This window comes from Pseudorca crassidens, chromosome 3 (genome assembly GCF_039906515.1).
Source record: "Pseudorca crassidens isolate mPseCra1 chromosome 3, mPseCra1.hap1, whole genome shotgun sequence".
NCBI classification, from domain to species: Eukaryota; Metazoa; Chordata; class Mammalia; order Artiodactyla; family Delphinidae; genus Pseudorca; species Pseudorca crassidens.
Genome location: NC_090298.1, coordinates 56,826,666 through 57,328,440, shown reverse-complemented (window position 1 = coordinate 57,328,440; position 501,775 = coordinate 56,826,666). Strand labels below are relative to the sequence as shown.

At 40.5% G+C, this 501,775-nt stretch overlaps 2 protein-coding genes and 2 long non-coding RNA genes across 19 annotated transcripts; 1 reads left to right on the top strand and 3 right to left on the bottom strand.

Annotated features, from left to right (window-relative positions):
• Positions 1 to 35,032: 35,032 nt before the first annotated feature.
• Positions 35,033 to 120,279, bottom strand: TNPO1 (transportin 1). Of its 4 annotated transcripts, XM_067730958.1 has the most exons (26): positions 120,120 to 120,261; positions 118,796 to 118,899; positions 86,259 to 86,372; positions 83,401 to 83,476; positions 79,303 to 79,452; positions 76,013 to 76,119; positions 73,940 to 74,073; positions 72,435 to 72,516; positions 69,356 to 69,478; positions 67,102 to 67,220; positions 59,648 to 59,708; positions 58,712 to 58,880; positions 53,434 to 53,586; positions 52,457 to 52,682; positions 50,280 to 50,451; positions 49,113 to 49,199; positions 47,854 to 47,961; positions 47,564 to 47,722; positions 47,396 to 47,483; positions 44,757 to 44,855; positions 44,493 to 44,588; positions 41,566 to 41,641; positions 40,584 to 40,683; positions 38,224 to 38,298; positions 37,221 to 37,363; positions 35,033 to 35,289 (listed from the first exon to the last, which is right to left on the bottom strand). In XM_067730958.1, the coding sequence occupies exons 3-25, from the start codon at positions 86,361 to 86,363 to the stop codon at positions 37,256 to 37,258; spliced, it is 2,673 nt and encodes an 890-aa protein (XP_067587059.1). In that variant the 5' UTR covers positions 86,364 to 86,372; positions 118,796 to 118,899; positions 120,120 to 120,261; the 3' UTR covers positions 35,033 to 35,289; positions 37,221 to 37,255. The 4 variants fall into 4 exon arrangements, with proteins under 4 accessions (XP_067587059.1, XP_067587055.1, XP_067587057.1 ...); XM_067730954.1 differs by lacking the exon at positions 118,796 to 118,899 and having other exon boundaries at positions 120,120 to 120,279; XM_067730956.1 differs by lacking the exons at positions 118,796 to 118,899; positions 120,120 to 120,261 and adding an exon at positions 86,505 to 86,661.
• Positions 120,280 to 120,312: 33 nt separating this feature from the next.
• Positions 120,313 to 455,916, top strand: ZNF366 (zinc finger protein 366). 12 transcript variants are annotated; one of them, XM_067730959.1, is made up of 15 exons: positions 120,313 to 120,754; positions 121,399 to 121,552; positions 147,334 to 147,428; positions 166,787 to 166,880; positions 230,608 to 230,791; positions 261,830 to 261,942; positions 275,379 to 275,568; positions 380,387 to 380,617; positions 381,079 to 381,377; positions 383,699 to 383,797; positions 384,145 to 384,232; positions 434,200 to 435,557; positions 438,709 to 438,900; positions 448,684 to 448,858; positions 451,833 to 455,916. In XM_067730959.1, the coding sequence occupies exons 10-15, from the start codon at positions 383,792 to 383,794 to the stop codon at positions 452,357 to 452,359; spliced, it is 2,346 nt and encodes a 781-aa protein (XP_067587060.1). In that variant the 5' UTR covers positions 120,313 to 120,754; positions 121,399 to 121,552; positions 147,334 to 147,428; positions 166,787 to 166,880; positions 230,608 to 230,791; positions 261,830 to 261,942; positions 275,379 to 275,568; positions 380,387 to 380,617; positions 381,079 to 381,377; positions 383,699 to 383,791; the 3' UTR covers positions 452,360 to 455,916. The 12 variants fall into 12 exon arrangements, with proteins under 12 accessions (XP_067587060.1, XP_067587061.1, XP_067587062.1 ...); XM_067730960.1 differs by lacking the exon at positions 121,399 to 121,552 and having other exon boundaries at positions 120,313 to 120,529; XM_067730961.1 differs by lacking the exon at positions 230,608 to 230,791.
• Positions 382,356 to 388,087, bottom strand: LOC137221381 (uncharacterized). Its single transcript, XR_010941983.1, has 2 exons — positions 387,199 to 388,087; positions 382,356 to 382,620 (listed from the first exon to the last, which is right to left on the bottom strand). It is a non-coding gene; the product is annotated as an uncharacterized lncRNA (long non-coding RNA).
• On the bottom strand, positions 434,494 to 436,472 carry LOC137221382 (uncharacterized). Of its 2 annotated transcripts, none has more exons than XR_010941984.1 (3): positions 436,341 to 436,472; positions 435,668 to 435,768; positions 434,494 to 434,663 (listed from the first exon to the last, which is right to left on the bottom strand). It is a non-coding gene; the product is annotated as an uncharacterized lncRNA (long non-coding RNA). The 2 variants fall into 2 exon arrangements; XR_010941985.1 differs by lacking the exon at positions 436,341 to 436,472 and adding an exon at positions 436,210 to 436,335.
• Positions 455,917 to 501,775: the final 45,859 nt, after the last annotated feature.

Here is a 501,775-nt window from a genome sequence, read left to right as displayed (position 1 = left end):
CACATCTCTCAGGCTGAGAGTTTGATCAAGGGGGACATTTTTAAAAAGAAGCAACAGGCCCCAAAGTAGGGTCCCTTATGCTAAGCCCCACCAAGACTCAATACCTAACCTAATTGCAGTTTCAGCACACACAGGAGTGGAATTTTAAACCAATCAGTCTGGAATTTCCTGATGAGCACTAGTGAGGTAATCTGCCTGAGACCCCATACCTTCCCCTAATGGAAAGTGACCTTGTGTGAAATAATCTAGTCTTTTAACTTCTTTGTCCCACCCTCCTTCTGCCTATAAAAGCCTTCCATTTGGTACAGCTCCTGAGAGCACTCTTGTTAGATGGGATGCTGAATTCATGAATCTTGGAATAAAGCCAATTCGATCTTTAAGTTTACTTAGTTGAATTTTCTTTTTTTTACAGTTCAAAGCATATTTAGACTGTTAAAACATAACTTGATAAGTGGTAGCAAATAAGAGGAGAAATTAGCACAAAATAACCTAAATTTCAATTCTCCGGTTTACAAAATATCTCTAAGATTTGAGGGCAAGGCACCCAGAGAACTTCCTCCTTTTCATTCCTTAGTTGGATCTCCTAGTTCCAATCCTGGATTCACAGCTCACAGCATATTAATCAACATTTAACTACAAGAGCCATTTCTTTATTACACCATTTAAAACTAGTTCTATTCCAAAGTGTTGGCTATAAAGGAAACACATTTTTCTCATTTATTTTCAATATAATTTTGCAAATGAATTTCCACTTGTTTCCAAGATGAGAGTGGCAGAAGGGAAGCTCCTATAAAAAAAAAACCTCTCTTATTTCTTGCTAATTTCTTCAAGGAGCAGCATCCTGTGTCAGATTCAGTAGCCTTTCTATGTACTGATCTTGATAATACTTGATAATAAGTGGAAAAAAGCTAAGCTCCATTAAAAGGCAGAAGAGAAACAGGCAGATCCCTGAAATCTGGTGTTCTCTCATTTTCCCCTACTCAATAGCAGCATATTGAAAGCAAAAACTTTATGCAAAACAGAAAGAAAAGCAAAAGCTTGTCAGATGGTATCCAGACAGGCTGCTCTGCGAGGGCCAGGAAGTAGAAACATGTTAATCAAACTGCAGAATGGGGCCCTCCACACGCTTCTCATTCAAGCAGCTTGCTAGGCTCACCTGTCCTCTCTCCTGAGCGCACCTGGGATTGACTGCCTGTTCTTGATGTGACATCATCTCTTCCTTCACAATGAGGTTTACTTTCCCAGGAACTCTCTTACCTGCTATCTTGGCACAAAATACCTGATAGGCTTATAGAGCTGGTGACCACAGGGAACCCAACAGCGGTTTGAAAATTAAGGAAAGAGAAATTATTATCATATGGACAGGAAGGTGATGGATGGTAAGGTAAAAACATACAAAAATGTTTGTCATTAATATTAAGTGGAAATATAGAAGATAACATAGAAAATAGATTAAAGATATAAATATGTGAAAAATATGCATGTAAATGGACAAAAATCAAAAGAAAACATGGAAAATGTTTATGTGTTATTAAGATTATGACAATTATTAAACATTTAAAATTTATTTTAATGTAATAACATAATATGATTTAAGGAGTATCGCTCTTCTTTGTTTTTACCTGAGTATGAATGTAACTGGGGCAAATCTTCCTTAAGTCTTTCATTAACTAACTCCTCTCTTTCATTTATTCAGGCAACAGACAATTATTGAGCATCTAATACAATGAAAAGAGTATTTCTGCTCTTAAGAAATTCACAATGCAATATGGACTCATGATGAAGACAATAGAGATGATGACAATTACAAAATAATGTGCCCAGAAGAGTGCCTGGTATATCAATGGCAACCAATAAACATTTATTAAATGAATAAATAAGCAAATCACTTTGTTCAGAGGAATAGCCTCAAATTCAGTTAGTGCTTTTTCTCTTTTTTCTTTTTTCCTTTTTTGCTTTTCTTTCTTCCTTTCTTTTTCTTTCCCCATTCTTCCTTCCTTCCTTCCTTCCTTCCTTTCTTTCTTTCTTTCTTTCTTCCTTCCTTCCTTCCTTTCTTCCTTCCTTTCTTTCTTCTTTCTTTCTTTCTTCCTTCCTTTCTTCCTTCATTTCCTTCTTTCTTCTTTCTTTCTTCCTTCCTTCCTTCCTTTCTTTCTTTCTTTCTCAAAGAAACTGACAGGAAATTGTCTGGGTTCATAGAAGTTTTTCTCCATTAGCTGGTTTGAGGTTTGTGGGGATAGTGGAGTCCAGAGCACATTCTGAAACTCAGTGCTTCTGGGACAAGCTAGCCCCCTAGGAGGTGGCTGTGTATGGCAACTGGAAGAATAGAGACTAGAATAGGAATTGTAGCCATAGGAACCCAAGAAAAGAGGCATCTTTGGTTGAGCTAAATATGGAGGAGTGGGCTTGGTCTCCCTTGAAGACTCATTGAAGCCTGCACAGAGATCTCAGTCACCATTGGACCAGCACCTTCTGCACACTGAGTATCACCAGATTTCAGCAACAACATAGTATACCAGTAAGAAGCATAGTCCCTGAGTTTCTTGGTCAAACGAGGAGAAGGAGGGAGCCCTGTCCATCCATTTATGTAACAAACATTTATTTAACACCTATATTAAGAAAGGCTCTCTTCTAAATACTGGGGATATAATAGTGAATGAAACAAATAACTTCGCTGCTCTTGCGACACTTACTTAGTGTGGGAAGAGAGACCACAAGTATGTAAATAAGTGAGATCTTTTTGGATGGTGATACATGCTATGAAGTATAATTGGGATAGATTGTGGTGGGGAGAAGGGACTTCTTTACAGAGAGTAGCCTCTCTGAGGAAGTGACATTTGAGCAGAGACCTGAATGAACCAAAGGACCAGTCAGGCAAACATCTGCAGAGAGGTTCACGTTGAAGGATCAGACAGTGCAGAGCCCCAGAGTTAGCAGTGAGCTTGTTTTGTTAAAATACACGGAAAGGAGAGCAGTGTAATTGGAAGGCAGTGATAAATTGGAAGAAGGTCAGAGAGGAAGGCAGAGTTGTGTCAAGGACAGAGAAGCTGGTTGTATTGGTTGCAGTCCAAGGAAGCCAATGGAGGGTTTTAAAGCAACAGAGATACGATCTGATTTATGTCTTAAAAGATCACATTGACTGCTCTGTGCAAAGGGCTTTGGGGCGGGGGCAGGAACTGGGAAGCCACTTAAAAAACAGGAACTGGGAAGTCACTTAAAAAACATTATAGCCCTGGCAAGAGAAGATGGTGGCAGGGACTAGGTGACAGCAGTGGCAGTGGTAAGGAGTGATCAGGCTCAAGATCTATTTTGAATGTAAAGCTGACAGAATTTGCTAATGGATCAGTTGTGGGGTATGAAAGGAAGAAAGAAATCAAGGATGGTCCTAGGAGTTGTGCTTGAGCAACTAGGTGTATAATTGTGCCTCAGAGATGGAAAAGGTATGGAGAACAGCTGGTTTGGAGAAAGGGAGGAGGATTCAGGGTTCTGTTTTGGACATGTTAGGTTTAAGATGCCTAGTGGAAATGGCTATCAGGCAATTCGATACATGATTTGGGAGCTAAAGACAGATGTTGGATTGAAGTCATAAATTTGAGGGTCATCACCATGTATAGATGAGACAATGAAATTCATAGAAGGGGGAGAGAGAGAGAGAGAGAGTGCACAGGAGAGAGACAATTGAGTTGAACCAAAAATTCTGGAGCACTTCTACACTTATACTTCAGGAGAAGTGGATGAGCCAGCATTGGAGATTAAAAAAGAGTAGCAAAATAGAAAAAACACCAGGAAAAAAGGAAGGCATTGAAGCCAAGCGAATGTTTCAAGAACTGGTCAATGGACAAATATGAGAAATGCCATTGCATTTAGCAGAATGGAGGCAGCCTTGGCAAGTGTTGATTCTTTGAAGTGGTGGAGAAAGAAACCTGATAGGAGTGGTTTGAAAAGAGAAGAGGAAGTAATGACAGCAAATACAGACAACTCGTTCAAGCAGCTTTGCTGTGAAAGGGAGCAGTGAAATAGGCAGATATTGAAGGGAACAAGGAATGAAAGGGAAGGAGCGTTAAAATGGGCGGTATTGTCATGCTTGAGTGTCAGAGGGAATGAGCCAAAGAGAAGGGAGTGGGGAGATAATTATAGAAATGTGGTCCTTGAGTGGAGGAAAGGACATGGGACCAGAGCAAAATCAGAACGTCAAGAGAGTGATTCTGGATTTCCAGTTAATAACTCTAATAGCATCTTGATCAGTTAGTGGAAAAAATAATTATAACTGCATGTGCAATTTTAGTTCTGCATGATAAAAGCACCTTTCATGTATTATCTCACTGAATCCTCACATCAGCCTTATGAGGTCACTACTATTATTATCCCGATTTTACAGATGAGAAGATACACTCGATGAGATTAAATAAGTTGCCAAGGTCACAGAACTAGTAAGTGGTAAATTACTGTTAACTTGTGGTAAACTTATTAACAATGGTAAACTACAGTACTGTTAACAGCGGCATGAACAAGGTGTTATGCAGGAAGGTAAATGAGGCCACAAGCAATAGAAGAGGTCAAAAGAAGATGAGTGGTCAAGGGTGAAAGTTAAACTCATCCACCCAGGGCTTTTATTTATGTTTTTTTTTTTTTCTTTCATAGTCTGGTGTTCATCAGTTGCCACATTCATTCTATAAAGAAGTCCCTTCTTTGGTTATCGTCGTTCTAACCAGGTGCTCTAAATGAATATGAATGTTAACTAATAAGGATCCCATAAAAATTTCAAGCGAATTTATTTACATACATATTATTTTAAAAAATTTTTTCTCTTCTCACCATCAGTTCTGAAACATGCAAGAAATATAATTGTCCAAAAACTCAGATTCTATCAAAATCTAGACTTGTCCCACCCTAAACAGGACATCTGGTCATTGTATTAAAACAGTCCCTTTTTACAGGCAGAAGGAAACAGACAACCAAATCATCCTGTAGACATGACTGCAATGTTTTCTATCAAATCTTTAAGAAAGACCACTAGGGCTTCCCTGGTGGCACAATGGTTAAGAATCCGCCTGCCAATGCAGGGGACAAGGGTTTGAGCCCTGGTCTGGGAAGATCCCATATGCTACGGAGCAACTAAGCCCGTGCGCCACAACTACTGAAGCCCGCGCTCCTAGAGCCTGTGCTCTGCAACAAGAGAAGCCACCGCAGTGAGAAGCCCGCGCACCGCAATGAAGAGTAGCCCCCGCTCGCAGCGACTACAGAAAGCCCGAATGCAGCAAGGAAGACCCAATGCAGCCAAATATAAATAAATAAAATAAATCTATTTAAAAAAAAAGAAAGACCACTAAATTCTGACGAAGTATTTTCAGGGAGGCAACCGGACTAGGCCAAACTGACCAGATCCAAAGGTGATGAAATGAAATTTTGTTTCTAGCCTTGCAACTCCACTGGATATCTGCCTTGATATACTTTTTAAAAGAGTGCTTCAAGAAAAAACTGTCATCAATTAGGGTTTTATAAAAAAAAAATAAGGTCCAGAAAAATACGTTATTTTTTTTCTTCTCACTTCCCACACGCCAGCTAAAACCACTTCTTCCCTTTATTCAAAGATGTCTTCAAATATATCCTCTCCAGAAAAAGAAAGCTGCTAAACCATTACCTTCTGTATAATCTCACTTATATTTCTTTTTTCCTCCATATTCACTGATACATCCTTTAGATGAATTAGTTTATATCTTGTCACAAAAAGCTATAAACTGTTCTTTGTAGCATTTCTTTCTTTTCTTTCTTTTATAAATTTATTTATTTATTTTTGGCTGCATTGGGTCTTCGTTGCTATACGCAGGCTTTCTCTAGTTGCGGTGAGCGAGACTACTCTTCATTGTGGTGTACGGCTTCTTATTCTGGTGGCTTCTCTTGTTGCGGAGCACGGGCTCTAGGCACGTGGGCTTCAGTAGTTGTGGCACTCGGGCTCAGTAATTGTGGCACACAGGCTTAGTTGCTCCACGGCATGTGGGATCTTCCCGGATGAGGGCTCGAACTTCCCCAGGGAAGTCCTCTTTGTAGCACTTCTTGTTTTTTGTTTGTTTGCAGGTGTATGTGTTTGTGTTTGTGTTTGGGGGGTACTCATCCTTCCTTCTTCACTCTTAAAAATACATCCTCGGGCTTCCGTCGTGGCGCAGTGGTTGAGAGTCCGCCTGCCAATGCAGGGGACACGGGTTCGTGCCCCGGTCCGGGAAGATCCCACATGCCGCGGAGCGGCGGGGCCCGTGACCCATGGCCACTGAGCCTGCGCGTCCGGAGCCTGTGCTCCGCAATGGGAGAGGCCACAACAGTAAGAGGCCCGCGTACCACAAAATAAATAAATAAATAAATCCTCTCCTACTTTTCAGTTTATCTGTAGGTATATATACATATATGTATATGTATATATACCCATTCAGTCATTGAATAATTGTGTTGTGTATTGTTTGTAGACACTGTTTTGGATGTGTGACATATGGTAGTGAAGAAAATAGGTAAAGTCTGCCCTCAGAAATCTTACAGCTCAGTAGGATTAATAGGCAAAAATAAAATATCATAAAGAAGTAGATATATAGTATAATGTCTAATATGTGTAATTAGATATACAGTATTGTGATAAGTGCTGTATTAAAAAATAAATCTGGGCAAAGGCAGTGTAATATTGTATTTAAAAACAGCAGATAAGAGACTATAGGACTATATAGAATATGACACTGGAATTAAACTGGTTTTTTTTTTTGCGGTACACGGGCCTCTCACTGTTGTGGCCTCTTCCGTTGCAGAGCACAGGCTCCGGATGTGCAGGCTCAGCGGCCATGGCTCACAGGCCCAGCCGCTCCGCGGCACGTGGGATCATTCCCGGACCGGCGGACGAACCTGTGTCCCCTGCATCGGCAGGCGGACTCTCAACAACTGCGGCACCAGGGAAGCCCTAAACTGGGTTTTAAACCTGGCTCTGATACTTATGAGCTCTGTGACCTTAGGGAAGTTACATAATCACTTGTGTGACGCAATTTACACCTGTCCATCTGTAAAGAGGGAATGTACAATGTATACCTGTAAAGAGGGAATAATAATAGCACCTACCTCAAAAGGTTGTTGTAAGGATTAAATGATTTAAAATATGGAAAACAAAAACATAAACCAAAAAATATGGAAAACAGAGATATGTCTGGGATATAGTAAATACAATCAATGTAAGTTATTAATATTATTAAGAGGACTAGGGAGTAATGAGAGGTACTATCTCAGGGAGAACGTTTTCAGAGAAGACCGATGTGAGGAGGTGAATGGAATGAAGGAGAATCTCCTGTGATATCTGGAGAAAGAACCTATCAGGCAGAAGGAAAAGCAAGTGCAAAGAACAGCTAGGAGTTTGGTGTGGTTTGAGCAGAGCAAGTGGGTAAGAGTTGAAAGAAATGAGGAGGGAGTCAGGGGCCAGATGAGCTAGGGCCTTGTAGGCACAGAAGAACTTCAGTGTTGCTCTAATGGTGGCGAGAAGCCATCAGAGGACTTCCAGCAGAGGGGGACCACAACCAAATGTTTAGAAGGACCATCCTAGCTGCTACGTGGAGATGAAGTTACAGAAGGGAAAACAGCTGGTGGTGAGACATTTACCGGCACGTCACTGCACAGCATTCAAGATATATTAGTAAGCAGAAAAAAGCAAGGTATAGGACAGAGTGCATGGTATATTTCTGTTTGCATAAAAAGAAGAAAAGTATATATGTGTGTGTTTGTGTATATGTACAAACATATTTATATATACACATGCATTTCACTTATATATGCAAACATTTTATACATATAATATATATATAATCTAAGTAATTGTATGTGTGTTTTTTGTGTGTACTTACCCTATCTTGGGAAGGCTATGTAAGAAACTGGTAACCATGATTGCCTTTGCACATGACCTTAGCCAAAAGGCCAAGAATCATTCATGGTTGCTTTTGAAGATGGGAACTAGGTAACGTGAATAAAAAAGAGACTGACTCCTGCACTTTTTGAATTTTGTTCCATGTGAAGGTACTATTTAAAAATAGATAAAGAAACTTAAACACTAAAAGGGAAGAAAAGAATCAGAATCATTTTACCCAGATGTTTAAAAATGGGACCAGAGGTGAGAGATAAAGCAGCAAACAAAGATACTGAAATGTATTGGATGCTTGGGAGGAAAAAACACAAATGTCACCACCAAAGATACTAGTATATGTATACTTGAAACAAGACAAAAATAAAATGTTTTCCTGTTGCCTTTTTTGCTTCAATGACTATTTGACTAGTGTCTGTCAATCACACTTTTATAGGATTTTATAGGATTTTTTAGGATTTTTCTACTGTCTCCTAGCAGTAAATATCCTGTGGAGAAGTCTGAAGCTAGCCTAAATTGTTTTTCCCTTTTTTACATCATTTTTTTCAACCTGTCTCTTCAAAAGTTTATTTTTCTTTGAAGTCAAATAAATTTATTACAATGTATCTTGTTATAGATGCAACACATCCATTTTTTTCTGTCACCCTGTTAGGATAGGCTAAACTATTATGATAGATCCCAAATGAAATGGTTCTAACAAAATAGAAGTTTATTTCTTCCTAGGGTAACAGTCTACTACAGGTATTCCAGATCACAGGACAGCTCTTCCCCACACTTATGGCTGAGCCATATGCCCAGCTCTTTGAAAAAAGGGGAGAACTATATACCCTGTGATGTACAATATATCCTTGTAGCAACATCTGAAATTTTTATTTTCTTTTCACTTCTTTTTTTTTTAATATTTATTTAGTTGGCTGCATCAGGTCTTAGTTGTGGCACACGGGATCTTTTGTTGCAGCGTGTGGGCCCTCTAGCTGTGGTGCGCTGGCTGTAGAGCGCACGGGCTTAGTTGCCCTGTGGCACATGGAAACTTAGTTCCCCGACCAGGAATCCAACCCAGGTCCCCTGCATTGGAAGGCGGATTCTTAACCATTGCACCACCAGGAAAGTCCCTTCTTTTCACTTCTCCCTGGGCCCTGCTGTCTCATGTTTCATCAACGTGAAGAAAAATGTGTCTTCATGTTTTTATCTTATCTTCCCTGAACTCACATATTTCTGCTTTGTGCCCTTGTTTTTTTGTTTTTTTTTTTTTTTTTGCGGTATGTGGGCCTCTCGCCGCTGCGGCCCCTCCCGTCGCAGAGCACAGGCTCCGGACACTCAGGCCCAGCAGCCATGGTCCACGGGCCCAGCCGCTCCGCGGCATGTGGGATCCTCCCGGACTGGGGCACGAACCCATGTCCCCTGCATCGGCAGGCGGACTCCCAACCACCGCGCCACCAGGGAAGCCCTGTGTTCTTGTTTTATACTCATGAATTTTATAGAGATAACTTTTTAAAACTTAATTCATGGCAATTTGTTTGGTCTCAATTTTTTCCTGCTCCATGGTGAGAATTCTTCATCTGCCATTTGTCTTGCCTTGTTTTTCCCCCCTCATTCTTTCTTATCTCTTTTTATAGTTCCTACAGTAGTTGTTTTTTTTTATATTTGCTTATTCAACTTTATATAAGTTAAGTTCCCCCCAGACTACTTATTTACTGGAGTTTTGTGGGAGAGAGTCCAGGATTGCATTCAAGATCAGTAGAAACTGTCCTCATAACACAGGGTTATGTGTGTGAGTCAGTCCCTTTAGGTTTTTCCTTTCTGCAGCCTACTTGAGGTCAGCACCAAAGGGATGTCACAATGCATCTTTCTCCCTCACTCTCCTCCCTCAACAATAGACTGCTTCCTGAAAAACATGATTAGTCTGTGATATTTCTTGCTCAAATCCACTTCCTCAATTTTTTCTCGGTACTAAACTGAGTCCAGAGAAGTTCCCACCACCAGAACTTCATTTCATTGTTGCAGCAGAGGGATTATTGATTTTTTTGGGGGGGGGGTTATTGATTTTTATCTTAAGCTATGCACTTTATTATTTTTTTCATAAATTTATTTATTTATTTATTATTTATATTTGGCTGAGTTGGGTCTTCGTTGCTGTGCGCAGGTTTTCTCTAGTTGTGGCAAGCGGGGGCTACTCTTCATTGTGGTGCACAGGCTTCTCATTGCGGTGGCTTCTCTTGCTGTGGAGCACGGGCTCTAGGTGCGTGGGCTCAGCAGTTGTGGTGCACGGGCTTAGTTGCTCCGTGGCATGTGGGATCTTCCTGGAACAGGGCTCAAACCCATGTCCCCTGCTTTGGCAGCTGAATTCTTAATCACTGCACCACCAGGGAAGTCCTATGCACTTTACTTTAGAGTCATGGGTTCTGCTGTCTTTTTCTCAGATTTGCAGCTCTGGGCTCCATTCTTCTCTGTGTCTCTGTTCAATCCTTGCCACTTTTGGCAATCCTTCTTCCTATTCTAGCTTCAGATGCCTTCCCATTTCATTAGATATGGAGTTGGCATTACTGTTTCTCACCCTCTGTTACTTATTGGTGGTTTCTAAAAGAAGAGGCAGCAAAACCCCAACTTTTGTCATATTAATACCTGGATACCTTTAGAAGATAATTTTGTATTAACTCTGCCTGGCATTTAGTAGGCCCTTTCAGTCCAAGTCCCTCTTTAGTTCTGAGAAATGTTCTTTCCTTATTTCTTTGATAATTTCCTCCCTTTTATTCTCACAGTCCTATACCTACAGTTTTAGTTATATTTATCCTCTATGATTCTTAATACTACTTTTCTTTCTCCTTCCTTCCTTCTCTCCCTCCTTCCTTCCTTCTCCCCTTCCTTCCTTCCTTCCTTCTTTTCTTTCTTTCCCTTCCTTCCTTCCTTCCTTCCTTTCTTTCTTTCTCTTTCTTTCTTTCTTTCTTTCTTTCTTTCTTTCTTTCTTTCTTTCTTTCTTTCTTTCTTTCTTTCTTTCTTTCTTGAATACCATTTTCAAAGAATCTTTCAACTCAGTTTTCTAACTCAATGGCATATTCAGACCAACTTTTGGGTTTAGCAATTATAGTTTTAAATTTCCGTAACTTCTGATTGTGTTTCATAGGAATTGTCTCTTCTTTGAAGGTAATATGCTTTCAGGTAACTCTGAGGATATTAACTATTTTTAATCTGTTTCCATTAACTCTATATTTTTTAGCATGAGCTAGTTCCGTATGTTGAATTTGGTGCTCTCTTTCATGCTGTTGATTCCCCCGAAGAGGTTGACTGGTTCTTAGTTTTCTACTCCTACTTGTAGGTGCAAGTCTAGACTAAACTTTATTCATAGTTGGAATGCATTTCCTCACTTCAAGTGAGAACTCTTGTTTACCTGGCAGTGAATGCATGTTTTAATTATAGGAATCTGCCTCATGGGATTGTGGAAGGACAGGGTTCCTATGCAGGTAAACTTCTCTTCTTAGCATGGGTTCCCTGACCCTCCAGGCATTGTCCTTTCCTTCTAATCTTAGCTTACTCTGGAGCAGTGGTATGTTGGTAAATGTTTAACAACCAGCTCTGGGGTGGAGGGAGTGATAAATAACTACTTCAGAAAACTGTACCCGTGACTCTTATCTGAGTCCATACCACAGAGCCAGCTGCTGTGGCAACAACTCCAGGAGTTGGCGAGTTGGTAGAGTTTTATGGGTCTGGCTCAACTGTTTTTCTCTTTTGTTAACTGCTCGAGCACGCTGTTACCTGTAAGTGTTTTAGTTTCTTCTGCTCTGCTAGATTTTTCTGTCAATCAATCTCATTTCTTTTATTCTTTTTGAAAATTTCTTGCTATATTGATCTGCTGGAAGCACACTTTTTGGTTTTGCTGTCCTTCTTTGAATTTATTTTTCTATTTCTTTGCCATTTCAGTGAGAATTGGAGAAGGAAAGGCAAAGCAGAAGTCCTTCTAGTTCATGGCTTCACTTGTTTTCATCAGAAGTCACTTCCTCTTTTTTTTAAAAAAAAGAAATTTATTTAATTATTTATTTATGGCTGCATTGGGTCTTCGTTGCTGCACGCGGGCTTTCTCTAGTCGTGACGAGCGGGGGGCTACTCTTTGTTGCGGTGCGCGGGCTTCTCATTGCGGTGGCTTCTCGTTGCAGAGCACAGGCTCTAGGCGCATGGGCTTCAGTAGTTGTGGCACGTGGGCTCAGTAGTTGTGGCTCGCGGGCTCTAGAGCGCAGGCTCAGTAGTTGTGGCACACACACTTAGTTGCTCTGCGGCATGCGGGATCTTCATGGGCCAGGGCTCAAACCCATGTCCCCTGCATTGGCAGGCGGATTCTTAACCACTGTGCCACCAGGGAAGTCCCAGAAGTCATTCCTCTTATATCTCAGCGGTTGATCCTCCTCCTACGACCAGTAGTTTTCCTACAAGCTCACTGTCCCCAGTGATGGTTTGACTAACCAGGGCCACTGGCTCTCAGAGATCCCTGCAGAAACTTGGCTATCTGATTGAGGTTGTCTGCCTTTCCACCCGGGCTCCAACTGGGGAGCACGCTGCTCTGTTCATGGAGGCCATTCATACTGGCCGGAGAGGAGCAGCCCAGCAGGTGCCCTGTCTCTGAGGTGGAGAACAGCGAGTGGCCTGGGGTGAAAGGTGTCTTTCTCAAGTGGCCAGAAGCAGAAGGATCCAGGTCAAGTGACAGGGTTGCCAAGATTTATTCAGAAAGTAGGTGAAGGTGCTCGGCCCTAGATCTCTTCCATGTGACTCTTTGGTTGATGACACTTAGACCTCAACACTTGGAAGTCCCCCTCTGGCCAGGAGCAACTTTTACTTCACCCTGGAAACATGGGCAGGTGGGCACAGAGCAGAGTCCCAGAATCCTCTGTAGGTTAACTATGTGGCAGGTACCTTTCTGAGCCTTTACATAAGTTAGCTCCTTTAATCTTCATGACAATCTTCTAAAATACGTATTATTATTATCCTCAGTTTACAGATGAAGAAACTGAGACACAGAAAGTTCACACAGTCAGTAAGGGGTTGAGGCAGGATTTAAATCCAAGAAGTCTTATGATAGCTGTGATAAGTCAGCAGAGGTGGCAGCTTCCCGGTAGGTGTGTAGCTAGGTATGCAGTTGGCTTCCTTTCTAATGAAAAACTCCCAAAGCACTGTAAAACAATCAGGTAGCAGCAGTTCCCAGGTCATTCCCAAGTGGGCAGGGTCATCTGTGGGTTCAGTAGACTATGTACCAGGTCACATTAAAGAATCAGGTTTACAGCAAACTTACTTCCTTGTGATTGAATGCATGTTACAAACACGGGCAAAAGAATATCTCCCATCCCACATGTTCTTATAACTTTGACACTCTTCCCAATGAGAGGTGGTATCTGTTTCCTTCACCTGAATCTGGGCAAGATTGCGACTACAGTGAAAATAATGTTATGTGACTTTTGTGGTGAGGTCATAAAAAGCTGTACGACGTCTATCTGATTCTCTTGGGACACTTGATCTTGAAACCCAACCACCATTCTGTGAAGAAGGCCATGGCTCATGGGAGAGGTCCAGATAGCCAGGAATGAGGCCCAAAGAACACATTCCCAGCTGGCTTCCAGTCAACAGTTAGAACCAACTCACCAGTCATTTGAATGACACATCTTGAAAGTGGATCCTTCAGATCCCAAGAAGCCACCCCAGCCAATGAAATGCCCAGCAGAGATGTGCTTCCCTTCTAAGCCCTGCCCTAACTGCAGATTCACGTGCAAAATAAAGTATTGTTGTTGTTTTAAGCCACTACGTTTTGGAGTGATTGATTTGTTATGGAGTGATAGATACATTCCTGGATAATACCTGCTTGTCTCCATAAAATCCAAAGCTTCAGTCTCACAGGTGGTGCTTATACCAAAGGCTCTGGTGGTGATCAGATTTCTTCCACAACTTCTGCCAAATTGTTGAGTTGTTTCAGGAGAAGGAGAACATAAAGAGTATAGTTATAATCTTCCCCTGACTTCATTTTTTACTTTTAAATCTCTAATCTCTTTAGAATACATTTTAGTTTAAGGCATGATACAGGGATCTAACAATTTTTACAAGTCATCACACAACTGCATATTACATTTTCCATCATTTTGTTATTGATTTAAAACATCACCTTTATCATAATTTGGGACCCCAAAGGCAATATTATCAAGGCAAAGGTGAGCAAGAAATAAACCTGCTGGAAAGAATGGGATAGCAAGGAACCTTGTGAATTTTGACCTACACGGTGGATGAAGAGGGCAAATCTCTGCTAAAAATTCATAACCACAAGCTGGCACTTACATGAATTTGTAGCCACGCTACCTTAAAAAATAAACAAACAAACAAACACCTGAAGCAGAGAACTTATTTCAGTGGCCCTGGGTTACTTACATGTCAAATAAGTAACAGACGCAAACAAAAACCCTCTCCTGGGGACAATAATTTCAACCTATGCCTCAAGAATTTCCACAAATAAAATTCCAAAAAGAACAAATGCTGGATAGGGTGTGGAAAAAAGGGAACCCTCCTACACTGTTGGTGGGAATGTAAATTGGTACAACCACTATGGAGAACAGTATGGAGGTTCCTTAAAAAGCTAAAAATAGAACTACCATATGATCCAGCAATCCCAACCCTGGGCATATACCTGGAGGAAACCATAATCCAAAAATATACATGCACCCCAATGTTCATTGCAACACTATTTAAAATAACCAGGACATGGAAGCAACTTAAATGTCCATCAACAGAGGAATGGATAAAGAAGATGTGATACATATATAAAATGGAATATTAGTCAGCCATAACAAGGAACAAAATAATGCCATTTGCAGCAACATGGATGGACCTAGAGATCGTCATACTGAATGAAATAAGTCAGACACAGAAAGACAAATATCATATAATATTGCTTGTATGTGGTATCTTAAAAAAGGATACAAATGAACTTATTTACAAAACAGAAGTAGAGTCACCAATGTAGAAAACAAACTATGGTTACCAGGGGATAAGCAGGGGGAGGAGGGATAAATTGGGAGATTGGGACTGACAAGTATACACTACTATATATAAGATGAATAACTGATGAGGACCTGCTGTATAGCACAGGGAACTCTACTCAATGCTCTGTAATGGTGTATATGGGAAAAGAATCTAAAAGAGTGTATATATGTATATGTATAGCTGATTCACTTTGCTGTACACCTGAAACTAACACAACATTGTAAATCAACTATACTCCAATAAAAATTTTAAAAAATTCCAAGGAATCTGAGAGTTAATTTAAAAATCACAAAACACAAGGAAACCAGGCACCATAAGTGAAAGAGATACCAGAATCAGACACACAACAAATTCAGATATTGAAATTATCAGACACAGAGTATGAATAACTAAGTTGAATATATTTAAAGAAAAAAAAAGAAAGTAACGAGCAAAGAATTAGAGACTATAAAATGATGAGATATGAAAAAGAATCAACTAGAACTTTTAGTTTACTTTAATAAAACAATTAAAACTTAAAACTCAATGGAGAAATAAATGGCAGATTAGTCAGAACTAAAGACAGAATTAGTGAGTTGGGGGATAGTAAGAAAGAAAAGAGTCTCTGAGGACAGTGAGGAAGAGATAAAAATAGCTAAAGGATAAAAGATAACAGAGTGAATTCTAACAAACTGTTTAATGGTAGTTACAGAAGTAGATAAGAGATTAGATAAGTAGATAAGAAAAGATTCACACACACACACACACACACACACAAGAATGAAAGAAAAGAAAAAGGAAAAGAGATGATTCACTATTTTAAAAGAGAATGGATAAAAATTATTAATGGGGCTTCCCTGGTGGCGCAGTGGTTGAGAGTCCGCCTGCTGATGCAGGGGATGCGGGTTCGTGCCCCGGTCCGGGAAGATCCCACATGCCGCGGAGTGGCTGGGCCTGTGAGCCATGGCCGCTGAGCCTGCGTGTCCCGAGCCTGTGCTCCTCAACGGGAGAGGCCACAACAGTGAGAGGCCCTCGTACAGCAAAAAAAAAAAAAAAATTATTAATGACATAAGCCTTCAGACCTAGCAAGTCCATTGTATCCCAAGTAAGATAAATTTAAAATATTTCCACACTCAGATTCATCGTGGTGAAATATGCACCAAAGACAAAAAAATTTTTTAATACACACACAAACAAAAAAAGCAGCTAGACTAAACACTGAATTCTCAATAGCAACAATATAAAGCTCAAGAGATAGGGATAGTATCTTCAATGTGCTGAGTGAAAATAAATGTCAACCTGAAATTATCTACCCAGCCAAAATAACTTTCAAGAAAGGAAGCAAAATTAGGAGATTTTTTTTTTTTTTTGGACAAGTAAAACTAGATTTTACTACAACAGACCCTTCCTAAAGGAAATTCTAAAGTCTGTACTTATGTAAAGAATGACTTTAGGGCTTCCCTGGTGGCGCAGTGGTTGAGAGTCCGCCTGCCGATGCAGGGGACACGGGTTCGTGCCCCGGTCCGGGAAGATCCCACATGCCGCGGAGCGGCTGGGCCCGTGAGCCATGGCCGCTGAGCCTGTGCGTCCGGAGCCTGTGCTCCGCAACGGGAGAGTGCACAACAGTGAGAGGCCCACGTACCGCAAAAAAAAAAAAAAAAAAAAATGACTTTAGACAGAAAATTCGAGATACAAACTAAAATGATAAGGAAAGATAATATAAGGATAATATGATATATGGACAAATCTAAACAAAGGTCAAATATATAAAATAAATATAATGTGTATTTTATGGAGAAAAAAAGCTAAAACACTATTCAATAATGGGACATAAGTGGGAGAGGGTGGTGATCAGAGTTAAAACATTCTAGGGTCTAGGGATTGTTCCGAACAAACTGATTAAATATCATTGAGTGGGGCTTCCCTGGTGGCGTAGTGGTTAAGAATCCACCTGCCAAGACGGGGGACATGGGTTCGAGACCTGGTCTGGGAAGATCCCACATGCCACGGAGCAACTAAGCCTGTGTGCCACAACTACTGAGCCTGTGCTCTAGAGCCCGTGAGCCACAACTACTGAAGCCTGCGCGCCTAGTGCCTTTGCTCCACAACAAGAGAAGCCACCACAATGAGAAGTTTGTGCACCGCAACGAAGAGTAGCCCCCACTCACCGCAAATAGAGAAAGCCTGCACGCAGTAGCAAAGACGCAACGCATCCAAAAAAAAAAAAAAAAAAAATCTGTGAGTGACATGTTAGGTATGCATGTAAAATAGCTGAAGTCACCATAAAATACTAAAATTAAAGGATGTAACTGGGACTTCGCTGGTGGTCCAGTGGTAAAGAATCCGCCTTCAAATGCAGGGGACCTGGGTTTGATCCCTGGTCAGGGAACTAAGATTCCACATGCCGCAAGGCAACTAAGCCTGCATGCCACAACTACTGAGCTCTCACACCTCAACTAGAGAGCCCACGTGCTACAAACTACAGAGCCCACGCGCTCTGGAGCCCACACGCCACAATTAGAGAGAAGCCCGCATGCCACAAAGGAAGATGCCACATGCCACAACCAAGATCCCACGTGCCGCAACTAAGACCCGACGCAGCCAAAATAATAAAGAAAAATTTTTAAACGATAATAAAGGATATAACTTTCAAATTAATAGAGAAAAAGGGATTAAAGAAAGAACAAAAATGTTCAATCAATTTGAAAAAAAAAGGTCAAGGAGAGAGAAAAAAGAGAAAAGAAAGAGAACACTGCGGGGAAAGATAGAAAGTAGAGATGAATCTGTACATAACTCTTTGGGTTTAAAGACAAAAATTGTCAGACTGGATTTTAAAAGCAAATCCAATTATGCTTTCTAACTGCTACTTTTAAGTGACATACATAAAGATAAGGAAAAACAAAAAAAAAGATGGAAAATACACCAGACAATACAAACAAAAAGAAAGCTAGTGTAATGAATATATTTATTTATTTTTTTGAATATATTTATTTTAATTGACTTAATAATTTATTGCAATGATAAAAATTTAATTCCCTGAGATATGATCATGACCTATACTTTATATGTACCTAACAACCTATCTTTAAAGTATATAAAGCAAATATTGACAGAGCTACAAAGCGAAATAGGAAAATCCACAATCATAGGGAGAGATTTTAACTTACCTCTCTCAAAAATGGAAAGATCAAGCAGTAGGCCCAATGGATCCATGAACCCACCTGGAGTTCCCTTCGAAGACTCTACATTGGAGTAAACATACTTGAGAGTAGTTAAAGAAGCCCCAGTGGATTGTCTGAATGCCAGGACTATGGCTTCTTGCTTCCTTCCTTTAAGTTTAGTGAGATTCTTCCTGTGGACCCTATGGAAGCATCTCCCCTCTGCGAAACACGATCTCTAGATCCACAGAGCCTAAGACTGTGGGCAGCGGGAAGCACAGATTCCCAGGTGGGTCGCTGGGAGTGATGGTGTGTGTGGCTGCTCCCATGGCTTCTGCTCTGTTGGGGCATCCGTCTCAGCAATTGCTGGATGAGGCATTGACCATCGGCCAAGGGCAAGGCTCCAGAGAAGAATGCAGCTGTGGGCTGTTCTCAGCCTACCTTTCGTCAGCTGGGGGAGGGCTGATTGGCTTTGAAAAGAGGATCTGCGTGGGCACCAATACAGTCGGCTATACTGACTGACTGCTGAGTAGAGCTTCAGGAGAGAAGGCTTAGTCCACTTTATTAGCTTAAGTACTCCAACATGCTGAGGTACTGCCTGGCTGACAGTAAGGGAACATGGAATGAGCAGAGGAGGAAAGATGTTATACATATCAACTAGCGCCCTAACAAGTTGAAGAAAAAAAAAAAATAGAGCGGGCTTCCCTGGTGGCGCAGTGGTTGACAGTCCGCCTGCCAATGCAGGGGACACGGGTTTGTGCCCCGGTCCGGGAAGATCCCACATGCCGCGGAGCGGCTGGGCCCGTGAGCCATGGCCGCTGAGCCTGCGCGTCCGGAGCCTGTGCTCCTGAACGGGAGAGGCCACAGCAGTGAAAGGCCGGCGTACAGAAAAAAAAAAAAAAAAAAAAAATTAGAGCAGCCACCCTTGTTCTCTTCCTTGCGTTGTTATTAGTATATTGTGTATAGTAACCAATTTTCTTTCCCCCCACTCCCTTTCTGCTGTTAATCAGTACAAATTAGTGAAGATAATTTTAAAATTTGTTTCTTAGGGTATAAGATATCAAAGGTACAGGCGATAGCAAAAATTTTTTTAAAATCTGTTCGGAAATCCAATTGGGTTTTTTGTTTGCTCTAATTCTTTGAGCCCATCTCTGAAGCAAATAAACTCTTGCTGAGGCTTTAAACCCTCAGCTTTAAAGGGTGGGGGAGGGGAGGTGGGGAGGAAGGTGGCAGAAGAGAGGAGAAAAGAAAAACTTATGCTTAATATTACCAAATTTTAACTTGACACATATTATAAAATCAAAAAATTTTTAAATGCATTGATTCACATTGATATAAAAGAATAAATAATGGGAAAGAGAAACTCTTCCTTGTAATACAATGCCAACTAAAAAGATGTTGAAAAACACATTTTGGCAATCCACATAGTAATAATTGACTTAGGCAAGAATAATCAATAAATGCTAAAACTAGTGGGTGAAAGTTTAATGAGAAACATGATTTGCATAATTTCAAATATCAGTCCACAAGATACTTATTAATTGCAAAGGGGAAATTAGTAACTTTACATCTGAGAAATGTGGTAGATAGCACCTTAAGAGATCCAAGTTGACATCACTCATAACAGTACAAATTGGCATAATATGTCTCCTAATATTACAGTATTTCTGTCAAAAATGAATATTTCTGAATCTAACAGGAAGAAAAAAGATGAACCCAAATGGTGGAACATGATATAAAATAATGGGTTTATCATATTCAAAAATGTCAGTGTTATGAAAGACATTGACTGGGGAATCTTACCAGATTAAAAAAGAAAAAGGGGGGCTTCCCTGGTGGTGCAGTGGTTAAGAATCTTCCTACCAGTGCAGGGCACACAGGTTTGAGCCCTGGTCTGGGAAGATCCCACATGCCGTGGAGCAACTAAGCCCGTGTGCCACAGCTACTAAGCCTGCGCTCTAGAGCCCACAAGCCACAGCTACCGAAGCCCGCGTGCCTAGAGCCCGTGCTCCGCAACAAGAGAAGCCACCGCGATGAGAAACCCATGCACTGAAACGAAGAGTATCCCCCGCTCGCCATAAATAGGGAAAGCCTGCACGCAGCAACGAAGACCCGATGCAGCCATAAATAAATAAATAAAATTTACTAAAAAAGAAAAAGGAATGTCACCTGAGTACAATGAGTAATATGGGAATTTTCTTTTGTTATAAGTTACGTTATCAGGATAACTAGTCAAATTTGAATAAGGATGCAAATTAGATCGAAATTTTGATCATTTTCCTGTGGTCATGTAGAATATTTTAGGACATACATACTAAAGGATTTATGGATAAAAGTGCATCTGTTACTTACACTCAAATGGTTCAAGGGTAAAAAAGGAGTATTAGTTACCTACTTCTTTGGCCAAATTACCCCAAAACTTAGAGACTTAACAATATTTACCCATTAATATTTATCCAGGCGCATATTTTATGTTCACACAAAAACCTGTATGTGACAGTTTACTCATAAAGTTTAGGAGTGTTAGCCATAATTTCCAAAAACTGGAAACAACCAAGATGTTCTTCAACAAGTGGAAAAATAAATATACTGCAGTATCCCCATACAATGGAATACTACTTAGCAATGAAAATTAGTAAGCCATTGATTTGTACAATATGGATGAATGTTAAAAGCGTTTTGCTAAGTGAAAGAGGTCAGACTCAAAAGGCTATATACTCTATGATTCCATTCATATGGTATTATTGAAAAGGCAAAACTATAGGGATGGAAAACAGATCAGTGGTTGCCAAAGCTTGGAGGAAGGGAGAGTAGTTGACTACAAAGCAGCTGCATGGGGAAATGTTTTAGGGTGATGGAACTGTTCTGTGTGGTTTGGGGGCAATGGAGAAATGAGTTGTTACATTTGTCAAAATCCATAGAACTTTCACTGTATGCAGATTTAAAAAATGAACCAGGATGCTGGGGAAGATGGGAATCAAAGTCTGAAATGCAGGTTGAGACAAGTGACTCAAACTGTATTACAAGTGTATGACATAACCTCCCTGAACAGGTTGGAGGCAAAGGAGCTGACCTAAGTAACTTTGGAAAACGGTTTTATGACTGAATGCTGTATATAAACATTGGACTGTAGTAAGTTGTTTCTCACAGTGGTACGGGCTAGTAATTCCAAAACTACTGTACATGTTTACTAGAGTTGAACAAATAAGTAAAGCCATTGAAGATAATGGGAGCCAGGCTTATTACTTTCAGAGAAAGAAGTTATAAAGAATCAAGGCAAGAGCAGGAGGGAGGACGAGAATGAATTCAAGTTGGAGATATCATCATGATATCCTAACATTACCTTGATGGTAAGTTATCATGAAGACATCTACAACTCCACTATTTTTCTATACTGATACAGAAGTAAATACAGACATGTGGTTATAGGTGGGTTAGTATACATGCATTTATTTCTTTGCTCTGTCCACTGAGAGGATGTAGGAACAGTAACACGCCAGTAGCAGTTAGCACAACCAGCACCCAGCTCTTAGTTTTTAAATGCCATTCTCCAGTAAAAGGAACCAGGTCTCCTTGGAGAAATAGCTGATTCTAGGCCTGGGGCAGGAAATAAACAAGATGAGCCCAGAGTATCACTTATGGACAGAAAGTAAGTGCTAAAGATAAAAATAAAAAAGGATCGGGGCATGTTAAGAGTACACAGAAACCAACTTGAAAGTGTTCCCAATGGTCAAAGCTGAAAGAACTTGAGCCACAAAACAGTGATAGTATTAACCCAAAGGATAAAACAAATATCCATGAGTTCGTACTGATATAAATAATTAAATATATACATACATACATACATAGAGAAGGGTCACATCTTCCTTAGAGAGAAATTCCAAATAATACATGTAGATAACGTCCCCTTCTGGGAGGTGAGGTTTAATTCCTTTCCTCTTGAGTGTGGGCTGGACTCAGTGACTCACTTCCAAAGAATGGAATATGGAAAGAGAAAAATAGTAACTTGACTACAGAGAAACTGGCTGATATCACCTTAACAAAGAGATCAAAGTTAACATCTCTGTAGTGATGTCATGTTGATATCAAGTATTCCTTGATATGATGCAGTGAGAAGGATACTTCACCTTTGTAGAAGTCTTCAAAAAAAATCCACAACCCCAGTTCAATAATGGGAAAACATCGGACAATTCAAAATTGAGAAGTATTCTCCAAAGCGCCTGACCAATCTACTTTAAAATTTTCCATGTAGAGACAAACGAGGAAAGACTGAGAAACTGTCAAAGATGGGAGGAGACTCAGGAGACATGATGACTAAACAAGTGTGATACAAAAAAATGAAAATGCAGACAGGACAGGAAAAGATTTAAAGGTTAGATTGGGGGAGTGAGGAGAGGCCCTAGTGGGGAGGTGATACCCACCCTAAAATATGAATGACCAAATGGCACCAGCCATGTGAGTAAAAAGGGAAGAACAGTTCAAACTCAGGGAACAGAGTGTGCAAAGACCTTAAGACTTTCCTCACTTTCTGTGTTTGGGGAACAAAGGGCCAGGGTGGCAGGAGCTTGGAGAGAAAGTTAATGGTGAGCTAGGAGGTGTAGGAAGGGGCAGAAGACAACACAGAAACCTGTGAAATTTTGATTTGGCCCAAAAGAATTATAGGAAGAAAAAAGTTTTTAATATGGTAAATACTTCTTCAGTATTGGGCCAGGCTAGTTATTCAGTGTGGGAGAGGACCTTGGGATCACTGGGAACAAAAACATCTAAAAGGTAGGGAAAGTTCTTATGTACATTTGAGTTTATGCAAGCTCTTTTATGTTTCCTAAGAAGATAAGCGCTTTCTGAGACATCTGTGGGTCTTCCTAAACTACACAATAAAAATATTTTTACTGGGATACTAATTAGATGTTAAATACAAAGGTACAGGAATTTAAGTTTCAGCCAAATGGCATAAGAAATAGAATTTGTTGTAGGAAGTTTGTTCAAGTAATAGTAAATGAACTTTATTAATATAATCTACCTGCAACTATTTAAGTTATGAGTGACTTCTTGTAGATAGAAAAATTTCAAATGTCCATCTCCCTTTCACCAGATTTGCAAATGAGATCAAATAGTAGCTGTAGAAGATTAGAAAAAATAAACACTATAAAGTAACACTTTCTTCCGGCAATATAACTGGAATAGCAATTCCCATGAAGAAGCCAGAGATGTCCCAGCACAGAACCCTGGCCCAGCAAAAGACCTGAGAGGTAGGGGTTGTTAAATAACTCTTTTTGGCTGGATGTCCAGGGGCACTTAAGGAGCTCCTGTCTTTATTGATCTTCTGTAATTTGGGGTCATGATGATCATTCCTTTGGTCGAGGAAATTACAAGACTTAACCAAATTAGATGATGGCGTAAGGACTGGTGGCAACTTGTTCCTTCATGAACCCTGAGTGGTGGGCTGGCTATCCCTCATTTCTTTCCCACCTCCACTCTATAGGCCAGGTTAGGAAGTGGGGAGATGCTCTTCACACTGTGCAGTCATGGCTCCTGTCCTTGGGACTCTATGTTGTGGCATAGCAAACCCTACAATGTGTCAGGAACAAGTGACCATAAACAGATATATTACATCAGGCCTTTGGACAACAAGTGCCTGAATCAGTGTGGGACTTTATCTCTTACCTAAAAATGAGTGTCAGTATAGTATTTTTGTTAAAAGCATGGGCTCTGGAGCCAGTGACATGTTCAACTATTTGAGTTTAAATCCTGGTTCCACTACATATAACTTTAGTTTCCTTCTCTATGAACGGGAATAATAAAACAGCTGACTTCATAGACTGTCAAGAAAATGAAATGAGTTAATATACATAAAGCACTTAAACATTGTCCTCATTCATTCAGTCATTCATTCAACAAATATTGTTCATCATCTACTTTTGTTTCAGGGATTGTTCAGGGCGCTGAAGACATTCAAGCAAAAAAAATATACAGAAGCCCCTGCTCTCTTGTGACGCTTGCATGTTAACTATTTAGTTCTTAATGTCATAAGGGAACTTCAGGTTCCCAAGAACTCTCTAGGTCCTTGCTAACTCAAAGTAAGGTCCATAAACAAGCTGCAAGGCATCACCGGGGAACCTGTTAGAAATACACAAACTTAGGCCCCATCTAGACTTACTGAATCAGCATCTTAATTTTATCAAGACTGGCAGGTGACATGTATGCACGTTAAAATTTGAGATGTCCTGCCTAGATCACAATCCCTGTCCTTGGACTCGGAAACATTCTTGAAGAAATTTTTGTGTTCGAAGGGAGAATGGCATTAACAATTTTCAAGATTATTTTCATGTAAAAATTTCATGTTAATTGAGGTGAGCTTAAGGGGTGGAAATTTCTCCATATATATATACATACATATATATATGTATATATATATTTATTTATGTTTTATGTTCTTACAAAATACTGTATTAATATTCAAGGATTAATATAGGTCAATGGCTCCATCTAGTGGAAATATTTTGAATTTATACATTGTTGGGTATCGTTTAAGGTAGTCCTAAAAGGATTTCAGGAAAATTAAAATTTGTTTTAAGAAGCTTAAAGAAAATGTGCATGACTACAGTTGACAAAAAGAATGAGGCTTAACAAAACAGAAATGCTTGTAAAATCCTAGCAGACATGGAAGAAAGGCCTAGTAACTATCAATTCCTTCCTTTTCACATATAAAGAGTGGGCCTTTGGGGAATTCCCTAGTGCAGTGCTTAGGACTCTGCACTTTCACTGCCGAGGGCCTCGGTTCAATCCCTGGTCGAGAGGAACTAAGAGCCTGCAAGCTGTGCAGCGTGGCCAAAAAAAAAAAAAAAAAAAAAAAGAGTGGGCTTTTCAGCACAAGGTAAATTTTTCAAAGATAAGGAAATACGTGTTAAGAAGACATCTTATATATACTTTTCTATTTGGGAAAATGTGCCTTCAAAGTGAAAATGTAAAAACAAAGTACTTAGAGAAGTTTATCAATAAAGATGCCAGAAGGTGAATATAGACATATATTACTTTGCCTTGCAGGAAGTATTGGATATCTCAGAAGTTGAACAAGAAAAGCTCTCATGGATTTTTAGTCCCTAAGTATGTTGGATTGAAATGAACTTGAGCTAACACATGTATAGTGTTACCATAAAGTTGCCTGATTTGTTTATAAAAGATGAACTTGCTGGAAAAATAAAAATAAAGGGAGGTCAGTATGCCAGTGTATGGTTACCAGATAAGTCTTCTCTGGTGCTATGAAATTATGTGTGAAATATACATGAGTATACATTCATGTACCATTTAAGGAAAAAAATGTACCCACCACCCAAACTCTTCATCATTGCACCCTCAGCTTTCTTTTCAAGTTGTAACCATCTTAATTTACACACTTCTGTGTGCATCTCTATGTATTTTTTAGTTTTGTCTGTTTTTGAATTTTATATAAATGGTTTCACTGTATTTTACTGTAACTGGCTTCTTTTGCTGAGAACTATTTTAAAAATTCATCCATCCTTGGGACATTTGGATTATTCCTTTTTATTCTTTGCTATTACAATGCTCATATGAAGATTCTTGTGTGTTTTCTGGCACACATAAGAAGTTGTTCCAAGGTATATACCCAGTAGTATAATTGCTGACTCAGCGTATACAAGTGTTCAACTTTACTAGGTAATGGCAAACTAGTTGCCAAACTAGTTTTACTAAATCAGAGTTGTAAGAGTTCCTGTTCCTCTATCATGCATCTGTAACAATTGGTATTTTCAGTTTTTGTGAATTTAGTGACTGTGAAAAGATATGTAGTATCTTTTCGTTTGTTTATGAGCTATCATATTGGTTAAGTACTTAGGGGATGATTTATAGGTCAAAGAATGCATATATTTATAATTTTGATGTTTCTAAACTGCCCTTCATATTGTACTAATTTACACTCCTACTAGCAGTGTATGAATTCTGGTTGCCATGTTCCCTAGGTGTGTCACGAAGCCTTTCTAACATTTGTCAATGTGAAAGCAATTTAAGTGTAAATTTTCTGTGAACTCAATAGTCTTTGCCTATTTTTCTATTAGGTTGTCTGACAGGAGCTCTTTATAATTTACAGAAATTAATCATTTTCTGTAAAAGGAGCTGCAAAATTTCCCCTAAGTTTTTACTTTGTCATGAAGAATTTTTAGGCTTTTTAAACCAATCTTTTCTTTCATGACTTTCAGGGTTTGTGTCATTCCTAGAAATGCCTTCTCCACACTAAGATTATATATAAAAAAGAAACTTCAAGGTTTCATATTGTACTTTAATTTAGAGCCATCTAGAGTTTTTGGTACATAGTATGAGGTTGAGATAGGAACCCATTTTTTTTTTTAATTAAAACAAATGTCTACCCAGTTTTCCCAACACTTGTAAAATAATCCATCTTTTTTCACTTAAGTGCCATATACTAGTTTCATGTGAAGCATTTAGATGTTTCCGGACTCAGTTCTTTTGAGCTGCCTATGTATGAATCAGTAGTTTTCACTCCTGTAGCCATAATTAAAAAACAAAAACAAATCCCAACAACCTGATTGGGACCCTCCGTCATTACTACCTTCTTTCACAATTTTTCTGGCTTCTCTGACTTTTTCATATGAACCCTATAATAATCTTTGAAGCTGTTGCCAGTCTTTGGGGATATTTTAAATTTAGACACTACACACTGGTAATCATTTAGGGAAGTAATCTATCCACTCTTGCCTGTTCACTCCTCACAAGCTTCCACATTTCTTGAACCCAGTTTTTAGAAAACTACAAAGCTACTTAAAGTGGTCTTGACGAAAAGGGAAGCCTATGGTCTCTCAACCCTTCTGGAGGGATGGAGACGATAGCTCTCATTCTGATTCTACAGCCATGAAAGTCTGCCAAAACAACCTCCAGGTTGCTAAATGCAAAGTAAATTCTGTCTTACTTGTTCTATACATCAGAACACCATGCTTTAGCTTTCTTTCCTCAAGCCTTAATTGTTGGAATTTCGTGTTTAGTCCTTGCATCTTTCATTTTTCCTGTTCTCAATGGTGTTATTGTTTCATGGTTTAAAGCACATTTACACCCTTCTGATTTTCCATCCGCAGCCAGACGATCTTCCCTGAACTCCAAGTGCCTACTCCACATTTCTTAGACGGCTCAACCCAAATGTCAGATTTTTCATATTCCAGTTAACATTTCCATTCTTCTAGCTGCTCAGACCAAAAACCTTAAGAGACATCCTTGGTTTCTTTCCTCAAACCCATTTCTAGGATGTGAGCAAATCTAGATTCCTCCTTTAAAACATATCCAGATAATCCTACAATGGTCCTTTAACTTTACTCAAGGGCAAAACTGACATTCCAAACATTTTACTGTCTCAGGACATTCGTCCTTATTGTTCCCTTTACCTGAAATAGTCGCCCCCAGACATCCATAGATCCGTTCCAAGTTTTTGCTCAAACGACACCCCCTCAGACCTTCCTCTATGTCCACTCACCCCATTTAAAATAACAAGTCTCTTCATCACCTCCCATCTCACTGGCACTCGCCACCATGTAACACACTATGTTACTTATCTGCCTTGCTATAATAGAATGTAAGCTCCGTAAGATTAAGGAATTGTGCCTGTGACATAAAACTTGGATATCTATTAAATATGTAATGTGAAAGTATGATTTTTGTATATAAAATTCCCTAAATACAAAGTTAGAAAATCATGCTATTTAAATCGCAATTTACGGCACAGATGGTAATACTCACTGAAGTTACTGCTGGGTATGAAAATTAGTATAACTTTCTATGAAAGGAAATTGTAGTATAACCATCTCCTTTTGACATTGGCAATTCCAGAGAAATCGCTGCAGATGTATGCAAACATTTAAGCATAGGGGCATTCACCATAACTTTATTTCTAGGAGTAAAAAATGAGAAATAATTTCTGAATGTCCAACAGTAAGACGGCTGTGTAAACTGTTCACAGAACGCGGCATAGCTATCATGTACCTTAACAGGCAAATTTAGATACTAAAAACAATGCACAAATTTACTATTCATATGTGCACAGAAACATCAAGTTATTCCATCACTGGGCAGTTGTATTAAATCCATTTAGAACTGTTCACCTGTCTTTCTTAAATTGTTTAATGAAGCTCTTCAAAAGGTAACATAAAGCTAGAAAAGGAATACATAAAATTTAAACTGTCAGAGCAAGATGGCTATAATATGCACAGAAATGAATTAGATCAGTAACTGGCACAAAAACTTTAAGGTTCTTAGTGTAAGAATTTTTCCGGTATCACTTTTGCCAGTGATTTAGATTCTGTTGAATTTCTAAACTGTAACTTGCAAATTGTGTTGAACTGAACACTGGAGATCTATGCGGATGTTTCGGGAGTTTCTTTTACGCCAACACAAGACTGAGACTAAGGACAAGATGACAGTCGCTGCTTCTGTATTCACCATAGCAATGTTAAGTTCAAGCTCAGAGCTGTGGAATTCAACTGCTGTAATAGTTTTCCAATCATTCCTAAACAATCACATGTAATGCTAATGACTGGAGTCAGGTTGATTATGAACTCACAAGATTAAAAACACCAGTCTGTTCAAAAATAGGTATAAAGTGAAAACATCTTAAAAGTCTGTACTTTAATTTCATTAAAATGTTAAAGACTTACAAAAGATTTTTAGCTACAGGCACATTCTAAGATTGCTGCAGCAAATCAGAATCATGAATAACTAATGATTAGGCTGGTTTTGATTATCTTCTTCCACAACCTAGATCCTAAACCCTGGAATCTTAAACTATTTCTTGATGACGTGCTTCAGAACATGATACTCACGTGTCATTTTCCCCCTCCTCTCCAACCCAAGTGAGGTATCCCAAATGTTCTCATGTGCAGGTAACGAAAGGGAAAAAAACCCCAAGTCTCATTTCCCTTGAAAGTTTTCTGGGTTGCACTAATCTAATCTCAGGCACTTTCCTTGTTGTAAATCCCCCACCCCCCCAAAAAAGAGTACTTAACAGTTCTGCACACACTTCCTCTGAAATATATTAATACATTTAATTTTAATTAGTGACATGCAACTATAATAATGGATTACAACCTGAAGAGGAAACTACTACTTTTGTAAATATTTCCAAAATTACAAGTCTTATTTTTTTGAAGGATGACCAGAAAGCCTTAATAGGCCACAGGTTCATACACATTCATGCAATCTACCCTTTCAATGTTTTATTCATGACTTCACTTAGTTTTAACTCCTTTTTTTGCGGAGCAGTATCTTTTTCCTCTCACCAGAAGCTGAACCTAGAATCAACTGTTTAGAAATACATAACAGGATTAAAATGTGGGGAAAACAGGTTTTTTTTTTTTTACTACGCTATACAACTAAGAAAATACTCCATTAAAAAAAATAGATGATGTCAAACAAGAGTGCACTAAAGTGTAAGCTAAAAAACCCTCTCAAAACAAACAAACAATAAAACAAAACAAAGAACAAGACAACAAGACGACCTATCTGGACCCAAAATGGGATGGGGGAACAGGGGGGAAGAAAGCTCATTTCCTTCCATTAAAAATCAGAGTGAAACATCTATAGTTAAACAACTTTATTAACATAGTCAAGCAGTGATTAACATTCACATCTATTATGTCACATCATACAAATGTAAATACAAAATTACTACAGTACAATATATATTCTCTGCATGATCCAAAATATTTGGTGGCCCCAAAAAACTCTCTTTAAAATTCAGCAGCTTATCAAAAATTAAAACCGTATTCTATTTAAAATGAAGATCTGTTAGCACAGAGTTTGACTTCAAGAAATATCAATTTAGTACAGTTTGAGAAGTTGCAGGAGGATGTTTGAAGGACACATTCTAACATAGTGTGGCAGGTACAGGAAACATCAGATTTAAAGCTTTTAAGCATAACTCATACAACCTAAGTTGTCAGCAGAAAGATCCAGTTATTTATAACTAAAGCTAAAACTACTAAATTATTGCACCCAATATTAACATGAATATTAAGTGTAAAACTGTTTTATAATATGAAGTGAAGTCATCAACCACGTTTAAACATCTCTTCTCACAGATGATAATCTATTAAGCAAAATTACACAGTATTGCCTTATTATTATCTCCATAAAATTCATCCAATCTTAATTTGGTTATATATCCACAGAGGAAAAACAACAATGAAGCAATATGGGGAAAGTACAGCAGAACCCCTTTATGAGGCTGGTATTAGGAGGGAACCAACACTGCCTTATAGGCTAACCATGTTACAGTAAGCTTTTAGGAAGATAACTGAACTTGCAAAATAGCTAACTGTGAATAATACCAAGCCATAGTTAAGGGGATTCTATAGTAGATGAACAAAAATTGTAATAAACGGGAAAATCCTATTTTCCTAATTAGTGATATAATGCTTGGCAAATAGATTTGGTTTGACTTTAAAATGTACAAGAGGTGAAAAAAATAATCACCATTTTAACTTCCCTCAAAATCATGCATACATTAAAAAAAAATAAAAACAATACATTCTGGGATACAAATCACAATAAACAGTTGCTATAATTTAAATGTATACCTTAAAATTAATAAGCATAATAATTAGGCATAAAGATAAAGAATCCTCTACATATAATACCAATGGGGGAAGATCTATATAAGACTGAAAAAATTAGTCACAAGTCACCTGGAAAGTGTAAAGTGAATGAAACTTTCACGTAAAATTGAATTTTTAAGAGGCATTAGAAATATCTCCAATATTTAATACAGTATGACTAGGTACTAAGTAGGTATACAATGCTCTTGCATGGTATTATTACTAGATAATATTGTTACACAGCTCTTTATTGATCTGATTTTTAATCTAGATTTTAGGCCCTTAATCTGAAGACCACAGTTTTCATCAAGATTTCAATGCCTACATTTCAGTAACAGTACTAGTAGCGACAGTTAAATGTTTTCCCCCCTGTATTACTTGCAAAAATAATTCAATAAGCAAAGCTGTGTGTAAAGTACTACTAAAGGAAGGACTTAAATTGCAGTTATGCACGATACACTCTTCTCTTGGGAAGAATGTTTTTGCACCGTTATCTGTTAATACATTCAATATGAATAATATAGGTTAACTATATGAAGCAAAAAATCCCACTTTTTTCTTTATGGCAAAAGATTTAAATTAAATTTAGACTAAAAGGTTTAAGACATAGTTTAATTCTGGCATTTCAGCTATGCAGGGTAATTTAATATATGACAGAAAAAATTTCCACTTTCCTATCTTAGAGTTTGGAGAAAAGGAGAACCAAATTGAATTCTCGCCAGGAAGGACTTATACCACCACAGTCTGCAAGAATTAAGGATTGGAAAATCAGACTAAATGGAAAGATTCTTCATGAAATACACTAAAAAAACAAAGACTGTAAGTATGATGACTCTTTATAAGCATATGTCACCAAAGCAAGAAGGATACAAGAGTATTCACCTGAGATAAAACTTGTATCTGAATATTTAATAACTGAGTAGACAAAGCATTTCAATAGAGGAAAGTCAGTTGAAATTATTTTAAAATATACATCTGATCCTATTTTACAATATATGCAATTTAAGCAATTCAGGTCAATGAAAAAGTCTTAACAAAAAAAATCACAGTGTTTATCAATATGTTAATTACAAAATGTATGCTACTTATCTTGTTTTTAAGATGTAATGGCTTGGTTAAGTGTTTTAAAATCTATTCTTCTGAAATCCAACCTACATAACAAAATCAAGTAGCAGTATAATGTAAAGCATCAGAACTGGCTCTTAAAGATTATTTACATGTTGATTATTTGGAAAATAACCAACCAAAAAATATAAAAAAGTGATTTCTTTTTTACACAGTATGAAGTTATTAAAGAGATTAGACAATACAAAAAGCAAAATTCTTTCCTGAATAAATGAATATCTGTGGCACTAAGTTCACTTACTAATGGACTGTAACACGGAACTGCTAAACATGCATTTAAATTATATTAAATACACTTTCTGTTTCCAACTTAGGTTGATCAGCAGCTTTTGTTCTGTTAGAATCCTTCAAAGAGAGAAGCTCAAACAGGAAAAAGAAGGCATATATAAAACAGTAAACACTGACCTCCTGAGGTTCCTACAACATAAAAATATTCAAGTAGAAAATCTACATCACTTAGCAGCGGCTATTTCTGTAGTTGAGCACACTAACAGCACTTTAGTGTGTAAGGAGCAGATGAAGTAAGCCGTGCTTTTAAGCATGCCAAGAGGCAGAAACACTGGAATGTAACAAAGACAAACTCACAATTTCATAGACATTCAGTCAACATTCAAAACTACTAAGACTACACCACAAGAATTAAGTTGCTTTATATATATATATCCCATGATGTATTAAGTTTTATCAGAATGCTAAATCAGAGCTTACCTCAAAAGATAACTTAAATGGCTTCTGCAAATTCCTATGTTATACTATGTATCTGAAATATAATCAGGAAGAAACTATAACCTCAAGGGGGAAAAAACCCCCCAAAAACCCAACCCCATCTCAGGCTGTCAGTCATATTTATTTATATTTTGCATTTTAAAATTATACTTCTTTTTAATTTAAAAACACGTTAAGTGACTACAAAAGGGCACATTCTTATGTTACATATCTGCTTAATTAGAAATTAATTTTTCAATCCAATAGGTAACAACAATGCTTTTCAGTCAATAGAGAATTGGCAATCACAGGTCCAGATAATTTTACTGAAGGTTGTTTTTGTACGTTCATTTTAAAGTGTCCAGGAGAATTCTGAATTTAAATTTCTTTCAATTTAAAATGTTTACTACTTATTCCAGAATATTAAAATATCTCCCATATTAAATTCTAAAATGTTTTGGAAAACTACAGTATATCACTAGAATTTAAGGATAAAACAGCCACCGTAATCAGGTTTTAAAGACTAACTAGGAAGCAAATTTTGAGCTCCCAGTGAGGCAATGGTACTAGAAAGCAAAATGCTACATACCCTTTGGATCCAACTTACAATTTTAAAAAAACTGTACAGTAAAAATATGATTTAATTTCAGGCTCTACAGACTGAAATTTGCAAAGCCAAAGTAGAGGAAAGAAGGTGAAAGAACATGTTAAAAAACACACACACACACACACACACAACAAAAACCTTTCTGCATGCTACCATGCATCTGAAATTTTTTGAAATGGTATTTATAAATTCACACACATACAGCTCAAACTTCAGTGCAATGGCTGTATCATTCAACACCTTTAGAGGAACAGAACCATGCAAAGAGGAGCAACTGCTTACAAAAACGGTTATTCAGTATTTATTCTGCAATGCGAAGGTGACGAACTAAAATATAAAAAGGTTGTTATGGCTTAACATTTCTGTTGCAGATTAAATATGCAGCATTGAAAAATGGAAAGGTGTGGCTTCATCTCTGACCAGCAGAGTTAAAAAGAAAAATCTCTCCATTTTCCTTCATCATCATGGGATACACTGTTCAGGCAATCCAAATTAATAAAGACTTGCACTTTCATATGGACACAAGATCAAGTGTACCAGTTAGGTTTTCACATTCACAGTATACAAGAAAATACACATGGAAGGAAAAGTAAAGGGTTAACTTAACAAGGATTTATTCACAGGAATACATGTAAGTAGAGAAAAATAACAGAAAAGCTAAACAAATGAAATGAAGAGGATCCAAACCAACTTTCACTCTGTAGCTTTTTACTTGCACCCTGTGTGCATATATCTAGGGCACAGAGGGCCACCAACATGCGCCAATACAGTGTAGGAACCCTGCATTACATCCATTAACTTAAACATATCTTTAAGATCATGCTTTGAACAAAAAAAGAAAGCTTAGAAGGCAATATGTTGAGTGGGAATAAACATTGAAATATAGCAATCATGTCTTCAACTTCTACAATTGTCTTTATGTGCCAACTAACATTTATGCAGCCTCTTACAGATCCTTTATCATGTAATTTAAGTTTTAGAAGTTTTGATAAAATCACTAGTAGTATATAACCATGCAGAAAGCACATCACACTGACAGCACAGAGGCGAAGATTTTGCACAGGTATATCAGCTTTCCACATTGTGCAGGTTACACACAATACAATATCAATCTTATTCCTAACAGATCCTAAAAAAGATATTTCAAGGCCTAGCTGTAAACTACAGTACTTTATATCTATATTCTTAATAAAAATAAAATCCACAAATCTTAAAAAGGAATTTTAAATGCAGGGCTATATTGAACTGGTAAACTGCAACACAAACTGGCGCAACAGAGGTAACTGAATACCAATCTCACTCTATGTGATGCAAGCATGCTACTCTCCCACTAATTTAAAGTACTTTCAATCACTATGAGCCAGAATGCATGCCTGAACCTTAAACTGCACTTTAAAAATAACATCTTGGCCTAGAAATTAAATCTAATGAAGTACAACCATCAAATTATATCCACTACATTAATGTCTTAATGCAAAATCAAGATGTCAATCTTTAGTTTGATATGTCCAACCCCATTTATTCCTCCCTCCCTGCCCACCCCACAAAGGTAAAAGGAGTGACTCATTTGGCATTTCACAGGGTGCTTCATTGTTTATATTTGTTTTGTTTTATTTCCAACTTTTTGGGGTACCTTAAATTGTAACTTCCAAGAACCTGCTTCTACTATTATGGGTAGGCAAGCTGATTTTAACTCTTATTAGCTTTCATTTGTGTAGTTCTTCATCAGCATGCAAAAACAAGTCCCCATCAATGTGGGAAATTTTATAAAAACCTTTAAAAAAAAAAAAAAAAAAACCCTCAAAACTTACTGTCTTCTAATCCTCATTCTTAGGTTTCCTTTATTGTGCGCTATAGAATTTTTCCTCTTTCTCATCCCTATGCATCATTTATATGGTTCTTGTTTTGGTACAATTCCCCATAATATTCCAGAATGTACTGTTTTGTGAGTAGATTGAATAGCTTTTTCTTTTTTTTTTTTTGCTTCTTCACATCCAGTGCAGAGTTGTAATTGGAGACAGATTTCCACCCACAAAGGCTCCAGATGTTAAAACGTTTCCCAACAGCGACTTAATACAGTGACGGCAACACCTCCCTCCCGCCCCTCCCAGTAGGGTTGGGATTGTACTGTATTCCCTACTGGTTTACCCTTCCCCCCTGTAAAGGGTAACATTTTCCCTGGGTGCAGAGGCTCCCTCATAGTCTCCAAGACTGAAGGACCTGTAAGAAAACAAAAACAATTTTATACGTAAAACTGTTTTTCTTTTAAAGCCAGTGGAACACAAAATTAATCAAGTAGCAATGCCATCTCTACCTAAAGAAAATGAGAAACTGTACAAATTGCCTATGATCACACTTGTCAATGAGAACCATGTTGCTCCCTTCTGCAGCTCTCAACTGTCACCTGCATCAGATACGAAAAGTGACGCCAAGCTGGGGACATGCACAGAGAGGTGTGCAGCGCTTTATACAGATGAAATATAGATGAAATATGCCTTGTAGATTGCCATCAGTCTAATTACCTATCCTCATTCACACAATGGGTCCCGATGGGAGCTGATTATTTCTTATATAACAAGTGGCCTTGCTTTCTTCAAAATTAAGTTAGCACTTTCTTTAGGACAATCACTTTCCTTAGTGAGAATTAAAACATTATCATTTTGGCCAGTATTCCCAATGTTAAGCAAAAAGAAAGAGCGTGACTTATTTTACTCAGTCATGTCCTATACTCTCAGGCCTCTTGATTTTCCTGATAAAGACTTTTTCAATGGTAGCACAGTTTTAATTACGAGAAGATTAAGAAATAAAGGTAGATTACTGGGAGACTGTAACTAGTACCTGATAGTTGTCCTTTCACAACAAAAATTTTAACTACTCCTGCGAAACTTTGGACATTTATGAAGGTCACCACAGTTAATTCATAACTGGTGAAATGACACAGACCACATAGGGTTTATTAATCAGATTTATTAACCCGAAAGTGCTCAAGACTCAGCTCACTGTTGAATAATTTAGCCCTTGATGCTAAAAGTTATTTCTCATCTATTGCATTCTCATGATTTAACGTAAAGTGAATCAAGCACTTCTCTAAAATGCTAAAGCCACAAGACAGCCATAAGGACTCAAGACCACTGTGGGACAACACACACAAAGGGCTCTGAGATATTCCAGAGGCTGCAAGCCCATTTCTACTGCCCTTTTAGGCTAGTCAACTTAGATGTTGAAATCTTTCCAGGTTTAAAATCTAGCTCAGAGTAAAGAAGCAAGCATGCAAACAGAAACTCCAACATACAAGGTAATTCAAGTAACTTTATGCCTTCTCAACACACACTGAGTACACTCTCTGACCCTCCAGTTGAACAGGTCTCAGTTCATGTTCAAAAACTAATGAAGTGCGTCCTGGCTCACTGTACTAACCCATATTACTGATATTTATTGAGCCAACTTAGTGTATTAGGCAATATACGAAGTCCTGGCACCACATATAGAATCGTATTTAATACTCAAAATAACCTAATGAGGAAACTAAGGCTAAAAGACCAGAACTGTTAGTTTGACTTAAGTCAGAAAAACTCAAAGACAAGAGTGCAGGTGGACTTACCCCTCTACCACCCCAAACCAAAAAAGAATCTTCCAGTGATCTTTTAAAAACACCGTGCTGGGAACGAGGAAGGTGCTCAATAAAATATGAAGAATAAATATTAAATATTCCTATTTACTGAGACCAAATCCAGTTCCAATTCTACTTGGGTTTTCCCTAAAGCTCACAACATAGGAAGTCCTTGATATGTAAGAAACTATAAATTCATGCTTTAAAAATGAATCTCTACCCTGTCACAGTGAATGTCAGTGACCTCTTAAAGGGCAAAAATTAAAAAAAGGATTGGTTGAAGAAATGGTAATCCAACTAGTACACCACCTTGGATTTCCTTCTACCTAGGATTCAAAGTGGAACCATGTATTTTATCTTGCTTGCTGGCTCATCAATCAATCAGTCTCCAGCCTTCATGTAAGTAATTTTAAGTCAAATATAACATGATACTGTTTTACTCAACCTCTGTGGAAAACAAATAGCTTTTATTCTATTCAGTAGTTTTAGACTGAACTTAAGTTTCTTCATTCTGGAAAATTCCAAATTTCTTACAACTTACCCCTAATTATGGGACTGCAGCTTAAGTGTATGACGTTAAACACCATAAAAAGCTGCAAGACGCTCTTTTAAGGGAAGCGGAAACTGGTCAGAGAAACGCCTCCAATTTTCATCCCCAACTTGATTTTTAAATCCATGAAGGATCTGCAAAAAAGTAAAAAATCATTATCAATAACAAAAGAGAAACTCTCATATCTGCGTAGCTTCTGAAATCAAACACTACTGATTTTATTATTCTAAAATTTTACCCCTATTAAAGTAGTTATTCTCAAACTTCGTTGAATTCTACACCTTTCCATGTCTTGCCTAAAATCACCTCATAGAATATGCTGCACTTTGCTTTGAGAAGGTTAGAATTCAGCAAGTGTCCTAGTAACAGACGTACTCTAAGCAATCTGACATAGTAGTAATGAAAAGCAAGCAAAAAGGTATAGCATTCACCCAAGGGATTAAAATTTTTATGTCTTATTAAGTTTATTAAAATTGAAAATATACAAAGCTTTGGGGGTTCAAAGTTGCAACTATATAGTTCACTAATTTTAATATTAGGTAATTCAAATGTGTAGCAGCATTTTATTTCTTATTTTGTTATGGCGGAGGGCTGACTGGAGTTAACCACAAGGGGCATTACAAAACAAACACACAGGTTTAATCCTTGCTGTGACCAGTTAGATTTACTTTGTTCAATAGATTATATTATACTCCAATCTTAGTCAGCCATCTTTGAAAATACATGCTATTTTGCATAGGTGGGATAACAGGACTTCATCAATCAGTGGTACTGCTTGAGAAAATATTTTTAAAATACATGCTCTATTGATACAAAGTCACGACTGTATATTAAGAAAAGATCAAGTCAACTTCTTTATTACCAAGAACAAAGGTTATATAGTCTACCAGTACTGATTTGAAGAGTCTAAGTTTCATATGAAATAAAAACATAATTTAAATTTCCCAACTAAGTAACAGTCACATGATGTGCATCATAAAGACTTTTTAGTTACCTTACAGAACATGTCTCGCAGATCATCTTTTGGATTAATCCATGATGCAACAGCATCACAAAAAAATATAAAATCCTATAACAAGCAAGAAATACATCTTCAATTGATACTGTATTTGTCAAACACAACAAAAGCTACATGTAAACTTCAGAATATATATCAACAGAATCCTAGGTAAAAAAAAAAAAAACTTTTTAAAACAGCTATAATAAGGAATTAAAGTAATTTCTTAATGGTTGTCCCTGTTACTCTACCATCAAGGAACCTCTAACTTATTCAGTTTATACCGGAATTTAGTGCTACAGGAAAACCCAAATGAACTTGTTGGCCAACCCAGTATTTAATCTTACATTACAAAACCCCAGTCTAGTAAATGTGTAGCAGCAGCAAGGACTGAAAGCATCAAATAAGCACCAGTTTAAAAAATCTTCATTTATAGAACTATATAAATTCAATAATTTTACAGTTCTGATTGGCCTAGAAATAATTCAAAGCTGGTTAAGTATATACCAAACAAGTTTGACTTAAAGCATAGGAATTTATAGATCTAAATTTCAAGATCCACCTCCAGATAGAAATGTAAATGAAATGATAAGTTAGAAGAAAAATTATGCAGTTACAAACAGCACCCAGCCCAACCCAACTCAAACAAACAAAAAAAACCCCCAATGCTCAGACTATTATTTAAAAGATAATCACGTTATTCTGACTAAAAGAACAAGGTGATGACAGGTATATGCTTGAAATACTTCATTTAAGTATTTTTCAAGTTCGACTATCTTACTGAAACAACAGTTCAACATACAAGATACTGCTGATGTACAACTACTTTAAATTTTACTATTAAATTCAGAAAACCTCATTAATTTCAAAAAAAAATCACTAATACTAAAATATGTGCACAAAACATATTCAAGCCAATTAAATTCCACATGCCCAAAGTTTATGGTTTATTCAAATTATGATTCCTGTTTCTGAATATCAGTCTGATGTTAAAAATTTAAATTATATATACATGTAGAATTTGTGATTAAAAATTTAAACATAAATAAAACTTCAGACATTTTCTTTTAACCACACCCAAATAAAGTATGTGAAAAGTAGAAATTTATACCAACTTTTAAATTACTAGCGATTTCATGACCACACGTGTTACTGTCACTGTCTTAAATGTTAATGCAAAAGGAAAAACAACAATAACAAAAAAAAAAACCGCTGTATGAAAATGCTCCTTCTTAATATGGTATATACCACATCAGATACCTCTAAAACGTATTAAAGGTGACACAAAGTTCTTAAGTATTGGAAAAAACCCAGAAACTCAATGCCAGGAGGTTATTTTGCAACTAGGGACCATCTTTTAAGACAGTAATGGCTTGTTTTAATAGTAAGTTATTAATGTTATACAAATCTAAAATGAGCCAAAAGATTTTTTTCCAGTTCTACTTCATATGTTTTCAATGCCTATCACCTACATCAATTTTGAATTTTATAAGCTGGTATTTCACAATGTTTCTAAACCTGAATTAACAAACAACACAGTAATCAACGTAAGATAGGAAGTATCAAAAGGTCTCAGTTAAAAAATGTTCAAAGCACCTATCCCTTGAAAGTGAAAGTTTATTTTCTGGAAAACCCCTCCCATACTTTCTTTTTTATCTGTTGAGGAACCTGGGACATTTAACCTATAGCCCCACAGCCTGTATTTTGTTGATTTCATACATATGGTGTAAATCAACACATCCTTTTATGCTTTGTGTGTCAGCTGGATCCAGAGGTTTGATCAGATTCACGTTTAGTACTGCTGCCAAATAATTTTTTAAAGGCTAAAGACGTCTAAATATAGAATGAAATAGCGTAAGAAATGAAATTAAGGATGAATAAATCACTAAATCATAAACTCTCAAAAGTTAAAGCAGTTTCAATGGTTGATTCAGTATTCTATTTTATTCACTACCGAGTTTCTGATCTAAGTAACAGAAAGAGTATCCTACTATTTGATCACCCTCTGAAGTGTAGAGAGCCTCAAACTCAGCAAATTGATATTCACAGTTTTAGGAAGCATTTATAAAGTAAATAAATGACGTTTGAATGTGAATGAAAGAAGCTTTGGCTTAATTCAAGTCAAGAATATAACTTTTATTCTCCCAATCTGCTGTTATTATATGCCAGGACCAAAAAAACATTTAGGAAATAAAAATAGGCATCATCATTTCAAGATGTTAGGAAATACACATTTAAAACATAATTTGTTTCAGTATCTTCAGTAAAAATAGGTAATATTTTTAATAATTATAGTTTAAACTTTAAAAGTTTCATAATTCAGAACATTAAAAGTTAAATCCTTTTGAACATCTTACTTGGATTACTCCACTGGGATTCACACTGATCATGGTACAAATCCCACGAAATGCTGAATCCTTTTCCTCATTGTCCCTTATGTTTCTCAGAGAGGTGCACCTATTAAATTATAGAATTGAGTTTAGCATTTAAGTAAAAAGCAGGTTCAACTACAATACTAATGGACAGTATTTAATGGAATAAGCACCAGAGTAGAGATAATGTTTATATTCAAAGAATTTTCATAAAGCTTAAGTTTCTCACACTTACTATATTATGTTGGGCCCATCTAATCTCAATATAGTGAAAACCTTGAAATTCACAATTCTTACTAATAAATTGCATCTAAGTAATAACAACTGATTTTAATTTCCCATTTAAACTATTAATGAGCTTGATCCAAGAGTAAATTACCCATTTTTAAAACTGTATTATGACTTGTATTCCATTAAACACTACTAAAAATGTCTTGATTTGAAAGACTGTCAATCGAAAGAAGCAGAACATAGGATATACTGCCACAGTAGAAACTACTATTATACAACTTATGATGTAGATGTTTAATTTTTACATTAACAAGCAAATAAGATTTTTATACATAACAAATTTAAACATGTATTTCTTAATGCAATCCAAGTTTTCAAATTAATTCTAAAAAAGAAACAATGCAAAAACCTAAATTTATAGAATTTGCATGCATCTTTATTTTACTGGTGGATATTTAAATGCTTTTTATGTATAATCAAGCTTTTTAACACAGCAAGCATGTGACAATCTTATCCCATGCATCAATTAGTCGTTAGCCACAACATAAAATAAATATACATGACGATGCTACTGAAAAACCTCACAAACCTGATAGGACAAGATTAGTCACATGGTTGGCAATGATAAAGGATTGTGATTTTTGTAACCAACTGAAAATATATCTAAAAGTGAGATAGAAAGAGAAAGAAAGAGTGAAGAAAAATGAATTAAAAAAAAAGATTGAATAATACACACCAGGGTCTTATAAACTGCTGTAGCATGGGGGCCACCTCTTGAGGACAAACGTAACCAAGACGACCAATTGTTATTGCTAAGGTAACGCAATCACGGTTATACACCACCAAACGCCAACCAAGACATGAGCAAATGAGGGGGAAGGAGAAAAAATAAAGAAAAAACAACAAATAACTCAGAAACAGAAACCAACAGAATTTGTGTATGATAATAAACATAAGATTTCACCAGTGCTGTTTATTACCACCCCCTATAATAAGGGGCAGCAACATATATGGCATACTCTTGGAAAAAGAAAAACAAAAGGAATTAAAAAAACTTTAAAGATTGAGAGAACACCAAAAACCGTGATGAACTGCTTTTCTCGCTCAATCGTCAAGATATTCTGTTAATAAAACGATGAGCGATTAAACAGATGGATTTAGATTCTTCCTCCAAAGCCAGTTGAAATTTCAGTTTAACAATGAAATCTACGTTTTCTCCCCCAAGAAATACTAGTAAATGTAAATTATTACATTTCTGAATTGTCTATTCAAACACATTTCTCAGAAGTTAACAGTTAAAAGCTTTCTCACTTCTTTACGTAGCTTTCTATGTGATTTCCATTCTTTGAAAATTATCTAGGAATCTGATCAAAATTTTGGTATAATTTTGGTTTGTTTGCCAGCATTTCCAAAACAAGCCAGTGGACCATTTGTTGCCTGATATCAAAATCAACTATTAAATTTTAGGTGTTGTGGTACATACTGAATAAATGGATTGGAAAATTGCTGTGCTATGTCAAATCCCGTTCCAAAAAAAAACCTGATGGTGATATGATAACTCAAACAGTCCACTAATTTCAAACCCTGTTTGACAAAAAGGAAATTTAGACAGTCCACTGTAATGACATGTGACATGTGGACCAAAGGAACAAATATTCTGTCCTTGCTATAAAATGCACAGCACATGATAATAGATAATAAAACATACTGATTACATGCTAATATTTTATTTTTAAAAATTTGAAGTGGGAATTAATCAAACATATATTCACCATCAAAATTCAGTTAAGTCCTTAAATTTACAAAGAGTTAAAAACAAGTGCAACTCAGAACTGCATTCTGCAATTCAAAGGTACATTACATATAAATACATTTATACACAACGGGAAAAAAAAAAACAAACAGAAAACAAACCATGAGGTGCTTTAATGGTGTTCTCTCAAAAACTTACAGGTTAACCTTTCATAAAAAAAGGGTGGGGGGGTAAAGAAAAATGTTTAAGGATTACTTGAAGCAAACTACACAGATAATACTAAAATCCAGCAGATTCATATGAAGCAAGAGAAAGAAAACCTATGTTCAAAAGACACAAACTATGCAACATTCTCATTAAACAGGCAAGTATGAACAACCCAATGAAACATGCGATAAAGCAGATGATGGTCCATTGAAAAAGTTCAGTGTAGGATATACTAATTAGAAAAAAAGCAAGTAACTGCATATACTAAGGAATTGGCTTTATGAAATATTAAGATAATGGTAATTAAGTTGCTAAAATATACAGATATTACCCACTGACAATGATTTTATTTTAATAATTATCCACCCCCCTCCTTTGGGGATGGAATAAAAGAAACATTTTCTGCAGTCACTTGTGATAAGAATAATACAGTGAATCTCAAGTGTGTTTCTTAATCATATCAATTCAATCCATCAACTTGAAGGGCATTATCAACTATCTTTTGATTTACTTAGGGTAGATTCATATATTCTTATATATAAAGCCAATTTGTTCAAGGAACTATAACAAATTCACCACCTGATATCCCACAAGAAACTTTAATATACATTACACTCAACATTTATTTGCAGTTATGCATTCACATTTAAAAATAAATAGGAAGTTTCTTAAGGTTCAACAGTAATTTGATAATGGCCAAGTGTTCCAAATCTGAATGTCATGTATAGGTACTGCATTCTAAAGAGATAAAAACCTGACAAGATTTCATAACCATCCTATACATAGCTTTTTATACTTCTCAGCAAGAAAATCTAATTCACTTCATGATATAAACAGTACCCATACAGCCAAACAGCCATATAACTGTTTCATAATTAAAAGATTTCCTTCCATACCAATAATCACATTAATTATCACATTAGGATATAATAAAATTTCTATAATTAAAAAATGTAAAATTAAAATACCTTTGAAGATAAATTTTTATTTAGAAAAACTTATTTGTTTCTTTGTCCAGTATATTGGTAAGGCATTCACTGACTATGAATATACTACTGGAATTGTCTTAGTATATAAAGAAAAAGATGTGCCTGATTGAAAACAAAATTTACTTTTTAAAAAATCAGGGAGGGTGGAAAGAAATCACCCTGAAATGTGTTTTATAGTATGGAAGGTACTCTTTAATATAAACATGCTCTCTATAAATGCAAAAGAGAAACAAGCCTCCTGAATAAAAATCCCACAAGATACTGCTTTAAGTTCCCAATCTGAAGAAGAATATACAACAAAATACAAAATACATATGCCATTATTAACGAACTAGCCACTACAATGCAATCTATTTTTGGCTACATTTTTACAAATTAAAAAAAAAAAAATTACTCCCCAGCTGCCAGGTATTCTCTGAATTAATGTAAAAGTAAAATTTATATCATTCAATAGTTATTTTAGTTGGGGCCCATTTTAGGGAGTATTAAAACACTATAACAGGGGAGAAAGTGGTTTTTTTTTTGAAAGTTTCTGAAAACTGGCTGTGGAATGAAGCTAAAACAGTACATTTCATTACTGAGAATACAAATTAGCTGTTAATTAATAAGCTGGGTTTCTAAAGCTAGCTTTGCTTTAGTTTCTCTACACATCTTAATGTAAAATTAAAAGGCAAATAATTTTCTCTTCACCGTAACAGTTCAGTCATATGGTACCTGTATTCTCTAACAACGTCTTTGGTGTGTTGGGTCTGTTAATGATTTCTACAAGCTGGTGCAACACCATAGGAATATAAGGCTGCATCTCTATACCTAGATCATTCCCAAAAGAGAAAACAAAAAAGAAAAATTTCACTGTTAAAATATCAATGTAAAATATTTTTGCCCCCTTTACTGTGATATAATATTCATATATATAATGCTCATTATAAAATATTAAATTATCAAAATTTATGTTTTTAAAGGGGAAAAAAATCTTACCCATTTGAATGGAGATTTCTCCAATTGCCCATGTAGCATTATTGCAGACTGAAATGAACTCTGGATTTAGGTTGGTTCCCAATATTGGCATGAAATCAGCTAGAAAAAAAAGTTTTTAAAAACTATGTAGTAAACTTCTCAATAGCAGTGTTTTGTGCTTTAAAGGAAATCTACCAGATGGAAACTGAAATCTAGGCAAGAAACAGCCTTTAAAAAAAAAAAAAAGCTGTTGGTAATAATTATCTTAAGAAACTGAAGGAAGCAATATCTGGCCACTGAACGTTCATGTGAAATGTATCAGGAAGCCCAAGTTTTGGTTTTAAGTATCATTAAAAAGAGCTGGTCAGAGTAATCTCTCTTGTCATCAGACTGAGAAAATTTAAAATAAAGTGAGGAAAACATGATACAATAGAACTTTCTTCAAAGCTGGTTTTTCACACTCAGAAAAAAAATTTAAATCAATGATTTTGGCTTTTACAGTAACTTTTATCCTAGTGCTCAGATTGTGGTCTCTAAATATCACCTTCCATTTAAAAGGAAAAAGGGCTATCAGAGAAATGTCCCATCGCAGGCTAAGGGCAGGAAATGTACAAAACAAGCCTGGACTATTTTTTCATACCAGAAAAGACTCTGGACCCAAGTTGGTAAAGCTCCTGTTGCCAGCGGTAGGACAATTTGAGCATCATGAGCTCATACTGACACTCTAACAAACACAAACTAAACTCTGAAACATAATATAGATACCTATGGAAGATGCTGGAAATCAATTATTATTTTGAAAACTGGTAAATAAAGAGAAAGAATCAAGTAATTATCCTGCCTCTTCTCCTATATGATTTGTACCTCAGGGCAATAATTTATTGATATGGGAAATGTCTCTATATATGCATTCTCACTACTAAACGAAGAATTAGAATATCATTTTTTAACCCCTAATAAACCAGTCGATCTCACAGTTTCTCAATCTCAGCAATACTGATAATCTGGGTCAGATTATTTTATTGTGGCGGGGGGCTGTCTCATGTGTTGTAGGATGTTTTGCAACATCCTTCGCCTCTACCCACTAGACACCAGTAACACACCCCCAGTGTTAAAATGTCTCCAGACATTGCCAAATCGCTCCAGTTGAGAAACACTAACCTGGAATATAATCATCATGGTTGCTAACATTAAAAACAGGGAGACAACTAGAAACACTGTACCTCCTGAAGAAGGTACATGATCTATAAAGTCATAAAATAAAAAAAGAAATGTAATCTTTCATACAAGTTTAAACTCATAAAAACTAAATCAGGTGGAAAATATTTGTAGAACAAGCTTTCCATAAAACAAGAATTCATTACACTTTCATTTAGAGGAGTTAGGCTTAACTTGATGGTTTACTTTAATACGTCATAAATAATGTTATTATTCAAAGTTCAGAAAGACAGTTATTATTGAAAAGTATAACTGGGAATTGGCTGAAGGTCAAAAGGTACAATCTTCCAGTTCTAAAATAAGTTAGGTTCTGGGGGATGTAGTATATCACATTATAACTATAGTTAACAATACTGTTGTATATTTGAAAGTTGCTAAAAGAGCAGATCTTAAAAGTTCTCACCCCCCCAACACACAAAATATTTGTAACTATGTGAGGTGATAGATGTTATAATTAAACACTGTGGTAATCATTTCCCAAAATATACATATATCAAATCATTACATTGCACACCTTAAACTTATACAATGATATGCCAATTACATCTTAGTAAAAACTGGAGGGCCCCCCCCCAAAGCACACCTTATCAAATGAAAACAACAACAACAAAACCATTTTAGATCACTGCTTTAAACTAAGATTAAATGATGGGATATAGAAATGAAGGGAAAATAACCAAAACCCCATTTAATCCATGGGTCTGACAGCAAATCAGGTTACATTATTCAAGGAATCCCTTCTTATCTTCACAAAAGGCTAAGACAAATGCTATGCCACTTCAACAGAAACAAATCATTATTTACTTTTAAGAAAATTGTTTGAAGTTTCCTATAGTACCTGAAAAATTATGCTGGTTTACCCTGAGAAAACCTGATTATTATTATTACTGGGTACCTCTACCAAAAAAGAGAGGCTATTCAAGAAGTATCCATGAACTAGCATATAGGACCAAGGATTCACAGGTGGGCATGTAATACTTTTCCAACTTCTCTCCAGTCACATGAATGCCTAACGAGCTGCTGAAGTGATGGTGAATTCAAAAAAACAAGGAACAGGGGTTCCCATCCTGCCTGCTTGAATCAGAGCAGCTCTAACCAGTAAAATGTGCACTTATAAATGTTGGGATTTCATGGAATTTCAGTTTAATAATGAAAACCATAGCTGATGAAAAATAATGTTAAAAATCACGTCACAGGGGCTTCCCTGGTGGCGCAGTGGTTGAGAGTCCGCCTGCCGATGCAGGGGACATGGGTTCGTGCCCCGGTCCAGGAGGATCCCACATGCCGCAGAGTGGCTGGGCCCGTGAGCCACAGCCGCTGGGCCTGCACGTCCGGAGCCTGTGCTCCGCAACGGGAGATGCCACAACAGTGAGAGGCCCGCGTACCGCCAAAAAAATAAAATAAAATAAAAAGCACATCACAGCAATAGAAAATATTCTTACCTATACAAGGCTTAACATGCTGAAAGCAAGCTTTTGTCAGATCACCTAACAGGGCGAAGGAACTCTGTCGAACCTCTGGCATTTTATCCTGCAAGGAAGAAGAAGACATTAACCCCAATGTGACACAGAAAACCAGGTTTCAATTCATTTCAATTTCATAAGTCTCACCTGCATGCACTGATACATTAGTGTTAGAATGTTACTTCGGGCTACTAGCTGCTCAATGTTGCCTCCAAGTCCTTCAGCCAGGCCACTGAGTAAGTCAAGAGCCACGATCATAAAATCTTTATCTGGAGCCTCATACTGATCTGGTTGAGCATTGTTCAGCTGAAATTAAGACAAAATTTTTTGAAAACTTACTTTGAATCAATTATTGAAAAAGTTTGTATACATTATGCCTATCCTTAGAAAAATGTTTGATGCCAAGAAGGGAGAGAGAGAAAAATTTTAAAAAATACCATTGCTTGTGCAAGAGTCTTCTGTACTAGGTTTACACAACGCTGATACACAGGTTCACAGTATGGAAGGAAGCCAGACTGCAGGGCTGTGGCAACTGAAGATAGGCACTAGAAAAGGATAACGCAGATGTGTAAAACTTCTAGGTATAATTGAGATTATGATAAACGCTTCAAAGTGTACTCAATAAGATTCCGGTCACTTATGAGCCTGTTCTACTAGTCTATAGCATAGCAGGTTTACCTTTTCAAACCTCTCCTTTGGATGCCATTCATTGCTGTTAAGTTTACTAGCTGGTCAGGGGAGGTTTCCTCAAAAAAATGTAAAGGTTTCTTTAATGAACATTATCTTTCAGGAAAAAATTTAAGTATTCTGTATTCCTATTTTTTCCTCAAATGTAAGAGAGACATTTATTTATCCTCCCATCCTGGTCAATACTGTGGGTGGACTTTACTGGGCACATTCTGAGCCCCTGCCTGGAAGTAAATATATCTAGTCATAATAATAATTCTTGTTTTGTTGGGCCCAGGATTAGCCATTGCTCTGTCACAGAAGTTTTTACTTTGCTGGTTAGGGACAATCCATGGCAGAAGTGGTGACCCCTGAAATGACAGGGGGACAAGAATGACTGAACTGGCTCTAGCAATATCAATTCATCTAGGTTTAAGTTACCACATGTGAGAATGTATTCAGTTATTTGAAGAGCATATAAATTTTGGGGGGTTAAAAAAAGCATTTAAATACACAAGAAAACAAAACTTCACACTAGACAGAATAGGTATAAAGTGAAGTCCCTCCCATCAGAGTCCCAATGCTACTTCACATGAGTATATGTATGTATTAACAATAGATAATAGATAAAAGAATTTATGTCGATTATGACATGGCTATATATCCATATAAAGAAATAGTTAAATAGAGATGGACATATATATGCTGATATGGAAAGATCTCCAAGCTAATTCGCTATCAAATAAGTAGAGCAGGCTAGAAAACATACACAATTCAATCCATTGTCTACTTAAAAAAAAAAAAAGCATAACACATCCATTACATTTTTTCTGTTTCACAGTATTTCTGTGAAAACAGAAAATTTTAGATGTACCATAATTAAAGTTACGGCATGTTACGTATTTATTCAGCATTTTAACAGAAATGGTTCAGAATGTAAATTAACACTTACCACATACACCCATTTTAGATTTGAACACGTGTTTTTTGATGAAACACAGATTAACTAAATGTTACCAGCTTAGCATACCTCAAGTAAAGGGAAGAGATCTTTATCTTCATCCTTTAACATGTTCCATTTCTGGATCAGTGGAGGCATTAGCATCTGAATATATTCCTAATTACAATGATGAAAAACACATAAAGCTCCACTACCATATGTAAACTAGTCCATTTTGAGTGTATGAAAATTAAAATCCATTTACAGTAATTGTGTAAAATTATTACTGAAAGAATTTTAAGACTCATTCTTTGAATTTTTTTTTAGTCCTGGGGCCTGTGACATGTAATGACTCCTGCTGAGTAGGTTATAAATGACAAGTAAACTTATTAAAGACATTTGCAGAAAAAAATTCATAATCATTTAAATGTGCTTACTAAAACGGAAGAATTCACGCAACCAAGTCAATAAACATAGTAATCATGTAAACAGGAGCACAGATTCTACATGGTCTAATCTATTAGGAATCCCCCCACCAAACAAAACCAAAACCACCAACATCAAAGCAAACCCACAAACAAGTGTCCTGCACCAAGTTTTAAGTATGAACACAGACATTTTCTTATGATGTTTCAGAGAGTAATCATAAACATGAAATCTGTTCTTCAGCAGGGAATTTCGAGCTATATTAAAATTCTAATATTACTTAAATCGTATTTAAACAAATCAAATTCCACCCATCTCTTCTATTCTTAACACTACTAGAGACAGAGTCTGGCTTCCTAGCCACACTTCTGTACCACTATTTAGCATTTTAACCTATTACCCTAATTTTTAACTATTTTACCTTAGTGTATTCCTCATACTTGTAAGTTCCAGTGAGAAAACACAGATGTCTAGATGTGGTACTCTAAAGCTAGTGTTTATTAAATGAGACACAAAACTACTTGGAATTAAGTAAAAGTTGAAATCCAGAGTATAAAACCTTTATCCTCTTTCCTTTAGTCACTCTAAAAAGTGTTGGTGCATTCATGTCATATGCTCCTGTAATCTTCACACCCTGCACATATTTATTTTTTAAAATACTACTTAAAAGGTGAATACACTTGCTGTCTTTTTCAGCTCTACATTCTTAAAGCAGCAAACACTAAGTGTTCACATCACCCCAAACATGTTAATTTTCAAATATGTTAACCTTTTGATTGTAACTATACTTTATATTTAATTTTTTCGTAACAGTTCATCATAGGTACTTACAGGTTTGTTTAAGTGATGTCCTACTGAATCTGCTAATGTTCCTATGGCATCATAAAGAATGAGCAGGTTTTTATGCTGGTATTTACTAAATGCAAAGACCAAGGTATCAAGTATATAAGCAAGGTAAGGAACAAGTTCTGTACAAGCCTCCTCTTCCAGGGTAGCAAAGGCACTATAATTTAAAAAAAGAGAGAGATCACTGTTGTACAAAAGAAACAGTTTACAACAGAGATAGGAATCTAAGTCTACAGTTTATAGAATACCTATTACACTTTACATGCATGTTTGCCTACCGTACCACACCAGATGCTTATTTTTAACCATTTCTTTCCCATTCCTTATGCTGTCACTTACGGGCATTTGCTTAACTACAATGGTAAAATCTAAAACTACTGTTGGTTCATTCAACAATTTATTTGCTGTTTACTATTTATTTAGTGACTGAGTGCTGGGAACATAGCAATGAACAAAACAATGTCCCCATTCTCGGGGGGTTTACATTCTAGTGATGTTCCAGATTAATGAAATCAGAATTGAAACTGTTAAATGGTAGGAACATTTTTTAACACTTAGGGTCTTTGAGATGTATGAGAACATAGCAGTGTGACGATCTCTCAAATGTTTCTCTCAGTGGGAGGGGGAAATGGGGTGCTGGAGGTCAAAGGGCACAAATTTTCAGTTATAAGAATAAATTCTAAGTGGCGGGGTTGGTGGGGGTAGTGGGATGAATTCGGAGATTGGGATTGACATATACACCCTAATATGTATAAAATAGATAACTAATAAGAACCTGCTGTATAAAAAAAATTCAAAAAAAAAGAAAAAAAGGAATAAATTCTAAGGATCTAATGTACAGCATGGTGACTATAGTTAACACAGCACTGTATACTTGAAAGTTGCTGAGTACATCTTAAGCATTCTCACAGAAAAAAGAGTTACCCATGTTCTATAGGATCTTGATTTTGGTAACTGTTCTACCATGCTTACGTATATCAAAATCAACATGTGGTACACTTCAAGTATATGCAATTATTTTTGTCAATTATTCCTCAGTAAAGTTTAAAATTTTCTCTAGGCTCCACACTATATATTAGAATGCACAGTGCATTTGTTATTATACATTTGTTTATTTGAAGCTTATTTTTTAGGACAAATATACAAGAAATGAACAAACTCCAGGGCCTCAGGGCAATTACTTCAATTTATACCTAAATGTGTCTCGACTTTAAGGTGTATCTGGCCCTTCGTTTGTAAAATTAAGGTTATTTTCTTCTGTTTTAGCCAGGTAAGAATTTCCTAAAATGACAGGCTTAAGCCATTTGTTAACTGAAGTCTTATTCATTAACACTGAGCTATATCTATTTCCTTCATGGCACCTTCCACAAATTATAATTATATAGTTGTTCAGTATACCCTACTAGCCTGTAAATTTTAAGACACAGAGAATGTAAGCTCGGCATTTAATATATGCCTAACAATTAGTAGAGAACTGAAAAAAAAAACTTGCTGAATGAATAATCTACAGGAAACCAAGCATAATTGGTATCCTCCCCCCGCTTGAAAAAAAACTGAGTGCTATTAATTACCAAAGCTCCCTTGTTTAACTTTCTTTCACATTATTTACGAATTAGGACTCTTCCAGACATTTTTGCTTCAGATCTGGTAAAGTCCAGCTACACTGAAATTTACTTTCCTCTCTTTCAACAGCTATTTCTTATTAACAAAGTCAACAGTAAAAGCAATTTTATTTGAAAAGTTAAGAACTATAAACATTAGGTGGCAAGGCTTTTTAGAACATGAAGGTTTGTTCCAGAAAACGGAAATGCTGGTAGTAATGAAACTAACTGCTGATCTGATGTAAAAACAGAGACAGTCCCAAATGCAACTGATAGAGTGGCTACTGGAGTTGAATCACCATGTGGCAACTTGTTATCACAGTTGACCTGTCGACTAATAATGTCACTCTGCTCAAACTTTTTTATTCCTTCAAGAGTAGGACCCTTGCCACTTCCACTCCAGATATCTGTGTGGGAATTAGGGTGAAAGATGATGCCACTGTTAAAGCCACTAAGGAAAAAAAAATGTGAAGAAACAGTAAATATGGATGTCTAGGTAGAGTCTCATTTGGATTTATAAAACCATCAGGTCAAAGATACAGATAACAAAGAATGTCTCACCTGCAGGCAGCTTCTTGTACTCTTTTGTTGCTATCCAGGATACGCTTTAGCAGTTCTGTCATTAATGGCTTCAGGTACGTGTCTGGGGGCTGGCTGACTACCCAGTGTGCATAGCGGCTAAGAGTCCAGCACGTTATGGAACGCACAAGAGCCTTTTTATCAGAGAGGCACTGAATAAGGTGAGGAATGAGCTCAGGTAGGTACGGAATCATGCCCTGCATGCAACCTAGGAATAAAAACCACAGAACTATTTCAGGAAGTGCTGAAATTTGGTTAAAACAAAATTATTTCAGTTGCATACTAAACTGATACGTGCATCCATGAAACATATTCAGATCATCTCCATTCCAATAAATATATTGCAATAATCTGTTCCAAAATTATTTTAAAGAAATAACTGAAATGAGCGCTAACTGCTCTTTAAGTATCTTTCAGTAGGGTTAGGAAAGCTCATTTTACTTCTGCTACAGAAATTATGGCTTTCAAAAATGCCTGTAAAATGCTTCAATTTCTTGTAGATAGATGTTTACAGCTAGGACAGAATAATGATCCTTTATAGAGGATGATGACACGACTTACGTTTCTTACACTTACCTATAGAAGTTATTTTTCTAGCAACAGGGATGCTTCTGACATCAGAATCCTCTCATTTTGTTCTCTCTTTTTTTTTCTGTTCTCTTTATTATAACAAAAGCATTTGCAAAATATCTGGCTGGGGTTATAAGTAAGTCTATGGTTGTTTAATAATAATTAACTAGCTCAAAGTAAAAACTTATCCTAAGATGGCTTTTAGACTCAAATATCGTTTTTAAGGTTAATGTGGATCATAGTCTCACCTACTTCAATAGTCTTATTAGCAACACAAGACAGCGAAGTACGTAAACAGTTTCTGCTTATAGAGTAACAAGTCCTTAAAGTAGCCTAGTCACATTAGCACCTACTGAGGACTTTACAGTTCAAGTTTGATTTAGACTTACCTTCAGCAATTGCTCCTAAAACCAATATGCCTGATTCTTTAACAACCCATTCATGATGAAAAAGTAATTCTTTCAAAAGGGGCAAAATATGTGGCAAAAGCTCATCACGATACACATTTGCAAGAACATCTAGGGCAGCCGCAGAACATTTTCCTAAGGAAATATTTAATTCAAAGACATTACATTAACTTCCATTATCATTTATAGTTATATATCTATAAATCTATCTGTATCTATATACAGATAAAATTTGTTGTATGTACAACACTTTATTTTTACCTCTACAAAGTTTGAAGATATTTAATCCTGTATACGACTGCCCCCCTTTTTTTTTTAAATAAAGCGGTTACGTTGGCCAGAAATAACACCTTACTCATCAAAAGGGTCTTAGTTATACTTACTGTATGGTAGACCCATTCATATGAATATTATACTGCCAGGAAACAGAATGAAATATTTATGTACTGACACAGAATGAGTTGCATGATATATGGAAAAGAATCAGCAGAGTACATATGATCTGATTTCACTTCTAGAACATCAGCCTTCCCTCCTAAAAAGAAGACATAGGCCTACCTCAGATATTGCAGGTTCAGTTCTAGACCACCAAAACAAAGCGAGTCAATTGAACTTTTTGGTTTCCTAGTGCATATAAAAGTTATGTTCACACTATGCTGTAGTCTAGTGAAGTGTGTAATAGCTTTATGTCTATAAACCATGTACATACCTTAACTAAAATATACTTTATAGCTAAAAAATGCTAACCATTATCTGAGCCTTTGAAAAACTGTAATCTTTCTGTGGAGGGTCTGGCCTTGATGTTGGTGGTTGCTGACTCATCAGGGTGGTGGCTGCTGAAGGCTGGGGTGGCTATGAGCAGTTTCTTAAATAAGACGACAGTGAAGTTCGCTGCATGGACTGACTCTTCCTCTCGTGAACAATTTCTCTGTAGCACGCAGTGCTGTTTGACAGCATTTTACCCAGGAGAACTTCTTTCAAAATTGGAATCAATCCTCTCAAACACTCCTGCTGCTTCATCAACCAACACTATGTAATAGTCTAAATCCTCAGGTGTCATTTCAACAATCTTCACAGCATCTTCACCAGGAGTAGATTCCATCTCAAGAAAAAGCAGTTTCTTTGCTCACCCATAAGAAGCAACTCCTCATCCATTAAAGTTTTCTCATGAGACGCAGCAATGCAGTCACAGCTTCAGGCTCCACTTCTAATTCTAGTTCTTTTGCTATTTCCACAACATCTGCAGTTACCTTCTCCACTGAAATCTTGAACCCCCTAAGAAGAATCAACTTCTTCCAAACTCCTGTTAATGTAATGCTGATATTCTGATCTCTTTCCATGAATCACAAATGTTTTTAATGGCATCTAGAATGGTGAATCCCTTCCAGAAGGTTTTCAATTTACTTTGCCCAGATACTTCAGAGGAATCACTACCTATGGCAACTATAGCCTTACAAAGTGTATTTCTGAAATTACTCCTTGATCCATGGACTGTAGAATCAATGCTGTGTTAGCAGATGTGAAAAAAACATGAACCTCATTGTACATCTCCACCTGAGCTCTTGGGTAGCCAGGTACTTTGTCGATGAGTAGTAATATTTTTAAAGAAATCATCTTTTCTGAGCAGTAGATGTCAAGAGTAGGCTTAAAATATGCAGTAAACCTTGTCATAAACAAATGTGCTATCATCTAGGCTTTCTTGTTCCATTTACAGAGCACAGAGTAGATTTAGTGTAATTCTCAAGGACTCTAGGATTTTCGGGATGGTAGATGAGCACTGGCTTCAACTTAAAGTCACCAGCTCCATCAGCCCCTAACAAGAATCAGCCTGCCCTTTGAAGCCAGGCACTGACTTCTACTCTCTAGCTATGAAAGTCTTCGATGGCATCTTCTTCCAACAGAAGGCTCTTTTGTCTACATTGAAAATCTGTTGTTTTGTGCAGCCACCTTCATTAATTATCTTAGATCTTCTGGATAACCTGCTGCAGCTTCTACATCAGCATTTGCTGCTTTACCCTGCATTATGTTATGGAGATATAAAGACTTTTTTCCTTAAACCTCAAGAACCAACCTCTTCTTCTGCAGCTTCCTCTCCTCTCTCAGCTTTCAGAGAATTGAAGAGAGTTCGGGCTTTGCTCTGGACTAGGTTTGGCTTAAGGGAATGTTGTGGCTGGTTAACCACAAAAACTTTCTCCTTATCAGCATTCAAGCTGTTTTGCTTGTTTTGTTTTTGTGTGTTCACTGGAGTAGCACTTTTAACTTCCTTCAAGAACTTTTCTTTTGCTCACAACTTGGCTAACTGGCACAAGAGGGCTGGCTTCTGGCCTACCGCAGTTTCTACATGCCTTCCTCACTAAGCTTAATCATTTCTTTTAATTAATTAGTTGACTGATTTTTTGGCTGCGATGGGTCTTTGTTGCTGCGTGCAGGCTTTCTCTAGTCGCGGTGAGCAGGGGCTACTTCACTGTGGTGTGCAGGCTTCTCATCGTGGTGGCTTCTCTTGTTGCGGAGCATGGGCTCTAGGTGCACAGGCTTCAGTAGCTGGAGTTCGCGGGCTTCAAGTCCCAGCTTAATCATTTCTAACTCTTGATTTAAAGTGAGAGACGTGGGGCATCCCTGATGGTGCAATGGTTAAGAATCCGCCTGCTAATGCAGGGGACGCGGGTTCAAGCCCTGGTCTGGGAAGATCCCACATGCCGCAGAGCAACTAAGCCCGTGTGCCACAACTACAGAGCCTGCACTCTAGAGCCCGCGAGCCACAACTACTGAGCCTGCATGCTGCAATTACTGAAGCCCACATGCCTAGAGCCCGTGCTCCGCAACAAGAGAAGCCACCGCAATGAGAAGCCCGCGCACTGCAACGAAGAGTAGCCCCCGCTCACCACAACCAGAGAAAAGCCTGCGCCCAGCAACAAAGACCCAACGCAGCCAAAAACAAAATAAAGTGAGAGACATGCAACTGACTCTTCCTTTCACTTGAACACTTAGAGGCCACTGAAGGGTTATTAATTGGTCTAATTTCAATATTGTTGTATCTCAGAGAACAGGGACACTGAAGGAGAGGGAGAGAGATGCGGAACGGCTGTGAGTGGAGCAGTCAGAACACACACATTTACTAATTAGTAAGTTTGCCATCTTATATGAGCATGGTTCACACAGCCCCAAAACGATTACAACAGTAACATCAAAGATCACTCATCACAGATTGCCCTAACAAATATAATAACAAAAAAGCTTGCAATATTCCAAGAATTACCAAAATGTGACAGTGTCACAAAGTGAGTAAATGCTGTTGGAAAAATAGCGCCAACAGACTTGATCAGTGCAGGGATGCTACGAACCTTCAGTTTATAAAAAATGCAGTTATCTATGAAGTGCAAGAAAGCGAAGCGAAACAAAAGCTGGTTAAGCCCGTATACCCGTTTTTCTGTATCTGCATAGAAAAACTTCTGGAAGAACATAATGATGGGTGGGATGTGAAAAGGAAGTATTCCCCCCCACCCCAATTCAACACACATTATTACTTTTGCAGTTATCTACATTAAATCTTAATGCATGCTCCCCACCAACCTTAAAGTAGGAATACACTGGGAAGTAATTCTGTGGTAGTAATGAAGACCTTGGGTTCTCTTGTTGTGTGAGATTTGGGTTCCAAAACTACATGTGCCACCAGTACTAGCTAAGCTAACCATAGGGAGTTTCTCTTTTTGCAGTATCTTTACCTACCCAAGGCTGTTGGAAAGATTAAATGTGAAAGGCATACAAAGTCCTTGGCCTAGCACTGGGCACGTTAGTCACTCTAAGGAACTGTTAGTTATAGGAAACTAAATGGGCAGTAATCAGCATAATTCCAAATAATTTACAGAGTTCAGGCTGATGATTCATGTCCTTAATTGCTCTATCGGTTAGTTACTAGAAATCTCAACCCTCTGAATCACAGCGTGGTTCTTAACTGGGGGTGATTTTGTGTCCCAAGGAACACTGGGCAATGTCTCAAGACACTGCTGGTTGTCACAATTTTGTGTGTGTTCTCCCCCCACCTCCTGCGCTACTGCCATTTACTGGGCAGAGATCAGGGCTGCTGCTCAAAATCCTATAATGGACAGGATGATCCCACAACAAAGAATTACATGGCCCAAAACGTGAAATGTGCTGTGAACTAGAGCAGCAAGATTTAAAAACCAGCACGCAAGCAAAAGCAAAACACAGGTGTCTAGATTCTCCCCAAAGTTATCTAATTAGTATGTGGCCCAGAATGCAGGCTTAATATATGATGTGGATTTGCAAGTAAGGTTGAAAACCAAGATTTTAAAAAGCATATTTGTAAGTCTGAATATGACAAAAGCAATTTATATAATTTTGGAAAATTGCATGATAATCAATATTCATGCAAATTATCACACAAAAAAATAAGTTTATGTTAGGAAAACAGGAAAAGTTGTTTTCTATGGTCAATGTTTCTATTTCACAGTATCAAACAAAATATATACCCCTTTGAGAAATGACAGTGTGAGATAAAGTCTTTTTAAGGAATAAAATGACAAGTAAATGAAGAGCAGACCCATCAGGAAAATACAAAAACAAACCCACAATAAGATTATCACTTCACATCCAGAATGGCTATAACAGAAAGAGACAACCAAAAAGTATTGACAAGCATGTGGAGAACCTGGAGCCCTAAGACACTGCTGGGGGGAATGTAAATGGTGGAGCCACTTTAAAAAACAGCCTGGTAGTACCTCAAAAGGTTAAACATAAAGTTACCATATGACTCAGTAATCCTACTCCTGGGTATATACCCAAGAGAATTGAAAACTTACGTTTACACATCAAACTTTACATAACTTCACAGCATCATTACTCACAATAGCCAAAGGGGGGAAACAAAATGTCCATCAAATGATGAACAGATAAGTCAGTCACAAAGGACCACTTTTTGTATAATTCCATTTGTAGGAAATGTCCAGAACAGTTCCTAGAGACAGAATATAGATTGGTCGGTGCTTAAGGCTAGCGAACTGGAAGAAAATGGGAGTGACTACTAATGGGTACAGGGTTTCTTTTCGGGGTGATAAAAATGTTCCAAAATTTACTGTGGTGATGGTTGCACAACTCTGTGAATACACTAAAAGCCACTCAACTGTAACCTTTTGTATGGTATGTGAACTGTATGCAATGAGGGCACTGTATGGTATGTGAATTATTTCTCAACAAAACTGTTAGCAAAGCAAGCGACTGTGCTTCTCCCTCTCTGACTTACTTAGATTCCAGTCAGAAATTGTATCATCATCATCAATTTCATCGTCATCATCATCTTCCTCTTCAATTCCATCTTCATCATGCTGCTGAGCCACTGTCCTTGATCGATGAAAACGTGGCCTTATGTCCTGTTCACTATCAGGAATTGTTTCATCTTCTTCAACATCACCCTGTATATTTTTTTTAAAGGAAAATTTTGGTTATATTCATTATAAGCTAATATGTATATCAGTGGAAGAATGAGAATATTCAGATGGGGTTATGCATATTATTTTGAAATACAGTTGATTCTTGAACTATATGGGTTGGAACTGTGCGGGTTCACTAACATGCAGATTTTTTTCCAATAAATGAAGTCTTAACACTACTACATAATCCATGGTTGGCTGAATCTGCAGATATGGAACCATGGACACGGAGGGCCAACTGTAAAGTTATACAGGGATTTTTGACTGAGCTGAAGGTCAATGCTGCTAACATCCCATTTTCAAGGGTCAACTGTATACCTCTTCATTAAGAACCACTCCCCTGGGCAGAAAATATTTCTTTGTGAAGGGGAGAACAGGCTATCACATAACCCATGTTAGATATCAGGCACTTTCAAACCACATTATATGGTTTCCCACCAGCTGGTATAATCTAGAGTATCTGAATCAAGATCAGAACGTATTTAACATATTTTAAAATAAACTCCGAACAATTTGTATTAACAGGAAATGGATCCGAACTCTATTAGTGTCACCGTCTAGTTAGTTCCAATTAAGCTAGAATCTATTACCACCCAAATTCATTATCTTTGAACTCCATAGCATACTATATAACAGAAAGCCTATTTACATAGGGCCTACTCTAAATAAATGTTCTGTTAGTCAAATCCAAAGATCTACTAAGTCCATAAAAATAATCTTCCCTATTCATCAGGAAATAGTTTCCTTACCTTAAGTAGGATGATATCTATATCTGAGTACTTCATGCCATTCACTAACACAGGAATCAACCTATAAAGAAATGAATTCGTGAAACAAAGATCTAAAGATCTCAAAGTCTTAACAACCTCATGAATACTAATAATACCAATACAACAACCACCACTGCTAATATTGCCTTATAGCATGTTCTTTGTCTGCCCTTCTCAGACGATGAATACTCCCAATATATATCTCAGGCCTTTTAAATACTCATGCATGGGATCTACTGGATGGAATCTTAGTGGGGATAAGATAGCTTACTTATCAAGAGTGCTTAGAAATAAAAACAATAATTTTTTTTTCAATTTTTCCCCTAAGAATTTATCTCAAATATATGAACAAATATTCCCAATTTTTAAAGACCAATGTTCCCTGATGCAAGAACAAGAACAATGGAAACAATCTAAATTTCCATCATTAAGGGCTTGGTTAAAAATAAATTACAGTTGGGAATTCCCTGGCAGTCCAGCAGTTACAACTCTGCACTTTCACTGCTAGGGCCCTGCAGTGTTCAATCCCTGGTCGGGGAACTAAGATCCTGCAAGGATCTTATTTTTGGATGCAGCACGGCCAAAAACAAACAAACAAACAAATTAAGTAAAGTTGAAAAAACAAAAAGCCCTCTACATGTAAAACACATAAAGCATATTTCCATTTAAGATAAAAATAATGAGAGATTCCTAGCCACAGCAATCAGAGAAGAAAAAAAAAATAAAGGAATCCAAAATGGAAAAGAAGTAAAGCTGTCACTGTTTGCAGACGACATGACACTCTACATAGAAAATTCTAAAGATGCTACTAGAAAACTACTAGAGCTCATCAATGAATCTGGGTAAAGTTGCAGTATACAAAATTAATACACAGAGCTCTCTTGCATTCCTATACACTAACAGTGAAAGATCAGAAAGAAATTAAACAAACAATCCCATTTACCATCGCATCAAAAAGAATAAAATACCTAGCAATAAACCTACCTAAGGAGGCAAAAGACCTGTACTCAGAAAACTATAAGATACAGACGAAAGAAATCAAAGATGACACAAACAGATGGAGAGATGTATATACCATGTTCTTGGACTGGAAGAATCACTAGTGTCAAAATGACTATACTATCCAAAGCAATCTACAGATTCAATGCAGTCCCTATCAAATTACCAATAACATTTTTCACAGAACTAGAATGAACACTTTTACAATTCGTATGGAAACACAAAAGACCCCAAACAGCCAAAGCAATCTTGAGAAAAGAAAAATGGAACTGGAGGAATCACGCTCTCTGACTTCAGACTATGCTACGATGCTACAGTAATAAAAACAGTATGGTACTGGCACAAATACAGAAAAATAAATCAAAGGAACAGGATAGAAAGTCCAGAAATAAAACCACACACCTATGGTCACCTAATTCATGACAAAGGAGGCAAGAATATACAATGGAGAAAAGATACTCTCTTCAATAAGTGGTGCCGGGAGAACTGGACAGCTACATGTAAAAGAGTGAAATTAGAACACTCCCTAACACCATACACAAAAGTAAACTCAAAATGGATTAAAGACCTAAATGTAAAGCCATTTATAAAACTATAAAACTCTTAAGAGGAAAATACAGGCAGAACGCTCTATGACATAAATTGCAGCAAGACTCTTTTGATCCACCTCCTAGAGTAATGAAAATAAAAACAAAAACAAAAGGGATCTAATTAAACTTAAAAAAGCCTTTGTACAGCAAAGGAAAGCATAAACAAAAAAAGACAACCCCCAGAATGGGAGAAAGTATTTGCAAACGAAGCAACCAACAAGGGATTAATCTCCAAAATTTACAAACGGCTCATGCAGCTCAATATCAAAAAAACAAACAACCCAATCCAAAAATGGGCAGAATATCTAAACAGACATTTCTCCAAAGAAGACATACAGCTGGCCAAAAAGCACATAAAAAGATACTCAACATCACTAATTATTAGAGAAATGCAAATCAGAACTACAATAAGGTATCACCTCACACCAGTCAGAATGGCCATCATCAAAAAACCTACAAACAATAAATGCTGGAGAGGGTGTGGGGAAAAGGGAACCCTCCTACACTGTTGGTGGGAATGTAAACTGGTACAACCACTATGGAGAAGAGTATGGAGGTTCCTTAAAAAACAAAAATAGAGCTACCATATGATACAGCAATTCCACTCCTGGGCATATATCTGGAGAAAACCATAATTCGGAAAGATACACGCACCCCAATGTTCACTGCACTATTTACAATAGCCAGGATGTGGAAGGAGCCTAAATGTCCATCAACAGAGGAATGGATAAGGAAGATGTGGTACATATATACAATGGAATATTACTCAGCCACAAAAAGAATGAAATAATGCCATTTGCAGCAACACAGATGGACCTAGAGACTGTTATATTGAGTGAAGTCAGTCAAAGACAAATATCATATGATATCACTTATATATGGAGACTAAAAAAATGGTACATAGGAACTTATTTACAAAACAGAAAGAGTCAGGGATGTAGAAAACAAACTTATGGTTCCCAGGGAGGAAGGGGGACAGGGATAAATTGGAAGATTGGGATAGACATATACACACTATTATATATAAAATAGATAACTAATAAGGACCTACTGTATAGCACAGGGAATGCTACTTAGTAAATACTCTGTAATGGCCTACATTGGAAAAGAATCCAAAAAAGAGTGGATATGTGTGTGTGTGTGTAAATATATATGTGTGCGTAAATATATATGTGTGCGTATATATATATATATATATACACACACACATAACTGATTCACTTGCTGTACATCTGATACTTAACATAACATTGTAAATCAACTATACTCCAATAAAAATTATTTAAAAAATTAGATTACCTATACAATAACTTATATACAGAGACTATCTAGGAAGGCTATACAATAAACTGTTGTCTTCAGAGAGGTGAGTGGGCTAAAAAGGTACGGTATCCATCTTCTACTTTATTTCTAAATGGTGTGACATTTTTACAATAAGCCTACATTCAGTATTTGTATTCCTTTTAATAAAAGAGATGACAGTGTTTAAAATATAAAAACAGTAAACTTAAAGGAATTAATCCAAAAGAAATAAATCAAAAAGGAAAAAAAGAGCTCTACCGACAAGGTTATCATAGTCTGATAAAAAGTTTGGAAATTTAAATTCTAACTTCTTAAGACATTAAGAACTTAAACTTCCAATAAGAAAATAGTTAAATAAATCAGAATATTATATCTAATCTGAAATATTATGTTGTCACCAAAAGGGAACCATAATGTCTGTAAACATGGAATTCCAGGTATACTGAAATATTTATGATGACTAGTTAAAAAAAAAATATATCAAAACATGTTAAGTAAAGGTCAAAATACTAATTTCAGTTCCTTCTGTAGATATGATGGTTTTATCTTGGATAGCTTTCTTAAACTTTGGTTTGTTTCCTCACTGTCCAATCATACACACTGAAATGAGTCTACTGAGGACAAAAGGTATGAGAGAATACTTTGGAAACACGTTACAATGTCCACAGTCCACTGCTTCCAAATTCTACCTTTCATTGTTCTGGGGGGCATGGAAAAAGTGTGAATAGGCAAAAGAAACTCATACTCATGAGTACCAGCTGTGGGGTTATTAATAAAGCACCTTCTTAATAACCTAGTGAGAAAAGTATCATGATCCCTATTTTACAAACGAGTAACTAAAGCTCAGAGAGGTAATATTATTTCCACAAGGCCATAAATGTTAAGTAGATTTCCTTTCTTTACCCCAGATGTAAAAATCTCTGTCCACATTAATGTCCTCAGTGTTTGCTGTGGCTTTACTTCAAATAGTCACATGCTTTAAGACACACTAAATAAATATGTATGAAACCAATGTTAAGCACACCTCTACTTTCAATGAGGTAATTTTGCAAGCCCTCATTAACCAAAGGAATACTAACAGTAAAAAGGAAGCAGTGGGATTTCAAATTTGTAAAAAGGAAAATATGAGCAACCCAAACTTTCATGTTCAAAGTCCTTCTAAATTCTAAAATAGATTAACGGTAGTAATTCAACATTATAGCTAGTATACCATAACTAAATAAAATTATAATACACAGAACCATACTGTGTAAGCTACAGGGATCTTGCAAGAGAACCAACTCCATCTGGATCACCAACAGTTAAATCATTTATGATATCTGTCAATAATTTCACGAAAATGATGAGGATGGATGGCAGACCATAAAATGCTGAAGAGTTCACCTGAGGTGAGGTAAAGAAGTAAAGACAGTGAGCCCCATCTATTCTTTGAATCTTTTTAAGATGAAAGAAACTGCAGCAAGCTAAAAAGTTAAGGCAGCAGAGAGGGAAAAGTTTAAAGAGAGAATTTATCTATTTGATAGAGTGAGGTCCCTAAGGATAAGAAAAAAATTATGCTATCCAAGACCATAAATAGAAAGCCTGGTTAGGAAGAAGATAATTCACATGAAAATGTATCTATAAGTTTTGGGGAAAACGTGAAGGGTCACCTGTTTTCCCTACAAAGCAGAAGTGCTCAAATTGAATGAAGAGAACTTCAAAAGAGTGATAAAGGTATCAAATAGTTGCTCTGGTGAATGGAAGATAAAAGCTGATCTGGAACAGGAAAAATTGGCAGATGGTATGAAGGGTCCACTTGATGTTGAAGACCATGGATTTCTATAGCCACCAATCCTCCTAGCAGTGTAACTTTTCCCAACAGTATTTAAGAAGTAGCAAAGACAGTTCGATTAATCCAGAGCAGGGGGCAGCTGGAGGTTTATGGTCAGTACTGTTGATTTGTGGATCATGATATCTGTGCCAGATAGAGAAAGAATAAGAAGATGTGTAGGAAATAGGGGACTGATAAGGCGGGGAAAGTCAAAAAGTGAGGTAGGAAAGAGATATTGGAGTTAACTGTGACCACGTGGCAATATTGCATGTGTCTGACAAATTCCAGTCATACAAAGCAGATCATTATTTTTTAACAAATCTAACTCTTAAGAAGCTTTCTCCTGAAGCCTCATGTAGAAAACAAGAAGAGAATTTTAACGCAACATCATGGAAAGGCAATGATGTTAATACCAACAATGAGTGTTTACTGAGTACTTAAGTATATGCCAAGCACTGGGTTAGTTGTTTTACATGGATTAATTCATAAATAAGCCCCAGGAGATATTAATGTACAAGAATAAAGGTGGAAAAAAAATAATTCAGGGGAAAAAAAGAAGACCCGTTCTACCAGATAACAAAATATATTAGCAAATGTTCAATAATCAATAGAACATAGTACTGGCTAAAAAAAAAAAAAAAAAACAAAAAAACAGAAAAAGGAAAAGAAAAAACAAGAATACACGACACAGCCCAGAAAGATAAAAGAGTTTAACCTTACTCTTTATTACCTTAATGCTTTCTATGTGAATTCATTTTAATAAGAAAGATCTCATCACATTAACAATTTTGATTCCTCAGCAAACATTTTTTGCTCATACTAAACAAGAATCTGGTTAACAGATCTAGGAAAAACAGTTCTTTTACTGTGTTTTTAATCTCCGGATCAGACTGATGTTGGTATTTTCCCATCCTCACAATACACTATTTGAACCAAAAATAAAAGCAGTCTTGTTTAATCTAAAAATGGTTCCCAAACCAGTGGTTTGGAAGACATATAAATCAAATCCATTTATCACTGGAATGGGTTGTTTAATGTTCGCACATAGCACACAACTAAATGGGAACTGCTGATCTTTTAGCCTGCTACCAAGTTCTTCATTGCTTACCAATGTTTAGATTTTATTAGGGTAATAAAAGAGACCAACCTATAACTGCTCTTATCATCTCCTAATGTTACAGCTTAGGTTTTCATTAATAAAATCTCTTCAGTTTTATAAGAATGTCTGTTTATATAACTTTTAGGATTATATGATCCTATGGTAAGAAACAAGCATATCATAAAACTGCAATCTCAAATCAGGGAGAAGAGAATAATTAATATATGAATTTCCTAAGGGGGGAAAAATCCATTTAGCACATCACCTTGCACTTTACTCCCAAATAAATTCTAGATTGACTGGAATAAGACATAAGTGGCTTTGTTTTCTCGGTAGGGAAAGAATTTATTGGAAAAGAAAAGGAACTTAACTGACTACATGAAAATAAGAATATCCAAGTACCCTAACTTCTGAAAAAAATGTGACTCCACTAATACAACAACATATTAAAACAAACGGTTTTGTTTTTTGCTCATCCAGAGGGCTAAGACTGGAAAAATTATGATTAATGGATTGCAAAAGTTGTGACAAGATGGGACCCTGCTGGTGGGGTGTAAACTGGTATAACTTCCCTAGAGAACTATGTGGAATATTTATGAAGACGCTTTAAAATGCTCAGGCCCTTTGACCTTGGTAAAAATCACTTCTAAGAACTCTACTTGAAAGAAATCACTACTTATGGACAAAGAAAGATGCTCAGTCCAGGATTATTTATGAGTTAAAAAAAAAAAAAAGGGCAAACAACTAAACATTCAACAAAAGAAGAAGAGTCGATTATATATACATGGTACACACACCATGATGGAACAGTACTGAAAGTTTAAAGACTAATGACATGGAGGAAAGTGCACAACTTACAATAACTGAAAAGAGCCAACCACAAAATAGTAAAATCAAATATTTAAGCATCAACTATAGCCAGATGTCACGTACATACTACCAAATTTATTTCTTCCCAAAACACTCTGAATATATCACATTTGGTATATGGTACTAACAGAGAAAAACATTAAAAGACAACACACCAAAAATACTAACAATGATGACTCAAGGGGGTGGAAATCCAAGACATTTTAAGTTTTCTACATGTTAATTTTCTTTTATGAGCCTGTATTTTCTTTATTTTCAAAAGAACATGAGCATTACTTTTTAAAGTAACTGACTTTAATATATGAAATCATTATGTTGTACACGTAAAACTAATATGCTGTTTTATATCAAATTCAACTTATCTCAATAAGACTGGAAAAAATATATTAAAAAAAATAACTGATTTAACAGCATTCACTGGGTTAAAAATAGGCGTAACAATAGATTGACCAAAAATTGCATAGCATCACAACTAGTAGGAAATCCACGAGACCCCATAGTCAAATTATAAGATTACAAAAAAATTGTGCCATGGATTATCCAAAATTAGTTATAATTCAGCATAAACCACCCTCATGTAATTTAGAAAACAAAAGTAACTGCTTCTTTAAAAATGTCTTTACTTATAGCATCGGTAAAATTAAGTCTGACTTCTTTAGAACTTCATTACCTGACGGCATAAGAATGTAACCTAAAAATATGAAAATGAGGAATCACTGCTAAATTTAACAACAAGGGAGTATCTGTAAGAAGGAACACTTACTTGGGAAGATGCCTCATGAGTACATCTTTGCATATTGGCTGCTCAGCCAAAGTGAGCCAAAATTCGCAGGCTTCTAAAGCCACATTTTCATCTTGATCTTGGGTCCTCTGCAGCATGTACTATAAACAAAGGAGGCTTAGTATTAATCAGTTTAAATCATACAATTAAAATAAAACTAATCTAATTTCAGCAAGTTAACGGTCCTTTACTATGGGTCTTGCACTTTTACAGTGGTTCTCGACTTAGGCTTTGGATTTTTTAAAAAAAGCTTCCTAATCAATTCTGAAAAGCAGCCAAACTTAAGCACTACTGCTTTAGAATGTTGCCTAATGTAAAGTGTCCAATTCATATTTATCTGCTTCTATATAGGCGTATATTGTTTCATGAAACCACTGAGATTTTTAAAAAGTATTAATATTCAAACACTGTCTTCATAGATGCATCAAAATAAAAAACACCATTAAACTGTTCATAAAATGGACAATCATTTTTATAACATAACCACCCAAGCTGTCTTATAATTACAATTACCCCTTGAACAGTGAGGTTGGCATGCCAACCCTCCAAGCAGTCAAAAATCCACCTATAACTTATAGCCAACCTTCTATATATACGGTTCCTCTGTATCCAATTCCTCATCTGCAGATTCAACCAATCTTGGGTTGTGTAGTACTGCAGTACATATTTAGTAAAAAGAAATCTGGGAATGAGTAGACCCATGAAGTTCAAACCTGTGTTGTTCAAGGGTCAACTGTATATACTTCCACATATTTAAAAAGATATATAGATATTATACAATTACAAAAATTAATTTTTTTTAATTTGGAAAAAAGTAGTGGCATTTCTTTGTCAACTATATAATTTCTAGTTGCCAATAAAATAGGTTTATCATGTCCTTCATGTCCTTTGAACATACCAAGCCAAATTCACTCTTAAGTTGGAGGTACATTTCTGATCTCCAAATCTATCCAAATCTACCCTTCTTTTAAAAATCTAACATACCGGGAATTCCCTGCAGCCCAGTGGTTAGGACTTGGCGCTCTCACTGCCAGGGCCCTGGGCTCGATCCCTGGTCAGGAAACTAAGATTCCGCAAGGTGCACAGCGTGGCCACCGCCCCCCCAAAAAAACCTTACATGCAAAAACAAAATAAACATAATCAAAGGCATGAATTCCCAATGTACCTGGGACTGAATCTGGGGTCAAGTGATGAATTCTTGAATGAAACATCTCACACATCAAAATACAGCAACACAACTGCTGTGACAGGCTAGCCCCTACCATGTTCTACTACTATGCTGGGTATTGCTGAAGAAAGAACTGTAGCCTTGTAAATTAGGTTCCCCAGCTGTGACGTGGCAAATGATTATATGTCTTTCTTAACTTTCTGGTTAACCCCAAACTCTCACTAAACTCTCAACCAACCTCACCTGATTCTTCTAAACACTTTACAGAGAGAATATCTTTATCAGAGGGAAAGTAATTTATCCCCATCTTTTGCTTCTACATATCCTTATCACTACAACTACCTTTCCTAATGTTTTAGAAAGGGAGTTACTGAACATCATGAATGCTAGCCTTCTTCTAACTGGTCTTAGATGCCATCCTTTAAGTACAACTATATTCAGCAATATGAAAACTAGGTATGACTGTAGCAATAATGAGTATTGCCCAACAAATTACTTTGTCCTAATAATAATTATGTTATTATGTATTCCTTCCTTTAATTACAACTATCTGTGCTCAACATACTTACAATATCCTAGTAAAATTATTTTAATCACGTAAGGACTGAAAGAGAGCCTTTTAAAATCTAAATGGTCTGCTAGAACTCACTATAATGGTTACATATTTTCTATTCAGAAATTGTTACCACTGTTACCATAAATCAAAAGTTGATCAGATCAATTTACCAGTTAACGGGTCAAAAACAAACTCTTTTAAGTATTATAGTTTTATTAGCCTAACCCATATCAAATAAATACAAATAACCTAAATATTTCTTAGTTACACTGGTTAAAAGCTATCTACTCCTTTAAACAACATTCCCCTCTATAACATCTTATATCTCATGAAAGAAAGATCGCCATAAAGATAATTTTTAACTTTAAGATGATAACTAATTTTTATAGTCCCCCCCCCGCAACAAATGTGACAAATAAATTGGAAGACAGTGGCTTCACACTACACGTTTTGTGCCCAAGATTTTTCTTGAGGGGAAGATGAGGAGAAAGCCTTTAAACTGCTTGTATTACCTCAACTATATTATGCATGTGAGGAAGCAGGCGATCCATTCGAACTTCAAGCAACATCACAAGTGCCCGGCACACATTTTTCCGTACCTCTGGTTCTTCATCACCAGCCAATGCAAAGAGATTCTATTGCATAAGAAATATTTTCTTCTAGTTAAGTATTCCAACATACTAGAAAGATTTATACATAACAACCAATAATCTGCAAGGTGGCAACATTTAAAGAAACCCTAAGAAGATACTGTACAGATAAAGGCTTATGAATTAACTGGCCCTACTAATACTTTATAGCATTAGATTATAAAGTAAGACAGACGCAGGATGATAACTGCCAAAAACTATGATTTTGGTAAATGATCTAAAGCCATTTTTCGGAGTATGAGTGGTTGCATCTTGAAGTAATCTTTAGTTTATGAGAATAAAACCATGTCACTAGGACACAGGAGCATTCACCCAGATCACCCAGAATTAGAGATAATCATTAAAATACAGTTTGATTTACTCTTCAAAATTACTGTCTGTTAAGAGATTATTCCTACCAATACTGATTCTCAATAGGCATACATTCTATAAAAGCACCAACAATTGGGAAATATACACTGAGTTTCCAACAATGTGACCCTAAACTGCTGTCGTTCACTGAGTCAACTATTGAAAAAATGGTAATAGTAGCAATCGATCTTATGCTTTATGCTGTTAAGTTTCTCTACAAGGTTTAAAAAAAAAGTGGGAATGAACAATACTGTTTCAATTAACCTTCTCAACTCTAAGATGCTGCTACTCAATTTTACAAGTTTAGACGTTATATAACTTGCTAGCAAGTGGGGGAATCTGAATTTGGTTTTCACAAAATCATGGGTGAGTCCACACTCATTTCATTATACCAACAAGCCTCCACTAGAAAAAGCTGTCTGTTGCAGAGGTTCAAGTGGAGATGTCAGAAGAAAAAACAATTAAGCCTTCCCTATCTCACTCCTGAGGTTTTACTTTATTTACACACAACATACACACACATATTGAAAGCAGTAAAAAGAGGATTAAAATAATTAAGTAAAATCCAATGCGTCTCATTGTCTCTTCCCAGGACCACAGAAACATCTCCAGAGAGATGAACCTGAAATCATATTACAAGAAACGGGTAAGACAATGGAAAAATTTAAATATCAAATGTGACAATATGTGAAGTACTGTTGTAGTAGCATTTTTAAAACTTTCATTTCTCCAAGTCCTATCTCTACTTCTGAGGCTTTCAAAACTCTGTAGTTGCTCTTTTAATTTTATATGGTCAGAAAGAATACGGTTTTTCCAGCAGGTGCTGCGCATATAAATCCTTTGTGAAATATGATGTTCTCTTAAGTATGAATACCCAGCTTTGCCAAGGTATGTTATAGCCAAGTATTAGTAACCAATACACTTTTCATCAGTACCAGCACATGTAGCAGGCATGATTTCAGCCCCCGATAATAACACTGGTGACTGAAGAAAACTAACCAGTTATTGATTTAGCAAATAGTTACTGAGAGCCTACCATGTGTCAGGCGCCTCCTCTGGAGGTTTACTACTCTTACAGGATGAAGAACTGGGTGAATCTTACTGGATTACCAAGTAGCACAGAAGTGTTAATATGGTATTTAACGCTAATGGAAAATATCATTAAATGTCAGGAAACGTTCTTGTTCCACTTGCTGAGTATGGACCTGTGGAATTTTTATTTTCAGAAAGAATTTATTCTAAATTATATTTCTGTATAAGATGCTGGTATGTCTATTACTGTTCTCTTTAATAAGTCACGAGAGAAGAACACTAATGTTGTTATAATTACAACAAAAACTACTACTGCTTCTAAAAATAATAGCAGTAGCTAGCATGTGGAGTGCTTACTTTGTAGCAGGCACTGTTCCAATTTATTTTTAGCCAATACCTTTTTTAACAATCCAACAAGGTAAGTCTATTATTAGCTTTATTTTATAAAAACTGAAAATACCAGTTAAATAAGGTGCCCAAGGTTAACAAGCTACTAAGCTGTGGAGCTGGGATTTGAACACAGGCAGTCTTACTCCAGACTTCTAATACTGTCCACTACCCTCTATACCAAACTAGACTGAAAACACCTTGAAGCATAAAATTTCTTTATGTATCCTTACCACCAAGCACAGTGCCTGAGTCACAGTATGTATTCAGTAAAATGTATTTAAGATGCATGTTTTCATTTCAATTTTCAAATGGCTTGAGGATTCTAATGGCTACTACTTGTAGTCTATTGGTAAAAGATGTTTAGAAGAAGCTTGTCAATTTAAGTGATGAGAAAAAAAAGACATAATTTCCCCCACTTCTTTCTTGTAATTTCCCAACAGGAATACCAGAAATATGGTCTCTGAAGGACTTTTTTTTTTTAAAGAAGAGCTGAAAAGGAATAGACTATTTAAATTTCATTTGATGAAAATAAAAGTGAAGTGCTAAAGGAACTTTAATAATCCTTTCACAATCGCTGTTATCAAGCAGAAGTTCTGAAAAGAAATTCTACTGCTTAGGATTCAATGGCCAAAAAACTATGCTCCTGTTGTCTTTCTGCTTTTATCAAAAAGTTAAAAAGTACCATTAGAAATGCTCGCTGAGCTTTAACAGCCAATTTTCCCCCCTGAAACTTCTCATTTTACACTGAAAACCAATGGAAAAAGAGAAGTACTATCCTTTTAATTTATACCTTCAGATTCTTTATCAAATTAAGTTTATTCAACCTCTTCATGTTTCTAATATCACAAATGAGCTGGGAGATTTAATGTCCATATGCAATTTGAACAGTATATTGAGGTAGAAATTTTTAATCAAGATATTAAACACAGACATACCATAATCAATGTTTGCACAAGTAGAAAACTCAGTGAGAGGAAAAGTACTTTTATTTTCAGTTAACGAGAATCACAAAATTTATACTGTACCCAATTTTAATACTATCAGAAATAATTTAAATATTGACAGCTCATAATTATAAATTATCGTATTTATAAAATAAAACTACATGCAATGAACAGTTTCTAACCTCCTCAAAAATAAGGTGGGGTGGGGGGAGGACAAATCTTACCTCAATAAAGGAATCAATATGCAACATCAGAGCTTGAGTTCTACTGATGATAAACTGATTGACACAGGCAACAGCATGAGACCTAGAAACAAAATTCAAAATACACTAATTGAAGAAGCTCTGCTCCATTTACAGAAGACTGGCAAGAATTTAAACGTTCCTCCATAATAATATTACAGTGTATGTACAGCCATGCGTGCACACGCGCGCGCGCGCACACACACACACACACACCCTAAAAAGAATGAGTCAAAATTCCCTATGTATTAAACATATCCTTCACATTCTTTCCGTGTTAAGTGAAAAATGCAGGTTGTGGAGCAATATGTTAACGCTACTAAGAAAGTGGAAAAGCGTCTGGAAGGACATGTTCGCTCTCAAGAGTGTGAGGTTGGATGGGGACATAATGGGAATTATTTTAGATTTTAAAATAATGGGTATGCATTCCTTCTGAAACTGAAAATGCGGACTGTTCTACAGCCTATGTGTTCTGACATACCTAATCTAATCCCATTGCAATTCTTAATGGCACTACTGTTAAAAATATACCCATAATCTAATCACTTACTACCTCCACTTCTCCTCTAGTCCAAACCATAATCTCCCATCGGGACTATGTCAAGAGGCTCTAACTGGTTTCCCAATTTCCATTATGCAAAACCCCACTACCTGTTTGACACACATATAAGATCACATAATATCCTTGTTCAGATTGCTCCAGTAGGAATCTACTTTTCCTGCCAAACGTCAAAAGGTAAATATTTTAAGCTTTGTGGGCCACCTAAGACCTCTGTGGCAGCTTTACTACCCACCCACCCACTTCAACCTTTTAAACTATGGAATCACTTGTAGCTCATAAGTCACGCCTGAATTTGGCCACACGGGTCACAGCGTGCCGATTACTGGCGTAAACACGCCCCTGTAATGTGCTACTCCCTACCCCTCTAGCTTCATTTCCTACTGTGCTACAAAATCGTTTTCTTCTGTCACCCTAAAAGGTTTCTTCCTAACTCCAGGGACTTTGTACTGTTGTTCCCTCTTAAGTGATTTTGGCTTTGATCGTTCAGAAAGCCTTGCTACTTTACTTTGTTCAGGGTTTCTGCACAATTGCTGCCTGTTACAAAGAATGTGCTGCATAACACACCTGTGAATCACTACCTAACCCCTTATGCTCGCTATTTTTCCACAGTATGTGTCAACCCCGACAAGCTCTGCAACACACTGAATTTCAGCCTCACACAAAGGACTTTAAAAGCCTGACTGTTAACCATTATAAATGTAATTAACCATGCAGATGGTGGAGAAGTGTCATAGTTAACGAAAATTTCAGCAGAGTGACATTTCACAGGCTGTCATTAGAGGAGTAGATTTCAATTATCAAGTCCACCTCTATAGAACAGCCAGTTATCTTCTGCCAATCGCAAAAATACTAGGTAGTGCAAAATAAGGGAGTGGTCAGGTTCGTATCCGTTTATAAATTAATTTAATATTGGCTGTATAGATACCTTATTTTTGGACTACTGTGCTTGAAGAACTGTAAAAATTTAGGAATCATGATGTTGAGAGGACGATCTAAAACATCACTATCTAAAATCTCAGCAGAATCTTCACAAATCTTCTGAAGGGCACCAAATGCTCCCTGTAAAAGACATTTCAATGATTAGAATTAAAAATGAAGCCATTTTAAAAGCAAACTGAGGAATATTCACTAATTTGTATGGATTAATGTTCCCAGTTTGCATAAAACCTGCATCATAAAATCCATACATTTAATCATCAGCTATAAAAGAAATTTATTATACCACTGAGTTATTTAAAACCTCAGTTTAAATATAATGGTACATTTTAATTTTAGCATTAAATGTCTTAGAATTAGAATTTTGATCGTCAGGGACTGTAAATAATATCATCTAATTTAAAAACTTAACTTCTGCAGTATTCTTGCCAATTTTACGTCAACAGTAATTTTTCTCTTATTAAATACCAGTTTGTTAAAACAATGTAAAACTCTATGTTTACGTATAAGTGCATTTAACCATTGTACCACTTCTCTGTTTGAAGCACAAATGGAGGTCTTAATTATCATCAAAAAATTATTTATATGTAAACCATTCATTGACAAAAGTTGTTAAAAGGGCAGGCAATTCAATTTGGTAATTTCCCCTACAACCACTTTACAACCAAGTGGCTTACCTAGAGAGCTCCTGTATATAATATCTAACCTACCAGTTACCTCAACCACCTACTTTACTCTGCTTATAATTCTATCAGCAGCATCTTGGGACTTATTCTCTACACTACAGGTTAATTTAAGAATCCTGTATGACTTAGTAGCTCCACAATTTCATGATTATCAGTTTAAACTTTTTATTCTTGGAAAGTGCTTGCTTAAAATTTTGGCTTCCTTTTATGTTATCATTATACCAAAGCACTATTTAAATTTTAATCAACTGTTACCTGATGGCTAAATATTATTATTTTAGTTTTTCTGTAACCTTCCAAGGCATTACTAGAAAATGTATATATGAGAATGCAAGGTTGTTTTCTTTTTCTTTGAGGGAGGGAGAAGAGTGACTTTTTAAGATTCCTTTTTGCTAGCTTTCCCTCTCCCTGGTCCTCTCTTCCCCAAGTCAGATCTGACAACAAAATGTTAAGTCAAAAAGACCACCTGATTCCTTTTTATTAGGTTATTTTTGTACCTGCCCTGCCTCCAAGCCTTGCTCTTTTTTGAGAGGGAGATAAGTCACTGCCTTAAGAGAGGCAAAACACCTAAAATGATTTCTATTTAAAACAGATTTCTATCCAAACTGGAAGCCTGCTAATGAAAGAAATGGTTAAGGTACTCATTAAGAAATTATAGGAAAAAAATCCATACAGATTCCCTTTCATTTCCCCAAATGGAAAGGTTGTTACTCATTTGATCAGTGGCAAACAAGAGATTATAATTAATATATAATTAAAACGATACTACAGGGCTTCCCTGGTGGCGCAGTGGTTGAGAGTCCGCCTGCCGATGCAGGGGACATGGGTTTGTGCTCCGGTCCGGGAAGATCCCACATGCCGCGGAGCGGCTGGGCCCGTGAGCCATGGCCGCTGAGCCTGTGCTCCGCAACGGGAGAGGCCCGTGTACCGCAAACAAACAAACAAAAAACTATACTACATATACCTCAGACATACCATACAACAAGAGGCACAAAAACAACTTAGAGACACTGAAAATGTACCCACAGTCTGGGAATTTGGTAAATTTAATTAAGTCCATCTTCAAAAAATACTACTTCACCTGATTAAGCTTGACAATTGCTCTGCTGATTACATATACACACACACACAAGAATAGTTTTAAAATACAAAAAACAGAAGATATTTCCTTGTAGGAAATATAGTAAAGAGGTTTTATAACTTAACGGTCTTTAAACAGTAAGATACACGATCACTAACAGAAAACAAAAAGGTAACTTTAGGCTTCTAAGTTTTGAAGTTATATGTTTCAGAGGAATTATTTTTTCTCAATATTACTAATAAACATGAAAAGAAAAATAGAAAAGAAAAATTATATATGAAGCAAAAATCCTTACTTCACAAGTGTTGTAATCTTCAGAATCCAACAGGCTACAGAGTTTTGGTAAGAGGTCAGGCCAATTCTGCAATTCTCCCTTGGAGGCTATAGTTGTAATCAAAATACCTTGAAAGAAAACACACCCCTTTAGGAAATCTGCCTGCATTATGTTAGATACTGCCTTGTGAACCACCACAAGCCAATGTGAGTGCTCACGTTTGCACGTGCGCGCGCGCGCGCACACACACACACACACACACACACACACACATACAGTTTAAATGTTCCAAATCAGTGTACGACTTGCAAACCATGTCAACAGTAACATTCACCACGGATCACTGTATCACCACAGTACATCTGTGGAAACTCCAACATAAATCAGATCCATTTCTAATCCTGCTTGCCAACACTTCACCCTCTTTGTATTTTTTTTTTCCCTCTTTGTATTTTTAACAAGTACCTGTACAAAAGACTACAACCTGCTCTTCTCCAACAATAGGTCTACTAATTAAAATTACCCCTATTTTATAAAAATTACATACAAAAGAGTAGAAAGAAATACACCAAAATGTTATTAGCAGCACTTATCACTGGGTGATGAGTATGAGTCTGTTAGATCAAATAAAAACACATAAAAGAGGTAAGAACAGCTCTCTGACTTAACCTAGGATCAAAGCCATGACTCAAGGCAGGGAGAGAAAAAGTAGATGAGCCATTAGCCCAGAACATTCCAAGGATGAATCACTGGCAAAGTGATCTTGGATCATGGAGGCTACTGGCACAGGCTGACTGATCATGTCACTCTGACTGGATTATTTCAACTGTGCTATGTGGCTTAGCTGTAATAGCTAAGGATCATGCAAATACAGAAATATGTATGTAACACAAAAATTTTGTGTATTTTCTCTGCCTTAGTAAATTTAGTATTAGTAACATAATGTAATATGCCTGGTGATTACAGATCTTTTAGCACCTTAATTAAGAGTATAAACAGTAGGCAAATAATATGTAATTCAAAATACTCTATTTTTTACTCTGTAAAAAAAATTTAAAAGAAGAGAAAAAGTTCTCTCTTCATAGTTATTTTGAGAATTCAGTGAGATAGGCACACAAAATGCCAGGCATATAGTAAATACTCAATAATTATTATTGAACAGCAAATTCTACTGTCTGTGTATATAAATTCTCTTTAAGTTTTCCATTGTTAGTTTTGAGAAGGTTGCTCCCAATGGTAAAGAGTTAAAAAATGTAAAGAGTAAAGTTGTTAGCCAAGATTTACTCTCCACTAAAAAAATTAAATTACATGGTAAGGGTCTTAAAATGATAGCATTTTTAAGATATAACCCATACAATTAAGTGGCCTTCTGGTAAGATCAAAAAGCAGCGAGACTAATAGATCTGTTCCTTCTTGCCATGTATTCTTTCCTGAAGTTAAAACATGAAAGAATTGAGGGAAAGAGAAATTTCTGGATCTGCCTAAAGGAAACCAAACATGTCTTAAAACAAGCAATAATAAAAATTAAACACAAACTAAAACTTGGTACTAAGAGTCTGCTGACATTCATGACTTCTGCTGAGAGAATATTAAAGAATGTTGACAGACTGACAAATTCAAATTAATTTGGCCCCATATAATCTCATCCACTCTCAAAAAATATTCTAATGCCAACGCAGTTGCAAAAAGTGAAAAATTGTAATTCTCAGTGTTTCAACAAAGATGGGAGTGAAAACTGATGTGCCTGGCAATACCTATTAAAATTTTAAATGTTTAAAAAACACACTCTGACCCAGTAATACCACTTCTACGAATGAATTCTATAGAAACTTTCTCACCTGTGTATGAAATACATAAAAGGATGTTCACTGAAATAATAAAATTACAAACCATACATTCTTTAACAAGGAGAAACAATTTTACACCTCTCTAATGGATTACCAGTCACTGAAATGTGGTCCTTCCCAATACACTTCCTTGGCAAGATTTACCATATGTACTGTTAAGATTAAAAAAATTTTAAGAAGACTGGTATACACTGGTACACCATCCATTTTACCACTGTCAAGAGTCTGGTAGAAAATCAGGAGTATATGAGGGTCCATGAGAATAACCTAGGGAGACCCTTTCCTCAAATTATAAATGCCCTCTACATATCCTATTTAAAAATCAGCGTTGGGCTTCCCTGGTGGCGCAGTGGTTGAGAGTCCGCCTGCCGATGTAGGGGACACGGGTTCGTGCCCCGGTCCGGGAAGATCCCACATGCCGCGGAGCAGCTGGGCCCGTGAGCCATGGCCGATGGGCCTGCGCGTCCGGAGCCTGTGCTCCACAACGGGAGAGGCCACAACAGTGAGAGGCCCGCGTACCGCAAAAACAAAACAAAACAAAACAAAACAAAAAAAATCAGCGTTAATAATGGCAATATTTAATATTTGGAGGGAAGTTACAGAGCCTCTGCTTTGTGAATAAGAGATGAACTGGGGACTTTTCAAACCTACCATGAGACAAAATATACAAAGGCAGAGAACTTTTAATGAAAATGACTGGAGGTTCTTAACTGAATTCCATTTAACCAACCTGCCACAGGAACAGAAGCTTTCCAGGTCCTTGTGAAACATAGCTGCTGAAACCCCATGGCATATGGAATCTACCCATTGGTGGGCTATTGTGCAGTACATGTCTATTTCCACTTCTACCAGATGATGTGTGTGCTTACCCACAGTCAGTTGTATTGGCTCCCAAACCTACTTATTCCAGTTACTATGAACTAAGCATTTTAACAGTCTTTCATAAAATGGTAGAAAGTTGTTCTTGCACTAAAAACAAGTTGAACACTGAAAAAGACTCAAAAATTACTGTAATTAGGTACAGACAAGGCAAATATGAATTAAAAACAAGGGGGGGAAATAGTGAAAATCTAAGGTCCTGCACGGAAGATGTTTTACAAAGAAGTTTTTCTTCACATGTAAAAGAAAGTGAAACTGGAAATTATACCCCATGTATGACACAAGGAAGACATTAAGACATTAAGACATTAATTAAGGAACCCACAGAAAAAACAGTAGTCCTAGATGAATATCACTTGTTAATGCCCCACTGTAACCAACTTTGATTAAGCAACTACTAGTGAACCTGGTCTCACTGGATTAAGAGAGCTTTTAGTAACATTATTTCAAAAGCAGCAATGAAAAATTTTCCCCATCACAATTCAACATGAAATGGATGATAAAAATTCCAATGGAAATGGTCTGCCATATCAGAAACCAACCCAGTTAAAAACACGATAAGCAAAATTGTGACAGATTACTTACCTACAGTAGCTCTAATCAAAGGAGAGGAGTCACCGATATTGTTTAAACATTCACTCTTAATAAAGTCTGTTACACCATTTGGGAAGTTCTGAAAGTGTGCTTTCACGTTATTCTTCAAAATTAGACCACTCAAAGATCTTGTGGGTTCATCTGTAACAAAGTAACAACAGCACTGAGTTTTAAAGTAGTTTTCATTTCAAAATATACCAAGAACGGTAACTTTAAAAATGTATTCAGAAACTGATTGTAACATTTCATTAATTTGCTATAACCAGGAAAAAAAATACCATAAATGATTATCCAAGGATTAGCTCCATGATTTATAGTTCAGGGTTTCTCAACCTTGGCACTATTGACATTTTGGGCCAGGTAATTCTTTGTTGACGAGTGCTGTCCTGTGCACTGTAAGATGTTTAGCAGTATCACTGGCCATAGGTGCCAGTATTACCTCTCCAAGTTGTGACAACCAAAAATGTTTCCAGATAATGTCAAATGTCCCATTGGGCAGCGGACACCCACCCACCCCCCCCCCCACACACACACACACAAAACTGCACCTGGTTGAGAACCACTGATTTAATTTAAGTTAATTTAGTTTATATATGGCCAATGTACTCAAGCTTTATTGGTACCTGATATAAACATCAAATTACAGATCTGAAAGTATTAGTCACTAAAGATATCCTATTAAAAAATTAAGTGGACAAAGAACATATGGGATCACCTTCACATACAAATAACTGCCGTTCATTTATATCATGTCTTTCACTTGCCTCTGAGCTAAAAAAAAAGGGGGGGTGGGGAGTAAAACAGTATTTAAATTTCCAGAAGTTTTTAAAAAATACAATCTACGTAAAAGAAGTTTAATCCGTAGATAGTACTAACAAATTTTCCAAGAACCAATTTAATATTAGAATATAACCAATGCTTTAACAATTGGCCTCATCACCAACAATATTAGCAACAGTTAACATTTTCTGAATGTTTATTAGGTACTAAACACTGCTAAGTGCTTTCCAAGTAGTTTGCATTTAATCCTCACAACCTCATGAGACAGCAGTTGTTATCTCCACTGCACAATCAAGGAAACTGAGGCCTTTGCCAAAGTCACACAAGGCTACGAAGTGGGGAAGCCAAAACATCAACCTTAGGAGCCTGGCTCCAGAGCCTACACTTGATGCATGGTACAGGATCACCCTCCTCAAAGGGCTGGAAGACATGAACAGCTGGTGTATTGAACACAATATGCTGTTTCAGCACTACTGTTTTACATGCTTTATTAAAAAATAAAACCACCCAAGCTTGTTCTAGTTAGTAGTATGCTCTCAAAGTCTGATTGGCATTGAAATGTTCAGGGGTACAGGACAGGAGGAGGCAAAAAGATAGTGTTTCCTTGCATATAAACCCCATTCAAGCCATCACAGCAATAGAGCCTACGAGCTCTTTATGCCACCCTCTAAAAATTTCTTCCTGGTTTCAATTACCATCATTCAATCAGTAACTTATAATGAAACAAAAACACTTCTAAATTCTCTTGAAAGTTTAAAACTTCCATAAAATAAATGAATAGATTTATTTAACTTTATAAATTTAACTTCCTCGAGCAATAAGCTTTTCTTAAGCCAGCCATTAATAATTCAGTCATGTAATTTTTAATGGCATGTGTATTTGTTTATAAGAAATACACTATATCATTTTTACAATTAAGATTACAAGATGAAGTTTCAAAAAAATCACGAGGTGTGGGCTTCCCTGGTGGCGCAGTGGCTGAGAGTCCTCCTGCCGATGCAGGGGACGCGGGTTTGTGCCCCGGTCCGGGAAGATCCCACATGCCGCGGAGCGGCTGGGTCCGTGAGCCATGGCCGCTGAGCCTGCGCGTCCGGAGCCTGTGCTCCACAACGGGAGAGGCCACAACAGTGAGAGGCCCGCGTACCGCAAAAAAAAAAAAAAAAAAAATCACTAAGTGAAATGATTTAAAATTAAAAACATAAAACATTTTATATCAAAATACTTATTTTAATTAAAAATATCCCCAGTCCCAAATTCATTTAGAAGAGCCCCAAATTAACCACGTCCTCTTTTTAAAAAGACTACTTTACTAGGTCTCAATTCTCATCTGTAAAGTGAGGGAAGTAGATGAGCTAATCTCTGAGGTCTCTCCACATCTAAAATTTTACTCCATGATTTAGTGTAAACAAATTCACATGAGGAATGGCAAAAAGGTCCCTAAATAAATAAGCATTTTCATTTCAAGAATTTACTTACGTTCCTTCTCTAATATGGATGGCCACAATGCTAATTTTTTTAAATAGAAAACTAGATATAGCAAACTTGTGTCCCAAATAAATGAATAAACACAGAAAGAAATACTAAGTATTACATAAAATCCTTTCCAACATTTTGTGGTTTTGTAATTAATAGGTCTTTTGGGAGGCAGTTACACACCCAACCTCTCCTGCTATTTGAATTGTAAGTTTGTCTGCTTTTAAAAATACTTGATGTACCTCATAGCCCAAGAAAGTTTTAAGAAAGAGTATAATATTATACCAATCTTAATATTTGGAATTCAGGATGAAGACATGACAGAATAGATGACTTGGTGAAAACAAACTTAAATTTTTCAAGTTAAACAACATAGTTTAGAAAAATTCATTTACTAAATCTTTAAGTCCTTATAGAATTATCTGATTACAACTACGATGTGGGAAAAATAAAATTTCTATATTAAGAAATAACACATCATATTAACGTATATTTATCAAACTAGGAATATTAATTGCTGAATGTAAAGATATGTTGAAGGACTTTCTAGTTTCTTAAAATTTAAAAATTTAAAGTTTCCCTTACATGCCTCAATCACAAATTAAAATCCCTAAAATTAACTAGAAAATTTGAAAATAATTCAAAATAAATCATTATACTGTGCATGAATTATTAAAATCTGAATAAACACAAGATTAGTGAGATTTTAAGGCCGTTAACCCACTCGCTAGTGCTTGGAGTTGAAACCTTATGGACGGTCTGATAGGCTAACACAGGCATTTTGTAGCTGAAAAAAGCAAGAGAGGTGAAATGAGTGTCAGAGTCTAAGACTTATTTCTCAGCTCCAAGTGTAGTAGTTTTTACTAATTGCACTATGGCTTCTGAAAGGGTATAGTGCTTTCATTTAGAGGCCAGTCAGTTGCTCAAAAAATACTTGAGTGCTTCTGGGTGTCTGACAATGTTCCAGGAAGGGAATACTCAAATAACTCTACGAAGAACACCTGTCACTACAATGTAAGCGCCACGAGGGCAGATTCTCATTTATTTTGTTCACTTTTATTGCCCCTGAGCGAGCAAACTGCCTGGCAGAGAAGAGGTGCTCAATAAATACTTGTAAAATGAATAAAGTCGAGATGGACACACTACTTGTATTAGAAACAATCAAATGATCGTGTCATTTAAAAATCAGATGATCATGTCATTTAAAAATCAGGCTGTTATAGAGGTAATTTAAAACTGTTGTAGAATAGTTAATGAAAAAGTTTCATGTATACTGTTACAAGGTTTAAAAAAGTTACAGGAGTCTATAAATAGAACTATCCTTTTTCTGGTTAAAATTTAAAACAGTACATAGCCATATAAAGGAGTATAGAATTAAGAGATTAACAATTGTCTCTGAGTGATGGGATTACACATGACTTTTCATTTTGGTTATATGAACTTTTAATCATACAAATATGATCACACATACAGTCAGTTATTTAGCAAATCCTGCATTCAATCTGTGTATTAAAAGAAATCAGTCTCTATGACATTCATGTAAAAGGACTGAAGCAAAACACCAAAACACCAAAGTAGACTTTACAACATTCTTTTCATTTGCAAAGAATGAGTGAATTTATTACAAAAACACTCAATTAACAACTGAATGCTCATTAAGCATCCAAATGCTTAGAGTGATAGTGACTCTTTCATTCCACATGTTTAAAGCAAGTGGGTTACTACAAAGTGAAATCCTTTGAAATAAGTAACCCTTCGTATATTTTTAACACATCTCAAAGACAAAATCTGAAGTGTAAGAAACTTTTAAGTAGTTACCACACAAACCCTACTTACCTTCAGATTTTAATTTTGTAAGAACAAAAATCAGGTAGTTGTTAAAGTCTGGATATTGATTGAGTTGTTCCAGTTTCTAGAACAAACAGTAGTTAAGGAAACTTCTCAGTGTAATCTAAGGAAGGAATTAGGCAGTTTTAACCTAAAATCAAGAACCTCTTTTGTGATTTTTAGCCTTGCACTTTTTCCAGTAAGAATAAAAGTTATCTTATTAAAACCATCAATATGCTATTCAAGAACACACCAATGGTCGTGTTAAACCTCTTGTGCGCTTTATGGCTGAAATATTAATATTTTACATCAATTATATTCAAGACAACATAAGCCAAGCTCCACCTTCAGCAAGGCGCATATCATATGAAAAACATTTTCAAAACAATTTCTTTGATTTATCTGAACTTAAAAAAAAACCCTAATCAGAAAGGTATTTATAAAATAATGACAAAAATGAAAAGCATCTCAAAGAAAGAAAAACAAGTCTCTTAAAGATCACTTAGGGAAATTAACTTTATAAAATCGCCTTTTAACTTAAAGTACTTTTATTAGACTCATTTGTTCTTTAGAATTCAAAAAGTTAAGATAAAATGCTATTTATGTGCAAGTCTACACATCAAACCTTATAACAGTCAGTGTTATAAAATTGCCACACTGCAACAGTTCTACAGTTCTGCCCCCCCACCCCCCAACAAGACCTAACGTTTCCAGTGACACCAACATGCAGGTATTTCATTCTGTTGGCAGGCAACAATGACATAATGCTCTACTATGTCTTTCTTCATGCCCTCTAATCCCTAACATGCTTTTTAATAACACCTCTAATTGTGTTTTATTAGACAAAATTTTCTCAATAGACCTAAATCTTTAAATTAAATCCACGATACACACTCTAGGAACACCATATTAGCTACTTATTATACACTAGAATACTCTCAGTGTTCAGTGCTCAGAACATAAATTAACTATCAAAATACATTTCTCTAGAAAAATTCCAAGGTGTATTTTCTTTGACCAAAAAACCCTAGTGATTTATTTCTTTAGTGAACAGCCAAGATTAACAGCATGCTGATAAGCTAATAATCTTTTATAAATATTTCCTGATAAGGTTCACTTTCTTAGGACTTGAGCTATCTATCCATAATAGTATAACGGTCTTTCTGAAAGTGCTCAAGCCTATACAAAAACAATAATTACATTCCCTCCAAAGGAGACATAAAAGAACAAGGTCGTTATTAGGCACTCTGAAAATATAAAGCAGTGAGTATTTTTAAAATACTATTAACCTTTATCTACTGAAATTTAATTTGTTCCTTATGCAGAGGGCATACTATGCTCCAGGCACACAGAATAAACCGTAAATTTGATTCCTAGCGCACGCATAGTACTGAGCATATAAAAAGTACTTAATAAATATGTACTAAAACAAAAAATTATGACATACAGTGCTGTACAAGAAATTACAATGCAGTTTTGGGATTGGCTAACTTAAGAAATTAACTGTCACATAGCACCTACAATTCATCAACTATCAACTTTTATCATTTCTACAGCTATGACAACACAAATTAAGACTGAGCCACAACAATGTTTCAAATACAAGCTCCAATACACCCCAAAACGACTATTCTTCCCTCAGTACTAGCAGTATACAAGCGAAATGGCTTAAAAAAAAAACAAACAAACCAAGTAGACCTAAATCATTAACACCTCCATTTTAAAAATAAGCAGTATTAATTAACCAAAAGGCTAGATACTTACCTACTGAAAAGTTTTAAGTTACAGCAATATAGTACTTCTTTGAGAAACTTATTTACCAGAACTTCTCAAGTAACTGTATTTAACTTAACGTTTATAGTGTTTTAAATTTAAATACGTCCAAACTACGCCAAAAGAGCTTACTTACCAAATTCCATACTAAGCAATCTTCCGTTTATTAACAATAAAAATTAAGAGTTGTTTTTTTTTTTTGCAAACAGCAGACTTAAGTTTCCTAAACAATTAACTTCGTCTTAAAATAAGAGATAAAACGGTTATTTCTGATCGGGTGAATTTGTTTCCCTTATTGGATGCAGCAAGAGCTCTCCATTTGACCACAGTTTAGGGCACTACAGAAAGCACACAGTAGAGGTTTTGCTTCTTCTCTTAAGCCTTTCTGCCTCTAAATCCGTAGTAAAAGGACCAGCAAACTCGGTAAAGACTTGGTAATTGAGCAGACCGTCTTGAGCCAAAGATTTAAAAAGAAAATCTCACTTGGGAGGCAGGGAGCTCGCAACAGGTGTTGGCACGAACAGACCCGGGGTGAGGCCCGAGACCCCTCACTTCTTGGTTTCCAGCCCTTCCGGGCAAGGGCCTGGCAGAAACCCCAGGCCCAACACCCAGGCGGTTCAAACCCCGCGCCAGCTCCACCCCACTCAGGCCGCCGATCTCCGCCGCGCATACAGCGCTCTGCCCGCCGCCCCCTCCGCGCATTGTGTGGGCCAGAGCGTCGGTCGGGGGTCAGCGCCGGCACCCGTCTGCTCCGCTATCCACCCCCGTCAGCCGGTCAGCAGCGGGCGGGGACGTGACGGGCGGCCGACTCACATGTCGCGATCGCGGGCGGCGGCCAGCAGCCCCCAGCCTCCCGCGGGCCGGAAGCCGGCGGGCGCTGCGGCGCTCCGAACCGGAGGCACGAGGGCCGCGTGCGCGAGGCGGCGGGCAGGGGCGGCGGCGGGCGGGCCTCTCCTCACGGGCTGGCGGACGGAGGGCGGAGGGATCCGGGGAGCGGGAGGAGGGGGAGGGGCGGCGGGAGCCACCCGGCCGCCGAGAGCGGGCCTCGCGCAGGGCAAGCTGCGCGGGCGGCGGCGAGGCCCCAGAAAGGATACTTGTTGCACGGTTCTCTGGATGGTGGTGTCGGGGGACTGGGACTCCTTCAGCAGCTGCAGGATTTGCTGAAGCCCTTGCTCGTCAGGTTTCCACTCATACTCCATCTTGGTTTGCTGCAAATAAAGCCAGACACAGGAAGAGACGGAGCAAATGTTACTCCCCGTGCATAGGCCCGAGGGTTTCCCGCGCCAAGCACCCCCCTCCTCCCCGCAGAACGACCCCTGCGCTCCCCGGACGCCTCGGACCTGCCTGGGGCGCCCCGAAAGAAGTCTCGGACGGTGAAACCCGGGGAAACTGATCCTAGCAGCTCGGCCGCCAATGTCTGCTGCTGCTGCCGCCGCGGCCGCCGAGCGCAAGGAGCCGACCAGACTGAGTCACCGCGAATTTGCAATCTGGCCCCTAGATCCGCTCACGGGAGCCCCCTGGGTCCTAGTGCCACGCAGTTTTCCCCAACCCAACTCTAGTTCCATCCAGATTATTACTGATTTAAGGGCTAATCAAAAATCAAGTCCTTATCAAAATCCCTGCGAAACACCTGAAGAGATCTGATTTTGGGTTTCAGTCATTTTAAGTTAACATGGTTAGTAATTAAGAATGACTGTAATAAGGAAAAAAGCCTGATAATTCCCCCGACAGCTGAACAATACTTGAGAAGAAATAAAAATGTTTACATTTCAGTTTGATATATAAAGCACTAAATACTAATATTTAGTCTAAAACATTAAAGATGCATTGCAATCACAACCCACACTTCGATAAACACTACATGTTGCATTTACATTTGCATAATTTGACCGAAAAAATGCATCCTTTCATAAACTTCAACTTTTGAACTCTTTATTAAGAGTTCTTTATTATAAACTCTTTATTAGTTTATTTCAGGTGAAATAAACTCCACCTGAAATAACTGCATTTCACAACTAATGACTTTGGGCTGAAGAAATACATGAAAAATAACGCAATTTTACAACTGGATAGTGTTGAATTCTATTAACGTGTTTTCACATACATTTTCTCATTTTATTATCACTCCGACCGGAGGAAGCATTATTTGCCCCCATGTGGCAACTATGGAGCAAAAAGATCAGAGGAAATTACAACAGTTAATTAGTTAAGATTGGGAGGACAATATAGGTTTCTTAAACTACCATGAGTTGCATCTGCTACAATCAATGGAAACTATCATATCAATGAGTTTCTTTAAAACTAAATGCTTAAATAGAAACAAAACTTAAGTATCAGGCATGAATTATTGTAAAAACCAAACTGAATTTTCTGAAGGAGAGGATGTTTTCATATGGATCTACTACTACTTGATGGTTTGACAGCTGAATTTAGTCCCTTCCTAGCAGGGGTTAAAAAAAATTACCTGACCTTACAGTACCTCTCTAGTTAGCAGTGTTTTTCTGTTTTTAAAAAACCTTTTCCTCTCTCCTTCTTCACCTTTATTTTCTGCTTAATATCCTGTAATCTGGCTTTGCTCACTGAATTCTACCAACTTCCTAAATGATCCAACACCCAAACAAAACCCCCCAAAACAAAAATGATATCTGGACATAATATCTATTAATAATATTGTAGTGTTTTTATTCCAGTCTCCATTCTGTGTGTTTATATGTTTTATAATAATGGGATTGTCTTGTTTCTTGGCCAATTCCATATATCATTAAATATTAAAAGTATTTTTAAAAGAATTATTCCATTGTATTGACATGCCATAATTTTAATAAACTTTCAATTGATATAATATATACAATAACCTGTACAAATCATAAGCATACAAGTAGATGGATTTTTATAAAGTGAATACCTGTGTGACCAACATCCACATCAAGATAAAGATCATTACCAGTACCAAGGTTTCTCTTGTACCCATTCTCGGTCATCAACCCATGCCATAATCCCTATTATAATTTCTATCACTATAGACCTCTCCCCTTTCCCACTTGACTTTTTTACTTCAGAAACTTCAAAAAAACTTTACAAAAATAATATTACAACAAATCAAACAACATGGTTGTACAAAATAGTTAATTCAATTTCATCACTAAGCTTACCTCCCTGACAGAATCAGTTTTAACAGTTTGATATGAATCCTTCTACACCTTTCTCTATTCTCAAACATACACATAGCTCTGGTTTGTTTTTTAGGATCATGCCACATACTACACTCTATTAACTAAAAACTTTAAAACACATAATATCGCATGGCCATCATTCCAGGCCACTACATATAGATTTAACTTTTCACTTTTTAATAGTTGCACATTGGTCTTTAGAATGGATAGAACGTAACTTGTTCAACTATTTCCTGATTGGCTTCCAGGTTTCTTCTACTTTTTTGTGACTACAAACAACAAGGCAAAACACATTCTTGTACTAATGTCCCCCTACCCAGTAATGGCAACCCAGTGCGATTATTAGGCCAAAAGTATGTGTATTTAAAAATTTCTAATAGTTATTACCAGGTTACTTTCCAAAAACAGTTGCAATCCACACTCACCAATAATATGTTTCCCATATATCCACCAGCACGTTCTTTTAATTTTGGTTAATCTAATGGGTGAATATTTTAAATTTCTCCTGTTCCTGGACGGGGGAGGGAGTGGGTGAAGAGGGGGTGAGGAACCTTAAAGTCTGAGCCTTAGTTATGAGTTGAGCTGCTACCATGCATATCCCACCTGTTGAGGTGACAACTGGATACCTACTTAACTCCTTCGCTGCCTTTCTGAAAAAGAAACTAATGCCAGGGGCCAAGAGCAGCCAAGTCCAAAAGATACCTTCATCATACCTATCCTGAGGATGGCTGCCCCATATCATTACCATGCTTCCTTCTTTATCCCTGCATCAAATAAACAGAAGTCTTTTTCTTTTTGAATAGCTTAGTATTAAGAACATTTAATGTGATCAGCCTGTGATGATGAGATAGGAAGAACTGAGATAAACTGTTCCCTCACACCTTACTCAAGTTATCTGGAACAAAAGGCTCTCAAAAATATTTGATTGTTGGGCTTCCCTGGTGGCACAGTGGTTAAGAACCTGCCTGCCAATGCAGGGGACACGGGTTCGAGCCCTGCTCTGGGAAGATCCCACATGCCGCGGAGCAACTAAGCCCGTGAGCCACAACTACTGAGCCTGCGCATCTAGAGCCTGTGCTCCACAACAAGAGAAGCCACGACAATGAGAAGCCCGCGCACTGCGATGAAGAGTAGCCCCCGCTCGCCGCAACTAGAGAAAGCCTGTGCACAGAAACGAAGACCCAACACAGCCAAAAATAAATAAATAAATAAATTTATAAAAAAAAAAAAAGAAAAATATTTGATTGTTAATTGCTTGATAAGAGATCTCAGGCCACTTTGAACTTCTATACCAAATTTTTAAATTGTGGTAAAATATACATAATATAAAATTTAGCATTTTAACCATTTAAAGTGTACAGTTCAGTGGCATTAAGTACATTTTCATTGTTGTACAACCATTGCCACCTCTATCTCCAGAACTTACCGCATTTTAATAGCCATTAAAATTAGGAAGAATCTTATCCTAGGGTAGCCAGAGATATCCCAGGGTTATTTACATAATGTCTGAAGTACTTCAAGCTAACCAAGCACACCAGAATTATGAGGTAGAAATCGTTTACTTAAACAGTAAACTACATCTATATTAATTAGAATATCAAGATTAATATTAAATTTTCTTAAAATAGTTACTATTCTTTTCGTACATTGAAGACTCAGAAATGTTTCAGAAAAGGGAAACAGCGCTTCAAATTTTTCTCTTTTAGAGTACACAAATCATGCTGATTGGCCCATGACATTCAATGGTAAGTCCCCGCTCCCCCACAAAAGGCATTTCAATAAGCCAAGACAGTTATTTGAACTATCTGTACAGAAGCTGGCACCAGAATAAAAAGCTTGCAAGAGGTAAGTTACTGTAAGATAACATCTTGGCCTTCAGAAGACTAAACTTACTCTAGTCCTAAACTGTTAAGAACTTGAATTTACATTAAAAATTTGAATTTACTAGAGTTTATGAGAGATAAAGAACCCAGACTGGTTGAAGTAAAAATAAGGCAGACAGAAGGTCTGGACTCAACCAACCTAAATTTAAATCCTAGTTCTTTCACTTAGTAGCAGTGAAAACCTGGGCAAGTTAATTAATCTCTCTGAGCCTCAGTTTCCCAACTATAAAATGAGAACATACTGACTCTGTAATAGGATTATAGATACTTGCCTGGCATACAGTATGGTTTGAAATTTAGAGGCTGTGTTTGTTACATCAATCAATGATTTTCTGCTGCCTGCAAGATGAAATCTAACTTCTTTTTCATGGAAGAGGCTCTTCATGATCTGGTCCATCACCTCCAGGGACAGCTTTCTCTCTTACAACTCAACCTCCAACTTTTATGCTCCAGCAATACCAGCTGTGCCTCTCATACCTCTGAGCCTTTGAATAGGGACTTTCTGTCTGGAGTGAACTCTTTAAATTTGACCATTTGGCAAACTCCATCTCACTCTTCAGAGATATGCTCCTCTACTCAGTTTCCAGGTATTTACTGAGAGTCTTCCTTGGCACTATGATTGGTACTGGATACTACTATTTCTCTTCTCTAACATTACTGTAGGACCTCCCCACAAGACTTAAGTATTTTTTTCATTACAAATCTATAGTTTATGGCTATTTCCATTTCACAAACTGTCATATTATAATTATTTCCAGGTCTGTCTTAACAACACATCATGTGTTCCTTGAGAGCAGTGATAGTACCTTTTTGCCCCTTTGAATCACTCTAGCAGAGGGATTCAATAAGTATTTGCTGAATAGATACTATTATTGTTCATTACTCAAATACTATTATTGTCCATTAATTCAACTGAATAAATATTAAGCTGAGCAACTACCATGTACTCAGTGAGCATTAGAGATTCAAAGGTAAGTAAAATACTGTTCTTGCCCTAAGTTCTCATTTAGTGACAGAGACAGATGCACTACCTATGAATGAAGTATGTGATTGAAATGCAATAGGAAAAAAAAGAAAATATTTTGCCAGGAAGAAAGATGTGCTTTTCTCCCATATGCTTCAGAGTCTTTCTTCTCTCCTAATTTCAATTAAATTCAAACAAATATTTACTGAGCAGTCAAATGTTTCCACCTATATGGTGAATCACCATGAATGTGATAAATGTTGCCATCAGTGACATGATTTCCCAAAATGGTGAACAATTCTTGGTAGAGTTCCAAGCAAAACAAGGTACAATCTTCCTTCAATAATACAGTAGTTTTATTCCTGGAAAACTCAACATTTAATTAAAATCCTGCAAAAAATTCCATGTGCATATGTGAAACTAAGACTCTAGGCTCTGACAGCTATGAACAGATTTTTTTCACCTATGTAACTCCCTAATGGGACATTCAAAAGTCATTCAGGGCTCCAGACAATTCTTAATGATGAACATCTAGTACCCCTCAGCTCCACCTACTAAGTGGCAAGAGCACCTCCCAATTACTAGGACATTCCCCTCCCCCCTCAGAGAGTGGCGCTGCCTCAGTGGAGAATGACTGTGGTAGGGGATAGTACCAGGGGCTGTGGGGACATTATGCTAACCCAGTTAAGAAGTCAGGAAAGGACTTTCTTGAGGAAGTGACTTTTTACCTGAGATCTAATAGGACTTACTAAAAAGTGAAAGTGAGAGGAAGGCAGGGCTAGGAAGACCTCACAGACTATGTTAGGAAGTTTGACTCAAACCCAACTAACCTGGTTCCAGGGTCCAGTCTCTAAGCCCCTGATAAACTGCCTTTTAAACAGAAACATCAATTTCTGTAAACTGGGAAACTAATCATAAAGAAAACCATTTGTATACTAAAGAAATAAGATGTATTTGATACCTTTGTAGTGAGGTAGAAAAGTAAAAATCGTATTTCACTATTATAAAAATTATAATAGATCTAAAAAAGCAGTATGTATACAGCGTGAAAATATAATAAAAATGAGATATTTCAAGTATTGAGTTCAAAACATTCTAAATCTGATCTTCACAACATCCCCTTCTTGTAAGTAGGTGGCAAGTATTATCTTCATTTGACAAGCAGATAAATCAAAATACAGCTTAAGTCATCTGCTGAATCATTTGCTGAATGTGAATCAGATCTTCCAAAATAAAATGTCTCTTACACTGGTTTTTTACAAAAAGATGTTATGATGAACAAGAATGAAAAAAAAAATCAGAGATGTCTAGAGGGCTAAAAAGAGCATGCTATTTTTTTAAAAGTTATTTAATAAAACTTTTATAAGAAATTGAACCAAAATTCAGGTATGAAGGGAAAGAAGGGAAAGTCTAAAGGCAGATGATTATTAGTAACTTTTTAAAAATGAGGTTTTTTTTTAATGTCAAAGAATGAAAATGTCGACAGGCTTGCTAAATAATAGATATCAGTAGAACTAGAAGGTTCTTCAAGAGATTCTATAAAGTAATCAGAGATTAAGGATCAAACAAAAAAAGGGAGGAAAAAGCAAAAGCAACCATTGAGCCCAAGCTACTTGAGGAAATGAGCTCAACTAGATTAAAGGGCAGGGACCACAGCATATGGATCCTCTGATGTTACATGGTGCTAGACACATAGTAGGTTTTAAATTGTTCTTGACTGATTGATTAGGGTGATGGATCTCATTCACCACTTGGAAGAATTATGCTAAGAGGTTAAAATTATAATCCTCTGGCATCACAATTTATTGTCGTCTAAGAGCTGAAAGATTTACAGAAAAAAAAAAGAAAATGAAAAATAAGTACTATGGAAAATTTAAATAAATGTATTCTTAGAGTGCCCTTTCAGGAAGACCTCTGAAGACGACTAGTCATGAGACTCAAGTGCTAAAGTTTACAAACAAACATTTTTTAAAAAGACTAGTATCAAACTGAGCAGGTTACAAGAAGGAAAACTAGATCTCAAAACTCACTCCAATCTACAATCAGGTACTTCCTATATAATTCAGTTCATTAAATATTCACAGCAGGACTATGAGGTAGATATTAAACTCTACTTTATATTAACTGAGGTTGAAAGAGGTTAAGTAGCTTGCCCAGCCAGTACGTGGCAGATTGAGCATTGAAAACAACATCTGTGTAATTCCAAAGTCTGGACTGTGTCTAGTAAAAAAAGCAACCCTGCTAGCATTTATGGAGCACTTCTATGTGCCAGTTATTATACTAAGTGATTTAAATGCATGATCTCATTTAATTCCATGAGTAGGGACTACTATTACCTCCATTTCATAGAAGAGTAACAGGCTTAAGAAAAGTTGAGTAATGTGTCCAAGGTCACAGAAATGGTAAAGAACAAAGGCAGGACTCAAGCTCAGATGCACCCAACTCCAGAGCCTGTGCACTGATTCATGCTGCCATATTATTCTCATTCTGCCACTTCCATGAACATGTGACTAATCCTTAACAGAACTCTTGGGTAGAGTTCATGGGTAGGCTTATCTTTTTCTTTCTATTCCATGCATCACCAAGAACTCAAAAGCTCTCTTATTTAAGGGTATCCATTCTTTAGTTCAGGTGTGATAACGGCACTTTGCTTTTCAGAATTCAAACTTCTTATTGTACATCAGAATAAAAAGCTGATAGGAGTAATACTTCCCATATATTTAACTTTTGGTCACATAATTTTCATCATCAAAACACCAATTGTCTGTTTATTTCTAAGACAGATTTAACTGTTTTAACTCTTTAATATCACAATTGGTCTCACTCTCCATGTACCTTAAGCTATGTAAACCAGTGGTTCTCAGCCCTGACTGGGCATTATACTCATTAGGGGCTTTAAAAAAATATGATGCCTGTTCCCTATGACCCCCACTGATTCAATGTAGGAGTGGAGCCTAGGCACCCGGGCATGGGTATGTTTAAACAACTCCCAGGTGGTTCTAATATACAGCCAGTTGAGACTCTTTGTATTAACTCAATAAATCTGCTCCTGGCAACTTTCATGAGTTTCTTACTCTAATGAGCAGCAGTGTCCTAGCTGTACCAGAAATGACAGAAAATAGAAGAAAGTGGAAGCGAATGCAGACTGTACTGATTAACATGGAAATATTCTAACCACTAGAAAAATGTCTTTGATGAAAACCAAAACATAAGAACATGTTGTTTAAAGTCACATCATAATTTGTACTACTTGGTAATGACTGCATGTGTTGGAAGCTATTAAGTACAATGGTCATTTACTTCATTATTTATCAGTGACAGAGGCTGGGTAAGGAGTTGTACTTAGGTTCTTAGAAATGGAAACTTGGGAAAAGTCAAGATACGGGGGAACAACAAAAGTTGTTATATAAATTAAATACGTTAAGTAAATTATAAGTAAAACATACTAGACAATTATGGTCCTTGACCAGCCAAATACAATTTAAATTCATATATCAAATCAACTTATCTTGCAAGTAATAACCACATCTTTCTTCAGATGGCAATATTAAGACATTCATAAAATTGAAAGAAAACCTTTCTAAATAATAAGCCCACACATTAAATACAAATATACAAAATAAGTAAATTAGGTCCCTGATTCTTTTAGCATTGTAGCTTCATTAAAGAGCTTTACTAGAGATCTTCCCAATGCTACATTCAACTGACTATTCTCATTGAATGTGTCAACCATACTCTAACACAGTTGTCATTTCTGTGACATTGATTTAAGAAAAAATCCTCTTTTATTAACATGATTGTAAATTCCATTTCAGAATGTAAATTCCATTTCAGAATGTTCACTGATCATTGCCTAGTGGTTTCAGGTAAACACAGTGCTTAATAATTTTCAAAGTACTGTTACACTTTATTTATAATTTTCAAAACTAAACTGTGAGTTGAGGAAACAGTTTCAGTTATGTTAAGCAACTTGCCGAAAGTCAGTTGGTTAGTAAATGTTAAGACTTGGGTTAGATTGCTGAAAACTTCTCAAATTTGGGGAGAGAAATGAACATCCAGATCTCAAATAGGTTAAACCCTAAAAAGGGCTACATCAAGAATTTATTATTGTCTTAAGTCAAAAATAGAGAATTTTGAAAGCAGCAAGAGAACAGCAACTCTTCACATAAAAGGGAGCCCCCATAAGACTATGAGCAGATTTCTCAACAGAAACTTTGCAGGCCAGGAAAGAGTGGAATGACATATTCAAAATAATGAGAAAAAAAACCCACCAAAACTTGTCAGCCAAGAATACTATACCCAGCAAAGTTGTCCTTCAGTAATGAAGGAGAGGGACTTCCCTGGTGGCACAGTGGTTAAGACTCCGCACTCCCAATACAGGGGGCCAGGGTTCAATCCCTGGTCTGGGAACTAGATCCCACATGCATGCCGCAACTAAGAGTTCTCATGCTGCAACTAAGAGTTCTCGTGCCACAGCTAAGGATCCGGTGAGCCGCAACTAAGGAGCCCATGTGCCTCAACTAACCGGCAACCACAACTAAGGAGCCCTTAAGCCGCAACTAAGAAGCTCGCCTGATGCAACTAAGGAGCCCGTGAGCCACAAGTAAGGAGCCTGCCTGACACAACTAAGACCTGACGCAACCAAATAAATAAATAAATATTAAAAAAAAGAAAGAAAAAAGAAATTAAGGAGCGATAACGATGTTCCCAAACAAACAAAAGCTGAGGGATTTCATCACCAGTAGATCTGCCTTACAAGAAATGATAAAAGAACATTCTTCAAGTTGTAAAGTAAAAGAATGCTAATTAACATCCTAAAACCATATAAATGTATAAAACTCACTGGTAATGGTAAATATATTATGAAACACAGATTCTTTGACATTGTAATGGTTGTATTTAATTCACTTACAACTCCAGTTTAAAAGTTTAAAAAAAAAGTATTAAAAATAACCATAGCTACAATACTTTGATAATGGATAAGCAGTATAAAAATATGGATACTGTAACATCAATAACCTAAAATGTGATAGGGAGAGAAGTAGAAGTATAAAGTTTCTGTATGTTCTTGAAGTTGTTATCAGCTTAAAATAGGATGTTATAAGATATTTTATGTAAGCCTCATAGTTACCACAAAGGAAAAATCTGTAGTAAATGCACAAAAGATTATGATAAAGGATTCAAAGTATAACACTACAGAAAGTCATCAAATCACAAAGACAGCAAGAAAGGGTCAAAGGATCTGCAAAACAGAAAACAATGATCAAAATGGCAACAGTGAGTCATCACCTATCAATAATTACCTTAAATGTAAATAGATTAAATTATCCAATCAAAAGACAAAGAATGTTGGAAGAAATAATAAAAAAAAGATATAATATGCTGCCTAAAAGAGACTCACTTTATCTTTATGGACACACATAGATTGAGAGTGAAGGGATGGAAAAGATATTTCAAGCAAATTGTAACCAAAAGAAAGCAGGTGTAGCTATACTTATAGCAGACAAGATAGACTTTAAACTAAAAATGGTCTAAAGAGACAAAGAAGTTCATCATATTATGATAAAGGAATCAATCCATCAAAAACATATAACAATTGTAAACATTTATGTATCCAGCATTAGAGCACCTAAATATATAAAGCATATAATACCAGAACTAAAGGAAAAATAAACAGCAATACAATAATAGTTGGGGACTTTACTACTCCACTCTTACAGAGAATCGATAAGGAGACACTGGACTTGAATAACACTAGAGAGTAAATGGACATAAACACATACAGAACATTCCACCCAACAGCAACAGAACACACATTCTTCTCAAGTGCACACGGAACACGTTCTAGGTTAGATCATATGTTAGGCAACTAAGTAAGTCTCAACAAATTCAAGACAGAAGTTATATCAAGTATCTTTTCTGATCACAATGGTATGAAAGTAGAAATCAATAACGGGGAAAGCTGGAAAATTCACAAATACACGGAAGTGAACACATTCCCGAACAACCAATGGATCAAAAAAGAAACTAGAAAAGGAATAAAAATATATCTTGAGACAAACTGAAATGGAAACACAACATACCAAAACTTATGAGATGCAGCAAAAGCAGCTCTAAGAGGAAAGTTTACAGCCATAACCACATACATCAAGAAAAATAAAGATATCAAATAAACAACTTTAGCTTATACCTCAAGGAAATAGGAAAAAGAAGAACTAACTAATCCCAAATTTAGCAGAAGGGAGGAAATAACAAAAATTAAAGCAGAAATAAAGGAAATAGCGAAAAAGAAAATAATAGAGAAGATCAACAAAATCAAGGGTTGGTTCTTTGAAAAGATAAACAAAATTGACAAAAACCTTTAGCTAGCCTAACCAAGAGAGAACTCAAAATTATAAATGAAAGAGGAGACATTACAACTGATACCACAGAAATACAAAGGATCACAACAGATCACTATTATACACCAATAAATTGGACAAACAAGAATAGATAAATTACTAGAAACATATGATGTACCAAACTGAATCATGAAGAAGTAGAAAATCTGAACAGACCAATAATGAGTAAGAAGATTGATAAGATTGAATCCCAACAAAGAATAGTTCAGGACCAGATGGTTTCACTGGTGAATTCTACCAAACATTTAAAGAAGAATTAATATCAATTCTATAACTCTTACAACAAAATGAAGAGGAGGGAACACTTCCAAATGCATTTTATGAGGCAACAGCATTTCCTTGATAGCAAAGCCAAGTTAGGACACTAGAAGAAAACTATAAGCCAGTATCTCTGATGGATAAAGATGAAAAAATCTCAACAAATTACTAGCAAACCAAATTCAACAGCACATTCAAAAGATCATACACCATAATCAAGTGAGATTAATCCTTGGGATGAAAGGATGATTCAACACACACAAATCAATCTATGTGATACATCACATTAACAAAATGAAAGATATGAATCATATCATCATGTCAACAGAGGCAGAAAAAACATACAAAATTCAGTAACTGTTCCTGATAAAAACTCTCAACAAACTTGGTATAGAAGTGGTATAGAAGAAACATACCTCAACATAAAAAAGGCCATATATGGCGAACCCACAGGAAGCATCATACTCAATGGTAAAAGGTTGAAAACTTTTCCTGTAAGGTCAGGAATAAGATAAGGGTGCCCATTCTTACTACTACGATTAACCACAATACCAAATAACCATGCAAGATAAAAGTAGTAAAAGGCATCCAAATTAGAAAAGAAGTAAAATTGTCTCTGTTTGCTGATGGCATGATGTTACACATAGAAAATCCTAAGGATTCTACCAAAAAACTAAATGAATTCAGTAAAGTTACAGGATACAAAATCAACATACAAAAACCAGGTGCATTTCTATACACTAACAACAAATTATCTGGAATAAAAAACAAAACAGTTCCATTTACAATACCATCAAAGAGAATAATAAAATACTTAGCAATAAATTTAACCAAGGAGGTAAAAGGTCTGTACACTGAAAACTATAAAACTATGATGAAAGAAACTGAAGAAGAAACAAACAAATGGAAAGATATCCCATGTTCATGAAGTGGAAGAATTAATACTATTAAAATGTCCATAATACCCAAAGCCATCCAGAGATAATGCAATCTCTATCAAGATTCCAATGGCATTTTTTTTTTTACAGAAATAGAAAAAACAATCCTAAAATTCATATGGAACCACAGAAGACCCTGAATAGCCAAAGCAATCCTGACAAAGAAGAACAAAGCTAGAGGCATCACACTTCTTGATTTCAAACTATATTACAGAGCTAAAGCAATCAAAACAGTACTAGCATAAAAATCGACATACAGACCAATGGAAAAGAACTGAGAGCCCAGAAATAAACCCATGAGCATGCAGTCAACCAATATTTGACAAGGGAGCCAAGAATACTCAGTGGGGAAAAGACAGTCTGTTCAATAAATGGTGCTGGGAAAACTGGATATTCACATGCAAAAGAATGAAACTGGACCACCTTCTCACTCCATTTACACGAATAAAATCAAAATGGATTAAAGACTTGAATGTAAGACCTGAAAACATACTTCTGAAAAACACAGGCAGTATCCTCCTTGACATCAGTCTTAGCAATATTTTCTTGGATCAGGCAAAGAAAATAAAAGCAAAAATAAACAAATGAGATTCATCAAACTAAATTCCTTTGGCATGAAAAGGCAGCCTACTGAATGGAAAATGGTATTTGCAAATGATGTATCTGATAAAGGGTTAATATCCAAAATATATAAAGAACTCATACAGCTCAACATCAAAAAAACCCAAACAACCCAATTAAAAAGTGGGCAGAAGACCTGAACAGACATTTTCCCAAAGACATACAGATGGCCAACAACACTGAAAAGATGCTCAACATCATTAATCATCAGGGAAATGCAAATCAAAACCACCATGAGATAACACCTCAAACCTGTTAGAATGGCTATTACCAAAAAGAACAGAGATAGCAAGTGCTGGTGAGGATGTGGAGAAAAGGGAACCTTTGTGCACTGCTGGTAGGAATTGAAATTGGTACAGCCACTATGGAAAATAGGATAGAGGTTCCTCAAAAAATTAAAAACAGAATTACTATATGAGACAGCAATTCCACTTCTGGGTATATATTCAAAGGAGAGAAAAGCACTATGTCAAAGAGATATCTGTATCCTCACGTTCACTGCAGCATTATTTACAATAACCAAGACATGGAACCAAGGTATGTGTCCACTGATAGAAGAATGAATAAAGAAAATATGATACACACACACACACACAGGAATATTATTTGGCTATAAAAAAGAAGAAAATCCTGTCATTTGTGACAACATGGATGAACCCTGAGAGCATGATGCCAAGTCAGATAGAGAAAGACAAGTGCTGTATGACTTACTTATATGAGGAATCAAAAAAACCCTTAAACTCATAGAGAGCAGACGGGCAGTAGCCAGGGGCCAGGGGAGGGAGGAATGGGTGAAGGTGATCAAAGAGTACAAACTTCTAGTTTTAAGATGAATAAATTCTGGGGATGTAATGTACAGTGTGGTGACTATAGTTAACAATACTGTATTATATATTTGAAAGTTGCTAAGACAATAAGTCTTAAAAGTTCTCACCCCACGTCCCCCAATTTTTTTTAACTTGTAACTTACACGAGATGATGGATATGTCAACTAACCTTATTGCAGTAATCATTTCTCAATATATACATATATCATTACGTTGTATATCTTAAACTTACACAATGTTATATGTCAATTATATCTCCATAAAGCTGGTAATATATAAAAAATAAATAAGACAGTTTTACTACTACTTCTACAAGAAAACAAAACACGTTGGGTTGGAATGTATGTCTTTCTGGTCCAATGTTTCTTTTACTTCAAACTGCTTCTTTAATTCATAGTTCATAAAATATTGAAGTATAATTAATTAAAAGAACAGCTTGTCTTAAAGTAACATCACTCTACACTGATTATTTACTTGATGGTTCATGTGTGGACATACATGCAAGATGGAGACAAATCTGTAGGTACCTTAGCAAGACTATAATAGCTCTTGCTAAAACGCTGGTAATGAATGATTAAAAACGTATCAGCACCAGGCAAGCTATTGATTATAGCTGCACTTACTGTATTTAAGACGATGGTAAAAAGGGCTATAATGCAAAGAGCCAAGTTTCCCATATAACACATCTGAAATTATAAGTAAAAAAAAAAAAAAAAAAGGTATGATTCTCTATTTTAGTATCTACTTTAAAGTGAGACATGCCTGTATAGTTGATAGGGAGCTAAGCTGATAGTTCTTTGAAAAATTAGATAGCACATGGGGACAACCATTACAGATCATTTTGGTAACCACAAGTATACTGTTTCATTACAGTTAGAGTCCTCCTAAAGTTCTGAAGTGAGAGGGCCCTATGAGTTTCTCATTCATGTCCAAAACTATCTTTGATTGTTAAAGTGTAATGGGCTGATTCAATATTTCACATTCATTATTTCATATTCAATATTTCAACAGAAAAAGGAACATAGCACAATGCTCACTGGCCAGGGCTGAATTGGTAAAAGGGTCAGAGCAGTTTAGACAGTAAAACAGAAAGGTGATAAGTGGTAAGTAGTCAGTAGGCTGATTACCATTAGTTTTTATCTAATCTTCCCTTTGTTCATTGAAATCTCACTCACACATACAGGGGCATATATCATTCAGATTTCAGCTGTGGGAAGACAGACACAGCAGAAAAAACTCATGAAAGGAAATCAATTTTTATTCAACACAATGTTAGTGCCTGAGCTGAATACTGTTCTACACTATTTTTGTTGCTAAGCAGGAAGATAGAGGAAAAGCATGGGCTCCAGAGTCATACATACAATCTCAGTTCTGCCAATTGTCTTTTTTAGGAAAGTAGCTTAACTTTCAGAGCCATAGTTTAGTCATCTGCGAAATGGTATTGATGAGAAGATTAACTGAGAATGTAAAATGATGCAATAGTAGGTACTTAATGTTCAATCCCTTCACACTTCACCCCCCCCCACTAAAATTATCATTAAGACACAGTTTTACTGATGATAGTTTGTATCGTCAGATAGAATTAAGATGAAGATTACTTAAATTATTTTTGTATGATCAAAGAATATGCAACAAAATGGGCTGTTTGACCTGTCATTTTTTTTTAATGACCTGTCATTTAAATGAGTTGATATTCTAAAGAAATAGAAAAATCAAAAGAGAAATATTGGAGGAATAGAGGAACAAAGAAAAGAACCAGAAATCAAGTGGTGAATATTAAATCAGATATAAGTGTAATCAGGCTGTAAAAATTTTGTAAGGGTGAAAACTAAGTAGGTGATTAAGGGCAGTCTTCTATTGTTTTATTACCATGACAAAGAAACAATGAGGCTCAACCAAGACTGACACATAAAAAAATTAATGAATATAAAACCTAGAAAAAAATGTGAGATGGTAAGGAAATCTGAGATTACACTAGACATAAAAGATAACACTAATCTCTTATACATACTAAGGAAGTGTTCAGTTTATAAGAATATACCCTTAAAAACTGAACCTTGGGTTGAAAAGCTTATTGTTATCTTATAAACAGAGACACTGAGTTATCTATCAGCCAACTAAATATCATGTTGTTATCACCATCCATCCCCCTCATCCCATGAAATTGGAATTTATCAATTCAAACTTTAACTGTAATTAGAAAATAGCGATCCCAACATCTTATCTCCAAAATGAAAACAGCATTAGACAACATCCCTATCTTGTTTTTTTAAAAATGGAGAAATCAAGACCCAGAAACCAACATTACAAATTAATTAAGAAAAATAATTTGATTTCCATTTTTAAAAACATAGTAACAACACCCAGTTCTATATTATAAGGTTCTTTTCCCTCTTTGTTTTTGCATAGTGCACTGATTTTCTGATAATTGTCAGTAAAACCAAAGGCTCTTTCTAAAGGAAACTGAGTAGCCTACAGCCCATGTCTAACCAACGGTTCTAATGGCAAGGTTGATACTTTGTGATTGCATTTCCTAAATGCAATTAATTAAACCAGGATTGGGCACCCAACTCTCCACATGATGAATCCCAGCACAAACAGATAAGCTAAGTCAATTGAATTTCCTTTCTCAGAAATATAAACAGGAAGTACTAAGATCATTTAAGCATTTACCAGTTCTCAAAGCAGAAGCTAAAAGGTCACAATGTGGTAGGCAAGTGGCCATCATTCGATTCCACACACATGACAAAATTATAAAGAGGCGGGAATTGTAAGCAAAAGCAGAAGAGAATGGACCAGCACAGAGAGGAAGCAAGGAAGCATTGAGCAAGATTACATGGTCCACCAGAGTGACAGTATCTGCTTCTTGGAGCTGCCTTGCTTCCAGATGGCTTTCTATTTCCACAAATGACTTTAAAAAAATAATAAATCTCTCCCTTTCTCTTAAGACAATCTGAATTAAGTTTTCTTCCTTGGAACCAGAAGCACTTAATCAGAATAGAAATAGTAAATAACTATTTGAATATATAATCACATAATTTTATATATATATAAAAATAAACTATTCCCAAAATGTATTTGCTTTAAGTAGAAGGAACTGAACTTTTTAGGGGCGTTCTCTCAGAACTGTAGGGCTCAGAACTAATGAAGGCTGATGACTATCATGTAAGTCAATTTCCTCAGACTGAACACCAGAGTAAATCTGAAAGCTGGCATGGAAGTCTCTGAGAGCTAGTGAGCATAATGAATACACCCAGATGGGCAAAGAGCAAACTGAATAGGAAGAATAGAGAAAGCCAAGAACAAAGCCAGCTGCCAGTTCAGGTGTGCACCCTCTTTACAGACAACAGAATTCCTTACACATCTACTTCTATTCCTCCTCTCCCTTCTCTTGCCTTTTTCAAATTATATTACTTTGGTTCTGAGCACTGGCCATCACTGCCTCTGCTGCCATCAAGGGAAAAATAAATGCCTCAAATTCATTTTATTAACATTTATACTAATGGGATATGTAGGGACAGTAGTAACATACCCTCACTGTGATGCCAGCTTTCAGGTAATACTTGCTTCCCAAGACTCAGTTCACATCTCAAAGGACCTAAAACATCTCTTATCATGATTTCCAGGAGGCACCACTGTTTACAGATATGGTGGATAAACACACGCTTTATTTGAACAATTATAGAGGGAGCTCCTAGCATATTTCAGCAATACAAACTTAGGCGATCCAACAAAACAGTAATACGGTTGGCCCTTTCTATCCGCTGGTTCCACATGCCAGATGTGGAAGGCTGTCTGTTCTACACCACTTTATATAAGAGATTTGAGCGTTGTGCATTTTGGTACGGGTGGGGGTCCTGGAACCAATCCCCTGCAGATATCAAGGGACAACTGTACATTAATAACTTTACTTATGTGGAACACTAATTTAGAACCAATAGATAACAATTCACAAGAGGAAATACAACAGTAAACAAACATGGGAAAATGCTGAATCTTACTAGTAATCAATAAATGTAATAATGAAGTAATGTTTTTAGACTAATTAGCAAAGATAATTTTATAACAATATCCTATGCTGCTGAAGACATGATGAATCAACTCTAACAAATTACTGGTGGTAGTGTAAACTAATACAACCTACTGGAAATCAATTCAGCAATCTATATCAAGAGCTATTATCCATTTTTATACCCTTTGTCCTCATGATTATATTTCTGAGACTGCATCCTAAGAATCTTAATTACAGAAGAGAAAGCATTATTCTCGAAGATTTTAACCCAGGAGTATTTCTAATACAACAATAAATATATGGGTAACTAAAACAACATTCAACTGAAAAAAGATAGTTAATTTCTGTAATGACATGGAAAATGTTTATGATCAGAAAGTGAAAAAATGATAAAAAGTTGTATGTAGAGAACAATTATAGGGAATTCCTTGGCGGTCCAGTGGTTAGAACTCCATGCTTTCACTGCTGAGGGCCCAGGTGTGGCCAAAAAAAAAAAAAAAAGAGAGAACAATAACAAATATGTAAAAAACATGTATAAAAAAGACAATTATTAAATGGAAAAAACTGGAGGGAAACAATGAAAAGCTCGCAATGTATTAGGATATTAAGATTATGAGTCCTTTTTTCTTTTCTCTTAAAAAAATTTTTCAATATTGTGGTTACATTACCTTCATAATGAAAATAAATAATAAAAATCTCCAACAGTATAATTACTTTAAGTCATAAATAGGGCAGGAGAAAAGACCCCGGAGAACGTAACTATATTATGGTATGACGCTTGCTACTCATAATAATGACAGAATTGTTAAAAAGTTTAAATTATACCTCTCCTGCTTTTTAAGGTGTGAAACATAGTTTAGAAAGTTTTTTGTGAAAATGCTTAAAGGTTATGGTACTTAAAGCGTTAAGTTTTAGTTACAGAAAAGTGATGCACTTGCAGCAACTTTTTCCCAGATCATGCCATTAAAATGAGTAGACACAATGACATGAAGATAACATTGAAAATAAGAGTATCTTCATAGTACTGGGGAAAAACACATTCAACCTTTGGAAAGCAAAAGAACTGTACCAAACCTTATACTAGAAAACAGTAAATGAAAACTGTTTATTTAAGATTAAAAAATTGTTTTATGATCCCAGAGACCTAGTCTCAGAGAAAGGCTGTCCTGAGAATTAGAGCACAGAAGTTTTACTTTTGCTTAGATAATGGGAATTATTTACAGATTCCATACTTGTGATTAGTTTTTTATTATGGTTTTAATATCTTATACGTATGGAGATATTTTTTAACAGTGCTATAGTAACAAATTAACGTTGAGACATTTAAATGTAAAGATATACAAAAACAGTAAGCCTACTACAAAATTTACAACAAGAATACCATAATTCTTTAATATAAAAAGAATTTCAAGCATCTCTCATCAACTTCCTAATTTTTCAAAACATCGATACATAATTCTGGAAATATCATTTAAGAAAAAAATCAATAAATAGCTCAATTAAACCATACACTGAACTAGAAGAAAAAAAATCCCACAAAAATGTAAAAGCCAAAAGCAAATTAAAATGAATTTTACCTTAGAAAAGAGGATCTACAATTCTTCTACAACAGTTCTTGAGACTTCTGTACTAGTAAGTTCTATTGATTTTCCCAATAATTATAACTATAAATATTTTAAGCAAAAATTACTAATGAATAAGAAAATTTTGACTACAGAAATAAATAAATGACCATATACCACAAATAATTTAAATTTGTCATTTAGCATATACTGAACTGAAAAAGGCTGGAGTTCTAGTACTTTTCATTTTGTTAGTTATTTGTGTCATTTACTATTTCACTCTTTAAGAAAATAAATCATAAATCATTTAAGTCATTTAAAATTAAGATCTTCAGAAGTCAGTCAGACAGTTTACATGTGGAATCTAAAAAAATGGAACAAATGAACCTACTTACAAAACAGAAATTGAGTTACAGATGTAGAAAACAAACATGGTTACCAAGGGGGAAAGGGTGGGGAGGGATAAATTGGGAGATTGAGACTGACATATATACACTACTATATATAAAGTGTATAAACTAATAAGAACCTACTGAATGGCACAGGGAACTCTACTCAATACTGTATAATGACCTGTATGGGAAAAGAATCTAAAGAAGAGGGGATATATGTATATGTATAACTGAATTACTTTGCTGTACAGCAGAAACTAACAACATTGTAAGTCAACTATACTCCAATAAAAAAAAAACAGAAAGAAATAAAATTAAGATCTTTAGAAAATAAATGAAAACTGTTTCATTTAAGATAAAATAATTATCTTAGAATCGTCCACAGATTCTTCTTAATATATTTTTCTGCCTAAGGAAGCTAATGTAATAACTAAGATAGGGTGGGAAAAAATGCTTACAAATTATAACTTGACACTAATGGTATAGCTCTGTGTGTCTATTTAGTCTATGAGATGGATACCATCCATGATCATACACTTATAACTGGTAGACACAGCAGTCTAATGAACTGCCTTAAAAGTATACACTATTTCTACTACACTAAACTGATTCTTAGAAAAATAAATTCATTTATTATAAAACAAATTTTTCCTAAATCATTTTCCTGTGGTAGGGTTGGGGACATAGAAAGCAAAATCTTTGTCTTAAGTCATATAATATTTCAATTTTAGAAAAAATGTCACAGGCCACTAATCCATATTATTTACAGTTAATAAAATACATAGTCTTCATTTAACTCTTCATTATATACTCTTACAGGAGTAATACGCATATTCTAGAAGGAAGAAACTCCAGAAATTAAATCAATAAGCAAACATTTATTCAGCACTTGTAATAAGCTGGATTTTATAGCTGGAAACTACAAATACAATAAAAGCCTGGAAGGAGAGAGATGAACTAGGAAATTCCTAAGATTTTTTTATGTTATTCAATTCAACAATTCAATATGTGGCTAAGGTATTTTGATAAGCTTGATTCCAAAGCATTTGAGATGTATGGGAGTTTGTATTTCCCAATAAATAATAATTCCCAAATGATAATTTTAACTGAAATCACAATTTTGTCCTGGTTGCTGACAGGACAACTCTACTAGAATCTCACTGGTGAATGTGTAGATTCTGTTTTACAAATAAAAATACCTGCCGTGCACCTTATCAGCAAGTAACAACACCAACACAAAAGCCCCTAGCCCACTGGGATGTAAGGTTAAAATAAAGCTAGGCTTTTTATTAGAGCCTTTTCCTTTTTATGCTTCAACTTTTTATTTCTCTACTGGCTCTTAACCTTCCCCATCAAATTCCTACATTAAGTCTTAAACTACTATACCACTCTCTTGATTCTGAGCTTACTACCTGTGCTAAAACAAGACTCCAGAAAAACCTCCTACCTTTACAGTTTCTCCACCGTTTCATCCTTGACTTACGGTGGGGTGGTGTCAGACCAAGGGAAGGATGACATGTGGGGAGGCGAAACAGACACTTCAACTCCCAGCCGCAGTGTAACCTCATGGGACAAACTGCCCAGGTCTTTAAGTCTTCTGTGCCACAATGAGCCAAAATAACATCAGGAAAAAAGGCGTGTCAGAGATCTGGGGCTCTTGTCTCAGTTCTTCTCTGCACAAAGAACTGGCTGGGCAATCCTGTACGAATCATTTACACTCATTTGGTTCATTTCCTCATTTATAAAGCAACTAAAGACCATGCTCCTTTTCAGCTTCTAGAAGCAAAACATTTAGTAAATAATGAGTCTGGTCATATTCTACATACAAAAGCCAGCCTTACTTCTTTTCTTTATACTTGCTACTGAAATTCTCCAAGTCTTCAGGGAAACTTGTGTTCAACTCAATTGTTCAAGTGTAGTTCTGGGACTACTAAATTACCTGAGTGAGAGCTTCATGTCATTTGATTCTTTCAGCAAATATTTGGGCTCCTGTGAAAGGGCACAGTACTGCACCAGGTTTAGGTCATTTCTTACCGAAGTTATTCAGTAGTAAGAACAATCTTTAGCTGAAAATGTTATGTACAAAAATTTTCATCACAACTTGGGTTTCTACCCAACAGAAGTCTTTACCCATTATCCCCTCAAAACTGTGTAACAGAAAACTGTGTAACAGAAAACTGTATAAAACATTATTGAACTAAAAATCCAATGGAGCATTCTAATTCCTGCTCTGGAGCATCTGTGGTTTCAATGATTCACTGTTTAACGCTCTTTTCCTAAATTAAGTCTCCTAATATTTTCTAATAAAGGTTTGACAAGCAGCATTTTTTTTTTTTTCCTGGTACGCAGGCCTCTCACTGTTGTGGCCTCTCCCGTTGCGGAGCACAGGCTCCAGACGCACAGGGTCAGCGGCCGCGGCTCACGGGCCCAGCCGCTCCGCGGCATGTGGGATCTTCCCGGACCGGGGCATGAACCCGTGTCCCCTGCATCGGCAGGCGGACTCTCAACCACTACACCACCAGGGAAGCCCAGACAAACAGCATTTTATGAGCTGAAACATATATCAGGACTCTTCAGTCCATGTCCATATATACTGTCAACTAAACTTTACCACAAAAGAATTAACCCAAGTACTTCATTTTACCTTTCTAAACAATCAGCAGCAGTAACTCTGAAAACATATCATTTATACTGAAGTCTGGTAAAATTTACATATGAAGTGTAAATATCTTCACTTTCCTTGTGCTTTCCTTCTGCCCTGATGCTCATCAAGGTGACATACTACACTCTGATCCACCATTACAAAGAGTTATAATCCAGATCTAGAAGTTTAAAATCATCCTTTTAATATAAGAATCAGTGCCTCTGATCTATATATTTGACTTGTCTGCCCACTTCAAACATGGAATTTCAGATTTTTCCAAGCACTACATGGGAGGCACTGTTGTATAGAGCTTAAGAGTACAAACCCTGGAGTTCCTTGGCTTGACTTTGAGTTCTTGCTCTGCCACTTATTAGTCATGGAAAGAATCATTAACCTTTGATCTATAAAATGATATAATTAACAGTACTTCTATCTCACGGGGCTGTTATGAGGAGAAAATGGCAAAGTTCCATTAAAAAAAAAAACTCTTTGTCTAAAAAGATGACAACTAAAAGCAGTATAAAACCCTAGACTGGATCCTGTACTGGAGGAAAAATGTTATAAAGGATGTTACTGGGACAAGTGACAAAATTGTAATACAGATTGTAAAAAACTAAATTTCCTGAATTCGATAACTATATGTGCTTTCAGAAGAGAATATCCTGGCTCTTAAGATATACAGACTCAGGTTAAGGAGTAGAGGGGCAAGATGTAGGCAACCTACTCTCAAATGATCAAAAAAATAATTACTTGTGTATGGGGTGGGTGGGAAGAATGTGGCAAAACGTTAAAAATTGGTGGATCCAGGTAAGGGGTATATGGGAGTTCTCCCAATTATTCTCACAACTTTTCCCTAACTTTCAAATTATTTAAAAATATCTTTAAAAACCAGCTTTGACTCCATTTACCCTCCACTACTGCTCAATTTCTCAATTTCCCTTCCATTCACAGAAACATCTTGAAAGCTATGTACAGTCACCATGTCCCCCTCTTCACTCCACTCCTCAGAGACTGAGATTTCCTTGTTGCCAAACCAAATGATTTCTTCTTGGCCTCATCTTAATTTCTCCACAGTGCTGAAAATGGGCAACAATTCCTTCACCTGTTAGCCTGTGGCATCACATCTCCCTTGGTTTTCCTTTTACTTCACTGGCTGCTCTTCGTCGGTCTCCTTTGCTGGCTCTCCCACCCTTAAATATCCCAGGCACCTTTCTCCTATCTACATAATCTCATCCAGTTTGTGCCACTGAATAGCTCTCTGAATTTCAGACTCAAGTAACCAACACCTTATAAGACATATCCACTTGTTTGTTAAATGGGTATCTCAAACTTTGCTGACTAAAACAGAACTCTTGCCCATCCCAAATCTGCTCCTCCTCCAGTTGCCTATTATCACTAAATGCAGTTATTACGGTTCATCCAGTTGTTCAGGCCAAAATACCAAGGACTCATCCTTGATTTCTCTTATATTCCACATTTAAACCATCAGTCAGTACTGTCAAAATATGCCCTTAAAATATACCTTCAAAATATACTCTGAATCTGACCATTTCTCACCCTCTCCACTGTCTACCCCAGTCCAGATACCATTTTCTACAAAAGCATGGTCTACTACATTTGGTTTCCCAGCCTTCTCTTTTGTTCACTTACAGCCCCATTCTGAGACAAAGCAGCAAAAATGATCAAGTTAGAATTGGAATTAAATCATGTCTTCTCTCCATCAAAACCATCCAATGGTTTCTCATCACACTTAAAAATAAAACCTCATATTCTTACCATGGCCTACAAAATTGTTCCTAATGTGGGGTCCTCCCTACTAGCAGACTCTGCCCCCCCCTTTTCCACTATGTTCCACGCTAGTTTTCTTGCAGTTCCCTGATGTTGTTATGCTTTTTCCTACTTAAGAGTCTCACTTTTGCTTGTTCTTTCTTCAAATATTCATATTGCTCACTCCTTCTCATTCGGATTGCTGGCCAAATATGACCTTTAAGAAAGGCAATGTTCTCTTCCCTCTCTCTCCACCCCATTACTCTCTATTTCTTCTCATTGCTTTAGTCAGTACCTATTTTTCCCCCTTTCTCTTCATTAAAAGTATCTTTAAATGAAAAATTGATGTTACTGCTTCTCATCGTATAAAAAAAGTAACCAATACAGATGAAATTCAAGTTCTCTTCAAGTACCTCTCCTAATCCTGGTCTCCTCCCCAAAGGTACTCTAATATTCATTTGATGTGTATCCTTACAGAGCTGTTTTTTGCTCATTTAAATCGTATGTTTCTGTCGAAATAAAAAGAATTTTATTTCTGTTCTATAAAAACTCATCCAAAATATGCCTTAGCTTTCCTACTCATTGTATATATAGCTCTATTTCATTATAATTTTATACCATTACAAGCAATTCATTCATTCAACAAATATTTACTGAGTGCCTATATTCTAGGCACTGTTCTAGTTATTGCAAATAGAGCAATAAATAAAACAAAGATCTTTGCCGTCCTGGAGCTTATTCATGTGGGAGGAGAAAGACAATAAACAGAATATTTAGTGCTAACTTCCCTGCAAAGGCCCAGAAGGTAAATATTCTGGATTTTGCAGACCACCTTCAGGCCAAACAGTAAGAATAGTCTGTTGTATGTTCTCTGTTTTTGTTTTACAACCCTTAAAAAAATGTAAAAACCATTTTTAGCTCATAAGCTGTACAAAAACAGGCCACAGAGCAATGGAGCTCTAGCTTGCTGTTTCCTGCTATAGTGTGTTAGGTGGTGTGTGCTATGCACAAAGTAAAAAAGAATCCAGGATAAGGGGGATGGGGGGTTAGGATGCAGTATTAAACAGAGTGTTTAGAGAATGTGAGATCTGAGCAAAGACCTGGAGGTAAGGCCAGTGAGCAAGGAGGAAAAGTGGTAGTAGGAAATGAGGTCAGGGAAGTAAGGAGAAAGGGGCGTGGGCTGGGCAGACTATGTAGAGCCTTGCAGTCTACTGTAAGGACTAGATTTTCTCTGAGTGAAAGGGGGAACCATTGCAGGGCTTTGAATAGAGGAGTGACAGAGACTATCTTAATTTGTGAAAGGTTTGCTCTGGCTACTATGCTGAGGGAAGACTACTGGGAGGAGGGTAGGGTAGAATAGGGAGACCAGGTAGTAACCTATTTAAGTAATCCCGAGATACGATGGTTGTGGCTTGGACTAGGGTGGTGGCAGTGGAAAAGGTGAAGCACGGTAAGATTCTGGATATATTTTGATGATACAGAAAAAAACTGGTCGCCCTGAAGGAATGGATCTAAAGTGTCAAAGAAAAAGCAAAGTCAAGAACAACTCCAATATTTTAGCCTGAGGTACTGCGAGGATGGAGTTGCCATTGACAAACCAAAATAGGGAAGTCTATGGGTAGAGTAGGTACTGGGGAGGAAGTTTAGGAGGTAAGTTTTGGACAAGCTGAGTTTGAGGCCTATTGTTAGACATTTAGGTAGAGATGTTGAATAGGCAGTTGAACATGTAAGGAATTAGGGAGAGAGGCTAAAGATCTAAATTTGGGCATTGCTAGCATTTAGATGGTAATTAAAGCCATGAGACTGAATGAGATTACCAATGGACTGAGTATTTATGAAAAACAAAAAACAAGGATCGAGCTCTGGGGCTCTCCAACACTAAGAGGCCTGTGAGAAGAAAAGCAAAGGAGAATTACAAGGAAGCAGGCACTGAGGTAGGAGATAACCAAGGGTCTAAGTATCCTGCAAAGCAAAGAAGAAAGTGTCTCAAGAATAAGAGAAATAGCTCTGTCAAATGTTGCTGATAGATCAAGTAAGATGAACAAAATCAAGATGAACATAAGATGGACATCTGGCATTTGGCAACATGGAAGTTACTGGAGAAATTAAGGAGCTGTTTCAGCAGGAATGGTGCACTGGCCTGATTGGAGTGGGTTTAACAGAGTATGGGAGGAGAAACCTTGGCAACAGCAAATTTAGACAACTCTTTCGGGGAATAATGGGGCAAAAGGAAACCAAAAATATGGGGAAACAGGTGGTGAAGAGTGGATCAATTTTTTTAAGATGGCAGAAATAACAGCTTGTCTGTTTGCTGACAGAAATAATCCAGTAAAGAAAAAAATTGATGTGGAAGGACAGAAGCTGAAGCAATTCCTTGAGCAGATGATAGAGGAGAAAGGATGGATCTAGTACAAAAGCACACAGAAGAACATAAAACAGTTCATCTAAGATGAAAACCAGGAAGATAGCAAGTACTGACACAAATGATGGTAGTTCATGGGGTGGTGGGAGTGTGTGGAAGTTTTCTGATTGCTTCAATTTTCTTAAAATAGGAAGCAAGGTCATGAACTGAAAATGAAGATGGGAAAAGTTATATTGGAGGTTTGAAGAAGATATGAAACAGTTATTGAGGGAAGTAGGAAAGTGAACAGACTAGGAAAATACAGTATAATCAACAGGCAGCATTAACAAGTAATGTGAGGTATGTGGTCATATGTGGTTGTGTGTTTCCTTCCAGCCATACTAAGTTATATAGGGGCAGGCACAAAGAAAGCAGAGAGTTGGTTTTAACCAGGGTATGGTTCTACTAAACAAGCAAAGAACAAGGGAGCTATCCAAAGGAGTGATTAACCATGGAATTTAAACTGAGTAAGAAAGGGAAGTAAAAACATCAAGAGGGTGAATAGCAGGGACACAGTAATAGGATCAATGGACTGGCGATTCCACTGGGGTAAGAAGAAGGTTGGGGCTGAGATACTAACTAGAAGGAGTGAACTACTAAAAAAGGAAGTATGGTCAAGGAGTAGAAAACATGAAATGGTAACCATAGAGGGCCTGTAGTTATTGACAATGCAAGAGGCTATCACTTTGGGAGTGAATGACTGAGATAAGATAGAACAGATGGGAAGAACACTGGAGGGAAGATCAGGTATACTCATTTTAATCTCAATATAAAGACTGAGATGGTATTAGAGAGAGAGGCAATGAGCCTGGAGCTAAAATAATTAAGAAATGAGGAGGAATGACCTGAACAGTTAGCAGTTGACAGCAATCATGAAGGGTAGTAGTCACATAATCTGATGACACAATCCAAAACAGGATTTTCAGGGAGCAGGGAGGGAGAACAGTAGCTAGGTTGAGACTGGATTTTGTGGATGACGGACTGTAAATTCCAGTGGGCACAGTAGAAGAATATGAAGAGTTGTTAAGCGGTTTCAAAAAAAGGAGACAAATATAGACCTTTTAATGATTTAGAATGCAGGAGATAAAAGGTGACCTGGGCTTCCCTGGTGGTGCAGTGGTTAAGAATCCACCTGCCAATGCAGGGGACACGGGTTCGAGCCCTGGTCCGGGAAGATCCCACATGCTGCAGAGCAACTAGGCCCATGTGCCACAACTACTGAGCCTGCGCTCTAAAGCCTACGAGCCACAACTACTGAAGCCCGCGCGCCTAGAGCCCGTGCTCTGCAACAAGAGAAGCCACCGCAATGAGAAGCCTGCGCACCACAACAAGAGTAGCCCCCGCTCGCCACAACCAAAGAAAGCCCGTGTGCAGCGACAAAGACCCGATGCAACCAAAAATAAATAAATTAAATAAATGAATTTTTTTAAAAAAAAGGTGACCTGGAAGTCTGGAGGTTCTGTGGCAACTGACAAAGATATTTTTGAATATACATGATTCCTGATATACCCCTATGTTTCTCTAAGAAATGGAAATTGCTTAGGTCGAAAATGTTTTTACTTTAAAATTAAAATGGCTATACTGATTTATTCAATGTTTGAGTTTCCCTACAATCTTATCGATACATACTAGTAAAACTTTATCACTTTTGCCAATATGATGGGTAAAAAAAAATTTCACTGTTTTATTTTGCATTTCCCTATTGGTGGGGTAGAGCATTATTTCATGATTATTGGCTAGCTGTACTTCCTCTTCTATGAATTTGCCCACTTAAAAAATTGGATTCTCTTCTTAGTTTATAGCACCTAAAAATAACCTATTTTTCTATTTCTCTGCTCTTAATGAATCACACAAATCAACGCTGCATATTTCTCATTTCAAATCTTTCAATGGCTCATGCTAGGGCAACACAAGGCTTGGTAGGTACCTCTTCCTGAAATCCTTCTAGTATATACTTTAAGAGATTCTCTACTTAAAGCCCACCAATCAAATCTGGCCACACCTATTAGTTTCCATATTGTCTATGGCTGCGTTTGCACTACAATGGCTGAGTTGGCCTACAAAGCAGAAAATATTTACTGGGTGTCTCCTCAGATTCATATCATAAGAGCTTTATCTACACTTCATTGCACCTTTTTGTTTACATCTCTCTCTCTACAGTAGTATCTAAATCTCTTGAGGACAAGGGACAATGTCAGCACTAAAAATGCTTACTGAATGAAGAAAGGGCACAAGTCCTTCATAATTTGGCATGTTTCTCATCACTTTCCTATGCTCTAGCTAAAATAAACTATATTTTTACCTCATTAAGTATTTTTCAACAACATTTCTAATGGCAGCATAATGATCAATGTTTTATATTCATTTACTTACAATTTTGATGGATACCACCTATTCCTAATCACTTATTTGTATCTATTTTGTACACTCACAATCTGCTGAAGTATTTCTCTCCCCTAATTCCTTCCCTAGTGAAGACAAGAGCAATGGAATCTTGGCCTTTCTGGGATCAACCTTTTCATCTATGGTGGTTACTTTGGCACCTGACGTTTCAGGGACTTCACTGATAATTATTTCACTAATGGCTTCAGAGTGCTTCAAAGTCAGTTATAAAACACGACTCAAAAATTTTTTTTTTGCTTTAGTTTTCAGTATAAAATTAATCTCACACACCTTGTTGGTAGTCTTATTCTCCTTAACTTGTACATCTCAATTATTTATTTATTTATTTATTATTAAGATTTTAGTTTTACTTTGCCAGGGGTTTCACTAAACATATTTTTCAATATAGCTATTTACTGGGCCTTTCTCACTTCTCTTATACCCTAAATTTTTTTTTTTTTTTTTTACAGGCTCTGGACGCGCAGGCTCAGCACCCATGGCTCACGGGTCCAGCCGCTCCGCGGCATGTGGGATCTTCCTGGACCGGGGCACAAACCCGCGTCCCCTGCATCGGCAGGCGGACTCTCAACCACTGCGCCACCAGGGAAGCCCTCCCCTAAATTTGATGGATTTGTTTTTTTCTCCTCTATCTGTGTTGAGGTCTTTACAAAGAGTGTTTCACCCACAAATGCTTGCTGCAATCATTTTAGAAACCAGCTTTATATATTCATTACATTCATTACATACATACATACATATTACATCTCATCCAGGTAAGGAGTTTTTCTTTCCTTTTTAAAATATACTTGGATAGTTAAGCCTTACCTGTTTTAACTTTGTAATTTACTCATTCGTTACTTCCAGCTCAGTTTCACTATCTCAATAATGTGATCTACAATCTACAGTTAACAGATCACTGTTATAGTGAATTATAAGATTCCTTTAAAGATTTTGTATTCATTCAATGTATACATATTTATTATAAGATTCTGAATATGTGTATCACATAAAACTTACAAAGTTTTGGGTTTTGTAATGAGGCAGATCTAGACTCAGATCCAGCCTTGAACACTCTTGAGTCCTTGGGCAAAGTACTTACTTACCGATACTTCAGTTCTCCCACCCAGTAAAATGGAAGTAACTCTCATGTGTAAAGCAACATAGGGCTAGGATAATGAGCATAATGTACATAAAAGTAACAATGTATGCTAAATGCCTACAAATGATGCCCAGTATGTTATACAGAAAAAAATGTTAACTCACTCTCTCTTCCCTCCTAACTCAAGCAAAAGGGCAATAAATGCTGTGCTCCTCAACTTAAGTCCCTTATTAAATTCCCTTAAGTAAAAGCAGTTTGGCGATATGAACCATGAGCTCTGGATGTTCATATACTCTGACTCAACACTTTCACTTTGGGAAATCTATTTTAATGAAATAATCTAAAACACAGAAACTGTTTTATGTATAAGAATGTTCACTGTAGTGTTTCTTACAACTGCAAAAAGAAACTTGCTAACTGTCCAACAGTAAAACGTTTACTTATGAGAAATTCACAAAAACATTGTGGTCATTTGAAAAGATGCTGATGAAATAATTTACTAGCAAGAGAAAGCTTATGGTGCTAGGTGAAAATAGCAGAATGCAAAATTGTTAATATTAAAGTCTCAACTGTGTAAAGATCAAATAAACTGAGAAAAAATATTGGAAGGAAAGGTATCAAAGGGTTTACAATAGTTACCTCATGGTCCTGATATTAGTGATTATTATTTTATGATGTTTTCTATAATACCAATGATCATGACGATGATAATAATAGCAGTTATTATGTATGAAGTGTTTACTACATGCCAGGCCAAGTTCTAAGAGCTTAGTATTAACTCATTTAATCCTCATAAGATTAATTCCTTAAAAGATGAGATAACTGAGGCACAGTGAGATGAAGTAATTTGTTCAAGGTTACACAGTTAATTATGGAAGGTGCCAAGACTTGAATCCAAGTAGTCTGGCTCCAGAGTTCCTGCTTCTGCTATACTACACTGAAAAGACTTGCTTTGTTTAAAAATTTTAACCATTAAAAAGGCACATGCCAATTCAAACCTTGTGGCCTTTCAGATATGAGATTTCTTTCAGCTTTCCTTCAGTTCTGAATTCAAATATTTGCTTTGCCATCAGGTGCCATTTTGGAATAAGATGTAGCCACCATTCCTGTATAGGTTCTATCAACTCCAGAAAATTCTAAGACAAATCTCCACCCCTATATCCTGTTCCATTATCTCATTTAACCACTGAGACTCTGGAACTCTTAACATTCTTACGTATTACACCTACTGACAGTACTTCAAAGAATTCTTCTAGTAAGGAGGTCTTAGAGCCAGCAAGGGTGGCTTCTAGAAACTCTTTCCCACACTAACACCCATCCATGTAACTACAATTACAGTTTGTAGTTGTAATTGTAGTGGTAAATCTACAGTTACCACTTTTGCAAACATTCGTCTTCCATTGTAAAGTTCTCACCCTCTGCCACCCAGGAGACCCCTCTTACCTGCCAACACTCACCAGATAGCTACCATAGCACGGGCTGAATGGAACCAACTAAGAAAGATTTTCAACACCTGGGGAATTTAACTGTCTCTCATCCTCCTTTCTGAAGGTGGCATTATTCTCCACTGTTTTTAAAAACTTCATCAGTTAATCAATCACCTTGACTTCCTCAGCTTTCTCACCCTTTTGCTGGTAAACCAAATTGTTTTTTTAGGAACAAGGTCTTTTTGGCACCAATACATATTCAAATATCAATTCCAGGAAAAAATATTCATAATTTACACCCTGGGCAATAAAAATAACTTCCACTTACTGCTGTGTTCTTCTCTGCAGTTTACATTTGCTAAATTTATTTCATTACGTATGTCACTTGGTTTGGCTTCCTTTATAACCAAATTCCTTTTCTTAAAAACAGTATCTGCAGAATCCAACATGGTTGACTGCAAGCAATTCTTCTAAACATAGTACATTTATATTTCAATGCAGTTCATTTACAGTATTTAGAAAAACAGACTCATGAGATGGCTTTAACATTATATAAAGAAGAAAAACTAGTCATAAAAACAATGAATACAATAACAAGTGTTGATAATGGAAAGATTTACAACCAGAATCATACATATTTTTACCAAAAGCTTATCCTGCTCACAATATGTAATGATAATAAGCTCGATTACCTTAAAATATTTTTATAGATATTTCAGTGGGAGGAATTTAGTAATTCCCTGAATATCTAGGATGAAGATGTAACTACATCAAGGCTCATCTGGTGGGGGCCCCTTTTAGGAAAAAGAAAATGGAGCACTAATAGTTCATTAGGCTCCCATTAAATTAGGTGAAGTAAAAACCGTACTGCCAAACTTACACATTTATGCGTTGCATATGCTGAGGAGTAAAGAAGAAATCTGCACCTTCAAGCTAATATTTCTCTTTTGCAGTTGCAAGTTTTCAACTTGGCGGAGTCACTCTCTAAGAAGAATGGGGTGCAGGAGGGAGTGAAAGTGGAAAACAGAATCATTTTCAAAAGACGGAATCCTCCCCTGCTTCATTAGGCATAACTTATTTACCATTCTAATATGAAAATTTAATAAAACAGAGAAACTTAAAATCCAAAAGTAACTTGTTATCCTAATAATGAGCATGTCAGGACAGCCATTTTACAACCTTACAGTTTCAAATACCTATTCCACGATACAATTTGTATTTTAAAAACATCTTTCCTTTAGATTAAAAAAAAAGAAAAGCACCATTTATGCACTCATCATTGAAGTCATGAGCTTCAACGCAGGATCGTTACTGAGCTTCTTAATACAACTGTCAAAATCAATTTGTGGATAGTCTCCAACTTTAAATTTCTACATTTTTATCTGCTGAAGAACCGAACTGATTAGCGATTGTTAAGATAACGGACTTAAACTGTAAGCAATCCTTGCAAAATCCAGTTGATTTTTAAAATCAGGAAACAAATAACAGGCGATTGTTTTTGAAGGATGAAAGCCATGCCCAAAACAGGTTGACTGTGGCGTGGGTCCGCTTCTCAGCAGCAGTTCCCTGTGGCGCGTTCGCGTGAGAGAAGTACAAAAGGGCAAAAGCGCAAAAAACACAAACCCACGCAAAACCCGTACAGTTACAAACATTAAAATTATGTACACATGTCGTGAAACCATGAGTCCCCAAGTGTAAAGAACCGCCTGGAGAAAGCGATCAGCCAGCGGAGTGTGGTGGCGATGGTCTGTGTGGACCAGGGACACCCGGGCAGAGGGGGCCGGGCGGGGACAAAGACCGGGCATCCGGGGCAGCGCCCGACAGTGCCCAGAACCCTCGGGAAGCAGGTGTCCCACGGCAGCGACTGCGGTACCCAGGACCCTGAAACGCCGCGGTTTAATGGTCGGGGGCAAAGGCTCCCCGAGGAACACACCCTCTTCCCACCGCTCCTAACGGGCTTCAGGCCCTAACCTCGGACACCTGAAGAGCCGCCGCCAGCCCCCTGTCCGGATCCCCAGGGACGTCCGGGCGGGCAGCTGTTGGGCTTAGAACCGCGCCGCCGCCGGGCTCCAAACGGCAGGGCGGGCACCGAGAATGCTGCGGCGGGTCCGGCGCCTCTCCCCGCGGCCCGTCAGGCAGCTTCCGAACAGCTTGCCTCCGTTCCCGCCCTTCAGTCCGGGGCCGCGCACCCTCACGCCACCTACCCGGTCCCACACCATCCCAGAGGCCTCCGGCACTCGGGCCCTCTGCCGAAGCGGCGTTGCCTCCCCTCCGGGGCCTGAAATGGCTGCGGAACAAAGAAAATCTGGGCTCCAGCTAGCGCCGGTCTGATTGGGCGTGGGCGGGGCCTGCCGCTGGAACGTTAGGCGGCTGTCGCCTTGGCAACGGCGGCGGGGCTGGGAAAACCGTGGCCGGGGCTTGCGGGGCCTATGGATCTACGCCCGGCGGCGCGTGGCAGCGGTTTCTAAGCCCGCGCTGCAGCCTCGGGCTTCGGCGCGCCGCCGGGCTCCCGCTCGCGCCCCCTGCGGCCGGCGCGCGGGCCCGAGCCTGTGGCTCGCTGGAGGAACCCGCACGGACGCTGCTCCGCCCTGTGAGGCCTCGACCAAAATGGCCTGTAAGTGTGGCTGCCTCCGAGCGCGACGACCCTACCCCAGCCCAACTTCCATACCTCAGGACCACCTCCAAAGTGACAGCCCTTCCCTGGGAGCCTATTAAACACCGAACGTGTCGCATATTTCACAATAATACAGTTCCATCGCCGCTGGTAAAAAATAGAAATGGCTTCAGTGGATAGATTCGGTGGACGGTCCTCTGCTAATATTGCAGGATAGCTTTTGAGGTATGCTGTTTCTAACACATCAACTGCTTTGTAGGTGAAATTAAATGCCTTCTAAAATTAGGTTTTACGTCTCCAGGCGTGTATTCATATAAAACTAGGTTCTTGCTCTTAGAAATAACAAGTCCTCCTCTCCGTAACCGGCCATCACGAGAAATTAAAATGTCTTCTATTTTCCGAACAGAAAATAATTCAAAATGAGAGAGGTAGACTTTTTATATACTCAATTATAATAATGGTAGTGAATAGATAAAAGCAGTGCCCTTACCCCATAGTATTCTTCTATATAAATTTACTATATGTGAATATTTTAAATTTGCATCGCTAGATAATTATTTCCTAGGGTGATGATGCCGCTGATGATATTCTTCCTCACATGGTCAATGTGTCAAAAGGCCAACAGTTTTGACTATCCTACTTGCAAGTGCTGTATATATTATGTTTTGAAAATGTGTAGTGATTGTTGCCTTCCAGGCATATTCTAGATAAAATTAGAGTACCAATACTAGGAAGTGATTTTATACTGAGACATCTTACTTGTTAATAAACTTGTTAATAATTTTCGTTTGCAACAACAATCATTTTACGAAAGAACAAGTTTATTTAACTTAAATTTTGAGTAAAATTTAAAACGACCATTTCTCCAGGACATGGAAGCAACCTAAGTGTCCATAGACAGATGAATGGATAAAGAAGATGTGGCACATATATACAATGGAATATTGCTCAGCCATAAAAAGAAATGAAATTGAGTTATTTGTAATGAGGTGGATGGACCTAAAGTCTGTCATACAGAGTGAGGTAAGTCAGAAAGCGAAAAACAAATACCGTATGCTAACACATATATATGGAATCTAAGAAAAAAAAAAAAAGTGAAGAACCTAGGGGTAAGACGGGAATAAAGACACAGACCTACTAGAGAATGTATTTGAGGACCCGGGGAGGGGGAAGGGTAAGCTGGGACGAAGTGAGAGAGTGGCATAGACATATACACACTACCAAATGTAAAATAGATAGCTAGTGGGAAGCAGCTACATAGCACAGGGAGATCACCTGGGTGCTTTGTGACCACCTAGAGCGGTGGGATAGGGAGGAGATATGGGGATATATGTATATGTATGGCTGATTCACTTTGTTATAAAGCAGAAACTAACACACCATTGTAAAGTGTGTCCAATAAACTCGTTAAAAAAAAAGGACCATTTCTGTCATTAGGAAATTGAACATGGCAAGAAAAAAATTTTAAATAACTAAAATATTCGTAATTATGATTTTAACATTTTCTGATGGTAATTCGATAGCAGTTGAATACAGTAGTGTACAGCAAAAAGAGGCCCCCCAAATAGGAATAGATTACCAAGAAAAAAATCTTAATGTAAACCTTCCTAAATGGTAGTTCAGTGTATCTGCAGGGATATGTGTCCAAATAACAAACAGGGTTTATTTCTGCATTTGAAAATTTCCATCATGGAATAGGGAGCCTTGTTCTGTACAAATGAGAGTGTATGTGGTATCTGTATTCTACTTTGCTAAAGAAAAATAACAGGAATACTTTTTAAATGTGTAGGAATAGCAAATAATGACCGATGTAAAGAACTATTGATTAAGTAATTAGTAAGGAATTCACCTGATTAATAGTTTGGAAATAATTGAAATGGATTGGAAAGAAGTGAAGTATTATTTAGTGTATGCGAGAGGATTTATTGGCCAAAATTTTTTGAAAGAAAAAATATTGATTACCAGTATTTTGAAATTAAGACTAGGCAAATTAAATATCCATTCTTTTATAAAATTTAAATGAAAGTGGATTAAAATTTTAATATAAAATAGTTCTGCAATGAAGAAAGAGATACTTATACATGTAGCCTTTTTATCTTTATCCTTTAGGTTAAATTAAAAATACATGTTTTAAACAGTAAATCTTCTTATCATTAGCAAGGATTTATTAACACAGCTTATTTTAGTTTATATTTCCTGTTATTTGTTTTCTCTTGGCACAGTTTGTGCATGAAGTAGCAGCTACCCAGTAGTGTTTTCTCTTTATACCCAAATACAGGCCTGCAATGCTTATGTGATAAAACTTTGAAGAATTGTCAGTACTTTTTAATGATATATACTGAAATTAAAAACAGTAAATAAACTTTGAGTTTAACTTCAGAACGTATTACAGATATCTTATATTTTAAATTTCTGTATTAAAATTTGTTTCTTAGGTAAAAAAATTGACCAAGATAAAAATCAAAGAATGGTAGAAATTACAAAATAGCATTAAGGGAGAAAACATACCTATAAGCTTTCACCTTGGAAGGAAAAGATGCTTACTCTGTAGGATGTAGCACTGTCAAAACAAGCATGAAGCTGGGAGGCAGAGGGCTTGTATGTACTTGCAAACACTTTCAGTTCAGTCCTTCTGAGCTTCACTTTCCTTGCTTTAAACAGGATTAAATATGAAAGTATATTAGGAGCGCATTAGCAGAGTGCCTGGCAGATAGTTAGAGGGCAATAAAAGACAGTATTACTAGGTATTAATATGTATAAAAGAGCAGATATTTGAGAAGGAGGAATGGTTATTGAAAAAATAATAGGACTGGAAATCCATGTTATTAAATAAATTAAGTTAAATAATAATTAAATAATTAAATATTAAATAATAAATTAAATAAAGTTATTAAATAAATATCTTTAATAGTAAATTATTAGTGAGTATATAGAAACTCAGTAAGAGAAGTGAAATAATCTATTAGATACAGGTAAGCTTCTAAAATAGAAAACTTCTAAGAAATGTTGTTTCCATCTTATGCTTCTGGAAAGTTGGGAATTCTCATTCATTCCTTTACCACTAGGCAGTTTAAGGAATTGCCTTCCATTGAAATATGTTCAGATTGGCAATAAGGAAAAAACATTTAAAAAGTAATTATTTAGAGGAATTTAATTCAAATATTGGAAGAGGACAGTTGTAGTCAATATTCAGAAATGTGTATATAATCTATAAGCATTTCTCATTTAAAGCAAACCCAAGATATAGTTTGAATGTACAGAAGAGATACACAAGGGAACTATTATTAACTAGGAGAGGATTAACTTCAAAGTTCCTTTAACTATTAATATCTCCTAGTGATTAAAATATGATTCTATTTATAGAAAGGTCTACTTAGACTTCTGCTTCTGGGAAGATGGAGTAGACCTACTTTTCCCTCTTCCTCTCACTAAGTACAATGAAAAACCTTGAATATTACACATAAAACAAACATAAGACTCTGAAAGATGGAGAGAAGACAGACCATCTAGGGCCCTGGAAACCCAAGGAACATGATGGGTAGTTCCCTGAGTTTTCTTTTTGCCTCATATGTTCCAGACTTGAAACTGAAGAAGCTGGCTACCTGGAAGTGCCAATGGTACAGACAAAAAAAGGCCCAACAAAGTATTGCTCTCTTTAGCTGAAGGACCAGTAAAGGGGCAGTATAGCAGATAGAAAACATTTAGACAATAAATGCTCTACTCCAGACAAAAACTATGAAAAAAACCCAAATGTGACACCCCCCCCAACTCATGCCAGCAAAGGTCTGGTGCAGAGCCTAGACTTCCACCCTCAGCAGGCTATAACAAGGTGCCCCAAACCCCCTCCCCTCTTCTCGTGTCAGATAAAGTTAAGTAGGGAATTAGAACTTTCATCCCACTAGCCAGTAATGAGGAGCCTCCCACCTTGGGTGTCAGTGGAGGCCAAGTGGGGAACTTGGACTTCTCCCCCAACCTGGCAGTAATAAGGTGGTGTATGCTCCCCAACCCCACTTCCACTTGCATTGCTGTGTCAGAAAAAGCCAGCTAAAACAAAAGATTTAAATAAGATCTAAAATCTCATGGCACAATATCCTAAATGTCTAGATTTCAATTGAAAATCGATTGTCATGTTAAGAACTAGGAAGATTTCAAACTATATAAAAAAGACAATAAATGATAAAACCAAGATGATAGAGATGTTAGAATATCTGACAGATTTTAAAGCAGACAAAAATGCTTCAATGAACAACTACAAAAATACTTGAAACAGAGAAAAAATAGAAAATCTCAGCAAAGTAGTAGAAGATATAAAAAAGAACCAAATGGAAATTTTAGAACTAAAAAATATAATAATTGGAGTAAAAAACTAAGTGGATGGGTTTAACAACACAATGGAGGAGTACAAGGAAAGAATTAGTGAACTTGTAGAAAGAAAAATAGAAATTACCCAATCTAACAATAGAGAGAAAATAGATTTTAAAAAAAATGAACACAGTCTCATGGAGTTGAGTGACTATAACAAAAGACCTAACATTTGTGTCATCAGAGTCCTGGAAGGAGAAAAGAAAGAAGGTGGGGCTAAAAATACTCAAAGAAATAATGGCTGAAAACTTCTGAAATTTGACAAAAGACATAAACCTACAGATTTAAGAAGTTGAGCAAATTTTCAACAAAAGTGCCCAAACAACTAAATGAGGGAAAGACAGTTTTCAACAAATAGTGCTGGGACAACTGAGTATCCACCTGCAAAAGAGTAAAATTGGACCCCTGCCTCATACCATATACAAAAATTAACTCAAAATGGATCATAGAACTAAATTTAAGAGGTAACACTGTAAAATACTTGGAAGAAAACATGGAAGTAGATCTTTGTGACCTTGAGTTAGGAAAAGACTTCTTAGATATGACATCAAAAACACAAGCAACAAAAGAAAGCACTAGATAAATTGGACTTCAACAAAATTTAAAACTTTTGTGCTTCAAAGGACACCATAAAGAGAGAAAGTGAAAAGACTACCTATCGAATGGGAAAAAAATATTTGCAAGTCACATATAGGAGACTTTTTCTAGAATAAAGAACTCATATCTCAATAATAAAAAGACAGATAACCTAAATAAAAATGGGCAAAGAATCTGTATAGACATCTCTCCAGATAAAATATACAAACTGCCCGTAAGCATTTGAAAAGATACTCAACATCATTAGCTATTAGGGAAATGCAAATCAAGACAATGAGACACAACCTCACACCCACTAAGATAGCTATAGTGAGAAGCACAGATAATAACAATATTGGCAAGGATGTAGGGAAGGGGGGGGAGATGTAAAATGCTACAGCTGCTTTGGAAAACAGTTTGGCATTTCTTCAAACAAACACAGAGTTACCATAACATCCAGCAATTCCACTCCTAATGGAAATGAAAACATATGTCTACACAAAGCTTATGAACAAATGTTCATAGCAGCATTATTTGTAATAGCCAAAAAGTGGAAACAACTCAAATGTCCATCAATTGATTAATGAATAAACAAAATATAGTATATCCATATAATGGAATATTAATTGGTATTTAAAAAATGAATAAAGTACTAATACATGCTACAATTTGAGTGAACCAGGAGGACATTTTGCCAAATGAAAGAAGCCAATAGAGAGGACCATGTATTGTATGATTACATTTATATGAAATATCTAGAATAGGCAAATTTACAGAGACAGAAAGTAGATTAGTAGTTTCCAAGGATTGGAAGAGGGGAAATAGAAAGTGACTACCAGTATGTATCAGAGGTTTCTTTTGGAGAGGATGAAAGCAGTCTAAAATTGGACAGTGGAGGTTGCACAACCCCATGAATATACTATAAAGTTTACTTTATGGTAAACTTTAAAAGGGTGAATTTTATGGTATATAAATTATATCTCAGTAAAGCTGTTATTTAAAAAAATAAGACAAATGAAACCCAAATAAGCTAAATCCAAAAAAAAAATCCATGCCAAGACACATAGTTCAAGTTCTAAAAATTCAAAACAAAGGAAAAATCCCTGAAAGCTTAGGGAACAAGAAATGATGCCTTACCTATAAAAGCTTATATGAACGACAGTGAATTTCACACCAGAAACCATGGAGGCCAAAAGGAAATAATACTGTTTTTCAAGTGTTGAAAGGAAAGAACTATCAACCCAGAATCCTATATTCAGCACCAATATCCGTTTAGGAATGAAGGGAAAATCATGACATTCTCAGATAAAGGAAAATTAAGAGATCTTGTCAATAGCAGACTTTTTCTAAAAGAATGGCTAAGGGAAGTACTCTAAGCAGGAAGGAAAGTATAGAAGAAGGAATATAGGAACACGAAGAAAGAAGAACAGATTGAGCAAAAATACAGGTAAATATAATAGGTTTCCCTTCTTCTTCTTGAGTCTTCTAAATTATATTTGGTGCTTGAAGCAAAATTTATAACATTGTCTGATATGATTCTGAATGTATGTAGAAGAAATATTTAAGACAATTGTACTTTTAAATGGAGAAGGTAAAGAGACATAAAGGGAGATAAGGTTTCTGCACTTCACTTGAACTGGTAAAATGACAATACCAGTATACTCAGATAAGTTATGCATACACTATATATATTATATATCATATATAAATATATGTAATTTAAATATATATATAATGTAATACCTAAAGCAACGAGTAAATAAGCTATATAAAATAATACACTAAGAAACATTATAGGTAAATCTATATGCAATTCAAAAAATGTGTGAATAGGGCTTCCCTGGTGGCGCCAGTGGTTGAGAGTCTGCTTGCCGATGCAGGGGACATGGGTTTGTGCCCTGGTCCAGGAAGATCCCACATGCCGCAGAGCGGCTGGGCCCGTGAGCCATGGCTGCTGAGCCTGCGCGTCCGGAGCCTGTGCTCTGCAACAGGAGAGGCCACAGCAGTGAGAGGCCTGCGTACCGAAAAAAAAAAATGTGTGAATAATCAACAGGAAAGCAGGAAAAGCAAAAAATAAAAAAAGAATGACAGAAAACAAGAAGTGACAGCCCTAACATATCAATTACATTAAACATAAATGGTCTAAAAACATCATTGTATTTTGATTGGCAGGAGTGGATTAAAATCATGACCCAAGTATTAATATATGCAGTCTACAAGAAACTCACTTCAAATATGATATAAGCAGGTTGAAAGTAAAGGGAAATAATAAAGATAAGAGCAGAAATCACTGAAACTGAAAACAGAAAAACAATAAGGAAAATCAATGAAACAAAAAGCTGCTTGGAACAAAAAACAATATAATTGACAAACCTCTAGCAAGGCTGAAAAAGAAAGAAGACACAAATTACCAAAAACTCAGGAATGAAACAGGGGATATCACTACAGACCCTGCAGAAATCAAAAGGATGATAAAGGAATATTATGAAAAACTCAGCACACATACATGTGAGAACATAGATGAAATGCCAATTCCTTGAAAAGTACTAATTACCATAACTCACCAACATGAAATATATAATTTGAAATAGTGCTATAACTATTAAGGAAGTTGAATTCATAATTTCAAAACTCCCCCCAAAAGAAATCTCCAGGCCCAGATGGTTTCACTGGAGAGTTCTACCAAACATTTAAAGAATTAATACCAGTTATACACAATATCTTCTAGAAAAAGAGAAGTGAAAACACTTCCTAACTCATTTTGTGTTGCTACTGTTACCCTGATACCAAAACAGACAAATATGGTATAAAAAAGAAAACTACAAACCAGTATCTCTCATAGATTCAAATATAGACTCAACATAGACTCAAAAATTCTTAACAAAATATTAGCAAATAAAATTCAGTAATATATAAAAAGAATTATATACAATGACCAAATGGGGTTTATTCCAGGGATGCAAGGCTAAATCAGTGTTCGAAAACCAGTCAACATTAGCCATCAGAGGAATGCAAATTAAACCCAGGTGATGAGATATCACTACACACCCCTCTGAATGGCTGAAACTAAAAAAATAATAATAAATAATAACAACACCAAAATCTGATGAGAATTCAAAGAAAATGAATCACTCATATGTTGCTATTGGGAATATAAAATGGTCCAGCCCCTCTGGAAAACAGTTTGGCCCTGTCTTAAAAAACTAAACATGCGACTACTCTATGACCCAGCAATTGCACTCTTGAGCATTTATCCCAGAGAAACAAAAACTTACTTGCACACAAAACCTGTCCATGAATGTTTATAGTAGCTTTATTTGTAATAGCCCCAAATTGGAAACCACCCAGATGTTCTTCAATGGATGAATGGTTAACAAAACTGTGGTATATTCATACCACGGAATACTAGTCAGCAATAAAAAGAAACAAACTATTGATACACACAACAGCTTGGATGAATCTCCAGAGAATAATGAATGAAAAAAAGCTAATCCATGATTTCTTCTAGCAAAGTTCATTCTCTCTGCTTCATCTTCTTCTAGCCTTCTCTAACCTGTATCTTCAACCTCTCGCTCTCCACTGGATCCAAAACTTTTCCAGAATTAAACCGGTTATGATTTTAATGTTTGTAAGAGTTGTGGGATTCTAAGTTAAGAAAGAATTCAAGATTCCATCCAGTTCAAAAGTCTTTTTAGGGTTGAAGGGAGAATGCATCTGTGTATCTTAAGAGCCAAAGAAACACAACATCCAATCAAGTCATCAACCAAAATAAAAGATGCAGACCTCAGTGATAAACTAGGGCTCCACTAAGTGGAATTTGGGTGCCACAATGAGCAATCTGCCAAGTTATGAAGAACCTATTATAAACTATAAATAGGGACCAGTATGTTCCATCAGTGTTGCTGAGAAGACTTGAGTCAATGTTGTGACCTGAAATTTCTAATGATTGTGCAGTCTCAAACAAGCTAAGAACGAAGTATGTTAGTTAGGATTATATTCAGCTGCAAGTGACAGAAAACTTATAACAAGATAGTAATTTATCTCTCATGTAAACAGAGGCAGTTCACATCTGGTCTGGAAGATTCATAATTATCAGGGATGTAGGCTTCTCTATCTTGCTACTTTTCCATCCTTAATATGAAGCTCCTTTCTCAAGGTCTAATATGGAATACCAGATTTCAGCTTAGCCATTTACAACCACATCCCAGCCACTGGGAAGGAGAAAAAAAAGGAGAGGTATAGGACCCTCCCTTTCAGAAAGTTTCACACACCACTGTCATTTGTCATTAGCTAGAACTTTGTCACTTGTCATATGACACATACGTAGCTTAGCATCTAGGCTTAACCTCACTCCCAAAGAAAAGTTTGTTTTCCTCTCATTCCAGTCCAAGGCCTGACTCCCAGAAATTGGATTCTGTCATTCTGAAAACTTCACCAATGGCTTCCAATAACTCCTAGAATTAAATCCTTATCATAGCTATAAAGCCCTACTTGATCTGGCCCTCACCAACTTTCTGACCTCATCTTCTAACTGTCTACTGCTTTCTGACTGGGCTCCAGCCACACTGTCCCTCAAACATAGTGAGCCCATCTCCACCTTAGGCTGTCTACACTTGCTGTTTCCTCTGCTAGATTGCTATCCCCCCAGGACTTAACACAATGGTCTCTCTTACCTCTTCAGATCTCAAAGATCCTGGTAGATATTATTCCTTGACCACCCTATTAAACCTCTATCTTCTTACCATGCTTAATTTTATTCATAGAATGTATCAGTATCTAAAATCACATTCTCTATTTGTTTGAGGTTGTCCATCTCTTTCACTAAAATGCAGACTCCATTAGAGTGGGAACTTTGTCTATCTTACTAATAATCACATTCTCAGTATTAAGAACAATGCCAGGCATAAAGTAGGTACTCAATAAATAGTTAGTGAATGGAAAAATAAATGGATGAATGGATGACTAGCTTGGTGAAACATTAAGAGAACTAACTCCTTGGATTTGTTTCCATGCTACTAAGCAACCTTCTGATTATAACTTCACTTCCCACATAAATTTGATGATTGGAGAAACAACATTCTAGTCGTATTTGGACATGGACTGATACTCTGGTTCTTATGCATGTGTCTCCCCACATTTTGTTAACGAGAGTTTGGTCCTGAAAGGGAGATGTGCCTTTGGGTTTAGGCTCTTTCCAGATGACCCCTTATCTTGCTGTGCACCTTCTTTTGGAACAGCACTAAGGACCCCCACCACTGGGCCGTGGTAACCCTATCGATACCCTATCAAGTTAAGGGCCTTGTGTGAGGCTCTGTCTAGGAGAACAGCTCTGCTCCCTTTGTAATATTTCTAGGTCTGTATTTATCTTCAACTTAAAAAACTTTTGAGGAGCACATCCATCAAGAGACACATATTACCAATTTACCATTTACTCTCTCTCCTGTACCCTCATAATACAACTTTGATTTTCTTTTAAAATTTTTTTAAGAAGTAGTGACCAGGGAGATTAAAGGCAAACCTTTAGTTCCAGGCATATCTAGATTCAAATCCTGGCTTTGTCATCTTGGAGATGTCAGTTGACCTTTGGAATCCTTGGTTTCTTCATCTGTGTAATGAAAATATTAGTTGTACCAGGCTTCCCTGGTGGCACAGTGGTTGAGAGTCCGCCTGCCGATGCAGGGGACACGGGTTCGTGCCCCGGTCCGGGAAGATCCCACATGCCACGGAGCGGCTGGGCCTCTGAGCCATGGCCGCTGAGCCTGCGCGTCCGGAGCCTGTGCTGCGCAACGGGAGAGACCACAACAGTGAGAGGCCCGCGTAGAGAAAAAAAAAAAAAAAATATATATATATATATATTAGTTGTACCCACTGACTAGGGTTGTTGAGAGGATTAAAAGAGACTATCCTTGTAAAGGTTTTGTCATAGCACCTACTACAAAGTAAGCGCTCAATAAATGCCAGCTGTTTGGAAAGGGTAGTAATTTTTCCAGGTGAATTGAAAATAATGCTAATTATACTAACATTATTAGCAGTATGATAGAGGAATGTGAACTTTTTTCTTTAAAAATGTTTACTTTTTGATAAATGTTTTGAGTGTTTGTGTTATACTCTACTAAAGAGGAATTGGGCAGATTGTCTAAACCCAGCAAGGCAGAAATAACGGCAAATAGTGGCAAAACTTAGTGCGAATGCTACCTAAAGTTATCTCAGATCCAGCTTTTTTATGGATGGAAAAGACTGGGTTAGTCCTCTCACCTCTTGGAGGATATTAATCAGAGTTACAAAACAAAGTTTTCTTCTATTGCCTGCATTCTGCCCCTCCCTACCCCCCAAGTTCTTCTTTTTATTTTTGTCTCTACCTTTCATTTTGGAGCTTTCCTTAAATGTCTGGTGAGACTTGGCTCTCCATCCAAACGTATTTAAGAGTAAGGCACTGAAAAGCAGATTGTAGGCTCTGTTGTGATGGAGGAATTTGTGGACAGGTGGGCATCTCCATAGTGCGATGGGGCACTGAGAAAGCTTTTGTGTCAACAACTTTTCTGATGTCTTGATTGGGGGAAATAAGCCTGGCTCCTGGTGTTCTGTGACCAGGAACAGGTTTTAAGGATGGAAGTGGGAGGTCTCATTGTTCATTATGCCTAACCCTGATTAGTCCTTTATTTTCATTTTGGTGCCATCCTTGTGTTCTACTGTGCCTGGAGTCCTCAAGTCTGGGGCCTCTTTGGTTCACTTATTACCATTTTCTTAAGGTGAGACAAGAAAGAGTAGTCATCTGGCTTCATAGAGGAGGGGAGGGTTCCAGTGTTCTCTTCAACCAGTTCTCCTGTTGTCAGGGCCACTCTGCGTCTCTGCCTTTTTTAGTACCTCCAATTCCTGAGCCCTTCCTGGGCTCTATGGAGAGACTCAGCTTGCTTCAGTTTGGCATTAGGCACTTCGATTTCAGATTTCTCTTCTCTTTTAAGCCAGTTTCCACTTCTTCATCTGCTTTCCATCTCCCCAAATTTGTTAACATTTCTTGTCTGCTATAGTGTCTTTCCAGCTGTCTTTGTGCTTGTGAATTTATACCTTAAAAAAAAATTTCTTTTACTGTCATTTTCAGGGGATTTCAGAAAAGAGAAAAATATGTCTAACAAGTTAAACTAGAATTTTTGATTCTACTTTTAAAAAGTAGCTGTTAGATGTTATACTGGACATGGTTTCATTTTTAATTTTGAGTAAGAAAGAGAGTATTTCAATGTGTGTCATTTTGAGTCAGTAGGTTAGCAACTGGGAATTAAGTATTTTAAAATTAAATTTAGGTTTAATTCCAGTCATATTTTAGGAGTCAGTGTTATGATTTTGTTATAGCCCATAGGGAATTACATGAAATTGATCCAAATAAACTGCCATGTAATTTTTCATGTTTGGTATGTCATGAAAATTCTTCACAAAATTAAGTTACAAATTGATTAGCAGCTTTAATAGAATAAAGACATTCTGTCCAGAAAGATTTATATTTTTAAACACAGATTATTAGAGTAAAATTTATAGATAAGTGTATATTCATAACTTTGAAAATAAATCATCCCTTGAGACAGAAAACGGTAAAGTCTTTTTCTAACTTTTAATTTCTGCACCAGAAATTTTGGGGTCATAATATCCAAGCATCCAAAGAATTTCACCAAACCATGAGGACTTTCTGCTACAAAGATATTTATTCGTATATTTTAAAGCAATAAAAGGTATCCTTATGAAATTTTCTCTTGGGGCTCTGAAGTTACATGTATGCTGGACTGGCTCCTTTTCCCCCTGCTCCCTCTGCAGTTTTAGTTCAGTTTGCAACTGCATCTCTCAGCTATTACTTTTGTTTTGTCCTTAATGTTCACTGTTGTTTTTTCAAGAGTCACTAGTTGGCAGTTTGTCAAAAGACCAATTTGTGATTCTGTATGCTATACTTTTTCTAGCCCTCCTGGTGGGGAAGATTTAAAGAATTCTAAAATGAGGGCTGTCTCTTCTCTAGTTGGCCTGAAGTGGAAATGGTAATTTGGATTTGCTTTGCTTATACTGGTAATGATTGTACAGTCAGAGAAATGAATTTTAAGGCATGAAAGCTCTGCCTGCATTGCACAGGACTTGTGTTGCCTATGGGGGTAAACATATTTCATGGTCCCTAAGGACTGAACAGAAGATTTCTCATCTTGGAATTGGATTTTTCTGAGGGGATAGATATTCACAAAAATTAGAAAGAAAAACCATTAGGGAATTTTGTTATGAAGAACATATAAGCCAGTAAGACATCTAAAAAAATCAAAACAAAGGACTATTTCAGTAATAGTTGTGGATAAGCTATTAATTCATATCCCTTAATACCTTTCCCATTTTCTCATTAACTCTTTTTTTTCTATGCTGGTTAGTAACATTTTTGCTCAAATAATTTGTGTATTTGTGTTCCTTCCTCAGAAGGGTTTTCCAATACTATGTGGAGTGCATATTTACATTGTTACAAATGGATGTAATACTGGAATTTGGATTGCTGAGGAGACAGGATGCCATCACACTGCTATTTTGATGATTTACCATGATTCTAGTATATCTTAAGTTGTTTGGTTCAAAGGATTATTTCTTGTAAAGTATCACACATCGTTTTTTTCCTCTCAATTCAAGATCTGAGTAGATGAAATTAAGATCCATCTTACAGGTGCAACAGAATATATATATATATATATATATATATATTTACTTGTTTTTACTGAACTGTGTCTATAGAATTTTCTTTTACAGGAAACTATAGTACTCCTGTGCAACAGAATCTGAAGGAGAAAGGCTCAGAAGTGAAATAAACAAGCTAAAAATATCTCTAAGTCATACAGGTCAATTTTAGCTGGAGAAAGTATATCGTTTAGTAGTTAAGCTAATGGAAATCTTTCAATTTAAAAGAATGGAGGAATGTGAGCAGATGACTCAAGGCAGTATTATAGAAGTCATAGAGATGGACAGGGCTATGAAAGAAGCAATCATCCCTGGCCGGGAGATTATCTGAAGATGAGAGAGTTCAATTTATTTGGATAGAAGTTGTGTTACTTTAGATTTGGGGCTTGGGGAGGAAGGCAAGCAAACCAGATTTTGATCACCTAAGGCAAAAAGAACTTATTGAAAGTATACTGGATTATTTCTCAAAAAAGAGTTGAACAACCTATTCTAGTGATAGGAATACAGCTTGTCTACGGACCAGAAATGTCAGACTCTCTGTTTGCCTTTTGTTTATATAGACATCTTTCCCATGGGGAACATGGCTGCCCGGTATACCCAAGGTTTACATTTTATGGCTTCAAGCATTAGGGACCAACTCTCCATTTTTTTCCTATCTAAGACTTAAATTCCTGGGGATGGGACGTACTGGCCTTGACTGAGTGAGAAACCCAACTTGGACCACAAGTAATTAACTGTGGCTAGAAGGAAGGGTCATGTTGCAGTAGGGCTGTCCTGCTGTGGCTGCATTGTAGTGGGAGGGGATAAGAGAGAAGGAAGAGCAGTTTCTAGAATAAGCAGAGGGGCTAGGGAGACTACCTTAGAGTTCTCCACTGGAGAAGTACGTCTCTAAATCATTTGATTCATGGGATTTAACTGGAAAAGATGATCTGTTGCTAGGGCACAAAAATCCCACCAAGCTACCAACATATTCTGGTAAAAGAGCAGTGCCTGAAGGTTTACCAAGGTTTATTGTAACTACTTAGATATAAAAAGAATAGTTTATTGATATTGATTTTATGTATTTTCTCTAATAAATTGTTCATTTGGAATTGCAGCTAGAAGGCATTGATAAATCTAATGCAGTTCTCTCATTTTAGAAAGATGAATCTAAAAGGATAGATAACTTGACCAAGGTCAATGGTACATTAAGTGAAAATATCTAGGCTGAAATCCAAGTGTTACTTCTTATCTAGTGCTGATATTTTGATCTTATTTGCTTAGAAATAGTTTATATTTTGCTAAAAAAAATTAAGGATGATGGGTTCTTTTTTGCACAATCTCTGAATAAAAGTATATATAAATCCCTGGTCTCACTGTGTCCAGTGGGTAGCAAAACTTAACAGCAGGTCAGAACTTTAGCTCAGAAATTGAGGAATATCAATTCCATGCAGTGCTCTCGCCTGAGTGAAAGACCACTTCTGCCCAGAGATGACTTGCAAATAGATCTGCAGGGAAAGCCAGGACTTAGGGAGTAGATTTGGATTCCATCAGCTCTAAGATAGTTCTATAACGTTAGATCAGGGTATATCACAATTTAATATGGCAGTGATGATCTGATCAGTAAGGGTTTCAAAGCAGAAATACCAGTAAGGGCCTCATACATAAGAACAGACATAAACATGTAAACAAATAAACAAGATAATTCCTGACAGTGATAACTGCCATGAAGAGAATAGAATAGGGGATGTGATAAAGACTGATGAGAGGCTACTCAAGATTAGGGCATCAGGGAAATTCTCTCTGAATTAATGAGTAATTCAATGAAAGAAAAACTATCAAAATTAAAACCACATATCAATAACTTCAATAATAACATCATACAGTCATATCAATAAAAGCCCCAAGTGATATTTGATAAAATTCAATATCCAGTCTTAAACACCTTGAAAGTGAGAAATAGGGTTGTTCTTTCTTGATATAAAAAAGGAAAAACTAAGAATTTGAAAATAAAAGTTGATTTTGTAAATGGTAGAGCAAATCTAGCCACATTCCCTTTTAAAAAATGAACAAAACAAAGGTGCTGTTTTTCACTATTATTTTCCATTATAATGCTAGAAAATTTTTTTTATCCCAGTACAATCTCCAGAAGAAATGAAAACTAAATATTGGGGTGGGGGAGAGGAAACAAAAATGTTATTTTAAGAAATAGAAGACCTAAATTAAGCCATTCCCATCCTCCACAAAACTATTTACGATGTTAAAAGCATTCAGTGCAATGGGAAAATACAAGATAAATCTGTAAACATGTATATCTTTCCTAAATATCAGTAAAAACCAACTAGGAAAGGTAACTAAAAAGAGATCATATTCACAAAGTCACTGAATTATAAAATATGCAGAAGTTAATATAAAATGTTCAAGGCACATAAAATAAACTATAAAAAAACTTTAATGAAAGAATTCAGAAAAGCAAATGAACGCAGAGACATAGCATGACTGTGGATAGCAGAAATGATATTTCCTGAATTAATGTATAGATTTAACATAAGCCCATTAAAAACCAAAGAATACTTCATAGAGCTCAATAAAATGATTCCAAAACTGTTTTGGAAAAACAAATTGGCAGAATTATCAAATATTACACTATGGGGAAAAAAAGAACAATGAGGAGGAACTATCTTTGCTAGGTACTAGAATTTCAGAGGAAACGTATGGAAATGACATGGCATTAGTTCAAAAATGGAGTAAAGGGTAATGGAAAGGAATAGAAAACCTAGTCTGCATATAATGTAAGTTTAATATATTAACTCAGTCTACCCAAATGATGGAGAAAGTAGTCATATCTAAGAACTGGCAAGGAAACCACATATTAATGTGAAGAAAAATAAACTTAGACCTCATACTACATTTTTATCCCTTCTGCAAGAAGCTGCCCATCAGGACTTTACTGTTTTTGAAAGCTGGCATTAAATCATTTACAAGTTGCCATCTATTTTCTTCTTCTGGGGTGGAGTCATCAATTCGTCTTTGGAAAAGACTTTCTTTGTTTTGGGAAAATCACAAGAATGGATCTTTTTACTTACACAAATGTAGAACAAACACTCACTTGTTGCTTTTGGAGGAAATTGAAGCGGGAGCGTAAGCTGACAACTTTGGGTTTCTTGGCTGGCGTATGTCCTTTTGGAATCAGAGGGGAAAAATATATCTCTGTGTCTTAGTCTGTTTGGGCTGCTATAACAAAGTACCAGACTGAGTAGCTTATAAACAATAGAAACTTATTTCTCACAGTTCTGGAGGCTGGAAGTCTGAGATCATGGTGCCAACATGGTCTGGTGAGGACCTTCTTCTGCCATGCCAGACTTCATTGTATCTTCATATAGTGGAAAGGGCTAAGGATATCGCTAGAGCTTCTTCTATAAGGCACTAATTCCATTCATGAGGGCTCCTCCTTCATAATTTAAGCACCTTCCCGTAGGTCCCACCTCCTCATACCATCACATTGAGTATTAGGATTTCAACACATGAATTTTGGGGGGATTCAAACATTCAAACTATAGTACCCTGGAATATGGATTTAGGCTGAACTGTCCTTGCAAAATAGTGTTTATTTTGGAAAACATAGAATAGAATAGAAAGAAAGAAAGAAAGAAAGAGAAAGAAAGAAAGAAAGAAAGAAAGAAAGGATGTTTTGTCCATCTAATTGTTTACAGGAGATTGTCATACTGGACTATGCCAAGAGGGTTGTGTAGACCTGATGCTGGAGATTAAAAGTGTGAAAGAGAATCAGTAGGACTGGACTTGGTACACTAATATTTGGATTGGACCATTACTGCCTTTCACATAGTGTTATTTAAGACAGAATAACTCAGACCTGGGACATGCACTGCTGACCTTTATCATAGCCTTGTTTGAGCCATGGGAGCCAGATTATACTCTCTGGGTGGGTGTTCCTACTGTCAGTTATTTAATTTAACTCACTTAATCTTCATAACAGCCATATGAGACAGGGCATGGGTTTGAAGAGGAAAGCTCTCTCTCTCTCTCTCTCTCTCTCTCTCTCTATCTCTCTTTCTTCTATGTGTGCATGTATGCACACACACACATGCGCGCCTATGCCCACAGACACAAGCACAAACACATTCACACTCCCACTCATACTTCCACCACAGGGATTCTTAGGGCCAGTATTCCAGAGTGTAGAGATGCCTGGAGATTTTCTCTTGGTGGGGGTGAGCTAGCCATTGCCACATTGGGTGTTCTAACAGGAATTCCTTCTAGCAGTAGTACACTGTATTGTTATTTCATTCCTGAATCTGCAGTAGATTTTGTTAATTGTTTTATTATTATCTTAGCTGTGCCTGGAGAAGGAAGGGCGATATCTGTGTCCATGCTAGCAGAGAAACTGGCTGGGCAGAGTGTTGCTCTGGAGAAACTGGTTATCACGTGGCAGGAGGGACCTGCTAGACTCCAACAGTGGTGCTAAATGATCAGGAGAACTGATTTAGGGGGACGTGTAATAGGTCTGTGGGAAGGAAATCCCAAGGAAGAATGGGTTTCTTAAAGCTTATGGAATGTAGCTTCATGGTTTTTGTGATTTGGCTGTTAAAGAAAATGTGACCTTATTATGTTATCCCAGATTTGTGTGGTCTGTGGACTACTGAGGCCAATTCAGTTGTTCCTTTACTTACTCATACATTCCACAAATGTTTATTGGTTGCCTACTACGTTCTGGGACTGGGTTAGGCATGTAGTTACAATGATGACTAACAGTCTCTGCCTTTTAGGAGAATACTCCTTGAAGTTAAATATTAACAAATCAAATTGTAAGAAAATAACAAGGAAAATAAGAGCAGAAACAGAGAAGTGGAAAAAAAAGATGGATATATATTACTGTATAAACATTTTAAGTGTCTATAAAATGAAAATCAATGAAGGAAGCTGAAAAAGGAAACAGGCTTAGGGAATTACTTGTACTAAATATGACAAGTGAGCTAATGGAATTTTAAATACATCAGCCTTTAGTCAAAGGTAAAGCCTAACACCAAATCCCTAAAGAACAAAAGGACACCAACAGCATTCAAATAAGAGGAAACTTTAAAAAATACCTTCAATAGCAATTAAATAAATTTGCATTAAAACAACAATAAGCTAATATCTCACACTTAATAAATTTAAAAGTGTGTGTAAGAGAAGTATAAGAAGCAGCAGAAAACTTTGAAAGAGGCTATGGAAAAATAAGCACCTAGACATTGCTGTTGTTGGTATAAATTCTTAAATCTTAAATTCTCAATTTAATTCTTAAAAAGTGACTTAGCATTAAACATTGAGAGCATAAAAATATAAATGCCCTTTTACAACTGAAGATTCATCCTAAGACAAGATTTCACTTTTTTTTTTTTTTTTTTTTGCGGTACACGGCCCTCTCACCATTGGGGCCTCTCCCGTCGCGGAGCACAGGCTCCGGACGTGCAGGCTCAGTGGCCATGGCTCAGCGGCATGCGGGACCCTCCCGGATCGGGGCACAAACCCGTATCCCCTGCATCGGCAGGCGGACTCCCAACCACTGCACCACCAGGGAAGCCCAAGATTTCACTTTTAATAGTAATCGCCACCTAGAATGCTTACTCCATGCCAGGCACTTTTCTAAGTGCTTGATGCATTTAATCTTCGTTGCAGTCATATGAAGTAGGTACTTTTATTATCCCCATTTTACAGATGAGGAAACTGAGGGACACCAAGATTAAATAAATTGCTTAAGATCACATGGCAGAGCTGAGATTTGAAGCTCCTGGGACTGGACTCATAATCACTATGTCATGATGTTTCGATGAAAGAAAAAAGTTCTGTATACAAAGATGCTTATAGCATTATCATTTATAATGTAAAAAAAAATGGGGAGAAAACGACATGTTCCACAAGGGCAATGGTTAAATATAGTACATTCATTCAATAGATAATTATTCAACCAGAGTTGTTCAGAACTTTTCTTGGTATAGGACACCAACTTCACAAAAGTATTACCTGTCCTTTTGCAAGCCTTCTCTGTGTCTCTGTATCTTTGAGCCATTCATAAAGATCAGGAGGTTCTATCCCAATTGGACACTCTATTATTTTCTGCTGCAGCAGCCCATGGCTCCATATATTATGTCACTAGTTGGACGGAGTGTGGCTGAGTGAAAGTTCCTTAGGAGTATAAATTACCATCTTCCCTGGATACTTTAGACACATTTAATGAACTCATACATTTCTTTGACCTCATATTCTCACCCTTGTTACCTCACCCAAGTAAAGCTGTTTTTTACCGTAAATATATATATTAACATAGTTATCAACACATTTCTTACATTAACAGGCTGTGAAGATCTAAGTAGGGTTTTGTGTTGGAAATGTTAGTAAAAGAGTTTCAAAATATTTAAAATAATTTTATTCACAGTAGTAAAAGAAAAAACGAGAAAGAAAAGTATGTATTTTAGCACGTCTCTTCATATTTTTCCTATTAATTACAAAAATAATACATCCCGTTTATTAGAAATCTACAATGTTCCAGGAACTATGCTAATCTTACTACATAATTTATTGCTTTTAATCTTCTGAATAGCCATAAAAGTAGGTATTATTCATTATTACCATATCACAGATGAGAACACAGAAGCTGGAGAAGTTGAATAACTTGCCCCACGTCACACAGTTTATAAGTGGAAGGACCAGGACTTAAACCCAGATCTGTCTGAATCCAGAAATCAAGCTGTGATTCATCCCAGCTTGAATCATACCGATACTATCTTTTCTTTCTCTTCTTTTCCAAAAATAAATTTAGATTTACTTTCTCTAATGTTTAGTTCCATGATAAAGTTCTAATTCTGTGGTTACAAATAACATTATAACCAGTTGCCTAGGAAATGAAGAGGGTATCATAAATTAAAACTAGATGTGACTTACAATATTGAATATGAAAAAAAGGCAAAATTATGAAGTTCTTTGAAGAGAACCTTGCTGTATGATGAAATAAAGAAGAAAAACCAAGTAAAGGAATGTAAAGTGGAATATGGAAACTTACATATATGTTTTACAAATATGTTTACTAAAAAGGAATATTGTGTACAATAAATGTTAATGCCAGTAGGGAATGAAAATTTGAAATTACCTAAATATGTACTGAGTTCAACTTCAACCCTCTTCCAGAAGTATCCTTTTTTTCCTTCCTCTGCTGGCTCAACCATATAAAGTACAACTGTACACACAGAAATCTCACTCATACCAAAGACTTTGTCATCTAACTCAAAGGCTGGCACCTGTTTCAGAGTGGCCAATTTTACCATTTTGACACCATGAGTAGCTTCCAATAGTTCTCTTACTTTTTCCTTCTTTATCTTATTTTTGAACTTGAGAAAAAAAAAAAACTTACGAATGTAGGAAAAGACTGATTATTCTGAAGCTGTAACAGGGGTGGAGCCTGCGCACAGCCTGACCATTAGCACGGCAGTAAGAAGTCCCGCTCCGCCAACAGGCAGCTCCACCAACCTCCAAGGGCAGTGCTCCGAGGGGCAGAGAGTGCGGTGAGAGGTGGAGCGCGGCCTCCTCCCTGGGCCCTGCAGGCGCTCGGGCCTCGGGACTGGTGAGTGTGCTGGGGGACCTGGAGAGAGGCTGAAGGCTGTGTCCCATAGAGCTCCAGAGCCCTCACCACGGCAGCCCACTGACCGGGCCCAGGCCTTGAAGCAGCAGCAAACCTCTGCCCCATCTCTATCTCTGAGACCAAATGGCAGTGGTGGGCTCCATGGGTCGCAGTCCGTGGGACCTGGCCCGCTTTGGGCGGCCTTAGGAGCCTGAGGGCAGCTGGGTCCTGGGCGCCTTGCTCCCTTAGTGATGACAGCAGGGCAGGGTCTGGGGACCTGGCCCTGAGGGTGCCACCCACTGAGATCTGCCTCTTCAGCCAGGCCTGGGCACTGGTAGGAGGACCCAGACTAGGTGCTGGACGAACGCTCCCGGTAAGGGTAACTGGCTGGCACAAGGACGCCCTCCTTAGTCAGGACTTAGACCTTGGGGGGTGAAAGTTGAGCCTTGGGACCTTGCCCTTTCTTGCCAGAACAGAGAATAACATTTGTTTTGGTGGAGGTTTATAGGAACATCATGACCTGACCGTGACCTGACCTCAAGAACAAGGATCTGACTTCCGGGAAGATGGCGGAAGAGTAAGACGAGGAGATCACGTTCCTCCCCACAGATACACCAGAAATACATCTACGCGTGGAACAACTCCTACAGAACACCTACTGAACGCTGGCAGAAGACCTCAGACCTCCCAAAAGGCAAGAAACTCCCCACGTACCTGGGTAGGGCAAAAGAAAAAACTAAACAGAGACAAAAGGATAGGGACGGGTCCTGCACCAGCGGGAGAGAGCTGTGAAGGAGGAAAAGTGTCCACACACTAGGAAGCCCCTTCGCGGGTGGAGACTTCGGGAGGCGGAGTGGGGGAGCTTGGGAGCCGTGGAGGAGAGCACAGCAACAGGGGTGCGGAGGGCAAAGCGGACAGATTCCAGCGCAGAGGATCGGGCCGACCGGCACTCACCAGCCGAGAGGCTTGTCTGCTCGCCCGCCGGGGCGGGCGGGACTGGGAGCTGAGGCTCCGGCTTTTGTCGGAGCGCCGGGAGAGGACTGAGGTTGGCGGCGTGAACAGAGCCTGCAGGGCGTTAGTGCACCGCGGCTGGCCGGGAGAGAGTCCGGGGAGAAGTCTGGAACTGCCGAAGAGGCAAGAGACTTTTACGTCCCTCTTTGTTTCCTGGTGCGCGAGGAGAGGGGATTAAGAACGCTGCTTGAGAGAGCTCCAGGGACGGGCGCGAGCCGCGGCTAAAAGTGCGGAGCCCAGAGACAGACATGAGACGCTAGGGTCGCTGCTGCCGCCACCGGGAGGCCTGTGTGCGAACACAGGTCACTAGCCACACGCCCTTCCGGGGAGCCTGTGCAGCCCGCCACTGCCAGGGTCCCGGCATCCAGGGACAACTCCCCCGGGAGAACGCACAGGCGCGCCTCAGGCTGCAACGTCTCGCCGGTCTCTGCCGCCGCAGGCCCGCCCCACACTCCGTGCCCCTCCCTACCCCCGGGCCTGAGTGAGCCAGAGCCTCCGAATCAGCGGCTCCTTTAACCCCGTCCTGTCTGAGCAAAGAACAGACGCCCTCCGGCGACCTACACGCACAGGCGGGGCTAAATCCAAAGCTGAGCCCCTGGGAGCTGTGAGAACAAAGACGAGAAAGGGAAATCTCTCCCAGCAGCCTCAGAAGCAGCGGATTAAAGCTCCACAATCAACTTGATATACCCTGCATCTGTGGAATACCTGAATAGACAACCAATCATCCCAAATTAAGGAGCCCTGTGGATGAAAGGCTCTTGGTGCTCCAGCCAGGAGTCAGTGCTGTGCCTCTGAGGTGGGAGAGCCAACTTCAGGACACTGATCCACAAGAGACCTCCCAGCTGCACATAATATCAAACAGCAAAAATTTCCGAGAGATCTCCATCTCAACGCCAGCACCCAGCTTCACTCAACGACCAGCAAGCTACAGTGCTGGACATCCTATGCCAAACAACTAGCAAGACAGGAACACAACCCCACCCATTAGCAGAGAGGCGGCCCAAAATCATAATAAGTCTACAGACACCCCAAAACACACCACCAGACGTGGACCTGCCCACCAGAAAGACAAGATCTAGCCTCATCCACCAGAACACAGGCACTAGTACCCTCCACCAGGAAGCCTACACAACCCACTGAACCAACCTTAGCCACTGGGGACAGACACAAAAAACAACAGGAACTACGAACCTGCAGCCTGCAAAAAAGGAGACCCCAAACACAGTAAGATAAGCAAAATGAAAAGACAGAAAAACACACCGCAGATGAAGGAGCAAGATAAAAACCCATCAGACCTAACAAATGAAGAGGAAATAGGCAGTCTACCTGAAAAAGAATTCAGAATAATGATAGTAAGGTTGATCCGAAATCTTGGAGATAGAATGGACAATAGAATGGACAAAATGCAAGAATCAGTTAACAAGGACCTAGAAGAACTAAAGATGAAACAAGCAACGATGAACAACACAATAAATGAAATTAAAAGTACTCTAGATGGGATCAATAGCAGAATAACTGAGGCAGAAGAACGGATAAGTGACCTGGAAGATAAAATAGTGGAAATAACTACTGCAGAGCAGAATAAAGAAAAAAGAATGAAAAGAACTGAGGACAGTCTCAGAGACCTCTGGGACAACATTAAACGTACCAACATTCGAATTATAGGGGTTCCAGAAGAAGAAGAGAAAAAGAAAGGGACTGAGAAAATATTTGAAGAGATTATAGTTGAAAACTTCCCTAATATGGGAAAGGAAATAGTTAATCAAGTCCAGGAAGCACAGAGAGTCCCATACAGGATAAATCCAAGGAGAAATACGCCAAGACACATATTAATCAAACTGTCAAAAATTAAATACAAAGAAAACATATTAAAAGCAGCAAGGGAAAAACAACAAATAACACACAAGGGAATCCCCATAAGGTTAACAGCTGATCTTTCAGCAGAAACTCTGCAAGCCAGAAGGGAGTGGCAGGACATATTGAAAGTGTTGAAGGAGAAAAACCTGCAACCAAGATTACTCTACCCAGCAAGGATCTCATTCAGATTTGATGGAGAAATTAAAACCTTTAGAGACAAGCAAAAGCTGAGAGAGTTCAGCACCACCAAACCAGCTCTACAACAACTGCTAAAGGAACTTCTCTAGGCAAGAAACACAAAAGAAGGAAAAGACCTACAATAACAAAACTGGTCGTGGAACCCTCAACTCTAAGCCCCCAGGTCTATATAATTATAGAGATAGAAAGGAAGGCATAATCTTTGGAATCTTGGCCTGTAGGATGTACTTGCTTGAGGTGAAAGACTTTTTGCTCCCCATGAAGTCAAGTGAAGGGACCCTGAGAGACTCCCTTGTGGAGACTGGGGATGCTTGCAAGGAGGGGATGTGGGGCATTTTGTACCAGCAGACATTCCACTCCCCTGTGGTACTGATGGAGTGGATTGGACTTGGAGGGCTTGACATGTCCTCTGGAGTTTGAGGCAATGAAGATATACAGCCTGGTGCCTACTTTGAGTCTAGAAATTTTGACAGGCAGGAGGCTTAATGGAGTAGCCCATGCTAGCAGGGAAACATGCATGGCAGTAAAGTGCCAAGGGAAGAAAAGAACCTTTTTCTAGCCCATTCATTGAGGGCTTTGGAAGGTACAGAAGGCTCCACGGGAGGAAGCATAAAGCTTAGGGGAGGGGCAGGGACACACTGGCTGATCCGCTTGGGGCTCCCAGTGTTTACTTCTAATCCCCAGCTTCTGTCTGGCCAGCAGCAGATGGAATCCTCTGTGGGCTGCTCAGCCAAGATGCTCCATTGTTTTAGGATAAGGTGGGGTCCAAAATAAAATGCTGGTACAGAGCATATCTTTGCAAGGAGCAAAGGGTTGGCATTTCTAGGGGAGGAAGAGTTTCCCGATGGTAAGAGCTATCTTTTTCATCATAAATCTTTTCTTAATCTCAGGGAGAGATTCAATGGCTAAAGTGGATGTGGAAAGAAGGTAAGATGTACCTAAGGTAGTCAGTCATTTGAGATGTGAGTACAAAGCTATGGTGAGCAATTCATTTGTTCTCATGTTTAAGTCTGGGCTGCTTGGTGAGCTGCCTGAATTTAACAAATGACAAATCCCACTTCTGGCTCTGGTTGTTATGAACATATTCAGTAATACACATAAGGTGACTTATTCCAAAATTTGTGTTAGCAAGGAAATTTGAAATTACCCAAATCTATTGGTGAAATTAGTGACTATTTAAGTTTGTCATCAGGTGGTTGGTTTCCTCATGCTTACTAATTTTTTTTCTGATTTGAAAAGTAGTACTTGTTATTGAATAAGATTTGGAAAATAATAAAACTTATAAATAAAAAAAAAAAAAAAAAAGAAAAGACGATCAGAAACCATTCACACTCATGTGAGGTGAACAGCAATATTCTTTCACAGTTTTGCCCTAGGCCTGTGTCATAATATAGCTGGAAGAGATCTGGAAAAAAAAAAAAAAAAAGACACATGTGGTTTTGCTATAAATATGAAACTTAAAGAAGTGACATAATTTGTTAATCTTGCTAGTTGTCTCCCTATCTGGAGACTATTTTAATTACCTTTGAAAATTGTGTTCCATCAAAAAAACAAATCATTTTTTGCAGATCATAGCTGGAAATTAGAGGACTATAATAGGGAAAATAAATTTAAAGTACTTTAAAGAAGTGATTGCAACATTAAAATGAAGTCCTTCAACTCTATAATAAAGCACCTTTTCCCCACAGAAAGAAAGAAAAAAAAGCTGTTAGGCTGCTATATTCAACTTACAAGAGCAAAATTTGACAAGGACTTTCTGTGAAATGAAAGGCAATGTGTTAAATGAGAACTCAGTCGTGAATGCCAAATCTCAAAATTCTCAAGGAAACCTTTTCACTGATTCCAGGTAGCTGATGTGTTTAGGTAGCAGATATTTAAATATAATTTTAAAAACTAAAACAAAACAAAAAAAAAGAACAAGGATCTGACACCAAGAACTTTGCGACCATTAACCACGCACCTCCCTTACCTTTCCTATAAAAAGGCTTTGCTGAAAGCTTTAGGGGAGTTCAGGGTTTTTAAGGCATGAGCCACCCGTCTCCTTGCATGGCCCTGCAATAAACCTTTCTGTGCTCCAAATTCCAACATTTTGGTATTGTTTGGCCTCACTGTGTGTCGGGCGCGTGGACTTGCGTTTGATAACAAAGCCATGAAACAAGTAGCCACCTTAATTAATTTAAAGCCTGTTCTGTCATATGACTCACCTTGGTAAATGCACTTTTACAAGCCAACCACTCTTGTCAGTCTCTCACTTCTGAAAGTCAGCCTATCAAGGACAGACTCACTCCAATAGCATGCCTCTGAGTGGTACGCAACCAACAATAGTCTCACCTGAGTAACTATGCTTCCACAAATGATGTCAACCCATTACACCTCTGAGAGTTCACCGGTTCCTGAACTTCATGCTTCCCTAAATCCTTATATAATAAGATCGACGATGTATTCTGATTGAAAAGATTGTCTGACTAGCATCTCTTACTATAATAAGCAATAAGTTAGCTTTGTCTTTTTATTTCAGATGTTGAGTGATGGTCTCATTGGACAGTTTTGGAGGTTCCACCGAGATTGAAGACCCTCATTTAGCAGCATTCCAGGGAAGCCTGAGGCCAACAGGTACACTCGCTGGGCACATTGTGCCAAAATTCTATTTACTTTTCAGATGTGCTGAGTCAGTTTCAACAATAATCTGATCTCTGACTAGTTTCACTGAGTTCATGTTGCTGATTTTATTTTGTTATTCTAGGATTTGTAACCAAATATGTCTTTGTTTAGGCCTAGATTTTTGTGTAGAGCAATTAGATCTCTTGATTTAGAGACGCACCATTTACTAAAATAATTAAACCTAGGTCTTTGTATAAGATCATTATACCTTTTATTTTGGAGGCATGCCATTTGAAAAATGTTTTTTTGCCATTAACCTACTTATTCTCCTGCCGCTTGCCTTGCTTTTGCTGCTGTTTGTTTATATGTACAAAGTCTTATTTCCTGTGCTTTTGCTTTGACCTAGGTTGTTTTGTTTCTTTTTTCTTTTCCTTTTGTTCTTAATTTTTTATTGGAGTATAGTTGATTTACAATGTTGTGTTAGTTTCTGCTGTACAGCAAAGTGCGTCAGTTATACATATACATATATTCACTCTTTTTAAGATTCCATTCCCATGTAGGTCATTACAGAGTATTGAATAGAGTTCCCTGTACTATACAGTAGGTTCTTATTAGTTATCTATTTTATATGTAGTAGTGTGTATATGTCAATCCCAATCTCCCAATTTACCCCTCCCCCACTTTACCCCTTGGTAACCATAAGTTTGTTTTCTACAGCTGTGACTCAATTTCTATTTTGTGTTTTGTTGCTTTTGAAGGTATAAGGGAGTGTTCCATAGGGAACAGCTGGGAGCATAAGCCTGATGAGTTTTCAATTCAATGCAAGCCAGACTTGAGGGCTAATTGGAGATCTGTTGGACCAGCAATCAATTTGTGAAAAAAAGAGTTTGTCAAACTTTATATAGGGTCCCCTATAAAACCTTCATGAAGGTACCCTCTTTCTTGTTAATCTGTTCACTTTGTTTTGCCCACACTCAAGCGTCAAGGATTGTCAGGTTGTTGACTGAATGGCCCTTTCTTAGTCTCTGCTAGGTTCGGCAACCCAAATACCCTTCAAAAACGCACACTATAACTGACTCTAGTGGCCTGTCTTTCTTGTGTGTTACGGGTTTGTCTATGCCAAAATCTCATCCGTCCCCTTGGAAGAGGTTCTGTTTCCTTTAAGAAGCACTGTAATCTAATTTCACACTTTTCTTGGTAAACAGCAAAAAATATTTTTGACTTAAAATAATAATGTCATGTTTGACATGTCCAAATCATTAAATTAATATCATTAAGAAGAACTTAAAAAATATTAGGAGACAAAATAAATAATCTAGTCAACTTGTTTAATTATCATGCTAATGCAGAAAACTATAAGACACTGATGAAAGAAATTAAAGATGATACAAACAGATGGAGAGATATACCATGTTTTTGCATTGGAAGAATCAACATTGTGAAAATGACTATACTACCCAAAGCAATCTACAGATTCAATGCAATCCCTATCAAACTACCAATGGCATTTTTCACAGAACTAGAACAAAAAATTTCACAATTTGTATGGAAACACAAAAGACCCCAAATAGCCAAAGCAATCTTGAGAAAGAAAAACGGAGCTGGAGGAATCAGGCTCCTGGACTTCAGATTATATGAGAAAGCTACAGTAATCAAGACAGTTTGGTACTGGCACAAAAACAGAAATATAGATCTATGGAACAGGATAGAAAGCCCAGAGATAAACCCACGCACATATGGTCACCTTATTTTTGATAAAGGAGGCAAGAATATACAATGGAGAAAAGACAGCCTCTTCAATAAGTGGTGCTGGGAAAACTGGACAGCTGCATGTAAAAGAATGAAATTAGAACACTCCCTAACACCATACACAAAAATAAACTCAGGTTCTTTAAAAAACTAAAAATAGAACCACCATACGACCCAGCAATCCCACTACTGGGCATATCCCCTGAGGAAACCATAATTCAAAAAGAGTCATGTACCACAATGTTCATTGCAGCTCTGTTTGCAATAGCCAGGACATGGAAGCAACCTAAGTGTCCATCGACAGATGAATGGATAAAGAAGATGTGGCACATATATACAATGGAATATTACTCAGCCATAAAAGGAAACGAAATTGAGTTATTTGTAGTGAGGTGGATGGACCTAGAGTCAGTCATACAGAGTGAAGTAAGTCAGAAAGAGAAAAACACTGTATGCTAACACATATATATGGAATCTACAAAAAAAAAAAAAAAAGGTTCTGAAGAACCTAGGGGCAGGACAGGAATAAAGACACAGACGTAGAGAATGGACTTGAGGACACGAGGAGGGGAAGGGTAAGCTGGGAGGAAGTGAGAGAGTGGCATGGACTTATATACACTACCAAATGTAAAATAGATAGCTAGTGGGAAGCAGCTGCATAGCACAGGGAGATCAACTCGGTGCTTTGTGACTACCTAGAGGGGTGGGATGGGGAGGGTGGGAGGGAGATGTAAGAGGGAGGAGATATGGGGATATATGTATATGTATAACTGATTCACTTTGTTATAAAGCAGAAACTAACACACCATTGTAAAGCAATTATACTCCAATAAAGATGTTAAAAAAAAAAGTTATCATGTTAAGACCTCAAAAAATTTCTAACTCAAGACAGTTTCTCTCAGAAACTTTGTAACCTTTTCAAACCTATTCACTTTGCATTTCTCTCTTATTTTCTACTCAGTTTTACTTGACTTTCTAAATGAGCTATTCTTATTTCAGGGTTTCCTCAGGGAAAGAACAATTATATTGTAAAATTTCTAGACCATAAGGTTGAGTTAAAATTCTTATCTAGAGCCAAGTTAAGGGACGTAATTAAGGATTTTCCTAAACTTTGGAATACAGGCAGAAATTTGTTAGAGTTTAATATTTTGTTATGCAGACATGTCAGGAATATTTGATTCCTTGCATATCTGTACCAAGGAAACTGCTTAATAAGCTGAAATATAGAAAAGAAAACATTTAAATCACCCAGTTATATAAACTTAAAAATATTGTCTTAAGAGAGCAATGCAAATTTTAAAATTGACTGCAATAAGACAATTTCAGAAACAATTATTTTAAGGGAAAAATTGTAAAAAAGGCAGAGGGCAGACAGCAGAGGCAAGAAGAACTAAAATCCTGCAGCCTGTGGAACAAAAACCACATTCACAGAAAGATAGACAAGATGAAAAGGCAGAGGGCTATGTACCAGATGAAGGAACAAGATAAGACCCCAGAAAAACAACTAAATGAAGGAGAGATAGGCAACCTTCCAGAAAAAGAATTCAGAATAATGATGATCCAGGACCTCAGAAAAAGAATGGAGGCAAAGATTGAGAAAATGCAGGAAATGTCTAAAAAAGACCTAGAAGAATTAAAGAACAAACAGAAATGAACAATACAATAAGTGAAATGAAAACTACACTAGAAGGAATCAATAGCAGAATAACTGAGGCAGAAGAATGGATAAGTGACCTGGAAGACAGAATGGTGGAATTCACTGCTGTGGAACAGAATAAAGAAAAAAGAATGAAAAGAAATGAAGACAGACTAAGAGACTTCTGGGACAACATTAAACACAACAACATTCGCATTATAGGGGTCCCAGAAGGAGAAGAGAGAGAGAAAGGACCAGGGAAAATATTTGAAGAGATTAGAGTCTGAAACTTCTCTAACATGGAAAAGGAAATAGCCACACAAGTCCAGGAAGCACAGAGAGTCACATACAGGATAAACCCAAGGATAAACATGCCAAGACACATAGTAATCAAATTGGCAAAAATTAAAAACAAAGAGAAATTATTGAAAGCAGCAAGGGAAGAATGACAAATAACATACAAGGGAACTCCCATAAGGTTAACAGTTGATTTCTCAGCAGAAACTCTACAAGCCAGAAGGGAGTGCCATGATATAGTTAAAGTGATGAAAGGGAAGAACCTATAACCAAGATTACTCTACCCAGCAAGGATCTCATTCAGATTTGATGGAGAAATCAAACGCTTCACAGACAAGCAAAAGCTAAGAGAATTCAGCACCACCAAACCACCTCTACAACAAATGCTAAAGGAACTTCTCTAAGTGAGAAACACAGGAGAAGAAAAGGACCTACAAAAACAAACCCAAAGCAATTAAGAAAATGGTCATAGGAACATACATATTGATAATTACCTTAAACGTGAATGTATTAAATGGTCCAACCAAAAGACACAGGCTTGCTGAATGGATATGAAAACAAGACCCATATATATGCTGTCTACAAGAGACCCACTTCAGACCTAGGGACACATACAGACTGAAAGTGAGGGGATGGAAAAAGATACTCCATGCAACCGGAAATCAAAAGAAAGCTGGAGAAGCAATACTCATATCAGATAAAATAGACTTTAAAATAAAGAATGTTACAAGAGACAAGGAAGGACACTACATAATGATCAAGGGATCAATCCAAGAAGAAGTTATAACAATTATAAATATATATGCACCCAAGATAGGAGCACCTCAAGACATAAGGCAACTGCTAACAGCTATAAAAGAGGAAATCGCCAGTAACACAATAATAGTAGAGGACTTTAACACCTCACTTACACCAATGGATAGATCATCCAAAATGAAAATAAATAAGGAAACAGAAGCTTTAAATGACACAATAGACCAGATAGACTTAATTGATATTTATAGAACATTCCACCCAAAAACAGCAAAATAACCTTTCTTCTCAAGTGCGCACGGAACATTCTCCAGGATAGATCACATCTTGGGTCACAAATCAAGCCTCAGTAAATTGAAGAAAATTAAAATCATATCAAGCATCTTTTCCGACCACACACTATGAAATTCGAAATGAATTACAGGGAAAAAAACTGTGAAAAGCACAAACACATGGAGGCTACACAATATGTTACTAAATAACCAAGAGATCACTGAAGAAATCAAAGAGGAAATCAAAAAATACCTAGAGACAAATTACAGTGAAAACACGACAATCCAAAACCTATGGGATGTGGCAAAAACAATTCTAAGAGAGAAATTTATACCTCTACAAGCCTACCTCAAGAAACAAGAAAAATCTCAAACAATCTAACCTTACACCTAAAGAAACTAGAGAAAGAAGAACAAACAAAACCCAAATTTAGCAGAAGGAAAGAAATCATAAAGATCAGAGCAGAAATAAATGAAATAGAAACATAGAAAACAATAGCAAAGATCAATAAAACTAAAAGCTTATTCTTTGAGAAGATAAACAAAATTGATAAACCATTAGCAAAACTCATCAAGAAAAAGAGGGAGAGGACTCAAATCAATAAAATTAGAAATGGTGCTCGCTTCGGCAGCACATATACTAAAAAAAATTAGAAATGAAAAAGGAGAAGTGACAATAGACACTGCAGAAATACAAAGCATCCTAAGATACGACTACAAGCAACTGTATGCCAATAAAATGGACAACCTGGAAGAAATGGACACATTCTCAGAAAGGTATAACCTTCCAAGACTGAACCAGGAAGAAATACAAAATATGAACGACTAATCACAAGTAATGAAATTGAAACTGTGACTAAAAATCTTCCAACAAACAAAAGTACAGGACCAGATGGCTTCACAGGTGAATTCTATCGAACATTTAGAGAAGAGCTAACATCCATCCTTCTCAACGTGTTCCAAAACATTGCAGAGGAAGGAACACTCCCAAACTCATTCTATGAGGCCACCATCACCCTGATACCAAAACCAGACAAAGATACTACAAAAAAAGAAAATTACAGACCAATGTCGCGCATGAATATAGATGCAAAAATCCTCAACAAAATACTAGCAAACAGAATCCAACAACATATTATAAGAATCATACACCATGATCAGGTGTGATTTATCCCAGAGATGCAAGCATTCTTCAATATACGCAAATCAATCAATGTGATACACCATATTAACAATTTGAAGAACAAAAACCATATGATCTTCTCAATAGATGCAGAAAAAGCTTTTGACAAAATTCAACACCCATTTATGATAAAAACCCTCCAAAAAGTAGGCATAGAGGGAACTTATCCCAACATAATAAAGGCCATATAAGACAAACCCACAGCAAACATCGTTCTCAATGGTGAAAAACTGAAAGCATTTCATCTAAGATCAGGAACGAGACAAGGATGTCCACTCTCACCACTATTATTTAACATAGTTTAGGAAGTCCTAGCCATGGCAATCAGAGAAGAAAAAGAAATAAAAGGAATACAAATTGATAAAGAAGAAGTAAAACTGTCACTTTTTGCAGATGACATGATACTATACATAGAGAATCCTAAAGATGCCACCAGAATACTACTAGAGCTAATCACTGTCACTGTTTGCAGATGACATGATACTATACATAGAGAATCCTAAAGATGCCACCAGAAAACTACTAGAGCTAATCAATGAATTTGGTAAAGTAGCAGGATACAAAATTAATGCACAGAAATATCTTTCATTCCTATACACTAATGATGAAATATCTGAAAAAGAAACTAAGGAAACACTCTCATTTACCATTGCAACAAAAAGAATAAAATACCTAGGAATAAACGTACCTAGGGAGACAAAAATCTGTATTCAGAAAACTGTAAGACACTGATGAAAGAAATTAAAGATGATACCAACAGGTGGAGAGATATACCATGTTCTTGGATTGGAAGAATCAATATTGTGAAAATGACTATACTACCGAAAGCAATCTACAGATTCAATGCAATTCCTATCAAATTACCAATGGCATTTTTTGCAGAACTACAACAAATCATCTTAAAATTTGTATGAAGACAGAAAAGACCCCAAAAAGCTAGAGTGATCTTGAGAGAAAAACACGGAGTTAGAGGAATCAGACTGCCTGACTTCAGACTATATTACAAAGCTACAGTAATCAAGACAATATGGTAGTGGTAGAAAAACAGAAATATAGATCAATGGAACAGGATAGAAAGCCCAGAGATAAACCCACACACCTATGGTCAACTAATCCCTCACAAAGGAGGCAAGGATATACAGTGGAGAAAAGACAGTCTCTTCAGTAAGTGGTGCTGGAAAAACTGGACAGCTACATGTAAAAGAATGAAATTAGAACAGTCCCTAACACCACACAGAAAAATAAACTCAAAATGGGTTCGAGACCTAAATTTAAGACTGGACACTATAAAACTCTTAGAGGAAAACATAGGAAGAACACTCTTTGACATAAATCACAGCAAGATCTTTTTTGATCCACCTCCTAGAGTAATGGAAATAAAAACGAAAATAAACAAATGGGACCTAGTGAAACTTCAAAGCTTTGGCACAGCAAAGGAGACCATAAAGAAAATGAAAAGACAACCATCAGAATGGAAGAAAATATCTGCAAATGAATCAACAGACAAAGGATTAATCTCCAAAATATATAAACAGCTCATGCAGCTCAATATTAAAGAAACAACCCAATCCAAAAATGGGCAGAAGACCTAAATAGACATTTCTCCAAATAAGACATACAGATTGCCGAGAAGCACATGATAAGCTGCTCAACATCACTAATTATTATTAGAGAAATGCAAATCAAAACTACAATGAGGTATCACCTCACATCAGTTAGAATGGGCATCATCAGAAAATCTACAAACAACCAATGCTGGAGAGGGTGTGGAGAAAAGGGAACCCTCTTGCACTGTTGGTGGGAATGTAAATTGATACAGCCACTATGGAGAACAGTATGGAGGTTCCTTAAAAAATGAAAAATAGAATTACCATATGACCCAGCAATCCCACTATGGGCATATACCCAGAGAAAACTATAAATCAAAAAGACACATGCACCCCAATGTTCATTGCAGCACTGTTTACAATAGCCAGGTTATGGAAGCAACCTAAATGCCCATCAACAGACAAATGGATAAAGAAGATATGGTACGTATATATGATGGAATACTACTCACCCATAAAAAGGAACAAAATTGGGTTATTTGTAGAGACGTGGATGGATCTAGAGATTGTCACACAGAGTGAAGTAAGTCAGAAAGAGAAAAACAAATATCATATATTAACACGTATATGTGGAACCCAGAAAATGGTACAGATGAACCAGTTTTCAGGGCAGAAATTGAGACGCAGATGTAGAGAACAAACATATGGGCACCAAGGGGGGAAAGCCACGGGGAGTAGAGGTGGTGGTGTGATGAATTGGGAGATTGGGATTGACATGTATACACTGATGTGCATAAAATGGATGACTAATAAGAACCTGCTGTATAAAAAAATAAATAAAATTAAATTTAAAAATTAAAAAAAACCTACAGAGCAGAGGAAAAAATTATAAAAAGGTTCAAATTGTAAACAAAAGAAAAATGAAAAATATACTTCAGGAAGTAGTCTAGAAGCTGGAGTAAACCCACAACTAAAGTAGAGAGATATGTCTTATCTTGTCATAAATGAAATCAAATTTGAAATAAGAATTTAATAATAAAAAAGAAAGTGAAATGTAAAATTGCCAGTCTAGAAAATATTCAGTGTGTGGCTAGATATTGCCAGAGCCTTAGAAAGTAAATAAGCTGAAACTCAATGCTGTTTGGCTCACTAGCTATAAAATAACTAAAAAAGCCTCTGTTCCCTAAAAATTGGGAGCCTGTGGATAGGAATACCTGTAGATATTGAAAATACAATGGTAATTGAAAGAATCAGTGTTCCATAATGGCTAAGAAATAGAAGGACAATTATCCAAAATTTGTCCATTGATGCTGCTCCGAGGGTAACATTAAGCCCCAGTTCTTCCCTTTCCTTTTTTTTTTTTTTTTTTTTTTTTTTTGCGGTACGCGGGCCTCTCACTGCTGTGGCCTCTCCCGTTGTGGAGCACAGGCTCCGGACGCGCAGGCTCAGCGGCCATGGCTCACGGGCCCAACTGCTCCGTGGCATGTGGGATCTTCCCGGACCGGGGCACGAACCCGTGTCCCCTGCATCGGCAGGCGGACTCTCAACCACTGTGCCACCAGGGAAGCCCCCTTTCCTTTTTCTAAACTCTCAAAAGGACTAATATAGCTTTTTTTGTTGCTATGGAGCCACTGTATCTACCATTAATCTCCTTACTATGGAGCATCAGATCCCGGAGAATAAAATTTTAAAATTGTTTGAAATCTAAGAAAGACTTAAAATAAGAAAAAAAAGAGAAATTTTAACTTAAAGTAAAAATGACTGACTGTACCAGATAGTGAAAGAAGATAATTAAAGACAAATTTGAGGGTATATAGTAAATTGTGGAAGGCATGAGTAAAAACAAGGTTTATCTGCCTTGGTTTACTGGAAGCACTAAAAGAATGAAAATTTCTAAGAATCCTAAGTCCTTTCCTAAGTCCCAATTGGTCCTAATTGGTACTTTGGAATCATTGTCAGAAGGGCATTGCCTTCTTCTCTATGGCACAATTCCTACAAATTTAATAGGTAGGTATGTACTTTGCAAATGGAACTATCAGATAAAATGTACTGCAAAAGGATTACTTTTTAAAATCCCAGAAAATTTCTCACACACAATAAAATTTTAGCTGATATGGTAATAATATACCTACACTATGTATGATTTAAGAAATCACTGAAGAAAGAGCTATGGGGCTTCCCTGGTGGCGCAGTGGTTGAGAGTCCGCCTGCCGATGCAGGGGACACGGGTTTGTGCCCCGGTCTGGGAATATCCCACATGCTGCGGAGTGGCTGGGCCCGTGAGCCATGGCTGTTGAGCCTGCGCGTCCGGAGCCTGTACTCCACAACGGGAGAGGCCGTAACAGTGAGAGGCCCGCGTACCACAAAAAAAAAAAAAAAAAAAAAGAAATAACTATGGTCTCAGGATCCCAACAGGCAAAAGATTCCATGGGCACAGGCTGATTAATTAAAACAGAGGCCTTAAAAGTCTTCCTAGATTATATAAACTTTTCTTTTTTTGTACAAACATGAGAAAGCTAGACCATGGTCTATAGGTCTTAACTCACCAACAGGGCACACACTTAAGACCTATTGCCTATTATACAGCCAGTCCCTTAAAGTAGCCAATGCTTAGCTTAGTTGCCTCAGAACAGTTGCAGACCTCAACTAAATATGTTAAAACATCTTCAGATCCTGTACTGCGATTACCTTTAAACCTGATATTATCGTACAGCAACTTCTTGTTGCTAATGAAAAACATTCATCATATTTATACTGGTCAATTAATGAGTTATAAGTACCAATATTTTCTTCATTTCATATTATTATCCATTGGTGAAATACTCTTATTCCAGCAACTCTACAACCCTTACCCAATAGAGAATTGTCTGATTGTGTTTCTGAAATTTGATGGCCAAAACAGAATTTTTGGACACTTCAGTACCAACTGCTAATGTAATATTCTTTGTTGCTCCAGTACTAAATGCCAACAGTATTATTTGTTGAGGGGTTTTGTATCTAAAAAAGTAGATCAGCAAACAGACCAATGGACTAAAATAGAGATTCCAGAAATAAACTCACATATATGGTCAAATGATCTTCAACAAGGGTGTCAAGACCACTCAACAGGGAAAGGACAGTCTCTTCAACAGTGCTGGGACAACTGGATATCCATGTGCAAAAGAGTGAAGTTAGGCCCTAACATTACATCATCTACAAAAATTAACACAAAATGGATTAATGAACTAATGTAAGACCAAAAACTAAAACTTCTAGAATAAAGCATAGGGGAAAAGCTTCATGACATTGGACTTGGCAGTGGTTTCTTGGATATGACACAACAAAAACACAGGCAATAAAAGGAAAAATAGACAAATGGGACTATATCAAGCTTAAAAACTTGTGTGTACCAAAGAACACAATCAGCATAGTGAAAAGGGGGAAAGTGTTTGCAGAACATATATCTGATAAGGAATTAATATCCAGAATATATAAAGAACCCCTACAACTAAACAACAAAAAAATCAAATAACCTGATTAAAAAATGGACAAAGGACTTGAATAAACATTTCTCCAAAGATGATATACAAATGCCCAACAAGCATATGAAAAGATGCTTGGTATCACTAATTAGGATCATTACAGAGAAATGCAAATCAAAACCACAATGAGATATCACCTCACATCCATTATGATGGCAAATGTAAATTTTAAAAAGCAGAAAATATCAAGTGTTGGTGAAAATGTGGAGAAATTGAAACCCAATAGATCATCGGCAGGATTGTAGAATGGTACAGCTGCTAAGGAAAACAGTATGGAGATTTCTCAAAAGTTAAAAATAGAACCATCATATGACACAGCAATCCCAAGAGAATTGCAAGCAGGATCTCAAAGTGTTATTTGCACACCCATTTCATAACATCATTATTCACAATAGCCAAAAGGTGGAAACAACCCAGTGCCCATCAACAGATAAATGGATAAACAAAATGAGCTATATACATACAATGGAATATTATTCAGCCTTAAAAAGGAAGAAAATCCTATCACATGCTACAACACAGATGAACTTTGAGGACATTATGCTAAATGAAATAAGCCAGCCGCAAAATGGCAAATACTGTATGATTACATGTATATGAGATCTAAAGTAGTCAAATTCATACAAACAGAAAGTAGAATGGTGGTTACTAGAGGCTGGGGAGAAAAGGGAAAAGGGAATTTGTTGTTTTAATGCAAATGCAAGATGAAAAATTTCTGGAGATCTGTGAATATACATAACATTACTTAACTGTTAAAAATGATTAAGATGGTAGTGACTTCCCTGGCAGTCCAATGGTTAAGACTCTGAGCTCCCAATACAGGGGGCACGGGTTTGATCCCTGGTTAGGAAGAGGCTGCATGCCACATGGTGCAGCCAAAAAAAAAAAAAAAAAAAAAAAATTGCGACAATGGATTCACAACTCTGTGAAGATACCAAAAACCATTGAATTGTACAATTTAAATTGTTTAATTATATGGCGTGTATCTCAATAAAGCTGCTTTAAAAAATATGATTAAGATGGCAAATTATATGTTATGTATTTTTTACCATACAAAAAAAGTCTTGTTTTACAATAAGACCATTTTCTCATATAAAATCTAATTCCTGGGACTTCACTGGTGGTGCAGTGGTTGGGAATCCGCCTGCCAATGCAGGGGACACGGGTTCGAGCCCTGGTCTGGGAAGATTCCACGTGCCGCGGAGCAACTGAGCCCGTGCACCACAACTGCTGAGCCTGTGCTCTAGAGCCTGCGAGCCACAACTGCAGAGCCCTCATGCCACAACTACTGAAGCCCACCTGCCTAGAGCCCATGCTCTGCAACAAGAGAAGCCACCGCAATGAGAAGCCCGCGCACTGCAATGAAGAGTAGCTCCTGCTCGCCACAACTAGAGGAAGCCCAGGTACAGCAACGAAGACCCAACGCAGCCAAAAATAATAAATAAATAAATAAATAAATTTATTTTTTAAAAAATCTAATTCCTTGCCAAATTGATCAAATTGTTCAAATGACCGAACTGTGGCCTTCTCTAGGGCATTTCAAATTACTAAAATAAAATAACAAATACATAAATTAATAGCTAGTATTCTTTCAAAATAATTCACTTTTAGAAACTGCTATACAAAAAAAGAAGTTTTAAAATCTTAGGTACTCTTTAAAAATAACAAATACATTACTAACTAGACACCTTCATGATAGCTAAAATAATTGCTGTAATAAAAGTCGAGACTCACAGTAAAAGAAGTATTATAGGAGCTAGTACACCATTCAGTAGATAGTATAGAAATACTTTAGAAGTACTATTAAAATATTTTAACAGAATCGTATACTAGATAAACTGACTGAGTCCTCATACAAGGACTTCATAGAAACAACAACAACAACAGAATAATAATAAGTTCATGGGGAAGTTCAAGAATTCCATAATGAATGTATAAAATCTGGACCCCCAAATTCTTAAACACTAGGAATGATCTGCTGTGAGATCTGTGAGAGGAAGATCTAGCAAAAACAGATCTTATAGCACCAGAGGAAACCTCAAATTGACATTTGCCAAAATTCTCCATGAACCAATCCATCACAGTTGGGATAAATTTTCCATATTGTAACACTTTCTCCTTTACTGGTTTAAGGTATTCCACTTCTGATTTAGCCTCTTCTATTCCCCTTCCTAGTAATAATGACTCACATAAGTCTACACCACGGTTCGTAAAGAATGGCTTGCAGACCCAATCTGGCCTGCCCCCTATTTTTGTAAATAAAGTGGAATTTTGCAAAATAAAGTTATTGGAAAACAGCCACACTCATTTTTCTTAACATATTGTCTATGGCTGCTTTTGCACTACAACAGCAGAGTTGATTGGCTGTGACAAAGAATGTATGGCTCACAAAGCCGAAAATATTTAACATTTAGCTTTTTACAGAGGAAGTTTGCTGACCTTTGGCCTAAATAATTATCATCATAACTTTATAATTCAGCTCTTCCAAGCTATTTTTAATTCAGCCATTTTAATGAATGATGTAAGGGTATATTGCTCTAACTTTACCAGTAATGATACTCTGCATACAATACATAAATGAAGGAAAATGTCCTTGCACCAAGGAAATTGCAAAATGAAAACAATAACTTTTTGTCATACCATACTTAGAGATAATATATTTGTAGCTCCATCAAAGTCAAATTATCTCATGAATGGCTTTTTGCTCTTCTTTTTTTAAAAAAATCAGGTTCTTCAATGCCAATCCAGGACAAAGGTAGTTATTCTGTTGAATTATTAGTTAGGCAATTCCAAAGATATGATTCTTTTGGTAGCCAGTGTCCAAGATGGTCCCTAATAATTCTCACTTCTTGGTATTCATTTCCTTGTACATCCCTTGTACATTGTACCCCTCCTGCATTGTATCAGGGTTGTTCTGTGTGACGAATAGAATATGGCAATAGTGAGGGTATGTCACTTCCAAAGTTAGGTTATAAAAGATGTTGTAATTTCTGCCTTGTTCTCTCTAATAGCATTCACTGTAGGGAAAGTTAGCTACCATGTTGTGAGCAACCCTACAGAGAGAGAGGCCCATGTGGCATAGAACTGAGACACCCTACCAATGGACAGTGAGAAACCAAGGCCTCCAGTCAACAGCCATGTGAGTGAATCTTCTTGGGAGCAGATCCTACACCTCTATTCAAACCTTCAGCAAACTGTAGCTTTGGCTGACATCTTGACTGCAACCTCAAGAGTAATCCTGAACCAGAATCGCCCGGATACGCTGCTCCCTGATTCTTGACCCTCAGAAACAGTGTGAGATACTAAATATTCTTGTTTTTAAGCTGCCAAGTTTGAGATAATTTGTTACAGAATGATAGATAACTAATATAATTCCCCAACATCCTAAATGGACTAGATCTCCTTTCAAAGAGTACAAAAGTATAAAACTTTTAATGGTGTGAGAATCCTGAGAATAATGATCCTATCCAGAGGAGTTAAACTACTAAAGGCATTTATCAAAAATATATTCCATTACTTTGGCTGACATAGTAAGTAGTACAGCCCAAACTCAGGGGCACAACAAACCAGTTTAAAATCTTTAAACCAAGTAGTTATAGATAATAGAATGGCCTTGGATTTTCTTTTGGCCAACTAGGGAAGATTCTGAACCACTGCTAACACTATATGTTATACCTAAATACTACAAGTGAATTGGAATAATCCATATCTAAACTAAAGGAAAGGTAACCTAGCTATCTAAAATAGACTCGAGAATCTTTGAGACTTCTTTCATGATCAGGTCTGGGAAATTTGGCATCATGGTTTTGAAATATCTTCCAGTCTCTTCCAGTTATACTTGTCTCACTGCTTATTTTTTTGAATTTTATTTATTTTTTTTATACAGCAGCTTCTTATTAGTTATCTATTTTATACATATTAGTGTATATATGTCAATCCCAATCTCCCAATTCATCCCACCCCTGTCCCCCTTGTTTTCCCCCCTTGGTGTCCATACGTTTGTTCTCTACACCTGTGTCTCTATTTCTGCCTTGCAAACTGGTTCATCTGTACCATTTTTCTAGATTCCACATATATGCATTAATATATGATATTTTTCTCTTTCTGACTTACTTCACTCTGTATGACAGTCTCTAGGTCCATCCACGTCTCTACAAATGACCCAATTTCATTCCTTTTTATGGCTGAGTAATATTCCATTGTATATATGTACCACATCTCCTTTATCCATTCGTCTGTCGATGGGCATTTAGGTTGCTTCCATGACCTGACTATTGTAAATAGTGCTGCAATGAACATTGGGGTGCATGTGTCTTTTTGAATTATGGTTTTCTCAGGGTATATGCCCAGTAGTGGGATTGCTGGGCTCACTGTTGTTAAATGTGTATTTTCCAGAGTCTTAAACACTTTAGTGCAGCCACTGTCCTTACAGATGATTCAAGAAGTGATTTAAAGACAAAACAAACAGAATAAAATCACATTGATAGACATGTAAACTGAAAATAAAATTTCCACTGATGAAACCTCACCTTCAAGGAAAATCAACAACAGTAGTAAAGACCTACACAATCCTTGAAGGTCTCTCCTGAAGCCTTAACTGAATGACAACCAAAAGGAAGGACTGAGAATAAAGAAGTTCCTATAAACTTAGAAAAAGACTGATTTTTGCTATAGCAAAGGTAACAAATAGCCATAAAAACCAGTTTTAAACCCATTCATTTGGTTAAGAATAAGCCCCTCATGAAATCAGCCTATCAGGGACAGACTCACTCTAATAAACATACCTCTGAGTGCCAACTAATCTACAACAGTCTCACCTGAGTAACCACGGACTACAGTTGATGTCAACCCACTTACACCTCTGAAAATCTGACAATTCCTAGTACTTCAATGCTCCCGCCAAACAAAGACCCTTTGTAAGATCAACAGTTTGCTCTGCTTGGAGAGACTGTGCCTGACCATTCAGCTTTGTCTTGTTATTTCACATACTGAGTGGTGGTCTCAACATCCTTTGCAAACTCTCCTGATTCCTTTATAATTCTTTAAACCTCTTCCCATTTAATAGTAGTAATAGCGATAGTAATGACGATGATGAGGATGATATAAGCTCCACTTAGCTATATACCATGCTAAGGGCTTTACATATGTTATCTCAATAATTGAGGCCTGCCAGTAATATCTGGTTGCCAGCACTTTTTAGATTTTCAGGTAGCACTCAGACTTGAAGAAGTTATTAGCCCTGGCTTATTCAGTGCGCCAGTCATTTGCTTGTTTGCTTTCAATGCACTGCTCACCCTTTCCCTATTCTGCTCAATATCACAGAGGGCTGACTCCTACAGACTGAGTTTTCCAGGCTCTTCTGTCAGCTGGTTTAAGGTCAGTTTTGCTAATGGGAATCTGGAGCGAAAGATGAAAGGCAGGAAGGGAGGAAGAAGGCAGGGGTATCTCTCCTCCAGCAATAGCTGTGTTTCCTTCGGTTGCTCCAGCCCCTTTGAATGGGCTTTCCTTTGTGGTCATCACTCACATTATTATGTCTGAAATACCTAGAGCACTTTCTGGTGTTCTGGACCTTTATTGATACAATCAGAAAGAACTGGTAGTAGAAATTGTACCGGGTAGATTTGAGAGACTTGAGATTTAGTCCCAAGTCTGCCTCTAAATTACTTGTGACCTTGAAACAATCACAATTTGGTGCCTCAGTTTTGCTATCTATGTAAGAAAATAGTTCATCTTTAAGGCTCCCCCTGCCATCCCACCCAACTAGAATCTTCTATAATGCCGGACTTGCAAGAATTGGTTGAACATTTATGAGTTATAGCTTTTCCCTTCTCCCATAAAACAGTGCTAGAACCAGCTTTAAAGGGCTTGATTATATCTAGAAATATGGCTGTTCTCTTAATCAGGTGAGACATAAAAATACCCTTTTCTGTGAATAGGGCAAGCTAGATAATTTGAGGGGCCCAGTGCAAAAGGAAAATGCAGGCTCTTATTGAAAAAGCAGGAAAAAAGTGCCATTACAAGTATTACAAATAAAACTTTTTCCTTTAAAAACATTTTGTTACTTATGAGATACAACAGAGTTACTAGTGGTATATGAGTAACAATATAACTTACAAAGTGCAAAAAATACTTTTGGTGCCATAATTTTATATAATACAATAAATTATAGTACTTTATCAATGTCATATCTTGATTAATCATCATTTTGTGGCTTTCTTTTATGCAAATTCATTTTAAAAGTCATTAAAATATATACCTTTAGCAATTTTATTTTCAATTGATACAATTGTAAGAGACCTTAACTGCTCTTGGAAAATGAAAGATTGCAAATAATTTTTGATACTTTTAAATTTTGACAAGGATCTTTCTGCTGATGCAATTATTGGAGCTGTTATGAGTATTTTATAGGTTGTGACAATATTTGGGATGAATTTCTGGTAAATTATTTTGAAATAAAAGTTTTAGTGCATGTAGAGCTAATGAGTCCCACAGAATAATTTTTCTAAAAATATTTCATTCTTCATACAAATCAGTTTTGTGTAAGCTGAAATTTAATTTAAAATGTAAACTTATACAATGGCATTTTAATATTTGCTCTGACATTTCCTGTAATTTATGGAGGTTGTACAAGAACCAAATGTGACTTCATGATTTGTATAAAATTCAAAGTGCTGGTTTATGCATTCTATTGATGCATCTTCAACTGCAAGGAAGAAAAAAAATTTTAATTATCCTCTTCATTAATAATTGGTTCATCTGAAGCTTCATAGTAGGTAGTGTATCTTCCTGTCAAATGCCCTGATCTTTCAATTTATTTTCTATTTCTTAGTCTGTGGATATGGGGACTTCCCTGGTGGTCCAGTGGTTAAGACTTCACCTTCCAATGAAGGGGGTGCGGTTTCCATCCCTGGTGGGGAAGCTAAGATCCCACATGCCTCGAGAACAAAAAACCAAACATAAAGAAACAGAAGCAATATTGTAACAAATTCAATAAAAACTGAAAAAAAAATGGTCCACATCAAAAAAAATGTCTGTGGATATGTGCTTTGCAATGTTGAAGCAGTTTTCAAAACCTGAGATTCAAAGGGAACCCTCCTGCACTGTTGGTGGGAATGTAAACTGATACAGCCACTATGGAGAACAGTATGGAGGTTCCTTAAAAAACTAAAACTAGAACTACCCTACGACCCAGCTATCCCACTATTGGACATACACCCTGAGAAAAACCATAATTCAAAAACACATGCACCCCAATGTTCATTGCAGCCCTATTTACAATAGCCAGGACATGGAAGCAACCTAAATGTCCATCAACAGAGGAATGGATAAAGCAGATGTGGCACATATATACAATGGAATATTACTCAGCCATAAAAAGGAACGAAATTGAGTTATTTGTAGTGAGGTGGATGGGCCTAGAGTCATACAGAGTGAAGTAAGTCAGAAAGAGAAAAACAAATACCATATGCTAACACATATATATTGAATCTAAAAAAGCATACAGATGAACCTAGTGTCAGGGCAGGAATAGAGACCCAGATGTAGAGGATGGACTTGAGGGTGCAGACGAGGAAGGGGAAGCTGGGGTGAAGTGGGAGAGTAGCATTGACATGCATACACTACCAAATGTAAAATGAACGGCTAGCGGGAAGCTGCTGCGTAGCACAGGGAAATCAGCTTGGTGCTTTGTGATGACCTGGAGGGTTTGGGTGGGGGGTGGGGGATGTGGGGATATGTGTGTACTTGTGGCTGATTCACTTTGTTGTGCAGCGGAGGCCAGCACAACGTTGTGGGGCATTTACACTCCAATAAAGATGTGAAAAGAAAAAAGATTATAATGACTCCCTGACATGCTTTCTTGCAGTATTCATGTGTACAGTTTTATTCTGTAATAATTTACTGACAAAATTTACTGCCTGTGTGCCGGCGGTTCCTGTCCCATCCTCAGGCCAGAGTTAGTATTTGTGCAGATGCCACAGTCAGGCTCTAGGGACTGATGGGCAAGAGCCTCCCACCATGGGTCCCAGCAGTGTGTGTGTGCAGAAACCTTCCTTTCTCACATGGCTCTGGCCACTGCTGCCATGGCTGCTGCTTTTGCACTGCAGTTGCCATCGCTGCAACTGCCATCGCTGCTGCCAGTTTGGGCCTAGGTCCTGGCCTGGCAGCCTTGTTCAGGAAAATTTAGTACTTTTGTACGCCAGAGGCCTTGAAAAGTTAAGCCAATATGCTGCAGAAGAGGAGCCTGGGATGCAAGTCTTTATAAAATTACTTGCTAGCACCAGTAAGTCTAAAATCATGGGGTCCAGACACAGGGCTACAGGTGCCAATGGAAAACCTTAGCAATGCTAGGGGATCCATGGGAATAAGCACGATTGTTTCCAATATGTTCTAATGACATAATTAATATTATAGGTGACTGATAATCTTCCAGAAGTAATGATGCACGAAGATTGGTGTGTTTGGAGCCAAATCTATCCAAAGATGCATTTTTGGATGAAAAGTAGAGGTAAGTAAGTTTGTGTTGACCTAAATTTGTACTTCTTCCAGACTATGGTGTTCTTTATCTTGAAATATTTGATCACTTTGAAAGAATGGGAGTTTATTTATATGCACGCATGCCATCTTGAAGATTCTACAAGATTCATTCATCTGATTCATTCATCTTAGGTGTGAAATATGTTGTATTTCACACAGTGGTATATTAAAAAACTTTTTGTTATGTAAAATTTCAAATATATACAAAACTAGAGAGCATAGTATAATGAGCCCCTTCTTATGTACCCATTACCCAGCTTCAGTAATTTCATGACTGAGTTTTATCTGTACCCCCACCCACTTTCCTCAGTTATAGATTATTTTGAAACAAATCCCAGACATCATATAATTTTATCTGCAAAAATTTCAACATGTACCTTTAAAGGATTAGGTACCATTATTTCACCTCAGATTTAATGATAATTATTAACATTATAAAATAGTTATAGCTATTATTTACATTTGTCTATCTTGTTTCATTAGATGGCTTTGGGATAAGAATTCAATAGATGGAGAGGGAAGGAGAAAGGGCATCCCAGAAACAAAGGGACAGGTGACCAGTGAGAGTGCAGGTATGTTTGTATGACTCATTTGCCCATAACTATTCTCATATGAATCAGTTTTAAAACCAGGATTTGGACCAAAACAATTCATCCTGTTTAGAAATGTTTGATGATTTTGCAGAACCAACCAGTATGGTCTAAGTGGAACTTTCTTAAACAAGAACATATTTCCTCTCAAAGAACTGCATTATATAGAGTTAGCAATTATTTTTTTCTAAACCAAGGCTGTCTGTGAAAAAGGCAAGGGAGCCCTCTTTAAAGCTCTTGCTATTTCACAAAAATCTCAGTTGCTATTTTCACAGCCCTAAAAGTGGAATTGTGGCATAAGATGGGGAAAAATTGTTCTCAATTGTTCTAAATGATTGTAAGTCACCATCCATTATAGTGTGCTGTTTTTATTTTTGCTATGTGACTTGTCAGGTTTGGGAAGGAATAAAATATGTTCTTGAATACTGTGGTAAGAGAAAGATATTTCTGCATTTGATCAAACTCTAGATGCCATTGACTGTACCAATATGTACCATTAAGAAAGGGGAAAAAACCTGTTGACTAAACTGTAACACGATATAAAATTCATTCCAATTTCCGAGATGTTAAAATGTGAAAATGAATGTGCATTTTTGAATCTATGATACATGGCATTTATTGAGTGCCTTTTATATACCAGGTTCTGTTCCTGATCTTGATAAACATTATCTCAATTAATTCTTATAAAAACCTAGTCACATGGGGTATTCCTTGCCCCCATTTTACAGATGAGGAAAGTGAAGCCCAGAGAAGCTAAAGATCACAAAGTTAGCAACTGAAACAAGTTCATCATACCTTCCTCTTCTCAAACTTCTGTTCTTAATCTGTGACTCTCTAGTCAAGCTATGCCTTCATAAATTGTGACACTCTTGGGTATTTGCAGCATGTGGCCTGTTTTCAGCTTGGGCACTTTTCATTTATGGCAAACCCTTATAGGACCTTCACAGTGAGGCAAAGACTCATGCCGCCCTAAGTCAGATGGGAAAACCCAGTTAGAAACTCAGTTTTATCACCCGGTCAGAATGGTAGAAGCAGAATACATATATTATATACTATAGCTCAGTGGGTCTGTGGATCCTCAGGGCCTGAGAGCAGGTTCACCAGACACTTGACCTGCAACAGCATACCAACTCCATGTACCAGCTCTCATTCTCACTGTTGAATGGCCAGGGTTGGACTGCTTGGGTGGTCTCAGGGGCTGAGGCTGAACTGGAAGGGCTGGGGAAGGAAGGCCCTCACATTCTTCACTTAGGAGAGAACCAGGTGAAGCTAGACAGGCAACAGTGGGATGTAGGTTGGATAGTCCTGATCTTGCTACTTTTCTGCTTATGCTTCCTCTCTTCCTCTCACAAAAGAGCCCTGTCTTTTGTGTCTAAGTCCCACTCAGGCTCTTAATTAGTTTTGTGGCTGTAAAACAAGTCACTTAACCTCTGTTATCTTCAGTTTACTTTAGTATTGTAAAATAGAAATATCTAATTCATACATTGGTTGTAAGGATTAAGAAATACTGACTGCAAAGTTGGTTTCAATACACGTTAATTCCTCTTCCTTTCGCTCTCCTGGGTCATGTATTAAATGCCATTTGTACAGTTATCTACCCTTCTACCACCTTAACAAGGCAATAATGTTAATAATTTTTACACAGTTTCCTAAAAGTTGTTCTGTTCATTACCCTATTATCTCAGATGATTTTTCCAACAATCCATTGAAGTAGCTAGCAAAATATTATCTTTGAAAATTTCAGTTAAATAGTAACATTTAATAGTAACAAAAATATTTTTTAAAATTCCCTATTTCAGAGGAAAGAAAAAACTTGATATATTGATAGGAAAGTCTAAACTTGTTTAATATTGCTTGTCTAAAACAGAGGAGAGAGGTTGGTGAATAGATGATTGAAGATAGTTTGAATTCTACTCTGAGTATTATGATACTATGAATATAAGTCACTGAGCTTTAAATTAATGCTTGAGTAATATAAATAAAAATCTTCTGGGGTGCACATTTGAATGCCAAATGGTTCTTGACTATCCAAAAAGTGGTTCTCTTGGTTTTTAGATAGGGTCTTTAGCTTATATGTCTAACATCCCTGAAAAAGTTTCTGGCCAAGGGGTATTACTGTGTTCAATAGTAATAGAATGCTAAAATACCTTTTTTTTTTTTTAATGAATTTATTTATTTTTGGCTGCATCGGGTCTTCGTTCTTGGGTCTTTTTTTTTTTTTTAACATGTTTATTGGAGTATAATTGCTTTACAATGATGTGTTAGTTTCTGCTTTATAACAAAGTAAATCAGCTATATATGTACATATATCCCCATATCTTTTCCCTCTTGCATCTCCCTCCCTCCCACCCTCTCCATCCCACCCCTCTAGGTGGTCACAAAGCACTGAGCTGATCTCCCTATGCTATGCAGCTGCTTCCCACTAGCTATCTATTTTACATTTGGTAGGGTATGTATGTCCATGCCACTCTCTCACTTTGTCCCAGCTTACGCTTCCCCCTCCCCGTGTCCTCAAGTACATTCTCTAGTAGGTCTGCGTCTTTATTCCCAACTTGCCCCTAGGTTCTTCATAACCTTTTTTTTTTTTTTAATTCCATATATGTGTGTTAGCATACGGTATTTGTTTTTCTCTTTCTGACTTACTTCACTCTATATGACAGACTCTACGTTCATCCATCTCACTACAAATAACTCAATTTCATTTCTTTTTATGGCTGAGTAATATTCCATTGTATATATATGCCACATCTTCTTTATCCATTCATCTGTCGATGGACACTTAGGTTGCTTCCATGTCCTGGCTATTGTAAATAGGGCTTCAATGAACATTGTGGTACATGACTCTTTTTGAATTATGGTTTTCTCATGGTATATGTCCAGTAGTGGGATTGCTGGGTTGTGTGGTAGTTTTATCTTTAGTTTTTTAAGGAACCTCCATACTGTTCTCCATAGTGGCTGTATCAATTTACATTCCCACCAACAGTGCAAGAGGGTTTGTTGGAAGATTTTTAATCAGTCTCGATTTCACTGCTTGTGACTGGTCTGTTTATATTTTCTGTTTCTTCCTGGTTCAGTCTCAGAAGGTTGTGTTTTTCTAAGAGTTTGTCCATGTCTTCCAGGTTGTCCATTTTATTGGCATATAGTTGCTTGTAGGAATTTCTCATTATCCTTTATATTTCTGCAGTATCCGTTGTTACTTCTCCTTTTTCATTTCTAATTCTATTGATTTGAGTCTTCTCCCTTTTTTTCTTGATGAGTCTGGCTAATTGATTATCAATTTTGTTTATCTTCTCAAAGTACCAGCTTTTAGTTTTATTGATCTTTGCTATTGTTTCCTTCATTTCTTTTTCATTTATTTCTGCTCTGATCTTTATGATTTCTTTCCTTCTCCTAACTTTGGGTTTTTTTGGTTCTTCTTTCTTGAATTGCTTTAGGTGTAAGGTTAGGTTCTTTATTTGAGATGTTTCCTGTTTCTTTTTTCTTTTTTTCTCACACACACACACACTGTATTTTATTTTTACAACAGATAAATAAACTGACACCAAGCATTGTTAATGGATGACCACAACAAAAGCAACAATAATTGCAATTACCAAACACGAAACACACTCATACTATGTCATAATATTGACATTCAGTCCAGTAATCCTCCACTGTAACAGCTCCTTAACTTTGCAGTGAGAATTGATTTGTATATTTTTTGCCTCTGAGTCCTTGTGGGACTTTTTTTTTATTCAAACAGAAAGTCACAAAAATTATAATCATCCTCATGAGTTCACTCAGTTCCAGTAATTAATTCCAGTAATTCCAGTAAGTTCCAGTAATTAATTTTTTTCATCTTGATCTTTTGTTAGCCCTTTTATGAATTCATCAGTTTTCCATTAGAGTTCTGAAAATGCTTATTCATTCAGTTCAGCAGTATAGTCATTTACCAGAAACCTGTACTTGTCAGAGTCTTTTCCATGAATTGCTTGAGGATGAAACCCTTTTATAGGAACATATTTGCAAAAGCATCAGAGTACACTCAGAACTGTCTGTAAATGACAAAAGACTTAAAAATGACCACGGTTAAAGAGTTGATGAAAGTTCATAATAATGCAATTGACAAGGAAATTTTGCTATTTCTGAGATATACATTTTAAAGTAATAACTAGAATTATGACTTATAATATTATACCAGAACATATAAGATTTTTAGAGATTTCATGTAATGTTTGAAACATTTATATTAACATATTTCCATACAAATAACCCAAAGAAAGTTTAGTATTAGTTGTTTTTTTTGGTTTGTTTGTTTTTTTATACTGCAGGTTCTTATTAGTCATCAATTTTATACACATCAGTGTATACATGTCGATCCCAATTGCCCAATTCAGCAAACCACCATCCCCACCCCACCGTGGTTTTCCCCCCTTGGTGTCCATACGTTTGTTCTCTACATCTGTGTCTCAACTTCTGCCCTGCAAACCGGTTCATCTGTACCATTTTTCTAGGTTCCACATACATGCATTAATATACGATATTTGTTTTCCTCTTTCAGACATACTTCACTCTGTATGACAGTCTCTAGATCCATCCACGTCTCAACAAATGACTCAAATTCATTCCTTTTTATGGCTGAGTAATATTCCATTGTATATATGTACCACAACATCTTTATCTGTTCGTCTGTCAATGGGCATTTAGGTTGCTTCCATGACCTGGCTATTGTAAATAGTGCTGCAATGAACATTGGGGTGCATGTGTCTTTTTGAATTATGGTTTTCTCAGGGTATATGCCCAGTAGTGGGATTGCTGGGTCATATGGAAATTCTACTTTTAGTTTTTTAAGGAACCTCCATACTGTTCTCCATAGTGGCTGTATCAATTTACATTCCAACCAACAGTGCAAGAAGGTTCCCTTTTCTCCACACCCTCTCCAGCATTGGTTGTTTGTAGATTTTCTGATGATGCCCATTCTAACTGGTGTGAGGTGATACCTCATTGTAGTTTTGATTTGCATTTCTCTAATAATTAGTGATGTTGAGCAGCTTATCATGTGCTTCTTGGCCATCTGTATGTCTTATTTGGAGAAATGTCTATTTAGGTCTTCTGCCCATTTTTGGATTGGGTTGTTTGTTTCTTTAATATTGAGCTGCATGAGCTGTTTATATATTTTGGAGATTAATCCTTTGTCTGTTGATTCATTTGCAAATATTTTCTCCCATTCTGAGGGTTGTCTTTTCATCTTGTTTATGGTTTCCTTTGCTGTGCCAAAGCTTTGAAGTTTCATTAGGTGCCATTTGTTTATTTTTGTTTTTATTTACATTACTCCAGGAGGTGGATCAAAAAAGATCTTGCTGTGATTTATGTCAAAGAGTGTTCTTCCTATGTTTTCCTCTAAGAGTTTTATAGTGTCCAGTCTTAAATTTAGGTCTCGAACCCATTTTGAGTTTATTTTTCTGTGTGGTGTTAGGGACTGTTCTAATTTCATTCTTTTACATGTAGCTGTCCAGTTTTTCCAGCACCACTTACTGAAGAGACTGTCTTTTCTCCATTGTATATCTTTGCCTCCTTTGTCATAGATTACTTGACCATAGGTCCATGGGTTTATCTCTGGGCTTTCTATCTTGTTCCATTGATCTATGTTTCTGTTTTTGTGCCAGTACCATATTGTCTTGATTACTGTAGCTTTGTAATATAGTCTGAAGTCAGGCAGTCTGATTCCTTCAGCTCCGTTTTTTTCCCTCAAGATTCCTTTGGCTATTTGGGGTCTTTTGTGTCTCCATACAAATTTTAAGATGATTTGTTGTAGTTCCGTAAAAAATGCTATTGGTAATTTCATAGGGGTTGCATTGAATCTGTAGATTGCTTTCGGTAGTATAGTCATTTTCACAATATTCATTCTTCCAATCCAAGAACATGGTATATCTCTCCATCTGTTGGTATCATCTTTAATTTCTTTCATCAGTGTCTTACAGTTTTCTACATAAAGGCCTTTTGTCTCCCTAGGTAAGTTTATTCCTAGGTATTTTATTCTTTTTGTTGCAATGGTAAATGGGAGTGTTTCCATAATTTCTCTTTCAGATATTTCATCATTAGTGTATAGGAATGCAAGAGATATCTGTGCATTAATTTTGTGTCCTGCTACTTTATCAAATTCATTGATTAGCTCTAGTAATCAATGAATTTCTGGTGGCATTTTTAGGATTCTCTATGTATAGTATCATGTCACCTGCAAACAGTGACAGTTTTACTTCTTCTTTATCAATTTGTATTCCTTTTATTTCTTTTTCTTCTCTGATTGCCATGGCTAGGACTTCCTAAACTATGTTGAATAATAGTGGTGAGAGTGGACATCCTTGTCTCGTTCCTGATCTTAGATGAAATGCTTTCAGTTTTTCACCATTGAGAATGATGTTTGCTGTGGGTTTGTCGTATATGGCCTTTATTATGTTGAGGTAGGTTCCCTCCATGCCCACTTTCTTGAGAGTTTTTATCATAAATGGGTGTTGAATTTTGTCAAAAGCTTTTTCTGCTTCTATTGAGATGATCATATGGTTTTTCTTCTTCAATTTGTTAATATGGTGTGTCACATTGATTGTTTTGCGTATATTGAAGAATCCTTGCATCCCTGTGATAAATCCCACTTGATTGTGGTGTATGACACTTTTAATGTGTTGTTGGATTCTGTTTGCTAGTATTTTGTTGAGGATTTTTGCATCTATATTCATCAGTGATATTGGTCTGTAATTTACTTTTTTTGTAGTATCTTTGTCTGGTATTGGTATCAGGGTGATGGTGGCCTCATAGAATGAGTTTGGGAGTGTTCCTTCCTCTGCAGTTGTTTGGAAGACTTTGAGAGGATGGGTGTTAGCTCTTCTCTAAATGTTTGATAGAATTCACCTGTGAAGCCATCTGGTCCTGGACTTTTGTTTATTGGAAGATTTTTAATCACAGTTTCAATTTCATTACTTGTGATTGTTCTGTTCATATTTTCTGTTTCTTCCTGGTTCAGTCTTGGAAGGTTATACCTTTCTAAGAATGTGTCCATTTCTTCCAGGTTGTCCATTTTATTGGCATACAGTTGCTTCTAGTAGTCTCTGAGGTTCTTTGTATTTCTGCAGTGTCTGTTGGAACTTCTTTTTCATTTCTAATTTTATTGATTTGATTCCTCTCTCTCTTTTTCTTGATGAGTCTGGCTAATGGTTTATCAATTTTATCTTCTCAAAGAATAAGCTTTTAGTTTTATTGATCTTTGCTATTGTTTTCTTTGTTTCTATTTCATTTATTTCTGCTCTGATCTTTATGATTTCTTTCCTTTTGCTAACTTTGGGTTTTGTTTGTTCTTCTTTCTCTAGGTCCTTTAGGTGTAAGGTTAGATTGTTTATTTAAGATTTTTCTTGTTTCTTGAGGTAGGCTTGTATAGCTATAAACTTCCCTCTTAGGACTGCTTTTGCCACATCCCATAGGTTTTGGATTGTCATGTTTTCATTGTCATTTGTTTCTAGGTATTTTTTGATTTCCTCTTTGATTTCTTCAGTGATCTCTTGGTTATTTAGTAACATATTGTTTAGCCTCCATGTGTGTGTGTTTTTTACATTTTTTCCCCTGTAATTCACTTCTAATCTCATAGCATTGTGGTCAGAAAAGATGCTTGATATGATTTCAATTTTCTTAAGTTTACTGAGGCTTGCTTTGTGACCCAAGATGTGTTCTATCCTGGAGAATGTTCCGTGTGCACTTGAGAAGAAATTTTAATTTGCTGTGTTTGGATGGAATGGCCTATAAATATCAATTAAATCTATCTTGTCTGTTGTGTCATTTAAAGCTTCTGTTTCCTTATGTATTTTAATGTTGGATGATCTGTCCGTTGGTGTAAGTGAGGTGTTAAAGTCCCCTACTATTATTGTGTTACTGTGGATTTCCTCTTTTATAGCTGTTAGCAGTTGCCTTATGTCTTGAGGTGCTCCTATCTTGGGCACATATATATTTATAATTGTTATATCTTCTTCTTGGATTGATCCCTTGATCATTATGTAGTGTCCTTCCTTGTCTCTTGTAACCTTCTTTATTTTAAAGTCTATTTTATCTGATATGAGTATTGCTTCTCCAGCTTTCTTTAGATTTCCAGTTGCATGGAGTATCTTTTTCCATCCCCTCACTTTCAGTCTGTATGTGTCCCTAGGTCTGAAGTGGGTCTCTTGTAGACAGCATATATATGGGTTTTGTTTTTGTACCCATTCAGCAACCTGTGTCTTTTGGTTGGAGCATTTAATCCATTCAAGTTTAAGGTAATTATCGACATGTATGTTCCTATGACCATTTTCTTAATTGTTTTGGGTTTGTTTTTGTAGGTCCTTTTCTTCTCTTGTGTTTCTCACTTAGAGAAATTCCTTTAGCATTTGTTGTAGAGCTGCTTTGATGATGCTGAATTCTCTTAGCTTTTGCTTGTCTGTAAAGCTTTTGATTTCTCCATTGAATCTGAATGAGATCATTGCCAGGTAGAGTAATCTTGGCTGTAGGTTCTTCCCTTTCATCACTTTAAGTATATCATGGCACTCCCTTCTGGCTTGTAGAGTTTCTGCTGAGAAATCAGCTGTTAATCTTATGGGGATTCCCTTGTATGTTATTTGTCATTTTTCCCTTGCTGCTTTAAATAATTTTTCTTTGTCTTTAATTTTTGCCAATTTGATTACTATGTGTCTTGGCATGTTTCTCCTTGGGTTTATCCTGTATGGGACTTGCTGCGCTTCCTGGACTTGGGTGGCTATTTCCTTTCCCATGTTAGGGAAGTTTTCAACTATAACTTCTTCAAACATTTTCTCTGGTCCTTTCTCTCTCTTTTCTCCTTCTGGGACCCCTGTAATGCGAATGTTGTTGTGTTTAATGTTGTCCCAAAGGTCTCTTAGTCTGTCTTCATTTCTTTTCATTCTTTTTTCTTTATTCTGTTCCACAGCAGTGAATTCCACCATTCTGTCTTCCAGGTCACTTATCCGTTCTTCTGCCTCAGTTATTCTGCTATTGATTCCTTCTAGTGTAGTTTTCATTTCAGTTATTGCATTGTTCATCTCTGTTTGTTCTTTAATTCTTCTAGATCTTTTTTAAACATTGCTTGCATCTTCTCGATCTTTGCCTCCATTGTTTTTCCGAGGTCCTGGATCATGTTCACTGTCATTATTCTGGATTCTTTTTCTGGAAGGTTGCCTATCTCCACTTCCTTTAGTTGTTTTTCTGGAGTTTTATCTTGTTCCTTCATCTGGTATATAGCCCTCTGACTTTTCATCTTGTCTATCTTTTTGTGAATGTGGTTTTTGTTCCACAGGCTGCAGGATTGTAGTTCTTCTTGCTTCTGCTGTCTGCCTCTGGTGGATGAGGCTATCTAAGAGGCTTGATGGGAGGGACTGGTGGTAGATAGAGCTGACTGTTGCTCTGGTGGGTGGAACTCAGCAAAACTTTAATCCACTTGACTGTTGATGGGTAGGGCTGGGTTCCCTCTCTATTGGTTGTTTGGCCTGAGGCAACCCAACACTGGTGTCTACCTGGGCTCTTTTTTGGGGCTACCGACAGACTCTGGGAGGGCTCACGCCAAGGAGTACTTCCCAGAACTTCTGCTGCCAGTGTCCTTGTCCACATGGTGAAACAGAGCCACCCCCTGCCTCTGCAGGAGACCCTCCAACACTAGCAGGTAGGTCTGGTTCAGTCTCCCCTGTGGTCACTGCTCCTTCCCCTGGGTCCCGATGCGCACACTACTTTGTGTGTGCTCTCCAAGAGTGGAGTCTCCGTTTCCCCCAGTCCTGTTGAAGTCCTGCAATCAGTTCCCACTAGCCTTCAAAGTCTGATTCTCTAGGAATTCCTCCTCCCGTGCCGTACCCCAAGGTTGGGAAGCCAGATGTGGGGTTCAGAACCTTCACTCCCGTGGGTGGACTTCTGTGGTATTAGTGTTCGCCAGTCTGTGAGTCACCCACCTACCAGTTATGGCATTTGATTTTATTGTGATTGCCCCCCTCCTACCTTCTCATTGTGGCTTCTCCTTTGTCTTTGGATGTGGGGTATCTTTTTTGGTGAGTTCCAGTGTCTTCCTGTCAGTGATTGTCCAGCAGCTAGTTGTGATTCTGGTGTTCGCCCAAGAGGGAGTGAGAGCACGTCCTTCTACTCCGCCATCTTGGTTCCTCACCATCCTGTTTTCCTGTTTGCTGTTTCTTAAGGTAGGATTGTATTGCTATAAACTTCCCTCTAAGAACTATTTTGCTGCATCCCATAGATTTTGGGTCATTGTGTTTTGATTGTCATTTGTTTCTAGGTATTTTTTGATTTCCTCTTTGATTTCTTCAGTGATCTCTCGGTTATTAAATAGTGTATTGTTTAGCCTCCATGTGTTTGTATGTTTTACAGATTTTTTCCTGTAATACATATCTAGTCTCATAACGTTGTTGTCAGAACAGATACTTGATATGATTTCAATTTTCTTAAATTTACCAAGGCTTGATTTGTGACCCAAGATATGATCTGTCCTGGAGAATGTTCCATGAGCACTTCTTGAAAAGAAAGTGTATTCTGTTGTTTTTGATGGAATGTCCTATAAATATCAATTAAGTCCATCTTGTTTAATGTGTCATTTAAAGCTTGTGTTTCCTTATTTATTTTCATTTTGGATGATCTGTGCATTGGTGACAGTGGGGTGTTAAGTTCCCCTACTATGATTGTGTTACTGTCGATTTCCCCTTTTATGGCTGTTAGCCATTTGCCTTGTGTATTGAGGTGCTCCTATGTTGGGTGCATAAATATTTACAATTGTTATATCTTCTTCTTGGATTGATTGATCATTATGTAGTGTTCTTCTTTGTCTCTTGTAATAGTCTTTATCTTAAAGTCTATTTTATCTGATATGAGTATTGCTACTCCAGCTTTCTTTTGATTTCCATTTGCATGGAATATCTTTTTCCATCCCCTCACTTTCAGTCTGTATGTGTCCCTAGGTCTGAAGTGGGTCTCTTGTATACAGCATATATATGGGTCTTGTTTATGTATCCATTCAGCCAGTCTATGTCTTTTTGTTGGAGCATTTACTCCATTTACATTTAAGGTAGTTATCAAAATGTATGTTCCTATTACCATTTTCTTAATTGTTTGGAGCTTGTTATTGTAGGTCTTTTCCTTCTCTTGTGTTTCCTGCCTAGAGAAGTTCCTTTAGCATTTGTTGTAAAGCTGGTTTGGTGGTGCTGAATTCTCTTAGCTTTTGCTTGTCTGTAAAGGTTTTAATTTTTCCATCGAATCTCAGTAAGATCCTTGCTGGGTAGAGTAATGTTGGTTGTAGGTTTTTCCCTTATATCACTTTAAGTATGTCCTGCCACTCCCTTTTGGCTTGCAGAGTTTCTGCCAAAAGATCAGCTGTTAACCTTATGCAGATTCCCTTTTATGTTATTTGTTGTTTTTCCCTTGCTGCTTTTAATATTTTTTCTTTGTATTTAATTTTTGATAGTTTGATTAATATGTGTCTTGGTGTGTTTCTCCTTGGATTTATCCTGTATGGGACTCTCTGTGCTTCCTGGGCTTGATTAACTATTTCCTTTCCCATATTAAGGAAGTTTCCAACTATAATCTCTTCAAATATTTTCTCAGTCCCTTTCTTTTTCTCTTCTTCTTCTGAGACCCCTATAATTCAAAGGTTGGTGCATTTAATGTTGTCCCAGAGGTCTCTGAGACTGTCCTCAATTCTTTTCATTCTCTTTTATTTATTCTGCTCTGCAGTAGTTATTCCCACTCTTTTATCTTCCAGGTCACCTATGTGTTCCTCTGCCTCAGTTATTCTGCTATTGATTCCTTCTAGAGAATTCTTAATTTCATTTATTGTCTTGTTCATCATTGTTTGTTTGCTCTTTAGTTTTTCTAGGTCCTTGTTAAATGTTTCTTGAATTTTCTCCATTTGATTTCCAAGATTTTGGGTCATCTTTAGTATCATTACTCTCAATTCTTTTTCAGGTAGACTGCCTATTTCCTCTTTATTTGTTTGGTCTGGTGGGTTTTTACCATGCTCCTTCATCTGCTGTGTGTTTCTCTATCTTCTCATTTTGCTTAACTTACTGTGTTTGGGGTCTCCTTTTCGCAGGCTGCAGGTTCGTCGTTCCCGTTGTTTTTGGTGTCTGCCCCCAGTGGCTAAGGTTGGTTCAGTGGGTTTTGTAGGTTTCCTGGTGGAGGGGTCTAGTGCCTGTGTTCCGGTGGATGAGGCTGGGCCTTGTATTTCTGGTGGGCAGGTCCGCATCCGGTGGTGTGTTTTGCAGGTGTCTGTGACCTTATGATGATTTTAGGCAGCCTCTCTGCTAATGGGTGGGGTTGTGTTCCTGTCTTGCTAGTTGTTTGGCATAGGGTGTCCAGCACTGTAGCTTGCTGGTCATTGAGTGGAGCTGGATCTTAGCATTGAGATGGAGATCTCTGGGAGATTTTTGCCATTTTATATTACGTGGAGCTGGGAGGTCTCTGGTGGACCAATATCCTGAACTCGGCTCTCCCACTTCAGAGGCACAGGCCTGACACTGGCCAGAGCACCAAGATCCTGTCATCTACACGGCTCAGAATAAAAGGGAGAAAAAAATAAATAAAAATAAATAAACAAATAAAAATTTATTAAAATAAAAAATAATTATTAAAAATAAAAAAATTAAAAAGTAATTTAAAAAAGAAAGAAATAAGAGAGCAACCAAACCCAAAAACAAATCCACCAATGATAAGAAGCTCTAAAAACTATACTAAAAAAAAAAAAAAAGCGCAGACAGAACTCTAGGACAAATGGTAAAAGCAAAGCTATACAGTCAAAATTACACATAGAAACATGCACATACACACTCACAAAAAGAGAAAAAGGAAAAAAAATATATCGTTGCTCCCAAAGTCCACTGCCTCATTTTGGGATGATTCCTTGTCTATTCAGGTATTCCACAGATGCAGGGTACATGAAGTTGATTGTGGAGATTTAATCTGCTGCTCTGAGGCTGCTGGGAGAGATTTCCCTTTCTCTTCTTTGTTTGCACAGCTCCTAGGCTTCAGCTTTGGATTTGGCCCCGCCTCTGCGTGTAGGTCACCTGAGGGCCTCTGTTCTTCACTCAGACAGAACGGGGTTAAAGGAGCAGCTGATTCGGGAGCTCTGGCTCACTCAGGCCGGGGGGAGGGGGGGTTATGGATGCGGGGCGAGCCTGCGGCTGCAGAGGCCAGCGTGACGTTGCAGCAGCCTGAGGCGCGCCGTGCGTTCTCCCGGGGAAGTTGTCTCTGAATCTCGGGACCCTGGCAGTGGCGGGCTCCACAGTCTCCCCGGAAGGGAGGTGTGGATAGTGATCTGTGCTTGCACACAGGCTTTTTGGTGGCGGCGGCAGCAGCCTTAGCATCTCATGCCCATCTCTGGGGTCCGCGCTGATAGCCGCGGCTCGGGCCGTCTCTGGAGCTGGTTTAGGCGGTGCTCTGCATCCCCTCTCCTTGCGCCCCCTGACACAATGGTCTCTTGCCTCTTAGGCAGGTCCAGACTTTTTCCCGGACTCCCTCCCGGCTAGCCGTGGCGCACTAGCTCCCTTCAGGCTGTGTTCACGCAGCCAACCCCAGTCCTCTCCCTGGGATCTGACCTCGAAAGCCCGAGCCTCAGCTCCCAGCCCCCTCCCGTCCCGGCGGGTGAGCAGACAAGCCTCTCGGGCTGGTGAGTGCTGGTCGGCACAGATCCTCTGTCCGGGAATCTCTCCGCTTTGCCCTCCGCACCCCTGTGGCTGCGCTCACCTTCGCAGCTCCGAAGCTTCCCCCCTCCACCACCCGCAGTCTCTGCCTGCCAAGGGGCTTCCTAGTGTGTAGAAACCTTTCATCCTTCACGGCTCGCTCCCACTGGTGCAGGTCCCGTCCCTATTCTTTGTCTCTGTTTTTTCTTTTTTCTTTTGCCCTACCCAGGTACGTGGGGAGTTTCTTGCCTTTTGGGAGGTCTGAGGTCTTCTGCCAGCGTTCAGTAGGTGTTCTGTAGGAGTTGTTCCACATGTAGATATATTTCTGATGTACTTATGGGGAGGAAGGTGATCTCCACGTCTTAACTCTTCTGCCATCTTGAAGGTCTCGAAAATACCTTTTAATAAGACAGTTCTTGTTTTTAAAATGCTCTTGGCTATTTCCATTCTAAACAACTGAAGCATACACTTAGGGAAAAGCAAAGTATACCTAACATATAATCTGGTTAAGAGCAGAACTCTGAGGAAATGAGATACTTGACAGGGAAACATTTGTCTTTGAGGTGAGACTTCTCTTGGTTTGAGGGTGGATCACTTGGATGAATCCTTTTAATAATGTATTTGTAAGGCAAACACTTACCCATTTTTCTCAAGGAAGCCCATAAAGTAGCGTAATAACTCCAAATGCAAAAGCTTCAGAATAACATATTAAGTGTTCTGTTTGATAAAGTAAATGCAGTATATTAACAAGCTAATGAAAAAAAATTCCCGTATATCTGGATTTAGACTGCCCTTTGCCTGAAAATGATGTGTCAGTGGAGTCAGGTGTATTTTTTTTTTTTCTGTCTCTCTCTTTCTCCCTGTCTCTTGCTTTCTTCCCCTCCCTCTCCCCCCCCCCTCCGCTTCCCTCTCTCTCTCTCTCTCTCTTTCTTTTTTTAAAAATTTATTTTATTTATTTATTTTTGACTGCATTGGGTCTTCATTGCTGCGCGTGGGCTTTCTCTAGTTGCAGTGAATGGGGGCTACTCTTTGTTGCTGTGTGCAGGCTTCTTATTCCGGTGGCTTGTCTTGTTGCGGACCACGAGCTTCAGTAGTTACATGCAGGCTCAGTAGTTGTGGCACACGGGCTTAGTTGCTCTGCGGCATGTGGGATCTTCCCAGACCAGGGCTCAAACCCGTGTCCCCTGCATTGGTAGGCGGATTCTTAACCACTCTGCCACCAGGGAAGTCCAGTCCGGTGTATTTTTTTCCAAGAAGTGTCCATAAAAATCTGGGAACCACAGAAGGAAGGTCACACAGGCCTGGACTTCCTTTTACCTCAAGGCCAAGGGAGGGAGGTCTGTGATATGGATATAGACAAGTTTGAAGCAGCACCAGATGGATTAGGCCATTGGTGTCCTACACAGGAGTTAAGATAGAATAACCCTGATTTGGGGCAATATTTGAGGACTCACATGGTGAGACTCCTAGGTGTCTTTGAGATGAGGGCAGTGTTACCATGAAGGAAACGGGTGTTCATGCACCTGCCATCCTGAGGTGGAAAGGAGAAGGGTCTTAGACTGCGGAGAAAAGGTTTTCCTTCTTCCTTGGGGGCAAAGGGGGAATTGAACTTGGACTCTGGAATGTGAGGTGTCTAAGAATTCCTGTGCATGGGGTGCAGCTGGCTCCTACCCCCATCAGGAAAGGACCTGTGAGAGCTACGAGGAGACAGTTAACTTGTGTTTGGGTTGTGACCCTCAGAGTAACCATCTTGAGTCATAGCCGTGGACTACCTTCTTGATGTATTTCTGTTCTCCCAATCTTTCAGTGAAGCCTTATTTAAAGGGACAGCTCCTTCTTAGATTGCCTCGGGGAATCGGTAGAGGGTTCTGTGTCCATCTTGAGGCTGAAGTGTAACTGGGAAAGCAGAAACAGCCTGGAACAGCTGGTTAGGTGTGAGCAGACATGCTGTGCACAAAGTAGAGCAATAATCCAGAGACAGCAACTGGCTGGGGGAGCCCAAGGGTTTGTGGAACATGTCATCATTCTTCAAGTTTTCACTGCTGTCCTTGAGAGGATAACCCAATGAAAGATGAGACTTTCTGCTTTTGCAGGGTTGTGAGTCAGGGTTATTTGGGCATGAAAAAGAAGGTTGACCCCTGAAAGCTGCAGAACTTAGAGGAATATTTGAGTTGTACAGCCTTCAACAATCAACTCAGATATCTTCTTAAAGCCTTCTCAGCCTGGTGTCTGGGTTCAGCATCTTTTTTAGTGTTCCTTTAGCACCCTGGGTTCTATTATTAATGCAAACAATAGTAACAACATTTATTGAATGCTTACGTTGTGCCAAACAGTGAGTTAAATGCTTTACATGACTTTTCTCATTCAGTACTTTGTTATCCACACTTTTCAGATGAGGAAACTGAAATATGGAGAAATTATGTGGTTTGCCTCATGTCTCACAGCTAGGCATTCATGGAGTCAGAATTTGAACCCCAGTTCATCCCAGAACTCATGCGCACAGGAATTAGAAAGTACTCATTTTATTTCTCTGTGTGTTCACTTAAAAAAATACTATCAGTTTCCTTAGGATAGTAGCTGTTTTTTATCTGTGTATCCCTATCTAGTAGCTTAGTGCTAGGTACATAATGCATGTTTGGCAGATGTTCATGGAAAGGATGACAGAGCCTATGGAGCAAAATCACACACTGAAGCTCTTGGCACATAATAATCACTTAATAAATGTTAGAAATTATTATAATTTTTGGAAATAAAAATACATTTAAAAGAACAGTGGTTTTCTGTAGGAATGTGTCATATACCTTATTTTTTTCAAAATTTTCTTTAATTGCGTATTTCTATACACTTTTAGAGAGAAGTGGACTTTTAGTTTCTATGCAGTATTTTGAATATATAGAAGTTAAATATCATTTTTGATAGAGTTGACATTTGAGTTGTGTTTGCTTGAAGTGTGAATGTAGTTAAGTAGAAAAGAGGGCTACGGCAAGTTCAGCTTAAGTCATCTGCAGCACAACGTGAGAATATGGAGGGCGTTACACGTGAAAGAGTTTCTTATCACATGCTTCCAGGCACCACAGCCTGAGGACAAAAGCCAACTGTCAGGTTAGAAGATTATTGTGATTTTAGTATAACATAAAACTCAAATTTTCTCAGTTTTGGCTTCGTAGTCAATCCGTTCCCTTTATTCTTGTTACAAAAGTATCTAAATTAATTTCACTTTAAAAATTTTGTAAATAGAATGTTGTACCATGGTGCCAATTTACTTATGACGTTGAAATATCCTGGTGTGGATGTCTTTGAAGAGGTAGGTAGATTGAATGAATTATATTATTATTGTTGTTGTTGTTATTTTTTTACCCTTTACCCATTTGTGGCAGAACCTGCTTGTTGCACACCCAGTATCTGTTCTCTTTCCTCCTCAGTAATATAATCCTGTATTTATATGGGGACAATATATCCAGCTGAAGGACTTAGCCTCCCTTGCAACCAGGTGTGAATGTGATTATGGTATGAAATTCTGTTCAGTGATATATAAGTGGAAGTGTTGTGAGTTATATCTGGAAAATCTCCTTTTAAGGAAAGAGTAGTCTCTTCTTTTCTTCTTCCTTCTTCTTATTCCCTGAAATGTGAATATAACGGTTGGAGCTCCAGCAACTTGCTTGAGCCAGGAGGTGACTTTTCGAATGGTAGCCAAGAATGGCAAAGCAACAACAAAGAAAGATCCCGGCTCTCTAACACCGTGGAGACTCCACACTGGCTGAGAACTGCCAATTTCTAGCCACTATACGGAAGAGGTACAAACTTTCTTATTTCCACCGTCATTTTGGATCTCTCTGTTATATTCAGCCAAACCTAATCCTAATGTGTATTCTGAGGAAGTAACAAACTTTTCAAGAGAAATTTTCTTTCTATCAGTGTATTAAAGTACTTCCATTGTGTGGTGTTTTGTTTCTGTTCATCTCTAGCTTCTTAGTCCTATCTTCCTTCCTTCAAAAATCTTTTAGGCTTCCCATTAAGATGTCAGCTGTTTTGAGGACCCTTATCATTGTACCCCTATTTTCAACATCTCTATAAGGGTCTTATGATTTCCTCAGTTCTCATCTCTCTCTTCTCCAAAATCCCTGGGAGTTTCCAGCATAAAATTGTAGTTACATCAATGAACTTAGAGGTTTCTCATTATTTCGGAAGGTAGGAACTTTGGAAACAATTGTTCTAAGTGATTTTTTGTAGAAACTGATTTTTAGATACTGTTTCTGAGATGATAGATTAGCAAACACTGAGTTGAACACAGGCAGTCTTGATTTCAACTGATAGTATCCAGTGAGAAGCAGTGAATAGAAAGAAATCCAACTAAGCTTTGACTCCCAGCTCTGGCACTTATTAGCTATAAGAATTTGGAAAAAATACCTAAACTTCTTGAGCCTCAATTTCTTTATCTATAAAATAACTTGTGATAAAGATTAAAAAGAGCTAATACACATGTAAAAATAAACATGCTTTTGTTAACTCTACTGTACTTTGCAAATATAAGGCAGTTTGGGTCAGTGGAAAAAAATCTGGGTTCAGCACTTAGTGTATGCTTGCTAGCAGGGTAATTTTGGCCAAATTAGTTAATGTCTTTGAGCCTCTTCTTAGCAGTAAAATGAGAAAAATATTAGTATTGCCTTACAGGGCTGTTGTGAGTGTTAAATGCAATAATGTATGTGAAGACTATAAGACAGTACCTGCTGCCCCCCCAAATGATAGATAGTAATATTCTTGTGATTGTTACTGTCATTTTTATTTTCTTGAAGATTAATGGCAAACTATGGCATATTGACACAAAGTAGCTAAGTGGCTGCGTTGTTGAATCATACTGTAAAAAGAGTATCCATTAATAGCTTTATGTCTGCCTAAGGGTACATGTTAGGTAGAATACTGCAGGCTCAGCCAATATTTTCATTGATGCTATGCATGAAGGTAAAGTTTGATGATAACACAAAATCGAGATGATGGAACCATGAGCATGATATAATAAAAAGGACACAGACATTGATGACTGAAGACTTGGCTTTGAGTCCCAAAATTCCATCACGTGATGACTCCGTTTCCTCATCCGCAAAATGATAACACTAGCAAGAATAGGAGGCAGATGCATTTTGTGAACATATGTTCTTAAAGATATATAATTCATGACTCACTCTGAAAAATGATAATGGGCTTGCTTGTTACCATCTAAAGTAGTCCTAATAAGTAACAGTAGTATAAGCATAGTTCACCAGCTTCAAAATTTTGCAATTATTGACAATTTCTTAAAAATTAGTGAATTTAGCAGAAACTAACACACCATTGTAAAGCAATTATACTCCAATAAAAATGTTAAAAAAATTAATGAATTTGAACTATTTCAAATTTTATGCACAAGATGTGCCTTTACTACTTATATTTCAAATTCATGTACTTAAGATTTGCATAAAATGGAAGCAAATGAATTAATCTGGGCTCCTACGCAGGAGAAAGCTGCATTTTAGAGATTCTGAGGCCAGAATCATTGGGAAGACATGAGAAGAGCAGTTGAACCAAAACCTGATGATTGTTCTTAAAAAGATCAGCCTTGAAAGAGTGCTGACAGTAAAACTCTTTCATCTTTTACCCATGTCTCTGAGACAATGGTACTTTGCTTGTGTCAGGGAAAAAGGGCTGCAGCTAACTAGATAAGTTAGATTTATGTATAAAGTTGGATAAAACTGGACTTTGTAGGTATACTGGATACTTGTTATTCTCCTGTTTGTCATTCAGACTACAAGAAGGTCCTATCCACAGATATCTACCCACACTGGCTGTATTGAATGCATTCTTTTAGCCTCACCTGATCCCTAAAGCCTTGGGTTTTCATGGCTTTGCAATAGCTACTGTGGTAAAGGGCTATGTGGGGGTCATGCATTTATGCTACTTGAGACCAATGCCCCAAATCTCTGGCCCCTTTTACCAATTCCAGATTTGTATGAAGTATGATATATTTTCCCTAGTGGTTGCTGAAGAGGCCACAGCCTGGGTGTTTAGGGGAATAATATCCTCATAGAACAAACTTTGATCAGTGGGAAATAGAAGTCGGGATGGAGCTAGCAGACAAATTTCCTCTCCATTTTTTCTACAATATACTGTTCTGAGTCATGGTTTTTCCATATAATCTGTCCAGACATGTCCTGCATGGCCAAGTGGGAACACCAGTCAAGCGATTGCTTGTTATAGACTAGTAGCCAGTGTGCTCAGTGCATTATCTTGCATTTTCTTCCCATCCTTCTCTGACTCAGTTGCCTTTTCCTTCATTTTTGCTGCCCTGGGATTGCACCTGCCAATAAAGCCTTGCTTCAGAGTCACTTTTTTTCTGAGGAACTCAGACTAACTTACTAGCTATGCGCAGTGAATTGAGCTAGGTACTGGGTTCCTACTTTCTAGGAGCTTACAGTTTAGGCCAACAGATGGATATATGAAGCATGATCCACAATACACAGTTAAGCATGATGACAACTCACAGTCTCCTCCTTGGGATCCTCCAAAATGTGGGTAGTTGTCTCTAGTTCTGGTTATTATTTTTTGTGTGTGTGATAATGGAAACATCTTGATTTGCTTATAACATTGCAGATAGTCCTCTGAGATTTATGTAAGCTCCTCCCCTTGTGTAGAGGCCAGCATTTTCCTTGGAGTTTCGATAAGATATTTTGAACGTGTTTGTGTTGCTGTAGGTATTTTGCTTTGGAAAATACATATTTTTTCTTAATAGTAGCAGTTTATTATAGTTTTCTTTTCCTAAAATCAAATTACTATCAGATTTTTTTTTGCCTTCTCTGTTGAGTCAGATCATTGAATTCAATGATGTTGTTTATCCATAGAGACTGTCTAGACTAATTTTTTGCCTGCTTTAAAAACTTAATTTATCAGACTTTGCAGCCTAGCTAGCTACCTGTATGGTACTATAGAGTAAATGGGTATTTTGGACTTAGATTTTAATATTTCTGAACATTATCATATCTAAGGGGAGACAAAAATGTGCCTGAATTTGAAAAGTGCCAGAAATTTGCTTTAGTGTCAGAAATTTGCTTTGACCAAAGGTGGAAGATAAAGCTCATTGTGGGGGCAATCTCTTTGTTTTGGGAGGATTACTTTGGTGAGTCATCTCGTTCATTTGGATATAAATTAAGTATGTAAATTAAATATTGCTGCCTAACAAATTATTTCCAAACTTGCAACCATAATACTGATTTATTGTTTCCTGACATTTCTGAGGGTCAGGAATTCAAGAGCAGCTGAGCTGGGTGGTTCTGGCTTGGAGTCTCTTGTGAGTTTGCAGTTAAGATGTTGGCCAAGGCTTCCGTCTTCAGAAGGCATGACTAGGGCTGGAAGATCCACTTCTAGGGTGGTTCACTCATATGGCTGGCAAGTTAAGTCTGGCTGTTGGCAGGAGACCTGAGTTCCTCAGCATTTGAATCTTTCCATAGGCCACTTTGATGTTCCCAAGACAGAGTGACTGGTTTCTCCAGAGTGAGTAATCCAAGAGAAACCTCCTTCCAAGGAGGAAGGGGCAGTGTTTTTTTGACATAGCCTTGAAAGTCACACACCATCACTTCCAGTGTATTCTATTTGTTACATAGACCAACCCTGATATATTGTGGGAGGGAACCACACAAAGACATGAATGCTAGGATAAGAAAATCATTAGGGAGCCATCTTGGAGACTGACTACCCCACTAAATAGTACTGTTTGTTGTTCTTGAAAACCTTTTTTTACTGCGGGGTAACCCAAATGCAAATATATCAGACTAAAATGAGAGATAGTTTGTTTGATAATAATATTCTAAAAGGCTGACTTGACTGGGGATCTGCATGCAACCCTGTAGAGATTAATTTGATGTTAGGTGATTTTTCTGTCTCCTTTGCTGGAGAATCCACAAGAGCAAGTGAGGACCAAAAAAGAGATGCCCATTGGAAGCACTTATGAAGGTGGGGTAAAATCTTCTATTCTTTTCAGTTGAAACCTTAGTAACTCAAATTTCCTGTACTTCACCCTCCTGGCAAAGTTCCCCACAGGAATTTCTGTGATTATCCCAGAGGTGTCTGGCTTCCCATGTGCCCACAAATCAGCCCATCGGGAACATCATAGGACATTACTTTGTTCTTCCTCTCTTCTACCAGCTTCAGATAGGAGTCCCTATCTGTAGCCTCTACTTTGGGATTCTGGTCCTAGGGCAGAGAAGGGAAAACAGCCTTTTCCTCAACTTTTGTGTCCCACTTCCTTGCCAGGGCCCTGAATGAAGCTGCACTGCCTGTGCCCAGACCAGCACACAGTTTTTCATAAAAAGAAGCCCTTTTTGCCTCTGAGTAACTCTCCACCGGGAACACAAAAAGGACAAGCAGCAGTTTTATTTTTCATGACTCTCTTCATCTTGAATGTAACTGACTAACCTTTCACCTTGACTTATATTTACAGGCTGCTACTTTCTCCCATATATTTATGTAGTCTGCTGGTGTCTCCGCATACTGCCAAATGTCTCCCAAAACAATCAGCTGTCAGAGCTAACAAAATCTGTCAACACATGATATGTAGCACAGAACAAGGTTGTGATGAAAACTGATCTCGAGTATTAAAAATTCAAGCCGTCCTCTTCTGTTCAAGCTTTAAACAAGTGCTAATCATCTGCCCCAAGGTTGTTTGACTTTTGCCAGATCCTCTGCCTGTTGAGCACACGTATGATGCCCCACATATGGCACTGTTTACAATGGTCTCTTGCATACTCTCAAGATATTTAACGTGGAAGTGTAAATAAGCTGAGCCTCATGGCTTGGCTCCATCCATCAAGTCTCCTGACCCAGAGCCCTGGGAATCCCTCGTTGGCTATTTCTCGGTTACTGCACACATTGCACATATCTCCTGGGGATTCTACCTCCTAAGAGTCTTCCACATCTATCTCTTCCCCCTTTATTTCCACTGCCAATGACTTGGTTCAGGCCCTCATTATGGCTTCCCTGGATCACTCCAGTAATATGAAAACTGGTCTCTTTCTGCTTTAATTCACTCTCCTCATTTCTGCTCCTGGAATAATCTTTCTAAATACAGATGAAATCACATCTTTCTCCTGCTTAAAGTCCCCCCATGGTTCTCCCCAAAGGTATTGGGATCAAATTCAAGTTATAAGTCGGCCCACAGATTTTTTTTTTTAAACATCTTTATTGGGGTAAATTGCTTTACAATGGTGTGCTAGTTTCTGCTCTATAACAAAGTGAATCAGTTATACATATACATATGTTCCCATATCTCTTCCCTCTTGCGTCTCCCTCCCTCCCACCCTCCCTATCCCATTCCTCCAGGGTGTCACAAAGCACCGAGCTGATATCCCTGTGCTATGGGCTGCTTCCCACTAGCTATCTACCTTACGTTTGTTAGTGTATATATGTCCATGCCTCTCTCTCGCTTTGTCACAGCTCACCCTTCCCCCTCCCCATATCCTCAAGTCCATTCTCTAGTAGGTCTGTGTCTTTATTCCTGTCTTACCGCTAGGTTCTTCATGACATTTTTTTTTCTTAAATTCCATATATATGTGTTAGCATATGGTATTTGTCTTTCTCTTTCTGACTTACTTCACTCTGTATGACAGACTCTAGGTCTATCCACCTCATTACAAATAGCTCAATTTCGTTTCCTTTTATGGCTGAGTAATATTCCATTGTATATATGTGCCACATCTTCTTTATCCATTCATCTGATGATGGGCACTTAGGTTGTTTCCATCTCCGGGCTATTGTAAATAGAGCTGCAATGAACATTTTGGTACATGACTCATTTGAATTTTGGTTTTCTCAGGGTATATGCCCAGTAGTGGGATTGCTGGGTCATATGGTAGTTCTATTTGTAGTTTTTTAAGGAACCTCCATACTGTTCTCCATAGTGGCTGAACCAATTCACATTCCCACCAGCAGTGCAAGAGTGTTCCCTTTTCTCCACACCCTCTCCAGCATTTATTGTTTCTAGATTTTTTGATGATGGCCATTCTGACTGGTGTGAGATGATATCTCATTGTAGTTTTGATTTGCATTTCTCTAATGATTAATGACGTTGAGCATTCTTTCATGTGTTTGTTGGCAGTCTGTATATCTTCTTTGGAGAAATGTCTGTTTAGATCTTCTGCCCATTTTTGGATTGGGTTGTTTGTTTTTTTGTTATTGAGCTGCATGAGCTGCTTGTAAATTTTGGAAATTAATCCTTTGTCAGTTGCTTCATTTGCAAATATTTTCTCCCATTCTGAGGGTTGTCTTTCGGTCTTGTTTATGGTTTCCTTTGCTGTGCAAAAGCTTTGAAGTTTCATTAGGTCCCATTTGTTTGTTTTTATTTCCATTTCTCTAGGAAGTGGGTCAGAAAGGATCTTGCTGTGATTTATGTCATAGAGTGTTCTGCCTATGTTTTCCTCTAAGAGTTTGATAGTTTCTGGCCTTACATTTAGGTCTTTAATCCATTTTGAGCTTATTTTTGTGTATAGGGAGTGATCTATCTCATACTTTTACATGTAGCTGTCCAGTTTTCCCAGCACCACTTATTGAAGAGGCTGTCCTTTCTCCACTGTACATTCCTGCCTCCTTTGTCAAAGATAAGGTGACCATATGTGTGTGGGCTTTCTATCCTGATCCATTGATTTATCTTTCTGTTTTTGCGCCAGTACCATACTGTCTTGATTACTGTAGCTTTGTAGTATACTCTGAAGTCAGGGAGCCTGATTCCTCCAGCTCCGTTTTTCGTTCTCAAGATTGCTTCAGCTCACAGATTTTTGCTTACCTCTCTGACCTTATTTCCCCATCCCTCCTCCTGTGCTGTTTACAGCTATGTAGCTTTCAATTATCTTAAATTTATACATTAATGTCCTATACTTTTGCAAATATTATTTCTTCTACCTATGTGCATTTCCTACTCATCTTCAAGACCTAGGTCAGGTTTCATCTCCTATTAGACACCTTTTCGTTCTGGGTTAGATGCCCCTTCCAGGTTCCACAGTATCTTCTACCTGTCTCTCTCCATGTGAGATGCTACTGTATCGTGCTTTAAGTGATGGGCTTTAGAGCCAGAGTATGCGGGTTTAACCACAGTTCTTTTATTACTAGCTGTGTGACCTCTGGCAAGTTTCTTAGCCTTTTTTATGCCACAGTTTCCCTGACTGTAAATGATATTAGTGCTTTTCTCATGTGGTTGTCTTGGGCTTTATATTGAGGTGATATATATGGAGTACTTAGAATAATGTCTAGCTCAGAGCCTAGACTCTCTGTATGTCGACTGTTCACAGTAATTTATTTTCAGTTTGTTGTTTCATAAGATTCTAAGCTTTTAAAGGGATGAACTTGTTTTCTCAGCAACTATCACAAAGAATGCATTTCTGTGAATCCATAATGAACTCTAAGTACCATACATAAGGTATTATACTTTATGGTACTTTCCTATTTCCCAGTGCTTTGACACATTTAGTTCATATAGGAACAAGCTAGCAGTGTGCATAGCAAGTCTTTAAATAATTATAGTAAGTGACAGCATATATTTATATGAGATTACATTAGTCATTTCCAAAACAAGGTTTCTAAGCTCAGAGAAGGATAATCTAAGTTTGCTGGAATTTTATTGTTTGGATGATTTGTATTACGAAATCAGCACTATTCTTTCTTGTTGGTGTGAGAAATCTTTTATTATAATGTATGCCGCTAGCTTCAAATTACCACAGAATCCACACATTGGTCATGTTGCTGGCTAAGTTGGAAATTCTCTTTCCTAAATTCTTTGACTCTCATTTTTCTGTATTTTAAGTAATGTTTCAAAATCACATCATGTGTCCAATAGACTAATAGCAGACTTTTGCGGTGCGCATTACACATCTCTGACCAAGAGTTGCTAAATAGCATGAGATTTCATTTTACAGCAACATCTTCTGGTAGATAAATAAGACATTTGTCATCCTCCATTTCCAATATGTTTTTATTAGTAAGTGTAGAATCATTTTGAGACTAACTGCATTGTTTAGCAGTCAATAATCTCCTGGGGGATTTCCCTGGTGGCGCAGTGGTTAAGAATCTGCCTGCCAATGCAGGGGACATGGGTTCAATCCCTGGTCCGGAAAGTTCCCACATGCTGTGGAGCAACTAAGCCCGTGTGCCACAACTACTGAGCCTGTGCTCTAGAGCCCATGAGCCACAACTACTGAGCCCACATGCCACAACTACAGAAGCCTGCAGGCCTAGAGCCTTTGCTCCGCAACAAGAGAAGCCACTGCAGTGAGGAGCCTGTGCACGGCAAGGAAGAGTAGCCCCAGCTCACCGCAACTAGAGAAAGAGCCTGGGCACAGCAACTAAGACCCAACACAGCCAAAAAAAAAAAAAAAAACAAAAAACTCCTGGATGTCTATATTAGAATTAAATTTGACTATGAATGGTAGAAACCCAAAATAACAGTGGCTTAAACAAGTTAGAAATTTCTCTGTCATATAAACATAGACAGTCCTGGGTTGGATGGCAGTTCAGTCATGAGAGACCAAACCTTTTTTATTTTTCTGCTCTACCATCCTTAATATATAGGTTTCAACTCCTAGTTTAGTCGGCTGCTCCAGCTCCAGCCTTCACATTCTCAGTCCAGCTGGCAGGAAAAGAGGAAGAGGGAAAAGGCACTCGTGTTATTTAAGGATAACTCCTGGACGTTGCTTGTTCCTGACTATTCAGCTGAACTTGATCACATGGACACACCTAGTCAAAGGAAGGTTTGGAAAATGTAGTCTTTATCCTGGGTGGTTATGAGCTTAGCTAAAAATTGGGGGTTCTATTTCTGAGAAGATGGGGTAAATGCATATTAGAGGACTACTACTGGTGAGTGCTACTTTTTGTCTTTCATTTAACTGTCTCAGGTTACTAGGGTCCAAGAAAAAAAAAGAAAGTTGGTAAAATGGACCTACTGATGTCAAAATTACACACTGAGATAATTCTGACCTTTCTTAGTGTGTTAGCTAGTGTGACACATTAAAAAATAAAAAATAGAAGCTAATTTTAGAAGGTATGCTGATTTTATGAATTGACTCCAAGTTTAAAAATATATTATTAGGGCTTCCTTGGTGGCGCAGTGGTTAAGAATACACCTGCCAATGCAGGGGAAATGGGTTCGAGCCCTGGTCCGGGAAGATCCCACATGCCACAGAGCAACTAAGCCCATGTGCCACAACTACTGAGCCTGCGAGCCACAACTATTGAGGCCGCGTGCTGCAACTACTGATGCCTGTGCACCTAGAGCCCGTGCTCCACAACAAGAGAAGCCACCGCGGGCTTCCCTGGTGGCGCAGTTGTTGAGAGTCTGCCTGCCGATGCAGGGGACACGGGTTCGTGTCCCGGTCCGGGAGGATCCCACATGCCGTGGAGCGGCTGGGCCCGTGAGCCATGGCCGATGAGCCTGCGCGTCTGGAGCCTGTGCTCCGCAACGGGAGAGGCCACAACAGTGAGAGGCCCGTGTACTGCCAAAAAAAAAAAAAAAAAAGAGAGAAGCCACTGCAATGAGAAGCCTGCACACCGCAACGAAGAGTAGCCCCCACTCGCCGCAACTAGGAAGCCCGCACACGGCAACGCAGCCAAAAATAAAATTAAAAAAACCCAAAATCAAAAACCATAAAATAAGGACTAGCCTCATTTCCATAAAGACAAGCAAATATATATATATATATATTATTAATGTTGCAAATAACTTTCTCATAAAGGAGCAATACAAATATGAAGTGAAATATTACACCAAAGGCATGGACAACAAAAAGAAAAATAGTCAAATAGGACATCTTCAAGAGTAATAACCTTTGTATATCAAAGGACACTATCAACAAAGTGAAGAGGCAACCCATGGAATAGGAGAAATATCTGAGAAGGGGGATTAATATTCAGAATATATAAAAAGAGTTTCTACAACTCAACAACAACAAAACAGTTAAAAAATGGACAAAGTACAAATGGCTAATAAGCACATGAAAATATGCTCAACATCACGAATCATTAGGGAACTGCAAATAAAAACACTTTACATCCATTAGGATGGGTATTATATATAAAAATCAAAACCAGATAAGGGTTGATGAGGATGTGGAGAAATTGGAACCCTTGTGCATTGCTGGTGGAAATGTAAAATGGAACAGCTGTGTGGAAAAGGGTATGGTGGTTCCTCAAAAAATTAAAAATAGAATTACCACGTGATCTAACAATTCCACTTCTGGGCATATACCTAATGTGGGATATTTGTATACCCATGTTCATAGTGGCATTATTTTCAATAGCCAAAAGGTGTAAGTAACCCAAGTGACCATCAATGAATGAATGTATAAATAAAATGTGTTATACATATACAACAGAATATTATTCAGCCTTGAAAAGAATGGAAATTCTGACATATGTTACAACATGGATGAATCTTGAAGACATTACGCTAAGTGAAATACGCCTGTCACAAAAAGACAAATGTTGTTGGATTCCACTTATAGGAAGTACCTAGAGAAGATAGATGAAAGAAGATGGAAAAGTTCTAAAGATGGATGGTGGTGATGGTTGCATAACAATGTGAATGTACTTAATGTAACTGAACTGTACATTTAAAAATGATTAAAATGGTAGTTTTATGTTATATATATTTTACCACACTAAAAAATCATTTAAAAATTTTAAAAATGTGTATTCTTATACACACATGCATTTATATAATCAGACTTGAAACCAATTCCAGAACGTTCGCCAAGAATCTTGATCTTATTTTGAGATTCTGTTAAAATGTTTCAAAACATACACAAAGAGGGAATAATATATGGGGAACCCCCTAGTTTCCTTAAAGTAAGACCAACTTTAACACCTCAATTTATAATAAAACATTTTTCTGAATAATTAATCCATTGCCCCAATTATGTACTCTCTTTAGTCCAGTGTTTTGAAAGCCAGCTATAAACTTTTTATTCTTGTGAACTTTATTTTATAGAGATAGAGGTGTCCCAAGCAAAGCCTTAGAAAACCTGCTGTATCACAGACCCTGAAAAAAAAGAGCAGCATTGCATAGACCAGATACTTTCTGTAAAGAGCCAGATAGTAAATATTTTAGGCTTTGTGGGTCACATTATGCCTGTTGAATATTCTTTTTTTTTTCCCTTTTAAATACCACTATAAAAATGTAAAAACCTTTCGTAGCATGTGGGGGTCAAACAAAAAAGGGCTGCTTCCAGATTTGGCCCAAGGGCTGTAATTTGCAGATCCCAGATAGAACTTTGAAGCCCTTCTAATGCCAACCCCCAGCAGAGTGGCAGATGTGGGCATCTAACCATGGTCAGCCAATCTTTAGGGTGGCAAGCAACCTCTGTCAGGGCCTAACTCAAAATCGGATGGTTTCGAGTCTGGTTATATAAAGGCATGCATATAAAAATACCTGCTTAAATTAAAAAAACTTTATTGTGGTACTTCATATAAGTGGAATTCAATAGGCCTGTCATGTCTATTTCCTGGAACTCTGAGAAGGAAGCATTTAGAAGTGAGCAACCCCAGGAAAAACAGAGAATAGGTCCTAAGTGAGAGACACCTAAAATAGTCTCAGTTCCAATCCCAGTATATACAGGAAACCCCCTTTTCTTGAGGAAACTTAAGTGATATGTTCCTTGTAACCAGAAGAATCTAAATTACTCTCATTTCCTGCGAATGTAAATTGGTACAAACACTTTGGAAGAGAGTCTGTTAACATCTAGCAAAGTTGAATACAGGCATATCAATGACCCAGCAATTCCACTGTTAGGTATTTTACCTAGAAAAATTTTTGTGCATTTGTACCGGAAGATATATGTACAAGAATGTTTACAGCATGTAGCATGTGTTCACAGTGGACTCTGTCAACCTGGTCAGATCCCAGCTCTGCCACTTACATAGGTATGTGACCTCAGACGGCTACTTATTTCTCTGTGCCCCATTTTCCTCATCTGTAGGAGGGAAAAATTATTTAATCCTCACAAGGTTGTCATCCCTATTAAATAATTTATGTAAAATGCAGGGCGCATAGCAAATGCTATATAAGTGTTAGCTATTGTTACAGCTCATTATAGCAGCATTGGTCATAAAAGCAAAAAAAAGTGAAAACAACACAAATCGCCATCAACAGAGGATGGATAAATAAACTTGTATATTCACATTATGGAATACTATGTAGTATAGGAGTGAAAAGAATGAACTAGAACTTTATATATATGACAACAGGTATAAATCTTAGAAACAATGTTAAAAGAAAAAGGCAGACACAGAAGGACCTAGGTAGTGTGGCCCCTATGTTACAAAATAAGGAAAATTAAACCTGTTATGTAGAGATGTATACATAGGTAGCAAAAGTACAAAGAAAAGCAAGGTAATGGGAAACAAAACTCAGGATAGTGGACAGGGAGATGGGATTGGGAAATATCTCCAATGACATTTGTAAAGTTCAAAGTTTATAAATGGAGTGGCAGATCCCTGGGTGGTGGGTGGTCTTATGTTATAAATATAGAAAAATAAATTCCAGTGAACCAAATCTAAAGATAGTTTAAAAATTGGCCCAGCCACTATGGAAAACAGTATGGAGGGTTCCTTAAAAAACTAAAAATAGAGTTACCATATGATCCAGCAATCCCACTCCTGGGCATATATCCGGAAAAGACAAAAACTCTAATTTGAAAAGATACATGCACCCCAATGTTCATAGCAGCACTATTTACAATAGCTAAGACATGGGAAGCAGCCCAAGTGTCCATCAACAGATGAATGGGTAAAGAAGGTATGGTATATGTATACAATGGAAGACTACTCAGCCATAAAAAAAGAATGAAATAATGCCATATGCAGTAACATGGATGGACCTAGAGATTATCATACTAAGTCAGTCCAACAGAGAAAGACAAATATTATATGGTATCACTTATACATGGAATCTAAAAAATAAGACAATAAACTTATTTACAAAACAGAAACAGACTCACAGACATAGAAAACAGACTTATGGTTACCAAAGGGGAAAGGGGAGGGATAAATTGGGAGTAGAAGATTAACAGATATACACTACCATACTGAAAAAAAGCAAATGTAAAGATAAAAATTACATGGATATGAACTGAGCTTGTTGAAGGAAATGGTTAACATGCTCTAAAGGGACTTCATTAAAGAACTAAGTGTTTGAATGTAGTTTGCTCTAGAAAATAGTTTTTTGATGAAAATTTAGTAGCACTGGTATACTTCTGATTAAAAAGTTTGTCTTCATCAATTCAAAGTCAGTGCAACCTGGGGGTCAAAAGAGCTGGATTAAATCATCCTTCACATAGTTAACAATACCTTAACAATACAATAAGCATTGAACTTATATAATGAGATTTACATATTCATAGGAAAAACAAGAGTTCTGGATGGGAGTTGGGTGGGGAGCAGGTGTCAGGAAAACCTAAATAGTAGTCAAACTGTTAAAAGGTAAAGTAGCAAGAGAGTAATTCTTCTCTAGAGATAAGACAAATAGGGAAAATACCAGGAAATACGACTATGTTATAAAAAAGAAGAATGAATTCAATATTCAAGTGATCATCTGGGTAGTAAGTTCAATTGACTTTCCCCAGGATTTAATGAAGCTGGAACATGGAGTTTAGGAGTGGACATACCCTTGAACAGCTTCATTTCCAGAAGCCACTGCATACTTAGCTAGTTTCCCAGGCAACAGCAAATACACTGCCTTCTGGACATCTTCAGGGGTGAGGGTACGACGATTTCTGAAATATATCAGGTTGCAGGCTTCCGTAGAAATGCGTTCAGAGATGTCACTGATCATGGTGTTCATCATGTCCAAGGTGCGAGATGATATGCCATTGTGGGGAGCCACTTCCTTTAGGACCCTGTTTATGTAGAGTGAATAATTTCTATGGCCAAATTCAGTGCTGAAATTGTGGTTTCTTTCTGGAGATTGGGTTTCAGTGTCCTCTGGAGCACCTGTTCTTTTTGGTGTTGGTTCTGGCCATTGTAGATATTGTTCTCCTCATCAGTATCAAGTGGAGAGGAGAAGGGCCTAAGAGTAGGGAGAGCTCTCATATTTATATTGGCAGGTCACAATCAGACTGCTGGGGCTTCTCTTTGATTGGAGGTTACTCTTCCTATGTCATAATCACCTAGCAATGGCACTGATTTGTTGTTAAGGGAAAATCTTGTTCTTGGCCAACCTAAAACTCTCCTAAGAGGATAGTGCTGCAGAAGGATTGAGGTGGACTTTATGGCAGAAGAGTACTCATTTTTCATACTTTATTTTTTAGCAGTTTGTGAGCATAATATACAATATTTTCAGAATTGGCAAACCTCATCAACTTGGGAGGTTGGTTGCAGGAAAGTAAAGGAAAACAATGCCATAAACCTTTTGTGGGGGGAATCTCTGTTTATAAAAGTGTTTATAAATTCATTTTATAAGCAAATGAACAATTAAACCATTAAAAATCTCAATATGATTTTATAATAAAAATAAATATGTATACCTAATCTGCTTTTTTAAATTGTGACTTATTTTAAAAAAGAATTCTAATTTTTTTGAACCACAGCTCCTTAGGAGCAACCCCATACCACTAGAGAATAAAACAAAACTCCCCTGTTTTATTGTTTAAATTATGATATATGAACTGTGTTCATTAATTTTTTATAATGATATTAATATAGTTCTTGAAAATTTCACAAATTTTATTACATGGTCTGCTTTTTACCAGCTATTGAAGTTACTCTGTCATTATTAACCAAAAGTGTTTGTAGGGTCATTCTTGATCATGTGTCATGTTGATATTCATGCTTTAAAAAAAATCTCCATTTGCTTTCTTAATTGAATTAATCCCTGGATAAAATAAAAAAGAAATAGAAGTAACTATAAAAATCCCAACTCAAAAGCATTTCAATAATTCGCAGTTGCCATAACTATTAATGCTACCATGAAATGTCCTTCACTATGAGCCACTTCACAGATAAGGGAGACTGGGTTATGTGTAATTTCTGGAATGCTATCTATAAGCCCTTCCCTTTTTCTCCCACTCAAGACAGTAAATCTGAAATAAGACAAGTAAGAGTAATGTTATTATAGGGACAACTTTGAACAAGCCCTAATTTCTGAAGCCAACAGGCATCGTTTGTAAATGTCCGTGCTTTATCGCTAGTAACACACCTCAGACTGTCCCCCATCACACTGAGAATGGAGGCTGCTGCTTCCATGTACGGGGTGATGGATCTTTAGTCAGATCTTGCTAATATTGCTTTCAGATTTCTTGAAATATAATAACTTAGCTTAATTATAGCATAGCTTTATTTGCTATCATTTAGGAACAGCTATCAGGTGAAGAACATTTATTCCCTATTCCTCACGTATCCATGTTGGAGAACTTTTACTAGTGTAACACTCCTGGCCTTTCTCTCCTCCTCACTTACTCCTCCCTGGGACAGTCTTCCCTGGGATGGGAGGTTGGTAGACAATGGGCATGCCTATTTCAGCCCCTCTGGACTCTTGTTGGGCTTTAACTGGGCAGCTAAGCTCCTGGGGCTGGATCACTTTTGCCAGCTGCCAGTAACTGAGTAGGTCATTCTGCTTAATTTGGAGGTGCTATAGTAGGAAGCCTGTAGTTGCCCCACACCTAAGGGCTCTTCTCTAGCTTGTCAGTAATGAAGCTGACGTTTTGATTTCCATATTTCTGATCCCTATGACTCTCTCAATTGGTTCTGTGCTTGGGTGGGGAGAAGGAAGGGTGCAATATATTACAGTCATTAAAAGGAAAAGACTCTAAAGCTAACATGATAAGCTGTATGCTAAAATACTGACTGATCAGAAAGTTCAGATAATGAGGAATACTGATTCTGTAAAATTTCTGGCTACTTTAGAGTTAACCTGAATTCTCTTTTAAAATTTAATGAATCATTCTAAAATATGTATGAGTTCACCATTGGTATGGTTTTTCTTTTCCTTCTCCCTTCCTCCTCCTCCAGACAGTCTGGAGCAAGGAATAGATACTCTTTAGCATAATGTCCTTCAGGAGATGCCTGTTATTATTAGTTTGGACAATGCAGCAAGCCTGATTATTTTCCATCTACCATAACCTAAGAATGGGCACCGTGAAGCCGCCTATCCTCTTTCCCTTTCTCCTCTGCCACCAGCCTCAAGGTCCTAGCCTTAGAACAAAGCCTGATGTCCTTAAGTAGGGAACATAACAGAGTGAAAGGACTAATAACCAGTGTACCAGAGCTCTGGAAGCTATTCAAGTATAGCTGGAGTCCAAAGTTAAGAACTATTTCATGAACTTTTCCAGGCACTTCTTTTTTTTTTGGTGCTTGAACATACTATGTCTATTTGGGGCATGGGTTGTATGGTAGCCTCCCTTCCCTGATTGAGTATGTATACTACTGGGGTTACAACTGCTTAGTCTTTCCTTTATTGAGTATCTTGTCATGACTCAAGGTCATCATCAAGACTCTCAGTGATAATTCCACAATAACTGGGGCATAAGTGACATCAATTCAAAGCAGAAAACATGCTCTGACAAGAGTGAGTGCAGCCAGTGAACATTTAAACAGCCACTATATTAGTTTCCTATTGCTGCTGTAAAAAAAAAAACAAACCACAAATTTAGTGACTTAAAACCACACAAATTTATTATTTTACATTTCTAGTGGTCAGAAGTCCAAATGGGTTTCACTGGGCTAAAATCAAAGTGTCAACAAAGCTGTGTTCTTTCTGGAGGCTCTAAGGAGGAACCTGTTTCCTTGCCTTTTCTAGCTTCTAGAGGCTGCCTGCATTCCTTGGCTTTTCCTCCATCTTCAAAGCCAGTCATGGATGGTTGAGTCTTTCCCACACTGCATCATCCTGACACTGAGTCTCCTGCCTCCCTCTTTCACTTAAGAGGACCCTCATGATTACCTTGGGTCCACCCAGATAATCTCCACATCTCAAAATCCTTAATCACATCTGCAGATTACATTTTGCCATGGGAGTTAATATTCACACATTCAGGGATTTGGGATATGGACATCTTTGCAGGGCATTATTCTTCCCACCATGGCCACTGTAAACAGAGTGAGATTGTCAGGGAAGGCCTGGGTCACCAATGGTATAGAAGTGGGAGGTGAATAATACTGTCCTTAGTATTGGGTTGGCCATGAGATCTTTTCCATAAGATCTTATGGGAAAACCCGAACGAACTTTTTGGCCAACCCAATAGATGACTAGAAATATATTCTAAAAATACTTTCTATATATAGGCTAACTTTCTTGTAATTTGCTTATTTTTTCTAAAAATGAAGAGTCGTTTTTGATTTCTACTTTCTATGCTCTGTCTCTACATTATGGTTCCAAAAATATGCTAAGTAAAATCAATTTTATCCTTGGAAGGCCAGAGGATGACAGTAGAAGAGAGATATTTTTTCTTTATTCCTCCTCATCCTCAAATTTCCTTCTCTATCTCTTTTCTCCTACTTGCTCTCTCACAAGTATTTATTGAATGCCAACCATGTGCCAGGCACTGCATATGTTACATGTACGGATGCAGAGATGAAGAAGGTATAATTCCTACTCTCAAGGAACTCATAGTTTATTGAGGTGGACAGACAGGGAAGTAATAGATTCCTATGAACAGGGACCTAAAGGCTATGACAGGGCATCCACTGGGCGTAACAAGAAGATGGGGTGGTCCCTAGATCACTCAGCCTGCCAGAGCAGGCTTCTCGGGGACGGAGGACATGATGTTTTAGTTGAATCTTAATGGATATAGAAGTTATTCAGACAGATAGACCGAGTTGTGTAAATAACCTCCAAGAAAGACAAATTTTTGTTGCTGTTTGCTTTTGGTTTTACATGAGAATGGAAGACCTATGGTCTGGAAGAGCCTGAGTTTGATTGCCCTTTCTTGTCTGGTGGTATTCAGGTGTGGGAGAATGTGTAGTCTCCAGAAAGAGGTAAAAGAGCCGGTTTGCCAGGGGAGAATCCCGTTTTTGTTTAGGCTGTGGTTCTCAAGCTTGGATGTACATTGAAGTCCACTAGGGAGATTAAACAAACAAGCCCATGCCAGGGCTAGACCCCAGACTAACTGAATCAGGTTCTGCAGGGGTGAGGCTCAGGCATTTTTTCTTTTAACTTCTTTTAATGTGTAGTCAGGGTTGAGAGTCACTGGTTGAGCTAAAACAGAGCAAAATATTTGAAGGTGTTGGAGTGTTCTTTGTAGACACTGGAATGGGAGTTGTAAGGGAAAGAGTTAAGAGGCAGGGAGAAATAAGAAGGGGAGTTAGGAGGAGGAAGTTGGAGTGGTAAAGTGAGTAGACGAGAGGACTGATGACAGGAAAAGTGGCTCCTGTGCTCTCTGGTCACAGGTCCCCACGTTCAGAGACGTGAAGAAATGCAGACTTTGGAGTAAATTTGTTTCTGTGCACCTATCTGTCTATTTTTGGCCATGCTGCGCAGCTTGTGGGAACTTAGTTCCTTGACCAGGGATTGAACCCGGGACCTTGGCAGTGAGAGCACAGAGTCCTAAGCCCTGAACCGCCAGGGAATTCCCACCCCCCCCACCCCTTTTCTTTTGTTTCTGTGCATTTAAATAAGGCTAATTTTGCTGAAAAGGTTTTTCAGTGCTTGGCAAAGAACAGATCTAGGAGAGCTGAGGAGGGATAACAGAGGAGGGTGGAGCCAGGCTGGGGCTCACTTTGCTGTGGATCCTTACTGTTTTATATTTCCATGTTTGAGGGTGAGTAAAACAAACAAACAGACTTTCCATGTTCCTTTTTCCTGATTTGTTGACAATTCTCTGGTGTAGGTCATTCCTCTTTGACTTTTATTCTATCTTCTTTTGCTGGATTCCTGAGGCTGACATTCCTGACCTCACCAGTACAACGCCCACTCCCTCCCATTTCAGAGTCACCTGTGTCCTGCTTTGACTAATCTGAAAGCCAGGTCATTATTCTTGGATGACCTGAAAGAGAGTAATTAGATTAGCTTTGTGCAGAGTAAGAACATTATAAAGGAATTAGCCTTGAAAATAAGTAGAAGGTTGTCAATTGAAGTTCCTGATGAGTCTGATGTTCTTTAGCAGAAAACAGAAAATGTATTGGGACAACAGAGCAAAGAAAAATTTTAATTTTGTTTTCACTTCTGATTCACATATTATAGGAAAACATCTATTAACTAAAAAGTAACTGCCCCCCAAATCAATAGATTATCATTGTAAAATGGGTTTTCCTCTAACTATAATAAGAGTGCTCTTGCTAAGCACATAGAGTAGGAGTAAAAGTTGCCCAAGGTCACCTGTCCAGGAAGTTGTGGAACCAGGAGATAATGGAGGCCTGTGAGACATCCAAGTTGGAACTCTTAACCACTGGGCACACTGCTTCTCATTTGCTGGCCAAGATGGGAGGACGTTCCAAGCAGGAGGAAAGGAATGACTAACAACAGGGAGGCACAAAAATCACAAGTTATTTTCAAGAACGAGAGAAAAGTGCTTTGCTAGAGTAGAGGGATTATATCTGAGAGAGACGGAAAGGTATGGTGGGCGTAGTTTATAAAATGTTTTAAATTGTAGTCTAGGAGTTAAAATTATTCTGTAAGTATTTGTGAGTCACCAAGAAGTTTAAGTATGTATGTGACTGGCTCCAAGTGATGTTTTGAGAGAATGGATTTGGTGCCAGGTACAGGAACAAATAGAAGAAGAAACAAGAGCAGAGCCCAGCAGTGTCATTGTTTGGTGGCCCAAGAGAGGGACAATAGAGGTCTGAACAGGGTGTAGTGAGGATGGGAACAATGAACTGTCTTTGGGAGAATTGGTAAGATTTGATGATTGATTTACTATTCGTGGCAAAGGAGAAGGAAGAGTCTAATATAACACTAAGCTTTACTGAGTACTGACTATGTGTCTAGACACTGTTCTAAGTACTTCCCAGGTATTAACTCAATTAGTGTTCACAACAAGTCTATGATATAGGTACTTCCATCATCAGCATCTTTTTTGCACAGATGAGGAGACTGAGACACAGAATAGTTACATAACTTGCCTCAGATCACACAGTTGGTTAGTAGCAGAGCTGGGATTCAAACTCAAGCATCTGGCTGCAGACCCCCTCATCTTCACCCTCAGACATCCCATTTCTCTTGTAATCTGTAATGTGTATGGTGCTCTACATGCTGCAAGTGTTTGACTATCGCATGTTATTTCATCTTCACAAGAGTCTCGAGAAGTAGGTGGGACCAGTAGTACTTCCCATCTCACAGCTGTAAATTTGGCTGTTGCCAACAAGTAAGTGGAAGGACCAAGACTTAAACCCCGATCTTCTATCTCCACCTCCAATGCTCTGGCCAAAGCCTCATGCTCTATAGAGATTACTGTGGGGGGGAAGGGAAAATTCATTAACCAAAGTACAGTTGGAACAATGGAAAGGATGTGATTTTAGAATTTAGAGTGAAAAATCTGATTTTAGGCACCGGAAGTTGCTTTTCTCACTTTACATGCAGTAAAGTCCCTAAAGCTGTGATATATATAAAGGAGGAATCATTACTTTCCTCAACAAGGGAGAAGATTCTGACAGCCATCATATAGCTTTACATTCTAGACAGGTCAGAGAGGAAAAAAAAGAAAACACCTTTACCTAGGGGGAAAGGATGATTGATTCTAAATTGGGAAAAAAGGGTTTAAGGAAGGGAGCCTATACTTAGAGAATCCTAATAAGGTTTTAAACCACATCTCTTCTTCAATTGTCCTGTGATGTCCTTTTAAGCTGTTTACACATAAAGAAACAAGAAAGACAGATTTTTTTTTTTTGCAGTACGCGGGCCTCTCACTGTTGTGGCCTCTCCCGTTGCGGAGCACAGGCTCCGGACGCGCAGGCTCAGCGGCCACGGATCACGGGCCCAGCCGCTCCACCGCATGTGGGATCCTCCCGGACCGGGGCACGAACCCGTGTCCCCTGAATCGGCAGGCGGACTCTCAACCACTGCGCCACCAGGGAAGCCCCTCTTCTTGCATTTTTTTACTTCAAATTTTCCTTCTAAAAGTCCTAAATTTTAATTTTATTTAAAGCCTAAGTCTTTGTACCTTTTAGTTGGATTTAATTTTCCTTCTCAGGGAGTCAGTATTGTCCCTTTTGCACATATGCACCTGGGCAAGGTAAGGGAGCCCACTGGTTTAAATGATGCTTTGCTGGATCATGAGGACTGGAGTCACACTCCAATGTGTGAAAATCCAAGGGAGAAAATGATCCCTCTACTACACTGAATGATTTCCAGGAACTGGATCTTTGGGGGCTCATTAATGCTGTTACTAGCAGGGAAGGAGCAGATGGAAAATAAATATACCCGAGGGCTCAGAGGCTATTGCTGATGCTGGAGGCAGGTAGTTAGGCAACAGGAAGTAAATACAGCAGAACAGTAGGAAAAAGATATTTACCTTTGGTCCCTTTAGCGACATGAGTCAGGAGCTAGAGAAAGATTGTCCCAGGGTTTCTGCATGGGGCACCCTTAACAGGTGGTTTGTAGAGCCTTCTAGCCATGTAACAACTGACTCTGAGCAGCTGCATCTTACAGACCTGAAAATAGCCTGAAGGTGAGTTTTCTCAGTCCCAAGAGTTGCATAAAGCAGAGCTGGTGAGAGACACGACAGCTGGACATCACTGATTTTTGAACAGCACTCTATAAAGTACTTTCCATGCCCATCGTTGGAAGGGGACCTCGTAACAACCCAGGGAGGAGCAAAGAGATGATATCATTAATACTCTGTTGAATAGATGATGAAACTAAGGCTCAAGGAACTTAAATTACCCAAAGTCATGTACTTGGTTTTAATGTTATTCCAGGCTTCCCGGGGCATAAGAGATTGAGGGTAGAACTGAATCCTAATAACAGTTTATAAGCATTATTAATCTTTACTCACCAACTTTTGGGAATTTCAGATCTCCTAAAATTCAATGATAATAATAATAATGATAATAGTAATTATAATAAAAACACAGCCACCATTGTTTAAGCACTTACCACATGCTGTTTAAACCTCACAGTAAACCTAACATCTAACAGTGATATTATTATCCCTGTTTAGCAGATGAAAAAATGAGGTCCAACGAGGACTAGTACTTTGCCCATGCTAACACATCTAGTAAGTGGCTGGTGTAAGATTATAACCGAAGTATGTATTATTCCAAAGTCACATATTCCCGGTGGGAAAAATTCAGGGGTTAATTTAAGGAGTCCCCAGGGATGTCCTCTTGTGCTCAATAAGCACAGTCCTACTGGCTACAGTAGCATTTCTTCCTCTCTCAGGTAGTGACCCCATGGGGCTACTCTGACTCTTGGCCTTGGCTGGTATGGGTTTCTGTTCATGGTGGCTCTGGCTACTTCATCCCTGACATCGTTACTGTGCCTTGTTACCGTGTGCTCCAGCAGTCACTCCAGTGAAGGAGGGCCCAGTATGAACTATTTCCCAAGCAGCATTGCCTGGTGCTCTGGTTTCTTATAGAGATTTCAACAGTAAAGCTCTTTATCTCTCTTCTAAAGAACTTGGGCATAAACCCAGAGAGGCAGAGCCAGAGGACTTAACTAGTATGCCCTTTACTGTGCTCAGAAGTGCTCTTCTTTTTCAAGAGCTACTACTCATCTTTACATAAATCATGTTGTCCCTCAAATCTTCCGTCCCTTAGCAGCACACTCCTTTGCCGTTCATGCAAATAGAGCCCAGTAGGCCAGTCACACATGGCCAAGTGGGTCAGATCTCTTAGAATTAACACACCCTTAGACCCTTAAACTTGAAGACCCATTACCCTCATTATTATGACCATTGCTTGTTATTTATATATTGGATCCTCTTCCATTAAATTGGGCTTGTGATATTTTTTAGGCAATTTGTCTTTGCATTCACACATACAGTGATTGCTTGATATGTAGTTTATTATATGAATAAATGAATGAATGAATGTAGGTAAACAAAACAGTGGTTTCTAGTTTTTGCTGATTTTAGGCTAGGTTCCTACTGGAATCCTTAAATCAGCTCTCCTCATTTACGCCTCAGGGTATTTGTACATGTTCCTTTTTTCCAGAAGGTTCTTCTCTAGAGTTTTGCATAGTTTCTTCCTTCACTTCATTCAAATCCAATGTAACCAGCCTCCTCAGAGAGGCCTTCCCAGACAAATCCATCTAAAATATTACCCCTTGAAGTTCTCGATCCCCTTATTCTGATTCAGTTTTTCTCAACAGAATTATTTTATGTTGGCTTACGGTCTGTTGTACCCACTCAGTTCCATGAAGGTTGAGACCTTTGCTTTGTTCCCTGCTGTATCTCTAGAGTTTTAAATAGTCACTGGCAGATAGGAGCTTAATAAATGTTTGCTGAATGGGTGAATTAAACTGAGAAAGGCTCCCCGAAAGGGGTGTGTGCCCACATGCAGAGGCTTCCTTAGTCTTTGTTAGGCACTACTCTAGCAAAGACATTCAAAGTTCAACAGTTTGGTAACATCTAAAGTGTTGACTCCTCAAATTAGTTAACTGTTTATCTCTTCTTGTTGCTCCTTGCAAATGTGCATCTGGAGCTATAAAACTTTTAGTTCAGAGTTCATTATTTCCTGGTGTTTACAGCTGGACAGCTTCATTATGAATGACAACATATAGTAAAACCTGGTTTATCTGCCATCAAAGGAGAAGGTAGACTTTAATGTAATGTAAATTTATTTTTAAATACCCTTATACTAAAAAGAACCTATTTTGCTGAGATTAAAGTATTTAACTATTTTTTGGAGCTTCACTTCTGGACATGGTGGAGTAATAATGTTTAGATTTACCCTCTTGCCCGAAATAAGTGAAAAGCAGGGCAAAATATATGAAACAATGGTTCTCAAGATATTGGACACCAGATAATGAAAAACAGTGAAAAACAAATCCCGTGAGTCTTACAGTTGCCCCAATTTACTGTCTTGAGACAGTTTCTATAGGCTGTGGTATAGGGAGGGGAAATTAGGGCTCCCCAAGTTTAAGGGGCTGAAGCTGGAAGTTCAGGTAGGTCAAATGGTCAAGAGTTCACAAGGCAGAGTAGAAAGGAGAGAGATGCACATAGAGAGAATTTCAGAGACCAGCATAGGCTCCCTTTGAGCACTTGTCAACTGAGTGCTGATCAGCTCATGTACAAGTCAACCGCGTTGGAGGGAAAAACCACTCAAAACTCTTAGAGTGAGCAGTCTCTCTGGCTCACACAGCACAGGGCATAATGCCTGTTCCCACCAGCAGAGATGGAAAATGTCATAATTCATGGGGCATCAGGTGAAGTATTCAGAAGCATTTTCTCTTAGTAGAAGAACAAAATTAGTTTTATTCTAAATGCTGCTCTGTCATGCCTAACAAAGCTTAAAAGCAAGACCTGAAGTTTCCAAGTAACTTGACCATGTGTCAGAACAAAGCTCAACAGTATAGTAAATATCTGGCATCCACTAGGAAGTTACCAGCAAAAAACAGGGAAGTACAACCCATAATAAGATTAAAAACCCATAATAAGATTAAAAAGTTTGTTAATAGAAGCTGACAAAAAATGACACAAATGATAGAATTAGTAGACAAGAACATTAAAACAATAACAATATGCTATCTATTCAAGAAACTAAAGGAAAGGTTGAACGTGTTAAGTAGAGACAGGGGAGATATAAAAAAGACGCAAACTGAAATTCTGGGGGTGAAAAACATACTAGATTGTATTAATACAGATTAGATATTACAGAAGAAAATATTAGTGAACTCTCCAAATTTAATAGTAAGAAAAACTTAATAATAAGAAAACAAACAACCCAATTAAACCTAGATAAAAGATTTGGACGAACGTCTTGCCAAAAAATATATGTGGATGGCAAATAAGCACATAGTAAATACGCTCAACATCATCAGTTATTAGGAAAATCCGAATTAAAAGTACATTGAGATACAATTACATCCTAAATTGAAAATGATTGGCCCTACTATGTGAGGGTATGGTTGTGGAGCAACTGGAACTCTCATACGCTGCTAGCAGAACTGTAAAATGGTACAATAGCTTTGGAAAACAGCTTGGCATTTTCTTAAAATGTTAAGCATGTACGTACTGCCTGATCATTCCAATACTAGGTATTAATCCAAAAGAAGTGAAAGCATATGTCCATATAAAGACATACATAAACGGTCTTAAGATCTTTATTTTTAATAGCCCCAAACTAGAAATAACTCAAATATCTATCAACAGGTAAACAGACAGAAGTTATTTATATATTCATATAATGGAATTCTATTCAGCAACTTTAAAAGAATGAACTACTGATACACAAAACAATACAGATGAACTTCAAAATAATTATGCTGAGTAAAAGAAGCCAAACAAAAAAGAGTGCATAATGTATGATCCATTTATATAAAATTGTAGAAAATGCAAAATAATCTAAAGTGATAGAAAGCAGATCTGTATTTGCCAAAGAATTGGTCATGGGAGCAGAGCGGTAGGAGGGAGGCATTCCAAAGAGGCATGAGTAATCTTTCAGAGGTATTGAGTATATTTATTTATTTATTTATTATCTTAATTGTGGTGATTGTTTCGCAGATGTTTGTGTATATCAAAACTCCCCAAAGTGTACACTTTAAGTGTATGCCTTTTACTGTATATAAATTATAACCTACTGTATAGCACAGGGAACTCTACTCAATGCTCTGCGGTGACCTAAATGGGAAGGAAATCCAAAAAAGAGGGGATATATGTATACATATAGCTGATTCACTTCGCTGTACAGTAGAAACTAACATAATATTGTAAAGCAACTATACTCCAATAAAAATTTTTAAAAAAGAAATAAAGCAAATCTCCCATTGTGTAAATAAATAAATATTAAAAAATAAATTATACCTCAATAAAGTTGTTAAAAATATGCAACAATTTTTTTCATGAAAATCTTTCAGAAAGGAATTTGAAAAGGAGTTTCCTTTTTCTTGCATTTCTTAAAAGAGCCAAATGAGCATATACATCCATCTATATGCAACCTATGATTCTGTGTTAAGTTTTCTCCAACCCAATTCCTTCTTTATCACAGTATATTATATAGAGATTTTCTGAGGAACTCTGGGGTCATCATTATTAATATGAATTATTATTAGACAGCCTCAGACAAATATAAGTGATTCAGCCTATACCTTGGATTTGGTCTGGTCTTCAAGTTCTTCTGGCACCTCTCTCTGCTGTTGCCTTCATGACCTCCTGCCAACAGCATGTCCTCCTCTAACCTGAAAGTTTATTTCATGCGCTATCGGCCTCAGGTGTGTTACCAAACTTCCTACAGAGTAAAGCTCACGGGCCATAGCAGCAGATGCTCTCATTCTTTACTTCCCAGTACTAAGAAGTTCTCACTCACTCCACTTCCTTGGGCTACGCCCAGCCTTCTCTCCTTCTGCACTTTCAAGATCTATCCCAGCTGGTGGGACATCTATTACCTTTCCAAGTCTTGGCCAGTAAGCAGTCTTTGCTTAGTAAATGAATGAATGAAAAATAATTAAATAATTCTATTACCTGAAATATGCTATGTTCTTTTTTGTGCCTCTATTTGAGTTGCTGATCTTTCAATGCTGTTTTTCTAAAGAGTGCTGCTCTGTGAGATCTCACTGTTGCTCATGGTGATGGGACATCAAAGACCAGGGCTCTAAGATGTTAGTCACATTACATTGTAAGCATCTAAGTCACAGAGATGAAAGGAACAACCTCGTGAATACTGTGGAAAATGGCATGAACTTGGTTTTGTTGTCAGCTCTAGGCATATGTAAATTGGTATAAATTTTGTTTGCCAAGCAGAGAGCTAGATATTTTCATATTACTTTTTCTTCTCTTCATCATTCTAAAGGTTTTAAGTTATTTCCAGTGCCTCTTTTAATCATTTATTTTGAATGCAACAAGGCTTTCTCTGCAGGTTTGTTGACAGCTTTTCATTGAACTTTTCTGGGAACAAGCATGTTAATGGCATATTTAATGTCAGTATAAGCCATTGATTTGGGCTTGTGATATTTGCTGGAACATTGTGTCCTGAATAAAACATAAAAACGCACTAAAATGTAACCTCAGAAACTGAATATTTAAATAGTCATGAATGAGAAAGCAAAATCCAATTATTTTTCCCCTGTAGTATAACAGAATGTAGAAATTTAAATCTATTGGATCAGTAGTTGATTTTAAGAAGTGTTATGTTTCAGGAAAATTCCTTTTAAGAACAAATATAGAATATAGATAAGGACATCAGAAAAGTTTCTTGCTGAAAATAGCTACAAAATGTGTAACGTATATGATACTAAAATTCATTTATTGGCATTTATCATTGAAATATTGGTCTTTAGAAATGAATTGCTTTAATGTAGATGAATTTGGTATTGCTGCTGTTATAATAAAAATATGCTAAATAATAACCCCTGTGAGGTTGATGGTTTATTTAATCTTCTTTGCATTGTTGAAAATTATTATTCTGCTTTTGTAGTCATCATTAATTTAACTTCAGAATCTGTGTTCAGAAATCTTAACTTTGAGATAATAAAACAAGACTAAGTTTTTTTCTCCACTGTGGTAAATTACAGCATTGGCCATAATTCTTCAACCCTCCCTGTGTCCATGTCCTCTGCTATGTGAATTTGTAGTTCTTCTCACCTCCATGGGTGCGGTATATTTTATCTGCCCTATGATATTGTGTTTGAAGAGAATGGAGAAGATGTGATGGTGTGCCAGTTCTGAACCTAGGTCTTACACGATTCCACTTCTCTTGTGCCTCTGCGATTGCCATGAGAAGAACATGCCTAGTCTGGTGATAGAAGGAAGAGGATGAGGGACACATGGAGTAGAGCCATTTAAACTGAGCCCAGCCTAGATCAGCTGATCATAGATGTGCAAGTTAAATAAATGCCTATTTTTATACGCCACTGAGATTTTATGTTTATTTGTTATACACGTTATTGAAGCAACAGCTGACTGATATATCCACAGATACAGAAAATTTCAATGCCAACACCAAATATAGTTATCCTCGGTGAGTTTTCTAAATATTTGTAGTAAAATGACACATACATAATGTTTTGATTGTGTGTTAAGATCCTAGGTTCGAAACAATCATGTCATCAATTTCTTGGAAATATAGAAGTTAATCAAACCATGATAATATTAAATTAAATTAGTGATATGGAAAGCTTAAAATTTGGGTTGTGACTACGTCTTACCTATTCATCTTTTAAACAATGCCTATTACTTAGCAGGCATCCAATAGAAATTTGATGAATGAATAAATGAATGAGGGAGTACAGCTTCTTTTCCTTCCTTAATTTTCTTTATTTTTCCTCTTAATGGTTTACCACAAAAAGGCAAACATTTAAAGAAGAGTCTTCAAATAACAAACAAATCAATCAGCAATTCAACAAATTATTGCTCTAGGTCAGTGGTTCCACCTGGATGTGATTTTGTACCCCAGGGGACATTTTGCAATGTCTGGAGGCATTTTTGGTTGTCATAACTAGGGGGTGGTGTGCTCGTGACATCTGGTAGGTAGAGGCCAAGTGTATTGTCAAACATTCTACAGTGCACAGAATAGGGCCCCAGAATAATTTGGCCCAAATAATGTTTGTGTGTCCTTTGAGTTTTTGGTTTTCTCTTGCCTTGCAGGACCCTGAATCTTTCTCTGGTGTTTCTTTTTGCCTTCCTTATGTAGTATCCAAAGATTGCTTCTGATTTTCTTTTTATCCTTTTCTTCCCCAGTCTTTCCAGAACTGCCTCTTTGAATCTCATCACTTTTCAGTGTCTTCCCTTTAGTCAGTACTCTTATGACCAGAACATTTTCAATATTTTGATACTTAAGATGGACTTTCTCTTTCTGGGAGCTATTTTAGCTTAATTCCCTTTTCTCTTCCATGAAGATTTTCTGGAAACCCTCCCTTAGGTCTCTGCAAAGACTTGTAGTGGAAGATCTAGATATAGTGCTGCTGTAAATTGATGTGTTTTTTTCCTTAATTACAGATAATTTAAAGTTTGTAGTATTATTGGTTTTTTAGTTATGATGAGTTGTGGGATTTATGTATGTGCATTTTTTAAATAGATTTATTTATTTATTTATATTTTATTTTTGGCTGCATTGAGTCTTCGATGCTGCATGTGGGCTTTCTCTACTTGCGGTGAGCGGGGGCTACTCTTCATTGTGGTGCACGGGCTTCTCATTGCGGTGGCTTCTCTTGTTGCAGAGCACGGGCTCTAGGCACGCGGGCTTCAGTATACTGTTGTGGCACGTGGGCTCAGAAGTTGTGGCTCGCGGGCTCTAGAGCACAGGCTCAGTAGTTGTGGCGCATGGGCTTAGTTGCTCTGTGGCATGTGGGATCTTCCTGGACCAGGGCTCAAACCCGTGTCCCCTGCATTAGCAGGTGGGTTGTTAATCACTGCGCCACCAGGGAAGTCCTGTATGTGCATTTTTTCTTCTTGCTGACCTGTATAGTTTTTTGGAGGATGTGTGTAGAGATTCAGATTTAGGTGGCCACAAATACCTCAGCTCTCCAGAAATGATGTCGTTTGTCTTTTAACTTTGCTTATAGTAAGTACCCTTGCAGTACAGAAGTTTTGCAATTTTATGCAATGAAACCTGTCTGTCTTTATTGCTTATGGACTTTTGTTATGCTTGAGAAAGTTTTCCCTTCTCTACGATTGTAAAACTGTAATTTAACATTTTTCCCAGTATGATATTTTTAATAAAAAAAAATTTAAATCTGAATGTACTTAGGTTGTGGGAGGTAGGAATCTAAGTTTAATTTCTCCTATAGTTATTAAAGTAACTAGTTATATAACATAAAATAACATACTATTTCAGGGAGTTTATGTATCCTTCCCAAATTCTTAGGCTAGAAATATTAAAGCCTATGTAGGGAATGTGTAAAGGATTTCAACGTGGAAATACTTTGAAGGCAGGAGCCAAAGCATGGGATCCATGACCGAATCAAAGTTTACTAAACAGAAGTTGAGATCAATATTAATAAGAAATATACCTGCTTTACATAAGCATTTGCAAGCTATACCAACTTAATAACCGTTTAAAGTATTTAAGGACTAGTGATTGTGTTTTATGCACTCAGTCAGGAATGGCAAATAAATTTTGATTCATGTGTCAGCTCCAATTGATTGATAATAGCTGCCTGGAACACTGGGTTAGGAAGGGTTCTGAGCCTAAATTTGAATCCAGTTGGAAAGAAGGTTATAATAACTACTGATGGTTAGAAGTGGGATGGAGGTATTATGAATGCAACATACTTGCCTATCCACACAAGCACGTTTTGTCGTGATCATCGTTACCTGGGGTGGTGTCTGGCATATGACAGAGCTTGGATAAAGAAGCTAGGCTGTTTGAGTTTTAGTCCTGGCTCTGCCATAGAGTTAGTCTGTTTGGGATGCTATAACAAAATATCACACACCGGGTGGCTTATATACAACAGAAATTTATTTCTCACAGTTCTGGAGGCCGAGAGGTCCAAGATCAAGGTGCCAGCATGGTTGAGTTCTGGTGAGAGCCCTCTTCCTGGTTTGTCGCTGGAGTCTTCTCATGTGTCCTCATATGGTGGAAAGGGGTAGGGAGCTCTCTGGGGTCTCTTTTATAAGGCCATAATCTCACTCATGAGATCCACCCATATGACCTATGTACCTCCCAAAGGCTGTACCTAATACCGCCATCTTTGGGGTTAGGATTTCAACATATGAATTTGGGGGGACACAAATGTTCAGACCATAGCAGTCACATACAAGTTGTATAACCTTAGGTAAATTATTTAGCTTCTCAGTATTTCACTTTGTCTGTGCAATAGGGCCAATAGTTGTATTTGCAGTATGAAATTGTAAAGAATAATGACTTTTTTGTAAAATGCTTAGAATAGTCCCTGGTTTATTATAAGCATTAGTTATTATTATTATTGTCATTAGTATCAGTTATTTTATTATATGATATATTGTATTAGTAGTAGTATTATTATAGATGCTAAATAAATATCTGTGGAATGAATATATTTAGCTGTTTTATTATAATGTTCCTTTTGTGCATAGGAAATTATGCTAGTATCTGTGAATCCATTAACCATGCTTATGGAAAGTGAAGTTATACTCAAGAGAATCACATCCAAGGTGTTGCTATGTTATACTTAGTATCTACTTACTCAAATTACAGAAAAATTAAATAGTTTTTCATATTAGTCTTGCAAATCCAGATCTATAAAGAGAAACTATTTCTTTACCAAATTCAGAAAAGATTAATGGGAAGATGAATATGAGTGTTACAAGCTCCCCAGAATAAAGCAGTTATTAAATGCAGGGCCTTAAACATTTTGGTACATGACTCTTTTTGAATTAGGGTTTTCTTAGGGTATATGCCCAGTGGTGGGATTGCTGGGTCGTATGGTAGTTCTATTTTTAGTTCTTTAAGGAACCTCCATACTGTTCCCCACAGTGGCTGTATCAATTTACATTCCCACCAACAGTGCAAGAGTGTTCCCTTTTCTCCACACCCTCTCCAGCATTTATTGTTTGTAGATTTTTTGATGGCCATTCTGACTGGTGTGAGATGATATCTCATTGTAGTTTTGATTTGCATTTCTCTAATGATTAATGATGTCGAGCATTCTTTCATGTGTTCGTTGGCAATCTGTATATCTTCTTTGGAGAAATGTCTATTTAGGTCTTCTGCCCATTTTTGGATTGGGTTTTTTCCAAAATGTTCACTGCAGCTCTATTTACAGTAGCCAGGACATGGAAGCAACCTAAGTGTCCATCAACAGATGAATGGATAAAGAAAATGTGGCACATATATACAATGGAATATTACTCAGCCATAAAAGGAAACAAAATTGAGTTATTTGTAATGAGGTGGATGGACCTAAAGTCTGTCATACAGAGTGAGGTAAGTCAGAAAGCGAAAAACAAATACCGTATGCTAACACATATATATGGAATCTAAGGAAAAAAATGGTCATGAAGAACCTAGGGGCAAGACGGGAATAAAGACACAGACCTACTAGAGAATGGACTTGAGGATATGGGGAGGGGGAAGGGTAAGCTGGGACAAAGTGAGAGAGTGGCATGGACATATATACACTAACAAACGTAAACTAGATAGCTAGTGGGAAGGAGCCGCATAGCACAGGGAGATCAGCTCTGTGCTTTGTAACCACCTAGAGGGGTGGGATAGGGAGGGTGGGAGGGAGGGAGACACAAGAGGGAAGAGATGAGGAAACATATGTATATGTATAACTGATTCACTTTGTTATAAAGCAGAAACTAACACACCATTGTAAAGCAATTATACTCCAATAAAGATGTTAAAAAATAAATAAATAAATACAGGGCCTTAATATCATTAAAGGTGAACTAGAATATTCTGACCTTTGACATTTATCTCCACAGTCAAATCTGTATTAGGCTAATCAACTTCAAAGGAATTAATTTGAATAACATAAATTTATTTAAGTATGTCATATTTAAATAAACTTTGCACAGCAGATGAGCATATGAACTTGGATCCTATTCTCATGAAGAAGTTTTTGAACATAAGGGGAGTGCATTTCGATTTGTTTGTGTACATTTACTGCAAAGAAAAAGCCAAGCAGTCATCAATAGTACAGCTGGGGGAAAGTATTGGATTTAAGCTTTGCTTTAAATGAATCTGTTTGTGTTCTGTTTTGGATCACTTCCTGAAGTCAATATTCATCAACCTTAAAGGACCTCTTTCAGCTCTAAAAAGATGTCTATCCATGGAGATAACATTTAGGAAGACTACAATTGTATTTTAAAATTCATGTCTAAAATTGACTTCTCTTTAAACATAATCATTCTTATCTTTCAGGAAACAAATCACATGAAATTATGTAATTGTGTTTATATTTTCTGTTGGAAATTTTAGAGAATGTGATTAAGGTGATCTATGCCCAATGTACGAATCTCATCAGGTGATCTATGCCCAATGTAGATGCATCAGTAACATCAGCATCACCTGGGAGCTTGTTAGAAATGCAGGCCCTCAGGCCCCACCCAGACCTACTGAGCCAGAGTCTGCATTTTATTCAGATTCCTGGGTAATTTGTGAATACACTCAAGTTTGAGAAGCTCCGATGTCTGTAGTTGGACAATCGAATGAACTGAGACTTTTGCTAAGTATCTGGTAGGTGGGGTAGTCCGTGACACAATTCAGACTGGTGGTCACTTAGATTAGTAGAAGTTGGATAAGGTGGAAAAAAATGTTGCTTAAATGGCATCTTGACTTTTATAAAAAAAAGGTCACCTGAGGATATTGAAATGAAGAAAGGCAGTCTGATCATTGTGTATCATGCTCCTTCCTGTCCTGTCATTTACATAATTAGAAACGTATTGTATCCATTGTCTGCTTTTATAGCCAGATGCACACTGGACAGCCCATCACATCTGGTTAGTGATTCAGGAGTTCAATTTTCATGAGACAAAGTTATCTAATTACAGTGTCACTAAACTTGTGCTAATTTTACAGCATTCGTGTTTCAGTCCCTTATGGAGAGTGAGATTAGGAAACATCCAGAAAGAGCAAGTCAGGTCTCCTGTATGAAGTCTGCAGTCATTGGCTAATTTAAAATAGAACAACCACAAAGCCCAACCCACATACAATCCTGTTATCTTCTGCAGACTCTTTTTCTGTTAAAGCTGATATACAAGGATATTTATCCTTTCCTTCCTTGGCTAGAGCACCAGGGGATTTAAAGCTCTTTTTCATATATGGTTTGTCACGAACTAAGGGTAACTGATAGTTGATCTCCCTTCTCCTGGAGACAGAGCAAGCTAATGAGGTTTGATGACTGCCTCTGGTTAAAGAAGCAGGACTGCTGAACGCACTAGTGACTCTATTGACCCCAGTAAACAGATTTTTATTGATAGCCTGTTGACATAACAAACTAGAGTTTGTGATTTAAGCTTTTCTCAGCCCTTAAATAAATAAGACCTTTTCTAACAGTACTTATTTTACTATTGTCTAGGTTGTCTTGATTAAACACACCTACCACATTCCTGGAAGCTCTCTCATTGTTTTTTAGTTATTTACAAAATGTGCTTGTGTGTGTGTGTGTGTGTGTGTGTGTGTGTGTGTATATATATATATATATACACACATACATATCTATATGTGTGTATATATATATATATATATATATATGTATTTTTTTTTTTTTTACTGCCCCTGCCCCATACCCAGCAAAACTCAGCAACATATAAAACCTGGGTGCTGTAATTGATTTTTCAATTTCAGTGGTGTTGAGAGATGGAAGAAAAAGGGTTACATCAGAACCCATCTGGAAACATTCTGCTCTAAATCAACCTACACTGGTGGGTAACAGTCGTTGCCTTGGTGAGCTTTATTGCCACTGCTGATGTAGCTTGCTCTAGCCAACCTACCACAAGGGACATTTAATGGGAGCCCTGTATTCAAGCCCCTGTTGGAAGAAATCCATAAAAGAGCAGAGATGTGAACCCAGCAATAAATCCTAGAGGCATTTGTGCTGGAGTCATGAAATGATACCAATAACTCCTTAGTAACACATTAAAGAGACAATAAAGGGAATTCACCAGGTTTTTTCTTTTATGTATTAGGGCTGTTTTTAATGGAAACTCATCAAAAACACAACAGAGCATGTGACAGCAGCTGTATGCCCATTGCTCTTCATTACTTGAGATTTTATCTTGAACTCTACTTTTATTCTGCCACTTATAGCACATTATTTAAAACACTCTTGAAGATTGGTTCAGCCATACTCAAGGGCCCTAAGTGGGTTCATCAGCTTACAACAAGCTCCACACTTGTGCTCATCCTTATAAAGTCGCTTCCTTAATCTCATCTCGTTTCCCTCAATAAGTCAGCTGAGTACTCAGCCAATCGGTATAGGCTGAGGTGTTCACCTTATATGTCTAGCACTGTGCTAAGTGTCACAAAGAATATGAGGAAGGAGACACACTGCTTCTATTTTCAAGGAGCTCAGAGGAAATTTAGAGATGCCCAGAATATAGGGACTTCCCTGGTGGTCCAGTGGTTGACTCCATGCTCCCAATGCAGCACAGGTTTGATCCCTGGTAATTGTGTTTATATTTTCTGTTGGAAATTTTAGAGAATGTGATTAAGGTGATCTATGCCCAATGTATGAATCTCATCAGGTGATCTATGCCCAATGTAGATGCATCAGTATCATCAGTAACATCAGCATCACCTGGGAGCTTGTTAGAAATGCAGGCCCTCAGGCCCCACCCAGACCTACTGAGCCAGAGTCTGCATTTTATTCAGATTCCTGGGTAATTTGTGAATACACTCAAGTTTGAGAAGCTCCGATGTCTGTAGTTGGACAATCGAATGAACTGAGACTTTTGCTAAGCATCTGGTAGGTGGGGTAGTCCGTGACACAATTCAGACTGGTGGTCACTTAGATTAGTAGAAGTTGAGGGTATTGAAATGTTCCCCTGGTCGGGGAACTAAGATCCCACATGCCGCACGGCCGAAAACCAAACCGAACCAAACCAAACGAACAAAAAACAATAAAGATGACCAGAATAAAACAAGTGAGCTAGGTAGAGAATATTGCAAGGTAGAATTAAATGCTAATCGTTTAAGGAGGGGAGAACTCAGGGTGGCTGCAATAGAGGGTTTCTTTGAAGAACAAGATCTAAGCAGGGCTCTGAACAGGAGGCAGAGAGTGAGGCCAGGTGGGAGGTGGTGTAGGTCATAGTGGTGTCCAGGCAGACTGGGCTGTCTGAAGCAGAAGCTTTATGTTGGAGATTGGTGGGAAAACTTGGATGGATTTGAGACAGGCTGGGACCTGGGACCCTTTGCTGCAGTGCTACAATACTTGCACCTGGACACACTTCTCCTCCAGCGACAAAATACAAAGAAACTGTATGGGACTAAAAATAACTGCATGCATGCGCAGTTAGGGCAAATTCTGGACAAAAGATACAAAGAGACCAAAAACCCAGCTACCACTTTTGAAGAGCCTGGAGCAAAAGCAGGGGGTTGGGAGCAAAAGCAGGGTACTGCGCATGCCTCTGCATGCAAACCACCTAAGCCACCCTTCTGGCCTGACCCCTGGACACACCCCTACCCTCACCCCATATAAGGGACAAACTTGCCCCCCGTGTCGGGGAGCGAGCAAGCAAGGGAGCCTGCTGTTTGTTCCTGCTCCCCCCCCTATTGCAGCAGGGGCCCCAATAAAGCCTTGCGTGAATTTCTTGTCTGGCTTCTGATCAATTTCTGTTGATTAAGGCAGCCAAGAACCCTGGTCGGTAACAGATTGGGGGTAGGGTACAGGGTATAGGAGGACTTCACTTGGAGAAGACCAAACTGGAGTCAGAGAGGCAAATTTTGGGGCATCTTCTAATGTGTGAGAGGGTAAGGGTACAGGCAGCAGTGATGGGGAATTGGGGAGCTGAGGAGACAGTGCAAAGGGTTTGGGACCTCTTCCTCCATCTCACAAATTCTTTAGTTATCTCCCTTCCTACGCAGTGTTTCTCAGAATATGTTCTGTGAACCACTTACATTGGACATGTTTAAGAGGCAGACTTCAAAGTTTTACCCAGGAATCATTGAAAATGTAGATTTGTAGTGAGTCCTCACATATTTTACATATGAGGAAACAGATTCAGAAGGCTAAAACTTGCCCAATCATCACAAAGTCCAGCACAACCTCAGCTGGAGTTTGTATGCAGGTTCTGAAGTCCGTTCTGTTTCCACCCAACCAGATGCCGATCTTTTTATTCTCTCTATTGTATGGAGAGGCTAAACTGGCAATGTTTGTGTTGTTGTGGCTCTGATATTTTTTTAAAAAAAACTTCTGTTTTTTTTTTTGTTTGCTTTGTTTGTTTGTGGGACAAACTTTCTAATAATAGAGGGAATAAAAAAACCATCCACAATATTTCATGTCATCAAGTCAACCGTTATCATTTGTAATGTTTCTAACTGGCTTGTTGATCTTCCCTACATTATCGTACGAAATATTCCTTTGTGTAACTTTCAGCATTTTCCTAGTTACATAAAGAGAGATGAGACAAATGCTGCAAAATGTCCACAATCAATACATCTAGGTGAAATGTTCTTGGTTTCTATTTTTTAGAAATCTAATTTTTAATGTAGGTTTGAAATTTTTCAAAGCGAAAAGTTGCTGGGAGAGAGGGAAGCTGCTTTTGCTCCTCTGCCTCTTCCCACCTTCCCAGTGACAGGAAGTGGCAACTAGCCCAGTGACAGCCTTGCCTATAGAGATAAAAGCCACACGTTGAGGAAAGCAGATTCTTCCCCGCAGTCCTGGATCCTGCGTCTCTGTGCTATAATGCACAACACAGAAACAAACATCTATCTTATTCAAACAAAACAAAACACCCCCAGCCCTCGCGACAACAACAAAAAACCTCATGAGATGTTATGAATGCGTTTTCTGGAGTCAGATTGTCTGAGTCCAAGTCTAGCTCCACTGCTTGCTAATTAAGCAGGTTACTTAAAGCTCTCTATGTCTCAGTTTACACATTTATAATGGGCACAGTATCACCTTTCTCATAGGCTTGTTGTGGCCATATGTTGTTCACAACATGTGAAATGTTTAAAATAGTGCCTGGCATAGAGTAAGCACTCAATAAGTGTAATTATTATTACATGTATTTAAAACATGTATTTAAATATAATTATTGAATGCCAGACCTGGCTCTGAGGCAAGTTCATGAGAGAAGTCGAAGGAAGAAAGTGAGTTGCGTATTGGTTTGGGATTTGAGATAGCTCTACAATACAAGGAATGCTAGTGCCAAACTAGGTGTGAATCTGTGTTTTATGTAATAAACAACCTATAAGAAGAGTGTTGGAAAAGGGAGTCTATTCATTTACTTACAGACTCCTTGTGCTAGGAGAAGGAAGAAGAACCTCTAGGTCTATCAGACTGTGAGAGCCAGGGTTATATCACTGTCACTCTAGAGTCAGAGGCAGACAGTTGAGAAGGTGCTGGCCTGGCAGGTGGGGACCAAGGCTCCTGGCTGTGTGATTTCTCTGCTTTCAGTTTTCCCATCTGCAAAAGAAGGTTTGATTTAAATGTCTGTTTTAGCTCTAGAATTTAAAAGTAAGCATTGCCTTGAAAAGTTCTTTGAATTTATTTATTTATTTATTTATGGCTGCATTGGGTCTTCGTTGCTGCGTGCAGGCTTTCTCTAGTTGTGGCATGTGGGCGTCTCATCACTGTGGCTTCTCTTGTTGTGGATCATGGGCTCTAGGTGCACAGGCTTCAGGAGTTGTGGCACATGAGCTCAGTAGTTGTGGCTCGCGGGCTCTAGAGCACAGGCTCAGTAGTTGTGACGCATGGGCTTAGTTGCTCCGCGGCATGTGGGATCTTCCCAGACCAGCACTTGAACCTGTGTCCTCTGCATTAGCAGGCGAATTCTTAACCACTGCACCACAGGGAAGCCCTTCTGCCCATTTTTTGATTGGGATGTTTGTTTTTTTGTTATTGAGTTGTATGAGCTGTTTGTATTTTTGGAAATTAATCCCTTGTCGGTGGCTTTGTTTGCAAATATTTCCTTCTAGTCTGTAAGTTGTCTTTTTGTTTTATTTTTAGTTTCCTTTGTTGTGCAAAAACTTGTAAGTTCGATTAGGTCCCATTTGTTTATTTTCCCTTTTATTGCTATTGCCTTGGGAGACTGACCTAAGAAAACATTGCTATGATTTATGTCAGAGAATATTTTGCCTATGTTCTCTTCTAGGAGTTTTATGGTGTCATGTATTATATTTAAGTTTAAGCCATTTAGAGTTTATTTTTGCATATGGTGTGAGGGAGTGTTCTAACTTCATTGATTTACATGCAGCTCTCCAGCTTTCCCAACACCACTTGCTGAAGAGACTGACTTTTCTCCATTGTATATTCTTGCCTCTTTTGTCAAAGATTAATTGACTGTAGGCATGTGGGTTTATTTCTGAGCTCTCTATTCTGTTCCATCAATCCACATGTCTGTTTTTGTGCCAATACCACACTGTTTTGATTACTGTAGCTTTGTAGTATTGTCTGAAGTCTGGGAGGGTTATGCTTCCAGCTTTGTTCTTTTTCCTCAGGATTGCTTTGGCAATTTTGGGTCTTTTATGGTTCCACATAAATTTTAGAATTACTTGTTCTAGTTCTGTGAAAAATATCATGGGTAATTTGATAGGGATCGCATTAAATCTGTAGATCACTTTGGGTAGTATGGCCATTTTAACAATATTAATTCTTCCAATCTAAAAGCATGGGATATCTTTCCATTTTTGTATCATCTTCAGTTTCCTTTATCAATGTCTTATCATTCTCAGCTATAGAAATCTTTCACCTCCTTGGTCAGTTTATTCCTAAGTATTTTATTTTTTGATGCAATTTTAAAAGGGATTTTTAAACTTTCCCTTTCTCATATTTCATTGTTAGTGTAAAGAAATGCAACCAATTTCTGTATATTAATTTTGTATCCTGCTACTTTGCTGAGTTCGTTTATCAGATCTAGTAGTTTCTGTGTGGAATCTTTAGGGTTTTCTATATAGAGTATCATGTAATCCGCATATAATGACAATTTAACCTCTTCCCTTCCAATCTGGATACCTTTTATTTCTTTTTCTTGTCTGATTGCTGTGGCTAGGACTCCCAACACCATGTTGAATAGAGATGCTGAGAGTGGGCATCCCTGTCTTGTTCCAGATTTTAGCAGGAAGGGTTTTAGCTTTGCACTTTTGAGTATTATGTAGGCTGTGAGTTATGTCGGTTCCCTCTATAACCACTTTGGTAAGGGTAAGAGTTTTTTTTTATTTTGGTCTTTTTGTTTTTGTTTTCTTGTCATGAATGGATGTTAAATTTTAGCAAATATTTTTCTGCATCTATTGAGATGGTCATGTGGCTTTTATCTTTTCTTTTTTTGTTGTGGTGTATCACATTGTTTGATTTTCATATGTTGAACCATCCTTATGACCCTGGGATGAATCCTACTTGGTTGTGGTGTATAATCTTTTTTATGTGTTGTTGGATTTGGTCTGCTAATATTTTGTTGAGAAGTTTTACATCTATATTCTTCAAAGACAGTGGCCTGTAATTTTCCTTTTTGGTGTTATCTCTGTCTGATTTTGGTATCAGGGTGATGGTGGCTTCATAGAATGACTTTGGGAATGTTTCCTCTTCTTCAGTCTTTTGGAAGAGTTTGAGAAGGGTGGTATAAGTTCTTCCTGGTTTGGTAGAATTCCCCAGTGAAGTCAGCTGGTCCTGGACTTTTTTTTGCAGGGAGTTTTTTAAATTACAGGTTCTATTTCACTTCTAGAGATCAGTCTGTTCAAATTATTTCTTCTTGATTCAGTTTTGGTAGGCTGTATGTTTCTAGAAACTTGTTCATTTCTTCTAGGTTGTCCAATTTGTTGGCATATAATTGTTCATAGTATTCTCTTATGTCTTTTTTTGTATTTCTGTGGTATTTGTTGTTATTTCTCCACCATCCTTTCTTTTTTTAAAGTTTTTTAATTTGAGTCCTCTCTTTTCTTCTTGGTGAGCCTGGCCAGAGGTTTGTCAATATTTTTTTACCCTTTCAAAGACCCAGCTCTTGGTTTTATTGATTTTTTCTATTTTTAAAATCTCTTATTTACTTCCTCTCTGATCTTTATTAGTTCCTTCCTTCTGCTGACTTTAGGTTTTGTTTGTTCTTCTTTTTCTAATTCTTTTAGGTGGTAGGTTAGGTTGTTTATTTGGGATTTTTCTTTTCTTTCTTTCTTTTTTTTTTTTTGAGAAAGGCTTGTATCACTATGAACTTCCCTCTAAGGACTGCTTTTGCTGCACCCCATAGATTTTGTATGGTTGTGTTTTCATTGTCATATGTCTCAAGGTATTTTTTAAATTTCCTCTTTGATTTCCTCATTGACCCATTGGTTTTTAAGTAGCATGTTGTTTAGTCTCCATGTAATCTTTTTTTCTCATTTCTCTTTCTGTGGTTGATTTCCAGTTTGATGCTGTTGTAGTCAGAAAAGATGCTTGGAATAATTTCTATCCTCTTAAATTTGTTGAAGCTTGTTTTGTGCCCTAGTATTTGGTCTATTCTAGAGAGTGTTCCATGTACACTTGAAAAGAATGTGTATTCTGCTCTTTTTTTGGATGTAATGTCCTGAAAATGTCAATTAAGTCTAACTGTTCAATTGTGTCATTTAGGATCTCTGTTGCCTTATTGATTTTCTGTCTGGAGGATCTGTCCATTGATGTCAGTGGGGTGTTAAAGACTCCTACTATTATTGTATTCCCATCAATTTCTCCCTTTATGTCAGTTAATATTTGTTTTACGTATTTAGGTGCTGCAATATTGGGTGCATATATGTTAATGAATGTAATATTCTCTCCTTGTATTGATCCTTTTATCATTATGTAGTGTCCTTTATCCTTTGTTTTAAAGTCTATTTTTTCTGATATGAGTGTTGTTACCCCCACTTTCTTGTCATTTCTATTTTCATGAAATATCTTTTTCCATCCCCTCACTTTCAATCTATGTGTGTCCTTTGCCCTAAAGTGGGTCTCTTGTAGGCAGCATATTGTAGGCTCTTGTTTTATTATCCAGTCTGTCACTCCATGTATTTCGATTGGAGCATTTTGTCCATTGACATATAAGGTAATTATTGATAGATATGTATTTATTGCCATTTTAAACCTTATTTTCCAGTTGATTTTGTATTTCTTCTTTGCTCATTTCTTTATGTTTTTCCTTTTGTGATTTGATGATTATCTTTTGTATTGTGCTTTTGTTCTTTTCTTTTTGGTTTTTGTGAATCTATTGTATGTTTTTGATTTGTGGTTACCCTGTTTTTCAAGTATGTTAACTCATTACTATATCAACTTTCTTTAGACTGGTAATCATGTAGGCTAAAGCATGTTCAAAAAAAAAATTCTACATTTTTTTTACTCCCCACATGTTTTATGATTTTGATGTTCTTTTCTACAGTTTCATGTTTATCCTTTTTCTGTTCATTGTAGTTATCATCACTTTCACCAGAATTTTTTTTTTAATCTGTGTACTGGCTTATTTAAGTGGTTTACTTTCCAACTGTGATTTTCTCTTTTCTATAGATTTTTGCTTCTTTTCTATTTAGAGAAGTCCTTTCAGTATTTCTTTTAGAATAGGTATTCTTTTAGTTTTTGCTGTATTCTTTTTGTTTTTGCCTGTCTGAGAAATTATTTATCTCTTCCTTTATTCTAAATGATAATTTTGTTGGGTAGAGTATCATAGGTTGCAGATTTTTCCCTTTCAGGACTTTGAATATATCTTGCTACTCCCTTCTGACCTGTAATGTTTCTGTAGAGAAATCAGCTGATAGCCTTATGAGGGTTCCCTTGTAACTATCTCTTTGTTTTTCTCTTGCTGCCTTTAGAATCCTCTCTTTACCTTTAACTCTTTTTTAAAAATAAATTTATTTATTCATTTTTGGATGTGTTGGGTCTTCATTGCTGCGCGTGGGCTTTCTCTAGTTGTGGCAAGTGGGGGCTACTTTTCATTGTGGTGTGCGGGCTTCTCATTGCAGTGTCTTCTCTTGCTGCGGAGCATGGGCTCTAGGCGCGTGGGCTTCAGTAGTTGCAGCACGTGGGCTCAGTAGTTGTGGTGTATGGGCTTGGTTGCTCTGCAGCATGTGGGATCTTCCCGGACCAGGGCTCAAACCCGTGTCCCCTGCATTGGCAGGCAGATTCTCAACCACTGTGCCACCAGGGAAACCCCACGTTTAACGCTTGCCATTTTAATTAAAATATGTCTTGGTGTGGGTCTGTTTGTGTTCATCTTGTTTGGGACTCTCTGTGCTTCCTGTACCTGGATATCTGTTTCCTTCTTTAGGTTTGGGAAGTTTTTAGCCATAATGTCTTTAAATACATTTTGATCCCCTTTCTTTCTCTTCTCCTTCTGGGATCCCTTTTATGTGTAGATTGGCACAGTTTATATTATTCCATAGGTCTCATATATTGCTTTCAATTTTTTCATTTGTCTTTCTGTCTGCTGTTCTAACTGTGTGATTTCCATTATTCTATCTTCCAGATCACTTATTCGTTCTTCTGCATTATTCAGTTTGCTATTTATTGCCTTTAGCTTAGCTTTTGTCTTGGCAAATGAGTTTTCTAATTTTAATTGGCTCTTCTTTATAGTTTCTAGTTTTATTTTACAGTAATCTGCATTTCTATTGATAACCTTTCTTAATTCCTTCAGTATTTTTATTACCTCCTTTTTGAACTCAGGATCTGGTAGACTAGAGAGGGCTTTTTCATTGTTTGTACTTTCAGAGGAATTCTCTCGATCTTTTAGTTGGGAGTGGTTCCTCTCCTTCTTCATTTTACTTATATTTCTCTGACTCTATGAGGTTAGAAGAAACTGTTACCTACTGTGGTCTTGAAGGGCTGTTTTTATGTGGAAGCATCCCTGTGTAGATTGTGCGAATCTAATATTTTTGGCGTGAGGGTTGTTTTTAGTATAGATGCCTTCCATGTCTTTCCTCAGTGTGTGCTGGCTGTTATCCCCTTGATAGGGGGTGTGATTGGTATTGTGATGACCAGAGCCTGCATTGTATATTGAGCAGAGCCTCCTCTTTGCTCTGTGGTTGTCAGAGCCCTGACAGACCCTGTCTGGGACAGGGGCTGCTCCCCAGTTGTTGGAGTAGAAGCCCCCAGATCCATTTCTGAGCTGTGGTGTGAGGTAGGCGGGACTGGAACACTTCTGCTAAGAGAGGAGCTGCTGTGTATTCCTCCACAGGAGCTGTCTACTGAGAGGTGCACTCTGTGGTGTCGCCTGCCACCTGTTGTGTGGGCTCACAAAGTATACTGTTGTTGGCACTGCCCCCAGCCCCACCACAACCATGGGAATGCAGGCAATCAGCCCAGGTGTCCCTCAGGTGCTGTGCTCACAAAGCCACCAGCACAGACTCATTGGCACAGATTTGCTGAAGTCAGGCACCAAGGCTGCTATAGTCATGCACCTGGATCTGCTGTGGGAGTTATGACATTAGCCCATACCCTGACCCTGCTTCTGCATGAACTTGTGCCCTCAAAGCCCGCAGCTGTTGATGCTGGACCCACCCCAGCCATGGGAGCACCAGTAATCTGCTCAGATGTCCCACAGGCACTGAGCTTTCAAAGCCATTGGCGGCACATAAATCCACGGGTAACACAGCGCTGGGAGATGGCTCAGATTTTAGCCCTGCTTCCGAAGTTGCATGGCCCCTGGGAATGGGCTCAGATTTAAGCCCCACCTCTGCAAGTGGATAAGCCACTGGTGCTTGCACACTGCCAGAACTCGTCGAGGTGGAGCTGTGCCTGCTGTAGGCACGCTGAAAATGAGGCTGCTGTGGCAGGGCCCTGCCTCTCCCTTTGTGCACAGTAACAGTGTGACTCCAATGGCAGACCCAGGCTCAGTTCTGTGTACCTGATTACAGCTCGGACCACACTCCAGCCCCTTCAGGCTGTCTCCGTGCAGCCAACCCCAGTCCTCTCTCCGGGTCTGTCCGCTGAAGACCGAGTTTCAGCACCCAGCCCCCATGCACACCAGCATATCTGTATCTTGGCCTGGAGAGTGCAGGGAGGTGGCCAGGACCCTCTGTGCTGGTTTCTCTCTGTTCTGCCTGCTGCAGCCCAGCTGCTGCACTCTCCTCTGAGGCTTTGAAGCTCCCTTTCTGTCCCAGCTGATCTCCCAAGCAGTGAAATGTGTTCCCAGGGTGAGGGAACCTTTCCTCTTTCACAGCTCCCTTCCAGGAGTGCAGGTCCTGTCCCAATTCTTTTTTTTTTTTCTTTTATCCTACACGGTTACATGATGATTTTTCTTGCAATTTTGTTTGTATGAGATCTCCCACCCGTCATTCAATAGGCATTGTGTGAGAATTGTTCCACATGTAGACGTATTTTTGATGTATTTGTGGGAGGAGGTAAGCTCCACGTTCTTCTATTCTGCCATCTTGATCTCTGCCCTCACTTTGGTATTATGAGACCTTATATCTATATCCATCTCTGCATCTGTGTCTCTGTTGCTCTCCATTTAAGTCTATATCTTTATCCATATTTCCAGATCTATACCTATCTACAAGGAAACATATAGCTTGTATTATTTTACAACTTGCTTTTTTATTTGTGAAGCAAGTCTCAGGCACCATATCAATTCATCTGTATTTCAGAATACATACATCTTTTTCCTAGGGGTGTTCCTACTGCAATGAGATGGTAAGGGAAGTGACAATAATGTTGGTATCAGTCATTGCATTTGGGTCACGGAGAATAACTGTACATTTCTTATTCTAATACCTTTCCAGTAATAGCAACAACAATCACTAACATTTATATAACGATTATAGCTTTTTCAATCTCATTTTATTATTTTCTCATTTCATTTTATTAGGAAGCACTTTTATTTGTATTTTATAGATGAGGAAAGAAAGCGCAGAGAAATGACAAGACTTCCTCAAATCGACGTAACATGCTATCAGTCTAGGTCTGAATCCTGTGCCCCATCAGTATCCAAGAAGATGCTTTGGGATTTTAATTGGATATTAATTAATAATTTGGATTGGAAGTGTTCTCTTATCAAGACAGAGAAGGCAAGACTGAAGTAAGTATTTGATGATACATTTAATAAGATTCTACTTTTAAGAACCTAATGTCAAACATACAATGTAAAATAATTATTCCCCTCCCAAAGTATAAATATACCCTTAAATTTTAGAAAATACTGCATACCAACTGGCCTAATTGGTTTTGTTTCTGTCTGTGAATTTTTGGACCTTCTTGTAAAGTAACTAACATGGTCTTCCCTAGCATATAAATTTGGTCACAAATCTTAAGCCTGAAGCCATATTGTTAAGTAAGAACAAAGAGCTAGCTAGGTGATCTGTGGAAAGGTAGACAATAATGGATGTGCCTCCTCTCCAGCAGGGGAAATCAAGCCCTCCTCCTTGTTACTCCTCTCTGTCAGAGCAAACTGATTACTTGGATGTGTTCTGAATAGTTCATCTAAAATGGCTCGAGGCAAGAAGACACTTGAGGTTTTATAATCAACCTTCGGGCTTCTATGGATCATTCTTATGCACAGAAGTCATCTTTGACAGGCTGACAATCACACACAGGTTTTTCTGGGGGATTAAGTTGGTTATTTTTGTATGCTGTTAAAAGGTTTTCTATCTGGGTTGCCAGATTTCCACGGAGAAAAAGAAACAAGTATTTTTTAACTTGAAAAATTCCATGATAATACTAGAATTAATAACTAACAATTATCTTCATAGTGCTTTGGAGTTTATCAAGAGCTTTTAATTATCTTATTAACAACAACTCATTGAATATGGCATTATTTTCACTCTCATATCTTTTTAAAATTAATTCATATATTTATTTTTGGCTGCACTGGGTCTTGGTTGCTGTGCATGGGCTTTCTCTAGTTGTGGTGAGTGAGGGCTACTCTTCGTTGCAGTGCGTGGGCACTGCAGTGGCTTCTCTTGTTGCGGAGCATGGCTCTAGGCACGCAGGCTTCAGTAGTTGTGGCCCACAGTCTCAGTAGTTGTGGCTCGTGGGCTCTAGACCGCAGGCTCAGTAGTTGTGGTGCATGGGCTTAGTTGCTCCGCAGCATGTGGGATCTTCCCCGACCAGGGCTCAAACCCGTGTCCCCTGCACTGACAGGCAGATTCTTAACCACTGAGCCACCAAGGAAGTCCCTCACTCTCATACTTAGATGAGCAAACTGAGACTAAGAGAGTGACTGAAAACTACATCTTTCAAGCACAGGTTCCAATGTTTCCCGTAACCAAATCTGTTGCCTTGCATACTCAACAATCATAATGAACAGTGATTTCAGTTTAAGGGATTATCCTTTCATGCATCAAGGGTAATGTCTCTCTTTGATGATAAATGTTACCCAAAGAGGAAAGCAGCCAATCTGCCACCTTTTCATGCTCTGGCTCTACTGAGGGGAATGCCTTTTGGTCCCAGGGAGGATTATTTACCACACAGGCAGTCCCCAAGGAAGCCCAGGGTTTACACATGTGTCTAAACACTGCTTGACACTCTGACCAGGAGCAATTTTCCCAGAGTCTACAAGCACCCTGCACCTTTTGGCTCAGTTTCAAACTGGAGACAGGATTGGAAAGAAAAGATCTTTCTCCTTCACTTCCCTGGGGAAGTCTTGAGAAGATGTCTCCTTTGTTACTGGTTCCCAAATTGCCCTCTGAGTGGTCTTGGAGTGATCTAGAGGGGTCTGCAAGAAGTTAATGGGTCCTAAGCATGGCCTGTGAATGAGATAAATGAAGTGTCTCCCATGAAAGTGTTACTATTTTTCAAGTAAATGAGGTTGCTATTGGACTTAATTAAAATAAAAATTAATTTAAGAGCAATACCAAATGCTTAGTAGCATTTTGCCATGATATATGTTTGTAACCAGTGGTTATGAAAACTACTGCCACGATCATATGGAGAACGGCATTTTTTAACGTGCAAATCTCCTGTTACACAGAAATGCTGGGAATGACTACTTACCTCCAGAGGAACAGGACATCAGAAGATAGTTTATTACATTCTTTTTCATACTGCTTAACATACTGCTGAAAGTCACAATATCTCCCATTATTGATATGATGCAGATTTTTCTCCTATGAGGATTGAGCCACAGGGATCCTCAGAGATCAGCTAGTCAGAGTCCTCATTTTTTTTTTTTTTTTTTTTTTTTGTGGTATGCGGGCCTCTCACTGTTGTGGCCTCTCCCGTTGCGGAGCACAGGCTCCTCACGCGCAGGCTCAGTGGCCATGGCTCACGGGCCTAGCCGCTCCATGGCATGTGGGATCTTCCCGAACTGGGGCACGAACCCGTGTCCCCTGTATCGGCAGGCGGACTCCCAACCACTGCGCCACCAGGGAAGCCCCAGAGTCCTCATTTTAAAATGAAGAACCTGAAGCTAGGAGAGGTGAAAGGACTCACCCCAGGGCACACAGTTGAGGTAGGCTGAACCCACATCTGAAATCCTTTGACTCTTTGAATCCAGAGTACCCACTCTGCTGCCACCATAGTAGCCGTTAATTATGACCTCATTATCTGAATCTTCATAGTAGTCCTGTGAGGTAGATAGTATCATTTCCTCTTTACAGATGGAGAAACTGAGGCACTAAGCCATTAGGAACTTGCCCAAAGTCATACACAAATTACTACAGATTGAGTGGCTTCAACAACAGAAATTTATGTTCTCACAGTTCTGGAGGCTTAAAGTCCAAGATCAAGGTTGTGGCAGAGGTTGGGTTTCTGGTGAGGTCTCTCTTCCTAGCTTTCAGCAACCACCATCTTGCTGTGTTGTCACATGGTCCTTTCTCTGTGCACGCAGCCACGCATGGAGAGCTGAGTTCTAGTCTCTCTCTTCCTCTTCTTATAAGTACACTAATCCTATTGGATTAGGGCCCCACCCTTATGTCCTCATTTAACCTTAATAAGACTTTAACCTGCTTAAAGGCCCAGTCACATTGGTGGTTAGGGCTTCAACATATGGATTTTTGGGGGGGGTGTTGAGGGGGACACAATTCAGCCCATAGCACTCTGTGTTTCAAAATATTCTCCAGGGCTTCCCTGGTGGCGCAGTGGTTGAGGGTTCGCCTGCCGGTGCGGGGGACGCGGGTTCGTGCCCCGGTCCGGGAGGATCCCACATGCCGCGGAGCGGCTGGGCCCGTGAGCCATGGCTGCTGAGCCTGCGTGTCCGGAGCCTGTGCTCCGCAGCGGGAGAGGCCACAGCAGTGAGAGGCCCGCGTACTGCAAAAAAAAAAAAAAAAAATTCTCCAGAGGCATGTAAAGTTTATGTGCCTACCATCAGTTCATAAAGAGTTTTCCCCTGTATCCCTGTGTACCCTGTATCCTTGCCAATACTGGGTATTACTATTTGAAAATGTTTGATGTGCTAAAATAATGGCTTTTTGTGGTTCTAATTGTAATAATTTTTCATACATGTATGTATTTTTGTTTTATGGGTTTCCTATTTATTCCGTTTGTCCATTTTTAAATTTGGTATTCATTATTTGGTACATATGTGGGCATGTATACCTTTTGTCACATATTATAAAAATTTTTTTAAAGTCATTTTTACTTTTAAATTCTGTTAAAGGGTTATCACTGTTTTAATTTTGTTGTGATTTATTTGTTAGATAATATTATACTTTAAAATTGATTTTTTTTCTTTTTAAATATTTTATTTATTTATTTATTTATTTGATTGCCCCAGGTCTTAGTTGAGGCTCTCTGTTCCTTAGTTGTGGCATGGGAACTCTTATTTGTGGCATGCATGTGGGATCCTCATTTCCCTAACCAGGGATTGAACCTGAGCCTCCTGCATTGGGAGCGTGGAGTCTTAACCACTGCGCCACCAAGGAAGTCCCTAAAATTGATTTTTAATTACCAGCATTTATCTCCCATTCTTTATTTTATACAGGAAATAAAAGTTTATTATAGCAAACCTATAAAATTTAGATAAGCAAAAAAGAAAAAAATCACTTAGATGTTAGCTTGGTAACTGTTTTTGTGTATAGTCCTCTAAACTTTCCTATGCAAATACATATATTTATGTAAATTCATATATTATACATAGGCTTTTAAAAGTTGTGCAAAAAATGGGATCAAACCCAAATTAGGCACAGCCTGAAGCTGTTTGGCCCTGTTTTGCCTTGCTCCCCTGATGGAGCTGCCCTGGCAAGTCTCACCTGCCACTACTGTCCTTGCCAACTGAAAGGAGGGATGCTGTGCCTGTCCTCTGGCTGGACTGGAACTGCAGAGGCTGTGATATTACCATTGGCTGTGTGGAGAGGCTAAGTGACACAATCTAGAAAGGGGGAAAGGGCTAATGCCTTTGACTTCGACCAGTGAGAGGAAGATAGGAAGGGACCAGCAGAGAAATTGTTCATCCTTTCTCCACTCAGTGGATTGTTCTGAGGAGCAGTGTTACATGTCACCTCTCTGGGGACACTTTGTTTGAGCAGCCAGCTGTATTGCTTAATAACATGCCACAATGTATTTGCTCTCCCTCTTTCCCTGACCACTTCCCTTTTCCTTCCCTAATGCTTCTCTAAGATTGTAGCTCCAATAAAGCATTAGCACGAAAGCTTAGCCTCATGTTCTAGGAGATAATTTTGGCTAATACTATTTTTGTATTTTTATCCCAGGATGGCAAATAGGTCTGTTTAATCTTACACATTAATTCTGATAATCTATATTATACATAGACTTCTTAAAGTTGTGCAAACATGAGATCATACTTATATTGAACCCAGTTCGAACCAGTGTATTGGTTGTGGCTATTGTGAGGATTGTATTGGGAAAGATTCTAAAGCTCTATTCTGATCTCAGCTGGAACGAGAGTTATGATTTATAAGCAATATCTGCAGCGCGCGTTTAGAATGGGCTTGGCAGAGCAGTAGAATGCATGAGCCAAATTGACCTCCTGAGAAGTTATCCAAGTTTATATGGCAGGAGGGGTGTTTTTCCCACACCCAACATTGAATATTATCGTTCTTTAAAAAAAAAAAAAAAGTTTCTAGTTTTTGGGTTAAGATAAATTATACCTTATTTTCTATTTCTTTGATTTGAAAGTAATTTTTCATATCATTACTGAGCTTCCTTTATGAATTACCCAATTTCCTTTCCCCTCCCTTTCCTTCCTTCCTCCTTCCTCCCTCCCTTCCTTCCTCCCTCCCTTCCTTCCTCCCTTCCTCCCTCCCTCCCTCCCTCCCTACCTCCCTCCCTCCCTCCCTTCCTCCCTCCCTCCCTCCCTTCCTTTCCTAAATATTAAATTTCATTTTGAAATAAAGTAATTTTGATGTGTACTATTTAAAAGTCAGATAGTAAAATGGTTAATAACAAAGAACAGCTGCCCTCCTCCAATTTTTCTACCCCTGAGTCCTCTCCTCATAAAACCATTTCCATTTCTTTTAGCTGTCATTTCTTTTGGGGGGAGGGAGAAATTTGTCTCAGTGTTTCTAAATAATATGCTTACACTGCTACTTCTTGATTTTTCAATTGTAGATATTATCCATAGACTTTCTACTATGGAAGATAGGAATTTATCTTCCTACTATAGAAGATAAGAATTTCCTGTCTTACATATTTTCAACTACCATCTCCTCATACCTCCCCCCATACTTTTCCTTCTTGCATCCTCCGGATACAGAGGTATAATAATTTTGGGATAAGTCAGTATTCAGGATACACATTGTTACTATTATATAAATACTGTAACAGCTAAATCTCAAAGTGTATTATGATTTCTTGTTCAACTCCCCCCCACCCCCGCCCCGGAGTTGATTGCCTCAGTTTTTGTGTTTTATCACGAATGTAACTCCAGACTCTCTGGTATAAAACCGTTTGGTATAACCAAAGACTTCAGATAATCTACTGATTCTGCTTTTTTCTTGAAGGCCCTTCTGAAACCTCTGACCTCTGCTCTGATCTTCTTTGGTTGCTTTCTAAGCCTGCTGCTTAGCCACTCTCCTGAGATTTTTTACCACCATTCTGAGAATTCCCTTCGTCTGACTCATATATCAGATTCCTAGCTGCCTGGATTTTACAACTACTTCCTTTGTTTTACTCCCTTATTTGGATAGAGTTCATCCTCTACTTGCTTTTTCAAGAAAAGATGCAGAGGAGGTAAATTTTTGAAAACTGGATTTTTTTCCTCTTTGGCCATTTAATGGATGGTTTGAATTGGTACCGAATTTGACAGTGCTGCATTAGTCAGAATGGGCTAACTGTTGTACCAAACAACCCTCATATCTCAGTGTCTTAGCACAAAGAAAAGTTTTGCTCGGTGCATTTTACGTGCAGTTGTTTGGTGGGTAGATTTCCACATGGTGTTTTAAGGCCGAAGGTTTTGTCCATTTGGAGGCTTTACCGGAATCTTGGAGTCTTCCTCTAGGTCTTCTGCATCCTTCCACATGACAAGGAAAGAGACTCTAAAGGACCATGAGGAAGATTTTAGAGGTCTGGCCTCGAAGTAGGTTTCACTTCCACTCACGTTCCATTGGTTAAAACTCAGTTACATGGAGTGCCTAAGTGAAAGGCAGCTGGGAAAACACTTTCCCTTGTAACTGTAAAGGCATTCTTGTCTTGTGTTCTGGCTTCCCATGTTATTATTGAATCATCTGATACAATTCTCATTCCTAATTCTTTGCATCTAGGTTGTTTCATTTGGTGATTGATTGATGAAAGTCCAGTGGAAAAACAGATGAACGAGGGAGAAAAGTCCACGAGAAATGTACTCCATTGTCACATTGTACACTTAACCTGTGGGGGATGATTTTGTCCTGCAGGGGATATTTGGCAGTGTTTGGAGACATCTATGATGGTCACAACTGGTGTGTGCCTGCAGGTGCTACTAGACTCTAGTGAGTAGAGGCCAGAGATGTTTAGTAGAGGCTAAATGTCCTACCACGCACAGGATAGTCCCCTACAACAAAGAATTATGTGGTCCAAAATGTCAGTAGTGCCAGGGTTGAGAAACCCTGCACTAAATGTTATGTCTGTGCTTTTAGGTTAGAAAGAATGGTTGCCGCCACCACAATAGAAGCATGCATAATGGTAGCACACAGAGAGATATGATTAAATTTCCCTGGAGAATAGGGAGGGTCATAGATGTGGTCCTTGTCTTCTGTATAAGGAACTGGTCTTAATTACGTTGCTGTATCTGGGCTTAGGTTATTGTAACAGGTGATTCTGGTCAGTACCAAATTAGATCAGTTGGTGAATAACTGGCATCTTTACGATATTGAGTCTCCATAACCATGAACATGCATTTCTGTTTTATTTTAGTATTCTTTATTGACTTCCAAAGTAAAGTTTTTTTAATTTCCTTCATTAAGGTTATTTTCTACTTTTGTTGGATTTATTCCTCAGTATCTTATTTTTTGTGTGTGGTCACTGTAAATGTTATATCTCTGCTTTTTTCTGATAATTTGCCCAATATTTCTTTCTTTTTTTTTTTTTTTTTTTTGCGGTACACGGGCCTCCCACTGCTGTGGCCTCTCCTGTTGTGGAGCACAGGCTCTGGACGTGCAGGCCCAGCGGCCATGGCTCACGGACCCAGCCGCCTTGTGGCATGCGGGATCCTCCCAGACTGGGGCATGAACCCATGTCCCCTGCATCGGCAGGCGGACTCTCAACCACCGTGCCACCAGGGAAGCCCCAATATTTCTTTTTTATTTTTAAAAATTTAAAGTACATAGAAAAATAGAAATAGTACAACAAACGATGATAACTTTAAAATTTTATATTTTCTACTATTTATTTATTTATTTGGTTGTGCTGGGTCTTAGTTGCGGCAGGTGGGCTCCTTAGTTGTGGCACATGGGCTCGTTAGTGGTGGCATGCAAACTCTTAGTTGCGGCATGCATGTGGGATCTAGTTCCCTGACTAGGGATCGAACACGCGTCCCCTGCATTGGGAGCGCGGAGTCTTAACCACTGTGCCACCAGGGAAGTCCCATAAAATTTTATATTTTCTAAGTGCTTACTCTTAGTATATAGAAATGCAATTATTTTTGTTTGTTGACTTTTTATATAACTTCCTTGCAAAACTCTTCTATTAATTCTAAAAATTAGTGTAGTTTTTCCTAGGTAGGAGATCAAAACATTGGCGAATAATGACAGTTTTGTTTCTTCCTTTTCAATTCTTATACTTTATATATTTTTTTCTTGTCTTACTGCAAAGGTCAGGACAATATTGAATAGAAGTGGTGAAATAGCAGACATCTGTTTCTTGTTTCTGATTACAAAGGGAGTACTTCTATTTTGTTTTCTTCCTGATTATTAGGAAGATGCCTCTGTTAAAGGAATTGTTCACTGTGGAGTATAATGTTTGCTGCAGGATTTTCAGTAGTTGTCCTTTATTAAGGAATTTAGTTTCCATGCCAAGTTTGCTTAAAAGTTTTTAGGAAAATAAATGTAGCATTTTTATCAAATACTTCTCTGCATCTGTTGTGATGTTTATATAATTTTTCTACTTTAATCTGTTAATGTGGTGAATTACATTAATAGATTTTCTAGTGTTAAATACTCTTGCATTTTAGGATAAACCAATTTAATAAATATAGATTATATTTATTATTCACTCTGGATTTGAGTTGTTAATATTTTGTTCAGGATTTTTGTATCTATATTTAGAAATGCTATCGATCTATAATTTTCCTTCCTTATACCAGCCTTATCTAGGTTGTGTATTAAGATTATACTAGTCTTTTAGAAAGACTTGATGACTATTTCCATTTTCCCCCTTCTCTGGAATATTTTGCATAAAATTTGAAAGATATGACCCTTGAATATTTGTCTGAAAATATCATGTGGGTCTAATATTTTCTCTGGGGGAAGATTTTAATTACTGATTTGACTTCTTTAGTGTTAGAAGACTAGTAGCGTTTTATATTTTGGTAAGTTTTGTTTTATTTTTAAGAGGGAGTTTTTCATTTTGTGCATGTTTTCAAATTTATTGTTATAAAAGTGTTATTGTTCTTACTATCTTTTAAATCTTTTTAAAATTTAGAGTTTATTCCTAATATTGTTTTTATTTTTTAATAATTTCTTGCTTGAAGCTTTTAAAGAACAACTCTGGCTTTGGTGAGCCTCTACAAATTTTAGTATTTACCCTTGAAATTTTAATAAAATAACCTATATGTTAGTGAATATGTTTTTCCTCCTCCAGAACAATAAAAGGACCTTAAAAATTTGAAAGCCACAATCATCCTTCCTTTCCGAATTGAATCATTTCTTTTCTTTTATTGGTATTTTACCTCCATCTTTTTTAGTCCACAAATTACATATTATTGTTTGATATTGTTTTAATTTGTCAATGTTCATTTAGAGTTGCCTATATCATTATCATATTTTTAATTTTGGTCAACATTTCTGTTAGTATCGCAGACCTCCTTCTGGAAAATTTTCCTTCTTCTTGAGTACATGCTTTAGAAATTCTTTGTTGAGTATCTCAGATTTTGTTCTTCTGAAAATATTTTTATTTTACCTTTATTAATTATTGAATGGAAGGTTTTTCTTGTTTGTTTGTTTGTTTTTGATGAAATTGTAGGTCAGTTTTACTTATTTTTTTCTCAGCACATTGAAGAAACTATTCCACAGTGGCTTCCACTGTTGTTGAAAAGTCAGCTATGAGTTTACCTGCCTCTCCTTTGAAGATAATTTATAGTGCCGTAGCTGCTCTTAAAATAGTCTCGCTATCCTAGGTTGTCTTCTACTTTACTATGATGTGTCTTAGGTGTGCCCTTACACTTATTTATCCTGTTTGGGATTCATTGTGATTCTTGATTTGAGAATGCATGGAATATTTTTCCCACGATCTCTTCAAATGTTGCCTTTCCTTTATTACTTCTATAATCTCCTCTGTTCCTTCTGAAACTCCAAGTAGACATATGTGGATCTTTCTCATTATATCCTCTGTACCTCTAAACTTCATTTCTATATATGAAGTGTGTGTGTGTATGTGTGTGTGTGTGTGTGTGTGTGTGTGTGTGTGTTGTTCTTTGTATGCTGCATCGCATATAATTTCTTTCTGGTTTAATAATTCTCTCTTCATCTATGTCTAATCTGTTGTTTAATACATCCATTGAGTTTTTTTCATGGTTCCTCTTTTTAAAAAATTAACAGACTTTATTTTTTAGAGAAGTTTTAGGTTCACAGTAAAACTGAGTGAAAAGTACACATACACCCTCTCACCATACACACCCACAGCCTCTCCCACCATCAGTGCCCCACACCAGTGTGGTATATTTGTTAAACAATCAATGAACCAACACTGACATATTATTATCAACCACAGTCTATAGTTTATATTAGAGTTCACTTTTTGTGTTGTATATTCTGCGGGTTTTGACAAATGTGTAATGACATGTATCCACCTTTATAGTAGCATACAGAATAGTTTCACTGATCTAAAAATTCCTTGTGCTTCACCTATTCATCTCTCCTTCTTCCTAAACCTGTTCCATTGAGTTTTAAATTTCAGCTGTTTTATTTTTTATTTCTAAAAGTTCTATTTGGTTTTACCTCAAATCTTGATAGTTTATTGCTTGTTATTTATTTTTTCAGTTTTTTCTTTTTATCTCTTTGATCAAATTATAATACTTATCTCAAATTCTGTATCTTGTCATTTTAATATCTAAAATATTAAAATATCTCAAGTGTTTGCAGATCTGGTTCTGTTATATATTCTTCTTGTGATTTGAATTCATGGTGGCTTGTGTGCTTTTTTTTTCCTTTTTTTTTTGCTGCGTTGGGTCTTCATTGCTGTGCACAGGCTTTCTCTAGTTGCAGTGAGTGGGGGCTACTCTTCATTGCGGTGCGTGGGCTTCACATTGTGGTGGCTTCTCTTGTTGCAGAGCATGGGCTTTAGGCATGCGGACTTCAGTAGTTGCAGCACATGGGCTCAGTAGTTGCAGCTCACAGGCTATAGAGCGCAGGCTCAGTAGTTGTGGTGCACGGGCTTAGTTGCTTCACAGCATGTGGGATCTTCCCAGACCAGGGATTGAGCCCGTGTCCCCTGCATTGGCAGGCAGATTCTTAACCATTGCACCACCAGGGAAGTCCTGGCTTGTGTGCTTTGTAAATGTGTGTGTGTCTCTGTGATGGAAATTTTGCTTGAAATTCTTAAGAGTCCTGGGTTGTCAGAGTGCTTCTCCAAGGAAGATCCATGTCTGCTTTATTCAGCTGTTTGAAGGTACCACAGACTTGGGATCACTAACCACAGTTCTTACATTATAGTTTTTTTTTTCAATTATTTAATTTAATTTTTATTTTTGGCTGCATTGGGTCTTCGTTGCTGCATGAGGTATTTCTCTAGTTGTGGCAATCAGGGCCTACTCTTCATTGTAGTGTGTGGGCTTCTCATTGCGGTGGCTTCTCTTGTTGCAGAGCATGGGCTCTAGGCGCACAGGCTTCAGTAGTTGTGGCATGCAGGCTCAGTAGTTGTGGCTCGCGGGCTGTAGAGCACAGGCTCAGTAGTTGTGACCCATGGGCTTAGCTGCTCCGTGGCATGTGGGATCTTCCTGGACCAGGGCTCAAACCCATGTTTCCTGCATTGGCAGGTGGATTCTTAACCACTGTGCCACCAGGGAAGCCCACATTATAGTTTTTTAAGGACCGTGTAAGTAATGCAGATTTGGGCACAGATTAAGGACACTAGTCCTTTACCTACTCAAGACTAGTCAGAAGATACAGGTTCCCCGAGGAGGCTTTTTATTCCTGACTACTAGAGCCAGGATAGAGACAGATACTATTTGTTTTTCTTGCATTTTCTGTGGGTCTTTTTTTGTTTTTCCCTATTTCTCTCTTTCCCTGACAGTGTGTCCATTTCTGGATCTCAGATTATCACTTCCTTTTACAAGTCCGAAACTTTGTGTGCTGGCACAAGGCTTTGTTTGTAGCCCCCTCGTGTCCCCATGCTATAGAGACAGTTACCCAGTGGTTTCCAAGCTTCTTTACTTTCCTAGACTCACGTTCTGGGCTTTGGCAGAATATTCTCACCATTTCATAGCCTCAGATATTCAATTAAATGTACCTATCTTTCTATCTACCATCTATATATGCTTTATTTATATTTAATTGTGGTTTCAGGATCTCCATTCTGCCATAGGCCCTCCAGTCAGTTTTTGTATTCTATTATATTTGCCGTGCCTAAAATCCTTTCTCCTAGCCTTTTTCTTTCTCCCATTTTTCTGTAGAAACCCATCACAACTTCATTTAGTGAGAAGAGTGAAGCACTAGTTCAAAGTGATGATATTATGTGTCAAAAGTCATCAGCTGTCATCCTGGCTGTGCCAGTTGAGACTTATTAACCTCCCTGCACCTCAGGTTTTCTGATCTAGAAGGGACCCACAGTGTTGCTCTAGAGATCTCACAGCCTCCTTCTAGCCTTGACATTTGATACAGAGCACGAATTCCTTCATGAGCCTGGCCCCTGTGGCTGTCAGCTCTTGATTCATGGTTTAGCACACTATTTGTCCTTCTGAGTATTTTTAAACACAGAAATTTATTTTAGCTTGATTAGCCAGGACTCTTGTGTAGGCCTGTCTTGGTGCCTTGCCTAGCCTTGGAGATGTTGCTGAGCCTGTCTGAGCCTGTGACATATTAGAGAAAGACAATGTGGAGCGTTGGGGGTTGGACAGGGAGGCACACTAGTGAGGAGGACTTTGTTTTCACACTGCTGTTTTAACATTTTCCCTTCCTTCCTCCCTGTAAAGGAAAAACTCAGTTTCCTCTTTCCTATGTAGGGAAAACCCCAGTTCTTTGCTACTGTTTCTCTCCTGTGAGTGTCCCGTACTACTCACACAGAACACTTGACTTCTGACACTTCTGGTCAAATGTGTGTGGGTTCTCACCACAGCAAGCAAGTCTCTCACACAGCTGGATGTCCTACAATTTAACTCAATTCTGACGCTGTCTACCTGGAGATTGTCAGATCTCACAGGTAAGGGCTCAGTCCCACAAGTCTGCACACACCCCCACCCCCCGCCTTCAAAAACCAGTCACAAGCTCAGGTCATAATCTGTGCTTCTGACTGAGAGGCTGTATAGTTTGGAGGTTCCAATGACCCCCTCCACAGATTTGATTAATTTGCTAGAGCAGCACACAGAACTCAGAGAAACACTAATGAAACAGTGCACCTCAGATTGGGATTGGAACCCATTTGCCAGGACTCAAACCCGACCAAAACCCGGATTGGGACTTGAACCCACACGGCCGGGACTGGAACCCGGCCAAAACCCACGGTCTTCCAACTGAGATCACACACCTGGTTTCAGGACTTAGTGAAGCTCAGGTTCTTGATGTCTCATGGCAGAAAGAATTCAGTGAGAGACAAAGTGATAGGTAAGAAGTGGATTTGTTTAGAGAGAAACACACTCCACAGACAGAGTGTGGGCCATCTCAGAAGGTGAGAAAGGCACCAGGGAAAGGGGTTGTCAGTTTTTATAGGGGTGGGTAATTTCATAGGCTAATGAGTGGGCGGAGTATTCCAGCTATTTTAGGAAGCGGAGGGGATTTCCAGGAATTGGGCCACTGCCCGCTTTTTGATCCTTATGGTCGGTCTTGGAACTGTCGTGGCGCCTGTGGGTGTGTCATTTAGCTTGCTGATGTGTTACAGTGAGCGTATACTGAGGCTCAAGGTCTAGTGGAAGTCGACTTGTCCGCCATCTTGGACCCATTTGGTCCTAATCAGTTTACGTCATGTCCTTGGGCTGTGTCATTCTTTCAAAGGTTGTGCCCTGCCCCCTTCCCTCCTGTTTCACTTACTTACCTTTACCAGTGTATTAAAGAATATGATAAAGGATACAGATAATAGCCAGATGAAGAGGTACATAGGGTGAGGTCTGGGGGGGTCCCCAGTACAGGAGCTTCTGTCCCTGTGGAGTTGGGGTGTGTCGCCCTCCTGGTATAGAAGATGTGTCCACCAACCTGGAAGCCCTCTGAACCCTCTACTATTGGGATTTTATGGCAGCTTCGTTGTGTAGGCATGGTTAGTTTTTAACTCCGTTTCTTCTTCCCTCTCTGAAGGATAAAGGGTAGGGCTGAACATTCCAAGCTTCTAATCATGGCTTGATCTTTCTGGTGACCAGCCCACCAAGAATCACCTCCTTAGAACAAAAGATGCTCCTAGTGCTCTTATCACTTAGGAAGTTACAATTGTTTAGGAGCCTTGTGTCAGGAATGCAGTCGAAGACAGATATTAGAACAAAAGATACTTGTAGTGTTCTTATCACTTAGGAAATTACAAGGGTTTCGGGAACTCTGTGCCAGGAACTGGGGGCAGAGACCAACCTATATTTTCTCACATTCCCATTCTCTCTTCTTCTCCTCCTTTCCCCTCATCTACTTCTCCCTTGTTCCCTTCTTTCCACAAATATTTATTGAGCATATAAAGTGTGGTGTGGAATACAGTGGTGAACAAAACAGATATGGTCCTAACCTTTCAGAATCTTACAATCTAGTGAAAGACATAGATATTAAACCAATGTAACAGATATGAATTTGTGTCATAACACTTGGGCACAAGAAATGTCATGTCACTTTTTTAAAAAAATCAAATTACTTTTAGCTTGGACAAATAGTTATTTGGGTCAAGGAATACAAATGTAATTTTTGGGTAGCCTGTGTCCCATCCATGGGGCTTGCAAAATCTAGGGGATAATGAAATTTGGGGATTTAAGACATCTAGGAAACTTGGGGAAAGGCTTCAGGTCTTTATCCCATCAACTGGCCATGCAATAATCCCAGTCCAAGCCTGCAGCATTCACTTAAAGGTGGGAGACACATATGTATTGCAAAGCATAATAAAACCCTTTGAAAGAAAAGAAAGCACGCTCTTCTGGGTTTTTCGCTCTAGTGTGTTTTTAGTACATAGAGATACTTTTCTTCTTTTGGCTATGCCAACAAAAGGGGTCTAGTGCTTTGATGGAAATACGAAATTTCTGCTCTGCCTAGAGCATATGCGTCTTCTCTGCAGATGTTTACTCAGTTGGCATGATGAAAAGATTAAACCAGAAAAAGAAACATAAATTTATGCTTCCATTTTATGTCTTTCAGAATGGTGACTGGCATAAATTGAGCACTCACACATCGAAATGAACCAAATATATAATAAGCGGGACTAAACTTTCCTATTAGTATGTAAAACATTATTATATTCTCCCCAATTTGCAAAATTTACATATCTCATTATGAATAGGATGCTCAGAATGCTATACAGAATTTCATTTCACCCTTTTTGTGCAATACCTGGTTTCTAACAAATATTAAAGAGACAATCTCATAGATCTCTATTTACGGAGTCTGGTGTCTACCCTAAATTTGCATTTGCAAACTATGATTGCATTATGTTCCTAGCAGACTGGCATATGAACTTACATATAGAGACTTGCATATACAGGCAGCTTCCTTAAAGCCTCCTTTATTCAGGAGTGTTGGAAGAGGGGAAATAGCCACTGATAAAGATATATTTGAAATTCATCTGAACACATTCTTTTGTATGTGTTTAACAGAATTTAAATGTGCAAGAAGATTACATTTGACCTTTTTTTTTCCATTTCAAAGAAACTTCCTTTAAATTTTTTAGTTTATGTAGCTGAATATATAACATTCCAAAGCCTTTCCTAAAAGACTGAACTGTTAAAGGAAAGAAATAAAGAGTACAGCAGTAATAGTAATTCTAACACCCTCTGGGAAGATTGCATTAACTTCTAATTTGCAGGCATTTATACTTTACAGTGGAAATCAAATACGTGCATAATCTGGAGATCAAACTGTTCAAAACTCTCAACCTCATAAGTTATGACCTATTTAGAAGGCAGACAAGAGGTTAATCTTGACTCTAGAAAACAGATTTATCTTTTAAAACTCTCTTGATCCTAGAGCATCTCAAAGAATTGCCAAGGGAGGGAACAAATTGCCCTCTGGAAGCTTACATAGTAAAGAGATGTTTTCCCAAGGACGGTGTTTTCGTTGCTGGTAGTCCTGTAGAGACTTTAAGTAGTACATAGACACTTTTTAAAATGACAGTAATTATATATTTTTTGTAATGTGTATGTTTTTTGTAATTTGAAAAAAATTAACTTGGATATAATTTTTCAGGACAAGTCTTAAGGAGGTGGCAATATCAGATGCATTGATATAAAGAAAAATATATTAGTTAAATAATAATAATATGGGGGATATTCATATATGACACATTTTCTCCACCTTCTGTCTTAACTGTCTGAACATCTTCAAAAGGTTTCCAGGCTGTTCTTTGCCAAACTTTTTCTTCCAATCTCACATGTACTGACATTCTACTCTTCCCTTCCCCAGACTCTAGTACCCTCACACCCTCTCCCTAGTCTTGGGTGACACCATGGTCATGAGAAAGCCACACTAAGGAGCAGAGCTAAATATAACTCAGAGTCCTTAGATAATCTTCAGTGCCATGTTGCCAAAGTGGGTCCAGGAATGGCCTACATCAGAATCATCTGGGCTACTCATTAAAAATGCAATTTCTATTCTGGAGTGAGACCAAGGAAGATAGATTATTAATAAGCACCCCAGGTGATTCTGATCCTAAGTAAAGTTTAAAAGAGAGGCATTGGTTATGGAAATAACTGAAGACAGTCCTAACTGCTTATCCCACGGTAAGCAAAGGAACCCAGGAAACTCATTTGGGTAACAACTTCTCTATCCAATGGAATATCCTTATCATCTAACTTGAAAATGATACCTGGAAAAATAGAAGGTCTTTCTGGACTTTTGAAATCAAGAGTCCCTTTCCAGCTTGCTGTACTGCTTCTGTCTATGGCTCGGTCCTGGCCTCCTTGAACACCAGCTTTGCATACAGGCTGCTGATGGAGAAGCCAGATCTCAGGGAAGTGGCAAATACCCAGCAGGAAAATAGTTATCCCCGGGCCCAGCCCAGTGATATCTACTGTAATCTTCTTTATAAAGAGAAAGTGCTGTAGTCATAAGGCTCCTACATTCCATCCTCATAATCTTTTTTCCCAAATTAAAAAGGTTTCAATTTCATAAGTAACTTTGGTTACCTGAAAATCCAGGTAGCACATCTACTCCCATGCTTTACAAAGGACTTGATTTCAGTGATGCCACTTTGGTTAAGCTGAAGAAACCCACTAAAGAAGATATGGGGTGAAATGGGGAGTAATCTGGAATGTGGATAGACACTGGCAAACTCCTCCCAACTGCCATATGTAACACCAGCTCCATCACCAGAAGAAGCCACCCTAAAACAAATTTCTTTGGAAACAGAGTTGAGGTACTAGTAAATTCATAGCGATCTCTTGGGGGAAGTTTATTAAAAAGCAAAAATCATTCAACAGATAATGCTGGGACAACTAAAGATATCCACTTGCAAAGAATGAATATAAACCCTTACTTCACACAGTACACAAAATTAATTTAAAATGGGTCAAGGACATAAAGGTAAGAGCTAAAACTATAACACTCTTAGAAGACAGGCATAAATCTTTGTGGCTTTGGACAAGACAATGTTGTCGTTTTTTTTTCAACATGATATTAAAAGTACAAGTCACAACAGAAAAAAATAGGTAAATTGAACTTCATCAAAATTAGTAAGTTTTCTTTTGCTTCAAATGACACATTATCAAGAAAATGAAAAGACAGCTCATAAAAGGAGAGAAAATATTTGCAAATCATGTATCTGATGAAGGATTTGTATCTGGAATATATAAAGAACTCTTACAACTTAATTAAAAAAACCTGATTAAAAAATGGGCAAATATCTTAATAGACGTATCTCCAAAGAAGATTAAAAAAAATGGTGAATGAGTACGTGACAAGATGTTCAACATCATTAGTTGTCAGGGAAATGCAAATCAAAATCACATTGAGATACCACTTCACATTCATTAGAATAGGTATAATAAAAAAAAATAGTAACAGATATTGACAAGGATGTGGAGAAACGGGAGCCCTCAGACGTTGCTGCTAAGAATGTAAAATAGTATGGCTACTTGGAAGAACAGGCTGACAGTTTCTTAAAAGGTTAAACATAGACTTACCATATGACCCAGTAGTTACACTCCTAGGTATACCCATGAGAAATGAAAACATAGGTCCTCACAAAAACTTGTACATGAATATTCATAGCAGCATTGTTCATAATAGCCAAAAAGTGGAAACAACCCAAATGTTCGTCAACTGATGAGTAGATAAAAAAATGTGGTATATCCATACAATGGAACATTACTCATCAACAAAAAGTAATGAAGTACTGATATATGCAACAATATGGATGGACCCTGAAAATATTATGCTAAGTGAAAGGAACTAGTTTATAAAACATCACGTATTGTTTGATTTCATTTATGCAAATGTACAGAATAGGCAAATTCATAGAGATAGAAAGTAGATTGATGGTTGCCAAGAGCTGTGATGGGGGCGGGGAGTGGGTGGAGATTTGGAGGAGAATTGGGAGTGACTGCTAAAGGTTCCTTTTTAGGGTGATTAAAATGTTCTAAAATTGATTGTAGTGATGGTTGCACAACTCTTTAAATAATCCAAAAACCACTTAAGTGTACCTTTAATGGGTGAACTGTTTGGTACGTGAATTATAAGCCTCTAAAAATGAGATGGCCAGGTGGGCAATCTTTAAATAGGACGAATGGAGATGTGTTTTTTGTTTTTTGTTTTGTTTGTTTGTTTTGGTTGCACGGCTTGTGGGATCTTAGTTCCCCAACCAGGGATTGAACCCAGGTCCTAACCACTGGACCGCCAGGGAGTTCCCTACATGTGTGTTTCAATCTAGTGAGGCAAAGCTTCTTTCTGAGTTCTCAGGGAACTGAGTGGACTGTGTAAAATAGATGGTCCCCTTGAAAAGTGTTTACTGACCTTCTGAAGCAGATATTGACAGTCATGAAATGTATGTGCATGGAGATTGGGGCCAGAGGTAGATTCCGGGCCTATGTGTTTTAATAAGAATGAAAGTAGGAATGTGTAATGGGGAGGAGAGTAGGCAGAAGAAGAGGAAGAGGCGGAGGAGGGAAGGAGGAGGAAGAGGAAGAAAGGGAGGAGAAAAGTAGGTAGATAATTTGACTGCGTAAAAATGGTAAGTGGGAAAACTATTAGTCCTGATCAAACCAGGACTAAGAGTCTCTCACCTCTCCTACCCTGGACTTCTATCTTTCAAGTATCTGCCTCTGCTGAGAGTTCCTCTATGAGCATCAAGAACAATCGTCATGCAGACTCTTTATTCCCAGTTTTGGCTTCTGTTCCTCTACTTTGCTAAATTGAGCTGAACATATATGAGCCTCACTGTTCCTCAATCCCAGGATTGTGCTCCTTCTAACAGTCTTACTCCTTGAGGGCAAAATGCGGGCTTCAGAAGTATGCTCCCAGTTCTCCATTCCAAAGGGAAGCAGCTGAAAGAAGGAACTTTAATTTGTGTCTCCTTTTCCTAGTCGTTAAAAGCTTGGCCCTGTAATATGGGTGCCCCACTGTGTGTCCTTCAGTGTCCTTGATGCATGAGGTTAGAGTAAAGGATCCTGACAATAAGAAAAAAGGAAAGATTTGCAAATGCTTGGATTTTGTATCAAAGTAATACTAATTATATTCATTTACATGATTTGTTTATGCCTGGTCACCAGGTAGCACAATGATTGTTTATACTGGAAAATCTGAGTCAGATTGATTTTATCGTGCATTTTGATGACTAAATTCTTTCCTTGAATGCTATACTTTAAGAGCTTATTATTCGTGACATGGTCATGACTTCCCATAGCTGAAAACAAAATTAAAGGGAATAATTGTGTGAAATGTTTTCTACTAAACCTAATAATTAACTTTTTCTCCAGTAGTGTTTTAGGACAAAAATCTCAATATGGCCACATTTATACATGCTCTCTTATCCTATGGCAGGGCTAGAATCAGAAATGGACTTAGTTTACAAATTTCTGTGATACTCATCTGTGCCATATGATGGAATTAAGGCTTATCCTACTTAGAAAATGCTTTCCTGGGGATAGAAAGGAAATCAGTGCTATTTGGTCTTCCTGGCACATCCCAGAGAGGATGCATTCTCAGTGGCATATGTAGGTCATTGTTCTTCCATTCTCTTCAGTTCTTTCTGCAACTGTTGATCAACCCTCCCTAACTACAGTGGTGTTTTAATGCTCTTTTGGTATCAAAGAATTTCAATCAATCCCTTATTTCCTGTTGATCTATACCCTTGATTTTCAAACCATTTTCTTGAAGGAGACTTGAGCTACCATTATTCCTACATTTTATGGCCAGTGTGATTGTCCCTTCATTTATTTTCAGCAGATCAAGCGTGGTCACTTGTATACCGTTTCTTCAGTAATTAGTCATCAAAACTATCCACAGAAAAGAAAATAATGGCTGGAGGACAGACGTCATCTGAGTGAATGGAGTAGATGGTGCTCCTCAGTTTGAGAACATTAGATTACATCATGTTAGAACCCACCAGCTATGTGTCACAAACTGTGAAGGGTCTGAAATTTTACCCTCCTTGCTAAGTAACAAGTTAGCCTGCCACAGTTTCATGGATGCTGATAGAGGACATGGGACTCCTAGGTTAGAGATAAAGAACAGTTTATAACTCAGAGCTCTAGAGTATTAGCAATATTGAGTGGGTTCCCTGAGCCCCAGTTCTCATAGTATGATACTACTAGGGCCAGATGATGCCTGCACAGGTAGAGTGTTGCATTACAGAGAGCCGTGGGTTTAAAGAACCAGATCTTTTGCAATGGGCAGTCAGCAAGGCTACCCTTTGCTCTGGAGGGAGACACTAGCTCTATCTTCCAAGGTGTTTCATTACACAAACATTCTTGAAAAGATGGTCAGGAACAAAGGGCAGTCAGTGCCTGACTTGTAGGACATGTGCAAACATGAGAAACCCACAGAAAAGTCTCCCAGCACTGAGAACACACAGTAGCATGCTGTTCACTGCACGGACTGGCTAGCTGTGACAGAATTACATACTAACGCACAATTCAGCACCAGAGTGAATTAATGGAAACTATTTGAGATAAATGTGCTATATAGGCGGTGCTGAAAGAGGCATGCTCCTTTCTACCTACCTGATGCCTGTCTTGCCTCTTCAGCTGGCCTGTAAATTCCCTGCGTGTGTATATATCTCTCACAGAAGAGCACAGAGTTGATTGACAATGCTAAGGACAGTGTAGGAATTGAAGGATTGCTTTTTCTTCAGAGTTCAGAAGGCAACTCTACTAGGTCTCCTCAGGGCTGACAATTGTGAAGTGTTAGCATTTTCAGGATGATTTCAGGTTACTTTCTAGTATTCTGGCCCAAAGTCCAGACAAACTCTTTCCAAAATATGACCACCTGGAAAATCTGTTCACACTGGTCCTATTAATAGGCACACACATCCTGGAGGACTCAGCTGGGATCTTCTTTAAAGGGGGCAAAGATGGGCTTGCTTCTCCAGTCTGATTGGGGGGGCTTGCTCCCCAAGGGGCTGTGGAGCTGCAGAAGTCTACGCTGGTCGTGAGGAGTGAGGAGGGCAGGCCAAAAATGGGCAGGAGGAGAGGCTTCCTAAGGCTGTGAAGATCTCAGTGGTGGTGGGGAGGGGGTTGGACACACTCTTAACATTTACCCACTAAACACAAAAACAGTGATGCTTAGCGAGTAAAATTTGGGAAATACAGACAAGTAAAAAGAAGAATCTGACCCCAGAGGTTCCCACAGCTAACATCTTGGTGTATATAGAGGCCGGAAGGTGGGTGGTGATGTGAACAGGGTATGTGATCAGTCAGCCTGGGTTTAATTCCTGACTCCACCACTTATACCTTGGGTGATTTCTTTAATCTTTTCAGTCTCGGGGTGCTCATACCTACCCCATTCTATCGCTCTGAGGATTAATGAAAGAGATAGCACAGTGCCTGGCACACAGTGGGCACTCAACAAACATTAGCTATTATTATTATTATCGCTATTCTTTTCTCCCCAAAATACTATCATAACTTACATATTATTTTGTAACCTGGTTTTTAAATTTAGCGATACATCATGAACATTGCTTCTGATTTGGGGGTTTTTTCTTCAGGCAAATGGAACTCTTACTAGGCAGGGGATGTAATTCAGGTTGACCACCCAGGAAATAACTAGCCAGTCTCTGAAGAAGTGCCCAGGCAAATCTGGACCTGATTTGGGCAGTGGCCGGTGAGGAGAAGGTACAGGGTCATAGGAGAAACAAACAGAAAAAAACGGATCCTTTTGAGGGCTGCAGTTAGGACTCTTCAAATTCAGGCTGGTCAGGTGACTCATGCTCTTTCACCTCCTTCTCACAGCTGAAGAAAACCTTTGGTTTGGGGACATAAAAGAGAGTTGTTTGATCCAGCTCACGAAGCAGGGTGACATAGTGCGTTTACAGGTGAGCTGGTGTCAGACGTTTTTACGTTAGAGACGACACACTTTTGTTGTTCCAGCTCCTAGCTAGAAACCTGCGGAATTCTCTCCACTGAGCTGTCTTTTGGGCCTGCGGACACCTGCATACAGGACCCAGAAGACAGCTTTGTTACAAGAAAGGAAAATCAACGTTCACATTCTGCAATAGGCAAGTAAGCACCCAGAACCGCACAGCACTTCATGGCTTCAGAGTAGTCGCCCCTAATGCCATCCCATACACACGCTCCCCATGGTTTTCCCTGGACGTCCTGCACTGAAATCCTAGCTCTGCCGTTTTCCAGCTGTGCGCTCCAGGGTAAGCAACTTAACCTCTCTACGCCTTGCTTTCCATATCTGTAAAACAGAGATGATAATACTCCTTACCCCATAGAGTTGTCACAAATGTTGAGCCCGTGAATGAAGTGATTAGATCAGTGCTGACATATGGTAAATAATGATGATTATTGTTTTTAATCATTATCGTCATTACACATGAGCCCCAGGGTCTGTGGCTTGATTAGGGCCGTTATCGCTGATTTTCCACCAGATTGTCTAGCTCCAATACACACTAGGTTAGGGTCCTTCCTGGCCTTAACACCTAGGAAGGTGGCTTTATTTCTTTGTGGAGAGGTGACTCTCCCTCTCTGTTCTGGGGCTCACTTTCCCTTTCGATTGTGGGAGAAGCAGTAGGGTTTGTTGTATTTTCTAAAGAGCCCACTCATCACCCCCAGTCTTGTCCCATCTTGTCAGCCGGATGGTGTGGCCCCTCTTACAGGTAACTCCGCTGTCTAGGAGCCTCCACTATGCTCTCACTCAGTACAGATGTTAAAGTAGTAGGGATTCTCTCAGAAAGCTTTCCTGTGCCCTGCAGGCCCGCGTGCGTTTCTCCAGTGGGAGGTCAGAGCGCCCAGGACTTGCTGCTGCCAAAGAGGGCTCTGTGAGCCTAACGGCAGCACGTCTTTCAGACATTTGCCCCCTTGAATGATTGTTAAACAAGTCTCTTCTGGAACACGTCTATACTAATAATGCCTTTTGGTTATGCGGTGATTATACCCCGAGCCTGCAGCTCCGTGACAGGACGGGGCCTGATGGGGCCTCCTCCCTGCCGCAGTTGTGTGTAGGGAGATGAGGTGTCTTCGGCCCTTCTCTGGAGCAGGAAGCAAACGGCTACAACTGAGGGGCAGCATGGGGGTGCGTGTGGAAAGCCGCTTCCCAGAATAGCACCATGCTGTGGCGCTTATCCTTAACGAAAAGGCCGGGGTGGCAGGATTGAAGGTTTCGTGCTGCTCTGCGACGCTCCCAGGGTGGCTCTTGCAGGACAGTGGCAGCCACCACCAGCTCCGGCGCTGCTGGCTGCACACAGCCCAGGGCTCAGGACTGGAGTCCTGTACTCAGCACGAGGAAACAAACACGCAGGGATGGCGAAGTGCCCAGGGCGCCCGGTTTGTATGGGGTCGGCCAAAAAGTCCGTTCGGGTTTTCCATTCCGTAGGATGTTACGGCAAAGCCCAAACGACCTCTTTGGCCAACCCCATAGTATTGTCCGGCCCTTACCTAGCCTGCCCCTGGGTAACAGCCCCAGCTCCTGACCACTGCACAGTTCTGCCCTGTCTCGGAATGAGATTCCTGCATCTGCATCCCAGCCCCACCCCCCAGGGCGACTTTGGTTAAGATTCTTGACTTCTCTCAGCCACGCTCTGATCCTCTGTAAAATGGAGATAGTAGTACCACACTCACGGTGATGAGGATTTAAATTAGACATTTTACCTAGAGGCTGAGCAGAGGCTGGGCCCATGGTGAGCCAAGGTGTGACTGTTGTTACTCCTCAGAGATTTGAGCATTCGCCTCGTCCTGCATGTCAGCCTATCAGCTTCCTGAGTGAGGAGGAGCCTGCATCTCTCCTCTGCGAGGCAGTGCGGTGAAGAAGGGAGCACATGGGCTCTGGAGTCCCTCTGCCTGGTCCAACCCTGCCTCTCCCGCCATCCTGCTATTTAACTTCGGGCACATTCCTTAACCATCCTGTGCCTCATATTCCTCTCTGTGAGTGGCAGAGCGATAGAATCTGCCTTCTAGGGGTGTTGTGAGGACTACTGCATTCATCTACAAGAAGCCCTGCTGCCTGGCACTGATGAGTGCCCAGGAAACATTAACCATGATTGTGCATGTCCAGGCATGACCTGGCACCGTGCCGCTCATCAGTTTCGCACTCAATAAATGACTCTGCTGGGTTGGGTCCAAAGTGGTGGACCAGCCACCTTTCATTCTGTCCTCTTCCCCACTTCTCCCAGTTTCCACTGAAAGTCTTTATACATATGGCCCACAAGAGACAACAGAACTATGCCGTGGTGGCCAGCTGCCCTTCTTTGCCAGAGTTTGAGCGATTTCTCGGGTTGCAGGACTTTCCTTCCTAAAGCAGGAAAGTCCTGGGTAAACCAGGATGGTTGCTCACCTGCTACTGCTCGCATCTGCCATTCGTGGGGCTGGAGCTAAGCTGTTTGCTCCTAGAGCTACTGCATGGAGGGGCTGCAGTTTAGGGGATGCCTTTCCCCTGCTCCCACGCTTGTTATGAACGCCTCCCCTCCCCTCAGTGCTACGGAATCTGCTTGCAACCCGACTGTGCACCCCCAACCAGAAATGCTAGCCTGAGCGCCAAGGACGTGGAACATGTTGGCCCGGTTGGTGGAAGAGTATCTTGAGCAGCTCACAGTTTGTCTTAATCATGCTTCTGGGCTGATTTCTTGAAAGGTTGGTGCTGGTGGGAACTTGGGGTCCTATTTAACACCAGATTTGAAGTTGATACATCTGATTCTTATCTCCACTTTCCTTTCTTTGAGCTATGTGACCTTGGGCAAGACATTAAACTTCTGTGGGAACACATTGTCTTTACCTGTAAAATAGGAAGGAATTAGATAATCCATCTAGATCATTCCCTTGTGCCCAGCAGGGCAGTGGCATTGGGTTTGCTGGCTGGGGCCTGCAGTCTGGGGCAGGTGGTGCCGGCTGAGAGGTGAGGAGGGCAGGATGCTGCCCGGCTGACCTGCTTGTGCTGTGGCTGCTCTGCTCCTTGCTGGTGAAGACTGGGTCATTTCCCTTTGATGGAGGCCCTCAGTGGGCTCAGTGCCTTCACCTGCTGTTACATGAGGCTGTCCCCTGACAGCATGAGGACAAGGGCTATAGCCTAGGGATGGTGGAACCTAGAGCTGGAAGGAGCCTAGGTCCCTCATGACATTTTGGAGTCACCAGACTCTAGAATGCTTATTTCATAAGGGAAAAAGAAATCTCTGCCGGATTTAAGTCAATATTTTAAGTCTCAATTACTAGCCGCCAAATACAATTTCTGGTTGATCTATCTAACAGATGTGGAGCACAGTGCAGAAACAGATCTAATGTTTTCCCCTAAACGTCAAGAGTGAAGGTCATAGAAATCTAACAAATAAGAGCTTAATATTTAAACACAAGACAGTCAGTCTTTCCCCGTATATAACAAGAGAAGCTGACTAGGCCTGCCTTCTCCTCCTATGTCCTCCATAAGAATGATGCTCGATATACAGGTTTCCCCCGCAATCTGAAAGTAGAGAAACATTTCCTAAGCTGAAATGGCATCAATCGAAGAAGCAGTTAGGACACATGTTGCTAACGGATGCACAAAATAAATCGAGATAAAGCACATATGCTCGCAGATGTTTTTCAGAGCTATGGCGGCTTGATGCTGAGATGCTAAGTGTAGATCCTGGGGAACGAGCTTGGTGGTGCCACTGTCACTTCTCTGCTTGGGGTGTGCACTGTCTCCATGACTCCTGCAAAACAAATGTTGAACACTATTTTCATTTTCAGCCTTTCTTTGTAAAAGCTAAAATCCTCTTCGGATTTCTTTCAGTTAGTGAAAACAGGTACTAATATAGTTCTTTTGTAAAAGCGAATTAGCATAAAGTGAACTTTGGAAAAGTGGAGGTTACCTGTACCCTTAAATCCCGGTCCCTCTAAGATTTGACATCAGAGAATTAAATTCACAGAACTAAGGGTTTTTTTTTTTAATTAATTAATTTATTTGGCTGCACTAGGTCTTAGTTGCGGCACATGGGATCTTTGTTGCCGCATGCAGGATCTTTTAGTTGCAGCATGTGGGAACTTTAGTTGTGGCATGCGGGACCTTTAGTTGTGGCATGTTGAACCTTTAGTTACGGCATGCAAACTCTTAGTTGCGGCATGTGGGATCTAGTTCTCTGACTAGGATTGAACCTGGGCCCCCTGCATTGGGAGTGCAAAGTCTGAGCCACTGGACCACCAGGGAAGTCCCCTAAGTGTTTTATTTCATCTTTGTTGGTATTAGATGGTAAGCCCAATTCGTCTTTTTTTTCTTAGTATTCACAAAAGCTCCAAACTTTTATGAGAAGTCCAGATTGTTTTATCTATCTGCATACCACAATTATGGTTGTACTTTTAATAGTGTTAGTGGAACTAGAATTTTTAAATTCATCTAGCACACATTTTTACTCATTCCAGGCAATAATAAGAATACCTTGTATTTATTGAGTACTTACTTACTCTTTGTCAGTCGCTGATAAACGCTTAACCAACAGTCTCATTTAATAACCTCAGCATTCCTACAAGATAGATGCTATTATTATCGCCATTTTGCAGATGGGGAAAGGGAGTTTAAGTAGCCTGCCCAAGGTCACATAGCTAAGAAGTGATGATGGGATATAAAGTCAGCTAGTCTTAAAAGTAAACTATCCTGTCCTGAGATAGATGAGTGACTTTAAACAAAGCTATTTCCTTACATATCAAAAAGGAAGTATATTTTCTAGAAACTTTACTTAAATTTGCCCAAGGACATACTGAATTCACCCAAGATCTTGGACAATCTCTAGGAAGCCTCTGGTCTTAAGGGATGGTAAAAAGAACTTGAAGTAACTTGATGTTACTTGAAGGCAAGTAACATCACATAAAATATTTGTGCATTCACATTCTCATTTAGAACATCTGCATTCCATAACCATTCAGTTAGGTAGGGTCGGAAGGCAGGGGAGACATTCAGTATTCAATGCCTGGTAAGTAACCAGATGCTTGTCAGAGCGGTAACCTGCTTTATAACACACCATTTATTGGCTTCCTTCTCTTACTTGTCTCACTTCCCTTCTTCCTTATCAGCTCCCTGGGATTATCTCCCAAGTAAATGACTTGCATTCAAATCTTTGTGTTGGTATCTGCTAGGGAACTCAGACTGAGTCTCATGTTATCTACAACATCCATCATCCATCCATCTGTCCATCCATCCATTCATCCATTCATCCATCCAACCTTACTAACCTATATGCCTGGAAACATATGAGGTACTCAGGATAAGAGATAATTAAGTCACTGCGCTAGAACTAAAGTTGTTCCATTGAATGGCTTTATGTTTCCCATATCACCAAGCAGAGATATTGAATACACTGACTGTGAAAACAGCATTGGAAAGACTGGAGAATTCCCTTCTCAGAGTCTTGAAGAGGGCTTTCCCGGCAGAGTCACCCTTGCAGGGGCAAACAGTGCCTGCCATATGGTGGCTGTTCAGGAAATATTTACTGAATGAGTGTGGAAATGGGCAGAATGAACAGGTGGCTTAATTATAAAGTAGATCAGGTTTTCTCTAGGATCCATCTCTCTTGTTTCTGAATCCTTGCCCCCAAACATTGTAAATTTATAACTAAAAATACAGTCTCAGAAAACTCAAGAAACTCACACAGGTAAGACGGGTGTAAAATCCCTCTTAACAAATACTTTACACTTGAAAGAAGAGGGGTAGGGAGACAGTTGAACCCAAAAAAGGCCCTCTGCACTGGTGTGGAGAGATTTGAGGGTGACAGTCTTTTCTGGTACGTCTCAAATCATAGAATACAAATAAGGGTAGTCCCAGCTGCAAGAATGAACAGGGCCACGTTTTGAATCCTTGTTTTATCAGTTATTATGTGCAATCCATGGGGTATCGCTTACAATTCCTATACATTTGGGAGTTCTAAGAATGACACCTCTTAACCCTCTCCACCCTGCCTTGTGGAGAGACCTGATGAGCCCTGATCCCTTCAGAGTTGCCACAAAGATGAAGTGTTCAAATAATGTGTTATGGGAGAGTTCAGAGTGGGCTTTTGGTTCATGGTGGGCTCTTGGAGTACTTTATGGAAGAAAAGGGGCTTGAGCTGGTTCTTGGAACATGGGTAGGATTTGGCTGGATGGAGAAAATAGTAACAAGTCCTCACTTATCAAGTACTTACTGTGTGCAGGCTCTGGGGTAAGGGCTCCCCAAGCAGCATTCATTTAACCCTTCCAAACCCAAACAAGCACCTATAGCATTATCCTTATTTTAAAGATGAAAGTTAGAAAAGTTAAATAATATGCTCATATCAAAACAGTGAGAAAAAGGCAGAGCCAAGGTCAGATTCAGGCAAACTGCTATCCCTTTAGCAGACATTTTGAACTGCTCTATAGCTATGCTATTTCTTGGGGGCCAGTATGGAGGGTAGTTAGAAAAAAAAGTTTTCTGCAATGATCATGGCTTTGAGAGTCCATCCACTGCTTCCTTGGTAGTGTGTTTCAGACTATAGGTCTGAAACAGTCAGAGTGGAAGCAGGAGCTATCTCTGTTCTGTCAATTCAGTGTGTAACACACCACTAGGCATTCACATCTTGTGTGGCAATGGGTCCTTCAGGTGTGTGCTCAGGTTTCTTGTGCAGAGAAGGCTTCAGTGACCCAGATGAATTCTAAGAGGGAGGTAGGCTAAATTTTTCTGACCAACACTGAGTGCAGCACTGGGCTGTAGAGCAGAACTGGGCCCTGTCTTTATAAGGGCTCAGCTTGAGACACACTGAGTGTCAAGTACTCTTGTTGTACCGTGGCCTTGCCACCAGAGTAGTTGGGACACATGAATATGGAATCCACATGAGCCTTGCTTTCCCATGTGCCTCGTCTACTGCCACTTGTTGTTTCTTTCTTTTAAAAATTTTTAATTGTTGTAAAATACGTATAACATAAAATTGACCACCTTAGCCATTTTAAGTCTAGAGTTTAGCAGTGTTAAGTACATTCATATTGTTGTGTAACCAATCTCCAGAACTCGCTTCATTTTGCAAAACTGAAACTCTATACCCATTACACTATTCCTCATTCTTGATTCCCCCAGCCCCTGGCAACCACCATTCTATTTTCTGTCTCTATGACTTTGACTGCTTTAGAAACCTCAGATAAATGGAATCATACAATATTTATCTTCTCCTGACAGGCTTACTTCACTTAGCATAATGTCCTCAAGGTTCATCCATGTGGTAGCATTTGTCAGAATTTCCTTTCTTTTTAAGGGTGAATAGTATTCCATTGTATGCACACACCACATTTTGTTTATCCATTCATCTGTACATGAACACTTGGGTTCCTTCTAACTCTTGGCTACTGTGAAAAATGTGGTTATGAACATAGGTGTGTAAATATCTCTTTGAGATCCTGCTTTCAATTCTTTTGGGTGTCTAGGCCATTGTTTCTTATGTCCAGTGACCACAGTAGAGGGAAAAGAAGGAAAAAACTACACACACACACACACAAAAGTAAAACTTCACAGATGACCTCTTAAAAAAGCCATAAAGGCAGTGTAACAGCTGAGCCAAGGGAGGAAAGGAATCTGCATCCGTACTAAGCAGTTCCAAAAGCAATTTCTAAGCCCCAAATGTGGGGCAGCAGGCAATCCTTGTGGGGCTAGAAAAGAATCTGGAGCTGCCATGTCTAAATCCCTCATGAACTCTTCAGTGGCACCACTGTTGGGTCCTTGTCTTAGGTCTTGCATTCAGCTGGACAGTATTTGGAATTTGCTCTCATAAAGACATGAGTCTGGATGGGAAGTTCTAGATCCAAGCCATAACAGCCAACTACTTCCAGCTCTGCTCCAAAGACCCCAGACAGGAATCAAGAGTCTTGAAAGAGATTTTCCTGTCTCCTTAGCTGTGGAAAGAAAGGCTCAGCCTGTCACCACAGCCCAAATGCACACCATCTGAGCTCTCAGGGCAAGCTGGATGGAAGTGTGACTTGCTCCAGCCGTGCTGTTTAGGGCTAGATGCATGGCAGATGTCCTTTACAGAGACCATATGTTCCCCTCCCTCTTCTGGGAGAGGGTGGAGGGCTGTAGGATGTTTCCATGTCCCTTAAAGGGGCCTAGTCCTGGGGGCAGAAAGGTAGCTCTCAGCACAAGGTGATGATGCCTCATCTATCTGGCAGGGGCTGTCCCCTCTAAGGCTCTGGGCTGCAAGTGCCAGGCTGCGACTGGCTCCAGGGAGATGAGGGTGCAGCAGAAGGCAGCGGAAGCCAGCTCAGGGTCCAATATTTTTGTGCAGAGAGCCCACAAGGGAAGCCCTGGTGCTTTTTGTCTCCACTCTGCAGTCAGGGAGTTTCTAGCTGTCACTCCCCTATGGGCTAAGTGAAACAGGCCTGGTCCCAGAGGTGTGCATCCTGGAGGCTGTGTTCTTTGGGTTGGGATGGCGAGGACTCCCTATGGCTGCACAGACTAGCCCCTCCTCAGGGTTTCTATTTAGAATCCTGTTAGAGCTGGAAGGGGCCCTAGAGATCATCTGGTTCAAGCCATTGTATTGAAGTTTTAATCAAGCTAGACATGTGAATGACTTGCCCTAGGCCACAGCATTAAGAAAGAGCAGATCCAGCAGTGTAACCTCAAAGTTTCTTTCCTCTGTCCTACAGAGCCTCCTCTGAAGTTAGGAATACAGACAGTCTCAGGCGAGTTGTCTCCAGCATGATAAACACAAGCTTCAGTCTGAATGAGGCCATCATAAGGACCTACACCATGCGAGCAGGTAATAACAGGTGCATGCAGGAAATGGAAAATGGGGCTTTGGTCAGTTTAAGAGATGACTCTTCTTAAAATCTCTACAGTTAATTAAGTTCTTGAAAGGTTCCCCCTTCACAGAGAAAATTCGTATTATTAGGTTCCATTTAGCTAGTCCCTTGAGCTGAGCAAACATCCTCTCTGCTGGTCCCCCAGGTAATAGTTCTCTTCTGAGACCTTAAATCTGTAAACCTAAATGATCTTTTCTCTTTGTGGGTATGTCTTCCATTTTCTCCTTGATTGGCTTTTCTGGACCTGGACATGTCTGACCTGTCCTGAGAGAAGCCAGGTCAGGAAACGTAAAACCTCCCACACGCAGCCCAGACCCTCCGGATTGCTCACCTGTCGCCAGTCCCTGCGGGTCTTTCGTGAAGTGTCTTCCCCCTACCCACCGTCAACCCCGCCATGCCTCAGCACTGGTGAGATGCTTGGGGGGGGGGGTCAACCATAACACGCAAGACCCCAGGATTCACATTGTTTATAAAGGGAGCCCCAGAAATGGGGCATCAGTGAGCCCTTTGGTATTATTTGAAGCTGTATTTTGAGGACTGGACTTCAGGAGGAACAATCATGGAAGGGGTTATCTCAGCTGCCTGTTCACCATGTCACATCTAAAGGGATTAGAGCTGAGGTAAATCTACCCACATCAGAAATCTTCCCCCACTAGACAGAGAGTAGTTTGAAGAGAACACCGCATTCTCTCAGAGAGCGATGCCCTCTCCGCCTTTCCAAGGACACAGCAGCACCTCCTATGCCTGCTCCCCCAGAGGTGTGTCCATGAGGGAGCTTGTGAGGCACTGGACCATGGAGCCGCAGGGCTGGAAGAGACCTTGGAGATCACTGAGACCTGTGATTTTCAAATGTGTCTTTAGCAGAAGGAACTATCCAGAGTCTTACAGGGAGGCTGTAGCAGGTGCTAGTGGGCTACCTGAATATATCCCCTCAGTCCACCCCAGGGGTGACCTGCAGCAGATTCCAGGTGCTCCCAAGGCTCTAACTGGCCAGGCCTAATTCTCATGTACTTTTTGGAATTAAAGGAACAGTCTAGTCCCTGCTGTACATCCTGAGACCGGGAGAAGGGGTTTCCTAAGGCACATCAGGGGGTGTAATTGGAAGAAGAGTAAGTGGGTGCTGATCAGGCAGAAACAGCAGTTGTGAATTCTAGCAGCATCACTCAGATTCTAACGTGCATACAAGTCACCTGGGAATCTTCTTAGACATCGATTCCTGGGGCACGCATTTGAAGATGCTAGCTCAGAAACTTTGCAGCAGAGCCCGTGTACCTGCATTTCTAAGAAAGCTGATGTTGGCTATTGCACTGTGGTACTCGGTGACCATTAAATTTCTCAAGCCACTGCTGAAGCTCCTGAAGCAATATGCCTCTGGAGATAGGCCTCTTTGAGGAGTTTGCAGAATATGGCCAGAGGGAAGTTTGCTCTGCAATATTTTCCCGGGTATTACCATCCTCTCGGCTCTTCCTGAAGATCAGAAGATGATGAGGCTTGGCTGAAGGATGCCTGTGTAGGGTACCCAAAGCTGTCACATAAAGGCTTTTCCTCCAGGTCTCTTCAGGGCAGGCCTCTTTCTGCTACAGATCCTTCCCTGGGAGGTGGCCTTCTATCTTGGGAGGAAAAGAGAGAAAGGGAGTGCAGCGGAAGGACCCAGGGCTAGGTTGGGCCATATGGGAGTGATTTGTCCTTCCTGAAGAAAGAAGTTTCTGAAAGGGGAGCTAGTGACCTTCGTCTTCTAACCGCTCCCCTTCAGCGGAGGGCAGAGAGGGGTTGGATTTCTAAGACATTTGAAAAAGACCCATGCCCTGGATTTGCCACATGCTGGGGTAGGCTCCTTTCAAACACATCCAGACGAACCTAAGAACAGACCCACTGTGACAGGAGCTGAGTTGAGGTAAGATCTGATCAGTTCCATGGCTGCCAAGGCAGAGGCAGCAAACTCAAGTCCTGTCTTACCTACCTGAGCCAGCAGAAATGCTAAAACTCCAGTGCAGCCCGATAGAAATACAGTGGAGATGGAATATGAGTCATATATGCAATTTAAAAATTTTCTAGTAGCCAGATTACAAAAGTAAAAAGAAAACAGGTGAACTTGATTTTTTTTTAATTTTTTTTTTAAAGATGTTTTTGATGTGGTTTTTAAAGTCTTTATTGAATCTGTTACGATGCTACTTCTGTTTTATGTTTTGGTTTTTTGGCTGCGAGGCATGTGGGATCTTAGCTCCCCCACCAGGGATCCAACCTGCACCCCCTGCATTGAAAGGTGAAGTCTTAACCACTGGACTGCCAGGGAATTCCCTGAAGTTGATTTTAATAATATATTTTATTTACTCCAATCTACCCAGCGTATCATTTCAACACATAGTCAATTAAAAATTCCTTACTGAGATAGTCTACATTCTTTTCTTCGTATATTATCTTTGAAATCTGGTGTGTATTTTACAGTTGCAGCACATCTCACTTTGGACTAGCCACATTTCAAGTACTCACTAGCCAGATGAGACTAGCGGCTGCTGACCTGGACAGCATAGCTTTAGTCCCAGCAGGCCAAAGCTGTCCTCCGTCTCTTCCCCATTTTCTTCCCCTTCCAGAAAAATGTGGGTGTCACTTGGATGCTGCACTGAGATAGTACCAGAGCCGGCAGGCAGAGGCTTAGCTGCAGAAAGCTCAGACTGAAGGATGGCAATGGCTTGTTCTGTGATCAGTTCTCTTCTGTCTTGGTGGCTCTGTGAAATGTGTGAGTCATCATGGGGCAGGGAGGCTGGCAGGCATGGTGGGCGAGGTCCTCTCTATTCTGAGGTCTCCTTGAGGGCCTTTGTGCGTGTGAGGGTGGGAGGGAGGGAGGGACAGACACAGTGGAGGATGGGATGGTGAGGGAATATGGAGGGATGTGTCTGGATTCACAAAAATAGACCTGTATCTGTGGGCTGGTTTCAAAAACTCAAAATACCATTTCCTTGTGCAAGGGAGGAGCAGGACGAAGGAGATATTAAAGAGCTACATACTTTTGTGATTAAAATACTCAGGAAGGATAATGAAGACCAGGGCCCTCGGAAATGTCAGGATCTGGGACTCTCTTTTAAATTGGATCCTAGAGTTGTCTCAATTTTCCAGAGTTGTGTCTGAAGAGCCATTTTTCTTTCCTGTATCACACATCTGTTTTCAGTACTTCCTACTTCATTTGAACATTTAAGAAAATCTGTCTCATGTACAGTCGCCCACTGGCTTCTAAAAGATGCAGACGTGTTTGAAAAGCAATTGGTCATTATGCTCCCTCACAGGACGTGGTTACAGAGTTTGGAATCTTTTGGGAGGAGTGCTTTACTCCATTAAAAGCAATAGCTATCGCCAGGGGCTATGAGTGAAAGCTGGGCTTGAACCCCAACTTGTTACTTGCTAGGTGTCTGCCAAGTTACCTAACCTCCTTGAGCCTCATTTTCTTCTTCTACCGCATATGAATAATAGTTCTTACCTCACTGGGATGTTGGGAGAATCAAATGAATAATGTGTGTACTGTGCTTAGCACAATGTCTGGCCCACGCCATTATGATCGTTTCTCTGTAGGAAACGCCAGCTCTTCTGTAGCTCAGTGCCATGGCTGGCCAGGTGGAATCCTCTCATTTACCAAAGTACAGTATGTTTAAATTAGACAGTGCAACATGACAGATGTGGAATATGACACACAGAGAAGAGGGATTTGGCCACAGCTGTTTAGGGAATTGATGGCAGAACTCAAGACAGAACAGAATTTCTATTTTCCAATGCTTATTTAGCAGGGTTTTCTGGGTTTCAGAACCAGTGTCTTAAATTTCAGAAAGCATAAAGAGGAAACAAATAAGGCAGGGTTTGAATGTATAACCACAGAGCAAACATAACAGCCTAATATAAAAAGGCAAAAAAGGAATCCTGAACTATAAAGTACCAGAAATTCAATAGGATGGGCTAATATGTTGTCACTAAAAATCCGTACGCTGAATATTGATTTGACATGGGGAGATACTTTTGATCTGCATCAAGTGAAAGAAAAAAAAGGAAATAAAATTTCCACATAATTTAATGCTTAAAAACTAAAAACATTTTACATATATGTATAATCTCTAAAACCAAAATACTCTAAACCAGATGTTATGTTTGCTTATCTCCATTGGATAATAGTTTTTTCTTGGTGCTTTCATGTATTTTCTATAATGAACACTCACCACTTTCATAATCAGGAAAAACAGTGAAGGTTACGAAAGATTTCCAGTCTCTGGTTTCCACCAGGGAGCCTGTAGCTCATTCTCGTCTCTCTTAGCCTTGCAGAGCTCCTAGTGGCTTCAAAGCCTGCATTGTTTACAAAAGGATGATTATGTGGGGTGTCCAGGGAGACTGACTGAGAGAGAACAAAGTGAGACATGTTTTATTGAAGACACTATCCAGAGTCAAGACACTTTCACAACAAAAACCTTTAATGAATTCAGTGGATGGCTGTTCTAGTCAAAGTAAATTGGGTAAATGGGAAAGGGGAATGTTAGCAAGCTCTGTGAGGGAGGACGAGAGACTTCTTTGTTGATCTCTATAAGGAAGACATTACAAATAAAGTCCATGGTCATCGTGATTTTTATTTAGTTAGGGACGAGTTAACTCAGTTTATCAGGACTCTGCTGAGGTCACTGGCAGGATTTCATCCCTCCCCCTCATTCCACTGGCTTTCTGACCACCTTCCTCCAAATCATGTGTGGGTTCTGCTGCCACTCTCCCAGGCCTCAGGGTCTCACCTATGGCTGTCTTCCCAAACTGCCTCTTCTGTTAATGCTGCTCAGTTGAAGTTCTTTTGCCTTGGATCCCGTGGTTCCTCTCTGCCCAACCACTTTGAGTCTGTCCATTGTTCCCACAATTCTTTGTTGCATCCACCCCTACATTTGACCCTTTGCCCATTCCTCAGGTCCCTGCACTGCAGCTTTGGTGCAAATGGACACTGACCGGTCAACGCAGGCCCACCCTATGAACCTAGTTCTGCCACCTCCTGATTTTGAGACTTTGGTCAATTTACTTAACCTCTCTCAGCTTCAGTTTCCTCATCTGCAAAATTGTGATAATAATTTTTTTTTTTTTTTTGGCGATACGCGGGCCTCTCACCGTTGTGGCCTCTCCCGTTGCGGAGCACAGGCTCTGGACGCGCAGGCTCAGCGGCCATGGCTCACGGGGCTAGCCGCTCCGCGGCATGTGGGATCTTCCCGGACCGGGGCACGAACCCGTGTCCCCTGCATCGGCAAGCGGACTCTCAACCACTGCGCCACCAGGGAAGCCCTGGTGATAATAATAGTTACCTGAAAAAGTGAACAATTACATGTAAAGTGCATCTAACTCATCTGGCACATAGCTAGCAATCAATTAATATTAGTTGTTACAGTGCTATTATTTTACCACAGAAACAATGGTAACCCATCTTGTAGTAAGAGCACAGGCTGTGGCATCAGACAGACCTTTTTAAACTGCACCTCTGACTGTGGCTACGTGTGGCACACCTGTGTGCTTCAGTTTCTTCTATAAAATGGGATCACAAAGAGTACTGACTCTAGGACTTGCTGTAGGGACTGGAATGAAATAATGCACATGAAGCACTTACAAAATGCCTGGTACAGAGTGCCACAAAATGTTTGCTATTGTTTGCATTACAGATGACGGATGGTCTCACCAGCTTTTTCTAGGAAGGATGACTATGAAATTAGCATTCCAGAGTTACATTTGAATTCTAAAGTGGATCAATCAAGATTTCATGGCTGTGCTGAAGAATCATAACTGTACACGAGTGAAATTAGAGTCAAAACTGGCATGCTGAGTTTTTCCTCTGTCCAGGGGAATGAGCTCATTTTGTCCTAAACCAGATTCTATTTGTCTCAAGTGCACATGAACTGAAACCAAGGGGGCTCTGAGTAGGTGAATCTGGCGTCTAATGGTAGTGTGTTTGGATGTACACGTAGACCATAATGTTAAAGATATAGTCTCTTTGCTTTACATAATATAAAGTAAAAATGGTAATTCAGAAAATTATGTTTTGTTCAAGGCTACAAAAGTGACTCAGAATCATCCCGGGAATCACTAGGAACAGAAAAATACAGCTTTATGGAGTCAGCTAGGGGTGGCTAGTCATCTTCTAGAGAAAGCCAGCCTTTGACATCATTACAAACCCTACCTAATTTAGAATGACCATAAAACTCAAGGAGGAAAACTTTCCTCCTTGAAGGAAACATGCTTTATGAAAACTATGTCTGGTCACCACTTAGTTCAGCTACACATGAATTTCCATTTCTTAAAAGCCTCTAAAGTGAAATCTATCTGTTAGAAAACATCATAATTGAATTCTAGATTTACCAAAACAAATCACTCAAGTACTAATGCAATAAGAGGGTTGTTTTGTACATGAAATGGGGCTTTTACATCAGATATTAAAAAGATTTTATATCCATTGACTCATTAATGATGACTGGGCTTTATGAACCAGGTACTAGATGATTTTTCAAAGAAAAATAAGCACCAAGGAATCCAGGGACCAGGGCTAGGCTCTGAGTACATCAGTGGAGAGTTGCACATCAGATTGAGATTTCTGTTTTCAAACCTGGTTTCCGGGACCTCATGATTTCCCCACCCAATACCTAGGTAATTGGTTTCTGCAGCAGGGAAGAAGTCCTTGAGGTTAAACCTGTTTACAAAGAAGCTCAACAAAGAACAACTGTTGTTCCTGATTTCAAGGTCTATATGAATTCAGCAGAGATGATTAAAAAGGAGGGGAAGAGGGACTTTCCTGGTGCTCCAGTGGTTAAGAATCCACCTTCCAATGCAGGGGACACAGGTTCGATCTCTGGTCAGGGAACTAAGATCCCACATGCCTTGGGGCAACTAAGCCCACCTGCCGCAACTAGTGAGCCTGTGTGCCACAGCTGCTGAGCCCGCGTGCTCTGGACCCCACACACCTGCACGCCGCAACTAGAGGGAAGACTGCACCTGCATCTGGGACCCAATGCAGCCAAATAAACAAATAAATAAAAATTAAAAAAAAGAAAGGAGGGGAATATTCAAAACCAAATAAAAACACAAACCTAGCAGCTATCCTCAACTAAAGAGTAGTTTGCTTAGCAGAGACTTAAGTATAAGTGGAAGAGTACACTTTTTTTAAAAAAAAAATGGCAGCATAAGGCCTATGTGTAAATGCTACAGTCAGTATTTTGTATGCTTCACAATAATTATCAGACAGTGTTTATTAAACTCCCATGTGTGTCTAGTACTGTGGTGCTATGGTACCTGTCATACACATCAGTCTAAGGTGAAGGGAGTCCTTCTCTTACACTTTAGCATGGTAACCAATTGCTGCAGGTGCTTCTTAAAAACACTGACTCCCAGGCATCACCTCCAGAGCAGAGCCTGTAGCTCTGGGTCTCATCATTTTTCTTAAAGAATCACATCAGGTGGTTCTGATATAGATGGTCCACAGACTGCACTTTGAGAAACACTTGATTTAGCAAACACAGTAAGTTATAAATCAAATTAGAACACTACACTTTGCAAAGGAGGAAGACTAATAAATCCAACAATATAGTTATATAACAGTTCCATAAGAAAGGCAAGATATTTAAAAGTTGTCTGAAATGTGTGTTTTCAAAAACTTGCAGGTAAGTGTTTAAAGGGGCTAGTTAGCTTCTACAAGAGGCATAAAAGTGAACCTAAACCTAGCCAGTTTATTTAACAAATGATATTATTTGATACCATGCATATTAGTATTTAGTAGTAGTTGAGTGATTCTCTACCCTGGATGGATGCATATTAGAATCAATTGGCAGCTTTTAATAAACTGATCTCTGGGCCCCAGCTCCAGAGATGACGCAACCGATCTGGACTGGGGTCCAGGCATGGGCATGTTTATAAAACTGCTCAGGTAACTCTAACGTGCAAGTAGGGCTGAGAATCACTGTGCACGTCCTGTACCCATCCCCCCCCCCGCACCACCACACACATGCACACACACACACACTTTTTAAAAAGATAGGTAAGGAAACTACATTGCAGAGAGATTAAGCGATCAGAAGTAGGCTCGTCAGAAATTAGACAGCAAAATGCTCAGGGGGGAGGGAAGGTACGGTGGTTGAGAAGAGATTGTGAAATCAAGCTGCTCCTGGTCTCCCTGCAGCCCAGGAGATGAAAAATCTGCACTAAACAAAGGGAGTTGCTGGAAAGACTATTTTGTGGGGCTTAAAAGCTTCAAAAAGGAGATGTTTTTCTTTGATGAAAAGGGACAGAAAAGCACTGGAAGGTGTTCCAAGGAGGCAAATTAACGCCTTTCCTCTGGTGTGTAGAAACCAGGCCGTTGTGTTGCCTGATATTCAGGAGGCAGCATGGCACCTACCACCCTCTGTCTTTTTCCCCACCAGAGGTGCTGGCTCAGTTATCCGTTGTCAACAGCACTCTCTTCCCTGAGCCTAGGCCCAGCCCCAAAATGCTTCTTAACACAGCACTCACCCACCACCAGTGCATCACACTGGGCACGTGAATTGGAATCTACCCGCCTTCTCTGGCATCGTGAGAATAGTAGGCTCTTTGTACTCGGACTCAGCTTGGCCCATTCCTAGCTGTGTTGTCTTGGGCAAGTTACTTAAGTTCCCAAGTCTCAGTTCCCCACTAAGTTAAAAAGAAGTGAAACAGATGCCCATACTGTCGTATGATGGAAGGTAAGTGACAAATGGAGTGTCTGGCACATAGTAGGCCCCTAGTAATGGTAGCCAGAATTCTAAGTTTTCTGTAAAGTTGTGGGCGTGAATATGATTGTCAACAACCTTGAGCTAGAAATATAAAACTAGGTGAGACTCAAACATGGAGGCTTGGAAGGCCTCATCCAGTAAGAGCCCAGGCCCATGTGGAACCCTATATTTTACAAAAAAATTTCAAGCTTCGGATGAAATAAATGGGATTTGCCAAATCACATGAGTTCACCGCATGGCCCTCTGACTGTACATGGAGTAAATGTTCATAGTACCGAGCAATTCTCTGCTCCGTGATGTTTGCAGTTAGTCCCTGAATTAAGAGAGCAGCAGGAAAGCAACAAGAACGAGAGATACTCAGGAGCCAGAGCGTGAACAAAGGAAGCAACTGGAGAGAGGTCTCTGCCCACCCCCTTCTTCCACCTCCCCTGCCCAAACTGTCATCTTCTCTCATTTATCCTAACTATAGCCCCCACAAGTTATGTTATTATGATGGTACCAATTTCACCAATCAGAAAACCCAGGTCAGAGAAGATAAATATCCATCATGGAAGGGGTGGAGCTAAGATCTGAGTTCAGACAGTTAGACTCGAGAACCTGAGCTCTTTGCCAGGTACTAGAGACACAGTCATCAAGATTCCTTGCCAAATTAAATAAGTAAATATATCCTTCCAGTGGAGCATGTATGTCATATTCTTTTATTTCTTGATCACAGATTATTGAAATAATCTATAAGCAACAGTCCACTCTCATTAAGGGCCCTGATCCTTCCCTGTCAGTTATGTTTGATTCATCTAGAGAATTGTAGAGGGCCAAGGAGTTGTAAGCTAATCAGCGGTGCTTATTTGTGGACATTTATCAATTTGCTTTGATTTTCCCAAGTTAAAGAATGAGGAGATTAAAATTCAGTCTTTTAAAATACCCTTCTATGTGAGAAACCTCATAAAGTAATGCTTTGGGTCCTTTAAGAATTAGAACTGCTGTCATTAGTGAGGAACACAGAACCCAGTCTAAAGAAAGTAAAATAAAAACAGTATCTTTATATGCTGTGTGCTACAGAATCAAGGTAAGTTCTCACGGAACAAAAATAAGATAAATAATTAAGCATGCAAAACAATAGTTTTTCCTTTCAGTGGGTTATTATGTGCAGTGTGGTGTTGGCCTCTCTGGATTGGTGGCCATGGACTTGGACCTCACTGCTGCCAAGATATGGGAGCATTTGTGGAGGGGCTGGGGTTTTGGTAGGTGTTTGAAAGCGAATAGAGCTGGCAGATGCTCAGAAATCAATGGGTTTTAAACCTGTACAGAATGCACTTTCTTCTCCTGCAGATATAAGATATAAGATTTTATTTTAGAGAAGGATTTGTGGTTTGAATTAGAATAGCACTATTGTGACAAATCTGGCTTTCAGTCTAAGTGAGAGGTTTGCTGAAAATTATATCTATGCCTTCAGCGGGAGCTCACAGTAGGTAATAACTTACTCCTATGTTTCGAAAATATGTTCATAAGCAGTAAGAGAGCAGAAATTCTTTAGAGTAATATTGACTTAAATGTCATTTTCTGTCAGCCTAGGAAATTATGATGATCTAGATTTGGTTTCCTGGGTGAATGCTAAAGGTAGTTCGTTAGTGTAGCAATGGAGTTTTGGATGCTTCTAGGGTTTCATGGGGAAAAAAAGGCGTTTGGTCATATTTGGACCATAACCTTGAAGTGCTTAAAAGTGTGGTGGGAAATTTGGACCAAATTTTCTAAAACAGTGTATATTTCTCTCTCATAAATCCACCTTTCAAAAGGTGAAGTAAAATGTCACATTGGGTAGATCAGAGATTATTCATTTGGAAAGTTTATGAGATGATATGGTCCAGGCAATGAATAGGATTAAGTATTCCGTGACACCCAGAGAAACATCAAAGAGAATCAGACTAGAGATCTCAGAATACCAAATAGATCTTCAAACCTATCAGTTTCCTTCAAGCTCTAAAATGCATGGATTGCATGACCTGACAAATATTAATAATGGCATCTAAAACCATTTCTGCCAGAATTCTCATGCCCTGGAGGTTGGGTTGGGAATGGGCAGAGTATGCAAGGCATAATTGGAACTGCTTAAACAAAAAAGTACCTAGAAACCTCAATATATTTAGAATAATACTTTCCTCATTAGGAAATTAATTAAAGTACAGACAATTATATTATCAAGTCTTTAAGAATTCTTTAGAGAAAACAATGCTAAGTATTGGTATCTTAAACTGCAAAGACAGAAACCAGGAATTGCTATGTTTGAACATTTGACCCATCAATTCTAAGGAAACTAAAAGAAACCAAAAGTTAGTTTGTAATGAGTTAATTGAAGATACAAACACTATTCTAGAAACTGGTTATGAATCACTCAAATTAGGGACATTAAGAGGAAAGTAAATTATGGTATTCTGGGTATTTTGCTTCCTTTTTAACTTGTTTCAATTATTTTATTTGGGTCTGTATATTTTTTTCCAATATTATTGGATTTTTTCTCGATTCTTTGTAACTTTTTTTTTTTTCTTTGTAACTTTTTAATGAAACTAATCCATCAGGTTATAATTCAATTTGGGAAATAAATAGACAATAAAATATTTTTGACACATTTTAATAACAATGTTTTATTAGGGGGTGTGGGAGGGAGTACCAGTAAACAAAGAAATAAATTACATATTGTTGGTCCTAAAATACCTTTCATAGTTTACTGTGAATCTTTTTATATTTAAAAATTTGAATTTTCTTTGTTTTCAAAAGCTAATTGACAATGGAAATTTCTTTTAAACATTTCCATATGCATTTCTGCCCCATAATTAAATCAACTGCTGATGTTACGTTCCACTACATAAATCAAATTTGTTCCTATTTCAAGAACCTTGCAAAACGTCTATAAAGCAATAATTGGAAAGAAAATGCTGGCCAAAACATTGTTAGCAAAATGAAATCTAGTGAATGTCAAATTGATCAGATAATTCCAGAGAGCTGGGAGGCAGTGCTTTGGCCACAAGGACATCAGATTTAAGTGGAACAATTCAGACCTATAATATTTCCAAATGCTTTGCCCATCTTTAACTTTGCACGACTTCTGGATTAAGTAGACAACCAGCATGTTCTATCCTAAGTACAGTTGTCGCTTGGTGTCTGTGGGGTACTGGTTCCAGGATCCCCCATGGATAACAACGTTCGCCGACGCTCAAGTCCCTTATATAAAATGGTGTCGGAGGGTCAGCCCTGCATACCCGCAGATGTGGAACCCATGGGTACGGAGGGCTGACTGTGCAGTGCTTCTCTGCAGCTTTGTTGCGCTCGAGGGCAAAAACCTGATAATCATGACCGGAAGGGAGAAGTAGAAACTTTTAAGCACTCAGGTTTTAAAAAGCCACGTTTAGAAGTGTTATATTGACTTTCATTTTCAAAGAAGACATGTTCTAGGGCGATCCCTCAGCCTGTAATAGTTACAGAGCTGCTGCTAATGCTGGCTGGCTCCCCCTTTAGTGGGAATTCAGAGAACAGTGAGCTTGTCCTCCGTAGTTTGTTCACACGAATTCTTCTTTTCTAGTAGCTCACCTGTTAGAAAACAACAACAACAACAGAAAACAAAAAATGAAAACCTTTCCAAACCAACTGAGGATTATGCACATGGTAACTACAAGGGGTTAAAAACAATCTCATTCCTCCAGTCGGTTGGCTGAATTAGCTTATTTTACTGGGCTCCTTGGCTATCGTTTCGTGGTTTTTCTGTGCAAAAATACTCTTAGCATCTGCATTTAAAAATCGACAGCATCTCCTATCAGTTACTCTGGATGTAATTTTAATCCACACTGCCTCATAAATTAGAAGCCTATGATCCCTTCTACCTCCTTTCCCTACAGCCATTGTCCTGTGGCTCCTGAAAGCTGTCTCTCAGATTCATCCCAGTCCTCTGTTTCTACTGACAAAGTCTGCGTTCAGGCCAAGCAGCATTAACCTGGATTTGTGCACTATTCTACTGAGTCTCTTACATTTCTTGCTCTCTTTACATGGTCCCTGGTCCCCTGTGGGATCTGTGTTTAAAAGCTCTAGTGAAAAGGCATTCAGGACTGTCACTGCTTAGCCTTTAATCTACCTCTCTAGCTTCTCTCAAAGCTCTACCATTTACCTCTTTGTACAGGCCTCAAAACATGGACGTTTTGGGGGGAGTTTGGGCTTTGGGGGCAGGTAAGGGTTCTAATTCTGACTCGGCCTCTTATTCATTGATTAACTGTGGGCCAATTAATAACTCGATATTTCATGCAATGTTCTGGGCACTGGGGGGTGGGGTAGAGTGGGATGGGGGTCTATAGTGAACTAAATAGACCAAGTCCCTGCTCCTATGGAGTGTATGGTCTAGTGGAATCACTAGGTACTTAGGACAGCGTGTTTCTAATAAGCAAATTGTGTCAGAGATCATTAGTTGCCTACCAAAATATCCATTCTCCCCATCTCCCAGATGGGAATTTGTTCTGCTGAAAAGATGGAAGTTCCCATATTCCCTTACTGCTTGAGATGGTCACTGCAATGTAATTGAAAGTCATTGAGTTAGGCTTCTGGGAAATCTGCTTAAAACGGGGCTGGCTCTGTTGGAAAACACTTCCATTTGCAATTTTCTTCTTCCTTTTTCTTCCCAGTTAGAATACAGATATGATGGTTGGAGATCCAGCAGCTATCTTGGCCAATGAGGCAGCTTTGAGAATGGGAGCTTTTGCTAAGGAAGGTAGAACACAAAGATAGAAGACAACCAGGTTACTGATGACTATGGAGGCTCCATATCAGCCTTGGATTGCCTGGCTTGGGACGTCTATGGGCGAGAAAAATTCAGTAAGTCTCTATCTCATTCAAATTTTCTTGAGTTTTCTGTTTGTATAGTTGAACCCAAGCCTAAATTATATACAATGTAACTATACACAATCACCACTTACATGCTAGATTTGGAAGTCATGACTTTAAAGGGTAAGTAACAAATTACTTAACTGTACTCTTGATAATCATCTCTTGTTCTAGGATCATTTAAATAATCACAATGATGATGATAATGTCTAATAGTAAGATAATATTTATGTAAATAAATCTTGCCTTGACATAATCTACCTTAAATCAAACCTCAAGTTATCTAAAAATTGAGGACAAACTTACAGTACTGTATCTCATTCCTGCTTCAAATTGGTCTTAGTTTTCTCTATGTAAATTCTGAATTTTCATATTTACTTCAATTTCTGAATATGGTCCAGGAATGCCAAATACTTAACATACATGCCACCACTGCACAATCCTGCGTCCATGCCAGACATTAATAGTTGATTATGGCATTTTCTCTGTCTCAGGCTCTTTCTCATATACCTTTTCAGCACAATGCCAGGCAGCTCCTGCCACTGGATCAGAATTGGCAGCAGACATATATTTATTGCAAGCCACTTTCAATAACTGAAAATGTTGGACAGAGTTGAATATTATAAGTTGATTTTTTTCTTCGAGTTTTCTTTAAGTATTGTACTCTAAACTTCCAGTTCATTGAGTGGACATTGCTTTTATGTCTTAGGTTTTAAAGAAAGGCAAATGGGGGCATATTTTGCTTACAGTAGTTCTAATATCAATATAGGTTAGTGAGCTTTAGGGAGTAGGTCACATTTATTTGGGCATCTACTGTTTTTAAAGCATTAAATAATAAGGATATAGAGAGAAAGTGGGAAATATAATGGTCTCTTCTCTCCGTGGATTTATAATCTAATAAGAGATAAAGGATACACCCAAAATTTAAAAATTATAGATATTAACAGTAACAGCTAATGGTGTGCCACAGATCTACAGGGAAGAGAAATTTAAATTTCTAAATGCTACCTCTATCATAATCATTGAAATAATAATAGCTAATACCTCATGAGGACTTCTATGTGATGGACCCCATATACTATGGCTTTTCTATACATAGAGGACACTGCACGGTTCATCCAGATTCCTCCTTCCCCAGGACCTCCCTCTAGATACACAAAGGTGGACTCGCAGTGTCATGTGCCCTGCATGACTGTTGGGGCCTCTTCTCATCCCATGGTTGGTTTACCCAGCTGATTGACTTGATCCAAGCTGAGCCAATGAAATTCTCTCTCCCTGGAATTTACATGGGCAATGAAGAGACCAGGGACTGTAACCGTTGAAACTGAGCCGCATATCCACATGTTCCAGAAAGAATGGGCACCACTGCTGCTGCTGGGATCCCGGAATGGTACTAGTTCTTCCTCTCTCAGAGATTTACCGAGCTCGAAACCATAAGAACTATGGGGAGGTCCGTATGTGATATGAGTGTTTTAACCCACTCTTTCTTCCCTTCTTCCTTGAACACCGAGGTACCCCACTATTTCAGTACTTTACTTCTTTTTCTCTTTCTTTTTCTTCTTCCCTCCTTCCTTCCTAGCCAGAATCAGATGTAAATCAGAATCATATTTGCAGTGAAAGAACTTTTCCTAATACAGATACGTTATTTTCTTTCATTCTCACTACAACACTAGGAGGAGATAGCGTATCGCCAATGATCAAATAAGGACATTAAGGCTTAGCGAGATTATAGAATTTGACCCAAGATCACCCAGCTATTAGGTGGCAGGGCCAGGGTGCAGACCCAGCTAGATCCATGTGATTCTAGAGCCAGGACTTTAGGAAAATGTTTGGTCCTACAAGTGGTGAAGCAGCATTTTCCCATCCTCTGTTCTCTAGAAGATCAACAGATTGCTTTCAGATAGCCATGGTTCTGGACACAGCATTATTAGAGCTCAGGAAGAGCAACTCCCTGAAATGTGGACCTACCTCATCTCTTCTTTTTGGCCTCACTGTCATTGGGGTGCTTGCTTTCAAATACAGCAAAACCCACGTGGAAGATGATAGCACATAGTTTTTACTCTATTTGATATAGCAGGTGATGTATTTGTGCTGTATTTGATAGGGCAGATGAAGATGATAGCAACACCAATAATCTCTTCCATCAATAATCTCTTCCTATGATTTTCTTGAATATCCTCTAGCCATGCCCCCTTCTTTCTTAAAATGTAGCTTAAGACTTACTTCCACGAAGATTTTCTCAATTGATTTTATCCCATGCTTTTAAAATTTTTAACACAGGTTGGAATGAAAGGGGAAAAAAAAAGATGCTCACGCTCAAGTCTTGATGCATTGTATCGTGGGTATCTTCCATTTTTTGGAATGGGGTGTATCCTCCTTTGCCCCTTCAGGATTTCTTATTCTACCTGCTCTCTAGCCAGTAGACTGACCTCCTTGGACCACATAAGGGGGCTTCATTTGGTCTTGGCCAATGAGAGAGGGAGAGAGTAGATTAGGGAGAGGAAGGAGATGGAGATTGGGGTATTACTCCCTGTCTTCTCCCTATGGGGTCACCTCAGGCTGGCTGTTTCTCTGGACTAAAAGTCACTTCTCTTACATTATGCTTCTCAGCACTTCTCATTTTGGGTTCCAGTAATTGCTCCTTCCCCTCTCTCCTTCAGCTCTAGGAGTGGTAGCAGCTCCACTATTCCTTGCCCAGGGGTTCTGCACTACCCCTTATGGTTTCCTGTGTCCTGTCTGCTCCCATAAATAGTCCTTCCTTGGATCATCCTCATGTAGCGCACTTCTGTTTCCTGCCGGCGTCCTGAGTGATGCTAATTCTAAGCGCTTCTCCTAACTAGTCCTTCTGTGCCCTCTTGTCCTGCATTTTCATTGACATGCAAACTTGTTCTGTGTTCAGCACTCTCTGGGAGAGTCCAGTCATTCAAAACTAACCATTAAAACTATTATTCAACAGGCAGTCACTCTGTAAATTTATATTGCATTAGGCTAATCAGAAATCATAAATTCACATTTAGAGAGAAGACAATGTTGGTAGTGAGTCTGATTTACGGAAATCATTCATTATACTCCTTTCCCATCCCTGCCCCTTTAATGGTATCACTGTGTGTATTTTCAGGGGACATCCACATGTCTCTATGTAGAAAAACTGGAGGGACTGTGGATGTCGATGTTTCTTGGACAAGCACTTATTGGGTTTGCTCTGAAAATTCCATTCAGTTGAATTCCTCAGGCTACCTGGAAAAATATGCATAACCCTGAAATTTGAGGGCAAAATCAGACTTCCATCCCAGAGCTGTCTCCAGATTATGTGTCATAATTTGTACCTAATATTTTTACAATCAAATTAGAATTGACCTGATTGTTAGAAGCTAGCATGGCTTTTTTTTTTTTCCAGTTTTTTTTTCACACTTGCCAACTTACAGTTAAAAATATGGAAACTCAGAAGGTCAGACAACATCATCCAATGGTAACTTGCTGTGCACAATGACTGTCGTTGAATTTAGTTGCGTTGCCCAAAGTGGGGGTGATTTGGTTGTCCATGAACATTAGATCCTGAGAAATGCTATTGACTATGGGACTTGCTTATGATGATTTGACTATGATTTAGGATATAGCTAGCTTTATGCAGACTTATTCAGATTTTGTAACTGAATAATTTACTTTCTCTACGTGGGGGTGGGGGTGTGTGTGGAATTCATGGCATAATAAGCTGATTGAACCATGAACACAAAAGCCCTGAAATTTAGGGTAGAGAATTCATGCAGAAAATACACTATCAGTAAAGTCATCGCTGTTTTGCTCAAAAGGGATGGAAGGTATGCTTGATCAGATTGCAGCAGGTGTTGCCTGGCTTGAGAACATGATCCCTCAGGAGGGAGTCAGACAGAGCTTAATTTTTTCCTGGTTGAAGTGCTTGTGCACGCGGTAGAATTTCCTCTTAATTTATTATGCAACATCAGTTCCTCTATATGCTATTTCTTCTGCCAAATCACCTATTCTTTGTATGACTTCGTCTCAAAAGTCCGTTCCCAATCTCCAAAATCATATGTACATGTAGATCAGTATTCACAAACTGCTATGTTCCATCTTCCTCAATGTTGGGTTCTACCACTGGAGTCCTGACCAGGACGGTTGCTCTTAACAATTAAAGAAAAAGAAGTGGAGATTTTAGCTTCTGCTGCCTCAGGATTAAGAGAAAGGAAGATGTATGACAGGTCAGGCTTCTGTGAAGCAGACTCTCAGATGGAGATTGGGGTGCAGTATATTTATGGGGGAGTAAGGGAAGCAGGATCAGCAGAGGGATAAGCTGGCCTGTGATGCAGCCACAACAGACGCTGCAGCCAACCCCATGGTGAGGCTCTGGAGCTGGACTGGCCTTGCAGAGTTATCTGCGGTTGAGGCAAAGGGCCAGGTTTTTATACTGTTGTGTACTGATGAGAAATGCTATTTCCCAGGCAGCCCCAGGGAATTGGGGTGTGGCCTTGGGTTAGGCAGCTGTCTTCAGCTTAGGCAGTCACTGGTATGAGGGCTCAGCTGTGAGCTAGCAATACCCAACAATCAACACTGCCAGCAGCTGCTGGACTGAGTGCTTCCGTTTTGAAGGGTGGTGAGCAGCATGACTGCTGGGCGCTGATCCCATTTGTTCCTCTTGGTCAAAGTCTCCCCTCTTTGTCTAGTTGCTCTGGTACTTAGCTAGGAATGTGAACAGTAGAGAACTATTGGATTAGAAAATATTCTCTTTCTTTTCAAACTATGCAGGAACTTCCTAAGATGACCAGCCACCTTAAAGTGCAGATGAGCTTCATTTGTTCAAAATATAACTTGCCTTATCAAATATATTTTCATAAAGAGAATGTTCCCAGGGACACCCCCGTTACATAAGGCTGAATGCATGGGGATATGGGCCTGGACTGTGCACATTTCACAGAGGTCTTCTCCAGGGGACTCTAGCTTCCAGTGAGGTCAAATCTTACCCTTCTCCAGAGGTAGGTCAAGGTCTGGCCTTTGGAAAGTCACTGTTTTTGGATTGGTAAACTTGAAAACTCACTTTTGTTTTGGTTTTAACTCTTCTTGAAAAATCTCACTTTTCTACCCTAGGAAGTGAAAGCACAGAGGGTCTTTCCTTCAGAGGCAGCCTGGGGTTATGATGTGAACATGGCTTTGGGGTCAGAAACCTGGTTCCCTAATCTGGCTCTTCTGTCTCTTAGCTCTATGAGCCGCAAGCAAATCCCTTATTGTTTCTGCGTCTCAGTTTCCTTAACGTATGAGATGAGTTGTAGTAAAGATTGTGTTAATAAACATGAAAAAGCTTTGTAAATTGTACTGTACGGTTCGAATGTCTCGTTACACTTGTTAGAGCTGGAAGAAAGCTGGGTGATTGTCTTGGCAAGCTCTTCAGTGGCCAGATGATGCACAGAGTCCCAGGGAGGTCAGAGGACTCGCCTAAGTTTGCACATCTGGTTAGTGGCAGAGCTGGAGCCAGCCCCCAGCCCTCTCAGCTCCCAGGCTAGTACTTTTCCATGACACAAGTCTGCCTCCAGTCTCTCTCCCCACAGTTCCTCTCACTGCAGCATGGGGAGACTGTGTGTGCCGTTCACTCCCACGGAGCTGCCGAGAGGATTTCAGAATGGCATAATGTTTGCCAAAGCTTTGAGTCTGTAATCTGGAAACAAGACACTCTTCAAATCTGAAGAACTCTTATTCAAAAATTGTTACCTTAGTCATTATGCTAAAATCCCCTTGGGCTACAGTAAAGAGGAGAAGAGCTCATCTTGTATTGGTAATAGAATTACTGAGCCTGTACGTCTCTTTGTGCATGCGTGTGTTTGTGTGTGTGTGTGTGTGTGTAGCTAGTCAGAGAGAGGAAGACAGGGAAAGAAGAGGAGAGAGAAGAGAGTCTCCTTAAAAAACAAATTACTGTACCATATATTTTGTATAATTTCCTATCCCCTTTATTTAATAAGTCCAAATTAAGAGTTCTTGTAATTCTCTTGCATCAGCAGATAGGCTCTCAGCATCCTTGAGTGCTGCAGGGCCTGCAGTTTTTCTGCTTTTCTGTAGGTATTCATTTCCAAAATTTCATTACCATCCCCCATGTGAGTCATTCACTCCCATGCCATCCATTTAAAACATCCAGCACACTCTGGGGGCCAGAAGGACAAAGCTCAGAAAAGGCCAAGCCTATTCATTTGGTATGTTGAGGAGCTGCCAGTGTGAAAGGGGAGAGGAGGCCCAGCAGGCTTCCCCCAAGGTAGCCAGCAGACGATGTGGCAGCATCTGATTCCAACCCACCTCCCCTCTCCAGGAAGGTGCCCTTTTATTTTGCTGTATGCTTCATGCGTGGGAGTCTGGAGGCAATACAATTGGTGAGCGAGAACAGAGATGAGAAAAATTCCTTTAGCAGGATAATAAAAATGTAAGCTGAATATTGTTAAGAAATATTTGCACATGCCATGTACGGGCAATCGCCTCTATTCAGGAATCAGAAGACTGGGATTCTAGCGCTGGCCTTGCCATCAGCTGGTCGTGTGATCTGGGGCAAATTTTTGTTTTCTTGTGTGGGTTTTTTTTGTGTTTTTTGGCCATGAGGTATGTGGGATCTTAGTTCTCCGATCAGGGATCGAACCCGTGACCCCTGCAGTGGAAGCGCGGAGTCTTAACCACTCGACCACCAGGGAAGTCCTTGGGGCAAGTTTTTTAACCTCCCACGAACTTCAGCATCTTCAGTTATTAAGTGAGGATAATGAAACTTGCTTTAGTTATTGCACGATGAATGTAAAAGTGCTTGGTGACGTGAACAGCTTTATACAAATGTAAATTTATTTTATGCATTAGCTATGAATTATTTACCTGATTTCAATATGCTTCTCCTATATGATAGGCAAGCATGTAGCTTCTAAGGGGATCATGGTGGCTGGCTCCCTTTGCCTTTGAAAGTACAGAGCAGCACAGCAATGCTGTCCAGCTTTTCCTTATTAAGAAGGAAGTCATCAAGGGGTAAATCTGACAAAGGAGCCTCATGGAAGCTTTTGAGCTATTGCCTTGGGCTGCACTAACATTGGAGTTTGGCATCCGGGGCTGTCATGCTAAGCAGGCCAGGAGATTCCTCACAACAAGGTGTCAATAGAAGGTGCCACACCGTAGCTCTTTGGCATCAATCATTTCCAGCTATGCTTAGAAACGCTAATCAATTTTTCATCATCCCCTAGGAGTGCCAGCTTGAAAAACACAGTGTGAAAAATGCCCAAGGGATGCCCATTCTCTGCCTTCTGCCATAGAGGGGTCCATACAGACAGTCCTGTTGGCAGGGGTAACTCCCACAAATGAGCTACTGCCTCAGGAGCAGGTGGTGAAGAAGGAGGGGGGCGTGGCTCCCATACCTTTATTAGCAATTTTCTGTGTGTGGCATTTAAAACTGAAGAAGGATTAGATACTATCTCTTGGCTGAGCCTAAAACTCAGAAATCCATTCACTAGGTTGCTGCTCTCAGAAACACTGTTACACGAGCACCATAGTGCTCTCTGCCCTCAGGATGGACGTTAACTGTTTCGGAAGTGTTTCTGTTCTTGTACCTGACTATTTTCTCTGTCCTCAGTGGGGAAGAGTCATGCTCCTCTATACATAAAAAATTCAGCATATGGGTTCAAGAACTTTCAGGGACTGAATACATCAGTATACCAGAGTTGGGTTGGGTGTATTGATGTCTGGTGGCTAAGAGATTCTTTCCTTAAGCTCTTCAGCATCCAGCAGAATTACTTCAATTTTTATGTTGGAGGACGAAAATGGAATTTGTGGTCCACAAGAGGCACAGCTAGCCTAGACTTGGAGAAAAGGGGGAATTCCATGACCTTGGCATGGAGTTAGGCCCAAGAAGTGAAATGCAAATCTTTTCTGATTCACATCATTTTGTAGTATGGGTTCTCTCAGATACTGGAAGCCTGGATTCCTTCAAATCTGTCTATTTAGTTCTATAGGAAGAAAATTCCAGAGGTTGTAGAGAAAGTAAAAATTAGAGACAGAGACAAAGTGAATTGTAGGTTTAAGGTAATTGGAGTAAGGGCTTGATGATCCAAGTTAAAATCCTGACTCAGCTCAGAGACCCTAGGAAAAATCACCATTACTTATCTGAGCCTTAGGTTTACCTGGAAAAAAAAATGGAGGCAATTGTAGCTGCCTTCTCCACTAGCGTCCCACCTATGTCACAGTTGTTATGATGGGCAAGAAAGTTTTTTGCAAACTATAAAGCACAATGCTTCCAGTATGAGACACATCTTGCTCATGTATGTGCACTTGAATGTATGTAAGTGAATATGAACCAAGCATTTCGTTCACAAGTGGGTTTGAGGTTTTCATTTAAATTTTCTTTTTGTTTGCTAATGGGGTAAATTAGGTGCAAATATGTCAGCGAAGAGACATCATCCGCGATGTTTATGACAGGGTGGACGCATCATTCAATCTGTACTCCCCTGTAAACTGGAAATCTACAAGTGCAGAAATTATGCCTCAGTTCAACTTTGTCCTTGGGTGGGTGTCACATTAGTCTTCAGAGAGAGACAGGTGGTCCTGTAACAAGGCCCCAAGTGTCAAAGTTCTGCTGTAAGAGAAGAGTGTCAAAACCACAGAGGGGACTCAACATTCCTTTTCTATTCCTAGAAAGTCCCATGATGGTTTAAAATATTTTCCTTCACATCTCCCTGGTCTGACAAAGGCTTTATCTGACCTTAAAAAATATTTTCAAGAACTATTTTAAGGTTCTGTTTTGATTTAGTTTTGGATGAGATTCTTAGGGAGAAAGAAATCTTTAGTTTTTTCCTTTTAAAACAGGCATTTTTACATGAAAATCCCCTTGAATTAAAGCGACAGTCTCTATGTAGGGAGAGATCACTGCTCTGCAATGGTCATTATGGAACTAGTCACAGACTTTATATGCAAAACAAAAATTGTTTTCCCTTCCACTACAAGGAAACTATCGAATTCCAACTCCACAGTACTAGGCCAAGTTCACTCAGTATGGCTTTCAAGCACAACAGGCAAAGCGTTGAATAAACTTCCCACTGGCATTGCCCTAAAGTTGCATCGCTAACCTTGGAAGCTAAAGCCGTTGAAATTAAACAACAGACCAAACGTAAAGACAACCTATTGTGTTTCCATGTAAAAAGGACCCTCAGGTTTTCTTATGAAGTTCAAGACCAGTGGAGGCTTAGAAATGTTTCCCAAGAACAACATTTTTTTTAAATCTTTTTTTTAAATTGAAGTATAGTTGATTTACAATGTTGGGTTAGTTTCTGGTGTACAGCAAAGTGATTCAATAATATATATATCATATATTTATTCATACTCTTTTCCATTATTGGTTCATTACAGGATATTGAATATAGTTCCCTGTGCTATACAGTAGGACCTTGCTGTTACCAAGAACGATATTTTTAAGCGAAAGAGAGAGACTTAGTAGACGAATTTTGTGGCAGCTACATTTAATAGTATAAATGTACACTTTATAATGGTACCTTTTATCCAGAAAACTCAATGAACCAAAGTATCAAGTACTCACCAATTTCTCAGTCCTTACATCTTTAAATTCATTTTATCCATAGACTTTATGTAATTTTCTATCAGCTTTTGGATCTGGATGGAGGTGGTGGTGGTGAGGGGGACACTGTGTCACCATTGGATCTCTTTATCAGTTGAGATGGAACTCAGATTCCAAGGATCCTTCTTCCTGCAAGTCATATTGAGTTTTTTAGTGGACCGGAGACTAGAGGTCTTATTGGCAACAACCTCTACTTCTGTTAATCTAAACTCCTGATGGTTTTTTTCAAAAGTGTATTTCTGTATGGTAATAAGTTACTTGAACCAGTAGAGCCTTCCGTTGCTCTTCTCTTCCACTTTTGCTTTCATGGTAACCAAAGCTCTTGACCCTCATCAACGTGAGTGAAATAAGAGAGTGAAGGACTGGGAGGTGGTTGGTTTCTCCATGTATTGAATAGTTCTACTGGGCTTTGATTCGTGACTGGAAAATCACTGACTTCTGGCTAACCTGAATTTCTGCATCTTCATTTTAACCTAATATTGCTGCCTTGATTCAACCTGTAGATGTCTGTAGTAAATAAGATCATCGGTAATGACAATAAAGCAAGAGATATACACTTTGAAAATGTAACCTTGTGGCTGTTATAAAGTACTGTGAATTGTCTGCCAGCACACTTCATAATATCTTACAATTTTAGTGGGAGAAAAAAATGTTAGCCTCTATTCTGCTGACTAAGGGCTTGCCCCTACCATCTTATAATTGAGAATGTTCAAGATGGTCTCATTTCAGCATTAGTGTACATGGAGTATCACATTCCAAGAATGAAATCAGATGAAGAGCTAAGACCTTGTTCCAAAATTATGAAGAGGCCAGAGGAAGAATGGGACCTGATAAGCCATCTGCACTCCTGCTCCCAACAAATCTGCACAAGTTGCCTGTAAAGTCATGGTCGGTGGCAACCGCCTTGATGGGAGGTCCTCTTGACCTTGGGGCATCTCTGAGCGTTTGCCTTGGGGTGGATGAAAACTGAAGCACCGTCTATACTTTTCAATACGCTCAACTTACTCGTTAAGTCCATGGATGATCACTGTGCTGCATGAATTCTGTAACTAGCCTGTGGCCAACTTTGAGAGTGGTAGCTGGTTCTGGTCCAGTGATAACCACTCCAGCTGCAGTTATAAGTCATAGGGAAGTTGTGAAAGAGCCTCTAGCAGAGGCTAGCAAACTTGAAGCTGTTTGTTTAGAGACCACAGAGAAACTGATACCAATAGCTGAACCGTGTCCTATCCAGAGGAGGGCGGCAGCTTCAGACATTCCTCTCAGTTTCAGTCTCAAGCCCCATCTTCTCCTCATTGTTTCCTTTCAGTGTGCCAGTCTGTGTTCCTTCCCCATGACAGTACTGTCTTGGTTTTTAAAGAACACAACATTCTGCTGCTGTGAATAAAGTCATTAAGGTTGTTTTGAATTCCAAAGCATTTGATTGAGGTGGCTATCGGTATAAGCAGCATCCTTTTCTCCAAGGAATGAATTCCCAGTCCCCCCTTTGGAAACTGACTCATAGCAGGGCAATGGCACAGAAGGGTGAGAACTGGAGGTGAAAAGTTGTGTCTCCAGTTAAAACTGGAGATGATACTTAGAAATTATTATTTGAAACCCTGAAAAAAAAAAAAAAGCATTACCTACTGACTCACTGATCCTATTTCCTTAGGACTTTCAATTCAGAGTGATATAATTTACCTACAGTTATCAGAACATTTTTTGTGTTTTACTTTATCAATAGCAATCAACACTATAGAAATTCAAGACAAAGTAATTTCATATAATTTTAGAAATGATGTAATTAAAATGAATCCTAAAACCAAAGAAAAAAATCCAAGGAAAATAACAAAGAGAAATAGATTGGAGGCATAAGGACCCAGGAAACATTTTTTAAAGAAAAACACCTAAACTATTTTGATTTGATTTTTACTCTTCTGTGAAGGTAACAAGATTGTCTGAAACTTGGGAAACCATTGGTAGAAAACTGAAATGAAACAACACAACACAAAACAGAATTGGGATCAAATCTTCACCAAATCTGTTACCCTCTCTAAGAGCCAAGTGTAACTTTGAAACTTGATGCCAGTGCACAAGTGGTCCAAGTTACTACTGCCTTTGCTCTTTTTAATATGTTGGCTGATTATGGAGCTAATAATAAATATAATTGAAAATCACTGTTGGATCCTTTGAAGTTTGCTGCCAAATAACGTTTTGTAGAAGAATATATATATATATAAAAAAAAAACCTTGAGGGAAACTTCAAGCAATACTTTAAATACTTCAGAATCAACAGTCCTAGTGTTAGATTTACCTCAAGAAGTTCATAGTGATTGTAAAATATAATATTAACTCAAGAAAGCACTCACTCAGGCTTCCCTGGTGGCGCAGTGGTTGAGAGTCCGCCTGCCGATGCAGGGGACATGGGTTTGGGCCCCGGTCCGGGAAGATCCCACATGCCGTGGAGCGGCTGGGCCCGTGAGCCATGGCTGCTGAGCCTTGCACATCCGGAGCCTGTGCTCCGCAACGGGAGAGGCCACAACAGTGAGAGGCCCGCGTACCGCAGAAAAAAAAAGAGAAAAAAAAAAAGAAAGCACTCACTCTAATTTCCCATCTCTAATAAATGTCACCAGGGCAGTCATTGTCCTAATTACTTTATTTCTGCCTGGCTTTGACTGAAATTAATTTTTTATTCTGAAACAAATATGTGACCAGGACAAAGTACTCAAATTAATCAGCTGTTGTTAGTCAATTTCATCCATGGCTTTGGAAATGATGCCATTAAGACAATGTGGTTCTTTAGCAGAAACAATGTCATTCTGCCCAGACTTTCATTTTAGGACAGGGTTTCTGCAGTGAATTAAGAGTCTCTAGAAATGGTGCAGAGCTACAATAACAGCTTTCTGGTTTTGATTATAAGGCAGAATGATTTCTGGTTTTCTGTAATATTTGCATGTGAATGGGATTCCATTCTTTTCTCATTTAGATGCAGTGATCAGGTGAGAGAAATCTGAACCCATTCCATCAAAGCTCCATATTGTGACCAGAATACAAATCACTCAATTCTGGTTCCTTAAGAAATATAGCTTATTTTAAAACAGAGAGAGTATTCAGGGCAATGCACAAATGAGAATTAGAGATGGTGCTCAAGAAACCATGCACATTTGAGCTGAAGTCACGATGTATTGCTCTGGGTTTCATGGTACCTCAGAGCATATCTCTACCAAAATGCTTTCATAACACTCTTCTAGGGCACTGAATTTTGAAAATCAAGTGTACACAAATAAATACAGCTTAAACAGAGGCGGGGTGGTGGGATGTTATCCCAACCATCACCATATTCATGACTCTAAGGAGATGGCTAACTGAGGTAAGAGGCATCAAAGCCCATTGATTTCGGCAGAGGTGTGAACAGTGAGGAAAACGGAGTGGTGAGTTCTAGTCTCCATTCAAACCTGGGAAAATTACTGAAGTGCCTTTCCTTTACTTAATTTTCATCCCCTGAAAATGGGATGGTGATGTGTATACCTAACCACAAGGCTGATCAAAATCTCTGGAAAGGGCTTTTTCAGAGACATGGTCCTCCGTGCCCAATGATAAAAAAAAAAAAAAAAAAAAAAAAAAGGCTCAAGGCTGAACTAGACTTTCTTCAAAGTAAAGTGAAGCCTCTTATTTCATTATTATTGTTTATATATTTTCAGTCAATTAGTGCCTCTTCCAAACCCCTGTCATTTCCTGTGTCGAAAGACTTTTTAATGCCAGTTTGGCTTCACAATGAACAACGTTTATTTTTCTCCCATGTGACTGTCCTAAAAATATTTGAAACAGCTGTCATGATGCCCTTAGTATATTCTCTCCAGGCTAAACAAGTCCAGTTCTTCATAGACCAGGGTTTTAAATTCTCTTGTTGTCTTAGGCTCTCCTAGCTGGATGAGTTTAAGTTTACAAAGGTCTTTTCCAATGGTGAGATCTTGGGAGCAGAATACGGGGCTCAATTGTGATCTGTCCATGTGGAATCTGGCAAGAATTGTTGCTTCACATATTCAGCCTACCATGGCTCTTTAAAGACAGCTGAAGTTGAATCAGTTATTTTTGGAGGCCACATCATATCATTGGCTCATGTTGAACTTGGAGTCAATTAAAACCACAAGTCTTTTTCACACATGCTCCTGCTAAGCCACTGTGTGTGTGTATAGCTATATATAGTTATTAACTGTTGAGTGCTTATTATGGGCAAGGCAATGTGCTAAATGCTTTGCATCTTTTGCATCTCATTTAATCCTCACATGAACCCAATGACATAGTAAGTATCCTTAGCCCCTACTGTGGGTAGACTGAGGCTCATACAAGCAGAGACTTACCTAAAGAGGTCTGACTCCAAAGCAGGTACTCTTGAACTTGATGCTCTTTGGCCTTCTAAAATGGCATGATGTTTTTGTTGCTAACCTTTCTTGGAAGGGGAATGCAGAGGATCCATCATCAAAGAGCAGAACCGTTAAATATAAATCAGGTTACACTTGCCCTTCCTTTTAGCCAGCTGAGATCTTTTTGGATCCTGGTCTTGTCCCCAGATATATTAGCCATTTCCTTAAAGCTTCATGCACCCATGTATTTCATCAGCTGCCATCGCTACTCTCATTCAAGTCATTGCTTCAAAAAAATAGAACCAGGCCAAGGACAGAGCCTCTAGGTCCACACCAGAGCCTCCATCAGGTTGGCATTGATTACCACTCTGATCACGTTACAGATCCATGGTACTGTGATTCAGCTCACATTTTTTTTTCCTCTTGTCCATCATGAAGACCTTGCCACATCCCTTGCTAAAATTAAAGTGCAGAATTTCTAAGCCATGCTGCTATTGAGTCTAGCATTACTGCCGCAGAGAGCAAGAAGGAGTGGTCTGGCAAGATTTGCTCATTGTGAATCCGTGTTATTTTTAACTGATCACCATTTCCTGTGCTAAGGAGGCATGGTCCAGTCCTAACTCTCCATTCTAGCCTCTGGTTTGGGACTGAAATCAAGGTCACCACTTTCCAGTTTATAGCATCAGCCTTCTCCTCTTTGAACATTTGTTCTACATGTGACCACGTTTAGTTTTCCTATTTTTCAAAAGAAACATTAGTGACTGTGGTTGGGTGTGCAAGTTCTTTTTATATCTTGGAAGACATTTTTTCTTGGCAAGTAGATTTGAACAGATTTAGGACACCTTATCATATTTGCTGAACCTTTTTTTCAGGCTGAATATAATTTTATTTTACAAAGGAAACAGAAGTAAAATGATCTGCATTTTATTTCTTTCAAGCTATTGAGATGCATTTGGTCCTATCAGTAAAGCATAATACATCATTACTTCTCAGTTTGGGATCTGCTTTTTAAAACTGATGTTCCAAGGTATGTACATACCCTTGTGATATGAAATAAAGATAATAATATAGGATGCATCAGTATCCTAGGAAAACAGCAGATTAAGAGGTAGAACTCATACTATACTAGATATTTGCAAACTGTAGTATACAGTATAACTCAGCTGAACGGAGAGAATAGAACTTCTTCAGTTTTTTGGTAATTAAATGCCAAACCTTTACACTAACTTTAGTCTGATATGAAAATTTAAACTGTTTCTCTAGGAAATAATGTCATTGGAATAAAAACCATCAGTCTCTAAAGGTTGCTTTCACCTTTTCTTGCTTTTTTTCCCCAAGATGATATTCAAGGAGGAGGGGAATTTTTTTTTTTTTTTTTGCAGTACACGGGCCTCTCACTGTTGTGGCCTCTCCCGTTGCGGAGCACAGGCTCCAGACGCGCAGGCTCAGCGGCCATGGCTCACGGGCCCAGCCGCTCCACGGCATGTGGGATCTTCCCGGACCGGGGCACGAACCCGTGTTGCCTGCATCGGCAGGTGGACTCTCAACCACTGCGCCACCAGGGAAGCCCGGAGGGGAATTTTTATGTCATGACAGCCTGTGCAAAGATGGAATGACTGGCCTCATGCCAGTTCTCTGTTTACACTGTCTCCTTGACCGGCCTCTAACGTGATGGCCTGGGAACACTTGGCTTTTGGCTTTCTGGGTGCTCTGGTGGCCTCCAAATTTCCTATACATGACCAATGAACTTATGATCCATTCTTTTGGTTTGTATGTGCTCCCAAGAAAGATAAACCAACCCTCTGGATGACTCAACTTTCTTTCAGCTCTCACAGGAGGCAAATCCTAGGGTTTCTATGACTTCTCTATCCAATACCCTGGGCGGATGGTTCATCCCAGCCTCTGTTTCTAGGTCAGCTTGTCCCACCACACTGGGCCTCATAGCTTGCGCTCCATCAAATATCCATCCCATGCAGGAGCTGGGGTTAGCTCATGAGTGCCAATTAGACTTCTCTCTATGTGATCATGCATTTGACCTCTACTCCCAGAATCCAATGTGGGAACTAAGCAAAGATAACCTTGCCCTTGGTGCTCCCTCAATGTATTTAACACCCCCGCTTCTGCAGGCCAAGGCTCATAGAGGAGAAGTCAGGAACAGATCTTACTGTTTACCCCTTTGACTTCTCTCAGTTCTCCTCTGCTCCCTTTCCAATTTCTCCAAGACAGGAAAAGAGCTGGCATTTCTTTGGTTTCCCCAACATTATGACTTAGTTCTTTCTAATTCCGGCTAAGCTATAATAGTAGGTGTTAGTATCTCCTCCATGTAGCAGTAATTCTTTCTCTCTGAGCTGGGTCCACAGAGTTCAGTTGTTGATAGACTGAGGGGAAGACAGAAGAATTTGAACAATTTTGCCTCAAGGCAATGAAAGGCCTGACTTTCAAGGCTATCTTCCTGCTGCTTATTTTTATTTTATCTAATCTAATCTCATCTAACCTAATCTAATCTAATCTAACATACATATGTTATATATATACACTATATATATATGTATATGTATATATCTGTATGTATGTCTGTATATCTGTATATATGTCTGTATTATAACTTGTTTAAAGGTCTATTCCCATGGGTGAATACACAAAGCTTCCTTACCGTGACTTATTCTGGCTTCTCTAATGAAGTACCTGGCACTAAATGAGTGGGGCACTTGGGTTGTATCCCTCTCCATTTTTAGAGAACTACCTTCATTCACTTAGGGGTAGACAGCAATAATTACTGTTAGACAAGGAAACAGGAAGTTCCAGTATCTTTTCTTTGGATGTTAAAAAAGTGTATATTGCTCTCATAAAAATTTGCAGCGAATGACTATGTTACTCTTGGGAAATGTATTTTGGATTCTGAAGGTTCACTTTCATAAGCCTCAACAATGTGCATTTGATTAAAGAGGAAATGGCAATGGGTCAAAGCAGGAGGATGGATTTGAAGTTAGGAAGGCTGAATCCTCAACCATTGGTAGTAACTTGCTGGGTTGACTCAAGCCAGTTGCTTGATCACTGCCTGCCTTGTTTCCCTGTGTCTAAAGAGAGACAAGAAATGCTTCCATGGTTAACACTTGCAAAGTAAGATGACACCAGGAAAGGAAGTGACTGCAAATTGCCTATGCTCTGCCCTATCACTTTTGACCTCTTTTTCGTATATGCTTTGCCGGTTGCCTCTAAAAATACAAATCCTCTGGTTCCACAGTTCTAGAACCATGTGACTGTAATCCAACTCCTGGACCAAGTAGAGAAAGTGAAAATATTCCTCTTACTCTTCTGCCCTTCCATCAATGACACAGCGGGTAAGCAAAGCCAAGATTGAGGGGCAAAAACTCAATGATGATAAAATTACTTTGTCTCCACAAAATAGTTGGAAAATTTGTATATATATATATATATATATATATATACACATATATATATGTATATATATATACATATATATATATTTTTTTTAACAACATATGTACTCCATTTATTTCTTTTAAATTTTTAAAATTTGTGCTTGGTCTACATGTAAAGATAGAGAAATGGGAATATTTTTTTCCTATTATTTACACACTAGTATTAACCCTTTGGGTCTTTTCAATCACTGCCTCCTTCCAGCAGTCTGGGTCACTGTCATTTGGGGTCACTTTTGGCCCCTGGAGCCACATCCTTGTGAGCTGGGATTGTACCTCTAGCTGAGAGTGAGCAGAGAGAATTGTGCTCCGTCCTGGAACTCAGCAACCTCTCAGTTCACCTTAGAACTGGCCAGGCCTGAAGTCACTCCCAGGGCACTTGTCAATAGACCTAACCTCCTGAGGAAATGGAGTCTGATTTCCCTTGAAGTAAAAGTTTAAGCATATTGATAATGACCCCAGATTATACCAGGCTGAGACAAAATCTCAGGAGCCAATGTAGGGAGCAAAGATATTTCTTTCCTTTAAAGAAAAAGGGTAGTTCCCCACCTCTCACCTTTAGGTGAAGGCAGGCCACAAACCACAGCTGATGGTGGGATTTGATGTGGTAAGAGCCCAAATGCCCTCAGCTTCCAGTCAGTGCACGGGGACATTATGATCTGTGGTTGGTGTAAGCCTGTGCTTTTTATGTCTCTCCCCATGCTCTGTAGCTTTTGATTGATTGTGGAAAGGAGGAGGAAACTGTTAAATGCATGTATTCATATTTTTATCCCTTTGCTTATATCATTCTCGTCACTTCTCCCGAGTCGCACAGGAGGGTCTTTCCCACTTATTTCCATCTGCAAGCCTGAGACCCAGGGGAGCCAGTAGTGTCGTCTGAAGGCCTGAGAGATGGAGAGCTGATGGGGTAGATTCCAGTCTGGGTCTAAAATCCTGAGAAGCAGGAATGCTTAGGTCAGGAGAAGATCGATGTCCTAGCTCAGCAGTAAGGCAGAGAGTGAATTCCTTCTTCCTCCTCCTTTTGGTCTATTGATACTCTCAGTGTGGGTGGATGATACCTACCCACACTGGGGAGGGCCCTCTGCTTTACTCAGTCCACCAGTTCAAATACTAGTCTCTTCTGAAAATACCCTTACCAACACACCCAGAAATAATGTTTAACCAGCTACTTGGGTATCCTGTGACCCAGTCAAGTTGACATTTAAGAGTAACCATCACATCATCTCCACAGGGGACATTTTTGTTGGATTTGAGAGAAAATATTCTACGTGCAAGCCAAATTCTTTTCAAAGTTAAGCACCAAATATAAGATATTAGCCACATGATTTATTTACAGCTTGGGGTAATCCACACAGCTTGTGAATGGGTCTCTCTCAGTATATTCGTGCTAACCAACTCTAGTAGCCTTTTTCAGATCTCCCTGCTTGATCAATCAATACTATATATGTCCTTTGATTGCCTTAGCAGCAAGGTTAGACTCTTAAAGCAAAGGTAGTTTTATTTTGTTGGAGGGTGCAGAGAGGAATTGGGGGAAGGAGTTCGGTGCCAGGAGGGTCCCCATGACTCTTCAGTGATTAGTGTGGTTCCATCAGCAGGTTCAGAGCTAAGGGACTGTGACTCAAACGATCCTTAAATCCCCTGGGGATAGGATTCATCCCACTGAGCTGGCACAGAATGCAGGCTCAGTTTGCTTCTTGGGTGAATGAAGGAAGGACTGCTTTGGCATGCTTGGATCTGACCTGTCTACCCCTTCTTGGACTTGTTCCAGCCCTTTCCCAACCTTAAGGCTCAATACCTTATTTACTCAGGAGAAAAAAAAAAGTGGGATAATCAATTTACTGAGTTAATGACCAAAGCTCAGATGCTACGCCATAGCTAACTACCTTGGTGACAATTTATGAACCTTGAATCCTAGTGACCAGCCCTTTTCTGCTTGTGAGCGGCATTAACCTGAACCACATACTGGGGATTCATTGTTCTTTACCCGTATGGGAAGCCAAACTAGGAAATACTTGGTTCTGATGATGGTGAAGGAGAGTCGATAGGTTGTATTATGGTATAGATTTTCCCTTGTTGTGTCTCTTTTTTTAAAGTTACAAAAGAACTGTTTTAGGCTTAGATGTATTCACCAGCCATTTAGTACTCTGAGACACATTGCATATTTAATGTTCCACTTTACTGCTTGATGGAAGAAATAAATGCATAACAAAATGCTTTGAAAAATGCTTAACTTTTCAACTGTTGATTTAATATATAATGGTTCAATAAGGCGATGAATCGCGCTGGTCTACAACTACTGAAAAATAGAAAAATTACCCACACTGATATGTTGAATCTGTGAATATTAAGTTTGTCAATGTAATTTATGACTAGGCAGGTAATATACCGGTAATTTGCATACTAATTGCTATGGTGAAAGCCAAACGACTTTAATTCAGCAAATTAGTCTGCTTAAGCAGAAGCCAGCAATTGCCTCTCTGTTATAGAGAGATGAAGCTTATTTAGGAGTGAGAAAATGGAGCCCTGGCCAGGAGATCTTTCAGAGCTGTAGAGGCCCCCTGCTGGCAGGCAGGCCACATGGCTGCATAGCCAACCAGCATTGCTGAGAGCCTACTGTCAGCTTCTCAGAGCCAAAGCCCAGTGGATTTTCCCAGTGATTCAAATTCAGAAAACAGAAGAATGAGGTCAAAGCAGTTCACTCTGGGTAAAAACAATACACGCTTGTGTGTCCATAACAGAAGCAAATGGAAAATTGAAGGCAGAAAAATAATCCATTCCGGCTTCCTTGAAGAGGTTATTTTAATGTGGCATATTTTCTTTAACTCCTTTAAAAACAGATTTGATTTTCTTTTTTAAAATAGGTAGTGTGTCTGGAGAGCTGTAGGGTAATCAAATGATATTTAAATGCTACGGGAGCAAGAGGCATACAAAAAGATGTTCAGCCTCCTCAATAATAATGAAAGAAAAGCAAATCAAAATAGTGAGGTGTAATTTTCTAGCAAAAACTAAAAAGATTAAAAGCTTTTATTGTTGTCAAGGGCATGGAGAAATGAGCATATAAATTGGCATAACCTTTTAGGTGAGCAGTATGGTAGTAGCTGCAAAATTTTAAAATGCACATATGGTCTGACTCACCAATCCCACATCAAGAAGTGAATCCTATAGAAATATAAATGTATAACGTGAACTATATGAAATTTACTGTGATCAACCATTTTGATACAGAAAAACAGCAATTTAAATGAGTCAACCTAATACAAGGATGTTCACTGTAGCATCTTGTAATGATTACAGTTTGGAAAAGGCCTAAATGTTTAGCAATAGGAAACATTAAATAAATAGTGGTACATATTTTATGAAGCTTTTAAAAAGCATGAGGTAGAGCTAATCTACACTGAAAAGGAAAGGTGACCATGGAATATTAAGTAAACAGACCAAGTTGAGTAACATTATGCATAGTCCCAGTTTTGCTCTTAAAAAAGCATTTGTGTGTATATATATTTATGTATTTCGATTTGTGTATAATGTAGGTATAGGAAAAGATTGGACAGTTAAATCCTAACATTTAACCATGACTACCTTTAGAGAGTGGCACTCAGGATGGAGTCTGGGGAGAGGCATCTTCTTTCAACTTTTTGTACTGTTTGAATTCAACATAGCCAATGTGCCCTTTTCATGGTTAAAAATCCCCCACAAAAGATAAGGAAAATAAGACATAAAAGCTATGGGGGATTTACCCAATTAAAAAGAACACTGTGGGCTTCCCTGGTGGCGCAGTGGTTGGGAGTCTGCCTGCCTATGCAGGGGACACGGGTTCGTGCCCTGGTCCAGGAAGATGCCGCAGAGCGGCTGGGCCCGTGAGCCATGGCCGCTGAGCCTGCGAGTCCGGAGCCTGTGCTCCGCAACGGGAGAGGCCCCAACAGTGAGAGGCCCGGGTACCGCAAAAAAAAAAAAAAAAAAAAACACTTTGTGAACTAAGTGAATATTCAGTGATATAATATTTGCTCTGTTTGGCATGTTAAGATTTTTACATATTAACATTTTAAAAAGTGGGGCACACCTATATGTGTTGCGTGTATAAGTGTATTTTACGAGCCGGGGTAAAAATTAGGATAAATGTTGTATTAAAAGTAGTGATATATGAACTAAATAAGCTCATCAGCTTCAAGAGTACCCAGTGCCAAATCAGCTATTTTCTTTAATCATGGTGACCCTCAGTTTTAGAAAACAGAACTCATGAGGATTTGCAAAGGTACATGAGGGCATGAAAGTCAAGGATGAACTACTGGGCTAGATCACTAATTGAAGACACTGTTTTATCCTCCATCTTTATTGCTACTAGAGCTACAGGAAACTTCATGGTTCTTAAGTGTATACTTTGATGAAGTTTGACGAATGTATTCAGAGATGTGCTGGTAAGCTGGCTCTCTAGAAAAAAAAAACAAAGCCTGATTTGTAACATTTGTTGCTTTTCCTGATTTAAATAATCCCACCATGGCTGATTTCAAGCTAGCAATGGTTTAACAACCGGCTCTCAAAATTATCCTGATTATTTAAGAATTGCCTCTCAGGAGCATGAGAGCCAGACACAGCCCACTGCTGAATGTATTCAACTGTGTAACCATCACCCAAATCAAGATGCAGAACCTCTTCATCGCTCCAGAAGATTCCCTCATGGTCCTTTCCTGTTAATCCACTCCTTACCCTTCCCTAGAAAACCATAATTCTGACTTTTATTGCCAAAAATTAGTTTTTAATGTCATATAAATGAAACTATAGAGAATATTCTTTTGTTTGGGGCTTCTTTTGCTCAACTTAATATTTTTGAGCCTCATCCGTGTTGTTGCAAAAGACACTATTTAAAAATCATTGCATTTTCCTATAAATCTATTATCTGTGTCCTTGTGTGGATCTTTGATCCATTACTGGAATAGAATCTACACTCTAAAGCATAGTTTTCCTTCTTCAAAACTCCTCTTTCTTATTTTCTTCCTCTAGTTGCTCAGTGTGTAATGTTGGACACACCACACATAGGATGTAAGAGAAGCAGGAGATTCTACAATTCTTAAATATTTCTAAATTTCAGATCTCACATTTTATCAAAATGAGAATTGAAAATCATGGAATATCAGCAGACGCCGTTCCCCATTTGATTTCTCTCTTCATGGTGTGCGCATGCGTGTGTGTGTGTGTGTGTGTGTGTGTGTGTGTGGTGTGAATCTCTGAATACGGTTAAGCAAAGCCTGGCCACAAGATAGTATGTACCAGTCAGACTCATACCTAAAAGCAGCCTGACTTTGGTCCACCAGCTGGGAATGTTTTCCATGGCAACACCCTAGTCTCATCATAAAGACATTAGAAGCCAGAGGATAAGGATAAAGGCCTGTCATGTCCAAGCAGAGGGCGCAGGGGCTGAATGCAGGAACTTCTCAGATAAATTGAAGAGTCTGATGGCCATGATGCTGTACACTGTCACTAAGCATTTCTATGACACTTTATACCATTTCATGGTATTTTAAAGTCATTTCCTTGGGGTTTTCCAAAAGAGCCATTTCTAACAGTCCTAGAATTGTGACTGTTTTTACCAATAAGAAGAAAAACAGTGTGATCTTGAACCAGTGGGCACCTCAAATCATCTGTTCCCAGTGGGAGTCCACCTCCCTAAATTCTGATCAGCATTTTTAAATGTATCACTTGGGGTTAGGTGAAAATTGGGAATGAATTTCAGGGGAGAATTTCTGAGTGCTTATGTTGATTGGGTTTTTATTATAAACAGAGCTAAACTTGTAGGTTGAAATAAAATGCTGTAGTCCCAGAACATAGCCCTCCCCTTTCAACTAGGACTAGCTGAAGCCTTATGATCCCTGGATCTTGAGCACTGGCCAGATGGCTGTCCCAAGTGCCTGCGGGAGACAGCTTTGAGTTTCCGCAGCTCCGTGCTTTCCAAGCATGGCCTCTCTCTGCTCTGGCCTAGCTCCACTCAGATGTCTGCTTGTCCTTTCTTTCCTGTTCTGGGAGAGTGCTGGGCTGAGACAGGGCAGTTTAAATTGTTGAGCTCATGGAGACCTGGGGGAAGAACAAATACCACAGCTGCATCTGCATTGAGGGCATGTCTCCCACAGGCTGCTCCCGGCCAGTGACCACCTGTGTCAGGGAGGCTAAAGCAGACCCATTCCAGGGAAACCTGGGACTACTTTGCCAGCTGACTTTGGCCTCAAGAACCTCCCAAAGGTTTTGCGGAAACTTCCTTGAACTGCATGACAGTCTAGGATGCTTTCACCCGATCTGCTCCTTCCGTCTGTCATTTAGGGTCCGAACTGCATGTGCTCTCCTAGCCTTCTCTGGCTCCCGTTGTATTTCTTTCATTCAGGCACCTCCACTAATAAAATCCTTGCACCTTTAATCCTTGCTTGACGTTTGCTTCTCAGAATACCCAGTCTAATACAAGCTATTCAAGAACCTCCTGCACGGCTATAGGGAAGGATAGTGAAGGTGGGATTCAAGTATCAGGTCGATGGTGACTTGCCGACCTGTAGGTTCTCCCCCAGCACTGGCATCTAGAATCCACTTTTCTAAGTACCCTGAAGTGCTCTCCCTGTCTGTGGCCAAGGAAAGGCTCCTCGGCAGCAGCCAGGAGAGGGGACTGTGGAGGAGCAGCCCTCAGCATTGCCTGGCGTGGTGTCCTTCCCCTGCATGTGCTTTCATCATTTTCTTGTCCATGCCATCTCTGTGGTATGCAGGACACCTCCAGACATAAAAGGGAACCTGGGCTTGAAAACAGCAATGGAGGTGGGAATGAAGGAAGAGCAGACCACCTCTTTGGTCTCATCAAAAACACATTAGAAGCCAGAGGTGAGGGGTGAGGCCTGCAATGTCCAAGCAGAGGCCCGGGAGCTGAATGCAGGAGCTCCCAGATAAACTGAGGATGTGAGAATCTGGACCAATATCCTCACTCACTTTAGAAACAGCCATAAGACAAAAGAATGCTGTCCAGACACTGCTTCTTCCAAATGAGCATCACAGAAGGCAATAAGAGTTTGCCCGCCCGTCCAAATTTCAACAATAAGCAGTAGATGATGGAGGGGCCAAAGAATGAGAGAGAAGAGACTGAGGATCTCTGCCTTTCCATCACATTTCTAGCTTCTACATGTAGCCAACTATTGAAAATCTCATAGGAAAGTAGGGGGACAAAGATTCTAAAGCAAAGATCTCCCACCCTCAAAGGGCCACTGACACATTAGGTCCTAAGAATGTGGTCAGAACCAAAGTGGGGTGAAGAAGCCTGCTTTCTTTTCTGGAGGTCCAGCTCCACCAAGATCTGGTCATTCTGGGTCTCTGGGATTCTCGGGGTTGGTTTGTTCCAATCTGGCAGGGAAATCTGTCTCTTGTATAGTGGCCCAGAGCCCAGGTCAGTTCAAAGCCTTGCTGGAGGCAGTCAAGAGAGAGCCACAGCTGGGTCCAGCTTTTGAGCCCAACCCAATCCAGATTATACTCTGGGGACTGGGCTGAGCCATATGAACATCTGCAAATTTGAGCAGGATTTGGGACTAGAAAGGGGGTGGATGATATTTTCCAGGGCTTATGCTTGGACCACAGCACAGTCAGGCTTTGCTGGACCACCCGATTCTCTCAGTTTTGAAGTCTCTCTAGTTGTATAAAGAAGAGACCCTTGTGTCCCAGGCTATTACCTTCTTCTCTTGCTAAGGATTTCATCAGGGCCGAATCTGCACACGTGTAAACCACCACAGAAATGTGTCTGGTGAAATTTTCGGTTTTACTTAATTTTATAAAACAAATAGGCATCTTTTCATCAAAATCATAAGTTGGAAAGATGAAACAGAAATTTCCAAACTTGGGGGACAGAGAAGGGATATAGGGGAGGCATAGCACCTTGATGTGTGCTTTTTAAACCATCAGACTTTGAGAGCAAAATTAAATTGTTCTCTATCCCAATTCACAAGGCAACCCTAAGCATGTAGACACATTTGGCTAATAGGAGCTAGACACACTGAATTAGCTTCCAGATGCACGATCTAAAATATAGGCATGCGGTTTGAATACCAATTGTCCTCTTGCCAAACCCAGTAAATAACAAGCCTTCTTGGGGAAGATGGTCTCATTTCAGTTCATCCTGCTTTCGAAATCTTTGCAGCCGGCAGAAATTTGACACATCTATATCTTTCCTCCTCTCTGAGGAAAAAAGTCTTTCCTAAAGTTAAGCCCCTTGGCAGGGTCCTCTGAGGTTGTTCTATTATGGGCTGTAGGACATGAATTAATTCTCTCATTTCTATTCTGAACACAGTTGCATGCATTTGAATTCCACAGGTGCATGCTTTTTATTTTTTTTAAAAAAAGGGCAAGGGAAATGGAGTTAGACTTTGGGAACAATTTGTTCCATAGAAGAGAGTGAATCATCGCCCATAATGAGCAGTGTCAGCCAGAGCTGCAGCAAACACTGAACGGTCCCATTCATCAATTATTCAAGGGCCCTCTGCCTACCAAGGACATTCATTAATATATTGAGGACCAATTGGTTCTTTCCCCTGTTACTTGTGTCCATCCAAAGGATCTGGGCTTGCTCGCCATTCTGACTCAACAATGGAGGGCATTTCCACTGAAGATAAGGGGTTTGGTCAGGGAGGATTTTCACCAGAATGTTTCTCCCCTTGTCTGAGCACCCAGTGGCATGTGATGTGAAGCCCTTTTTTGAAGACCAGGAAGCAGAGGAGGAGTGTGCTCTGTAAGTCTAAGTTCCAGGAACAGTTCTTGTTCAGTCAACAAGTCTGTGTGCTAAGCCCTTGCTGGCCTGTGACTGGGAGCTTGCTAGATATGCAGATTCTCACCTCCACCCAAAGCCTACTGACCCAAATCTGCACCCTAATGAAAGTTAGCTGTAGGAAGTGAGAGGATACTGAATGCTGGGGATACAAGGTATCCTGGCTGCTGCCTTCCCAGAGCTGTGGTCTGGAGGTGGGTGGAAGATGATGTGTTACAGAGAACTCATTCCATGGGGGCAGTGCTGTGGTAGAGATCTGTATAAAGCCCAGATAACCGAAGAGGCAGTGGTTCATTCCTCCGGGGACTTGTCAGGTGAGGAAGCGGTGGTAGATCTCCGACTGCCTTAAGCCAGCCCTTCATCATCTCTTACTTGGACTGCAGTAAGAGTCTTCTTGCCTCCACTCTTTGGGGCCCCTCAAATCCACTTCCTAAAGCAACCCCTGAGTTAGCTAGCTAAACGCCAACTATCCCTCCTCTGCTTAAAGCAAAGTGTAAACTCCTGTTAGCACACAAGCCATTTATCGGGCACACACAGACCTTGCTATGTGCAATTCCTGCTCTTCTCCAGCCTGCCTCCTTCGCCCATCTCTCCAGAACTGCCCATGAATTCCCTCACATGTCTTTCTGTTTTTGCCACTCTGTCTTTTCAATGGCTGTTTCCTTTTGCCTGGACTGTTTTTCCTCCATGTTTACTTGGTGAACTCCTCTTCATCCTTCAAAGCCTTTATTACATCCTCTGTGAAGCCTTTTATGCACTACTCCTGGAGAGCGTTAATAATTTCCCACTTTGCTCTACTTCTGCACTTTGCAAATCTATTATTTTATTTATCAGATTCTATTGTTACAATTTGCTTAATGGGAACTTCACCTATGATGGGAGCTGTGAGTTTGATCTTTAAAAGCAGGAAATGTGTTCATTTGCATACCTGGACTGACACTTGTTTTTTGGATTAACTATGATTTGGAAAAATCTTGAAAGCATGAAGATGCTGGATGTGGTGAGAGATCTCAGTTCTTTTGGTCTGTCTTGAGCACGAAGTGAGTGAGTGGGTGCAGATATTAACTGGAAAGGGAGGAGGAGCCTCAGTTGGGAAGGGTTTGATCCCTGAGAAATGCTTGATGTTATTTACAACTGGAGAACCATGGGACTAGTCTTTGTTTGGGTAGCTGTCTGGGGACAGATAGCATATAGGTGTCAGCAGTGGGGGAAACAGGAAGCACTGAGACCTGAGAAGCTGCTTTCATAACAGCCTGGGAAAAGAATGACAGAACAAGGACTAAACGAAGGGTAAAGAGTCAAGTGTTAGCTCTCAGAAAAGTACCTGAAATGTGGGTGTAAACAGTGATCTTACTGTTTGGAGTGTTTATGCTGAGGCCTTTGTGTTATTGGAGAGTTGGCTTTTGTACAGCAGAACTTTGAGAAGTTGGGTCAATGGGGGTGAAGCGTGGGGTGGGGGAGGGCAACAAAGCGAGGATTCTGATTAATTTAACTTTATGGTTAGCTCAGCTTTTGTGAAAACTCGTCCATTTTGTTTTCATCAATACTGAAAATTTTTTTCTACCATGACTGCTCTCCTGCCCTAAGTGACAGTAGAAAGAGCATCTCGCATTGGCCTTTGAGTGGGCCATTGGTAAAAGGAGCACCAAGCATACACGGGTGATTCGATTGTAGTTCTAGCTCTCTCATGACTTTATGCAAGTCACTTAATCTTCCTGAGCCGCAGAATCCTCATTTTAAAACGGAGGCATTTGCCTCATACAGGGCTGGTGGGAACGTAAAATGGTGAGCCACTGTGGAAAATAGTCCGGTAGTTCCTCAAAAAGTTAAGCAGAGTTACCATATACCCCAGCAATTCCATACCTAAGAGAACTGAAACCAGGTTCAAACAAAAACTTGTACATGGATACTCTTAGCAACATTCTTCATAATAGCCGGAAAAAATGGAAACAACTCAATGTGCGTCAACTGATGAATGAATAAAAATGAATTTTAAAATGTGGTATATCTGCACCACAGATATATTCAGCCACAAGAAGGAATAAAGTTGTAAAAAAGGACACAGGACATGGGTGAACCTTGACAACATGCTAGTGAAAGAAACCAGAGACAAAGGTCACGTATTGTAGTACTTCATTTACATGAAATGTCTAGAGCAGGCAAATCTATAGAGAGAGAAGGTAGATAAGTGTTTGACAAGGACTAGGAGGAGGGAGAGATGGGGAGTGACTACTTCATTGGTACAGGATTTCTTTGGGGGATGATAAAAATGTTCTGGAACTAGATAGTAGTGAGAGTTGCACAACATTGTGAATAACCTTAAAAAAAATCCCTACTGAATTGTACACTTTAAAATGGTTAAAATGGTGAATTTTATATTATGTGAGTTTTATCTCAACTTGAAAAATGAGAAAGTTAAGCTCAAATGTTTCTTAAACTCTAAGACTCTATAATTTACTGAAACCTCTCTAGCACACAATAGGTGCTCAAGAAATACTTGCCGAATTGAATTGAAAGGAACACTGGAGTGTGATTCTTTGGATGAGAGACAATACTTTGCTACGTGTAGAGATATCTGGATCAGATGACGTCTTCAGGTTCTTAATATAGTATATCTGTGGGGCAGAATCACCTTTAAATGAATGCACTTCATCAATGGTGTACTGGTAAAGGGAAAAAGGAACCATCCAATATGTATGTATGTAAGTTTATTCAAATTTATTATAAGTTTTACTGATATAAAGGATGTGTAGCACACAATTTACAAATAATAATAAAATATATAATACTCTTTAGTGTAAATTCCATATAGCCAATTGATTCTCACGGAAAGCTTTAATCGATTTTTGCTGAACTCTTGAATCTGCAGCCAAGCTATGGTTGCAATTGAACCATGATTTAACACATGGAGTTCCATCCGAGTCTTCTAACTCTTTTCCCAATCAACTTATCATCATTTCTCTGATATGTAATCTATTGTTAGACTATTTCTTTCCCTTGTACAGATTACATCCATTAAACTGAAACCTCTTTCAGTTTTGGCACTATGCATTTCAGAAATTCACTTATTCATCAGTGATGTTAGCAATTTCTTTGATGAATTGGATTTTTGAATACTGGAAAAATATTTCCTCATTTTGTGTGTGTGTGTGTGTGTGTGTGATTCACAGAGCATTGTCTATAGGAGGACAGCTTTCAAGTTTAATCTACATTATTATTTTCTCTACCTTTTTTGTAAGTCTAGACAAATGATAAAATAATAAATCAAGCCCTGAGTTATAGCATTTTCTGATTTCCATAGTGTAAGTACTCCCATTGTGACTGATTTCAAGCTACCAATGTGACATCACTGAACACGCAGTTGGGGAGAGAAGCACAGTAGCTCTCCATTATATAACATTTCCACTATACTGATACAATAGACATAAATCATCCACAGAACACAGAAAATAGTAAACTAAGTACACAGTAATGAGTTTTGAATATTTATTACCTCTGTTTTTAATAAAACATATTTAATTATAAGTTCATAGGATTTTATTTTTAATAATGGCTGTTTTTTATCAACCAGCTCTTAAAATTCCAGGAAATTTAACATTGGTTCACATGAGCCAGTGCAAGCTGGCTTCGGCACACTGGTGGCCGTTATGATATTTAGTGGCTTATTATACGTTTTTTAGTTAAAGACCCTACCAGAGGGCTTCCCTGGTGGCGCAGTGGTTGAGAGTCCGCCTGCCGATGCAGGGGACACGGGTTCGTGCCCCGGTCCGGGAAGATCCCACGTGCCTCGGAGCGGCTGGGCCCGTGAGCCATGGCCGCTGAGCCTGCGCGTCTGGAGCCTGTGCTCCGCAGCGGGAGAGGCCACAGCAGTGAGAGGCCCGCCTACCGCAAAAAAAAAAAAAGACCCTACCAGAAACTTTATAAATACACTCTCATAGAGATATCAACACTCTTCTTACTGTACTTTAGTGTTTCTTAAACTTTGTGCGACAGAGTATTATTCCCTTGAGGTTGTAAAAGGCACTCCACATTGAGAAAAATGGGAAGGGGTGGCATTCTAGACTCAGAGAAGTTTTGAGAAATGTTGTAGGACTTCTCAGAGTCGAGTATGCTAGCACACATTTTGAATCTATCAGAAGAGTATATAATATTCAGTTATTATATTTATTTATCAGGATATAGTTTAGAAAATGTGGCTAAACCGTGAATGGACTTCTGGTAACACTGCAGCTTCACCACAGCAGTCTTTGTACTGCCCCCCCCAGCACTGTTGAGGCCCCCCAAATCCCTACAGTGGAAATTAGAGCTGCACTCCTCTAGATCCCACACCACACCATGGTCCTTTGCCCCACTCGTAGGGATTCGGGGTCAACCTGAATGATTCATGTGGTTAATGAACGCTTGGGTTATCATCTTATTATCCTCTTAGGACGGAGGCCCAATCACACAGGTTGGGCCAATCACACAGGTTCCAAGGAGGTTGTGGCCCCTGTATCTGCTAGGGGACTGATACATCCTTATCTAGAACTCCTCTTCATCCTAGTACTGCAGGGGCACGTGCGCAGAGGAGGCGGTGTGGGAAACTGGTTCACACCCTCCAGTGCTATCCTAGGCCAGTTTACATTCAGATCTTTTCCTTGCTCCTCCTCTGCTTTGCTCTGTAACATAGGTGGGGGTAGGGGGCTGGAGAAGGTGGAGGGTGAGGGGGTGGTCACCAACGCTTGCAAACTCCACTTTCCAACTCCCCTGTTAGCTGGCTCCCAGCTAGGTTTGGTCTCTGGTGAGAGACTGGAGGGACGAAGAGAAGAACCGAGGTATTTGCCTCCTACTTCTGCCTTGGGCAGTGTCTCTGGCAGTGGCTGCGTCTTCTCCATTGTTCTGCTCCTGCAAGACCATCCTTCTCTTCTTCGTTGCATTTACTGCCTGTGGTCCCAACCCCTGGGTCCAGGAGCCTGGCTTCCCACTGATGTCTTTCCAGCCTAGAAGCGGTAGACCCTTTCTGCTGTTGCTCATCTCTGGGTGGCCTCACTGGCTTTTGCTTGGCTTCTCAGCTCTTCCGTCACCTGTCGCAGCAGACACTAGAGTGCCACACTTATCCTCTAGGTAGCAACTTTACAAGCCAAGGCTACTTACTGGAACACCTGAGACTCACTGGCCAAGTCTGGGTCTGACCATTGGAGAATATTCAACCTGTGTTTAGCACAAACTGGAGAATGGATGTTCCCAGAAGTAGCCTCAACTCAGAAGGAGTATTGATACAGAAATACCCCAGCTCCCTTTCCCACGGGGGTGGGGATAACCCTGAGGCTACACTGGCTTCCAGGGTTCCCTGGGATTGGGCTCTCTTCCCACACTGGGATTATGTTTGATAATGGACCCTTTAGACTGGTTTCCTTCCCTTGCCCATCCCACTACTTCTCTACCTGTATTCCCTGGGATCACCTCCCAGTGAAACTGCTCGCGCTGGAATCCTTGTCTCTGGCTCTCCTGGGGACCCTAGCCAAGATAACTGTAACTTAATTCCTGCATTAAATCCTCTCTGCTTTAAGTACTTGCATGGTTTCTGTTTCCTTGGTTAGGCACCAACTGACACACCCGCACTCTGACACAGGACCGCTGCTGTAGCCTACCTTTCTGCTTTGCTGGGAAGGGGGCAGAGACCTGCTAGGCTACTGTTTCTCAGCACTGCCCCCAACAGGTAGGTCTGGTGCAAATTATGTATATAAGAGGCAGAGAATCCCCATGACCACTATGTATGACATCACTTAAAAACTCTGCAAGGCTGATGGAAGGGTTTGATTCTAGCCTGTTCCATTTCAGATTCTTTCAGATGCATCACTCTTCTAGAGGGGAAATCTTAACGCTCATCTTACTCTTTTGTTTCTCAGGGTTAAATATGCCCACTCTCATTCTCTGGTACATGGGGGCATCTGCCAAAGCAGGGGGCTGCAAAGAGCCTTCCGGTGAGTTTGCTCAGTGCTGGATTACTCAGTGGGTGGGCTACTCATGAGTTTATGGCACTAAACAAAGAGCATTGGAGGGGAATCCATATGATATTTCAAAACAAGTATTAAAGTCATCATCATGAGAAAAAGCCCCAGAATTTTGTCGCACTTCGTTACGGTTGTTTTATGGCTTGGTGTTGTGTTTGTTTTGTACAACATCTGTGCATCACATTGTGCGACTATCAGCTAGATACACAGCCCTGTGTGAATGATGCCCCCTGGAGCTGTGGGATGCAGCAGCCCTGGGAGAAGGAGGCACGAGCATAATTTTGATGCTGATGGATTTCAATCCAGTCTTGGGTCTTTAACCTACAGGGGAAGTCGAAATCAAGACATTACCAGTGACTGCATGGCAACCTGATTCCTAGGAAGCCAGAGGAAGCAGAGATCTAGAAAAAAACAGTGTCTGTTTAAAAAGAAACCCTCTGTTCAAAGGGGAAGCAGGCTTGGTGAGATGTACCAAGGGAGATCTCCTACTTGGGGTGTTAAGACCGAGGAGAGCTGAGAAGGAGAGAGGGCCCTTGGCTCACACAGCCAATTGTAGGCAGAAGGAAGGGAAAATAACATGATTAGCACGTTTCTCTCCTTCTCTTGATTAAGATGACAGAAGCAGGCAATCTGCTTTTGGTGCAGAAAGGCCACCGGGAACGAGGGAAGAAGCATCTGTTCTGAGAAACTGCGGTTTAAAAATGCAAGACGTACACAAAGCAAAGGAGGAGCGCTCCGTAGGGCAGGCCACCGGCTTGGGAAACAGGGAGAACCGGAGGGGTACCCTCTGAGAAAGCCTCAGTTTGCCCCGAATCCCAGCAGTGGGGCTGTGTGGTCCCACGGAGGGCCTACTGGTCTTTCCGCCAGATGGCTCTCGGTGGTGATCCCTGGCTCTGAGGTCCAGCTAAGGGACGCCTTCTGTCAAGAGAGAAGTGCCGCCCCTCCCCCTCCCTCTGTGGCCAGCCATCCTCACCCTCACTGACCAGTGCTGTCCATTTTCAGAACGAGTCACAGTGCCCACCCTCACACCTTCTCCTCTGTTCTCTGCCCAAGGGGTGACAGTAACTATTTTTGACAGAACATAGGATGAGACAGTGTTTCCAATGATCCTCAATGACGAGGTCACTCAAAAGCCCCCAGATTTGAAGGGCCTGCATGTGCCTGGAAGAATCAAAGGTGCCAGCAAAGTGGCCTGCTCGCAGGACCAACTATCTGAGGCCCTGAGAGTCACACTTGGCCTCGAAACCCTCCCTTTCCTGGGGGACTCAGTCAGGTACAAAGCAAGCTCCCCTATCAGGCACCCCTGGCTGCCTTTGATACTCAAGTTCACCACCACTAAGGCTGTTGGTCAGAAGGGATGTAGTGTGACCCAAGGTCACACCTCTCTGAGGGCATGTATATTCTACCTTGGTTAATTTGCAGACCAGACTGGATTGCAAGCATGTGCAGACAGGAGCCATCTGTGCATTCCTCGTGTGACTGGCTTAAAGCTCTTATCATAGTAGGTACTCAGTCACTATTTAAATTTGTGAATAATCAACTGGGCCTCAGGTCTTGCAACTCTCCCAGTTAAAGTAAACCAGCCTTGCAAATAAGAACAGAAAATGGAACAATCTTCTTTTCCAGAGTCCCGGGGTCTTTTTTCCCCTACTCACCTGGTAGAAAGGATCATCTTCAACCAAGTTTTTCACGGTAAAATGGGAGTAATAATAGAACATTTTTACAAGGGTTTAATGAAGTCAGGTGTATAAAACAGCACAGATATAATGATTACTTATATTATTGTTGTTGTTGTTATTATTATTATATTGTTATTTCTAAAATGAAGCATATTTTCTCCAGGAATTCTGTGAGCAAAAGGGGAGCCCTCTGACCCTCCCATTCAAAAGAGAAGAGGGCACCATACAAATGTGGCTGATGCAGAAGGAAGCTTGTGATAGTCATGCTGATATGCCATCAGCTCCTGGCAGCCAATTCTCAGTGACTAAGCATTTGCATTCCATAGCCTGTCTGCAAATCCAGTGGTATCCACAGACACATGTCTTTCCTTCTCTGACACTCTGGCCAACCATTGCCAATTCCTTGAAAGAGGTTCGGCCTGCAGCCCTGCCTTGTGTTTGGATGGGCACTCCCATTTGCTTGTGGCTTGCTTTTAGGTCAAGACAACTTATTCTCAGGTTCCAGGCTGTAGAGATTACTAGCAATCGTAAAGGAAAGACTCACTGGCATACTTGTGCTCTGTGACGTCACAGCCCTGAGCATCACTTGTCTGAGAAGTCCAAGAGGCAGGTGGTCAGCCAGGATGACTTTGGTTTTTTGACCTGCCTTGCCAAAAAGGCCCTTGCTGAATTACATTTTAATATTGTCTCCTAGTCTTTTAAATCAAGGGTTAATGTAATAATAGTCATTTGAAGAGTGTGTTTTATAAAACCCTCGTAGAATGCACTTTTATTATTGCTGGTGTTGGTATCCTTAGTCCTAGCTCTAGTGATAATATCTTATATTTGTAATATGTTTAATGGGGCAAGTCATATTATAGATGAATAAATGAAGTGAAAGAACTGAAGTGACAGTGTGAGGCTGAGCTGAGCCTCAAACCAGGTGTTCCAGGTGCTTGCACTCCCTAAGCTGCCCTCCCTTTGGACCACACTGGCTAGCACACTGTTTTATATATAATGACCCATATGATAAAGCCCTCTAAGAATTGGGACCAGAGAAAAGCCTTAATCGCCCGTGTTCTTGTATCAGATCATGTTTTCTTTTGGCTTTGGGCTGCCAAGCAGTGGAGAAGCAGAGTAAAGATCAACCACAACCATATGGCTTTTGGAATTCAAACTTCCTCGTCCCTTTCTATTTCTTTTGAATTTCTATTTCTATGTTAATGGGATGATTGTCTGTGCCTTTTATTTTATGCCATTTCAATCCTTTTGGGAAGTAAATGGAGAGTACATTTCAAGACAGACAAATTAGTCAGCCACTTCAGTTTTACCCAGTAGGAAAAAGGACCACAGAAGTTTTCCTTTATTCCAGATGTTTGGCTGCTCTGCTCTCTAGGGAAAGATCTTTTCAGAGTAAGGTTGCCAGAGAAAACACAGGACACCCAGTGAAGCTTGAATTTTTTATAAATAATGAATAATCTTTAGTATATTGCATACTAATTTTATACTAAAAATTATTTGTTGTTTCAAATTTACCTAGATGTCCTATATTTTATGTCAATAAAATGTCCATTTTTATGTCAATTAAAATTTACCTAGATGTCCTATATTTTATCTGTTAAATCTGGCAACTCAAGTTCAGAGTGACAGAGGCCCTTGCTTTTGCACCTATGCATAGAATAGTTAACAATAAAGGTGCAAAATTCAAAACAGGTTTATAATAAGAGTTAAAACCCCCCAGGATGAGCTGGAAATCTTTAAAGTCAAATTTTGAATAAATGGCTTTTGGAAAGTTCACTGTCCATGCCTAGAGGTGGCAGGCTCTACTGAGGCTGGATCTGACTGCAGTTTGGGACCCTTGAAGACAACGTGGACCTGCTTATCATTTCCCAGGAGCTGTTGAGCAGCAACTGACTGGGTCAGCCTCTCGGCCACGTACCCATACAAGTTTTGGCCGTTTCCCCAACCTTTGATTTAGAAAATTGCAAATTTAACTCCTACCTCCATGTAAAAGAGGCCAAATTCTTTCTCTACCCCAATAAAAAAAAGTCTGCCAGTTACTTCTGGGATCCCTGGGGGTATTTTATAGGAGCTCCAGAGCCGTCTTGGGCCTCCCCTCCAGTCCCATCATGGTGGTCTGCAGCCCTCATCCACATGAAGGGTGCCTGGCTGCTGAAACACAGTCAGTGAGCGAAGCGGGTATGTCTGCTGGCTCCCTCTACCACCAGGCCCCCTCTGCCTGAAACCGCAGGAGATGACTTCACAGCCCCACGTTTCCGCCAGCCTCACTGCCCTGCTGTGCTCCAGGAGGCAATGGAGAGGATCAGCTTCCCTGCACTCTGTCCCACTGCTAACACAGGGGCCCTCCACAAGCCATCGAGTGCTTCAGGACCACAGTGCCTTCTGCCTCTTTCTGAAATCCTCTCCACAGGACTTAAATGGGGGCAGGGCAGGGGACAGACACCGCATGTCTGCTTTCTTTCGCCCAGAGAGCAGAGCTCAAAGCTTCCTCCCTATAACAATAAAAGCCTTCGTGTAAATCAGCTTATGATATGGACTGGTCTTGAGCCTTTTCCAACAGTTTGCTAAACACGCTTAAACTTAACTGAGATTCAGTAGGGAGCAGACCCTAAAGCTCACCCTGTGATCCTCTTGGCAAAAATCATGTCTGACAAGGGAACCCTAGTTGGTCTTAGAGAAGGCTATGGTTGTGATCTTAATCTGCTTAAATCTGTGTTTCAAGGACATTGGTACCAAAGGACATTAGGCTGCTTGTCAGATGTTATTTTCCTTTCCTCTTGACGCTTCTCTTTTGGGGACAGGAAGTCCCAGATGTCTCAAGTTTCCCGTGGGTGTATAGTGGTTTGCCAGCAGCCGACAACCAAAGCTGCTGCAGGAGTGATCTTGTGTCTGGGGGCAAAGTGTCCAGCTGAGTCAGATTGTGCTTCCCACTGAAGACATGGAATCAGTAGCTAAAATCAGGCCTTTACAGGGCACTGTACCACAACCTCTCTTTTTCCCTCTGTACTCTTCCCTCTCTCCTCTTGTGCAGGCAATGGATGATGGTGCCTGCAGAGCACTTGGAAATGCCATCTCCACGTGCCAGAACTTCACTTCTCAGCAGGGAGCTCTGGCTTAGCTTTGCCCTGCAGGTGTCTCTGGGTGTTAATTTCCACATTAAATTCTGACCTAAAGGTACTGAAAGGGACAGCCACGTGATGCATCTGTCCTTCCTAAGGAAGGCGCCTCTGATTTTCTCACTGTGGTTACTCAAGTGAATCTGCAGCCTCAATAATAATACACATGTGCTAACCACTAAGTCAAAAGCCCCTGGAGGACAGGTTCCCCCCAAAGCAGAACCTGAGACAAGGATTTGGGTGTAATTAGTTTATTTAGGAAATGATCCTAAGAAGCACAGTGAGCAAGCGAGGAAAAGAGACAGGGAATAGAGGAGAGACAATAGAAGGAGCATTAATGACATTTCTGCTGTAGGGCTGAGTTCTGTTGGGGGGGGGGAGCTTGAATAGTCCGTAAAGAGCATACCTCACGCTGTCCCACCTAAGGGCAAGGAAGCTGGGGCACATATCCAGTAACTTCCTCTCTGCATGGGCTGAGGGATGCTCCTCTGCATGGGCCAAGCATGCCAGGGCCAGAGAGCACTCTGAGGCACAGAGAGGCTGGAAGCCTTTGGCCTGGATGGGACCTGTCTGCAGGTGACCTCCAGGATGGGCAGACTATGAGTGGGCTGTGGACAACTGCGGCTGCAGAGACGGAGCCTTCCTCCTCACTGCATCCTTAGCACCTAGACAGTGCCTGGCACTTCGCGGATGCTCAACAACCATTAGTTGGGTGAGTGGATGGATAAATGAAGAGCACATATGCACAAATGTAGCTTAATGGTTCAGTAAAGGCTGCTTAGTTGTCAAAAAACTTTTGGGACCTTTTAAGACCAACTCAAGTGTCAGTGACAGTGGTTAGTAGTGGGCAGGTCAAGATAATCTGCTTGCAGTTCGAAGTCCTTAACCAGAGTAGACGGGGAGGAACCAGCAGGGCCATCAAATCCCAAACCAAGAAAGGGAGTCTCCCTATAAAGCGCCTTGGAAATGATAAAGTGGATGTAAATGGAAGATACTATTGTGTAATCACCTATTTTCCTGGGTGTTTCTGGGCACAGGGGATTCAGAACCCCACTGGGCTGCCTATCTCATTGTTATGAAGCTTTGGTAGTTAGACAGCCTCTTTTATTTTAATTTATTTTATTAACATCTTTATTAGAGTATAATTGCTTTACAATGGTGTGTCAGTTTCTGCTTTATAACCAAGTGAATCAGTTATACATATACATATGTCCCCATATCTCCTTCCTCTTGCATCTCCCTCCCTCCCACCCTCCCTATCCCACCCCTCTAGGTGGTCACCAAGCACCGAGCTGATCTCCCTGTGCTATGCAGCTGCTTCCCACTAGCTATCTATTTTATGTTTGGTAGTGTATATATTAGACAACCTCTTTTATATTGAACCATAATTTGCCGCCTAATTGCAAATTCGTTTCCAATGGCTTCAAATTCCACTCATCGCTATTTAGCTGTGTGTCTACGGTTCAATGGCTTATAGTTTCTGTGTGTTATCTTCCTCACCTGTAAGATGCCTATGATAATACTATAATACTTTCTGCATAAGAGCTGGACTCTGCTTTGCAGCTGCATCATTCAAATTCAGGCTCCACCATTTAATAGCTTGACTTAGAATGAGTTTCCTTAACCTCTCCATGCCTTTGCTTCCTGATCTGCACAACAGGGACAATAATAGTACCTAATTCATGAGGTTGTTGTAAAGCACTTAGTAAGTGATTTATGTGTTAGTTATTATTTTATCTCTTAGGAGTGTTTAGGTATTAAACAAGATAATGCACATAAAGCTTATGTGGAGTTCAGTACCCGACACAGGCTCGATCAATATCAGTCATTATTACTATTTTTTAACTGCAGCAATATTAAAGTACTTTGTCAATTATTTGTTCCTCTGGCTTCCTCTCTTTTCCGGCTAAATATCCATTCCTCCCAGCATGCATGGTAAAGTTTCCATCCCCATATGCCATCTGACCTGTGCAAATGTGGTGTGACCAGTATCCTGTCCTCCCTACACTGACATGCAGCATGATTGCTGTGATTGTGTGAGATGTATCCTTTTAACTTTCTTTGCAATCCCTCACACAGCAATTATCATCAGCAAATGGCATCTAATTAAAACACTTACAAAAAGACTGGAAAATAAGACTGTACCCTACAGTTCCTGCTGTGTCTGCAGAAACCCAGCTTTATCTTTTGTCAAATAGCCTCATTTTTTTTTTCTTTTGTTCAACAGATACTGCTCCATTAGCCCAGTCAAAACAAACAACAGGGGCTTCCCTGGTGGCACAGTGGTTGAGAGTCCGCCTGCCGATGCAGGGGACACGGGTTCGTGCCCCGGTCCGGGAAGATCCCACATGCCGCGGAGTGGCTGGGCCTGTGAGCCATGGCCGCTGAGCCTGCGCGTCTGGAGCCTGTGCTCCACGATGGGAGAGGCCACAACAGTGAGAGGCCGCGTACCGCAAAACAAACAAACAAACAAACAACAGAAACTATGTTAGGAGCTGATAGAGGAATTGCATGTAAGAGTGAGTTAAACTATGGTCAAATTGTGAGATTATGAGAGAGGAAGAAGGTGTGAATTTAAAAAAAAAGAGAAAGTTGAGATTCAGGTGAAGGGTCATGTTGCAGAAAAGAGGTTTCAGGATTCAACTTGGACAAGCTTCTCCTATGGCTACATCCTGGACACTGTCATCCATCTGACATTAGCTTTATTTGAGTCCTAATCACCAATCATCCTTTAGAGCTCCTTTTCTCCCCCAGCTTTTGATCTCTCTGAGGCCTTGGGCCTTTGGTTCTGTTGACGGCAGTCATCATCTTGTGTTCCCACCTCCACAAGGCCTCAGAGCATCACTCTGGTTTACCTCTTAAGCTTATAGTAGCTCTTTCTCAAGTTCTTTCATGGGCCTGCCTTAGATCTTAACATCCTCCTCTATGCATTCCCTCTATATCCGTTCTTGCGTATTCTTAATGACGTCCTTGCCTTCAACTACCATCCATGCTCTTACAACCCCAAAGTCTAAATCTCTACTCCAAACTTCCCTCTTCTCTTGTAGACTGGCCCATACATTTATATCTTCTAACTAGACGTTTTTATCTAGATTCCCCCAAACTCAAAATGTCCAACCTGAAATTCTTTACCTCTTCCCACATCCAACCTCTTTATCATGCTGCATTTCCTATTTTGGATAATGACACAACTATCGAAGCCTGAAACCTGAGTCATTGCAGATTCCCTTCTTCTCCACTCCAGTGATATTCCCACTGATTGTGTTTTTTTACATATCTCTTGATTCAGTCTTGTCTTTCTTTCCCTTGATCCTTGTCATTGCCATTATTCAGACATTTCCCCACCTGGACCATTTCAGCAGCTTCCAATAGATCTCCCTGCTATCATCAGCTCTCCACCTCTTTTCTCCTTTTAGCTCTAGCCTCCACATGCTTTTAGAGTCATTTTCCTAAGCTGCAGATGTTATCATCTTCTTTGACATGACATTTACAGCTCTTCATCAACTGGACTCTCCTTACCTCTCCAACTATTTATTAATACTTAAGGATTAGCATTTTATCTGTTGAAATCAATCAATTAAAAATATTTCTTGAATACCTTCTACATGCTTAAGATTGTGTTAGGTCTTGTGGAGGTCATAAAAGAAGTTTAGTACATGATCTTCAACTTCTAAGGGCTTTTGAAACTAACATGAAAAGAATTAGTGTATAATTAAGTGCTTAATTGTGTGGTGTAGACCATAAAAGCAATATGAAATATCTTTCCAAGTTGGTTTTGTAAGGTTCACAAAAATCTACAAATATGTGTACACATATAAATTATGCATGTGTAATTCCTTCATAAAAAGTTTATAATATGGATTTGCCTGGGTAATGTTAGTTATTTATACCGTGAAGCAAGAAGGAGGTCACCTCTATCAGGCAACAAGCCTTTATTATTTATTTATTTATTTATTTTGCGGTACGCGTGCCTCTCACTGTTGTGGCCTCGCCCGTTGCAGAGCACAGGCTCCGGACGCGCAGGCTCAGCGGCCATGGCTCACGGGCCCAGCCGCTCCGTGGCATGTGGGATCTTCCCGGACCGGGGCACGAACCCGTGTCCCCTGCATTGGCAGGGGGACTCTCAACCACTGCGCCACCAGGGAAGCCCAACAAGCCTTTTATTAGTTTGAGTGCTTACTTCACAAAACTACTTATTTTATTGCATATTCATCCTACTCTTAGTAGGAAGGACAATGATCTCTGTAATTGTAATTGAAATAAAAATGGGCTGTTGCCTATACTTCTTGGAGGGATATAAATCAGACAAGGTCAATGTCAGGTCAAATAGGCAAGATCAGGAAGAGCTCAGAACTGTTATGACCTGCATGCTTGTGCTGCCCCCCCACCATTCATATCTTGAAGACTAATCCCCAATGTGTTGGTATTTGGACCTGGGGCCTTTGGGAGGTAATTAGGTCATAAGAGTGGAGCCCTCATGAAAGAGATTAGTGTCCTTGTAGGAAGAGATGGGAGAGAGAAGGCTTCTCTCAGCCACATGAGGGTGCAGAAGGTAGCTACCTACAAGCAAGGAAGCAGGCCCTCAATAGATACCAGACCTGTTGGTGCCTTGATCTTAGACTTCCCAGCCTCTAGAACTGTGAGAAATAAATGTTTGCTGTTTAAGCTACCCAGTCTATGGTATTTTTATTATAGCAGTCTGAAGTGATTAAGACAAACTCATTAGCCTAACAACCTAAATCAGTGTATTGCCCAGCTGCAAGACAAAGAAATCTAGCTCAAAGCAGAGAACTTCTCCAACAGATGGGACCCCTCTGCAGTCTAATGCAGGTCTAGCTCTCTCATTATGAAGCCTTGTCAGCCTGCCCATTGTGATGCTCTCATCTTGTTAAATTCCTGCACAGAATTCCACAGGGAGGTCATAAGCACCCAGTTTCCTCCTCTGAAAATAGATTCGGCTTCGCAAAAAGGAAATCAGTTTAGACAAAACATGGTGCCCATTACTTTCCCTGTGAAAATTGTTCTTAGGTGAGATATCAGAAGTCCAGGGAAGTAATATCATCTCTCCTTGTACTTGCTCTTTAACTTGTACCTTGAAACAAAGGGAACTGGTGCTGATGGGTTTAAATCATGCTGGAAGGTTTTCCCGGAGTGGCCTGAGCTTTAGACTACGAGCCAGGAAGCTTGAGCCTCGTCCTAACCCTGCTGTTAACCAGTTGTGTGTGCCTGGTAAGCCCATTAACTTCTGGAGTCGAAGCCTCCTTATTCCTTACAAGGTCTCACTAGCGATAAACACAGTTTATACGAAAACATTTCAGGAAGTTTGGGGCCCTAAAAATGTAGGATATCTGAGATTCCTACTGTGACCCTTTAAAGTGCCCTTGAGCCATTTATTCCCAAGGGCCATGATCCCTTTGTGACTTGCCTCTATGCCACGTTTCCCATCCCGATGACACCTGCTTACTTGTTCCAGGGCCAAAAATATCTTTAAAAGGACCTGTAGTATTAATACAGTGTTTTCAAGTTTTGAAAACACTTTTACACATACCATTTCATTTAATCCTCATAACACCACTTTGAAATAGGCAGAGCAGATATTACTTATTCTTATTTTAGGGATGAGGGAACTGAGGCTCAGAGTCCAGGAGTGTTTCCCTTCTTTTGACCTCTCCCAACTCCCTAGCTTCTCTCTCTGCTTCTCCTGAAGTTCACATGTCATCCTCTGTGCCTTCCAGGTTAGCGCCTAGAAGCTTAGATTGGTCTCCCTCACTTCTCAAACACCCCCCTGCCCAAGACAGATGTACTTTCTTGCTCCTTTAGATCTCAGGTTTTCTACAATTCTTTATCTGGGAGAAAAAGAAAAATCCCAGTCTTTCTGCAAGCATATTTATTTCCTGCCTACCCTAAGCCAGGTACTCTGCCTATTCTCATCCTTCCTCCCTTCCTTGTTACTCTCTATCACTATGAAAATAATTTATTCAGCAAATATTCCCTGAGTTCCTACTTTTTTTCAGGGCACTATTTAGATATTTAGTAGTGAAGGTAGCCGGTACATGCAAGATGCTCACAGTTGGTGGGGGCAAATATATTTGCATTTTTAAGTGGTGTGTCTATTTTATGACTTCCCTGTGTTCCTTGACATTTGTATTTTCAGTCTTGGATTGTAAATTACATGAGGATGGGTCCCTGCATTTTGTTTCTTTTTTAAAAAAATTTTATTGAAGTATAGTTGATTTACAATGTTGTGTCAATTTCTGTCATACAGCAAAGTGTTTCAGTTTTTTATATATATACACATATTCAGTTATATATACATATATATGTGTATATATTCTTTTTCATATTCTTTTCCATTATGGTTTATCACAGGATATTGAATATATTTCCCTGTGCTATACAATAGGACCTTGTTGTTTATCCATCCTATATATAATAATAGTTTGTTACTGCTGATCCCAAACTCCCAGTCTTTTCCTCTCCCACCCCCCTTTCCCCTTGGCAACCACAAGTCTGTTCTCTACGTCTGTGAGTCAGTTTCCGTTTCATAGATGCGTTCATTTGTGTCATATTTTAGATTCCATGTATAAGTGATATCATATGGTATTTGTCTTTCTCTTTCTGACTTACTTCGTTTAGTATGATAATCTCTAGGTCCATCTGTGTTGCTGCAAATGGCATTATTTCATTCTTTTTTATGGCTGAGTAATATTCCATTATGTGTGTGTGTGTGTGTGTGTGTGTGTGTGTGTGTGTGTGTGTGTGTGTGTATGTATATATTCCACACCTTCTTTATCCATTCATCTGTTCATGGACATTTAGGTTGCTTCCATGTTCTGGCTATTGTAAATAGTACTGCAATGAACATTGGGATGCATGTATCTTTTCAAATTATGGTATTTTCTGGGTATATGCCCAGGAGTGGGATTGCTGGGTCATATGGTAGTTCTATTTTTAGTTTTTTGAGCAACCTCCATACTGTTTTCCATAGTGGCTGCACCAATTTACATTCCCATCAACAGTGTAACAGGGTTCCCTTTTCTTCACACCCTCTCCAATATTCGTAGACTTTTTAATGATGGCCATTCTGACCAATGTGAGGTGGTACCTCACTGCAGTTTTGATTTGCATCTTTAATAATTAGTGATGTTGAGCAGCTTTCCATGTGCCTGTTGGCCATCTGTATGCCTTCTTTGGAGAAATGTCTGTTTAGGTCTCCTGCCCATTTTTCAATTGGGTTGTTTGTTTTTTTGTTATTGAATTGTAGGAGCTGCTTGGATACTTTAGAAACTAAGCCCTGTCTGTCGCATAGTTTACAAATATTTTCTCCCATTCTGTAAGTTGTCTTTTCGTTTTGTTTATGGTTTCCTTTGCTGTGCAAAAGCTTATAAGTTTGATTAGGTCCCATTTGTTTATTTTTGCTTTTATTTCTATTGCCTCGGGAGACTGACTTAAGAAAGCATTTGTACGATTTATGTCAAAGAATGTTTTGCCTATGTTCTTTTCTATGAGTTTTATGGTGTCATGTCTTATATCTATGTGTTTAAGCCATTTTGAATTTATTTATTTATTTATTTATTTTATTTTTCGGTACGCGGGCCTCTCACTGTTGTGGCCTCTCCCGTTGCGGAGCACAGGCTCCGGACGCGCAGGCTCAGCGGCCATGGCTCACGGGCCCAGCTGCTCCGCGGCATGTGGGATCTTCCCGGACCGGTCCCCTGCATTGGCAGGCGGGCTCTCAACCACTGCGCCACCAGGGGAGCCCTGAATTTATTTTTGAGTCGGGCATGAGGGGGGTTCTAAGTTCACTGATTTACAGGCAGGTGTCCAGCTTTCCCAACACTACTTGCTGAAGAGACTGTCTTTTCCCTATTGTATATTCTTGCCTCCTTTGTCAACGATCAATTGACCATAGTTGTGTGGCTTTATTTCAGGTCACTCTATTCTGTTCCATTGATCCATTTTGAGCTTACCTCTGATGTATGGAGAGAGATACTTCAACAGGGCATTTTTGTTTACTTCAGTGACTTCCACCAATATCAAAACTCAGGACTGGTAGAAACATGACAAAACAAAACAAAACAGTTTGTCCAAAAAGAAATAGCTGAAGAAATGGTGGCAAAAACAAGATCATTTTAATTATTGAATGGGGTACGTTCTTTAATCATTACTCGTAAGACTACAGAGATTCTCCTATACCCAACTGCTGGGTTAATGGAAGTTTTCTATAAAGAACTAGCTATGTTTACAAATGCTTATTTGTGCATCTGCTACATGAACCCTGTAGTGAAGTGTAAGTTCAAAACCTTCTTAATTCATTAGTTGGTAACTTATTGATTCTGAAAGCTACAGACCCTGTGCCTTGTCATCATTTTTGTAAAGCATTCCTCAGGGTGGTATTCACTGTAAAATATTGAGCTAATTAAGAGTTTTGAGACCCCTGATTAACTTGCACAGCAAAAGCTATGTTAAGTGAATTAGGTCCCAAATAAATCTAAAATGATCGTGAAAAGTCATCAGCTAAATAAAGACGCCAACAGCTCACATAACAAGATGTGAAGCAATGGTAATTAAGAAAAATAATCACCTTTGCTGCTGAGAGGACAGGTTTGACCCCCAGTGAAGTAACTCGCAAGGCATCTGTTTGCTAAAAGAACTCTCGCTGCTTTGTTCTGCTGTGAAAGGCAAGAGGGACAAGAGACACCTTTCTGTATGCCAATATTCACTACATACTCTAATGGAGAGAATTATGTTTAAGGAGTAATCCTGTTTGAGGCAGAAGGACAGAGTCCCAGAATTACCCAACGTCTCTTTTAACCCGAGGTGTGGTAGACTCACAGCTCCCTTCTCCCTGCTCTCCTCTATTGAAGAGGCAAGAAGACTAAACCTTCACCTTTTACAGGTAGGAATTGTCATGTGACCCAGTTCGGCCACTGAAATGTGAATGGGAATTGCTGGATACAGGTTCTGGGGAAGCTTTTCCAAAGGGACAGTTGTGACTGACTTGCGCATTCTGTCTTGTGCTCCCTTCCTCCTGCTTGGAAGGTGACCAGGATGCCCACCTGGAGTAACCGTGCTTGAAGGACGGCAGAAGAGGAAGCCAAAAGGAGCCCAGGTTGTTTACTCCTGGGCGCTTTCTCACTTGAGAGAACTCCTATCTGTTTAAGCCATTTTCATCAGGGCTTTCGTTGTTTGCAGTCAAGGTACATGCCTAATTTTAGGATCTTTCAGCTCAGAGGATAATTCCTCAGTGGTACTGTTGGGTTTAGTAGAAGTAAAACAACAACGATATTGTATTCATCAAGGTAACAATTTACGTTAGGAATTTTCAGACAATGACATGAACTCTGGAGAACTCAGGGCCAGACCCACGAATACAGGCCCGGTGAAAGCACTGTTCCCATGGGGCCCTTAAATCTCTCAGTCTGGTGACAATACTCTTCCTATGAGATAAATTTCCATCAATTCCAGTGGACTCATTTGAAAAGCAGGATTATATCTTCCTTACTGACTTCTTGGAACAATGCATCTATGTTTGCTCTCTTAGGATCTAGTATTTAAACCCTTCCTGCTCCAAGGAATGCTTCTAAAGGTACAAAGATAAGGTGCGGTTTCCTGACTATATCACTCCACCTACCATACTTGAGTTCTTTCACATAATCCCAGAAAATGAAGCAATGAGGACAAAGACAGATTCAGACATAAAAGAGAGGAAAAAAGGGAGAATGGGAGGATGATGAGCATTAACTCCTATATAATATGATCTCCTAGATCACGATCTGTTTGTCGTGACCCTCCACATATACATTGGACACTCCTTGAGCATTCAAGTAACAGGATGACAGTGGTCAACTGGTAAAGTGAATCACGATACTTCTGCTTGCTTCCTCTTTGTATTAGGTGTCTATACAGAAGAAATAGGATTAAGAGCCCATTTTTCTCCCTGCCAATAGCCTAGTTGTATATTGTATACATTTTAGGAGATTTTTTACACTTAATTAAGGGGCACACTGGGGATTTGGTTATATTCCTTCTTGAGATATTATTTCTTTACTTTCCTCAACAAATATTTATTGAACACTATATTAATTATCTATTACTCCATGACACAATATCCCCAAACTTAAAACAAAAAGATAAGCATTTATTATCTCACACAGTGTTTGAGTGTCAAGAATTCAAGAGCAACTTAGCCCAGTGATTACTATTGTAGTCAAGATATCAACGGGGCTGCAGTCATCCAAAGGCTTGACTGAGGCTGAAGGATGCGCTTCCAAGATTGCTCACTCACGTGACTATTGGCAGGAAGCCTCAGTTTGTCACAGGCTGTTCATAGGAGACCTCACTAGATAGTGCCATTCCTTCCCAGAATGATTCTCAGTGACTCTTAGCTCCACCCTCTAAGTCATCTTTCCTTTTCCATAAAAGGTAACTCATGTGAGCAGCTGTATAGTTTTCTCAGCTTGTTTCTTCCTGTAGAAGTTTGAGTCGAGAGGCTGCTTTCGCTCTTATACTATCTCTGTCTCTTTTAATGAAAGCTGGCTATGTTTCTGAAAATACAGTCTGTGGGTCTGATAAAACTTTGTAGGTTTGCAGTCTTATTGAGGTTCACTCCATTAGCAACATCCACAAATTGCTTCAAGATAAGCCCTTCTTTTCTTGAGCTTCTCTGAGACTGTAGAGGGACAACATCCTTACACTTCTTAGAAGCCCTGTTGACTTAATAGTTCTCCAACCACAACCTTGGATCTCTCTGAGATCTTAAAGAATTTAATAGTCAGTTCCTTGGCTTCATCTTTAGACCATATTTTTCTAAGAGTACCCTCAAAAGAGTTTCCTAGAAGGGCAAACCGGGAAACTTTAAATATAACACTTCCTGAGCTTTTTGTGTTTATCAGCCCTTCCTTTAGCTTATCTCTCTCCTCTTAAATTTTACCATAAGCAGCAAGAAGAAACCAGGTGGCAGCTTCAACACTCTGACTGGAAATCTCCTTAGATAGCCAGTTCATCAGGTATATTTTCTAATTTCTATTATGTTGCTGAACACTTTGCCACTTCATAAGAAGGATCAACTTTCCTCTAATTTCCAATAGCTTTTTCCTTTCTTTCCTTTAAGCCTCGCCTGCAGCCTCCTCAAAGGCTATCAAGCTTCTACTGTCAGAACCTTCAGGGCTCTTCAGGCTTCTCTAATAGTTTTTTCTAAGTCCGTGCAACTTCTGCCTGCTTCCCTGTTTCAAAGCCATACCCATGTTTCAGATTTTTATTATAGCAGCACTATTGCACTTTTGGGTACTAAAATCTGAATTAACTATCGTGTGTAACAATTACTCAAAAACTTAACATCTTAAAACAAAAAACATGTATTATCACACACAGTTTCTGTGGGTAGGAATTTGGTAACAGCTAGCTGGGAGGTAATGGTGCAGGTTCTCTCAATATTTCAGTCAAGAGGTCAGCTAGGGCTGCAGTCATTGGAGGGCTTGACTGGAGCTGGAGGATCCATTTCTAAGAGAACTCACTTGGCTGTTGGCAAGAGGCTTCAGTCATGGGGCTGCTTGAGTATTCTCATGGCACGGCAGCAGGCTTCTCCTAGAGTGAATGATCTTGCAAGAGAAAGCAAGGCAAAGCCATAATGTCTTTCATGACCAAACCTCAAAAGTCACAAACCATAATTTCCTCAATAACCTTTTGGTGGCATAGGTCAGCTCTATTCAATATGGGAAGAGACCGCACATGCGCACGACTACCAGAAGGTGAGGATCTCTGGGGCCGTTGCAGAAGCTGACTACCACAAACATTTATCAGGGCCAAGGGTCTATGCAGGGCACAACTGGGGACAGAAGAAAAGGTCCCTTTCCTCAAGGAACTTTTATTCTAACTTCGGTGATTAGACATATACACAAAATAATGTGAAAAAAATCATTGAATTTTATAACCAAATTGCTGGGACTGTAAGGAAAAAGCACTCACTTGATGCATTTCTGTACTTATTTCTTCTACTAGTTTATAAGTTCCTGGCAGGGCCTCACTCATCTTTATTCCCCACAGGGCTCAGCTCAGGGCCTTGCCAAATAGATGTTTAGTAAATAGTTCTTGAGTGAGCAAAACCCTATAGCCAGGTCAAGGAAAACTAAAAACTGAGAATAGGCCATTGGGTCTAATGAGTAAATCTCTTTTGTTTTAATTGTTTAGAAAAATGATTTCAGGAGGCAATTGGAATAAAATTGAGATTACAAGGAGTTAAGGAGGTGATGAGGATAGATCAAGTTTGGCAGTAAAAGGAAGGGTAGAGATGGGGTTTAGTTTAAAAGGAGTTGGCCAAAAGGTTGTGTTCTAAGTTTAAGGGAAATTTGGGCATTTTTCTAGGCAAGAGAGGTGTCAGAAAGAAGAGAAGGGAAAATGGATGAGACGGGAACTTTGATAATTGATGGAACAATGTCCTAGGAAGGATTCACAAGCACAAACAGAAACTTGGAAAAGAAAAGGGACATTTCTTCCTTTGAAAAAAGGATAGATGGTAAAGAGGCATTTTAGAGTGATGAAAAGGGAAGTTTTGTTAGGTCATGTTGAATGGCCTTGATTATTTTTCAGTGAAGTTGGGACACTGGAAGGGGGAAGAGCCGTTGGAAGGAGCTTGAGAAGGAGTGACCTCGATACTCCTGGATGGTAGTGAGCAGCCAGCTGAGGTTGGGTCATCTGGGTCTCTAGGAGAACCAGCGTGAATGGTGGCATGATGCCCTCTGGCTTCACTCAGCAGGCTGTGAGGAAAAGGGCAGGGAATGGATAGAAAATAACAGCTGTTGATAAATATGGCCATGGTGGGGAATCTCGGGAGACCTGGTGCATCTGATTTCCACCCTGACTGATTGTTCCTGTTGCATGGTGTGATTTCTTTCCTTTGAAAATCACTATAAACCTTAGGCTGAGAAGAAATGGCATAATCTGTCACTTAAATGTGTGATGTGTGATGGGGAAAATACGGAAAGGCTTTAAATCTTTTTAACAATTCTTAGCATGAACAATTTAAGATTCAGTCACTGATTAGCAGTGCTTCAGATCAAGTAAATAATGTCAATATCCTCTTTATAATTCAGCCCCTAGGAAATAAACACTGAGTTTTCATGATCTTCCATAGGTCCTATAATGAAATACATAAAGCCAACTGCATTTTATGGAAAATATTCTCAAAGATATAGGCAATAGTACTGGACCAGGACTTAGAAGACCTGGGTTCCAGTCCAGCTCTGCCACTATCTGTCTGACTCTGGGGAAGCCACTTAATCACTGCTGGGCCTTAATCACTCATTTGTAAAATAAGAAACTGGATTAGATGCTCTCTAATGCCTTCCAGCCCTAGCATTTCATGGTTCTATGGTTTCTAGCCCATCAAATCACCTAGATTTTCCTCTGTGAGTGCCGTGAAAGTTGGACACTAGGGGTCACATTTAGATAACCACTCACACATTTGTCTGAGTCTGGTAAACATGCCCCATTTCCTTCAATAGATGGCTCTCAGCAGCTAGATGATGATTGGTCTTGTTTCTCACTTAAAATGTTCTTAAATGGGATTGTGTTGTCTCCCTTTCTGGGGGGCTGAGGATTCTGGGGGAAAGTGAGGAACTTTCTCGATTCAGGCCTTTCCCTTTGGGTTCATGCTATTTTTTTCTTTCACACAGGACCCCAAATTAGGCCTGTTTTTCATTCAGAGGGCGGATAAATTCTTCTTGAAGCTTTCATATTTTTCCTCATCAATACTCTTTCTTGGCGGGGTGGGTGGTACCCCCAAAGTAGTCACTTTTAAAAAATCAGAGTTGCCTTCATGGAAAACCATTTTTTTTGAGAGCTCCTCATTGAATGATCCGAATTTCTTCCACAACCTGTTTTCATGATCTATTTTGCTTTCAGGAGAAGTCACCTAGAGATGGGCTTCTTCCCCAGTTTCTTTGCTAGAAGGTCTCTGCAGTCTTTCTTTCTCATGTTCCAATTTCAGCATTCCTCTGTCCAGCCTAAGTCACATTTCCCCTACCTTAATGTTCAATTCTCAGGGAAGGTGGGGAATTAAAATTATTAGTCAACACAGGGAAGGAAAATGTTATAAACCGTTCCCACACTTAATAGCAATGCTTCCTTGCATCACAGTTTTCCAAGTGTTTTTACATATATTAATTCCTTTGAGTATCACTTGTGTTCCTTACACACACACACACACACACACACACACACACACACACACCCCTGTATCTCCTTTGCTAAGAAATAAAACCCAAGAAGGACACAGGAAGGAAGGTAAACCAGTAAAGGCAGCCAGCCTGGAAAACTGGGCAAAACTCTAGTCTTGGCAACCTGGATTAAGTCCTGACTCTGTGCATCTCTGGGCGAGTCACGCTCACTCTCTGAGCCTGGATTTCCTCATCTGAAAATTACGGATATGAATCCGCCCACTCTACCCAGGGGCTCTGGGCTATCAGGAAGATGGTCATTTCTTACCTTCCTGCAACCAGTTTGCCCTGCTCAACTTCCTCAATGAGAGTTTAAAGGAAATGCCAGTCAGAGGTCTACTATTTACCCCTGGCTTCCCCCTCCCCCCAATCCTGATACTCTGAGCTATGAAGACAACCTGGAAGAAAATCAGAAGGACCTTTCCTTCCTTCCTTCAGGCCTAGAGACAGCAGGGTGACAGGGATCCCTGCATCCTCTCCTTAAAGGACAAAGACAGTCCTCTCCTCTTTCCTCCTGCTCTTGTCCCCCCAGGAGCCTCAGTGCCTGCACGTTACCATCATCTCATTACTCCAAACTCCTCAGATCAGAGGACTCCAGGGGTGAAGCTTGGGTGCCACGACGGACCAAGGCTTGCACACCCCTTGCTTTTTCCGCTAATGCTTTGCTCCTACTGCAGTTTTGTGGTAACTCTCCCAGGGTAGGAAGTTGTTTAATTTCCTCCACCTCTTTTCTAGACTTAGAATAATCTCCTTTATAGCAAAACATGCTGGAAAGTATTGGTGTTAGAGTCAGAAAGATCCACGTTCCCTGGGCAACTAGTTGGGCAGGTTATTTAACCTCCCTGAGCCCTGGTTTTCTGCCAGTGCAGGATGTGGCACAGTGTGGGAGCTTGGGATGCTGCGTGGGACTTTTCCTGTTGTCCCAGGATTTTGGAGAAAGCACAAGTGAGCACAGTAGGCACTAAGCACTCTGCATTTCAAGTTCCACGAACGGCCAGTATGCTTAGGAAGAAAAGAGAAGGAACCTCCACCCCATCTCTGGGCTGGAAGGATGTGGAAGTGGATCCTTGTGTCCCTAAAGAGGAGCTCAGAGGGTAGTGGAGAGGCAGGAGGTGTGGGGCTGCCAGGTGGCCTCAGGGTTACATGATGGGATGCCCAACCCAGCAGAAGAATCGCAGTGTGTGGGTCCCAAGGGAGATACAGATGCCCCTCTGGGGAAAGAGGTTCGACAATGGAGGGGCTGGAGTGAAGCAGAACCCCACCCTAGGAAAACCTGGAGTGCCATCTGTGTGTAGAACACCCATTAGCAGAGGCCACCAGCATTAGGCAAGAGTTTGGCCCGGAGTCAGAAAGGTGGAGAAGGAGAAGGTTCAAAAGCAGAAAAAGAGAGAAAACAGTGTGAAGACCAGATTTCATTTACTCCCATCCCAGAGCTGAGGGGAGAGGAAGAGCTGAGATTGGAATGAAGTTTTAAAGTAAGTAAGATTGAGACTTAAATATCAAACTGAGATGGCTGCAAACACTATAGGTGGTTAAGAGTGTTAGCAGAGAGAAGCTGGCAAAGGGGTATTTATGGACCAGTTACCATAAATGGGAAAGGAGGGTATTAAGAGAGCCTATTCAGGAGTAATTAGGAAAACTAAAAAAAATATAATTAATTAATGTTCATGCCTCGGTGAGCTGAGTTTTCTCCTCAGTGGTCCAGTTATATCAATAATTGGTTGTTTATTGTTTGGGTGGCACTTAAACCCTTTCTAGCTGCTGCTGCTTTCCCGATCAGAGAGATTCTCTTTTTAAAAATATTTTTTCATTATTTGCCTTTCTGTTTGGCTCCCTTTCAAATCTCTGTGCTCTCTTCTTCGGAATGCCCCATTTTGCCTAATGAGTTCTATTTCTTTTCTCATCTTGATGAATATTTTAAACATATTTGTTTGAAAATCACTTTCAGATTAATCTCATAGTTGTGGTTCTCTGGGTATAATTTCTCCTGTTTTTGCACTGTTGATTAGCTCTGGGCAAACTGCATTTCCTCATTTGCTTCAGCTTATGTACAGTGGAAATCATCTTCTTCAGTGTCCCATGCATACCTGGGTCATGGAGACAGCCCTTCAGCTCTGTTTTGTGATCACCTCTGACAGCGTCCTAAGATGTTTGCCAGTTTCTCAACTCTGTGCTTCTCTCTTTGTGTCTATGTCTGTCTCTCTGTGTGTGGGTGCAGGGAAAGGTCTGGCCATACAGCTGCATGCACAGCAGTCTGGGGGCTCTGATTTTTCATGGCTGACTCTTCTACCAGTAACAGGGATTGGCAGTTGCTTCCAAACCAAGTCTATGAACTGCAGACAAAGATTTCCTCAACTTCCAGCTTTGTCCAGGGAGTCAATTCAATTTCCCCACTTGCGCAGGGCCTGTGGCCTCTGTGATGGTTAATCTTATTTGTCAACTTGGCTAGGCTGTGGTACCCAAGCATTTCATCAAATACCAGTCTAGATGTTGCTGTGAAGGTATTTTTAAATGTGATTAACATTTAAATCAGTAGACTTTGTGTAAAGCAGATTCTCCATAATGTGGGTGGGCCTTATCCAATCAGTTGAAGGCCTTAAGAGCAAAGACCAAGGCTTCCTGAAGAAGAGGGAATGCCTCCAGATCGTAGCACAGAAATTCTGCCTGAGTTTCTAACTTTGGCCTCAAGACTGAAACATTACCTTTCTTTTCCCCCCCAATTTAAAAAATTGGAGTAAAATGAATATAACATAAAATTTACCATCTTAACCAGTTTAAGTGTACAGTGTAGTGGTATTAAATACACTCATAATGTTGTACAGCCGTCACCACCATAATATTACCACAACTCTTTTCATCTTGTAAAACTGAAACTCAATACCCATTAAACAATAACTCTTCAGTCCCCCCTTCCCAGAGATCCTAGAAAACCCTTTCTATCTCTATGATTTTTGACTACTCTAAGTACTTCATATAAGCATTTGTCTTTTTTGTGACTGGCTTATTTCACTTAGCATAATGTCCTCAAGTTTCATCCATAGTTTACCACGTGTCAGAATTTCCTTCCTTTTTAAGGCTGGATAATAGTCGATTGTATGTATATGTTATGAATGTATATACCACATATTGATTATCCATTCTTCCATCTGTGGATACTTGGGTTGCTTTCACATTTTAGCTATTTTGAATAATGCTGCTATGAGCATGTGCGTACAAAGATTTCTTTAAGACCCTGCTTTGAATTCCTTTGGATATATACCCAGAAATGCAATTGATAAATTGTATGGTAGTTCAATTTTTAATTGTTTGATGAACCCAACATCCTGTTTTCCACAGTGACTGTACCTTTTTGCACAAAGGTTCTAAACTTTGCCAACACTTGTTATTTTCTGGTTTTGTTGTTGTTGTGTGTTTTTTTTTTTGTTTTTTTTTTTTTTGTGGTACACGGGCCTCTCACTGTTGTGGCCTCTCCCGTTGCGGAGCACAGGCTCCGGACACGCAGGCTCAGCGGCCATGGCTCACGGGCCCAGCCGCTCCGCGCCATGTGGGATCTTCCCAGACCGGGGCACGAACCCGTGTCCCCTGCATCGGCAGGCGGACTCTCAACCACTGCGCCACCAGGGAAGCCCTGTTTTGGTTTTTATAGTAGTCATCCTAACGGGTATGAGGTGGTGTTGGTGCTGACTTGCAATATGGATTTTGGACTTGCCAGTCCCTATAATCATGTGAGACAATTCTTTAAAATAAATCTGTCTCTCTCTGTCTCTGTGTGTATGTGTGTGTCTCTGTGTGTGTGTGTCTGTGTGTGTGTGTGTGTGTGTCTCTCTGTGTGTGTGTGTGATATATTCTCCTATTGGTTCTGTTTCTCTGGAGAACCCTGGCTAATAATCCACACCCCGCCGCCACCCCATGATGGTTCTCTCTAGAGAGCAGTCAAAGGGAGCTCCTTAAAATGAAAATCAGCAAGTCACTATTCTGATCAAAAAAATGCTCCAACAGCTTCCCATTTCAAACAGTGCAAAAGCCAAAGTATTTACAATGGCCTGCAAGGCCCTAGGTGCTCTGGTCTGCCTATTCCTTTTTTTAAAAAATAAATTTAATTAATTAATTAATTAATTTTTGGCGGACTTGGCTCTTCATTGCTGCATGTGGACTTTCTCTAGTTGCGGTGAGCGGGGGCTACTCTTCGTTGTGGTGCACGGGCTTCTCATTGCAGTAGCTTCTCTTGTTGCGGAGCATGGGCTCTAGGCATGCGGGCTTTGGTAGTTGTGGCTCGTGGGCTCTAGAGCACAGGCTCAGTAGTTGTGGTGCACGGGCTTAGTTGCTCTGCAGCATGTGGGATCTTCCCGGACCAGGGATCGAACCCGCGTCCCCTGCACTGGCAGGCGGATTCTTAATCATGGCCCCACCAGGGAAGCCCCCTGCCTATTCCTTTTCTAATGTTGTCTCCTTCTAGTTTCCCTTTCAGGCTGGTTCAAGTTAAAGAGTGTTGTTGTAAAGATAAAGTGGGTAATACTGTGGACATACGTGGACAATACCAAGACAGGAAACAAATGACATGTCAGAGATCTAAGGGAGTCAGAACTGGGAACTGGTAAATTGAGGATCAAGGCTACTGTTCTGTCTCCCAGGGGTTCATAGTCTCTCTTTGCTCTGCTCCACACACCCCCTCCACCCATGTGTGTTCCTTTCTCTGCCCTCTGTTCACTTATCTTGCACACGACCTCCAAGTGCCCCAAGTCATCCTAACATGTAGCAGGCACTTATCTAGGCCCTCTGGACAAAGCAGTAAAGAAACTAACAAAAGTGATTGTCTTTCTAGAGCTTATGTTCTAGTGGGGTGGAGCAGGGGTAGGGGATAGGGGAAAAATATAAATTAAGATGTATATACAAACTATATATTACACCGCAGGGCTAAAAGTGCTGAAACACCACAGGGAAGAAGAATAGAGAAAATTGGAGAGGTGTGATGCTAAACAAGGTGGTAGGGGAAGGGATCATTGAGATGAGGATTAGAAAAATCTGTGGGAAGTAAGGAACCAGGCAGAGAGAGGGGTGGATGGGGAGAGCAGGAGTGAGGTCAGATTGCTGCGGGGTAGAATGCCGATTAGGAAAAGCCCTGAAGACCACGAAGGTTTTGGCTTTTCCTTTGGGTGAGATGGGGAATTCTGAGTAGAGGAATTCTCTGATCTGGCTTCTATTTTAACAAGATCACTCTGACTGCTGTGTTGAGACTAGACTGTAGGGAGACAAGGAAAGAAGAAGGGAATCCCTTTAAAAGGTTATTCCAATAATCTGGGAGAGTGATCTGGTAGCTTGGACCTGAGTGGAAGCAGCTAGAGCCTTTTACTACCCTGGTATGGTTTGGGGTCAGTTCTTTTTAAAGGGCTTGTGGGATGGATGGGGCAGAGACCAAAACACGATCAAAAATGATTCAAGTCCCCTTTTAATAATCCTACAGATGGTTGCCACACCATCTGTGAGCAGATAATCACCAAAGCCTCATTTGTCACTCCCCTTGCCATCTCCTTGAGGTGTTGGGTAGCACTTGTTCTAAATGTGGAAACTACATTTTAAGAAAATTTGTTCAGTGAATAATTTAATTAGAAAGGAGCCCTTGCATATTTCACAGGCTTTTATCTCTATTCTGAAATTAGTTGATAACTCCTTCCTGGAGACCTGTAGTCATCCCGTTGATATTAAACAGATCACAATTGCCCTGATGGGATTCCAGAGCAAGATTATGCTACAAGGTATTAACCTCTGCAGACCTCACCATTTATCTAGTTGATGCATAGGGCCTTGCAGTAATTTTAAAACTTTTTTCCATCTTATCTTAAGAAGATAAATGAAATGAATTGAAACACTGGGAAACTTATTAAGATAGTTTCAGGATCACTCTAAGTGGAAAAGTCAGATTACATCCAGGAATCTCACTTTGGAGGACTCATTCCTTCCCTTAACTCAGGGGGCCACCTCCTTTTGTGCACAGTAGGCCCTCCAGGAACAGAGGGAGGGCGAAGCTCTCCCTGGTAACATATTTCTTTCCGGTCTTCAATGGTGACTGTGCGACTTCTGCTCAGGGTCCATAAAGAATGGAAGGAACCAGGCATGGCCCCGAACCCAGATGTCCCGGAAGCCTGTACCTGATTCTCAAAGTCTCCCCCAATATGCCTCACAGTTTGAAGTTTCTGAGAAGGAAGACAAGGCCCGAACAGGGGCTTCGGAACCATGTGAGATCTAGCTTTGTCATCCCCGGGCACAGGCCAGCGATGGGCAGTGTGCAGGGAAAAAGTGGCCCATTGTCTTTTCCACAGTGCCCACAGTGCCTTTCAGAATGAAAGATCTGAATGTTGTCTCCATATCGCTGCTTCTCAGACTTGTGAATATTAACATTTGGTGTCTAAAAGGCCATGGCGGGGCTTCCCAGGTGGCGCAGTGGTTAAGAATCCACCTGCCAATGCAGGGGACACAGGTTCGAGCCCTGGTCCGGGAAGATCCCACATGCTGCGGAGCAACTAAGCCTGTGCACCACAGCTACTGAGCCTGCACTCTAGAGCCCGTGAACCACAACTCTGAGCCCGCAAGCCACAACTACTGAAGCCCACGTGCCTAGAGCCCGTACTCGGCAACAAGAGAAGCCACCGCAATGAGAAACCCGCGCACTGCATCAAAGAGCAGCCCCCACTCGCCGCAACTAGAGGAAAGCCCATGTGCAGCAACAAAAACCCAGTTCAGCCAAAAATAAATAAATTAATAAATACATAAATATAAATAAAATTATGTTTAAAAAAAGAAGCCCACGGCAAATTTCCTTTGGCTTTATCCTATTCATTAAAGAAACTAAGTTGAAAGAATACACACCCCGACAGGAATCCATGAAGCCATGCTCACTTTGAATGAAATAGAGAGTAGGTTGTAAGGATATACTATAACTTTCCTGAACTGAACTTTGAACAAAAAACTATTGCTCACCCAAGGCTGAAACAAAGGCCCTGAAGATGAGTAAGGAGATTCACGACGGCCCAGGGCTGAGCTGGGGCATAAGGCTGCCTGCCTGTCTTGGGCGGCTGTCTGTGGCAGGGAGGGTGCCCAGGCCCATCTCTGGTCTAGATGGGGGGCTGGTTGAGATTCCAGTTTCATCTTCAATGACGGCTTGTGTACAGCGTGTGTAAAATGACTGTCAGATGAGCTGAAAGGACTCTGCCATGGTGACATGTCCTACACGAAGAGATGTCAAACCTAAAGGCCTTAGATGACTAGGAAAGGAGACCACTGGGGCAGTGTTTATCACAACTGGTGGTAGCCTCCCGGTTTGGGTGAGAAAGATGGAAAACGGGAAGGAGAGCTCCAGGCTGGGTTCAAGCCCTGTGGCCCCAACCCCAGCTTTCCCTTTTGGGGTGAATAGCCAGGCTGAGCCTAAGAGGAGGAGGAGAGAAGCTTGACTTTCTCCTGCAGTGGGTTAGGAGGCCAAGGTTTGGTGACCACAGTAAGTCCCCAGGATGCTCTGGAACTGATAATAAGGCTATAGATCAAATTATTCATGTCTCTGTCACCCTCAAGGAGAGATTTCCTTTCCCTGAAGACACAGGCAGAAGCCACCTCTGGTTCTGGGGGCTGTCTTCTGAAAGGTATCTGGTCTGCCTCAGCAGAAAGAAGCCAGAATGTCCCAAGGTGGCTGTGGTTCCTGGCGCTTGAGAGACCTTTCTGGCACTGTGTTAGATTTGGAATCCTGGGGCCAGGCCCAGAGGAGTACATTTGGACAAATTCAGAGCAAGCAGGCCTGAGGCATGTATGGGAGCAAGCTGGCAATGTCCAAAACCTGGAGGAGGCAAGAGCAAAAAGTGTGAGCAGGCAGGTGGGGCAGGCACCGGGGCAGCAGGCAGGTGCAGCAAGTTCCCAAGAGCCCAGCTAAGTGCGCAGGCAGTCTGGTTAAAAACCTGGGACCAAACGAACAGAGAGCTCTTACTCCTCACACGGTAGAGTGAGGTGTTGAGAAGCCTTACCAGTCTCAGTGTCTCTTTACTCACCCCCTCAGGAAAGCGAGGCCAGTACCATGTTTCTAAAGTCTGAAAGGCCCTCACATAACAGCCTGTGCCGAAAAACACCCCCCTACGCCCCCAGCTCCCCCCCACCCCAGCGCAACATACACATATACCTCTGGGATGGGAAGTAAAGAGCTTTTGTGTTTTCAGGCCCCTTGAGGAAGTTTAAACTGGGTACTCCCTCTGGAGGAGTTAAGGTTGATAGAGGATAGGTCTTGAGTCAGGGATGTAGAAGTGGCTGGACCCAAAAGGGATTGCTGAGGGAATTCCCTGAGCCTGGGAAGATGGAGAAGAAGCAGACAGGGGACCACAGCATGAGAAAGTGGACTGGATTTGCACTTGATCACGTGATCAGCCAGCCAGCCCTCCTCCCCTTACCGAGGCGTCCACATTCCATTCCTCAATAACCTTTCTCTGACCTCTCACCCAGTATTCTGTCTCCTCAGTTCAGAACTTAGTGAAATGGCCATGATCTCAGGAACACAGAGGCTTAAAACAATCTTCTAACCATTGCTTTGTCCAGACTATGCAAATTCTGCTTTGGCATCTAAGTGTCAAGACCCAAGAACCCTTTTAAAAGGTAGCCATCCTTTGGAATTAAACCTCTCTTAACTTTTTAAATTGAAGATAGATTCCAGGGTCAACATAAAAAACAACCAGAGGGGCTTCCCTGGTGCGCAGTGGTTGAGAGTCCGCCTGCCGATGCAGGGGACACGAGTTCGCACCCCGGTCCGGAAGATCCCACATGCCGCGGAGCGGCTGGGCCCGTGAGCCATGGCCGCTGAGCCTGCGCGTCCGGAGCCTGTGCTCCGCAACGGGAGAGGCCACAGCAGTGAGAGGCCCGCGTACCGCAAAAAAAAAAAACAACCAGAGAAAAGCCTAATCCCCATTGTTTAGCATTTTCCAAAGTTCTTTTCCTTTTTTTGCCTTTGCACTATATATGTGTGTTTATGTACCCAGAAATAGTCTACATTAAATTATGGATTAAGTTTGTTTTCAGCAATAATGCAAATGTATGAAAGTCTTCAGACTCTCCAACAGCTAACGTCTTTCTTTTTGCTATTCATACATAAAAAAGTAAATTTTACTTAATGCTGTTTTGAGTTCTCATCATAAGAACTGTCCTCTCAGTTGATTGGCTAAAGTGGAAAACTCAATGTTTGTTGATTTTCAAAACAAGGTTTTGAGTTCGCTTTGTTCACATGTGATCCCTTGCTTGCTGTGAACTTATATCCAAAAAGAAAATCTCTACTCATTGGATTAACTCTAAAAGATAATGTGTAGCCATAGTAACCTCCTAGACATCACTTTATTAGCCACAAAGCTTAGAATAATTGTTTCTGCATCTATTTATTAAGTGTACACCTCTGCTTCCACAAAGGATCTGAAGCAGCCCATTGGAATATCAATAAACATCTATCTCCAGGTCACACATATAACAACAGCTCACAGTAGTACTTATATGTTTTCATTTTTAAAATATTTAAATGATTTTGTCAAAAGCTTAAAAATAATACATTTTTATATATTTTATATTATTTAAGATAACTGTAATTTTGTACATTTCCGTGTTCCTGAATAATGTAACCCTATGGAACTTGAAATTCACATTATCACGAACAAGTCAACCATATGGCTCAGTTATTATGTGAAGGCCAGCCAGAAGACCCAAGGTCCCCACACTTCTCCCTGTTGTCTTGGACCAGCAGCAGGTACCATACTGGTTCTCACTCATCAGTATCAAGTATTGGGGAGAATCTTATCAGTTCTCTTTTTACTCAGCTAGTTGGCATGATTCCTTCTTTAATTGAAACTCCATTATTGCATATTCTGTAAACCACCTTTCTTTCTTATCCCCCTTCCCTTTTTTGGGTATCTTCCTCAAACTTATCTTTAGCCCAACTATCTCTTTCTGTGACAAAAATGAAATTTTTGTCACAGTTTTCCACCGTAGCTTCCACGGTCATTTGAAACCTGGGTGCTAGTAACAATTACCAGTCTGCTGTCATGTTAGAGCAAAGGCAGAAATTGTAATTCATTTTATACTGGCTTTTCTCAAACTATATTCCACAGAACACTAGTTCATCCAAATGTCAATGTACGTTATGAGAAAAGGCTCCATGGTGAGTATGGTTTGTGAAACAGTGGTGGTTATAACACACATTAACATTTTAAAGACTCCAAGAAGTCCTACAGTCAAGAAATTTGCTTAATTTGACTCTTCCCACATTTACTTGCCACAGACACCCCCACTAATACCGCTTTTGTGAAATACAATTTGGGATGTAAATACTCACGGTTCTTACCGTGTCTACCGGGGTAGACAGTAATTATCCAGGTGATGCAGAGGAAGATATATTTACAAACTGAGATAATTACTCTTAAGACCCTGACTTAGGCTGGAGGTTGGAGAATATCTTTTCAAGGATGTCACTCTTTGCTCAAGACCTGATTGGTGAGTAGGAGCTAGCGAGGAGCCTTCCTCAGGTCATGTGGTCCATTCATCTGTCTCAGTGGAATGGCTCCTAGGCTTCTAGGTCAGCTCAGAAGACACAGGCTGGGAAAAGATATTTCATTCTCTGTGACATGTGGCCATCCATTTTAGTCCCTGATTGAGATTTAGTTGAGATTCCCTTAGAGAGGGAAAGGGAAAGAACAGAGAAGCCACGGAAGCTTTTCGGGGAAACAAGAACCCTCATAGGATTAGAAGACAGCTGGGATGTGGGAGTGGTAGCTGGAGGGAGGAAAGAGGGAGATGCCAAAGATAGCATCCATTTTTATAAGACTTAAGTTATTTTTACAAATGATCGTACAGACCGTTCAACTGTGGTCTGTGAAACATAGACTGTCACTCGTCAGTAGTTACAGGATATTGTGTAGTACAAACCTCAAGAGTTTAGCATATTTTCCATTGTACACTTGTTACTTGAATGCTGAAATTATCCACCTTTACCAACAAATGGACTAAATTTAGTATTTAAAGGATTGAGACCAAGTGCAGGAGGCATTCACAATTAGGGAAGCAATTACGGGTTTATTTAAAGACCATAAAGTTGAGAATTCTTTCTTTGATTTTTTTTTTTTTTCAGGGAAGATGATCTGAACATTCTGCTCCCTCTGACAGGGTATCTAGTTTTGAGAAATTTGATATTCACCTATTTCTAGTCTCCCCTAAATGCAATACAGTACAGTAAGGCAGACCTTAGTGCAACGTTAAACAGATAGATGGTGGTTGCTTGTCAGGAGTAATGAGGTTCTTGATGACTGACCAACAGAGGACTATTGATACATGATTTACCTTAGCAGGTAAGTTCTGACCTGGAGATCAGATGGTCAGAAATCCAGGAACCTAGCAGAGAGTGACAGAGAGAAAGAGAGAGAGAGAATGAGAAGAAACAAAACACTTAGACCAAATAGGGAGTGGAAGTAGGACAGATTTTCATGAAAGGATAGGGACTCCAAGGGTTGAAGCTTAGGAGAGGGGCAAGAAACTAATAGTGTTAGGAAGGGACTGTATTGCTCTCAAGCAGTACAAACCTACTGCACAACATGAGATTTAAGCCTGCCTCAGTGGTGCACACTCAGTGTTGTGAGAACTCCTCTTCTGGCAGCAAATCCAGAGCTACTAGACTGGCCCTGAGGGTTTAGGGAACGGAATCAGAACAGAACAGGGTAAAGAGTTGTGGTGCCAGAGGCAGCCCTTAGAAATGAACTCTTCCAGCCGCATTTTGATTTTGGGGTTGGTGGCATTGTAAAGTTAGCATGTGACTGTGTGTAGTAAAAACACAAAGTGAGAAGCCCTCTCTACAGGCTTCCTCTGGAGGAAACCTCACCAGTTTGTAGTTGAAGTCCAGAGAAATCTGTCTGTCATTTAATTGTCAATGTTATGTGTTCTTCAGAGTGTGGGTTCTGGAATCAAACGGACTGAACCTCGAATCCTCACTTAGCCACTCAGTAACTGCTGTATCAGTCAGGGTCCCTTCAGGAAAACAGAGCCGTGCCAGTTACCAGATGAGACTTAATACAGAAAACAAATTACAAATGGAATGAAAGAAATAAAAAGCTAAACAGGAGACAATGAGAACACCCAAAGAATAGCAAAAGTAGGAGCCTAAAGAGTCAAAGGGAGGATGGGAGCTGGGAACATGGAAGAAAGGCACTCTTGTGGGATCTGGGACATGAAGAAGATGCAGTTATTGCCAGAGATGCTACCCAAAGCACGGGGGGAAAATATCCTGGCTTCTCCTTTCCTTCAGCTCTTCAATTTCTTGCCAGTGAACCTCTTTGTGAGCCAGAAGCCAGTTGGTAAGGGAACCTAGGAAATACAGTTGCACAGCCAGCAAAGCAGAGGAAGGCCAGGAAATAAGTATGAGAGCAAACAGGCAAATGACCGGCCCAGGAGCTATGTGATCCATCTGCTTAATGTTTATAGCCTCAGTTTCCTCATTTGTAAAATGGGAATATTATTCCTACCTCTTATGGTGTTGGGGTGATTACATGACTTAACATATGTTTCGGTTGAATTTTCTTGGTTGTAAGGAATAGTCTCACACACAGAACTTCAAGTAGTTGGAGGGACAGAAGGGAGACAGCTGAAAGCTATGCGTGAAAGCAGGGAAGTAGAGGTCCAAGCGCAGGGCCAAGCTTCATAGTAACCAAGGTGGAGCCAAACAAGCAGCCTCTGGGAGAAAGGGCAGAAATGACTGCAGAGCTGTGTCTCCTGGAGGCTGAAATCAGAAAGACCTTGGCAATCGCCAGCACTCCTCTGGATCTCTGTGGTGCGAGTTGTAGAATTTTGCTTTCTTTCCTACATTATCATGACTCCAAATTTCTCTATGGGTTTGGTTTCCTCTTTCAGCTATCAAGTTGCATCTTCATCTTCCACTCTAAAGCTTGTAAGTTTTGTGATCTCAGGGTTTCTACTTCCTCATGATTTTGGCTTGATGTGATCCATCAGAGCCCTTTTGTCTCCTCTCTGTCTCAGGATCTTTCAGCTTTAGTTCGCACTGAAAATTGTTTACCTCTTCACGTATTTCCAGTTTAACTTCATTGGATCAAGAATCTTATAGGGCCAGTTCCTTTTCGTTTGGTGAAACTTTTCATTCCATGGCCCCTCATAGGAGCCCTATGGCTTGGATGCCTTTGGGTAAGGAGCCCACCATTGGTCCAGTCAGCAGTTTTGGAGGGAGTAGGGCAGGGTGATATGGTCCAAAATACGGCTTCCTAGCACTGTCCCTTTAGAAGGGGCTGTGGATTGGTAACCAGCAGGGGGCCTCGCTTCTGTCCCTATGTTCTCAGGGGTATTTTGGTTCCTGTTATCCCACAGGAGCTAGAACTCCTGGCCACTTCTGCTCACTTATGGTTCAGACCTCAGTGGTCCCACTTTCCACTTTTTCTCCTCTGATTATAGCTCATAGAGATAATTATCTTGTTTTGGAACATGGCCATGCTTTTTTTTTTAAATTATTTATTTATTTATGGCTGTGTTGGGTCTTCGTTGCTGCACACTGGCTTTCTCTAGTTGCGTTGAGCAGGGGCTACTCTTCGTTGCAGTGCATGGGTTTCTCATCAGCGTGGCTTCTCTTGTTGTGGAGCACGGGCTCTAGGCGCAAGGGCTTCAGTAGTCGCAGCGTGTGGGCTCAGTAGTTGTAGATTGTGGACTTAGTTGCTCTGCGGCATGTGGGATCTTTCTGGACCAGGGCTTGAACTGTGTCCCCTGCATTGGCAGGCGGTTTCTTAACCACTGTGCCACCAGGGAAGTCCCAGCCATGCTTTTCTATTTCCTTTTTTTCTACTTTATGTATCACAACAATGCCTTTGGAGCAAAACAAAGCCTCAGATTTTGAACTTACAACACCATCTTGACTAGAGTTCATGCCAATAATTTCTAAAATTTATGACTAATACAAAGCTGGGAGTTATCAAAATTAAGTTCTTATGAGAAACTCTTTTAAGAAGAATGGGTGACCAAGTGGAGAAAAGAAGAAAGAGATAAAGATAATCTTAGCTCACAGATTGAGGGAACACGATGTTGATACCAGTGAAGGTACCTAAAAAACTAGAGTGTTGTGAAGAATATAACTTCAGGCATAGGAAGTTTTGGAGACTGAGGTCTCCTTATCTTAAAATCAATAACTCTCTTACATTAACAAAACAAAAACCCATAAACAACAATAACAATAAAATCAACAAACAACTGAAAGACTGGTATTGGTGAGTGGATGACTCCAGTGATAAAGGGAAAATGAGCTCAAAGACAAATTTAGAGATTGAGATGAAGGTGAGACACTTTGTCTTAAAAGCCATCAAATCCTCCTTGCCTCCTCCTAACACATTGGCCCAAAATCCCAAGCCAACCAATAAAAAATCAAGAATAGACTGGGACTTAGACAGTATATGAAACCATGTGAAAAAAGTGAATGGCCCATGGGGTTTGTTGTTGAGTGAACAGAGTTTCTAGGGAGAAAAGGATTATAGCAAAGGATTTCTCAGCCCATCTCAGTTTCTGCCATACAGAAAGGAGGGGAAGGCAGAACTAACCAGCTCAACTCTGTCCGCCAAACACCAGGGTCTGTGTGGGTCCAGGGCACTGCCCCAGACTGGCTGTGAATGAGGACTCTGTGTTTCCTCAACTTCTGTATGGCCTGTCAGGACCTACACCTATTGTTTTCTTCACCAAAGCATTTGGGGGAGTCCTCTCACCTTCTGGAGTCAGGGGTAGGGCAAAAGAGGACTAAGAATGTTCTGGCCTCGGCATCTCAGGGAGAGAAAAGCAAGGCTTTCTGAGGATTAGGATGTACACTGTGGGGCTTTTCACTGCCTTTCAGACTTACAGAGTGAACCCAGGTTGATTAAGGAGTGAAAGAACTGTCTTCAGAGATGGGACACTTCCTGGTTGGAAATTTTCTGGCTGGACTTACTGACTGGAGAAAGGAAGGCTCATTTAGTGCTGCCAGAAAAGAAAGGTCTGGCTGACAACTGCGGGGTTGTTCTTGTCTTCAGAGTAGACAGGATATTGACTAGCTGCCTCCTGGATGATTGTATTGGGGCTGAAAAGTGGATCAGGCCCTGGAGAGTCAGAGGGGATGAGTCCAAAGTGAGATGAATCTGACATGGAGGAGTGGAGGGTTAGCAGGGGAGTCGAGCGACCTGAGACCCCTTCTGGTTCCTGAGACCCTCTCACAGTGTGGCCTGGACTTTTCTTTCCTCTTCAACAAAAAGGAGGATTGCACAAGATTATTTTCAAAGTCCCTCCAGCTCTAATACTCATTCATATAGGTTGGGTAGGGGGATGAGGGCACACAGGGCATAGAGAATGGTTCAGTTGGAAGCCGAGGGTACAGTTTGCCTTTAAACATCAAAATGGCAAAAATGGTAAAGAGAAGAAAGGACCCAGTTTCTCTCCTCTCAGAAAGATCAGGAGATTTTAGATTTGATTTCATCAAAGTTTTTTCTTTTTTCTCTTAAAAAAAAAAAGATCATACTGTATTTTACACATAATCCCTTGTAATGACTTCAGTACTTCACCAGCCTCTGTGTAGCTACTGGTTTTCACATTTAAGGTGGGAGATCTTCATTTAAGGATCTTAAAAGTTTGGATCTGAAGCTCACTCATGGCCACACTCTGGGAAATTACAGAGGTTGTGTCTAATGTTTTTGTTCCTTTACTGTTTATTCAGGTCCATCCCTCACCTTTTCTTCCAGATAGAAGAGTCCAGAGGAAATGCGTCCTTAGATTCATTCACTATTTATCCAATATTTGTTGAGAGCTGCTAGGTGTTGAGACCTAGCCCTGAGATAGATGCTGGTGACAAAGGAGGAAACAAGACAGATGTGATCCCTGGCTTCTTGGTAGCTTCAGACAGGTGTGCATGTGGAGGGGCACAGCCTGGAAACAAGAAAGCAGAAAATAAGTTATGTGATTATGTACTGTGATGAGAGCTATGAAGTACACAAAGGGCTGAGGGAGGGGAAATGGTCGGGTGAAGGTGAAGCCATCTGGGTGTGGGGCAGGGGTAAGAGGAACTCTTCTGTATGGGCAGAGGTGTCTTTGCAGAGGTCACACTTCCTCTAAAAGTTGATAAGGAAAAGCAGTTATGCCAAGAATGCAGACCTAATTCTGGGCAGAGCAAAACTGTAGTGGCCTCTGACACGCAAGAGTGACTAGTGAAAGGAATTGATGGATCCCCAGAGCACTGGGAAGTGAATGCACCTGCTCTTTTCTACACACTATCATATATGGAATTTTAATTTGTAAGGTTTAGTTTAGCTGTCAAGAATACCTTCGTAAGTTTACATATATGAAACCCTGGCAAAGGCTCTTTAAGATGAGTCTGGAACTGCTCAGCTGGCCTGAACTTCTTCAGCACAGGACCTGTCAGAAGTGGGCTCAGCATGTTGTCTCTTTCCGTGTGAAGACCAAACAGGGATACTTGTTTGCAAAGTTTGGGAGTGGAAAAATCTCCACTTCTTTTTTTTTTTTTAAATTGTTCCATCAGTGGAAGCCCAAAGAAAGGAAAATGAATTCAAATGATAATAGTTAACCTTTATTGAACCTAATCTTTGCCAAGCTCTTAGTAATTGTTTTACATGTTTATTTTAAGCTTCATCTTTATGAGGTAAGAGTTATCATTATCCCGGTTTTACACATAAAGGCAAGTACAAAGAGGTCCATCTGACCGAAGACCCCAAGGCAGTAGGACTCCAGACCCTACTCCCTTAACCATTAGGCCACACTGCTTGAGGCATCAGTTTCCCATAAGGAATTTGGCTTACACAACATTAGAAAGGAGGTGTGGAGTTTCTCTCTGTTTCTAGAGTTCTTTAAAAGAATGTCAATTTTCCATCCAAGAGTGAGATTTGTGGAACTCAGGAATTTGTGCTTTTAGATTGTTGTCTAGTTGATTCTAAATGCTATTGGCTAATGTTTGAAAAGCACACACAGGGACATTCACAAGTATGGAGCCAAGAGGCTGGATGGACTCTGAATTCCTTCAATAATAACAGTAACAGTAATAATAGTAGTAGTATTAAGCAGCAGCAGCAGTAGTAGTAGTAGTAGTAGTAATGTCATTTCTTGAGTGCCTTCTCTGGGCCAGACATTATATGTGTTTCCATGTGTGATTTTATTTAATCCTGATAACTCTGCAAGGAGCATATGATTTTACAAATGAGGAAATCATCTCAGAGACAAGTAACTTGTCTAAAGCCATGCAGACAGTGAGTTGCAAAACTGATGTTCAAACCCCATCTGCCTGTTCATGTTCCACAGCATCATACTTGGTATCTATCATTCTGTAGGGTCATTTTCAGAATCCTGGGTGGCCAGATCAATCTCATTTTTTTTCTTGTCTCATCTCAAAGCATAGCCAAATAATTAAATGAAATCTTTCTAGATACCTGGCCTTTGGCAAATTGTTTAGCCTCTGATTACCTTATTTGCAAAATGGGAAAGAAAAATGTAGTTCCTGCCTCATATATTTGTTGTAAGGATTAAATGGGACAGTCTACGTAAAGCATTTAAAGAAGTACCCAGCATTCAGTAAACACTCGATGAATGTAAGCTACTATTACTATTACTGCCATTATACCGACCAGATCTTCCTCAAATGAATTTGTACAGTTGTCCCATGATCAGAATTTCTGACAACCAAGATTGATTGCTGGTTTCCTCTTGGCCCTCGTGAACCAGCAAAAATCAGCCTACTCCTTAAAAAGCAAAAGCAAAGAGTCCTCAGATGTCTTTGACCATCCCTCACAAGATATAAATCATGGCATAACATTTCTCAGCTCAGTACCCTCCAATGGAACTGGAGCTCTAGTTGTGCATCTGCAAGTTCATCTTCTTGTTCCTGCTGCTTTCCCTTTGTCAGGTAAACTTATACTTTTCACTAATCATTAACATCCTCTCCATCCATCCATCCATCCATCCATCCATCCATCCATCCATCCATCCGCCAACCCATCCATCCATCCATCTAGCAAATAATTGTTGAGGACCTAATCTACACCACGCACTCACTCTTCCAGGCACTGTAGATGCAGCAGTGAACAAAACAAAGATCCCTGCTGTCTTGGAGCTTACACTCTAGTGGGGGCTGAGAGATTAACATAAACAAATAAGGCAAGCATAAAATATGATAGAAGCTGATAAGTTCTATGGAGGAAACTAAAGCAGGGAAAGGGTATAAGGAATGCCAGGGGGGTGCAGTTGCTTTTTGAAGAGTGTTTTCAAGAAAGTCTTCACCAAGAAGGCATATTTCAGCAAAGGCTTAAAGGAGATGAGGGAGTGAGTCATGTGGATTTCTGGGGGAAGAACTTTCCAGGGAGAATTTCAGCAAGTGAACAGTCCTTGAGGCAAGCATATTTGAGTGAGAGAGACCGTAATGACAGTATAGTCAGAGGGGCCACGCAGAACATTTTAAGCCACTCTAAGTCTTTGGCTTTTACTCTGAGTGACAGGGGATGCCATTGGAGGGTTCTGAGCTGAGAAATATTATGATTGACGTTTTCATGGGAACACTCTAGCTCCTCCATTGAGAATAGGTTACAGAGGGGCAAGGATTGAGGTAGAGTGGCAATTACATGACTGCAGTAATGCAAGGTCACTTAAGGAAAAAAGAAAAATTTTATTAAAAGAATATTGGGTAGCTTATCAAATATCTGAGAGGTCTAAAAGCCAGCTCTGTCATAGTGTAGAACTGGCCCTGTGATGTCTCTCCACTGCCAGCACTGCTGCCTCAATGTTGTAGCCTGTGCTTCAAATGCCATTGAGGCTGGACCCATCTGCTAAAAACCACTGCCTAATGTCATCATATGTCACTTCTGATCACTGGGCTTCTAATTCTAGGTCTGGAGGTTACCTGTGATTGGTGGGGCCTGGGTCAGGTAGCTATGCCCATGCTCTAGCTACAAGGGCAGGAAGCAAAATAAGAGTCTGACACTCTCAACTTCTATAGCGGGAGATGGCTGATTCCCAACCACAGGGACACGGATTTAAAATGTTAATTGGCCATAAACGAATGACAAGGATCCACAACTGGTGGGTTCCTTCTGTTCCTTAGCCCTTGCACTTCTGCCTGGCTGTGTACCAAACGGCAGTTTGGGGTAAGTCTTCTCATGGTTTTTCCACAACGGCAGCAGCAGTGGAATACAGTTGTTCCCATAGTTATCCACACAGCTATCCACACCGCACCTTCACAATGTTGGTGATTCAGGTACACAATGTGAGTCATGCTGAGATGTTGCTTCCATTGTTCTATAGCATTTTACCTCTTCCCTCATTGAAGGCATATTGATCCCCTCCTCCTGCTCCCTTCATACCACTGTAATTGACAGTTCAGCCTGGTAAATACACAAGGAAATCTATTGAAAAGAGATTTGTGAAGTCAGGGATGAGTAATGAACACCCTGGTATCCTCACAGCTGTCAAGATATTTATCTCAATCACTTTGTCAAAAGGTGGCTTGTGGGTTTCCCTGGTGGCGCAGTGGTTGAGAGTCCGCCTGCCGATGCAGGGGACGCGGGTTCGTGCCCCGGTCCGGGAAGATCCCACATGCCGCGGAGCGGCTGGGCCCGTGAGCCATGGCCGCTGAGCCTGCGCGTCCGGAGCCTGTGCTCCGCAACGGGAGAGGCCACAACAGTGAGAGGCCCGCGCATCGCAAAAAAAAAAAAGGTGGCTTCTTATTGAATGAACCAAACATTTGAGATAAACAGAATTTACAATCTGCCCTTCCTCACTTGTCTTAGACTAGACACCCAGGCATTGTGTCACATCCTGTAAGAAGACCCCTTCTCTCCCCCTGCCCATTTTCGATTTAAATTCAATATTAATAGGTACACAACGACCAAGAAGAATTCACATTTCAAACCCAGAGGCTGAAATGGCCCTAAAAGCCTAATTCATTGTCCCTACTTGCAAAATTGTTAACTCAAACGTTAATATTTGCAGATAGTTGTTAGAGACTGGGAGTATATTACCCTCTTCCACTCTTGTTTGATCTTATGCTTTCAATTTTTACTCCTTGCTTAAAACTTTCAGTGTTATTAAGTAAAACCTTGATGGGATTTTAGAAGACAGTTCCCCTGCTGAAGTAAACTGGGGAGCTGTTAAAAATGCCTATATCTGGGCTCACTCACGACTAATTAAATCAGACTCTCCAAGGCCCAGCCTCCCACCCTCCTTCATTCTGCAGCCAGCAGCTGAAAACCACTGGTCTAGGCCTTGGAAGCATTTGAATTTGAATCAAAGAACATCCAGGTGGTGGCTCAGCTGGTAACAGAACTTGACTCAGACTAGACAAGGCGGTGTAGCAGGTAGTCTAAAGATAGTGTAGGCTTTATAACAGGGAGGGATAAGGTACTAACTTAGGGCTGTGAGGGGGTAAAGTGGTGAGGTTGCAGGAAAAACTGGTGCTTCCTGCCAAGGTCACACTGTTCTATTCTTGAAGAATTTGAATTTCATCCAAGGGTAGAATCAGCCTTAACAACAAGATGGAGGAAAATGGGTTGGAGAGGGTGGGCCTTGCCAGGACCAGAGAGAGATCTTCAGGAATGATAACAGAGGGAACAAGAGACTTTGGTTTGGAAGGCATGGCTGCAGCGAAGGCGGTATTCTGAGAAGTGTAGCTCTCAGAAGCAGCGATATCAGAAGCCTTAATGAGGCACTGCAGGCTTCGGACTAGTCAAGCGATGGGGCTTGGGCATCTCCCGGGAGCACTGGTAGTGTTATCTGGGAAGCCTTCCCGGTTTCATTGCCTCCAGGCCTTCCTAGAGATTGTGGTCCCTCTGCATGTCTTAATAAACTGCTGCTGTGATTAAGGCAACTGGGGTAAGCCCGTGTTTCAATGAAGAACTCTGAATGATACACAAACATGCTTACTTAAGATTCGCTCAAATCAACAAGACAGAAGATATTATTCCTACTGAATAGAAAGAAAGTGGGAATCAGAGAAGTTAAGAAGCTTCTCCAAGGCCAGACAGCCAAAAAAAGAGCAAAACTGAAGTCAAGTTCCCATGTGATTATCGCAGAGCCATGCCTTGTGCTCTGTGCAGAGCCTGGAAAGGGGCCAATAGGCTGTTGGGGGGAAGTTTGAGTATCTTTGGCTTGGCACCCTTCTCCTTCATGGTTCAGCTGAGGGCAATGACATGGGGCTCAAGGTTGCCTAACGTTTGCTAACAATTGTTTGGCTTCTATCAAAGTTATTCAAAGAATGTGGGCTCTGACTGGATGCTTCCATGGTTTTGTGTTTTTGTACCTCATAATTTCCTAGCAAAAAGCCTTTCTGAAAAATTTCTTCCTTATCAGCATAGAACTTACAGGAGAAGGGATTTTTCCTACCCCTCCGTCAGTACCAAAGTGGTCTCATGCGTGTGGCCTGGGGACCGCGTTTTAGAAGAGCTGGGTAGATAGTGAGTGGCCAGGAGAGAAGAAGCCAGGAGTCACTGTGGGTTCCTCTTCCTGGTGGCCACTCACAGATGCCACCCACCCGTAACCTCCAGAAACAAAACATTTGGACCCCAAACCACTGTAGCCAGAGCAGCTCTATCCGGTAAACCAACTCTAGTTCTCCTTGGGAAGTCCGTGAATTTAAAAGCTGGAAGGGACCTTAACAATCTCATTTTGCACATGAGAAAACCATTCCAGAAGGATTTTCCTGAAGTCACGCAATTAGAGGCCTGTGAGGGCCATTGGTTTGGGTTGAGCACAACAGGAACTAGAGAAGCACTTTATAATCGGAAAAAAAGAAAGCTTAAGAAAAAAAGAGCATATGGCTGTTTATGTGTTTTATAATTTAACTGGGGAGACATATAACATACTGAGAGATGAATGACCGTGTGAACTGTGAAAACGCTGCAGGAATTCAGGGACGGGGGAGCCACGAAGGGCGGGGTGGGCAGACGGGCGTATGCGGAGGGGCCGCCGGGGAGCCGGGGAGCCGGGCAGCCGGCCGAGGCACGGAGAAGGGCGGAGAGCGCAGCGGCGCCTCTGCGGCCGGGTCCAGCCAGGGGAGCCCGCGCCCCCATCCAGCCCGCTCTAGCGCCCTGGGTCCCGGAGCAAAACTGGGAAAAGCCTCGGAGACGCCTCTGCAGAGTGAGTCCTCGCCTTGCCAGCGAGGGCAGAGAGCCCTCGGGTAGGGAGCGGCTTTGCCATCCCCGGCTCCCCGCGGCCTCTCCATCCGCTTCCTTGGTCGCCTGCTGCCGCTTTAAGCCGCGACGACCCACCGCGGGCGGCACAGCACACCCGGCCTTTTCCAGCTAACTGGGGCGGGGACACGTGCGGAGCCGGCGCTCCCCTCTTCTCCCCCCTCCGCCTCCTGCCTCTGCCCTCGCCCTGCACTCCAAGGCCTGGGACCACATCCCTGCGCGCAGCCCCACCCGCCTCCGCTCTGCAATCCGTCCTCTTAAGAACGAGATCCCGCAACTGAAGGTGCAGCTTTAAAATCCCGGTTTCAATTATATTTGTGTTTCCCGTCTACCGAATCCCACTAACTGCTAGTCATGCTTCGCGGGGGGGTGGTGGTGGTGGTGGGTGCTTTCATCCTTCTTCAATGTATTTATTCACAGTAGCCATGATGTGGAAAGAACAGGCACGCAGTATAAAATCCAGGAATAGGGCTGTCAAGAGAATGGGAGCAAGACAAGCAGGTAACACAGCCACTATTCCAGAAAGCGGGAAAGACCTTGCCCTCCCTTCGCTGCCTTGGCCTCCTCTGCAAGGGAGAAGGGGAGAGGGGCTGGGGGACACCCTCCTCCACCCCATCTTTGCTTTCCTGTTTGCAAGAAAGAGTCGCAGTCAGTTGTCCAAGTTTTGGTTGATTTTGCTTTTTGGAGCCTTCGCTAAGGGCCACAAGGTCCTTCCAGGACCGATAGAAAGCTTTTTCCTCTGAAGTTTTCATTCATTCATTCCACAAATATTTACTGAGTGCCTAATACGTGCCAGGCACAGCCCCAATGAACAAACCTAACACCTTTGCCCTCATAAGAATTTACATTCTCATGGAGGAAAAAGAAAATAAAGAACATACCTAATAAATAAGTGAGTTACATGTTAGAAGATATTTTAAACACGTAAATCACAGGGGGGAATCAGAGTGTGATAGGTTCCTATATAAAATCAAGTGGCCTAGGTAAGCCCGGGTAGGACCACACGATGGAAAGGTGCCAGGAAGGAATGAGACCATCTGCAGATTTGTTACCCCTGCCCCAGGGCAGTCCCTTAGGAGTGCTTCTTTGTGTCCACAGATTTGCACTGAGCGAGACCCTTGAAGTGGGTGGCTGTCTTTCTCTTCTAGAATAGGATGGGAGGTGAAGCATCAATAATTCATATTTTAATAGAGCATTATAGCTCTGACTTCCCCAGCTTCCATTCCTAACCGCTGGAGAACTGGGAAAAGGGTTGTGATTCCTGAAAACAGGTAGGAAGCTGGGGGAGGGGAAAGATAATAAAATCCAAGGAGTTTTGTGCTCTGAGTCCTGGCAACAAGAGTCCTGTGGTTGGCTTCTGAGAAAGCTAGTGCAAGGTGGTTCCAGCTTTAGGGTAGGAAACAGCTATACATGGCATGAAGTCAAAGGCCATATTTTAATAATAATGACAACAATTAAAATAGCTGGTGGTTATTGAGAGCTTACTATGGCATTGTGCACAGGTTTCACAGGTAGCCTCTTAGTCTCTGTCTTTTCTTCAACTGGGATGTCTTCAACTCTGCCGCGGGCCTTACAGTGAGATGCCGTGGAGGTTTTAGGCCCTTTATATACTTCAGAGAGTGGCAAACAAAATGATGTACCTTTTTATTCTTATAGTTAACTGTTCTGCAAATGACTCTAGGCCTTCTTAGAGTGCTTTTTCTTCTCTTTACCATGCTTACCACGGGTAGGGGAAGAAAAGGTGAAACGGAAGCTGTGCCCCCTAAAGAAACAGAAACTGATGGTGAAGAGGAATCCTTGAGCTTGTCTTGCAGAGCAACAGATAGGGGAACAGTTAGTTAAAACCCCTCTGCTTGTAACCTGATTAAGCTCACTTAAGTTATTTTGTTTTTCTTTGTCTTCTCTTTAACTGCATTCCCTCCCAGCTTCACATAGACCAGTAGTTTTACAGGAATACGGAATCAGCTCCTGCCCAGTGTGAGCTGGCTAAGGCTGCTTGGGGCCACCCACCCTCCAACTGGGCCTGTACAGGTGTCCAGGTGAATGGCCTTTTGACGTCAGAGGGCTGGAAAACTCCACCCTCAGATCGTGCTAAGCGTCTCCATTTTGAATAAACAGAGCATGTAACCCAGAGGTGCCTGCACAGAACACCAATGACCGCGCTTTTTCCCTACCTCCCTACCTGCCCTGCTTATCCCATAAATACCCCAGCCCTCTCACCTTCACGGAGGTGGATCTGAGACCTATTCTCTCATCTTCTTGCTTGGCTGCCTTGTGGGTAAACTCATTTTTGGCTGTAAACCTCAGCTTCTCAGCATTTGGCAAGCTGCTCATCTGGCAAACAGACCAGGTTTGGTAACAAAGGGAGAGGATGGAGGGGAAAGAAAACCTTATCTTGCCATTTATCCATTACCTCATTTAGTTCTTACAACACCTATTTTACAGAAGAGGAACTGAGACAAGGACAGTAGTTGCCAAGGCCTTACGGCAAGTTAAAGCCAAGGAGCTTCGGACTCCAGAGCTGTACCCTTACCTGTCACAGTAGCTGGGAGGACAGAGAACACATGTCATTATTGGGATTGTCTCCACTGTCCTGCTTACCCCACCTCCAGGGGTAGGGCAGTATTTAGGGCAGTTTCCTTGCTCTTTAAGGGACTTTAAAAGCATGCCAAATCCTTTAACAATTAATTCAAAGCAAGAGACTACGTTATTTTATTTCTTGGAACCAACAGTGAACTGGGTTGAGTTCACTATTACTTATGCTTGGCTCAGTGCTCGAAGAGTATTCGGCCTCCTCAAGATAACTTAGGAGCAGGGTTTATGTTATCACCGTTTGGCCCGTTTACCTCCTCTGAGGTTGTCAAGGAACAAGGGTCCATTAATACCTGTTATGTACTTGGTGCTAAGCAAGTCACTGAGTGGGGAGCAGCGGGAAGGATGAACATTGCAGCAGAAATCCTCCTACCCAATCTGACTGTAGTGATGCTTGACAGTTACTGTGGAAAATAATTAAAAAATGATACTACCGAAAATTTTTTATTTTAATTGTATGTATACATGTAAATTAGTAGATGCACACATGAATTCATATAAATACCTATAAATGTAAATTCACTTGCCGTCTTTTCATGTAAGGCTAAGACCTTTGCTTTGATTATGGATTGGCTGATTGGAGTTCTGTATTGTCTTTCTGGAATAAGTGACACCCATGGTGAGTCACCTACCATTTCCAGTTTGGGTTTCTTTCAAGTGAATCAACAACCTAAAGACAATTTTCAGGTAAGCTGAGTACAGAACACTTCTAGATTTTGGGGATATTTCTCCCTAATTTTTTTTTTTTTTTTTTTTTTTTTTTTTTTTTGCGGTACGCGGGCCTCTCACTGTTGTGGCCTCTCCCGTTGCGGAGCACAGGCTCCGGACACGCAGGCTCAGTGGCCATGGCTCACGGGCCCAGCCACTCCGCGGCATGTGGGATCTTCCCGGACCGGGGCACAAACCCGTGTCCCCTGTATTGGCAGGCGGACTCTCAACCACTGCGCCACTAGGGAAGCCCCTCCCTAATCTTTTAGACTTGTCTTTATCACAATCTAATTTGATAGCGAGGTTTCTGTGTGTGTGAGATTCAACTTTATGAATCTTTTCAAAGCATTCAAATTAGTTTTTGTAGAAACAGTTCTTTTTTTCTCTTTTTACATGCCTTGAGTTTACCTATCAATTAATTAAATTATGTAATTATAATAATAACGCTCCTGGTATAGACGGATATGGGAACAGACATATACTTGGCAGGCTGATCTCTGGCAAACTGAGTGACATAAACGTTGGGGCTGAAGACTCCATGAAGGTCTGTAAGTAAGCTCAGCTATAAGGAAGCAGTAACCATGAAGAAGCAGATAAAAAGTTAACAGAGGGAGGGTTAAGGAGCCTATATGCAGAGAGAAGCAGGGTCTCTGGGGATACTGTGATCCAGGAAGAGGGGGGAATAGCCAACTGCTTGAGCCATCTTACTTCCTGATGGCATTCCGGTTCTAAATTGTGTTGTGATACACATGGATTATTTCAGTACCTTCCTTTTTTTCTGGGCTCATCAGTGGATCTCTGTTCCTTGAAGCTCAAAGGACAGAAATGGAACAAGGACCCTTACTGTATATTATGTACAGGTCCTGATGGCAGGGGGGGTCAACAGTGAAGGTTTCCAGTCTGCTCGGCTCTTTGGGCTGCTACTGTTTTTCCTACGTTGTCTTCTGGGTTTCCCTAAGTCCCTTCTCCTCACCCTTGGGGACTCTCTTTCTTCCTGAATCATCAACATTTCTAGCTTTGCCCTGGCTTCTCTTTTTTGCCACTTGCTTCTCATTTTTCATCACGTTTTTCTGCTAATTCTGTTTTGCTCCCACTTCTGTTTTTCTCCCACTTAACTCTCCTGGGCTTTTGAGTTTTGACATTTCCGTGGCTGACTTTTATAGCCTTCAGAGGTCCTTCTCTCCTGGGTGTGCTCTATCGTCTGGGGGAAGAACTGATTGTCTTATGTCTTCTGTAGCCTTCAAGGTTTGAATCTTCCCAGAGTGCTCACTCCCAGAGGCTTTTGGAAATATTTTCAGGTTTGCAGCTGTAGTGGAGAATAGGGGGTGCCAGATGTCAGAGTAATATCAGTTGGCTCAATGCATTATTATTATTATTATTATTAGCAGCAAAGTCTTCCCTTTGGAGTCCTTTGCTTATTTTAGAGTTAGTTTGCATTCCACTGGCTCAAACTAGTTGAGCACCGGAGGGCAAATGAGCCAAGGTGTTTGTTGTGCTAAATTTCAGGAAAAAATCAACCTGAATCAAAAACTGACCTCAGTAATGAACGCAATAAATATTGTTATATAATTAAGAACTGATGATACTGCTGATTCTAGTACTATGTAGAAAACACCTGAACATAGTAAGCAAATATCCTATCAGGAAATCTCTGAGTCCATTTTCTTAAGAGATTGGAAAACCTATCCTTTGACTAGTTTGTGAAGTCCCATGGGTCTTTTACATCTCCGATAAAGCTGGAAATAGGGATCACAGCTTGGCCTAATACCAAGAGAAAGTAAAATGATCCAACATCTTTAAAACACCACTTTCTCCTCTGCATGATTATAGAAAGAAAATACGAAACAAATTGGTTCAGAGCACCGCTTTCCCGCTTTCCCTTGTCCCACTTTTTAAAGGGTAGAAAAACAGATTTCTCATCCACCCTGGACCTTACTGGGGAGCATTATTACCCTGGAGTGTAAAAGCCTTCTGAGCACCAAACAAATAAACATCCAAGAATGCATCCCTTCTGAGAGAGTCACATGAAAGCAAAGCAAAGGGAGCTTTGGGAGGAAATGCTGAAGGTGTGGCACTTTGTTTCATTCAGGGGAAAAGGTCATGGTGAGTTTCCAAGGCTCCACCCATGCCTTCATCCCTCCCTCCACCCCTCCCTCCGTCCATCCATACATGTAGTTTAGGATTAAAGTTTAGATGTAATTTTTGCCAAGGGATGTGTATTTACATATTTATTTGAAATGATAAAAATTTTTAAATACAGAAAGCCATATCTGAATGAAAGTAAATCTGACTTTGCTAATTAATTTTCAATGAAGACAGCTTTGCCAATTATGTAACATGGTGCACCATTTTCTATAAATTGTATGAGCTAAGCTTGTAGTTTTTTGTTTTTTTTTTTTTGGCAGAACAACCTGTTTATTGACAATAATGATTCTTCCAGGGAATATATTGGAATAACTAAGGTTCAAGGCAATATTCCACACATTCTAGAATGAATTCCATGGAGGAATAAATTGCATCTCACTGACTCAGAACCTACACATATTTTCCATGTAATAACTACACAGGACGTTGAATTACAAAGAAGTTTTGAAAACCACTAATCATTCACATTCTTCCCCAAATGTCACAGAGTAAAACTGACGGATCTTTTGTGACCTGATGACATTTGTCTCCATTTCTGTAGGTATTATAATGGAAATGCAATCTTCTATTGGTATAAAGCCACTAGATACTTTTTGTTTCCTGCATTTTATTTATTTTAAGCTTGTAGTTTTAAAATTTTTTAAAGTTAAAATATTGATTTAAAACATGGTGGAAATTCTAGTCTTTACATTTAGTTAAACTGATGATAAATTTTTTAGACGCCAGCTTAAAAATGTGTGAATGGGTATAGAGTTTTCCAAAAATATTTTACCCTGGGGATATCAAAGCCAAAGAAGAGAGTACAATTGCTGTAGAGAATTGTTAAGGGAGCAATGATATTTTAGTTAGAGAAGATGAAGAGAGGCGAGAATTGCTGCTGGTGTGTGTGTGGCGGGGGGATTGTTCTCAAAGAATTCAGTGCAGTTGAACAAATGTTGTAATGACTTGCCCTGCGCAGGACAAGGTGCAATGGGCACACAGAAATGAGTAAATGCTGATGACATTGCTATGTCCTTAAACTAGGTTAATTCTTATTTTAAAAAGTCTATACAGTACACCATTTGGGGAGGAAGTAGATGCCCTAATGAAATAAAAAATAGGGTATCATAACTCCAAAAATGTTGTGAACCTTGAGAGTGAAACATCTTCCTGGTAGAAAGGGTCAGAGCAACAGTAGGCAGCACTGCATCAAACTTTTAAAATATGATCTGACATGTGCAGGATGTTCATGGCAACACTCTGCACGCCATGGCAAACCTGACTAAGTCAAATGTCCTCTCCCGTAGACAGGCTATACGCATCCTGTACGTTTAAGCAACCGAATACTTTTACAACAACCATCGAAAGAGTCACCAAACTACAACTACACACAGCAAGATCGAATCTCACAAACACAAGGTTGAGTAACAAAAATGACAATGAAGAGGATGCAGTGTGTGACCTTTAAGTCCAGAAAAAGGCAAAACAAATCCTCATGGTTAGAAGTCAGTCAGGGTCATAGTTATCCCTGAGGAGGCAGTTGCTGAAAGGGACTTGAGGAGGCTTCTGGGTGCTGACCATGTTCTATCTCTGGACCTGGCTGGGTATAAAAGCTGACTACTTATGATCTGGGTGTTATTGTGTATAAATGTTAGGCTTAAAAAATTAGATAAACAAACAAGAAACAATAGTAGTCTGGTGTTAAATCAGTCTTGGATTGAATGGCCAAGCTTGCTAGTCTGAAAAATTGGACCTGAAATAGGAAATAGAAATAAAGTTACCCCAGATGGTGGGCAGCCATTTGAGTGAGTTTAGGATTTGGGAGTGCACATTCAGAGTTCTGCTGGTACTGCTTCCACCCCATCAGTTGTGAACCATAGTCCTTCTCCTCCTTATTGCATCCCAGCTCAAGGCTCTCAGACCTCTGGCTCTTATTTAAACTGTAAATCTCACACAACGTGGAGCTCACCCGTTGGGTCAGAGGCCCGGCCATAGTCCAATTCTACACGAGCCTTTCCTCAGTTGTCTGCAGTACAAACATCCATTCCCTTCACTTTCCTTCAGAATCTGAATAAATCCTGAGATGGCTGGAGAGGAAGCTTCACCAGCCTGAGTGACCTGATGAGAAATCTCTCCCGTGAAACCTGATGGGAGGGACTTAGGAATTTCAGCTTCTAGACACCCAGTGGGTGATTTTACAGGTAGTAGGGGATCATCTTCTTATGATTGGCAGAGCAGGGAAAGAGGGAGAAGCCCGTTCTATGCATCTCACAGGAGGGTTACAACGAGCTCTGTGAATGGAACAGCTGGGCACAGGCAGGGCTGAGAATCCCTTTTGAAAAACCGTGGCTGACTTACCTAAGACCCATGCTGCTTCCCAGTATTTTGAAAACACTAGAAATCACCTTCCAGCTTTTCCAGAGGTGAAGTCACAAGCTCCCAGCTGGGTGCAGCTGGGTGCAGCTCCACGACATCAAAGCCGTCCAGCTCGGATGGCACATGTCCCCATCCAGGCTGTCCTTGGGCGGGTCCGCTGGCTTGGAGAAAACAACACGCCTCAACGTGACAGTCCCCACATTCTGCAGACTTGAAAGGGAAATCCTCTGGATTCTGACTGGGCTCCTGGGGCTCAGCCCTGGCTCTGCCCCGAGGCTGCAAGAGGAATACGAACAAGGAAAGGGCTGCGTGTTGCTGTCATCGCTTCTCCAGGTGATCAGACACGTTTGCAGCCCGATCTTCTTTGGTCTTCACGTCCCCTCTTTGCCTCCGCTGACTGGTGCCTCAGACACCCAGCCCAGCATTTCCCCCCTTCTCCTCACTCACCCTCACCTCCCTCCCACCTACTTCCACTTTTTATTGTACATTTCAGCTGAGCGCTTCTTAAACCTCGCAGTTACTCAAAGGTTTGCCCCCAGTATCGTTGTTGTTCTACAAGAATCGATTCCTATCCCTCCCCGAAGCCATTCTTTTATGGTGTTCTCTTGCTTTCGCAGATTTTCATTTTCGTGTTCTTTTCCATTTCTACAAAGGCAGGATATAGAGGAAGGCCAGCAGAGGGCAAAGAGCACCGGAGCTGAATCAGGAGAGAGATGAGCATTTTGGTTTTAGTCACTGTGTGTGTGACTTCGGGCAAACAGTACAGAGTCTTCTCTGGGCGTTAGTTTTTTCATCTGTAGATGGGGTTGGATCACCCATGGCAGAAATCCAATGCCATGTGTTGTGTCAGTATTGGTGCCATGGGGTTGCAAAGAGTAAAACTCTGTCCTGGCTCTTACAAAGTTACTGAATAACATTACATTTTTTCTGATACACACACACACACACACACACACACACACACACACACACACACACACACACAGTTAGAGACTGAATCATAGTAGCTCCTTGCTGTCAGGTGTAACTTAACACCACATTTTATTTTTCAAACTTTGGTGAAATGGAGACAATTCAAGGCTGGTTTTCTTTTGCTGCCACAGATGTCCACATAATTGCTGAATCCTCTTAGTGGAGAAAATGGTCTTTGTCCTTACTCAAGGCAGACAAGGACATGACAGCCAAATCCAGAGAGATGGAGTAGACAAAGCAAATCAGAGCTTTATAGAGCGGAGTCTGGCAGAACCAGAAATAGAATTATACTAGGGAAGAGCACTGGGTTATATCTGAATTTTTGCAGAATCCACTTAACCCACTTCCTACTTGATTCCTTATAGCTTCCACTAACCCTCGTCCTCAAAGGGGCAATCTTCTTTTGATTAACCAAACCCAGATTCTTCCTGTATTTGCACCGACTCTGATAATGATGTGAGCATATTTTGATTACCTTCGAATATCAAGGATTAATTAGAATAAATATTTCTCACTTTCTAAACAATTTACATGGAGATGGGGTTTTGTTTGGGACTAGAGAATGAATGTACGCGGGGATTTCTCTATGAATACTCAAAACCTAAGCCAAAGAGACTGTCAAGTTTATTCTGGACTCAATACTGCTATATGACCTAAGGATTAAATTTCTATCAGAATATGAAACATGTTGCTTTCCATTAGGAAGGAGAAGAAAATAAATATATCTCAGTGCCTGCTGCGTACTAGGCACTTTATATTGATATATGTTAATTTATTTGATCCTGACCATAAATCTCCAAGGAGATATTTTATTCTCTTTTACAAATGAATAAACGTGAAGAGCACACACAGCAGCTATAGAGCCAAAGCCAGAATTGTAACCCACAGTCCAAAGCCACTGTTCCATGTGGTCTTGTCAAATCACATCTCTGCTATCTTCTTTCACCACATTCAATTTAGTTTTAATTCATTTTGTTCCCGGTACTTTGCTAGTGGTGTGGCAAATACAAAAGAACAAGATGAACCCTTTTTTGGAGAGGTTACTAATTTGAGAGAAATTAGAGCCACAGAAATGAAGTGATTAGAGCGTATTACGTATATAATCAACTTGTAGGAAGATGTTGCGTTAATGAGTAAATGAAATTCAACCGAGTGAAAGTAGATGGATGTTAAATGAGGTCCTATTAGGGAATCCCTCCTAGAAGAGATATAAAAGGTGTCATGGGAGAGGTGGCACTAGGCACTGAAAGATAAAGTTGACAAGATGAGCAAGGAGGTGTGGGCTTACTGGTTTGGGTTAAGAAATTCAATCCTCTGCAGTGTTGTGTAAGTTCTTTTTTTCTTTGGCTAGACTGTCAGAGATTGAAGGCAAGAATTGAGGCATCTTCTGTTAATTACCATAGTCCAGCACTGGTCACACAGTAAGAATAATTGAATACTAGTTAGTTGGTTCACTCATGCAATGTATGAAAGTGTATATACACCTGCAGGTCCTTTAAACTTAAATAAGAAGTCGAAGAAGGAAACGTAAGTCGCAGGTCATCTCCACCATGACTTTCTCGCTTACTCAGATGATTTTGCAACCGTGTCAGGCTGTGTAAGTTTATAAAGCATCTTCAAATGTGATGCTTATTTCATCCTCACAGTAGACTTTTGAGTATAGAAGGCAGGGATTAGATCTCCATTTCACAGCTGAGGAAACAAAGGGTAAGGAATTTCCACATGGTTATAGGGTAGCATGTTGTGGAGCCAGAATTAGAGCATAAGCCTTTCAAATCAATTTTCTTCCATAAAGATCTTACTACATCCAGTGCTGTGTATAAAACTGGAGTTTGGTTTAAAGTAAATTTAACATATATTCTTGAGCATTATCATCTTCCACTTTTATGACCAGCCTTAAATAAGCCCGGCAAAGTTGGCAATTTTAGCTTCTTTTGCTTAATGCTTTAGATACTGTTGTCAGCCTGCCCAGACCTCACCACTGAAGCTCTATAAGTTTCAGTTTGCCCAACTCTAAGATTGAGATAATAATTATACCTACCTCATAAGCTCTTTGCCAAGATCGAATGAGGAAACATATAGCAAAAAATGAGCATAGTGCCTCTTTAAATATTAGCAGTAGTACTTCACTACTCCTTTGTAATTTTTTCTTTTTGCCTTTCTTGGAAATCATTAGCCAGTTTTGAAACTTTATTGGCTAAGCTCTTTTTTTAAAAAAACTTTATTGAGATATAATTTACATATAATAAAATGTACCCACCAGCAAGATGTCAGAGTTTTAGCTGCTCCATATCCTTACCAATCCTCCTCCTCTTCATTTTAGCTGTTCTAGAGGTTTTGTAATTATATCTCATTGCGGCGTTTCCCTGATGATCAGTGATGTTGAGCATCTTTTCCTGTGCTTTTTTGCCATTTGTATGTCTTTTGTGAAGTGAATGCCCAAATCTGTCTATTTTTAATTGATTACTTGTCTTATTATTGAGTTGTAAGAGTTCTCTATATATTCTGGTACTTCATCAGATATACGTATCATGAATATTTTTTCCCAGTCTGTGTCTTGTCTTTTCATTTTCTTAATGGTATTTTCCAAGGAACTTAAAGTTTTAATTTTGATGAAGTCCAATTTGATAAATTTTTCCTTTATGGTTTGTGTTTTTGTGTCCTATCTAAGAAATCTTTACTTACTCCAAGCTTGCAAAGGCTTTTGCCTAGGGATATCCAATTGTTTCACTGACATTTATTGAAAAGATTATCCTTTCCTCATCAAATTGCTGTGGCACCTTTTACTTTTTATTTTTTAAACTTTTTACTTTATATTGGAGTACAGCCGATTAACAATGTCGTGATAATTTCAGGTGCACAGCAAAGGGACTCAGCCACACATATGCATGTATCCGTTCTCCCTCAAACTCCCCTCCCATCCAGCTGTGGCACCTTTTAAAAAAAACTACTGTCTATGTGTGGGCCTGTGTCTGGACTCTCCACTGATCTATACATATGCTTATTGTTCCACTGATACCAGACAGTCTTGATTACTCTAGTGTTATAGTAAATCTTGAAATAAGGCAGTGTAAATCCTCCAGCTGTGTTCTTTTTCAAAATTCTTTTGGTTCATCTAGGTTCTTTGTATTCTCATATATGTTACAGAACCAGCTTGTCAATTTCTATCAAAGAAAAGCCTGCTGAAAGTTTGAAAGGACTTGCATTGAATCTATATATCAATTTGGGGAGAATTCACATCTTAATATCTAGTTTCTCAATATAGAGTACAGCATATTGCTACATTTATTTAGGTCTTTAATTTTTCTCAGCAATATTTTCTAGATTTCAGTGTAGGAGTATTGCAAAAACTTCGTTAAATTTACCCCATTTCGTGTTTTTAGATGAACTTATAAATTGAATTTTAAAAATTTAATTAACTAATTCTTAATCGTAATATATGAGTACAGATGATTTTTTTTTTACCTTATATGGCCTTGCTAAATTCACTTATTAATTTGTAGATTTCTTAGGATTTTCTGTTTACAGCTATGTTTTCTGCAAATGAAGCCAAATTTACTTTTCCCTTTCCAATCATTTATTTATTTATTTATTTTTGCGGTACGTGGGCCTCTCAGTCTTGTGGCCTCTCCCGTTGCGGAGCACAGGCTCCGGACGCGCAGGCTCAGCGGCCATGGCTCACGGGTCCAGCCGCTCCGCGGCATGTGGGATCTTCCCGGACTGGGGCACGAACCCGTATCCCCTGCATCGGCAGGCGGACTCTCAACCACTGCGCCACCAGGGAAGCCCCAATCATTTATTTTTATTGTGCGTATTTGTTTGTGTATTATGTATTGTGTAGTTTGTTCCTTTGTTGTTGAGTATTCTATTGTATGGAAATACCTCAAGTTTTTCATCCAGTTACTTAGTAATTGATATTTGGGTTATTTTCAGTTTTGAGGTATTACAAATAAAGCTACTATGATCATTTGTTTACAATTCTCAGTGTGGACATGGGCTTTAATTTCTCTTTGGTAAATACCAAGGAGTAGAATGGCTGGCTCATGTTATAGGTATACACTTACCTTTGTGAGAAAATGCCAGACTACTTTCCAAAGTAATTGTACTATTTTACATTTTCACTAGCAGAAAATTCTATGAATTTCTTTATTGGTATGTGTTTCCCGTCTGGCAAGTTAAGACTCAGCTCTCATTTTGTCACTTTTTGTAACGGACATTTTCTTCCTTTTAATACATTACGTCTTTAAATGCCTCTCTATGCTCCAGCCACATGGTCCCCTCTAAGGGGCTTAAACACATAGAACTACTTCCTGCCTTATAACCTCTGTACAAGTTGCTTCCTCTCCTTTGAACACTCGTCCTTTGGCTCTTCATGCATGGTCAATTTCTTGTTGTTGAGGTCTCATGTTGTCTATCACTGCCTCTGAGAGACCTTTCCTAACTGCTCTATCTAGTTAGCCTCCCATCCCACACCATTCGTCTCTATTGCTTCTTTTTTTATAGCACTACTTGAAATTATATTATTATTTGTTTATTTACCTGGTTGTGTCTGCTTCTCTCACTAAATAATAAGTTCAGTGAGAGCAGTCTTATCTATCATATATTTGCGAGTGCCTAGATTAGAATGTAGTAAGTGCTCAATTAATGTTTGTCAAGTGAGTAAATGAGCTCCTCCCCTGGGAGAACCTCAGAGTCCTTGCCATATCCATGGCCTCTGTGCTACACTTGATTGACAGACTTTGTGCCACCTGCCACCCTTGTTGACTCACAATGCACACTCCCATGTTGAAGGCTCTGAAAGGCCTTGGCAGAAAAAACAGATCTGTTTAACTCAGTATTTCTCAAAAGTATCTAATCATTAAACCCTTTCTTTGTGACTTATGTTTTGACCTCCTATACAAAGTGTACTCTAGAATCTTTATTTGGGAAATGCTAGTTAAATTCATAGTTAAGACCCAACTCAGTTAAGCAGAATTGACTATATAGAATAATGGTCATCACAACTGACTTAAAAAGTTACCCTCAAAAGTTAGCTCTAGGAAAATGCCATTAAATCTGCCATATCTCTGAGGCTTTCTAGTTTTAATTGGGGAGATGGTTTAAAGAAGATGGAACTCTTTCACTATTTCTACTCCAAGTACTTGTTTTCCTTTATAATAATTAGTGGCATATGGTTTTATTAAAAAGGATTGAAACTGCACACATCACAAATAAGACTCAGTAATGGTTAATACTGGGATGCATACATGGCGTTTTGATATGGCCTAGAGAGAAAGATTAAACTTTCAGCTTTAAAAATAATTCAGGTAATTTGTTCATTTGTCTCCAGTTTTATTCCTGAATTAATAATTAAGTTTTCTATGCTTTTTAAACCATTTTTAAAAATTAAGTCTAGTTAATTTACAGTGTTGTGTAGTTTCAGGTATACAGCAAAGTGATTCAGATATATGTGTGTGTGTATATATATATATATATATATATATATATATATGACTCTCCTATTGATGATTGCTGGAAGACAGTTGTTTGAAAACACAGTTTAACTTTGTGAACAGGATTAAACAAGGAAGGTTCTTATATTTCTATAAAAGAGAAGCTTAGAGAGTTTAGGAAAGGCAATCCAGTTAGAAGATTGATGCCAGGGGGGCGTGTCTTAAAGCTGCACTTGCCAGAGAGTTGACTGATTTAGGGGGATCTTAGGGAGGTGACAATGGAGATTATGGAGATGCTAAAAAAATCCTCAACTTTCGTCAGTGCCCCATATTCCCTTAATTTTCCACCCTTCTCTGGAAAAGATAGCTCTTTTTAAAAAAATTTCTATTGATGTATAGTTAATATATTACAATGTTGTGTTAGTTTCAAGTGTACAGCAAACTGATTCAGTTATACATATATATGTGTATTATATATGTTCAGTTATACATATACATATATATGTATAACTATATATATATAAATATATGAATGTTCTTTTTCAAGTTCTTTTCCATTATAAGTATTACAAAATATTGAATATAGTTCCCTGTGCTATACAGTAGGTCGTTGTTTTTTATCTATTTTATATATAGTAGTGTGAATATATTAATCCCAAACTCCTAATTTATCTCTCCCTCCAACCTCCCACCATCCCAGTGCTGCAATTTATGTCAAAGAGTGTTCTTCCTATGTTTTCCTCTAAGAGTTTTATAGTGTCTGGTCTTACATTTAGGTCTCTAATCCATTTTGGGTTTATTTTTGTATATGGTGTTAGGGAGTGTTCTAATTTCATTCTTTTATATGTAGCTGTCCAATTTTCCCAGCACCACTTGTTGAAGACATTTTCTTTTCTCCATTATATATCCTTGCCTCTTTGTCATAGATTAGTTGACCATAGGTGCATGAGTTTATCTCTGGGCTTTCTATCCTGTTCCATTGATCTATATTTCTGTTTTTGTGCCAGTACCATACAGTTTTGATTACTGTAGCTTTGTAGTATAGTCTGAAGTCAGGGAGTCTGATTGCTCCAACTCCGTTTTTTTCCCCCAAGATTACTTTGGCTATTCGGGGTCTTTTGTGTCTCCATACAAATTTTATGATTTTTTGTTCTAGTTTTGTAAAAAAATGCCATTGGTAATTTGATAGGGATTGCATTGCATCTGTAGATTGCTTTGGGTAGTATAAGCATTTTCACAATATTGATTCTTCCAATCCAAGAACATGGTATATCTCTCCATCTGTTTGTATCATCATTAATTTCTTTTATCAGTGTCTTATAGTTTTCTGCATACAGATCTTTTGTCTCCCTAGGTAGGTTTATTCCTAGGTATTTTATTCTTTTTGTTGCAGTGGTAAATGGGAGTGTTTCCTTAATTTCTCTTTCATATTTTTCATCATTAGTGTATAGGAATGCAAGAGATTTCTGTGCATTAATTTTGTATCCTGCTACTTTACCAAATTCATTGATTAGCTCTAGTGGTTTTCTGGTAGCATCTTTAGGATTCTCTATGTATAGTATCATGTCACCTGCAAACAGTGACAGCTTTACTTCTTCTTTTCCAATTTGTATTCCTTTTATTTCTTTTTCTTCTCTGATTGCTGTGGCTAGGACTTGCAAAACTATGTTGAATAATAGGGGTGAGAGTGGACATCCTTGTCTCGTTCCTGATCTTAGAGGAAATGCTTTCAGTTTTTCACCATTGAGAATGATGTTTGCTGTGGGTTTGTTGTATATGGCCTTTATTATATTGAGGTAAGTTCCCTCTGTGCTCACTTTCTGGAGAGTTTTTATCATTAATGCGTGTTGAATTTTGCCAAAAGTTTTTCTGCATCTATTGAGATGATCATATGGTTTTTCTTCTTCAATTTGTTAATATGCTGTATCACATTGATTGATTTGCATATAGTGAAGAATCCTTGCATCCCTGGGATAAATCCCACTTGATTGTGGTGTATGACACTTTTAATGTGTTGTTGGATTCTGTTTGCTAGTATTTTGTTGAGGATTTTTGCATCTATATTCATCAGTGATATCAGTCTGTAACTTTCTTTTTTTTGTGATATCGTTGTCTGGTTTTGGTATCAGGGTGATGGTCGCCTCATAGAATGAGTTTGGGAGTATTCCTTCCTCTGCAAATTTTTGGACAAGTTTGAGAAGGATGGGTGTTACGTCTTTGCTAAATGTTTGATAGAATTCACCTGTGAAGCCATCTGGTCCTGGACTTTTGTTTGTTGGAAGATTTTTAATCACAGTCTCAATTTCATTACTTGTGATTGGTCTGTTCATATTTTCTATTTCTTCCTGGTTCAGTGTTGGAAGGTTATACCTTTCTAAGAATCTGTCCATTTCTTCCAGGCTGTCCATTTTATTGGCATACAGTTGCTTGTAGTAGTCTCTTAGGATGCTTTGTATTTCTGCAGTGTCTGTTGTAACTGCTCCTTTTTCATTTCTAATTTTATTGATTTGAGTCCTCTCCCTCTTTTTCTTGATGAGTCTGGCTAATGGTTTATCAATTTTGTTTATCTTCTCAAAGAACCAGCTTTTAGTTTTATTGATCTTTGCTATTGTTTTCTTTGTTTCTGTTTCATTTATTTCTGCTCTGATCTTTATGATTTCTTTCCTTCTGCTAACTTCGGGTCTAGTTTGTTCTTCTTTCTCTAGTTCCTTTAGGTGTAAGGTTAGATTGTTTACTTGTAATTTTTCTTGTTTCTTGAGGTAGGCTTTTATTGCTATAAACTTCCCTCTTAGAACTGCTTTTGCTGCATCCCATAGGTTTTGGATCGTTTTGTTTTCACTGTAATTTGTCTCTAGGTATTTTTTGATTTCCTCTGTGATTTCTTCAGTGATCTCTTGGTTATTTAGTAACATATTTTTTAGCCTCCATGTGTTTGTGTTTTTCACGGTTTTTTCCCTGTAATTGATTCTAATCTCAAAGCGTTGTTGTCAGAAAAGTTACTTGATATGATTTCAATTTTCTTAAATTTACCAAGGCTTGATTTGTGAGCCAAGATGGATCTATCCTGGAGAATGTTCCGTGTGCACTTGAGAAGACAGTGTAATCTGCTGGTTTTGGATGGAATGTCCTATAAGTATCAATTAAATCTATCTGGTCTATTGTGTCATTTAAAGCTTGTGTTTCCTTATTAATTTTCTGTCTGGATGATCTATCCATTGGTGTAAGTGAGGTGTTAAAGTCCCCCACTATTACTGTGTTACTGTTGATTTCCTCTTTTATAGCTGTTAGCATTTGCCCTAGGTATTGAGGTGCTCCTATGTTGTGTGCATTTATACTTATAATTGTTATATCTTCTTCTTGGATTGATCCCTTGATCATTATGTAGTGTCCTGCCTTGTCTCTTGTAACATTCCTTATGTAGTGTCCTGCCTTGTCTCTTGTAACATTCTTTATTTTAAACTCTATTTTTTCTGATATGAGTATTGCTACTCCAGCTTTCTTTTGATTTCCATTTGCATGGAATATCTTTTTCCATCCCCTCACTTTCTGTATGTGTCCCTAGGTCTGAAATGAGTCTCTTGTAGACAACATATGTATGGATCTTGTTTTTGTATCCATTCAATGAGCCTGTGTCTTTTGGTTGGAGCATTTAATCCATTCACATTTAAGGTAATTACTGATATGTATATTCATATGACCATTTCCTTAATTTTTGGGGCTTTGTTTTTGTAGGTCCTTTTCTTCTCTTGTGTTTCTCACTTAGAGAAGTTCCTTTAGCATTTGTTATAGAGCTGGTTTGGTGGTGCTGAATTCTCTTACCTTTTGCTTGTCTGTAAAGCTTTTGATTTCTCCATTGAATCTGAATGAGATCCTTGCTGGGTAGAGTAATCTTGGTTGTAGTTTCTTCCCTTTCATCACTTTAAATATATCCTGCCACTCCCTTCTGGCTTGTAGAGTTTCTGCTGAGAAATCAACTGTTAGCCTTATGGGAGTTCCCTTGTATGTTATTTGTCATTTCTCCCTTGTTTCTTTCAATAATTTTTCTTTGTCTTTAATTTTTGTCAGTTTGATTACTATGTGTCTCGGCATATTTCTCCTTGGATTTATCCTGCCTGGGACTCTCTGTGCTTCCTGGACTTGGGTGGGTATTTCCTTTCCTGTGTTAGGAAAGTTTTGGGCTATAATTTCTTCAAATACTTTCTCACGTCCTTTCTCTCTCTCTTTTCCTTCTGGGACACCTATAATGTGAATGTTGTTGCATTTAATATTGTCCCAGAGGTCTCTTAAGCTGTCTTTATTTCTTTTCATTCTTTTTTCTTTATTCTGTTCCGTGGCAGTGAATTCCACTATTCTGTCTTCCAGGTCACTTACCCATTCCTCTGCCTCAGTTATTCTGCTATTGATTCCTTCTAGTGTATTTTTCATTTCAGTTATTGTATTGTTCATCTCTATTTGTTTGTTCTTTAATTCTTCTAGGTGTTTGTTCTATAATTCTTCTAGGTCTTTGTTAAACATTTCTTGCATCTTCTCGATCTTTGCTTCCATTCTTTATCTGAGGTCCTGGATCATCTTCACTATCATTATTCTGAATTCTTTTTCTGGACGGTTTCCTATCTCTACTTCATTTAGTTGTTTTCCTGGGGTTTTATCTTGTTCCTTCATCTGGTACATAGCCCTCTGCCTTTTCATCTTGTCTGTCTTTCTGTGAATGTGGTTTTTGTTCCACAGGCTGCAGGATTGTAGTTCTTCTTGCTTCTGCTGTCTGCCTTCTGGTGGATGAGGCTATCTAGGAGGCTTGTGCAAGTGTCCTGATGGGAGGGACTTGTGGTGGGTAGAACTGGGTGTTGCTCTGGTGGACAGAGCTCAGTAAAACTTTAATCTGCTGATCTGTGGGGCTGGGTTCCCTCCCTGTTGGTTGTTTGGCCTGGGGTGACTCAACACTGGAGCCTACCTGGCTCTTTTGTGGGGCTAATGGCAGACTGTGGGAGGGCTCACTCCAAGGAGTACTTCCCAGAACTTCTGCTGCCAGCATCCTTGTCTTCACACTGAGACACAACCACCCCCCACCTCTTCAGGAGACCCTCCAACACTAGCAGGTAGGTCTGGTTCAGTCTCCTATGGAGTCACTGCTCCTTCCCTGGGTCCCCATGCCCACACTACTTTGTGTGTGCCCTCCAAGAGTGGAGTCTCTGTTTCCCCCAGTCCTGTCGAAGTCCTGCATCAAATCCCACTAGCCTTCAAAGTCTGATTCTCTAGTAATTCCTCCTCCCGTTGCCAGACCCCCAGGTTGGGAAGTCTGACGTGGGGCTCAGAACTTTCATGCCAGTGGGTGGACTTCTGTGGTATAAGTGTTCTCCAGTTTGTGAGTCACCCACCCAGCAGTTATGGGAATTGATTTTATTGTGATTGTGCCCCTCCTACCGTCTCATTGTGGCTTCTCCTTTGTCTTTGGATGTGGGGTATCTTTTTTGGTGAGTTCCAGTGTCCTCCTGTCAATGATTGTTCAGCAGTTAGTTGTGATTCTGGTGCTCTTGCAATAGGGAGTGAGCACACATCCTTCTACTCTGCCATCTTGAACTAATCTCATGTGAAATAATTTTTTATCCTATCCTTGACATTATGAGCAAATGTTATAGGGAATCTTGATTCTGTTATGTTTCTCCAAAGAACATAGATTTTTTTTTTTTTAAGCAGGAAGAACCCGAGTCTAAAACATCAGTTCAGTGCTTTAGTCTTAGCAGCTGGGCTGCTTGGAGTTGGCCCTGCACATGAACAATTCAGAGGTCAGCCAGAAACGTAAGCAGAGTTTATAAGCAGTTTATAAGGGCTTCTCTTCTCTGACTCGGCCTCTGGAATTTCTCCTCTCCCTTTCAAGATGCTACAGTTGCCCTGAACTCGGCCCCCTGGTTCTTCAAGCATAAGATTACAGGTTTCTATGAGCTGCAGATTGGGGACTGGGTCTGCCCTCAGGCTAAAATTTGTAAAACAAAACAAAACAAAAGGGACTTCCCTCGTGACTCAGTGGTTAAGAATCCGCCTGCCAGTGCAGGGGATATGGGTTCGAGCTCTGGTCCAGGAAGATGCCACAGAGCAACTAAGCCTGTGCACCACAACTACTGAGCCGGTTCTCTGCAACAAGAGAAACCACTGCAACGAGAAGCACACACACCGCAACGAAGAGTAGCCCCTGCTCGCCGTAGCTAGAGAAAGCCCACGTGCAGCAATGAAGATCCAGCACAGCCAAAAATAAAAATAAATTAATTAATTAATCAAAAAACAAGACAAAACAAAAAATAGGATGCTCACCCAGTGGCCTTCCCTTCTTCCAGATTTTATACCCTCTCCAACATCTGCCTGCTTTTTCTTACTCTTCAATGCTTTGAGGTAGTGGGTTCTTAATACCCTGTTACACGTTTATAGTTGTTATTTTCAGGGAGGTTGATTCAATAAGAGTGCCTCAGATATTGCTGGAAGTGGGCCCTGTCCTTGTGGGAGGTGTCCAGTTCCTATAACAATTCAAAGAAGATCAAAGAGGAGAAGAGATATAAATATAGGCTTTCTTATAGATCATATGATAACTCATGTATATGTGAGTCTCTGGAATGGCTTTCCCTGGAGTTTTTTTTTTTGTTTTGTTTTTAAGACTGCCTTACATTTAAACAAGTTAAAGTTAATTTCCTCTCAGAGGCCATTTGCCAGGACTTCTTGCCTACTTGCAGGAGAGTGCTCACAGAATCCTCCCACAGGCTAGGACTGGGTATGGAGAGTCAGCCTCCAGAACAACAGTCCTTTAGAAATGTGTCCCCGGAGGCAAACACAGACCAGGGACCTGCCTCCTCTGTGTGCTGGACTGGACTCTCCAGTGGCTGCCCCGCTCCCCGGAAATCCTGCCTCTCTGGGCACGTTTTGAGTGACTGATAATTGGTTCACCCAGCATCCAAAGTCACTCCGAGTGGCAGGAGTTCAAAACAGCTCTCCTGCTCAAGGAATGTTACCAGGCATCACAGACCCAGATTGGGACAGGAAGGACAAAGCGAATAGAGCCAATAGTGCCCCTCCCTGGGAGCACATGTTTTTCTCGGAACCCTGTACACAACTTGGTGACTGGTTCTTATGCACAATATCATTAGACTGGAAAGAACCCTACTGGCATCTTTCCACCCACACTGAACAATGTAACACTTTCTTCTCCTCACCTTCTCCTCTGTTCTGCTGCAGGAGTATTACTTGGTTTTTCCAAAGGTCAGGCCTCAGCAAGTACACGGAGGGATGTTATCCCCTTTCCCAGCATGTAATCCCCAATCCTTCCACCCCTACCACAAAGGAAAGACCCATCATGATTTACTCTTTGAAGCACAAGGCCACAATGAGGGCTCTATTGGAAAACAAGAAGTGGGAAGAATTGTTGAGCAAACAGTCAACAGCACCAACTTCACCTGGATATTTTGTATTAAACCTATTTAATGTTTTGAAGTCGTTGTTAAAAGGGACACCATGAATTTCATAATTTACTTGTTCTCAAACCTCACCGCACAAAGCGATCACGTAAGGGAGCTTTAGAAAATGTGATGCCAGGGTCCTTCCTCCAGAGATTCTGGGTTAATTGGTCTGGGGCACAGCCTGGGCATGGGAATTTTTAAAAGCTCTCCAGGTGATTCTAAAAACAGGAAAATCTGAGAAACATCATCATAGTACATCATTATTTTACACATTCTACATAAAAAACAGAACTAGATATGTAGTTGCAGTTAAAAGCTAATGTCAATAACGGTCAATATCTGGTGTTTCTTATCTGCTGTAATTGTATGGACTGCCATGTGTATAAACAAGGTTAAAACTCAATTTTAGTGTTCAGAATAATCATGTGAGCCTCCCCACACACGCCCCCAACCAGCACTAATTCATAGGAAACCCTACGTCCCTCTCTAGACCTCCCCCTCATTCTGACCTTGGAATTGTCCAAGAAAACCTCTGTAGCTTACTCAGTCCAAAGGGCCATTCTGATTCTAAGCATCTCACAGAGAAAGAGATGTAGAATTTGTTCCCTTCTCCAGCAGGTCCTCTATCTTTTCCTGCCGTTCCTTCTGTTACTGCCACATGACACCCATTATTTAAGATAGGTTGATGCGCTGTCTTTGGCTACCTTTGCTGGAAGCAACCAGCTATAGCTCTTCAGCTATTAGAGAAATAATAAAGTTACACTTCATCAGGCACCTACTGTGTCTGTTTATCTACACTTCCAAATCTCTAACTGAAAGAAAACATGAAAGGTTTTTTTGTTTGTTTTTTCAGTTTTGTTTTGTTAGCTGCTTAGATGGAACTTGAGCAGAAATGCTTCCTTTTAAAAGTAGCTACTGATTTCTTTGCCTGCCTGGGGCTTAAGTGTCCTCTCTCAATTATCCAAACATAAGATGAATTGGGACTTAATGCCCTGGAAGGTAAAATGACATTTATGGCCTAAAAAACAAGTTTCTGCCCACCCCAGTGGCCCTTGTTATGAAGAGGTGGCCCATAAAGAGTTAAAAAAAAATTGTAAGGGGGGAGATGAAGAAACTTACTGGGAAGAGAGATGTAAGATCTCTTCTGTTTTGAAGTCCAGTGTGATCCTGACTGAAGTACACACCAGCAGGAAAAGACATCGAGGGCTCTCTCAGGAAAGCCCACAGGGAAGGAGGAGGGTCTGGTTGGTGACCTGGGCTGAGTATCAGGCCTGGATGTCCTTGTGAAGAGACCTGGTCCAGGTCAGCACGTGGTTGAAGTTAGAACACATCCCCAGCTTCCCAGGTATAATGGACTCAACCAAAATGCTTATCTCGGGAGCCCCAGCAGGGGTCCCCACTTAGTCCATTTCCAATCCTGAATGCCCCAGTGAGAGAGTCAACCCAGTCCCCAGCGCAGCCTGCTGGAGAACCTAGATCAGCAGCCACTAGTCACACATGGCTTTTTTTAAAAAATTTGTTCTATTGAAGTATAGCTGATTTACAATGTTGTATTTCTACTGCACAGCAAAGTGATTCAGTTATGCCTATATACATTCTTTTTCATATTCTTTTCCATTATGATGGCTTTTGAACTCCTAAAATGTGGGTGGTCTGAATAAAGATATGTGCTATAAGTAAAATGCAAACTGGATTTTGAAAACCATACAAAAAAAGATTGTAAGATATCTCAGTAATTTTTATGTTGACTACATGTAGAAATGATACATTTTACATACATTTGGTTAAAAATACATTATTGAAGTTAATTTCATCCTAATGTGGCCACTAAAAAATGTTCAGTGACATACATGGCCCATACTTGTGGCTTGCATTGTATTCAATATTTCTATTGGGCAGTGCTGGTCTAGATGATCCTGTTCTCAAGACTGGAGCCATTTGGAAGCAGGGATTATCGGTTAGGATGCTTCAGTGTTCAAGTAGTAGCAACCTCAACTCAAAGTGATGTAAATAATAATGCGAAAACAGTCCGGGGCTGGGAAGCGCTGGGGTTGATTGTTGTTTTTCTTTTTCCTAAATTTATTTATTTTTATTTTTGGCTGCGTTGGGTCTTCGTTGCAGTGCGCGGGCTTCTCACCACGGTGGCTCCTCTTGTTGCAGAGCACAGGCTCTAGGCATGCGGGCTTCAGTAGTTGTAGCACGTGAGCTCAGCAGTTGTGGCTCACAGGCTCTAGAGCACAGGCTTAGTAGTTGTGGCGCACAGGCTTAGTTGCTCCGCGGCATGTGGGATCTTTCTGGACCAGGGCTTGAACCCGTGTCCCCTGCACTGGCAGGTGGATTCTTAACCACCGTGCCGCCGGGGAAGCCCCAGCACTGGGATTGCTAACACAGTAGCTCGGTGGCATCATTAGGACCTGGTGCTTCTCACTTTTCCACTTTACTCTGATCTGGCTCAGCTCAAGGGGAATGTATCTATGGAAGTCCCAAAAGTCACATGCAGACATTTTTAATGTCCAGAGGAAACAAAAGGGGAGGGGGGTGGTTACCTGTCTTATCTCTCTTCTTAGGAGTGAGGAAGTCTTCTCCAGATGTACCCTCCCTTCCCACCTTCCCCCTTGCCCTCTTATCTAACGGGCCAGAATTGGGTCACATAGTTCATGCTAAGCCACTCACCAGCTCAGTAATCGGATACTGCATGGCTTGAAGTAATCTGGAGTGAGACATCTGTTGGAAAGAGAACCAGGACCATGACAGGAAGAATGGCTATTTTGGACTAAACAACCCCTGACATTCTTGGACAATTCAGGGAGAGGGCACATGTCTCGCAAGGGTCATTACACATTCTGCTATCCCAGCTGAGCTGATTTAGCTTGAAATACAATAGAGCTGCTATTTTATTTGATCCCCAGGCTACTGAAGCTTAATAAATATGTTTACATAAATAGACCAACAAAGCAAATAAAATCCCATAGCTCAATGTGGTGGAAAGGAGAGAGCACTGTATCCTAATCAAGAGACCTGACTTTAATAACACCTTGCTGTGGCACCTGTGAAGGCTCAACGACCCTGTCTGGGCTTCAGCTTGTTAACCTTCCAAATCAATGTTCAAAGATTTTGAGTCAAGATAGCAAAATAATCACATGAATATTTCTCCCTGCTTTAATACATAGGAATGGTGATATAAATGGAATACAAAACATTAAAAAAATATGTCATACCAAAACATTCAGGACCCAATTTTAATGTGGAGGGGGACACAGGGGATGGTTTCCACATACCACCAGGCAATTTTGGGGACACCAGCTTAGTGTCCTGCACTCAATTCTGACACTGTGTACCCGAAGATAGTGTCAGATCCCACCAGTTAAGGGCTCAGTCCCACAAGACTGTCCACACCCCACTCGTGTCAGACACCACCTGAAAGTCCGAGTTGTCACCTGTGCTTCTGACCAAACTGCTAAGGCTCAGAGGTTCCCACCACCCCCTATTCAGGTTCCACTGATTTGCTAGAGTGACTCACAGAACTCAGGAAACCAGTTTACTTACTAGATTACTGGTTTATTATAAAAGGGCCTAAATCAGGAACAGCCAGATGGAAGAGACACATAGGACAAAGGTATGGGAAGAGTTTGAGGAGCTTCCCTGAATCTCAGTGTGTTCCTCAACTCGGAAGCTCTCCAAACCCTGGACTTCTGGGTTTTTACGGAGGCTTTATTACATAGGTATGATTGTTTAAGTCATTGGCCATTGGTGACTGATTCAACCTCCAGTGTCTTCCTTCCCTGGGAGTGGGACTGAAAGTTCCAGCCCTCTCACCACATGGTTGGCTTTACTGGCAACCAGCCCCCATCCTTAGGTGCCTCCAAAAGTCAAATCCTTAACATAACAAAAGACACCTTTCCGCTCACACCACTTCGGAAATTCCAAGGGTTTTAGGAGCTCTGTGTCAGAAACAGTGGAGGAAGACCAAATATACATATTTCTTATTACAAATCACAATATCACTCATACTCAGAAACTAAAGGAAAAATCTCATTTTAAAATTAAAAATAGCAAATGTTTGGAAAGTTGAAGTCATGGAGCACGTGGAAAGTAGGTTCTGTCAGAGTTCCGCTGGAAATGGGGCTAAGTGGACTGTATGCATCATGGTGGACCAGGTTTTCTGAGTTAAGCTGGGTGCTGAGACAGCACATCCACAAGGGAACTGGGACTGAAATAACCCTGCCTGACCACCCAGCAATGGCTAGACATGTTCCACTTGCCTAGAGGACCCAGACTGGAACTGGAGTCTCTGTGTGGCTTCAGAGCCACTACACCACAGTGCTCACCCCTTCTGGTCGAAGGACCTGTGGCTACTCAGTTCCCAGGTAGCCCTAGGATTCATGTCATTCTCAAGGTCAGCCCCAGGGATCTGGGTTTTAACTAGCCCTGGGGTCTCCAGATTTCTCTGTGTAGTGCCCACTCCCTACCCCCACCCCACCTCCAAAATATCTGTTTACTAATTATACACACAAACAATCATATTAGCTTATTATAAAACAAATGCAAAAGAAATTTTAAAAGGATGGGAAAAATTGTAATAAATCATACCTTAAGGTTTCCTGCTCACTGCAGTGGCCCTATTCGATCATGAGCGGCTATCAGCTGATATTAGTTGAGGTTTTCCTTATTGACATAAGGTATAAATCTGTATTTCAAAAAGCTTTCTTGATAGTATTTTCAGCAAGCCTCTTTGCAGATCTGAATAATTATTTTGTTTTTACTTTGTAATGTGGATGGAGGCGCAGGAAAAAGGTCAGCTCTGCCATTTTCTTGCTCTTTGCTTAAGCTTGTACTATTAATATTCTATTCAGTTTGTAATTTTTTGGCAGGAATATTTTTAAGCCAATTGTTCAAATTGTTAGTTGGCAACATACAAGCTGTATTATGTTACAATACACCGAAAGCCGATGAAGGAATGATGGTATTCGGGTGAACCCCTTTCCATTGTGGAATTCCCAGTTTTCCCTCAGGATAACTCCAGCTCTGTTTGTGACCTGTGACAATCTTACATATGAACCAAGTGAGGGCACCAGTGTGATTAGGTATACTAAATGTTGATAAATCTAAATTTCTTATGGAGGAGGATGAATATAAGTTTCTTTGGGAGTTCTGCCCAGCCTTCTTTAGAGACCAATGAGTTGCATCGTTCATTTGCTAACTCAAGTTGGAGATTCTGTCAAGAGTATGAACAGTCATTTAAAGGGTGTTTATGCTACCTTTAACTAAGGCCTCTCCACCTCTAAATATACCATTTCCGTATGCCATCTCAGATATCTTCTTGCCCAGTAGCTGACAAGGGCTTAAGAGAATTCAATTTTATCTCAGCAGAGGGCGTCCCTTCCTTCTAGGAATGTAGCAAGCCCTTAGCAACAGGAGGCTGTCTTAAGACCTAGGACCTATGAAAAGGTCATGAGAGCAGTCTCTACATCTGTAAGGGCTGAATGGAGCTCACTCTCTATTCATTATTCATTTCTTGGGGGAACCGAAGTCCAGAGAACTGCTCAGAATTCCATGGCTAGCTGATAACTAAACCAGCACCTGAATTCAAGTTTCCCACACTCTGCCCAGTGCACTCTCTAATATTCTTCACAGCCCTCTTATGTGTACTTGTTAAGCAATAGTAATGCCAGCCCATTTTCATTTAATGTAATTACTGATATATTTGAGTTTTAATCCATCATCTTATTTCATGATTTCACTATGTCCAACCTCTTCTATGATTCTTTGTCTTTTGTTTTCTGACTCCTTTTGGATTGACTAAGATCTATTATTATTTTTTCTTATTTACTATTTTGGAAGATTTACACTAGTTACCTCTTCTTTCAGTGTTAAAAGCTTAGAAACTACTTTTTTAATATTTATTATTTTATTTTTAACCTTTCATTGTTAACTTATCTAAGTCTACTATAAATATTGATCTTTATCACTGACCTATACAATTCAGAAACATAAGCACACTTTAACCCCATTTACCTGCATCCTAACTCATTTGCTATTGTTGTCAAAATTTTAAATTCTATATAATTTTAAAACTCCATAGATACTTTAATTGTTTTTTTGTTCTTCATATTTTTCTGTATCCCAAACTTTCCATCTGGATCATTTTTTAGAATTCTAACATACATCTTTTAGAATTTCCCAAACTCTCTCTTTTAAAAAAGTCTTCATTCATCTTTATTATTGAGTGCTCCCTCTCTCTCTCTCTCTCTCTCTCTCTCTCTCTCTCTCTCTACATATATATATATATATATATATATATATGAAATAGAATGCTAAGCAGGCTATTGTTTTCTTTCTGCCTGTTGATGATTCCATTTTACTATCTTGTGACTTCCATTATTGATTTTCAGAAGTCAGCTGTCAATTTAACTTTACATCTTTGAAGGCATTATGTCCTTTTCCCTATGGCTACTTTTAACGTATGGTATATATACAGTTCCGTTTCTTTGGCTTGCTGTGGTTTTACTCTGATGTGTCTGGAAGTGCTGAGTGGATACAGTGTGTAGAAACAATTAGGCTTCTTGAATCTATGGATTGATGTCTTTCATCAGTTCTGAATATTCTCAGTTATTATATCTTAAAAAATTATTACCTTTGGCTCTCTCTCTTCCTCAAGCATAAAACCTTCTTTAAACAAAAGTCTCCCTCTTGCTCTCTTCTTCAAACATAGCAAGGTGGTTTTATAGTTTGTGGCTAATGATTTCAACAGATATTAACTCCAGTGCTTATGAGCCTATTTTAATTTTCTGTTTTTTCTGCTGGTTCTTGCTCAATGTATTTTGTTTCCCTGTATGACTATTGATTTTTGATAGTGGTTGGACCTTGTACTTCAAAAATCATTTGTAAGAATAATTTGAGGCTTAGTATTATAGCATCTTCTTCCAAACAGGATTTTCATTTGCCTCTGCCAGACACCTGAGGTCCTACCAGTCTGGATCCATCTCAAACCAAGTTTAAGGCTGAGGTTCCTTGGACCACCCAGATAACATGAAGCCAGAAGGAAATTATGTGCAAGGATTGGTTTACTCATGATTCACCTTACCTGAAGCTGCAACTCTTTGGGACCCCAGTTTAAAGTGGAGGTAGTTTATTAGAATTTCTACCTCTGGTAGGTTGCATGTCTTGCCTTTTGCTCCCTGGCCCCAGAAATTTGTCGAAAGTATAGCTCAGTTTTGCAGCTGTTTCTTTAGGACTGGCAAATGCTCTTAGGGAGAAATTAGATTTGAATATCAGTCCTGTTCTCTGAGTTCTTAACTTCCAGATTTTGGCTTTTAAGCTCCTCACTACTTGGTTAACATTTTGATGCTTTTAAGTAAATATTTTTTATATTTTATACAGTTTTTTAGGTTTCCTTAGTGGGAGGGTTGGTCTAAATTTCCTAGTCATCAATTATAGGGAGTAAAAGTTACAATTTATATATTCATCAGAGGAAAGAAAATTTTTCATAGTCTTCTATCTCTACTTCATGCTTACCAGTTTGTTAGTTCCTATAAAGCACTTTACACATGCCAAGGATGTAATATATTCTGTAGAACCAAAATTACAATGTAGGACTCATCAAATCCTTTAAAAGAACCCAATCTGGTATGAAATAAAATAGTTCATAAAACAATTTGACTACTTCTGGCCTTTGAAATTCTGTATGATAAACTTGTGCCCCACCAACTCATAAGAATATAATGGAAGATCCAGTGATCCATATATAACATATGCACAAAATATATACTTATTGAGGGCACTTGATCTTCCCACTGAATGAAAATCTTTCCCCCTTACCTTGCCTCTTTCAGATATTTCCTCTATCCTCACCTTCTCAATGAAGCCTTCCCTAAACATCTCATTTGAAATTGAGAACTCCCCCCATTCCCACACTTCTTTTTTTTAAATATAAATTTATTTATTTATTTTTGGCTGTGTTGGGTCTTTGTTGCTGCGCGTGGGCTTTCTTTAGTTGTCGCAAAGGGGGCTACTCTTTCGTTGCAGTGGGTGGGCTTCTCATTGTGGTGGTTTCTCTTGTTGCAGAGCACAGGCTCCAGGTGTGTGGGCTTCAGTAGTTGTGGCACGCAGGCTCAGTAGTTGTGGTGCACGGGCTTAGTTGCTCTGCGGCATGTGGGATCTTTCCAGACCAGGGCTCGAACCTGCGTCCCCTGCAATGGCAGGCAGATTCTTAACCACTGTGCCACCAGGGAAGTCCCTATTCCTACACTTCTTAATCTCTTCCTGTCCTGTTCTTCTCTCCATCACCCTCCACCATATTACATACTATATATTATATATCCTGGCTCTATTTATCACTGCCTCTACAATCTTGATAAATCTGCTTAACCTCTCAATTCTTTGATTTTTATAGATGTAAAATTGAACTAAGAAAATTATCTCACCATTCTTCGTATGGATGTTTCACGGATGAGTATGGTGATAGATCAGAAAATGATTCTTAAAAAACTATTTAAAAAAATGAAAATTCTAGAACTGAAAATTGCAATATCCAAAAAAAAAAATTTACTGGTTGTGCTTAACAGTAAATTAGAGAGAAAAGAAAAAAAATCAGTGCACTTTAAAAATAGTTCAATAGAAACAATCCAATATGAAGAACAGACAGAAGAGAGATTAAAAAAAAAATGAGCAGATCCACAGGGACCTGTGGACAGTATCAAAAGGTCTAATATATGTGCAATTGGAGTTTCTGAGGGAGAACAGAAAAAAAATGGTACAGCAAAGAATATTAAAAAAAAAAAGAATAGATAAAAAATGTACAAATTTGGAGAACGAGATGAATTTATGGACTTAGGAAGGAGAGCAGACTTCTCACAGGATAGATTTAAAAACACACACACACATGCCCAGGCCTATCGGAGTCAAACTGCTAAAAACCAAAGTTTAGGAGAAAAATCTTGAAGAACCCAAAGGATTTTGTTACAGACTCATTCCACACCAAGTAAAATACTGCAGCTAACGTTTAGTGGACTTGGAGTACTGAGAGGAATATTTCAGGGGAGGAGAAATTGCTGCTTTTCTCTACAGCACATCCTTTATGTGAGAAGTTCATTGACGATGAGTGCCAGGTAGGATGGAGGTTGGTGGCTGGAAAAGAGATTAGCAGCCCTTCATTTCGATTTTGGTTGGGTAAGGTCTTCTGGAGGGAGCAGGATGCTGCAGGCTCTCTGGAAGACATAAAGATTTTGACCCAAATGACTCTAAAATCAGGGAAAGAGAAGTGAGATCCTCATGGTAAACTTGTGAATGGTCTGAACAGAAAGTCTAGAGCTTCTTGGAGCCAGGGGAATTTTTGAAGTGGAGTTAGAGAAAAGAAATTTGGGGGAAATGGGAAAGACCCAGAAGATTTTGATTATTTGACAGCATTTGTTCCCTTAGCGTGATTTTCTTCCTTTCTCTCACAATTTAGTCTAACCCTTCTTGGGGCGGGTAGGTCTCATGAGCAAGCGCTTTGAAAATACGAAGGCAGATTCCTTCCCTTCCCTTCCACAAATAAATCATGCAGTTCTGGAAGTAGCTGTAGAGAAATCAGTTTTCTGGGGCAGAATTTTGGCCCTGTTTTGGCAAATGTGGCCCCTTTAGTTCATGAAGGATGATTTTAATGACCGAAAACAAATAAGACCCCCAAATGTAAACCCAAGGTTTGCTGCTTGTTATAATTGTATTTTCCATACTAGACTGGAAATAAAGTCATGGTGTTTTTGTTTGTAATGTAAGCCTCTTTTTCTCTTTTTGTTCCCCTTTTCCGGTCCTATCGGCCATCCCTCACTGTCTCTGTGCTTTAGGATCAATATCCCTGAGGGAAGGGAGGAATAGGTGAAGTTCAAGAAATAGCTGAAGGCGGGTTGCCTGATGTGGAGGCAAGGACCCAGTGTCGGTCCCGGGGCTGTGCATGGCGGGGAAGGTGCATCTCCGCAGCGTCGTGGCAAGTCTTCCAGACCTGTCTGCAGCTCTTCCTGTAACCAAGAGGCCTTTTCCTGTGTTTGAACTCACCACCAATGGCTGTCCTACCAAAGGTAAACAGCTGCTCTTTTTCCAAAAGAAAGCTTTTAACTTTTCTTCTGGAGGAGACAGAAGAGGGTTGTTTGAGGACTGGGCGGAGGAGGAGCATCGGGCGGGGAGGTGGGGGTGGTGGTGAGACCAGAGGAAGCCCAAGTGACCCCAAGCCCTGCCCTGCCTGTTTTTCTTTGTTTCTTCCTTTCTTCCTCCCTTTCTTTCTTTCTTTCTTTCTTTTTCTTTCTTTCTTTCTTTATTTCTCTCTCTCTCTCTCTTTCTCTCTCTCTCGCTCGCTCACTCGCTCTTTCTTTCTTTCTCTCGCTCGCTCACTCGCTCTTTCTTTCTTTCTCTCTCTCTCTTTCTTTCTCTCCTCTCTCTCTCTCTTTTCCTTTCTTTCTCTCTCTCTCTCTCTCTCTCTCTTTCTTTCTCTTTCTTTCCTTCTTTCTTTTTTCTCTTCACCTCCCTCATTATTTTTGGCTAGCTCCTTTGTGCAGGCCGCCTTCTGTTCACCGACAGCTGCTTTGAGCATCTGTCAGAGCAACTCATCTGCCAGGCTGTGCGCCTCTGGTCACATCGCTCTGAGGCCTCCTGTTTGTCAGCTTCAAAGTGCCTCACAAGTGGTGACTTGCCTCCTTCCGGGTGGATGTCAAAAGAAGGGGAAGCCTGGACATACTCATGACACCGCTGGAATTAAGGCTGGAAGCTTCTATCTCATTTTGCAGAAGAAGCAATCAGGACCAAAGAAGAGCGGTTGAAAACCACTGCCGGGCCTTGTGGCCAGTAAGTGGAAGAACGGGGGGCCCAGGTCTGCTCGCGTTTAGTTCCAAGGGGTTCTTGCCAGTCCTCCCATTTAGAACTGTGTTTCTCAGGCAGTCAGCCTGCCTCAAAAGCACCTCAGTGATGGTGACATCTGAGAGGGGATGGGGGAAGGGAGGAGAATACTTACTGGATGGAACTCCACCCTCCTCCTTCAATGGAGTCTCTTCTCTTTGGTCTCATCCACTCATTCACTCATTCATTCATTTAACAAATGTCTGTTGAGCAGCTTCCATGTGCCAGTGACTTCCAGACACTGGAGATACAGCAAGGAACCAGCGAAGCCTGGGTTCCCACGAAACTTATATTCTGTTTTCTGTATTAGTTTCTAAGTAAGATTACTTTTTGGTCAAAGGGTTCTGTCCATTTTTTTTTTCTTTTAAAGCAAGTAAAATCTTTCCACTATCTAGCTTTCGAAGCATTAACTGGTACCTATCAAACACTCACAACATTAAGTAGAGATTTTGCCACTATAAAACAAATCAGCTGCTGATCTTCCAGACTCTGACAGTTTAAAATCTATCAAAAAAAGACACCTAAAAAGAAAACTTGCCCAAGACACTATCACTCACTGACAAATGTGGGAGTGAAATAAAGAAACAAATTGATGGTATAGATGTTGAGCTGAACTCTTATAGTCCATTATATTGGTACCAGGGGTCACTAGTACATTCTCTTCTCAGGAATTCCATGTAGAATAGGATAAGCATGTGATCCTTTAAAGTTGACCCCCTTTGTTTGGTGGTGAGTGGAGGTGGATGTAACAGTTAACAGCCTTGTTGAGTTTCAGAGTCAAACTGTGATTGCCACCAGCAAATATTCCTACCTGGGAGTTTTGGTTTGAAAAGGTTAAGGCCAAAAGTCGTAAACTAAGCAGGCTTCCTGATGCTAATGTATTAATTATCTTTTGGGGTATAACAAATTACTCCAAAGCCTAGTGGCTTAAAAAAACAAACGTTTATTATCTCACAGTTTCTACGGGTCAGGAGTTGAGGGACAGCTTAGCTAGGTGGTTTGGCTTAGGATCTCTGGTGAGGTTGCCGTCGGAATGTGGCAGGGCCTTCAGTCATCTGAAGGCTCGATTGGACTGGATGATCCATTGCTGAGATCACAGCAGGAGGCCTCCGTCCCTGTCCATGTGGCCCTTTCCACAGGTTGCTTAAGGGTCTTCATGGCATGGCAGCTGACCTCCCCCAGAGCAAGTAATCTGAGAGTGAGGGAAAAGAAAGCCTTAGTGCCTTTTGTGCCCTGGTCTCCTAAGTCACTCCACATCACTTCTGCCTTATTCTAGTGTCGGGAACAAATCACGAAGTCTACGTGGTTAGAATTAGACTCTGTCTTTCAAAGAGAAGAGTAAAGAATCTGTGGGCATAGTTTAAAACCGTCAAATTTAGACTCCCTTCGGATTTAAATTTTACTTTTTCATGTAGAGTCTTAAACAAATCACATTTCATTTGTGAATACTTCACTGTATATTTAAAAAGCAAACCACCACACCATTATCACACCCCAAATGATGAATAATAATTCCTTAATTTCTTTTAAAAATAGTCTCTTTTCAATTCTAAAATTTTAAAATCAAGAAATTCCACGTTAGAAGTTCAGATGTTCAGCTTATTTTTTAAAAAATAAGATGGTCTGGGTCACACTAGGCCTATGTTCTCACATGGTCACAAACAACTCTAGGTGGGATATGAACTCTTCGATTTGCCTTGATCCCCACCACACCCTATTGCATTTCACATGGGGCACTGGTTAAATGAACCTGCTTGGTTCATTTAACATTTGAGTTTACCCCTGGTCTAGGTCCAAGGAGGCTGAAACGTGTGGCAATGGGGTTGAAGAAGGGGGTAGCTTGACCCCTGGTGTGAGTTGGATCCGAGAAGATTAGGAAAGAAGACAGGTTGCAGCAACCTTGGGTCTCATCTATGTAGGGTTGTAAAGATGACAAGGATAACCATAGAGATCTGGTCAATATGGCCTCGGAAGTTTGGGTGGACGTTCCTGTGACTGCACTTGGCACTGAGGGTGTAGAGGCATGAGCAGAGCCAGCCACCTCTGAGGGGACCATGAATCAGCCAACATGGATCAAGCCTCAGTGCTATTTTCTTAGGGCTGTGAAAGTCCTGGGTCTGGTACAACCTAAGGAAGAGTGTGAGAGTCATGAAAAATAATGATATAGAACTGTTAGCCAACTTTACCAAGGAGGGGGAACTTTAATCACACTTCATGTAATGTATAAAAATAAAGTTATTTCTTGCCTCTTGTGTGTCACTGAAACATAGGGTCTTAGGGTGCTTGGAGAGAGCCTGTAAGTAGAAGAAAAGGCCTTTATGACCACTCTGGAGGAAGACTGGAAAAATGAGCCCTACTGAATAATGGAAGTGAGTACTGGAGGAGGATGCTTGCTCACCTCTGGCCTGACAAGAAACCCATAGGTGCTTTTTAATACAACTACTGCCATTCCCCAACTTAAAAATCCTCATTTGCTTCTATCAGATATTTGGAGCTCAGAATACATTTTCCTGTAGAAACCAGGTGTTCCTTGGTGATTAAGTCCACAGGCCAGTTCTTAAGATTTAGTCCTGTAACTAAATCATAACCCTATCCATCTACCACATCTAACAGACTTTCCTTAGAGAATTTCAGCCCGGGTCCTAACATGGAATACCTAGAGTACATTTTCCCCAACCCTACTAGTTCAAACCCTGAGTTCCGCTCTATCCCTCAGACTCATCCCTCCTGGGCCAGCTTTGAGAACGCTACCAGCTTTTCAGGAGCAGCATGGGTGTGTGCTGGAGAAAAGGGAGCTCTGTTGGGTGAGTATTAAGAAATGCAGGCACAGGATACACGTGAGGACGGTGACAGTAAGGCAAGCCGACCAGGAGGCTAGGGTGGAGCAAAGGCGGGTAGGTACTCAGGTTTGGAATCTCTGGAGATTGGGGGTGGGAGTGGGTACATGGTAGAAGGTGCTGCTGTTCAAAAGTGTGAATCTTTCATGAGCCAGCTGTTTGCGTGCCAGGCACTGCCTATATTCACTCTCCAGTAAACCCTTGCCACACAGTGTATGAGGGTGGTGCTCAGACTTTACCACCCACGACCTCTCTAGGCACCAACACGTCCACCTGCAGCTCCTGACGGCCCTTCTCGACACAACCAGATTTAGGCTAGACTTTACAACTCTTCATCTGCTTCCACTCTTGCCCCTCCACAAGCCATTCTTTGCACAGTGAGCGACACAGGCTTTCTGAAATGCAAATCTGATCATGTCCTTCTTCTGTGTAAAATCTTTAATGATTTCCCAACCATCTTAGGATCAAGTTCAGAATCTGAACTCGGACCCCCCAGCTGCCCGTTGCAGGAGCTGCTGCCTCCCCTCCTTGCCTGGCACATGCCTGCTCATTCTTCAGGTCTCAGTTTATGTTTCATTTTCTTAAGAAGACTTTCCCTGACCTTTTGTACAGATTTGGTACCTGACTATATGCTCTCCTAACTCTTAGGTTTCCTTCTCAGAGCAGTGACTGCAATTGTAATTGTTCAGATACCCAAGCATGATTTATTTAATTGAAAGTGTCTCTCTCTGCCAGGAAGTAAAATTCATAAGTGCCTTGCCCACTCCTAGCATGGAGCCGTCTGGTCCATGAGACATGCTCACTAAATGGTTGCAGAATGCGCCTCTGTGCTGTACACTTTTACCTTTTATATTATACAGCATGTTCTCCAATTCTAGGGACCAGTTTCTACTGTGCGACAGGCAGTGTTTGTTAGCTTTTGGTTGAAATAGAGCTCTGAGCCAGAATTCCCTGGGTTTGGAATCTTACTGATTGTGTGATACTGGGAAGTAGTGTAACGTCTCCATGCTTCAGGTTCCTCATCTGTTAAAAAAGAGGAGGAGATAAAGGGCAACAATAGCACCTACTTCAGAGGACTGTGGTGACGATTAAATAAGTTGTGACATGTAGTATGTTTAGAACAGTGCCTCACACATGGTAAGTGTATGAAAGATTTTAGCTCCTCTTCCTCTTTACTCCTAAGAATATGAAAAATAGATGTTATGTTATTATCCCCACTTGTCAGATGAGGAAACTAGATGCATAAAACAGGCTTTCTTTAGTAACTTGTTTATAATCCTTCATATCGTTTTTTCATGCTAAAAAAAAAACTAAAAAGAAAGAAAGAAATGAATGTTCTCACGTTTTGGGAGTTGGGACTTGGAGGATATTAGGGCCTGGCAAGATGAAGAGAATAAATCAAAGAAACAAAGGAAGTTTCAAAGCTGTTTCAGGCTCAGGACTTGGCCCTCTCCTTGCACGTTAGTCTAATGCGTGAGAAGCCTACACGAGGGAGGGGAGACCCAACTGGCACAGAGTCTGGAAGGGAGTTGGCGAGTCCATGGAGAGTGACTCAGAGCAGCAGGGACCAGCATCTCCAGGTCATAGCAGGAAGTGAGAGCCGTGGCTCCCAATCCGTTCTGAAACGACTCAGGAACTCTGCCAGGGTCTCCAAAGCCATCACCAGGTCTTCAAACCAAATCCACTTGAATTAAAGAAAAAAAAAACTATGCCATGCGTCCCATGTGAGAGGAAGTAGGTGCAAAGAAACCAAACAAAAGGTTGTGAATCACTGGAGTGGACAATCTTCCTGGAGAGAGGGGAGTCCTGCACCAGGCTTTAAAAAGACATCTGGCAGCGACAGGAATATTCCTGGCAGCCTGTTGTTAATGGCCCTGAAATAGAAACAACCCAAATATCATCTTCAGTAGAGTGGATATGTAAATTGTGGTACAGTCACAGAATGAAGTATTCTCCAGCGATGACAGTGATTGAGCCATAAGTACACTCAACAGTAGGGGCGAATCTTACAAATATAACACAAAACAGAAAGTACAATTTGGTGCCATTTGTTATGTAAACCAGGTAATATCATCTACGTCAGGTTCGAGAATTTAGGGCCATGTGACCCTTGAGGAGAGGTAGAAGGCTGGAGGGCCACAGGGTGTCTCCTCTTAGGTTTCTGTTATTCAGATGTGTTGGTTTTATAAAAATTCACTGATGTATGCACTTACTTTTTTGTGCACTGCTCTAAACATATGTTATATTTCAATTCGTTCTTCACTTCCCCGCCCTCCATGGCCAGGCGTCAAATTAGTCCTGGGTGAACACATAGCCCTAGAGCTCTGGATATTCAGAAGTGGGAGACGTACCAGTCAGGACGCTTCAGAAGTGGGAAGCGTTCTGAGTAGAGCTAATGTTTCTGCAGTGCTGGTTCTGAGTCTTGGGTCACTGCTTTTGCCTCACTGAATTTTAACCTTGGTGTTTCTCCTTGTCCCCTGATCTTGTAGCCCTCTCTTTCTAATCAAATGATCTCTATAATATCGAGTGCAATATGGAGCTCACCTGTTGGGTCAGAGGCCCGGCCATAGTCCAGTTCTACACGAGCCTTTCCTCAGTTGTCTGCAGTACAAACATCCATTCCCTTCACTTTCCTTCAGAATCTGAATAAATCCTGAGATGGCTGGAGAGGAAGCTTCACCAGCCTGAGTGACCTGATGAGAAATCTCTCCCGTGAAACCTGATGGGAGGGACTTAGGAATTTCAGCTTCTAGACACCCAGTGGGTGATTTTACAGGTAGTAGGGGATCATCTTCTTATGATTGGCAGAGCAGGGAAAGAGGGAGAAGCCCGTTCTATGCATCTCACAGGAGGGTTACAACGAGCTCTGTGAATGGAACAGCTGGGCACAGGCAGGGCTGAGAATCCCTTTTGAAAAACCGTGGCTGACTTACCTAAGACCCATGCTGCTTCCCAGTATTTAGAAAACACTAGAAATCACCTTCCAGCTTTTCCAGAGGTGAAGTCACAAGCTCCCACCTGGATGCAGCTCCACGACATCAAAGCCGTCCAGCTCGGATGGCACATGTCCCCATCCAGGCTGTCCTTGGGCGGGTCCGCTGGCTTGGAGAAAACAACACGCCTCAACGTGACAGTCCCCACATTCTGCAGACTTGAAAGGGAAATCCTCTGGATTCTGACTGGGCTCCTGGGGCTCAGCCCTGGCTCTGCCCCGAGGCTGCAAGAGGAATACGAACAAGGAAAGGGCTGCGTGTTGCTGTCATCGCTTCTCCAGGTGATCAGACACGTTTGCAGCCCGATCTTCTTTGGTCTTCACGTCCCCTCTTTGCCTCCGCTGACTGGTGCCTCAGACACCCAGCCCAGCATTTCCCCCCTTCTCCTCACTCACCCTCACCTCCCTCCCACCTACTTCCACTTTTTATTGTACATTTCAGCAGAGCGCTTCTTAAACCTCACAGTTACTCAAAGGTTTGCCCCCAGTATCGCTGTTGTTCTACAAGAATCGATTCCTATCCCTCCCCGAAGCCATTCTTTTATGTTGTTCTCTTGCTTTCGCAGATTTTCATTTTCGTGTTCTTTTCCATTTCTACAAAGGCAGGATATAGAGGAAGGCCAGCAGAGGGCAAAGAGCACCGGAGCTGAATCAGGAGAGAGATGAGCATTTTGGTTTTAGTCACTGTGTGTGTGACTTCGGGCAAACAGTACAGAGTCTTCTCTGGGCGTTAGTTTTTTCATCTGTAGATGGGGTTGGATCACCCATGGCAGAAATCCAATGCCATGTGTTGCGCCAGTATTGGTGCCACGGGAATGCAAAGAGTAAGACTGTTCTGGCTCTTACAAATTTACCGAATGACATTATATTCTCTATGATACACACACAGACATATACATATGCATACACACACATATTCAGGTAGAGAGATAAATTGATAGATAACTACTGGTGGAAGAAAACTGGATAAATGAATGATCTCATAGTCCATTGAATCCCATAACAGTCTTACAGAGAGACTGAATCAGAATCATTCTTTTCCCGAACTCCCTTGACTTGCACCTCGTGCTCAGGTGTGACTCTCCACCCCATTTTTTCATAATTGGTTGAAATAAGGAAGTACTTAAAGTTGTTTCTTCTTTTGCTGCCACAAAGATCTGCATAACTGCTGGTTCCTGTTCGTGGTGAAAAATGGTCTTAACCAGATGAATGAAGGGCATAAGACACAACAACACAAATCAGAGAATTTTAAACCATGCTTATTCCTAAGCGAAACAAACCCTAAACAGAGCTCATGCCTGCCCACTGAACTCCTAGGGCCCCTAACTTGGTAAAGGATATTCCCTCCATTTTCTAGCTCTTTGTATTCAACCTCCCTATCCGTTTTCAAACACTGTGGCTCATAGCACAGGGAGATCAGCTCAGTGCTTTGTGTCCACCTAGAGGGGTGGGATAGGGAGGGTGGGAGGGAGGGAGACGCAAGAGGGAGGAGATATGGAGATGTATGTATATGTATAGCTGATTCACTTTGTTATAAAGCAGAAACTAACTGTAAAGCAATTATACTCCAATAAAGATGTTAAAAAATAAATAAAATAAAAAAATAAATGTTAAAAAATCTACATATTGCTGAAAACCCCCACAAACTGTGGCTGACTTATCTAAGACCTGTGCAATATTAGAAAACAAATTAGAAATCACCTTCCAGTTTTTCCAGAGGAGACCAAATCCAAGAAACATTAAGAATGTAAAGGATAGGACTATGTAAACAACAGTTCTGAGATAACTATGTCCAACAGCAGTGTGGCAAGTTGTTTTTTTTTCTTTCTTTCTTTTTCATCCACCAGCAGAGATGGAAGCTTGCTGTAGTCTATTGTCTTGGTCCGTGGCAGGGACCAGTGCATAAATCTGTTATTTGATCTGGGAAGAACTATAAGGCTCTAGAGTCAGGCTGAAGAACTGCAGCAACACTGGTGTTTCAAAGAGCCTAGGAAGAACCATGCATTCTGGCTGACCTGCACGCTGCCTGGCCTCACAGGCTGCCGCTTTGCCTCAGTTAGCATGACAGACCAAACTTTCCCTTGCTCAGAGTGGACAAGACATGATTTGTTCCCCTTTGGCTGTGTCAGTTCTGCAAACTAGATACCAGAGGCTGCAAGCTCAGGAGAGCCTGACTTTCTGGAACACCATTTGTTTGGACAGGCCAAGCCAGTAAGGCTTTTCATCTCTTTAAAGCTCCCAGGGCAGAGAGCATATTTGAGGAATTCCTTTTTTCAAAGTTTTTTTTTTTTTTTTTTGCCCCTTCCAACATTTTGTTTAAGAGAAAATGAGATGTCTATCTTCTGTTTCCTTATTTTTTTTCAGGAAAGCAAAGGGTTGTTGACTTCCTCCCTCTCCCCTCCCTTCCTTCCTTCTTCCCGAAGGTACTCATCTGAGAAAAAGAGAACGAAGTATTGTTCCTGTTCTCTTTCTTAAGTCATTTGAACACTGTCCCTGCGAGTTCTTTAAGTTCCCTGCAATCTGTACACAAGACAAGGAGGGAGAGAGAGAGGGAGAGAGACAGAGAGGCAAGGGATCAGGTAAAGCACGGGGGCTGCTGCAGCCATTGAGACTCAGGAGCTGGTAAGTTACCCATGCAATCCTTTCTACCTCCATTTCACTGTCCCTGGGATGAATATTGCTGTGGGCATCTTCAACAGAAAATGCTTTACTGGGTGTAATCCTTAATCAAAGCGTACAACTGAAGGATGGCCCAGCATTTAAGCTTATATATTTTTTTAAGAGAATACTGATGTTTTGCAGAGCTGAGGCTGGCAGAACTGGGCATAGAATTGCATTGGGCTAAGGAGGACATTGTGTTAAATCTGAATTTTGGCACAGATAAGATGGCCGGGTTAACCAGGAGCCACTGGAGTATGTGATGTGTCTCACTGGGGAATTCACTCTTCCTCAGCGCTGTGTCCTGAGAACCTTATCAGGGTGTCTGCTAAGAACTGAGGTTTGCTGTGGGGATTTTGTTACCCATTGTCTAGATTGAGGTGCCTTCTCTTGTTCCTTTCTTTTCATTCAGCATCCCCCGCAAAGAGAACTGTTAATTTATGATTGTTATTCTGCATCACTGAGGTAGGAGGAAAAAAAGAAGGGAATGTCACTTCGAATTGTACTTCATGGCGGGGGGGCTTATGTGTTCAGGTTCCACATGTGGGTTGAATGTAAATTTATTATCCACTGTCAGTGGAAGATGTCATCTGCCACACAAAAGAAGTCAAAGATTTTGGGGCATGTAGCTTTAGTTTTGGAAAACAACATGCCACTAACAGGAAGGTTGAGATTGATCTCTTGTGATCAGGAGTGAAAAACCAAGCTAAATGTTGAAAAATACTTACCCCGCGCCTGGCTTTCGAAGCACCAAATAGAATACAGCAAACTAGTCAAGATTACACACACAACTAGTTTTTAAAAGTCTAACTTACTTCAATTAAATTCGGCGGAAAGTATAATGTTTTGAAGAACTCATCATGGCAAGCCACAAGGAAGCCAAGATCACATCGTCAGAAACAGGCCAGCAAGGTCACTCTGAAAGACCGTGTATATTTACTAATATTAATCATTCAACTCAGAGAGGTGTTGAATGGGTGAAAGACAAAGGACAGGCAGAGGTTTTTTCATATATTCATTTCTATGAAATTTACTGATTGAAGTCATCTGGGATGTGAAGAGTGTGATAAAAATAGCTGTTCTCTCATTTATAAATTAACTTGGCCAGACTATGCATTAACCACAATCAAGTAATTAATCTTTATTCGAAACCGAGCCATCATCTTAATAAGAATAAGAAAATATGATAGAACTGGACTGTTATGTGGGTTTTGTTCCATTAGTCAGACCTCTTTTTTCTTCTCCTTTTTTTCAAGAGGCTTTCCTTAGGAGCACTATAAAACGAGCAATGGAAAAGAGATGTGATTAGCGTTTGCCTGCTGAGGAGGCAAAATCATGCTAATAACAGTTGAAAGTGTTCTCCAGCTCCCCTACCACTTACCCAGCCACCCCATCGCATAGATCTTCAGGTCAAAAGGGAGCCGGGACTGATCAGCTTGGGCACTTCTTTTATTTTGCATCTTTTATCAGCAAATGTGACCGCAGTAGAAAACTTAGGGCTGCGAGTTTTCTTGCTTCTTTCAGTTTCATTTTTCCTTGATAATGTATTTGATTTTACATCCAATTAGAACAACATCAGAGAACACTCTCTCGTTCGGGTTATTGAATAAAAGCATCAGATGCAACACAGTATGAGAAAAAGGACAGCAGAGTCACACTGACCAAAGACAAGTAAGGCAAAAGGTGGGTATGCCAATGGCGCAGAAAACAGCCTCGAGCGTGTGTCTCCACTATGGCCCAAGATTAAGGAGCTCAGGATAGATTATTTTCTTTAAAAGAAAAAAGTATGTATTCAGTATTTCCATTTGAGTCGTTAAGTCATTGCCATGAGAATATTTGTTGGATACTGGGGGGAAAAATCAGCTCCCTAAAGAAGAGAGCCATTGACTCGTTTAGGCTACTTGCTACCAATTTGTCTTCACTCAACTCCAAGGAGTGACTTGGCATTTGTGGAAACTTCCAGTGTGTGATTCTTCTTTGGGGTCATCAGAGGCTCTTCTGTGATAACATTAGGGGAACTCCAGCTTGGAATGAGCCATAATTTGACACACAGAGGTTGTGTTAATTAATTTGTGCCCAAACTGTACATATAACTAAATTATAAATTTGTCACATAAATGTTAAATTATGTTAGGATGTGTCCTATAGGTCTGTGTGCTGGGACGTGAATCAAATGAGAGCAAGCAGAACATCAAAAGCACAGGCTTTGTTGTTATACAAATCTGGGTTTGAATTCCAGCTTTGTTGCTTACTGTGTGACACTTACTTCGGCCAGGTAATTAACCTCTCTAAGCCTCAGTTTCCCCTAATGTAAAATTGCATCTACGTTATAATAGAGTTGTTGTGAGGATTAAATAAGATTATTTATGTAACACGATTAACACAAAGCATGGCAAATAATAGGAGCAAACCAATGTCAGTTGTAATTTTTTTATGTTAATACTTAAGGGTACTGTCTCTTTGGAATGTAGGGAGTAGACTATATCCCCATAATTTGTGACATTATCCTTGATCAATACTGTACCAAGGGTCTGTCAGAACAAAAATCATGCCTCATAGCTTTGGAGTTGGGCACACATTGAGTGAAGCTCAATTCTTTTAAAACAAAGGAAAGCAGAGCTTAATATTTTGATGTTCATCTTCACTAATGGCAGAAACGCCAGATTTAGCCTCATTAAAATGCCAGCTGTGTTCAATAGAGGGGTGAGTAAGGAAGAGTTTGTCTTGGGATAAAAGTCTTGAACTTAGATGAATGTTTGAAGAGACTACATGATATTGTAGATGTTTCATTCTCCCTTTCACCCACTTCCCCAAGCTCTCGAGCTCTGTGCTCTTGGTGACCTTTTCCCTAGCAGTGGAGGGCTGGAGGCTTTCTTTTTGGAGACCATGGTGGCAGTGACTCAGCCAAAGAGAAGAGGACTTGAAGTGACATGTTCTCCCCACAGTGAAGGCTAACAGATCCCTCTCCTCAAATATTTTAGCAGCAAGCCACTTACTTTATCACTGATGAATAGAATACCAGTATCACCACTTTGTGTGTGTGTGTGTGTGTGTGTGTGTGTGTGTGTGTGTGTGAGATCCAACTGCTATTTTTCTCTCACTCTAACCTTTAAAACCTACATCCTGGTTAGTCTGTTAAGTAATAATGATACTTTAACTTAGGTCTTAGTTAAACTTCCCTCTCCATCTTCCAAAAGCAAAACACACAACCAGAGCAACAACCAAAATCTACCACCAATAACACAAAACTTTGAGGTTCTTTTGTTAGAATAAGAGGCTCTGATACAATAGAGACTTGTTTGGACAACTTAACCCTCAGAGAGCAAATTGAAGCTGGGGTTTTCTACCCTAATGTGCAAAAAATGTGTCTTCTAAGGTGGCTTAGAGCAGGGGAACAAAGACCAGTTTGGGAGTGAGAACACTTCTGCTCTGTTTTGTCCAACCTCTGCTGCCCCCTATACGTGTGACCTGATAGGTTTCTTCACTTGCTTGGACCTCAGTTTTCTCTGTAAAATGATGAGGTTGGACCAAATCAGTGACTCTCAAAGTGGTCTGTGTGAGTGCGTATCAGAATTCACCTGGGCCTTGTTTACACTCTTCTCCCCTGCCCACTGCACTAGACGATCTATGAGATTCTTCTGCTGACATCCTGTGATTCTCTAAAACAGATGGTCACTGTCTTGCTCTGTCTTCTTCAGGATTGCATTGACATTAAACTAAAACGTATGTTTTAAGAGCCATACTTTTAAGCATAATTCCTATTCGGCATTTGATGTTCTCTCCAGAAATTAGTTTGGACATATCAATTGTTATTCTAGAAGCTGTTAGCATTATGGAGTAAGGAATATGCAACCAGTCAGATGAGATTGATGAATGTTCTATAACAACATATGTATCATAAAAGGGCAATTACTTAGAATTATAAATATTGTAATTCTGTATGAATAGCACTCTTCGATTTATGCATTTATATATTATTTGCATCTTACATTAAGATACAAATGCATTCGTTCTTTAATCAAGGAAAACACAGATACTATTTTTTTCTGTTCACTTTAAAAAAATATTTGTAGATTCAATCTCATAAGTTTTTTGGTTTTGTTTTTACCTTTTTACAGTGTGTGTTGTGCTGAGCCTATTTTAGAAGTTAGATCCTTGTCCCTAAGTTAATACTGACATGGAAAGGCAAAAGATTGATAATGGTGTTTGAAAAACTGGCACCCACAAGTCCTGTTAAATCTGCTTTAATCATAAGAAAAATCTGTAGCTTAGAGAAAAATTTCTGATTTCCCTAATTTCATTTCTACCCAAATCTCTTGAATATTTTTCTCACATGTTTATATGGCTAATAAGTAGAGCAGCAGTGGACACAGGTCTCCACCTGACAGAAGCAGAGAGGCAGCAAATATTTTGATGTGCACTCTCAGAAACAGCTAGCCTAATGATGGCTGTTCTTTTTAACCATTCAAATGTCAAATACATTTAGATAAAACAATGACATATAGATAAAAGAATAAGAACATGTCTTCATCAGAAGTTATGTATAATACGTAAATTCACTAGACAGTAAGCACCACGAGGACAGGGCCTTTGTTCGTTCACTGCTATACGCCTAGGGCCTAGAATAGTGCATGGCATAAGATAGATGCACAATAAATATTTGTGGACTAGATGACAATAAATAAGTGGGCTGTAGAGTGAAATATGCTATCTTAATATAATGCTAAATACAGCAGTTAGTAAGTTGAAAATTAGTCAAAGTTTCTGGGGTTCTGGACAGTGCCAAACTGCCAGCTTGACATGTTTATTCCCACCTGAATTGACTGGAGTTATGGCTTGTTCCACCATTACATGCATGGGGCTGTTACATGTATATTAATGTGTCATCTTGGCAAGGAACCCACCCACTTGCTTCTGGGAGATAAACATATATCAGATACACAGAAAAGACTTTGGTTGCATTTCATTTTCCATTCGTTTTCTGGGCAGATGATGGGTTAGCACATTGTTTTTGGCGAGAGAGAGAGACAGAGAGAGAGTGGTCATTTGTTTCTCCTTGACTAAAAGAGTTGTGAGCCAGGATTTAGCCTTGTAGGAAATGCTCAGTGCTCTCAGGTTTTTTATAGGCAGGGCTGTAAATCCAAGTTAAGGGGATGCCACCGAGTTTACACAAACACGAAGGAGTGAATTCAGGGAGGGAAATGTGATATCCTTGCGGCACACAATACCTTTTCCTTTATATAATTAGGCACTGGAGACAGCCAAAATGAACAAATCCTGGACTGAGGCAGTTTCGCACTTATTTGGCAAATTTAAAGTGGTAAATATAAGTATGAATATAACAACATTGGGGTCTTAGGTTTCCATTATCCATAGTAGGAACGGAAAAACCTCTCTTTGTTCACATTGATAAAGCCTGTCTCTTTAGTGCCAAATACCAGGGCCACACAAAGGAATTCTGACCCCTTCTCCAATTTTCCTATCATCTGCTACGGCCCCGCTTTGACCTCATTCTGTGACGGCCACTGGTATTAATGGGAGAATGAGATAACCACAGGATCACCACCACTCGCAACATTTGGAGGAGTCATGACGAAGTTTGGGGACCGCCAAGAACTTTACATACATTATTTCACTTAACCGTCCCATTCTAAGAAATAGGTGCTTTATTCTCCCCATTTCAGAGATGAGGAAAGGCAACCACCTTGTTTAACAGATAGGCTAGAAAAAGTTAAGTGATTTACTCAAGGTCACTGAATTGATGTTCCTTGTTTTCAGGTTTCTCATTAAGGAGGAAGCAGCTAATAATTATTATTTTTTAATTAAGTATCCCTTAAGGCAGTGTTCCTCAAGTGTAGTCCAAGAACCAACAGCATGGCATCACCTGGGAGTCTGTTAGAAAAGCGGAATCTCAGGCTGCACCCCAGACCCCCTGAATCAGAATCAGCATTTTAACATAATCTCCGTATGATTCAGGAGCACATTCAAGTTTGAGCAACACTGCCTTAGGGTTTGGATCTGTTGTATACACAGATTGATTTCAGAATGTAGGTCCCTGTTCTACAGAGTCCTTTTGTAAACTTTGAACTTGTCCAGGACAACATAACTCCCTCTTGGATAATGGTGTTACTGGACAAGCCTCTGAGCAGCATTAGGCATGATTTTTGTGGTCTCACCTAGCAAGTTAACGCGGTACCAAGGTACCCTAATAATCTCAGAGAGTAAAGGTCTGGGGTATTGTTCTTCAAGTGTCTTTTGAGAACCAAACATCAGAATCACCTGGGGCCGATTACTAGGCCTTTCCCAGCTCTAATGTATCTGGGGAGGGGCCTAAGGCTCTGACTGTCCCACAGGCTACTGGCTCAAGGTAAGGAAGACCCAGCAGGGGCAGTGACAATTTTGGGAACATCATTCCAAAAAGGTGTCCAGCTTTTTCAGCGGTTTGAAAAAATATTTAAAAGCAACAGTATGAGAGAGTATCTCAGAGCCCTTCTGGGAAGAAGAGGTACGCTGCCAGCTTCTCCCTTTGAATGCTGGAGAATGGGGACAAGAAACCCTGCTACCTGCCTCTGGGAGAAGGTTGGGGGGCGGGTCCCCAGCATCACCGCCAAGGAGCAGATGCCAGTACACACCCCTCACTCTTCCCAGTTCGAAAGAATCCTTAGAGCTTCCTTTGCACTGGGGACTCACCGTTCTCACTTAGAACAGAAATCAAGAGGGGCTATTGTTGGAGGGGTGGGGGAAAGGAAGCAGGGCCGGAAGAGAGTGAGGGAGAGGACCGGAATAACCTCTGGTTTGCTTCAGCCTGGACACAAGGCCTTTGCCTGGATGGAGACGGTGGCTTCTCCCCCTTAATGGAGGCCCTCTGGCCTTCCTCACGGGAAGTGCAGGGAGAGAAAGAACTCTGTGTTTTCAACGTTGTTTTATGGAACACCCACCACAAAAGCCACTGCTTGTCTCTTACTGTTTTTCTAATTCAGGCAGTTTTCTTCCCCACAGCATAGTGGAGCTCCCTCCCCTCCCCTCCACCCCAGATAGCTTTTTCAGTTAAAAAAATGTACGAAAGGGGATCTTTCAGCATTATCCTGAAAAATGTATACATTGAAGACTTTTAAGGTACGAAGGAGCACCGTACCTAATCCACCAAGGTGGGGTTCCTGAACTACTAGAACTTGAAATCTTAGGGTGAAGAATATGCAAAAAGCTCTACAAGGTTACTCCTAGGTATATCCAGAATCCTGCCTCCCACCGGATTTTTTAAGAGTTGTGGGGAATTCCCTGGCGGTCCAGTGGTTAGGACTCTGCGCGCTCATGCAGCGCAGCCAGAAAAAAAAAAAGAGAGAGTTGGGCAAGCACCGTCTTTCTTAACACTCAGGAGATATTCAGTATGCAATGCAACAAGCAAGTCTGCGTCTCCTCCAACATCATCCAGAGCTCTCCTGCATCCCAGTCACATCAGCACCAACCCCTGTCTCTGGATCCCCAGGGATGGAGAGTTCTTATCTCCTAGCTGTAGCCTGAGTCGTGAGTCTTAAAGAGGATGTTGGAGAAGGAGTGGAGAGCCTAGTGTTTGGAAAAGAAGGTGCAGCTCAATATTACATCATTTTGGTTTGTCTTTACAACCTTTAAGTGCTCAGACATTCCATACTTTACCCTGGCTCCTTGGGCTCTTTCTGAGCCTCCTAGGAGAGGGATTTCGGCATCACATATTCGGTACCTGCAGTGAGGAAGGACAATCTGCTGTGAGCAGATCCTATCCCAGAAGGATTAGGACATAAAGTGCTAAATTTATTTGCTTTTCAACCACTATGGATTTTGGGGGAGGGGGAGTTGGTTTACTTAATAAAGTGCTATCTCTCCTGTACATGGCACATGTGCCTTACATACGTGTGTATAAGCACACACACACAGACTATCCAAAATCATTGGCTCTTATGGAAGGAAACTGTGGATTAGCCCCAAACTGTTTATTTGACTCAAGAATGTAGTACCTGATTCTTAGTCCCCTATACTTTCAAACAGATTTACTATCATAATTATATTTTTCTTAGATATAATAAAAAAAAGCTTGAATTTTGTTAGCTAGTGGCAGTAGGGGAGAAGGAGAGAGGACTTAAGTGTTACTGCAAAAAATTCATAAAGGGTTCCATTCACTTATTGTGTGTTGTTTTGAAAATATAAGTAATGCAGAAGAGAAGGCTAAACTTGGAGTCAGAGATAGAGGCTTGAGTGTGCTCGCTGACACATGAATAGAAGGCAAGTCAGTGAACCCAAAAGCATATGGAAATTTAGTATATGACAAAAATAGCATTGCATATCAGAGAGGAAAGTTGGATTATGTAGTTAATGGTGTTGGCATACCTAGGTAGCTATTTGGGAAAAACAAACATATCTCTTCCTTATTTCTTAAGTTAAAATTCCAGATAGATCAAAGATTTAAAATGTTAAAAATAAAAGCATAAAAATAATAGGAAAATGTCAGATTTAGTTTTTTTGAATCTCAGGGTAGGAAAAGTCTTTCTAGTTTTATCTAGAAGCCTTAACATTTATTATGCATTAAAATTAAAAAGCTTCTGTAGGGCCCAAACTCAATAAGCAAGGTGAAAAAGGCAAACAAAAAGCTGGGGGAAACATTTTAAACATGTATCACAAAGAACTTAATATGACCAGAAAATGGACAAATGACATGAAACACATTTCACATAAAATGAAATATATTTGGTTCTTAAACATGTAAAAAATACTCAACCTACTTCATAAAAATGGATGCAAATTAAAACTATGAGATAACATTTTTTACCTACTTGATGAAACAAAAGATAAAACATTTATTAACATATTTGTTTCTGGGGATCTGGAGAGTACTGTCATATATCGATGGTAGAATAGTGAATTAGTAAAACTTTACTATAGAGAGCAATTTGTGAGTGTCTATCAAAATGTAAAAGTGACTCCTCTTGGAAATTATATTACAAATATACCTGTAAGATGTAAAAAGACATACCTACAATGCAAGACAAGAAAAAAGAAAAAACAGATTAGGTATAGCATAATTGTCCAATAAGGGATTGGCTCAATTAAGTACAGTACATATATATAATGAAAATGCTTCTGATTTTATGTTCCATGCTCTGATAATTTCTTTAAGGATGATCATTTCACATCCATCTACATTCCTCTTGTCCTTTCCCTGCCCGCATGTCACTAAATGCCACATACAAAGTCACAACCATAAGCTCTGTTCCTCCTCCTTCAGTTGACTCTCAAATCGTAGGGTCCCCATTCCCTTGGCAACGTGTAAAATATGGGTGTCAACCAGGGTGAGAAAGCAGCCCAGAAAGCCGAGTTTGAGAGGGGAGTGGCAAGGCAGTATAGAGGAGTGGTTACAACCCATGTTCTGGGGGCAGCTGCTTGAGATCAAGTCCCCGCGCACCTGCTTGCCAGCGGTGTGCTCATGAGTAGTTTAATTTCTTCATCTGCATGACAGGTATAAAAGAGCACCATCCTCTTAGGGTTTGTTGTGAGGATTAAGAGTGATAATGCATGCAACTGCTTAGCACAGTGCCTGCCTTATAGTCATATTCAATAAATATTAGCCCTTTTAGTTATTTATCTGAAGTCTCCCTGCTCATGGGATCTGGAGCTTTCCTGGGGAAGTGGGGAAGAGCATCTAAGTCATCAAGCTGTGTACTCATTAGCACCATGAACTGAGAGTCCTGGGGTGATTCAAAGGCTTTTTTTTTTTCCCCAATCCAACAACACAAAGGGAGAGACTGGAGTAATTTCTGCTGCCCCCAAGCTAGTATCATTCAGGGAAACTACTTCCACAATTCTATCCCCTGGAGTCAATTATATCCTGAAAACGTGATAAAGGCAGGCTGGAAAATTGCAAGATTGTGACATTATGCGGGGGGTTGTGCCAGTTAAGTTAAGCAGCAAGTTTCCATTTGCATGAAAAATGTTCCTTAAATCACATTTGGATCAAAATATCATTAAATATTAATATTAGGGCCATTGTATAACTTCCTCCCCATGGTAGTCATTTAATAAATATGAGTTGCAGCTTCAAACCAAACCAAACCAGACCAAAAGCCTTCCATCACCATGACGTGCATATGCCCGTGTTTCCCAGCTTCAGTCTCAGTGCAGCCCAGCAAGGGATGTATCTGTGCGCCCCTGTAACTTCAAGTGTCTCAGCCATGGATAGCAGCCCTCCAGCAAAAACAATAAAAAATATTTAACAGCTTTTAAGTGAATTGAATTTTCCTTCTGTGTGTAAGGTGATAGTGAACCCTCTTTGCATACACTTAAATATTATCAGATCACATTCTAGAACTAGATTCCAGAAGGCATAGTTTAGCTTAGTGGGTTGCCCTGCCTACTAATTCTTTCACGTGTGTCTGTTCTCCCTAACTACATTGGAACTGTATTTGTCAGAGGCTGTTTTTAACTATTTTTATACTCTCTCAGACAAGAGCCCTCCAAATTCTTGTTGGTCTCACATTAAAGCTCTTATTATCCCCACTTTAGAGATGAGTAAACTGAGACTCAGAGAAGATAGGCAGAAGTCATAAGTTCTGTGAATCTCCAGGGCCTGTGGAGTTATTGCAAGGAGTCAAGGGGTCTGTATTTGGATGTCAAGTACCTACTGTTTGCACACTGACTAAATAATGTTTTGAAAGTACACGTACCTCTGCTTTCAAATCTTGTTATATAGTGGTAATTAATAAAATATAAATTAATTTCAAATGTTGCTGAATTAAAAATAGCTTTTGGTTATTTTGTATTTTTTCAAACTTTCTGGGGATTTGCAAAATGTGTTTATTTATGAAATTTACAAAGGGCATCATGCTGAAAAACCTGGGAACCACTGTCTGTAGAGCAAAGCTGGTATTCACTAATAAATTACAGGGCGGTATTTTGAATAATCTAGGTCTTCTGGTGGCAGTGAGATTTTCTACTCTTAAACTGCTACCTATACCTATATTTGATAGAAAGTGTCTGGAAGTAGTCATCATTATTGTTTAATTTCTTCCTTCGTCTAACAGCTGTCTCCCTAAAGATTCCCTTCTGACCTGTGTGACATTGGGCAATCTGCTTCACCTATTTGCGTACTAGTTTCCTTATTGGCAAAATGGGGAAAAGGGTAGAGCCTACCTCATAGGGTGCTGTGACGGTCACGTGAGTGAATGCACGTGATGCCTTAACACATTCTTGTCACATAGGAAAGAGCAAATGTGCTCTTGTTGTGTTAGGCACCACTTGCTGCACCACTTTTTGTCACATAGTTGGAACTTGATAGACATTTGGGGGATAAATTTATGAATAAGTGAAAATGTGGAATAGGAAGAAAGGGCAATTCTAGATATGTAATTCCTCATCTACGTTTCCTTAGTCACAGGCAGGCAGTTAGGACAGCGGCTTTTATGAAGATACTGTGTTTGGGAGTATTTGCTTCAATGAGCTCGAGCTAGAGAGACGATGATGTTTCTATATATTCTGGTCCAGTAGCTGTTACAAATCTATCAACTTTATGTCATCAAAATATGCATTTATAGATCAGGCAGGAAGAGTTTGGGCTTGGAGCAGATGTCAAGGCTTTATTCCTCCTTAGAAACCATGAGAGGAAACAAGACCAATAAACCATCTAGATAGGAGGAGAGAAGCAATGCTTTCTTGCCACAAACCAAAATGCTGAGGATCACAGTTATGAGAGGGTCAAAGGAAGTCAGAATGACCTTTCACAGCAGGCTCAATGTTTATGTAGCTTAAAATTTCACTTCCAGATCATCCCATGATAGTTATTTAGCTTTATGCCATGAACAACCTTTGAGCCCGACAGAAACTTTTTTTTTTTCAGTGTTTGCAAAGTGAGTTGTTTAAGGTAGAAAAAAAGAACCTGTTGCTAGACTTTTAAAAATGGGCTGCCCTGAGTGTCACTACTGCCTGACGTAATTGTTTCTAACAAAGGTCTCAGGCTGATGGGCCGATGAAGAGATAATCAGCTTCTCCAAACTGGCTGCTTTTCCCAAGACCAGGCAGTAATAATCGTAGCAGCTACTCATCGTTGGCTGTACCACGTGGGCAAGGCTCTGTGCTGGTGCTGTGGGCACTACATGAATAAAACCCAGTTCGAGCTTTCCAGAAGTTTCCAGTAAATTAATGGTTATACTGAATGGAGGTGAATATGCTTCCCTGTCACCTCCATCCATTGACACTGTTTCTACTCACTGGGACCACACAGAACAAATCCAGTCCTTGCAAGTATCGGCCCTTTGAAGTATTCATGTAGAAGCTATCAAATCCCCAGACCTCCAACACGCCTCCTTCTTAACACTCCAGGTTCCGTCAGCCATCTCAGTAAGGTGTGGTTTTGCATCTCCTCACCAGCAGGTTGCACTCCTCTGTGTGCTCTCCAGTGTGTCCCTGTCCGTAAGTTTTGATCCAGAATGCCCCCCCCCCACCCCGCATCCCAATGGTTTGGCCAGTGCACAGTAGAGAGAGGGGCTCTCTGAGGCCCATTTTCAGAGCTGCAGCAATTGCTGAGATTTTCCCTCAAAAGGTCCAGATGAAAAGGCCTGCAGTAACAAACTAGGAACTTGGAATGAGCATTATTGATTTGTCTTGTTATTTTTCTAGATCTCTAGCCCTAATCTTGTTTCAGGTCTTCCTCCTTCCTCTTTACAACCACAAGAATCTCTTCTTACTAGTATTGTTAGGAAGCCAAAAATACTAGTATAGTTATATTTATTGAGGGCTTTTTTTTCTGTCAAGTGTTTTGTATACCTTATTTTATGAAGTCTCATAATTAACCCCGTGAGGTGGTTTTCTTTTTTTTGTTTGTTTCAAGATGAGGAACCTGAGGCTCGGAGATTAAGTAGCTGGTCACAGTTGGTAGGTGAGAGACCTACAATTTAAACCCTGGGCTGCCTAACTTCTCAGCTTATGCTCCTTCTACCTCACTCAGCCTCTCTGTGATATAGCACATTGGAACATTTCTAGTGCTTTATCTGACCATACTAGGCACTCAATAAATGTTAGTTTCCCTTTCTCTTATCAGCCTTTCTCGTCCTCCAACTAATGCAACCTAAAAATGAGGAAGAAGGTTGTGAGTTGCCAGAAGTATGTGCCAGGCCCCTGAGGTGGCCGTGCAACATCAGTGCCCACATGATGGGCCTTTAGCCCTCTAAGCTCCTTCCAAGGAGCTGTGGGCCAGCTCTAAAGGGCCCCTGTTAATCTACTAGCCGACTAGCTTACTATTGAGGGATGTCTAGCGGTTCTTGCTAACCAATCCGCACCCCTTATAGCTTCCTCCTCTTCAAATAATTCTATCCATTCCCGAAACTTCAAGGAAATTCAGAGTATCTTCAGAGCCACCAGCACCTCAAACCTAGTCCTGCCTCCTTTGGAACTTCGGATCTGTAAACCAGGGCAAGATGTAGAGAGCAAGTTTCATCTCAGGGTGAGCCTCTCTTTGGCTCCTCCTCTCACTGGGGTCCTTTATGCCCCTTTGAGAGCTCTCTAATGTAGCACCGTCAACAACTATCATACTCAAGTTCAGTAGTTCTCAACTGGGGACAGTAGAGTCCGCCCCAGAGGCATTTGGAAACAGGGAGATTATCACAATGACCAGGGGGCACTATTGGCATCTAGTGGTTGGGGGTGGGCAGGGATGATAAAGTTCTGCCGTGAACCCACACAAAATAGCAATAGTGTCCTCTCCCCTTGAGAAAGTCAGGACCATGACTTTTCTCACCAATGTCCATCCATGCCCAGCACAGCGCCTATCCTTCCACAGATGCTTAATACAAATTTCTGAATGAACGTTCTCCTTTGTCCCCTTTCCTATTTTTCTGCATGTCTCTTCTCTCACTGGAGGCTCTGAAATAGAGCTGTCTTGCTTGCCTCTAATTTCTGGAAGTGACTGCAAAAGTGGAGGACTTATTAAGCTCTGTCTCATATATATTCCCTTCCTCTTTCCTTCTCTTATGCTCGAAATTTTCAACAGTTTAGAGAACAACAGCCCTAATGAATGCCTTCTAAATTGATCAACAAACATTTACCCTTTGAATGGGTCTCAAAGACATGGCTTTCTAGAGTAAATTTAGGTAGGAAATTTTTCCCTCCAACGTGGAGCTAAACACCCTAAAAAAGTATTAGGTTGATGGACTAATTCAATGAGTTGTTAATGATTAAGTCTAAGTGATTTGGGTAAAGCAGCAGCAGTGGCCCATTGGCTTCCCCTCTCAGACCCATGAAGCTACAGCCTGGATTGGGTAGAGGAACGGAGAGGCCCCTTAAGAAGCCAGTGAGGAAAAAGCTGAAAGTCTGAGGTCTGACCATCTTCATCATTCTTATTGAAATGTCGTAAAAGCAGGTACTAAGTAGATCAGGGACTCCACCTCCCTCCAGGACAGAGAGCCTGTTAAAGGAGAGTCAGAACCGGATCCCCATGAAAGGTCTGTGCTCCCAGCTCCATGATAGAGGCACGTTCTCTGTGGTTGGAAATTTTCAGAGTTCACTGGTTTTACTTTCTGGCTGATTTCCTTGATAAGACACTTAGCTCCTTTCTCTTTTCTAAATTTCAGAGAGGAGGTTCTCTTCCCATCATGGGAGTTCCCAGTCTGCTCCACTCAAGGGCTCTCTCATTTTCTTAAAGTGTATGAAGGAATACTTTAAAAAGTCTTAAAACGAAGATTTTCATTCTTCTCAAATTGAAAACAACCATCTGAAGAGCAGCATAGCTCAGGGCTGATAAGGAAGGGCTGGGAAGGATCACAAAGCAGAGAAATTTAGTAATGGAGGAAAGAACTAGCATTTATTTAGCACTTGCTATGCGCCATGCAGGTACATAGCAATAGTAACAACTATTAGGTATCTCGTTTTAATCTTTCCCCAGATCCATGAAGTAGTGTATTAGTCAGGATAGACTAGGTAACGTTTCAGTGACAAGCACACTCTAAATCCCCACGGCTTAAAAAAATAAAGAAAAAAGAAAGAAAACAAGGATTTATATCTCCCTTCCATTACATATCCATTTCGTAAATCAACAGTGGCTTTGACCCAGGTCACCTTAGATTTAGGACCTAGGCTGACAGAACAGCTATACTGGAAATGTTTCAGGTTGCTATGGTAGAGGGAAAGAAAATTATGGGAACCATGGACTGATTCTCAAAGATTCCACAAGGAAATGACACGTCACTTGTGCTCGCATTTTGTTGGCCAAAGCAAGTCACACGGCCATGCCTACAAGTAAAGGGAATAGGGAAGTGCAATCTGACTATGTGCTCAGAAGAAGAGCTAGAAATATTTGATAAAGTGTTATTATCCCGTTATTACAGTTAAGGAAAGGGAGGCTTAGGAAAGTTAGTAGGTCGGGGAGCTGGGATTCTGACTCTGTGTCCTGAGCTCTTTGCTCTTCCATAACAAGTGCATTCTACAGGCACGTTACATGCATGGCGCTATACCTTATCTTCACATGCTGTGATGAGCTTAAGTATCCTTGGGGCTTGAGGTTATGTGCACCTCAGTGTGGAAAGGTTAAAGCCAAATCCAAGTAATCGTGGCTTAGCTTTTATTTCACATATTTCCATTCTCTTTAAAGGTCTTCAACACATTCAGTGTGAAATCAGTTTGTAACAGAAATTTCATCCTTGAACACATGCCAGATTTTTCTTTTTAATCATAGTCTCAGGTATGATAGGTTTCCTTGCGTATTTCTTTTATTTGTTGAATAATGAGAAAAAGGCCACTCTGCCCTCAGTTTGGTAAGGCTGCTGCCTGGTGGATGTTCAAGATCCAGAGGAAAGGATGCCCCAGCTTCCCTCCATTACCTTCAAGACAGTCCCCAGAAAAAGCATTCCTTGCTCAAAGGCACAATACAATAACAAGACTGATTCTACCAGCCCTTAGAAAATCAATCCTGATATTTCACCTCCATGGAGCTCAGAGGAAGTGCCATGTTATATCAGTTCTTCTTAGACTTTTCTAATCCAAGTACTGCTAATGGGAGAGAAAAATCTAGAAAAGAAATCCTAAGTCATCTGCTTAGGTAGAATTTCAGCCTTTAGCCTGTCCTAGTGTTTGCATTCTGCTCCATAACATATCCATATTTGTTTGCATTTAAAATGTTTTAAATTACTCACCACTAAAACTGATAAGCCAGGAAGATATTATACAACCTATTCTTTGGTTTTCTCCACCCTTTGGAACTTGACTTCAAGCCTTCGTAATCTATTAATGACAATATGCTTATCTCCTGAAAGTAGGTCCCAGAGAAACAGGGATAAGGGTAACTGTCAGGTTGGGGATATGGTGGGTTCCTCCTGGCAGCTAGAGTATCCCAGACCCAACAGAGAATAAAGATGAGGAAGAGGAGGAAGGGTAGGGGTTGGGGACAAAGAAGAAGAGGAACATGGAATTGTATCTGGAGACATGGAGGAGCTAGTACAGCCAAGAAAGAACTCCAAACAGGGCCTTAAAAAAACACACAGAACTCAAAACTAATTTACTGATCATGACAGTTGCTAAATAACTACAATTTGTATTAGTGATATTTTCCTTATCTATTAAAAAAGGCAAAGTACTTTGTCCAAAGCACAGCTAGTTGTGGCCTTAGGCAAGTTAACCTTGCTGGGTTCTCAGCCATAAAGCATGAACGCTGCTCAGCTTAATAGAGTGTAAAGTTTGCAAAACCCTTTGAAGGCAGAGAGTGCAATTTAAGTATTACATATTATTAAATAAAATGCCTATTTAGGAAAGGAACTCTCTATTAGCGTTACCTTAACTAGTAGTCAACACCCAGGAGAGCTCCTTGTCAAAATTTTTATGACAGAAGGGATCCAGGTGTCCATCACTTAAAATGGAAAATCCAAGAACAAAGAAACAAGCCCAGGCAGTAATGAATGGAATGCACCATTAAGGCATTGGCTTGATAGATTGATAGATTGATAGATTCCTGAGCTAAAGAAGGCCTCATTTACTGGAATGGAAAAATATAGGGCCAGGAAATTGCTCAGAGGTCTCCTGTCTTTTCCTGTGCACATGGAGATGCACTGTGTGTTGGCTACTGTTTTGGATCAGAATCTCAGTTTTAGAAATAGCCTGAGTTGTGTCCTTGGAAAGGGAGACGGTTGTGTGGTGTATTTGTGTGTGGTGGGGATGGAGGAGGGGGAGGTGGGGAGGATGTTAGGGGGAGCCATTTAGATGCTCTCTGGAACCATATTTCTTCCTTGGCCTCGCAGACAGTTACCAGAACTGAGCTAGGACATTGGGCAGCTGACCTGGGCTTAGAGAGCCTCCAAGTCTCCTGAACTAGCTCTGAGGTAGAGCCAAGCTGGCCCTGCTGACAACACAGGCCAGTTCTGCCTGGTCACGCTGGATGGCTGGTTGCAAGCCTGCCTGTTTTTCAGCAGACATTTATCTGGCAACAACCTCTTGATAGACAGTGTTTTAAGCACCTCTTGATAGACAGTGTTTTAGGCACTTTAGAGAGATCTGATAGACAGATCTCTCTAAATGTAGAGATCTGAGAGGTATTTTGAAGGTAGAACTTGCTTTTAGATCGGCCATGAGTTAGGGGATATAACAGGAAACAGAAGACAAACATCCCTGTCCTCATGGAGCCTGCATTCTAGCAGAGGGAAGTGGACAATGAATAAAATAAATAAGTTATATAATATGTTAGAAGATATGGAGAAAAATAAAACAAGGGGGCTTCCCTGGTGGCGCAGTGGTTAAGAATCTGCCTGGCAATGCAGGGGACACGGGTTCGAGCCCTGGACCGGGGAGATCCCACATGCCATGGAGCAACTAAACCTGTGTGCCACAACTACTGAGCCTGTGCTCTACAGCCCGTGCTCCACAAGAGAAGGCACCGCAATGAGAAGCCCACGCACCGCAACTAAGAGTAGCCCCTACTCTCCGCAACTAGAGAAAGCCTGCGTGCAGCAACGAAGACCCAACACAGCCAAAAAATAAATAAATTTTTAAAAAAGTAAATGAATAAAACAAGGAAGGAGAAAAAATAGGGAGTGCGGGGGTGGGGAGCAGGGCGGGGTTAGGGTGGCCTCGTTGAAAAGGTGATATTGAACAAAAACTTAAAGGAGGCAAAGAGAGAATCATGTAGGTATCCAGAGGAAGGGCTGTCCAGGCAGAAAGGGCAGCAGGTGCAAAGGCCCTGAGGTGGGAGAAAGCCTGGTGTGTGTGAGAAAAACCAGAGGTCATTGGGATTGGAGTGGAGTAAGCCAGGGAGAGTGTGGTAGGGTATGAGGTCAGCGGGGTAACGACATCATGGAGATACTTGCAGACCACAGGGTGGACTCTGGCTGTACTCTAAAATAGAAGATTGTTGGAGAGTTTAAGACAGGAGAGTAAGAAGATCTGACTTACACTTTAATATAATCAGTTTGACTACTGTGTTGAGTAGGCTACAAGGAGCCAAATGTGGAAGTAAGGAGAAGAGTTAAGAGGCTATTAGAAAACAATTTTCCACTATTTCAGAGTAAAGGTCAAAGTTCCTAGAAGAAACCTGTGGCTTGGACCACGGTAGAGGCAGTGGAGGTGGTGAGAAGTGGCTGGATTATGGATAGACACTGACAATAGAGCCCATAGAATTTGCTGATCCATAACTGGGATACTCAGGTAGTCTGTCCAGGAATAAGTTAACGAGCTGTGAAGGAATGGTGATGAGGGGTGTTCCTCTCCACTTGAGAGTAGTAAAGAGAGAAGAGCCAGGATTCTTTTTTTTTTTTAATTTATTTATTTTTGGCTGTGTTTGGTCTTTGTTGCTATGCATGGTCTCTCTCTAGTTGCAGCGAGCAGGGGCTACCTTTCATTGTGGCGCACGGGCTTCTCATTGCAGTGGCTTCTCTTGTTGTGGAACACAGGCTCTAGGTGCACAGGCTTCAGTAGTTGCAGCACGCGGGCTTCAGTAGTTGTGGCTCACGGGCTCTTGAGCACAGGCTCAGTAGTTATGGCGCACGGGCTTAGTTGCTTCACGGCATGTGGGATCTTCCTGGACCAGGGCTCGAACCCGTGTCCCCTACATTGGCAGGCGGCTTCTCAACCACTGAGCCACCAGGGAAGCCCAAGACAGGATTCTTGTTGGTACAACCACCTCGCCTTTCTTCCTTTGTCCTTCCCGTTAATTGAGGGCCTATTACGTGCCAGGAACTGTGCTGGGATACAATAGTGTATGTGAACTAATGAGCTCACTGCAATTATGGAGCAAACAATTTACAAAGGGAGTTAGACATTAAGTGAATAATCACACAAATAAGTGAAAATGACCACTCTGATCTGTGCTGAGTGTTGAAATTAGTATACCTGCTCTGGTCAGGAAGTGCTGAGGAAGGGATGCTTTGAGCTGGATCTGAATAAATATGTATTGATTAGACGGAGGTAGATGGAGGGAGGGGAAGAGTTGTCAGGCAATAGGAATGACATGTATGGAGATTCTGAAAGGAGGAGCAGCACGGTATGGATAAGGAACTGAGAGAAGGCCAATATGAGTAAACTGCAGAGAGCTTGGGGAACGTGGTCAAGATGCAGCCAAAGAAATGGATCAGACCATACTGGGCTTGAAGGCCATGTTCAGATTTTGAATTTTATCCTGAAATAAATGGGGAGCTACTGGAGACCTTCAAGGAGGGGAATGACATGGTTGTGTGTGCTCTCTGAGAAGCCACTGCCCTGCTTCGTGGAGAATGGATTACAAGAGTAAGAATGGTGTGGAAGACTAATTATGAGACTAACGCCGCAGCTAAGGTGAGATCGTTGTTGCTTGGACCATGCAGTTGGTTGGGGAGGTCACGACGAGGATAAATGTAGAGATCTGAGAGGTATTTTGAAAGTAGAACTTGCTTTTAGATTGGCCATGAGGGTTGATGGAGGCAGAGTTCAAGAATAATTCCTAGTGCTTTGTTTAAAATACTTGCACAAGTAGATGTATGACTCTCCTACTCGTAGAACTCACCTACCTACATTAGGCAAAGCCATGCGAAGTTAGAAGTCTTATTTTTCTACAAATATTTAAAAATAAGATTTACGGTAGGGTGGTTTAGTTAGTTTCCAGCCTTAGTGGTAGGAGGCGGGTAGGATAGATGACCTCCCCCAGCCCTCTCCAGCCCCAAGGCCTGGTTGTGTAATGAGTTGATGGAATCCTGCCTGGATCAAAAACACAATCTCTAAACCAGCATTGTCCAACAGAAACATAATAGAATGTAAGACACAAATGTAATTTTATATTTTCTAGCAGCCATACTAAAAAAGTAAAAAGAAACAGGTGAACTTAATTTGAACAAATCTATTTTATTTAACCCAGCAACTCAAAAATGTTATTTTAACATTAATCAATAAAATAACAATTAATGAGATATTTTACCTTTCCTTTGCCAAATTTTTGAAATCCAGCATATATTTTACATGCATAGCATGTCTCAAATCAGATCAGTCATATTTCATGTGCTCATGAGCCACGTATAGCTGATTAGCACTGAGTAGGACAGCACAGCTCTAAACTGTCAAAGCAGCCACACAGACCTTAAATCCATGCACCAAGCCCTGGAAATAGAGGTCCTTCTAAAACAACTCTAAAAACAAAATAAGTAATATCTTAAATAGAGCCTCTTAAATTTTAAAATTGAATACTTTGTCGTTAATTCGCTGTGTGAATTTGAGGAAGTCAGTTTACTCCTCTGTGCCTCAGCTTACAACAAGGAAGTGTGGTGGAGCTGGATAATGTGTAACAACCTTTTCAGTCTCAACACTCATTGACATCGGGTTAAGGAAGTCCAAGTAGTTCTTCCTTCTCTTTATCTTCATTATCAGAGCTCCCAAAAGGAGCTTTCTTTTCAACCTTTCAAACTCTTCTATGATATCTGAAAGGTGGAAAACTGGCTAGTTTACTAGTAAACTGACACAATTCCAAGAATGTTTTTCATTCCAAGGCAAAAAATTGGATTTTCTAGTGAAATTTGAATACTGATTGGATATTTAATGATTAAGGAAACGACTGATTTATTTTAGATATTACATATAGTAGTGTAGCTATGTTTTAAGAAAAAAGTGCTTATGTTTAAGAGATACATCCTAAAATAGGTATAGATGGAATAATAAGATGTCATGGATCTGCTTCAAAATCATCCTAGTTGGGAGGTAAGGGAGTGAATGGGTATAGGTGGAATAAGCTTGGTCATAATGGAAACTTGGTATGAGACATGGGGATTCATTATATTATTCTCTTTACTTTTATAGTTTGAATTTTTCCACAACAAAAAGTTTTTTTAAAAGATAGATTTCCAGACTTTCTTAGGTTCTACTACTGGTAGGATTTTCAGATGTTCCCCTTAAATACTGTATATCCTTTACAGTACAGATGTAAAAGCCTGCTTCAGCTTTGAGAACACACCATTCTTATTTAATACTGCAGCAGAACGAAGCCCCAGGCACAAAATGCCCATCATAGTTCAAATATGTCTGGTGGTTTTAGGAGTAATGTGACCTTGCCCTCTTGTCCTTCCCTTTAGTATGGGTTTTGGATCAATATTTATAAGCAAAAGGCTGTGCCCCCTGTGTGTCGGGGAGAGCCCCAGACTCTGCCCAAGCCATAGAGGGGCCCAGGGAGCATAGTGATATAAATACATAGGCAAAGCACATTGCAAATCCAAAACAGTGCAGATGCTTGAACCATAGGCATAAAGATGTACTTCCTGTTGGCACCATGGAGGCCATATGCTGCAGAGGCAGGTAGGGGCAGAGGAGCAACTCAGAGGGAGTGTGACCTCAAAGGTCACAAGGCCCACCAGCTGGGACGCACAAGGAAATGTGTGAGTATAGGTCACTTGTTGCCCTGGGTTGCCAGAGCATTGTCTAAATTTCTGGTGTCGTCATGCCCTCTCTAAGTTCAGTGAAAGATTTCTGGGCTCCTCCTCTCCCCCTTGCCCTCTTGAACATAATGATGGTGGATGAGTCTGGAGTCTACCTCCAAGTTTCTGCCAAGGCACTGTCTGGAGCTGAATAGTAAACTGAGGACACAGGACTATCTTACAGGGCCAATACCTTGAGGTTCCCTTGCCTTACAAGCTGGATCCCTGGCTTCCATGCCTTTGGGTGTTTGACCTCTCACCAAGAATTACAGAGCAGGCACTCATCATTTTCCCTCCCAAAGATAATTGCTAATGTCTACAGAAAACATTGTCTACAAAGAAAGAGAACAGCACTCAGTCTGAGAATGTTTTCCTTTTGCATTTTCATCAGCCAAAGTAGTATTGATTTTAGGGCACCAACATATGGCATGAATGTTAATTTTAAGGAAAATCTGGTACACTCAACGTGCTAAACCGTGCTACATTCTATACACACGATACTTGGCTTCCGTGGTGGCAATACAGCACCAGATTTTCTTAAATGTCAGGCATTTTAAGAAGTGGTTCCTCCGAATTTAAAATTACACACACACAAAATAAACGGAAATGCTATGGAGATGTTTTTAAATAAAATAAATTTGACCCCTGGGGGAAAACAAAGCAACAACTGACCAGAGACCATGATAGACCATTGGTTGGTCATCAAACATCAGCAGAGTGCTGTTTTAACTTCTATGCAGTATGTTGTAATCCACACTGATTTAGGCAGATGATAATCTGTAAAGAATGTCCAAATATTTGGGGTGGAAGGAGGCTTGACGTTTCCTCTTGAGGATTCTTCCTGTCTGTTGACAAAACTCACCTATGCTACTTAAATCACGTGAGCAGGTGAGAATTACTAGTGGAAACAATTCCCTCTGAGTCTCTGCATACTCCAGCTCTCAGCAGTCCTCATGGTCAGAACAGTACAGTACTAAAATAGGTTGAGCTTGGAGCTCTAAACTTGTTCTCACTAAGTTTCCCTTGCCCACTTTGGTTTATCAAGTTCACCCCAAGTTCAGACCTCTCTCAAGTCCATTGGCTCATTTTCATCTACATACTCTTGGGGATACTTTTCTAGGTCATCATCCACATCATAGATAAAGTGCTTGTTTCAAGTTTGCTCTGTCTCTGCTTATGAGTCTCAGTCCAGATTTCCAATTATTTGCATATCCCTATAATAAGGAGAGATTGAATGGTGTAGTTCCCAATGCATTGATAAAACAGTGCAGAAGGAGGAGGAAATTGGGAGTGCCACAAAGCCTTACATGGACCAGTATAAAGTCAAGGTCATCCAGTGGGAAGGTGATATATGAACTGAGATTCCAAACACTTAGGCTCTAGAACTTTAAAAGTCTCATATCCTCCCTGTGCCTTTGTCAGATGGAAACATTAATAAAATCTGAACAAGATAATGCCTGAAACCCTCTCCCAAAGCTTAAAACATTCTCTAATTAATTCTATTCACCTCATGGGATTTTTTGTGGGGACTAAATGTAATAACGGGTATGAAAGTATTTGAGAAAGTTGAGAATTATCTCAGTATAAGTTACAACAAAATCACAAAATAGTTCTCTCAATAAACCTGGATTTGTTTTTTATTCCTATTACAATATTGAGCCAAGTTTAGGAGATTATTTAATTTCAAGGGGAAAATAAAAGGCTCCACAGAAGGTAAAAAGATGCATTTAAAGAAATGGATAATTTAAGAATAAGTTAGGTTGACCTTCCCAGAAATCAATTTAGTGATACGTGTTAAGACCTGAAAATTCATATCTTTTTTTTATTGGAATATAGTTGCTTTACAATGTTGTGTTAGTTTCTGCTGTACAACGAAGTGAATCAGCTATATGTATACATATATCCCCCAATCTTGGGCCTCCCTGCCCCCCATCCCATTCATCTAGGTCACCACAGAGCACTGAGCTGAACTCCCTGTGCTATACAGCAGGTTCCCGCTAGCTAGCTATTTTACACGTGGTAGTGTATATATGTCAATGCTACTCTCCCAATTCGTCCCACCCTCCCCTTCCCCCCGTGTCCACGTGTCCGAAATTCATATCTTTTGACTCCGTAATTCTATTTCTAGAGAATTTAATCTAAGGAAGTGACAGACACTCAACCAAGATTTACATACAAAGTTGTCTACTACAGAGTTAATTGTATATTGCATAGAGGTACATAGTAAATAATCGGTGTTGGAAAAGAAAATGTATTCATGCATAGTAAACGGCTTGAAAGAAACAAACCAAAATATTGACACAGTTACTCTTGGTGGTGGTATCATTGATTATTTTCATTTTCTTCTTTTTTTTTTTAAATTTATTTAGTTTTGGCTGCGTTGGGTCTTGCTGCGCGCGGGCTTTCTCTAGTTGCGGCGAGTGGACTTCTCATTGTGGTGGCTTCTCTTGTTTCGGGGCACCATGGGCTCTAGGCGCACAGGCTTAGTTGTGGCTCTCGGGCTGTAGAGCGCAGGCTCAGTAGCTGTGGCACACGGGCTTAGCTGCTCTGCGGCATGTGGGATCTTCCTGGAACAGGGAACGAACCCGTGTCCCCTGCATTGGCAGGCAGATTCTTAACCACTGCACCACCAGGGTTAAGAATTTAAACATTGCAGTATTAAATTTAAAAATGGTAATGAATTTATATTATTTAAAGGTCATTAAAAATAAAGTGTGTAGAGTTGCTCATCTTAATCTATTTCTGGTGCCAACTCATTTTGTCTTTTAATCCATCTTGATCAATAGCCAGTTTATCTCAACTGCTTTCATGACTTTCTTCCAGTTTTTCTGCTAACCACGACACCGTATGGGCTTTGTATTACGCCTGTCATTTGCCAGCAGCCTAGATAGTGCCAAGAGAGCTGAGTCACCTGTCAATTTTAAGGTGTCCACATATGGTGCTCACTCCTTCTTTGAATATCCCACACACTCTTCACATGAAGTTCAGAAAACATGAATTGGCCCAGGACTCGTTTCTTCTAGAATAAGATATACCAAGGGTCACTCTTACATTGTGGTTTGCTTGATTCTCCCTAAGAAGTTCTAAGGCAGGAATGTTCTCTCATGTTGAATTTCCTGTCAATCCTTACAGAATAGCTGAAACTCAAAGATTTTCAAAATATAGGCAATTCCCTAACCTCTAGATTGGATTTGTTCATATTTTTATCATTAAATGGACCCAAATGAGCTACCTCTTACCAGGTGAGACCCTCAGTAGAAAGGTGCTTACTTCTGTCTTAAGTTAGCCTCACCAGTTCTTCAACCAGGACAAATGAAGATGAACACTTTGAAAGGGGCCATTTCTCAAGCGCCCCATTAAATGATGTTATCAAATGCACTCTTTTTATAAGAAAGAGAAAGTTAATGATCTAATAGAATCAGCCTGTTATTGGAGGGGGCAAGGGGAGTCAGCCTGTTGGTGGTAATGGAGGGGGAGTGAGAGAGAGAGAGAGAGAGAGAGAGAGAGAGAATGAGAGAGAGCGATTGAGATCATCAAAACCAATCATTCCCAACCACTCAAAGTCAAAAAGCTCTAAAGGACAGAAAATAGGCTTTGGGAAAGCACTTAAAAGAACTCTTTCTTTTGCTAACCCTTCCAAGGAAACATCTTTACCCAGAATCTTCTAGATTCGGTCTTGTAGCATTCAGATTCTCTTGACAGGCCCATCAGTACCTTAATTGGCTTTTCCTCACCACCTCATCGATTTGTCACACAATTCTTATTCAATTTAGATCCAGCTATTTCTGCACACTTTTACATTGATTTAGAAAATGTCCTTCACACTAGTTTCAGTCTCTATTCATGAAATGTCATTTACATTAGGATGACTTAGCTTCATGAATGGATTTCTCTCCAGTGTGATTTTGCCTTAGATGGAGCCTCAGGCCTTATATACTTCATTCCAGACACTGTTGCAAAACAAGAGTTTATGAGGCTGCTTCCTCCCTAAACATATCTGCTTCTTTCTCCCTTTGTCAAAATTCTCAGAGTTGAAATCCTGTCTATGTTTGTATATGTGGTTTTCATAAGTTTTAAATCTGACATTCAGTCCAATCATCGTCTCCAATATCACTCTCTTCAGTCATCCAAATTGGCTCAGGCAGGTGTAGGTTTATACAGAGAGATTACACACACCCGTGTGAGTGCACACACACACACACACACACAATTTAAATATGCCGGTGTTATCCTGTATGTTTTGTCTAAACGTTTCCTTTATTGATGCTTCCATAAGAATTGGATATCTGGTGTTACTTCAAACTAGGCAAAAAGTTTTTTTTAATTTGTCTTTAGAATTGGTCTTGTGCATTGCCTTTTGATGGCTTTTTCCCAGTTTTCCCACTTTAAGTAGTCGCTTTTGTGATTGATTCGTAGAAGATCTTAGATACCGAGTGATACTAGTTCTGTGTCCTGTGTTGCAAATATTTTTCCAGTTTGCCATTTCCTTTTGAATGTTATGTGCTTTTTGACATACAGACATTTTTTTCCTTATATAATCAAGCTATTCCACTTTTCTAGTTTCTAACTTTCAGCCAAGAGTTTTGAAACGTCACAGCTTTGAGGCAAAGACCCATGAAAGCCGTCTCACACCACGTTCCTTACCACATCGTTGAAACAACTGGGCAGAGGTTAGAGCTGGGAGAAAGGGTTGGATTTATACATATCCTGAAGAGAAAGAGCCCTTTTTGAAACTAGAGGAATAGAAGTAGGAGGAGGGTCCCTTGGGAGGAAGGCAGTGTGGGGAGGGATGGTGATGACACTATGAGTGCCTTCGTAAGAGTCATTTATGTGAATAGAAATTGGATGACAATTCCATTACGTTTTCCAAGTTCCTGAGCTTTGGGCTGACTTCAGGGGATTCTAGGGGGCCAATTCCTCTCCAGACTTGGGCAATCTGAATGATTCAGTGGCCCAGGGTCCCCTGGGGGCAGGGGAACCCTTGCAGTAGCCAGCAGTGGGTGAGGGGGTGGAAGATGCTGCCTCACGGCAACTCTGACCAGTTCTCTGGCACATGCCACCGTGGCACCTTGGCAGAGTTCCACACTTTGCAAGGATCTTTCACGGACTCTACCTCGCTTGACTATCTTAGCAACTATGTCAAGCGAGTAGGATACACCAAGGTTTCCTATCCTCGTTTTTACAGAGTGGAAGCAAACAGAATTTCAAATTGAACTGACTTTCCAAACTCATTCAGTGATTGAGTTATGAAGTAAGGTGAGGCGTGCAGTCCACTACAAAGGGGCATTGTAGCCAATCGGAAGGTGTACAGGCAAAGAAACTGGGCACGTCTGGGGTGAAATGCTCAGCCACTTACTCACTCTCTGACCTCAGGCAAGTAACTTCCCTTCTGAGCTTCTATTTCTCACCTATAAAATGGAATAATGGTGCCTGTCTTGCAGGATTGATGTGGGGATTAAATGATACAGTACTCCATCTTCTTCAGTTCTTTTATCTTGTTGGTGTTGTGTGTTTTTGAGGGCCTCCTTGAAGCCTGTATGGAAAGAGTGGTATATAGACATTCTGAGGACATGGAGAGCATGAAGAGCCTCTGCACGGGGCCTGGCACAGAGCGGATGCTGCAAAACCCAGCTCCTCTCCCACCGTGCCAGCTTACAAGCTCCTGAGAGCTAAGATGCACACGGAGGCTTTCCTCTGAAGAGTCCTGGTTGGCTTATAATCCCACTCATCCAGAAGCTCTTTCCTGTAACATTTAGAGTGCTGCTGGCATTAAAGAATGTGACTTATTAAAAAATCACAATTATTTGCTCAGTAGGTCATCGTGTAAGTAGGCTCAATGGCGCATACGTAAATGTAAAAGATCTTGAAAGAGGATTATTGAAATAAAAGAGTCCAGCAACAGACCTCAAAACAGAGCTTAGCATCTTGGCTAAAAGCAGGAGTTAGCAAACTACTGCCCCGGGGCCAAATCCAGCCCACCACCTGCTTATTTATTTATTCTTTTTTAACATCTTTACTGGAGTATAATTGCTTTACAATGGTGTGTTAGTTTCTGCTTTATAACAAAGTGAATCAGCTATACATATACATATATCCGCATATCTCCTCCCTCTTGCGTCTCCCTCCCACCCTACCTATCCCACCTCTCTAGGTGGTCACAAAGCACCTAGCTGATCTCCCTGTGCTATGCGACTGCTTCCCACTAGCTATCTATTTTACATTTGGTAGTGTATATATGTGCATGCCACTTTGTCCCAGCTTACCCTTCCCACTCCCCACGTCCTCAAGTCCATTCTCTACGTCTGCGTCGTTATTCCTGTCCTGCCCCTAGGTTCTTCAGAACCTTTTTTTTTAGGGTCCATATATATGTGTTAGCATATGGTATTTGTTTTTCTCTTTCTGACTTACTTCACTCTGTATCACAGACTCTAGGTCCATCCACCTCACTACAGATAGCTCAATTTCGTTTATGTTTATGGCTGAGTAATATTCCATTGTATATATGTGCCACATCTTCTTTATCCATTCATCTGTCGATGGACACTTAGGTTGCTTCCATGTCCTGGCTATTGTAAACAGAGCTGCAATGAACATTGTGGTACATGACTCTTTTTTAAAAAAATTTATTTATTTATTTTTGGCTGCATTGGGTTTTTGTTGCTGTGTGTGGGCTTTCTCTAGTTGCGGCGAGCGGGGGTTACTCTTCGTTGCAGTGCGTGGTCTTCTCATTACGGTGGCTTCTCTTATTGCAGAGCATGGGCTCTAGGCACACGGGCTTCAGTAGTTGTGGCTCACAAGCTTTAGTAGTTGTGACTCACGGGCTCTAGAGCGCATGCTCAGTAGTTGTGGCACATGGGCTTAGTTGCTCCACGGCATGTGGGATCTTCCCGAACCAGGGCTCGAACCCGTGTCCCTTGCGTTGGCAGGTGGATTCTTAACCACTGTGCCACCAGGGAAGTCCAACTCTTTTTGAATTACAGTTTTCTCAGGGTATATGCCCAGTAGTGGGATTGCTGGGTTGTATGGTAGTTCTATTTGTAGTTTTTTAAGGAACCTCCATACTGTTCTCCATAGTGGCTGTATCAATTTACATTCCCACCAACAGTGTATGAGGGTTCCCTTTTCTCCACACCCTCTCCAGCATTTATTGTTTGTAGATTTTTTGATGATGGCCATTCTGACTGGTGTGAGGTGATACCTCATTGTAGTTTTGATTTGCATTTCTCTAATGATTAGTGATGTTGAGCATCCTTTCATGCGTTTGTTGGCAATCTGTATATCTTCTTTGGAGAAATGTCTATTTAGGTCTTCTGCCCATTTTTGGATTGGGTTGTTTGTTTTTTTTGATGTTGAGGTGCATGAGCTGCTTGTAAATTTTGGAGATTAATCCTTTGTCAGTTGCTTCATTTGCAAATATTTTCTCCCATTCTGAGGGTTGTCTTTTCATCTTGTTTATGTTTTCCTTTGCTATGCAAAAGCTTTTAAGTTTCACTAGGTCCCATTTGTTTATTTTTGTTTTATTTACATTTCTCTAGGAGGTGGGTCAAAAAGGATATTGCTGTGATTTATGTCATAGAGTGTTCTGCCTATGTTTTCCTCTAAGAGTTTTATAGTGTCTGGCCTTACATTTAGGTCTTTAATCTATTTTGAGTTTATTTTTGGGTATGGTGTTAGGGAGTGTTCTAATTTCATTCTTTTACATGTAGCTGTCCAGTTTTCCCAGCACCACTTATTGAAGAGGCTGTCTTTTCTCCATTGTATATTCTTGCCTCCTTTATCAAAAATAAGGTGACCATATGTGCATGGGTTTATCTCTGGGCTTTCTATCCTTTTCCACTGATCTATATTTCTGTTTTTGTGCCAGTACCATACTGTTTTGATTACTGTAGCTTTGTAGTATAGTCTGAAGTCAGGGAGCCTGATTTCTCCAGCTCCGTTTTTCTCTCTCAAGATTGCCTTGGCTATCCAGGGTCTTTTTTGTTTTCATACAAATTGTGGAATTTTTTGTTCTAGTTCTGTGAAAAATGCCATTGGTAGTTTGATACGGATTGCACTGAATCTGTAGATTACTTTTGGTAGTATAGTCATTTTCACAATATTGATTCTTCCAATCCAAGAACATGGTATATCTCTCCATTTGTTTGTATCATCTTTAATTTCTTTTACCAGTGTCTTATAGTTTTCTGCATACAGGTCTTTTGTCTCCTTAAGTAGGTTTATTCCTAGGTATTTTATTCTTTTTGTTGCAGTGGTAAATGGGAGTGTTTTCTTAATTTCTCTTTCATATTTTTCATCATTAGTGTATAGGAATGCAAGAGATTTCTGTGCATTAATTTTGTATCCTGATACTTTACCAAATTCATTGATTAGCTCTAGTGATTTTCTGGTAGCATCTTTAGGAGTCTCTATGTATAGTATCTTGTCATCTGTAAACAGTGACAGCTTTAATTCTTCTTTTCCAATTTGGATTCCTTTTATTTCTTTTTCTTCTCTCATTGCTGTGGCTAAAACTTCCAAAACTATGTTGAATACTAGTGGTGAGAGTGGACATCCTTGTCTCGTTCCTGATCTTAGAGGAAATGCTTTCAGTTTTTCACCATTGAGAACGATGTAGGCTGCCACCACCTGCTTTTGTTTTAAAGGATTTTTTTCAAATATACAGTACAGTAGCCTTTAAAATTTAATTTCATAATTTTAAATTTATTTATTTTTTGAACTTTTCTTCCAGTTTTATTGAGATATAGTTCTCTCTCTCTCTCTCTCTCTCTCTCCCATTTATACACCTATCTCCAGTAAAGTTTTTTGGGTTTTTTTTTTTGCAGTACGCAGGCCTCTCACTGTTGTGGCCTCTCCCGTTGTGGAGCACAGGCTCCAGATGCGCAGGCTCAGTGGCCATGGCTCACGGGCGCAGCCGTTCCACGACATGTGGGATCTTCCCAGACCGGGGCACGAACCCATGTTCCCTGCATCAGCAGGCAGACTCTCAACCACTGCACCACCAGGGAAGCCCTCCAGTAAAGTTTTACTGGAACACAGCCACTCCCATTTATTCACCTGGTGACTATAGCTGCTTTCGTTACAACAGCAGGGTTGAGTAGTTGCAATGGAGTCTGTAGGCTTCACAAAGCCAAAAAAGTTTACTCTTTGACCCTTTACAGTAAAAGTGTGCCAACCCCTGGCTACGAGCTACTACTTCCAGGCTATGTGACCTTAGACAAATTATTTATACTCATTATGCCTCAAATTCCTTATCTATAAAATAGGGATAATTATAGTAGTGATTGAACAAGATAATCTATGTAAAAGCCTTGCATACAGTGAGTCCTCAGTTAACAATACCTATCATTATTAATACTTAAACCATTGATTTACAGCAGAGCTCCTTGGTAAAACACTCACTCAGACTCAGGAACAAAAACCTGTGTGTTTACCCTAGTTTCAAAGGTTCCCCATGCAGATATCAACAGCAGCTAAAATAGTCACCCTTTCTTGCCACAAGCATGTTTTCTTAAGATCAGACATTTCAATGCCATTAGCTCAGTTTCCAGGATATTAAAAGCATACTCTACCTTTTCTCCACACTTAATGTGGACACTTGGATCAGTGTCATTGAATATTTTCCAATTGCCTGTATACCCTATCTGGGAGAGGGGGAATTGAATGAGGCATTTTGTTGGAATTAAACGTCGAGTACCAGCTGCTTCCTTCTGAAATTATGAGCTAGATATTCCAAAAGGTGTGAACCACCAATCAAAGTACAAGGGAAGATTTTACATCTAGTTGTTTATTGTTAGAAAATTAAAAAAAAATTTTTTTTAAGTAAATCAACCTTGACAAATAGCATTGAAAGCCATTAAGGAAGCTGAAAAAATAGCAGTTCCACTTGTCTCCTAAATATAGCGGGAAATGCTTTCTCAGTGTAAAGAAGAAGTCTTATCCTACAGTCCAGTCAGCATATGGAGGTGATTTCCAGGAGAGAAGTGAAAAAAAAAAAAATCCCACAGCTCAACCTTTCAGAAGTATCATAATCATGTAGGGAGAAAATCTTCTTGTACCTCTTCCTTATTGTCAACCTTTGCAGGTTAAAAGAGCCAAGAAGAGCCATCCCTGTGGTGGGGCGTTAAGGGTGGGTGCAAACCTCCAGCTCAGCTTCTTGCAAGGTGGCTAGGCAGGGCCCTGGGGTGGGTTGGAGGCCTGGGAGGAGGAAAAGGGGTCAGGAGGGTTCTCCAGTCTAGGACTTGGATGTGTGACAATAGTGCACTGTGGTGCCCTCCCTCTCACCAGGTACAGCATGACCTCTCCAGGATGCTTTCCTTTGTGGATTACCTGGACCCCAAAGTGGCCACTGCCATGGACTATGCTTCATCAACTCAGCCTTGGCATAGAGAAGAATCTTCTCCTCACCCTCACACCCCATCACTAGGAGCCTGGGTGGGAGGCGGAAAGGCAGGGATGACTGCAAGTCACAGGGATTCTTCCATCAGAATCCCTCCTTTACCGCCACCCTCATGCCCACTCGTGCTTCCCTAATTGTGTAGGCTCTGTATCGAGCACCTCCCTAATGTAGTTCTTAACCTTGAATGGCCATGAGGATCAACTACAGAGCTCTTAAAAAACACCAGTGCCTTACCTGGAGCCCCACCCCCAGATATCCTGATGTAATACAGGTCTGGGGAGGGGTCTAGGCATTGCATTTATTTTAGGTGTGCATGTGTGTGGGGGGTGTTACATGTTTAAGACTTCCCAAATGATCCTAATGTGTCGACCTACTATGTGCCAGGCACTCTTCTAGGTGGGTAAAACAGTGAAGAACATAGGCAAGGTACCTGGTCTCACAAAATTTATGGCCCAGTGGGGCAAGACAGACAATAAATAAATGAATGGCCAAGATATATTCTAATCGTTCTGCCAGGAAAGTAAAGCTGGGGCTGTGAAAGAGAGGTGGAAGGTGGGGAGATCTGTAACGTTAGATTACATAACTTTAGATTGACTTAGGTTGTTTTCATACCTTGGCTATTGTGAATTATGCGGCGACAAACATGGGAGTACAGATACCTCTTTGAGATAATAGTTTTGTTTTCTTTGGATATGTACCCAGCAGTGGAACTGCTGAATTGTATGGTAGTTCTACTTTTAATTTCTTAGGGAATCTCCAGGGCTCCATGAGATGATGCAGTAGGATTTATCTTCTTGGGAGAGATAATTGGGCATAAGAGTAGGGAAAAACGTTTCCAGAAAGAAGCTGAATCTAAGTTCAGTCTGGAAGAAGAGGTGGGTCAATAGAAAGAATATTCCTGGATGACCAACCAATCTAAGTAAGGGCAAAGAGGTAGGAATTAGTTTGCCCCATGTAGAGAATAGTGAAGGCCTGGTCTCACTGGGGTTGAGAGAATTTTAGAGAAAAAGGGAATTGAGCTGGACCTGCTTATAAAGGACTTGGAAGGTCAGGGAGAGATATTTACATTTGATTTGCTCTGTGTATCAGATGGGGAATGTGTTTAGTTACAAACCGCAGAAATCTGAATACATTTTCTTAAGCAAGTAAAGGATTCATTTTCTCAGAAAGCAAGAAGACTAGCACCAAGTGGTTTCAAGAGTTCCACAATGACACTTTCCCTCTTCCCCTCTGCCACGATTTGTGGAAGGCATTGTCATTAACTTTATTGCTTCACGGTTCCAATATGACTGCTCCACCTCCAGCCTTATAACCACATTTCAGGCAGAAAAAAGAGACAGGAAAGGATAAAGTGGGTGGTTTCTGTATTAGGAATGCAAAGGCTTTCTCAGGAATTCCTAGCAGCCTTCTGCTTACATCTGTATTGGCCAGAACTGTGGCACTAGGTACCCCAACTGAAAGAATGTCTGGGAAGTTTAGTGTTTTTGCTGGGCACATTGTCACCACAAGCAAAATCAGGGTTCCATTTCTCAAGGAAGGGGGAATGGATGTTGGAGCAGCAATTAGCAATCTCTACACACGATTGTTGTAGGATCCTGAACAGAGAGTTGTCTTAGGAAAAATGATGAATTTTCAGGGAATTCCCTGCCTGTCCAGTGGTTAGGACCCTGAGCTCCTACTGCAAGGGGCCTTGGTTCAACCCCTGGTCAGGGAACTAAGATCCTGCAAGCGTGCAGTGCAGCCAAAAAAATATTGAAAATTGATGAATTTTCAGACGATGGAATTGGCATTGGTATTCAAGGGATTTGGAAGGAAGGAGAAGGAAGATCTGGAAGAGTGGATGGAAACTGTTGAAAGTAACCCTACAGTGATGTGGTGGGCACTTGAACTAGAAGACTAGGTATGGGAATGGGAAGAAGGTGAGAAGCTAATAGTCATGTCCAAGGAACAACGAACAGGATTTTGTAAAGACCACCCAAGAATGAATGGTCAGGATGGAAGGTGTTGGCAAACTGACTTCTTGGTCCTTTTTTCTATGTAGAAAGTTAACATTTGGGGTGGATGAGACAGAACTTATTAGAAAGGAGAAATTGATAAAGAAAAATCCCAGAATCAGAGACATGCTGAAGCAATAACAAATCCTAGAGTATCTTACATTATATATTATTACATATAAAAACAGAATGAAATCATTTTAAGACTAGAAAATTATTGCGATTTGAAAATGTATCACTTAAAAATGTTAGTAAGTACCAGTCATTGTACAAGTCAGCGAAGACACAGAAAAGTCTGGGAATTAGTCCCGACCGCAAGGGGACCACAGTGTGTTGCGGAGGCAGATGGCTGCAATTCTCCGGGCGGAGGCTACATCAGGGGCGTGGGTACAGACTCGGGGGCTGAGAGGAAGGAGGGGCTGATCCCATCTGAGGGCTGGAGCATGCTTTGCGCTTTGACATTTCACGATTCTGCAGTGGCATAAATACGATCATACTTTTATCCTTAACTACCTTGAGGCCCGGGGGGAGGACCTGACATTGCCCCCAATCCAACAATCTCATCCTTAGCATCTTAGTGTTCCCTCTCAGCATTGGGGAAGGAGCCAAGGAAAAGCTCAGGGGTGGCTAGAACGGAGAAACCGGATTAGTCATATTTGCAGTGTGATTCTGTAATTATTGTGAATCTTCAAGTCAGACTCATCTTTATCTTAACGTCCAAGGTTGAATGTAGTTTATTTGTGACTTATACACACCTGACTTTCTTCATGCGGTCTTTGTGGCTGCTTATACTTATTTCCTTGTTGATATAAGCCTGGGTCATAAAGCTGCATGCCCAAAGTATAAACCAGGGTAAACTCTGCCAGGGGCAGAAAAATGGAGAGTCCAAAGAAACGCTTCAAGAGAATTGTTCAATTCAAAAGGAAGGGGCTTTCAAGACTAATTTTGTCTGAATGTTTGCTGTTTGAAAGACAATATGCATTTTTATATTTTAAATGCAAGTATGTGAATAGCTAAGGCAGTCACAGTGTACAAAAATATAAGTTGAAAGGGTATACATGTAAAAGTCTCCTCTCTGCCCAGGGAGCTGTACAACTGAGCGGCACCTTCCTACAGACTCTGATGGGACTGGTCCCTCCTAAAGTGGGTAACCTGGCTGCTAGATAGACTCCCAAGCCTTCCACCCCGAGCCATACAGTCTTTCTCCCCAGAGGCAACTAATATTACAAGATGCCTGTGTTTCTTGCCAAAGATAGGTTATGGGTACAAGTACATGAGGAGATAAGTCTATATATTTTGTAAGTATATATATTTTCCAAGAATGATTTTAGCGAGCAGAATCAATAGAAAAGTCAACAGAAAGCAGATCAGTGAGAAGATTTTGAACTAAAAAGTATAAGGGAAAAAAAGAAGAGTAATTGTTCATCAGAAGGCAGAAAAAGAACAGGGATCCTACGCATGTAAAAATAAAAAGAAAGGGTGAGGTCACAGATCCACTTGCCCATTAGGATGGGTGTTTCCACAAAGCTCATGAGCATTTGCCAGGAGAGCACGGGGCACTTGGAGTTGTCGAGTGAGAGAAATGGTGGTGGCCTGCCCTCCCGGGATATTGTTTGCTAGAACGTGGGCATGTTGTACTCTACGGTGACACGTTCCCTGGGAGACTCAGTGGCATTTGATCACTGTGCCCTCGGGCATTTCCAGAGCCCTCCCACAATCATTCATATTACTTCAGTGTAATAAGACATTCCATCTTCCAGGTCAAAGGAATACAGCACATACTGGCCAAAGATTCTGAGCCAGGATAAAGCAGAGGGGGCCATGTTTTCTGAAAAGCACAACCCTAGTCATTGCTATACCTTCACTAAACCCCTCTCCTCACTGGAGATGTTCTTGGCAGTTTATTGATGTGAAGTTGGCTCAGGATGAATTGGGACAGGCCAGGTAAAGCAGTTATATCTTCTTTCATGTAACACAAAATTCTGCTTGGGATCATGGAGCAAGAGCAAGCTAGAACATGGCATTTGTCAAATAAATTCCCAAGTAATGATTAGATCCCAACAATATATAAGGCAACAGGAAAGTTTCTGACTTTCTACCAGATTCTGTTAGAAATATAAGCTACCCACCCACACAGAAAGGTGACTAGCAGCACAGGACCCACTCAATGAGTGGAACATCAAACAAATGTGATAGACTTCAGAGAAGTGAGGAATTTTCTTCCAGTTCTGGTGGAATGGAAAGTTTCACCTCTAAGTCTCCATAAAGCCACCAGTCGGTGAGGTTCTTTCCACTTCCTGCCCTGTAGAAACTTGGGACAGTGTGGCTAATATATTCAGTGAAATGTATCAGAGAAAGAAGGCAGCTGGCTGCTCAGGTAGACTTCATGAGGTAGCAGCTCCTGGTGGGGCTGACATGACTCAGGATTTGGTCAGTGGGTTTGGAGAGTCATGAGTTCCATTTTGTAAGAGCACTCAGTTCATCAGTCTCAGGGTAAGTGATTCATTCATAAGAGTGATCTATGGACCTAACTGTCAATATCAACCTATTTTAATTGACAAGGGGTAGGAGTATATTTTCTAGTCACCAGAATGATCTTATCCACTAATAGCAGACTACTTTACGTTCAAGGAGTGTTGGAGGAATTAAAGACTATTTGCTGAACATCCAAGAAGGGCCAAAGATTAGAAGACCTTGAAGTATAACTTAATGCACAATCCCTGCCTCACAATGCTCTTATTGAATAGAATACATGCAAAAAAAAAAAAAAAAAAAAAAGCTAGTATCTGCCATATATAAAGTCTCCCCTTTGGATAGAGCAGGAATTTAGATCATCAAATTTTTAAAACCCAGTACCCCTATTTATATACCATATGCATATTATTGGATGCATTCCAAAGATATGAATTGATTAGAGAGTAGAATCTGGTCACCTTAACTGTTGTTGGATATTTCCCAAATATCCTCAATTACTCCTTGTATAATGTACAGAGTAACACTTGTTGTATGTTGCTTTTATATTTTTTAACTTATTTGAGTTTATATACAGTAAAATTCATTTTTTGTGTTCTATTTGAGTTGTGTAACCACTACCACAATCATGATACAAAACAGTTTTTTACTCCCCTCCCCACAAAAATATTGCCTTGAGTGACATTTTTAAATAGGTTCCTTCACAGATGGCTAACCTCATCTATTATGTGTTGATTCTTACTACTTTTGCTTGCCAGACATCATATTTTCTGGTATTATCTACCAATTCTAAGGCCCATCAGACCGTATATGCAGTCATCCTCAGAGACAGACAAAATGAAGTTTTTGAATATGCATGTGTCTATTTGCTTGGCTAGGAGTGGGTGTATCAAGTTTACTTGATCTGTGAACATAAAACAACAACGAAATTGAGATATATTCTAAGGACATTACTCCAAAGAAATTAGGAGAAAAATTCTAACATTCCAGTTGAAGCTCCATCCCCAAGAGATATATTAGCTCTGAGAGATAGGAGAGAGAACTGCTAAGTCATATCTCCAGTTCATTTCCTTCCTTTAAATGGGTCATGAGGGCAGTGATAACCCCAACATGCTAGCAACTGTTCCAGGGCTCAAGTAATTATATTTATCCCTGCTTTTCAGACACTAGACCTAGGCATTAAGCACTTTCCTAAATGAAACCCATATCCATTTAACCTATGCGAGTTAGTAGCTGAATTTCTTGTCGCTGTCTTAATAAGGCTCTTTACAACATATATCTCTATGTAAATGGTACATATGCATGCTCATTATGGACAATTTAAACAATGGAAAACTAAACTTGACTTTATGTTATGTCTTGGCGGTATTTAGGAACCTAAAAAAAATAATATATGAGTTCAGTTGACTATTTCACATGTGAACAGGTCTTATCACCAAGTAATATTTTCTGACCAACCTAGAAAACTCAGCTCATGCCATAGCTGACAGATTACATTTTATAACAAAGCTCAAGGAATTCAGGTTTATACATTAAACAGGGGCCACAGGGGCATCCAGAAGGGCTCTGAGATCAGGCTACCAGGCTTCTGGTTCCCTCTTCTTGACTCTGCCTCTAACCCAGGGAGTGACAAGGCAGACCATTTATCTCTTTAGAACATATTGCTCTACCTGCCAGATGCATGTGGAGATCCTTCTATTCCTGCCAATATCAGGGATGCAAGACTGAATCATTACTTGCCGAAACACCTGCAGATGAAGAACTCAACTGTACAACTACATATATATTAAAACAATTATGCTGAATCATTAGAATGTTTAATTCTACAACTCAAAGTCTCTTTCTGTAGTCACAAATTCAGAAAGAACCCGGTGATCCAATAAAATCCCACTTTGGAGGAGCTTTATAACAGGATCCCTTTGTACGAACAGAGAGAGGTTGGCAATTAGTCCATACATTTCCCATCCTGCCCTTCTGTTATCCTCCCACAACTCTCCACCCTTCGCTGCTCTCAGCACTGCTTCTTATTCTTAAGCTTCTCCTCCACTTGCACCTCCTCACTGCCTCCGTCTTTGTTGAGGGCAGAGCTCCAGGGCCGACCACGTAAGTAAAGTGCTATCCTCTCAAAGTAAAAGGGAAGTCATTGTCTCCAGTAGTAAAATGTAATGTTTTCCAATGAAACACTGGAAACGTTCAAGGAATAAAGAATGTGAGAGAATATATTCTTTCATGAATTTCAGAATGAATAGAAATCAGTGTTGTAGAGTGGGGATAAATAGATCTGCCCCTGGGATGCTGACTCACAGTGACTCTTCTAATAGCATTTACTGGACTGACCTCCGATTCCAATGAGAACCACAAAATACCAGTAATTTTATCTGGGGGATATTTATATTTTGGTGCAGTAGGTGAATTCCCAATTAAAGGGCATTATTAGAAGAATTTTTTCCCCAAACTAAAAGTAGTTTCATCTTGGTTAAGCCTTGCATTTCTAATTGGTATTTATGGTTCAAAGAGATTTTGTTTTTGTTTTTAAAATCCATTCATTCCCCATTTCCTCATAACTAACTCTTATGGATAATACCTGTTACAGAAGACATCCTGAGTCCCTTTTTCCTTTAACACGGATCAACCGAATATTTTCCTCCTCAAACCATTTGCTTCCTGACTTACAGCCTATTGGGTTTGGCGATTGAGTGTATATGGAAGAAAGCCAGGAACCTTAGAACATTGTCTGACTCTAGCAATGAAGATCCATGATTATTCAGAGGCCTCTCCCTCTCCACCCCACATTAGTACAAGGGGTAGATGCTACCAACTTCCCAAACATTTCCTTGGGGTGGAAGAGTGCAGGGTGACCACCCACTCTTGGTTTATGTTTCAGTTTCAGTCCAGGGGTCTTTCTATCTTCTGCCTATTGGACTTTTCAGGCATCTGTTTTCTGACTGAGCTGCAGAATCTTATATCCTAGCATTAGTATAGCCAGGATTTAGGGCTTACCCTAAACCTGAGGGTCAATTCAGAGAGTGGTAACCTTGGGAACGGAGCCAAGCAAGAGCACACACAAGGTGTGTAAATCAGGTTCTTCCCACAATAACTACCCGAGAATATATGAGTGTGCTCATGATCTGATTAGGGATGTCCCTCAAAAGTCACCTGCAATGTAAATAATGTAAGATAAAATTAAACATTTAAAGTTCCATATGGAGACTTTAAAAACATTCCTTCTCTCATCCCACAGCAGTTTACTGAGCATCTACTTTGCATCAGGTATCATGCCGGGGACTGGAAACCCAGCAGTGAATCAAACAGACCCAGTCTCTGCCCTCACAGTCCCGCAGGCATTGCAAGAGCTGGTTTGCCAGTGTTGACCCAGCACTGTCCCAGTGTCTGAGACTTTGGGTTTGACAAACAGGTCCTCTTGTCTCTTGGAAGGTGACCTCTGATATTAAAATAGGAACAATTCCTCAGCTTCCCACAGACTGGCTAAAATAGCTCATGAGACCACCCAGTCCCCTTTGTCCCCACCCAATCCCCAATCCCTTTTGTAACCAAAGTCATCTGTTACTAATGCAGGCTCAAAGATATGTCCGTAAGAGGAAAGAGCCATAGAGAAGGGACGGGGGAGTATTCTTATACTAGAAGGTTGATCTCCACACTGAATAAATAAACTCATCCTGGCTTTACCCATTGGCCTTTTTTAGTGTGGTTCACATTCACTGCTGGGATAAGACCAGCTCGGGCTAAATGGGTAAAGCCTTGGTTTTGAGGAGGCCCAGATGCCAGCCACTGTTGACCAAGAGCTTCCGCTTGGAAAACAGAGAAGAGGTCAGTCAGCTTCAATCCACTGGTCATCACTCCAACCCTCCTCTCGTGTCTATTCTTTCTTACCACTCAAGAGCACTACCATATTGTCCAGTGTTAATAAACTTTCACATACACATTCTATTTTAAGTCTCCAACAACCCCATGGGGACAGCCCAACCCCTATTTCATGGATGAGAAAATCAAACCTCCAAATTAATTTGCTCATGTTCCCACAGCTGCTAACACAAAGCCAGCATTCATGCCCAGATCCTCAGGCTCTGCACTCTCCTATAGCTGTCTACTTTGACAATTTCAGTTCTTTATTTTTGCACATTATTTCGGCACATCCTGGTGACGAATGGTCTTCTAACCTGCTGGTTTTCTGGGAGCAGCCACAGATTACTGGCCAGGGGAGGGGCTGTGGTTCCCCCACCCCCTATGCTGCCCCCAAGACTCTCTTGCCTCCTACATAGGAATCCCGCATCTGTCCTGGATGCCTGCGGAGCTATTTTTAGAGACAGAGGGGAGCGTGCGGTGGCACACATTCAGGTTTTCTAGGAATCTGTTAATATTTTTGCAGAGGCCGTTCAGAGTTTTAAGTTGACTGATAAATGACCTCCAGAGGAAGACATCCTTTCCCTGCTCATCCCTTCAACACTCCCCATCCCTGATATGGATTTGTTTTGGGGGGTAATTCTTTTACCCACCCCCCAGGGCTCTCCTTGGCACCCTGGACTCAAAAGACAGCGGTATTAATAACTAGCAGCAGCTACAGCTGGCTTATGTCTCAAGAAGGTCGGGAGGAAGCAGATCTAGTTCTCCTTGACCTCTGCAGGGATTGGCAGTGCTCCTTCAGATCTTTATGCGGAAAGGGGCTGCTGTTTACGGGTCTGGGAAAATGTCCATGGATGGATCTCAATGCTTTCTGAAACCTCCTGAGTTACTGATTTTATTCTAGAGCAGGCAGACTACTATTTTAGAGGTGGGGTATGTATATGCACACGTCAGAAACTGGGTAAAAATGTTTACCGTATTAAAATAGGGAGGAAATGAAAATGTACATATGTAAAATCTCTGGATTTGGGAGACATAATTCTGCCGTTTATGTTAAAAATCACATCAGCTCTGTTCAACAATGTTTCTTTGCTTTACTAGGTCAATGGTGACAAAATAAAAATGTAAACACTGAAAATAAATATGCTTTTGAACTTAACATTATATTAGAAGTGTCACTCCTAATATATTAAAATGAGTGAATTAGTAGACTATGTCCCAACTAAAAACAAAAGTATTAAACAAAGACCATGATAATGTGTACAAACCAAAATAACTTCAGTGTCAAAATTAGTGATAACACTCCTTTCCAAGTAAGTAACATTCTGGTATGATACAGCGCATTAGCCATGCACTTTCAAATAGCTTTTTAACGATAAAATACACAAAAAAACTCAATAAGTTAAGGCCCATGTTCTGATATGTGTCTATTTTACCAATTCTCCAATCAAGCTCTCTAATATGACATAGGAGCCATTGCCACTTTTAACCAGATAAGAATAAAACAGAACCTGTTTGCATTTGGATGGGCTCTGCTGTGGGTTGCCCTAGTCACTGCAGCCTGGAACAGTTCTCTCCAGTCTGAGCAGCCTTTTTGCAAATAGGATCTCCTATACAATCAACTGTGGCCAAAATGAAATTCCAGAGAAAGGAGCTGCCACTTTTCCCCCTCTATTTCAATGGGACATATTAGCTTTGTCTGAAAGCCAATTATTTTCATAGATGCAACAAGTTCGTGGGCCAGGGCCACCCCCTCATTAGCTGTGTGTGAATCCAGGGCTCTGGACCTGATGAATTAGGCAAGAGATGATCTAGGAAATGATCCAAGAGCCTCTGCCCTCTCCATCCTTGTCCTGGTCCTTTCACAGCAGCTGCACTACTCCCCTCATTTTGATGGCGTCCCCACACCCCTCCTGGACTCACAAAGCTAGACATTGCATTCTCGTACTGCTCTCATCACTTCCTACAAGTACGTGGTCCTTGAGGCAGCAGTGGTAGAAGACCTAGCATTTCAGTAAGAATTTTAGGAAGAAGCAAAAAAAGGATGGGGCACAGGCTGGACAGTCAAACTCCCCCTCTTAATTACTAAGCCCCAAACCCACAGAAAGAAGACAAGTCAGGGCTATCTTCCCACTCACAGAAACACAAAGCAAAGACTAATTGACATTATGCTTTAGTTCTCTAACACTTTCACATAACAGTTTTAAAGAATGTCCAAATATTCATATAATAAGGGCACATATTTTTTCCCTCTGTTGGATTTCTGCGTATGAATTGGTAATCCAACATAAAAAGACCCTTTTCTGTTCTAATTGTGCTGTGGTTCTCAAACCTCTCATAAAGACACACATGTGATTTGGGAATATCCAGGTACTTGTAAAAACTGCATTTGCCTCACGAGGGACTACAGAAAATCACTGGTCCTTTCACCCCTGGAACCCTCACCCTGCACTGCTCAGCATGTAGTCATTCCCGGGGCCAGAGAGCTGAGTTAGTCCAGAACCTATCCCAGCCCTGTCTTCAGTGGCTTGAGGCCAGACCTGACACCTGACCAGGCTGACTGGTTCTGTGGGAGCCTCTGCTGAGCAAAGGGGACCAATCCCATTCAAGCTCAGAGGATCTAGGTAGAAAGGGCTTCACTGGAAATGTGAAGTCAGCCACTTGGCTCTTTCCACTTGTATCCAAGTGAGGAGGATAGAAAACTGCCAAGGAGACGTGTGAAAGGAAGCATGGCCCCTGGTTTAGATTCTGGCCCTACGGGCTCTCCTAGACATACCTGATGCTGTCACCAGGACACAGTAACTGGTTCAGCAGGGAAATGACAGGCACCACAGGAGTCACCAACACCAAAGGCCAAGCTTTATTCTGAATGACACCAACGTGAAGGAAGAGACACAAGTGCAGTTTTAGAGACTCACGATCTTGGAATTTTTTCCCTGAAGTTGCTTCAGGTGGAGGATTTGAATTCATGAATTGCCAGGATGACTCTGTAACACTGGATTATATGCTTTTCTTAATCACATTGATTTCATCTGCTCCATATATCCCAGCAGCACACTTTGCTGGGGGTGGATACTCAGAAAGCCTGACATCTGAGTTAAGCAGTAAAGTCCCTTCTCCTGTGTGGCCTTCAGTATCCCCGTCCTCCAGAAGCCAAGGCCCCTAGACAGGGAGAGGCAGTGGAAATCAATTCACTTAGAGAAGAACTGCCCCTAAAAGACATTTAAAGCGCCATCTGGCAGATGCAATTCCATCTCAGGCTGCAAAGTCGCAGAAGAATGTGTTCCAGTTCTGACTCCTGCCCTGAGTGGCTGTGGGACTCAAGCATGTTGTTTCATCTCTCTGGGCCTTGGTACCCTCATCTCATATGGGGACAATGGCCAGATGAGTTCTCAGGTTTCCTCCCAATCCAGCCCACTCTCATACCTCCCCTCCTCCGCCCCCAGCTACGGTTTTGTGGCTGTGATTTACACAGGAGCCCTAGGGTCCCACTCCAGGAGGTCAGTGCTTTCCATATTAGTAACCGGGTTTGCAAGGGGGAAAATATGATATTTTAAACAGCCTTCGGATAAATGGGGAGCGGTATTAAACAAACATTACTCTTCATAAATTAGTACCGACATCTAGCCACAACTCTTTATGGAAAAAGGGATTTTTTTTTTTTTTTTTAACGATAAGTTTCTTTCTCTTTAAAGGAAAATTGCCAAGGATGCAGAAGGAAATGAAGATGGTCAAAGACGAGGGTGTGCATTTCAGTTTGGGTGCAAAGAGGGCCCCCTCCTTCCCCCACGGCCTGCAGCCAGTGGTTTCCCGAGGAAGAGCTCCTCCAAGACACCCATTCCCGGAAGCTCTCCGGGGGCCATTTTCCCAGTTCCGGTATGAGCCTCCTCCGGGAGACCTAGACGGATTCCCGGGGGTCTTTGAAGGAGGAGGGTCTCGCAAACGGAAGAGCATGCCCACCAAGATGCCCTATAACCACCCCTCGGAAGAAGCGGCTCTTGCCCTGCACCCGGAGGAGAGCAAGAACCCCGGGCCCCCGGAACTCCGCCTGCTTTTCCCGCCGCCGCCGCCACCGCCGCCGCCGCCACGGCCCAAGTACGACTCGCGGATGATCGACCTGTGCAACGTGGGCTTTCAGTTCTACCGCAGCCTGGAGCACCTGGGGGGCAAGGCCGTCAAGCAGGAGCCCGTGAAGCCCAGCGCCACGTGGGCCGCGCCCCCTCCGTTCCTGCCCACGCCCTACCCCTATTACCCCAAAGTGCCCCCGGGCCTCGTGTTCCCCTTCTTCGTGCCCTCGGCCTCGCCCTTCCCCTTCAGCCGGCACACCTTCCTGCCCAAGCGGCCCCCGGAGCCGCTGCTGCCCCGCAAAGCCGAGCCGCGGGAGAGCGAGGAGACCAAGCAGAAGGTGGAGAGGGTGGACGTGAACGTGCAGATCGACGACAGCTACTACGTGGACGTGGGCGGCGCGCAGAAGCGCTGGCAGTGCCCCACCTGCGAGAAGTCCTACACCTCCAAGTACAACCTCGTGACCCACATCCTGGGCCACAGCGGCATCAAGCCGCACGCGTGCAGCCGCTGCGGGAAGCTCTTCAAGCAGCTCAGCCACCTGCACACGCACATGCTGACCCACCAGGGCACGCGGCCCCACAAATGCCAGGTGTGCCACAAGGCCTTCACCCAGACCAGCCACCTGAAGCGCCACATGATGCAGCACAGCGAGGTGAAGCCGCACAACTGCCGCGTGTGCGGCCGGGGCTTCGCCTACCCCAGCGAGCTCAAGGCCCACGAGGCCAAGCACGCCAGTGGGCGGGAGAACATCTGCGTGGAGTGCGGCCTCGACTTCCCCACCCTGGCCCAGCTGAAGAGGCACCTCACCACGCACCGCGGCCCCATCCAGTACAGCTGCTCCGAATGCGACAAGACCTTTCAGTACCCGAGTCAGCTGCAGAACCACATGATGAAGCACAAGGACATCCGGCCCTACATCTGCTCCGAGTGCGGCATGGAGTTCGTGCAGCCCCACCACCTCAAGCAGCACTCCCTCACGCACAAGGTACTGCGGGGCCCCAGGGGAGGGGAGCGAGTCCCGGGCCGAGGGCCCAGGAGACCCGCGCTGCTTCCCACCCCTGACACGTGTAACCCTGGGCAGGAGGCGTCCCTTACCTGAGCCCAGACGTTCTTCTTCCTCACCTTGAAATGGGGGAGAATGAGGAGACTAGCCATCAAGCCCTTTCCCATCTCGACTTCTGGAGTCTCGGGCGGTCCTAGAAAGAAAGAGTGCAGTTTGGAGAGGAGGGTGCGGAAGGATGAAGGAAGCAGCTGGTGCTTGGGCTGTTGCTTATTCGCCTCCCAGAATCCCTAAAATTTTATTTCTGGAAACTTCATCCGGGGCGCTAGCATGAGGGTGCATCAGTCCCTATCTACCCAAGACCAGCTTTGTGCCTGGGATACATGAATCGGAGCCTTCTAGAAAACTCTAGAACATTCTCTTGGTCTTTTTCTGCTAAAGTTGTGGCTACCTTTTGTTTTATTTTCTCCCTCAACTGCTTCATTTGCAGGTGGCTTTGAGGGGAGCAGAGCCTGGCCTGGGTCCAGCCGGGTCTGTGCTTCCTCCATTGAGCTTCTGCCTAGTTGGTGGCAGTGCTCTGTGGCTTGTATTATAGGAGGCATGAGAGAGCATTCTTCTCTGTTGGGTTTGGTTTTACCTTCCCCAGCCTCAGGTCTTCAAGGAGAAATATAGGCCTGCATGTCTAAGTTCAGCCTAGTTTGCAGACAAAGCCCTGGAGTCATTCTGGATGAACTAAAACAAGGCCCCGGTGCGTTCCTGAAATCTTACCCAGCCAAGCTAACTTGGGTCTGCTTTGAGCTTCCAAGAGGGGAAGTTTGCCCCACTGAACTCTACTCTCACACCCTTGACCTCAAATGGTTTTCTTGGCAGAAGAAACTTCTAGCAAGCCAGAGTTTCTAAAACATTCTTTCATTCTGAAAGGTCAGGGGAGGACTTTGCTCAGCCAAGATAATATTTCTGCTGTGGCATTGTGGGTTTCATTTGATAGGTTAGGACCAAATATGGACAAAATGCATGACTGCCTTGTGGGCTCTGCACAAACAGCTGCCCTGCAAAAGGCACCTTAGATGCATCCAGAGAGGAGGTGCCTGCCTAGTGCAGGAGCCATCAACAAGGAGCCTGAGCTGAGAGTCAGCCACCAGGAGGGCCATGTGCTCATTTCAGGGACTCCTACATGTGTGGAAGAGGAATCAGAAATGCATTTTAGAACACATAAAAATTCTGTAAGATGGTAGAAAATGAACTCAAAATGGAAGAAACAGCCTAGTATCTGAAATAGGTCTTGTTTGAATTAGGAAGCAAAATGCATTTTAATTAAAAGAGTCAGCAAACAGTGAGAGGTAGTATTTACTGAGCACTTGCTAAGTGCCAGGTACTGTACTTCTCATTTAATCCTCTTCAACAACTGTAAGAGCTACCTATGGGTATCGTTACTCCAGATTTGCAGATGAAGACACCAAGCCATGGGAAGTCACCCAGCATCTCTGTCTCTAGCACCTGAGCTCTTGAACACAACTATCAAGACTACTCCCTCTTTCCCTTCACCCAGCAGCTCCGCAGGTCCCCTCTCTGAGATTTCATTGATCTTATTAAAGACACAGCAGCTTCCTTTGTCCCCTAAGCTGTGTCCAGTCTCTCATTTACTTGAGGTCTAGGCCAGCCCACATGTGAATTTCACTTTGTTCATAGAATTCTCTTTAGAGAATTCCAAAAACAGTGATAAGTAGGTGCTAACTAGATCATAACCAAGTATAGGGACAATGTTGAGAAGAAAGATGCTGAAGTAAATTTTAAACCCATCAAGAAAATAGTTTTTATTAATTTAATACTTTTAAACTCAGTTTGAATACGCAACACATTTTAAAAATTCATCTTCTTAGGAGGACATTAAAATTTAGATCTCTTCATTAGCATAAATCCATACTCATCTGCAATCATCTAGACTAGACAGTATTCCAGTTAGAAAGAGCCCCCGGGTTCTCATGTCCCAGCACTTCAACTCGAGATGAGGAAGCCTTCGCCAGGAAAGGCTGCGGGACTCATCTAAGGTTATGCAGCCAGTAAGCAGCTGGACAGAGACCCAAACTCACCCTTTAGTGCCATGGGCTCACCTAAACTGAGGAGTGGTACTCTCTTACCATGTCCCAAATTAAAGAAATGAAAATATAGGCAGAGGGAACCTTGGAGCCCCTCCTGCCTTAGGTCACTATGACTATCAGGCCGTATGGGTTTTATAAGATACAGTTGTTAGCTAAATGACTTGTTCTACACCTGTAATAACCTAGTTTTAATACCATGGTTCTGGGTCCTTCCAAAAGTCATTCTGGGTCAAGATTTCTTGCAACGGCCGTTTCAGACAAGCACTGGTTAGTCAGGATTAGATAATACTCTACTCACGCCGAGAGTCCCCAGAAGTGCTTTCAGTTGAGGGCATTGATGCTTACGTATTAAAACACTTCACAAACAGCAAGGGAACTAGAAAATCTTCTTTCCCCTTTTCTAATTCAGAAAGCTTTCCTCTGCCGAATTGCTCTATCAGACAGAAGCCGGCTTGGAGGCTCCGTAGCCAAATCACAGAGGCCACTGTGGCCCGTGGGAGCCCAGGGGACCATCTCAAGAGGCGATTATCGAGTTGTAACTTTTTGAAGTGTGGATGTGAGTTGTTCTTCTTGGATTTTCAAATCCATTAATGAGGACTCAAGAGGACATTGGTTTTCATATGGGAAATGATATTATCAGCTTAAGGGGTTTTGTTTTTTCATTATCACGAAAGCCGGATTAGACTCATTTCACATACCATTCATTCCACGGTGCTCTTACCAAAGTCTTATTAATCCCTGAGAACTGTTACCGTAGAATTAACCCCAGCAGCAGCAGGAACAACGAAACCAGTAGCTTTCTTTTCCTCTAGCAGTCTGGCTAGTTTATGGTTTTTAGAAGAAAAAAAGGATTACGTAATCAACACTTTTCAAGAAAATCGTGGTTTAACAAGGCTACAGGCACACCATTTGGAACTCAACGTCTTTCACCAAATCCTTCGTGGATTTATGTGGCAGAGAGAAAAGCAAAGACTACTGTCCTGATGAAAGTCTGCTACCTGCTAACCACGGTTCTTTTGCGTCTTGACCCCTCCCAGGGCGTGAAGGAGCACAAATGCGGGATCTGCGGGCGGGAGTTCACTCTGCTGGCCAACATGAAGAGACACGTGCTAATCCACACCAACATCCGCGCCTACCAGTGTCACCTGTGCTACAAGAGTTTCGTGCAGAAACAGACCCTCAAGGCGCACATGATCGTCCACTCGGATGTGAAGCCCTTCAAATGCAAGGTGGGCGGCTGCCCGGGAGGAGCATGGAGAGGGAGGGCTCAGAGGGCTGTGCAGGTGCGCAGGAAGACTCTCCAGGGAACCTTCTACTCAGTCTCATCAGAGGGACCTCTGCGGCTCAGAGAGGTCTGCGGCCAAGCCCAGGCCTGTCTGCTGCTCTGTGCCTCTCTCCACCGCAGCTGTGCTCAGCTGAGCCCTAGGAGCTGCCCTGTGTGTCTCGCTGTGGAATCGGTGCACAGGGCGTGGAGACAGCCAGTGCAGGGAGCGCTGAGGGTGGAAGGCCCATTTGAGGAATGAGGTCGTTAAAGGATGAAGGCGGTGTGAGAGCTGGTGCTCTAGAAAGCAGCAGTCAGGTGTCGCCCTCTTCCCCTTACAAGCCAGTGAGTAGAACACAGAGAGGAGTCAGAGAAGCTTCCAGCCCTGTCCCCTTCCCTTCCCACTCCCCCCTGCCACCCCGCTCCTGCCCTCCGCACACTTGGACTGAGCACTGTAATTTGAAGGCAGGTCTCCCGGAGGGGATGGAAGAGATTCCAAGGCTAGCCCCTCAGGTGACCTCAGAGATGCTTGCGTGGGCAGAGGAACAACTGTGTGCAAGGTCAGCTGAGGTGCTTCTCGTTTATTCCTGAATATGATGGAGCATCTTCGTTACAATCTCTGTGTCACATTAACTTGGTGGGGTTTTTATTTCATGCTCTAAGGTAAAGTGTGAGCTGGAGACGTGTAAAGCCCAAGGTGCTGACGGGTATGACACAGAAATGCTCAGGCTTCCCAGGCTGGCTCCCCTCCCCTCATTGTTTCTCTCCTCCACTTCTAAGATGAGAAGGAATCTTGCTCAGGATTGGGCAGTTTAATTCAAGGAAGGTACTGGCAAGTGACACCTCAGTCACAGGAGAGGGCTGAGGGGGAAGCAGAGGGAAATCGCCACGTTCAGATATCGTTAGAGCCGTTCTGTTTGAAATGGATTTGCCTTCTCTCTGTCCTGCGTGTCTGATGGGGTCCCAATGATATTCTTTGTCAATGCCTGTTCCTGGAGTAGGGTTCCCTGCTTCCAGGGGCTGTTCCTGCCTTAATCCCTCAGCAGCATGTGCCCCCACTTGAAGGAACCCCCTGTGAAGCTGACTTCTTTCCTGTGCTGGCCACTCCTGGACGGGGTGAGAGGGGTCAGGAGCCAGAGCTTCCCTAGACCTGTGTGGGCATTCTCCGGAGGTGGGGGAGGGAGGGGTCTCCCTCCAGCCCTTTTCCTGCCACCCACTTGTGTTTCCCCTCCTTTCCTTCAAGTTCCCAGTGGTTTGAAAGTCAATTTATGTCCATCTTGAGTGATCTGAGCTGAAGGGGGAGGAAGCTGCGTGCAGGATGGTGTACGTAATTCGCAGGGCCTGGTGGGAAATGAACACGGGGCCCCCTTGTTCAGATGCTATGCAGAATTTCAAGATGATGAAAGCAGAGCGTAAACACCAAACCCGGGACACTTCTGAGTTCAGGGCCTCGTGTGACCACATAGGCCACATACCCGTCAAGCCAGGCCTGACTGCAGGACCCTGTGGACTCTACAGACCAGCTCTTCTGTCTCCCTTTAGACACGCCTTTGGTTTCCCTTTCGCCTCGCTGAGTCCCTTGAACGCTTCACTTTTTACAGAGCTGTTCCCGCCTGCCAGGGATTTACTGTCTCCTACAGTAGAGGTGCTATCAGCGGCTCATCGCCCCTCTTCATTCCTTGTGTTGAGTTTACTCTTGGGCTTCGAGCATGGACTGTATTTTTATGAGCTGGTGGTGGGGCGCATAAAGTCGTTAAAATACTCAGGAGCCATTGCATAATTCGTAGTCCCCCCAAACTCCACGTCCATCCAGACCAGCCAGCTCCCTCCTCCACCTCACCAATTCAGGGCCAGCAGTAGTGGTTAAACCAGGCAGAAAACATCCCTGAAACAGAGGGATACGTCAGGGCAGAGCCAATGCAGGAAAAGGACTTGCCAGCTGTGTGTGATTTGGGGGCACAGAAGCAGTTCTGTTTCTCTACCTCAAGGGCCTCAGAGGGGCCTGGAGGATCTTGGACCAAGTGGTCCTTGAGGATTTAGAGTGTTCTCTCTGGTACCAGTGCATAGAGACGGGACATGATGGGACATGATGGGCCCAGTGATGCCAGGCCTCCCTTCACCCCAATGATAGCACACCACACATGGTTCAAAGGGTGTCTGCTGGTCAACTATACAGTTCAGAAACTCAATCTGACATCTCCTTGAGGGTGGATAAGGCTCCAGATATCTGGTCACACCATGAAACCCCATAAGAGAGGGGCTTGTAGCAGGAAATGCCAGCTGTGATAGAATACAGTTTAACTCTCCAGTGGGAGTTGGGCCTGGCACAGGAATTGGACTGGTCATCTGCACAGGTCACTTCTTCCTGATGAGCAGGTTCTCTCAAGAGACCACGGGAGGTCGGAGGCTGCCTAGAAGGCAGTATGTATCATTTGAACAAAAAGAACTGGATGTTAAAGTGTATGTTGGTCAAACTTAGGTGGCCCTTCTCCATTCTTAGACATTCCTGAAATAAGAACAGGTGTCAGTCACCTCGATCAAGAGCCTCTGTCCCCTGGCGAGTGCCAGAACATACTGCCAGGTTCTTCCTCTCTTCGTCCCCGTCTCCCTGCACAGTGCCACCTGCTTGGTGTCCTCTTCATACCATCACCCTTCTTCATTTCAAAGGAATTTCAGAGCATGTCTGAATTTGCAGATTATGTAATGGGGCCCTGTGTATTTATAAACTAGCTCCAGATCCCACTGTGGGATAGGCCATCTCCAGATGGTGTCCTGGGGACTTTGCTTCTTACTCACGTTGTGCTGTATTCTTGGAAATCTGGCCCTGGGTAGGGGTTGCTGGGGTCTGAGAGTTGGGAGAGGAACAGAGGGCCATTTGCCCATCACCATGCAGTTCACAGCCCTCAGAGAAGAGTGGATGGCTGGCTACACGGTGATGCTGGAGAACAGGCCCAGACAACTACACCCGAGCTCTGTTGCGGTAACGGGGAAGGGTTATTCCATGTATGGGACTTACACGGCTGGAAAAAAGAGGCAGACCTTGCTCCAGCCATATTCCAAGAGTTGGCTCCATCTCCTGTACCCCAAAACTTGCCAAAAAAAAAAAGGGAGACTCTTTAAGTAACAGATTCTAATTTCCTGGGATTCTCACCACTAAAAATTCTTCCTAACATAAATCCCTCCCGCTGTGGCCACATGAACTGGTTCTCTCTGGCCCTGGCTCAGTGGAAACAGCTGTCCACAGCAAACAGAAACATTCGTTTACTGCGGGATTAGGCATTAACAATAGGATGGAAAATTCGAGGAGGAAAGGTTTCTGGTTTTTTTTTCTTCTTATAAAAAAATTACTGCCCTTCTGGGTTCTTTTGCTATTGGCTCGACTTCTGGACTCCTTGCTTCTTGGAGCCAGCTGGAGTTTCTCCAGAGACCTGCGCCTGTAGACTTAAGCCACGTTTCAGAAATACGCTTCCCAGATTCTGCGCAAGCACGCAGGGGTTGACTTGGATGCTCTCCTCGTAGCAGCCACACTCCATAATAGCAAAGAACCAGCTGCTGTCTTTGGGAAACCTGTCCAGGAAAAGCAGTCATCCAGAATTTCCGGGACAAATTCTCCTTTGAGATGGGTGAAGCCGGGAGCTGCCGATGTTATGAATCACCAGGTCATCTGCAGCCTGGCCCAAAGCAGAGGGCTGAAGGCTGAGGCAAGAACACATGGAAAAGGATGAGGTCTCCCTGAAAAGGGTCCCTGCCGCCTCCGCCAAACTGGCTCCATCTCCCCCTCCAGCTCTTGGATGCTCCATCGGGGAGAAACCCAGTGGGGACTTGCAGGGGCCCAGTGCTTGGGATCAGGGTTCTCAGGCTGGCATCGAGGGGGTTAAGGCAGTGACCAGATAGCAGCCTTTTGGCAGCAAAGCCCTCCTCAGCAGAAGGAAGGATATAGCTGTATGAACTGCCTGCTTAACAATGCCCCGCATGTCCCCAGGGGCCCGCCTGCAAATAGATTTCATCTTGCTTTCTCTTGTACTTTTCAAAGCTTCCTGTTTTCTCACGGTCCTTTTGGACAGTTTACAGTCTCTCTCTCCCTCCCTCCCTCTCTCTCCCTTTGAGGAAAGGAACACCCTTCTTATTAAAAGAGAGAGAGAGAGAGAGAAGGATGTAAGGGAAGGGCAGTTTAGCGGAGGCCATTCTCCGAGGCTGCAGGCTGCAGCTCTTTGACCTTTCCTCTCAGAATAGGGAAACACAGGCTTCCTGGTGCATCGCAGTCTCAGTAGTGTGCCTCTTTTTGGCTTTGTGGGCCTCTGGCCCCAGCCCAGTGGTTGCCCACTGCCATCACTCTGCCTCTGTGCACAGCGACTTCTCTGTGACTCTGGCTGTCAGCGCTGTCTCTGGGACTCACAGGAAGTTGCCTGGACCCGGGAGGGAAGGGGCGTCAGGAGGCCAGAATTAGGAGCTTCTATAAAGATAAGGGGACAGGGCCTCTGCCAGCTGTTTAAAGGGCTGACAGAGGATCAGAGAGCCAGATAATAGGCTCCCCAAAGCCTGCAATCTAGGATGAATCTTCTCTTTCCATCCACATTCCCAGGGCTGCCTCAGCCACACCTGCTTACATTTCTCTTATGCCTCAAGTAACCTGGCAGGTATTTACTCAATACCTTAATATTGAGATCCTTCCTCAATATTCCTTCCACATAATTTGGTTTAAAAAGACAGTACCCTTATCCACAAAGAACTTACCATTTCTAGAATGTAGAATGTACATGATAATGATAGTCTAAGAGCTAATATTTATTGAGCTCTTACTATTTGCCAATCTCTTTACCTGAATCAAAAACCTTCATAGGAGGGGCTTCCCTGGTGGCTCAGTCGTTAAGAATCCGTCTGCCAATGCAGGGGACACGGGTTCGAGCCCTGGTCCAGGAAGATCCCACATGCCGCGGTGCAACTAAGCCCATGTGCCACAACTACTGAGCATGCGCTCTAGAGCCCACGAGCCACAACTACTGAAGCCCGCATGCCTAGAGCCCGTGCTCCACAACAAGAGAAGCCACTGCAGTGAGAAGCCCGCGCACCGCAATGAAGAGTAGCCCCCTCTCACTGAAACTAGAGGAAGCCCGTGGGCAGCAACGAAGACCCAATGCAGCCAAAAATAAATAAATTTATTTTTTTTGAAAAAAGCCTTCATGGGAAACTAAGATTATCATCGACATTTTACAGAAGAGAAAGTGGAGCAAGTTCTGTATCCCTCTGGGGTTTCACCACTGCCTCTCTGTTCTGCCATCTCAAAGCCCAGTGATCCATGCAACCCATTTTAAAAGGACAGTTCAAAACATTTGTTCCCATTTCCTATTACATCTTGAGGTCCGTCTCTCTCTCTATATTTATTTATTTATTTTGGGCTGCATTGGGTCTTTGTTGCTGTGTGTAGGCTTTCTTTAGTTGCGGTGAGCAGGGGCTACTCTTCGTTGTGGTGTGCGGGGGCTTCTCATCGTGGTGGCTTCTCTTGTTGTGGAGCACAGGCTCTAGGCGCAGGGGCTTCAGTAGTTGTGGCTTGCGGGCTCAGTAGTTGTGGCTTGCGGGCTCAGTAGTTGTGGCTTGCGGGCTCTAGAGTACAGGCTCAGTAGTTGTGGCACATGGGCTGAGTTGCTCCGCGGCATGTGGGATCTTCCCGGACCAGTGGTCCATCCCGTGTCCCCTGCATTGGCAGGCATATTCTTAACCACTGTGCCACCAGGGAAGTAAGCAACAGACTTCCACCTCTCTCTTTAAAAGTAGGTATAAAAGTGGGTATTGGTGGAAAAACTGATATTTAATGTCAGAAGCACACTAATACTGCTCATTAGAGCAACTGAGAGTTCAAAAGGGCTGGACTGGTTGAGATGACCACCTGCAAGATGACATCTGACTCCTTATCACTGCAGCAGCTTCCTGTACCAATACTGTGCCTTTCATCTCCACAGACTTTGGCAGCAGGTGATTCAGCAAGTCTTGACTTGGGCAAGCTCTTAGCCTCATGTCTCATGATGAAAGCGGGCCTTGTAGATGACTGCTTTTCCCAGGAGAAGAAACTAGAGTTTTGATGCTCCCTCCCAACTTTTCTTCCTTCCTGTCTACTCCTCTCCTCTCCTACAAGGATTCTGCTTAGAGCTCACTCACACTCAAACCCCACCTGAGGGTGCCGTCTTTAATTGCCCCAGTCCTCCTTCTGTGGCCCCTCTTCACTCGTGGTGACTGAGAGACCTCTCCAAATTTCACAGACACAAAATATATCCATTCATTTGTGTATAGTTATGTGAGGACAATCCTCTGAGAAGGATGAAGAGGCCAGGTGTTCTGGATAAGGACCGAAGGGCTTTGTGGAAGGGTCAGAGGCTGAGAGGAAGAAGCTAAGGGTCCCAACCGCTGAGATGTGAGTGGTGTCCAAGTACTTCAGGTCCTGAGTTAATTGTTTCTGTCCTCCTGCCACTGAGGATTTTGGTTTGCAAACTAATGTGTATAGCTTTAAAGGGGGCACGCGAGAGAGTTGGCCATGGCTGCTTTGTGGAATTTTTGCATAAGGACGTGATATTTTTCCTGACTTGGTTGTTTATTTCCTAACCGTATACTTAGATATTCATTAAGTGTTACTACGTGTGTAGCCCTGTGCTTGATACTGGGGTTGGCCTCAGAGAAGAGGAAGATAGTTCTTATGTTTCTGAATACTACCTGGGACACCTTTTAGTGCCCTAAACATCTTTCAGAGTTGACACATTATTGCTTAGCCCTGGGAAAGCTCTCCATTGGCTATCAGTAGGCTATCATAAACCATGAAGGGTAACTCTGGTATATAAAAATTAAATTTTATCCACAGCAACAAAATTAGTCTTCTTTACCAATCACACATCAGATAATATAGCTGACCAGCCACGTTCCACAGTGCATCTTCTTCCCTGAGGCTGTAGGCCTTGATTTCAGGAGACAATATCATTTATTAAAATGATAAAACATCCTAATGTCCCCATATACCACTAAAATGTCCCAGGAAGTTCAGTACTGAATGAATTGATCCAGAAAAGCATTAGAGTAGAAAACACACACTCAGCTATGATGATCATAAAAGGTTGCTTTTCTGAGGCTGCAGAAGAATCTGGAAAATACCCAGCAGTAGCCCTCTTCATGTGTGCACACGTATGTTGGGTGGAGGTAGGGTGACGGGGGAAGGGAGCTGCGACCTCAGGCAGGTGAATTACAGGATCTGCTCCAACCCCAGAGTTACAGCAGTTGCAGCAGCAACAAGCAGTGGATCATTACCACAATAGTAATAGTTACTGTGCCTGTAGTTTAAGGTTGATTGAAGTGTCTGAACATATTTAATGAGGAGACTTTATTCTTGTGTCAAAACAAAATCAAAAGGCACTCCACATATTCTTCAAGGTTAGGCTAAAATTTCATCTCCTTTGTAAAACCCATTCAGACCAATCCAGCTTCTAATACCTCAGCAACCACAGATGATAACTAAAAGTGGAGTATCACCCTCCATGGAAGTCATTGAAGGAAAGAGGAACCCATTTCTTCCTTCAGTTCTCTCCGTCTGGCCTATAGGACCATGAGACCCATCCAGGCTTGGACTACTGCAGTGGCCTTCCAATCTCTATCTCCCCTCCACCTACATGTCTTGTGCTTAACTACCCATGGCTTTTGCTGTTTTCAGATCTTCTGCTACGATGTGCCTCACCCCTTCACTCACTCAACAGAGGCTTACTAAGGAACTATCATGGGTCAAGCCTGGTGCTAGGCAGGGATTATAACCAAAAGGCAGGCAGAGCCTTCAGAGATGCTGCGGTCTGAAGGACAGTTCAGCTCAGCAAGTCCAGCAGCAGCATTGCCCCAAACAATCAGAACTGTCCCATGAACCAAATGAGATATATCTGTTCTAGAATGACCCATGACTGGAAATACCTAATGTAGAAGCTCTAGGTTCAATTTTTTTTTTTTTTCTTAGCCAGGATGGAGAACTGGATAAACTAAGCTAATAAAGAGAACTCTACCAGAACTCTCACACATGGGCAAAACAGCCACAGGCTGATATATCTTTATAAATTGTCCCGGTTGAGAATAAAGAGAAAGCCGGTATCCATACTTTCCCCTAAATTAGACCCACTCTCTCAGCTTTTCCCCTCTTGGGTCACCTTTTCCAAATGAATGTGGTGAGGGGTGCTCTGAATACTGAGTGTGGGGTACCAGTATGCTGAGTTCATTCTCGCTAGTAAGGAAGTAAAAAGGGAAAATACGTAACACCCCCAAATAGGAATCATTTAAAAACACAGAACCAGCCGTTTATTATTCATGCATGGATTATCTGTGACAAATCTGTAATCCCAGGATGGCTTCCTCTTCCTGCCCCGCATTCCTTTAGGCTAATCTCCCAAGGTCACAGTTGTTAGGTGTACCCATTCTTCCAAGGCCAGCTCAGCTCTCACCTCCATAGCCACCTGAAGAAAACACTGTCTTCATTAATAAAAGTTCACCCCAGAACCTCCACAGTGGCCCTGAAAACATCTCTCGGTGAGAAAGGAAGACGGGTGTCAGCTTTGGAGGATGCCGTACCCCGCATCCTCTCTCTGGGCACCTCTTGCCTCATATCACTACCCTTACGACATGAGCCTCTGAGGGTGGGAAGGGAAAAGGGAAGGAGAATGTTCCTCCCTTAATGCTCTGGTCCCAGCACAGACACAGAATCCTTCTTTGCATTCCTCACATCACAGTCAAGGAAGGGCTGGAGCTTCCACACCCTGCTGTGCTGAAGCTTGGGGACAAGAAAAGCAAGGAAAGCACCCCAGAGCAACTGCTTCTGTCTTACACCATCTGCATCTGCACACATTGCCTTTGAAAAGGCAGTTCTGTTATTCCCAAAGGAGCTGGAGAACTGCTGTGGTCCATCATGTATTTGCAATTTGATGGAAATAGAAATTTTTAAAAAGTGAATAAAATATGTTTGCTTTTTGTATACCTAGGATGATATTTTCAGTACTTCAGATCTCTACCCAGAGAAAAGACACACTCCTTCCTTTTAACTCTGAAATCCATCCCCAAAGTTAGCAAATTTAAAAATTAGAAAAGCATTGCCTGATATAATCTAACAGAAGAGTTATACTGGGGGGACACAGTATGATGTGGTGATTGACGGTGTGGCCTCTGGTGTCCGAGGACCTGAGTTTATTATCCCAGCTCCAGCTGTGAGCCTTGGCCAGTCTTTACTCTTAATCCCTCAGTTTGTCCATCTGTAAAATAGGGATGAGAACAGCACCCATCTCATAGGACTGATGTGGGTTAAATGAGATATTCCATGGCAGACTTGGGACAGTGCCTTCCATATTGTAAACACTCCATAAATATTAAACAAGTCATCGTATCCTCATCATTCAAGCGAAGCACACTTTGAGCAATTGCTTTCAGAGCAGCTTTTCTCCTTTCCAAAAGGTTGCATTCAAAAGAAGCTTTAATAGCTTTGCAATTTTTGCCTTGAGTTTAAAAATCCCAATACAACAGGAGTAAAATCTTGTGAATCCAACCCTACCTGTGCTACCTCTGAGCCTGGGCTCGATCCAGCCCCTCCTTGACTTCCATGGGGACAGTTTCTTTGGAAGCAACTTAAAAATGCCAAGATCCAGACAAAGTAGCGACGCATCCGTCCTCACACAGGCCTGGGTGTGGTTGCCTGGGCAGGGTCCCCGCCTTTGAGTAACCTGTGTCCTCTTCATCACTGTCTTCACAGCTGTGTGGGAAGGAATTCAACCGGATGCACAACCTAATGGGCCACATGCACCTGCACTCTGACAGCAAACCCTTCAAGTGCCTCTACTGCCCCAGCAAGTTCACCCTGAAGGGGAACCTGACACGCCACATGAAAGTGAAGCATGGGGTCATGGAGCGGGGCCTCCACTCTCAAGGTAATCACCCTTCCAGGCCAGTGAGGAACAAATGGGAGCTGAACTTGTCTTTAGGGAGCTTTACTTTGGGGGGTTATTCTTACCGTCATAAAAGGGAGCATAATTCTCAAGACCACAGCAGAGTAGCGGGAGCAGGTTGTCAGTGTTGCTGTAACACACGTAAAGCTGGTATCTGAAGGTAGTAAGTAAAAGTGAATTTTAGGAGGTAGATTAGAATATCATAATGATGCCACTCGGTACCACTATTAGTTCTTTGTTCCAGACCCTGCAGCAGGTGCTTGGTCTCTGTGAATCTTTATAGTAACTCCAGGGTGGAGGAACTTCTGTTATGAGGCTTTGAAACATTAACTTGCTCAACTGAAAAGTAGCAGACCGAGAATTTGAACACAGACCTTTCTGACTCTAAAGCCTTATTGTATCCTCTTTATCGCACTGCCGTTAAGGGGCAGGTCTGCTAGTTCTGCTGTCAGCAGAAGTGTGTCTGTAGCAGGCTAGGTCTCGTCTATCTGTTCACAACCAGAAACTCGCAAGGACAGTTTTCCTGCTTGGTAGGGCTGATTGGCCCATAGGCAGAGTAGTGAGTCTCCCTAGCTGAGCCCTAACTGAACTGATGAAAGTTTCTGCCTCCTTCATCTTCTTGGTCCCTTCCTTAGCAGTGAGGAGTTTATGTTCCGCACGTACTGGGTTCAGTAGGTTGTCCTTCAATAAATGGGCAGTAAATGCTTTCTGTCCAATGCAGTGTGCTGTATGCCATGGCAGATACGAGGGGAATGAGACCACCTTCATTCGCCCTCTGGGAGGCCTGTGTGTGGGGAGAGAAGACACACATATACGTAACTTACAATATCATGCTAACTGGCCGATATGTTCTGATTCACATATGATCCAAGCACAGGGTGACGCACTTAGATTTTATTGCTCGTCCCCAATATTCCACAAAGTAGACTGCGTAATTCTCATTTTATGTAAATGGAGACCAAGGCCAAGAGGTGTTACATAAACTGCTCAAGGTCAAACAGCAAGTCTGAAGGCAGAACTGAGATTCTAACTCAAGAATTTCTGGCTCAAGCCAGTGCTTACTGCACTGAGTAAAAACATGGGGGGGGGGTTTGTTCACGTTTGCTGCTTCTCCTACCCCTTTACAAAAGAGGTGGTCAACTAGGCACCCGTATTCATGAATAGGATGCACGTGTGCACACCCAGCGTGAAACAAAATGATGGTAGCTTTCAGATTTCTCAAACACCCACTGAGTTTACGGTGACTCCTGGTTGAGAGGAAACTGTGATCATCATAAAACAAGGCCTGGAGTTTGTACAAAAGCCCTGAAAAAAATTCTGGTTAAAAAACAAAAGCACTTTATTTCCCTGAGAGTGTTCTTTTTCTGAATCATTCTTTGCATCTCTGCTTGCCTGAGCTACTTCCCAAGCTAGGCCTGGATTCTTCCAGAATAGGTGAAGTATGCTCAGTCACCAGGGCTAGAGACATAGGAGGTGATGAGGAGACAGTCCTCCATCTGAAAGCCTGACTTGGTCACCAGGACGTACCCCATACAGATACTCATATCCTAACAGGCAACTAAAGACTGTCATTCTTCTGGACAAATCAAGAGCATCACCATATATCAGAGAGTTGCTTTGAAAGTTTTTAACAGACTTTCAACAATTTTAATGTTTTCAACTACAAAAGGTGTTAGCATTTCTTCACTCTAGGTTTTGAAATGGCTCCAAAATCAAGACCCAGATTAAAAAGATCCTCCCTGTGCCCCTGACAAGATTAAAGCTACAGACAGCTTCATCGCCTGACCACACCATAAAGCAGGCAGCATTGGACCTCGGCTTCCTTTGTGCATCCCCGCCCCAGAAGCCTGCTTCCCCCTGTGCAGCAGGGTCTGGCCGCACCCCAGCCCCCTCCCTCCCATCCCTCTCTTCAGTCCTCCCCGCCTGGTCCTCAGGGCCTGGCTGCTGGCTTACCACGGGCAGACACCTCCAAGATCAAATCAGGTGGAGCGCTACCACATGCCTGTTGGCTGCTGAAAAGTCCATCCCTACAAGGGCCTTCAAACTGAAACTAAAAATGAGACCCTCTTACATCACTGTGCCCAACAGCAAGGACCCTTGTGGTGGGACACAAGGGCTTTTGAGCTCCTCAGAGGACCTTCCTGCACCCTCCCTACCTACTCTGTCTGTGCTCAGGGGGCCCAGTTATGGGGTGGCCCCCTTGGTCCCAAATGGAATATCTGGGGTTTTTTTCAAGTTGAAAATATCTCTATTATTGTTTTATTTTTTTTCTTATGGTAAAATGTGTGCTCACTGTTAAAATAAAAAGAAATATATTTGAAGTGAAAAGGAAAATGTAAAAATCACCTCATAGTTAATCATTTTTGAGATTTTGGCATATGTCCTTCCAGATAGTTTTTGATATATAAAATAGAATCTACACTATTAATATATATGATAAATAATATATATGATAAATATATATTTCTTTTACTTAAAGGATATAGAGAATACCTTTTATGATCAGTAATAGGTCTCTGCATCTTCTACACATAGAAGTACCTTCTACACACGTCATACCTTCATTGTATGGAGGTACTATTATTTATTTAAACAAACCTCTATCGTTAAATTGATAATTGTTTTCACAGTCTCACTATTAGAAGCGTGGTGATGAGCATCCTTACATATACATCTTGTGCACCTGCCAGACTGTTCTCATAGTTTAAATTCTCAGTAGTGTAACTGCTGAGTCAAAGGTGTGCTTATTTTTAAAGCTTTTCTTGCATGTTGCCAAATTCCCCTGGAAGGAGTCATACCGATGTAGACTCCATCTGTGACAGGGCCCATCTCTCTACAGCCTTCCTGGGGATTTCTCTGCTTTTCAAATGCAAAAGCAAGCTACACTAACCGGCCCTGGGTTCCGCCCAGCGACCTGAACGTTTCCCGGGGCCTGAACGTGCCTTTGCTCCGGCAGGTTTTGGAAGGGGGAGAGTTGCCGGGGCGCAGACGGCGGGGGGCCTGAGGAGCCTGCAGCAGGAGGAACCCTTCGACCTGTCCCAGAGGCGTCGGGCCAAGGGGCCAGCCTTCCAGCCGGATGTGGAGAGCGCCAGGGGCAGCTCCTGCCACGAGGAGGACGACGACGACAACTGCTGCGAGGCGGGGCGGGACAGCCCGGGCCTCAGCCCCCGCAGCCCCCCGCTCTGCGCGCCGCAGGACCTGTCCGCCAAGGCCGACCCGGGCCCCAGGGCGGAGGCGCAGGCGGGGGAGGACGCGCCGCAAGGGGACCTCCAGCCGAAGAGCCGGGCCAGCCCCGGGCCCGAGGGCGTCCGGGAGAGAGAGTTTGCCCGCAGAGACGAGTGTCCCGGCCTCCTCCGGGCCCTGCAGAGCGCTCGGCGGGGCCCCTCCTTTTCTGATTACTTGTACTTCAAGCACAGAGATGAGAGTTTAAAAGAATTACTGGAGAGGAAAATGGAAAACCAAGCAGTGCTTTTAGGGATCTAAGTGGACGGTTTAAAAATTACACTTGGAGAATGAGCACTAGGCTGTGCAAGTACAGCTTTCCGCATGAGCTCTCGTTTGCTGGAGGCGGAGAAGGGCACGAATCTTTACAAATGGCTCAGACTAAGTGAGCAGGGATGTCCTCACTCACGTAAATGCTTCTCAGGTCATTCATTGGGCCCTTGATTTTTAACACACATGCAAGGTCTTCTTCAGTGTTATTTCGTGGATCTCCAGTGTAATAAACTGTACATATTCTTCTAGACATCTAACTGTAAGCTGATGCCGAGGTGCTTTTAGAAATTATATCTTCCATTGACTAATACGGTAAATTTCTTTCTAGTTGCAAAAATATGGTGCTTGACATGTTACCTTATTAATGACTCTTTAGTTGAATGTGTAAAAGGTATAATATTTTTCCAGATAGATGAAAATATGAGTAGTTGTATATAGTTTAAAATTTGCTATATTAAATAATCAAAAAACGCCAGAAATGACACAGGAGGGTGAGTTATTGAAGAGGACGTTCTCAAGTAGTTGCTGCAGATATAAGATAACATTTCAAGAGAATAAGAATAATTTTGACTAAGGAAAAAAAACAGCAATACTTAGATTCCTGCCTGGGTCTGCCTCATTTGGCTTCTGCTAACCTTCATCAGATGTGGCATTTGGAGCATATTTTCAGATAGCCCGCCAGTGCTCAGCGTCTGCAGGCTAACCCCGTGTCCTGAGCAGAGCTCTCTCCTGGAGACCTTGCTCGAGGCTTCGTGCCCCGTAAAGCAGCTGCAGGAAGAGTTGTCACCCCATGAGCAGTGGATTCCTCCTCAGTGCTGGAGCTGGGTGGGGGGGAGGAACTCTCCCTGAAATTTAAGCTCTAACTTATTTAGAGTATTAGAATAACCATAGGCTAATCACTAGTAAAGGATTTTCTGGGCTGTATTCTCAATGCTACCTGAACATTAGAATCATCTCAGGGAGCCTTTTAAAACATACCAACACTGGGGCCTGACGCCCTGAGGTCCTGATTTAATTGGTCTAGGGTGGAGCTCTAGCACTGGTTATTTTCCAAGTTGCCCCAGATGACTCTTCTGTGCAGCCAGGGTTGAGAAAGATTGACTAGGCTGAAATAGTGGCTCCCAAGACCCCCTCCCAGGCACTCCATAAATATTTCAGCTTCTGGCTTTAGACTCATTAAGATAGAAAGCAGGAAACCTTGAAATCATACTGCTGACTTAGGCCTTTTTACCTGTTCTGTAAGAGCCTCACGAGAGGAAACACACACACACACACACACACACACACACACTGTATAAACACACACTTTTTGTACTAGAAATGATGCCTGTGTTGCTTATGGTCACTTAATGTTTAAAAATACATAGCCAGCCTATAGTGACTAATTATTTCTTCCTAGATGTGTGAATCGTGAGTCCAGTGAGTGGCAGTGACTGTCAAGGGTGGGTCGAGCCCCACAGGTAGGCTTCCCTTAGGCACCGGCGTCTGACGAATAAAGCAGTGCTGACAGGATGTCACATATGTGTGACTGACCATAAGCAGTGACCCTCTGGTACTGTGTCTGTGTTTATGTAAAAACTGTCCCTTGGTAGTTTCAACTCGTATTTGTAGAGCTAGGTACTGTTTATTATTTGCTTCTTCTCCTCCCAAAGTTACCAGTACATTTCTTTAGACGACCTGGCCCATCTCTGCCTGTGGAATGCTGGCTTTTTCTCTTGGCCAAGGTGCTTCCCCGTCAGCCTCATCTAGTTCTTGTCAGTCACACGTGCGCTTTGTCAATCCCTGATGCGTTCCTCCCGCTGCCTTGCTTAAGCCTCCTTCGCCCAGCCTCACCACCACTACAACGTGCCAAAGCTGCTTGTGTTGGCTACTGCCATCTATGCCCCAAGGTCAGAGCACCTGCAAAGGGGATGGTGAAGGGAAGAGTGTGGTTTTCTGCGGTTACCAGCACAACTCTGGGCCAAGAATCCATCCAGATCTTCATAGGGGCAATTTGCCTTCCATCCATTATTTTTAATACAGCTCATCAGTGCCTCTGATGACATCACTCAGAGGCTGGCAGAGTGGAGGACCTGCTACAAAGGCTGCAGATTTCCAGTTTGTTCTGGGTGTGCGGAGCTGGAATAGGAACTAGAAAAACTAGAATAGCAAGGTGTAGACTTTTCCACCCAAAACGAATCACGTGGGAGTGTTTGAGGAACAAGTTAATGTTGAGATGGAAAGAGTATGGTCTAGAATGCTGGTTTCCACATTGTGTGCTGAGAAGCAAGAGGTCCCTCTTAGGCCCTTCTAGAGCTGCCAGGGGAGGGAAAATTCTCAACCCATATCCCCACTTCACTCAGAGCGGCTCAAATTCCATCTGTTTTATGTGTTAGGCTTCCAAGTAAAATTTCATTTGGAGGAAGAGAAAAGGGTCTAGGAAAAGTCATAAAAAATTGTTATGGAATGTATTCTAAAGCCTGTTTTTCATTCTTGACTCTGGATATGAGAGACTTAATTAGATATAACCCACTGGTTCATATGCACTGACCTTCTGAGAACCAAGGCTAAAACCTTGGTTTTGTATGTGACCAACATCCTGGTTGGCCTGGGACAACCCGGGCTTATACCTGTTGTCCCCAGGTAGTTACTAAGAGTGTCACCTTAACTCTCAAAAGTGTTCCAGTTTAGGGGCTTCCCTGGTGGCACAGTGGTTGAGAGTCCGCCTGCCGATGCAGGGGACACGGGTTCGTGCCCCGGTCCGGGAAGATCCCACATGCCGCGGAGTGGCTGGGCCCGTGAGCCATGGCCGCTGAGCCTGCGCGTCCGGAGCCTGTACTCCGCAACGGGAGAGGCCACAACAGTGAGAGGCCCGCGTACCGCAAAAAAAAAAAAAAAAAAAAAAGGCACCCTATGCATTAAGTGCAGAGCTAAGGGGAGGGTTGGCCAACCTTGCCTAGAGCTAATTAACCAGGATGCAAGTCTGAAAGAGAAGCCATGAGGCCATCCTCAAGAGAATTAAGGGAGGAAACCATCCAAGGTCATCAGCAATCCCAGGACCAGGATAGCATGAAATCCATCACATTGTGACACTCTGAAAATAGGTCACTACCAAATGCTTTCCAGGCTTTTGACCACTGTCTTTGAACCAACCAACTGACCCAGCCAACTGGCATATTTTTCTTTTATCCTTCTTATTCCGGCCTATGATTACCCCCTGTTGTTGCCTTTCAACTCATTCTCTCTTTTTAAAAATTTGACTCCCCACTGGCCATGAGACTGAGGCTGACTTTCCATGACCCCAGAAGGGTAACTGGTATATTTGTATGTGAGTAGTTACATGAGACAACCCAATGTGCATACTGTATTTATTAAGCCCTGAGGGCATTTAATAAAATATTAACATCGTGTTTTGAATTACGATCTTTGTCTGCTTTGCTGGAACAAAATGTAACAGAGCTAACATTTAAAATCCTTCACATATTTGGACAACATTACACCAGATGTTGATTTTGTACAGAATTCTGGCTTGCTATTTAAAAATAAAACTCAAAGTGTGTAGCAACCCAAGTTGTGAATATTGCTTTCTGCTTCAGTGAAAAAGCAGTTTACCTGAACATAGCATGTAACCTATATTTTGTTAATTTAAGCAAATAAAGACGTGTTGAAAAAACTGAGTTAATTATTTGTGAATACCTGAAATTTTGCAAGGAAGCTGCCACTGTCAATGTCTTACTCCTGCCCTCAGATGATCTGCCAGAGCAGTTCCTACAGGTGGGCGTCTTGGCCCCAGGGAGACACGGGTGATGTCTCCCTCCCTTAAGGCTTCAAAAGGATTAATAAACTTCAGCTCAGCAGCAGGCAGGCGACATCTTCCTCATCCTCTTCTCTCCTATTCAGAAAAATTAGTTCTGGAAGGGTGTCATGGAGAAGTGGGAGGCTAGAGGCAGGATTACTTTATTCTGCGTCGAGTTCTTTGTACAGTGTATGTTCTCGTGGGCAAGAGCACAAATTCTGGTGCCAGGTTCCTGGATTCAAAGCCCAGCTCTCTCACTTCCAGTCTTTGGGACCTGAGATGAATTTGTGAGCATCTCTCTGTGCCTCAGTCTCCTCATCTGTAAAATGGGACCCAGAACAGCACCTTCTCACCAGATGGTTTTGTGAATTAATATACGAAGACACTCCTGTGCCTCGCTCACAGTGTATGCCTTGTAAGACTTAGCCATTATTATTACCATCAGTGAATTGGCCAGAAAACTGAACACTCAGCTGTCTCCCTTCACCAGAGCACTCACAAAGCTGTGTCAGCATGGGAAGCTGTCCATTTCTCAGGAAACCTCCCTTTTAAACGTTATATGCTGTTACTTGCCAAGCACTGTGCCAGGTGACTTATACACTCAATCTCATTTAAGCCTCATGCAACCCTGAGAGGCAAAGGTTATTATCTCCATTTTACTGATGAGGAACTGGAGGGTCAGGAGAGTGAAATGACTTGCTCCAAATTACTTAGTTAGCAAGTTCCTCCTTTGCCCTCCAAGCATATAGCCTGTAGCAGGTTGGGTTCTCTGGAAGTAGATGCTGAGACAGATTTGGGTGTAAGATGTTTATAGGGATCAGTACCAGTGAAAAGAAGGAGGAGGAGAGAAGATTGAGCAAAGAGAATCCAGACTGTAATGCATGCCTGACCAAGCCTCACCCAACATGGTGGGCAGCCCCGGGGCAAGTTCTGCCCGTCGGAGCTGTGCCACACTGGGCAGAGGCGTCCAGGCCTTTGCGCACCCGCCTTGCTCAGTCTCCAGATGTGAGCTGTCCAGGAAGAGCGTGACCTCAGGAAGGTGTGACCCTGCAGCAGGGACAGACCCTGAGGGGCTCAGGGAGCTGCTGGCTGGAGGCGTCTGCTGACTGCATTGCCCACAGCTTAGCACAAGGCCGTCTCTGAAGAGAGACCGGGTCACTCATCTCTGCGTCTGCCGCAGCCCACCTCTTGCATCACTCCAATCCACTTCTTCACATACACTCACAGAATATCTTCTCCAGGATTCCAGTGGGCCTCTCTCCCTGAGGGAGAACTAAGAAAAGGGAGAGTAGTGGGTAAACTTCAGCCCCATCGCTGCCATTAGTCTAGGAGACACGCTGATGTTCATTTTCTCCTTCCCCCATTACCTGTCTAGATCCCTCTCTGCCAGGCTCAGTGGCTTTCCAGGTGGCTTGACCCAGACCCTCATCTCCAAAGGGTCTGAGCCTTGGTCATCATGTTGCCCTGGACCGAATGGCTTTGTCCTTCCCACCCCCTGTGCCCCTTAAGCCTTAACCCCTAGTGAGATGGTATTTGGAGGTAGGACTCTTGGGAAATAATTAGGTTTAGATAAATTCATGAGGATGGGACCCCCATGATGGGATCAGTGCTAAGATCAGAGTCTTCTCTCTCTACAACGTAAGGACACAGCAAGAAGGTGGCCATCTGCAAGCTAGGAGGAGGGTCCTCACCAGACACAGGAGCTGCCGGCACCTCGTCTTGGACTTCCCAACCTCCAGAACTGTGAGAAATCAATGTTTGTTGTGTAAGCCACTCAGTCTGTGCCCAAACAGACTAAGACAGATGTCCTTCTCAGAATGGAGTTGCTGTACCTGTTCATTTACAGTCACAGGTGGGGAAGGAAATGCCAAATTAACCCTAGGTGGGTTCCGTACGCATTCTTCCCTGACCCCTTGTGTAACAACAGCCTTACTCTCTCCTGCTGATCAGGTGGTTTACCTCTGCCAAGATGGTGACTCCTTTCCTTATCTGCTGGTCCCTGGAAACAAGGAATAAAAAGTGCCCCGGCGACAGACATGGCTTATCATTCAGTGGTTCTCTTGCTATGCCCCAGGTGGAAGTGTACCCTCTTTGAGGAGAAGAATTGCTAACCCTGCAGAGCTCAGTGTCACAGGGACGAGAAATACTAAGTCTCCCAGCATGTCACATGAGTGAAGGGAAGTAGGGCCACTCCTGCTTCCACCCTTTATCCCTGGACCCAGGCATTCTTCCTGTTGAGGACATAGGACCATATAAAAGTCTTTGATTCAATGAATGCACTGGAGGATGACACCCCATCCTTGTGGGGTATTTCCTCCAAGAAGAGCTCTAGGGAGCTAACCACTTCTGGGTGGTGTGTATGTGATATGACCAATAGATCCTGTGGTCATAGGCCCATCTCTCACCTCATTTACTGTAATGTGAATTCTATGGTTTGATGTGATATTATATAGGATTCTGTGCCGATAGAACAAACACTCCATAACCCTACCCCTTGCAAAGCAGTGCTGGCTGAGGTCCTACCAGCAGAAAGGGCAAACCTACATCTGAGGTACTGTGCGTCTATTCCTGAGGCAAAGAACTACTGGCTCTTCAAGTCAAAAGGGACTCGGTATAGTCAACTTCTCACCAAGTGACCAATTGGTCTTCTTGAGCAACGGTGCCATATTGCAAGCTCAGCATCAGTCTTCATTGCTGGTATGTTGGATATTCAGCGATAGATCAGCCTTGGTCAATGCAATTCATGCTGTTGTGCTCATGTGTAGCCTGCATCTCTGCCACTGTGGCCCCTTCATTCATATGCTCTTTGTTACAGCACTGGAGTGGCTGTTGACAGAGGGCTGAAGTCAACTGGCAAGGTCACTTGTCTGCCTCACTATTTAATGTTCCTCCATGGTGGATGCTATCTGATGGGTGTTAGCATGTGATACAAAGATTTTCATACTTTGTGTTCACTCCCATATGTCTATGCACACACCTCTACTCTAGATAGACAATAATAGTGAATATCTACTTTAATTAGAGTGGTCAGGGAGTGACGTTTAATTTGAGAACTGAAGGATGGAAAGACCCAGCCATGGAGAAAACAAAGGCAAGAGCATTTCAGGCAGAGCAGACAGCATCTGCAAAGGTCTGTGATTGAAGGGGACATGGCCAAGGAAAGAAGGACAGTGCGGAGAACACAGCAGGAGAGGGAGGGTGATGCAAGGTGAGGCTGACACGGCAAGCCACTGAGCATGGGGGTGAAATAATGAGATTTACATTTTCTAAAGCTCATTCTGACTATCGTGTGAAGGGTGGGTTGGAAGGAAGCCAGGATGATGCTGGGAGACCATTAAGAGGCAGGGGTTTTTGCCCATGTCAAAGAGCTTTATTCCTATGTTTTCTAATAGAAGTTTCATGGTTTCAGGTCTTACATTTAATTCTGTTTTTTTTAACATCTTTATTGGAGTATAATTGCTTTACAATGGTGTGTTAGTTTCTGCTTTATAACAAAGTGAATCAGCTATACATATACATATATCCCCATATCTCCTCCTTCTTGTGTCTCCCTCCCTCCCACCCTCCCTATCCCACCCCTCTAGGTGGTCACAAACCACCGAGTTGATCTCCCTGTGCTATGCGGCTGATTCCCACTAGCTATCTATTTTACGTTTGGTAGTGCATATATGTCCATGCTACTCTCTCACTTCATCCCAGCTTACCCTTCCCCCTCCCCGTGTCCTCAAGTCCACTCTCTACGTCTGCGTAAGAGGCAGTTTTAATAGTCTGTAGAAGATAATACTGGCCTGGATTTAAAAGGTAGCAAAGAGGAAGTTAGAAATGGATGCTTCCAAATCTGTTTTGGAGGTCCCATCGACTTGTTCTGCTTAAAGCACATTTTAATTTTAATAACAAGATAAATACATATTTTTCTAAGTACAAAGTAGAATGCCACTTGATATAAAGTCCATCTCCTCACATAATGACAGAAAAGATGAATTAGATTTTTATAGCTATCATAAAACCCACGCTCTTTACTCTCTTGGCAAGAGCATGTTCGCCAAGTAATATACGTAAAAGTAAGTCCATCTGGTTTCTCTCAATTTTGTTCTGGGTTATGATTGGCGAAAAAGAAAATAGTTGAGACTGAAAAAGACAGTGAACCTTGTTACACGGATCCTGGGAAGAAATGGCAGCAGTGAAGAGAAAGGGACACAGAGTTAGAACTCAGTAAACCAAGGGAAGGAGGCTAGAACTCCAAGACTGTAAGGTGAGGCTCAAAGAGTCCTTTTCGTCTCCCCAGGCCCTGGAGACATCTCTGATCCAGCCAGTAAAATAATACATGTTCATGATAATGGACTTGCACAGTCAAAGAACAGTTCATCCTCTCAACCATATTTACTAACTAAATGTACTCCAAATCCATTTTCATTTTAAACTATTCAGTTCTCAAAGGGTGACAGTCCAGTTATCTGGAAAATTTTATCCAGTGCACACATTATTTTGCAACACTGCAGAATGAACAAGATGTTGTCATGTTTTGCGTCCCAAAGTGAATTGGTCCACGGCACCACAGACAGTAAGTACCTTAAGAAGAAATAAAAAACAAAAATGTGTGGCAGGAGTCTGTCCCTGCCCTTAAGGAACACACAGTTCTTACAGGCCTATGGAGGGTGGCAGGAACACGGTTTTTCAAATCTCCTTATCCGAATCTCCAAAGCCTTAAAGCTAAACACTGTCCTCCTTGTAAAATCCCAGGTGCGAACGCAGCCTGGTCCCCTGAAGCACCATGGCATTTCATTTTTGCACAGCAGCCCTGAGCCAAGAGTAACTTGCAGCCCCATTAGGAACTTGCTCTGCAAGTGGAGAAAGAGGAGCTCATCTGAGAGCTGGGGAGTGACCCTTACAGGGTCTCTGGGGACCCAGTATCAGTGGCGCTCACTGTTTCCTCTTCCCTGGATGCAACAATATATTAAGAGAGAAAAAAAGGAGGTTGGCTCTTTTCATGATTTTCCTTTTTAATTTTTGTTGAAAATGGAACTGTGTTCTCTTGATCCTTCAAACAAACGAGGGGAAGTGGAAGCCCAAAAGTTTCTCTTAGGTTCCCCGGAGAGGGTGTCTGTGTTTGTAGTGTGATGTGGGAAAAGGCCTTGTGTATCTGCTGCATTGTCACGTCGTACCAGAGTGATTTGCAGTAGGAAGTGTGGGATGAATACCATTTCAATGTAAGAGAAAGTGATGGAGCCACAGTCTTTGAATCAAAGATCTCAATTTGCCCTTCATCTCCAAGACGTACTTCCCCTGACCTCTGCCCCCCATCTTTATTAGATGATGAAAGAAACACAAGAACACTCTCTGAACTTGACCCAAACAATAAGTGCAGCCAGAAATCCTTGCTATTCAGCATGCACGTGGGCAGGGAGGGGGAAAGGGGGAGGGTGCTTGGAAGGACATGCCGGAGATCACAGAGGCAATGGGAAGGGGGGGCTCTTAGTTTCTGGCAGCGTACCTGAAGAATCATTTTAAATTGATGTTTGAAATATGCATTACAAGTCTCTTCACTGGGCAGATCTTAATAAACAAATGGCCTTTGGAAGGAAAATGGAGAGATACATTAAGAGAAACCTAAAGGGGTTACTTCGTTCGTTTTAGCAATTCATCACATTGAGCACGCCGGAAAATAATTTTATTTCTTCTTCTAGAAAGTAGTAATAATGAATCTGGTCTCCAACCTGTGTGAGATGAGGGAATAGATGAGGTAAAATCTATCAATCATTCTGGACTTGCAGACATGACGGCTGTGTCATTTGCCGCTGTTGAAGGGCAGTTTCCCTTCCAACCTGTAGCAAGCCTGGTGAAGAAAACACCTTCACTTTGAGTGGCAGTTTATCCAAGTCAGAATATTATTTAATACCCTCAGCTGTGGTTCTGCAAGACTGCATGTATAGAACATTGAGTCAGCTACCTCTTCTCACTCTTTAAAAACCAACTAAACATAAAAGAAGTATGAAATCCCCAGCAATAGCCACATCTTTACAGGAAGAGAAAGCACAAATCGAAACAAGGTTATCCAGAGCCTTAGAAACAGATAATGACAATGTCACTCTCCCAGGGGACATTCGATAAACATTCATCAAATGTGATGATGCGTCTCTGTGAAGCAAGCACCGCAGACGGGGTCTAATCCCTTCAGAAGTCACTCTGAGTGCCTCTCTGAAGAACACAGGTGATTCTGTGGATTTCAAAGGGCTTGTCTTTCCAAAAGCTCTGTGTGCCTCCAAGATGCTAATCCTCTTACCTTCCTGCAGGGACACTTCACTTTTGATCTCAGATTTATCTAATCAGATGCTTCTCCTTATTCAGACTGTTAGCTCTCTGAGCCAAGGACTTGGCCACCACTGCACCACCTCCAGCAGGGTTTTAGACAGACTTGAGATTGGATGTGGCCATCATCTCTGCTTCTCCTTGGAATACTGTAAGAAGGGTATAAAATCGACACATGAACTTACCAGGAGTATCCTTCAAGGGGATCTGTACAAAATGCTGCTATTCAAATATATGCATCTTTCCATTATGGTTAAAACTCTGTGGCGAAGGAGGGGGCTCCCAGAACAGCGGTGTGAGGATCCCAGTGCAACCTCACTCCCAGAGAGACCTTTATTAAACTGGTAAAAACTAGCAAAGATAACCATTCAAAATCTCTGGAGATGGACCAAAGAACTTACAATTTCAGGAATGCGTATTCAACAAAATCTGCAGAAACTCAGTAGGAACAGTGGTAGGCATGTCTGCACCGCCCCTGCCCCCCACCTGCCCAGATCCATGTTGTGCAAGACTGTTGCCATGGGCTTGACAGCCAGGTAGTAATTCCCATCTCCCCAGCTCCGTGCAGAAGACCTATCCTGGATGGGTGACCAGGCGGTGGTGTCAGTTCCCCCCACCCAAACCTTTGCTCACTAAGGAGGAGCTGAGCGGGGCAGTGGTGAGCCCAGTCCCTCCTTCCCCACAGCCCTGCGTTGTGCAAGAGCTATTCCAGGGGATTTAGAAGCCGAGGGGCAGCTCCCATTTCCCCCAGTTCCTGGTGTAGGAAAACGATTCTAGGCCAGCCGAGCATCCAGTGAACGTCAGCAGATCCCATTTCGCCTGACTCTGTGTTATGGAACACCTCCTCTGGGGGAGGTGGCAGCAGCTGGTGGTGATGTTTGTACGATATTGTGAAGATACTTGAAATATTCACAGGTTTTACAATATATTCTTTTTTATTGTGGTAAGAGATGTGTGGCATAAAACTGGTCATATTAACCATTCTTAAGTGTGCAATTTAGTGGTACTAAGCACTTTCATAATGTTGTACAACATCACCACTATTCATTTCCAAAAAATTTTCATCATCCCGAACAGAAACTTTGTACCCACTAAACAATAAGTATCCCCTCTCCTTCGCCCCTGGTAACCTATATTCTAGTTTCTGGCTCTATGAATTTGACTACTCTAGATAACTTCATATAAGTGTAATCACACGATATTTGTCCTTTGTGTCTGTCTTATTTTACTTAGCAATGTTTTCAAGGTTCATCCATGTTGTAGCGCATATCAAAATTTCATTCCCTTTTAAGACTGAATTGTATGATAAACGTTTTGTTTATCCATTCATCTGTCTTGTAATGAACATAGTGTTGTTTCTATCTCTTGGCTATTGTGAACAATGCTGCTATGAACATTAGTGTAGAAATATCTGTTTGAGTCCCTACTTTTATTTATTTTGGATATATACCTAAAAGTGGAATTGCTGGGTCATATGGTAATTTTATGTATACATTTTTGAAGAACTGCCAAACTGTTTCCTACAGTGTCTGCACCATTTTACATACCCATCAGCAATGCACAAAGCTTCCAACTTCTCCACATCCTCTCCAATACTTGTAATTTTCCATTTTTTGGATAAGAGCCATCCTAATAGGTGTGAAATGGTATCTCATCGTGATCATAATTTTTTATTTAAATTCCTTTATCTGTTCAGCTGTTAATGCTGAGATCCATAATTCATTTTATAATCTACTTGTTTGTTTCTCATGAATATAAAAATAGAAAGTAAAAGATGGACCAGAGCTTTTTCCTTGTAAACAGAAAGTGGATGCTCCAGTGATTTATATGGGGTTTATTCCTGTTGTCGTGCTGTTTTTTGGTACCTCCTATCCTTCAAAGGACAATGACTCTGCTTGAGTGTTGAAAAGAAGTCTATCCCAGTTGCTTTATTCTGTTTTACTAGTCCATTTTCCTTTTTGTTCCCTGATCCTATTGTCCCTTGACCCTGAATTGCCAGGTGAGCTAATAACTACAGTAAGCTGGATATACCTTGGGTTGGCCCTTGTAAAATTTGTACCAAAAAGATTGGGGTGAGTCTTTGCTGGGACTTGTCTGTGAATAGTGGGCAGAGCTGCCCCTTCCATTTGGGTGAGCCTGGAGGGTGGTGACACCCATGCACACGGAAGCAGTAGAACCTGCATCCAACCAGGAGCCAAGTTGCTGGGAACTGTCTATCCCCTTGTCCAAGCTTACAATGTTACACTGTAAAAACTTTAACAAAAAACCTCTATGAGACTTTTGTTTGTTTGTTTAGAGAGAAAGAACGTGTTTGGCTAGTTTAGTACTAATATGAGTCATTTAGTGATCAAAGTCTATACTTAGCCTCTAAAACTGGGGAACGGTATCCATTCATCAAAACCTTGATCCTTACTCTTAAAATTAAAAATCTGTCTGTAGTATTACCAACCATTATTTTCCCATTTGAAATTTTAAAAAGGGGCATCAGCAACTTCATTTATTCATTCAATGAATGTTTACTGAGTGCCTGCTATGTGACAGACACGGTGCTGGGAGGCTCTGGAGATACCAGAATGAGCATCACATAGTCACCATCCCCTCTGACCTCGGAGGCCATTTTATAAAAAGGCGACTGACAACTCTAGATGTGAGTGTTGGCTGGAAGGGAGGGCCCCCGGGTTCCCTCCTCTGTGCCCTGACAGTGATCCCTGAGCAACCCTGGACCTGTCACCCAGCCCTTCTGGGCTTCACACTCCTTCTCTGCAAAGGGACGGGTTGCCTTGAACAGAAAGGATGCAAACACTGACTCCTGCAGGGTCAGGCAAGTAGCATAAAATCAGAATTGGGGCTTGTGTGAGATAATGTAGAGCTGGGGGAACTGTGATGAAGTGGGAACTACATCCCCACCTAACATCATTTAAATTCAATTTTTTTTAAAATCAATTTTTAAAAAAATTTATTTTATTAAAGTATAGTTGATTTACAATGTTGTGTTAGCTTCTGGCATACAGCAAAGTGATTCTGTTATATATACATATATATTATAACGTATATACATTCTTTTCCATATTCTTTTCCATTATGGTTTATCGCAGGATATTGAATATAGTTCCCTGTACTATACAGTAGGACCTTGTTGTTTATCCATTCTCTCTATATAATAGTTTGCAGCTGTTAATCCCAAACTCTCAATCCTTCCCTTCCTCTATCCCCCTCCCCTTTGGCAAGTCTGTTCTCTGTGTCTGTGAGTCTGTTTTTGTTTCATAGATAAGTTCATTTGTGTCATATTTTAGATTCCACATATAAGTGATATCATATGGTAAAAAAAAAATTTTTAAATAAATAAATAAAAAGACCATTGATGTGAGTGCCCTAATAAACAACTATACATCAGTTGCATAGAAAGTTCTCAAATTACGAGCAGAATAATTAAGTTCCTGTTGAGGGGATGATTCTAGAATTCTACTCGTGTAAATTAACTATGTGTAATATTAACAACTATTACTCAAATGCCTTCAGTGGAATTGGTAGAGGTTACCTATCTAGACACCTCTCCCTTCCCCCACGTTTTAAATGTCTTCCCTAGCATTAGAAATTCCTTTTCTGGGGCTTTAGAAGGTAACAGTGAAGAAAGACTTGAGTACTCAGTATTCTAAGAACCAAGCATCATGGCTCCTGCCCTGCAGCGATCTGCTTCTATTTATCTAAGCAATGAAGTATAATATTTCTCTTGGCCTCTCAGAAGGTGCCTGGTTTAAGACGGAATTTTAAGTCAAGGCTTTAGATTGAGTTGAAAATTTTTCAAAGCCATCACAACTTTACATTTGACCCTTAGGGAGCTCAGAAATGTCCATGAGCTTGCGCAGCTATTTGTCTGAAGACACGGGATGATTCATCTGAGACTTGCCCCCTTCCGCCCCCCGCCCAGCCATCTTATGGAGAATCAAGAGCAGTGTCCACGTTTCTCAGTAGCAGCCCTGGGGTCGGTCCACCCAACCACATTCATGCTTGCATTCCTGGAAGAACCGCATTTCCCCTTAGATTATTCCAGGTCACTGTGGGCTTGGGATGCAGCAGTGCCGGGTGGTTCTATTAAAAGAACATGGTGTCAAGGCAGACTCCATGTGAATCCTGGCTGTGTCACCTCGACAGGTGTGACCTTGGGCAGACAACTTAACCTTTCTGCGCTGGTTTCCTATCTGCCAAATAGAGATGATGCGTATCAGTGGTGACACGCACAGGCTCTGGGCTCGGACACACCTGGGCTCTGGTCCTTGTTCCATCTTACACCAGTGATGTAACCTGGAGGAAGTGATTCTCCCCCTTGAAGCCTCAGTTTTCTCTCTGCAAAGTTAGGAATCACATAGCATCTGCCTCATAGAATTGTGAGATTTAAGAGGGATAATGCTTATAGATGCTTAAGCAACATAAGCACTCAATACAGTTAGCTCCTATTACACTTACTACAGTGACCACATGGGAATGTGCCTGGCCAAGGGCCTGACACCCAGGTGACTTACAAACCATGTCGGTTTCTCTCCCCCATCCTCCTGAACTGACCTGAACACAAATGTGGCATCATTTATACTGCTTTGGGGGTGATAGCATATGGTTAGGGAGAATTCTCCCACACCTGCACCCCTTTCCTTGCTTCTCATTTTACTCCATTGCCTGGCTTCCCCTTACAAGAAATCACTCTTGCGAGTGACAGAGACATGCACGTGCCTCTCTCTGCCACGGAGCCAGTCAGGGAGACAGATTCTTGGCCCAGGCCGACTAGCATTTGCATTCTCTTCATTTGAGCTGCATCAAAGGGCATCTAGAGGGATGCCCCAACTGTGACAGAGAGACAAGCAGAACGGCAGAGCCAGGTGCACTTACTGATATTCCCAGCACCGGCACCAAATTACAGCACATTAATGCCAACTTCTGAGAAAGGCGGATTTATGTTGCTTCCTGTACATTTAACGAGGATGACTTTTAACTTTTAAAGAAAGAACAATTTAGCGAGCAGACAGCACAGGCTTTTAAGGCTCTTATCACACAAGACAAACACCTGAGTTTACCCCAGGCCTGTGGTGTGCCCTGTTTTTCAAACTACAGATCTTGACCCATGAGTGAGTCATGAAATCAAGTGGGTTGAGACCAGCATTTTTACGAAATGGAATAGGCTAGAATTGAAAATATCTGAGAGTCTTATGCACAATAAAGCTAAATGCTTTTGGTGGTTGCTACTTGTTTTTAGATATACGTAGATGGATAGATTGCGTTGTAAATGTTTTTATTATCATTGGTCATAGTCAAAATAGTTTGAAAGCCACTGAAATACTAGATGTACAGAAATACATATGTGCATTTTATCAAAACAAATGAAAATACCCACTCCGGAGTAAAGAATTATATGCAGATAATGGGAAACCCAAATCATTCAGCTAGTGTCTTGTTTTGTTTTTGTGTACTTTATCACAAAAAGTGTGTGTGTGTGTGAGTGAGAGAGAGAGAGGGCAGGTGAGAGGGAGGGAAAGACCACCACAGAGTGTGGTCTTTCAGTGACCTCAGGGCAGCCTCTCCCCTGGGAACTGGAACTGCCTCAGTGAGGGAGAAAACCCAGCTGATTGGATGCAGCTCTTCTGGGTCCCACTGAGTGGGTAGATTGATCTTCAGCTCCTGAAGTCTTTTCTTTCTTTTGGATGTCTCACGGTGTCCTAGCACAGAAGGTGTTTGAGAACTTTTTATTGACCTGAAAGTCTGTGCAGGACACAGCGGAGGACTTGTTGAGTCAGTTCTCTTTTAATGTCTTTGTATAATGCACCCATAAGGTTTTCCGGCATCTCCTCTGAGCTCACATGAAGTGCCCCTTGTGTGATGGGTACAGTGGGGTCTGTAGGCAGTTCCCAGGTCACAACTCCTATAGATCAGCACTGGACCGTGAGTGAGAAACCTGCATATCAGCAATTCCAGTTCTAGGGTTTTGTTCTGTGCTTTGACCTGTGCTTGTGCATGGAAAGGACTGTGTGCCTATGTACTGTGAAGCATGCTTTGAGATATCAGAACAATCTAAATGCCTACCAATAGGGGATTTCCTAAATAGGTGATGGTACCTACCTCCACACGGTGGAATACTATATAGCTGTGGAAAAGAATAAGGAAGCCATTTATCTACTTCCATGGAGCAGGTGAAAAAATAAAATTGCTATGATTTTAAAAAAGAAAACATGTTACTCTAAAGGGTCATGCCAGCTTCAGGAATTCTCACAGGGACGGCTAAGGCTCTCACAGCTCAACTGCTCCCACTGCCTGGACCCACCTCCCTCCCTCCTGCCCCACAGGTTGCTGTTTTGGTTCTCTGTGTGTATAATGAATCACCCCCAAACTTAGCATCTTAAACAACAATGTGAACTGTTACCCTGTAGGTCAGGAATTCAGGCAGAGACTGGTGACAGCGGCGGGGTGTGTTTGGTTGAGGTGTTCGGTTGAGGTGAGCTTACCACGCCCGAGGCAGTGAGGATGTGTGTGAGGGGCAGGGACTGCAACTAAGCCGGAAGCCATGTTAAAACAAGAGCATCCCCTCTGCTCTAAAGAGCTCCCGAGGAGGAAATTCTACCACCAGGTCAATGTCGCCTCTGGCTGTGGCTGCAGTCTGTTTGCTTTTATTATGTGTACCCTGATGTCACAGAGGATATGTGCTCATTATTTACCCAACATCCCTTTTTGACTTACTCATGAACACTTTCTCTCTCTTTTCCTTGATATGATGAAATAATCTCATTCTTATGATATCTTTTTCCTTCACCATCTTTTTCATTGTGTTCCTATTTGCATGAGTGAAAATGGAAATATAGACTGGAAATCTGAATTGTATTCTCTTACAATCACTGGGTAGTTAAATTATTGGGGTCAGACGGTATCATCGTGTGTCCCGTTCTCCACCACCATCACTGCTCCCCAAGAACATCTCTTCCACAGTTCTCTGCACCTTTCACATGCCTTAATCGTCAGTGGGGTAAGCTAGTCTGATGAAAGGAAGTGGTTCCACAAGGTGGTTTGAGGACTATGGCTTCTCCAGAGCCATCAGCCCTCATTCCATCAACTTTAGAGCTGACCCCAAATAAATACACAATCTGACTCAATCTAGCTTCAATGAAGCCTCCTAGCCCCGCCTCCCAACAACGTTTGCATCCCGAGGCTGTCCTACACCGTTCAGGGGTAGCTGCTGGTTTGGGTACCCTGTGTGACAAACCATGCCTTTGATGTTTCAGCTTCTGTTGACAAGGGGATCAGCTGAATGGCTGGCATTCTAGGAGAAAGTCTCTTGATTTTTACTTTGCTGTCAGGTTAAGAGAATGAAGGGTATTTCTTTCTTTGAAAACAGGGGTTCTTATTCAGTCTGCCCAGTACCTTTAACCCAGGCTGCCCTACCCACACACCAGAGGGTCAGTCCTATAAAGAGAGAGAGCTCCAGTCTCCCAGACCCACTCAGGACAAAATGGTCTTTCCTTATTCCTGCTTTTTCTCCTCTCTTCTTGTATTGTTCTTGAATCCCTGGACCACGAACCTGGCTTCCCCCATTTGACGCTTAGCATTCCTTTAGACAAACGTTGTTTCACTCTCAGCTTCCTTCACATCTAAGTACTCCCAAAGGCTACTTTGCCTAGTGAGTACCAGAGCCTAGGATCCATCCATATCTGGTTGTTTAGCCATTGCCAGATCTCGGGACTTCATTAAAGACAGTTGAAAGGAAAGGAAACTGAGTCATGGGCAAGTTTCAAATTTCCAGATTAGTGTGTCCTTGAAACTAAAAGGGCATCCCAATGACAGGTCCCAATACAAAATCTTCACAGGGCGCTCAGCGTGTCTTGGCTCAAGTCACCAACCTCTCTTATAAAGCCCGAGCATTTCTGGGGTTGATGACACCTGTGTATGACTTGTAGACTATTTGTGTGCCCTTCCTTCAAATACAGTCCCTGGAAGTATGAAGTTTTAAATATAATCTCCCAGTTCTACTGTCATTCTGATTTGTGAGTCAGGAGGAGATCTCCAGGATGATATGAGAAAAACTCATCAAGGAAGTTTGCTGTTCTACTACCCCGTTACTCCCTTAATCTCATTCTTCCACCCACTATCATTATCTTGTAAGATTTTGCCTCTGAATCAATGATTCTAAGAATTGCTTACTCCTCCAATATCTATGTGCTCAATGATTTTCCAGGCGAAGGTGTCTTGTGGAGCTTTTCCGTGGTGGGGGATAAGGAGATGACTGTAGCTGACATGTCCTGGTCAATTTAGAGCTGGGTTATCTGTTTGGAGGGTGTTTGAAAAGGAAAGCCTGTCATAAGTCACCTGCCACGTGGGAGCAAATGGTAAAATTAGAAGAAACTTGCATATCTAGATAGGATTCTAGATAGGAAACTGAGAAGAGCTAAGCATCACAATATTTTTTTATTCCTTCTTGTTGAATATTCCCTCCTTAAAGGAAGACAGTCATGAGAAATGAATGGCTACACACATGACTGGCAGAAGTTCCTGGCAAAAGTTGAGGACCACTTATAAAGCCTGGAAGGAACACATTTAATAGGTTAATAATAAATGACATTCCTGAAACAGTGATGAAGGGAAAAAAAGTCTAAGAAAAAAAAGTAACATCGAATATTATGAAGGGTACAGGAATGAAAGAAAGATGAAACAGAGTATCAGGAGGTCCATATTCAGCACCATATGAAAAGGGTTATTAATGTTATTAAAAGGACAAGTAATAATTTTGAGGAAGAAATAATGGGAAAGGTTCAGGAACAACATTTATGTGTCTACATAATAAACCCAAACTATAGTTGTAATTTAGTATTTTAATATGAGGTAAATGCATTTGTTTGTTGATCCTCTTTTCTAGAAGATTTGGGAGCACAAGGGAAATAGAATCTCAGAGATATTATTAACATTGGCAGAGATTACTGGTATTCCTAGGATTTCCTTCCACTATTCAGATACCTGTGGGAAGTCTCTCCTTGCTCAAAACAGAGCATCTCATAAATTCCTAATGCCCCTTGCTAACAGCATCTTTTTTTCAGAAGCAGATAAAATCAATGCTGACCAGTGCTTAATTTTGAGAAAAAAGCTAGATCCTATTGGTAAAGTGGAAGTGAGGTTATCCTTGGGAGATGGTGGCTAGTGGACATTTGTTATTCTTCAGCACTCTATTCACCCCACTACACGTAATTGCACCCCATGGGGAGTGATTCCCTCCCCCCGCATTGCATGCAGTCTTTTGGGGCATGTCAGTCAAGGTTTTCTGCCTTCCCCTAGCCAAGGGATGGCTGTCGTACCTAGCTAGGCCAATCAGATGCACTGTCTCTCCTAAGACTTTTTTTTTTTTTTTTGCGGTACGCGGGCCTCTCGCTGTTGTGGCCTCTCCCGTTGTGGAGCACAGGCTCCGGATGCGCAGGCTCAGCGGCCATGGCTCACGGGCCCAGCCGCTCTGCGGCATGTGGGATCTTCCCAGACCGGGGCATGAGCCCGTGTCCCCTGCATGGGCAGGCGGACTCTCAACCACTGCGCCACCAGGGAAGCCCTCTCCTAAGTCTTTTTGTTGTTGTTGTTTTTGCCGTACGCGGGCCTCTCACTGTTGTGGCCTCTCCCGTTGCGGAGCACAGGCTCCGGACGCGCAGGCTCAGCGGCCATGGCTCACGGGCCCAGCCGCTCCACGGCATGTGGGAATCTTCCCGGACCGGGGCACGAACCCGTGTCCCCTGCATCGGCAGGAGGACGCTCAACCACTGCGCCACCAGGGAAGCCCTCTCCTAAGACTTTTAAGTGGATTGACACAAGGAGAGAAAAATTCCTGGTAAGTGAACTTCTGGAGCCATCCTGGTTCTGTCAGTTTCAGAGCCTGGCTCCAAACCTTCTTATTAGTCTGTGAGCTTCCTGATAACCCTCCCAACAAATTCCATTGTTGTTTAACTTAGCCAGAGTCTGTTTCTGCTGCTACTAACCTAATAACCATATTGAATATGACATCCATACACTCTTTATTCAATATTATACTCTATACCATCCTTGTGATAGCCCAGAGGAAAACAGAGGGCATGAATGAGGCATCTATCTGATATTTCAAAACCTCAAAGAGATAGATATGTTGGTATATCTAGAGCCTATAAAGGGGGAAGTGGCTTAAGACTATAAAGAAATAAATCTGAAAAAACGATTTTAAAAAATGATCTTGGTGTGAAGGAAAAGAGAGAGGAATATAGGAAGCAAATGGGCCACTTCAGTGAAATCAGATTGTAAAAGAACACACACACACTCACACACACACACACACACACACACACACAAGATCAGAGAACAGTGCATTACTAAGGGGAAAAAGAAAGATTGGTGTAAAAGAGTAAAAAATGTAGCTGGAAGGCTGAAGCCAAGAAAACAATTTTTTTATGGAAAAATCTGGAGTCATCAAAATGGTCTTTTGTTGGATACGATGAGAACGCAAATGGCCAGGATTGTGTGCTGAGGCTAATGTCCTAAGGCCAGTGGATGACAGGAGGGGAAAAGAATTTCTTCACAACCCCTAATTGGCTTCCATCTTCTCAATAAAAGAGAAAGATCTTCAGACCTGACTGTGTGGAATAAACATGGTTAGGGGGTCATTGACGTCCAAGATAGGAGCCAAGATAGTAAGAGAACAGGATGTCTCTCTGTAAAAGACTGCAGTCTCCAGACCTGAATGAATTCTATCCCAGGGGGCTGAGAGAACTAACCAAAGTAACTGCAGAGTTATTGCCAGTAATTTTTGGAAAATCAAGAAGAATAAAAAAGGTGCCTGAAAATTAGAAATGGAATGGAAAAGGTGCCTGAAAGGAGGTAGGATAGTATAATATTGGGGTTTGTAATCTACAAATAGTCTACTTAATATAAAGCCTGGTGTTTTGGGAATTACAAGACTTAGATCACACCTGTGGGCTATGTAGTGATTATCACAACTTAGGTGAATTTCCTCACACCGTCTATCAGAATAAGATGGAAAACTGGATTAAAAGTACTAACACATGGATTTCTAACTGGTTGAAAACTGCTATACAATACATGTTGAATGATGAATCAACAGCCTTCTGGAGGGCAGGATCTTGGACTATGCTGCAGGAGTCTGTTCTTGCCTATCTTATACAATATATTTTTTTATAAATTTATTTATTTTTATTTATTTATTTTTGGCTGTGCTGGGTCTTCGTTTCTGTGTGAGGGCTTTCTCTAGTTGTGGCGAGCGGGGGCCACTCTTCATCGCGGTGTGCGGGCCTCTCACTGTCGCAGCCTCTCTTGTTGCGGAGCACAGGCTCCAGACGCGCAGGCTCAGTAGTTGTGGCTCATGGGCCCAGTTGCCCCATGGCACGTGGGATCTTCACAGACCAGGTCTCGAACCCATGTCCCCTTCATTGGCAGGCAGATTCTCAACCACTGTGCCACCAGGGAAGCCCCGTATACAATATTTTTTGACAACTTATACCAAAACAGAGAAGTCACTTTGTGACTGACTTAGAGCTAGAGGAGATACATACTAAATATATTGGATGTAAGAATGAGTCTAAAAATGTTCTCTATTGGTCATTTATGTACAGAAGTTTATTTATGGATAATTTGGAAAGATGTTTGTTAAGGGTCTGGAAAGATATACACCAAGGTATTCATAATGATTAACTCTGGGTGGGTGGCATAATAAAAGTTTGAATGTTCTTCTTTTAGATTATCTATATTTTATGACTTTTTTTGGTAATGAACAAGTATTTCTTTCATAATAAGAAAAATAATAAAGGGACATTTCAAAAAGAAAAAATTCCATTGTCTGGAACAATATAAAAACAAATCAGATGAAAGTTAACAAGAATAACTATACAGTGTTGTGTTAAGGTAAAAAAAATTACATAAGCATAAAATGGGAAAAAGATGGGCCTGAGAACAGTTTATTCGCAAAATATTTGGAAGTCTTGGGCTCAAAGTCTATATGTGCCAAAAGGGTAGATGAATGCAATCATAGGCAGTATTGATAAAATAGAAGAGTCTGGGAGAAGGGAAGTGGTGGTTCCAATGAATTCTGGTCGGATCCCATAGGGGCATTGTTCTGAGCTCCACACACTAAAGACAGGCATTGATGGCCTAGAGAACGGTCAGAGGAGGGTCATGTGAACAGTGACAGATCTTGAAGACCATGTCACTTGAGAACACAGGACCTAGGTTAATTGTTCTAGGTCAGAGAAAAGTTAAAGGTTATGGGACAGTTGTCAGCTACAGCTCGGTCAGTCGTAGGACAGGACAGAGTAGAATCCACAGACCAGATAAACCTACCACAGAGTGGCTATGATTGGGGACGTTTCTAGCATCTGAAAGCCCAGGAAGGGGGATGGAAACGGGCACATCTTGCAGATGACAGAACACAGGCAGAGGTCCAGGAAAGCAGGTAGTATCAGGGGCATCTGACAGCAGAGAGAGGAGACCCAAAAAATACGGAGTACCGTATTTTGGTACTTGGAGCTGTCCAGTTCCTGAGGAGCTGGGATACCAGGCAGGCATCAAAGTGGGGATCAAGAGAAAGAGTCAGTTAGCACCAACTAGTGGTTCTCAGGCCAGCAGCATCAGTATCACCCAGGCACTAGTTAGAAATGCAAATTCTCACGCCCACCCCAGCCCTACTGAATTAGAAACACCCAGCAATCTATGTTTGAATAGGCCCTCTGTGTTTCTAATGCGTGCTTACACTTGAGAACCATTGGCTTGGTGATTAAGCACAGGAACTCTAGAGCCAGAATGCCAGAGTTTAAATCCTAGCTCTGCCAGTAACTAGCTGTGTGATCTCAATTTCCTCATCTATAAAATGGTGATAAAAATAGTACTCACCTCATAGGGTAGTTGTGAGGATTAAATCTCTCACGTACACAAACACACATGCAAAAGGCACTTACACCAGCGACTCTGGCATATTTAAGCCTTGCGAACATTGCTCTTAACATGAGTCACTAGAACTAGGGTATATTGGTGAAGTAGAACAAACCATCTTACTGCTTGATGGGAAGCACAGAGGCAGAACTTCAAGGCTGCTTTTCTCTGGGTCTCTAACTGGCCTGCAGTAAGGAGGAAGCAGTTCCAGCTGTGGAAGCAGGGGTGTCAGGGAGCCAGGTGGGTTAGGGTGATAACTGACTTTCAGCCTTCAAGCTGCGCTGCCTGCTTCCACATTACTCCTGAAAAGCAAAACGAAGGCTAAGGGATGAAATTTAGAATGTTTTGATTTAAGACAAGGAATAAACCTCCTCCAAAAGAAGAAAAAGCCCTTTCCTACTATGTGTAGATAGTCTGAGACTAGGTCATCACTTGCAAGGGGTATCATGAAATTGGTTTTGAAATGGGGAGGGAAGCTGTGTCTCAATGATTCCTTCCACTTTTTAGAATCTAGGAGCCTAGATCTTTGAGCGTTTAGGCCCTGCCCCCTCTCGCTGTGAACGCCTTTTCTACTGACATAAATTCTCCCACCACTCCAGTATTTTCTTCTGGCTCACATTTATTTCAGCTTTGGAATCCAGATGTAACCTGATTTTGAGTCTGGAATGAATTAATATGTACCAAGATGAATTCTTATAATATGAATTGTTGCCTTTTTGTTTGTTTTTCTCTTCCTTACTCTAGACATTTGGAAAGAAACAAAGGGAATTTTACCCCCTTCTCTCCACTAAGAAAGGCTAGGCAGTTAACCCTTTATTCTAACCTTCAGGGAGGAGTTAACAGTGGTTTTGTAAATTTTATATGTGATGCTACATACACACACACACACACACACACACACACACACACCCCGAAGGAAAACTGCCAGACACCCCCAAAGAGGCTTTACTCTCAAAGTGTTGCCTTGCATGGAGAATTGCCTTTTGTACTTTGAAGATAAAAGAGAGCACCTTTTCTTATTTTGGTCGTTGGTTTCCAGGATACCAGGAGAGAGGCAGGGCGTGTGTTCCTCGTGGGCAGGGTCTGACCAGCAGGACCTGTGTGATGCCTACAGAGGCCAGATGCCAAATGATTCTGCTGGCCTTCAGAGGTGAGCTGGGCCCTTATACCCAGACCTCTAGCGAAGGCGGAGCTCTGCTGAAACAGGGGCCAGTTAGCAGCAGCAGTGTGCAGCAAAAGCGGAGTGATGCCAAGGGTAACTGGTGTGAAATGATAACCAGACGCCTTTCCTGTCCCCTGTACACACACAATCACACAATAACACACATCTTTGGAGACACACCTGTAAGGAGCCAGTGTCCAGGTGCGAGCCAAAGGAAAGGGAAGATATGGGAAATGACAGATATTACACTGACATTGGGCTGATATTGACTGATGCCCCCAAATGGGATATTAGGGTCCGAATTTGGTTTAGACAGGCTAAGTACTCAATAAATATGTGAGGAAAGAATGAATTGTCTAGTTTAAGACTTCGTTTTGTGAAAGGAACTCTTCTTACATTTTCTTAATTCTTAAAAATCTTTCAGGGTAGTGGGATAAGGCGATGTTTGAATGAGGCAGAGCAAGGAAAAAGAGCTATAGCCCCTTCCCCTGGGAGAAGGTCCACTGCAGAGATGCTGGCGTGAGGGGGGGGGGGCACGGAGCAGTGGAACCCAGCTAGGATGTGGCCCAGGACTTCCAGTCTGTGCTGGGGCCTTTTAGCCTAGGCATCGATAGCTAATGCTTCCCATTGAACAGTTTGGCTTAAAAATGGAAGGAAGGAAAAACTACTTTTGAGGAGCAGCTAGCCCTAGACCACTTAAGGAAGATGAACTCGATCCCATGGCAATCCCAGACAAGAAGAGCCAAGGGTGTCTGAGGCGCGAATGGCCCTCGCTCCCCCTCTCCTACTTGGGGGCAGCCACACTTCTGCAACCCTTGTGTCTAGATTCTAGTTCCCTTTGCCTAGCCGTGTTCTCCTGGGTCCCCCATGAAACACCTGGATTAGACCTAACACACCATAAGGCATCCCTCTTCAGCTTCCTTCATAACTCACAGCCTCGTCTGACATGACACCAGCATCATGGTGAACTACGCCTGTCTCTTTTGGGAAAGAGGGTCTGGAAATTATTTCAAGGACTCAACAAAGTTGCAAAATGCCTATCTTTTATGGGGCCTGTGGGGCCTTTCTGTCATCACTTTAGTAATGTAGGGGAAGTAGAATACAAAGCAGCGTCCAGTGATGAGAACTTAAAGGCAGGCTCTGCCTTTGATATGCCTGAGCCTCTGATATTGTGAGCGGAGGGCTGGGAGCCGGGACAAGCTGCTGTCTCTACCTCATCTGTCCATAAGTGAATGTAAGCAAACTGTTTCCTCTCTTTCTGCAGGTCCTATAGGCTTTTATTTACTTAAGTCTGCATTGTCTCTGGTCTGAATCCTGGATGTGTTCATGGATTGCCTGATTTGAAATCTGGTCAGACAATAGGCCTAGGGAAGCTGCCTCGGCCGAGGAAGAGTGAGCTCTAGCACCTATGGCATATTTCATAGCCTGAGACACATCTCCCTCATTTCTGAGAACACGGCCAGAGGCAGTAATCATATTATGTTATTCTGTGAGAAAAGTATTCCCTATCTTACTTTTCGGTACGCGGGCCTCTCACTGTTGTGGCCTCTCCCGTTGCGGAGCACAGGCTCCGGACACGCAGGCGCAGCGGCCATGGCTCACGGGCCCAGTCGCTCTGCGGCATGTGGGATCTTCCCGGACCGGGGCACGAACCCGTGTCCCCTGCATCGGCAGGCGGACTCTCAACCACTGCGCCACCAGGGAAGCCCTTCCTATCTTACTTTTGAGTTTGTATAAGGCTGATTGTGCTAATGTGGTTGATTTTAAAGAAGGCACTGGTGTACTCATTCTCTCATCATTAAACACACACATACACATTTATATATAGGGTACCTACTATGAGCCTCACACTGGGCTGGACTTGGGGATAGGAAGCTGAGAAGGAAAGGTCTGAATGTTTGCCATCCAGCAAGATGAATTACTAAACCAAGGATTAGAAGGCAGAATCTCTGGGGTTCCTTGCTGGATGTTTGAGTTGCATCATACTGCATATTTTAACAGTGATGTAAGCTCAGGAATTCAGGAGAGCAAATGCTCAGAAAAATCTTCAACAGGGACATTCATGGGCAACTCTTACTTTGCATATAATAGGGCAATTAACGGATAATGCCACTTAGTTTCTGGAGTTTCTAGAATATTGAGCTCTCGCTGGTGTGTATGAGGCCCTTGTTAACAGAGGTTGTCACTGAGTGACAGCGTTAGAAGGGATTTTCATATTTTTTCTGTTTGCTTTTCTACTTTACAGATTTCTTACAATGAATATGTATTGCCTTGGAAACTAGGAGGAAATATTATTTATTAAATTTAAATACTCAACACTAGCAAAAGCTTTAAGAGACAGGCCCTCAGTTATTATTGTGAGGGTATACATTGGTAGCCACCTTCTGGAAAGCGTTTAGCAACACATCAAACCCTTAAAATGCCACGCATCTGTTCTAGCCTTGATCTGTCTGCCTTCAGCTTACTGTCTCTGCCTGTCCCTAGTCTGCTCTGAATTGCAGGGGGCTGATCCCTATGGATTGTGTGTTCAGGCTCCCTGGTCACCTGGTCGTGGACAGACTAGTGAGGAGCTGGGGGATGGGAGGAGAGGATGAGGCAGGTCCCCCCTCTCTCTCAACCTTGGGCGGCACCTCTAAAAGCCACTGCTGGGGATCCAGCTCCTGCCCAACAGTCCTGTCCTAGTTCTAGATTCCATCAGATGCTCACAGAGGGTGAGTGGCTTCACTCTTAAGCCCTGGGTAACCTCACGTCCCCTGATGGCTCCGCGGCTACTTCTAGAACCTGTTTACACAGGTTCAATTTTTTGCATGAATTCCCCAGTGTTAGAAAAACTTGAGTGTTTTTTTGTTTTCCTGATTGGACTTTAACTGATACTCCATTTGACCCGTCACTCACTTCTGGTAATCTATCATAGAGAAATCATCAGAGAAGATGACATCAAAGATTTATACAAAAGAAGTTCACAGTAGCATTATCATTTGGAAGAAAATTAGAAACAACATAAATATCCAACAGCAAGTGTTATAGGTTAAACTGCATCCCCCAAGAAGATATGTTCAAGTCCCAACTCCCAGTACCTCCAAATGTGACCATATTTGGAAATATGGTCTTTACAGACGTAATCAAGTTAAGATATCTCATACTTAATTACAGTGGGTCCTTCCTCCACTGAATGGTGTCTTGGTAAGAAGAGGGAAATAGGGATACAGACATACAGAAAAGAAGGCTATGTGTCAATGGAAGCAGAGACTAGAGTGATGCAGCTGCAGGCCAAGGATGGCCAAGGATTGCCAAGGATGGCCAAGGATGGCCAAGGATTGCCAAGGATGGCCAAGGATGGCCAAGGATGGCCAAGGATTGCTGGCCACCACCAGAAGCTAGAAGAGAGAAGAAGGATCCTTCCCTAGTGTCTTCAGTGGAAACACAGACCTGCCTATACATGGATTTTGGACTTCTAGCCTTCGGAACAGTGAGAGAATATATTTCTGTCATTTTATGCTACCTAGTTTGTGGTCATTTGTTTAGGTAGCCCCAAAGATCTAACATAGTAAGCCAATGATTAGTAAATGTTTTTTAAAAATTGGAATTAGCCAAGATAACTGATACATATAATCCATCTAAAAAATAACAGAAAAATTAATAGGAGAGCTTGTGTAAAATGCACACTCCTGGGTCCTAGATCTTCCGTAGCTATTCTAACGTAATAAATGTGGCTCAGCAGCCAGTAGTACGTTCTAGAAATCTCAGCTGTCATCAGGTGGTAGGCCTCTCTGCCACCCCTAGCTGGAGTCAACACAGTTGGACCCTTATCTTGTTCCCTGAAATATAATTTAAAGGATTTGCGCGACGGGGGTTGGGGGCTGCGCTTTTCTTGGTTTCCACTCTCCAGTGTTCTCAGACTTCATCGGAGCCTTAATTTGCAGCCGAGTGACCTGTCAATCTTACTTAGAAGAAATGGGTTTCCTTCAGTCAGAACTGGGCAGACAGCATGGAAGCCTGAAGAGGTGTTTGCCAGCTCTCTGACAGCCTCAGATAATGCTCTTCTGATCCCGAATCACAGAACTCAACCCTAGCTAACTTAAACATAAGTAAGTAAGTAAGTAAATAAGTAAATGAATAAATAAGGAAATAAGGAAAACCCAGCAGGAGCTGAACAATCCGCTTGGGGGGGTGCTGGACCCAAGGCAGGTCAGTCATACACATTAGCAGCAGTTCCAGGTCACCAACCCCACCCAGCAGCATCGATCCTGATATCTGTGCTCCTCGGTTCAAACTTTCACATTCCTCAGAGACAAATCTGATTGGCTGCATTTAGTTCTGGGGTCCCCTGGACCCATCCGCTGCGGTCAAGAAAGACCAGGGTCAAGGAATTCAGACGCAGCAGCTGGGGGCCCAGCCACCGTGTCTGTGATTAGGGGCCAGTTCTCAGAAGAGGAAATGAGAGCATGGCAACTGCCCCAAGAGGCTGCTACTCTCCTGACTCCCCTCCCCAGCTCCTACCTTCGGTCCCTCCCCGAGAATAGATTGTAAAACTTCTCCTAGGATAGACCCTTTCTGTCTTCCCTCCCCAGTCCACACTCCACTCCAGACCAACCCATTTCTGAAATGCCCCGAGTCCCCTTCCCGCACAGGTCCCACCCACGTGCGATGTGCCTTCTTGTTCGTCTTACACATTTAGGTGCTTCTGTGAAATCCCCTCTCTAGAGGGGATTCCTTTAGGATCAGTGAGATGATACTGCTCTTTGGACACCAGGAAATCAGAGCCCATGAATCTTGGTTTGGGTGATTTTTCTAGTGCAGTTATGGGTCATGCTGAGTCATTCAGACTAGTTTCCCTTGTGACCTCACGCACTGGAGAGCAAACTGGCTGATTGCGAGGTATAGTCTTCGGCCAACTGCAAAACAGGGCTTTTCCCAGTGGAAAGGTTGGGTGGCCAGTGCAGGGAGTGAAAAGTTAATCCAGGCACAAGAGCTCTGCACCCTGAATGGAATGCATTATCAGTTTTGAAATTGACTTATGTCTATACCACATTGAGTCTCCTCTTCCCAGTCTCTCCCTCAAGGGTGATCTGACCACGCAGTTAAAGTCCAAAGGAGTTTCTTTGGGTACCTGCATATTTTATTCTTTCTCCACAGACACTACTCTAGCTACCACATCATCAAACATTAGCTACAACCACACAGTTGGCTCTTAAGTGTCATGGCAAGGTGCCACAAGACTCGGCTATGTTGTCCTCTGAATTGAACTAAGAAAAACACATCATGGAAATGCTTAGCTTACATTATAACTGTGTGCCACGGGGGCCAGTTACATAACCTCCCTGTGACTGATGGCATAATAATAGTCCCTCCCTGAGGGGATTGTTGAGATGATTAAATAAGTATAAAGTAAATTAGCAGTTCGTGACATGTGGCAAGTACTCAGTAAATGTTAGCCATTATACACATTTCCTACACCTTCGGGTAAAGTTTGATATACCTTAGTCTCTGTGAAAACATCCTGCATTGTAAATATTAGTTTATAAGTCTTTTTCACCCCTAGACGAGGGCACCAGGTGGGAGCCCCTTCATACCTGCATTTCTAGCAGCCAAGGAGCCAGTGATGCTGGATACATGCGTGAACAGGTGCTGGAAAAAGTAGGGGATGTCATCAGGCCTGGGATGTAATAAAAAAACCTGTGACCCCAAGCTTCTTTAGCCTGTGAGAAGAGTGAATCTGTTAATTGGAGCATTTGCCCAGAGATCATAAAGAGAGAGTGGAGAGGACTAGTTAGGAATTTTGTGTGACCTTAGGCGAGTTGTTTACCCATTCGTAGCCTCAGTTTCTTTATCTGTAACGTTCAGATAAGACCTCACAGCCTTATGTGAGAATTGAGTGTGGTAACAGGAGTAAAGTGCTCGGCAGGTGACAAGCATTAAGTAATAACTACACAACAAAGATACAGCTAGTATAAAAGTAAGAGTTTGCCGGCCAGCAGTTATGAGTAGCTCAACGACAAAAGCCAGTAATACCACCACCTGATGCCTCTAGCTCTAGTTTTACCAAGTACCCTCTAGACAGTGATTTGGTTTCCTATGTACACTTACCTAGAAAAAGAGATGGGGCTCATCAGCCAACAGGAGTCCACTTGACTCTTTGGGGGTCTTGTTTAAAATGGGCACTTATAAATTTTCTCTGAGAGTCCTACTGAGGTAGAACAACTTGTGGTGAAATAAAGGGGTGTTTCTGGACCTGTAAAGGTTCATGATACCCCACCACCCATGTGCAAAGGCACATGGTAGCCCCTCTTATTAGGCCACCCAGCCCAAGCGTGTTCACTGGAAACATCAGCTCACCTCCCCCTGTCTCTCTTTCACAGCAAGAAACCACCAATAGATGACAAAGTTAGATAGAATGAAGTTAATGAATGCAGCACTAGTTCATAGAAGAACAAGTTATATTGAAATACCCTTTTATTCTGGGAATACTCTTTTGGAAGGCACACTGATAATTCTGGTTCCTATTTTTATATAAAATATCTTTTTTTTTTCTTCTTTTTTTTGCGGTACACGGGCCTCTCACTGTTGTGGTCTCTCCCGTTGCGTAGCACAGGTTCCGGACGCGCAGGCTCAGCGGCCATGGCTCACGGGCCCAGCCGCTCCGCGGCATGTGGGATCTTCCCGAAACGGGGCACGAACCCATGTCCCCTGCATCGGCAGGCGGACTCTCAACCACTGTGCCACCAGGGAAGCCCTAAAATATCATATTTTTAATGGTTTGAAAGATATATTTTTAGGTTTTTAAAAGTCAAATGCAGAAGACTGTATATTATCCCGAAATTCAGGTAACAATGTTTAAATGTGTAAACTATCTCTAGAAAGATTTATGATAAACTTGGTGGCCTAGTGTGAGAGGAGCTGGGTGGCTGAAGGAGAGGGACGGGGAGACTTTTCATTGTGTGCCCTTTTGAATCTTCTAAATTTTGAACCATGTGAGTATACTTGCTTGTTCAAAAACATTTTTAAAAGGCTAAGCAATTAATTGAAAGAGTCCATTTCTGCCACACTTAGTAATTTTCTGAAGTTTCTTATATGCCTACGGTTAACTTACGCTCATGACTTAACACAGTTCAAAAAGTGCATTTTAGTCATTCCATTCTTAAGGATATTTACTTTCGAATTCTCTTTTAAACCTCCTGCCACTTAGTTATTGATTTCCATTCACTCTTGTTTTTTAATCTCAACAAAATTTTGGGGGGGAATTTTTTTTCTTAATTTGAAAGGGAGAAAGATAGTTGCAGTGATGGCCAGCTAATGTTTTCCGGGTGGCGGTGAAGGGAGGTGAGGTACAAGCAAAAAGTAAAGAGGAACAGGTTTTTTTTTTTTTTTTTTTTTTTTTTGTGGTACGCAGGCCTCTCACTGTTGCGGTCTCTCCCGTTGCGGAGCACAGGCTCCGGACACGCAGGCCCAGCGGCCATGGCTCATGGGCCCAGCCGCTCCCGGCATGTGAGATCCTCCCGGACCGGGGCACGAACCCGCGTCCCCTGCATCGGCAGGCGGACTCTCAACCACTGCGCCACCAGGGAAGCCCAAGAGGAACAGTTTTTAATGCAGGTTTTCTGTTTCCATTCATTATGAGATCATTCTGATCCTTGGTTGAAGATTTTCTTGTTGAACTTGGGCTAAGTCTCTAGTCACCTATATAAAATGAATGAATGATTCACTCAGAACTTTAGCAGATCCTTCGATTTACTGAAGACTCTCCCGACACCATTTCATTCCTGGGCATGGGGTGTGTGATGTACAGCCCCACCCTGCCTGGGGAGTGAGACAAACAGAGCAAGTTGGAGAGGGAAGGGGAGCATTGCAAGGTCTCCTACTTGTGCTTCAGTTACCTTCCCCCTTCTCAGGTCACCTCCTACCTCAGGCCGCCCCTCCTCTGCACCCTCCCAGGGTCCTCCCCACAGTAGGGACACACAGAGACACACACTCACACTCAGCGCCTTGGGTCTACCGGAGAGGTTGTCAGACGTGCACGTGCATCAGAATCACCTGCAGGGCCTTTTAAAACCCAGATTTCTGGGCCCCACTTCCAGAGTTTCTGATCCAGAAGCCTGGGGCCCGGGAGTTTGCATTTCTAACAAGTTCCCAAGGCGATGGTAAAGCTGCTGACCTGGAAACCACACTTTGAGGACCTTGTGTTTATCTCTCTCCTCTTCTACAGGCCTGGTCTCTGCTTATGGTTACTTAGAGAGGATCCATACCGATCAGTGATATAATTCTAGTATAGCGGGAAGAGTTTGGTCTTTGGAGGCAAGTAAAGCAGGTTCACAGACCCTGTTGTTTGATGCTGAACAAGACTCTTCACTTCTCTCAGTCTCAATATCCTCATCTGTAAAGCGGGAATACTAATAGCCACCTCATAGAATTAAATAATTTAAAGTATTTAATAGGCCTAGACCATATTAGATATTCAATAAATGTCAGTTTCTTTAACCCCACTCCCTTTCTTGTTGTGTAACAGGCTGATTGCTACTCGAAGTGTTAAACCTTCTAGGAGTGCCCAGGATGACAAGAGTGATTACTTATATTTGTACGACTCTTCACATTTACAAAATTAGTTAATACACATTATCTTCTGAAGGAAGTCTGAGAATCTACATTTTTAACAAACACCCATGATAATTTTCATATGCACCAAAGTTTGGAAGCAGCTAATATCCCATTTAACCCTCGCAACAACCTGAAAGGTGACATTACTTACCAGATTTTATAGACGAGGTTCAAAGCGGTTAAGTGCCTTGTCGCAGTACACAGTGACACAGTCCCAAACCTCTGGCTTATGAACTCAGTTCTTCAGTACAAGGATATTGACTGGTGGTATTTTAGGCATCAGAGACTGGAAAGTAGGGCAGATATTTTTGCCTTGAAAAACTATTTTTGGCATCACCTGATGCCTGATGTATGATTTGCAAGGGAATTTGAAAGGCAGGTTGGTCAGTTCACATTCAGCATTGTCCAAGTATGTGGGTCCTGTGCCGTCAAGGTAAGGCAGGAAGCACCTGATCCAGGTGTCCTGCGGCCTTTCAACTCTGCATGGCTGCCCAAGCACCTTAGTGACCCTGTTGACAGACAAGCTTCCTCCCTTTCCATTCTTCTTTCCATAGCCCGAGCCTTAATAAGGGAAGGATACAGTTGCTCCTAAATATGGTTCTGGAAAAATCTTAATCCAGGAAAGAGAAAATCTTGGCTTGGACCTTTACAGGTGGGTATGGCCGTAAGCCGATACACCACCAGTTGGGCTATTTCCTGCAAAAGGAAATAATTTGCTTATAAGCTACCTCCTTTCAGCTTCTGCCTAATTCACAATGTCCCAGAAACCAAACGTCAGAGCTGAACTTAATGAAACGACATATTTAGTAGACATCCACCTGGCTTCTTATAACAAAAGTGAAATTCCATGCGGTTATCTATGTTAGACTCGCACTGTTTAAGTGGCCATTTTTAATCAAGATTGACTTGATTTTCTGCAACAAACTTATCGTCTTTTGTACTTGACCTCCTCACCTCCCCATCTTTGTTCTATAAAAGAAACTAGCATCCAGACCCAAGCAAGATGATTCTTAGGGACACTAGTCCACCATCTTCCAGATCTGCTGGCTTTCCAAATAAAGGCGCTATTCCTTGTCCACCCAACCACCCACCGCCACACACACACAAAAAATTGACTTGATTTTCTCTCTGACCTTCCCATCCCAGAACCTTATTTACTTTTTGCAAACTCCTCTTGTGCTCATGTGTAAGGAATGCCCCTCAGTCTACCGTGGAGATTTTTCTGTTATATATTTTGAGTAAAGGATGCTTGAGAGTGAAACATAACTACGGACAAAGGCGTTGAAACTAGTCAAAAGAGAAACTAATCCCTGGGTTGGTACAGAGTTTGACAACTAGAAATTGATTTCTTATACTTTACTTAAGGACATGCTACCTCCATGGCCGTGGCAGCAAAAAAATAAGCCAAAAATTTCCCCATGAGCTTTGGGAGGAGAATCCCATTTCCGCATCAGAGAAATGTTCTTTATATCCTTCTGCCTCCAATTAGAAAGAGAACATGATTTTTCTTGATGTTGATGTCCCAAGAATTCACAATAAGCCCCTCGGGGAATATGATACCTGTAACTCAGCCGTTAGATCTGGTACTTATGGAAAAGAGCTTGAATAGGGTTATCTATACTGGACCTTGAAATACTTTAGGGTTCAAACCCACTTTTTTACCCTCCTTTTACAGGTGAGCATGAGTCCAGATTGAAGTGGGTAGTAATGGACTCTTGGAGGAACCAGTAACTATAAAATAGACAATTTTTTTTCATCATAGACACGGCCAATTTGCAGTGTTCACAGACTATGATGAAATCAAATCAGAAACGTTAAAACCAATTTCTGCAATCTAGGTAAAGACCCGAAACAAAAGTTTATGAGCCTGGTGAGAGGATGAACACACAAGGTGCCTCCTGGGAATATTCTTAAGGTCACAAAAACGTAAATGACAAGCCATTATTTTCTTCATGCACTGTGAATTTCTCCAGTTGGGAATGGAAACTTTCAAGAGGAGTACCAACCAGTTCAGTCCTTTGATATCCAAAGTGGGACTTGTCTTATGGATAGGGACAAAGCCACTCATCTTAGCCATCTTCCTGCAGGTGTGCTGCTTCTTTGCCAGCTGGAATTCTCAGTCAGGGAGTCCAAGACTTGAGTCAGGGTCCTTTATGTTCAGTTCCAGTACAATTTTACTTAGTGTTAGACATGTACTGATTTGCACTATAAAATTCTGGACTTCAGCTCCAGTCCCAAGTAAACCTGATGCATGCTATGATGAGGAAGACAAAGATTGGAAGACTAGGTCCTGTGACAGTACAAACAATTTACGTGTAATCCAGAAGTGTGAGCCATAGATCCATTTATTCACCCGGTCATCCATTCAGTAAGTGTTCATTGAGCTCCTGGTCAGAGGGCACTTTATTGCTCCAGGGCATGCCATTCACAGATGTTTCCACACTCTGTGTAAAGCTCCAGGGGAGCAAGGGACAGTCCCTGCCTTCAAGGGGCTCAGTGCAGTGAAAGAAAGGCACCAGTGGTCAGGCAATTATAGTACAGAGTGGAAAGATGTAAGGTGGAATAATTAGCACCGGCGAACCTGGAAGCTCAGAGGTGGGACAATTACCCCAGCCTTGGGGGGACCAAGGGCAGCTACCTGGAAAAGGCTGCACCTGAGAAGGCTGCATCCTGCACCAGGTGCAGACAGGATGTAGCCAGGCTAAGAAGAGGAAGCAGAACAGTCAGGGTGAAGATGCAGCACATGTAGATGCAGAGGGATGAGGGAGAGAGGGTGGGGTAACCAGAAGAAGCCATTTGGACCAACTGAGTAGACAGAGGAATGAAGAAAGTTGCCAAGAAAAGGAGAGGAGAGAAGGGGGAAGGGGCCGTAGGAAAGGAAGGGGGAGGGAAAAGAAAGGGCGAGCAGGAAAGGAGAGGAGAGAATGTAGCCAGGGCTCAAGGCTGCCTTGATTCTCACCCTCCCGGTGGCCTGGTGGTCAGACTCCCAGGGGCGTCAGCATGTGTCTTTGTTAGCATGTAACCACACTGTTTGTTATAATCAAAGGAATTCTAACCATGACAGGGGTTCTTGATATTCAACAGACTGAAATGCAAATAGGTTTTTTAAATTGTTGCTGCTGTTGTTTTTTTTTAGCATGCAGCTAATAAGCATATATATAAGAGTAGGAGGATTGGAGGTGGAAACAGCTAGTTTTGCTACTTTATTTATACCACTTTCTATTAAAAACACTTTCTGCCACTTACTTGCTTCAGTCTGCCCGCTTGAAGAAATGCTACCTGGACAGTCCTCTTCTAATTGTTAGGCTCCACAGCTGGGCTTCCATCAATGGGATGATTAGGGTATATATTGTTTGCTGACTTTTCAAAGCCAGATTTCAACTTAATGATCAACGTACTCTAGCAGTAAAAGTGCTACAAAGGAAGTTTAAAAAAATAAATAATGAAACAAGTGTCACGTCTTCCTATACCAACTCTTTTAACTTCATAATTCCTATACTTAAAAAAAAAAAAAACCCAGTTCAGCGACTAATAACTGCCTAACAACTATAATAACAAAAATAGCTTAACCTTATTTTGGAGGATTGATTCTTTTTCTCTCCACTTTACCACTTCCTACTCAATCATCATCTATTAATTTTTTTCACACCACACTCAGAAACCAATAACACAAAGTTACTGAACATAAACATTTCTAGCCTACCTCTTTCTTACAGTTTTGTTTCTCATTTTTCTTCTCACTTCCCCTTAAGGAGGATTTTTCTTTCTTTCCTAAATGGGCTCAAGCCCATAATTGGTCCCATGAAAGCTTGCGCAGGATCTTACTTTCAAACATTTTCTCCTTGCAAAATGGCTTTAGGGCTCTAATCCCAACACAGCGATCTCCAAAAATACGGTGGCTATTTTTGAAAGAAAAAAAGAAATTCCAAGAAGTCTGGTTACAAATCAGTAATAGGCCCTGCATACAATTGTAGCCATCAACAAAACCAGAAAGATTTTCACCTGTGCCCTACTTGGTAAACATCCTTGGTTTTTATTTTCTTAACCACACTCTCTAATTATAAACATCATCTTAAACTGTTAAAAAAAAAAAAAAAGCAATGTACCATCGGGGTCATTAATGTTCCTCTTCTCATATCAAGCTTTCTATTGTCTCCTTAATATGTTCTTATTACCAACCGTTTTCAGCCCATCCCACATTCCTTTGCCTCTATGCCAAATGAGTTGTTCCCGAGGGCTTAAAATTAGGCATCCAGCAATCAAGTGTGGCCAGCCCTCTCCTTCGTTTCCCTGACATCCCTGGGGAACCCTGTCACCATCCCACTGAAGCCCTCCACAACCTCCTGAGTGAACCGTTTCCCCTCGTGTATGAACCACACTCCATCTCTACTTCCCTCTGGAAGTTTCAATTCTTAAAACTTGCTAAAATTGAATCGCTTCTTAATTCCCCCCCAACAGATTGCATTCTTCTTTAGGGGTACACTTTTCTCTCAGAATGTTTTTTTTTTACCTTGTCTCTTACCTTTTTGCTGCCTGCTTTGTAAGCCTCCTTCTCACCTTGTAAGTTTTGTGTTGGTGTTATCCCTTTCCGCCCAGTTAAAATGGGCAAAATATAGGTTGATTCTCTTGCTCCAAAATTTTTTTTCATACCTTAAAAACATCTGATGAAAATCGTTCTGTTTATTCAGTTCTCTTTTTTTAATTGAAGTGTAAGATTTACCATATTGTATTAGTTTCAGGTGTACAGCAAAGTGATTCAGTTGTATATATATTTTTTCAGATTATTTTCCATTATAGGCTATTACAAGTTATTGAATATACTTCCCTGTGCTATACAGTAAACCTTTGTTGCTTTCTATTTTATACATAGTAGTGTGAATCTGTTAATCCCATACCCCTAATTTAGCCCTCCCTCACTCCTTTCCCCTTTGGTAACTATAAGTTTGTTTTCTATGACTGTGAGTCTGTTTCTGTTTTGTATATAGATTCATTTGTATTATTAGATTAGATTCCACATATCAGTAATATCATATAATATTTGTCTCTGTTTGATTTCATTTAGTATGATAATCTCTAAGTCTATCCATGTTGCTGCAAATGGCATGGGAATATGCATGCAAATATTTCATTCACTTTTATGGCTGAGTAATACTCCATTTTATGTATATATATATATATATATATATATATATATATATATATCACAACATCTTCTTAAGCCAATCATCTGTTGATGGGCACTTAGGTTGCTTCCATGTCTTTCCTATTGTAAATAGTGCTTCTGTGAATGTCAGGGTGCATTATCTATTTTAATTAGAATTTTTGTCTTTTCCAGATATATGCCCAGGAATGGGATTGCTGAATCATATGGTAGTTCTATTTTTAGCTTTTAAGGAACCTCCATACTGTTCTCCATAGTGGCTCTACCAATTTACATTCCCTCCAACAGTGTAGGAGTGTTCCCTTTTCTCTACACTCTCTCCAGTATTTATTATTTTTGATGATAGCCATTCTATTCAGTTTTTTAAAAAAATATATTTAAGCAATAGTTTCCCCCAAGTGTGGAATTGGGCAATTTTGGGGTAGTGATTGGGAGAACAGGGCACCTTTACATTTGATTTTAACTGTTTTTGTTTAAAGTTTTTATGATAATGTACTAATTTGTTACAAAAATTATTTTTTTAATTCAAAAATACCTTTACATTGTTCAGAAAGGGAAAGAATTCCTATCTAAAGCTTTTTAAGGTCCTCTAAGATCATGGTCATCAAAATTGTCATGACTAAATAGTTATTCACTAAGAAGAAGAGGGGAACAGAGACAGGGAGAAACTGTGAACCTCAGGGAGAGAAATATCGTTCAAAGTTAGCATTCCCTGTACATTTTTCGGCTGTGAGCATGTGACCAAGTTTTATGAGCAATCACTCTGAAGGCTGAAACTATGTTATTTAGTCTGAGGTCCCGTTATCAACTTCTGATCCAAAAGGGAAAAGTGTCTCTTACTTTTTCCTCCATACAGTATTATATACTCAAAATTTTCAAAATCAGCACATGTTGTTATGTAATTAAACACACACACACACACACACACACACACACACACACACACACACACACTCACACACTCACACTCACACCCCAAACAAAACTCCTATTCTCCTGAGACTGAGAAATTTAATCAGGTTTCTTTCCTAACACCTAGCACTAGGTATAGTATTTGCCAGGGTCCCAGCAGGGATTTAGAGGGCAAAGGGCTCTGCTGGTGCACACCAAAGAGGGCAGCCTTCCAGGGCCAAGAGCAGAGCAGTGACGGTAGAAAAAAGATATAGGGGGAAGAATGGAAAAGATTCAGCACAGGTGTGATGACTAAGTTACTTTAGTAGTTACATCTTTATAGAACATCATATCCAGGTACTGAAGAACATATTTTAAAACTCATTCATAGCAGTATGCCACAAATAAACCTGCCTGGTGGGTCTAAGCTTCAGGGTGCTGGCAACCAGAGTTGCAGGCCTAGAGGATTAGGGGGAAATTGCCAGTCGCTGGAAATACTCTTTTCAATGACAAGCTGTTTAATTGTGACATATGTGGGTCACAGTATTCTTTCAAGCCCCAGTGTAGGTCCAGACCCTTTAAATAATCTATCCCTCAGTTGCCTTCTTGATTCTCATAATCTATTTGCAAATCTCCAGGCCTTTCCAAATGTACTTATTTTGCAGTGACTAACATTGCAATCTGAAAGTTAACACTCTCAGCATCATGTTCCAAAATACCGACTTTTTCTGAATTCCTATATAAAGAGAATTCTATCTACAGAATTAAATATGTCCTTAGTGTTTTCCACGCATCAATTTTTAAGTACTGGCATGTGTCTTAAGGTAGGAATTCTTTATTTCTGCCTTCTCACTTCATTCAAAATACGTTCCATCTTAAGGGAATTTTTTGAGCAACTCTCTGTCTTACCAACTACCTTAAAATCTCTTCTGGACACTGTCCTCTGGCAAGTACAGTCTTATTTCTGTGAAAAGCTTTTCCTCCTGGTGGAATCATAAGCAAGCAATAGCCTCCGAGGTTATCTATGGCAACCCCTTCGTCTGACTGACGAGAAAAATCCTTCCTGCTTTTTTCCTTTTTTAATGACAGCGATTAGATTTCAACTCATCTCTCCCTCTCCCATTTGTTCTCTGTTATCTTTCAATTAGGGTCTAAGATCTCCAACACCTCTAATAACTTAAGATAAAAACAATAAACGATGGGGTTTCTTTCTCCCAGAGAGCCTTTCCTATATTCCACTCTGCAAATCAGTTTACTGATGACCCTGGGATTCCTTCTCGTAGTGTCTGGGAGGGCTTCCAGTGGGGATGTAGACTTTTGCTATGAATGGTTATTTCAGTCTCTAGCTTCTGGGACCTGGTACTGGCATTCTCTTGTCACATCTAGATGTACTTTGCTCCAGAACTTTTCTGGATCCTCGTGGTGGAGTCGACTTATTTCCTATCGTGCAGCGGGCACATTCACAAGCACCCTCCACCCAACACACACACACACACACCTGGTCCTCACAACCCCCTGGGAAGCAGAATTTCTGTTCCCAATTTAAAGGGGAAGAAACAAGTCTTGGCGATCCAGTATCCCGTCTGAGGCAACTTAGCTAGCTGGGGGCAGAGCTGGAATACAAGCCTGAGTGTTCTGACTTCAACTCCTGCTCATCATCCTTTTCCGTATGTGTTACCGACTGCGTGCTCTGTTCTCCTCCTCTCGTTTACTACACTCTGCTCACCCGCTCAGTTCATGTGACCAGAAGAGAGATAAGAGAATGACAGAGAGGAAAACATCACCGGTCCCTCTCATGGCCCACCTGGAGTCAAGGTCCCCCCAAAGCCGTCTGCTTGTTCTTTTATAATCCCTGGAAAGAATCAATAGCATTAATTTTTTTTCTTTGTTTTTGCGGTACTTGGGCCTTTCACTGTTGTGGCCTCTCCCGTTGCGGAGCACAGGCTCCGGACGTGCAGGCTCAGCGGCCATGGCTCACAGGCCTAGCCGCTCCACAACATGTGGGATCTTCCCGGACCGGGGCACGAACCCGTGTTCCCTGCATCGGCAGGCGTACTCTCAACCACTGCGCCACCAGGGAAGCCCCCAATAGCATTAATTTTTGACCATTTCTTCTTTCTTGCTCTTCCATCCTCTTGTTCACATTAATTTAATGTTAGGTTTACTGCAACATTTCTCTAATAGTAACTTTTGGACTGTGTTTTAGGTTATTTTCTACCTTTATTCATTGCAAGCTCAGTTTTCTCCACTCTCAAAATAATCTGTTAGAGATTTTGCATACCTGAAAACTCTCCCCTATCCCTGTATTGCTTCAGCTGAATACCTTTGGGCAGCTTTAGGGATATAGCAAAAGGGACAGAGGAGAATATATATTCCCATGAACTAGTTTATGATAGAACCGTCCCCCACAAAAAAGGTTGTCACACCAAAACGTGATCCATAAAATAAAAATATTGATAAATTGGACTTGATTAAAATTAAACCTTTTGTGTTTCAAAAGACCCTACTAAGAAAACCGAAACAAGTCTCTTGACTGGGAGAAAATATTTGCAAATCATGTATCTAATAAAAGATTTATATCCAGAATGTATAAGAACCCATACAACTCAATAATAAAAGATAACCCAATTAAAAAGTGAGCAAAAGATTTAAATAGGGAGTTTAATAAGCATACGAAAAGGTGTTCATGTCATTACTCATCAAGGAAATGCAAAGTAAAGCAATGAGTTACCTTTTCACACTCATTAGAATGGCTAAAATCATGACAGACAATAACAAGTGTTACAGAGGATGTGGAGAAATAGGAACATTCATACCTTGTTGATGAGGTTGTAAAATGATAGAGCCACTTTGGTAAATGGTTTTGTAGTTTCTTAAAAAGTTAAACATAAACTTACTATGCAACCTAGCTATTCCACTCTGAAGTATCCACCCAAGAGAAATAAAATCAAACATCTACACAAATACTTGTATAGAATGTTCATCACAGTATTATTCATAAAAGCCAAACCTTATGCCAACTGAAAGAAGCCAGAGGTATACAAAAGTACACCTTGTATTCCATTTATATAAAATCTATAGAGACAGAAATTAGATTAGTTTCTGAAGCTGAGGGTAGAATGGAGATTTACTGTAAATGGGCATAAGACACTGTCTGGAACAGTAGAAAAGTTCTAAAACTGGGTGTGATGATGGTTATACAACTGCAATTGGTTAGAAATAATGAAACATAATGGCTAAAACATGTGATACACAAATTAGAGAATTGTTTTGCTATGTTTTTTATCTTTAGCTTTATTGACTTTTGAACCTTATTAACCCACGCTGCTTTGCTTGGCATTTTTCATTTCTGGGAAACTCTAGCATCACGATGGAGAGAGGGTCCAAACACTTTACACTGATCCTTGGTGCCATTTGCCTTTGCTTGGCCACTGAGCAGCATAAACTACAAATAGCCTTTACAGTGTATGTTGATTTCCTTTCCTGGGTTACCAAATTTAGACAATGTTAGAGTCTTCAAAATCCAACACTGAATAAACAGACACATTTGAAACGCTGACTTTTAGACCTGAAAGAATGGTTTCACCTTGTTCAGTTAATTAAAAAATTTAAAGACTAGTGGTGAAGAGAGGCAACATAGTTTGCCTTTATCAGGGTCAAATTTTTCATCAGAATCTGGGTTGTCTGTTACCTGTCAGATTAGGTTTCTTCCTACAAAGAGGGCCTTAACCTATTCTGGTTTTTTATTGGTAGAAGGTCAAGAATGTTTCTTCCCATGTGTCTTCATTCCATTCATACCTCATGTGGGTGGCCCGCTTTAAAGGTGTGCTGTTTCAGTAATGAGACTTATCCTGCTTGGGAAAAGGGCCAGAGTGGCTGAAGAAAGCAGACTGGAGGTGGCTAATGGACAGAATCTCCTTGCTTTGGCTTCCAGTCACTGGAATGAAATTACATTTCCTTGTCAGACTATTTGCACAATTGTTATTTCCACATAGGTTATAAATTGGCTCTGTGCTGCATGCCTGAGGCGTCATATACCATCATATACCAAATATGCTTTAACATGTCAAAGTAAGAAGTTGTATGATCCTTTACTTGGCAAACATTTTCAGCAACGACAAAACAGCCATGAACAGTGGAGGAAATTAGTTTGCGATTCATTCAACAGCTCCAACTTAAGTGCCATGATCTGCATGGATTCCCTGAAGGGCTCACGAACTTGAATTCTACCTCTGTTTGTATAGGCCTTTGGTACTTTTGGAAATGGAAAGGCATCTGACAATGCCTGTCTCCAGAAGTACAGCTTTAGTTGCCAACAGCTAGTTGCCAAGAGACACAATAAAGTACTTCCCTTGATAATTTTCTAGACTCAGGTATCAGTCTTAAAATTAGAACTCTTATCAATCCATGGCTTGCTTGATGGATTGATGTTTGACAGGCACTGAGAATGGACTTCTCCCTCAGGGGCAGACTCACATTAGCCAAGCTCACAGGGACTGATATACACACACCAGAGCACCCGTCTGTGAACTTAGCATGAATTGTCAAGTCATCCAGAAGACTTGAGGACTTGTGTTAGCAAATGGGTGCATCCCTCCCTTCAGCTTGTGAGTTGTGATGAGACAGAGAAGGGGTTTGGTTGGCTTCTCACTGTGTTAGTCTGCTCAGGCTACCATAACAAAATACCATAGACTCAGAGGTTTAAACAACAGAAATATATCTCTCAGTTCTGGAGGCTGGGAAGTCCAGGATCAAGGTGCTGGTCAATTCAATTCCTGGTGAGGACTGTCATCCTGGCTTGCAGACAGTCACCTTCTCACTGTGTCCTCACAAGATGGAGCGAGAGATCTCTCTGGTGTCTCTTCTGATAAGGGCACTAATTCTGTTGGATCTAGAATTAGTGGATCCTAATTGGCTCCACCCTTATGACCTCATTTAATCTTAATTACTTCCTTAAAGGCCCTATCTCAAATTCAGTTACACTGGGGGTTCGGGCTTCAATATATGAATTTGGGGGGGGGGACACAATTCAGTCTGTAAAACTTACTTTTATCACTTTGCCTCTCCTCCTCCTTCCCTTCTTGTACCTACTTTCTGACCCATGAATATGGGGAGAGAGGAGATTTGATGAAGCAGGACCGTTTGAATTTTTTATTTTATTTTATTTTTTTTCTCTTTGGCTGCACCACGCAGCATGTGGGATCTTAGTTCCCCGACCGGGGATCAAATTCGTGCCCCCTGCAGTGGAAGCACAGAATCTTAACCACTGGACCACCAGGGAAGTCCCAGCAGGACCATTTATACTTGTCTGAAGTTGGTGTGAGACTTCAGTACACTCCCCAGGCCTGGTAGAGTGTAAGCATGACTCCTTCTCTTAGGAAGAATAGTTTTCAGTCCTTAGTAGGCCTTCTTGATATGGTTGCTACATCCTCCTGCTCCGTGCTTACAGCTCTTTCCTCAACCCCCAAGAATTCCAGGGCTGACTTCCAGCATCTTCCTGCCGAAACCCCTTCTCCCCTTCAGATGACCCACTTGCACAGACGTGAGTCAATTCCACACCAGCTCCCTCTCATGTGTCCACTGACACATGTGGGCCATTATGTCCATTGGAAACCCTCATGCTTCCTTTTACTTTCTTCCTTTTGAGTCCCAAACTCTGGGAGGATAGGCCAGACAGTGCAGCACCAAAATCACCTTTGCTCCTGCTGTCAGGGTGTCTCTCATTTTTAGATTCCCTAGGCAGGGGTGAGAATGCATCCCCCTCCTCCCTCCTAAACTGCAGAGGACACACTTCTCACTTTCTGAATAGTGTCCCTGAGGCCCTTTTTTCTTGACCTGAAGGAAGGGGGAATCACCCCCTGACACCTGCCCCAAGTCCTCCCTTCTATGACCGATACAGTAAATTGGTCCTTAGCATCAATTCCAATCTCCTTTCTTGTGTGCTTTCTTGTACTGCACTACAGATTCTCTTGCAGTTAGGGTTCTGGAAGCAAATTAGGTTCCATCAGTTGATGGCACTTGAACAAGATTGGTAAGGCAGAATGGAGCAGGGGGACGGGGTGAGGGATCTTCTCACTGTATGCAAGGCCACGGAGATAAAGATAGAACTTTTCTGCATCCATGATCCAGTGTCCAACCGCTATCTTCAAGGACATTAAGAAGTAGTTGCCCAGTAGTGGGATTGCTGGGTCATATGGTAGTTCTATTTGTAGTTTTTTCAGGAACCTCCATACTGTTCTCCATAGTGGCTGTATCAATTTACATTCCCACCAACAGTACAAGAGGGTTCCCTTTTCTCCACACCCTCTCCAGCATTTATTGTTTCCAGATTTTTTGATGATGGCCATTCTGACCGGTGTGAGATGATATCTCATTGTAGTTTTGATTTGCATTTCTCTAATGATTAATGATGAGCATTCTTTCATGTGTTTGTTGGCAATCTGTATATCTTCTACCATACGACCCAGCAGTCCCACTACTGGGCATATACCCTGAGAAGACCATAATTCAAAAAGAGTCACGTACCAAAATGTTCATTGCAGCTCTATTTACAATAGTCAGGACATGGAAGCAACCTAAGTGTCCATCAACAGATGAATGGATAAAGAAGATGTGGCACATATATACAATGGAATATTACTCAGCCATAAAAAGAAACGAAACTGAGTTATTTGTAGTGAGGTGGATGGACCTGGAGTCTGTCATACAGAGCGAAGTAAGTCAGAAGGAGAAAAACAAATACTGTATGCTAACACATATATATGGAATCTAAGAAAAAAAAAACGTCGTGAAGAGCCTAAGGGTAGGACGGGAATAAAGACACAGACCTACTAGAGCATGGACTTGAGGATATGGGGAGGGGGAAGTGTAAGCTGTGACAAAGTGAGAGAGTGTCACGGACATATATACACTACCAAACGTAGGGTGGATAGCTAGTGGGAGGCAGCCACATAGCACAGAGAGATCAGCTCGGTGCTTTGTGACCACCTAGAGGGGTGGGAGGGAGGGAGACGCAAGAGGGAGGGGATATGGGGATATATGTATATGTATAACTGATACACTTTGTTGTAAAGCAGAAACTAACACACCATTGTAAAGCAAGTATACTCCAATGAAGTTGTTAAAAAATAAAAAAAAAAAAAAGTAGTTGCATCAGTGATGGCAGAGATGTCCTCCTCCCTGGGTCACAGTCCTGCTGGTATGATCTTGACGCCAGTGGTTCTAGAGCCCTAGTGTTGGCCTCTTGACTCCTCACCTCTGGATGGTGGCCAGAGTAGCAGCTCCCCTGGGGACCCATTCAGTGGTCCTCTTCTGACAGTCGTTTCTGTAGGCCTGGCCTGAAATCTACTCCTCCAGTCCTTCTAAAATTTTCTAAGCACCAAATTCCTTGAAGTAAACCTCATTCTGATTAAAATATCTAGAGTGGTTTCTGTTTCCTGCAAATGATCCCTGACTGATATACCTCCCCTTAGGAAAGGGAGGAGGGAACAAAATTCACTGGCACATCAACAACCAGGCTGACACTTCCGTTTTAGCATTCTCTTATAAACTGCCTGAGGGCAGTCCTCCGGTTCAGTCCTCGTGGAGCCCCCCTCCAGAGCTTCTTGTCATGCTTGGTCACATGAAAAGGGCTCAAGTGTTTAAAATAGCACATCATTCACCATGAAGATAATATCTTCATTTGTGTGTCTTTACGTACTCAAGGATCTATCCAGTGTTTTATTTATTTGACTAATGACAGTGTAATTTTTCCCCAACCTAAAAGCATCAGCTAAATCCCTTGACTCTTACTTGACCCGGCCTCAGGAGCAGACAGAAAGGCAGACAAACTTTAGGAGCCCGAGAAGAGCAATTTCTCTTCCAGAATCCTCACTCCACCAACTAACACTGTACCCCAAAGAGACTGATTCTTTGGCTTGGGGTTTTTCCCTGACAAAATACAGATAGCGCAGTCATTGTGATAGTTGAGCCTGTGATCCAGAGGTGCCTTATTTGAGCTCATCCTAACCTGTCCTCACAGCAAGTGTTGATGAGAAGAAGGAAGCAGAGAGGACGCGAGGACGTGGCCAACAGTACAAAGGAATGAGTGTGTGGCCTGGGAAGAGATTCCCTCCCTCCATTCTCTCAAGCCACCCTGTAGAAAATACGAGAAACATCGTTTGAGGTGAATAATTAACTTTCTCTTACTATTATGAAGAGTGTGAATAAAAGCATCTTTAGAAACTTTGCTATGTGTCTTGCTTTATGACATACTCTAAGCAAAAAATGGTTTGCTTGCTCTATAGTTGCAATTTCAAGGTTAGGCCTCTAGCCCCTCCTTCTACTCGAATTGCTGCCCCTAAGCTCCTCCACTACAGAAATTCTGGAGCTGCCACTGTGACTCAGGGCATTAGAGAGCGGGGGACACCCTACAAGGCGGAAGATAGCTGAGAATGGGGATATGGGGACCCGGACAAAGTTGGATCTCCTTTGGAATTTGTGCCTGGAGGCAACACACATCATCTCTGTAACCTTCATCTCTGGCATGCTTAACCCTCAAACTAACTACATGAAAAATCACTCCCTTCCTAAAACTTGCATCATGCTTTTTATTCCAATCTGAGTCATGGCAATGTTCTTTGAGTCATCTGTCAGAATGTAATCAAAGTTTCACAATGTCCTTCCTATGTGAATAGTTTCTGGTTTCTCCCTTAAATTTTATTTTGGCATCAAAATATCCTTTGAAAACAATGACTCCAGGATCTCCTGAATTCCAAGGATCTCCCCACAGTCTCTCAGTTCCCTCCTGTAGCCTCCTTCTTCTCTTCGGGGACCCCCAGCAAGGTCACCAACGCCTTTTGTTCTTCCTTCTCCCCTTGCCTGTTGTGTCACTTTCCTGCCTCCTTTCCTTGCATTATTTTCTCCACGAAAAACTTCTTCTTCCCCCTCTCAGCACTCTTCCAGTCTCTAGGGGACAGTGACGTTCACTGGCTCGAAAGGGAAGACCCCAGGCTGAGAAGCAGGCAGACAGCTCAGGGCCCTACAACCTTGGACGAGCTCTTCAATGTCTCAGGGCCTCAGCTGTCTGTAAATTCAAATAGTTCTCAGTTCATATCCATACTTGGTTTAAACCACCTGGATAAAAATCCTACCACAGCATAGGCACATTCTACCCTTACATGGAAAGAATCCTACCATTACATGAAGAAAACTTCTTCTTTGAAATTCACTTTCTAAATGTTCACCAATAGGACACTGGTAAAGTAATGGTGCGTTTATTTTTTAATATGAGGTGACTATGTACAGTGTCTAGAGAGTAAAGAAAGCAATTTGCAGAAGAATACATCTAGTAGAATCCCTGTTTTAAAAAAATTTATGTTCTATGCTATGTGTTAGTAGTATGCTGTGTATTATGTATAAGTTTATATATGGTTAGAAAAAATCTGAAAGGATATAGACCACATGTAACAGTGGTTGCTTTGGGGGGAGGAGGAAGTATAGGAAGTGAGGAGGGGAATTTCAATTTTTTCCTTCTATGCTTCTGAATTGTTTGAAATTTTTACCAACATTTCTTCAACAATGAAACCAATTTTGAATAACTTGGGGCAGGGCATCTTCTATATCCTGGATTAGAGCTTTATTGATATGCTTAAAATCTTATAAAATAAATGATCTTATAATAGCATTTTCCTTTCGTCCCCATTCACAAATGTCATTCATTCTTTAAAAAAAAAAAAAATTGAATGAATTATTTGACTGCTTTGGTTTGTGGAGAGGAAGAGCTGAGCTGATCCCAGTTTTTTGTTCTGCCCTCAGGTAGCAGTGCCCCTTCCAGTCTTCTGATTTTTCCTCACCTCAAACATCTCAATCACCCTATAGCCAGCCACATATTGCCTCAAGACGGGAAACAGGCCTAAAGGCTGAGGTGAAGCAGAGGTACTGAGTTTTCCTTTCCCTTGCTGGGTTCAAATCAAACAGTGCCATTTTACATGATAAATTCATTACCCAGAGAATAGGCCCAATTTCTGCCTCATAGTCTATAGCTTCTGTAGAATGATTTCACCAAGTTATTTATTTCAAACCTGTTAATATTTCCTGCCAAGCAATTTAGATGTCACATGAAGTTTACTTTGGTGGAGTTTCTACTTATGTCACCAAATGAAGTCATTTCTCTCGGAACCTTTTCCCTAATGGAATTTCTATGAGCTTGTTTTGTTTGTAGCTAGTTATAGCGAGGCATAGGTGATTAAAGCAGTGAGTTACACACATGTGTGCATACAACCTTCACTCACTGCATCTTCCCAGGATAACCTGATACATCTTTGATAATAGATCCTTGCCTGCACCCAATGCCCCAAGGAGGAAATTAGTAAGAAAAACTTAGGAGTGTGATTTCCTCCTTCTTCCCTCACTCTGCCACACAGCCTATTTTAAGACAGCTGTACATAAACAGGCTTGTTGCCTGCATGACTCAGCCTCTGTTAATCACGGAGAACAGGAGTTTGTTTGGCAGGAGAATCAGTCACCGTCTCCAAGCTCCTATGCTTTATGGCTGGTATAGGATTCTTCTGCTAGGCGTGAAGATTCAATGAAAATTACATGTCAATCCTATGCATTTAT

Coding starts and splice junctions, on each gene's coding strand:
- TNPO1 (XM_067730954.1), bottom strand. Junction 79,453..83,400: donor TACAAAATTAAAATCTGAAG/GTAAGTAGGGTT, acceptor ACTTTGTTACAG/ATGAACCCACAAGATCTTTG. Junction 47,723..47,853: donor AGACTCTTGCACAAGCAATG/GTATTTTTTAAA, acceptor TCTTAATTTCAG/CTGAACAATGCTCAACCAGA.
- ZNF366 (XM_067730960.1), top strand. Junction 384,233..434,199: donor AGAAAAGGGAGCTCTGTTGG/GTGAGTATTAAG, acceptor TTCTCTTTAAAG/GAAAATTGCCAAGGATGCAG. Junction 448,859..451,832: donor GCGGGGCCTCCACTCTCAAG/GTAATCACCCTT, acceptor TTGCTCCGGCAG/GTTTTGGAAGGGGGAGAGTT.